Raw genomic sequence first — 576,716 nt, 5'->3', positions numbered from 1 at the left:
TTTCAGGGCTTTTACTTTGGTTTGAAATGGAATTAACCCTTTTTTGGAACTTCATGGCTTAGTTTCTTTAGAATTTTCACTTCAACTTACTTAATTTTCTCCTGTATCTTCCAGAGGGGCTCAGCTACTGCATCCCACTGTATTTGGGATGTATTGGGACAACTCCAACAGATGTCCTCCAAATCATTCATCTGGGGCATTTTCTGGAGTTACATTGTCAGTTCTCTTCCTAAGTACATCTCTAAGTTTCCTAAGGAAACATCATGTGTTTTCTACTTGTCTCTGTCTCTGGGGTCAACAAATAGTGGGTGCTCAATTAATGTTTTCATGACGATCATTGGCAGAAAGCTATGTCTTCATCAATTTGCTCCTCACTCTCATCGTAGGGAAACTTAGGATGGCCAAGAGCCCTTGGTCATAATTCCAGATCCTTACCCCAATTTGTCTGGACTTGGTAGGGAAAATGGCGATGGAGAGAGCTTATGTAAGCTAGAGAAGATTATGGTAGCAAGAGAAATGCTGAGATGTATCTTTCTCCCTGTGCAATTCAAGAATGAGGTGACAATGTGACGGCAAGTTACAGAGAAGCTTGTGGGTCAGCCCCAAGAAGGTGCCATAATACCTCACACCAGGAACCACAGAGACACTCCGCAGTGAACGGTCACTCCATCCCATGCCATTTGAGAAACACGAAGCTGTTTTTCTGATGGGAAAAGTATTTGGAAGTCTAGTTAAGATGTTGTTTGCTTTAGTTTCTCTTTGATAATTATTTTAACTCGTGGTATTTAATTTACTTTTATTGCACCCTGTACATTTTAAACACAAACAAATAAAACCAGTGTATCGTATTATTTAGAGCAAGATTAATTAGGAAGCATTTATGGAGAAAGGTAAAATGATGTTTAAGTTTAGTAAAAGAGGGACATAAGTGAAAAATGCTTAAGAGCAATGATACAGTTACCTAAAGCTCCAGAAACAGCTCTGGATCACTCACTATTCATTTGCTTAATGTTTACTGAGTGCCAGGTATTATGCTAACACAGTTTTATCTTTTTTATTGTTTAATATTGTAAAGCTACTCTCTATATTATAAATCAATGGAATTTATGGTCTCATAGACCGTCCAGTGTATTGGACCACTTAAAAATTCTGTGGCATATTTTATAATCATATTCTGGACTTCATATTGTTGATAGAGCTACTTTGTCAATAATTGTCTACCAGTTTGCCAGTAGGCTTCCAAAGAGGCCAGATAACTTTTCTCAGTGGAACCCAAGGAGAATTTGGTGGTTAGAAGATCAGGATAAAATTCTTTTGAAAACATTATCTACCAAAAGCCTACCTTCAGCATCATGGGCTCTATTTTGTATCTTAAGGAAATACTTGACTGCTTAATATTTAGCGCATGTGGTATAATAAGTTACTATCGTACAGCCAAAGTGAGCAAACTAATAAAGGAAAGGCGGTGCTTCCTTTGCAGGATCAGATCTGTTACCCATTATTTTGTTCTGCTGCTGAAGGAGAAAAATAAGTCTTGGATATTACAGCTGTCACTGTGACATCTGTTGTTCCAGGATCCGTGACTGCTTCAGTCACCACCTGACCCAGATCATCACCATAACATTCTGTCCACTATTAAACTGTGAAAGGCCCTCGCCCTCCAGGTGGTACTTCAAGGTTGACATACCAAGGTGTTCGTCTCTGTCCCCCCCGAATGCCTCTCAGCTGAAAAATACAGCCTCACTTTGTGCAGAATTGATGGCAAACCAAGTCTCCCAGGGTTCAAGGGGAGCAGCAGAGAGCAAGAGTTCTTGAGGCGTAGCCCGGTTCTGTGCTTAATCACTTGTCACTACTACTGGAGGGCCTCAGAGCATTCAGAGGTGTCGCTTTTTTTTTCTTTGTTGTCGGTTCCCCTTTTCTCTTGAACAGATGAGTCCAGCTCTTCAAACAACAATAACAAAGCTGCATACACAGCCAGGCTCACAAAATGGATAAGTAAGGGGCTATGAGTCCTCCCTAACACATAAAGAATATTTTACTTTTAGAAAGTTCCTCTAAATAGAGCCCCACTTCTGGTTGTATGTGTTTGGTTCAAATAATTAATGACTTAAAAGAAAAGCAACTGTTAATTTAGATGCAAACTTGACACATCGCAAAAAGTATATCACGTGAGTTACCAAAATCAGGCGTGCACATACATTTACAGGAATGTAATAAATATGTAAAGTAAGGCACATCTCTGCTGTAAAGAGCTTTCCTTCCACGAGCTTATTCACTTATTTGTTCATTTATCCATTCTTTCATTTGGAACCTATTTATTGAGACTCCACAAAGGCACTGTGCTGGCAACTAGGGTACAGCAGCATTAGAAAGAGATACATTATCTGTTCTCGTGAAGTTGAGCATGACAAGAAAAAGCAGGGTTCACATCTGTATTTGTGATACAGATTTCTCTTATGTGTTGAAAGGCAGAAAAACCTAACCTCTCCCAGCCACAGAGCCATTTGAGAGTCAGCAAGAAGCGGTTTACTTTCGTTACACAATGAAGGCACCAGATGATCTAAATCACAGAAGAAAACACAAGAGCCACAAGCTGCTCCTCACATGCTATATGTCAATTTCCTTTCCTTCCATTTCCCTACAATTTCTAGCACTAATTCTGCTGCTACTAGTTAAATGTATATGATCTTAAAGCACTTCACTTCTTTTAACCTTCTCTCACATGTAAGATTCCTTTAGTTGATGTCTAAGATTTTTTAATTTTTTTTTAAGTTTATTTATTGTTAGAGAGCGTGAGCAGGGGAGGGGCAGAGAGAGAGGGAGAGAGAATCCCAAGCAGGTTCCGTGCCTTCAGCACAGAGCCCAACAGGGAGCTCGATCCCATGAACCCTAAATTCATGACCTGAGCTGAAATCAAGAGTCTGACACTCAACTGACTGAGCCACCCAGACATCCCTAAGATTTTTTTTTTTAACCTGGAAAATAGGCTATTCCCTTTCAGACAAGCTGAATTCTTAAATTCACTGTCTTCATAGTGCCTCAGGACATTGGCAGCCTAAGCATTGTGTTTGAGTAGGCAGGATGGGAAAATCCAGGATCCCCACTGCCTAAGCAGCCTCTGCGTCCTGGGTCCTCTGCTCACCTGGAGAGCACCTGGAGTCTGAGCCTGAACAAAGACACCTTATCCAGACCTGGTAACATTTACCCAGCTCAGAACACGGCAGAAGGCTTGGCAAGGAAGAAGCTTGGGACTACACATTATAGCATTTGCTGTTGCTTTAGTTGCTTTATAGGTTTGCATTTGTGGTGCTAGATCTTTTCTTTTTGCTATTGACACAGTGCCTGAAGATTTAAGTAGTTGCTCCCAGGTTAAGTGTTCTCATCTTGTATGATGGCTATACTGGTTTATAATGGCAGGTACCCAGACCTGGGTAACTGACAGAGGAAGAATGCACTAAAAATTAAACCTCATATTTTATGTTTTCTCTGTAACAAAAATTAGCTTAAGTATCTATTTAAGCAGTCACCATCAATTATTGTATAACAACTGAAAGGACAATAAAATGTTGGATAAAATTGAAAAGTCAATATAGGCACCTAAGAATTCTTAAATACTCTTCCTACTGAACCTAAATTTTAGACCTCTGCTTTAGTTATTCTTGGCAAAGAATTGCATGCATTTTCTCTTACAAACAGCTAGTATTCTGGGGCCTATGCTGGGCATATCAAGCACTTCGAGAAATAGGGTATCAAAAGGCTCTATTTAGACTAATGGCTTCTGAAGTAGCATAACTATGAACACAACATGAGGTTGGTGGCATGACAGAATATTTTAGAATCTAGAATATTTTTTAGGATTTTTGTTTTCTGAGAATAGAAATTTGGGAATGAGATGCTCAAAAGTCCATTTGCCCACTGGCTGAACGGGTCCTCTACCTCATCGTTCCTTCTCAGAAACTTTCAGGCTCTCTAACTCTATAATGATAGGAAAACACATTCATTTACACTGACAAGGATTTTAAAGATGGTGTTAGTGGCCTATCAAGGGTCTTTTCTAGGAAAACAATTACCAAAGTATTTTTTATGCCCTTGTGATGCGGGGTGGGGTGGGGGTGGTGAGAAAAAGGAAGAAACAGGTTTGTGGAATTTAGTATATTTTTTAAAGTTTGTACTTAAAAGCTAAACCCAGGACACCTGAGTGGCTCAGTTGCCTACGCATCCGACTTCGGCTCAGGTCATGATCTCACAGTTCGTGGGTTCGAGCCCCGTGTTGGGCTCTGTGCTGATAGCTCGGAGCCTGGAGCCTGCTTCAGATTCTGTGTCTCCCTCTCTCTCTGCCCTTCCCCTGCTTGTGCTCTCTCTCTCTCTCTCTCTCTCTCAAATAAATAAACATTAAAAAATTAAAAAAAAAAAAAAAAAAAAAAAACAAAACTAAGCCCTGAGCTCTTGACTATCTCAGAGTAAAGAAAGTGTTACGTTACTTACTCATGGTGGCAGTCTGTCAGATTGAACATGTAACAGGAGGATAAGGGGAGTATTGGCATATTGAAAAATGGATTCAGTTCGGGGCGAGCATGGGGTTTGAGACTTCCTTGAAAGAGCAAGGCAGAGATGGGTGGGGGTGGAACCCGGTGTCTTGCCTCAGTAAAAACCCCAGCAGTAGAATGGGGATGGTTTTCTTCAGGATTCTCTTGTTAGGAGCCGCTTTACCCTCTGGTGGTTTGCACGTGCGGGTTGGCACTCTTGTGAACATACATGAAGAAAACAGCCATCTTCACAGATGAGGACGTTATGTTCCCAGAGTAAACATTGGGAAGTATCAGGTTCATGTCACTGAAACCACAAGGGTCTGTTGTTACATGATAGGTACCTGGGTTTACTCAGAACTTGTAGGTCATATGAGTTTTAAAGCAGATGCCGTTGGTAGGAAGAGGATAGCATTGATATACACCAAAGCTAACAGAGGAAAGGAGAGAATCAGATAAACTCTTTAAAGAATTGGAAATTCTTGAGTCGAGGGCTACGCTGCCTGATACAGTAGCCATTATTACGGTAGTGACTGTTGGGCATTTGAGATGTGGCTGGTACAAATCGAGATGTGCTTTCAGTGTAAAATGCAAAATGGGCTTCGAAGACTTAGCATGATGAATAATATAAAGTGTCTCGTTAATAAATTTTTGTACTCATTACATATGAAAATAACAAGGGTGTGGATAAGTTGGGCTAAATAACATATTATTAGAATTGATATCACCTGTTTCTTGTTAAGTTTTTTTTTTATATAGCCAGTGGGAAATTTAAAATTACCCATGTGACTTGTGTTTGTGGTACACACTACATTTCTGTTGGGCAGCAGTGACCTAGAGGCTGTTCCCATGAGCAAGCTGAGTGTATATGGATGTGGGGGAACCCAGGATGGATACTTGTGTTAAGGAAGTTAAAAACCCATGTTTCTGAAATAAATCCTATAGGATACTAGTTTACATATCTTCTGATTATGCAGATCTGGCTATGCCATGGATCAAGTAGTGTATCATATCCTAAACCTGAATAACACTATTCAACAAAATCTCATCTACATATCAGCTTGGGATAGAAGCATCATCCACCTACCAACAAGAAGGAAGAGAAGGAAGGAGTGTAAGGAAACAGTGTTAAAGTTGGGGAACAAAAGCAATTCATTCAATACCTAAAAGTGCTTTTCACCAGCTCCCACAATTAGAGAAATTCCAGAAACAATTAAAGGATTTGGAAGTCCCCAAGGATTCACTATAAGAAAGCCTATTGTCTTATAGAAACCCTCAGGAGAATCAAGGAAATGTGTTGCTTTAATGGGACTTTGCTGTTCTAGGTAATTTTCAACATGCTGAGCATTTCTTCCCCATCTTACTCCAGAAGAGTTCTGTATGAATGGGTCTCCGAAGAGAAAATGTTTTGTTTCCTTATGAAGCCACTCGAAGACTCCTCCAGCTTAACCCCTCCTGAAATGAAGGACGCCTTCTCAGAAGACTGTTCTATCACTCGAGCCCTCATTGCTCACTGTGCCCGAGATGTTTTTCAATCCCAGTGTAATTATCTCCATGATGGAGGAGGCTCCAGATGCATTTATTTGCCCCTCTCTGTGACTGGAAAATGTATTCCATATTCAGTTAAACTCAGTAATTAAAATGGCCTAATCTGCATTCACTTTGTAACCACAGGCTGAAACTCCCCCTCCCTCAACCCCAGAGGTGGGAGGGCTGCTACTCTCAAACCCACCATGAAGAGCTCTGATTGGCCAGTGTGTAGTTAGAACAGGTGAAATAATCTAATCTGGAATATTGCTCTCCTCACCTTTTTTAATAAACATTTTGCCTCACCACAGACCTTAATATAACAGCAGTAAAGGCAAGAGAGGAAATTGGAAACATGGCCAGGAGTGTGCCTTATGGTTCATAACAGCGCCAAATTGTGACTGTTTATTAAAACTAACACCCTTTTGTGAGGGTGTGGATCAAAATATCCAGTGGTTTCTCTTCTTTGATATTTCCTTTTTTTTTTTTTTTTTTATAGCACTCAGTTTAAGTTTCAGTTTTAGGGTTTAATTAAGTTTCTAAAATTGTTTCTGACTAAAACATTGACATAAAAAAGCAACTTGTCCGTAATTTGGCTCCATCACATATTACCATCATTTATTTCAGTCAGTGGGAGACGTGTGTGGATGGATTACCTCTTGGGCCACCAGGACAAGAAAGAGTTAAGGCAGGTGAAGGAAGGGAGGAGTGAGGAGGCCAGAGAACTGCCTCACAAAACACAATTAAGGGCCTTTCCCAGGCCTGGGGCGCTTGGTGCTGCCAGGGGAAGGGAGCTCAGAGCACAATGTTCTCCTTGTCCACGTACCTCCCTTTTGTTTCAGCAGCACTTTGGATCCCACACACGCGAAAGTTTGAATTTCCTGTTGGCTCTGAGGTGAGATTTATAACATTTATTAAGGTTACTATTCATTGTGAATTTACTGGGCAATAAGCCTAAGAGCTTTTAGGGGTTTAATTGCCTGTGTTTACAGGGGTTGCAAAGCTTCCCACAGTTCACTGACAGTCAGGTTGGCCCAATGTGGACTTCTCAGAGCCTCCAGGGTGCATGTCCTAGTCCAAGGAGAGGGTCCAGGGAAGAGCTAAAGGAAGGGCCCAAAAGGACACAGGTATCTTGGAGCATGAGATTGGTTTTCTGCTCTGGCTATTTTGGTTCACTTTTCTCTGGCTCCTCTACCTCATTGTGGCCATGTTGGAAGACATTTGAATTTTCCATTTTTTTTCCAGGAAGAAAAGAAATAATTTGAAATAATGGGGTTGGGGGAGAGGGAAGGACGGTATGGAAATAGGGGAAGTGAATACACGGTACAGACATAACATGGGCTAACTAGACATGTTCACTGTCCCGTTCACGACAGTCCTGGAAGGCAGAGACCGTCATTCCCACTTTACAAATAAGGAAATTGAGGCTGAGAGAAATGAAGTAATTTGCCACAGTTGAAACTATAGTAAACAGAAGAGGTGAGATTTGAACTCCATTTTGCTGTGGCTTCCCAGTCCCCACGCGGAGCCCTCCATACTCCACTGACGCCTCTTTTACAGCTGGCTGATGTTCATTTAACCTAAGCAATCAGTTCCCCTGTGTCATCAGGCCATTGGAAAGTAGAAGGTTAAAATGTTTTGTTTTTCTAAGACCTTGGGTTTGCTTTGTTGCAGAAAGAGAACTTGTCCACAATGGTCTCATCCCTTGGCCTCGTCAGAGCCTTCTAGGATGGAATGGGCAAAAGCGAAATAAAGCACATTGAACAGTGGTGGGGGCTACACAGGAAAAATGGGCAGATGTTGGTCAGTCCCCGAGAGCGAAAGCTACTCAGGCAGCTCTCTAATTTGACGAAAGAGGTAGAAAGGGAAAAGTCCAGTCTGAGGGTCCATTTCCTTCTTTCATTCATTTGTTTATTCAACACATATTTAGTAAGCACCCTCTGTGCCAGGAACTGCGGTGGGCACTGGAGATGCTAGATAACGTGCACGCTTTACCTGCTCCCTTCGTGAGCTGCAGAGGCAGGCAGGATGCTGTTCGTGCCCTGTGTCTTAAAGGCTCTCCCAGCTCTGCCCAAGGTCTGCCATGGAGACAAACTTCCCAAGCTACTTACATACAGTTTTACCACATGAAAGAATCAAAGGCATAAAGAAATAAAGAATAAAAGAGCTGATGAGCAGACAGTGTACTCTTTATATGAAATAAACATATATATGTGTATGTGAGTATACATACATAGTATAATCTTCATATAGAATAAATAAATGAACAAATGTATATATACGTGTGTGTGTGTGCGTGTGTGTGTGTAATCAGACTGACGTCCAGTCCAAATTGCCAAATTGCCATTGCAAATTTGTGATTGGAATTCTAACAGGCAGTGAACCTAAAGGCACAGAGGACTAAGCAGTTGAGCCATCGTTGTTGGAAATGTATTGTTCAGGATGTTTGCTAATTTATTGATGCAGCCAAGGTAGAATCAGATTCAGTAATTCAGCTGAAGAATAAATTGGAATATTTTGGTGCATTTCTTTAAAAAAAAAAAAAAGCCACTTTAAAGCCTATGTATTAAAATGACAAAGTCTTAAATAGGGGTCTCTTTTTCTAAACAAAAGATATGCAAATTGCAATTCAAGATTTATATTATGATAAAAACTGAAATACAAAAGAGTCATTATCCTGCGGAATGTAAAAGTGCGTTGCTTCTTGAGTCTATAATGATATAATGGGATGTTGATGTAGTAAAAGGTGTCAGAAGGGAGACAATGACCTTAAAATTTTAAGTCAGAAACATCAGAATTGAACAGCAAGTATCTATCTACCCACCTAACTCCCCATCCATTTATTGCATATTGCATATTTTGAAAATTTGAGATGAAGAGCAGCACATATTTGTTTTCCAGTGTTGTAGCCATAAAAAACGGGTCGGGGAGGTTGGGGAAATACTTTTCACAAAGCCATTCCAAGTCTGAAGTTGGGAAAAGATTTGCCTTGAATTTTAGATTCATAGAACTGTTTCTCTGAAGAATGAGCAGTGTGTTATTCCTGGCCTGGCCATGGGGTCAGTGCCTTCACATCAAATGTCAGGAACCCCAGTGCTCTCTGCATAAGAAAGACTTGCAAGTTAGTTGCAGGGATTCCCCAAATTCAAGACAATGGGAACAATTTCCGGTTGATCACTGTGTGTCACTGAAAGAGCTTAAAAGAGAGTGAGTCAACTTCAAGATACTTCATGAGAACACAATATTATTCTGTCAAACCCGGGAGAAACTGCAGCAAACTGATATTTAGATTTGAGGTGATTCTACTTGGCTTATTCTAAAAAATGGAGGCTAGAGTGTGTGTGTGTGTGTGTGTGTGTGTGTGTGTGTGTGTGTGTGTGTGTTTCCAGTGGAGACATAGTTTAAGTAATCAAGTGATACACCACATGTGAAGCAGATGTACAGGCTTGTTCCCACTACCAAGCAGAGCAGAAGGCCTGCTTTAGCTTTATTTGGCAGGAATTTATATACTCGCTTCACTATTTGATCTTACTTTAAACAAAGGACGTTGGTCCCAGCCACCACCGATTTCTCTGCCTTTTTTCTGAAAGGCTGCAGAATTGTGACACCTCAGAAATCAGATGGTGGCACAGTATGGAAGTATCTTAAATGTTTATTTATTGTTTTAGCGAGCCAAACCCTCACTGTCTTGTTTCTGAGCATATGCAGTTGATTGCACTGAATGTTGTAGGCGGAAGGACCTCACTCTTATACAAATGTCAGAACCTTGGCAAGGCCATTCCCAGAACTTCAGAACAAGCCCAAACAAGCCGGAGCCTCTAAATGAGGCCTGAGATAACACTCTCAGACCAAACTCCTGATAATTTTCCAGTTCAGAAAGTTGCTGAGGGTCTTCTGTCAGGGCGAGCTCATGGTTTATGATTTTTGAGCCTGTGTGACGCTCCTTTCTATTTCATCTTGACTTAATGTCATTAGTTTTCCTTCACAGAAACCTGAGTGTTCATTTTCTAATCTATCTAGATGATACGCTGACAGTATTTCCCCTGATCGAGACTTTACCATTTATGTCTCTGCCTCTGTTAATCATTTTCAGAAATGAGATTTATAGTAAAAAGGATTAAATCAATTCTGACTACCTCCAAATTTCCAGGTTTTCGGGGATTCTTGATGAACACAGAAACCATGGCCCCTCAGAGATGCTTTACTAAGAAGATCTTTCTTACCTGTGTTAGTTGGCCTTTCAGAGCTGGCCGCCTCTCTATGGATTAGAGCAAGTCAACTTCTCTATGTTTTGTTTGCCAACCATACCACAGAGGCCGCCCTCTGAGCAACTCAAGCTATTTTTGATTGGAAATAGATTAGTGAGCTATCAATTCTCCTCTCCTTCATTCTCCATCTTTCCTTCTTTCCCTTCTTCCTAGTCCTAAAATGAGTACCCTTAGGAAACGTGTCAGCCTATTTCAATTAAGTGTTTATCTTTTGAGTTTCTCATCATGGGGTAAATTATGACATTTTTAACAGCCAGGGGTTGAAGAGAAAAATTGCACTGGTCCAAACTAAATCACAGCTTATTTTCTTCCTCTCTAATTTCCCTAATATTCGGCGGACTTGAAATACCATTACTATTATGCATCAGGCCTTATGCAAGGCAAGGGACTTTCACAAATACAATCACTTTCTCTCCTTCTTTTGTTCCTTCCTTCCTACAGCCCTTCCTTTTCTTTTTCCAGATTTACTCTCATTATTTTGCCTCATTGAAGAGATTTTTTTACATTCTCTCTTAGCTTGGATTTCCTCCTTTGATATTCTTGATGATTAAGTACAGGGTTAGCATTCCCTGACTTTTTTTTTTTTTTCTTTCCTTCCCTAAATGCTGCCTATCCCATGAGGTCTGTTATCTCAGCAAAAGGACAGTGATCCTATCCTTGGTCGTGTGTCTAGGCCACCAGACTCAGTGCCTTTAAATTCACTGAACCAGCTCTCCTCAGCAGCAGTTGTTTAAACCATCTGCCCCATGTCATCCCATGGGCTGTCTGCCCTAATGTAGAACACACCTGGATTATAATCTTCCTGGGCTGGTTTTCTTTCTCTGGTCCTGTGCTCATCCCCTTGGTCTAGGGAAACGTTTTGGCTTCCCTGGCTTTTTCCCTCATTACTACATAGATTCTAGGTCCTAAGACACAACCTGAAAATCAACTGGACTCTCTCCTTTTTGGGTTACTCTGGGAAACTACTAGAGATATAATTAACTTATACCCCAAGAACCCTTCCCCAGTACCATTTTTCTTGGTTACTAAAGAGCTTGTCACAGTCCCCAGGTTTGAAGGCATGGAGGTGGGTAATGTGTCAAAACATTTTTGCCTCAATTCAGAATCTTTTTTGCCACGGTGAGCTGGCCCTTGCCTGTATATTCTAACGTCATTGTGTCATCTCTCTGGTTTTCTGGTGATGGTTAAGTATTTGTACATATAAGATTTGTATCTTATATGAAGATTTCAGTGCCCAGGATCCTTGCCATGGATGCCTTCTACTGCTTCTCCATGGTGATTATTCTTGGAGGTGCTAGAAATACCCCTATAGGTCTTTGGACTGAGATAGTATAGCTACCTGCACACTTACCATCACCATTTTCCTATGCTAGTATTCAGGGACTAAGAAAGAACCAGAAAGTGAATTTCTGGCAGTTCTTCAGGATATGATAGGTTACAAGGGACATGAGAAGCAATAGCATGAGCATCTTACTCCTTTGTTTGTTGATAATAAGGGATTTAGCAAGCAGGAGTAGAATAACAAATATTACTAATTCATAGCCTCAGGAATTCCATGAGCCACATCATGTAGGGTGCTCCCCACCATCACCACCCACAACAAGCACCTGATGTATACACAGGACCTTCTGATTCATGGACGATGCAAAATGTTATAAAATATTTTTCCCCTAGGGACTTACTGATGAATCTAAGCGAGACACCTGTACACTTTTAAAGGATAGACACTACCACATAACACTTGTTTGGACATTAACACTGAAGGTGTTCCCAAGACAGTATAATGACTGGAACTGAAACAAAGTAAAATTTTACCTAGAGACATGGTTGGCTTCATGGGTGTGTGACCTGTGCAGTCTCCCGGGACTTCACACTTGGTTTAATTCTCTGCTGCCTCTATCTCAAAATTCTTCATAATTTAATCTTTGATTTTGTGTTTTGTAAGAGAAGTCCTGAGGGCCAGTGGATCATGTGCATGGGGAGAGGGTAGATGTGCAACATGCATGTCCATCTTTCCTCATTGCCCTGCTCACATGCAGAATTTAGTGTCCAATGAGCACGGGCTTGCGGATCCAAGCACTGTGCTGGAAGCGATGACACGGAAAGAAAGGAAATGATAGAATGACCTATGGTTCATTTTCTTGTCAGTCCTTCCTTATTCATCAGTACTGAAAGTAGCAGTTGGTAGAATGTGTGTGTATCAAGAAGTACAATAAAAACAGTTGAGTTCGTTTTGTGCAGCATTGCCATTGGTTTGATAACAAAATACCTATGCATGTACAAACTACCACAAAATAAAAATTGTGCAATTTCAGTAAATCTGCATATAATTTAAATGCTTTATATTTAAAACTGTCATTGCACAGTATAAAGATAAACAGTAAAATTCAGGCTAATAATTTAAAATTTCAATTTTATTTACTTAGAGGGACATTAAATAGCAAATAAAAACCATCATGGCAGTTCAAGAGAGAGACAACAGAAGAAAGGGAAAAAAAGTTTTATAATTTACTATGTCTAATGGCACTTGTTTCCTGTTCTTTGAGCAAGGATTTCTACATTTTCATTCATCACAGGGCACTAAAGATTATGTAGTACTTCGCTGAGAGTCCTGATAGAAAGATGAAACCAAGAGAAGCAAAGAGCTTCTATTGGAAGAGCTACCTGTGTGCCCTGAAATTGATTTCCCTAATTTGGGGGAATCATGAGTACCAAAATGAAAGTGTGAACGAACACTCAAAAACATCTGTTCTATTGATTCTAAGCTTGGAAAATTAAACCTACTCCCCTCCCATGCTTGGTAAATTCTCATTTTTTCTTTTCTTCTGCTTACTCTATGCTTTTTCATTTTTTATATATTCAACTCTTAAATCCTCATCTATGATTGACTTGGGGTAAGGTGTAGGACCAGGGCATTTAAATTTTTCTAAAAGTGCTAAATAGCTACTTGTGATCTTAATTGTGCCCTGAATACTATTTAATCGCCTGATTTTTATTTCTAAGCTTCTTATAAACATTTCTTGCACCTTCCAGCCATTTCTATACATTTGCTGTCTGCACCCCTGAACACTGCCTGTGTTTCCACTATGCTTCTGTTGGGTTCTTGGTTCCAACCCAGCAACCATCTCAATATCTTCTTTATAGAATTTGCCTTTGCCACCTATTAAGTCATACCACCACTTCTGCCTGGAATAGTATTATACCACCATCTGATTACTCCTATTTATCCTTTCTCCAATTATGAAAAATGGAGATTTCTCAGTTTCCACCTCATCTTGGCTGCAGATTCACCAAAAAAGAGATGAAAGTACTTTATAACTATAAAGCACTCTACAAAGATAGGGCATAATTGTTAAAGACATTTTAATTATATTGATAGTAGTTAATACTTACTTAGGGCTTATTAAATGCCAGGCAGGTAGTATTCAAAACCTATCCATGTATTAGTTTCTTTATATTCTCACAACAGAGAGGTTAAGTAACTTGTTAAACAGCTAATCAGTGGGAACCCAGACACTCGCTTGTTCTACCTTCCTGAGGAGAGATTCTGGAAAGTCTTATAATATCGTTCATTAGTATGCAATAATACTGATCCATTAGCATGCATTTATGAAGACTCTATTTCTATATGCCCAAGAGGAAGGGGGAAGCAGAACTCCCAAATTTTCATATCAAGAATTGCCTGCCAGAAAATCTGCCCACTCTTTGCCTCTATGGTTTTGTCTTGTTCAGTTTTGTTTTGTTGGGTTGTTTTTTTTTTCCTCTTAGTTTTGGAGAACAGACCTTCTCTGGGAAGTTAGTTTTTACTTTGATTGTCCACCCAAGACCGGAGCATGGAGAGCATACGTGCCTTTGCAGCCTCCCACAAATGCTTGCTAGAGCTGTGTGACCACCAGCCTACAAGCTTGCACTGCAATCCACTGGGAACTTCTTAGCGGGACCACCCAGAAGCTGCAGCTGGTGCTGAGTAAGGTGGCCGCCTGTTTACATGAGAATGTGAGCTGAAGGAAGTGGACAGTACCTGCTTTCTGTTGTCAGCCAGAGCCCGGATTCCTGTGGAAAGATCTGATGTGTAATCTAGAAATATTCGTAGATTTTTGGCTCTAACTATTTTCCAGACATAGGGTATTCCATTCCCAGAACTGGGGCAGAATGGAGCTTCTGTGGAGCCAGCTGCGGGTCTGGGAACGTGGGTCAGGCAGACTCCAAATGTACTGATCCACAGATAGGCCATGTTGAAAGAACCATTTTCTTGTACAAAGACTTTCCATTGAATCATATCCTATGCACTATCTCTGGCTTGTCAGAGAGAAACAACACTGAATTGTAGGGAAAAAAGAGGCGTCCTCAAAAACCTGTATCTTTTGCGGACAGCCCCGTTCATGTCTAGCTGCTCCATGAGGGCATCTGGCAATAGCTGCAGAAGAACGTTTTTCTGCCCAATGAAGACCAGTGTCTGGACAAGCTGACTTGTGGGTGGGGGATGGTGTATAGAAAAAAGGAAGAGTTTTTTTAGAGCTGTTAGCAATGCCTTTATAACACAATTTAGGTGATAGGCTTTCGCTGGACAGGTTATTGTACCTCTGTGTTTTTGTAAATCACACCCTTTGCAATTCTGTTTTGGCACTCTTTAGAGGGCTCACAAGTTAAGAATTTCTAACATCTGCTTCCAAAGTAAATTCAAATCTTCAAACATCAATTTGCCATGAGTTGAGGGGGATCTATGTTAAAAGCTCTGTCCCTTTGGCTTTGGCCTTTTAACGAGGCCACTCTGCACCCTCGGGGGCCATGCTGCAAACAGGCCCTGGGAAGGAGAACGGAGAAGGAAGGCCATCTAGAGACAAACACTGCGAGTAGGTGAGGCTTTTCCTCCCTTGTTAGCACAGAGTACATTCTTCTGAGGCTGAGCCTAGAGAGGAAAAACTCACTAAAAGCTATTGAATTGGTACTGTGTACCAGGCGTTTAATCATACAACAGCCCCATGAGAGAAGAAGAAAGTGAGATAACACTTAATGAGCACCCACTATCCAATGGGCATGGAGCTAGTAGCTTTATAATGTATTGTTTCATTTAGTCTTTACAATTAGGGTTGCCATAGTTAGCAAATTAAAATCTAGTTAACATCCAGTTAAATTTGAATTTTAGATAAGCGGCAAATATTTCTCAGTATAAGTATGTCCCATACAATATTTGGGATATACTTATAGTAAAAAAAAAAAGTTATCTAAAATTCATATTTAAAAGGAGGTCTTGTGTTTTACTGGCAACCCTATTTATAGTGATCTTAAGAAGTAAGAATTATTATTTCTATCTTATAATCGAGAGAACTGAGACTTGAAAACATCAAGAAATTTGCCCAAGATGGTAAATAATGGCTGAGATTGAATACCAGTCTGGTTTTGTTTGATTCTAAATCCTATAGATTTAGTGTCAGCAACTAGACCATACAGTCTCCTCATCCTAGACTATAAATAGGGTCAGTTTTTATTCAGTTAAATAAGCTGCCTCAAGAGAGCTAACTTCAATTTTATTTTTTATTTTTTCAAAATTTTTTAATGTTTATTTTTGAGAGAGAGAAAGAGCAAGAGCAGGGGAGGGACAGAGAGAGAGAGGGAGACACAAATTGTGAAGCAGGCTGCAGGCCCTCAGCTGTCAGCACAGAGCCCGACGTGGGGCTTGAGCTCAAGAACCATGAGATCATGACCTGAGCTGAAGTCGGACGCTTAGAGGACTGAGCCACCCAGGCACCCCACTAACTTCAGTTTTAAAAACTAGGTATTTATTAATGGTCTACCTGGCCCCAAACCTCGTGTTAGAACTGGAGAGAAGAAGGGATGCATGACCAAGATAATTAAAGACCCAGGGCCTGCTGTCACAGAAAACTATAATGTAGTCAAGAAACTAAGAGGGAGAGAAATGCCAAATGTGTTACAAGTCAGCTTCAAGTTTTTAAACAGGTACATTGGTGTTACAGAATTTAACATTTGCGTTAAAATCTAGCACTAATGGCGAGCTCCTCCATAGAAAGTCTGGGGTGCATGTTGCTGACTGAGGAAAATTGATGAACATCCTCAGTGACCCCCAAGGAGCAAGATTCCCCCCTTGTAGGAGATCAGCAGCTACGTCTTCGTGGTCTTCTCAATGCCTTTGGTCCACAGCTCCAGGTTATATAGTAACATTCAGGGTTTGCCAGTGGTGTGGCTGCACCATGGCTTGCTTCACTGATGACCAGGATGACTGTGGCAAATCCGTCTAGCGTGGAGGCTGCCCCTTCCCTCCTTCAGCACTTAATGTGAAACCTGCCTATCGTTGTCAGCTTGAGTGAAGAAGATGATCAAGAAAGACTCAAAAGCACGCAGAATCCAAGATAGCAAGTATTAGCAGCTCAAAGACATTAGAATCTTCATAAAATAACCCTTGAGGACCTCCTTTGTATCAAGCACCATGTCAAATACTTTTATAAGTATTATTGCTAAACATCGCAAGCAAACAGTAAGATGACAATGTCTATCTCTAGCTTAGAGATGAGAATACTGAAGCTCAAAGACATAGGGGACATGCTGAAGTTCATACAGCTAATATGAAGGTCTGTCTGCTCTGAACCCTGCTTTTCATATAGTCATGGAGTCCCCTCCTTGAAACAGAGGGAGCTGAACCTTCTTCCCTTCAGACAGGCGGGAAAATTCACCACTGAACAGCAAACAAAAAGAGATGCTTTTTAGGGCCTTAGTGAAAAGAAGCAGGGCTGAGGCTAATACCATTCACTCTTATCTCTTAATTGAAGCCAGGGGTACACAGGACCGTTTTTGTAGCTAACATCAAAAATAGAAATCAACACTGTGCAAATGTATATCTAATAGTATAGCTTATGGTGTGATTCCTTTTCCCCATATCATTTTACAAAATAGAAAAGATTCGGGCAGAGAAACTTAGAAGTGGACATAGAAAAAGCTTATATTTTGATAGTAAGGTGCTTTTTAAAGTTGAAGTTCTGTTTTTGATAAGAAAAAGCTTTTAAGAATGCTTTTTACATAGTATTGTATATCTGTATTTATACTCCATTTCTTCCTTGAGCTTCTTCTATGCTCAATGCTAAGTTCCCCTCCATATTTTCCCAATGGCTAACGTTCTGCTTCTGAAAATTATCCATTAAAATTTTATCCATTTTGTATTTTGGTGAGACAGTATGAGGAAATGCCATTGTGAAATTAGATTTTCCTTTGACATCAGGCGCCCAGTCAGCAATCCAATCCCATGTGTTTCTATTGAGACATTAGGGTTTGATATAATTTTGGGCAGAAAACATTTTAAAAATGAAACAATTGAATTTTCTAGATGGTCTTGGGGACCACTTAGCTTAAGAGAATACACTTCCAAATCAAAAGCCTTTCAATCATTTTAAATATTATTTGGATGATATTTGCTCTGCGTGTAGTAGCAGTTTGAATTTGTATTGAATGTTTGACCGGCTCATGCACACATAGATGATGTATGAAATTATTATTTCATATTTTTCTAGTGTTTGCATTGCAAGTGACATCTGGCTGACAGGAACTTGGAGAAATGGGATACGAAGTGAATGCTGCAGTTACCACAAGCATCATATTTATCAAAAGGTTTAAGGTTGGTCTGTCTTTGTTTAACATATGAAACTTGGAGCAAGGACCAAGAAGCACTGTGTTTTTGTGTTGCGTGCGTTTTCTTAACTGGGTTGTTTACTAAAAGAGTAGTCAAAGAATAAACACTAATTGTATTATTTGTTCTGCTCATGAAACTAAATATCATACACCCTAAGTTTAAGAAAACACACTTAAATTGGATTTGATATAATTTCCATACATTTTGCCTGTGTTCAGAGAATTTACAGATTTCATGTTAGAAAAGCATGCATGTTGAACACAGTTCATCATTACTTAGAAAAGGCAATGTGGGAGAAAAAAAAGCTCATCTGCATTTTTAGTTTTATTTTTTAATTTGTGAATGTGCAAAATATAAGCAAGACACATGAAAACGTGAAGTACGGTGTTTGTAAGCTCTGATGCTATTGAAATATACACCTACAAATATAAACATTGGCTTATCATCCTTTTCGGGAAGGTCACGGTGCAAACTATTAATTCAGTCATGAGAATTATCATTCATTTAACAAAAATGTATGAGTCTACTAGGGGACTGCAGACTACCCAAGTGCTGGAATTCTACAGAGAAGTCAGACAATCTCAGCTCTTAATAAACTCATAGGCAGCAGAGAAGGTCAGTATGAAACAACTAAGTGTAATACAGGAGTACAGATGTCATGATAAGGTTTAGGATCATTGAAAAAGTAGGAACAAAATGGTGACAGTGGTCCATCTCCCAAAGTAGGTTGGTAAACAAAAAAGGCAGGCTGGCCATGGTGAAAACCTTTCAGTGAGTGCATCAAAGTGAGCCATGTTCATTTTTTTTGAAACTTGAAAATTTCGGGAAGACAGAAGGATGGCAAAAGTCATCCTTGTTCTTAACATCTAAAAATAAATACTGCCAACCCCCTTCTAACATGTCCTTTGTATCGTTTCTCAATAACTATTTTTTGAAAGCATTGTGATCGCACTGCAAATAAACTGCATGTATTAAAAAAATAGTTTGCTGTTTAAAAAAAAACCAGTGTCATTGTTGAATGCATTTCCCTGTTGTTTTAAACTCTTCCATACATAGTTATTAATGACTCTATAATAGTCCGATTGATATTCCTTGCCATACATTAAGATATCCGGGTTGTTTTTCATCTCCCTTAACCAATAATAAATTTCTAACTTGTAAGAAAAAAGGAATGTAGGAGAAGAGAGGTAAATCTCCAATGGTGGGATTCCCGGCACCAGAATAAAACATGAAAAAGGTAAATAACATTTATTCAGCATCTGTTACTGTGCTGCATACTTTACATACGCTACTTTTTTTTATTGCCATGGGAATCCTGATTCAAGGGTGCTGTAGAATAGACTGGATTCACCCAGAGCTGGGCTCAAATTTAATTGCCAGCTTTGTCCAGCTGTGTGGTTTCCAGAAAATTAGTTCATCTCTCTGACTCTCAGCTTCCTCATTTCTGAATCGGGGCAGTATTATCATCCATTCACTTAACAATAGTATATTAAGCTTATTTTATGCATAAGGCATCTTGCCAGGCATTAGAGACCAGAGATAAGTATGGTGTGCCTCATGTCTTTGAGGAGTTTAAAGCCTAGTGGCAGAATCAGACATGGAAAGAAACAGGCCTGACAGGTCCCAGGAGAACTCAGATGAGAAAGGAATACATTCTTCCTGGTGGAGTAACATTTGGTCTGGGTCCTAAGGAACAAGGAGCAGGTTCTAACTTGCCGTTCCCGACAAGAGCATTCATCTTCTGCTAATCAAGTAACTCTATGGCTGCGTTGTGCATTTTTGCCCTTGTCCCTGCCCTGAAGAAGCTTACCAGCTACTTTCAGTCCTGCCAGAAGAATGTGGCTTCTTGTTTTATAGACTAGCACACTAATTTATTTAACAAATGATTATACTGGTTTGGAGGTGATTGGTTTCTTCCAGTGTCCTTCCTTCTAAGAGATGTGTCTAACTGTGAAATGATAGAAAATATATATTGGTCTGTGCCCCAGTTCCTGACACAGAGCTCATGAACCGACAGAGGTTTGGGGGGGTGTCTTTTGTTCTAAGGAGGGGACTCTGGGTGGGCTCTGGACTCCTGGATGACACCTGGATGAGGGCTAGTCACCAGAAAAGCCAGGCCATGATGAGAAGCTTGGAAGTTTTAGTCTCACCCTTCCATCCCCCAGTGAGGGGAGAAGGGCTGAAAATGGAATTAATGGATGGATATGCTTATGGGACAAAGCCTCCGTGAAAGTCCTAGAAGTATGGGGTTCAGGGAGTGTCCAGGTTGGTAAAAAGGTAGCCATGCTGGGGGAGTAGCAAGCTCAAAGAGGGCATGGAAGCCCCATGCCTTGCCCTGTGCGTCTCTTCCATCTGTATGGTCATCTGTATCCTTTTATAATAAACTGGTAAATGCAAGTAAATGTTTCTCTGAGTTCTGTGAGCTGCTCTGGCAAATTAATGGAACCCAAGAAGGGGATCATTGGGACCTTTGATCCAATGGTATCTGAAGTGGGTGGGGGGCAGTCTGGTGGAGCTGGCTTTAAACCTTATGGGATTTGACACTGTCTCGTGGTAGACAGTATCAGAATTCGGTTCAGTGTAGGATGCCCAGCTAGTGTTACAGAGAATTTCTTGTGATGGGGGAAAAAACCTCCATGCATTTGGTGACCAGAAGTGTAAGTCCCATGTGAGTAGACAAGGAGACTCAAAGGAGAGAGACGCAGCAGGGAAGAACTAGGGTTTTTCCCTACACAGAAGGTGGAAAGTGAATTTCTTCTTTTTGCTAACCTTGTAAACAAAGGGTCCTGTTGACCCAGGGGTCACCTTTTGACACTGTTATTTTAAAGCCTCATTAATGTGAATAAAACTGTTACTAAAATGTGTAGGTTTTACAAAAGGACAATGGCATGAAGCAACATACAGACGTGCTCAGTAATCAGATTTGGGCCTGTGTGTATTAAGTCCCTTTCTACTAAAAGTTCCCAAATCTTAAATTAAAGTTTGAATACTCAGACCTAACGGCAAGTTTTCAAACATTCATAATTTAGCAAATTAAAATGTTTCAGACAGCATTAAAGTTGTCATTTGAACCAGAAAGATAATTTTAGTAATTTTTTTTCTCCTTCCAAAATTTTATCCAGAAGTATATCTGAATGTTTGCCAATATATGGGAAGGTAAATATATTTGCAAATTTTACTAATGAACTCCAATTTAAAAATTTTTTTTTTCAACGTTTATTTATTTTTGGGACAGAGAGAGACAGAGCATGAACGGGGGAGGGGCAGAGAGAGAGGGAGACACAGAATCGGAAACAGGCTCCAGGCTCTGAGCCATCAGCCCAGAGCCCGACGCGGGGCTCGAACTCACGGACCGCGAGATCGTGACCTGGCTGAAGTCGGACGCTCAACCGACTGCGCCACCCAGACGCCCCATGAACTCCAATTTTAAAATAAAACAATCTGCATCTCCTGTCCTCTGTTATAAACCAAAGGGTGGCTCAGTCAGTTGAGTGTCCAACTTCAGCTCGGGTCATGATCTTGTGGTCTGTGAATTTGAGGCCTGCATTGGACTCTGTGCTGACAGCTCAGAGCCTGGAGCCTTCTTCGGATTCTGTGTGTGTCTCCCCCTCTCTCTGCCCCTCCCCTGTTCACACTCTATCTCTCTGTCTCTGAAAAATGAATAAATGTCAAAAAAAGAAATTTAAACCAATGGTGCATCAGTTAGCTGTGGCTATCAAACTACAGCATGATAATCCACTCCACAATTCAGTGGCTCAAAACAGTCATTCATTTAGCTTCTGAGGGTTGAGTTAACCGGGCTTTGACTGACCTTGACTGGTCATGCCTAGTGGTGGCTCTGTTCCATGCGCCGTCCTTTTCTTAGGACCTTTGGGTTAGTTTAGGCCTATCCTTCTCATGACAATGGCAGAGTCACAAAAGGCAGTCTGAATGCTTTTCATACCTCTGCTTGCAGCCTTTCTGCCAATATCCTACTGGCCAGACAAGTCACTTAGCTGAGTCAAGGTTTGGGAGAGCCCTGCAGTTACACCAAACAGCACAGATACAGTGAGGAATGGGGGCTGTTAGCACACTCTACCCCAAATGGCCATAGCACTGTTCTACAAAGAAGAACGGGCTTTAAATAGGTTTATTATTTTTTAATTACCATTTATTTAAAGCCTTCTATAATTTGGGCACTGACTTATTCTCTCATTATTGTCCTGCAGGCCTACAAAATACATTTTACCATCCCTATTTGCAGATGAAGCAATTGAGGCTCAGAGATGCCGCGTAACACGCTTAGGCTTTCAGAGTCTGGACTTAAATCCCGCCTGCCTGTGGGCTCTGGGCTTTGCGTTCTGTTCCTTCTCCTGTGTAACACTGCCTCTATGTAAAATTTCACTTGTGAAATTTAAGAACAGGAAGGAATTTTGGAACTCCTCTCTCATCTAATCTTTTTTGTTTTGTAGAGGAAACAACTGAGCCCCAGAGGGAGGATTTCCACATTTTTGTCGTATTAATTAATAGAAAACCAAGGGACCAGACACTGACTTTTTTGCTTCCTTATTTTCTCCATTGTTTCATACCTTTTTTATTATTATTATCGTACACAAATTTTCTGAATGCCTGCTATGTGTCAGGCATTGTGTCAATTCAATTCTCTGTTGCTAACATCGCATTCTTATTATGGAAATAAAGAGAAGGTCTTTGAGTGTCTACTGTGTGACCCAATGGATGACCATGTTTTCCTGAAATTTACCATAAACTGAAAGTCCGAACTGCTGCATCAGTCTGTTTCCTCCAAAGCGCAGGACGGATTTTCTCTCTGGCACTCACCCACTGCACATTCCCCAGCGGCCAGGTGGGCCTGGGAGGCTGAGAACTGTGCAGGCAGCCTGGTGCTCACTGCTCATGGCGAAGCTGAGCACCTAGCTCAACGTTGGCAGCGGTGTAACAACGCTGAAATCATACAGCTGCCAGGCCCCAACTTAATTAGAGCTGACCTTAAGATGAATTTTGCAAGCCACTTAAATAGATCTCTCTTTTTGGAAACTTTTCAGAGTGAAAAGGAGAAAACAATAAAATGCCTCCAATTTGCAGTCCCTCCCTCTGAGATCTGCTTCATGCGCCCCCATGCTCTCCCCGGCACTGAGTCATTATCCCCAGTGGGTCCTGCAAGCCTAAGACTGATGGAAAACAAGGTTTAGAGTGGTTTGCATGGGGTCAAAGCCGCCCTCCTCATGTGGCTGGGCCCATTGTATTAGCTGTGGGGGACAAAGAGGGTGGGGAGGAAAGTTGGAGGCAAGCCTCCCTGCATATGGGAGGTGTTGGGGTGAGTCCCGTAGCCTTTCCTCTCTTGAAAAAGAAAGTGCCACCTGTACCCAGGCTTGGGCCTGGCACATAGTACGTGCTCCATAACATTTGGTGAATGAATGATGACGGAGTGAATGACTCTCCCTAGTGCTGTTGCTTTCTGGTTGTGTTTCACTTGATTTGGGGGAAAGTCTCTTTGCTCACGGCCCGGGTACTGCATAGAGGATAATGGTTTAGGCTGTGTCTTCAATCATTCAACCGTCACGTATGAGAGTTTACTGTGATCTGGGCACTGAGGATGTGACAGTTCACAAATCTATGCAGTTGCTACTCTTGAAGAACTTGCAGCCTGATGAGATCAATTAGACCTGAGTTTTTAACCCCGACCTTGCCACTTACCAGTTCTTTGTGGGCACGTTATTTATATCTTTGTGCCTCAGGGTCCTCCTATGTAAAAAAATAAAAAAAACAAAAGTGTAGTAATAGTACCTAATTCAATTTTGATTAACATATATATAAAGCATTTAGAATATTGTCTGACATCCAAAAAGCACTAAGTAAATGTTTGTGACCGCTTCATATATCACTGTGAGGATTCCATGTGAAAATGCATGTGAAGAGCTGCTGACCATGATGCTGGCATATAGATTAAGAACTTCATAAACCATAGATATTATTATTACCTGTTACGAGTAACTTTATTTTTTTTAATTTTATTTTTTAATTTTTTTAAATTTATATCCAAATTAGTTAGCATATAGTGCAACAATGATTTCAGGAGTAGATTCCTTAGTGCCCCTTACCCATTTAGCCCATCCTCCCTCCCACAACCCCTCCCCCAGTAACCCTCAGTTTGTTCTCCATATTTATGAGTTTCTTCTGTGTTGTCCCCCTCCCTGTTTTTATATTATTTTTGTTTCCCTTCCCTTATGTTCATCTGTTTTATCTCTTAAAGTCCTCATATGAGTGAAGTCATGATTTTTGTCTTTCTCTGACTAATATCGCTTAGCATAATACCCTCCAGTTCCATCCACGTAGTTGCAGATGGCAAGATTTCATTCTTTTTGATTGCCGAGTAATACTCCATTGTATATATATATACCACATCTTCTTTATCCATTCATCCATCGATGGACATTTGGGCTCTTTCCATACTTTGGCTATTGTTGATAGTGCTGCTATAAACATGGGGGTGCAACCTGTTACAAATAACTTTAAACCCTATAGCCATTCTAACTTGATGTGGAGGAGGTAGGGAGTGGTAGGGGTGTAGATTAGGAGGAGAGTGAAGCTGGGTCTCAGGCAACTAAAATTTGACCTGTTCTCAGATTCTCAGGCAAATATTTTGAAATTTACAGCACTTTTAAGGTTATATTTTAGAGGAGGAGTGCCTGTTTCTCTAACTTAAATCTTCCTAAAAGTTGAAATCCCTTATTCTGGAGTCACTCCCATCTTATGGACCATTATTCTACTTGGACACTTATTCTAGAATGCAGCTGCAGGGAATTTCCCAGCAAGACCAGAAGAAGCCAGTCCGGCCAGGGTACCTTTGTGTGTGTGTGTGGAGGAGGGGGGAGGGCAGTTCCTTTCTGTTCTTGAGGGATTCTTCCCCATCCTCAGAGACTGTCAGCATCTGTAGAATGATGTATTTTCCTCCACACTTACGCCCCTTTCCTGCATCAAGTGTTTCTTGCGTGGTATTGCCCTGTTCCTTTGGATCCAATGAAACCATTAGAGACCCGCCATTAATCATTCTTAATTTTATCCCCTTCTTCCTTTCCCCCCAGACTTCCACTAGGGCCTCTCCTCCTGTACATAATCACTCCAACCTGTTATTTTTTCCTTCTCTGAGGGTTTCTCCCTCCATTTGAATAGCTCACTCATAAACAGCATCATTGAGACTCAAGATAAGTAGATGTACAAGTGCCTCTGTACTTGAGGCTTCCCATCTGGGCAAATCCTCATCCTCCACTGAAGCATGTCTACGACTTAAGTTTCCACAGCCCTCTTCATCAGCAGCGGAACGTCTGCTCTCTCTTCTTCCTTCTCATCGCACACCCACAAATGTGGCACCCACAGAATCATGCCCAGCCCTCCAAACAGCCCCAACCCAGCATACACCTGTGTCAGCAAAGCAGGAGAGTGGTGACCATGGTTATCGGCATAGGAGGAGGAGAAAGGGACATGAGGATGTTAGAACACACATCTCAAAGGCCACAGCATAGAGTGACTTAGGAAGAGTCAGCGGGAATAAGAGAAGTTATTATAAGCAGGATTCCCAACGAGTTGCTCTGTGCTCTCACAGGAAATAGAAGAAGAGAAACATGGCCTTATATTGCAGCAGGAGAGAGTTTTGCTAAACATAAAGAAGAGCCACTTGACATTAGAGGTGAATAATCCCGGAAACAAGCAACCAAGTAAGTTCCTGAAAGCTGTGTTACAAAATGAAAGATAATCATGTATTTTGAGTAGTTTAGAAAGAGATTTTCCTGGAGGTGAGGTTGGGAGTGGGGTGGGATTGCACTAGACAAATACATATCATCTTAGAACTGGAAAGGGCATTAAGGGCCCACACCATCTGCGTGACAGAAAGGGCACAGAATACATTTACCCAAGGTTTCAAGGCTGGCTACTGTTTGATCCTCCAGGCTTTCCGACTCCTGGTCCAGTGCTCTCTCTGGAGCCCCAATTTAACTTAGAGACTGCATCCACTTTCGGGTTTTTTTTTTCCTTTTGTAAAAGGAAGAGAAGGAAGAAGAGGAAGATAAAGAGAAACAAAAATGACGGGTGCTTGGTTTACCATTATGGATCCTGGTCGGTTGAGGATGTGTAAAGGGTGATCCCCCCCTTCCCAGGGAGAAACAACAATTAACAGTAACAGTAACCATTAACCCCGAAGCTGAATACTAAACCCGTGCCTGTGAAGATGTGCAGTTATGTCTTCATCTTGTTGTTTAAAGGACTGGGTTCCATAGGCAGAGAAGGAGCTGTGCTGAATAGCGACACTTACCATTTGCTCCTCCAAACACATTCTGTAGGAGGGCGTGGGATTTCACAGCAGTGAGAGCAAAACTATTCACAGCAGTACCATATGCTCCCCACCATCAGGAGCGGCGGTACTGGTCACTGGACTTGGCAGGCGAACCAACTGAATGGAAATTCTGGAGACCACAGTAGGAGTTTTCTCTTTGTGGGTTTTGGATGGTAAAATCTTCAATCTGTTCCACAGGCAGAAATCAGAGTGAAGAATAATTCTACACAAATTGTGTGCGTGTGTACGTGTGTGTGTGTGTGTGTGTGTGTGTGTGTGTGTGTGTGTGTGAAAGAACATGACTACGTGTTACTTCTAGAAAAGTTAAAGGAGAAGGAGAGGCTCAGGATTTATCTTGTGCTATCCTACAGAGGTAGGAGACCGAACCTTGTATGCAAAAGGAGAGAAGATTGAGAAAGATGGAGAAGGATTATTTTTAGTATAAACTCCATGTTTTCTGTTTTTTTGTCTAAGAAAAAAAGTAAGATTGAGAAGAATTTCCCAAATGCCAAGACCGTTTAATAGCAGAATTACAACTGACGATAAATGCAGCACTTTTTAAAGCTTGTCCTTTCTCTGTTATTAACTTTGTTCTTTCGGTTGTGCCAGAGAAAGCACAAGAGACATAAATTGGCAGAAATATGGGTCTGAAGAACAGAAATTCAACTCAAATGAAAATACCGTGAAAACCTCTAGTAAAAAAAAAAGTCTTTAGTTTAATAGCACAACTTTCATCATCAGGAAAAGGTTTATTTGAATTAAAAGTAAAATTTAGGACGCTCTATTATCTAATCATTAGTAATTCTGTGCACGTATGGGCTATTTTCTGTTTCCAAAGTGGTTTGCAATCATTAGTTAATCCACTCAGCATGCTTAGTCTAAATTGTGTTATATGCATATAATAGATAAGGACGGTTGTTGGGGAGCAGCCGCATGACACGGCAGGCTGAGGAGCACACTGCTAAGTCAGGGGCTGTGACTTCTCGTCTGAACCACCCCGTTCGTCCGCCACGGGAGCCAGGCCTCTACCGCGGGAGGTCAAAACAAGGATTCAACTTGTCTGAAAAATAAATGCGTATATTCTAGAGAATATCTTTTCCAACAGTCGTTGGAAGGGCCTGCAGTTTTCATTTCCCTTTGGTGTCATGTGGGCCCCGTCTCAGCTGTCCTCATAGGTAAGAGAGATTTTAAAGGGCCAGTCTCTGAAGTCTCTCCATTGAGGGACCGCTCAGCGGTTCCCAAGGATACGTGTAGATGCCGACCAATACCCTTTTCCACATGAGGACACAGTCCTGAGAGTTTAAATGCATTGGAATGAGTCAGTGGGATAATGTGACGTTCTTTTCTTTTTGGCCATCAATAATGCTAGTCTGTATTATCTGAGGCTTGCCAACTTCAATTTTTCTCTTGATAAGAAGAATGCTCTAAGCAAGATGTTGCTTTTAAGTGTTCTAAAGTAAGTGTATCGAAGATGGACCAAGGCTTGTGCCCAGCACAGCTTGTCCACATCGTGTTTAGCTTACAACTGCATGGCTTCCCTTTATTTTCATTTGTTTGCTCCCACCCGAACCAAACACATGAATGTGTGGCTCCGATAATGTATTCGGTATGTTTAATTAGCCGTTACATAACATGTAGGAAGGTGTGGCTTTTGAAACATGTTCTTCATTTTCTCCCAGTTTTTTTTCTAATTCACAGTGTCTGGTGGCTTTTTTGCTTGTTTTTCTTGTTTGTTTGCTTCTTTGTTTTCATTTTTTCCAGAGTAAGAGTCTGTCCAGACTAAACTTACCTAACTGCTTCGGGGTTTAGATTTTCTTCAGTTTGGTCGATAGACCCATTAAATTCTGTCCTGGGGCGCCTGAGTGTCTCAGCCGGTTAAGCATCCAGCTTCGGCTCAGGTCATGATCTAATGGATTGTGAGTTCAAGCCCCACGTAGGGCTCTGTGCTGACAGCTCAGAGCCTGGACCCTGCTTCGGAATCTGTGACTCCCTTCTCCCTGCCCTGCTCCCACTCACACCCTGTCTCTCTCTGTCTCTCAAAAAATAAGTGTTAAAAAAAATTTTACAAAAATTAATTCTGCCTACCTTGCATTATGTGTATAATGCAGTCACCACTCGATAAGTGGATATGCATGATAAAATATTACTTAAGCTTGTGTTAAGGAGTTCCCTTTTGTGAAGTTTCAGAATTTTAAACTTGCATTTCAATGTCCATAATTTCACAATTTCTTTCTGAGTCGTTCGCTTGGTAAGAGTTTAAGTTTTTGAAAGATATCTAATAAGTCTTAACTGTGTCCTGATAATGAAAAAAAAAATGACCAGCACTTCATCATTTCATTTAGAGACTATTGAAAAACTCTTTTACTTGTATGAACTGATTCCCAGTGACAACTGCCCCCAAAACACCCCCACAGAGCGCACGGCCAGCCGTGGGTGATTCACTATGGTGTCACTGGGAGAGATCGCGAAGCCCACGGCTGTGATGGTGCCAGTCCATGCCTTTTCAGTGAGAAAGCATTCCGGCTCCACAGAGTGTTAATCTGGCCACAAAATGGGAGACGGCTAAGTCTGCCTGGAATGTCTGGCTGCTGGTTGGCAGACGCGGCCCTTTCTTCACCTTGGATCTGCTGGGCTAAGGATGCTTTCATAGTAATTTTCCAATGTCTTCCTTGATCAGTAGACTGCAGCATTTTATCATTTTGCAGATTTTGTTTTCTTCATGGGTTATTACTTCCACTGAACTGCACTTAACATCTATTAGCTTAGGTCTCCAGAAGATCAAAGTCCCTCTGTATCTGATTATTCTGCTCTTTGCAATTTGTGTCTCCCCCTCACTCCATCCCCTCCCCGCCAATCCAGGAGCCTTGCACGTTTACAGATTTGGTTTCAGTGTCTTCCCCTAAGTCGTTTATAGACATAAAAGCATCATAAAGAGGGCATTGTGTCTTTAGAAAGAGGATAGGAGAGAAAAAAAGTGAAGACAGCAGTAGTAATTCCTGTATTATTTCTATCTCAATATGCATCATTGAAAATTCACGTGTAAAATCTCTTAAAACTCATGTTTAAATATTTTTCTTTTTGAAACGGGGTGGGCGAGGGAGGGAGAAAGAAGTGCTAATGTCATAGAATTATGCTAATGTTATAAAAGTTAAATTCCTGTGAGTTTTTTTTCTTTTTCTAAGTCACTCACTGTACTCCCCTCCTTTTTTTCCAAAGCTCTGTCCAGTCTCCCCACGTTTTAGTTAAAAACATTTGTGTTGTCTTTTTTAGGAACCTGTGCACAGGGCCAACATTCCATTCATTTTATGGTTTACTGTTAACCTTAATGACTGGGTTCTAATGGAGGATTTTATTTCCTTTCTGAACGTTTAGTAAATAAGAATCATCCTCTAAATTTGGTCTCTTAGCTGTGATGTACCAAAGATCCTCTATCATATGTCAACCCAGTCTCAACAACAGACCAAAGTTGGCCCGGTCAGGGCATTTGCACTAGCCCTAAAAAAGAATATTTTTAGAAACAACATAAGAGGACCAGTACAAACCCATCCGCAGATATGAAGTGGGTGCTTGTGAGTTGACACAGGTATTAAAAACTCAAACTACATCTGGCAGCCAAAAAAATAGCTCTAAGGAGATTTGAATCTGAAGAAATTATTGAAACAAAGACCAGGAGCTTTTTTTGTAAGGATATTTCCTTGTCAGAAATGCTTAACACTATTCTCCATCATGAATAAAAGAAGCCAAAGCAAGAGGGACAAGAAACAGTGTGAGCTAGAGTAGGGCTTTTCTTGAATGTGTTTACAGAACATAGGAGGACCTTGTTAAAATGAAGACTCTAATCCAATAGGATTGGAGTGGGACCTTGGGGTTTAACATGTCTCCAAGTGATTCAGCTACTGCTGATCCAGGGACCACTCGTTGGCAGAGGTAGAAGGTTTCTCCGTGCCCCATAGCTAGTCTGACGCTTTATCTCTCACTTTTTAGTTTAATATTTATTTATTTTTGGGAAAGCATAAGCAGGGGAGGGGGAGAGAGAGAGAGAGAGAGAGAGAGAGAGAGACAGAGAGACAGAGAGAGACAGAGGATCTGAAACAGGCTCCGTGCTGACAGACCGACTGACAGCAGCAAGCCTGATGTGGGGCTCGAACCCACGCACCATGAGATCATAACCTGAGCAGAAGTTGGACGCTCAACCTACTGAGCCACAAAGGTGCCCCTCCTCTCACTTTACCTGGCACAGGAGACCATCTCCTTGTGAGACGTTAGTCTCTGAGGATGGATGCTTAGAAGTCCTAGATCAGTGGATCTCAGATTTGTCTATGTATTTCAATTCTCTAGGATCTTTAAAAACCCTAATGCTCTGGCCACACCCCTTATCAATTAATCAGAATCTCTGTGAATAGAACCCAGACATCAGTATTTTTAAAAATTCTCCAGATGATCCCAATGCACAGCCAAGTTTGAGAAGCAGTGGCTTAAACAAAGTGCGTTACCTAGAATAATAACAGCAGCTAACCTGTGTTGTCTGCTTTTATACAAATACCAGGTATTGTGATAAATATATACATTTTTAAAATGGAATCATCAGATAAACCCCTTTTGCAGATCGGGAAACAGGCAGAGGTTATGTAGCTGAATAGCTGGTGGTACTGATACTGGAAGGCAAAAAGAGCAATGTCAACTGGAAGTAAGCATTTGATGTAGGAGCAGAGAACTTGCTCATTAATGAACATTTGCGCCTGAATCTAAGGTTTTCTTTTACTTGTATTTTTGACTTTTGCGTAACAGTTGGTGGCTCCATGTTTAAATTTTCATCCCCCTCTCTTGCTGCACACCCATCCTCAAAGACCCAAGCCTGTCCTAGACTCTTGACCTGAGATAGATTGCCTTCTGGAGCCTTGACTCCCAGTAGGCTTTGTTTTTGTCTCATTTCACATTACTGTGGCCTCTCTTACCCCTAACTGGGCAGCAGGGGGAGCTATGGCTACCAGAAAAAAAAAAAAGCCTGTATAACTGCCCCCCAAAGGATACGCCTAAAAGAAAAATTTCCTAGCAGTTCTTCATCCAAAAGCTAATACCTACTGCCCCAAACCCCAGAGTATAGACAAATAGCTTGTGTGGGCATGTTGTCAGCAGAAGAGTCTCAGGACTTCTCATGCGGCCCAGGAGAAGAGGCTGCACCAGTACAATAGTCAGTGTAGTCAAGATGGCTGATAAGTCCAGAAAGGGGCCATAAGTAAGCAACTGACCTTTCCTGAATGATGTTCCTCATTCAGGGAGTACCGAATAACTATAATAAAATGTGTAAAATGTAAACGTGAGCATTCTTTTTGAACTTTGATCAATGATTTGAATAGAAAGTTTTGTATCAGTTTCCCTGACTTTAAATGGGTGTATATTAGGTCAATATACGTTCATTTAACTCAGGTTGTACCTCTGTTAGATGACATAGGGTTGGCAAGGAGTTGGAATCCCCAAAACAACACTATCAAAAAAAGTTTGAAGGAAATCTGAAAAATCCTAGAGAGAGATAATTCTCTCTCAGTTCACTGCAGAGCAGGGTACTGATTTACCCACAACCGTAAATTCAGAAAGGCTGCTTCCCAAACCTGAGAACCTTTTTAGAATTGCTGTGGCTCAGACCCTTAGATGGTGATAGTCTCAGAGGAGATTAAGGCCTGATACTGTGAACACATTAGGATGTCTAAGTAGAACTAGAAGCTAAATAGCTCAGCTCATTCCATAAGAAACTCCTGCTTTCTTAACTACTCTTTCTTTACCTGGCTTCCACTTCATCCTCCCTCCTTGACCCTGATATAGAAAATCACAAGGGAAATGGTGATGGGTATCCAATGCCATATTCCATTCACCAAGACAATCTCGTTAGAATTCCTGTTCTACCCTTAATTCTGGGGTATTCATGTGTCATCTCTGGAAGAATTTAAGGATAATGGAACTAGAACCTGTACTGTCAGATAGATTTTGGCCAATATGATGTTAGGGGCCTTTAATATGCTGCCGTGAGTTGATAAAGCTCTTGGAAATTGATATGTAAACTTCATGAAGGGCATCATTGTCTGTTCAATGGAGTTTCAGAGTGTGATCTCTCTGACTTCGAGTCACTGGAGCAATTGTTAGTAGAATGATATGAAAATGTATCCAGTTAGGTTAATGCTTATTAACCTTAATTTCACTCATTGTAGTCTTCACAAATGTGTCTTAATTATGTGTGAGCTTCCTTCTCTTCTCCTGGATATACTCAGTCTAGTAAAGGAACCGGGCTATTGCATTGCAGGCTGACAGATTAGTAGTGGCACAAATGCATGCAAAAATACACAGACAAGTCTTTGCTCTGTAGTGGAAGCCTCCCTGGTAATTCTCCTGGGTCCTTGAAATTAAGTTGCCAATTTACTTACACCAGCTAAGGAGTCTGCTTCTCCTCACTGAGCTCTGTCTGAGAGCCCCTCTGTTACTTGACTAGCATGTGAGAGTTACATGCTCTACCCCTGCCCTGCTGAATCTACTTGGGATCATGAGCCAGACCAGGGATATTTGGAAATACTCACAATCCCCTCTGCAGGAAAATATTTCACATGAAAAAAGGAGAAGTGACAATCTTATTAAGAAAGCTAACTCTTTAAACAGGATTTTTTTTTTAATCTCACTGACTATGGAAGCCTACATGCTGGTAAAGGCTTAAAGGAAAGATGGTCTGTAGTTGGAGAGACTTCCCAGCCACAGCACAAATCAAGCTCACCAGATTGTGGGATCACAAACCAAGGAGAGAAGGAGGTATAGGTGGGTGGTCAGACCTGTGAACTGTCCCTTCTCTCTAGGAATAGAAATTGTAGTTCTGCATGTTTTGTTTCTGGGTGAAAAAAAAAAAAAAACAGAAAAAAGAAAGTGGTGGGCAGTTTTTCCCTAATGTCCTAATAGACTGCCTGAGGCATATAAGCATGAACAATAAGCTTTGTTAAATGATCATCTGAAAAGGAAAATTGAGACTTTATTCAATGTTGATGGAGAAAACACACTCATACACTCCCTGCCATCTTGTTATAAGCAGAGGAGGGCTCTCTCCAGGGAAACAGTGGAGGATCGATGCACCTCGGAAGGCCAACCGCTATGAGAATTGGGAACACGTTCAACTGTATTGACCCTTCAACCCCTGTGACCCCAAATGCTGGGTCAATAACTCTTTCAGGGGCATCACACAGGTGAAGGTTTTGATTTTTCTTTCCTTCTCTCCAATCACAGCCCACAATGAACAAGTCTGAAGGGTCAGAGATAAACGAGGCTTCTTTAGGAATTGGCCCCCATCTAACTTTCATGGATACCACTTTCTTTCTTTTCCTTTCTCTACTTGTGCTTTTTATTCATTGTTGGGTCTACCTCCTGGATAAAGAATTCAGGTTTCCCTATAATTTGCCTTCTTGGGTGAGCCAGATTTTCACAAATTTGGACCAAAGAAATCACTAAAGTCCCACCAAATTTGAAGCAAGCTCCCAAGTAGGGGCTTCCTTTTGAAAGTCTCCTCTCTGGCTTAACCTTCGATACTTTTCTTCCTGAGAAATGATTCACTCTCCTGCTTTTGATGGTGCCCTGTTTAGCAGGTGTGACAGATGCTGTTGATTTGCTCACTCAACACCTCTTTCCAACCCCCTCCTTTCTTGCCCCCCTTCACTGTGGAAGCAGGAAAAGCTCCATAGTGCTTTCCCACTCACTTTCCCAGCCTCCTTTAGATCAGGCAGAGAGAGGGTGGGGGTGGGGTTTGCAGTTTTGTTAATGGGAGTCCGAGGCAATCATAGCGCTGCTTTTGGGAAAGTGGTTTTCTTCCTCACAAATGGCAGAAATAAAGCCAGCACCAACCATCTTACTTTTTCCACTGAATATAGGTGAGGCTTGAAGGTACAGTCACTATCTGGCAATAAGAAATACTAAGGCTATCAGAGTGGAGATAAAGAAGGAACTCGGTTCTTGTTGACTTGGTTGAGTTACCATAGCTCCATCCATCTTGTATGGATATCCTAGATTATCTGTTTTCCAATTTCTTGTTAGGTTACAAAAAAAAAAAAATGAAGTCAGAAATATCAGGTGTTCTGTTACTTACAGATTATTATGTCCCTAAATAGAATAAATAACATAAAAACCAAACCCAAATTAACCTTCCCACCCCCCAAAAAGCCCTATCCCACTATGTTCCAAGCTCTGTGTTAGAGGAAGTTATTAACATAATCAGTCATGTTGCCTTATTCTTATTTTTGCCATTTTACAGATATGGCAACTAAAGGCTAGGGATCTAAAGCAGCCTTACCAAGGTCACACAGTAAGCTGCTAAAAGCTGGGGAATAGAGCCAAGAGCTCTATAATCCCAGGCGAGGCCTCCTCTGCTCTGTCTCTCCCCCTCAGCTGGGAAAATGTCAAAGGATTTATCAAAAACAGCCTGAAGCTAGATTAGGTATTTTAATACCCAAAGCACTTAATTACTAATACAGTTTAAGGTACATTAACCTAATTGGAAACTTTCTACATATGGCATAGTTTTTTTTTTTTTCCCCTGAAAAAATTAATAGTATTTTTTCCAACTTTTCTACTAGCCCGCCTCATCTTTCTGTGTTACTACTGCTTTTCAAAGTTAGAAAAATATCACAGCCGAGACCTGAATTAATGTTATTTTCTCCTATAAAAGCACAAATAGTATAAAAAGAATAAAATGCGAGAAAAAGTAAGGAGGAAACTGTACCTGATGATTGCATATCTCACCTACTTAGCCTGCTGGGAAGCTGGCAGGACTCCATCATTGGAACCCAGAGGTCATCCTTGGCTGTGCTTCTCCCTCACATTCCCCCATCCCGTCCACACCACATCCTGTTGTGTCTAGCAATCCTCACCACCCTCTAGCAAGCCCCTTAGGCCAGGCCCTCCACATTCTCCTCTGGATTACTGTGATGGCCATCCAGCCAGTCTCTTAGATCATTCCACTCTGCTCCCCACACTGCAGTTGGAGAGATCCGTATAAAATGCAAAATTGGTCAGTCCCCCATTTTAAACGCTTCGGTGATTCCCCATGGCCCTCAGGATAAGTTCAAACTCCTTGCCATGGCTCCTTCCTATGGCCTTCATTGCCTGTTGTATGTCTCATTTCCCAGTCTTAATTCGATGCTCCAGCCATATCGAGCCATTTGCATTTCCTCAGGCTGGCTATGCTTTTCCTCCCTTCCAAGCTCTTGCAGAAGCTGACCACTTGCTGGGAACATCCACATCCTGCTCTTCCCTTCTCTTCCTCCCAACAATTCCCAAGCTAACTCCTAATCATCTGCTGCCCAAGCATCACTGTCTTTGGAATCTTACCTGGACCACCTCCTCCCCAGACTGAGGTAAAGGCCTCTCTAATGTGTTCCCATAGCAACCCGGCACAAAACACACTGAGATGATGCTGAAATTATTTGCTTGTGTGTCTGTCTTCCCCGGGGGGGCATCCTGAGTGCAGGGACTCTATTTTGTTCACCTTTGCTTCATCAGCACCTAGCACAGTGACGCTTACAAAATAGATACTCAGTAAAAATAATTGTTCAGTGAACGGAAGAAAAAGCAAGCTCACCTTGCATCAAGGACTGTGCAAAAGACTAGTAAACAGGTGGGCAGGAAGGATGATTTTACTGTTTGTGAAGTCACAGAGAGCTTATTCACCCTGCACTTAGGAAAGTATCCATCCTTGATGAAGGACTGGCATCCAACACACTGGGTCATGGGTTGTTTAAAGAAAATCCATGGGGCGCCTGGGTGGCGCAGTCGGTTAAGCGTCCGACTTCGGCCAGGTCACGATCTCGCGGTCCGTGAGTTCGAGCCCCGCGTCGGGCTCTGGGCTGATGGCTCAGAGCCTGGAGCCTGTTTCCGATTCTGTGTCTCCCTCTCTCTCTGCCCCTCCCCCGTTCATGCTCTGTCTCTCTCTGTCCCCAAAAAAATAAATAAACGTTGAAAAAAAAAATTTTTTATAAAAAAAAAAAAAAAGAAAATCCAAATGGAGAAAGCCGGCAGGTCGAGAAGCTGACCACACTCTGAGAGGGAATGGATGTAGGGGATTCTTGCAGACCCTTACAAGCGTCATGGAGGTTGAATGTGGGGCAGAGGGATTTGGGGCTTCTAACTGTACATGCAAAGTTATAGACTCTCCTCTCTCTTGACCCCTTCCTCACCTCCCCACCACTCCTTTCTGCTGATGCCATTATCCTGGTGTTTTCAGCCACAAAACCAGAGGTGCCTCCACAATCCACTTTTCTTTTTAAGGCAGATCACTTCATAAATTATCCACACACAGATAACCTGTAGAAGCTAAAGCTGACATTTCACACTAGAACATTATGTATGAAGAAGCGCTAAGTGGGGGAACTGATGGCATTTCCCTGCACTCTCTCTTAATGCACCTTGTTACCTCTAAGTAACAGAGTAGTCCATGTAGTCTGCACTGATGTCAGCCTGCAGCCCAAAGTGTAGCCACAAATGGGTGGCCTGTGTGGAAATGCCACGCCTCTTAGGACCTTCAGGGTCTGTGGCCTTTATTCATCACATAAGCACAACAGCTGATGAGACCACCCTTGTTTCTTTCCATGCCTGTGGGTATGGCAGCTCATGGGCATAGTAGCCTGTGGTCATCATACTTCTGAGAGGTCAACCCCAATGTCAGGAAAGCTATGCATGGAACTTCCAAAGAGAAAAGGCAAACCACCGAGATCTACTATCTGGAGCTGGCTCTGCACCTAAGGGAAGTACCCATGTAAGAGTGAGTCAATGAACACAAGAAGCAGGCCACCTATGTGTTTGGGGCAGCCATCTTCTGTGTGCCCAAATTAGCCACAGTGGCTCCTGACTTGAGTTGCCACAGCAGAGCTGGGACCGTAGTTGGGGTTGTGGGTAGGTCATCTCCTACAAATGTCCCAAAAGACTGTGACACGATCAAAAAGACTAGAAGGCCTTTAAAAGCAATGGGGGAAAAAGGGACAGGAGTGAGAGCTTCAGGGGTGCACAAAGTCCTCTTGTCTGGAACTTTGTGAGGTCTTAAATTTCCATTGATAAATAAATATTGAGGGTTTAATATATGTAGGACAGGACACTGTGCTGTGGATGCTATGACATAAATAACACAGTTCCTGTCTTCAAGGAGCTGTCCTTTTAATGTGGGGAATAAGAAATTGACTTAATAAGCTCATATACTGAGTGAAAAAATGGCATCAGTGAAACAAATAAAAAAGGAGTCAGGAAAAGGGGAAATTGCTGCCAGCCAGGATTACCTAGACGGCTCCCTGGAAGCCTAGCCAGTTGACCAGATGTTGCTGGAGTGATAGGGTTATCAGGAGACTTATCTGTTCACTGCCTGACACCCACGCCACCCTCCACACACTTAGGACTGAGGTCTGAGTGGCTGTCATGTTGAAAATCCCCTGGTAGACACTAAAGAACATGTGGAAACAATAACCAACTTTTACTAACTTACTTAATGGGATTTGGGGCCTCTAGGAACTCTGTCTTTTATTTTCCTATAGGACCAAAATATTACCATTCTCCACTCCCACCTGAGGAAGAGTTTCAGTCTTCTGTCACATGAGGCTTTTCTGTCTCCCTGAAAATGGTTTCTCAAAGGACACCTAGATACTCAGATGCTTCTTCCAAAGGACACTTGTAGCACTTGCATGCACAAAGGATAAATTGATATATCCTCATCATAACCATCGATCAGCCTCATTTGAGTCCTTTTCCCATTACCTTCTCCCTCCTCTTAGTTCTAAGATGAAGATAACTTCTTCTCCTTCCTTTTCTGACTGCGGAAGCATTTAAACTTTTGACCAACCTGGGAACCCTTTGTACCCAAATCGTAAGGCTTTGTTCTTCCTCCCTGGCTTGTAACACGGCCTCCTAAAAACCTGTTCGCATGTGAGCCTCCCTGCCTTCAAATCCCTTCCCACTCTCCTCTTCATTCCCCAGCCCAATTATTTTAAAAGTTTTGCCCCAGGGCGCCTGGGTGGCGCAGTCAGTTAAGCGTCCGACTTCAGCCAGGTCACGATCTCGCGGTCTGTGAGTTCGAGCCCCGCGTCGGGCTCTGGGCTGATGGCTCAGAGCCTGGAGCCTGTTTCCGATTCTGTGTCTCCCTCTCTCTCTGCCCCTCCCCCTTTCATGCTCTGTCTTTCTCTGTCCCAAAAATAAATAAACGTTGGAAAAAAAAAATTAAAAGTTTTGCCCCATGGCAGAGGATTTTAACCTCCTGAATTTTACTGTAATACTCATGTGTGTGTAAGAACGAGAGCTTAAGGCCACCTTTTGACTGTTATTATTTTAACCAGGATGAAGGACAGGCAAACAAGGTGCCAGAGTAAAGGAGAAGAAACTGCTTTTTGGCATTTTATGCAAATTGGCTTTTTTTCTAGGCTTGTGTTGGCAGGATTCTTATACGCTGTCTTTCCCACCACTGCAGTGAGTGGGTACGTGTTGGACATACGCATTTATACACACACACCCTCATGTACACATGCGCGTGCATACACACGCACACACAGGCAAACAGCCTTGACAAGGTCGGAAGTTGAACTAGAATCAATGCCAAATGCCCTTATTAAGAGACATAGATGGGAACCAAGGGGAAGTACTAAACTAGCAGAGCATAACACTGAAGAATATTTCCTTTGTTGTTTCTTATCTCCTAGATCTCTTAATTTCTTCTCCATTAAAAGGGGGCTAACAGTCTCCCCTGCCTCATCAGTGACATGAATTAACATCTGTAAAGCACTAAGAACAGGGCTTGGCATACTGTGACTACCTTAAGTGTTCAGTAAATACATAAAATGAACATGTAAGTCCAGAGCCCAGCATACAGTACATCCTCTATATGTTATTGAAGAAGCTCGGTTCTTAACTATTGCTTTAAATTTCCCCCAACCACCTTACAGGAGCCATCCATGCAGGTTTCTTTCCACGAACAGCTGTTAGGTAGTTCTGGGTCCCCACTTACCAACTTATCCACTTATACCAACTTACAACTTATGGTGTAGCTTTAAGAAAACTTTAAGGGATTACATATATTGAAGCAAGTTTAATCTGCATAAAAAATGGGTAGCATTTCTCTAACCTGAAGTTGGGTTAAGACTTGAATGGGTCTAGCCTATGAAAGTATAGACATCCGCCTTTTTCCTGAAGCCAATAGACCAGTGGTTGCAAACTTTTTTTTAAATAGTGACCTATAGTAATAAAAACATTTTCTGTTGTGACCCAGTACAGAGGCATGTATGTTGATGGCTGAAACAAAAGCTCCTTAAAGTGATACTCTTGCTATATACAACACACTTGGATATTTTCTCTTCCTCCTATTTCATTTTTTAAAATACTGTTTATGACTACTAAATTGATTTCAGAACCCACCAATGGGTCATGATCTGTAGTTTGACAAACATCAAGTCAGACCAAAAGTATCTTTAGGAACAGGCTAATGATAAGAAATGGAATCCTATAAAAGACTCTAAAAGTTCTTTAGTGGAAGAAAGATGACTATTGATTTGGGTCTGTGTACCCATGTTTCTTTCTCCTTGAGAATTTAAATTGCAAAGATAAATTCTCAGCTTCAGGTGTGTTTCTTTAAAAAATGGCGTTGCTTTACAAAGCAGAAGTAATAGCACACCAGGTGGCATTCTGGGACACATAGGTTTCTCTAGGACTAGTAATTATGCTGAGCGTTATCCAATTGAACTCTGCAGAATTGAACCATGTAATAGAGTGTGGTAGAAACAGGGACATCAACTACTTCTCTTTGTCCCTGATTTACAAAAATCTTTGACATACGCTGATACCTTAAAATCTGCAAGTTCTTTTGGCAACTGATATCAAAATAAATTGAGATGAGATCCCATTCCTTCTGGACAAATTGCCATGGCATTCTGCTTTCCTACATAACAAACATCAGTAATGCCTTTACTTCTGCATAGTACTTGGCAATTTGCGAAGTGTTTAAATGCATATTACCTCCACCTCATAACATTTCTGTGAGGTATACTGGGCAGGTGTGTGTGTATATGTGTATGTATATGTATATGTATATATATATGTATATGTATACATATATGTATATGTATATATATATATATGTATGTATGTATATGTATATATATATATGTGTGTGTGTGTGTGTGTGTATACACACACACACACACACACACACACATTGTATTTGAGACTGCAGTGGCATTTAAGACTTAATGGTTTACATTTTCATCATAAAGAGGAAGCATTTTGAAACGTGTCATTTGCTAATAACAAGAGGCAGCGCAATGTGGAAAGAACACTAGATTGGGCCTCAAAGACATGTGTTAAGATTCACAGTGTGCCACTTACCAGGTGTGTGCTCTGGGGAAGGTCTCCTAAGCGCTAGCCTAGTGTTACATTTAGCAAGTAGAGAGGCAGGAGTCATGCCAAGTGGGATTGATGTGGTGGAAAGTAACATGAACTTGAGTGTCAGACCTGAATTCAGATCTTTGAATTTGACCCAAGCTGTGTCAACTTAGGCAAGCAGTGTCTCTAAACTTTAGTTTCTTCAGCTGTAAAATAGGCATTACAGTGAAATATCACTGGCCAGTTAAAATGTCCTTCTAATTAATAGAACATACCTGCTTCCAAGTGCCTCCAATTTTTTTATTCCATGTAAGTGTCAATTTAAAAAAGCAACTCTAAGTCATTGCTTAACAACTTTCCATGGTTTTCCATTACACTTCAAATAGACCAAAACCTTTGCCCTGCACCACAAGGCACCACATGATATGATCTTAGACCATCTCTCCAGCCTTACTCTGTTCCTTTCTTTCCTTCTGTTAAACACATTTAGCCGAAAATGATACTGTACTGGTCTTCACTGAATTCTTTATGGCTCCAGGCATTATGTTGTTTATAGCCTGCGCCCCCTGCTCTTTCTTCTGTCTGAAATGATCTCCCCCCCATCCTGACCCCCATTCCACTCATTCTCATCCTTTATGTTTCAATGTAAATGCCACCATGTTGAGGAAGACTTCCTCAACTCCATCAGGTCAGGTCCTTATGTTCTATACCATCATGGGAGCCTGTTCTTGGTCTTTAGAGCCCACAGATGTAATCCAATAATTGTTGATATAGTTATTTGCATAATATGGGCTCCTCCTGCTGGAGTTTAAATTCCAGGAAGGCAGCAACTATGACTATCTTGTTCATTACTATTACCTCAGGGCATGGCCTTTGGAATTACACTCCCTTCATTTGAATCCCTCTAGCTGGGTAATCTTGAAAAGCTACTTGCTGTCTCCATAAAGGGTGAGGGTGGAGAATTAATAGTATTTATTCCCATAGAACTATGTGCAGGTAAAATGAGAAAACATGATAAAATGCTATAGTTCACTGCTCAACACAGAATATGTAACAGGTGTTAGCTACTGTAGGTGATAAATATTAGTTGAATTAACAAACAAATTAGTTAATTAAATGAGATAAAGCTTGTAAAGAAGCACATACAAAGCCTGGAATAATAGTATACCATAATTTTTAGAACCATCCTTCCTTCAGTATTGAGGGGATCCCTCAGTGGGAGCTATCATCAAAGAGTTGAAGGAAATACTGAGTGGACAAAGCTACAAGAAAAAGATATAGAAATATGTTATGATCTAAGTAGCCAACTCCTAAGCTGCTTGTTGGTCATTTCTGAAGCAGATGATTCTATGGACTCTTACCACTGAGTGTAAATTCTGGCAATAGATTGGGAAGGGAAGGGAGCATGTGGTGAGCTGAGGGTTTAGGGCCAGGTTCTTGGAACAGCAGTGGAAGAGGGACTCTGTGTGAAGGCGTGAAGGGCCACTGGAGCTTCATTACTGATGCAAATGAGGACTTAGGACAAAAATAGTAGGAAGACTTCAGGAGACCTCGGAAGACTGCAGGTAGGATGCAGGAAGAAGAGAAACAAGTTCCTAAGGGAGTTTGAAGAGTAAGAAGTAGAGGTAATGGAAAGTTTTGCTCTCTGGCAGGATCCATAAAAGGGAAAATCTTGTGACAAAACGCACAGAATGAGGAATGAAACCAGTTTTGCCTGGGCTACTGGAGACCTTGCTTTGCAACGTGAACTAGCAGCCAGTGTGTGCAGGAATTAAAAGAAAATTGGATGACTTTCACAGGTGTTAAGATGCTCTGAGTTTGCCTGGTGTATTGACATGGATAGGGTTTGACAGCAGGACTCATTGGGGGTTTGAGCTGAAGATCATGAAAGATCATAGCTCATCAAGGCAAGATAGAAACGTGAAGGTGGAGCTGAAGAATTGCCAGTAGGGACTGAATACAGATAACAGCTTTAAGGAGGCAGTTGATGCCTAAGTAAATAAAGAAATAAATGTTTAAAAATCAGTTGAGAATACATACGAGATCAAGGGAAAGGATCTTTGATGTTGTTGCCCAAGATTGAAGAGAAAAATGCTCATGTTTGCCTCAACCTTCGAGACTGGAACAGAGGTGTTTCTATGACATGGCTTTGGATCTGGTTAAGATTCACGTGTTCTCTTGCGAATCAAATCTCCCTACCTGCAATTAGTTCTCATTGCTACCAAAAGCCCACACTGGGAGCTTGATTTCTCAAAGACCGAACACCATTTGGCAGCCAGGAAGGAAGGGGTTAAAGAAGCATGGTTGTGGCACAGCTGGGAGCCATTAACAATTAAGTTCTTGGACAGAAACCCAGCAGGAAGCTGACAAGGGGCTGCAGAGACACAATGGCCTCTAAAAAGTAAAAACTTGATTCAGAAATGAATGAGCTGCCTTTACCAGTGAACCTTCAGCAAAACCTAAATCCCCTAATTAAAAATGAAAAGTAGATATTGGTTAAAGGTTTTATATTATGCCTAGCCATAAATCAGGGTTTTTAATAAGGAAGATAATGAGTAAGTTCATAACAATCTAGAGATATATTTTTAAACTACATGAGATACAGGAGTGATCCTGACCTGACGTCAAAATTGGTAAGTGGACATAAGGTCCCTAGTACCTTCATTCATTTGCCTCTCAGTTCTGTTTCTCTTTTGATGGCAAGAGGTTTGATTTTGGAGATATAGTAATAAATCCAGTAGTTCAGGGTTATATTATCTCAAACAGAGTTCCCAGGCCCCATGCTTTTCAGTTTACTTTCTCCTTGCCTCTGATCACCTCAAGACCCCATCTTCCTACTGATTTCTCTTATTTCTCTTATAAATATAAATCCATCAGAATCCATGCCGGACATTCATGGTTCCCTAATATCCTCTGATAAACTGAAATGCACCAATTCATGACAAATTGGCAGAAACCTATGGGTTATTTTATGTAGTGCCCCACAATATTCTGTGAGAATCTTTTGAAAACTTCCAGCCAATCGTCATTTCTTCCTTCCCCTTGCTTTTATATTCCATCTCCACCATCCCTATTGATCCAATCTGATCATATTCAGCTTGGCACTTTATTTCGTGTTGTCTTTGAGCCATTCAGTTGTCTAATGTATCAAGTGTTACCTTCTACCAAAGATTACAAACCGCTTGACAAGCAGGGGCATGCCTCGTGATTCATTTTCTTCGCTACTGCTTCATACGGTGCTATTTACACAATAAAACTTAAAGGGTAATAAGGCCTTTTAGAGCTGAACAGAGCATCTCCATGTCACTGAAAACTGCCCAGGATGCTTCAGAAGGTACTGGTAGAGAGGGAGCCAAAGAGTGTGTTGATGCATAAAATAGGCCTAGTCACAAAGCCTTCTCTGCATAGGACGTTTAAGGAGCATATAATATAAAAAGTCAGATGGAGGGGTATACAGCCAACATAACTGATACCGTTTATATAAGTGTTGAGACAAATCGAAGATGAGAGAGAATCATTTCCTTACTTGATCACCATCGCTACTGGCTAGCCCAAAACCCAACACAGTAGAGGAACTCAATCATATGTGCTGAATGAATAAACAGATGAAAAAGGTTAGGCAGGAATCAGTGATAATATTAGTAATTGGCTAGATTAATGAGGGAATATTTCCCAGATAAATTGGGAACTATATTGATTTAATTGTAAGAAGGGATATAGTTTGAGGTTTCACAGGGAAGGAGACTGCTTAGGCAAAAGCTATAAGAAATCGTAGGGAAGAGAAAGCAGTAGAATGCTTTTTATTTTTAAGAGAGAGGGTTAAGAGATAATGCAGGAAGGGAGATCATGTGCCCCTCAGAGAGTGGTGAGCATTGGAGAAGTGAGTATGAAAAGAGGTTGGGTAGAGAATAATTTAAATTGGTGGTGTCAGAAATTTGAGAGGCCATCAGGAAGTTATGGCAGTTCGGAGGGATTAACCCAAACAGAGTATTTGAATAGTCTATCATGAACAGGAAGATATGGGGGGGAAACTGCAAGGGGGTGGGGGCTTGCTTTGGCTACATGTTATCAAGGAGTATCATTTTCTGGGACCCAGTCATACAGACTTCTGTGATGTTAAACTCAAGCTGATAAGTCCCTGGAGGACTTAGAAGGCATTTTACCGGCCTCATTTGGAAGGTGAAGCCATTGAACTCAAATCCTAGGAATGTGTTACTTTGTTCTGTTAATAACAATAATGAATTTTCCCAGAACTAGCAATATACAAATTCAAGATGCCTGGACTGAGTTGAAAGTGTCCTGCAAAATGGACGGTTCAAATGATGATTGGACTCGGAAATGTGTGCCAACGAGACCAGCTTCTACAAGCCCAATGAAGTCATCTGACCAGTTTTCACAGCTGAATAAGAGCTGAAAAGTTCAGACACATGGTTCCCTGATGATTAGGTTGCATATGAGCAAAAACCTAGATAAGGAGCCACATTTCATTGGTGCTGAGAATCACCCTCACCTTTACCTCTTTGAAATGTCAGGTGGAATTTTGTCAGTGGACATAAGGGAGGAGGCAGCTATGCCAGGCACCATCAAGTGATGATCAATGGTCAAGATACTCTGGAAGAGGTGTAAGTGGTGCTGATACACACCACTTCTGTGATAAGATTTTTATCTTTTTTTGAGAGATAGTCCCCAATTTTAGCAGAATCCTTGGCTAGAAGGAAAATACAACCTCACATCTCTATCAATTTTGATTTATATTCGTTTTTCTGTGTGAATATGACACACATTTGTCAAGGAAAAAAATATTTCATAGGAGCGTTTTTTTAATGCTGTAGGTAGAAATTGCCTGTGCTTTCTAATTAGACCCTATAAAAAGCCAGTTCCCACGTGCACAAAAGTTCCCTTGGGTTACCAATAGCAAGCCTCGTAGGAATGTCGGGAAATTCAGGCAGAATCGTTGGGGCCAATCTCATGCCATCTGCTCAGCATCCTCAAAAATGCTATTCCAGAAGGCAGTTCTTCGAGTTCTTAAGCGTCTTTTTGACTTGACTCAGTGTGGCTGACAAAAATAACCTTCATATTTTGAATCACAATCCCATGCACACTTTCCTAAAAAAATTGGGCAAAAATTTGTCAGTCTCTCTAGTCTCACTCATTGTCTGTCTCACAAACTGTGCTTAGCTCTAAGAACCACTCTCCTTTCTTAATGGCTGTATGTTAAGAGATGTTGTCATCTTGTTAAAGAGTGTGCCAAGCGGATGTCTCCTTTTGATCACCTGTCCTCTGCTTCTGTGGACTTCGCATTTAAGCAGCCTCTATTGTTTGAGTGATAAGCCCGTATCTGGTGAACAGAGTCTTGCTAGTAGGGTGAGAGGAATGTCTTTAACTATTTATTATCACTTTCTGTAAACTCAACTCAAATATAGAAGGAGGCAAGCAGAAACCAAAAAAGATGTCTCCTTAAGATTCATAGTGTTTCCTCTGAAAAGAGCATTTTCTTTATCAAGGACTGAGAAAGTGTCTTTTTCCCTTTTTCCTTCAGCATATGAAATATTTACTTGTTAGGCTGCCTCTGAAATAACCGTTTTCCATAGAGCTATAGTGGCCCAGCCCATCAGTGTGCTGGTTAATTAAGTGTGACCTAAACCAACTTGACTTGAGCTCTGCATTAAATGCACAAAACCCATTTGAGCTGACCAGCAGCAGAAGTGGTACTCAGAGAAATTGGAAAGGATTTCTCCCAAATGCTTTCTACTTACTTACAGCACTCAAGTAATGGTTGAAGATTAGCATATGACATGACAGATTACATTAAGTCATGTCTTTCCAGTGCTTTATGACAGCACTATCACATTAGCTTCTTAGCACTGGCACATCGAGGCATGCAAATGTTTTCAGACCCTCTTATTCAAATCTACAAGCTGACATGGCAGCCCTGATATGATTATTAGTCATTTGAGAGACTTTAATTCACGTCATCAGATAACAGGTTCTGCTAAAAGGTTAGAGAAACTGTCTGCTTTTAATGAAGCTCTCAAAAAAGACCCTCAAAAACCCTGTTACACACCAAGAGCCTGGTTTGACTTTATTGACAAGACCCCCGCCCCCCAAGAATGAACTTGAGTGGAATAACTAAATAGGCATCCAGACATCAGAAATATTGTCTACTTTTCAGAGAAGACCATGTTGGATGATTGTGATTTGCTCCTTCCTCACTACCCCCCCCTCAGCCCATGCTAATTTGACTCAGGTGGCCTCCAGTGCACGGCATGGACGACCCTAAGACATTTTTAGAAGCTGATATGCGATATGAGTCTAAAAGGCATAAGGATAATTATTCCTAGAACATTCATTACACTTCGGGCATAAGCATTGTTGTAGCTCACAGTAATGGGTTAATGGTGTCTGGCCAAGCATGGCATGACTAAGTGGTGATGTGATTGAAGATCATTGGAGTTTGTAAGCCATAGTTTGTTTGCTGTAAATCGGTTTTGTAGTCAAATGTTTTGTTTTATAATGCGGTGATCTGCACTTAGACCCCCATAGAAACCGTCTTTTCAGAACGTTTCTGCATAGATCAATGGAGTCTGGCACCAATGATGATCTTGTTAGAATAAAGGAAGATGGCACTAGGAAGCTGAGCTGGCGTACTGTGACGAGCAGAGAGCCAGGCAGATACCTCTGCACGTGGAAGAGGTTTTTGATGAAAGAGCAGAGTGAAAACCCAACATTCTCTGAAACATGGAAAAGTGAACGCAAATGCACTGCTTTTTCTTTCCTCGTTTTGTTTTGTTTTGTTTTGTTTTGCTTTGCGTCGTTTTGTTTTTAAGGTACAAAACAATAGATACTAGAAAACCATTGCTGGAGAGCTTCGAAAGAGCAGACAGTGAAAGTGTTGAGCAGTCTCGAAAACCCATCTTTTGTTCTTTGGTATTTTTTTTTAAATGTTCAGTGTCAACTTGTTCACTCAGATTTCTGAAGGAAAGAAAGATATATTTACAGTTCATAATACAGTTTATAATAAAAATTTACAATCATTCTATTACTTATGAAAATATGCAAAATGATTTGATTTGTGGTTGATTTCATTTCTTTCTATGCACGGGTGTTAACATAGATTGCCTTAAGTGAATTATGGGCTTAGTGCAACTCATCTTACCTTTTTCTCCAACTTTCTTTCCATTCTTTCTCATCAATTTGACCACTGTGTTTGAGACCTTCTTTTATATGCTCTATCTCTGTCCTTCTTTGTAGCTTTTCTTCCAACCTAATTTATAATGTTTTCTGAAATAATCTTGGCTGAAAGGGTGAGTAAGCTACTAAATATGGGGAGCACAATGGGGCATTGATAAACTATAGCGTGAACAAGTTCTGATTTAACTGAGAGCTGCTCTAAAGAAATGGTCCAACAAGAGCAAAGAAATAAAGCAAAAGGCATTAGATTATATAAGTTAGACCATTCCCTTCCCTTTTTTTCCCCATCATCCTCTTTTGCCCCTTTTGCACCTTTATCCTGTCAGTGTGAACCTACCCACTAGCAGAAGGTAGTGCATCTGACAGAAGACGTCTCTCTGGAGAATTTCGGTGGCCATCAGAAAAATGCTTCTGACCCTCCCCTCCTCACCCATTGCCTCCTGCCACTCTGACCTCCACCAAGATCTAGGTGGACATTTCAGTTGTGCAGCATGTAGTGAGTATCTGCCCTAAGCTATACTCCGTTCAATGCTAGAAACTCAAATGCTGTGCATTTGGCCCCTATTATACCCTTCCATGTAGATGGCTAAGCAGGGAAGGTGAGCAGCTCTTTTTTTCTGCAGGCTGATTCAATTTTGTGAACATTCTGCTTTCTCCATATAATAAAAGCAATAGCAGGCCCATCCTCAGGACCCCTAAATTCACTTTCCATTTTGGTCGATGTCTCCGCCTGCCTTTTAAGGTTTTCAAAACCCATTTTATTTTTCATCTTTCAATTAGAGCTGACCTCCCTTCATTTTCAAGCACACCATTAAAAAAAAAAAAAAAAGCCTTCCTTTCCTCCTTTTCATGCTTTTCTCCTGAAAATAACTCCTCTAAATTCTGAGTTTCCCAAGGATAGTGGCCCCTTATTCATCTTTGTGTGCCCACTACCTAACACAGTGCCGGATATGTGGCAGATGAGCAATAAGTATTTAGTGGCTGAATGAATGAGTAAGTGGAGAAATCACTTTGGAAACTGTCATAAGTATGAGACAGAGAGCTCTAGTATGATTTCTGGTAGAGTTCTCCTTTGCACCCACAACAGGACAGTGTTTCTCTGATCACAGCCCTCCTGCCTCCCTGTGATCCTCACTTTATGCATGCGTGTATTATGTGTGTATGCATGTATGTGCGTACGACATATTTGACTTCACTTTTATGCTTCTCCATATCACAGGTTAGGAATTTAGTAATATTTTGGCTCATCGACACTTGCCCAAGAATTGTAGTACAATTATCAGCCATGCCTCCTTGGTGTAACAGCCCCTGCTGAAACTTAGAGCTGGTCACCTGCACAAACTCCCCTTTGATACTGGTGCCTGATACTCCCGATATTTTTTAAATAAAGCATTTAACAAGTGTCCTGAGTGTGTTCTTGGCTCACCTGCCTGTTCTGGAGGCCTCAAAAACCAAATCCTGGCTCTATGGTCTCCAAAACATATAAAGAGTATACAAATGATTTAAGAATATCATTTGGACGCCAACATTTAACATCCCACAAAATTTGCACTGGCTTAAGCCAATTTCCCAGCACAGTGTTCTCCCATTTCTATTCCTCTCCATCTCAGGGTTTTAAAAGAAAACAAACATCTGCATGCATAGATTAGAACCCTCCCATAAACACATGTTCCTATCAAAACCAATCAAAATGGAAAAAAGAAAGAACAGAATATTATACATTTTTCTTTAGATCTGATGTCTGATTTTCATTAGGTTTAACCTTATTTCTTTTAGATCCTAGGCAGTGACCCAGTATTTATTTTCCTGGCTGGGCCCTGTTCTTGCCAATATTTCACTCTGGCTCCTGGAGGCCTTGCTGGGGAGTTCAAGGCTCTCACACTCCCTTTTCTCTTCTGCTGCCCCTCGGAGACACACATTTGTCACGTGTATCCTTCGTTTCATCTCCGAGTTAATTCCAAGCCCTTTCTTTCCCCCTATTCACTGCTTCTTAATTTCTCCCTTTCTTATTGGATTTATGACTGAATACTTTAATTTATTCATCATATAATGTCTTTGTAACTCGTTTTTTCTAGTAATTTACACTGGACCATATGCTTTCTGCTGCTGCGTCCTATTATATTGATCTGTAAAGCTTCTGGGGGCAGTGATTAGCATGAAAGAAGCTCTGGAAATGAAAGTTATATTGTATCCTATTTGTTCTCTTTTGAACAAAATATATTTCAGAGTTCTCCAAGTGGTATCAGATGTTCTCTAATTTTGCTGGGCTTTGTATGATGTTAGTGATGTGTGTGTGTGTGTGTGTGTGTGTGCGTATACATTATGTATGCATGTTATTTCTGAAAAAATTATATATATACCTTTTCCGCAACTCAAAACAAGCATTATTTTTTTAAGTTGGACATTGACTTGAAATTAATACAGTCCTCAGATTTCAGTTCACTAGTTATATTTTGTAGACAGTGCTGATCTGGGAAGTCAAAACTTCTAAAATTTCTTATAAAAGGAGTCTGAACCACATAGCAATTAGCTTGTGTGCAGAGGGCGTTCTCTGTTTGATATGCCTGATCTGTTTGCATAGGTCACATGAGATAACATAGAGGCTAGTACTTAGTTAATTGTAAAGAGAGTGCAAATACCAACATAGAAATTGTTCCCCAGAGGTGGCACTTACCTCTTTGAGTCGTGATCTCCTCATGCATACAACAAAGGTGACATCCCTAGCAGTGTCCTGACCATCAAGGGAGAAATGTATGTGAAAATATTTTGCCAATACGAAAGAATTTTATGAATATTGATAAATATTATTTAAAAGGCAAATATTCATATTCTTTGTTCTTTGTTCATATTCTTTGTTCTTCAAATTTCATCAGGACTAAAGCATGTTCATTTGAATTCTATAAACAAAGCTTTGACCAAGGGTATTTGTGCTAACAAGTAGCATGGCATGACAACTTAAAGATGTCAATCAACCCAAATTACACAGTGCCATTATTTCTAAACAAAATCTTAAAAAAAAAAAAAAAATCTGTGACTTTCCATAATCAGTAAAATGATACAATCAGTAAGTAGTCATGCAACCCCTAAGAGGTCTTCCATGGGCCACGACATACTGAGTGCTGGGAATTGTGCATTTCCTGCTCCTTGTAGGAATTTACCAAGGCTCAATCCATAAATCTGAGGATTCACTTACTCAAACCAGAGGGGAGCCAGAAACATTAAGCCCTGAAGAAGCTTGGGACACCAGTTTAACTAGGCCTCTGAGACCAGCTTTCAACATTACCTTGAGCCAGTTTCCACCATGAATCTGAGAGAGTTGGGCTGGGCCATAGCATCTAAGTCTTTATCTGAGTTCAAAGGCAGTGTACCTGGAAGCCCATTTTACACAACAGATACCGATGGAACTGTTGGAATTGAAATGCAGATAGGTGTCCAAAGCTCCACTTGCCTGACTTCTGTGCATCCTATGTCAGCCCCCCTCCTTCGGAATCCACAGGCACCTCAGAAAACCATTGGTTGAAATGACTTGCCCTACTCCTTCCAGCTTCTTCCTAGGAAGGTTTTTATCCTCTGTCTTCTGTCACCCAAGGTCTTGCCCAGAGTTTTTTCTGTTGTGTTTCCTCCAGTCTCCTCCATTCTTTTTTATTTTGAGAAATTTCAGAGATATTAAAAAAATAGAAAAACAATAAAACAAATGCTCATATTCATAACACCTAATATGGGTAACATTTTGTCTTATTTGTTTTTAATATTTTTAAGAAATAGAACTTTACTGGGGTACCTGGGTGGCTCAGTCAGTTAAGTGTCCGACTTCGGCTCAGGTCATGATCTCACAGTTTGTGGGTTCTAGCCCTGCATGGAGGCCTGGAGCCTGCTTTGGATTCTGTGTCTCCCTCTCTCTCTGCCCCTCCACACTTTCTCTCTCTCTCTCTCTCTCCCCCACCACTTCCCTCTCTCAAAAATAAATAAACATTAAAAATTTTCAAAAAAAGAAACAAAACTCTACTTATGCAGTATATATTTGAAGATATATATTGCACAAAAATATATAATATTACTTGTACATATTTATTAAGCAATAAATTATTTAATTAAATATTTAATATTATTTATTTATTTATTTCTCTCTTCCCAGAGGCAGTCATTATCATGAATTTGTTGTGCATCCTTTTCATCTATATTTTAAGACAAAAATGAAACAAAACTTACATATGCTTCCATAAATAATATATGGCATTTTTTGCTATGATTTTGTAATAGATGTAATGTTCTGTTTCTTGGAGTTTTTTGTTTGTTTGTTTGTTTTAATTTCTGCTTAGGATTACGTAAATGCGATGTGGCCAGGTTGATTTTTTTTTTAACTGTTGTATAGTTTTTCTTCATATGAAGAGTCCGCATTTTATTTGTTTCCCTATTTATGAGCTTTTGGGCAGTTTTTTCCCTCCATAAAATGTATACTTGTATAGCTTTTCATAGTTGGGTCTCCACCTGTCTGTAGCTGTAAGCGCCTCTCTAAATGTGCATCTAAAAGTGGCTTGTTGGACCCTAAGGCATTTAAACAGTTTACTGTAGAATGCCAAATTCTTTCCAAAATGATGGTAACAACTCATCTCTTAGTGCTCTCGTTGCCAGTATTTCATATTCCTGAATTTTTAAATTGTTACACATTTTGATTTAAAAAAATTACAAAAGAGTTCCTAATATTGGTGGATTACCACCTTTGGGGGGGGATAATAATTTGTATTTCCTTATCACTGAGTTTGAGCATTTTAGGGCCATTAGAATTTTCTTTTCTGTGCATTGCAATTCAATATCTTGACTTATTTTCTGATTTGTTGTTGTTGTTGTTTTTTCCTCACTGTTTTAAAAAGTTCTTTGTATGTATTCTGGAAGTTAATTGTTAATCAGTTATCTACTGCATGTTGCAAATCTCTCCTACGGTGTGTCATCATTATTTTATTTCTGTATTATTATCATGTTCATTTTACAGGCGAAAGTATGGGATACAGAAAACTTGAAAATGAATCCTAAAAATTCATGTGGGAGAGTAAAAGTATATGAATAACAGAGAAAATTTAAAATAGATGAGCAAAGAGGTGGTGTGGCTGTGGCAGTTTCTCGTAGCTGTAGTACTGAGGTCCCCGTATTTTTGGTGGCTATCAGACCCAGGGGCTAAACTCAGTGTCTAGAAGACACCCATGCATGGTCCTCATTACATGGCCACATCCAGGTTCAAAGACAGTAATGGAGACTCTATCTTGCATCGAATTCTCCTCACTTCAAATCTCTGACTTCCAGAAGAGCCCAGTCCCTTTTAAAAGTTCACCTGATTAGGTCAGGTCCATACAGAAAATCTCCCTATTTTAAGGTCAACTGATTTGAAACCTTAATTACATCTGCAAATCCCTTCAACAATACCTAGATTAGTGTTTGACTAAACGACAGGGAAAAGACGTATGTATAGCAAGGGGCCAGAATCTTTGGTCACCTTTGAATTCTGTCCACTATAGAAGGTCCTTTTTTCCCTCCCTTTCAGTACACTTCCCTTTAAATCTGTGGTTGTCTGACAGGGATAAGTTTGCTTCCTGGGGATATTTGGCAATGTCTGAAAACGTTTTAAGTTGTCAGGACTAGGGAAGATGGTAGAACTGGTATCTAGTGACATAGATACCACTGGACAGCCTCCCGCAACAAAGAACATCTCCCCTAAAATGTCACTAGTGCTGAGGTGGAGAAACCCTGTTTTATGTTTGCATTGCTTTGCTAGTAGGCTTTTTGATGATATTTACCTGATCCGTCTTCTTCCGTACCTTTGTTTTCTCTGTCATTTGTTTTCAGACTCATCTCTTCAAAATAGCTATATCTAGCTATTATTTTATCTAATCTGGGAGTCTCTGTCTCTATTCTATGAGTTTGCTGCTCACATGAGTTGTTATTACTTATAAATTTGTTCTCTCACAATCTTGGCTTCTCACGCCTTTGTTCTTGTTTTCTAGTGGGTAATAAGCTTTGCTTGTTTCTTTTTTTCCCTCTCTCCTCCTTTGAAAGTTAGATATTCCAAGCTTATTCTTTTACTGATAAACGTTTACTTAAATTGATGTGTTTTAGGTAAGTTAGAATTAATCAGTATTTTTCTTTTCTTCCTGAATAAAATTCCAGCATATTTCAAACTTTCCTCTAAGTTAGCATCATTTTGATGCCCACGTTGTTACTTATTGTTTCTTATTTTCTAACGAATGTTATTAACTCTTGTTTTAAAATATTAACTCCGGTTTTATCATGATTATCATGCCTGATTATTTATAAATATTAGTAGTAAAGGTATGTTTGATATATTTATAGTCATTTCTGCTGTAGATTTACCACCTCACATTACCAATGTCCTGGTTCATCTTTTTCTTGCATCCCCCACTTTCCTTTTAATATATTTTTATCTCACGGAAGCAATTTTAAAGTAGTTCCTTGAATGAGGCCCTGTGGGTAGAAAACTTTATAATCTCTAGGATGTCTGTTAATACATCTGTTTTAATCTCATCTGAAGCAATAGCTTTGCTTGTTTTTGAATTCTAGGCTAATGGCAAATTTTGCTCAAATTTTCAAATATATTAATTCAATTATTTTCAGACATACATGTTTGCTGATGATGTGTCTGTTGCTAAATTTGTTATCATTCCTTTGGGATAATCTCTCTTTTCACTAGTGGTTTTTATGATTTTTTTTTCTTTATCCATGATATCCTATAAATTCCCTACGGTGTTTCTAAGTGTGGTCTTATTTTTAATTCTACCAAGCACTCAATGTGTCTTTTCCATTTAAATTCCTGTTTTTGTCATATCTGAAATGTTCTCAACTATTTCTCATCAAACGTCATCTACCGACCATTCTTTCTGTGCTCTACTTTCAAAACTCTTATCAGAAATAGATGCACCTAGGGCTCCTGGGTGGCTCAGTCAGTTGAGCGTCCGACGTCGGCTCAGGTCATGATCTCACGGCTCATGAGTTCGAGCCCCGCGTTGGGCTCTATGCTGGCAGCTCGGAGCCTGGAGCCTGCTTTGGATTCTGTGTCTCCCTCTCTCTCTGCCCCTCCCTCGCTTGCACTCTGTCTCTTTCTATCTCTCTCAAAAATAAATAAACAGTAAAAAAAATTTTTTTAAAAAGAAATAGATGCTCCTCTACCTGTTTCTCCTACTAAGTACAGCTAAGAAATCTTGGACATCACATATAAAATAAACAGTAAGAAGAACAAAAGGCAATGAGAAACAGGCAGACTGTTTAGGGACCACAGTCCCGGTTTAGAACCTTCGACAACATGGTGGTGAATCCCATGGGCCTTATTTTTACCACATATATCCCAGAGTGGGTCCTGGAGGGGGCAGCAACCCAGAAACACCTAGGGCATAAACAGAAAAAGCCCAAGAAAAGCTGACTCTTTCTATCCAAAAGACAAGGAAAAGAGAAAGCTAGCAAAACAGAAAACTTACAAAAAGTAACTACTCCAGCCAGACACCATGGAAAAAATCTATGGTCCCACCCACACCTTTCCCAGCAAAGGCCTAGTGAGGAGTCCAGACTTCCATCCCTGCCTGATTAGAATTTGGTGTTTCCAGCCCCCACCCACCAGGGTGATAGCAGAGAAGCCTGAGTGGGAAGCCAGGATTTTTAACCCAGGGAAAGTAACAAGGAAACTCCCTCCTCTGTGATTTCAGTGGAGACCATTGGAGAGCCTAGACTTCCCCTACTACCTGATGGTGGTGTCAGAGGAAACCTAATGGAGAGCCAGGGCTTCCACCACCTGTCAAAGATAACAAAGTATCCCCACCACTACAGTGTCAGCAGAAGTGATGTGGGGAGTCTGAACACTTACCCCTTACTGGCAGTAATGAGAACCCCTACACCTCAGAGGCCCAGCAGGGAACCTGGACCCACACCCTAATCTGGCAGTAATAACATGGTGGTGCTTATGCAGCATCAGAAAAGCTCTGCCAAAACAGAAGATTTAGATAAAATCTAGAGTCACGAAACATAATACCTTAAATTTCCAGGGTACAATTGAAAATCATTCATCATACCAGGAATGAGGGAAATCTCAATTTGAATGAGAAAAGAGAATCAACAGATGCCAACACTGGGATGATACAGATATTAAAATTATCTGACAAGGATTTTAAAGCAGTCATCATAAAAATACTTTGAATGAGCAATTACAAAGAAGCTTGACACAAATGAAAAAAATAGAAATTCTCAGAAATAGAAGATATGAAGAAGAACCAAAGGGAAATTTTTTAATTGAAATATGCAAAACTAAAAAAAAACTCTGTGGATGATCTCAGCAGAAGAATGGCGAGGACAAAGGAAAAAAAGAGTGAACTTGAAGATATAACAGTAGAAATCACCCAATCTAAACACAGAGAAATAGACTGGGGGCAGGGTGGGGAAGAGAGGGAGAAAACATTAGAACCTCAGGAACTATAATCTAACATATGTATAATCCAAATCCAATGGATGGAGATAAGACAGGATTGACAAAACATTTGAGAAAATAGATGAAAATTTCCCAGATTTAGAAAAACAAACAAGAAACCATAAATCTATAGATTCAAGAATCCAACAAAATTCAGAATAAACTCAAGGAAATCTACTCTAAAGCATATAATAATCAATCTTCTGAAAACTAAAGGCAAAGAAAGAATCCTGAAAGCAGCAAGAAATGGCAGTTTACCTACAGGGGGGAAACTATTTGGATGGCAGTGATTTTAGATCAGCCAAATGATCAAGGTCAAAATCAACAGGGAGAAGTCATATTGATAGTATGTACCTTTTTTTTTTTTTTTTAATTTTTTTTTTCAACGTTTATTCATTTTTGGGACAGAGAGAGACAGAGCATGAACGGGGGAGGGGCAGAGAGAGAGGGAGACACAGAATCGGAAACAGGCTCCAGGCTCTGAGCCATCAGCCCAGAGCCCGACGCGGGGCTCAAACTCACGGACCGCGAGATCGTGACCTGGCTGAAGTCGGACGCCTAACCGACTGCGCCACCCAGGCGCCCCGATAGTATGTACCCTTAATATGATGTGATGAAATGGCACTTTACTTCTGTGGATTTCTTCCTAAAATTCACAATCCCAGTCTAATCATGAGAAAAAGAATAGACAAATCCCAAGAAGGGGACATTCTATAAAATACCTGACCATTACTTCTCAAAACTGTTAAGAACATGAAAAACAAGGAAAGCCTGATATACTGTCATAGCCAAGAGGAGCCGTGACAGGTAATGTAATGTAGTATCCTGTATAAGATCCTGGAGTAGAGAAAGGATATTAGATAAAAACCAAGAAAATATGAATGAAGTGTGGGCTTTAGTTAGTAATAATGCCTCAATATTGATTAATTAATTACAACAAATGTACCATCCAGTTTAAGATGTTAATAATAGGGGAAAATGAGTGTGTAGTAGATAGGAACTCTCCTGTACTGCCTTTGCAATTTTTCTGTAACTCCAGAATTGTTCTAAAAACTAAAGTTTATTTCAGAAATAAGTAAATGATCTAAATATACCAATTAAAAGACAACTTGACAAAGTGGGTTAAAAACATAACTCAAAAAAAAAAAAACATAACTCAAGTACATGCTGCTGTGAGAAACTCATTTCAAACACAGGTTTCCTTCGCTATCCAAAAATAGAAGATTCCTATGAAACCTTTTGTAAGCTGAAAGGTACAAAGGGAAAAATATCCTATTTTCTGAAAGTTCACATTACACCACTTTGCTTTTATGAAAGGTTTAAATTAGTATAGTATTGACATTTTTCATAGAAGCAAAAATCCTCCTCAGATTTCTTTCACATAATGAAAACAGGCATTAATGTAGATCTTTCATAAAAGCAAAGTGGTGTAATGTGAACTTTTGGAAAGCAGGGGACACCTGTGTATATATTTAGGCAAGCTGAAACTAAAAGATTGGAAAAACATAAGACATGCAAATATTAATCCAAAAAAAGCAGGTGTGGCTATTTTATTATCAGAATAAGTAGACTTCAGAGCAAAGAAAATGATGAGGAGCAAGGAAACATTCACACAATTATACATACATATTGTACCAATGTTAATTTCTTAGTAATTATATTAAATGTAATGTGTAAGATGTAACCATTGGAGAAAACTGGGTAAAGGGGTATGAGACCTCAGTTTACTATTTTTACAAATTCCTGTGAATCTATAACTATTCTAAAATAAAACATTTTTTAAAATGATTGGATATTTATTGGAGCTTTGCATGCTATTTTTCATATTTCTTGCCTTTCATTGCTTCCATTTCTAATTTCTTTGTGTTCTTTTAGGGGCGATTTCCTCTGTTCTTTCTTCCAATTCTCTCTTTAGCTGTATCTTTTTACCTATTTAGATTTTTTCTTTTCTTTTCCAGTTTTTCTTTTAAGTTTATTTATTTATTTTGAGAGAGAGAGAATGTGAATGGGAAAGGGGCAGAGAAAGAGGGAGAATCTCAGTCAGGCTCCGCCCTGTCAGCACAGAATCCATGTGGGGCTCGAACTCACAAAACCATGAGATCATGACCTGAAGCCAAAATCAAGAGTAGAACACTTAATCAACTGAGCCACACAGATGCCCCTTCTTTTTCCAGTTTTATTGAGAAATAATTGACATGCAATACTATATAAGTTTAAGTTGAACAGCAAATGGTTTCATTTACATATATTGTGAAACGATTGCCACAATAGGTTCAGCTAACATCTGTCTTCTCATATAGATACAATAAAAAGAAAGGAAAGGAAAAAAGAAAAATGGAGAAAAAATCCTCCTTATGATGAGAACTGTTGGGATTAACGCTCTTAACTTTCCTCTATGTCACACAGCAGTGCTAAGTATAGTTATTCTGTTGTACATTATATCCCTAGTGATTATTTATCTTATAACTGGAAATTTGTACCTTTGACCACCTTTCTCCAATTCCCCTCCCCCATCCTTCACCTCTGGTACCACCAGTCTAATCTCTTTTCCTATGAGGTTTTTTTTTGTTGTTCATTTTATTTTGTCTTAGATTCCACATATAAGTGAGATCGTGCAGTGTTTGTCTTTCTCTGACTTATTTCACTTAGCATAATGCCTCCAAGGTCCATCCATTCTACTGCAGTTGGTAGGATTTCTTCATTTTTTAGGGCTGAATACTATTTCATTGTATGTATATAGCACAATTTCTTTATGCGTTCATCCACTGATGGACATCTTTTTTGCTTCTCTGGGTAGTTTCCAATGTCCCATCCTCCAGGTGGCTGATTATTTCTTCTGCATGGCCAAGTCTATTTTTGAAGCTCTTTTGAATATTTTAGTTCAGTTATTATGTTTTCCCACTCTAGGATTTCTGTTTTTTATTTGTTTGTTTTTGATGGTTGCCATTTTCTTGTTTAGCTTCTCCTTTTGTTCAAGCATTGCTCTAATTTTGCTTAGTTGTCTATATTTTCTTGTAGCTCACTAATCTTAAGAGGATTATTCTGAATTCTTTGGCAGTTCACAAAACTCCTTTCTTTAGGGGTCAGTTATTAGACCTTTATTAGTTTTCATTGGTGGTATCATCATTACTCAAAATTTTGTGATCCTTGATTCCTTATGTTGGTGTCTGTGCATTTGAGTAATAGGGCTCCTCTATGAGACTTCACTGGTTTGCTTCGACAAAGGCAGTTTTTCACCAGTCAGCTCAGTTTGGGTTTTTGGGTGTGTCGGCTGGCACTATCCTAGGACAGGTGGGGTTTGGGGGTGAGGCAACTATTCAAGCTCTGAGGATGGAGTTATTCCACTGCTAAGAATAGTTGGATAGGACTGCTGACTTGGTTCCGTACCCATGTGAGGCTGTGGGATGGGCTCCGTGGTTGCCTGGATTCACAGGTCAGGCTTACTAGATGGTTGGAATTGAGTACTATATTCACTAGTAAACAGGGCCATGAATTAGCTTCCCATCCCCGACACCGCAGTAGGATAGGACCCAGGACCCGTAGAATTCGTTGTTTGTGGACCTGAATCAGGCCAGAGTGTGCACTGTGTTCCCTGGTCAGATTAGGACACCGATTTTGCTCTGCAGACAAGGAAGCCACAGTCTGTGCTGTCTCTCTGTTCAAGTGTCACTATACAGAGGGCTGTTGAATGGGCTATGCTGCTTCCCATGTGCTCTGGTTAGGTTCCCTGGTCAGACAGGCTGAAGTCTGTCTTCAGCAATGAGCGGGGCTGTGAATTAGACACCCTACCAAAGGGTGAAGCAGCTCTAAAGCTGGTAAAGCTCTTTGTCTTAACTCAAGCCAATCCACACCCTGGGTTCCCTGACTGAACAAGGCCACTGGCTTTGTTCTGCAAACTATCAGCTCTGCCTGCCAGCCTTTTGGCTCAAGTGCTGCTGGGCTTTGAAGAATTTTCTTTAGCTTTTCTAGTCAGATGAGGGAGGCACGGATTAGATGAGAAGACACCCCACAGCAGGTGGGGCTAGGTATCAGTTCTTTTGCCTGGGTGGGAAGGGGAGGGGCTGCTCCAGGCTTTACTCAGTTTCCCATGAGGCTCAGGGAGTTTCAGCTTTGGCTATGAACTAATCACCCTGGCTGCATATATCATGGGAATATTCTACACCTGGTCCTGGTTTTGCTTTGGGGGGGGTGATCAGCTGTTCCTGCTTTCAAGTAGAGCAGCACTGGGGCCCACTGCTTCCAGAAGTTGTTACCAACAATTCTGGTCAGATTGGAGCAGAAGACCCCTCCACAGTAAGGGGGCTGTGATGCAGCTCCTGGCCTGGGCTTGGGCAAACTGGGCTCTAGGGCTAGTAAAATTCCTTGTTTGAGGATCTGAATTGGGCAGATCTGCACCTCACCTAGTCTCCTGGTCAAAGTGCGCCCCCGACTTGCTTCTGCAAGTAAGCAAAGCCACTTGTTTAGGCACTACAGGTATGAACTTGGTCTGCCAAGACCCGTGTCCTGGTTGTTGCAAGCCTGTCCTCCTTCTTCGTCATAGATCCCCTGTGGTTGATCCCCACAGATTCCCTTGCAATCCCTGTGGTATGAGTAAGGGGTCTTGCAAAATAATCCACAATGCAGGGGTGGGGGCAGCTCATTGTTTCCCTTGGGTTCCCAACTGGAAGAACAGGAGGCTTGGGGGAGACTGCTTCACGTGGTGCTGTGCCGGCGTGGGGGAAGGTCAATGTCATCAATGTGCAGCAGCTTCTCTTGCCCTCCTAATGCAGCCTGTGTTGGTCTCTGTGGTACAGGGGGAGTGCTTCAACCTCATCCCCGTGTTTTTGGATTTTCTCCGTGGTGTCTTGTTCTTGAATATTTGTTAGTCATTCTTCTTATGAGAGGCAGCAAATTGAGGAATGACCTATGCTGCCATCTTGGTGACCTAAGGTTTTTTTTAAGCTGGCTACATTTCTTTTTCTTTTTTTCATGTCTGCCTAATTGCATATGCTTACTTCATAACCTCATGGTAATCATATATCTCTCTTATCTCTCATTCCCTAGGAGTAGATTTTTCCTTTCGTTGCTCATTGTCTCCCGCTGATAGCAGAATTCCTCATTTTCCATGCTTGCTTTCTTCCATGTGTGGCCTAGCTGTGGTGGCCCGCTGTAAGGGGGTTTTGTAGTTGTTATGTAATTAGGCTCTACGGTTTTCTAATTAATGTCTCTGCTCTTTACATTCCCACACCACATGGCTCAAATTCAAACCCAGTCCCTGAACATGGATTTCCATCCATCACAGATTATTATTTATATTTGTGGGCCAAGGTGGGCTGCTGGCTTTAAGCTTCAACCCTGCCAGCGGACATATCTATTCCAGTTCCCTTTTATGGAAGTCATCTTGTTCTTGATGCCCAACTTTAGGCAGTGATCCCACTTTCACTTCCTTTTATACACAGTTTGCATTTGAAACTATTATCACCATGTGGTTGTTAAAACTCTACTCCTAAGATTTTCTTTCATAAGTCATAAATCATCCCAGTTACTACCATGGATTTTTTTTAATGTTTTATTTATTTTGGGGAGAGAGGGCACCAGTGGGGGAGGAGCAGAGAGGGATGTACAGAGGATCCAAAGCTGGCTCTATGCTGACAGCAGTGAGCCCGATGTGGGGCTTAAACTCAGGAACCATGAGATCATGGCCTGTGCCAAAGTCAGATGTTCAACTGACTGAGCCACCCAGGTGTCTCTGGACTTTTTTTTTTTAATGTATCTGGTACCTAAAGTTTTCTCTTTCTTGCATTCAAGATCAGCTATATATTTGGGGGGGGGGGAACAACAGTTTTATCTGGTATTTCTAAGCACTTAGAACAGAAGAGGTGGATGTTAAGTATGTTCTTAATATCACTGGTATACCCCAGAATGCTTCTATATACATTATTACCTTCTACCATGTATTCCTGGGTTTATGTGAGGGTCTCTTTCCTATTTTAAGGAAGGAACCATAGCTCATCAAAATTTGTATCCTTATGACACCTATAATATTTCCTGGCCCAGAGTAAATCCTTGTTGAATAAATGCATTAATTAAGGGATAAGATGACTGGACAAGCATTTTCTTGCCACACCCTACTTTTGATGAATACCTCTGTTTAGACATAAAGCTCATACAAGATTTATTATCACTAGATGTCTGAGATTCTGTTAATCAACTTGTCTAAGATCACAGAGGGATAGAGCTGAATAAAAAGAACACAACAAAACATTCACAAAGTCATTAATTCTATCCACTCACAAGTTTATACCATGGTTCAAACTGGCTCCATGCTTTCCACCTGACAGCAGCCTAGAGAAAATTGTCCTTACCTGAATGGCAGAGGGACATTAGGTTTCACAGTTAGGAAGGGACCTCCAGACTCAGGAAGAGGCACCTGAAAAAAATAAAGGAGACACGGAAAGCAATAAAACAAAGAACTAATTCTGTTTATTTTTAGCAGTTGTGAAATCTAATTTGAACAGATATCCGTCAATATGCTAGATTCCCCGTAACCTTCTTTTCTCCTCTCAAATATTCATTGTCAGGAATTTTACTAAAACCCAGGAATTTGGTTTTGACAGCATGCTGAGATCCTCATCCCCTTCAGTCATTTTATTACATAAAATAATTCTTAGTTGGCTCAAGATTATTCTGGCCTGTACAAGGCTGTCCTCACCTGACTCAGGTCCTTTCCAGCCTCATCTGCCATTATAAAATATACTCTGTTCTCACATCTGACTCCTCAGAATTGGCTGGACAAGTCAGGCATCCTTCATGTCTCTGTCCTCAAGCATTTCACTCTGGAAAAAGAGATGGTCTCCCCCTTGTCTGCCTGGCAAGTACCTACCCAAATTTCAAAGCCATGCTCTAAACCTGTCCTTTGTTGCTTCCTTCTTAGGCAAAGTTAAATATTCCTTAGAAATCCTCCCATTTGACCTTTATTAAAAACTCTTATTTTATAATGTGAAATAACATTATGAGTCTTTCTTGGGCAGTAGAATAGATAGACATTAAAAAAATTTTTTAATGTTTATTTATTTTTGAGAGACAGAGAGACAGAGTATGAGCAGGGAGGGGCAGAGAGAGAGGGAGACACAGAATCTGAAGCGGGCTCCAGGCTCTGAGCTGTCAGCATAGAGCCTGATGCGGGGCTCAAACATAAGCTGTGAGATCATGACCTGAGCTGAAGTCAGACGTTTAACCGGCTGAGCCACTCAGGTGCCTCAGGAATATAGACACTTTTAAAAGACAGATACTCTTAAGGTAATACTCGGCACCTAGTGTCAACCCAACAATATTTGGTAAAACAAAAGATTTTCAAAAATCTGTATGCATAAGGACATTTTCTCCCTGGAATCTGACTCTCTAATGAATAAGTGACTGACCTAGGTTGAGAGCTCAACAGCAGATCCCCTTGATTTGCTAGGACCCCTCTGTTCTTTCATTAGGACTCTTGGTTGCCTCATGCCTGCACCTGCTCATTTCTGCCTTAGATGACCAGTGAATACTTGGCCCATTACCAGAATAACCATATTATCTGTCACAGAATGAAAGGAAGCACTGTTAATAATTATACCAAGACAACAGGTATAAACTGGGATTGTCCTGAGCAAGCTGGGATGTATGACCACTCTACTGTTGACTGCTTAACTTCGTGTTTGCCAGAGATTTACAGACCAGGATTTTTTTTTTTTAATGTTTGTTTATTCCTGAGAGAGAGCAAGTACCTGAGCACACTTATGCAGAGAGAGAGAGAGAGAGAGTATGAGCATACTTGAGCAGAGAGAGAGACAGAGAATCCCAAGCAGGCTCCTCACTGTCAGCACAGAGCCCAACACGGGACTCAAGCCCATGATTCATGAGATCATGAACTGGCCAAAATCAAGAGGCAGATGCTTAACCAACTGAGACACCCAGGTGCCCTTGGCTCAGTATTTTTCTAACTGAAGGTCATATTCTTTTATAATAACCACTACTTCTAGTACACCCATTAGAGACTAGACTGTGCATAAACTACTTCTTTTTGACAGATGAGGAAATTAAGGCTGTAGACTAAGTGATTTGGCCAAGACCACCCAGATATGAATTGGTAGATACACGATTTGAACATGGGTCTGTCTGACCCCAACACACCTTTCCTCTTTGCCATGCAGTCCTTATTTTATACCACACCAAAGGCTCATATAAATTCCATTGCTGTAGGCAATTTTTACTGTGTAAAATCTCCCTTAACATAAGTGAGGCATTTGCTAGGACTTGGAAACATTTGGAGGGTTGAACATTTTCTTTGTTATGGTAAGACTTAACTTGAATAGTTTAGATTTTCATTTCTCACCATGCCATTTTCTAGGGGCTCCACACCTGTCTCTCCCTTCTTTCTCTCTCTGTCATCTGAACGCCTTTAATCCTTTATCCACTTTTGTTCACCCCTCACTATTAAAAGTCCTTTGCATGACTGAGATTCCATGAATTTCTTATTCAGAGAAACAAGCTTAGGTGTTGGTTCAGCTCTTCAGTATGTTAATATATGGAGCTCACAGCAATTTGACACTCCACACCCTGATGAACTAGAGGTTGGGTGAATTGTAGTTGTTATGTTTCCCTAGGTTGTTATAAGGTTTAACACTTGCAGACAAGAGTGCAGCTCCAGGGATAAGACCAGTTTTTCCAAGGGTTAGAGAACCCCTGGGCTTAGTTTAGATTAATCCCCCCCACCCCCCCGTTAGCACCACTTCTTACTCTTACAGCCAGGATAACCTCAGTGCCAGAGCCTCCCACCCGCAATGAAAAGCTCCGGGGCCTGACTCAGTGGCCACAAATTCCAGGTGTGATGTGGGAGAATGTCTGCGATAAGAGACAATAAAAGTAGTAGGAACTGTGAAAAATCTATTGTACAGGAGGTGAAAGGGGAGAGATTAACTCAGTAAGTTGTCAGCTCATTTTCTTACTGTGCTATCATGAGCTTTAACTAAAAATAAAAAAAAAATCTGTTTGATCTCCTGTATTGGAGATGTATTTCAAGGCCCGTATCTGTCACTGAAATCTACAAAGTGTGCTTCAGCTATAAATCTCTATCCTTGAATGTACACATGCAATTATCTTAGAGAGATCTGGCTTCCATAAAAATGACAATTGTCATTCCTGGTCTTGCTTTCCTTCGTACAAATATAATGTTTATGTTTAAAAAATAACCTTCAATTGATAGGTAACAGAGAAATTTATGCCATTATCATATTAAATGCTGTATCCTTAAACGTCTTTTAGTAGACAGGAAAAAAAATCCTTTTACTTAAACTTTATTTCTTCCAGTGGGCCAGTACTAAAAAGTCATCAGTAAAATTACTTTACAAATTAAATGTTGTGAGATCCCATAGGTTAGAAACAGTTTGGATTTGCATGCATCCTGACTGTGATGTTTCTAATTATGAATATAATACTCATTTCAGACAATGAGCTGTTTCCTCCAAGCTGCCATGCTGTTGTCCAAAAATTGTATAAATTCTGTCATTGCCAGACTCAGTTTTCCAAAGCACCCCAAGTCCTTACTGACTAATATCTGTGCTCTGTATCTGAGAACTGTTCGTGCCTTCAAATATAAGAGCTTAAACTAAAAATAAACTTAAGAAAAATAAAATGTAAGTCAATATGGTAGGAATGAATAGTCATTCAAACTCTCATGAGCTTTGCACTCATGTAAGTCAGGCCGTCATTCTGTGAGGCAGGGATTGTGCCTAGCAGACTATGTGGCACATTGTAGGTATTAATAGACATTTGTTAAGGAGTTAAGAATGTTATAACAGGGGGACTTGGGTGGCTCAGTTGGTTGATTGTCTGACTCTTGATTTCAGCTCAGGTCATGATCTCATGTTCATGAGATTGAGCCCCGGGTCGGCTCCATGCTGAACGTGGAGCCTGATTCAGATTCTCTCCCTCTCTCTCTGCTTCTCTCCTGCTTATGCTCACTCACTCTACCTCTGTCTCAAAATATATATATTCAAACTTTAAAGAAAAGCATATTATAACAGTAATAATGATAGGTTGCATATACTGAGAGATTCCAAGACACAGAACCCGGTTCTCATTGTTGCACATGTATCATCTTGGCTTTTTTTCTCATTAAAACTATGAGAGGGGGCGCTTGGGTAGCCCAGTTGATTAAGCATCTGCCTCTTGATTTCAGCCTAGGTAATGATCCCAGGGTCATTGGATCGAGCCCCTTGTCAGGCTCTGCACTGGGCATGGAGCCTAAGATTCATTCTCTCTCTCTCTCTCTCTCTCTCTCTCTCTCTCTGTCTCTCTCAAAAACAAAACAAAAAGAAAAAACAAAAAAAACCCCACCACTCTATGAGATAGATTTTACAAATGAGAAGCTAGGAGCACAGAGAAGTGTAGTAACCAGCCCAGAACGTCCAATGACATAGAGTAGAGCAAACACACAGACACCGTGGCTTAAATCCAAAGCCCATGGTCTCAGTTACTACATTATGCTGAATACAGTTTTGATGTTTCTATGTGAACTAACTTCCAGCTCAATAGATTTTGTCCCAGTGTTAAAGGTAAAATAATACGTGTTTGAAGTTGTTATTCAGCGTCAAACTCAGTACAATATACTTGCCATCCTTTATCCCACTTTAATCCTTCACCGGCTCCAAGGCTGTTACTATTCTGATGATACTGACAGAAGTAATGAACTGTTGAAGAAGTCCAGAACTAGCCCCAGGTCATATAGCATAAATGCCAAACAGAGGGTCTGATATATATAATAACATATATATAATTTTATTTGTAATATTTTAATATTATTTATAAGTATATATATCATATATATGTGAATATATCATAATATTATTTATGATAAGTATATATATCACATACATATGATATACTTATCATAAATAATATTATGATATATTCACATATGTATGATATATATACTTATCATAAATAATATTAAAATATTACAAATAAAATTATATATATTAGAATTTATTTTAAGGAATGAATTGTCTCATTGCTGTTATGGGGTTGGCAAATCCAGAACCTGTGAGGCAGGGAGGCAGGCAGGCTGGAGACTCAGCAGGAGCTGACGCTGCAGTCCTGAGGCATAGATGATGGGATTGGATGTGATGAACTACCTTTGATGTCCACTGAATATCCTACCTGAAGGCAAGAGAGCCTTCAGACCAAGGTTCTGCTCTTCAGAGCACCTTGCCTTGGTGTTTGTAACCTTCCCCATGAATTACAACCTGGGGTCTGTGGGGCTGATGGGAATGTCCCTCCAGGACCTTATTCCTGCTGTCTAGACCATGGTCTAGGTACCCCAGACTTTGGATTTATTTGCTGTGATGACCTGAACTTGAACAGTTGTCTCCTCCAAGCTTTACCATCTAAGGATGTACCACAGGCAAATTTGCGTAGGCAATGGACAGGGTGTCTGGTTGTGGGCTTGGTGCTCCCAGAGTTCATGTGAAGTCCTCCTGTAGGAGATGCAACTGGGAATGGTAAGAAACTGTGAGCAGACTATAGGCTGAGTACCAGGGGCAGAGAGCCAGGAGTTGGCCTAACTTCATTCTAGAAGTTTTCATCACAAACTCAGGAGTCCAAGAATTCTAGATTGGATCATGTTCTTCTCAATCCTTATGAATATATATTTGACAAAGTAAGAAGATAGAATGTGTTTTATTTGGTGATCATTTAGTTTTATTTATAATGGTTCATTTAAAATATTTAGGTATATGGTCTCCATTTATACTCTTGTCCTGGGCTCCACAAATGTCAAGGATGAGTTTCTCCTTAGGACCCCTTGATGATCCCTCAGGGTTTCCTTAGGAGATAAAGAGGCTGAGCATGTAGGGTTTGGGCTTCCCAATCCCATCTTTAGTCAGAATAGTGCTTTTATTTGTTTCTCATGTCAGATTTTATTGGAAAAAAAAATTCTGCTGGCTTACAGTAAATGTTTAAAACACATAAGCAATTATAGTATTAACATGTAAAGTGACTTTGGAAGTCTTCTACTAAAACTTCCTGATTTTACTAACAAGAAAACCAAGAATTACAGGTGGTGAGAAAACTCTCGAGTCCTTGCCTAGTGCTCTTTGCTCTCTTGGTTATGGTTATGTCTTGGCTTTGCCAGGCTCGTTGAAGATGCAGCCTGGGATCAAATATAGCACAGCTCAGTTTTCTTTAGGATACCCAGCACACCTTTTCAGGTATCCCCTATTTCAGTAGCTCAGTTGTCTAGAGTTCTCTCCCCTTGCACGAATATTTATTGAAATATAAACACAACAAGGCTCAACCATTTAGTAAGAATGAAAATTTTATGGTACTGTTCCCAAGGGCAATGGCATTTTAAACCCATTTTCTAATTGTAAAATGAAGTATTTCATAGTGAGAAAATAAGGGAGGCATTTTGTGTATACACTGGACTTAAATCAGGAGGAGCTTTAGGGTTTGAGATCTTATATAATATTTGTACCCATTGGGCTTCTTCTGGAGGTAAAGGGTTATTAATAATATAGGCTACCTAGAAGGAGTTAACGTTTCTCACTTCTTTCTCTCTCTTCAGGTTGTAGAGAGAATCTAAGGGCAATAATCCTACCTAGCAGTGATCTCAGATTTACCATCCCTCTACCCATGAAACAGTAGAATATCCATGGAAGATTTCTGGAGACTAGGGGTGGACCTGTTCTGCAATAGCAGAACCTTCAGCTTCCTGCTCGAGAGACCAAACACTCTTGAGTTCATCCTCCCTGGACTGAGCATACTTGCACAGGTACTACTTTTCTCAGTCCTCCCAGCTCACCTTCCTTTCTGATGCCAAATCTTGTTTCTCCTAGTCCTGCTCCCTTCCATAGCTTTCAGCTCCCCTCTCCTCCCACTGCCAACCTCCACAAGTGGCTGAGGTCTACCTTCAGCAAGGCTCTGGGGCACTCATTCCCACGGCGTCCACCCTATCAAGTTTCCATCATCACACATGCAGTAACTCAGTTCACAGTCCCTCAGGATGGTGACTGAGCTATGGTGGTGGGTGCTGCTGGCATGGTCTAAAGCTTCCACCTCTATACCTATAGTTCAGAATCCCCCTGTCCTGAGGCTTAGGGGGACACAGAGCCCTCAGTGGATGACTTTTACAATCCAGGCAGGAAGCCACTCCATATTTGGCTCTAGACAGCATGCAGTGTGAGGCCTAGAGGACAGTGGGTAGAGCGATGTGCCCAGAGAATGTGGACATGAACCCTAGATACTAGTTTGTGAGGTTCGGAACATCATCTTCGAATATGTATGTCAGTGTGAGTAGGTAACCAGGCTCTCATGAGATATGCTAGAAAAATCTGCTGCTGCTGATACTTATAGATTGATTACATACTATTTTCTCTTTATGTTCAGGTTTCAGAGTTTGTTGCTTGAGTATTATAATTTTTTTTAAAGGAGGAGCGTGATTAATTGTCCTCAACTTTCAAAAACAATTAACAAAACCTGAATACATATCCAAAGCATAGTAGTAATGAAAGATATTCTTAACAAAACCACATATGTATTTTATATACATACTTTGAAACTCTATGATATTTTGCCTACATGTATTATAAAATATATAATATTAATAATATATGATTTGAAATAATGCATAATTTATTAAATAGAGTATAGGTTTGCTCTCTGAATTTGAAGTAAGGTTAAGAATAAGCTAGGGGACAATAAAGCTACCAAATAATTGGATTTTTCCCCACATTTCAGGTAGAAGAGAATAGAACACTGCTCTCCTCCTAGAGAATCACCTGGCTTGTTAGAGAGATTGTAAATGTTGTGGTAAAGAACCTGGACTCTGCAGCCCTATTGTATGGGTTCATTTCTTAGATCTATTACCTACTGAACAAATTACTTAACCTTTCTGGGCCTTAGTCTCCTCAAGTGTAAAGTGGGAATAACAACAGGGGTGCCTGGGTGGCTCAGTCAGTTGAGCATTTGACTCTTTGTTTTGGCTCAGGTCATGATCTCATAGTTTGTGAGTTTGAGCCCCTCTCGGGCTCTGCAATGATAGCGCAGAGTCTGCCTGGGATTCTCTCTGTCTTTCTCTGTCTGCCCCTCTCCTGATCACACACTCTAAATAAATAAATAAATAAATAAATAAATAAATAAATAAATAAATACATAAAAATACATAAATAAGCAAAACCTTAAAAAAAAGCGGGGGGGGGGGATAACAAAAAACCTGTAAAGCTAAATCTCTTACATATTTTTTACTAAATCAGTTTTCCCTTTCTCAAAATGATAGCAGAGTTGGGAACTCAGATCATAAGAAAGTTGTTTGAAGTTTTTGCCAGGGAATGCCATATCTTATTTGTGATGAGTTATGAACAGAGATCATTGAAAGCCCACAGAAATATTAAATATCGTTAACTGAAGACTTGCAGATTCTAGACTCAGTAGTTGTCTATTTACCCCAGTTGACTCTCAGATTAAGTTCAGAGTTATTGTAAATATTGTTTTCTATTTGAACCGAAAGTCAAGATTGGATTTAGCTGGGACTGTTAACATGTGAAGATTGTATTTATTTGTACCTAAAGCATGATGTTTAAGTTTCACATTATATATTTATATTTATATATAAACTTATATTTATATTTTTATATATTTATATTTATATATAAACTTAAACATCATATATATACACACACACATGTAGTAAGTGTTAAAAAGGTTAAAATAGTAAAAGCGGGGTGTGTGTGTGTGTGTGTGTGTGTGTGTGTATAAATGGAAGCAAGTAGTAAAATTGAATACTCAGTCTATCTGGGAAAACTGAAAAGTGAAAACTTCTACAGAAGACTGCAGCCTGGGCACCATTATTCACCTGGTGACAGGTACCCGAGCTGTAGATATGGTATCTGAAAGGAAATAAACAGTCTTACACATGCAAACCTTGCAAACAAAATACTAAAAGTGATAGCTCTTGTCACTTCTCTAGCAACTTTAACAAAATTCTTGCATTCCACTGAACTAAGTGGGAAGAACACTGGGAATTCTAGATTCTAACCCTGCCTTTGCCTCTGAGCATCTTTCTGGCTTTAGGCTGGTTACTTCATCTGTTGAAGCCTCAGTTTCCTTATGGAGAGATTTGACTAGATGATTTACAAAGTATCTTCTATCTCTAATATTATGTGACTCTGAATTCCATACATGTGAGGAGTTTGAAGGAAGATGGAGACAAATCAATTTTAATAGGAAATAGAATGTGTATGACTTTGAAATAAAAGTGCCAAAAGAATTGAAATAAAAATATAAACTCCAGGTAAAATTTCTTAGAAATATGTAATTATGTAACATCTTTTTTAGGATGCTATGTACTCTTGCCCAGTAATTTCTAGTTTTATATGTATTTTTCAGCAACACCTGGAAAATTTAGAGAGCTTTGCTAACCACTAACAATTGTCACTTCTCATATCATGTTTCCACTTCTCTCTCTTTTTGAATGTGAATATAAAGTGGAGGGAGAGGGACGTTCCTTTTCACGGGGTGCCATGGTTTGACAAGTCCCAGGATATGTCACAAAAGAAAAGCAAAGTTTATGGTTTGGGTTAATCTTTAAACTTGGCATTTATTGTTTGAATCTCTAAAGTGTCTAGAATTTTGATGTTTTTAGAATCTTATTTCTTGATAACTAGACGAGATATTGAAATTTTATGGCTAAAAATGCTTTATGGCTCCTCATTGAAAAAAATAATCTCCATATTATTGTATGATCACTATATGTCAGACACTGTGCTAAGCACTTCCTTGGTCCTCACAACTGTAGGAAGTGCTGTAAAAACCCATTTTTACAGACGAGGAAATGAGAATGTAGAAATTTTCATCACATAAATTGTAAATGTGAGAATTGGAAATCAAAACCTTTGTCGCTTTGGCTTTAAACTCTATCAATGTCTTTAACATCATTAACAAGGCTGCGAATGCTTAGTTTCCTAAAGTTTATTTTAATTTAAATATGTGCCATGTTACTGCAGTGCTTTATAGTTGATAGATGTAGTTCTTCTGAGAAGTATATGTATTCTTTCCTTTTATGGTGCTAAATCAGACAAGGAAATATCTTCCAATCAATGACTACATCTTGATAATACAGTCTTCCATTTAACAAATAGTACATAAATGCACTTACTGTGTACCAAGCACCAACATTTTACAGATAGCAACTTAATTAATTTTCATTCTAATAAGATGACTAAATACTATTATTATACCCAGTGTTACAGATGAGGAAAAAAAACTAAGCCACACAAATGTCAGGACACTGGCCCAACATCATACAGACAATAAATGGTCAGAACTGAAACTCAAGTAGTCTGGCTCCAGTCTGGGATTCTAACTAGTTTATTGCACTTGATCATTTAAACAGTTTTCAATACTGTCTTCTCACTACACAGTTTTAAATGTTTAAGCTTAAATTAACTGCTCTGGCTACGGACAGCACTCATAGGACTGAGTAGTGAGCTCACACAGGAATAACCAGAAACAATCCCCAGCACTTGAGAATCTGCTGTGTACCAGGTAGTGGACAAATACCACAGGCAGCACAAGTTACAGAAAACAAATACAGCTCTACCAGTCTTTTATTACATCTGATTAACACCACAGCCAGTTTGGTGGTGATCTTTTTCAATAGTTCTGCAGTGACAAGAATTTTGGGGAGGAAAATGGCAGTGGCATAGAGTTCACCACTGAAATTTGTCTGTGCTTGTTATTAAGAGTTCATTTTCCCCACCATGGCAGCCTTTCCCAAAGGCTTATACTTCAAGTTTGAGTTCTTGGCTCCAATCTATAGATGAGCTTCTGATTTTAGAAAGTTCAGCAAGTGTGAAGGCCATTGGCTCACTGTTGGGTGGGGGGTCCTGAAAGGTGGGTAAATTTGGCAATGTACCAACTATATCAATTGCACACCCCCACTTTTTCTTCCCTCTACGTTCCTTATTCCCCACAGGGTGCCTAAGAAAACAATCATGTTATATTAGCTTAGCTTTATGGAAAAACTCAACTAACATATTTAACACACTGGCTACAGATTCATTAAAAACTGCCTTGCAAAGTTGGCCCCGATACTAAGCAATATGAAGAGGAAGAAGCAAATTGTATTGAAAATCAGGAATTTCCAGCTGTTAGAATGAAACACCCCAAAGGCTGCGGAAGATGTAATGCCTCAAGAATGGAAGGAAAGTGCTGACGATTTTGCATTTCTGATGGCACCCACAGTTGGTAGATATGCAGGTGATCCTGATGAGCTAAGGCTTCCTTTGCAGTTGGGGGACAGATGCTGTAACTGTAGTAATAGTGGGTGCGTAAAGAGACCCCAGCAAGAGGGTACGTGACAGGGATGGAGCTTTCCCGAAGACATGAATATCAAAGGCGGATGCTGGTGGAGGACGTAGTCAATCAGCTTAGCTGGTGATGGCAGGCTCCTGCTGTGATAAAAAATATGAGGCAAAATATGAGGAAAATCTGATAAAAAGCATATTTTTAAACTGCTGTGTCTGAGACAGCATGGTTTAGTGCTCGCGCTCTCTCCATAGCTCAGTTGCAAACTGAGCTGGCTCTGAGTACCTCTCTCTGCTTGGGAAGCCTGCTCCTCCAAGTCGGGGCTGACATTTTTGGCGCGGTCGTCTGCAGAAGTTTGCGTTGGCACCCTCTGGATTGAAACTGGACTCTGGATAAACAAAGTTCTGCCGTTCCCAGTGCTGCCAGACCCTTAAACTCCATAAACATCAGTATTCATCCCCCCCACCCCCACCTCCCGTGAAAATGAAAAGAAAATGAAACTGTATTGGAGATTGTTTCCCTTGAATAAACACCAAACATACTCTAAAAACCAAAGCTGCTCTCCTCTCTGATATTAAACCCGGTAATTACACTATGAAACCTAAGCCTATAAATTCAAGCTTGGGAAGGTAAAATTGTGGAGAGGGAGAAAGCCAGTAAAATGTGTCCACTCCGCACATGTATAGACCTTTTTTTTCTTTCAGATGCTCATCAGTATGATATAAACCTTACTCTAGTGCCATGAAAATCATTACACCCCACTGTTTTGACGATGTACCTTCCTTGTGTACTCAGAATGCTGTACTCAAAAGCATAAGCGTTCTAGATACAAGGAAATCGATGCCCTTCGATACATTTAGAGTTTGTGTGTCTGGGAATGTGTGTTCTCTCCATATCTGAATTGATGAAATCTTTTAAAATAGATGCTGAAGCTGTGGCATCCTGTCTAACAGGTAGCTGGCTTAGCGAGAGGCTAAGTGTGTGAAGAGAAGCGATGTTGTTTTAAATCAGGCCCAGTTTTTGGTATGTTTGCTCAGATGGCCACCATCCTCCACAATGAAATAATATCACTCAGGTCTCCTTAGCACTCTGGTTCCAGTGACATTCCTCCTCGGGCTATGCAGGATATGGCATTCGGGCAACAGTGCTTTAGAACAATTAGCTGGAAACACTGGGAAGAAGATTTTTTTGTCCTAATGCTTTATCTTTACTCTGCCTCGTTGTGAAAGTGGCATTAGTTTGCTAACGATAAGACCCTTGACTTTCAGTTCAGAATCCATTTAATTTATTTAATGGGTTTTTTTGTTTTCAATTTTTAGGTTTATTTATTTTGAGAGATCACAAGCAAGGGAGGGGTAGAGAGAGAGGGAGAGAGAGAATCTGAAGCAGGCTCCGTGCCCTTTCGCACAGAGCCCAATGTGGGGCTCAAACCCACAGAACCGTGAGATCCTGACCTGAGCTGAAATCAAGAGTCTGACATTCAACCGACTGAGCCACCCAGGCGCTCCTTAATTCATTTAATGTTTTCATATAGAGACAGGTTTGGAATAGTTTGGACCATTAAAAAATGTAAACTTTTTAAGATAAAATTTTTCTTGTGCTCAAAACAGGAAAGACCTCATCCTCTTTAGTGGCATGTTTGATATACCAGAGAGGATAAAGCTAATATAGCAGCAAAATAAATGTACTCTTGGCCCACTTGGCCAGATTTATCCTTTAGAACTAGATTCCTCAATTTTGTATTTGAAGGGAATTTGTCTACTCGTCAGGATATTTCTTTGTACTTTTGTCCTTTCTCCCCAATCTATTCTATTAACAATATCTTTCGCTCTCTTTCCAGAAAGATGCGATTAGGTTCTTATCTTGCTTTTTTAATGTGGCTTTCTGCTTCCTTAATTTAGGTCACAGCTGCATTTGTGCCAACCAGGGCCTTGTACTGGACCATCTTGCCACGTCTACAGCTGTACTTGGTGGATTACAAGGTCAATGCCTCCCAGCTCTATGTGGGGCATACCCCTTCTGCTGACCCAAATTGGAAACAATTTAAACTTTGCTTGTGGCCTTTTCTTTCTCTTCCATGTTCTATTTCTATGTGTTCTCAAGCCTTCTTATCCTCAGGCAAAGATAGATGAGAGTCACCACTTTTTATTGTCATGGTGCCACAGGGTGTTTTATTCTGCAGATGATAGTCTTTCACACACCTGTGAACACACAGATAAGCAGGATGGTGCATAAAAACTCTTTTATTAAAGGCTAAGATATGCCAGAGATGCAGCTATGTGGGGCTGTGGGCTCCCATGCCAGGAAGGCTTCCTTCACTCTTTCCTCCAACTTCTTGTGTAGTAAAGCATTACTTTAATGTTTAATTTTGACAATTGTCTGTTAAATCCTCTGCCAAAATGACATACTACAGGATCTATCCTAAGAGCAAATGTAGAGCAAAATTATAAGCCCAAGCAGATATAAACCACATTTCTGAGTCGAATGGTAAAAATAGGGTCCCAGCTTTTAGACAGGAAGCTGTTTATAAATTGATTAACAATTAAAACAAGAGCCTGTCATGCAAGAGTGGAACAATAGTGATGTGAGGTGCAATTTTCAAAAACTATGCCGGCCAAATGACAATTTCACATTCAGGTAATGGCAGGGGGTGAGTTTATCACAGAGAACAGGAATTGGGTAAAACAGGAACATGAGGCAGAAAATGAATTATTAGAAAGGCCCACAAGCTAGCTCAGGCTTTGGGGTCTCTATGTCACAGTGTAGGCAGTCAGAAAATGAATCCTGAAAAATTAGATGATTATTTGATGGGGTTAATAGGTATGTTGGGTTTCAGACACAACCAAGAACACAGTATAATCAGTTCACTTATATATTTTAATTAGATTGGGCAGAGCAAAATAGGAATGAGCCCTAATTATTGTCATCCACAGTCACAATGGATAGATTAGTATATCAGAATGCTCGCTCATCTGTTAATCTAAAACAGCAGATATATCTGATAAAAAAATGCCTTTATTAGCTGTATGGAATTGTCTGCATCGTAAAAACATCTATTCGGGAAATAAAGAAATGAGGAAATAAAGGAACGGACATTCTACGTTCCAATGAGGAGTGGATTTAGATTATCTTAAAGGTTATTGTCACCAAGTACTGATCAGGTGACATATGTTTTCCAACAGAATCCTAAACAAGTAGAACAGACCATAACAATGAGTCACTAACTAGAGGCAGAATGTATTCACTCTAATGGATGATGCTGGATCACGATGCATCTACATTTACGAAACTTTGCAGTGTTGAAATGACTATAGCACGGGTTATAGTTAGATTTTTAAAGTATTTTATATTATTACTCTTTAATTTCTTTGTTAAGACTTAGGAGTCACCTTGGAATCATTAATGGACAATTAACAAATTACAGAGGAATATCTTCTAACAACCTGTTTCCAGAACTCTATTTGTACATGTTGGTTTTGTTAAGATAAATTAAAGGGTGAATACAGACTTGTAAACAATGAATTCGTGAAAAAGTAATTGTTAAGAATCAAAGGAAGAATTAGAGAAACATTACAACAAAATCCTTCTTCCCTTGCTTCACAGAGAAAGTAGTGGGGAAGAGACACAATTTGCTCAGTTACTCTGAATCTTTCTTCAACTCATTCCCCTGACATTGACCCCTCCCACTCACCTTCTCTTAAAATATATGACCCTAAACTTGGACACTTTTTTAGATGAAAAGACCTACTCTTATTTCTAGTATTTCAAGCTGTGGATTTCCCTCTAATACTTTACTGGTCAGTCCAACACCATCTTATGTCTAATTTCCTGACTTTTCTCAATTTTTTTTTTCTGATCTATTTCTGCTCCCTTTTTATGTTTTACTATTGCTTTGTGGTATATGTGTATATACCTCTTCTACACTAAGGGGAACCATGAGAGGGAAGGTAGATTCACAGACTAAGTCTGCCATTTTGAAACAGGTTCTTGTAAGAAAGATCCCTTGGACAAAGATACATCTCAGTGTTGGGATAAAATGTGGCAAGGAGATTAAAGGACAGTGTTGTACATTTTCTGAGAAGTTCTGTATATTTTCTGTTTTAACCTTATTTTCTGTTTTTCTTATAATAAACCATTTTCTTATTTTTACACCTTTGTTTTACTCTTTCCTATCTGCTAATACAAGTTCCTTTCATTCTCCTTCTTTATTTTTGACTTAATAGTGGTTATTTTTTCTCTAAATGATCTTGATCTTTCTTTTTCCATCGATACAATTTTATTAACTCTGGGTACACATGTAACTGGTCTTTGACATGTAAAGATAGCAATCAAATAATTTTATCATGATTTCAAGTCATCCATATTTTAAGTTAATAAACTAGTTTTATAAGAGATATAATAATATTCCACAGCCTTGGGAAGACACAATCATGGTACTTAATTATAAGGAGGGATAGAACATATGTTAGAGAGATTTTTCAAACTTACAAAACACATATCAAAATTCATACTGTATAATAAAGATTATAATAAATTTAATAAATATGACAAATCACTTTATGCATTCAAGGCTTCTTGTATCTTTTAGTAAAATTTTGTATTTCTGGGGTTTCCATATATACTTATATTTTGATAAGCTTATTTCTACGTATTTTATATTTTTTGTTCCTATTAAGAATTAGATATTTGTTTCACAATAATTTTCAACTAGTTTTTATTAAAATATATAAAAGTTGCTTTTTTATATATTTATTTTGTAAATGATCCATTTACTAAAGTAGATCATATTACTTTGAATATGCTTCATTGATTCTTTTGGGCTTTCTAAGTAGGAAATTATAGGTAAGAAATTGTATCACAGGTAACTAATTTCCTCATCTCAATATTTATATCTCTCATTTCTTTTCATTGCTTTTTTCAGGAGCTAGAATTTCCATTGGTGGTAGTTTTCATTCTTGTCTTGGTCATTACTCAATAATATTGCCTTTTGTATTTAACAATTAAGCATGCATTGGCAGGATTGATTGATAATTGATTGAATGATTTTATTCTACTTCTTTGTCAACATAGCTGAGACTTAAGAATTATAGAGATACAGAAAGTAAAACAAAGACCATTGATAAATCTAATGGAATGCCAATAAAAATACTTGGTGGTATAAGTAATTCTGAAATTTATGCAGGAATGCGAATTCTTAAAAATATCCAAAAAAACTTCTACAAAAGAAGAATAATGACAAGAAATTTCTCCTGCCTCATAATAAATATATTTACAAAATAGAATAGTAAATATAATTATAAAATTATGATAGTGTTCATTCATTCATTCAGTACCTACTGAGTATAGATTTGCTAGATTTAGTAGATAAAAATATAGGACACCAGTTAAATTTGTATTTCAGATAAACAGTGAATAACTTTGTAGTGTAAGTATGTTCCAATACAATACTTGGAACACAGTTATACAAAAAAAAAAAAAAAACCTTGTTTTTTTGAAATTCAAACTTAATTGGAAGTCCTATGTTTTATATAGCACCTCAACTCAATACCTGTATTTATGTAGATGTATTATAGGCAAATAACTTACCTGTCCCAATATTTATATTTCCTATTCCTTTAACTTTTTTTTTTTTTACAGAAGCTAGATTTCCAGTGGTGATAGTTTTCATCCTTGTCTTGTACTTTATTCAATGATAATGCCTCTAGTATTTAACTATTAAGTGTTTAACCATATATATGTAGTATATTTAACCATATATATGTGGCATATATGTATAAATAAATATGCATATACTTTTTTACACGCATATATACATATATGGGGAACAAAACAGAGAAATGGACAAAATTTCGGTCCTCATAGAACTCTTAGAAATAGCAAAAATAGATCAATGATCTACAATTCAAAATAGATCCGAGCGAATTCAAGCACCTAGTACATAATACAGATAGTATTTCATGTTAGTGGAAAAGCAGACGAATTATTTTTAAAATATCAATGGTATAATTGGGTTTCCATTGGAAAGAGACTTAATACGTCCAGACTGCAAACTTATACTACCTACAAAATTTAAATTCTGACAGCTAAAAAAAAAAAATTGAAAAATATCTAAGAAAATATTTTCATTGTTTTAGGATGAGCAAGGTATTTCTAAGCAAGATGCAAAACTGAAAATACACAGAGAAAAATATTGGTAGATTTTACATTAATTACAGCTTCTTTCAACAAGTCTATTAAAGACAAGTAAGACATTGATGAGTAGGAAATATTTGTAGCATATGTAAGAATAAAATATTAAATATTAGTATTAATTTATGAATAATCCCAACAAATCAAGAAGAAAGGTAAAAAAAATGAACTATGGAGAAACTACATAAATAGTAATTTTTTTTCTTTTTAAAATTTTTTAATGTTTTATTTATTTTTGAGGCACAGACAGAGCATGAGCAGGGGAGGGGGCAGAGAGACAGGGAGACACAGAATCCGAAGCAGGCTCTAGGCTCTGAGCTGTCAGTACATAGCCCGACGTGGGGCTCGAACCCACAAACCGTGAGACCATGACCTGAGCCAAAGTCGGACACTCAACCAACCGAGCTACCCAGGCTCCCCTAAATAGGAATTTTTAAATCTATTAATAATGAAGAAAATTCAAATCAACAATGACAGGTTGCCAATTTTCACTTTTCAAATGGATAAGAACAAAGATAAAGTATGTGACATTGACAAAAATGTGGGAAAATGTACACTCCGAAAGCTATTTTGGATAATATACAGTGTTGTGGAACATTTATTCTAGAGAATACTTGGCCATTATTTAACAATATTTTGCTACATGTTCTCTTTGGCTCTGAAATTTTACTTTGAGGAATCTCACCTATTGAAATATTTACACATACACAGGAATGTAAATTTCAGTGGTCATAATTGCCACGTTGTTTCTATTAAAACATAGAAACAACCTACATATCCCCTGTAGTAGGCTGGACAATGGCCTCCAAAGTGATCCAGTTCTAACGTCTGGAACCTGGGATTGTTACTTTCTGTGACAAAAAGAGGACTATAACCTAGTTATAAATGTAACTCATAACTTATAAAATGAAGTGTCATTTAAGTTAAAGATCTTGCGATGAGGAGATTCTCTCAGATTATCCAGATGGGCCCTTTTCAATCCCAGGTATCCTTAGAAAAAGGAGACAGAGAAAGATCTGACCCACACAGAGAAGGCCATATGAAGATGGAGCAGAGAGACCTTTGATGCTGCTGGTCTCAGTGGTTGGAGTGATGTGGCCAAGAGTCGAAGGATGCCAGCAGCCACGAGAAGCTGGAGGAGGCAGGGGAATCGATTCTCCCCTGGTGCCTCTGGAGGGAGGGTAGCCCTGCTGACAATGATTTCAGCCCAGTGATGCTGACCTCAGATTTCTAGTCTCCAGAACTATGAAAGAATGCATTGTTTTAAGTCATCTAGTTTGTGCTAACTTGTTATAGTGGCCACAGGAAAATAATATCCCCACGAAAAGAAAGACAGTTATATAAATCGTTATGTCCAGAGATGGGAATTTAATTGTTGCACCAACGGGTGTGTCTATTATTTACATGGAAACTGTTCTAAGACATAAACTGCTGTTGCATACTATTTATAGCCTAAACTAACCTCATATATGTGAAAAAAGTAAACCCATATGTGTATACATATAAATATGTAGATAGGTACTAGTGTAGATATTATTTTTAACTACAAGTGGCAGAGATTACCCATAGGAGGAGTGTAAGTTACAGGAGAAAAAGGGGAATTTTCATAGTATTATGTTGTTTAGGTATTTTGTAACATGTGTTTATTTGTATATTATTTGTATCGTTTTTATATATGAAAATGTGATAGATGTTTCCCCCAAACTACATTTTGACAGATTTCCAATATGCAATCTCTTTGAATGCTTATTTAATGTTTGTCTCCTTCACTAGACTTAAAGTTGCTTGAGAGTAGGAACTTCACCTGTCTTGTTCACTTTTGTCTCCAGCACCTAGTGCACTGCTGTCACATGTTATACTCTAAAAATATGCATATATATGTGGAATGAATGACGGGCTGTAACATCTATCAGTAGCAGCCAAAGGTGAGCACAGTCATGAACAGACAGCAAAGGCAGGCAGAGCCGTAAGGAATGACAGCATAGACCTTCGTTTCCTTAGACCTTCCCTCAAAAATACGACAGCAGCAGCAGCTTAAGCACACACCCAAATGTCCCACCTCTGTTTCCATTCCTTCTAGCCCACTGTTAGAAACTTGGAATATTCTGAGGGGATCCCAGCTGGCCTGCTCTGCTTGTCATGCTGAGGACAGAACCCTGTCACTCAGAAGCGGTATGGTGAGTCAGTGCTTGCAGACACAGGGCAAATCCAGAACGGCATTTGTAGAAACAAGTATGACTCCTTTCCTGCAGAAGTTTCCAGGGCAGATGCCAATGTCGTTGCCATTCATTCACCCTTGAGGAGAAGGGCTTGCTTGGCTGAAGCACAGTAGGCGATCGAGCCAGTTGATCTCCTTGGGTGGTTAGTGTCACCTGCTCCACTGTGCCTGGCGTGGACAGGGTCTCTGGTACATGAAGGCTCTGGAGAATAATGAGTTTAAGGAAAAATTAGCCTGAAAAAAAAAATCACTTAGCTCTCAAATGTCTAGTGATATTTATAGAAGTTGTGGGTTAAGTTTCACTTCAGTGACTTTGTCCTTTACATTGACAAGCTAGATAAGATGATCTCGTCTTAAATAATCTTTTGTGTTTAGGTATTTCTCTGGCAGTTTTGTATTACAATTTAAAAATAGACTACCCTATGCCTATACTCATGTTGGCTATGGTATTTTGAACTTGATTTCTGAGGCTGCTGACAGCTTTTGAAAGATTTAACAACTGGCAGGAAGAAAAACTCCCTTAGAATGTGTTCTATGAAATTTTTTCTCCTGGAAAAAAAAAAAGAGACATCATTTAGCAGGTAATATATTGCAATAAAAATATGGTTATGCAATAATGGTTCATTAATATGACAAATCATAACATAACCTTTTCTATTAAATGTAAAAAGCAATTTATTGAAATGAAGACATCCTTCCTATGGTGCATTTCCATAGTCATTGGTTTGAAAGGTTTCTTTTTTATTATTATTCAAAACAGTCATTTTGATTTGCACAGGAGATAACAGTTGTTCATGACATTTTTATTTCTGCATAAACAGATTTCCATTTTGGCGAAGGTTAATACAGTAGGAATTTGTTTTTACTTTTGGATATACTGTGATACCACTAAAGCACTTTGTTTAGTATGGAACCGCTAATTTATCCTTTATGCCTTTACGATCTTGTCAGTGCCGCATGTCTCCCTTAGTTTTTCTAATCTAAAATAATCCCAGTGAAATCCTTTGATTGTCTGTTTGGACCTGCTCCATTCCTAAAGCAGGAATGTAATGGGCTTTATGGCACTTACTTGGGAGTAATTTATCCAGCAGTGTGACTATAGATACTTGTTTTAATAAGAATATGCTTTATGGTAAGTGGGGACTGCTATTTAATTAGCCAAAGGGAAAGTAGTTCATGATACAATCTGTTCCAATCATCTTGGACATTAAACAAAAAGTCAGGCTAAGTTATTTATGTACATGCACTTTATTTGTAGTTGCTTTGAGCAAACCTCTTCTCTGAAACTTTATAGCATTCTCTAAGTGAGCTGAATTGTGGTGTGGGAGGAATCGGGTAAGAAAAGGACATGAGAGCATCCTATAAAATTCTTGAAAAAGAAACAGAAGGTTTACTTATTGCTATCAAGGTTGTGAGTACAGGCATACCGAATGGAAAACAGAGAACTATGAATTATCCTCTGCCATTTGGTGCATTTGGTAGAAAACTGCCATCCTTAGTGCATAGTTGGAAGAATGTTGTGGGGTGTTAGTAAGGCATTTGTGTGCGTGTGCGCGCGTGTGTGTTTCCCTTAGATTTCCATTGCTTCTAACAGGAACATGTTTCTGAAAATTCACAATTATAGTCCTATATAGTATAAAAAATAAAGGAAATTTAAGACATTCAATGAATACCCAACCACTTCAATTCTTAGAATGAAGTTTAGCACATGGACATGTTTTAAGAAATCTTCCCTTCCTAATAAAACTATAATAGTGATATAATAGATATAGTGGTATAGCTATCACTTATAGTGATATAAGTAGTATCCATTTCTAATTGGCCAACATGTAATTGACTGTTCAAAGGATTGCCATAACAGTATCTATGGATGGATGAAAAAAACAAACAGCAAAAAAAAGGAAACAAAATATGAGACTGTATTCCTAGGATATTACCTCCTAGGTTATGGTTTGCTCGATAGTTTTATACCTTTTCTCTCTTCCCTGTGTAAACTGTTGTAAGCACAAAGAAGTCACCTATTGTAAGCACAAAGAACACAGGAGTTAGAATCTGATGACCAATATGGCTCTGCTATATTTTACCCCCATGGCCTTGGGGAATGCACTTAAGCTAGTAAAGTTTATTTCCCTATGTGCACTCTCAACTTTGTAGCACTGCAGAGAGAATCACGTGAGCTGATATTTGTGAGTGTCTTTTGTAAAGTGAAGGTCTCGTGTAAGTTAGAACTTGCTTATAAAACTGCTTGGGCATCAGGTTTGGGTTATAGTCATGTATGCACACCCTGTACAGGGTCTTTTACACTGTCAGGGCTCAGAACTGATCCTGAGTACTCTCTAAACGGTCTTTAGTTTTCTGTACCTGTTTCTACACCACCATTATTTTGTCCATAACATATATGTTGTTCTTTTCAAAATGACTTTAAAAACTACAACTCAAAAAAGGGCTCTAAATCGCAGTTTGTCTCTGTCATCTAAGCAACCAAAGCACTGTCTTCACAATTGGCCTGTCAGTGGCAGTGCAAAGATGTGGCGTCCACGCTAAGGTCTTTAGGAGAACACGGTGGGCAAAGGACTCTGGTGACCATGAAGTAAGTCAATGTTAAGGGCTACCCTGCCTGTACCATTGTATAATTTTCGTATCATTTTTATTTTATACCATTAGTTTCTCTTTACCGTCAGCAGGTTTTCTCCTCCTCTCTCTCCCCCCAGTTCCCCTGGGGAAATCTTTTCAGCTGCCTAAACAAAACCCCCAAAGGTGGCTGCATATATTGAGTCATCTCCTAGACAGCTTGGGGAGGTTACAAAAGGTTTTGGAGTCATTACTGGTTCAACAATTGACTGCCACATGGTCCCAGTCATCAGGAAACAGAGGCGGTGCAGTCGCGCCTTGAAAGGAGAACCCGACTGAGTCTGTGGATAGTACTCCTAACATAAGGAGACAGAAAAGGAAATACTAAAGACCGAACTTTCCTTCAACTCTGTGGTCTCACACATCCCTCAGTGACTTGGAAAGTTTTCTGACATGAGACAGTGTGCAGAGCGAGCTAGTCACTCCCTTTCCTCCTCCTGAAGACGTGTAAACAGCTGGTACATGCAGTCTCCCTGGCTGGAGAGAAGTAAATGCATGACTGATGTTAAACAAATATAGGCTTGTACCAGGAACTCAGAAGTATTACATATACAACATGACAAAGGGCCCAGCGTGGTTCATGGTCATTTCAGGTGTTAAGTGTCAAGCATTGGAGTATCAGAGTCAATAACTTTTTTAAAAAGGCTGTTACTTGTTTCTTCTTTGGAATTCTTTAGGTCCTTTTGCTACAGGTTTCTTGGCATGGCATCATACAATTGTGAAAATTGTTGATCACCACTCATCTCTAGACCCAATAGGATTCCAGCCTCAAGGGCCCACAAGGTGCAGATAAGGATGAAAAGAGAAGAGTGGACAGCTCAAGACAAACAAACATTAGGGAAAGGCCCGAGAAGGGGAAGTAGGGAAATCAGCAATTACAGCACTACCCATGATTAAGTGGTACGATGGAAGTGAACAGAAAATGCTATGGAAAAACTGAAGGAGGACACCAACCCAGCTAGGGAATGAGAGTGGAAGAGGGATGTTGGCAAGGCTCTTAGAGAAGAAACTGAGCTGTGGAGGCTGGCTTAAAATTATGTTATGAGGGCAGAAGAGGAACGAAGGGCTTTTTAGTAGAGGGAAAGATGTTTAAAGGCACAGAGGAGTGAGATCATGTGGAAATTCATGGACCTGAAAGTTCTTCCATATGGTTGAAGAAACAGAGAAAGAGGGGCAAAAAGTTGTAGAGGAGAGAGGGACAGTTATTGTTATTTTCTGCCAGCATTCGTTCCCCTTTTCTTGGGTAATATGAACCTGATTTTTAGATTCTCCCCATTAGCTACTATTGGGCAGGGCTAGGAGGATGCCCTCCTTTCTGTTAGACTGAAGGCAAAAAAGAGTGACAAAATGCTGAAAATCACTGAGGTCCTTTTGTTTACACAGCATTTCCACGTGGAACAGTCAAGCAGCTTCTAACTTAGAGTCCTTTTGGAACAGCATGGTTTCTCCCTGCACTAAATCTCTGCAGCCTTCCTTTCCAACCTGCAAACACTGCAGAGCCTTCTAACAAATTTGATTTTTGATTAAGGAAGTCATAGTTGGTGTCATTTGATGGGAATCAAAGAGTCCTAGTTGATACTAGAAGAAAGCAAAGTCTGATTATTAGAGTCCTTGAATTCCATGCTGTGGAGTTTGGACTTTATTTGAAGGCAATGAAGAATTATGAAAAAAATATAGTAACATGAATGAAATGGTTAAATCATTTGCCAAAATGTCTGGCTGCTCCAACTGACCAACTTCATAAGGATCTGGAATTCTCCATAGAGCGTAATACATTAAACAGGTGGCTCCCACTAAGACAAAAACAAAACAAAACAAAACAAAAATATGGTAGATTTTATTATTATTCCTATTCTTAAAATAAATGTAACTTTTCAAACTACTTAATCTTGCTCATAAATGAATAAATATTGAGCTCATAGCACTCTCTGTACTTCTTCTTTTTAGTATTTAGATTATGAAATAATAATTGCTACCTAGATTAAGTTGTTTATAAATACACAGGAGCAGCATTATATATACGTTTTCTTTGTGATTTTCATACACTTTTGTACATTCTGAGCATAAATATTAAGAATAGATTCTTTAAGGGGTGTCTGAGTGGCACAGTCAGTTAAGTGTCTGACTCTTGATCTCAGCTCAGGTCATGATCTCACAGTTCGTGAGTTTGAGCCCCTCACTGGGCTCTGTGCTGATGGTGCAGAGCCTGCTTGGGATTCTGTCTTTCTCTCTGCCCCTCCTTCTGTTTATGTGCGTTCTCTCTCTCTCTCTCTCTCTCTCTCTGTCTCTCAAGTAAATAAAAACTTTTTAAAAAGATGCTTTAAGAATTAGTTAAGCGAGGGGCGCCTGGGTGGCGCAGTCGGTTAAGCGTCCGACTTCAGCCAGGTCATGATCTTGTGGTCCGTGAGTTCGAGCCCCGCATCAGGCTCTGGGCTGATGGCTCAGAGCCTGGAGCCTGTTTCCGATTCTGTGTCTCCCTCTCTCTCTGCCCCTCCCCCGTTCATGTTCTGTCTCTCTCTGTCCCAAAAATAAATAAACGTTGAAAAAAAAAATTAAAAAAAAAAAAAAAAAGAATTAGTTAAGTGAGAATAAACTTGTCCATTCTGAAAGCATGCGTTTAGTATGATTTATCTGTCTACCTTAATCAAAAATTATTTTTATACGCTTTAAAGAGGAAAGACAATTTTGGTATGTTTTACTCTTAAAGTAACTTATTCATTCATTTAGCAACTGTATTAAGGTATTTTAATGCAAGGTGCTATACTAGACATATTTTATGATGACTCACTAAAGTAGTTCTTAAACATCCAGTGAGAGACAAAGCAACTGTGCATTCTGCATTGTTTTACAGTTACTCTGACAATTCTAAGATTAGTCTTCTTAAATGAAATCTCTTCAAACTTTGCAAATACAAATGTTCCAGTGATCTGGCAAATCCAGGAGATTGCGTGTGACTGTCAGGGAGTGTTTGTGTGTATCTTTGCAGTTTTTGCAAGTTGGGGGCCTACAAGGTAAGAACGAGACCTTGAGGCCCTTATGACTTTGTTAGCTATTGTACTCTGAAGACAACAAGCCTACACATTTTGAAATTTACAGCTTCCTGGAGCTTTTCCACCAACAGTTTTGACGTAGTATAGAATACTTGATCAACTGTCACCCAAGGCGATTTGAAGGAAATGCGAGAAATAGAAGGGTCTATTTGAACCTTGAAAATGCAAGGTCTTCCTTTTTGCCATGATGAAGAAAAATAAACCCTTATAGAGAAGATCTATGGAACACCGAGGTTGAAATCCCAAGCTCTGCATTACTAAAATTTCTGGACATCGTCACAAAACTGCTAAGCAGTATTTGCAGCTCTTTGTAAAGCTTGCCAGAAGACAACTTTAGTGAGAACTGGAATTTTACGATCATAGATATTACACCTGACGCTATATCATGGTTAAAAATGAATTTGGAAAGATACAGGGACTCAATTAGCAAGGCAATGACGAATAAGCAGCATTCCAGAATTCCTCACTCTGTGATACTTTGACATTTATAGCTGTGTGACTTTAAGGAGGATGCCTAATCTAATTCAGTCCCAGTCATCTCATCTTCAGACATAGCTAAGAATACCTACTTCTTAAGATTACTGGGACAATTTCATGAGATAACGTATATAAAGTGCAAAATGAAATTCCTGGCATATACTAGGAGCTGAATAGATGCCGTGTCCTTTCTGTTCTTGTTAGTGCTGTATGTGATTTACTCCCAGGAGAAGGTAAAGCTCTTGTTAAAATGGCATTCATTTTACTGATATTAGAATTAAAAAGTTATCTGCCAATTATTGAGGACCAACTTTGTTCCAGATGAATAATATATTATGTTTATATCGCACAATTACATGAAGGAAGCCTTATTACTTCCATTTTGCATATAAAGAAAATAAGACCCAGGGAGGTTAGATGACTCGATCAGGGACATATAACTAGTAAGGGAAGCTGCATGTGATTCTAGGCCTGATTCTAAAGCCCATACCCTTTCTATCCATGCACACATATCAGTCAGGAGGTGATGATTAAAAGCTGATCAGTCATTTACAGAAATCATTGTAAGAGTGGATATAGCATCAAAAGCGCTTCACTATGAGAGACATCTTAGCATTGTCTGGGCATATTTTCTTATGCCTCTGATGTTTATTAATTACAAGCTTTTATTTCTTAATTTTCTTAAAATTCCTTGGTTGAAACTTTTCAATATAAATTCTGATATTTACAAATACACCCACTTGAATTTTCTAAGGAGTTAATTTTCCCATGATGTCTCATTTGCTAATGCACACATACTATCCCTGTAAGCACAGAGTATTGCAAGGCTTTCTGGTCAAATAGGAGCAGGTTGGGGGATGGATTGAAGCTAGTATTTATACCTTAATTCCCTGGGTTGGAGTGTTAATGTATGAATATCACTAGGCCTCAGGGTGCAGTCAGAGGAGACGTTCCCAGTTAATTTCACTATTTCATAAAGAAAGAGTCAAGACTCTTATCCCAGGTCCCTCCACAGGGATTCGTCTTCCCCTTCATACTGTCAACAGCCTTTACAAGAAGGCTTGATAAGTTCTCAATGATTATGATCTATTGTACTTGTATTTTACTGTCAATAATTGTATATGTGAATAGATACATGGATCCACACCTGCACCAAATGAGAAGGGCTACACGTTTATTCCCCCCACCTCCATGATTTTTCTGAAAAACTATTTTTTCCACATTGGAGTCATTCTGAAGAGCAGGAAGCTATCTTGTTCCCCTGCTGTTCTCTGTTTCTGCCCAGCTTGTGGGAGAGAGTACCATGGTGTCAGTGGGTACCCTATGCAATGTCAGCACAAAGCACATTGGTATGTTGTTGTAACTTGCCATTTTCTCCTCTTAAAAGTTTTTCTAAAAAAAACCAAACTTCATCTTTCTCTACTGCATTATAAACACCAATCAAATGTTAATAGAAAAAAACACATAAATTTTTGTTATTTTGTTTTTAAAGGCTTTATAGGAGGTTGAGATTTGGGGTGGGGGGGAAGGGGACAAGGAGGAGTATTGTTTTCACTTAATTTCACGTTGACCAATATTTTTACTGTGAGTAAAATGAAAATATACTTTTTCCTGAGTCTTTACCAAGATACATGTTTATTAATGTTGGGTATTCTAGGGTATATATGCAACTTCTTCCAAGGGCCAGACCAACGAACAGATCATTTTTGCTTGAAGGTACAGTTCTCCCACCATCATCCATTAGCACTTGCTCATGATGACAAATTCAGGTTTAGGTCTCCATGATTTCTCTTCACTTTTCTTCTTCTCTGGGGAGAGAAAGTGAATTTTCTTCTAGATATCTGAGAAATGTATATGGAACCCAATCACTGGGCCTACTGCAGTGGGTGATAATGTCATAAGTCAACTAAAAGAAATGCAGTGAATAGTGAGATTCTTTCTTTCTTCCTCCTTTTTTTTAAATGGTGAGATTCTTAAGTATATTGAAGAGATTGACTGGATATATTAATGCATAAAGTCTAATTAGGAATGCGACAGGGTTTGATTCTTACATCAAAGAAATCAGTGTGATCCCACTCATGGCAACCTTATTCTGTTTCTTATTAGAAACAATCATTATGCCAACCCTAAAATGGAAGTAATGTGAGAATACAGTATTGCCTCAGAATGGAATGGTTACTACTTGAATGCAGAAAATCTCATTCTTTGAAAATTCATGAAAAAAAAATGTTGAACGACAAATTTTTTGAGTTATTCAAGATACTTTTTAGACTAGAATATGTTAGATGATTTTTTTAAATATATGAACATACTGTGCTTAAAAAATTAGAACATTATAGCATAAGCTAGAGTTTCTGCAATCCCAGAGGTAACCACTATTCTGAGTTTGATGTGTATTCTTCTAATCCTTTTATTTTTGCTCCCTAATCCCTCTGATTGTGTGTTGTGCTTTTTTGACTAAAAGTGCAAGTATGATTATGGCAATAGCATTGATTTTCAGGTGTGGCTGTAGAATTAGTCTCATTACTTTAAAGTCATAGCTTGTATAATTCATTTTTATAATTCTGTTTAGTATTTCCCCAGGCCTTCCAATACTTAAAAAGAAACATACAACAGGAGAATAACTCCTGAGGCAGCACTCAGATGGCGGGAATTCTACAATCACTTATTAAATTGGCCTCCTAAATCCTGAGCGGATTTAGTAAGATGGAATTTCAAAGGGCGTTACAATGTATTGAATACCATTTTACTTAAAAGAAAACTGGAGCTCAGAAAATTAGATCTAGTGGGGCTCCTATGGGAAGCTTCCTTTTTCTTCCACCCTCCGACCCCCCCCCCCACCCGTCTCTCAGTATCTTACAGAGAAAGACAAGAAGAGCCACACATCAAACTAAAGAAATCATCCAAACCTTTGTTCTTGCTTATTCCACTTTAGCCACTCTACTCTTTTATGATGCTGCTTGGTCTGAGTTATTATTAGGATTTATAAGCAGTCCCATGATAGACTTAGATTTTTTAGGTGTTTATAACTGTCATAAAAATTTAGTGTGGCATGCAAGGTCTCAACCTGGCAGTAAATTTTTCAGTAATACTTCTCCATATTGTAAGAAAGTTGTTTGTCCATCTTCAAGGAGTTGGGGAAAGGGTGGAACAGAACAAGAATTTCATTGTACTAGGAAAATTTTGTCACGGGGAGGAAGAAGCTACTCTGTTTTTCAGAAACAAAGTGTTCCAAGTGCCTTGAAGAACAGTACCCTGTGTCAGAGTAGATTAGAACACAGAGCAGCCTCTGAAGTTACCAGCTTCTTCACTTTGCGCAAATTATTTAACCTCTCCGTCCCTGAAAATTCCTCATGTGCACAATGAGGATAATAATAGTATCCACCTTATAAGGTTTGGAGGAGCGCTGTATTAGTTAATATATGACAAACGTTTAGAATAGTGCCAGACACATAAAAGAACTGTGTGTTTCTATTTAATCTTATCTTAGAGAGCTGGCTAAATCTTCTAAATTCTCATCCAGACATACTCACTGATAATGAAGCAGTGTTTTGAGGTATCTAGAGGTTAACATAAAACATAATTATTATAGTCATTATGTATCATGCATAGTCAGAGAGCAACTGTAAGTAGGATATTCCACGTTTATCTCTTTGCTTAGACACAGTCTAGGGACAAGAAACAGAACTCTGTGAAATGCTGTCATACTTACAGAAAGGGAGATAGATGCAGACAGAGCTGAACCCTTAAGTGGGAGAGAGGGTGTATGCTGGACTGAGGGTAGCATGTCCAGCAAAAGTCATGGTTTTGATCTTGGTTAACTTGAGTCTCAAGCAGATATTAGTCTCAGATCTTATTTCCCAAAAGGTCTTATCATTTAAGATTATGTATGGTTGACTCTAAAGAAAATCTGAAGGTTCTTCTAAACAACTTTTCCCAAAGATAAGAATCAGCTTAGTGGGCAGACGGGGTACTTTCCTAGCAGACCCTTGGTAGTCTGACTTTTGTAAGAAGCTGCTTTTTGAGCTCTGACTGTTGAATAACAATCTCTTTTTTAAAGGTTGCTGTAAATTTTAGCATGACATTTGGGAAGAAACAGGGTCAGAGCATAATCTTTCTATTTTCCACATTCGAATTGTGGCTGTTTCCATTTTTTCTCCTTTAAGCCAGTGAGGGGTGTGTGTGAGTGTGCATGTGTGAATCTAACTATTCATAGATGGCACGTTCACTTTTGTAGTGAAATTACCAAGTGAGAAGAAGGAGAATTGAAACTTTACTAGCTCCTAGCCATGCACTGGGGACAGCATACATGAGCCGTTTGATCCTTACAATAATTTTGAGAGATATTCTTATTCCCATTTGAAAGAAGAGAAAGCCAAGGTTCAGATGAGATGAGCTTGCAGAATAGTAAGAAATGGAACCCAGATTTGAGTAAAGGTCTGCCTCCAAAGCACATTTTCTGGCTCATCATACAGAACCCACTCATGAGGTGGACCTACCTTTAGGAGTTCATAAGTTGCTACATCGTGGAAATAGCCACACAGAATAGAATGCATAGGTGAAGTTTGTTCCTGGCTCTCCCTTCATCCATGTCCCTGTCGTCATCCTTCCCGATCCTTCACTGTGGTATCTGTTTTTTCTCATTCTGTCCTCAACTCACCAAATCCAAATCCAATACTCTTTCAAAAGCTGATTGCCTAAGTCCCAGTTATCAGGATCATGCTTGGTAACTAGAGCTAACCCAATAGACCAGTTTATCCTGAATCTACTCATCTCAACTTGCAGTGATGCATTTCTGGTCCTTCCGTCCAGCCTACTCTGCTGCTTCCAGACACCTTCAGGACACCGTAACATTGAGCACGCCAGCACAGATTTAAAACTGACGTGAAGCAGAGGCAGAAACTAGCTCTCATGTATTTTTCTCATAAACAGTTTTCACATTGGTGTGGTACTACTTCCTCTTGATTCTTTCTGAGCCAATGACATGTTCTTGTTTGAAAATCTTTGAGGTTGAAGACCAGTAGCCTCCATGTTCAGGTCACATCTTTCCCCTCTTCTCTTCCCCATTTCCCCCCTTTACTGTGTGTACTTTGTGCATATCCCTCAATCCCAGGAGATAACAGATATGTTTGCAGACAGGGTTTGGTGATTTCATTAACCATTGAGTCCTGTCCTTCAGGATCAGTGCCCTGCAGGAGTTGCAGGGAGGCAGAGGTTAAAGCCAGGGCATGTGAAGGCCAAAATCCCTGAGTTCAAAATCTTGCTCTGTTATTTATTAACATTGTGAGAATAGGCGGATCGTTCAGCATCACTGAAGCTCAGCTTCCTTATCTGTAAAATGGAAAGAATAATAGAATCTAGTTCGTGCGGTTGTAAAGACTCAACAAGACAGTTTATGCAAAGCACTTCATACATTATGTCAATTATATAGCAATAAAACTGGGAAGAAAATACTTCATATAGGATCTGGCCCATAGTAATTTATCATTATTATATGTGGCAAAATTTTGAAGTTGGTTCAAAGACAGAAGCATCAGGCCTATGGATCAGTGATTTGTAAAGATTAGAGTAGAACATTGAGCATCATATGAATTGCATATGGTGAAATTAACATTAGCTCCAGCTCATTCAACTTTTAATCTAGTTTTATTCCTTAAAGGGAACTTATAAAAATCATGTTGATTCTTGACCCAAATTAATTAGTTATCATTATTTAGTTATATTCACAAATAACTATTGAATACTGACTACTTAGCAGGTATTATTTACCAGATAAATTATGCTCAAAAGATGTAGCTTAGTAGACATTATCAAAAACAGACATTTAAAAGGTAATGCACTTCATTTTATATAAATCTTTCCATTTTTACTTTAAAAATGTACTGCCATAAAAATTGCATTCAGGGAATAAGAGCTTGTGATCTGATTATAAGATAGAAATTTTCTTGTTGGATGCAGAGTTAATTTTCAGTCTGTGGTCAGCTTGGTGATTCCAAAGTGCTTTTTTACCACTTGGGACAATTCTCTTAAATCTGTGTAATGTGAACTATACAGTATTGTTACCTAGATTATAAAATATGATAACATTCTTTGTAGCTTAATGTGTGCTACAAGAACCCTTTTTGTACACTCCTGAACCCTTAGCACCTAGACCAGCTCCTGATACACATTGATAATGAAATCTTTTGCTGCTACATACTGGATTTTGTGCCAGATTCTATTAACGTAGGTAAGAAATGGCTCCTGCTAAGATCGCACTTACCACACACTGGAGGAGAAAATATGTAAATCAATTGAAATGAAGTGAAAGGTAGATGCTTGGTGTAGAATAATGGCAATTCTGCCCGCAGAATTTGGGGATGAAAAATTTAAGTTTTCAAGTCAGTAGGAGGGCTCCAGATCAGCATAAATTGAAGTTGGAGGATGTACAGACAGAGGGACAGTCTAGGAATGATTGGCTTTATGGAAAACCACAGCACTGTCCGTATTTTCAAACACTTTGAAATGATCAGAGCCCATGGTGTGAAAGAATAGTCACAAGGAGTAAGCAAGGAGATGAGGCAGTACTGCCCCGTCATGGGAAGTCTTCGTGCCCTTAAAAGGCAAACTCTTTTATGTTATGAGCAAAGGGGATCCATTAATATAGAGTTATCAAAATGGAGTAACATAGTTTTTGTGTCTTAAAAAGATCAATCTAGCAATAGTATGAGAATTTGCTGGAAGGTAAAAGGACTGGAGGAAATAGGAAATGTCTCATAATTTAAGTAGAAATAATGAAAATATTAATTAAAGCAGGGTAGTAGGGTGGCAACTTGGAGAGATTGTAAGGCTAAAATAAAAGGAACCTACTGACATGAATGAGGCAAGCAAAGAAGGAAAAGGTCAAGGTTTCTTACTTGGGTAAAGGGCGGATGGTAAAGCCAGTAATCAAAAATGTAAATTCAGTTTTAAAAAAGTTCGATTTTCATGTGGAGATGTCCAGGAGGTAGTTATTACATATATGGGTTTAGCTCAGAAGAGAAGTTTAGGTGGTAATATATCTGGTATCTTCAGGGTTTATAAAATCATCCAGAGAAATTATTTAAAAATAGAAGAGAAAAAGTATGAGACTCTAAAGAGTTTGAGTTCTCTGAGCAATTGTCCTAAAGGAGAGGCCTTCAGTGGACAAACCCTGTCCATATACCCTGAGCTCTCAAATAGCTTCTCATACTGTCATTCTAAAAAGGTGAAAGGAGACCTTAACATCAAGATCACTTAAAAAAAAAAAAAAAGAATGAATGAAAAAGAAGAAGCAGAAGCAGAAACAAAGGTATGAGCCTGAACTTCAGATTTATCAATTAAGACAAGGAATCTCCAGACTTGGAATATGTAAATATGACCCTCTGTGCAAGATGATCCATTGGAGTAGGAAAAGAAAATACTGTGGCTTCCATGTATGTTTGTTGTCCATATAAATAATAATGAAATTAACCTTTACTAAGATTTAATAACAGATTAAAATAGTCCTCACTCACCCCATGTTTGAGAGGACCATGTGTCATCTAAGGGTCGTTGGAAGAAGGCTAGCAGTTCTATAAGGTGAAATGGTGAAATAGAGACACCTTCAATTCATCTGTTTATTTTACCCATATTGTGCTATCTTCTGGTTTATGTAGGGCCAGGCATGTGAATTTATAGATTGTGTTATTGGATTTTAACTAAAAAAAACCCTGCTAAAATGGACAAGTGGTTCACAAATTTTCCGGCAAAGAAATAACACTGATTGAAGATAGTACCCGTAATGCAAGCACAGATGAATATAGGGAAGGTATAAAGCTGACAAGTCCATTCACAGAATAAACTCTTTCTGTGAGCTAAAAGCAATTAAGATTTATTTGGATCTTCCAACATCCTTCCAAATGAGTAAAAAATATTAAAAAATAAACTCAAAATATGTCACTATCATGACAATAAACCTCAAATGGAACATATGCACTGAGATATCAGCTAATGATCTTGAAAAATAGTGTTTAGGGGCGCCTGGGTGGCGCAGTCGGTTAAGCGTCCGACTTCAGCCAGGTCACGATCTCGCAGTCCGTGAGTTCGAGCCCCGCGTCGGGCTCTGGGCTGATGGCTCAGAGCCTGGAGCCTGTTTCCGATTCTGTGTCTCCCTCTCTCTCTGCCCCTCCCCCGTTCATGCTCTGTCTCTCTCTGTCCCAAAAATAAATAAACGTTGAAAAAAAAAAAAAAAGAAAAATAGTGTTTATTTGACTTTATTCTTATAAATTTATATTCTGTGCATATATTTTCATCTATTGAGAGAATACGAGGTAACATAATTGATAAATAAAGTGTGTATATAGAAGTTTAGTTTGGTATCTTGAATTTTTTAAAGGTGGGAACAAACAAGCAATAAGATCTGGGGAGCAATGAGTTACAGAGTGGAGGGATATTTGAGCAGAGTTCAGGAAAGTCAAAATGGATGTCCATTGCTTACATCCTCTTTCGTACAAGCTGAGAAAGGGGTTCTCTGTGTTTCTTTGTGTAATGCATTTCTGAAAAGAAACCCACAATCTCCTCATCACACTATTGATTACTGTATTGAAATTAAATCTCTGAGCCATAACAAGGTGCAGAGGCAAGAGGAGGAGAAATTTTAGCAATGTGATGATTTTATTAAATGTTTGAGAGCCTCAGTGCCAGAAATTACAAGTGCAATCATCAGTCCTAGTTTCACAGACCATTAAGCAAACAACCTGTTTCTGTTTGGACTATTTTATTTGATTCAGGTAACATAAAAGACTTTCATAACAAGAAATCCATGAAGAAAAGTTTACTTATCAATATGCTTCCATTTAATCATGCAAACTTCCATGTGAATAATATAGCTATATATTGCAAGCTGTGGCATCGATACTGGAATATTGGCCGTCCTTAAGACTCATGAATTTTTCCGTAGCCACTGTTGGTTCTGGGTGATCAAAGAGTGCAATCTTCACTAGAAATCTTCGTTAAAGGCTTATAGAAGTAAATCCAACATGGAAAGTGTTGTGTGAACCCCATTTACTGTCAATACTTGAATTGCTTTGATGCATTACAATTCCCAGAATGTTAAGAGCTAAAGGAAAATAATATCAGTACATTCAGTAAAGCCAAAAATTAGACTTTCAATGATGGTTACATACATATACTAATATCTAGGAATTAGATGATTGTTGATAAATGAAATTGACAAAATTTAAAAACAAAAATTTTGAATATAATAAATTTAGGTTTATTTTAAGGAAATGAGTATTTCTCATAACTTGGGAGGAAAATAATACAAACTCTACAAATCTGGAGATATAAATGAATAACATTTGTCGGGTAGGTAAAATATTACAAGAATTAATTAGTATTTGGCGTCTAAGATTCTTGGTGAGTAAAGGCCAGGTAAATCCCAATGTGAAGATGGAGTGTAGTGATAGGAGAGATTAAGAAGCTGAATAACGCTTATAAAAAGCGTAGTGTAAGAATATTAAGCCACCTTCATGGACCCATTCTAATTACCTCCCATCAGTGACACATGCAAGTAATTATAGAAAAAATTTTACAGTCATCACAGGGATTCAGAATTTTATCTAACCATAGTATTTCTCAACTTGTTTCCAAGTTGGCTCAAGAAGTTGGGGTAAACAGTCTCTCTCACAAAGATAAATAGTAAGCCTACAATTTGTACATTTGTCCTAGGATCCAGATTCTCTGGGTACATCCAACACTGAGCAATGACGATCAAAAGAAATGATCGTTCAGGAAGAATCTTAACCACTGAACCAAAAATGGGGTCCACATTACAAACACTTATTTTCACCAAGGGGAAGAAAAATGGTTTGCTAAATTAGAAACACTTTCGGGAAACTAAGGAGGTGATATGGGAGCAAAATAGAGTAAGAGTATTAAAACCGTAATCTTCTGGTGAGAGGAGGACTTCAAAAATAAGAGAAGAGGTGCCAAAGTCTCAGCAAAAACTGCGCATGGAGAGACTCCAGATAGAACATGGCTTTGGCATCTTGTGTTTATCTAAGCAGGAATTCATGTACATCTGGGGGCAGTTTTGTGAGTCTATTGCAAAATTTGTATTATGTACAAATCAATTGTAATCAAATAGCAATCAATCTTATCTTCAATATATATTGACCAATTTTTTAGTGGTAATTGGCTGAGATTTTCGTTGGGCTTAAAAGTGGACTATTTCCCTCATCTTTGTTACTGGTTTGTACCCCTACCAACGATCCCTGCCCCGGTGAAATATATTAAAACGAAACCACCTGCACTTGGCCTCCTTACTTCGTGCTGAGTCACTGACTAGTTCTCCTTTTGCTGGCTTTTGATCCCAGGTATTAAGTCCAAGCCTCTGGTCCCCCTTGGCTACTCATCTGTCTTGAGGCTAAGCTTTTCATCTTCTTGACATTTATGCTTCTTCTTCTTCTGCCTTCTGTTCTCACCAGCATAAGAGATCTTCTGGAATTTTTCCAGTTTTCTTAGATTTTCCTCCCTCTTATACCTTTCTTGCTTCTGCAGCTCATATTTGCATGTCTTGGACACATTTCACTTGGTCTGTCCTTTAGATGATATCGAGAGGTCTCCTCACACTAAGATTTCATAAGCCAGTTCTTCTTGCCCTTCAAATAGCAATATCAAACTTACTTCTAAGACATCACTGAAGCTTCATCTTTGAACATACTCCAGAATTCACGTGTTAAGAACTACAGAGATTGGCAGGCAATTCTCTTAACTAGACACTTAAGAAACGGCCTCCATTTTGCTGAAAATGAAACATAGCATGCAATTAGTATTTACAGAGGCAGTTGTGGAGAAGTTAATATCAGGAAGCAGATGGGTAGGGGATGGGGAAAAGGGAATGAAATGTTGCTATCTTTTGTGGATGACCAAGGGGGAAAAAAGAAAAGAAAAAACTGCCACCATTCTAACAGTCCTTGTACAAATGCACAAAAATAACCAACTAGGATATATCCAATTGCAAGCTCCTCCCACCTCTGGATAGTTTGTCTTTAAATCTGCCACCTCTAGGGGCTCCTGGGTGACTCAGTCGGTTAAGCGTCCAACTTCGGCTCAGGTCATGATCTCATAGTTCTCATAGCTCGTGAGTTTGAGCCCCGCGTCGGGCTCTGTGCTGACAGCTCAGAGCTCAGAGCTCAGAACCTAGAGCCTGCCTCGGATGCTGTGTCTCCCTCTCTCTCTGCCCCTCCCGTGCTCTTGCTCTGTCTCAAAAATAAATAAAACATTTAAAAAAAGTGTTTTTAATCTGCCACCTCTGTTGTGAGTGTGAAATGGTAGTAACAGTGACAAAGGCTACTAGGCATGAATCTTCCCAGAAAGCAAATGGCCAGCATATTCTTGATGCCAACAGCAACAAGGGGGTGACAAAGGCTGCAAAAGAAAAGTTTACTGTGGAATAATAATAACAGCTAATACAAACAGAAGCCAGAGAGGACGTGCCTCTTGTCTGTCCGAGGACTGCTCTTGATGATATGTATAGCCGTTCCTGGACTTGGTGGTAGAGAACACACATCCCTTGGTGGTAGGGAACCAAATTTTGAATGAAGTCCCATGGATTTCTGCCACATGCCAGGTCCCCTTATTACTGTCGATGGCTGCTTCTTGCAATCTATGGAGAGTTTGGGGAGCCAGCTGCATAATAAGGGCCTTTTGAGCTCCAAAAAGTCTAAGATATTTGGCACGTGTACACCTACATCTTCCTGTAACAATGTATTTTATTGTTTGGTAAAAGAAGAAGTAAATCCATATGAAGCAAAAGTGGCGAAAGCTTTTAGTGATTTTTATGGTTATATGTGAAGATACATTTGGCACATTCCGTTTCTGAAAGGTTTTTTTTTTTTTTCTGTAGGTAGTAACGGCTCCCCCTCCACCCCAACTGTCCTTCTCCTGCTCACTCTTCTTGCTCTGATTGGCGATGCCCTTCCTTTTCTAAACTCTTTACTCCTCCCTCTGAAGAATAGGACATAAACACAGAGTGACCGCTCAGTTCCTTGGGAGAAGGCGACTACAGAAACAACAAAGGGGTGTGCTACCCACTCATTTTCCGTTATCTCTGCATATGGATGGCTATTTTCAAAGGTGATCTTGTAAGAAGCCCCACATTGGCAGTTTGCTAGCATCAAGCAACTAATATCTAATCTGGCCAGCCTCAGAAGGATGTTGGATTACGCTGCTGAGAAATCATCAAAAAACTGAGGCTTCTATTTACTCCAAGCCTGTTTCTGTTTCTAGTCAGGGTGAGGTAGACCACACAATAAAACCCAGGACAGCAGTGTTGTTGCACTAAAATCAACAGGCCCCCCAATTTAACTCAAAGCTTCAAATCCAAGTGTGTATTCTAGAAGCAAATGGAAGTACCTGCTGCTTAGAGTTTGCCACAGTGCCTGGTCATAACAGGTATAAATGAAGAAGTTATTAACCCGTGAGTTTTCTGATGTTCGTGAGCTAAAACGCAGGTCCTGGGTGCTATAATTCTAACATGAGTGGTGGTAGTGTGTGTGCGTGTGTGTGCGTGCGTGTGTGTGTGTGTGTGTGTGTGAATATTTATTACAAACTTAGTCTTCACCTAGGAAGTTCTTGGCAGGAATTTAAAATGTAAGGGTTATAAACTAATAAATGTGCTTTGAACGGTGCCAGGTTTACAGTCAAGAGAGGGCAGTACATGGCACTATTAAGGATAACAAGAAGAATTCTCTGATGGGAACTCTAATAAATGTAGTAGCATGCTGTAATAAAGAGCACTAGAAAATGGATGAGGTATAACAAAATTATTCATAAAGAGAAATGGAAAAGGATGTCATGCTGAGTGGTTACATGCAGTTATATAGACACTAACAAGGTTATCACGAGAAGCTGAGTGCTAGTACGTTCACATATGTTTTCTAACCAGCACAAAGAGAGACTGTTTTTATCTTGAAGAACAGGAGAGCCCGGAGTTAGAGGTGTGCTAAATCTTGCTACTGATTTTTAATAATTCAGAGCCAAATAGCAATAATGGTTCATGTAGGTCAGTTTAATGAACAAAGCAACCTCACTTCAGGTTGTTGGATGGAAGGTTCTCTGCCGAGTTGCTAACTGGTATACTTTACAGCTATCTCCAGGGTTCTTTTTGATATGATATTATCCTCCTCACACACTGCGCTTTCTGTACACCAAAATCTAATGTGATGCCACGAGCGAGGATGAAAACACTGAAAGAATTTTCAAATGAGCCCATGAGCTCTTACTCTGAAGCCACAGTAATGCTGGAAAAACAGAGGCAGCTGTCCTGCTCACAAACCGCTCAAATAAAGTTTTCTAGGAACCACAGCAATTCAAAGAGCTGGCTGGGCAGTCTTCCGACGATCCTTGGAACTGAGGAGAGAGGTTTACCCACGATATTTTCATTCTCTGATGCTTAACCGTCACAAAACAGCAACAGCCTGATGCAATATTAGGCTGATTGTAACCGATTCGTTAAATACAATGGTAAGCAATCATTTTATTGACATGTGGGACATGCGGGGTCCTCTATTCCTGCGAATTTCCATTTGTGCTAAGTGTAAATAGTACAGTTATCTCAGTGTGATTTAAATTTAACCCATAGAAAGGAGTTTTAACCTAGAGATATGAGGCATTTAGATTTCTTTTTAGACCAAAATCAGATTAAGACGTGGCTGGGAGTATCAGCAGCAATGTCTCAAGCCAATAAAAATCACTGAAAGTATTTTTCCTACTGAATTTGGCCTTTGAGGATTTTTCTTTGAGATTCCATTTTAATTGAAGCCCTGAGTCAATTCTGTATGAGGGGAAACCAGCAAACCCACTAATACTAGAATCCTGCAGCTTTGGCCACGTAACCTTCTTCACTGATCTGAGCCTCAGAACGAAAGCTTGTCTCAATTTGTATCCTTTTCAGAAACCTAACGTGGTATTTGGTGTGCTAGTTAGCAGTACTGATGTAAAGACTGGTCAATATGTGTGTTTTTCAGTGGATGAGCTTTTAGAATATTTCTCCTTTCTCTGCTCTTCTCCAGCATGGCACAATGTATGCTTAGACGTTTTGGAAATACTTGGCTCAGATACTGAAGGGTAAGCTCCCTCCCCTCCCCTCCCCTCCCCTCCTCCCCCCCCCCCACCCTCGAGAACTTCCTATGAAGAGGATCCCTTGACGACTAGCTCCACCTAGACATCACACCTTGCCAGGCAATATTCAGTTACAGTTGACTTCTCTTGCCAGAGATTCCTAATGAGTCAGAAGTATATTCCATCCCTCTCAAGTACCACTTGCCCTGAATTTAGTTAGTGGGGCTACAGGCCTGGAACAGAGGCAAGGTTCTTACTCTCAGGTTATAAATGCTATCATTGTGTGTACCCTGATTCTCCACGGTAAGCCACCTGCCCGGGGAGGGTTGTGTTTCTCAGAGGCGTTTCTCACTGAAGGTTCGGTGGGGCTCCAGCATTTATGAACGGAAAGATTGAGGGCAGGGGGTTGGGTGTGGGGTTCAAATTGAGAAATGGAGTACTTGTTTCTTAACTCAGGAAAACAAAGTATCCTCTGCTCTCCAGGAAGAGCCCAGCTCACTGGTGGAGCAGGTGATAACTTTCACAACTGAGAGTCAAGAAGGATGAAATCCCCACCCCCGTATCATTAATTAAAACAATATTGTACAGTTGCAAAACTTACAGTAGGCAAGCAATCACCTCCTTCACCTAGTTTGAGCCTCATGACAGTGTAGGATATGTATTGTCCACCCCATTTGATAGGTGAGAAAACCAAGGTTTATAAACTATGAGATTTGCCACTCAGATCCTAATAGGGAGTGTTGAAGGGAATTGCGGTCCTCTGTAAGTCTATTGATTTCTGCCTCCAAAAACAGCTTTAGGTCATTTGTCAGATATTAACACCTTTACTTAGTTCTTTTCATAGCTACCACAGGGAAACAGGAAGCAGAGATCTTACTGCTGAAGAAAGAGGCAGGTGAACTCGGAGGAGGAGGCCGGATAGATTTGTACCCTGACATCACACCATGGGGGGAAAGCCTAGGGAGATTTGCAGGTTGGGGGGAAGCTAGTGCATGGGGGCCTCAGGGAAGAAACAGATAGTAAGTGTTCCTAATAGAGACAGGAAGGGAGCTGGGATAAACTCTAAAGACCAACTTCTTCTAGTTCCCAAGTTTGCCTTGGGGAGCAATACATCGGAAAGCGATTAGTGAAGGCCTTAATGCTTTGTATGTGCAAGTGAGTAACATTCCTTGAGGGGAGGCAAATGCAAGTAGAACCTTCATTTCCAAGGAATGACTAAAATTCTCCTTCTAAAGGCTCCTGATCCCCTACCTCCCTGGGTCACACTGGCCAGTCCTTAGTGTGGTAACACCCAGGAACAAATTCTCCTGGAAGGAATGTGTTAAGGAAATGAGCATTACAGAAAGAAGGAAAAATGAGAAGCACCAGGAAATGTTTAGAAGATACTGTATCATTGTTACCGGGAGAAAGTGTCACACGTAACTTCAGACTAACTGTTTATGTGGTGGAAAATCAATTTTGAAAAATGTAAGCAGTGGCCGCAGTGGGGCCCTAGCTAGGATTTGAAATAAACCTCCCTTAAGTAGGACATAATTATTTTCTTTGGTTTCTAAAATATTGGCTTTCATAAGCAATGACAATATTTATTTAATGCTACTGACCCTAACCTGTTTATCAAATAGAACCAGAGTCCCAGGCATTATCCTGGCACCGGCTCACCAACGTGTGGGTGATGTCTGCTGTAGGGGGAGGTCGTCTCTTGCTGGGACACACTAGAGAGGGGGGTCGCAGTGATAAAAATGCCAGAAGCATGTACCATCTCATTCTCCATGCTGAATCCCCACCAACCTCGCCAGCCACATTTTATCTATGAAACAGATTTATGGTTCTGAAAAGCAGAACACACTCATCAAATGAATTTATTTTAAATACTGAAGCCAAATTGGAATGTTTCATTGCATCTGTGACTTTTTACAATGAATCTGGATATAGTTTTGTACCCACTTCCAGTCTGGAACAAGTTCTATCTTACTAAGTATTTGGTCTACCCACCTTCCTCTGTGAACCACAGTTAAGGCTTCAATTCCCTCACCCAAGTGGGTGTTTCCCAAATTGACCTGAGAAGGACCCGAGAAGTTAGGCTACTTGGTCTGACGTTTTTGATACCCCCTGGCCTGTGGGGAATTGCCATATTCTAAAGAATGTTATGCCCTTTAAACTTTTACTTGGTAAAACCTAAACAGAGTCGCCACTCAATAATACTTTTGGTTAGACATTTTGCTACCTAGGTTAAGCTTTGACAGCACAAAATGTAGAGATTTTATTCAATGCTTTTTGACATTGGCAATTAAGAACCAGTTGGTATAGCCAGCAAATAAATAATTTAATGTGATTTTAAGCTTAAAAGAAGCTGGGGATTTTTTTTTAACTTTCTTTGTCGTGAAGGATAATGTAAACAGGAAAACCCCACAAGTCACAAAAATGTGCAGCTCAATGATTTATCACAAAACAAACACCTCTGTGCCCACCATCCAGGCCTAAAAATGTATTGGGTGTTAAAGTGTTCCTTCTATTCATTAATTAATTCGGATATTTTCTGTGTCCCTGCTGTGCCAAGCACTGTCCTAGGCATACTTACTGTATCGCTGAAAATACAAACAATGTGCAAATAAAGATGTAGCACTTTAGGCAGAGATGTGCTCTGCAGGATAAGGGACACAGAGGGTGAGGACATAGGAGGGGGACAGCTACTGTATCTGAGGGGTTAACAGGAGGGACATTGTAGTTTTTGGTTGTGTCCCTGGTGCCTAGCCTAAAGTGTGAATTAATAACTGTGTTGAGCAAATTGGACAGTGATAGAATCCAATATTCGTGCAGCAAGCACAAAACCAAACAGAAAACAGCAAAAGACAACTGCAAGCTAGTTGTTTTTGTGAACCACAAGGCTAGGCAAATGGCATTTGTCAGGGCAGAAGAAACAATTGGTCATTAAACTTCAACGTGTAGCATCAGGGCAGGACATGTGATTCTTTTTTAGGCACTTCCTTCTGAACTGTTGCACTCAGCTGAGATTTTGCAAGTTCAAGAGAGCTCTAAATGCAGACACCAGACTATTACACTTGGACCAAACGGTGTTCGCCCATCCGTGGCTGGCCTTCACCTTCCTAAATGTTTCCCAAATTGGTGACTGTGTATTTTGAAATGTCAGTGAAAGACAAAAGGAGTGAGGACAAAGTATTATAAAAGACAAAAAGCTCAAGAAATGAAATACTCTTCAATTTTAATACTGGCATTGCTAAGCAACCCACCAAATGTCACTTTTGGCCTCTGAAGATCAGAGGAACTAACTGGAGAGGGAAAGATGCCTCCTTCAATCCTGAGACCCAAGCCAGTCAGGAATGTTATTTGGTCAAAGCTGCAGAACCCACATGTAGAATTGGCTCAGTTTCAATTAAAATGAGATCTAAGTGGAAAATCTCAAGGGCCAATTTCAACAGGAAAATCTTTCCAGGGCTTTATTTTCCCCCCTTCTTCTTCTTCGGATGTAGCCTTTAAGGACACTGAAGGGATGGGGGCGGGGGGAGGGGCGGGGAGGGAGGGAGAGAGAGAGAGAGAGAATAGGGGTAAAGGGAGAGGGAAGGAGAAAAGGAGGAAGGGAAAAAGGGAAGAGAGAGAGAAAGAAGGCAGGAAAAGGAGGAAGAAGGAGACACCCTTGATACTGACATTTTGAGGAATATTAGAAATTTGCAAAAAAAAAAATAGAATTAAAATGTCTGTGAGATTCTCACATGCCTTCTTTATTTTGCCAGTTAGAAAAGTATCTTTATAATAAGCTACCTCTGTATTTTGATTCTTTTTTATATCCATTGAAAGTTGATATTCCTAGCATTGTGCCCTACACATAGTAGTCCTTCAATAAATGTATCCTGATGATATTGATTTTACTAAATCCATTTTCCACTTTCTTTTTAATGACCCCTAATAATCCTCATAATTAAGTTAAATCAATAGTAACACAAGTGTGGAATTCAGCATTAAAAAACTCATGTAGTCATTCATTCCATCAATCAATAAATATTAATTGCACTTCAGGCAGTGTTCTTAGATGCTGGGGTTTTCACTATAAAAAAAGCACATATGGTCCTTGGTCCAGAGATTATAAAATCTAGCCAGAATGACATTTGAAAACCATCATCATTATCATCACCACCATCATCACTAACACATAACTCAGTGACAGGCATCCTTACAGCATTTTACATATATTAACTCACTTAATCTTCACAGCAACATTTGAAATAGATAATAATATTAGCATCATTTATTTTCATGGGGAAACAAAGGCTCCAGAAAATGAGGTTCTCTAAAAAGTGAATTTCAGTACAGTGCTGAAGTTGTATGAATCATAATGTGACGGTTAAAATGATGCCTCAAAGCAGCTATTGGCATCGATAGAAAAAGAGGATTAAGATTCCTCTTCCTCCACATATCCTCCCTCTGCTTATAGAAAAAAAAAAAAAAAAAACACAAATCCGAAAGGCTTTAAATATTTTTAATTTAAATTTTATCTTTTACTTTTCTAACTTTTTAAGAAGAGCATCACTGGTGATAATGGTTACAGTGCTTTATATATTTGATGTTTTGGAAGTTATTTGCTAAGATAGAGAAGGTAATATGGATTATATGATGTGATCCAGAGCCTTCCAAAACGAGGGGAAAGGGCAGTCCAATTGAGATGTAAGCAAAGGCATTCTCCTTGGGAATTTAGAGCCCTGTGCTTCATTTTCTGACCTTACCACATAGACTTCCACACCATCCAGGCCTGCCATTGGATAATAACTGTGTCCAGCAACCCCTGGGACCCAACCAATTTATCATCTACTCTGCTGGAGAGATTTTTGGTTGCTTGCATCCTGTCCTGTGCTGTGGGGTCTAGCAAAGCCAAAGGGTTGCTAATTGCCATGTTAAATTCTCCTGGCCTCAGCTATTCTCTCCCTTGAGTCTCTCAATCTCCCAGTCCAATTGGGGACATCCGGAGGAATTTATCTGCACGCCAGGAGCTCAAAAAGCATTTACTGCTAGTTTGTCTGTATCAGCAGAGGAGAAAGGTGGTTTTAGTCAGGGTGGCTGTGCTCTGCATTTTATGATGCTGTTTCATAATAGGAGGTTGCAATCTTCTGCCTACTATAAGATAAAAGGGAAAGGAATTCACAACAACTCGTGTTTGGGGAAACATTTTCTTGAATTTAAGGTTATCCATCAGGATAACAGTTATTACTAATGCCCTTATCTGATGTTGTCTAAATAAAGTCCATTAACTGACTTTACATTCCGGGTCCAGTTGCAATAACTTTATTATAGCTGTCAATACCCTGTTGAAAATCATAATTCTAGCATTGATTTCTACTTCTTCTTTGCTTAAAGACCCTTTGGCATCTCCACCAAATTTCTGGAGTTTAAAAAATTTGTGGCATTGGGTGGAGAATTTAAAAAGTCATCATGTGAACAGGAGTCCCCAGGTGATCTTCCTTATGTGATATTTTAGACAATTTAATTCTGTTCCACAAAATATAGAATCAGTGACTCAGGGTGAATTTTTTTTCTCTCCACTTTCAAGTTTAAAAATATTTTTAGACAGCATGAAATGCATTTGCATCATTTTCACAAACACTGTATAAACATGGATGTGCCTGCTTCATCATGGCTAACCAGGACACCATCCCTGATGTGACCCATACATGTTTATGTTGACCTGAAAAACTCTTCCTGCAGTTGACTCAAATGTGAAATTTTATACTGTCTTGACATATATATGATGCCGAATGGGCTTTGTTTCTCAAAAATTACGGAGAAGAACAATGTGATTTGCATCACGAACGAAAGGCAAAGATGAACAGCAGAAGTAGGAGATGTGGTATGGTGGGTGGTGTCAGGTGTATATGAATATTGCATTACTGACTTAGGAGGTGGAAGATGTGATGCAGGTACTATAGTACAGCCCACAGTGAAGGTCTCTTCCAAAGGAATATGGATTTGAAGGACCTGTCATTGCCCTTGGCAAGTACTTTTTTTAGCCTTCCCGCTTTGTATGCTGCATTTTCTTCCCAAACCAAATGATGGGGGCTAATGTCCACAGTCACTGAGCAAGAGGATTTATAGATCTGGATTTATCCCTGGCCCGGCCACACCTTGTTCTCTTTTCTAGTTACATTTTGTTTTTGGTTTTGTTTTTTGGTCTTTTTGCTCCTTCAGTTAGAACTCCAGCCCATGGTCTTTTCAGAGGCTACCTAACATGATAGAAGCGACAGCAGCTTTAGAGTCCGTGAAACCTGAGCCGTGGTCCTGACTCTGCCACAAATAACGTGTAGGACCTTGGGCAAATTATTTAATCTTTTGATTAATATTCAGATTCCTTATCTGCAAAGTGGAAATAGGATTGCCTACCTTGCAGAGTGGTTTGTGAGAATTTAATTAAACGTTATAAACATAGTGACCAACAGTATAAGTTACATTGTAGGGACCCAATTATAATAATAATGGAACATAAACAGATAAGTGAAAATATAGGGCATTGTAATCTGGTGTCTTTGCCTTTTTTTCAGTAGATGCAATGTCATTTCTGGGGAAATACTCTTTGTCCAGCGAAAGAAGAATTTGTTTTCAGGTACTTTCTCCCTTTACTAAATGACAAAGAAATTTACATTTATTTCTCAGTTTCTTTGATGCAAACATTGGGTAGGACAGTAAGAGAATTAAATTGTTAGGTGAGTCCAATTGAAAAGCCTAAAAAATAATTGCTTTATAGGCAGTTTTAGAAATGAAGTAATTTGATTTTAATTTTCTTGTTTAAAGGACATTCTGAACACCCATCAGCTATTTGGATTGTTGGACCACATGTTCAGTTTCTGTAATATGAAGGGTTAGGTCAGGGTAAGGTCCAAGGTCCCTTCAGTTCCTGAAGGCAGTATGATTCTGTGATATACAAATAGGGAAATGTGATCCTGTGCTCCTTGAACTCAGGAAAGGACCCTTTGTTCATATACCTAAGTCAGGATCATTTCAGGATCACAGAAATCACCTGTGATATTTTATAACATGTATTATATATTACATATATTACACAATATGTGTACAAAAACACAATATTTTGCAATTGAACGGTCAACGTTCAATAATAAAACAGATGGTAATACGATGTACCATACTTCCACAGAAGTTTTAGAGTTTTAGACTTGTTAGTGACTCTGATTTCCTCAGTGTCTTAACCTCTCTATTCTGATCTTTCATCTATAAAAGAAGGGGCTTCAACTGGGTAACGCTGGATTTGTCTTCAATTATGACAGTCATAGCAATAATTATAAAAATGAAAAGAATAGCAGCTCCCTGACTTAATCCAGTATTGTGATTATAGGTAAGTCCCTGAAGTTTGCCTGAGTTCAAAGAACTGACAGTGTGACCTTGGGCACTTTAATTTCCTCACCTGTAAAATGGGAGCAGGAGTAATATGAACCTCAGAGGGCTGTTGTGAGGGTTAATTGAATAATATGCGTGAGATGTTTGCCACAGCTCAAGAATGAATGTCAGCCGGTGGTAGCAATGGGATAGCGGTGGTGACCAGGAGCTTGCTTGCTCCTTAATTTAATTCTTACAGCCGGCAACCTAGTAAGTACTAATATCCATATTTTATAGAAGAAGTAACTGAAGTTCAGGGAGGTTAAGCAATTTTGGAAATGTCATGTGGCTGGGAAGTAACAGCCTGATGTTGAAACCAGGTCTGTTTAATTCTGACCATAGGAAGGCTACTTTCTAGCTTTATAATTCTATAAAAATTCTACTTGGAGTAGAATTACAGAATGGCACTTATGAGTTAGTTGTTCCATCTTTTCACTCTCAAAGCACCTTATACATTTAACGAGCAAAGCATTCATCATGTCTTTTACTTTGTTTTTTCACTTGTCTGACCAACAGCAGTCAGTGAGCTTTTTGAGGATAAGAATCATGGTTTACAAGGCCAAGGGACATGGATCCTGGCACATAGTAGACATATAAGAAATGTCTGTCTTTTTTTTTTTAATGTTTATTAAGAGAGAGAGCCCACCAGCAAGAGCAGAGGAAGGACAGAGAGAGAGGGAGACACAGAATCCGAAGCAGGCTCCAGGCTCTGAGCTGTCAGCACAGAACCGGATGTGGGGCTTGAACCCATGAACTGTGAGATCATGACCTGAGCCGAAGTCTGATGCTTAACAGACCGAGCCACCCAGGAGGCCCAAGAAGTGTCTTTTTAACAAAATAGATTTTAAGAAAATACAGAGTCTATGGCAAAATAAGGCAGAACAGAACAAAAACAATTTTGGGGGGTTAATTCAGCGTTATGGAATAAAAACAAATACAGAGACTAGGGAAGTAATATTTTATCAGGGCAGGAGGATAAATAGACATTGGAGGTAACATACTTTTTAACCTTGAGGCAGGAAATGGGATTCATTTTCAGGAACTTCTTCCTGAAACAATTGTTCCAAACTAAGATTTCACTGATTCTTGCAATGAGTAGAATTAAAATTAATCAAAATGTTTATATCCAGAGAAATTTTAAACTTAAGAGGTTTGACTATTAAATTTGGACCAAACAGAGGCAGTTAAGTTTCAAAGACATTCTAGGAGAAATTCACTACGGTTGGTGTTTCCCATTAAGATTTATACCATCCATCATCCTAATAGATTATCCATATGATTTGTCCATCACATTATGAGAACAAAATGCTATCTTGTCTCCTTGATACAATGTCTTAATATATATATATATATATATATATATATATATATATATATGTATATGTATATATATGAAAGAAAGAAACACCACACTGTTCCTTTTCTAGTTTTTTTCTTTGAAGTTGTTCATAGCACACAAGGTCTGGCATCAGGAGTAATTAGAGTAAACCATGCAGAAATCCCAAAGGAAACAGGCAGGTAGGATAATGTTTGCTGAATTAAAAACTTAAAAAGAAAGCTCAGTGTTTTAGAGGACAAGAAGGTGAATAATGCTTACCTGGATGATTAAATGACTGAATCGGTTTTACCTGTCTAAATTAGATTCCCATGGCCATATTCTAAGGTGTAATCATAATTATGGGAAAAGTTTGAGAGGGAATTTTTAGTAATTGACAATACTGTACACATGATAGGCAGACAAAGTTTTTTGAAGATCACGACCAACAGTAATTGTGCACTAGAATCCCCCCAAGTGATGGTCTCCATCTCAGGCCCAAGGAAGCTGACAGTCCAATCTGTAGGGATGGGTTCAGGCCCCTGCCCCTAACAGGCTTCTGGAGAGATTGTATGGCTGTATCAGCAATGTGAAGACTCCTGACAGATAAAGACCCTTGCAGAGAAAGTCTTCATTTTCCTCAAATGCATTTTAATTTTTTTGGTTAATTTAGTTTGTGTCACATGCATAGTGCTTTTATATTTCCTTTCCTTTTGAAGATATAATGATGCAAAGTATCAAAAACCAAAATAGTGTGAAAATAGGGGCTTTGGATTCAGCAGGGAAAAATGTCCCAGACATTACTGGAGACATATTTATACTAAAAAAAATGATTCATTCTTTACCTCGAATTCAAATTTAACTAGGCATCTTAAATTTTATCTGGCTACTCTATACAAAATGGCAGGAGTTATAGCGCGAAGGCAGCTAGTTAGTAATACCATTTGCAGATGACCTCACATGTGAACTGGTGCAGAGACAATTACATTTGTCACCTCAAATAACATAATTAGTCTAAGTCTTACAAATGTTCCTTTGGGAAACAAGGATTCAAAAGTGGCCTTGAAAATGTAGTGGCCTCTGTTGTAAACTTTTTCATGACTTTTCTTAATTCACTTTTAATTCAATGCATTGTTGTTGTCGTTTCTGAAGAACAAAATTATTATTCAGTAAAAATAGCCTGAAAGAAACGTAACTGTCTCCCAAACTCAAAGTTGTACTTAAAAAAGGTACCAATACTAAAATGTACACAGCCACCAAGACCTTCAGGAAGTCTATACGAAGTAGGTGATGATGATAAGCATCTCTCCAGCATTTTGATCTGTCCCTGTGTTCTAAACAGGGCAACAGGTGTGGCCACAAGTGGAACAGATGTTTCCACATGTGGGAGTTGGGGTTTGAGTCTATTTGCTGCCTCTGCCTTTTCCTTTCTATCATTCATGGTGAGGATGTGTGTTTTCATGCTGTCGAGCTCCTTGGCCTTACTTTATGCCTCTATTTGGTAAGGCTGTGGGCTGTGGTGTGCTATTTCTTTCTTGCATATTTTTATATGATTGTTAAGAACTCTTTTTTTTTTTTTTTTTAATTTTAGTCTTGCTGTTTTGAGACTCCTGAATCAGACTTTCTGGTCACTGTTTTAGGGTATGATTTTATAGCAGATAGAGAGGGAAAGAGAGAGAGAAAGAGAAAAACAGTAGAAACATTATTCTTAAGGGGAGAAAAATGCCTCAGCCAAAGGCAGATGACTGTGCCCTTGTTCTGCCTTGACCTGGGAGTTGAACTGCCCCAGGAAGTCATTAACACATCAGTAGTGACTGTTTTGTCAGGTCTTATTGTTTAATTAGATCACAACTTAGATCCTGATTCTAAAATCCTTTTGGCACATGCCATAATTCTCAGCACTTAGTATCAAATACTTCCTAACAGCTGCCTATGTAAAGTCAAAAGCAGGCAAATTCAATATTTGAACTAATTTAATTTCTTTTTTAAATAACAGACTCTTAGAGTGAAAGTTTCTAGTGATCAATCACTCAAACTTTTTTGAGTTATTGCTCCCTGTGGCTCCCAAAGGTTGCCATGCTCAATTTGGCTACAAGGCTTCCCTCCAATCACATGAAGTGCTCTTCACCATGTCTGGAGAGTGACAAGTCTTCAGTCCTTTCAACAATATATGCTGGTGTGACGATGCTTCCTCTGTGTTCGTGGACTATGGCAACCTCTCCAGACATAAAGCTGAATCAAAGTTCTAGACCCAGGGAATGAGATTTGTGGCATATTTCAGGTATTTGGCCCAAATAGACATGGGCTTTCTGGGGATGCATCACAGAAGTTAATGCCTCCAAGAATTAGAAAGAGGAAACATTTGTAAAATCCTAGAAATCTCAGTCTATAAGAGGTTTTTTCCCCTCTCGCCCAGTTTATGTTTTTAGTGCTAGATATTTTCAGTATCAAATGCCTAAATGTTGGGGCTTATTACTCTATCTCTAAGGAGGCCATACCACAGACCAATGGATCTGATTATTGAGATTGTTTTTCCCCTAGAGAAGCTGCCTGCATTGCATTTGGCTTAATTTCATTCTACAGCTACTAGTGATGCTAATATAAACAAGTGTTCCCTTCTTTTTTCTTCCTTTCATGTGCATGTGTGTGTGTGTGTGTGTGTGTTAAAATCCATCAAACAGTTTTGTAGCTAGTATCTTCCTCTATCATCTCCATTTAACCAAGTTTGACATGTTGAGCTCTATTCACGTTTCCTTTCATACTTGTCTATTTCCTATGTCTGTAGAGTTGTGACTTTGCTTTTCCAAATTTCATTATTTGTTTTAACTATTTTTTCCATAGTGTAAGAAGCACTATTCAAGTTGTCATAAGAGGGTGATATAGGAGCACTTAGAAGAGACACCATCTCAAATTGCTGAGGTGCAAGGAAGGGGCAGGGGAAAGTTTTCTTGGCTGAGAAGTCATTGTGCGTGGAGAACTCAAGAGGAGTGGGCAGAGGGGGAAAAAATGAATAAAGCCTCAAGCTATGAGTTCATTGTGAAAAGAAGGTAAATGGTGAAGATTGAGCAAAAGGTGATTAGACAAGAGAGAAAAGCAAGAATCAAATTGTAAAGACATTGCCTACTTCAGTAGGTTAGGTCTTTATCCTAATGGTAAAGAGAAGTAATAAAGCGTTTTAAGAAGGAGAACAGTTGGATTTCTGTTTTTAAAAGATCACTCTGGCAACATGTGCAAAATGGATTAAGGTAGGAGAAAAGTTAAGAGTGATAGGAGGATATTTTAGAAAACGAAGCAGAAAACAGTGCCCCAAATGCAGGTGGCAATAATGCAAAAAGCCAGCCAGGTAGAATCCATAGTTTGGTGACTTGTTAAGTGATGGTGAGAGTAAGTGTAAAGCAGTGAAGGATGGCTCTTGGTGTTTAAGCTTGAGAAAACAAGGGAATTATAGAGATGATTCACTCATTGAGAAAGAAAATACAACGATGAAAGGTCCAGTCTGGATAGGAAATAGATTCCGTTTGGCACATGTTGAATTTGTGGTGTGTGTTGTGCACTCAGGTACAGATATACAGCTGGCTGATTGAGTCATAATTACAGGATCCATCAGTTTAGAGAGGGTAGTGAAGTCTTAAGAATAAATGAGACTACCCCCAGAGAGATTTTAGAGTGAGATTAGGGAGTCTGTGACATTTGAGATATACATGAAAGAAAATGAAGCATGGAGGATAATGATAAAAAATAGCCATAGAGGGGGGTGTCTGGGTGGCTCAGTTTGTTAAGCGCCGACTCTTGGTTTCAGCTTAGGTCATGACCTCACAGTTTGTGAGTTTGAGCCCCGCATCAGCCTCAGGCTGGTGGCATGGAGCCTGCTTGGGATTTTCTCTTTCCCTCTCCCTCTGCCCCTCCCCCACTTGCTCTCTGTCTTTCTCTCAAAATAATAAATAAACTTAAAAAAAAAAAAGAAGAAGAAGAAGAATAGAGGTAGGAATAAATCAAAAGAGAGCATCGTGTCACCAAAAAGGGGAAGAAAACACATCAAGAAGTGCTTAATACTATCAAATACAGAAGTGGATACTGAAAGGCTCATTGCATTCAGTAGCAGGGCAGACATCAGTGTCTTTGTCAAAAAGTGATTTCATGGGGGTAATTGTTGTAGAGCCAATTGCAATGGGATTTGTTTAGTCAGTTTGGGTAATTCACATTCTTCAAAGAATTTATACATTTAATCTAAGTTGTTTATTGATACAAAATTTTCATAATCTCTAATTACCAGCATATTCCCTATAGGATTTATACTGATGTCCTTTATTTCATCCTGGATGTTGGTAGTTTGTCTCCTCTCTCTTTATATCTTCATTAGTCTAGTTAGACATGTGTCAATTTTGTTGACTTTTTCAGTGGAACATCATTTGGTTTTATTGGCTCACTCTATTCTCTTTCTATTTTATCAACTTCTTCTCTTCTTTATTATTTCCTTCCTTCTGCTTATTCTGAGTTTAATTTTCTCTTCCTTCTTTAGTTTCTTAATGTAGGAGGTTAGATCATTTGAGTTCAGAATTTTTATCTTTTCCAATATAAGCAATTAAAGCTATAAAATTTGCTTCAAGCAAGTTTAGCTGTACCCATGTTTTTGATACGTTGTTTTTTTTAATGTTTGTTCATTTCAATATAGTTTCTAATTTTCCTCATGATTTCTTCTTTCTTCTATGGGTTATTTAATTTTTTTTATGTTTATTCACTTTTGAGAGAGAGAAAAAGAGGGCAAGCAGGGGAGGGGCAGAGAGAGGGGTGGGGAGACACAGAATCCAAAGCAGGCTGTCAGCACAGAACCCAATGCAGGGCTCAAACCCACAAACCATGAGATCATGACCTAAGCTGAAGTCAGATGCTTAACTGACTGAGCCACCCAGGAACCCATCTTCCATGGGTTATTTACAAGCATCTTGCTTTTTTTTTTGCCAAATATTTGAGGAGTTTAGAGATAAATTTCTGTTGTTCGTTTCTAATTTAATTTTTATGGTTAGATAACATACACTATATAATTTCAATTTTATTTTAAGTTTACTTAAATTTGTTTTTGACTTCCTACATGGTCTAGGTAAATGTTTGTGTACACTTGGAGAAATGTATATTCTGCTTGTGTTAGTTGGAGCATTCCATAACTGTCAATTATATCAAGTTGTTTAGTGTAGCTCAACTCTTCTATATTCTTACTGACTTTCTGTCAGTTGCTCTATGAATATTTGTCTTTTCAATTTATTTATATTTTGCTCTATGTACTTTGAAACCCTTTTATCAGGAGCATATGTACTTAGGATTTTTTTGTCTCCTTGATGGATCGATTCCTCTAACATGAAACTCCAGGCACTAGACCTTGTTCCAAAATCTATTTTATGTGGTATTACTTAGAGCCACTCCAGTTGTTTTATGCTTTGAGTTATTATGGTATAACTTTTCCTTCTTTCTGCTTTTAACCTAGCTGTGTTTTTATATTTAAAATGAGTTTCTTGTTAACAACATAGAATTGGATGTTTCACTATCTAGTCTGACAATTTCTGCCTTTTATCTGGAGGGTTCAGACCATTTACATTTAATATAATTATTGATATGGTCAAGTTTAAATTATCAACTTGCTGTTTTTTGTTTCTACTTATGACGTCTGTTCTTTGTTTCTTCTACACCCTTTTCATGCCTTTTTGTGAATTATGTATTTTTGAATTCCATTTTACCTCTGGTATTGGCTTATTAAGTTTCTTTGGGGTATTTTCGTGATTGCCCTAGGGCTTCCAAAATATAATTTTACTTATCACAATTGCTTTTCCATTTAGGATAGCTAACCATGCCTATTTGCCAAGTCTGAGGAGTTTCCTAGGATATAACTCTTATAGTACTTAAACCAGAAAAGTCCCAGGCACTGAGGAAGAAGATGGATCACCCTACTTTTTATGAATAAAAAAATACATAATAATATGTATATAATAACATAATAATACTACTACTAATAATAGTATGTTATAAACATACTACTTATGTTTTCTTTAAGCAGTCAATGATCTTTTAAAGAATTTTAAAATGTAAGAATGCTTGTTATGTTTATTCACATACTTACAATTCTTCATATTGTTTATTCCTTTGTGAGATCCAAGTTTCCATTTGGTATCATTTTCTTTGATAAAATTTTTTTGTTGAACTTTGTTTAGCATTAGTTACAGTTCATGTCTGAGGGGAACAAATACTCTCCAATTTATTTTAAATTTAAATTTAAATTTTACTAAGACATTATTTTCTTAGGGCAGTTTAAATCAACAAAATTGAGAGGAAGGTGCAGAGATTTCCTAAAAGTCTCTAGCCCTTATGCATGCATAGCATCCCCCATTATCAACATCCCCGAATAAAGTGGTACGTTGCTTATAATTGACAAACGTGCACTTACACATCATAATCACCCTAAATCCATATTTTACAGTAGAGTTTTCTCTTGGTGTAGGTTTGGACAATACCTGGAAACCACTTATATTTTACTGTCTCCATAATTGTTCCTTTTCCAGAATGTCATATAGTTGTAATCACACACTGTATAGTCTTTACAGATTGGTTTCTTTCACTTAATAACATTTAGAATTAGTTCATGTCTCCTTATGGCTTGATAGCTCATTTCCTTTTAGCACTAAGGATGTACTATAGTTTATCCATTCACATACTGAAGGATATCTTAGTTGCTTCCAAGTTTTGTCAATTATGAATAAAGCTGCTGTAATCATCCATGTACAGGTTTTTGTGTGAACATAACTTTTCAACTCCTTTGGATAAATACCAAGGAGTTCGGTCGCTGTATTGTATGGTAAAAGGGTGTTTAGTTTGGTGAGAAGCTGCCAAACTGTCTTCCAAAGTGGCTGTACCATTTTGTATTCTCAGCAGCAATGAATGAGATTTCTTTTTGCTCCACATCCTAGACAACATTTGGTGTTGTTACTGTTCTAGATTTGGGCCATTCTTATAGGTATTGGCATTGTTTTAATTTGCATATTCCTAATGACATATCCAGTGGACATCTTTTCATATGCTTATTTTCCATTGGCATATCTTCTTTGGTGAGCTGTCTCTGAAGGTCTTGGCCCATCTTGTAATCATTTGTTGTCTTTGTCGAGTTTTAATTTCTCTCTGTTTTTATTTTCTGCAAGAACTTTTATTTTGCCCCCTTCTTTTCAAAGACATTTTCATATGTATAGAATTCTAAGTGGAAACTGGTTTCAGCACTTTAAAGATGCCATTCCATTTTCTTCTGACTTTCATATTTCTCACAATAAGTCTTTAGTTTCATATCTTTGTACTCTATGTAATGTATCTTTTTCCTCTATTTCTAAGATTTTATCCCTAGCAGTACTTTCCTCAATATAGTTCTCCCTTGCTTTGTGAGTACATGCATGTATTTATCTTGCTTTGGACTTATGTTGAGATCTTTTAGAATGTAGCTTTATAGCTTTCAGCCATTTGGGGAAAGTTTTGGCCATTATTTCTTCAAATCTTTTTCTGCTCCCCCTCTAGGACCTAATGACACATATTTGAAACCACTTTACCATGTTCTGTAGATTACTGAGATTCTGTTCTCTCTCTCTCTCTTTTTAGTCTTTTTTTCATTTTTTGCTTTATTCTATTGGTGTAACTCAGAAGTTACTGAACATATCGTTTCATCTGCAGTGTCCAATTTATTACTAACCTCACCAAGCAAAATTTCCATTTCTGATTTTTATTTTTTATTTTTAGAAGTTTTAATTATTTCCCTCATATTTTTCACTTCTCTTCCTTTGTTACCCTAATTTACATAGTATAATAGTCATTTCAACATCCTTGTCTGCTAGTGCTATCATCTCCGGGTATGTTTCCATTGACTGATTTTCTGGGCTGTGTTTAGTTCCCTTCTCTGTATCCTTGGGCCAGAAATTGACTCCAGGTAAAAATCTAGGGGAATTGTAGGGCTCATCTCTTTTGTGTCCCTTTTCTTGGGGATTACAGTTCTGCACTGCCTATTGTCCAATATCTGAAAACAGTTACTTCGTATGTTTTGTCAAATCTTCTAATAATTATGATGGCAATTTAAGTGTGGTCCTTGTTTCTCCATCATGGCAAGAAGCAGATGTGCAGCCACGAAAATTTGGGTTGTCACATGGAATTATTATGACAATAATTGAATAATACAAAAAAAAAAAACATTCTGTGTGCCAGGCTTGTCACTAAGGGTATAAAAATGGACAAGAAGCAGTACCTGCCCTCAAAGAACTCAGGGAGTCAGACATAGATGATAAGCCAGTGTGTTCGATACCATAGTAATAGTATGTTCCAGATATTTAGGAGTTCTCAACTTTACCTTTGGGAACCACTGTATGCTTGTAGTATGAAAGTCAAAGCTGAATCCTAAAGGATTAAAAAGGATGATTTTAAATCACATCTAATATAGGGAAAAGATGTTCCATGCAGAAGAGACAGCATGGGCAAAAGCATAAGGAAAAGAAATAGCAGGATGTGGTTAGGAGACTAGAGAAATTTGGCATTCCTAGAGCATAAGAGGGGAGTAGCCAGTGAGAGTCAGAGGCTAGAGAAGAAGGTAGAGATTAGTCGCAGAGGGCCTTGTCAGCCACATTAATGAGTTGGGCTTTATCCAAGGTTATGCAAAGACACTGGGGTGTTTTAGGAAAAGGACCAGTGTGTAAACAATATATACAGTGGATGAGGGAATAAATTACAAGACCAAGGCCAGGGGTATTTCAGTGGTCCAGGAAGGAGACACTGGCTGAACTGGAGTTGTGATCCCTGGAATGAGGAGAAAAACAAGATTTGGTAAATAATAATACCTCCCACTTTTTGAGTGTTTACTGCATTCTAGGCCCTGTTCTAAGTATTCTGCATTAACACATTTATAACCCTTATAACAACCCTATAAAGTAGATGCTTTTGATATCCTAATTTAATGATCAGAAACTGAACACCACATAATTAAGTAACCTACGTTTCATAGCCAGTAAGCGGGAAAACGAAGACAATCCCTTACAGCCTGGCTGTGGAATCTATATTTTTAATAATGATATTGCACTGCTTCGGGATGACTGCTCAGTATTATAATTACTTGCTTACTTGTCCGATTTCTCTTCCTGACTGGAAACTCTTAGAAAGTAAAGACTATTCTTGATCTTTGTAATATCCCCCAGGAGATACTGCAAAATCTGGAGAGACAAGCAAGTTACTATCCTGGAGGATCAACAAGTAGAGAAGTAGATTTAAAAAAAAAATTAGAGAGTGGTATGAATAAGTAAAGTAAAGTAAAACAGGCTAAGGAGTTTCTTTGAAAAGTGTGTTGGAGGAGTCCTCTCTGAGGAGGCAACATTGAGCTGAGGTCACCCAGGTGTCTGAAATTGCCTTGCTCTAAGAAGAGAAGAAAAGCCTGTGTTGCAGGAATAGTGAGGGAGGGAGAAGACAGTGTGTGTAATAGAGAGGGATATAAAGACAGATCCATTCCTAGAACCAGTCTTGTGAGAAATTTGCATTTTATTTCAAGTGCAATGAACAGTCCATGGAGAGTTTTAGTGGGGGTGGGGTGGAGAAGGATGATAAGATCTAATTTACATTTGAAAAGAAACTTTGAAAAATGGAAAGGAAGGAAGTGAACATTAGACAAGGGAAGCTTAGTATTTGAGGTATGGAGTTGAATAATTCTGTAAAAATACAATCTAAGATATGGCTGTCTTTGGGGATCATTGGGGTTTAGGAACAGAAGAAATTTGAGGTTAGGCTATAATCTGTTTAGATGTTTAAATCTTTGAGAATGATAACTGTTGATGATGGAGAGATGTGCTATGTCATCCAAAAAAAGGGAAAGAGTATCTTGATAGAAACTTAGTAACGGGGAAAATTGCATAGGCCTATGATGTGGTTGTTAAGAAAGAAAAGAAAGGGACACCTGGGTGGCTCAGTTGGTTAACCGTCTGACTCTTGATTTGAGCTCAGGTCATGATCCCATGGATATGGGATCAAGTCCTGCATTGAGCTCCATGCTAGGTGTGAAACCTGCTTAAGATTCTCTCTCTCTCTCTCTCTCTCTCTCTCCCCCCCCCTCCCTCTCCCTCTCCCTCTACCCTCTCCCTGCTCTCTCATGAAATAGAAGGAAGGAAGGAAGGAAGGAAGGAAGGAAGGAAGGAAGGAAGGAGAGGCTGGTGGGTGAGGACCATGGGAAAACAGTTGAGCAAATTAGTGAAGGGCTAGTGAAGGGGAGCATTTTTGCCATGCCAAAATATGCCTCTGGCATAAGGATTATTTTCAGCTAAAGGCAATCAAAATCCAGCAGATTCAGGAAAAACTCCCCCTCAACTATCTAAATTTATATTGGAAAGAGGGCCTGTATCAGGAAGACAGCTATTACCAGAGATAACTTTTTACCTAAGAAACTTATCTGCATAACAAGGCAAACTTTGTTTTCCAAACATCTCTGCCTTCCTGTGAATGACCTTTCTCTCCATTTGTATCCCCAGACTCCTAACCCCTTAGCTCAGGACGTTATATAAGCCTCAATTACCTGGTTGCCCTTTGGGTCTCATATTTTTATAGGGCTTCCGTATGTACAAAATTTGTTTGTTTTTCTCCCATTAATCTGTCTTATATCAATTTAATTATTAGACCAGACAAAGAACCTAGAAGCGAAGAAGGGAAATTTTTTCACCCTACACTTGTAATGAATAGAATGATGGACTCTGATGAGCATCTGGAAAATAAAGTTTGGTTTCAGTCAAAGTCAGGAAATGGAATGTTTGTGGAAAATGGTGAGTACCGGAGAGCCGCTAATAGGAGAGCAGGTGTTCCACAGTTCACGATACAAGAGTATCACAGAGAGGGTGGACAAGCGAGATAAGAAATCCTCTCTGCCTTCACCCACTCCAGGTCTGTCCCAGCTTTCAGGTATAACTTCCTGAGTCCATTTGATTTGAAATGAGCCCATCTGGCAGTTTTGGACAAAGTAAATATTCCCACCCCATTTATAAAAATATAGTGGAGGCTCAGTGTAAGTGACCCAAAATGGAGGGGTGGTGGGGAAGACAAAGCATCTTAATTAGCTCAGAGTATACAGTGCTAATGTGGTGCAGAGGGTAAGTGGTGGAAAGTGAGAGCCAGAGATAAATACACAAGGAAACAAAGAAAGAATGAAATTAGAGAAGGATGGTAAAACTTACAAAAGAAAGAAAGAAAGAAGGAAATAAAGAAAGAAAAAGAATAAGGGGCCAGGCAGAGAAACCAGAATAGGATGTTGGTTTTTTGATATATTAAGATATCAAAATACAACTGGACTTCAGTGAAAGAATGGAATATATTTCCTTGTCCATTAATTTGGTAATCTTATCAAAAAGCGTATGGGTTTGTGAAAAGATAATAGATAACAAAGCAAAAAGAATTAGGGTAATTTTCTTTTTTTTTTTTATCATCTAACTTCTATACATATGAAAAGTAAATGTTTCCACTAGGGAATAAAACACTCAGCAAACCCTGTTTAGCATCTATGAGCAGGTTTGTCATATGGTTACTAAAGTGAGTTATATTCAATCTTCAGTCTGTATGTTCATTCTGTATGTCCCCAGGCCCTGGCCTTAGAGACTGCACACATCTGCTGGAAGTCACATATACTCTATGAGAATCAGAATTAAAAATTATAGCTGCTTCTTCTAATAAGACAATAGGGAATCCCAACTATTACAACCCTGTAGGAACACTGTTCCCAATAATGTGTCAATCACATTCCATGGGAAGATATCGGGTGCTATTGTTTTAACAAGTGTGTTGGTTCATTGCTTCACAAATGGTGGGCATACTGCAGGACTTCAGGGGTGGTGGCATATTCCCTTAACCCATGTTGGGCAGTATTAACCCCGAACCCCCAGCCAGACATCCATCACTTGACCCTCCTGGGGCCGTCATTATTCACTAACATGCTTCTTTGCTCTAATCAAGCCACCCTGCTTACTATTCTCTGTATATGACTTGCTAATTTTAGTACATACTGCTCTGAATCATAGCATGTCAGAGTTGAAAAGGCTCTTAGAGATTTAGGCCAGCCCTCCTCAATTTACACCTGAGGAAACACATTTCAGTAGTCCTTCAAATCCTAGCTCAGAACTTACTTCCCACAGATCACTTCCCCTGTTAAGTTGCAGCCAGTTCTGGAAACCACTCCTTTTCTTTGTGCTTCTTTTGCTAATACAATTTCTGTTTCTCCAAGAAGGAAGACTTGGATAAGGCAATGTGCTTCTCCTGGCACCTGTTTCCTTTGTTACAATAGGAAAGGGCTGGATTTGGTGATCTCTAAAGTCCCTTTTTCCTATATTTTGGTTCTACAAATTTATCTTTGAAGTCTCATATTCTTTATAATTGTTCTTGGTCATACATATGGGCGGCCCTTGCTTTGCATGGTATCTTAACTGAAACCGGTACCTGCCTGTGCCTGTTCCTCACTGTAACATTCCTTGGTGTCTGAGCTCAAAAGCCACGTAGTACAAAACTGTGCAGAGTCAAGAATCATTGCCAGTTTGCCTGTGTTTCAGCTAATGCTGCCCAGTGCAAAGCAAGGATTGCCTGCATTTTTCTACTCTTCAGCAGTTTTGTGCCCATTGGAATTCGTTCTCCAGATTTTCTTTGAGGAACTAACCTTCCCTTAGTAGATAAACTATAATTAAAGACATTGAACTTCTCTGGCTAAGGATGATGACATGACCAGAACTAGGCCACTCAGATGTTCTCCCTAGAATTTACAACTTGAGCCAGAGCAACCCAAAGACTGAAAAGGGCTGAAATATAGTCGCCCGATGTCGTTCTGCAGGGATTGTTCACTCGTTTTTATTTACCAGTTCCTATTAGAACTGATCTGGTCCCTATACCTTCCAACGTCTGATTCTTTGGATTCTGAGGATTACCCTCTGTCATTGTTCAACATCCCTCTTTTGCTTTTGCTATGCAGAATTAATTTGCATTGTAAGCAACAGAAACACCTTAACTGATACAGTGTTTCTGGTTTTTCTTGAACCAGAATATTTATTATCTCCTAAAACTCCAGAAACCAATAGTATCCACCCATTGCCCCTTCGGTTTCTGAGCACCTGCTTGTTTCTTGCCCTTTTACAATCTCTCGTCTCGTTTAAACCGCACCTTTGAAAATACCTTATTGCAGAATATAAAGACGTTTCTGTAATTTCTTGACCTTCTGGATATTTCAATGCAGTGTTTGACCGTATGGAAATTGCCTTCTGCTTTTTTCTCTGATGTGCCGTGGTAAGCCAGTTTGGCCCCCACTTGTTGAACAACTGTCCCATTCCTCTTTCAAGCCCTCCTCCTTTTTATGTCATAAATATTGACATGTGTAGGCTGTGTCCCTAGCCCTCTCTGTGCTACTCTGGCCTGTTTCTCAGCTGGGATCTCTTTCCTCCCCCAACCCCAGAGCATAGGGTAGTCTGCTGAGTAAAGGCAACAGTTACATAGGGCATATCTCCTCGTAGATTTTACTTGACACTAGGGAGAAGAAAACATTATTTTTATATTAGTTCGATATTAAAATAGATTTTTAAGATAAGAATTTTCTTTGTTCAGTGTGTTACTTGAGAGACAGTTGTCCACTTAACATCCAACCATTCTCACTCAGGCACAAGTAGAACAGGCTGGAACTCCTCTCTGTCACAGGATGTGATCTGCCCAGGATGATCACATTTACTCTTATGATAGTTTAGCAAAGTGATTAAGAGTATGGGCTTTGAAATCAGATGGGTATGGCTTCACGTTCCACCACTTTCTTAGATATGTGACCATGAGCAAGTTATCTAACTTCTCTTAGCCTAAGTCTTCTCATCTATGAAATGGGACAAGAATGTCTACTTTATAGAAGTGGTGTAAGAATCAAATGAGATAGTGCCTATAAGATGAAATGTGTCTAGTGAAAGCTAATTGCTGCAGAAAATTGCTACTCATATATATAAATAACAGTCAGCTCTGTATCACTAGCCCTAGGCATCAAGTTCTAGTTCATAACTTACAATGATTATTTAGTTGTTTTGCTTAAATTCCATTTATCTAAACTGAGCTTTCCTCTCTCTCTGTCTCTGTCTCTGTCTCTGTCTCTCTCTCTCTCCCTCTCCCTCTCCCTCTCCCTCTCCCTCTCCCTCTCCCTCTCCCTCTCAGACTTCTCTATTTTTACCAATGGCACCACCACTCTGTCCAGGCATAAACCTCTGACACATTCATCCAAATTGCCACAATATGTCCAGTCTCTTGACTAGACTAAAACTCAGAATCTTGCCTCTACATTGTCTCATTTAAATCTCTTTTACTATTTGTTTGTTTGTTTACAATCAATGAACATACTTGACACATCGTTATCACCTGAAGTCCACAGCTTACACAAGAGCTCACCCTTGGTGGTGTACATTCTGAGTTTTGATAAATGTGTAGTGACATCCATTCATCATAGTAGCATACAAAATAGTTTCACTGCTCTATCTATCCCTACCTTCCTCCCCACTGACACCTGATGAGCTGTCTTTGGTTCTTTTGCTCATTTTTTATTGGCTTGTTTCCATATTGTTGAATTTTAAGTGTTCTTTGTACAGTTTGCCTAACAATCCCCTATCACCTCTGCCTTTTGCAAATATTTTCTCCCAGTCTGTGAAGAAATAATTTCGCCTCAGTATTTCTGATATTTAACTAAAGGTTTGTCTTCATCTCTTTTCTCCCATTGGTTCAAGTTCCTCCTGCCAGAATTTATAGGATGAGATCAGTCTATCTAGGGACGACTTAGGACCACAGTCTCTGAAGCTTCAAATATCAGCTCTATAACTTACTAGCTGTGTAATTTTTAACAATTAACTTAACCACCAATAATCATGAAAATTTCTCATGGAGTTGTTAAAAAAATTAAATGAGTTAATACTTGTAAAGAAGCTTAGAACACCTCTTGGCACATACAAGCTCTAAATATGTGTTAGCTATCATTATTAGTCATTTTCTCATGTGATGGCTCTTTCAGATATTTGGAAATAATCCTGATATCTCTCTCTGCCTGTTTTTTATTTTTCTCTGTCAAGTTTACCACACCTAGTTTCTCCATTATACATAAACATTTATTTTGGAGTCAGAAAGACTTGGGTTTGAGTACCAGCCTTGCTACTTCCTGCGTGTATAAATTTGGGCACATTACTTAACCCATTAAAGCTTTTTTGTCACAAGTGAAAAGAAAGAGAACTATCGTGCTATGCTGAATAGTAACCCCAAGGATATTCATTCAGGTCCTCGTTCCTGAAAACTGTGAACATTACTTCCTATGGAAAAAGATGCAATTAAATTAAGATGAAGAGATTATTCTGGATTATCTAGGCAGACCCTAACTGTAATAACAAGTGTTCTTGTTAGAGAGAGGTGGAGGAAGAGACTTGACTACAGAAACAGAGAAAGCAATGACAATGTAGCAAAGGATGAATATAAACGACCACAAACCAAAGAATGCTGACATCCACCAAAGGCTGGAAGAGGTAAAGAACTGATCACGCTTTAGAGCCTCTAAAAGGAAAGAGCCCTATGACCGACACCTTGTTTTAACTCCATAGACTCATTTCTGACTTCTGGCCTCCAGAACCGAAAGAGAATCAATTTTTGTGTGTTGAGGGGGAAGATCCAGCTACCAATCCCAGGTGAGGTTTCCCACCGTGTGGGCATTGGCAAAGAGAATTATACTGCCAACCACCAGAAGTTGGAGCCCGCAGATATCGGCTGCTGCATCCCCAGTGAGCTCGGAATCACCAAGGAGAACTCAGCTCACGAGGTGTGTGGTTGGAAGAACAGTTAATCACAGGATGGAGAAAAGGCACAGCAAGATAAGGGTCTGCATTGTGTGCCTGTCTCCCATGTCAGCAGGACCTTCCTGATAGCCCACATGGGGTGACGGACCACACAGACCCCACTTGTCCTGCAGGTGAAAACTCCGTTTCCACCCTCTCAAAAGGCAGAGACACCAGTGCACTGGCCAGGTGCATGTGATACACACTGAACCAGTACGAGGAAGTTCACTGTGTACCCAGAATAAGGAAAGATTTATCCTAATAAGGAAAGAGAATCTGAACTATTGCTTGACACTAGCCTCCAAATAAGGGAATGTTCCAGATCCAGGGCACTGATTAGGCAATCCCAGGGCCTGGCAATAAGTAGCACTCTGGATATTTCCCTAACACTATTGTTTTAAGCCACTAACCTCATCTTGTTTTTACTGATACAACAGGAAATTAATACAATTATATTAATCAAATACAGTTTTTAAGAAGGTCAAATGAGGACTATAAAGTGCTTACCACAGTGCCTTGCACAGTGCCTTACACAAAAGAAATATACCACGTCTAGAAACTTAAAAAATGACTCAGACCACAGAGAGGCGAATGGATTGAAAAGATTAAATATGCGTAGAAAGCAAATTACATGTTTACTGCACATCCTACATAAGAAATGAATGTGATCGCAGACTAGAGAGAAATGGAAATATTTCAAGTATTTTTGGAGGGTAGAGAGAATATGGCCAGGCATTACAGGGACAAGAGGAGAGGTAAAGAAGACTAAAGAATCAAGATGGACTTCCAGCTTGCTGGCCTGAGCGGTCTTACCATCTGTTCTTCCCTTTTCCCTCTGGGGACCTAAGGCTCACATTCCCTAAAGGTGAAGTGTTCGGTGGTGGGAATGGAAGAAAATAATTGGCCTACTTTTCCACTGGTCTACTATTAACTTGCCCCAGACACCATCACAACCTGCAAATAACCAGAGCCATGTTTCACATCTGATTTTTTTTTTTTGTTTTAAATCAGCATTTTTTCCATAACATAAATACTTATGGCACTTGCAACTTTGTTCTCTGACTTCCAAATGACCTAAAGTCTGCTACAATGACAGTAATCCCAGGACCTTCCAAAGTACTGTGCTGTATAGAACTATTCCCTTGAAGAGAACAGTCAGAAATCAGGGACCTGATTCCGGAAGCAAGGTAAAGCTTTCAGAAACATTTGGCAACAGTATGGCCGTACTGCCTTGCCCCTGGATAATTTAATCAAGTGACAAATGTGTCCAGTGGGTCTCCACTTAGTATGTGGGGTAGCCAGGAAAAAATGAAATGGGAAGAAAAAAGCCATACAGCAGTTGTGTTTGCCTGGGTCCACAGTTTATGTGATTGATATCAGATGTAGAATTCTTTCTCTTTAGACACAATCAATTACACTGACAATTTTTTTCTAATCTCAGATCTGTGCATACCTGCGAATTGCAGTGTTTCCAGAAGACTCATTATAATCATCACTGAATATTTATTGAGAACCCACTGGGCACAGAGAACTGTACTAGGCATGTGATCAAGAGAGAGCCTATTTCCAGCCAAGTCCTTTTGTTTCCATCTTGTTCTGGGAGTAATAACATACCTAAGGAAAGTGAAATTCTACACATAATCAAACTTATTATCTGATTTGATCATTATTTTGATTGCTACTTATGATTTATAATAGAGGTCATTATTTTATTACATACTTTCTGTGTATAATTAAGTTACTTAAAATAAAGACTTTCATTCAGCTCGAGTTAGTAAGAATAATGTATTTCTGATTTTCTCATCATCAGCTGAAGAGAAACTGAGCCACAAAAAAGGTATTATACTATTGAACAATTTTTTTTTCAAAAATTTAGAATGCATTGTATATATAAATGGGAAGATTGATGGCATTTACTATGAGATAAATTTCATTGTTTCAAAAAATTATCACAATTCTGTCAAGGAAACTAAGTACCTCACATTCTATGTGGGACTTGAATTCTCTGATCATATTACAAGTTTCAAGTTTTAACAGGTAAAAAAGATCACATTGTTATAGTTGCACATACATTTTGTAAAAGACAAAAGGGCCGAATTGATAAAGGACAAAAGAAAAATCAGTGCCTTTCAAAACAGAATTTCATGCTTTTCATTGTTAGTGAGTTGGTTTATGTGTCAGGTAAACTTTGATCTTAAAATATCTTTCACGGGCATGATTTCCTCCAGAGACTATTTTCTGTCTTGATATCCTCATAAGCGAAACAAGAATAAATATTTTGTTCCATAAAATATTCCTCCCATGACTATTCGTATCTCTCAAACTTGTCTTTGTGTGAAGGAAGTTGTAGCCAATTTTTTTGGAGATGTTTTTAGCTTTTCAGAAAGCTTCTCTCTGAAATGGAAATCGTTTTCTAAACATCCTAAACCTGGAGGAGGAGGGGAGGACGTCACCTTGCTTTAATATCCACTGTCCATAGAAAATTTTGTCTTGGTTTCTATCCCTCTATTTCCTTGCTCTCTCCTCTCATTTTTCCCATCCGCTCTCCCTGCACCTTTCCTCTCCTCTGCTACCCTTAGCAGGATGCCTGTGTCAGGGCAGAAAATGAGAGAATGTCAGCAGTTCTGCACAGTGCCTTCCAGCTCTGCTGTGGCAGGTGGGGGTGCCTCACCCTTCTGCCTGAGCCATTTAGCACTAAGCCACTTAGGTACATTCTGTGCGCCCCCTCAGACAATGTCTTCCTTATTGTGCCAGAATCTTCTGGGAAACCTAAGCCAGATGAGTTAGTCAAAAGCATATTCTCTGTGATCGCAAAAAGTAATCTGGACTGTGTTTGGGCTATATTTAAACTGAATTTAAAATGATAAGGGCTGCGGTGTGTCTCCCTCTCTGATAGAGGAGAGGTAATGTATTTTCCCACTGGCTCCTATTTCTGTTAGCAGGATTTTTAAATTAGTTGTGTCCTAATTAATTCATTCATCAATGTAAATTTGGATGCTTTTGCATTCTTAGCTCTTCCTTAACTTTTTTGCAGTGTTTATAAAGACATCACAACTGCCACAGGCAATCAAGTTTGTTGGGGTACCCCTGATTTATTCACCCCAGGGGTCCCGTTCATCTTCTCATTGCTCAGAACTCTACTGCAAAAATGGGGACCTGGCACCCATCTAGGACCAAACTTTCTCATTTTGTCAAAGAGTTCATTTTCCTCTAGTCAGCCCAAAAAAGAGTCAATAAATAGCAGCACTTTTGTGAAGGGTTTATTATCAAGAACAGGGCCACTGCACATGAAAAGTTCATGATTCCTTATTAAAGTTTTTATATACTAACCCTGATGGTGATTTCCACCCATTTTATTGTGGTATTTAAGTGTCGTGTGACTTTCTGCACAGCAAGTCCCAAACTTGTGAATGTAGGACTTAGTAATAACCTGAGAATATGAATAAGCAGTGGTAGCCGCAACTTTGCTTCCCCTTCACCTTCCTCCTGTCCCTTGCCACCCCACCACCCACTCCACCCCTGTGGGGATAATGAACTAGACTTTGTTTCAAAAGTCAGAGTGCCAGGCCTAGAGAATTACCTCTCCTCATGCAAACATACACAGATAAGTTATTACTGGTCTGGATTTATCTCACCCAACTTCAGAGTTCTCCTTCCACCAAAAGATCCCAGAGTGTTTCTCCTCCTCTGATTGGAAGAGAGAGATTATTTCCCTTTGTTGAAGTTAAAGTTCATTCACTAGGGAAATGTGTATTACATTTCTACCATGTTGACTATGTCCAAAAGAAATATTCTATAGACAGTATCTGACTTGTCAGTAGTTCTAATATGTGCTCACACTTCATTTCTAAGTCATATGTTTAGAATTTCCTGTAGAAATATCGTGACAACTGGTGATTTATTCCCCTACCTTCCCACCCCCCCAACACACACACAACTACTGTGCTCTGGAACATATTTACTCTGGACTACAATACTGGTGGTATCAGTTCACCTATGTCTAAATACCGTGTATCACACAGAGTCCACGAGAAAATACATGTGTATATCTGGAACGTATTTCCCCTTCCTTTTCATGTTAGAACATGACAGGAAAAGGTAGGTACTTTGGGGGTATGAGTTGACATTTATTAGCTCCTTAAATGCAATCAACTCTTCACCTACTCAAACTGAAGAATTGAGGACAGAAAGTTTATGGGGACAGAGGCACCAGGCTCAGTCTACACGTAAACCTGTTGGATTGATGTCATCAAGATTAAAGACAGAGTATAGCTGTTGTAGCCAGAAAAAGCAGACTCTAGATCTTGTCTCCATCACTTATTGATTTTTTCCCTTTGAAATCTCAAATGTTTATAGTTAAAATGAGAATAATAGTAGTATCTATTACAATAGACTTTCTTGGAAATTATTTGAGATGATGCATGAAAAGTGCTTTGTACAATGCCTAACCCAGAGAATGCTAGTTGTGGTTGCAGAAGATGCCTTTTGCTAACTACCCTATTGAGATTTCCCCTTCTCCAGAAATTGCCCCATACCCCTCAACACCAGGACTGGGTCTCAACAGCAATGCCAATAATATTTGACTATGTCAACTTAATCATAGCTAGTTGTAATGGGTAGTGACTCAAGCGAGTAAGATTTGCTTTCCAAGAATTTTGGGTTCAAGAGCCTTAAGAATGGGAGCTGGAAGTGATTTCACTTTAGTGGCAGCAATCAAGAGACAAGGTTCAAATATTTTTGCAGTTCAGGTTCCCAAATATATAGCTTCACGGAACCTATATGATATTGCAGAGAGAAGTCATTCATTAAATATATGTTGAACAAATGGAGGTACTTGTGAAGGACGTAAAGCTTGATTAGCTATGTAAGAATCTAGAGTATATAGTGAAAAATAAGTACTTTAAAGCAGGCATTTTCATGGGCAGTGGTCAAAACATGTGCATCTCATGGTGCCGAGCTACAGACTGAACCTAGACTAATAAATAAATCATTTTCTTTCTTTAAGCAATATACTAATCATTAGGAAAGGTAAAATTTTAAAGTTATCCTTTAAAAACACCCCCTAAAAGTCATTGATGTAAAAAGAATCTTCATAAAAGCAGATCTTTCTCTGTTTGCCGTAACACAGCTATTCCCTTCAGCCTCCATAACACTAGCTGTGAAAAGGTCCTATCTCACCGTGACTTCTGATGATAGTCTTTTGTTTGAGAATTTGAGGTAAAGGCTGTTGAGCACAGCTTTTGCAAGCTTTTGAGTTGAGTTGGCTTCTAGAATTTATAGACTTAGCCAGGAGGTACTGGTTACTTGACGAAAGTTCTGACTTTGGATGCTAGTTACTTGAAAAGTCAAAATATTAGAATGATGAGAAGTTGGAAAAACACCTGTAGAAACAACCTTTCTAAAAATTCTTCTTGCCTGAGAAATTAGAAGCCTTGGGAGGGTGTCTGGGTAAAAATACCCAGCAGACTTCTGTCCTCCTAGACTTTCTACATGGAAGTATCTGGCAGAAATTTAACATGGCCTTGCTCCTGTTCTATTGTTTGAAAAGGGCAGAGATTCTTTTATGGGGAAATGGGAGGAGAAGAGAAATGTATTTTAATTTACTTTTATGATAAATATCATTAAATCAAAATTTAAAGCTATATATTTTTATTTTCAGTTTGATGCTCATAATGCAAGAAGGAGTCATTTAATAAGAGATTGAAATAAGCATTTGCTAACAATGAAGTCATTATTTTAATGAAACCTGATCAACTTTCCTGAATAATTTGGGATTTTTTTAAACAACATATTTCAAGGCAGAAAGAAAAAAAAAAGGAAAAGACCATACGTTTGGCAGAAATGAAAAATGGTTACTATGGCAGCTTGATTTGGACACGGAAAACCTGTTTCAAGCTATTCATAAACCCAACTCTTGCAAACTATTTATTATGTACAATAAATTATATGAAACATGTAATGAAAAAATGAGAGTGACTTGTTTTAGAACTCGGAGAGTTAATGAAAACTATTTGAGAGGGAAGGACTGGGTAAGATGTGGATCCTGGTGTTCCCTGCTGAACTAGCTTAATGAATTTTTATCCATACCAAGAGGACCCCCCACTCTTCACCAGTTGACACAAATGTCACGTTCATTAAGGGAGAAAAAAAAAATGTGGAATGTGCCCTAACCACATAAAGCGCACCATTTTCACAATCCAAACGCAATTCATTTAGCCTCTATTCTTCATGCCTGAGTGGACGTTTCTCGTTACATACCCACGACGAAACTTGGAGATAGTGATGGGGGGAGAGATGTATTGCCAACTCTCATATTCCTTGCTGCTTATTCTCTATGAGGGCTTTAAACAGACAATGTGATATTTTCAAGTGGAGCATGTATGGTTCTGTAAGTCCAGAGGGGCTGGCAATTCTGTGTCAAATATATGTATTTCTGCATATTCATGACACAAAATAAGGACTTGGTTTCTGATGTGAAAGACACAGGATATAATTGTCAAAAACATTCACATTCTTTCTCATTTTTTAAATTAATTTATTTATTTTTAGAGAGAAAGAGGGACAGAGAGAGAGAGAGAGAGAGAGAATGCCAAGCAGGCTCCCCACTGTCAGCACAGAGCCTGATGCGGAGCTCAAACTCACAAACCATGAGATCATGCCCTGAGACAAAGACGCTTAACTAACTGACTGACCCACCTAGGTGCCCCAACATTCTTTTTTTTTAAGTTTATTTATTTATTTTGAGAAAGAGAGCATGAGATGGGGAGGGGCTGAAGGAGATGGACAGAGAGAGAATCCCAAGCAAGCTCCATGCTCCACACTGAGCCCAAGGCGGGGCTTGATCTCGTGACTGCAAGATCATGTCCTGAGCCCGAATCAAGAGTCTGACACTTAATCGACTGAGCCACCCAGGCGCTGCCCTCCCCAAATTTATATTCTTAAAACATGAATCATTAGAAGCAAAATGAATCAAGTGTTCAGTGGTTTCATATGGATAATAAATGCCATAGAAATTTTACAATGGGGCAAATGGATTTGGGTGGGAATGAAGATAGGTGATGTATTGCTATATTTATCTCAAATCTGAAAGACTGTGCTTTATAGAATGGAAGCAGTTTGGAAAAGAAGTGAGGAATAGGGAGACAGGAAGGTTTTAAAGTAGAGGTCTGGTGGGCAGTACAATACATGTTAATGAAAGCAGTACTTAGTGTTAAAGTGTTATCTTATAAAAAGGCAGTAAATAGTCCAACCTGTATGCATAAAACCTATTCAAGAAATGTGAGCGGTAAGAAAATGAAAGTAAAATCCTGTACAGTTCCTGACTTTGTAAAGTAGTCAAAATAAACTCTGTCCTTATAAGCAAGATTAAACAGGGCTATATTATATCCCTGAAGCCAGACCACCGAGTAAATCTGAGCTTCACATTTACAAATTGTGTCACTCTTAATGGCTCAGTTTCTTCATATATAAGATGGGTATGGATAATGCCATACCTAAGGAATAGAATTATCACAGGGATTAAAGTTAATGTTTATAAAGCACTTAGACTAATACCTGGCGCAATGTAAGCATTTTATCAGTGGTCATTAAATTTAAAATTTAAATTTTAAAAATTATTTGCCTAATTTTTTAATGCTCCAAAATGTCTCTCACCAAGTAAATTTAAGAATTAACTTCCTTATTAGCATCTTTACATTAATTTACTTTTTTAAATAGTTGTATTGAGGTAAAACTGACTCATAACTGACAATAAAGTGCATATATTTAAAGTGTAAAATGTGACCAGTTTTCACACATACAAACACACACACACACACACACACACACACACACAACTCCAAAACAATCTCCACAGTCAAAATCATGAACATATATAACACCCTCAAAAATGTCCTCCTGTTCCAGTCCCTCACATCCATTTCTCTTTTCTACCCCTCTGTCCTCTGGCAAACACTTAAAAGCTTTCCTCATTGTACATTACTTTGCATTTTCTACATTTCTATATGAATGGAATCGTACAATTTCTACTCTTTTGGTTAGGGCAGTGGTCTGGCTTCTTCAATACAGCATAATTGTGTTGATATTAGTCCACATTTTCTGCATGCATTACTAGCTTATTCATTTTTACTGCCAAGTAATATTCTTCAGCAATACAACTTGTATGGATATACCACAATTTGGATATTCATTCACCTCTTGATAGACATTTGGTTTGTTTCCAGTTTTTGTCTGGAAATAAATATAAATAAACCTGCTATGAACATTTATATATGTTTTATATGGATGGCCACATGTGCTTTCTCTTGTCTTGGGTAAATACATAGAGATAGAATGGCTGGGTCATTTATACCTTTGTTGAACTTTTTAAGAAACCACCAAACTATGCTCCAATGAACAGTAGGTTTTACATTCCTACCAGCAGTGTCCTGTTTTCTCACATGCTCATCAACACTGGGTAGATCGATGTTTTAATTTTAGACACTCTAAAAGGTGTTTAGAATTATATTATCTTAATTGTAAGTTTATTTACCCCAGTGATTAATAATGTTGAACATAGTTTCATGTTCTTTTTTACAAACATATAATCTTTGGTGAAATATCTAAATCTGTTGGTGTATTGTTTTTTTCCTTATTATTGAGTTTCATTTTCTCAGTCTGTGTCTAATTTTTTATCTCTTTTAAGTAAGATAAGTTTTTAATTTTGATTACATTTGATTTATCATTTTTTTGTGGATTGTTAATTTAATATATCTAAGAAATTTTTACATAACCCAGGAGCAGAAAGATTTTCTCCTTTTGTTTTTAGAACTACAAAAGTTCTAAATCTATGGCCCATTTTCAGTTAGGTTCATAATATGAGGCATAGATTGAAGTTTATTTTTTGACATATAGATGCCAATTATTTCAGTTTTATTTGTTGAAAGACTATCTTCTCACCACTGAATTACCTTGTACCTTTGTCAAAAATCAATTGACCATATATGTGTGGGTCTATTTCTGAATTCTATTCTGTTTCATTGATATGTTTATCTATATCTTGATTTTTATATCTTTATAAAAAATTCTTGATAACACATAAATCCTCCAGTTTTATTCATCTTCAAAATTGTTCTACCTTTTCTAGCTTAATTGAACTTATACATGAATTTTAGAATCAACCTGTTAATTTCAACATTAAAAAATCATTTTACAATTCTGATTAGGATTGTATTGTATCTCTAGGTCAAGTTAATGATATATCTTAATGAATATAATGAATATCTTAATACTGAGTATTCTGATCTATGAATTCATATTTCTCCATTTATTTTGTAGTCTTATATGGCAATATTTTCAATTTGTAGATTATATATAATATATATACTATATATAAATATTTCATATTTTTATGCTCTTATAAATGAAACTGATTTTTTTAATTTCAATTTCAGTTGTTTGTGTGTGAGAATGTAAAAATACACTGATTTTGTATATTGATTGTCCTGCAACTTTGCTAACTTAACTCATGCTTCCATAAAATTTTATGATAGACACTTGCGATTATATGTAAATAAAGACAGTTTTACTGTTTTCTATTCAATCTAGATACTTCTTTCTTCTTGTCTTATTTTGCCATCTAGAGCTTCCAGTACAATTTTGAATAGAAGTAAGGGTAGTATAAATTCTGTCCTTGTTCCTCATCTTATGGGGAAAGCATTCAATCTTCCACCATTATCAATGATTATAATGATGTAGGTTTTTTAATAGATGCCATTTAACAATTTAAGTAAGTTTCCATATATACCTAGTTTGCAGATATATTTAAAGTTTATTTTTATGTATTTTGAGAGAGAGAGAAATAGAGAGCAAGTGGTGGAGTGGCATAGAGAGAGAGAGAGAGAGAGAGAATCCCAAGAAGTTTCTGCACTGTCAGCACTGACCCCGATGTGGGGCTTGAACTCAGGAACCATGAGATCGTGACCTGAGCAGAAATCAAGAGTCAGACGCTTAACCAACTGAGCCAACCAGGCACCCCTGGTTTATTAGAAATGGGTATTGGATTTTGTTTAATGCTTTCTTTCCTCTCCTGAGATGATGATATGATTTTGCTTATTTTTAGTCTGCTAATATGGTGAATTATATTGATTGATTTGCAGATGTTAAAACCATCTTGTATCCATGGCATGAACCTCACGTGGTTATGATGTATTTGCTTTTTACATATTGTTGGATTGAAAAGCTAAAATTTTTAAATATTTTTGTATCTATGTTTATGAAGGTATTGGTCTATAATTGATTTTTAGTTTTCTTCTTTTAAAAATATTTATTTTGGGGAGTGTGCAAGCAGGGGAGGGCCAGAGAGAGGGGGACAAAGGATCTAAAGTGGGCTCTGCACTGACAGGCCCACAGCTGTGAGCCCACTATGGGACTCGAACTCATGAACTCCAAGACCATGACCTGAGCTGAAGTGGTATGTTCAACTGACTGAGCCACTCAGGTGCCCCAGTTTATTTGTTTTCTTTTGTTTCCCTGGTACCTGCTGTTAGTATTGGAGTAATGCTGGCTTCACAAAATGAGTAGGAAGTATTCTCTTCAGTTTTCTGAAAGAGTTTGTGTTGAATTTGTGTTATTTCTTCCCTAAAAGTGGCAGTGAAGCCTTCTGTGCTTGTAGTTTTCTTTGTGGGAAGGTTTTTAACTATATAACAATTTTTTACTATATATGGGATGATTAGGGTTATCCCTGTTGGAGTGAACTTTCAGTAGTTTGTGATTTCTTGGAAAAGATTTATCTACTCCATCTAAGTTGTCAGATTTATTGATACTAAGCTGTCATATCCTCTTATAATCCTTTTAGTATATGTGGTATCTGTAGTGATGTCACCTCTCTCATTCGTGATAACACTAACTTGTATCTCCTCCCTCTACTTTTTTCTCTGATCACCTAAAGATCCATCAGTTTTAATGATCTGTTGAAACAACCAGATTTTGGCTTCATGGGTTTTCTCTACTTAATTTTTTTTTTTGAGAGAGAGAGAGAGAGCGAGCATGAGCATGGTAGAGTAGCAGAAGGAGAGAGAGAGGGAATCTAAAGCAAACTCCACACTCATCACAGAGCTCCACACAGGGATTGATCCCATGACCCTGGGATCATGACCTGAGGTAAAATCAAAAGTTGGACACAACCAACTGAGCCATATGGTCACCCCAATTTTCTCTATTAAAAAAAACTTTTACTGATTTCTGTTCTGATTTTTATATTATTTCTTTTATTCTGCTTACTTTGGTTTAATTAGCCTTTAAAAAAATGTATTAAACTGAGGCTACTAATTTAGATATTTATTTATTTCTAATCTAGATGTTTAGTGATATTTTCCCCCTCAAATGTGACTTTCCCTGCATCCCACAAATTTGGATATGTTTTGTTTTCATGTTCATTGATTTTAAAACGTTTTCTAATTTCCATTTTTATTTCTTACCTGACCCATTGGTTCTTTAGAATTCTGTTAATTGGTTTCAAATGTTTGGGGATTTCTCAGATATCCTTCTGCTTTTGACTTCTATTTACATTACATTGCAATTACATTGTAGTTAGAAAATATTCCTTGTATGTCTTGAATTTTTCAAGCTTATTGAGACTTGTTTCATTGCCTAAAACATGACGTATCTTGGTATATGCCATATGTAGACTAGAAAAAATATTCTTCTCTCTTGGGTGAGTGGGTTTTTTAAATATCAACTAGATCTAGACGATTGATGCATTCTTATTTTCTTATCAATTATTGAATGAGGAGTGTTAAAATCCCAATTTATAATTATGTATTTGTCTGTTTATCCTTAGAGTTTTTTTTAAATATAATTTATTGTCAAGATAGCTAGCATACAGTGTATACAATGTGCTTTTGGCTTCAGGAGTAGATTCCCATGATTCAGTGCTTCCATACAACACCTAGTGCTCATCCCAACAAGTGCCCTCCTCAATGCCCATCACCCATTTTCTCCTGTCTCCTGCCCTCCATCAACCCTCAGTTTGTTCTCTGTATTTAAGAGTCTCTTATGGTTTGCCTCCCTGTCTGTTTGAAACTAATTTTTCCCCTTCCCTTCCACCATGGTCTTCTTTTAAGCTTCTTAAATTCCACGTATGAGTGAAAATATGTATCTGTCTTTCTCTGACTGACTTATTTCACTTAGCATAATACCTTCCAGTTCCATCCATGTTGTTGCAAATGACAATATTTCATTCTTTCTCATTGCCAAGTAGTATTCGACTGTATATGTAAATCTTTATCTGTTCACCAGTCAGTGGACATTTGGGCTCTTTTCATAATTTGGCTATTGTTGAAAGTGCTGCTGTAAGCATTGGGGTACATGTGCCCTTATGAATCAGTACTCCTGCATCCTTTGGATAAATTCCTAGAAGTGCTATTGTGGGTTGTAGGGTAATTCTATTTTTAATTTTTTGAGGAACCTCCATACTGTTTTCCAGAGTGGCTGCATCAGTTTGCATTCCCACCAACAGTGCAAGAGAGTTCCCATTTCTCCACATCCTCGCCAACATCTGTTGTTTCCTGAGCTGTTAATTTTAGCCATTCTGACAGGTATGAGGTGGTATCTCATTGTGGTTTTAATTCATATTTCCCTGGTGATGAGTGATGTTGAGCATCTTTTCATGTGTCTGTTGGCCATCTGGATGTCTTCTTTGGGAAATTGTGTATTCATGTCTTCTGCCCATTTCTTCATTGGGTCGTTTTTCATGTGTCGAGTTTGGTAAGTTCTTTATAGATTTTCGATACTAACCCTTTATCCAATATGTCATTTGCAAGTATCTTCTCCCAATCCATCGGTTGCCTTTTAGTTTTGTTGATTGTTTCCTTTTCAGTGCAGAAGCTTTTTTTTATCCTGATGTCCCAATAGTTCATTTTTGGTTTTATTTCCCTTGCTTTTAGAGATGTGTCAAGTAAGAAGTTGCTGTGGTTGATGTCAAAGAGGTTGTTGCTTGTTTTCTCCATTAGGGTTTTGATGGTTTCCTATCTCACATGTAGGTCTTTCATCCATTTTGAGTTTATTTTTGTGTATGATGTAGGAAAATGGTCAAATTTCAGTCTTTTGCATGTTGCTGTCCAGTTCTCCCAGTACCATTTGCTAAAAAGACTGTCCTTTTCCATTGGATACTCTTTCCTGCTTTGTCAAAGATTAGTTGGCCATGCATTTGTGGGTCCAATTCTGGGTTCTCTATTCTATTCCATTGGTCCATGTGTCTGTTTTTGTGCCAATGCCATACTGTCTTGATGATTACAGCTTTGTAGTAGAGGCTAAAGTCTGGGATTGTGATGCCTCCCACTTTGGTTTTCTTTTTCAACATTACTTTGGCTATTTGGGGTCTTTTGTGATTGCATACAAATTTTAAGTTTGTTTGTTCTAGCTCTGAGAAGAACACTGGTCCAGTTTTGATTGGATTGCATTAAATGTGTAGTATTGGGTGGTATTGACATACTAACAATATTTATTCTTCCAATCCATGAGCATGGAATTTTTTTTCTATTTTTTTGTGTCTTCTTCAATTTCTTTCATAAGTTTTCTATTCTGTATGTATGTTTAGCATACAGATATTTTACAGCTTTAGTTAGGTTTATTTCTAGGTATTTTATGGTTCTTGATGTAATTGTAAATGGGATCAATTTCTTGATTTCTCTTTCTGTTGCTTAATTATTGGTGTATAGAAATGCAACCAATTTCTGTACATTGATTTTGTATCCTATGACTTTGCTGAATTCATGTATCAGTTCTAGCAGCTTTTTGGTGGAGTCTTTTGGGTTTTCTATGTAGAGTATTATGTCATCTGCAAAAGGTGAAGTTTGACTTCTTCTTTTCCAATATGGATGCCATGCATTTCATTTTGTCTGATTGCTGAGGCTAGGACTTCCAACATTATGTTAAACAACAGTGGTGAGAGTGGGACATACCTGTTGTGTTCCTGATCTCAGGGGGAAAGCTCTCAGTTTTTCCACATTGAGGGTAATATTAGCTGTGGGCTTTTCAAATATGGCTTTTATTATGTTAAGGTGTGTTCCTTCTATCCCAACTTTCTTGAGGGTTTTTATTAAGAAAGGATGTATTTTGTCAAATGCTTTTTCTGCATCTATTGACAGGATCATATGGTTCTAATCCTTTCTTCTATTAATGTGATGTATCACATTGATTGATTAGTGAACATTGAACCAGCCCTGCAGCCCAGGAATGATTCCCACTTCATCATGGTGAATAATTCTTTTTTTTTAAAGTATTTTTAAAAATTTTTTAATGTTTATTTATTTTGAAAGACTGAGAGAGACAGAGCGTGAGCATCGGAGGGGCAGAGAGAGAAGGAGACACAGAATCCGAAGCAGGCTTCAGGCTCTGAGCTGTCAGCACAGAGCCCGACGTGGGGCTCGAACTCACAAATCGTGAGATCATGCCCTGAGCCGAAGTAGGACGCTTAACCAACTGAGCCACCCAGGAGCCCCTGAATAATTCTTTTAATATAGTGTTAAATTCGATTTGCTAGTATCTTGTTGAGAATTTTTGTATCCATGTTCATCGGGGATATTGGCCTGTAATTCTCCTTTTTTGTGGGATCTATTTCTGGTTTGGGAATCAAGGTAATGCTGGCTTCATAGAATGAGATCAGAAGCTTTCCTTGCAGTTCTATTTTTTGGAACAGCTTGAGAAAGATAAGTATTAACTCTGTCTTAAGTGTCTGGTAGAATTCCCCTGGAAAACCATCTGGCCTAGGGTTCTTAATTCGTTGGGAGATTTTTGATAACTGATTCAATTTCTTCACTGTTTGAATCTGTTCAAGTTTTGTATTTCTTCCCATTTGAGTTTTGGTAGTGTGTGGGTGTCTAGGAATCTGTCCATTTCTTCCAGATTGTCCAGTTTGTTGGCATATAGTATTCTCTAATAATAGTTTGTATTTCTGTGGTATTGGTTATGATCTCTCCTCTTTCATTCATGATTTTATCTATTTGGGTCCTCTCTTCTTTTTGAGAAGTCTGGGTAGGGGTTTATTAATTTTGTTTATTTTTTCAAAAAAATCAGCCTTAGATTCATTGATCTGTTCTACTGATTTTTTGGATTCTATATTGTTTATTTCTGCTTTGATCTTTATTATTTCTCTTCTTCTGCTGGTTTTGGGGTTTCTTTGCTGTTCTGCTTCTGGTTCCTTTAGGTGTGCTGTTAGGTTTTGTATTTGGGATTTTTCTTGTTTCCTGAGGTAGACCTAGATGCAATGTATTTTCCTCTTAGGACTGCCTTTGCTGCATCCCAAAGGGTTTGGATTGTCATATTTTCATTTTCACTTGCTTCCATATATTTTTTAATTTCTTCCTTAATTTCCTGGTTGACCCATTCATTCTTTAGTAGGATGTTCTTTAACCTCCATCCATTTGGAGGCTTTCCAAAATTTTCCTTGTGGTTGATATCAAGTTTCACAGCATTGTGATCTGCAAATATGCATGGTATGATCTCAATTCTTTTACATATATTGATGGCTGTTTTATGACCAGTATGTGATCTGTCTTGGAGAATGTTCCATGTGCACTTGAGAAGAATGTGCATTCTGCTGCTTTAGGATGAAAAGTTCTGAACATATCTGTCAAGTCCATCTGGTCCAGTGTATCATTCAGGGCCATTGTTTATTTTTTGATTTTCTGCCTAGATAGTTTGTCCATTGTTGTAAGTGGAGTATTAAAGTCCCCTGCAATTACCACATTCTTACCAATGAGATTGCTTATGTTTGTGATTGTTTTATATATTTGGGTTCTTCCAAATTGGGTGCGTAAACATTTATAATTGTTAGGTCTTCTTGATGGATAGACCCCTTAATTATGATATGATACCCTTCTTCATCTCTTGTTACAACCTTTAGTTTAAAATAGTTTGTCTCATATAAGTATGGCTACTCCAGCTTTCTTTTGACTTCCAGTAGCATGATAGATGGTTCTCCATCCCCTCACTTTCAATCTGAAAGTGTCCTCAGTTCTAAAATGAGTCTCTTGTAGACAGCATATAGATGGATCTTGTTTTTTTGTCCATTCTGATACCCTATGTCTTTTGATTGGAGTTTGTAGTCCATTTACATTCAGAGTTATTAATGAAAGATATGGATTTAGTGTCATTTTGCTATCTGTAGGTTTCATGCTTGTGGTGATGTTTCTGGTCCTTTGTAGTCTTTGCAACATTCCACTCACAGAGTCCCCCTTGGGATCTCTTGTAGGCCTGGTTTAAAAACCTTCAGTTTTTGTTTGTCTGGGAAAACCTTTATCTCTCCTCCTATTCTGAAAGACAGCCTTGCTGGATAAAGGATTCTTGGGCGCATATTTTTCCTATTCAGCACATTGAACATTCCCTGCCACTCCTGTCTGGCCTGTTAGGTTTCAGTGGACAGGTATACTACTGCCCTTATGTCTCTACACTTGTAGATCAAGGCCCATTTGTCCCTAGCTGCTTTCAAAATTCTATCTTTGTATTTTTCCAGTTTCACTGTGATATGCCAGGGTGAACACCTCTTCTTGTTGAATCTAAGTGGAGTTCTCTGTGCCTCCTGGATTTGAATGTATGCTTCCTTCCCCAGATTAGGGAAGTTCTCAGCTATAATTTGTTCAAGTAAACCTGTCCCTTTCTCTCTTCTTCTTCTGGAACTCCTATGATACAGATATTATTATGTCTCATTGAATCACTTAGTTCTCTAATTCTCTCCTTCTGGTCTAGTATTTTCTTATCTCTCTTTTTCTTGGCTTCATCATTTTCCATAATTTTATCCTCCATTTCACTCATTCTCCCCTCTGCTTCCTCCATCCTTGCAACACTGCATCTAGTTTATTTTGCACCTTATTTACAACATTTCTTAATTCACTGTGGCTATTTCTTACTTCCTGAATCTCTGCAGCAATAGCTTATCTTCTGTCTTCTCTACTTTTTTTCAACGCCAGCTGTTAATCTTCTGACTATTATTCTAGCTTCTTGATCAGATATATTGTTTATATGCATTTTGAACAATTCTCTTGCTATAGTTCCTGGAATTTCTTCCTGGAATTTCTTCCTGGAATTTCTTTTGAGGAGAATTCTTCTGTTTCATCATTTTGGCTAGTTTTCTGACCTTTGTGTGTTTTGATGGCTTGCTGTGTGTCCTGCCATAACATAAGGGGTCATACACTTTCCAGGGCCTGGCCCTTCAGGAGGTTTTTTTGGAGTGTGTTGTGTTCTCTCTTGTGTTGTGACTCTGGTTGCTTTATCTCCCTACTTGTAATGGTGGTTTGGACCTTCTACTAGGTGTGCTTTCAGTTGTTCATTGAAGTTACCCTGGAAAAAAATTTAAAAGCAGGGGTGGTGGTGGTGGAAGTAGCCTTATCCCATACAAAGAGAGAAGTGATAGGGGCAGGGGAGAAAAGAAGAGAAAAAAAAATTTACCAGGCAGAAAATCAGAGAAACTATACAGCTTAATCCAGAGAGAGAGAGAGAGAGAAGAAAATAAAGGAGATACAGAAGAGTTATAAAAAGAGTAGATTAAAAATGTCTGCTTAAACAAACCAACAACCAGAATAGAGAAAGGAAGAAACGAGAGGAAGAAAAGGAAGAAAACAAATATATATATATATATATATATATATATATACACACACACACACACATATATACACATAACATATGTGTATATGGTAAGAATTGACCAAGAATCAAATCAGAAAACACAAAACCGCTGGACTGATATCTGATGGTACCTTGGAACTGGTGGCTTCACTGGTCTGGAGGAGGGGCCATCTGTTTTGGTCAGTGTCAATCTTGCTCCATTAGATATGCAGTTACCAGACACAGAGGAGCAGGGTTTGGTGTCTGTGGTTGCACCTCCACTGTGGGCCCACTCTCCGTTCCCTGAAGACCCACCTTGTTGGTGATGGGGAGAAAAATGGCGACATCCCAGCATCTCCTCCCAAGACCACGTGTCCCAGACCACTCTGTTCAGGCCATCCTCACAGTGCTGCACAGGCACAAGTGGGCTGGCTTGTCCCACTCCACAGTCTCCCATGCCTCCCAGGCACTTAGCTCAGATTTAAACTTCGATTTCTTAAAGGATACCACTCTGTATTCCCCAGTTCCAGGGTAGTACCAATCTGCCCAGTCAGCCAACAAAGGGCCTCTGGCTGGCAGGCACCTGCAGGGTCTTTGTCCTTGGAGCAGCTATATACCTTCTTCCCACAGCACTCAAAGGAGGGGATTGCTCTCTCTGACTGTGCCTCTGAGCTCCCTACCGAGCCCAGGGCTGGCTCCCCTCCCCCCACAGGTGTGTGTACAGGGTGGCAGTCCTGGTCCAGAAAAAGCTCTGCAACCAAGGATCGAGTTAGAAATTGGTTCTTTCAGCATGTTTTCCTGGTCCATGGTTTTTTCTTGTCCAAATACCATCCTACACTTCCACAACCCCTCTTCCTCTTCCTTTTGTCTCTCCACAAAAAGGGATCCCTCTCCTCCATGCCTATGCTACCCATTTTATCTCTCCCAGTTCGCTATCATGCACCTATGACCTGCCAAGTTGTCCCTGTGGGTCCCTGGAGATGTTTCTGTCACTCTGTAGTCCAGATTCCTGGAATTCCAAGTATTCTGGCCCCAATACTGCTGTGTTTGATGGACAAGGGAACTTCAGGTCCCCCTGTTTCTCTGCCATGTTGACTCTGGTTCCCACCATCCTTCTATGGATTTTGTGTTATGTATTTTGAAGTTCTGTTGTTAAATGCATAAGCATTTAAGATTATTATATACATCTACTGATGAATGGATAAAGAAGAGTTAGTGTATGTTTATGGATATATATATATATATATATATTTATATATATATATATATAAATATAAACACACACACACACACACACGCAATGGAATACTACTCAGCCATAAAAAAGAATGAAATCTTGCCATTTGCAACTATGTGGATGGAGGTGGAGAGTATTACACTAAGTGAAATAAGTCAGTCAGAGAAAGACATTTAATTTCACTCATATGTGGATTTTAAGAAACAAAACAATCATAGTAGAAAAAAGAGAGAAGCAAACCAAAACATGGACTCTCAACTATAAAGAACAAACTGATAGTTACCAGAGGGGAGGTAGGTAGGGGAATGGATTAAATAGGTAATGGAGATTAAGGAGTGCATTTGTTGTGATGAGCACCAGGTGTTGTAAGTATTGAAGCACTAAATTGTACACCTGAAATTAATATTATGCTGTATGTTAACTAATTGGAATTTAAATAAAGACTAAAAAAACTATTATATCCTCTTGATAATTTCAACCATATCTCATTATGAAATATACTTATTTATCCATGGTAGTATTCTTTGCTCTGAAATCTGCTTTGTCTCATTAATATGGCCACTCCAAATTTGTTCTTGATTGGTATTAGCATAGTACACATGTCTCTTTCCATCCTTTACTTGTAATTTGTTTATGTCTTTATACGTAAAGTGTATTTTTTGCAGACACAAGCAAGGTCTTGCTCTTTTATCCAATCTGAAAATCTTTGCCTTTTAATTGAGGCATTTGGACTATTTACCATTAATGTAATTATTGATGTAGTTGGGTTAAAATCTACCATCGTTTTACTGATTTCTAATTATTCCATGTTGTTTATTTCCCTTTTTAAAAATCTTTCTTTTCTAGTAATTGAATATTTTGGCTTATCATCTATAACTCTTTTTTGTGTGATTTCAGTAGTTTATAGTAATCATTGTTTACTTATCACACTCTATTTTTAAGTGCTATTGTGCCACTTCATGCATAAGAAACTTTTAACAGTATACTTCAGTTTATCCCCACCCAGCATATGTGCTATTATTTTCATACATTTTACTTCTACATATGTTACAGACCCCATAATACATTTTTTATTTTTTTTCTTTCATGAATTATCATTTAAAGGAATTTAAATAATAAGAAAATATATTTTTATGTACCTGTATAGTTACTATTTTAGAATTTCTTCAGTTCTGGATGCAGATTTCGTTCTGGTATAATTTTCCTTTTGCTTGAAGAACTTCCTTTAGCATGTCTTATAATGCTGATGAGCTAATAATTTCTTTCTACTTTTGTATGTCTTAAAGTCTTATGTTTGCTTCATTTTGGAAAGATATTTCATCTGGGTATAAAATTTTAGGTTACTTTTTTTTTCCTATAATGCTTTAAAGATGTACCTCCATTGTCTTCTGGTTTGCATTTTTATTCCCTAGAAAGAAGTCTGGATAATTCCTCCTAGATTTGTTCCTTTGAATAAAATGTGTCATTTGTTCTCTGACTGCTTTTAAATTTTTCTATAGGTCATCAGTTTTAAGCCATTTTATTATGAAGGTTGGTGTAGTTCCCTTCAAGTTTTCTAAGCTTGGGATTCATTGAGTTTCTTCGATTTATAGTTTTAAAGATTTAACTAAACTTGAAAATGTTTCAGCAATTATTTTTTCAATTTTTTTGTCTTATACCTCCTGCCTTCCCTCCTCGCCTTCTTTGGGTAATCCAATTACATGTAGTTTACATTATTTTAAGTAGTCCTATGTCTCCTTAAAACTTGGCTATGTTTTTATTTTACTTTTTAGTCACTTTTCTCTCTGAGTTTTATTTTGAATAGTTTCTGTTTCTATATTTTCAAGTTCATTATTTTTTTCTTCTAAAATGTCTGATATGCTATTAATCCAATTGAGTGTTGTTTTTCATTCCAGAATTACACTTTCTGCCTGATAAATTCTATTTGGATCTTTCTTAAATCTTCTTTCTAGTTAACATGCTCAATTTCTCCCCAAGCTTCTTGAACAAATAGAATATGACTACAATAACTGTTTTAATGCCTTTGTTCTATTAATTGCATTATCTATGTCATTTCTTGATTAATTTATTTTTCTCCTAATTAAGAATTGTGTTTCCCTGCTTCTTAGCATGCCTCCTAATGCTTGATTGTATGGTAGGCAATGAAAAATTTGCCTTCCTGAGTACTGGATTTTCTTGTATCCCTGTAAATATTCCTGAGTTATGACCTATAGTGCAGTAAAGTTACTTGGAAAAAGTTCAATCTTTTTGCGTCTTGCTTTTAAGCTTTCTTAGGTGGAGCCAGAGAAATGTTCAGTGTAGAATTAATTTTGGCCTAATACTGAGGCAAAATCCTTGTGAGTATTCTATCTGATGCCCCATGAATTATGAGGTTTTTCTACTCTGCTTGGTGGGAACAGAAACTATTCGTATCCATATGAGCTTTAGTCTCTCTTCCCTCTGATTTCTTCTGGAAGTTCCTTTTCCCAGCTGCAGATAATTTCTTCACACATTTGTATCAATCAGTACTGACCACAGGGGAAGACCCTAGCGATCTAGGGATCTTCCTCTCTATGTAGATCTCTCCTCTCTATTACTCTTCCCTGGAAACTCTTGCTTCCTTGGCTTCTCTAGAATCCCAGTTTTGTTTCCTCAACTCTTGGAAACTATCAGGCTTTGTCTAGGTTTCCCCCATCTGTGGTACAACCTGGAAACTCTCAAGACTTTAAGTCAGGGAAAATGTATAATTCATTTTGTTTATTTCTTTTCTGTCAAGAATCAGTTTCTCATTATTGATGTGAAATATCTTGAAAGCTTTTATTTTAAGTATTCCATCCCATTTTTCAGTTGTTTCACATAGAAGGGTAACTCTGGTTCCTGTTACTCATTCTAGGCTGAAGTAACAGTACATATATTTTTTTTATTTCCACAGCTGCATACTTTCTGTTGCTCATTTTTATCTCCTTTCTCTGATATTCCATGGGTAGTGGGCTATGGACTATGCTTTTAATATATTCAGAATACAACCACATCTTTGCATCTTTTTCATAAGTAACACCATGAAAGCCATCATCATGTCTTTCCTGGTTATTACAGGTGCTTTTTAATTGTTCTCCCTGATCTTTTCCTTATCCACCAACAGTCTATTCTCAATCCAGTAACAACAATGATCCCTTTAATAGCTGTGGCAAAAAAAGCCACCCTTCTGCTAAGAACCATGCAGTGGCTCCCCATTTTACCCATAGTGAAAGTTACACACACACACACACACACACACACACACAATGGCCTAAGGTACTGTATAATCTTATATTTTGCTATGCCTTTAACATAATCTCCAACTACTTTCCCTGTGGGCTGCTTCTTTTTAGTTAACAGGTCTCCTTGCTGTTCTTTGAACCACTCAGACACACAATGCCTAGGGGCCTTTCCACTTGGTATTCCTTCTGCCTGGAAGGCTATTACCTCAAAAACCTGTATGGCTTGCTTCCTTGCCAACTTCAGTCTTTTCTCACTTGTGTCATCTTACCTTATAGAAAGCTGCATCTTAATACCACCTATCACCCTAGTCCAGACACTCCTAATATCCTTTTGTGCTTGATTTTTGTCCTAGCTCTCATCACCATCTGATATAATTATTCTGTTCTAATCTCTGGGATGCCGTAATAGTCCATGAATACAACAGGTATTTTCTAGCTTCCTTTTGTATTTACTATTCCCTCTTCTTAACAGAGTCTGCCAGCAAAATATATCTATAGTTGTCTCCTTTAAGTCTTTCTTCAGATGTCATCCTCTCCATGGGTTGTCCTTAATTATTGTAGTTAAAGTTGAATCTCCCCCCTGACTCCCTGGCTTTATATATCACCTTTCCATATTTTTTTCTGTGGAAGACTTATAAAATGATGCAGTATACATTTTATTATCTGTGTTTTATTTTCTACTCTCTCACTAAAATAGTGGGTACACATGGATACCTCCCTTCCTTCCTTCCTTCCTTCCTTCCTTCCTTCCTTCGTTGTTCCTCTGCTTTATCTCCAGAACTTAGACATGTAACCAGTATATGTTAGGTCCTTAGTAAATATAGCTGATTAATTTTTTTAATGACCAGTTTTCTGGAAATGAGCAAGTTCATAACCTAGAAGAGGATATGCAGACTGATTTGACAAATTTTCTCCATTAGGTATGGATTTCAAAATCCACAAATTTTGCATTTTCCCCTCCAAAACTCTATTTTATGCAGGCAGAAATGTTCTTACACAGTTAGTAGTTAAGAAATAACTAGTGTAGGGGCGCCTGGGTGGCTCAGTCGGTTAAGTGTCCAACTTCAGCTCAGGTCATGTTCTCGTAGTTCGTGAGTTCGAGCCCCGTGTCGGGCTTTGTGCTGACAGCTCAGAGCTTGGAGTCTGCTTCAGATTCTGTGTCTCCCTCTCTCTCTCTTCCCCTCCCCTGCTCATGCTCTGTCTCTCTGTCTCTCAATAATAAAATAAACATTAAAATTTTTTTTTAAAAAAAGTAACTAGTGTAAGCACGCAACATTGATGTCACAACTTTCAACTCTACCATCCAGCTTTCAGTCCCACAGCAGAATGGAAACTGCAAAATAATCAGGAAGAATGCTTTTTAATTAGTAAGTACCCTGATAGGGGACAGAAACTAACATTGGTTTATTTTCCACTATACCTAAGACCCGTTATCTAATCCTTATTACATGTCTGTTAGGTGCGTTACCATGAGCATTTTACAGATGAAGAATCAGCGATCAAAAGAGAAACTGGCCATAAGACCAGAAAGTGGGATTTGAACACAGCTTTTGTTCCTCCTAAGCCCACCTCTTTGCACCTACACTGTGCTGCTTCACAGTAAGGGAAGAATGTAACCTAGACACAAATATTCAAAAAGACTAAGAGGACCACAGGCTGTCCTGTATACCACAATCAGTGTTGAGGATGTCATCTCTGGATAGCACAGCACAGTCATTAATGTTCATAATGATAAAACCAAGTCATCAAAAAAAGATTAATTACATTCCATCCACTCTGTTTAAGAAGGCAGGGAAGTGTGAAATCCATTTTAGAAAGATTTCCATCAAAAATGATTAAAATTTTCAGCTATCCAGAATGATTCATTCCCTGGGGTTTCCACATAGCCAAATATGTAAATGAAAAAGCACAAATATTGCCCATTTCCCACAAAACAAACAAGAAAACTACATAAAAGAGGTACAGAAGGACCCAATCAAACTGAGGATTGGATAGTCCAACAGTATATACCAAAGTATGTACTGACAAAGCTGATAGGCATCCAATTTTTATGGTATATCTCATTGGTCAGGTGTCCATTTGAATGGTTGGTACCCTTGCCATAAATGTTTTCATTATTTTGATTACTTCTTCTGCTGTACAGTCTTTTAGGGCTGGATAAATTTATTCCCTATACTCTTGAGCACATAGTTGAAATCATTGAGTCTACTTTACCCGCAGCTCCCTCAAAAACCTAACTTTACTTCAAATACAAAAGACAGGTTATCTTTATATTGTAAAAGTGGAGCTAAATACTACTTAATTTGTATTTACAAAAACAAGAAACAAATGTATTCCCTATCTCAGTCTGCGCTAATCTGTGGTAACTGGTAGATAGTCCATAAATGTTGGTAGAAAGAATTTTTGCTGTCCACTAGTAGAAGAATAGTTATATTAATTGTGTTAAATTATAGCACATCTAGATAATGGAATGATGTATACTTATTTCAAATAATGACCTGAAAGAGGCTGAGGTGGATATTTATTCACCCTTGTATCCTCATCTCCTAGAATTCTTGTCATCTAAAAAATATCCAGTAGATATTATTTGGAAGAATAAATAAATTAAATATAAAATTAATGAACAAGTGGTAAAACTCTGATTATTGATATAATAATATAAGTAATATGTAATTTGGGGAAGAATATATGAATGTAACTGAATCAAGAAATAATCTGGAATGCTACACAGTAAATTATTACTACTAGTTGCCCTGGTAAATGTGGGGGACTTGTGAGAGACTCACTTTTTATTTTATTTATATGTTATTTAGCCATTCACAATAAATACATATATAATTAAAATAATTTATGTTATCGCTCTAACATGAGTCTGGAATTTAAGTGTTCATTAGAGAAATAAAAAAAATGAGATCGTATCAACTGCCTATAATATAAAACCTTGAACAGAATAAATGCTGATGTAACCAGAAACAATCTCTCAGTATTAAAAAGACTTAATAGGCAAAGAGTGAGGAGGTGTAAAAAATTAAACGGAAAAGAAACTATCAAAAACACTCACAGAGTGGAGGGTGGATGGGGAGTGACTGCTTAATGGGTATGGAGATTCCTTTTGGGGTTATGAAAATGTTTTGGAACTTAATAGAGGTGATAGTTGCACATTAAGAATGCACTAAATGTCACTAAATTGTTCACTTTAAAATGGTTAATTTTATGTTATGTGAACTTCATTTTAGTAAAGAAACATATATGTGTATGTATATGAATACGCGCACACACACACACACACACACGCACGCATATTCATTGGATGAAAATAAAACAAAGATGTGTAAAGACACTGAAAGTTATCCAGGCCAAGGATGTGGAGATGCTTAGTTGGGATCAAGTCCCAAAATAAAGAAGGACAAGGATTGGTTCTAATCACTAGTGCCTAATTCTTAGAAAAATAAATCCTCGTATCTACTCTTATGAGAGGAATTTTCCAATTGGTATTACCTCCCAGAACAAGGTAACAGAAGAAAAGAAATCAAATTCTGATAACAGAAAAGGTCAACCACTCTCAGTTATGTAGATCAAAAAATACTGTGCCTGGCAATGAGCTCCTCACCAGCAGAGACCACATGTACTTCATCTTTGTGTTCTCAGAACCTGACATAGTGCCTGACACAATAAATGGTGAATGTTGAATGAATTATAGCTTAACAAGGAGAATAGTGATGAAATGAAGTGACCCTCACATCATGTGTCATGTTGGCCAGTGGAGGACTGAATGTGTAAGCCCCTGTTGCAGTCTTCAAACCAAAGCAAGCAACTAAGAATGGCTCATTCCTTCCCAGCTGAGCCTTCTACCCCCCAGGGTGTCCAAGAATCAATTAAGAAGTTAGTGAAAAAATAATCCTAGGTTCCAATATTCTGGCTCAGGAGGTCTCAGGTGGAGGCCAGAAACCAATATTTCAAAAGAGGTTCTCTGGTTTTCATGCAGATAGTCTGTGGACCACACTTTTAAAAAAAACAAATAGAAGATCAGGGCTGGGAATGGTCAATGTCTTTTTACAGGAAGTAGGGAATAAGTAGCCACTACATTCTTTTGTTTTCATTCACTAAAAGAATAACTTTATAACTACCGAAACTATTCAGAAAATGAAAATGCCTTCTGATGTCTTGAGCTTTAGAAATAGTCACACGGTTGAAAAGTCTCTCTCAGGGGCCTTATGATATGTTCCTTTGCACTAAGCAGGATTTCCATTGGCTCGTTACTAGGGTTTCTTTCCACTCAATTTCTCTGATTCTATAATGAAAAGAGATTGAGGGAGGAGTAGAGGTACATGATTCATATATATGCAACTGCTTTGAAAACTGTGGATTCCTATAAAAATATGAAATATTTTCCAAATATTCATGATCTGGAACAGTAATCTAACATCATTTTTTGAAAGTTTCTGTACTTCATTTCTGTTTTTATGGAAATATTTAATAGAATTTTGTATACAAATGGATGAATTTGGGGAACTTGAATTTTATTTATAAAATATAACAGACGTGATGTTTTCAGGACTTATTTTATCTTCAGTTTTAATAATTTTTACTTTTTTATGATTTTGAAACTAGTGAATTTTCACAGTAGAAAATTTATAAAAGTTAAAAAGTTAAAGAAGAAAATAGGATAAAACCACATGGTATTTCACCACTGAGAGATAATCTATGTTAGCATTTTGAACTATTTTTCTCCCCCTCCCTTCCAAATACACATACACTAACAGAAAATTTTATGGTGAGAATTTTACTGTTGCTTTACATAGGCTTTGAAAACATATTCTTAATCAATAGCCTACTATACTATTAGCAAATGGATTAATGCCAGCATGAAATGGTCCTTGGGTCAAATGTGATATTGACTAGTAGAGAACTGAACTCAACAACCTATATGGCCATCTCCAAACTGAGGCAAGAAGAAAGAATTCTGTTTTTTATTTAACGTGTTTCTTATCTCTGGACATTTAGATTATTTCTATTTTTTCTAATAACAAGTATTTGACAAAAATGCATGCACATGGTTCATTGACTTACCTCTATATCTTTAGGTTAGATTGTCATGTATGAAGATTATAGTTCAAATCCTATCAATTTGTAGACATTCTATACATACCTTTAAAGTACTTTACAGAAAGATTGCACCAAATTCTGCTTCTACCAACCACAGATGAGAGTTTGTCTCTTACTATACAGTGGCAAGAATGACTACTAGTAATAAAAACAAAACAGAAAACTTGTCCATCATATTTAATGGGAAAAAAATTTGAATCATGTTTTTACTTATTCTCCTGTGATTACCAGTTAAGTTGAATATATTTGCAAATCCATGCAACTCATTTGTATCTTCTTTTAATGTTCCAGTTTACTTTTATAACATTTCTTCACCATAGGCCCAACTGTGGAGAAGTTTAATCTTCAAAATACTTCATAGTTTTTTTTTTTTTTTTGAGTGGGGGCAAAATGTAGATAGGGAGAGAGAATATTTTAAAGAGGATGCACTTACCAAGTTATTTTAATATTTATCTTATTAAAATTTAAAAAATTGTGGCATTACTTGATACCTATAGAGCTATGAAATGGAAATTTTTTTCTTAAGGAGAATAATATGACAATAAATATGAATGACTTTTTCAACAGCATTGAAAGGCACTATGCAATAAAAAATATACATTTTCCAGTAACTGTACCAAAATTTTGTTTTTATTTTTTTAAGTTTATTTATTTATCTGGGATCGGGAAGGGCATAGAGGGGGAGAGAGAGAACCGCAAGCCGGCTCTGTGCCATCAGCACAGAGCCTGACTCAGGGCTTGAACTCATGAATCACAAGATCATGACTTAAGCCAAAACCAAGAGCTGGTCGCTCAACTGACTGAGCCACCCAGGTACCCCCAAATTTTGTTTTTAATAAACTGAAAGTTTCAGTCAGAAAAAGATAGTTTCAGGAAACCCTGGGTGTCTCAGTCGGTTAAGCATCTGACTTCAGCTCAGGTCATGATCTCACAGGTCATGAGTTAGAGCCCCGCATCGGGCTCTGTGCTGACAGCTGAGAGCCTGCAGCTTGCTTCAGATTCTGTGTCTGCCTCTCCCTCTGCCCCTCCTCCCCTCACACTCTGTCTCTCTCTCTCTCTCTCAATCTCTCTCTCTCTCTCTCTCTCTGTCAAAAACAAATAAACATTAAAAAAGAAAAAGATAGTTTCGGGAAGATTTTATTTTTATATTAAAAAAAACCCTCAAATTGACAAAGTTTCTTCAATTTGTACAATAATCAAGATTATCAACATCTCCTGTCTGGGTAACTGCCCACAGGTGTTTGGTGATGCCTTACATGTGAAAATAAGCCCATTCTACAAGATACTGTACAGTCATAAACTTACATATGTTTTATTCTCAATTAAGCTGTTTCCTATAAAACAAAACATTTGCTAAAATAAATAATATAAATACATCACTAAATTGTAACACTTCCACAGTCTATTAAAGGGATGCACTTTTAGAGCAATATTTAAATGAACACAACTTTATAGATACTATGCCTTTGTCAATAAACTTTACCCTAATCAACTTTATTTAATCCTACTTTGTTTTAGAAAGCAAAATTTTTCATTTCATTTTTGATTCTTCAGATGTTGAATATATGGATTGTGCTCAGGTTCCTAGCAGTGGCATTAGCCTTAATAGCTTGAATCCTGGGTTATGAGATTTTGCCTTGCTTTACTATTGGTATTCAGATCTCACTTCTTAGTCTCTCTACCTTCTTGTACAAAGGAAAAATTTCCTTCTCTTTAATTATTTTCTTTCTCTCCTTTTCACTTAAGATTAGAAATGGCCAAAAATATCGCGGCAATTTAAAAATGGTTTCCCCCAAACCACATTTCCCAACATTGTTGTTACTCTCCTATTAGTTTGCATATCAAAATGTATAGTCTGTGGTTCAAAATGTACAAGAAAGAAATGTTGCTATTCATTTGCCATGACTAATCTAAATGTTCAAGCCTTCCCTCCAATTGCATATTAGAGAATACAAACTTAAACTTGGTAATTAAAGGAATTCCAGACTTGTACCAGTCTTTCGGATAAATATTGGGTTAATTCAAAGTGTAGATTCTTCTTAATGATATTTCTCTCATTCCTTCTCTGTTCCTCAAAATGGTGTCTGGGTTCATAGAAAAGCTTCTGTGTCCTCCCTCCTTTCAAAGAGGAAGGAAGCCTGCATGCTGTCCTTCACATCTTTGCTGGTCTGTTATGTGACAAAGCCATTCAGGTCTTTTTAGTCACCAAGCATGTAGCACTAGTGCCCACTGAATTGTTAATACTGCTCTGGGAGGGGGGGGGTTTGTTGGCATAATGCCATTGACATTTATGGCTGGTCAATTTCAAAAAAAAAAAAAATGTCCAGCTCAGCTTTCACTGCTCTTTCAGCCCTACCTCGGCTCTTACTGATTCTGCAGAATCTCTGGTCAGCTTCCTTTCAACTTCTCCTAATCTCATTCTGGTGGTCTTTTTGTAAGTCCATTGTTTCTCAATTCAGCTATCTTCTTGTGCCTCTTAGATTCATAAGGCGACTTCTAGATCTCCTCCTCACTCCCACCTTCTGTTTCAGTAGGTCAGACAGCCCCTTCTCCTCTATAGAGGTTAGCCTGATGTTGATATGAACCGTCCTGTGAAAGTTCTTCTCAGAACTTCCCTCTGATTGAATACTTCCAGGTCAGCAATTTCTAAATGACATCCTAGAAACTTCTTAGGTGGCATCCTGGGGCTATCATCATGCTGAACTGAGGTATTTTCTCCAGAGGTCTGTAATTTTCCTGAGCTACACTTGCCTGAAACATCAAGTACTGAGAAGTTTTTCAAACCTTCTGTCTTTTCTCTTGCATCTTCCTGAGGGGAAATCCAGGACACTGAACTTTGATTCTTGCCTCCTTCCCTCAAATTCTTTTCAGAGCCACTGTCAGGACTACACCTTTTGCTTTCTTTTGGTGGAAACTGAGCTTTCCCTACATTAAATTCTTTTTCCTTTCTATACTGAAGCATATTTTCATACCGCCATGGTTTAATTTGTATATGTGGGTACCTCTTGAAATTTAGAAACTCCTTTCTTTTGCCACAAATCCTGATTCGCAAGACCTTTGTCTCACTACACACTGATAAAAAATAAACAGCAACCTTCTTTGAACAATGACTGTGTTCCTCTTTGTATTCCTGCTTTAATAATCCAAATCCTGCCTGAGATAATGGATGTCTCTGGCTGAATAGGGGGAGGGTCAATTAATTTATTTCAAAAAGTCTTATCCCTGTTATAGTTGAAACTGATGATATTGATAAATTACTTTTATCTTCCAGCTGTTTCCAAATTCATTTTAGAGGAACCATTCCTTTTCTCTAGAACCTACTTTTAAAAACAAAGTGTTTTTAAACAAAGATATACTATAGTTTATCTTCAGCTACACAACAGCTTCCATGTAGTAGTACCCATACATATTTCAATGAAAATTTGTTTTTTAAACAAATTGCAATCCAATTCAACAAGCATCAGCTACTATTTTTAATCAGCCTATAATTATGCATCATATGGGGAAAAGAGGGTTATCAAAGGAAAAGACAAGGTTTATAAGTCCTCAAATGTAAGGAACCAGTTACCTACATGAAATAATCAGAATATAACACAAGACTAGGAATAATTGTGTCAACACACACGTACTGTTCATGATAGATGATAGCTTTGTTCTTTATTATGTGTCCTATAGAGAACACAATGTAGGCTATCTGGGCAACTCGAAAGTAATGCAAGTTAGGACATTAAGGAGGAAGTGAGATGGCTAGACCTCACATTTTAGAGTCTAGAAATGTGGAAATGAGGAAATCATCTGTTCCAGGCAAGAGGAAAACAACTTGAGGAGCAACTTGGGAAAGAATTGTGGGTTCGGAGGACAGTTCTATTATGTTAAGCTTTAAATTGGCTGAACAACACAAGTCATTCTAGAAGCATGTACTTTTTCAGATATTTGTTCTTGGCATTGCCTCCCTTGTTTTCCCCGCCTCCATATTTTTCATAGAGCAAATGCTTTGTCATACATATTCTTCCTCTTCATGGGATTCATGTTGCTCATTCCATTGCTCCTGTTTGCTTGGTCACAGCTGTCCGCGAGAATCTTTCTTCTCCCAAGTGGTCTAAGCGAGGCTCATAGCAAATAATGGGCAGCCCCAGGGTCAGCCCCAATGGGGCTTGCAAGCTTTTAACTTTGGACTAAGGCCATTTTTGCTACTAGTGAGACTTAGGAGAGTTTGTTTTTCTCCTTACGTTGCAGCTAAATTTCCATTGAAATAATAATAGCTCAAAAAACAAAAAAAGAAAATATCCTACCTTTTCATCTTTTCTCATTCCTTTCACTTGCCAAATATGTTGGGAAAAATGAGAAGACATACACTGCTAAAACTCTCTCCCCACCCACAACTCTGCTGAAACTACCTCCTCCGCAGTCCCAGGGGCCTAAAGAGACCCATCGCAAAGATTTGTATTTTCATTTACTTACCTTTGCCCTTGCCACCACTGTTGGCACTTTAGCCAAGCCCTCTTAAAATGATTTTTCTTGGTTTCTAGTATGAAATACTCTTCTGATTTGCCTCCTACCTCCCCTGACTATTCTTCTGCCTTCTCTTGCTTCCCAATACGATTATTTATTTATTTTTTTTTTTAATTTTTTTTTTTCAACGTTTATTTATTTTTGGGACAGAGAGAGACAGAGCATGAACGGGGGAGGGGCAGAGAGAGAGGGAGACACAGAATCAGAAACAGGCTCCAGGCTCTGAGCCATCAGCCCAGAGTCCGACGCGGGGCTCGAACTCAGGGACCGCGAGATCGTGACCTGGCTGAAGTCAGACGCTTAACCGACTGCGCCACCCAGGCGCCCCCCCAATACGATTATTTTTGAAGATTCTATCATTATCTCTTTTTCTCACTTTGAATTCTATACCTAGATAACCTTATTTACCTTTAATGCTATTTCTGTGCAGACAACCCTTAAATATATATCATATATTCATATATAATTTAAATTAATATGTATTACATAGTAAATATGTATATGTCATATATTTACATATTCATATTTATATATTTAAATGGTATAGTTATAAAAAATAGAGATATCTACAAATAGATATAGATCGATAGATATTTCCACCTGACTTATCCAAAGGGATCCAAAGGGAAATCCAAAGCATTTCCAATGCTTGCTGAAATTGCCATTTAAATAGTCCTGCAAATATCACTTTAAATTCAACGTGTCCAAAGCCAAAACTCCTAGCTCCCTTCTCGGGTCTCCTCCTCTTTACTCAGTATCCATCACTGGAAGTCACATGCTAGAGCTGGCTCTTACCAGCTTATGAGGGCTCACTGTGTGCACCTGTTCTCAAATCCAGGTTGGCCATGGTGGGAGCATTTACACCACAGAATGGCAAATGCTACAAATTGCAGATTCGTTTTATTTTCCTCTTCTCTCTCTTCTTTCTTCCTTCCTTCCTTCCATTTTTCTTTCTTTCTTCCTCTCTCTCTTTCTCTCTCACTCTCTCTTCCTGAGAACATTTTCTGGCACACCACTCATTATTGTCATACCACTCTCTCAGTCACCCAAGCTTGACACTTGGGGGTAATGTTGGAGTATATTCTTTTCCTCGTTTCTTTTCCTCATACCCTGAAGCCATTCAACTATCAAGTCCTCTAATGCTTAGGTCACTCCAGACTTTATTATTTTTTATGTCTCCTGACCAATTTCTTGCCAGACTTTTCTCCCTTATCTCTAACCAACTTAGCAAAATGCTGCTAAGTTAATCTTATGAAGGAACAGCTGTGATCATAGTTAAAATTTGCCAGTGATGTTCTTTGCATACCAAAGTTGAGTCATTAATTTTCAGTCAAGCTCAGCCACAATCTGGCCCTCAGTCCCTCTCTAGCCTGTCACATCTCAGGATTCTGACTCCTAGTTTGTGCCTAGATCTTAAGTATTTGGGAAGCCCTGGATGATGAAATTGTCTAACTGACCAAATGAGGGAGACTTGTTGATTCTGTGCCTATTTTGTTCCTCCTGAATTCCCCCTTTGCCATTTCCACACACCTAAATCTTACCTATATGTCAAGGTTCATCCCAATGCTCGCTTTTTCATTAGAAATTATCTTTTTCCATTATCTGAGGACCCAACCTCTGAGCATTTTACTTTTGTAATGACATTATCATTAACATTCTTCACCTTTTATTAAGTGAATATGCTACATTCTATTTTTTTAAGTGGGCATGACCATGGTGAGCTTCTTCTTAACTCTAATAGCATATAACCAAAATGTTTTGAATAAATTGTTATGACTGAGAACACCTAGGACTTATGTAACATTTTTTCTCTCAAAAATTATCTCATACTTTCTCATTTTTTACAAAATTATAATGCAGGAAGAAATTAGAAATTGATCTCATTTGTAATATTACTCATTTGGAAATTGAGGGCTACCACTAAGATGGATTTATGCCCAAGACTGCAGATTTCTTACCTCTCCAACATTATTTCTTACCACGCACACCCTTTAAATTCTAGGCAGAGCTGATATGTTTGGATGATGGCTTGGTTCATACCATCTTCCTTGGAGGTGAAAGGAAGGATATTAAGGGTTTTAAGGAAATATTATACTGGACTCTAAGCTCTATGGCGACAGAGACCCAGTCTGTTTTATTCTCCAGAATAACACCAGTACCCAGTTTGGCTCAACATTATTCTGTTAAATTAATGAACCACACTGCCTGTGTTGTTTCAACACTATAAGTAAAAGGATGAATACCATTCCTAGTATTATCTCGCAAAAGTTTATTTTGCAAAGTCTTTTTTTTCAAGCTACAAAATCACTGTGTTGTAGATTAAGGACTTTCCCCCCAAGGGTTTTATTGGTTTATTTATTTACAGAGTTTGACTATAGCTTGGCAGATAGCATCAGTAACTGAGCACAGAGGAAGAGTAATCGGGCACTGTTTTAAAATTTACTGATGACCTCCTACAGCAGTAATACTTTAACATAGGCAGTGTGAATAACATCTCTAAAAATTTTTTACCCTTACTTATCTATTAGTTGATGGCTGACATCCTTAAGTTCATAAGGTTCTAGTTAATGATCATTGAGCATATTTATCTTGTTCTAAATACATTTACCTTGCTCTAATTCTGGAGTTTAGGTTTTGTTTGTTTGCTTTTGTTTTGTTTGTTTATTTCTTAACAGTAGACGGTGAGGTTTCCCCTTTGTTTTCCTCTCTAATCTGGAAATGGCTCCACTAGCAAAAGCTAAATAGCTCTTCAAAATGTGTGTACACAGACTGGTTGACAATACAAATTGGTAAACCATATGAGTAGATATTGCCATCTAAAGAATATCACCATAGGCCAAGATCCAAAATGACAAAAAGGAATTTCTGAAACTCTTGAAGGTAATAGATAACTTGCCAGGCCTAACCAGAATTGGTGAACCAGCTATTAATATTCTCTCCATATATACTAGTACATATTATTTGGCTTACCTATATCCTTCTGTCAATACAGCATATGATTTTATAATATTAATATATTACCTGCAGTTCGTTGTTTTAATTTTTGTTATATTACAGCCCCATAGCAATATTTATGATGAAAGCTCTAGTCTACTAAACACACCTCCCCCATGGAAAGTTTTAATGTTTTTTATGCCTCTTGTGTAGCTAACAATTATTGGATTATGGCTTATGGAAGCTTGTTTCAAAGTGTAGATTCCATAAACATTTTTTTTGTATTTAGTGTTAAAATGAAATAGTAAGGCCCATTAACCCATCTGACAACCTATTTCAAGATATCATGATTCTGAAATATGAATTTAAAAAGAAAAAGCATTATCTTAGCCTAGTCCCTTCCATTTCTGTCTCTGGGTAATATTTTCCCAGATTAGTTTGGTTGGTAGACTGTTGTTTAAACCAGTCAATGCAAATTAGCCTTGTAATTTCCTTTGTAATAAAAGTCTCTCGCTTACCTAATCTGTAGTTTAGTATTCACACTGTTGCTTTGTGTTTCTGTTAAAGACAGAGGAGTTAGAAGAATGGTAAATATAATCCATTATCATCTACTTCAGATATGAGTTTTAAATTATTTTTTTTAGTTTAACATAAATTTTATAAAATGTTGGCTGTCATCTTTAAAATAGCTACACTCTACATTTACTTTAACAAATTTCTTGGAAAATAGTAAGTAATTGAAACTTCCAACACATATCATGGTATAAGGTACTTTTTTAGTTATAGTAGAACCATGGCCAATGACCAAACACTAGCTAATGTTCATTCTATCAATATAGGAAAAACATGTAAATCTATAAATAATATGAATTGTATTTTCATTGCAAGGAAAATGATTATAAATTAAGTAAGTCCTTTGGCCTTCTTAATGATGATTAATAATAATGGCCAATAATAATAGACACCATTTATTGAGTGCTACCCATCTGCTAAATTCTTAACATAAATTAACACTAATCCTCACAATGACCCTGAATATATCTTATTCCTATATTGCAGGTGAGGAAGTCAAAGGGAAGAAAGGCTATGCAACTTGCTCAATGCCTCATGTTGGATAATTACAGAGTTGGAACACTGAGCCCTGTCTTTCTGGTTTCAGTGTCCATCCTCTTTGAATATCTTGCCCCCCACCTCTAATCCCTATCCATATAGCCATCTCCCACAACTTGGAAAATGTAAACTTCTTAATAAGTTTATAGGCTCCCTGGCTGACTGATAAATAAGTCTTTTTCTTACAGATATTTATAAACAGGACCCTAAGTACCCATTTTTATGGGCTTTATTTCAGTCTCCCATGTTGCATCAAAGTACACCTTGACCTCTGACCCACCCCTCAAATTTCATAGTGAATACTGATGACCTTTTCCTCAGCTGGCCAGCTGTTTATATCTCTACCTGGGTTTGGAGAGGCAAATCCAGCCCCGAGCTCCTCTGGCCAAGCAGGAAGCTTGTCTCACTCATTCTTATCTGTACCATCTCTCACAATGCCTGGCACTAGATGAATGGGTGTTTTGTAGCTAATTGTTTCCCTACATAGACCTAGAGCTCCTGGAATATCAGGACCACATCTAAGGGTTTGAATGTGTCTGCCTTAGGGCCTAGAGGCCAGAGCCCAAACCCAGGTGGAAAAATGTAATGAAGGAGTGAGTTAATCACTCAATCAACTGAACTGCGTAGCAGAACCTCAGCCCCCCTCCCCAAAATAGAAGGAGCATTGTAAACAAATTGGCAAAATGTCTTGCCACCAACTGTTTTTTATGGGGTATTTTGGATAATGATAAATTAATACCAGTAATAATAATTAGAGCTCTCACTGCCAGAAACTGTGCCAGATTCTTTACATATAAGTATTATCTCATTTACTTCTTAGGAAAAAATAGATAACAACTTTCTGTTTTAGAGGTGAGGAATTTGAAATTCAGAGAAGTCACTGCTATGAAGTACCAAGCCACAATCTCAACATAGGTTTGTCTTCCTTTAGTTCATGCTTTTCCATGATACCAAGTCTGGAATTTGTCCAGGAAAATAGAGGTTCCTACATCTTATAAAATACAACTGATTGTTTCACATACTTTGTGTAATTATAGACTTACAGCAGTTCAATGAGTTTCTATAAACTATATATTTAAAAATAGACTCTGCACCAAGTATATTGTTATTTCATGAAATTATTAAGCATACATCCAAGAATTGGAAGCCAAATAAGGTAAACATTGGCCACACTGATATTTTTAGGTCTGTTTTACGGAGGGGTAGGGGTGTGTGTGTGTGTGTGTGTGTGTGTGTGTGTGTGTGGTGTTAGCCACAATACTAAGAGAATTCAATTCTGGCGATGGGTGATTATTTCTCATTTACCTCCAGGGTCAACACAGGAAGAAAGTCCTCAAAACACATCATTTATATCATAAGGTAGCTTATGCCCTATCTGATGAAAGACAAGCTGGAAAACATTTGAAATATCATAGGCAGGCATCAGTTTGAGGTGATATGTAGTAGACCTGCATGTACCCTTATGTTGCTGTTATCCAAATAAAAGATGGATATAAAAAGGAAGAATAAAATACTAAGCAAATAGCTGGTTCTTTACCCAAGTTCACCCTAGAAGATGTCTCCTCTCTGGTTCTACTTCTTATTTTAACCTCCTAATTTAGTTTGTGTTTATTTAATTATTTATCCATTTCAGAAAGAAATTTACCAGTAAAATGACTAATTTTTAAAAAGAAACCAAATATATTTCAGAGGCTCTGCCAATGTGTAATGTCTTCTAACGCTGGCCAAAAATAGCAGTACACTAATTTTGAAATAACTGTTTTCTCTGTAGAATTTTCAATGTTATTCTCATTTGCCCTCCTTTCTTGAATCCCCCACCTCCAAACTCCCACCCCGGAAAAAAGAAAAACAGATTACAGTAAATTTTGGCAAGGAGTTCTATTTGCATCATTTTCTTCGAAGTCACGTGCTTTGGATTTCCTCTTGTTTATGATATATTAAAATGCCTTCCAGATGTTTTTAATTATGAAAAAAAAAAAGTTTTCAAGAAAGCAGAGTAATCCAAATAAAGTTTCCTCTTTTTTTAATGGCCAATAAATTAGTATATTCCAGCTTATCAAACTGCCCCATAATTCTGAGGGTGACCTCTTTAAAGAAGGTCAGGCATTGAGTGAGACAGCTACATTCAGGCAGGGGCCAGGTTTTACCAAGAACACTTTCAGTTCCTGTTTCCAATTGAGGCTGCTCCCTGCCTGGGGCCTAGCCTCATGTACAAGCCCATTGGCTAGAATTGCTTAAATGTCCCACACAAATATAAACACCTCTACAGTGTTGGGAAGATGAAAGGAATAGCTTATTGATATTGTATATGCTAACGTTTGGATGTGGGACAGGAAAGACAGCATTTAACTGCTGGTATGCAATGCTGAAGCTGGGCTGCATGAAGAGATTTTCATTTACTGATGTTGGATACGTGCCCAGACTGCCATAGTAGAATTCAGGGAGAAACACAGAAAGGAGGAGAACCACAGAATGGTTTTCGCGAACATCCATATGGGCCAGAAGAATAAATACATACGAAGACCATGTCTCCAAAAATGAAAGAACTGGCCACTGGGGGACAATTGTGAGCACCCCTCCCCAAGTCTCAACTTAGCCCTCTTCGTTTGTACTCGAAGGTAACTGTCCGTTCATCCTAATTTTGATTCAGAGCATGAGTAAGACTATAATGTGGCTGAAAGAGAAAGACAGTCAGGACAGGGCAGGAAGAAACCTTAGCCCGCTTCGCCTGTTGTTGTTTTAAGCTTAGCAAGGAGAATAAATGTGTTTTTCTTTTACTACTGTTACCAAAAGAGAAAGAGCTTTGTGGATTATAGACATTGGTAGCTTTTTAAAATGTATCTGCCGAACATCTGTCGTGTGGGACGGACCAGGAACCTTTTAGGAAGTGCAGATTTTGTGACTCACAATTTGAATTCAAATTTAAATGGGACATTCATTGGCCTCACTTAATGGAGCATTTTCTGATAATTAACTCTCTCATCTCTCTACCCCACCCCATCTCTCTGTAACTTTAAGCATACTTGCCACATAAGAGTAAGTGTGTTAATGATGATAGTTTTGGAGAGATAGTTCATCAAAATAGATGTCTGCCAGGAAGTGGTGCTTGAGAAAATTTTAAATAAAGCAAGGCAGTATGACACATAGAAACTAGTCACTCAATCTTTTTATTTACTGCATTCCAACAATATACAAAGAAGAAATGGAATCCTGTAGAAGGGAGAAATTTAAAAGTTTCACTAATTAAGAGTAGATGGGGTAACAGTGGGAAGTTATAGGGTATTCTGGAGACTTCCAGTTCAGAGATTATGGGGATTGGAATTTAGAGGAATTGATAGGTATCTTGAGGAGAGAAAAGGAAGATCACCAATGGGACAAGGGCAGTTACCTGGTATAGGCATTCGGAACTTTGCAAGCAAGCATGTAATAAATACCAGATGGGGTCAAAATACTATTTGTTTCTGAAGTCAATGTGTGCCTTATGGTAATGGGCAGAAGTCACCAGAACAAATGAATATAGTGGGGGTATCTATAAATAGCAGTGTCATCTGCAGTGATAACCGGGCACAAGAACGGAATTAGATTAAAGAAAGCATCACTAGTGGCCATTCATGAAGACCACTTGATGCAATTTGAATTAAAAATTTGGAAGAGTCTCTGGGAAAGTATTACACCCGGGAGAAGAGCGGTCAACAAATGAATCAAGTGAAATAGGGCCAGTCTTACCAAATTGATGAGACTTTTATCAACCTAATGAACAGAGGTAAAGAAACACAGATTGAGTGGTTTGACAGCCTAGTTTAGGAAACATTTGTTTCTCCCTTACTATGTGTTAGGCAGAATTCTGAGTACTCTTGAAACAAAGATTGCCAGTAACACTGAAGTAAGAATTCCCTTGGCTGCTCCAGCCAGAAGTTGCACCTGCTGATATGGTTTCAACCAAAGGACATCTCCCTTAGCTGAAGGAAGCCCACTGTAATCATTCAAGCTTTCATCTTTAGGAGGAAAGCAAGTAGGACAGTGAGGGAAAGAAAAACAATTCCTGTCTCTTTCTCCTATCAATCAGAGCTGTAATCCACAGAGAGGGAAGTGTCCCAGGCATATCACTCTCATATTCAAATAGTATTGCCCACATTCCCCTGATAGTCCTTTCCCTAAGAGTTTATTGTTTGGTATTCCAAGTATCACTTGCTCAGAAATAACCTGAATGCAATCCCAGGACCCCTCCTCCTTCTCCTCTCTCTTCCTCCCCACCTTGCTTTCTCCATTCTAGGTATACTGGCTTTCTTGCCACTCACACTAAGCATACTCCCAACTCAGGTTGCTATCTTTGTGATTTTTTTTTTAATCTGAATGTTATTACCCTAGATATCTGCATGGCTTCTGCAAAATGGGACTTGATCAAAGTGGCCTTCCCTGACCGTCTTCTGTAGAATAGCTCCACTTACCCACCACTACCTCCATCCCCTTTATCCTGCTTTATTTGTGTTCAGATTATTTATCATCACATAAACTATATAATTTGGGGGTTATTTCTTGCTTTTTGCCACTTGAATGTAAACTCCATGAAAGCAGGCCCTTTGTCTTTATTTCTTCCTAGTTTCATAAAACTAGAATAGCAGCTGGCTTATAGTAGGTATTCAATACACATTTGTTCAATATAGGAATTAGCGTCCAAGGAAAAGCACAAAATGCACTTGGACGCAGACAAAATATAGAGTGATTCTAGATGAAGTGTCATGAAGGTCTTAGGAAAGTTGATTGATGTGTATCTACTATGTACCCAGGTCACTGGTGGTAGTGGAGAGGAGAGGGAAAGGAAAAGGGACAGAGAGAGGGAGAGAGGGAGAGGAAGAGAGAGAAAGAGAGAGAGAGAAAGAGAGATTCTTATCCAGTAATATTCTTCAAAGGTTCTACAATGTCAAATCATAATGATATTTGAGAATAATTACTAGAAATAGTAAAGGCTTTGAAAACTAAAGTCATTATGAAAGATGACTTAAGGAAATGGTAATTTTCTCAGCCTAAAGAAAACAAAGCACAGAGGAGATAGGAGTAGGAGTCTGAGAATGGAACAATATAGCTGTCTTTAAATATTCCGGAGATATCCTCTGAAATAGCGAGTAGACTTATTTTCTATTGTTATGACAGAAAATTTTAGGAAGATATGGTAATTTTGTTTTAAAATTCTAATCATTAGAGCTGTCCCAAAGTGGAATAAAATCCATCAATGTATTAAATCAGAAATAATCTGAGAAGGCCATTGTAAACTAGACTCCTGTTTTAGATAAGAAGTTGTACCTGATGACTCATCGTTAAGTCTCTTTCAAACTAGTTGTCTACACATGTGCACGCACACATACACATAATCATTGGGTTTTAACTACAGATCATCTGGCTAGTTTCTAAAATAGAGGATACCCGGTTAAAGTTGAAGTTCAGATAAGCAATGAATTGCATTTTTTAATTATAAGTAGGTCTTATGCAATATTAAGAGGAAACTTGTATCAGTATTTCCTTTGTTGTTTATCTGAAACTCAAATTTAACTGGACATCCTATATTTTATGTGGCAGTCTTATGCTTTAGGGAACAATATAACAAAACAAAGGCATGTAAGTCTTCAGAATTCAGAATTTTCATAATTAATGTAATAAATGTAAAGCGGGGGGGGGGGTTGCATGCCAGGATTTATTCAAACGTCTATGGGCATTATAGTTTTGGCACAGATTTGGGGGTATTGGTCTTAAAGCCATACTATCAGGAGAGGTTTTTATCTCTTTTATTTCATTTTAATGTTTATTTATTTCTGAGACAGAGCATGAGTAGGGGAGGGGCAGAGAGAGGGAGACACAGACTCAGAAGTAGGCTCCAGTCTCTGAGCCATCAGCACAGAGCCAGATGTGGGGCTCGAACTCACGAACCGGGAGATCATGACCTGAGTGGAAGTCAGACGCTCAACCGACTGAGCCACCCAGGCGCCCCTCTTTTATTTCATTTTAAATCATATTTGACTATATTATTTCACAGTTTTCGAGAATTCTAAAATGTATTTGCTTTAATGTTGATTTGGGGGTGGGGGGAGGTACCATACTACCTCTAGAATTTCACAGGGGCCTTTGTCCTAAACGATTCACAGCATATCATGGTGGCAATTTGGCTTTCTTACTATTTTCTTAACAATCTAATTTCCATTTAGGTTATTTGGCACACAGTCTTTAGTACAAATTATTAAGCATTAATGCTGACAAATGATTGGATTCACTTTTAATAGAGTGTAATTTAAAAATTATAATTATATCAAAATTACGATAACCACAGAATAGTTACCAAAAAACTTACTAAAATTTTATTTTGGATCAACAGAAGCATGGCTCAAACGACACTAACAGAAGGAGAGTATTTCTGTTTAGCAGCTGAAGAGAGGGGCAAAAAGCATAAAGGGCGAAAGCATAAAACTTTGAAATTGTAAAAATTCTTGGCAATTTTCTAAATTATAAATTCATTTTTAAACTATTTTGAGTTTTGTGCATCAAGTGAAGAGTGTCAATATTTTCAGTTGCACTGTTTCCAGTCGACCACTTTCAATATTCATATGAAATGCCACGGCCTTGTATAAAAACGTCTCTGACCTCAAAAGGCTTAGGCCTACTTTGGAAGGTAATATGAACAGACGTGAAGCAATTACAAGAAAATTTATTCAGTGTGCTATCAAGTTCTAAAACCAAAAATTTAAAGAATAGAGAAGTCATGCGATGGAGCCATTGAGAAAGTTTCTCAAGAAATGGGGGCCTGATGTGTGCCTTGCAGAGTGGGCTGGGAATACATTCTTGGAGAGGCGGGTGAGTATAAGGCCAAGGAAGAAGTGATATGCACGAAACTTTGGACAAGAAACCAAGAATGAGGGTAGGAGAAGCCAGTGGTGACACAGAAAGCAAGGAAAAAGTAGAATACTTCTCTTTGGAAGTCGTGGCCCATGTTCGTGAACAGGAAACAGAACCCTATTGATCAGGACCTTAAAGGCCACACCACAGAATTTAGGCTCACTGGCACAGGCAATATGGAGCCATCATGTATGCCTGCCCAAGCAGTGGTGATCATGAGGGTGGCATTTTTGGTGGTATTCACTGTTAAGGCAGCTCAGCGAAACTGACTCAGAGCACTTCTATACTATCCAACCAAAACTCAGAGGACAGAAATTGACATTATCATTCTTTGAGTACTTGTTCAAGAAAAGTTGTTTGTTTGTTTATTTGCAGATTTCCAGGCTTGTAGGGTTCCTTCTACTCAAGAATGAAGACGCACAAACTTTTCTGTGTGGTTGCAAATCAATATTTAGGTCTCTGAGAATTCCACATAGGTTGGTGGTTTGGTGAGCAGAAGGTGCGAGAATAGCTTGATCCTGACTCCTTGCCACAGGCAGATCCCCTACTGACAGCCACAGGGGTTTGGCCTATGTCTGGGCTCTCAGATGCTGCCATTAAGATTACTTTCTGAGCATTAATCTCTTTGAGACCAGGCACACTGTTCAAAGAGATGTCACTTCCATGCCTTTCTCCCCCAACCAAAGGGGAAGGCATTTTTGTGAGATATATTTTTGCCAGCTCGTCCATCAGAGAATATTTATTTGTTCATTAATTTCTTTTATGAACATTGTACAAGTTACACAGTACAGTACCTTCTGATCATTTATTGCCCAGATTTATGCTCCGTGACTTGATGGAAAGAAAGTGCAGCCCCAGCATGGAGCTCCCTCATTCCCTGTGTAAGCAGTTGTGCCACGATTTACAGGGCAAAGGCATTCTTTTTAGACACTGTAATTAGCACTTGTCTTATTTATACATCTTCCTTAACATGGTGTCCCCTTTAAAAATATTTTTATTTTAAAATGGCATGCAAGGAAATAGCTCAGCATGCGTTAGGGAAAAAAGAAGAAGAAACAGCAAACCACTGATAAATCCATCTGTTAAAAACCACAGTACACAAATTAAAAGAGTAAGTTAACGTTATATGTCTTAATCCCCTAGCACCATTGTTCGTGCTTACTATTTCTTGCAGATTTTCAAATGATATTTTTTCCAGTAGACCCACTCCTTTTAGTTCACACCCTGGAAATGCTTTGCTTGTTTTAAACAGGTCCATTATGCTCTCCAACACCCACATATTTACTAAAGTCCAGCTTTAGTAAAACTAGTTATCTGGTTTTCCTCTATTATTTATGTTGTCTTCTCCAACTCTCCTTTCAGACAATTCATAGTTACCCAAAGATGTATTAAATTCCTCACCAAAGTTTGCCTACTAAATGCAAACCGTGATTCTGCCTCTAGCAGAGCAAGACACAGTAACTCAACAGTTCTAAGATTTCTTTCTTAATTCTTAAAGGCTTCCCTTCCTCCATCCCTTGTGAGATAGGTGAGGAAAGCAATTGCCCCCACTGCTTAATGCATCACAACTCAGAAACTCACTCCATCCTTGTAATTCTGAATCCCAGCCCAGCTGGCGGTTCCTGGATTTCAGACTCTGAATATGAGTTCAGCACTTTTAAATCAATCACTCTGAACAGTATTTCTGTCAAATGGAAACCTTTTCTTCTTTGGCAGAAAGGCTTTCCTGGTTTTGACTGCAGCCCTGGAGAACTGAACAGTCTCATAAATGAAACCAGGATGTCGGAGAAAAATTAAACTAGATATAATTTTCTAGCGTTGTCATTGGAAGAGTCCTGTTCCATTTACTGTTCAGGAAGACGAAGGCACCTCTGTACCCTGTATGATTTTTCAAATAGTTTCCCCATTCCAGGTTAATGGCGTGTTGCAGTTTGACTAGCAGGGGGTTGCTTGGGTTAGGTGGAAACGGAGGAATGAAGTACTCCTTAGACTCGATTCCTCTAACTTAAAATTCTCCCTCCAATTATTAAAATGTTTTTAGAATTTAGTTACATCATAAATTTTGCTATTTATTGCTCTTAGCAGGTTACGTCCTCCTTTGTAAATCTTGTTGTTGGTGGGATTGACTGGGTAGTACAGAGGACTCTTGGCTTAGCCACACAGCGACTTCGGAAATAATGCTTCTTCCATTTTTCTCGGACGAGTTTAAATCTGAGGCCTTGAAAATAAAGAAATAGTGTTAAAGCCCTGAAAATGGTATAAGAGACCAACTCTTTTGGGGATTTAGATAATAATAACTCAACAAAATTCTTATAGTTTTTACTATGCACAGAGTAAACTCTTCTTGACTCTTTCCATGTACCCCCTGTTGAGTACCATATGTGATCCATTGTACGCAAACATCGAGGTAACGCAGAAACTAATGCTTCCTATATTCTCAGCTTCCTACTATGCCCTGTATTTCATGTATACCTGGGTCTCCCATCACCTAAAATAACCTAAAATATATACAGAAATATAGACTGTAAGATTTATTAAGAAAAGTCCATGGAGAGGTGCTGATTTCCTCTGCCAGATTGCACTGTAGGATATTTACAAATGCCATTTCCTGCTGTTTTTCATACAATGACTATTTCTCATATCTTAATTTCTTCAAAATGCTCCAAATATTTCATATAATCCCTTAGATACCTTGAAATGATTTTATCTCTAGACAGCCATTGATTTCTGGACACTCAACACGAGATTTTTCAGTTCTAAGATACACTGGGATTGGTAGTTATAGGTAAATATGAACAGTGAGGAAGAAAGGCTTCAACATATATGAACATGACTACCAAATTTTATGGAAATAATTTTGCAATAAGTACATTCATTCATTCAATGTTTATCCAACACATATTTATTGAGTATTTACTATTATTGAGTGCCAGGCCGTATGTTAGCTATTATAATTCAGAAGTAAGAGAAACAGATATGGTCCCTGACTTCATGAACTCTGGACATTGGGTTCTTTGAAACAGGAGGACCAAACTCTTGGATTCTTTAGAGAAATCTTGCTGGACTCAATTGCAATAGAATTCTGAAAGTTCAATTTAAATGTGCAGCAATAGGGGTGCCTGGGTGGCTCAGTCGGTTAAGTGTCTGACTTTGGCTCAGGTCATGATCTCATAGTTTGTGAGTTTGAGCCCCACATCAGGCTCTGTGCTGATGGCTCAGAGCCTGGAACCTGCCTCAGATTCTGTGTTCCCCTCTCTCTCTGCCCCTGCCCCACTTGTGCTCTGTCTCTCTCTCCTTCAAAAATAAACATTAAATTTTTTAAAAATAATAAATGTTCAGTGATATGTAAAAAGCACTAAGAAAAAGCCATATAAGAGGTATGTTTCAGGGCACCTGGGTGGTAAGTTGAGCATCCAACTCTTGATTTCAGCTCAGGTAATGATCCCAGAGTCATGGGATCGAGCCCCACATTGGGCTCCATGCAGGATGTGGAGCCTGCTTAGGAGCGTGTCTCTCTCTCTCTCTCTCTTTCTCTCTCTCGAAAAAACAAAACAAAACAAAAAGCAAACAAACAAAAGAGATGTGTTTCAAGTAGATGTGTTTCAAGTAGATGTGTTTCAAGTAAGAAAATCATAGAGCGTTTGAGCTAAAAAGCACCTGAAAGATCCTATATCCCAGCCTCATTATTAATCCAAATGAAATTCTTGTTTGTGTTAACACAGTGGTTGATGACTGAGTTGAGTCCATAACACACATCTCTTGACATCCAGGAAAGCACCTAACCAACCAGTGCTCTTAGAATATTTGAATGATAAATTCAAATTCAAGTGTAATCATTGCACAATGAAATGTAGTGGGTTGAATTGTGTCACCACCCCCCAAATTCAAATGTTGAAATTCCACCCTCCAATATGTTAGAATGTGATCTTGTTTGGAAACAGAGTCGTTGCAGATGTAATTCGCTAAATTAAGATGAAGTCATACTGGCATAGGGTGGACATCTCATCTAATATGGCTGGGGTCATTGTCAAAAGGAGAAACTTCGAAACTGACGTGTACACTGGGAAGACGCCATGTAAAAATTGGTATTACGCTGTCACAAATCAGGGAACTACCAGGAAGCCAGAGGAGACGCTTGGAACAGATCTTCCCTCTTGCCTTCAGAGAGGGCATGAAAACTGCGGACACCTTGATTTCAGACTTCTAGCCTCCAGAATGGTGAGGCAATAAATTTCTGTTGTTCGAGTCACATACTTTCTGACAATTCCTCACAGTAATCCTAGGAAACTAATATAGAAGCCAATTGTATTTTAGGCTTACTCAGTTTGCTTGTCATTCACATATTTATTGAACACCTACTACGTGCCAAGCACTGCACAAAACATCGGAGATACAAAGATGAATAAGACCCGATCCCTCTCTTCAAAATATACATGAATATTCCAAAGCATTAAATAGTGATGTTGTTGGGTTCCTCCCACCCCAATCTGGGATCTGCTTCCATCTATGTGGTTCTTTCCCAATAAATATGATGTATTCCCCCAATCAACGCTGGAAGACTAGATTCCACTTCTATCTTGGGCCTAGCCTCTTCCCTGGAAATATGTGAAACTTGCTTCCCAGACATAGTAACTCTCTCCAATCAGTGAGTCATGGACTGGGGGTGGGATTCAGGCCAGTGGCAATCCCTTAGCGTGCTATTAAACCAAGCATCTCTAATCCACCCACCAGAAGAGTGTGGGGAGGCCTGCACTGAGTCCCTGTCATGCTTTACCAAGCCCATAAAGTGAGTATTTAAAATTTTAAAGTTTTCAAATGAAATATACAAAAGTTGATTATTTAGCAGTTTATCAACATTACCCCCCTTGTGGCAAAGGGAGCAGACAATAAAATTGTTCAAAAGAGGATTCAAAACTACTTTCTGCCGTTTTACTGCAACTTTAAAGAGGTCTAAAAACAAGTCTCCCAGAAGGCCCCTGGCTGGCTTTCCTGCTTCCACCCCTGAGAGCATGTGTGCATTCCTACAGCTGATGCTGCTGGAGTCAATCCCTATCCATTCCCACAGGGACCCCTCGGTCGCGCCTTCCAGGGCTGTGCCTGTGACAACCAGAAGCCAGAGCAAATTGCGGGAACTCTGGCCCACAGAACCAACAGTGAGACAAATCGTGACTTACATTGTTCCTACTTCATCATGACCTCTTGCCTTTCTCCATTTCCCAGTGACCGTCTGCCCCACATCCTTCTGTCTCCCCTGCCACAACAGTCGCTTCCATGCAAAGAATAGCAAGAATGAAATTAAAGGAATACAAAATTAGGCAAAGGTTATAATTGCCCTTCAGTAATTTCTCTTTATGGGGATGGTAGGATTACCACATATGCACTACAGGAAAGGAGGGAAACAAATCGTGTTTCTTCAAAGTTACAAGGAACGTGCAGCAGGCTATTTATGTTTCTAGAAATCCCACTGGTAGAGCCTGAAAGATGAACTTTTAAGTGAATTTATGATAGTCTAATTATCCATGGTTTTTAGTGCAGTTCCTATTTTTTTACTTGAGGCCAACTCTCTTTAAATCTTACCTTATCTAGGGGCGCCTGGGTGGCGCAGTCGGTTAAGCGTCCGACTTCAGCCAGGTCACGATCTCGCGGTCCGTGAGTTCGAGCCCCGCGTCGGACTCTGGGCTGATGGCTCAGAGCCTGGAGCCTGTTTCCGATTCTGTGTCTCCCTCTCTCTCTGCCCCTCCCCCGTTCATGCTCTGTCTCTCTCTGTCCCAAAAATAAATAAACGTTGAAAAAAAAAGTTTAAAAAAAAAAAGTATTATAAATCTTACCTTATCTAGAAAAATAAAATATATAGGCTCATAATGTCCAGAGCACCCCTTTTAAATGGCAGAGGATAAGCCAAAAGGTCTAGTACATACAGATCTCTTTAAGGCCTCTTGGCCCTTTTACATTTTTGTTTTATTGTCTCTTCTCAGCTGCAAGAGAACACAATGGGGGACCTTAATGTTCCTGCTGTGGATTTATACTGGACTTCCTGGAAGTAAGCCTCTGCCGGGGTGGGTACCATGCTCTCATGTCCACTGTCTAAGACAATGGGAGCAGGTACCATTGCACATATAGAGTGGGTGACCCAAGGTGAGATACAGAGAAAAACCCAAGTTCCAGCAGATGGTTATGAGATCACAGAGAAGGAGAAAAAGTACAGGAACATATTAGTAGAATTAGGTACTCAATCACTTAGTCGTTTACTCAAAAATATTTATTTATTGAGCTTCTAGTCTGTGTTGGGGACTGTGTTAACCTCCATGGATATGATGTTGTACAAATACTGACATGCCTACTATCCTCACAGAGCTCACAGTTTGATGACAGGGAGGCATCCATCAAATCATGATACAAATAGATTAAAAATACAAGTGTAAGTGCTGCGAACAATGTGAAGTGTTTTGCAGGCATAAAATGAGCCAGTTTTGCCTAGTCTGAGGTGGAGGGAGTCGGAGGAGGACGTCAGAGGAGCCTTGCCTGAAAAAGTAACCAATGAGCAAAGATTTAAAGAAACTTTGGGAATCAATTATACGGCGAAAGTTGGAGGTGGGGATTGGAATGGGGTAGAGAACATTCCAGGCAGCGTATGGAAAGAGATCATGCATCCTTTGTGGAAGGAAGAAGGGCCCATTGAAGGAGCTTGAAGACCTGTGTACCTGAACACCTGGAGGGAAAGGTGTGAAATGAAGCTGGCATGGTTAGTAGGAGGCAGCCTGTCCATGCAGGGCTTGGCAGACCCTATTAAAGCTTTGGAAGTGATCCAAAGAGCAATGGAGAGCTATTGAAAGGCTTAAAGGAAAGAGAGTAACATGAGGAGAAAACAATTGTCCTGTGGATCAGGTGGAATTAGCTACAGCCTGTGAAAACTTCATGCTCCCCATCCCCGAACTCTACTCCCAGACCAGAGCCACATCTGGAAACCCAAAGTAATCCCAGTTTACCAAGGGAGCCCTAAAGGCTCACGCTAATTTTCTTTTCTTGCACATTGACTGGAAATTTTCATATTCCCCAACAAAGGGGACAGCAAACTTTTACTTAAGATGTGGCCATTTGGAATGCACACCCAGTAAGATTAGCAACTAATGGTAGACTTAGAAGACAAAATATTCCATTTGGAGGATCTCAGCAAGCCACCTGCTAGGAGATCAAGTAAAACGTGCTGAGACTGTTTCTGGATCACCTTGAATTTACCTCAATATCCATAACCAACTTCTAACACACCACATATTCCAGACTATCAAAGATTATCGAAAGTGATAGTAATGTAATGTAATTTGTTTACCTTCAGAAATAATGAGCTGATTTATAATAACAGAGCAATAACCGCACTTCCACGTTACTGGCCAAGAAAACCTGGCTATTACCCAAATTTGGGTAAATCACACCACAAACACATGTTAATTTTGGCCGCCCCTCCTTACTTAACTAAATGTTTATTTCAAATTATCTGAGCTCCCCGCGTTCATTTGTATCCCCTCTTCCATACACTGTGGATGGAGGACTCTTTTCAAAACCTGAATTTGCTCGTGCCATTTTGGCGGCTGCAAAGCCTTAGCTGGCTTCCCAGTTACTGGGGGCTGTAGGCCAAACAGCAGCAAGGCCCCTAGGGGTCCTGCGGGCAGCCGCACCTATGTCTCCAATTCCATCTGGCCCTGTGCTCCCCACAACTTCCTGTGGGCGGAAACAATGCTGCAAACAAGATCCAGCCTCTGTCCTCAAGGCGCTTGCCGGCTGGTGAGAGATGTTACATGACATTACATGGATTCCATTATTGCCACGTAAATGGGCAACTTCTGACACAGCAAATGCAGGCTGTTAACAGAGAACAAATTACCAACACTTAATCCAGGCTCATGGAATCAGGGAAGTTTTTCTGGATTCAGTGTCCTCTAACATGTAGCTCCAGTGGTGAAGACCACACAGTTTAAAACTTAATTGTACATGTTCTCATACAGGCCACTCTTTTTCTTTTTTTTTTTTTTTAATATGCTAATCTTATTTCCAAAATTATATTGTAAACTCCTTGAAGGCAGACTATTTATTACTTACACTTCTATATCCTGAGCATTGTCCGTGTAGTGCTGACCACATGGTGTGTGCTTCTAAATCTATGTTGACCAATTAATAGGACAGTAAATTCTTGCCTCGGAGTGTGAGAGGCAAGGGAGGAGCGGCAAAAGACCTGTACATACCAAATCAACAAGGAATGGAAAGCAACGGCCATGTGGAAAATGCTGGCACAAAGACAAAGTTTTATTGGTACTTTAATTTTTTTCAGTTTAACAGTGATAATGCTATAATGACTCTGTGATTTAATTGACAGGTAGGAGCCAGAACGAGACCTCACTAACTCACGCTAATGAGAGGTAGGCCCATTGCAGTCCAATGGAGGCAGCTCTTAGTAATTGATTTTCTATTTTTAAAATATGTGCTTAGCTCGCTCTGGCCAACACACACACAAGTTGACTGCAACACAGAATACACTCTGTTCTTTCATTTTGTCAAGTGTAGTTGCATTTTAATTATTTATGATAATACTTAATAGTATATTAGTAAGTGTCCCGTCGTGTGGCATATAAAAATAATGAAGTCTCAGTAATACGAGAACACGATAGAGCTCTCAGCTATTAAATCTTTGCTGAGAAGTGAGGGGAGACTGGGGGGTTCTTTGTGAGAACTGGGGGTTTGCAGATTAGGGAAGTGAAAATTAGCAAAGTTTTTCTGAATTACATTTATGAAGTATATATATGGTGGTATTTTAAAATGCATTGAATATGACTACTATGTTTGAATATGACAAATATGTTAAGATACATGGTTCTTTTATGTGGGCTGCTTAGTAGATATTAAGACTTAAAAAAAAAAATAGACCTCAGCTGCTTTTTTACTTCATGGCATCCTTTTATATACTTTATTTTTAATTCTGACTCCCACAAAACACATTCTACCTCCTGATTATTAAGAATAATTTGAGCATGTGAAGGTTTTTTAAATTTCAAATTAATCTTTCGTATGGTTATGGATGGAATTATAATCATTTCCTGGGGAAAAATAAGATTAATGTTTTAAAAGTTATATAAGACTTCATATTTTTGCTATTGGTATATTTTACATAGTTTTTTTTTTTACTTAAATATTCTGTTACATCCAACTTTCCAATTCTAAATTCCAGAAATAAATTTTACAAGATTCAGTTGAATAAATGTCTGCCAGAAGACTCCACCAAATTCTACCTCCAAACACCACCCCCCACCCTGGAAAAAAATGGGGGGAACCACTCTTTCTCTGCAGTAGGGTCTTTGTTCTTTTCTACCCTTTGAAAAGTGTTTGCCCAGTTCCTTTGTCTTGGTAATTGAAAACGTCTCCCAATCTTTTCCGGCCTTCTCCGTAGACTGTTTCTTCTCTTTCTTTGAATAGCTCCTTCCGCATTTCCTTGCCATTTTGTCCTCATCCCTGTGTTCTCTCAAAGCTCATCCCTCATTCTCTGAAAACCCTTGTTGGCACCATGTTCTTGTTCTAATTGGTTCTATTCCCTCACCCACTAATTTTATGAGTTCTCTTTCTCCCCCACATTCATTGAGAACTAAAATAAGAGTTTTGTTTCATTACTAAAATATTGAGAATATCTGCATCGAGGTTCTACGTTTCAAGTGGCCAGTTTTTATGGTGCAGTTTGTATCATGAGTTTAAGTTACTTGTTGGGAGAATAGGAATCGAATGCTCATAATAAGAGCAGCCATTGAAGGCACAATCATCTTCTAAAAATAAAAATTCAGAGAGAAAGAGGTCTTATTTCTACTTTGAGGATTGATAGCGAAGGCAAACCTGCAAATAAATATCAAAATTATTAGCCCAGATGAATACTTTGGCAGTGCATCTTCTGTTTATATGTTCTGTTTATAAAATGAAGAGAATATGTATAAATATATATTTAATCACTCTCAGGGATTACATTTTTATTTGCTTTATACAAGCACTGGATAACTTCTCTGGAAACTTGGTTATAAAGATTAATGATACCTCTCATGAATAGGGAAAAGATTTGCAAGATGTGGTGTCCAAGGAACATGGCTAGACAACTTAGAAACTTAGAAAATATTACATATTCTGTTTCCCAAGAGGAGACCCCAGGGCTTCAGGTCAATTAGAAACTAAAGTGGGTAGAGAATCTAAGGTGAACTATACTTGGAAGAATCCTTCAAGAGGTTTGATGATGATGATGGTTGTAGTACCTCCATCATCATAACAGCAACTGAGGGCAGGTATTTTGTTCTCAAGGCAAGACGCTTGCCAGAATAAAGTGGAACAGAATCAGATTCAGGCATAGGGTTTCCCAGGATAGGAATTTTCAAGACAGTGGCAGAAAAGAAAATGTAATTAAACAAAATCTGAGTCAAGGAACTTTGGGCACATGAGGATAAGACTCAGGAGCTCAATGGTCATTGCAGGCGCACTGGGCCTTTGATATAATTAGTAGCACACAGAATGTAAGAGCACAGTGGTTAGGGCTGAGGTGATTAGATTCCACTGCACGTGGGTTGTGAGAAAAAAAAATATGGCTTTGGGAACTCTGGTGAGTGTCACCCCTCAGGAGAAGTAATTAAGAAACACAGCTGGGTAAGACAGAATCAGAAGCTGACAAGCAGTGATTTCCAAAGTAAAATATCTATGGCTATATATGTATCCATTGAAGTACACAAATAAATATGCATTTATGATAAGTATGCACATATACCAACACAACATAGCTACTTTCCATCTTGCATCAGAGAAACTTGTTCCATAAAGAGTCTAGGATAATGTGTAGAAATACCACTCCTTTACTCCAAAAGCATCCAGACACCTACACCTGTGAAATTTGACATGTTCCACATTCTAGTGCCTTCCAGTTTCAAAGTACACCAGGTACATACTAGAGAATGGAAGAAAGGAATGTTTTTTGATGACTTCCATTTCTAAGCAATGACAAACCAGATAGCTTGAAAACTCTCCCAGCAGTGAAACACCTAGAAATTTTAGAGAAACAGATATATAACATACATCCTTTTAAACGCATAGGCCAGATCACAGGAATGTCAGGGAAAACCCCATGGTTCAAAAATATATAGGAAATTGGTTGACAAGCAGTGCCATGAGTAGGCACTGATACTTCAGTGCTTGTAGTAAGAGGTTACCAGGTTCAGGAGCCAAGGAATAAGAGGCAAGGTATAGAAGCCATAGTAAGGGAGAGAGTAGCAACTGAGACCCTATTTCTAAATCTGAAACAAAAGCATAAATTTAAGAAAACTGCCCACCTATGTAGGAAAAAAGGATGCTTTTCTGTATAAACATGAGCTCTAAGTAGTGGGGAGGGAATTGCATACTTGAGAATTTATAATCTTTATAATCTTGTGCTTTCCTCTAGGCAGGTATGATTTCCAATCAGTATGAGCAAGAACCCCCTTAAACTAAGAAATTACATATCATGGGCCCAAGCTGGGATGATGTGTACAAGCAAACACACACACACACACACACACACACACACACACACAGGATGAAGAGATAGACACCCCCAAGAGTTTGAATATAATTCTCACAGGTAAATCTTTATTCAAAATCAAGTCACACCTCCTCTCACATAAGAAGTTTAAATACTCTAAAAGAATTACTTTTAAAATAACTACTTTGAAAGACAATGAGACCATGATATAGGAATAAGATACTATAAAAAAGACTAGTCAACTATTGAAATAGTGGAAATAGAACATGTAAAATTTTTAAATACAGCCATATAAAACTAATGATCTATTTAAACATAAGATTAGATCTAGCTAAAGAGAGAATTAGGAAACAAGAAGACAGATCTCTGGAAATATTCTTATGATATAGCATAGAAAGATAAAGAGAAGGATACAATGGAAGAAAGTTTAAGAGACATAGAGGATCAAATAAAAAAAAAAGCCAAATACATTTTCTGAAGAAGCCAAAAAGAAGAGAACAGGAAGAATGGAGAAGAGACAATATTGAAATGATAATTGAGAAATTGTTCCAAATTTATATGATTTGTTCCAAATTTATATAATTATGAATTATCAGATTCAAGCAGTACACATAATCTGAAATCTGTACCTAGACATATCATACTGAAACTCCAGAACCTCAAATTTTTTAAAACTTTCTAAAAGTATCCAAAGAAAAGAAAGAACACCTTTGAAAGAATAAAAATATACTGTCAGCAACGTTATTAATGACAATACTAGCAATCAAAAGAGTGATGTCAGTATGTTGAACCCACATAGTCATCAACTGAAACCATGCTGTGTGATCACCCTGCAGATAAGGATGCAGTCTCCAGTCAAAATTCAGCTCAAATATCATGACTGATGGTGCCACACAAACACTAATAAGATATGAAAAGTTTTATTAATCACAGAATGAGGCTTTATGGAGAGAACAGATTCCAAAGCAGTTCTGAAAATAGCTTGAGAGCATATGGAATGGTGACCCTCTTGTGATGGTTACACAGTCAGGGGCTGAGGTGAGGATTTCCTTGCATGATCCAGAGTTTTCATGGTTTAAACTTTTTGTATATGAGGACCACAGTGTTATGGTTGTAGTAATCCATCATGAGACGCCATTCATTCCTTCCAGGTTAAAAACAGACCAGTTTGGATTTTGAAATAAAGTAACAGTAGAGATAATTGCCCTTTTCTAAAATAGGGTTCAATCCTTAAAAGCCTCATTTTACTTTATAACGGGCATATTGACTATTCTAACTTGGGACAGGGAGGTGAAAATGTCTGTCAGATCTTTTTCCTAAGTCAATTGTACGTCCCAAAGAATTTAATTTTAATTTACTTATCGTTGGGGCAGATTATTTGTGCCCATTATGGGGTATTTTAGGCCATTGGGTAATATGGCTATGGGAAATTTAAGCAAGACAATAGTTCCAGTGGTTAAGATGCATTTTATATCTCTGTGCTTTACATTATGTTCAACAACTCCCCTAAGATTACAGGTGATATCTTGTTTGAATTCAGTGGAATGTCCAAGTATAACTGTAATTTGAGCCCCAGTATTGATTAAGGCCATGAAGTTTCCCCATTGATATTATCTCAGTGGATGTTAAATTCAGAACCTACGTTATAGAGGCACAAAAACCAATCAATGATGTCTTTTTTGTAAATTTTTTTTTTCAACGTTTATCTATTTTTGGGACAGAGAGAGACAGAGCATGAACGGGGGAGGGGCAGAGAGAGAGGGAGACACAGAATCGGAAACAGGCTCCAGGCTCTGAGCCATCAGCCCAGAGCCTGACGCGGGGCTCGAACTCACGGACCGCGAGATCGTGACCTGGCTGAAGTCGGACGCTTAACCGACTGCGCCACCCAGGCGCCCCAATGATGTCTTTTTTGTAGTGTAATTTATTTTAGTAAATTTGGGTTTCCAATTGGGTCAATTTATGGACCTTGTGTTCATTTTTTGTTTCTCTTACCCTGTATTCAGGGTTTTTAAAATTCAGGGTTTTGTTTGTTTGTTTGTTTGCTTGCTTGCTTTTGCAGTTACTTAATTAGTTAAAGGAGGTCCTCTCCACCTTGCTTATATTTAAACTTCTTCCCCTTTGAGTTTCATGTTAGTATCATCAGGGTTAAGGTCCTACCTCATAGCAATGGTTGAATTAATGACTTAGCTGTGCCACAGGCCTGCTGTGGTCATTAGCCCTATAATCCTGAGTACCAAGATATTTTTTAGGTGACAGAGGCATAGTTAGCAGCAGCAGCAAAGGCATTTTGTTGGGTCCCAGTGAGAAATCTGCTTGTAGGTGCATGGACATCAGCATGCCATATGGTAAGTGTTCTGCCTCTGTATGACTGACCACCCAATGGATCTATATGGTGTACAGGGTATCTGTCTTTCTCCTGAGAGCTCTGCAGGATGGAACCAATACCAGAGTCAAAACCACGGGTCACAAAGTAAGAGTTGTTGCCATTGTACTAGCATCAGTCACGGCTTATGGCTTGATTCCATGGCTGGAATCAAGAAAAAACGTTCAATCTTGAGACATACAGATGGGCACACAACCCAGGGCCCCTTTAAAGAGGGCCTCAATCCTTAAGGCCCTGTCCTTAAATGCCAGTTATCAAAGCTTTCCACTTGGGTTTACTGGGACTCAGCAAATGCAGTATGAAGAAGCACAGTTCTAGGCACAAACTTTTCAGGAGGTACCAACACAGCTAAAGGAACATACCAGTCAGCAGGCAGCAGTGTCATTTAGTGAGGCAAAGCAAGACACGAAGTCACTGCCTAGATACCTTGCTCACTGTACCAATTGCTGTGGTCACCCCTCAAAGACAGAATGGATCCACCCTTGCCCAAAACATGGTTCAGATGTCGAAACTAATAATGCCACACATCTGTGTGGATGAGGATATGGAAAGGTTTTTCACATTCACGATGAAGCTTTCTGGGGAGAACAGAGCAGGTTCCCAAGTAGGTCCGATGTATGGTTTGACAGCAGAGAGGGGCAAATGGCTTGAGGTTGATGGTGAAGTTAGGAGCTGTATAGGGGTTAAGAATTTCTCATGTGGACCATTTTTGTATGATTTGAATTTCCTATTAACTCTGAAAGAGGGAGCACCCAGGGTTTCTTTTTTAAAAAATTTTTTTAATGTTTATTCTTTTTTGAGAGAGAGAGAGAGAGAGAGACAGAGCATATTTGGGGGAGGGGCAGCAAGAGAGGGAGACACAGAATCCTGAAGCAGGCTCCAGGCCCTGAGCTGTCAGCACAGAGCCTGATGTGGGGCTTGAACTCACAAACTGCGAGGTCATGACCTGAGCTGAGTGAAGTTGGACGCTTAACCGATTGAGCAACCCAGGAACCCCTCACTCAGGTTTTCTTTAAAAAAAAGAATAATGTTTATTCATTTTTGAGAGACAGAGTGCAAGTGAGGGAGGGGCAGAGAGAGAGAGAGAGGGAGACACAGAATGCGAAGCAGGCTCCAGGCTCTGAGCTGTCACCACAGAACGTGACCAGGGGCCCAAACCCACAAACTGTGAGATCGTGACCTGAGTCAAAGTTGGACGCTCAACCGACTGAGCCACCCAGGCGCCCTGTCACCCAGGCTTTCTTGTTATCAATTTTCCCAGATGAGTGGCAGAAGGAGATGGGCAAGTGATGAGACTCGAAAAGGACCAGCAGTCAAACATGAAATGTGGAACCAGTCTATTACATATATGATTAATTAACTATTATTCAAGAATGGGGGTAAAGTAGAATATTGTCTATAAAAAACCTGAGTTTATCACAAGTAGAATCTCAGTGAAGTGCTGACTACTGAAGAACATATTTCCAATCAAAGAAACATAAACCCAGCAGGAAGGTCAGAGATGTAAGATGGAGTGGTGAGCAAAGATAGGGTAATGTTACCTGGTAGAACCCGTGATGAGGCCCATGCTAACGTTGCTTAAACTCATTAACTTATCTGGTTACATTCGCAGGGCACCATGTTAGTGGCTGACGTGGTGGCAACGTGCAGGGTAAGGAACGTCCCAGACCTCATAGAATTTACATTCTCACGGAGAAAGGAAGGCTGTGTGCACAGAAACTGGCTGCTCCTGCTGCCTCTGCAAATTCTTGTGGTCCCAACGCCACATTCTGTTGGTTTCTGTTCTTTGATTTTACAGGCTGTTCACCTCAGGTGCAAGTACACATCTATTGCTCTGCTACTTTCCACAAAAGAAAGTGTGCTGGGTATTATGGTCACAGAGCCTGAAGTTTTTACCCTGAATCAGAAAGGGGAGAGGGCACCTCAGGTCCTGAAACAATACCCAGACACTTTAAACTGACATTCAGTCACAGATCTTGAAGCCACTGACGCAGTCACAGATCAACAGTACCTTTCTAATGAAGCCATTTAAAATTAAGTATTCCTCCCTTTGTTCTCTCAAACAGCTCTTTCCTACCTCCTTTTTAGCCTTTATTCCAGTCTGCTTCTATTATTCTTCATTGTATCCTTGGTGAGCCACTATATCATAATGCTAGAGAACATGATCCCTGAGTTTAGGAGATCTGTGCTTGATTCCCAGATTGCCTCTTTATCAGTTGTATAATTTTAGGCAAGGTTACTTAATTTTTCTGAGCCTTAGATTCCTAATCTACACAATGAGAATATTAACAGTACCTAGTCGTATAGTATACAGAGGATCAAAAGTGATACAGCCTACCGTGTGTTTTGCTTAAAACTTGGCACAAATGACAAAAAATAATGTTAGCAAATATTATTGACCTGTTTCCCCCACTGAAAGGTAAGCCTTTGAAGGTGAGAGACTGCGTCACAATCTGCTTGATAAATACGCATCACCGAGCACTGTGACATACATAGAGTTGTGTACACACACACACACACACACACACACACACACACGGCTCAGTAAAATTAACATTTATTCTTAAATTCATTAAGCTCAATTTCCTATCTAATCCTCCACTAGATTTATGCTTCTCTCTGCTTCACATCCCTCTTTGTTTTATCTCGATTTTTTTTTTAATTTCTTTCGGTTTCTTTACCATTTTGTCTTCTCAATCTCAGTAGTCATGAAAGTCCCAAGAGATAGGTGAGAAAAATAAGATTAAGAAAACCCTTTTCATAAGGCAAAGCAGTCATGGAATATAAATGAAATTTAATTTAAGAATTGCACTGGAATAAAGATGGCTAGGCATCAACCCTGAACTCCTAGCAATGTAGTCACAGCCACAGGCCTGTCCACCAGCTCCCCAGCAGCGGGCCAGTGTGGGGCGGTGTCATGGCGCAAAGGTAGTGAACTGCAGCAATGGCTCAGGTCAGCTTAGCAGCCCTGTGTGTGGTTGTCCTCCCAGGGTCTGGCAAAGGTATCGGGAAGTTTTGTCTCCATGCTGATTTCTGGAGTATAAAACTCCAAACTCCATCACGGTGGCTGCCATTAACTGATGAAATCAATTAAGCAAGCGGCACTACCTGCTGAAAACTGACCTAGCAAAGACACAGAGGAAGGGATGGCGGTGTGGAAGAGATGAAACAAAGAGATACTGGACTAGGTTTTCTTCAGGCTGTGTTTTTAGAAACATAAGTTCCATCCGTGTGTTCTTTTACACTGCGTTGAGCAAGCGCTTCCCCGGCAACTCGAAACAACCCCCTGCTTGGCCTCATTCCTTAACCTCACTAAGTTATTACAGTTAATACTGTGGTTAATGGTTTCTGGAAAGACGATATCTATCAGCATCTGAGTGTACACACTTTGGCCTAAATATTGAGAAATCATAGGTATGTAATGCAAAGCCTGGGTGTGCCTGCCTGTAGAAAGTAGCTTATTAGGATTAATCTTTTACAGAGTGACTAATGCACAGAGAATGAGGCCCTTTCCTCTCCGACTTGCAGAGGTTTGGTCCAAGCTTTCAAACAGGTCTCTTTGGAATGCAGCTGGTCGCTATTGAAAACTCTGCTCAAAGATATGGAATGTAAAAACCTTGCTTTTTTTTTAAACTTTTGTATATTCTAGCAAGTTCTTGAAAATCAAATGGCAGAATCTAAGCAGAAGACTGACTGCCAAAACGCATGCCCAGTTGGGGAAAAGTGTGTGGGGAATCATCCAGCATACTTCAAGAGCTACAAGTGCAGCCTGGTAGAACTCTGTATTACCTTCTGTTCTGATTCCTGAGCTCTGCCAGACTTTTGTTTGAAAAAGCATCTTTATGAAGCAGTACATTTGTTACGTTGTATCTGAGAATACTTTTCTTTCACCTTGGTTCCTGCTTTTAAGTGAAGTGCGCTGACTTGCTCTCTTGAACTGCTCTTACAGTAGAGACCAAAAGCACACAAGGCAGGTGACATTATGCTGAGGGTACCAGGCTGACCTTATTAGGGGGGGGATATTTTTTCTGCTAAAATTAGGGCAAGACAATAAGAGTTTTTGTACTAGTGCTGTAGTCAGCTTATAAAAGTCAAATTCTTTTCCAGGGAAATGTAATTGTTACTCCTTGTAAAAAGGGGGGGAGGGGGGTGGGATTGCTGTTTTATCAATAAAAGCATACAGAGCTGAATACCTACACAAAGAAATTTTCAGTATAATTTATGGCATTTCATCACGTTGAACTGCATTCCAAGTAATTCACCCTGGCAGTTTTACTCTCAAAATGGAAATCTTTATATTTTTCTTGCCTTCATCAAATGAAATGAGTTTGTGTTCAACTGTAGTCCATATACTTGATAATTTGTCTGACTGGGTAAGGTTATTAGCAATTTAAGAAATAAACCCATTTGGATTTTCAGAGAGACTTAACAGAAATAGGAGATTGCTATGATGATCTCTCAAAAATTACCATGTAACACACAACAGTGAGATTTAAGTAACAAGATTTTCCATACACCAATAACACCAAGGAAATGCAAACTCAAACTCCCTCGATTAATTTCCAGGGATTAAGTGGTTGCTATTGAAGTCAACGAAAGATACATTTTACAAAGCAGAGAGGTCATTCAGTTCAGAAAAGCAGACCAAAGGCATACTATCTTTAGAGTTTCTGTGGTTAAAATGCACTCAGATCAATTGGGTGAAAGATTTTGTAAGATTCTCCAGTCTGGTCAGAATGAAGTGGAAGGAGGTGGTCACAGCTAGAGGATCCTCAAGGTCTCAACTGATAAAATATGAGGCCTGTAAGGGCACTTGAAGATTATTTAGCACAAGCCCATAGTTTTATAAAGGAGGAAATTGAGGCTTGAAGAAATTAAATGACATGGCTAACACCACTCAGTGGGTCTGTATAGGTACTCACCGTCTTGCCTTTCAGATAGAGACCTTTTAACTCTCCCATCAAATTCTTTTAGGAATTAACAGTTTTCTTGAATTTTATGTTGATTCCTTTTGCTTTTGTGTTTTGTAATGCAGATGATAACTCGGGTAAAATACTGATACAGAGGTTTATTTTCAAAATTGTTACCTACTATTTTTAACTTCCATTTAGCCTCTTGTGACATTACAAAAAAAATGCAGATAGTGTTTTACATTTGGATTCAACTTTTCAAATTACAAAACACTTGAATATCCAAGACTTGCCAACAATATAAGCTACTTACTATGTAACCAAATGAGGATGAACAAGGTTAAGTGAATTTGCCAAGATCACACAGTCCGGCGATGCGGAAGTTGGAATTTGAATGCAGCACTTTTTATTGTTTATACCACATAAGCTGTGGGTGGATAACTAAGGTAAAGGGGTCAACTCATAAGGTTCTCACTGAGGAGGAATTGAACTATTCATTTGCAGTCTTGCTGTAAGAGCTTCATTTGGTGGCTAAGAATATGAGATTTAGACCCAAACAGAAATCCCACCTTTACCTTATACTAGTTTGGGGACATTGGTTAAGTGATCTGTTTAAGTCACAATGGTCTGTTTAATAGTTATAATAATAACCATAGATTTTTCTGTAACTTTTAAGTGGCAAGAAAGAGAGAGAGTTCTGTTTCTATGAATTTCAGTAAACACTGTTGGTAATTATCTTTTTATCTCTCTCAGAATGCAGGCCCCTTAAGAGAGAAGATATGTGTTTTGTCTTTAGTGTAGAATATCAACAATGACAAGAGATGTACAGCTATATATCCCCAGAACTTAGTGTGTTTCCAGAGGAGAATAGGTGTCCAATAAACCATTGTTTTTGTTATCATAGCGTTTAATATCAACTTTGAAGATCAACCCTACCCTGGGTTGACTGGCTGGTTGGCTTCTTATTTCTTTATTTAAGTATGAAATGAGAAGTGTGAGTTTTCGATTCTGTCTTAAGGTCTCAGTTCTCACCTGCCTCTCATGTGGTAAGCATTTGATCTACTGTTGTTTCTCTGGTGTTTAAAGTGATAGCATGTAAGGCTTGTAGCAATGGTCTCTAGCTACTTGTCTGGTGAGCTGACTATATTATCTGATGCTCAACCAAGGAAACCATCTAGTCCAATGGTAGAGGAAAATTAGTTACGTGGCACTTACTGATAAATTATACTATTCTTATTATACTTTTTGAATTTAAGGGTTTTGATGATACACAATTTTTAATTTATGCACTAGCTTTAGCTTAGCTACCTCATATGATCCATCTTGACCAAAATGATTTTTGTTTTATTTTGCATCAATTTATTTGCAAATCAGATTGAAGATGACACACAAATATATACACAAACATATATGTATGTGTATTTTGTATGACAAGTGACTGAGGAAGAGAAAACTCAAGTTTAGTTTATGGATGTTTCTGCAGGATATTGATGCACCATCCAAAAGTGGACAGCTTCAACAGACATACTCCCCTTCCTGGGACATCCTTGAAGGATAGTAGTAAGGGGAAATCCTACCAGAGAACAGAACTTCAAGCAGGACACCCAGATGCACTAGACAGTAAATGAGAAGAGGTAGGAGTTTGTGTAGATTCACAGGTGGTAGCCAATGGCTTGCCTGGATGGTTAGGGACTTGGAAGGAACATGATTGGAAAAGTGGCAACAAGGAAATTTGGAGAAGAGGTATGTGGATAAACTTCTCTGAACAAGCAAAAAAAAAAAAAGTGAAGATATTTGTGTCTCATGTGAATGATCACCAATGGGTTACTTTAGAAGAGGAGGTTTTTAGTAATCAAGAGGCTAGGATGAGCTCTCCTATGGATATCAGCAGCTTCTTTCCCCAGCCACCCCTGTTATTGCCCAAGAGGCTCATGGACCATGTGGCCATGGTGGAAGGGATGGAGGGCTCAGCAACATAGACTTCCACTTACCAACACCAATGTCAGGTATTGACATTGTCATTGTCATTGACAATGACACTTACCTGGTGTCAGGTATTGCTGAATGCCCAATATGCCAGCATCAGAGGCCAGCACAGAGTCCCTGATATGGCAACATTCCCTAGAGTGTTTAGCTAGATACCTGGTTGATTGCATTGGACCGATTTTATCATGGGACAGACAATGCTTTGTTCTTACTGGAGTGGACACTTATCCTGAGAATGGAATTGCTTTCCCTGTACACACTGCTTCCGTCAAAACTACCATCTGTGGATGTACAGAATGCTTGACCCACTGTCGTGGTATTCCACACAACAGTGCTTCTGATCAAAAAACTAATTTCACAATGCATGAAGTTGAGCAGGGAATTCTAGGCAGGACAGGAGGAAAAGGATATGCAAAAATTAAGAGCGTATATACAAGTAGAGAGGCAGGAGAGGCCAGGGTATATCTGGTGATTGTCAAATACTAAGGCCTGGTTGTGGGGGGCGGGGAGGGAAAGGGGGACGGCGAGGGGAGTGTGGCCAACCTCCAGTTTGGTAGCCAGTGGCAGGGTAGAAGAAAAGCACATTCCATACTAAGGCAAGTGATTTTATTAAGCGGGCCCTGGATGTGCACTAAAAGTTTTAAAGTCAGAAGATGCAACATCAGACTTGCATTGAAAACATTCAACTCTAGCAGAAGCAGAGATGGAGTGAAGTACCACTTGTATCTTCCAGGTCCTAAAAGCCTGAGGGTAAAACTAGGTTTGCAGTAACAGTCACAAAGCGTTATTTTCCTGAGTATTCACAGACCCCTCCCACTAATTTTTTTTCCCTAAATAGATCTGAGAGTCCTTAAAGGTGTCTCCTACAAGGCCAAGTCCCTTTGGTTATTTTGTGATATTCACAATTTCCTTCTTCCCTGTTTAAGTGTGTAGGACCTGGAGCAAGACTGCCTGTAACTAAGTTCTGCCTCCTCCACTCACTAGCTAAGTGAATGCAGTCAGGTTACAAGGAATAAATAAGTTAGTATATGGAAAGTACTTAGAACAGTGCCTAGCACACATTAAATGCTTGCATAACAGTTATAATTCCAATTAGAAAAGTATTTTTCATACTGTGAGTCAGAATACATTATTGGTCCATAAATCAATTTGGTAGGACTAACCAGCATGTTTCTTTTAAATGAAAGCATATAGAATACAATATAATAGAAAATTTCAGTTGAATATAGAAAATAGTAGAGCACACTGCATGGCAAGGGTCAGCATCCTTTCATGAAACTTTGTTTCAGAATACATGGATGTGTGTGTACATATGCATGTGTATGTACTCAGTTGGGATAGAAAACACATATCTCACTCTACTTAATGATCAGAAAAGCACATGTGTTATTTTTACTGCTTTTTCCATAACCCTTAGTTCTTGGAATATAGCAGGAACTCATAAATATTGGTTGGGATCAGTGAATGGATGCATGAGAACACTGGCTTTCTGTGGTCATGTTCCCTGCGGTTGTCAATGTCTAAAGGAGCTGTTTGGTTGCTAATGCACAGTCAAGGGGCAAAGGCTGTTGTTTCTGCGGCCGCCCACTGGCAACTACACCAAGGTCACTGATGGAACTGAGGTCCCTACTAAGCTCGTTCTTCCCCTGGCTGCAGAAGGTGTTGAAATCAATGTTGCCAAGGGCTACCCTTCCAATGGTCTGTTGAAATTGAGGTGAAATTAACTTTTGTTTTTCACCTTAGATCCACCTGAGATTCAGACAAAAGTCTGTGAGCCTGGCCACTAGGACAATGACTGCAGAAATGCTGTCATCTTCAGAATCATCTCTTTCCTATGACATTAATCCATCTTTCATGAACCAAAACTCTCTTCTTTGTTTCTATCTTCCTTGAATCTTCATTGTTTTTTGTAAGTACTAAACCAAACCTAATAATAGAGCCCTATAAGCATCCTTTCCTATCTAGATCTATATCAACATGCCTGTATCCTATGGTGAACACAGTTGATCTCATGCCATTATCAGGGCCTTTGGCAACATTCTTGGCAAGATATGACAAGGGCCTGAAACAAGTCAATGGCATGTTCATTGAGATGTAGCAACATTAACATGGGGAATTTCAGACACTGTGCATCCATTCAAGGATAACCTTCAAAACATGCAACAACCAGTTTGGAAAGAACAGTGACCAACAAAGTTGGTGCCAAAAATAATCAGAAAGGACTCCAGACATAAACAACCCTGTAGCTATGAGCCATTGCACACTGGCTGAATCTCAGCTTTAATTTCCATCATTGTTTTGGGTTATGTTTTCAAAAGTTCAAGTTAACAGAGATTTCTGAGCAATAGCGGGGAGGTTAGAGGACAAAAAAGTTGGATTATTAAAGTCCCCTGGCAGAGGGCAGGTAGTTGATGGAATGATCAGTGGTTGTGTTGCTATGAACTGGGTCTAAATGAGTTGGTAGCTGTTTTTAATGATCACAGCTTAAGACCCTCCAGAGAACTACCCTTGAGAATTTGCCAGAAAGTAACTGCAAATATCATATACAGAGTTTTCCAAAGCATACAAAACCGTATAGTGCACAGACATCTCACCTATTGATCTGATTTTCCTGTGGAGTTAGAGAAGACAAGACTTTTTACAACTCATGAAATTAGAACATCGTTCTTAAGTTGATGATAAGCCTGCTAACTGTTCATTCTGACTTGGCCCGGAAATGCCCTGTAACATTTTGCAGTGCTAGACCTTTCAAACTGAAAGATTAATTTTGATGTGGAAAAAAAAAAAGTTGCATTCCTATTGCATTTGATTTTTGCGACAGTAAAATTCTTGATTATTTGAGGTGCTAACACTTTTTTTTTTTTTAATTCACTAACCTTGCAATTTTTATCAGGAGTACAGAGAACAAATAACTAACCTGATCAATGCCAACATCTCCTTTCTCCTCTGTATTAAAACATAACTTTAACATTTACATTGGTTGGAGTTGTATGCTTTTCATTTTGTCTCGGAGTTAAACATTAGCTATTTTTACCCTACCCTATTCTGTTATCACATACAGATACAAAATTATACTTGTTTGTTGACAGAGAAAAAGAAAAAAAAAAGTTAATGACAGAAATCATTTTGTAGGTGTTTTGAGAGCCCAGAGAGGAAACAGGAATGTTGTTTACGATGTTTCTGTATCTTATCTACGTCCTCCCTAATATTCTTTCTCCTAGATTCTTTAACACATTTTTTTTTTCAAATGTCCGCTTCCTCTTTGTTTCTCACGAGAGAGATGTGGGATGGGGATTCTGACTCGGTTAGGCGTGCTCTGACAAGAACACTCACTGCAACACATAAAGCACAAACCTGTTAAGGATTTCACCTTTTAAGAAATGACAGAATAATTACAGGACAACATGTCCTTCATGAGTAAAAACAACTAAACTAAAGTGCTTTCAAGGCTGGCGTGGCCGACTTCTCTCCTGGCAAGATGCATAAATCATCAGCTGTGCGGGGACTGTTTCACGGCACGTGGCACACGTGTGCGCGCGGCGCATGTGCATGCGCGTGCGCGGACGTGCCTGTCGGAGCGCGCACGGGCACCTCATGGTTAATGCGCTCGGTTTTAGGTTCGTTGAAGCTCTGATAATAAACCCCCAATACATTTTACGTCCATCTCTCTCCCCCTTAATCTTTAAACCTCAGGCTGCTTTAAGGGGAAAATTTAATCCATATATGTCTGCCTCATTTTCATTTAAATCGTCAAAAAGTTGTTTTAGAAGAGTTCTTTGATGTCCTAGACTCCCTTGAGCTTTTTCTTAGCCTATTTTCTTAAAAACAGGAATTAGCATTTTCCCAGGTGTGGAGGGGCTCTAATTCTCTTTCTCCCCAAACACAACCCCCACCATCCCCACCCCAGGTCTCCATTGAAAAAAAAAAAAAAAAAAAAAAGAAAGAAAGAAAGAAAAAAAAAAAAGTTTGGAGTTACTGAGAGGGTGCCGGTACAGAAAACAGCTTATCTGAGCATCAAAAGCATTTACAAATATGAACTCTTAATGCAGGGCTCCACGTTGAGGTTAATAATTAACATTTCTGCCCTTTTGGGACCTCTTTCTACCCAGAGGACCGGCGGGGGGAAGTACTCCACCTCCAAACACCTGACTGGTGCCTGCCTTCTGGAGAATTCAGAGATGTGGATCTTAATGCAAGAAGCAGTTTTTTTCTGCCTTATCATATTTTTGATAGACCTACAGATATGCCCATGTTGAAACCCATATTTTTTGCCTTCCGGGTGGTACTTTACTTCTTTGCTTTGCACCTAATGTGTATCATTTTATTCTGGTTTTCACATTCAGGACAGACTTCTTAATCATTTTTAGATACACAAAAGTAGGCATATTCCATTTTACTGTGCACAGTATTATCCAAAGAGTAATCTATGTTTGGCTAAAACTCAAGGGTTCCCACAGTGAAGTCCTAACTTTAATCAATGGAGAAATCTCAGAAAATTGTTTAGAAGAAATGCACAGTTAGAGAAAGAGAGCAAATGTTATAGTCCCATATTTCTCACTTCTTGAAGACTTTTAAAATAAGGGAGTTCTATTTCAAATATATTTTCTTTCTCCTCAACACTGTTGAAGCTTCCCATTTCAGATTAAATTCAATTAATATCAGAGGGGATGAATCTGTGATAGTGGCTTCTATAAATCATCCTGAAGAAATACGCAATCATCATATACCAAGCGGCAAATCATTTTGGAATGAGGATATAGGATTCCAGTTTGGGGTGCTCAGAATCAATGGACTGTTTCTGTGTTGTTTTTGAATGCAAGGCTGATCATGTCACTCCATTTAAAGCCTTCAGAGGCTGCTCACTGCGTCCAGAATAAAGAACAAGATTCAGGATTAAGAAGCCAGTTTAGGTCTACAGCATGTCTCACTGTCTCTGTTCCATCTCTATGTGTGCCGCATCAGAGCCATAGAAGACCCCCCTCTTCTATACTGCATATGCTCGCAGATCTCTGTGCCTTTGGATGCTGACGCCTGTCTTAGGAGCGCTCTCCTGCTTTTTATGCCTGCTAGACTTTTCTGGCATTCAAGGCCTGCCTCAAAAGATATCTGTGTAGCTTCCCTTAACTCCTTCAGGCAAGTTTATTCTGATCTGTCTTTCTACCTCATGGTCTTCCCCATAACAATGTCAGCTTTTGGCGGGAGGCACTGTATAGCATTAATTATTCTATCTGCAGCACATTGCATTGTACCTGGCAGAGTGACCTTCTGGAGATAGCGATCTGCACACATCCTCAAATGCCGCCAAGAGGAGCCAGTCAGGCTAGGCTGCCGGTCCACAGCCTACGGTCAACCAGAGCAGCCTGGCTTTTATCTGTTCACATTCTGGGCTTCAGCAGCAGCACAAGTGAGGCTCTTATTAGATATATATTAAATGGATGGATGGACAAATGGATGGATGGATGGATAATTAGGGCACAAAATCTTAGAATTCAAGCCAATTTGACAAATCCACAAATATTTATTAGGCAGTTACATATACAGCTAGGTCCATTGAGATCTAGAAAGCAGTACATAATTCAATGTCTACTTGAAGAAATTTGGGATTGGATAGTGAGGTGGGGCTTTACTACATACATACATACATACATACATACATAAATAGGAATTCCAGAGTCAAACAATAATGTAAGCCCTGCAGGTGGCTTTTGAGGCCAAAGCTTCAAATGCAACTCCAAACTGAAGGAGGGCCTAGTGGTGCTTTAAATAATGCCTTAAATAATATAGTACTTTTAAGTTGCCATATACTTTGCCACAGATAACCTTCTCTAAAACTCACCACTACTAGGTCTTGAAAGTATTCTTGTGCATGCTTTAAAGATACATGAGATAAAATAACACCAACAACAATAAATAGGTAAATTAAGTGACCAGCCCTATTTTCATGGCTAGACAGCAGCAGAACTGAGAAAGAAGAATCCACATGTGTCCCCCAGGGGCAGGTCCATGTTTTGTGGAACCTATGGCATATACGGTTAGGGGGAGCATCTTCAAAAAAGGAAGGCAGCATTATGAATACAAAACTAGAAGGTAAATATTTCTTCAGCATGAGAAATAAATCACAGCATTTTTTTTTATTAATTGCATGACACACATTAATGGTGCTTTTTTTCTCTACGTTTTTTAGTTACATTCTCTGTTCAGACTTCTGGCCCTGGGGTTTATCCTGTATCCATCTATCAGAACCAAAATTATGGTAACCAGCCAGCTTGGTGTAGTTAAAAACAGTCACCAAGGCTGTGTAAGAACTGACCTCTACTTAAGCTGCGTGCAGGTTTAGAACACCTTACACCATTCATTTAGGACCTCACTTACTGCCTCCCTTAAGGGGCAGTCAGGTTTGAGCACATGTTTAAAACCAGAAAATGCTTTTGTTTGGAGTCATTAAATGGACCTTGAGATAATCGGAAAGCCCATGGTACTGGGATGGGGGGTGGGTGTCTTCTTTTTCAGAATCGTGTCACTCCTGAATCAGTGTTCACCAAAACAGTTTCTCCTTGTTATTATCACTTATTATTTTATGACCAGCTCTAAACACAGTGTGTGGCAATGCAGATAGCCCATGAACCATATTTGGCGAGTGAAGGAAGGAATGAATGGCAAGGCAGTGTTTTATGTTAAAGAGTATCATCCAGAGCAGTGATGCTGAAGCACCTAGTCCTGTGGTCCGGGGAGAACATTTGAAGGGGGATTCCCTAGTAGACAGTGGCTGGAAAGTGCTACCTAACCATTGTCTAAGAAGTAGGACAGAAAACAAGCAGAAGGGAAGTAACGGGGTCAGTTGGTAAATGAGCAGGAGCTTCTGGGACTTTGATGCAGTTCTCTTAGCCATACCATAGCAAAATTCTTCTTTTTGTGCTAAGTCACATGATATTTCTGTTGGTTTCTCGATAAAATTCTTGTGGATCTTGTAAGAACTGCCCTGGTTCACTTTCTGTGCCCCATTTCACTTTCCAGCTTTCATACCTGTTTGTCCACTGGTGACCCATCGCATCAGCCCTGAAGAGTTGGTGATGTCGCTAACAGCCCCGTACACATCCTCTACTTCACTCTCCAAAACAGAAAAAGGCATTCCACAGGAGTCAAGGCAAACAAGCTGTGCCCCCCCTCACCATTGGTGCTCACTGCGGTCATGGACGCCCAGTGTTTTGCACCAGTCCAGTGCTCTCGCTCAGCGAATGCACACATACAGTGTCTCCTGCTGACTCTAGTAATCACTTCGCAAATTGCTCCACATGTAGCAACATGGGTTCCAGTGCCTCTGTAGTTCGTTGAGTTTTGGACTTCCATTTATCTTCTTCTTTTTTTTTCTTCCATCCATGTAACCATAGGTCTTCTAAGGCTCTGGATGAGGAACACCACTTGATGTCCTACATTCAGCTTTTTCTTCCATAGAGCTCAGTCACTAACCCAGCTGCATACCAAGACTTTTTGATCTTGGTTACCCTCTTGTGCACCTTTTTTATTTGTCTCCAGTATATATTTCCTGTAATATGATATTTGTGTGGGAGCATAACTGTAGGGTTGATATGCTCTGACCTTTGGTGTTCAAATCGTTTGTGAAATCCGCTGCATGGCCTTTTCACTTTCAGTTTCCCATCATTACTTCCTTCTGTTATTTTGCTTCATTCACATCTGTGTTTGCTTATTGCCCACCCAAATATGCCAGACATTTCAATGACAGAAGAAAAAAATACACAGACACACCATCATCTTCTTTTCTAAGTTATTATAGGTTGTGATCCCTAAACAAACTCCAGAGTCCTCTGCAGAAGATAGCTATTAAATTGAACAATCGAATACAGTAGAAACTCAATGAACTTCTCGATGAACTAGGCTAGCCTGAACATAAGGAGATAAAGGGTATTGTTAAGATCTTTTGGGGGCATTTTTCATGCAGTGCTTTTTATCATTTATCTCCCTAATCTTTGCCTAAACAACTTCTAGCCCTTCAGTTTCCAGATTCTAAAGTGCTTTGCAGAGCTTTAAGACACTCTTTAGACTTTATAGTTTGGGGTCCATATCTATCTTTCCCCTAAAACTATGGACTCCACTGGAGGACAGGGAGTTTATCTGCTGTTTACCATTGTATCCCTATTCTAGAAGATAGTAGGTGCTCAGGGCATGCTCTTTGAAGAAGTAATGAGTTGACCTCACTTTATTCTTTTCGCTGTTGTTGATCTTCAATATGGATATGTTCTGTTTTTTGTATTTCTCTTGTTCTAACTCATTTCCTCTTCTCTTTATTCTCAGAGTTGTAGCGCTTTCCATCCTCCATCTCAGTCTTATCTTTTACAAACTTTTTCATTTTTTGTTGGCTTTCCACTTCAGAGTCATCATCATCATCATCATGTATTTTCCTCTACCATTGTCTACCACTTTCCAGGTCTTTGGGAGCCTGGAACAGAATTAGGGGTGCCACTTTGAGGACAACAATTCTAATTTATAATGCAAAATTCTAGATGAGCATCTAGGTTGGAAAGTCAACCTCCCTCTGCCCACTCTTCTGTCAGTTTCTCTTAGAAGTGTCACATGATATTGTGTAACCAAGACTCTGAGAATAATTCTGAAAGCAAAACAAATTTAATCTAAAGACTCATTGAATATAATTAGAAGATAAACATGGTATACAGGTAAAAGGGACTGTGAGGATAGATAAGCAGAAGTAGGAATGAGACAATAAATTTGAGAGTCAAGAATTTGGGAGCTAACATCAGTAGGGCTCATGAAAATCTATACCATACTGATCAACAGCTTTTGATTTATGAAGGCATGGGTTTCATTTATTAGCTGTGTGACCTCAGGCAAATTACACCAGCACCTATCTGCTGCTGTTTATTTGTAAAATACTATACAGGGTCTCTATACTGTTTAAGTTTGTTGATGCATGATATAGTGCTCAATAAATAGCAGTGGTTAGAGTTATGGTTTGTTTAAACCATAAGAAAAACCTTCGTTCAGGAATTATAGAAGAAGAGAGAAGAGCAAGAGGGGAAAAACAGTAGTAGACCAGTCTCTAGTTTCTTTGGCATTACTCTACCTTCCATACTATCCAGCCACCATTACCAGCCAGGAAGCAATGAAACCAGTAGAATTTCTAGTTCCTGAAGGCCTCATTTCAATGAATGAAATGAAATGCTTCCATTCCAGGAGCTGACTATTGTCCCTGGCCAGTGCAAATGAGTGAGTCACAGCATATCAGCTGGATATGAAACGTGGGCACACAGCAATTCTCCCTCAAAACAGCATCACCACAATTATGAGGTCTCCATTGCCCAGGCCATGATGAGTTTGCTTTGGGGGCCCTTCACTATTGGACACTCGGTTATTGATGCTCTGACTAGAAAGCTCAAGGAAAAGGCCAGCTTTGGTCCTGTGGTTCCTCTCGGAAAGGATGGAGAAGCTGGAGAGGCCCATTTTTCTAAGGCAGTTTGCCTCCCCTGCCCCAAGCTACAGACTATATCATGTTGGTAAAATGATAAACACTGATGATTACCACCCACATTTGCATCTATATCCATACAGCAGAATGTATTCTATGTAGCAAACCCAACACCCTTGTTTATTATTTCTTTGTGCAACATGAAATAGGGGTCTGAACAAATAATCTTCCCCTCATGTTTAATCCTTAGGCTAGGCTCTTGTTTTCTGGCTTTTAGACATTCTCAAAATGTTCAAACAGCCTGCTAAACACTATTTCTCGTTCTTGAAATACAATATTTTGAACTCTATTATTCCACCTTCATCTGCTTCCCATGTAATCTCATAGCATGGAGTAATTTAAAAGAAATATTGTTCCTGTGTGGCTTTCTTGTTCTAACTTAAGACCAAATTCTGGGCTATTGTAAAGTTTAGAAAAGCTACCTCAAACATCTGAATACTTAGCTTACTCACCACATAGATTTTTTAACATTTCTTCAAGTACTAAACCATAGGCAGCCCGTCCCATCCATTTCTCTAAACACTGGCTCCACGACTCAGAGGTTATTTTCAATGGCCAAGACAAAGTATGATTATAGGAAACATTTCTCCCTATTTTTCTCAAACCCTGGAGGCTGGTGTCTTCTGGCTCAGCTCTGGAAAACCAGTCTCAAGGAGATCAGAGCAGACATGGGAAGTCTTCCAGGTAGAAAGCTCTCGCCCCCCTAGGGACAGTGTGTACTGAAGCTGGCCCAGAATTCTCTGAACTCTCCATGAGTAGTTTTGGCTTAGTGTTGAATTTCTGATGTGGATCCACTAGGCATCTTTTGCTTCGGTCCATCGTAAGCCCAGATTTTATAGGTCTTGTGCAAATTGGAGTGAAATACCTGGGCCTGTTTTACTACCTAGGACTACTTTAGAACTAAACTCATTTCATCATGTGGTAGGGTGTGACAAGAGGCCAATAATTACCCATCTTCTCATTTACTATCACTATTACTTAGGGAGGAGGGATTTCTTACAGGTTTCATTTAAAGTTCCCGTCTCTTTTGCATCTTCCGTCTTATTACCATCTATGCATCTTGAATTATGGCATGTCTTCAATATGTATCTGTCTTCAATATGTATCTGCTTTTAATATATAACATTGAAAGTTACACATAGCTGTAGATGTCACTTATCTGATGATCAAAGAGTGAAAGGGATAAAAAGAAGTGTAGCTTTGGCCAGACATGACAGGATGAAGCATTGTTAGGTTGCTCTTGGTTTGTGAGGGTGGGACTCCTTTTTCAAGCAGGGTAGAAGAAGCTGTCTTTAAAATGCATGGCCAGCCACCAAGGCAAAGCACGACGGATGCCGTTTAAAAGGAGATTGTATCTCTGCAACAGCCAGTAAACTTTTTTTTTGGAAAGAAGTGTTCATCGAGGACTTAGCATCAACTTTGTATGTAAATGCGTACTAAAAATAAACCATGCATTATGGATGATAGGTACATGGCTCCGTCTCAAGGATTTTGCAGACTAGTTGGAAAGCAAGCCCCTTACCTACAAAACATTTCATCCAAACGTCCATTTCCATTTCCAACCAATGTGTTGTGCTGTATTTTTTTCCCTACAAGAACCTCCAGACTAGCTGTCGGGGTGACAGACACTCTGCCTTATCACTAGCTCCATGTAGACCAACATATGGAAAAGTAAAAAAAGGATCTGCAGCCCAAACAATGTGCTTCTGTTGCTTGTTTCTGAGTGTTCTGTTGGGCTGGTGCTCTAGCTGTCCCACTGATAATGTTTTCTGGTCTTAAAAAGTGATGAAACCAAACATAAGTTAGAAAAGTATCCAAGAGGAACAAAGGAAAATGTGGAAAACATCTGTGGTCTCAAATGATATGTTTTCATTTGATTTCATTGAAAATGTTTGCAGATCTACAATATTTGAAATGTATGGCTCTCTCTTGGATAATTTAACTTTCAATATAAGCAAGTTCCTCGGTAAAAAACTATAGAGGTATCAGTGGGTGACAAGTTAACACAAACTGTTTCTGAGAATGCACTTTGAGCATTTTCGATATTTTGCACTATTGAGTCTCTTCCATGTTTTTTGACACTATAGAGTCTCTTGTGTGCTTTTTGTCTCTTTCTGTATATTTGACCTCTGCCTCTGCATTCAGTATGTGGATAAGTCCTTTCGTATAGCTCTGGACCTCAACTAGGAACCCCCAGTTCTAGGAAAAGATGTTCTCGTCCATCCCGATGTTTGGCTCTCCAGCCTGAGGTTTGGGCCATATCCTATGTGTTTTGCAGAGAGACAAGCATCCAGGAAAGGCTCCACCCTCAGACACTTGTTTAGAAAGCTGTGGAGGTTGATTGCCTTCATGCACACTTTTAGTTTGGTCCTTTAAGGTCCTGGAAGTGCAGCTGTTTGTGCTGTCTGCACTGCACTTTTTCCTACTCCATTTAGGTAAATGGAAGTGCTTTCTCTGGCAAAGAAATTCTGACCCCATCCTCTGCCCCATTGCCTGAGTACAATGGCACAGGCAAGAAAGGCTCAGAGCACAGATGATCAGCTTTTGAGAAATCCGAGGGGGGCCGAGATGACAGCCTCTGACACAGGCAGGCATGGCAGAAGGGCATTAATTATCCATAACTACAAGCATATCCATGTGCACACTTTCTACCTGCTGGGCCTAACTCTGTGACAGTCTGACTTTACCCACCGTGGGAATCTTTAAAAGGTATCATCCTTATGAACATTCTTTGAGCACTTGCAATGTGAGAACATTATGAGAGGTTCTGGGAACCAAAAAGAGAAAAGACAGATTTCCCATCCTCTAGAAACTCGTAGTCTAGGTGAGAAAGAATTGAAAAAAAAAAAAAAAAAAGCTGAGATACAAGGGGCACTGTGTTTAGTGCCATGTGAATGTTGGGAATAATACAGACCACAAGATTTTAGGAAAGAAAATACTTCAATCTGGAGTGTGGCTCTACACAGATTTGAATGTCTTCGAATAGGTCCTTAAGTTCTTGCAGACAAGGACTTTGGTGCAATGCAATGGACTCTCGTGGGGTTAAGTATCCATAAGCTAAAAACAAGAAGGTTTTGAAATAGGAGATTGTCTGCAAGTTAAAGTTGTATACAATTTCATGGAAGTAAGAAACTAGAATATAGAGGTGGTCAGCCCTGTCCCAAAGTGTGCTCGGTTGAGCTGCTAGGGAGCCATGTAGATGAAGCTGCTGAGGCCCTTGTTTGCACAGGAAAGCCTTGATAGATAAGAAAAAACACTGAGGCTGCAGGCTCCTGCTTTGAACTGTGCAGATGTGAGATGTGCAAAGAATGTTACAAGCCCCCTGCTTTGACACAGATAAGAGAAGCAGAGAGAAGATAGAGCCCTGGGTCGGAAGGCTGGGAGCCTTGAGAAAAGGCAGTGCTACTGCATTTCAACCAGTGAAGGCTTCTAGCAACCAGGATACGGGAGAGTCGGGGACAGGAAGAATGCCAGGAAGAACTGTAGGTGGGAATATGTAGTGGTATAGCAAAAGCCAAGCATCTGATGATTCTCCTGGCCTTCTAGAAGAAGCATTTATGCCTGAAGACCTCATACCCATGCAGACAATGGACTCTGAATCACCTTCTATGTCTCTGGCCATTTCCATCCTAGCTGTAACAAACTCATACACCCACTGTGTCTGGATGACCAGACTGGTTCTTAATAAAATTCAATCGCACTGAAACTGAAGTTCTAATTCCCCAGATTGACCCAGGGTTGACTCCACTCCTTCAGATTGTGTAAAAGGAATCATACACATTTCCACATGGACCCAGGGGCGAGTGCATGTTGGTGCTGTGTGTCCTTTGGGGAAAGCTGATGCCTTCTGGGAGATATAGATTTTCAAGCATTAAGTTTGTCTTGTTCTAGCCCAAGCATGATAGTGGAGACTTTAGTAAATTTTTAACTTGTCATTAAAAGTGCCTTTCATATGAGAATTTTCAAGGGCACTGATAGCTGAACAGGAAGAAAAGGCAAGCATAGGAATTATACAAATAAGCAATCATTCATTTTGAATACAAAAGGGAAATGTACCTTTCTGAGGGTGTTTCAAGAAATTTTTTTAGAAAGTGTGTTTTTGCTGACAGATTGCTGTTAGGGACACCTCTAAACCTATCAGCCATAAGAATATTGCTTTGCCACTTTTTTCTTAAGAAGTAAAATGAATGAAGTTAGAAAATGGAAAACTTCCAATGTGTTTTCAATTGTAGATCATGGAGCTTTCGTCCCGAAATTTGGGGAAGATAACTTTTAATTACAGTAATAAGAACCACATGGGCAATGATTGATGTGAACCTGATGTGTCCTATTCCTTTATTAATCTTTTTAATTAGAAGCAAAAGAATTTTTTATCTGCTGGGAAGGAGATGAGATGGGCTGTGATACCCTGCTGCACTTTGGGGCTAGAGAACCCGATTGCTCACCAAGAGTCTCTGTTAACCTGGGCCAGGAGGTGATGGACCCAAAGCTGGGAACACTTGTTCCCATCTGGGAGTGGCTTTTCTTATATCTCTTGCTGCAAATCATCTGCATGAACAATCTTCCCCCCACCTTTCTTTCTGTTGGATTGTTTTTTGCTGGCACTGTTAAACTAGGGAGTTAGGGAGAGAATTTAAATTGTTGCCACACCAGTGTTGGGAGTTCACATCTGCCAGGAAAGGAAGGATGAGGGACTGAAATGGCAGATGTCAGGGAGGCTGAAAGGGGAGCCCAGAGTATGATAGAATCATGGCAGAAAGTGTACTCAGGCCACAGAAACAAAAATAATGAGGTCAGCATTAACTGGGATTGCTGGCTGATGACAGAATTGACAAAATAAAAACAAAACAGGGGTGGGAAAAATTAAAAAAATAAGTGAAGTAATCAACAGTTATGAAGGATGATATAATACCCTCCTTGAATAGTAAAGGTTGATTAAAGTTCTTTGGGCTCTGTGATATAGAGTCATATACTCATTCAACAAATTTTATTGAGATCTTACTATGCTTCATACTGTACCGAGCCTTGGGGATGCTATTACTGGCAAGAGGACCTGGAAGAGTCATAATCTCAAGAATGATACAGGTACAAAGGTGGATATAGAGATACAATAAAGGAATGATTGAATTGGCAGGTAGTTAAGAGGTCAGGGTAGATCTTGACAGGGTGAGAAGCACATGAGCTGACTCATCAAAGACAAGGCATTTTCTGGGTATATATGGAGAAAAGTTGTTTGGGTAGAAAGAATGCCTGCTCAAAGCTATGGGGCTACAAAGCACCCTTTCCTGTTTAGAAGACCGTGTAGTTTGGCATGGGTTTGCATCTGATGAAGGATGCACAGTGAAGCTTGAGAGGAAGGCGGAGGCCAAATCCCAAAGGAACTTTATTGTATGATGGGAATCCACTAATGGAGCTTATATAAGGAGTCATTGGAGGGGTGCCTGGGTGGCTTGGTCAGTTAAGTATCCAACTCTTGGTTTCGGTTCAGGTCATGATCTCACAGTTCATGGGTTCGAGCCCTGCATCAGGCTCCACGCTGATAGCTCAGACCCTGGATCTTGCTTCAGATTCTGCGTCTCCCTCTCTCTCTACCCTTCTCCCACTTGTATTCTCTCTCTAAATAAATAAATAAACTTCTAAAAAATTTAATAAAAAAAAATTTTTTAAATAGGTCATTGGAGTGTGGGGGTTAAGGGTACAAACCGTGGAGTTAGAAAGACTCTGGATAATAGATTCACTCTTCCCTAGATGCCCAAATTGTGGTAGCATGAATGACATGGGCCTGTGCCTGAATAATTATAACTCCGCTTACCACTCACTCCAAGCCTCAGTCTTCTTGTTCATAAGGAGGGAATAATACCTCCCCAAGAGTTTCAGTGAAGAGACAACGAAAGCACCTAGCATGTGGTAGGTACTCAATAAATGTTACCTTCAGTTCTTAGTGTAACTCCTGGTTCAATAGAAATTAGCTTCCAAGAACTTCAATTTTAAAAATGTATGTTATTTTCTCATAAGGCAGGGTGCTAGCCCATTCAGTAAGAGTTTTAAGGGAAAAGTAAACAGAAGTTCAATTCCAGATTTTCTAATGAACTTAAATGGTTCCCAAACAGCAGCTAAATCTTTTATAGCCCACTTATCATATGTACTGCAGTCAAAATAGGTCAGTGTAATGAATACTTAAAAGGAGAAAGAAGGCTTTGGGAGAGGAGTTAATTATTAGGAGCCCTACTGAAAGAAGAGTCTTCATATGAGACTTCAGATGATGGCAGCATCTATTCAAATAGACAAGGTCCTACTTCTTCCTCTTCAAACCTAGTTTGAAACCATCTAGATCAGGCTCTCCTTACACAAGAGATATATGTAGTACAAGGTGAAGGTAGAAAGAACAGCAGGGCACAGTGGGTTCGCTGAGACTGAAGGCAGGTCCAGGCCGGACCAGGGGGATGCTGAGGAGGAAATAAGAATGCTCCTGTGCTGTATGGAAGACTTCAGGGGTGCAGGGACAACCTCCTACCTGCCACCCTGCAGTGAGTGGAGGGAAGGGGCAGAATTAGGGACTGGAAAATGGTTCTGTGGCCATATCAGAGCACATGTTTCCCGAGACTGTTCTCTCTTGCCCTCTCATCCCCTGGTGCTGGTGTGTGTTACTTATTTTATGATCCAGTTCATGTTCTTGGACTTTGATCAGATGGGACACAGAGCTAAAACAGATAAATTTTGGCTTTTCTGTTTCAAAAAACTGAAGAGCTTTTAAGTCAATGCTCCCAAACATGACCCGCCTTGGGTCTTTTTGTATTTGGCGTGCTATTCTGTGCATGTGTGGGGGATAGGACCCACCAAGGGTGTGTTCCAATCCCTTCAAATACATTATCGCCCACAGCAAATGTCAAAATTTCTTGGCTCTCTTCATGTATATAATGACCTGTAGGAGTCAAACTGTGGAGCTCTGCAAGAGAAAGGAAATGCAGCAAGAGAAAAACCAGCACAGGCAGCTCCATAGGGGAAGGGACCTATTATTAAATAATCTTTTTTCCAGATAACACATGATTGGTTTCTTTTTAGTCCACTGTTGTCTTTAGTGGGATTTGTTGTCAACACCACCTCCAAGAGCTAAAAATTCCCCTTTCTTCCCTTCCCTCCTCTTCCCTCCCTCTCTCCCTCCCTCCCTCCCTCCCTCTCTCTCTTTCTATCTCTGTCTCTCTCTTTCTTTCTTTTCTCCCCCTCCCTCCCTTCCTCCCCCCTTCCCCCATCTCTCTCTCTTTCTCCCTTCCTTCCTTTCCTTCCTTCCTTTCCTTTCCTTCCTTCCTTCCTTCCTTCCTTCCTTCCTTCCTTCCTTCCCTCCTTCCTTTCTTCCTTCCTTCCTTCCTTCCTTCCTTCCTTCCTTCCTTCCTTCTTTCTCAAACAGGTATTGGTTTGCTTAATTAGGGTCCAGTGCTGTGTGCCACCTCCCTAGGGTGTCAGCAATGCCATTTGGAAGAAGCGCTTATATAAAATGTGAAATTGTAAAGTAGCCTTCATGAAAACAACTACAGGCTCACTTGTGTTTTATGTTTCTTGATGCACCCTCACTTTACTCCCTTAACAACTTTCTTCTCATACCCCTCTTGTGCTTCTTAATTGAGCAAACCAACCTCTGTTTGTCCGTACATACAGCAAGCATCACTTGTGGGCTCTTAGGGGTGGGTTAACCTGGCCATTGGAGTAGTAAAGATTCTGAGGATAGCATGCACTCAAAACTTGGATTTCACCCAGCATTTCATGTAGTAAGCTCCAGTTTTGTGGGACCATGGATAGAAATCTCTGGCTACATATTCTGATAATATTCTGATTCTTCATGCTTAAGGAAGAAAGGCTAGTGGCAGAGAAGCTTTGGAGTTTCTGAGGGATTTTTGACACCTGAACCATGCCATGTCAGATGCCATCTACTCATTCCAGGTCAGGTCAGCCCTAGCTGGTTACCCAGGACAGCTGAGGGCTGTGACAGGCACACTTGTTGGTTGCTTTCCTCCTCATCTCACAATTTTACTTCTGCATTTCCTCCACAGACTCGATCCCCTCACCCCCACTCTTCATCAGATACTGAACAGTTTCTTATTTGTCTGAGCTTTAAGCTTTAACTCTAGACCATTTAGGTTCTTTTGAGTTTTATCCAACATAGAACTGCTCCAAGACTAACTTCAACTCTTAAAGATTACTGACTTGATGGAAATTTGGAAGCCTAAAGGGAACCGTGGAAAATGTTTTGACTTGTATTTTTCCAGCTATTTTAGTTCTGCCAACTGAAGATCAGTGGGAAAGAAGATAAAAGGAAATCTCTGGTTAATTTAATCGCATCCAACTCATCAATCCCAAGATAGCGTTAATTAATAAGCCATGTTATTCAACAAACTTATTGAGCACTTTCCATAGGTTAAATTATATGCCAGGAGTTAAGGATACAAAAATGTATGAGATACAGTCACTGGTAGATCAACAGATCTCAGTTGAGAATTTTGAATCTGCATTTTTAACAATCAGGGAATTCTGATGTACGTAGTCTGAGGATCAAGTTTCAGAAAACTCTGGTTAGCAATGGTTCAATTTTCTAAAACCTAACTTTATTTTCAAATACATGAAAGTAGAGAATGTTAAATGCCCTTTAATTCTGATGTCTAGTCCTGTCTGCAACAAGGATCTTGAGCCCAGTTGGTGAAGGTTTTGGTAAACAAAGAGCGTAGGTTGACAACATCTCAATTTCTTTAATGACCCCAAATCAATCATTTGCTCACGAGAATTGTCCGGCTCTGCTCTCCTGGTACCACAGATCTCTTCCTCTGTATGTTACCCATAAATATCCTAATAGTTTTGCAAAATGTTTAAAAATGGTGATAAACTAAATGCTGGGGACAGAGGGAGGAGTGATGCTGTCATTTGCCTTAAGTGCCTCAACATTAGTGAAGGCAGCAGATCTGAGCAGTTTATATAACTCTGCTCATGAGAAGAAGCAGCTTTCTCCATTCAGTCTTGGCATTGGTTTCTAATGTTCTTTCCTCTTGCCTGTAATTAGAGTGTTGATTTAAGTCCTAACAAAGTACTTAAAAAGGTACAGGACACTCTGGACTTGCTGAGGGAAAATAAAAGACTCTGCTCTTCGAAATGAATGTCTCTTGGACTGAACATGGAGAAACCCAGGACAGGGTTGTGAGCGTGCCATGAGCAAAACACAGTCTACATTTCCAGATCTTGGAACAGCCATTTGGTCAGGGTATCAGTTCAGCCCTATAACCTGCTCAGATAAAAATATAATAGTGGTAGTGTATTCATGGGATATTATTTTTAAAGTATTACTGTAGAACTCTATAATCACGTAAGTATGTATGACTAAACAAGAGAGCTTTGACATTTGAGAACCTAACAGTTAAGATTATAGCTTTTTACGAGCGGATGACCCAAAGGGTGAGGCATCTGATATGCAGGGCTGATACTCAGCTAGTACCCATTGGTTTATCTCTACTGGTCGTTCATGGATGACATCTTTTCTGATAGGCTGGGTGCCCATTTTGATCAGTTGATGGGCCCTCCTAGGCTTTACAAATTTTTAGTATTATCCCTGTGATTTGTGATTTTATGAAGATGCATTCTTGAGTCCCATTTATTCTGAGTGAATGGGCCCAACTGTATTACACTCATCAGGTCTGAAGGGGATGTCTACATTTTTCAACTAGACTTCACAGGACAATATGCTTTATTGATGTCCACAAAAATAAGGGTTTTTAACACTGTGAGATTATTAGGAATGTGAAGAATCTGCTAAATTGTAGTTCAAATCAGGCAAACACAAGTGTTTACATATTCTGAAACCTGAGCACACCATGATTATTTTCCATGTACTCTCCCCCAAACTCAGGTTTAGAAAGAAACTCTGTTGGCCCTCCCTTTATTTAAAAACTGTGAAGCACTGGAAGTACCATGAAGAAGACAGACATGGTCTCTATTACCTAAGTTTCTAACATACATCTCTTACCACCACAAAACGTCTCATGACTACCCCTGCTGGTACTTCACTTCTCTCAGGACTCACGTTTGCCAGACTCCTTCTTTTTGTTCTCACCTTCTCAGAAACACTTTAATCTGTCCATGGACTTCTCCAGATTTATCAAGCAATTACTGTATTATAGGCATTATGTTAAGCATTGTATATGTATCATTTAATCTACCCAACCACAGTGTGAAACGGGTACTCTTACCAAACCCATTTTGCAGATTGGTAAATTTGCTTCCACAGAACTTAAGTAACTTGCTCAAGGTTACAAAGTCAATAATGATAAAGCCCCTTTCAGATTCAGGCAGTCTCACTTCAGAACTGGCAAAGATATGATTATCACCCAAACGAAGTCAATGTTGAGTCAATACATTTTAAATTTTAAGGAACTGAACTTGATATGTGCTACGTGGTTTCTCTTGTTTTACTGCAGAGGCAGGGCTAGAGTCACTGACTTTCCTGGTTAAAAGGGATCTTAGAGCTCTCAGAGGGGAACCAAGAAAAAGTTTCTTCAGCAGTATCTCTGAGGGTCATCACACTTGAGGACAACAATTGGGTGTGTATTGTTCAGGGCTCTCCGGAGACATAGAATCAATACAATATATATATGAATATATATATTGAATATATTTGATATATGAATATATATATGAGTATATAATATGAATATATATACACAGAGAGAGAGAGAGAGAGAAATATTTATTATAGGAATTCGTTTACACAATTACAGAGGTGGAGAAATCCGATAATCTACTCTCTGCAAGCTGGAGAATCAGAAAACCACATGATCTAATTATGTTCAAATTCCAAAGGCCTGACAATCCGAGGCCAATGGTGTAACCCCTTGTGTGAGTCAGAAAAACCAAGAACCAGGAGGTTGATGTTGGGGGACAGGATAAGATGGACGTCTCTGCTCAAACAGAGAGAACATTTTGCCCTTCCTCCTCCTTTTTGTTTTATTCATTTATTCATTCATTCAGGCCCTGAAAGGATTGGATGATGCCCATCCACATTGGTGAGGCTGATCTTCTTTATTTACTACTGATCGAAATGCTAATCTTTTCCAGAGACAACCTCATAGACACGCCCAGGAATAATGATATACAAGCTATCTGGGCATCTCTTCACCCAGTCAAGTTGATACATAAAATTAACCATCAAAGGATGCTCGTCACTTCCTGAGCCAACCCGTTTCACTCATGGAACTGACTTTGTAGACTGTTCTTCTTCCTGAAAGAAGAAAAACGGTCTACAAAGTCAGTTCCATTCCTGAAATACTCCTTTTGGTAACTTCCACCCACTGGGGCTACCCCTCTCTTCTAGAGTGATCCAGAATAAGTCTACTCTATTTTGGTAGGCCTTCTTTCATGTCTCTAGCTCTGAATTTTCTCTTTTATAGTCCATTTTTCAAAGATGTCAAGGATGCCCGTGGTGAAATTTGTCCCACAGATGGGATTTACTTTGCCTGAACAATATTGGCCTTCACAGAAGGGCTTTAGTTTTTAATTTAAGTATAGCTAATATTTAAAAATTGGGAAGTTGTATCCCCATCTTCTCTTGATAATGATACTCTCTAAAGTACATTACCTGTATCTCTGGGTAGCATCCATCAGCCAAGTAGCCACTGCTCCATTGCATGGGCAGTCTCCTCTGCTCTAGGCCCTCTCCATGATTCATCATCCTGCTTACACTTCTATTTTTCTTGAGACCAAAACTATTTCTTGGACCCATTTCACTCTCAAAGGATGGATGGAAAAAGAAGGACTGAGAAGTCTGCATGTTCAGAAAAATAGGAGTGGAAATAATTCTTTAAGGAGGTAAATTGTTCTTTCTACCTGGCTTGCTTTGCTCATATGTATTATTTGCTTGGCTCTTATATGCTTCTGAGTTCATGACCTGCACTTTAATTTCTTTCTCCCTTCCTTCCTTCCTTCCTTCCTTCCTTCCTTCCTTCCTTCCTTCCTTCCTTTCTTTCTTTCTCTTTCTTTTTTTTTTTTTTTTGGTATAACATGTTTGCCAAACCTCTTACCGTTGTTCTCACCCTCCCGAAAACACTTTAGTCTGTTCTTGTGCTTCTCCAGATGTGTTTCAACCAATGTAGAAGTCATGTGTCTTGCCCTAAAATGCTAGTTTGTAAACTTCTACTTGTATGTCCCCTGCTTCTCCAACCAGAATCTTTTGTCCACTCACTACATGTTAAATATCAAGACAAAAAACAGTGGCATACATCCAGGTATGTTTTCTTTGAGGTTTATATAAAAGTGATATGGAGATAAATCTTTGAGATGTGACCTGGTTAGGCCAGGTCAGGGTCAGTTCTTAAAAGACAAAATGCAGAATCTCCCTGTTGGCTTTCTCAACCAAGGTGTCAGGATGTCATGAACCAAATTGGAGTCTCAATTGAGTGTCTTCAGGCATTGTATTTTTAGAAAAAAAAGTGGTCCTTAATAACTATAACTGAGCAAGAGCTCATCTTTATAGCCCATTATATTGATAGAAAGAGCAACTAATGACCCCTCATTAAAATCTAAAGCCTCCAATTATTTTATTATTGTTATTTAATATCTATTGAGTTCCAGTTTTAATTTTACCCAGTTGGTCCTAAGGATGTAAATGTCTTAGTTGGTATGGAATTTAATTTATGCTTCTTTTTGGACTAATATCAAGAATCTCTTTCCAACTTTGGTAGTTCCTTACCCTTCCTGACACACACACAGTCACACACACACACATGCATAAGCATACCTACCAGAGACACACAAATCTGTACCTTTGCCTGCTACACTTTATCTTCTCCACTATTTCTGGAACAGAAAGAATGGAGGGAACTTGCTGGAAGAAGCAAAAGGAAACATGACTTTATTCTAGTCAGCTGTTGAAATAGGATTCTTTTAGCTCCTTTTACACTTACTACAGATAAAGAATTTGAACTGTAAGTATAATATTTTGTCCAAAGGTAAATTAAATTTTATTCTCTTGTTCCCTGAACTTTAACTCCAGTTGATCAGTGACTGAATCACATCTTTCAGAGAAGAGAAACCAAGGCAGAGTTTTCATGCTTTCAAACTGAACAATCTGACCACAGGGTGTGCATAGCACACCGTCACTTTCTGGTGGGATAAGAAAGGTCTGTCTCAATCTGTGACTTTTGCTTCAGAAGCAGTAGCTAAATTTCTATCTCCATAAGTTAAAATACTCTCATGACTGTTTATGGCATAACAACAATGGGCCTCTGCAGAAGGTCATCCCTGCGACCTTGAATTGTGTATCCACTTTCTCATGGAGCATTCTTCAGACTCCCTAGGTCATTCATTCGATTTTTTACACACATTTGTGGAGTGCATACCATGTGTACTAGGCATTTGCTATAGAGATAAAATGAAGACCAGGCCACCTCATAAAACTTCAGGACTAGTATCTCTGGGATGCTTATATTAGACATAATGTTCAAAATATTTAGCAAACCGTAGAGGCCCTGCCTGGTCAGAACAGATACTAACAATATTGGTACATAAAGCCTGAATTACCAGCCCTGTTCCTACTTCCTGATTGGGGAACTGTGAAAACAAAAGTTCTAATCTATTTGCTTGAAAGGATATCCAAAATCTTGCAATAATAAAGAAAAATACAACTTATGTGCATTGTTGTTCCCTTCTTTCCTCCTCCACACAGCTACTATGGGGTCTCTTCTCTTCCTGACAAAGCCTGGTCGTCCGTGTTGAAGGGCCATCCTAAGCTATCACCAGCAGATTTTACAGAATTCCTATGGAATATTACAATGACTATACAGTTAAGCAAATGAGCTGAAGATCTGTGAATAGGTTTTTTTGCAATACCAAAGGCAATATTAGGATTAGAAGAAACATGCACCCCCCAACAAAGACACAAAATCTTCTTTCTAAACTTTTGTTTATTCTTTGCTTGATCTCTCTCTCCTCTCCACTCTCCTGTCTCTCTTTTCCTCATTAATAAAATGTGGATCAAGATAATAAGAAGAAATTTTAGGATAAGGCACAAGTGTGGGGTTGGGAACAGAAAGTTGTAGTTTTCCCCTTCATTGTCAATGAGGTCTTTGAAAATTGTCAACAACCTGATAGTGGAGTAGAACATAGTTAGACATGAGGAGAAGGTCCTCAGTATCTTCTTTAGAACTACATCTTTAGAATATTGTTCTCCTTTTTTGAGACTGATATTTTCTACAAGTGACAATGAATAGAAGTAGCCTAGAGTTATTGCAACACAAGACATTATTAATAAAGTTATTTTTAATAAAGTAGACAAGAATTATTATACTAGGAACACATATAACTTCAAAAGCATTTTAATTTATTAGTTGAAATGACTCATAATGCATTAAAAATAATATTGCACCATATTTAAGACCTTAACAGACTAGAATAACAAGACAAAACACACAATGAACCAAAGTGCAAAGTATTTTAAGGGTTTAAATACTGTGTTTTTCACAATGCTTTTTTTTAACAACTTCAGTGAGGCATATTTACATATCATATAATTCACCTGTTTCAAGTGTTAAATTAACATTTTTAGTTAACCAAATTGTATAATCATTAGCATAAATCCGTCTGAGAACTTTTTCATCACCCCAGTGAGATCTTACATGCCTGTACACTATTAATCCCCATTCCCAACCCCTGCCCCAAACAACCATAATGCAATTTCTATCTCTATTTGCCTTTTCTAGACATTTGATATAAATGGAATCATAAAGAATGTGGCTTCCAGTGTTGGCTTCTTTCACTTTGCATAATGCTTTTGAGGTTGTCCCTGTCAGAGTGTGTGTCAGTAGTTTGTTCCTTTTTATGGCCACGTGGTAGTCCATTGTACAGATACACCAGCTTTTGTGTATTCCTTCACCAGCTGATGAACATTTAGATGGTTTCTAGTTTTTGAGTAATGTGAGGAATGTTGCTCTTAAGATTATGAGTAATGTCAAAGTCTGGCTGTATGTATATTTTCATTTCTCTTCGATAGATATCTAAGAGTGGAATACATGGGTCCTATAAGACAGGGAATTATAATGGGAGTGGGGGAGAACAACGTCTGAATTAAGGCAGATCTCAGTTTCAGCTACAACTCTTACATTACACTGTATCTCTGTGAGTCTTAATTTTATTTCCTTTGTACAGTAGAGATCCAGTATCTATCACATGTGGCTATCATGATAGGCAAATGGTAAAATATAAGTTAAATTCCCAGTCTAAACCCAAGCACACTGAAGTTACTCCGTATTTGGTAACTACTATCAATGAAACATTATAATCGGGAAAGAAGAATTTAAGATGATAATTCTTCTAAAATTCTCAGAGCACAAAGTAAGCATGCTTCAAACCAGGTTTAAACATTTTCTCACTGTGGACACAGCAGAAACTTAGCTTGTTTAAGCCTTCAATTTCCTAATTTGCCTAATTTATCTTTCAGGGTTGCTAGAAGAATTGGTGGGATCATATGGGTGAAAGAAATGAGCAGAGATCTGGCCCACTTTAGATGCTTAGTAAATGGTAGCCATGGAAATATTTTTGGAAGTTTTCTTTGATACTTTCTTTTTTTGCAACTTGATTCTTCAAATGTATAAGGCTTTCCAGAAGCCCAGGCAGGAATATGGCCACTTAAATAGCCCTCCTTTCATCAGTTAGAAGAACTGAATTTCCGAACAATAATTAAAAATGAAAGCTAATATTTATTGAGCATTCACTAATATGTGAAGCATTAGGATGAGCATTTTATGTAGCTATTACATGCAATATTCCCAATAACCCTATTAATGGTAGCCCATATTTATAGACTCCTCTTTTTACAGATGAAGAAACTGATTTGTTCAGATTGAGTAGCTAAGGGGCAAAAGCAGCACCAAGCTGTCTGCCTCCAAGGCCATAATCTTATCCATTTGACTCTAATATTCTGTGCTCTACGATAAGGAACAAGCCCAACCTACCTGACTCCCAGCCTGCTTAGACTCTGTGTGACATATTTGGTCTGTGAAATATGATTTCTAAAATCAGATTAAATCCGACTCTGGCTTCTCTTCCTTTACCTACCTTGTTCACTTAATAGAGTTGGTGAGAAATTCAACCTCGGTTAATTTTCTCGGGTCCTTCTATGTTGTCCTTGAATTGTGTGAGAATCCTGGAGCTTATGCCATCCAAGAATTTAAGAAATTGTGGACGAGTATTTTATCCTCTTGTTTGCAGTCCACCACAGCCACCGTTGAGACGCATAACATCCATGCCAATCCACACTACTTGCTAGGCCAGCCTAGCAAACCCTTTCCTCATGGCATCCACCTTTTCTTTTCCACACCCTGTCCCTGGAGATTTCCGCATGCTTCCCAAAGCCTCCACCCTCAGTGTTCCTGTCCCATCTTCAGTCTACAGATCTTGAGCGTGTTGGAATCTCTGTGGCTGAGCACTCCTCTTCGCCTCTTTATCTTTTCAGACCGACCCTCAGAGAGTCTAACTTTTGCAAAGCACAGACCTGTCAACTCTCCCCTCAGGAAAGAGGAGCTAAAATCACCAAAATCTAAAGCCTTCGCCATCCTCCTTGAAAAAGTGTTGGAAAAAGGATTCCCAGTAATTCATGGTAAACCCATAAGGCACAATTCGTTTTCAGTGTGGTTATTCTGCCACATTAAATTTTCAATAAATCGCTGTGCTACGGGCATGTTGGGTATTCGGAAAAGCAGATTAGAGAGAGTGGGTCGACACTGCTGATATTTCACAAACTCTGAAGGGGCCTAGCATTTCACTAAATCTTTGATTCCTAATATACAAAACAATGACATTGTAACAGGAGGTGTTTGTCTGAAGCACTGCCAGTCCCTGGAGTCACTGTTGGAGCAGTTGCTGGCTCAAGCAGGAGTCTAAGTAATGCCGTTTTTAAAAAACTTTTTCCTCCTTATTTTTCCATTTCCCTTTCCCTAAGTGTACGTCTTTGTTTTTCCAATTATATTCAGCCACACAATTAAAAAGTGGAAAAAAGGGTGCCAAAGTTGCTAATTCTATAATTATAAGAGTACAAAACAGCCATGTAAAGAGTGGTGTAAATTGCACTTGTTCCAATTAGGAAATAATGAAAAGTCCTGCAGCGGGCTCTGCGCTCGTCTCTGTCCCACATCCCCCTTTCACGGCCTCCTCACCCATTGCTGTATTTCCAGGAGATGGCAGCAAGGTCACTGGGCTCGGTGTGAAAGGCTGATGTGTTGCTCTCCCTAAGGAACTGAGTGAATGGCAGGTGGCAAGCAGTAGGTTGTCCTGAGGAAGGAACACCATGGTTGCAAGCCAACATTCTCAACGTTTTTTGAGACTGTCTCCTCTGATCCTGGTCACTTGTACAGCTCTTTATTGTATATGGGATTGGACCAATCCTACAGAGAAATCTGCTCCATGTCACTTTCATCACAAACGTGTTTTTTTATCTGAAAGAGTTTTAAATAGGTGGGGTTTTTTTTTTAAGTTTATTTATTTATTTGAGAGAGAGAGGGAGTGAGTGAGTGCACGTGCAGGGAAGGAGCAGAGAGAGGGGAAGAGAGAGAATCCCAAGCAGGCTCCACAGTCAGTGTGGAGCCAGCCATGAGGCTCAAACTCATGAGCTATGAGATCATGACCTGAACTGAAATCAAGAGTCTGACGCTTAACCCACTGAGCCTCTCAAGTGTCCTAAAATAGGTGTTTTAATAGCATTTTAGAATGTGTAGGGCTGAACAGGTGGTATCTTTCCCAATGGATTATCTCCTCTCAGCATAGGAAAGCTGGTTAACATCCGAGGAAGTACACTTAATAGATATGTTTAACTCTCATTAAAGATCCGGAAATACTGCCTTCCTTCCTTGGTCCTTCATCCTCCCTTCTTTTCTCCTCCTTTTCCCCTTCTTCATTCAAATGACTTTTTAATTAAAAAATGTTATAATTAAACATTACAAACAGAAGAATATTTGTAGTATTTGGGCAAGGCTTAAAAAATAAAAATAAAACCAATGTGCATGTAACCTACCACATAGCTGGATGAATAGAACACATGCTCCTGTTTCCCTGGAGATAATCACTATCCTACATTTTATGTTCTGTATTTCCCTCTTTCTCTTCATGGCTTTGTCATGTTGTTTAAGTCCAGTAATTCATACTATGTGTATGATTTGCTTTTCTCATTTAACATGTTTCTGAAGCCTTTCCCATGTTGATGTCTACATAGATAGATGGATACAGATATAGATATAGATACATATGCTAGATGTATAGCATATTATTTCAGAATATATAGTATTCCACTGGGTAAGTATATTATAATTTTATAATTTTGTACTGATTTGTCAATGGGTATTACAAGTTTGTTGAATGTTTTTGTTTGTGTTTTATTTTCTATTGCAAACAAGTGACTATGATCATCTTTGTGCATGTCTACTAATTTATACTTGAAAAAGTTTTTAGTGCAACAGTTTATAAATATTCTGGTCTCATGACTCCTTTTCACTCTTGAAAATTGTTGAGGACTCCTAAGAGCTTCTATTTATGTGCTGGAGGACCTACTACCTGACTTCAAACTACATTACAAAGCTATAGTAATCAAAACAGTATGGTAATCATACTATACAAAGCTATAGTAATCAAAACAGATACATAGGTCAGTGAAGCAAACAGAGAGCCTAGAAATACCCACCCATATATGGACAGTTAACTACAACAAAGGAAGCAAGAATATATACTGAGGAAAGGACAGTCTCTTTAATACATTGGTGCTGGAAAAGCTAGCCAGCTAGCTGCAAAAAAATAGAAACTGAACCACTTTCGTGTACCATCAAAAATTAACTCAAGATAAATTAAAGACTTGACTGGAAGACCAGAAACCATAATACTCATAGAAGTAAATATAGGTGGTAAGTTCCTTGACATTGGTCTTAGAGATATCTTTTTGAATCTGACTCCAGAAACAATGGCAACAAAAGCAAAAATAACAAATGGGACTCCATCAAATTAAAATGTGTCTGCATAGCTAAGGAAAGCATCAACAAAATAAAAAGACAACCTGTTGAATGAGAAAGTATTTGCAAATCATATACCTGAGAAGAGGTTAATATGTAAAATATATAAAGAACTCATATAATTCAATAACAATAACAACAAAAACAATCCAACTTTAACAATTAGCAGAGGATATGAATAAACAGTTTTTCCAAAGAAGACATACAGATGGCCAACAAGCATGTGACAAGATGCTCAACATCACTAGTCATCAGGGAAATGCAAATCAAAACCAAAATGAGGGGCATCTGGGTGGTTCAGTGGCTTGAGTGTCAGACTCTTGATTTCATCTCAGCTCATGGTCCCACAGTCATGGGATTGAGCCCCACATCAGGCTCCATGCAGAGCATGGAGCCTGCTTAAGACTCTCTCTCTCTCTCTCTCTCTCTCTCTCTCTCTCTCTCTCCCCCTCTGCCCTTCTCCCCTGCTTGCACATGCTCTCTCTCTTTTTCTAAAATAAAAATTAAAAAATTAAAAACCACAATGACATATCACCTCAACTTCTCAGAATGGCAATTATCAAAAAGACGAAAACATAACAAGTGTTGGCAAAGGTGTGGAGAGAAAGGAACCTTCGTGCACCGTTGGTGGGAATATAAATTAGTACAGCCACTATGGAAAACAGTATGGAAGATCCTCAAAATCTTAAAAATAGAAATATCATATGACCTAGTAATTCCACAACTGGTATTAATTCCAAGAAAATTAACACTAATTGGAAAAGATACATGCTCCCCTATGTTTACTGCATCATTATTTACATAACCAAAACATGGAAACTATCTAAATGACCATCAATGGAGGGATGGATAAAGAAGATGTGAGATATATAAGTGTGTGTGTGTTTATATGTTTATATTTATGTTTATATTTATATGTTTATATTTATATGTTTATATAATACATACACACATATATATATATACATATATATAATGGAATACTATTTAGCTATAAAAAAAGAATGAAATCTTGCCATTTGCAACAACTGGCTGGATCTTGAGACTATTTTGCTAAGTGAAATAACTCAGATAAAGCCAAATACTGTATAAATTCTCACTTATATCTGGAATCTAAAAAATAAACAAAAACAAAATAAATCTCATAGATACAGGGAACAGATGGGTGGTCGCCAGAGGGGAGGATCTTGGGGGCTGGGCAAAAATAGTGAAAAAGAGCAATGGGTACAAATTTCCAGTAACAAAATAAATAAGTCATCTGGATGTGATGAACAGCATGGGAACTATGGCCAATAATATTGTATTGCTAACTTAAAAGTTGCTAATAAAGTAAATCTTAAAAGCTCTCATCACAAGGAGAAAAATGTAACTTTGTATGGTGACAGATGGTAAATAAACTTAATGTGTTGTTCATTTTGCAATGTATACAAATAGCGAATCATTATGCTGTATGCCTGAAACTAATATAATGTATCTCAATTATGCTTCAATAAAAAAATAAAATAAAAATAACAGTAGTCCCATTACAAGTTCATGCCAATAACAGTTTTACAAAAATAACTATTTTTTAAAAATGAAAATAAATTAATGAAAAAAGTGATATTCTCTTTATTTTTTACAAATTTTTCAATGTCTGGCTTAAAGGAAAACAACCAAATTTTCATATCTGCTCTCTTTATTCAGTCTATTGGGTTTGTAGTTTTGGTTGAAGTATTTGAAAAACATCGGGTCTCACACAAATATGCAGTTTGAAATGAGGGGACTTTGCAAACATGCTGAAAATTTTCTTAGATCACACTTTGAGAACCACTGCCCAGGAGTTGAATTGCTTTCCAAAATAATGTTAAATTATTTTTTAAAGTGGTTTTTAAAGTGGTTTTACTAGCAGTGTATACAAGTTCTTGTTTATGCCCTTGAAGATATTTAATGTTGTCAGGTTTTTATATCATTTAAAATCTCTGTTTAATAACCATTTGATAGCAAATGATGGCATATAATGGCTTTAATTTTCATTTATGTGATGACTAACAAATTGAACATCTTAGGGCTATGCATGTTTCTTTTTATTATAACACAAATCAAATCTTTTGGCCATTTGAATATTGAGTTATTTATCTTTTTTCTTGATTTGTTCTTTTTATATTCTGGATATTGTTCCTTGGACATCTAAATACTGCAAATCCCTTCTCCCATTTTGTAACTTGCCTTTTTGTTTTCTTTATGCTAAGTTTTAATTAAAGGTTATAAATTTTAATGAAGGGAATTTTATCAACATTTAATTTTATAATCTGTTCTTTGACAACCTAGTTTAAAAAAGGTTTTCCTATCCCCCAGTCATAAAAATGTTCCTCTAAACTTCCTTTGAAAAGCTTTTTGCTTTCCACATTTAAGCTGTCAGGCCACCAAGAATTGTGTATGTTGTGAGGTTGGATTGTTGTGTATCTATAACCATTAGTCCCATATTAACTTACTAAATTGCCCATGCTTCTCTCCTGCATTAATCACCAGTTGTTTATACATCAAATCTCATTTATGGTTGGGTTTATATCTTGACTCTCTATTGAATCTACTTGACTATTTTTCTATTTCTGACCAATACTATAATATCTTTATTACTATAGGTCTAATTAGTCTTGACATAGGATAGTGCTGACCACTCCCAACATTGTTAGGAACATCTTGGACTGTTTTTATTCTCTTATGTTCCATATAAATTTCAGAATTACATATTCATTACAATACATAGGGTAAAAAACTTGGGAATTTAGTTGGTGTTACACTAAGTCTATGGATAAAATTGGGAAGGACTGACATCTTTATAAAATTGAGTTTTTCTATCCTTGAATATAGTATACCTCTAAATTTTTTCTTGGTCTTCATTAATATCCTTTGAATAAATATAAAATTTTGTCCCATAAAGTTCTTATATGACTTCTGTCAGATTTATTACTGGATCCCTTATATTTTTTACATACTGTTATTATAAATAAAATCCTTTTAATTTTTTATATTTTTAATTATCACTGGAATATAGAAATGTAACTAGTTCTTTTTTATGTGACATTTTAGTAAATCTTCTTCTTAATAATAATAATTTGTCAGTAGCTTCCTGGGAATATTCTTTGTAGATCTTTGTGTATAGCTATGTTCTCAGCATATATTAATTTTCTTTATTCTTTCTAATTCTTATATAATTTTTTTTTGCCTTATTGGACTGGCAAGAGAATCAAATATAGTGATGAACAGAACTATTGATGGCTGGCATCTTGTCAGGTAACTTATTTTAAAGAAAATATTTTAAAGTTTTACCATTAAGTACCATGATTGTAAAGAGATTTTATTTTTGCAGATACCCTTTATCAGTTTAAGAAAAGTCATTTCATTTTTATACTAAGAACTTTTTTCATGAATAAAATTTGAATATTATCAAATGCTTCTGCATCTTTAGAAGATTTATGTTTTTCCCCCTTTAAGCTGCTAAATATGACAAAATATGCATTGATGGAATTTCTCATTTGAGTCACACTAGTATTTCTGTAATAAACCTATAATAGATTTGATATACTTTTTAAATTTTGTTATTATTGAATTTTAATATAATTTAATATGAATATATAATTATTACATAATTATATTATATCTTATATTATAATTATATATTAAATAAATATATAATTATATTATATAAATATGTAATTATAATTATATAAATATAATTATATAATTACAATATAATTTATTATCAAGTTAGCTAATATTCAGTGTATACAGTGTGCTCTTGGTTTGGGGGATGAATGAAATACTACTTGGCAATGAGAAAGAATGAAATCCTGCCATTTGCAGGATGGATGGAACTGGAGGGTATTATGCTAAGTGAAATAAGTCAGAGAAAGACAGATATATGCTTTCACTCATATGTGAAACTTGAAAAACTTAACAGAAGACCATGGGGGAAGGGAAGGGGAAGAAATAGTTTCAAACAGAGAGGGAGGCAAACCCATAAGAGACTCTTGATATACTTTTTTATACATGATGGGATTCCATTTGTTAGTTTTGTTTGGAAATTTTTACATCTATGCTCAAGTGATGGATGACAGAGGGTAGCAATTTGTCTCTCACAAAGTTCTTGTATAGTGTTGGTTTTCAGTTTACACTAAAAGTCTCATAAAATTATTTGGGATGTGTTCTTTCTTCTTCTTTCTCTGCCAGATTTTATGTACAGAAATAACGTGTTCTTTGAATGTTCAGTATACTACTTTGTAAAACTACTTGGGCTTTACATTATTTGGGTGGGAAATATTTAATATGTTTTAATTTCTTGAATAGTTAAAGAACTATATATGTTTTCCCTTTTGTTTTTCTTTTCCTTGATTCAAATTTGGTTGTATCTTCCTAGGAATATATCCCTTTTGTGGATATTTTCAAATTTATTGGCAGAAAGTGGTTCATATTAATCTTTTATTCTTTTAAATCTGTATAGCTTTTGTTGTAATGACTCCCTAAATTTTAAAATATTAAAAAGTTTTACAATTATCTGGTCAATCTTGTCTGACTCATAAATTTTATTAATCTTTTGAACCACAAATCTTAGATTTTATTGAATTTCTCTATGTTTGTTTTCTATTTCATCATTTTCTGCTTTTATCTACCATCTTTCCTTTATTCAATTCTCTTAGGTTTTGTTTTGTACTTTTCTCTAACTCCAAAACTTAGGTATATAGCTCATTAATTTTGAAACTTTCTATTTTTCTGATTGTTAGTATTCTAAAGCTATAATTTTTCCTCTAATGACCACATTAGCTGCATTTCTCAAGTTTTGATATCCATTATGGTTAGTATTTTTATTATTATTCTGTACTAAGTATTTTCTAATTTCTATTGTGACTTATGCCTTGATTCATTTTTTAGAAATATTTTGAATTTTGTTGAGACTTGCTTTATGGTCTAGTGGGTGATCAATTTTCAAATTCAATTGTTAGACGTTGTTTTATACAAGTATTTTAGTTTGCAATATGTAGTTTTCAAATTTATATTCTCATTCATTTTTGTCTGCTCATTCTAGCAATTATTGAAAAACTTCTATTAAAATATCCCCCAATGAAAGCATATTTATCATTTTCTTTATGTAGTTCTTTCTATTTTTTTCTTAGACTGTGTGAATAATAATAAACACATTTAAAACCTGATATCTTCCAGGTATATTAAATCTTTTCAAATTACCAAATGATCCTTTTAATACCTAGTAATGCTCTTGGGGCGCCTGGGTGGCGCAGTCGGTTAAGCGTCCGACTTCAGCCAGGTCACCATCTCGCGGTCCGTGAGTTCGAGCCCCGCGTCAGGCTCTGGGCTGATGGCTCAGAGCCTGGAGCCTGTTTCCGATTCTGTGTCTCCCTCTCTCTCTGCCCCTCCCCCGTTCATGCTCTGCCTCTCTCTGTCCCAAAAATAAATAAACGTTGAAAAAAAAATTAAAAAAAAAAAAAAATACCTAGTAATGCTCTTGATATTTAAACCTATTTTGATTATTTGAATTATTTTATTATTGCAATATACTAATTATTTTTTGTATTTTTTTCTTTTTTATCCTTGTACTTTAAGCATTTTTAGTCATATTTTAGATATTTTTCTTGTAAATTGCATATATTTGGTTTTTTAAAAAATTCCATCATCCAATATTTGCCTTTTATTCCCAACATTTGTCTTCTAATTGAAGTTTCTCATTCATTTCACTGTATTGTGGCTACTAGTATATTCAGATTGATTTCTCTATTTCATTTTGTACTTTTGTCTAGTTTTATGTGTGATAGAATTTTTATCAGGGAAATGACATGAGACTTAGTTTCAAGGAGCTTTCCTCTATAGAAGATAGTTACTACCAATTTGGAACTTATAAATCCGAGTATCTTTTAACATAATTTTTGGATCTGAATTTTTTGTTTTTGGTAAGATAGGTAATGTGAATATATGGGCTACAACCTTGAGCAAGGGCTGGCTTATGAATTAACAGGAGAAACTTTTCCCTCTCCCCAGATAGAAGTTTCTCTACTGCTTCCCAGTAAAACAAGTTTATGCTCCTTCACCCAGTTCCCTATGGGTGAAGACCTTTGTGGTCTTGGCTTCATGTAATGTTGGCCTAGGATTTGCCTCCTGTCTCAGATTCATCAAGGCTGAGTTTCACATATCCAAAGAATCCCCCTTTCAAGCTACTTTGGTTTACCTTGTTTTTATTTGGGGGTTTCAAAGCCCTTACTGCTCTAGATTCACTTATATTTTGTCCCTGAGGATTTCCTCTACCTTCTTGCTTACTCCATTAAACATTTTAAAAACTTAGCATATGTTTATATAGAATTTTTATAGCTGGATAATTGTTTAGGATATCTACTCTCTCATATTCTACATATGAAAGTTCTCTTTCATCCTTGTCTGAAACATTCATATTGTTTTTGAATATTGGACAGATAAAAAGTTCATCATATCATACAATTTTAGTTCTAATTCATGACAGAACTACCTCAAAGAGGTTACGTGTGTGTGTGTGTGGGGGGGGGTCTATAGATTATGAGATTAAAAGATTATGTTGTAAGTGTATTAGCCTGCATATATAGTGTTAGAAGTGAGAAACATCCGTCAGCCTGAAAAATGAAGGTAGAAACCTGATATTCACCCATGTATTCATCCATTCAGCAGATGGGCGTTCTGTACTTGCTGTAGGTAAAAAACTAGGCTACATGCCAAGGGTGTAGTTGGCAATAAAACACATAGGATTCTTACCCTCACAGAGCTTACTGTCTGTGTGGAAGTAGTCTGAAGATGCATACAACAAGCTGAAGTGGTCTGAATGGGGAAAAGCCAAAGTATGAACAAGAGCTGGTGAGAGCAAACAGGAAAGCCATAAACCATGAGAGGAGTGGCTGTTCAAGCAAAAGAAGGTTAAGAAACTAATCTAGAAAATATCAGTCTTGCATAGGGCAGTGACTTTCCATGTGTAGACCTACATTCTTCAGGGGCAAATAAAATCTCTTAAAGAGACCATGATGTCTAAATAAGGATGAGCATTTATGGAAATGTCTTTACCAGGTCTGCAGAATTTTAAAATGTTTGTAATAGGATTTTTGCATCTGTTGTGCATCCCAAATTACAGTCAATAAAGTACTGTGAAATAGTAATGAGTGAACTGTAGCTAAGATCCCAGGTGTCACTTTTGTTTTAGGTAGACAAGAAGTCTTGCATTGACCTTGAATCGTATGTAGGTGTTACACATCTCTGATCCTTGACCACTTTTTGGATGTCAGAGATGTCCTTTTTTCACATTTTGTGCTGCCAGAACCGTAATCCAATAACAATTTTCCCGGTAAGTGCTTCTCACGTGCCACTAGGGAGCAATTGCTTTGCTGCACTGCACTTAAAAAGAGTTTAAACTAAAAAGACACAGATTTCACTTTCTTATCTACTGTAGTTGTGAATATGCTAAGAAAATAATATTTTAAATTATTGAATTTACACTCCTTTGAGACATCAACATAATTGCACAAAGGGCACCTTTAATTTTTTTATATACTTATTTATTAATAAAGAAGAACTTTCTATTCATACGCCAAAAGATTGGTCCAGTGGAACAAAACAATAATGCAATGAAAACTCCAGTTCATTAAATTGGAATGCTGGGATTGAATTACTAATTTATGTTGTTTTTAATTTCATGTTATAAATTATACGATTTTAAAATATAGGAGGAAACTGTTCCCTTGGAGTCTGCTTACCTCCAGCTCTGGCTGGGAAAGTTTTATTTGTCCCTGGGGAACTGGGAAGTAGGGGGATTCACTGAAAAACTGCGGTTTCCCAGGAGCGTACCATGAAACATTCATAGACATAGTTCTGCATTACAGGAGGCTTAATAAACATAGCCAATCACCGAAAAATAACACGAGGGCATTCGAAGGCTCCTGAAAGGAATTTTCCTAAGGAAAAAGGTTGATTTTGAAAATCTGACTTCAGAGGTGTCACAGATATGTCTGCACTGAGATCGAGCACACTCTGAGATGAGCAGACGTCAACAGTTGGTATGGGATCCGCTCTTTGGAAGGGAGAGGAAGGAAGGAAGTAGAACTGAAGTAGAGGGAGAGATTGGGCTGTAACACAGTTTCAAATAAGGCCTCAGTCAAGCCCCTGGGAGCTCTAAACTGGGCAGAGGGTTAGAGTTGGGTGAGGGAAGCACCCTTTTCCCTCAGGGTAGACTAGTCTTGGACACAGACTGGCCTTGGGAGGGGGCATAACCCCCAGGTGAGGTAGATCTCTGCATCAAGACAATTTCAGAGGAGGGCTGCTGCTGAGGGCTGTCTGCAGGCAGGGCTGGAAGGACCCCCAGCATCGAGGAAATCCGTCTTTGGATCCTGAAGATAGATTTGGGAGGTACGTCAAAGGATCCGCTATTAAAAAGATTTGAATAAAATCATCCAAATGTTTGTCCAAAAATTAATGAAGGACAAATCCCTGACTTGGGAGGTGTTAGTCCATTAGACATTATCTTCATTCATTTAGCAACCAATGCCTTTAGTACTTACTGTCTTGTACTAAACATCTTACCAGATGCTGTGGAAACACTGTGGAGATAAGTCAATCATAGGAGGAACAGGACACTGTGAGCACTGAGCATCTAGCACAGGCCAAACATTTTAAGAATTTTTTTTAATGTGTATTTATTTTTGAGAGAGAGAGAGAGAGAGAAGGGAGAGGGAGACAGAATCTGAAGCAGGCTCCAGGCTCTGAGCTGTTAGCACAGAGCCCGATAAGGGACTTGAACTCATGGACCTGAGAGATCATGACCTGAACTGGGGTCAGACACTCAACTGACTGAGCCACCTAGGCACCGTGGACCACACATTTTTTATAGATTTTTCATCCAATTCTTGCCAAACCCATTTGAGGTCAGTATTGATTCTGTTGAGGAAACTGAGACTTTCTGCGTGTGATTAAATTTGTTCAAGGCCACATCAGAAGTAGATGGTGGAGCAGGATTGCAGCCTATTCTGCCCAAGCCCAAAGCCCGTGCCTTTTCTCCCGTAGAGCGCTGTGCCATCACCAGGGCAGACAGACAACCATGACATAGGCCATATTCCATGCACAGGTAAGGTGATGAGAGACACAGAAGAAGACGTGACTAATTCTACGTAGAAGACTGATGATTGGGGTGACCTGGAAAACTGAGTCAGGATCCCTCCAGGTTGGAATAAAAGCGACACAAAAGTGACAAATCGACGAATATGCATGATAATTAGAGACGTAAGTAATTCATTTTCCATATAGGATTCATCGCAATCTCTCTGAGACGAAACCACATCATGCTTAAAACTTTCACTCTGTACTTCAATCCTTCAGGGGTCAATTCAAAATCCTTAATGTCGTACACAAGGCCTACGGCCACAAGCATCACCTGATCCTTGCCTCCCTGTAGGCCCCAGCTCTTGAGTTTCTTTAGCTTCAAATCTATACCCCAGCCAGACTGAACTACTACCAGTTCCCTCAGCCCTTGCTCTCTGTGTCTCTCTTCACTGTATCTCTGTCACTCACTGGCCATCTTTCTATTTCTTATCCCCTCTCTCTCTGTGTTTGACCTCTGTCTCACTGCTCACTCAGAATGCTCTTCACCTCACTACTGCTCACCTGGATATACCAGGTCTCTGCTCAAATGTCACAGGGGTGGTGCCCTCCTCTGTGCCCCACGGGACCCTGTGTCCATCTACCCCATCACAGTGTTCCTCACACTTTATGGAAACAGCCTCTTCCTCAGAATGTGTGCTCCGCACTAGACCGTTAGCAACTTGAGGAAAGGGACCATGTCACATTTATACCATGTCACTTGCCCTAAGCACAGTATCTAGTGCATAGTAGATATTCAGTCATGTTACACAGAAGGAAGGAAGGCAAGGAGGGAGGGAAGAAGGAAGGAAGGCAGTCAGACAGGTGGGCAAAGAAAGAACTTAGAACTATATCTGGCAACTCAGATTTATAGAACATAACTTGTAAGAGGGTATTGTAAGGCTTATTAACAGCTTTTGGATAAAATAAAGAAAAATTTAGAACATTCTACTTTCAGAATGTTTTCCTGTGAAGGCTAAAATGTGCCTCTTAGACTGGAAGATGTTTGGTAGTAATTTTGAGAGAGAAAACTAAAAAGTTTTAATATTTTAAGTCTATTGTAACATATGTACTGTATGGTCCTGTATCTTACTTAGCTCCTTTGGAGTTTCCCTAATAAAAACAGATGTTTTTTCCTAGGGTCTGTTTTGTTTGTTTTGCCTTTTTTTTTTTTTTCTCTTTTTGTCATTCAAATTCACATTCTTCCCTACAGTTTTACAAACTTTCAATTATAAAACTATCATATGTTCCCTATAGAAATTTCAGAAACTACAGAAATGGAGAAAGAATAAAACTCATCCACATAGTCCTACAAAGAGATTTCCATTATACATTTCCCCCTTTCTCCTTCTATTTCTTCTTCTTTTTTGTTACAAAATTGAGCTATACATTCAGTTTTATATCCTGCTTTTTTCTTCTATAAAGCATAATACAAACTTCTCTCCAAGTCATTAAAAATTTTTCAAAAGAGCATTTTTGGTTAGTGTGAGGTATTTAATTGTATGAGTACATCTTAATCAACTTAGTGATTCTTTTGTTTTTGGACATTTAGGTTCCATTTTTTTGTTGCCGTTATAAAAATGTAACAAAAAAATAAATTAGCAGTAAGTCTTGACGTTGCTTGGAAGTACCTAATATTTGGAATGACGATTTTAGGTATAACTGCCCTCTCTGTTTTAGCTATAGTTATTTTGGCTACTGTTAATTTTTAAAACCTCAGTCTACTAATGCTGAAACTAAATTCCAGTTAAGGAGATTATGAAGACTAATCTGGTGTCCCTTAGAAGGAGAAAATTTTATCCACATTATTTATCCACTCATCACACATTATTCATTGCTATTCTGTGGTTTAGGTCTACAAACTGTAGAGGCCTTCAGAAAGAGGCCTTCTGAGAGCTTATGGTTTTCTGTGGCAACCAGTCATGTACACTAACAACACCAAGGGAAGACTGTGGGCTCAAAGTGGTAAGAACTCAGACAATATTATAGAATTTCTGGAGGGAGAGATCTCTTCTATTGGGGTGTTATAGAAGGCCCTAAGAGAGTGACAACATTCTGGGGTAACTCGTTTGTCATTTGTTTACGGATGTATATATGTATTTATAGATGTCAAAAAGTAATACATAGTGATGATTTTGTTCAAAATTCTTAATTAGCCAATTTAAAAGCTGTAATTAGATAATAGGTAGTGGGGCACCTGGGTGGCTCAGTCAGTTAAGCACCTGACTCTTGATTTCAGCTCAGGTCATGATCCCACGGTCTGTGGATTTGAGCCCTTCCTCAGACTCTGCACTGACAGTGCAGAGCCTACTTGAGATTCTCTCTCCCTCTCTCTCTGCCTCTCCCCGGCTCATGCGCTCGCTCTCTCTCAAACTAAAGTAAAAAAAAAACAAAAACAAAAAACAAAAAAACCTGAACCCTGTTAAATAAATAAATAAATAAATAAAAGGTAATGATATTCATACAAAAACACTGTTCAGAAAATACATTTTAGTTCTAAAGATCAGCAGAAAAGTAAATTGTAAAAGCAGTTGTGACTTAAAGATACCTACAAAACAAACAGGGGTTTTACAAGACTTATGATGTTTTCCAGTATTAAAATTTATCTCTCTACTTTCATTTCCGGGGGGAGGGGGAAGGTAGATTTATATGCACTTTTTAATAATTGTGGGATGATTCAAGCTTCCCCATTAAGAGAAAAAAGAAATGTAAAAGACAAATCATACTCTCCTGTTACTTATGGCAGATGTTTGTAGTTGACTGCCTTCACTGAAGCCTCCTATATGTAGCTTACTTTGGAAGTGCCCTTCACATGTCTTCCTCTCAGGTGGGGGGGTCCCCTTTTTTTATTTGCCTTAAGGCCCAACTCATTATATGGTTATGGAGTTAGAAGGAAGTGCCAATTCCTGCATACTCCTCCTCTGAGCATACCTTGGCTTTATTTTTGGAGGCCATGCTCCTAGAACACACTAATTTGCCTGTTTTATGTCATGCCTAACCATGCTACATGATATGTAGGTTCTCTTCAGGATGATGGTGTAACACCGTGAGCCCTGAATATTTCTGGAGGTTCCGTGAGCATCCCAAGTCACAGTACTGGTGTGAACTCAGTGTTCAAGACACCTTTAAGGGATTGCCTTTTCATGCTTTGTTAACTAGAAGACTCGTGGAGATTGTTTCCATAAAATGGCACATATAAATGCAAAGATGATGCCAATTATAAAATATGAACCAGATTTTTAAATATTACAGTGTGTACTTTTCACTATCCTTTTGGCTCTGTAATTTTCATCTTCTGCTAGCATGGGGTGGGGGGGGGAGTAGGATAGATGCTAATATGTTTTATATGTATCTTTCTGGTACATATAATTTTTAAAGTAGTCTTCTCACTAAAGACAAATTTTTTCTAATAGAATTCTGTTCAGGAAGAAAGTCCTGGATCAAAAGTTGTACCTCTGCAGTAAGAAGCACAGCTGTTAGTCTTGCCGTGATTTGCTCAAAGATGAGCTCTGTTAATGGGAAACAAACAATTTATAACCCATGAGTTCACATATGAAAGGCATTGTACTCTGAGTAAGTAATTTGCTGTTGGTCCAGGACAGCTAATGTGCAATATCGGTGAGCATTGTTCATAGAGCGTTAATACTCGAGGTCATCATTAGGCTGATAGCCAGTCAAGTCGTACACAGCCACTTCTGTCCCATGCTCGTTTTCCTAAAGAATATACTGCAAAGTTTTTCAGTTCTTGACCTCCATTTCTTTCCTGTAGCCATAATTTCCCCCCAAATATACTGTTTCTTGGCCTTATTATCTTCTTCTACTTTTCTAATTGAGTGATTCCCATAGCTGTGCATAAGTAGTTTAATTGCTCTGACCAGCTCCTCTCAGAACTCTGAATGGATTCATCCTCATACACTTGTGGCATCCAAGAGATCACGATGCGTCTGGGAGATGGAGCTTAGAGTGCGTAACAGGCCATGAACATAGCCTGGATGGGTGGCAGGGCTGGGAGGAGGAGAGAGCCATGTTTCCAAAGCAAAATTCTGCTTTTCTGCACAAGAAATCACCCTGTGTTGGACTTACGGAAATGAAATAATTGCTCACAGATGAGAGGACTGTGATCATCATTTCTAAACATAAGAATTTTCTCATAGGTAGATAAATCATATTTACCATGTATTAAAACCATGGAGAATTACATGAGATTTACAAAATACATTGTCAAAGTTTCAGTAATTCACATATAAATAGCACAATAAGCCAAAATATTGGCCAAAAATATGTATTTAAATCTGAGTAGCCCTCGAGGATATTTGGGGGGCTTAGCAACAGGAAAGGTTTTGCGTTTCCTGGGGTTAGGAGTTTTGTTGTTGTTGTTTTTCTTATTCTGTTTTTAAAGTTGTAACTCACCTTTGTTTAGCCACTGTTCTACTCAGTAAAGTGGCAATAGATTTTCATGAAGAGAATTTCAGGAATAGGTTAAAGGGGATAACAGGTTAGTGCAGGTTTTTGGAAGAGCACGAAATGCCCCCAGCCTCTTACATTTGATTTAAAGTGTTCTGTTCCCTCTTGATTAACTGACTGCCTTATACCAGGATAAAGCAACGTTGTTTATCCTGATGTGAGCACAGCTTCCCCTCCTACGGACAACTAATGGGTCAGCCACAGTCCCAAACACCAGAGAAGTTAACACATGAAATGTTATGAAACATGCCACATTCTCCTTCAAGACGTGGTGGTGGGCTCCACAAAACTTATGCCTTGAAAATCGAAGGAGATACTCAATTTTAAAGATATAAAACACATTATTTTTGCTAGAAGAACTCTGAAATCTGCAATTCTCTTCATTGGCACCCTTCCCCACGCTGTGCTGTACAGAACATGTGCAGTACTATTCTGAGTTTTCCGGAAGTGAAACAACTTTATGGAAATCATATGCAAAATGTTTCTCAAGTTTTTTTGCAGTTTACTTTTTTATGAGTCTGTTAAAAATTTAAGAGAAGCCTTGTTGACATTTTATATGCTTATTTTTCTTTCAAAGGAAAATGGAGGATTTTTAAATTTTCATATCTAAGATGATAAAAGGTGAAATAACATCATAATTCTTATCTTGTTCAATTTGATATTTGGTTGTTTTATTTTCTTTTATGAGTTTTATTCATCTTGTAACCAGTCTTGTATGTCTTATAAAGAGAAGAAAAAAGAAAGGTTTATTTCCCTTTTTCTGTTTTGAGGAATCCGCCTCAAGCTAGAGGATCAAGGTAGAAAAATGATCATGAGGCTCCAACTCTTAAAATACTACCTCTAAAAAATGTTAATAAATAATATAAATATTTTAAATATTATCATTTCAGCATTTTAAGTATGCCAACAAGTGATTTCGGTGAATACTTCGTCCTCTGAGAAAACTAAGGAAAAGAACATATTGTCGCCTTGAATGTATTTGAATATCACAATCATATTGTTTCCCTCCCAGTGTGCTTATGAAGTGGAATATTTTTAGTGGGAGGATATGGCTACAGCCATTTATTACTTGATATGATGTTTTATTCATCCAACTGACACTAAGATTTTTATAGTTCTCCAAATAGTTTACCAATCCAAGCACTTCTTTGGCCATCAGAGCCCCTTTGCGATCTCGTAAGAGAGACACGTTATGACATTTGTAGATACAGCAATTCGTTAGGTTTAACACAACTACTAGTTCTTTAATTAAATATTGACTTGAACCTCCAGGTTCTCCTTCAGGTGGAAGCGTGAGCTTTTATCAGCAAATGGTTGTGCCGATTCACTGAGTTTACCCAACCGACATTTGTCCAGTGTTTCCGGTGTGCAAGGCGACACTAGATGCTGTGTGCATCCATGGAGGTGTGGTGGGAGAGGGATATAAAGATGAAAAGCATCCAAGTTGTATTTCTTTTTATTATTATTATTACAAAGAGAAGAATTAGAAAGCCATCGGAAAAGGCTGATGAGTTCTCTCTGAATAGGCAAACAGGCAGCAGCTGTGGGAGGAGGCGACAGAATGGTGGCATTTTTCAAAATGGGCATTTGGTATTACAGATTGATGCACGAAAAATAAAAACAAGGATAAACTATTGAGTCAACAAATTATTATTATAGCGATTTTTATGGGGTGATCTTGCCCTGCTTTTGGATGAAGCCACAAATTTCAGTCACTCATTAGCATTCCTTCTTTGAAATGACTTTAATATGGTTGTATATTAATTCGATTGCTATGAGTTTCCTGAAATAGAAGATTGACTTGACCTGTGGCTGGTGCTAGGGAGATCGCATCCTGTGTCACATCAGCAAATTAGCATGGAGTTTAACCCTTACATAGTAAAGCCTAGCACGGGCAAAACAACATCATGGCTATTTTTCTAACTTCCAGCACTTCATTAACTATGGCACCACATAGGGGTTATATAACTGTGAGCATAACTTTGTAAAGTTTATAAACATAACAGAGAACATTCTCACGGGTGTCCTCGGCCAGGCCGCATGCGTCGCTCCTTGAGGTCACCCAAAGTTCCCTTTCCAGACACAGCTCACCCTTCAGTTGCAAGGGGAGGCAGGCTGCCCACACTGGCTGTCCCAGCGCTAACCCCTCAAGTGATCCTGCTCAGCAGCTCTGTGCTCCTGCCAGCACGTCGCAGAGGAAGATGGATTGCCTCTTAGTAATGTTTCTCGTAAGTTTCACCGATCTGGGTCTTTTTCAGTCCCTGGGTTCTTAGCACTTGACCCCTGCAATGTGGCATTCCTCCCTGGAGCTCCTGAGAGGACCAGACTTTTAGTCACTGCTGCAGTGAGAATCTTGGACTGACAGGTCTATGAGTGCCAGTAAATGTGGGCAATCACAGCCACGTGATGCAGGGCACTGCAGCCTCGTCCCCAACCTCCGGGGAGGCTTAGACCATTTCCATGAAGTCCACCATGCCCAGAGAATCAGCAGAGTAGAGATTAGCTCAGGCTGTTCCTTAAGCAGGACTCTCCTAGTGCTTAACCTTCCTCACCACCCAGACATGCACAAACAGGACCTTTAAGAAGTAAAAGTCACCAGGGAATTCTCAGAGATCATCACTCCCAGAGCCTTGCTGTTAAAATTCCAGGTCCTAGACGACAGTCTTGGCCCCAACAATTTTTTGGCATTGTTATGACATTGTCCTAAAATGCCAAATATTGAAGTTCAGTGGATGTGTGGGCATGTCTGTGTGCGTGTGCCCCGATGGAGAGACAATCCTAGCCCTTTACAAGTGTGGGGCTAGTGGACAGGACCACCACCCACCTTATAGGCTAATTGCGTCGCATTAGCATTAGGCTGTTACTCTTTGGCATTATATATCAGGGTCCCTATCGGAAGCAGAGTAGATTTCCGTGGCCACAACAGTGACTTGTGCCTTACAGAACTTTGCTGGGTTCCCTCCTTATCCCATCTTTCTGGTGTTTGGATCATTAGGAGTGGCTTTTCCCCCTTCTATTTCTGGGCCATGCTCTGAAACACATAAAATTAGGTTTCTCTTTCAATTCTGTTTTTCCCTGTCGGCGTGATTTTATAAAGCGTTTTTAAAGCACACAGTCAGCTCACTCTCTACCTCTCTGTCCAAATATGATGGGGCTGCAGACAGGCATGTTTGGTGGAAGGGAAATGGCCTATTCCTCTGCCAGCCTCCACCCTGCCTTCAAAATGGGGAGCTTTCTTAATTAAGAACTCACCCTATCCTCTGAGAAAATTTCTCCCAAAAAGAATAAGGGATTATAGGAGGCAAGGATGTGGGCAATGGTCAGACTGGAGTTCAAATCCTGGATCTGGCATTTAATTTCCCGGTGGCCCTGGGCAAGTTAATTCTTCATGCTTCAATTTCCTCATCAATAAAATGCAGGTCATAAGAATTACCCGACTTAAGGATTTAGTGAGTTAAGATATGTCTAATGCCTAGTAGTGGTTGGCATGCAGTAAGTGCTTAATAAATAATAGAGTTTGGAGGGACATTCCTGACATAAAAGAGCTCCCAGACTTTAATTCCCATACAATGATATTTACTGCAGTGTCCGTGTTTTACCAATTTTTAAACAACATAAATATCTGTGCTAACCTATCCCCTTAGCCTACTTACCACCCTGTTCTTTCCTATGCCCATCCCTACAGTCCAGAAACTGTTAGGATGTGACTGAAGAGAAGACTTTTAGTCACAGGCATCTCCCCTGCCACCCCCTGCCTCCATCCACTGGCACTGCCCCAAATTAGAACCACATTAAATAAACTCTCAATTGAATTTATCTTCACACCTACCCAGACCCACATGCAAGCTGAAGTTATGTTCTCTCAATGTGGTATAGACACATACTCTAAATAGAAAACTGGGACACATTTTTTTTTAATGAAAAAATAGTTGATTGTCACGGAAATTAAGGAAAAGGTGATCAACTTTCCAGATTCTTCTTTAGCAAATTTCCAAGGGACAGTTACTCCTTCTGATAGTCAATTGTGTAACTGTTGCTCAAACAATATTGTGCCATTAGCTTAGAGCAAAATGAAAATTCCAATTACAGTGCAACTTCTGAAGGTCCACGTGGACAGAAAAGGCCACTTATGGGGCCAAAAAATCAGCACGAATGCCTGTAAAAGTAGGGTGTAAAGTTGTGTCCTTAGTACCTTTCTTCTCTTAACTTTTGAAAACAGGAACCTGAACTGAACCATGATGCTAAAGTAAAACCTGCTAAACATTGAAGCAAAATAGTTTGTTTACGCCTATGCCACTATTTAAACCACAAATAGTCACACAGTGAGCCCGGTAGAGTCATAGTTGTAAAACAGAGGCTAAGTATATTCACTTATTCTTTCACTCAGTAAGTACTTTTGAACACCTACTCTCTGCAAAGCATTAAAAGCCCTGGGCACCTGAATGGCTCAGTCAGCCATGCGTCTGACTTCGGCTCAGGTGATGATCTCATGGTTTGTGAGTTCAAGCCCCACGTCAGGGACTGTGCTGACAGCTCAGACAGTGTCTCCCTCTCTCTGCTCCTCCCCTGCTCTCTCTCTCTCTCTCTCTCTCTCAAAAATAAATAAACATTAAAAAACTTTTAAAAAGAGAGAGAGAGAAAGAACCCCTGAGGTATACTGGTGAAGAAAATAGGTTATGGCTCTTGCCTTCATGGAGCTAAGAGTTGAGGAGTCAGACAATAAAGCATCAGCAAACACGTAAACATATGATGACATAACATATACGGTGATAAATGCCACCAAGGAGATAATTTAGTGTAATGTGGAGTATCTGGGCAGCAAACTGAAATCCAGTGTTCCCAGATGGCCTCTCTGAGAAGGGGCTGGAGCCGTTTGGGTCTGCAGAATGAGCTTTGGGGAAAGTCAGGGGAACAGAGCTCTGGTTAGAGGAGGAACCCTAGGCTTTGAGGCAGAACAGACTTGGTGTGTAAACAAACAGAAAGGAGAGGAATGTGGTATCTCATAGATTTGCCCCTAAATCTTGGTTTTTCTCTGTGTTATATGAACAAGTTATTGGGGGGGGGGGTAGTGAATATTATGGTTAGAAGTGTGAACCATAGAGTCAGGCTTACAGGGTTCACTTGGCTTCTCTACTTACCAGATGCGTGTCCTTTAACTAATTACTTAAACTCTCTGTTCCTTCATTTTCTCCTTTGTAAAATGGGGATAATAATACCTAGTTTATTGGATTGTTATGAAGATCACATAGGACTAAACATAAACTTGCAGAGTAGGACTTATCACATAAGAAGCATATAATAAATGTGAATTATTACTACTCTAATAATAGTAGTCATCATCATCATAAAATGTTCTGACTCTCAGAGGGTTAAATTGAGTACAATTCTAAAATTAAAGTCACCCTTCTAGTATTCTTTGAGGATTATATGAGATGGTAAAATTCTTAATATATATTGCCTAGCATATATGACTCAAAACTCTATTTTTTGATAGCTATTACTACTGTTGTTTTTAAATTAATAGTAGTATTGGCTATAAGCTTCAACTAGTATCAAATCTATATGTTTTCTACATTGACTAAACCCAAAATATTCTTAGAGTATCAAAATATTCTTAGAACTGAGCTTTAGCCAACATTTCATTTGGTTCAAGTCCATATTCTATACATAAAAAAGCACATTTGTTATGCTCAAGTTTTCATATCTGTCTCAAGGCCTTCCTCACTTGTCTCCCGTAAATGCTGCCTTTACCACTCAAGGACCTAGATGCATAGCTAAATGTGCCTGTTAGTGTTTGTCATGTCGCCTTATTAATATCCTTCCTTTTGGCCTCAGAAGGGAACGGAAAGAACACAGAGTTAGCTATGGCTCGTCTCCAAACTGCAGACTCCAAACTCCAAACCACCAACGTGTGCTGCAAATAAGGGAGTAAAGGAGCCATTGGTTCAGGGTAACGAACTGAAGTTTTTATTACCATCAGTCACTGGTTTGGCCAGTTTTGCGGGATATTCAGTGAGGAATAGAGGAAGGAAGCAAGGAGGGAGGGAAGGAAGGAAGGAAAGAGAGGAGAGGAGAGGAGAGGAGAGGAGAGGAGAGGAGAGGAGAGGAGAGGAGAGGAGAGGAGAGGGGAGGGGAGGGGAGGGGAGGGGAGGGGAAGGGAGGGGAGGGGAGGAAGGGGGAGGAAGGAGGAAGGAATGAGGGGAGGGAAGGAGGAAGGGAAGGAAGGGAGGAAAAGGGGAAAGAAGGGAGGGGAAAAGGGAGGGAGGAAAGGAGGAAGGAAAGGGGGAAGGAGGAAGGAAGTGAAGGAAGGAGTTAAGAAAGAAGTGAGGGAGAGAGGGAGTGAAGAAAAGGAAAGAAAGAAAGAAAAGAAAGAGAAGGAAAGAAGGAAGGAAGGAAAAGAAAGGAAAGAGAAAGAAAAAGAAAGAAAGAAAGAAAGAAAGAAAGAAAGAAAGAAAGAAAGAAAGAAAGAAAGAAAAAGAAAGAAAGAAAGAAAGAAAAAGAAGGAAAGAAAGGAAGAAAGAAGGAATCAAGGTGAAGGGAGTAGAGATAGACACATGTACTACATCATAGCCATGCTCAAAGACAGCTGTGGAAATTATAAAAGCACAAACCTCTTGTGTGCAAATTAAATGGAAACCAGTCCACAGACCAAATGACAATCCTGTAGCGGGTATAACAGAAATATAGTACTCTCACCACTTTAGTCTTTGTTCTATTTCTGTTTGATTTCATTTTCATAAGAATCTGTGAGCAACCTTAAGGCTGGGTCTCTGCAATGCAAAAACAAATATAAATGAAACTGCAGAAGTCCCTGATTCTAAGATACACTTATCAGTTATTTTTCCCATTAGGTGAAGCAAGGGGACACCTGCAATTTCTTTCCTTAGAATTCATGCCTTCACTTTTTCATCAGTGTAATGAAAGGAGCTGTGGAACTGAAGTCAGAAAACCCAGGCTGCAGCTGAGAAACTGCTAGCTATGATACCTTGAACAAGTTGCTTAAATGCTCAAAATGTTTATTTCCTTATTTACAAAGTAAAAGAGTTGAATGGTATGATCCCCAAGTTTACTTCCACCTGTGAAGATTTAAGCCTTCAATTGTAATCAGTTCCAGAAGCACTCTCAGTTATTATGTCCTGCGTTGTGATGAAATGCGTATTTCCGTGGACTGAATAAAGCCTAACTCTTGCGAATCGAAGGGTGCTATAATGCCATTCTTTTGGTAATAAACATCATTATTTCATCAAACATAAGTCACACCCAAATCTCGACTTTCCAGTAACTGCTGACTGCTCTCAATGTGGGCATGTATGTATGGTGCACCTGTAAACATTACCCCAGTTGGGCATATGGTTATTTCAGGGTACAAGTCCCTTTAAGTGGGTCTAGGGCAGAGGTGACGAAAACTCCACCACCACCTTTCACTACACTTGTATGCTTGGGAAGATGGCTTAGCTTAGAATTTGTCAAAGAAATATAGTTTAGAGTCTATTTCCTTTTATTGTTTGTTTGTTTTGGGTTTGCTTTCTTTCTACCTTGCTGGACTTACAATGATCTCTGCCATTTGAAGTGAAAAGTGCGTAGGGAATAAAAAAGCAAAATCACCTTTTACACTAAAGCACTAAGCTTACACAAGGATCATCTTCACATTTTTCCCTTTAAGAATAACATGTAGGAGCACCCGGGTGGCTCAGTTGGCCGAGCTTCCGACTTTGGCCCAGGTCACGATCTCACGGTTTGTGGGTTCGAGCTCCGTGTCAGGCTCTGTGCTGACAGCTCAGAGCCTGGAGTCTGCTTTGGATTCTGTGTCTCCCTCTGTCTCTCCGCCCCTTCCCCTCTTGCACTCTGTCTCTTTCTCTCTCTCTCTCCCTAAAAAAATAAACATTAAAAAATTTTTTAGAAGAATAACATGTAGATATTGAAAATGTCTACTTTCTGTTTTTTAACCTTCTTGATGCTGGGTAGGGGGGACGGGATTTAATTAGTGTGTGGTTGAGTTTAGTAAGAAATGCACAGAAGTGGCAACAGCTGAAGAATATTCTCTATCAATGTGGTGGGGAAGAAGAGGCTGTCTGCGGAGCATTCTTTTCCTACTTTGTAGCTCTAGAAGTAGCCAGTTAATTAGATTCCATGGTTACTGCTATTGTAATATCTGCTTATTTGAAGTGTAAAGATAATCATCAATTGTACGCTCTTGACTACACTATTAATGGCTTTAATACCCACATTGTGTTTACATTTTGCATTGTAGCGAACACTTAGCTATTGTGGTTTTTAACATGTAGTAATTCAGTGAATACTGTCTCCACGTAATGCCCTTGCCATCTCATTCTGAGTATTAAGTGTTGTTTTTCTAGTGAGGTCTTGAAATGTGGGGCATTATGTATGAGTTATGCTAATTTGTTAGGGCAATGAATACATTAATTTCATTAGTAAATGGCCTCAAAGCAATAATTACCAGTGTAGGTGTGTCAGAAGTGATCATGTTCAGTTTTGCCAGTTAATTATTAAGATTTTGTTCTGAGAGGCCCAGATTTGACATCCAGCTTCAATTTAGCCATAAATAAAACCCTGAAGTATGTAAGGATGAAGAAATGCAGCCAAGAACTTGTGTTGAGTGTACATACTTCCACTTTCTGTCCAATTGCGACTGCCAGTAAGATGCCAAAATAATTAGTGTCAGTAATATAAAGGTTTAGTGTGCCCCTCAAACGTGCATTTTCTTAAAAATAGCAATTATGTCTTCTTGATACCCTTTTTTGCCTTCTACAACTGGATTTTACATTACCCAACAACACAGTATGTAACTTGCTAAGATGAATTCCACTTAGAATTGTTGTCTGCAATTCCTCTTTAAAGCTAAAATCATTTTTTTTTAAATACATGGAATTTTCCTCTAATGGATTAATTGGCTCCCTGAGCCTGCTATATTATTATACTACTTAAACCATTTGCTGCTAAGCAGTAATAATAGAACCTATACTCCAATATTAATTTCCACAAAAATTTGACATTCTTTTTATAATCATACACCTGTTGGAACCATTTAATGCATCTCCATTTGCTAAAATGATATGTGGAGGTCGTGTAACACTGAGCAATTGCTTGGGCTGTTTATGGAATCTTGGAATACTAAACCGTTCTCACTGTTCTGGTGTTCTGCTCTAATGGGAAAATAATAGTCTCTACGATTTGGGGAGGAAAGGAATACAGTGGAGTTTGAGAAGCTGATGACACATGTGTGTGAAGAAAGAACATGTAAGCCATAACAGGGAAGGAACAAAGTAAATGCAGGATAAGTGGATAGAAGAGGAAGCCATTACAGAAAGAAAAAAGAAAAAAGAAAAAAAAAAAAAAAAACAATGCGGGAAAGGCACTAGCAGAAAGCATACTGCTCTCAGTGTTTAATAAGTGCAAAAAAGCCTGACTCATTTCTGCAAGTGATTGTTGATGAATCAACTAGCAGCAGTAATCTTAGACATAATAATGGCGATGATGAGAATAGAGCTGGCCAGCTAAGAAAGTGGTTCTCTTTTAGAATCTTCTTGTCTTGTAGGGAAATCACCGGTGCTTCTGTTCCCTGTCTAATTTTCCATCCAGTGACTGTCACTGCACCGTCTAGCTTCCACCTGCCTTTAGCTTTGGCTGTATAATAAAATTTTGATTTTTTTTAAGGTTTCTAGACTACAGCCAGATTCTTGAAACCTGAACCTGGGCTTCCATGTGCAACCAACCATCCTGCCCTCAGGATTTAGAAAAGTCCGATATTGTTTGAGTCCAAAGCAAGATTTCACTTACCTGGATAGACAGCCAACATCAGAGACTCTTAGTTTTCACAGATCATGGCAGTTTGGACAATCATCAGACAGCCTGTCAATTTGGTGATGGTGGTCCTCAGCGTTAAGGATTCATTGAAAAAGATCTCTTCCTTCCATCTTAAATTAATGCAGAAGTTCAAACTTTAGAAGTGATTCTGGTTTAGACTAGCAGACTCTAGAGTTTATTTCAGGATATTTAATTAACATGAATTTATCTTGAGCAGGATCATTGGTAGTGATCTTGACTTTTTTAACTATTGCCTACATTTGAAACACATTAATAGACGTGAATAGCCATTTTTGGTGAAAGCTACAGAAGAAAAGACAGAGGCCGAGGAGCCCTCTTCTAATCAAGACATTAAGTTAAGACATAAAGCTTTGCTTCACTTGCTCATTTACAGGGAGAGATTAGAGGCATTAAACTTTAGTTACAGAACAGAGATTAAGAACTGAGGCCTCTGTATTACACAGCCCCAGATTTGCCCTATTCTGAATGAATCATATTCTGAATGAAAGCCAACACCAGTAATTGTGCAGTGCACAACATGTGCAGCCATTACATATCAAACCCATGAGGACTCAGGTTGAGGAGTGAGAAGGATTGGGGTTTGTCTAAGCAGTGCCACTTACTCCTTGCATTGCAATGAACCAATCGTATAATATCCATGAGCCACAGGCTTCTCGTGTATAAAATGGCAATAATGAAATATTACCTGTTTCATAGGAGTGTCATGAAGGTTTAATGGGCTAATGCATGTCTGCAAGCCTGTCACATGGTAGGAACCCAGGTAATGTTAGTTATCATTATTATTACTCTCAGTAGTGGTTTCTTTTTTATCAAGTGGTAATGCCAGAGCACCATAAAAACCGAAGGCCCCAACGGGAAGGCATGGATCTCTGCCCCAGCTCCCAGTGACGGTTCAGATACTAGAGATTTTGCTGATGGTAACTCAGTTGCAGACTCTCAGGCTTCTGGGCCTTTTCAACTTAATGCCCTGCTACAGTGATTTGAAGTATTTCCCCAGCTACCCGAATGTCCTTCAGCTGTTTGCCAATATTCTTTTTCTTTCACGTTCTCTCTTTTTTTTTATTTTCTTCCCACTTCCCTTTCCTCCACTCTCTCTGCTCCCTCAGCTACAGCCACACTTGCCAGGTTAATCAGAACCCCGTGGTACTCCTCTTTGTCCCCATGTCCTGAACAGCACACGTGAGCAGCTGTTAACCTGACCAGCACTGAGAACGCTGCACAGGGAAGGCAGGGCCAACTGATTTTTAAGGAGAAATAGCCCAAAGAAATTAAACTCTAAATATTATTCCCCGGAACCTCTTTCTTCCAGCCTGTCACAAGGTCCTTACAAATGTTACCACAATTTTTGAGTGCTACTATGCACCATCAATTGTGCTAAGCCTTTACATCATTTTATTATTTAATAATCACTAACTTATAGGTATAAATATTATTGCTCCTTTAGGGATATAAAACCTAGACTTGGAGAGAGTTTGAGTTACTCACCCAAGCTCGTAGAGCTGGTGAGTATTGAAATATTTATTTAAGCCCAGATATGACTCCAAAGCCCATTCTCTCAACCACTACCTTCTACTCCTCTTCCACATTTTATAGATTCTTACTGTTTGCATCAAAGGCAAGCATAAGCCTTGGAGCATTGCATAGAAGCACAAATACCACTCTGCATAACCTATGTTCACCTTTCTTCTCAGAATGATGACCTTAGTCCTCTGTTTTATTTTGGGGGTCGGGGGGGGGAGGTTGAGTGGTAAAAAACACCACAAACCTACAAGCTAATGACACAAAGATGATAGGGTTACCCATGTGGTTGGGAGGCATGCTGATCCATTGCATGCTTGCTGTCGTCTGGGGTTTATCTTCCAGGGGAGGCAGACCCTTTTGTTTTGTGTACTGAGAGGGAACAGGATGATGCTAGCAGACAGATTCCAGACAGGACTGCAAGATCCATTCAGTTAATATGGTTGCACTTAGGACCGTAGCAAATGCCTTCCAGCAGCCACCTCCATTATTATATTCCACACAGATACATTATATTTCAGTGTACTTTCAAAGATCTACAGAGGCGGATGTGACTAATAACACAGATTTTAAGACACATATAGGGAGGATCATGAGACTCTGTAACAAAATTAAATGGTTTTTCCCAACAGAAAGGATGGAGGAGCATTGAATTCCACATTCGGGCCTCAAGAATCTTTAAATTTAAGCAGGACAGAAATACAGGTAGCAAAGAGTATCTTGTAACTCTTGAATTAAAGAATTTGTACATTGACACCTCGAAGCCCCTGAAACAAACGGTGGCCACTTACAGCTTCATGTAGGAAGAACAGGCTCAGGTCTGCAGGAAAATGGGAAGAAGACAAAGGGGAGTAGCAGTCTCTACCATCCATCCTCAGTTTCTGCTGACGTCACCGTTCTTTTCTTCAAATGACCTTGAATGTAGCAAGAGAAGAGGTCAAATCCCTCCAGAGTTAAACCAAGTCACAGAAGAAGGAAAATACAACAGTTGTCTTCATGTTTTACCTACACATGCAGTACCAGCAATATCTTGCTGTCTATGGTGCTTTGTGCAGTACTTTTCAAAGACGGTAGCTAGAGAGGGCCATATGGAGCGACTAAGGGTCTGTGAGGGTCTCTTGCCTATCAGTCCCTGGGAACATAGCTTGGTGTCACAAGAGACACCCCTAACGTCCAGCCCAGAGACCCGTATGATCTCAGATTAATCAACCTTCCAGCACCTTCTTTTCCTGACACCTCCCAGGTTACTGCCGTGTTTCGCCATATTTGAAAACTGTCCGAACCCTTGAAGCATTAGTCGTGGCTCAGCAGCCAGGGCCTGTCTTAGCGCATAGCATCTCTGGGTTCCAGGAGGGGAGCCTCCCGCCTTTCTAGAATTGCCACACTCTCTTTGCAGAGATCTCTAAGCTGTCATGGTAGAGTCGGCCCACAGATCTCTGCCAGGTGGGAAATCTGCCTGCTGGGAAGGTGACACAGCTGTCCCTCTGGCCTACTGCGTCCCCGAGTTGAGCAATGTTTTGCTAGTAGAGCTAGAATATGAATCTAGAACTTGTTAAACAGTTTGTCTCTGGTTATTCACTTGGATTTAGGTGAAATCTGAACTTCTGAATTTTAAATTAATATTTATGGCACAATTTAATACACATTTAGTAATGTAAAGAATCTGATTGAAAGATGTGGTTTGCACATAAGCCCCACCAGAAACTCATTTACTAACAGAATCCAACTCTAAGTAAAATAAACAGCTTTGCTTTCTACTGACATTTTATAACCACCTTAAGGGAAAGGTGGAGAGGGGAATTGGGTTTCCATGTGGATTTAATTCAAGAACTTCCCGAGAAAGTGCTTGAAGGCAATACGGTAGTGAGCCAACTTTTTTCTGTTAAGTCACAAAAAAATAGATTGTACCAAATAGAGGAGATCAACCACAGCTGCAAAGAGGAAATTTAGAATTATCATCATACCAGTATCAGAAGGTCCTTTATGTTTATAGCTTCATAAAAGTTCAGTTAGAGTATTTGCTGCCAACTAATAAAAAAGTAATGAAAAATTTTGCAGATTTTTTCTGTAGACAGCAGTTACCTAATCCCCAAATCCTGATGAATTCATATATTCAAAATATTTAAAAGGCAAAATACACCCAAGAATTTATTTGTGATCTCTTTAAAGGCATAGGTCTTAACCTCATTAATAGATAAGAAACAACGATATCGTCTGGCTGTACATCAATATGTGCTTGAAAATAAATTCCGATTCCTTTATTACCCAAACTTTTGAAAAACCGTAATTAAGCAATGACACTCCAGGGTGGATGTTATTAGGTAAAAATGAAGGCCTTGTCCCTTTAATGCCCCTTGATGTGTGTTATTACCCAGGAACCCCTGGCTTCCGTGTCTTTTTGTGATTATAAAAGAGGTCTCTTTTACATTTATTTTTTTTAATGAATTCTAACAAGAGGGCTTTTGTATTTATTGTACTAACACATCCATCCATTTGAGGGAAAATAGTTCCTATTGGAAGGACGAAAGGAAGCAAATGAGAAGTGCTTGAAAATATTTTTTCTGCTATTTTTGGTGCTGAGTTTTTTCCCCTAGTGTATTTTTAATACGAAAGTGCAGACACCTTCTGTGTGTTTCATAAGTTTCTCCGTGTCTCCTTCCTGTTCACATCACTCTCTGAGCCCTGCTTCATCAGCCGGCCTGCTCTGTCTAGTAAGCTTTAGCCTCCAACAGATTGCCCTTAACCTTTACTTTTCATTAGAGAGCACAAAGCGGGAGGCAGTGGGGGAGGAGGAGAATTAAAATTGGAGGTGTTTCAAGCGTCTGTACTACATTATGCCACTATATGAAAAAGTCGTATAGTTTAAAATGAAAAGTGAAGTATGGTGCTTGTGATCTGGCATTAAAATTCATTGCTGTGTAGAGCTCATAAAAATCTGTATATAAATGTTGCTGTTATTATTTATGAATAATAATTGTATGATAATGCTTCCTCTTTAGTTAATTATTTGTGTGGAGGCTTAAGTACATTTAGCTATTATTATTACTTATGAAATCTGTATGTTTATTGAGTGCCATGTGCCAGTCACTGTCTGAATGTACTTTACGTACTTTATCTCTAGGTAATCTTCACAATAACTAATGTATACGTATATACATGTATATGTATATAATATATACATATTGTTATTATATTATATATACATATTATATACACACATATTATATATATACATATTATTATAACATGAATATTATCATATATAATAGACACACAAGTTACAGTTGGTGACTATCCTAAGTCATACAGCTAGTGAGTAATGAGGAACGATTCCTACCCAGGTCAGTCAGATCAAGAGCCCAATATCTTAACTAGTTCACTCCATAAATCACTGCCATCCCCAGACCCATGTTAAATAAGTAAATAAAGAGTAGCCTTTTACAGCTGAAGAAATCAGGACTGAAAGAAAACAATTAACTTATAAATGTCACATAGTTACCCAGCAGCGGACCAGGGAGAGGAAAGCAGATATTTCTGAATATGGCTCACTGCCTTGACCGCAAAACCACGTAGTCTGAACTCTTTTGATGATCCTTTCTTTGGGAGTGGTTATTAACATTGGAAAGCTTGAACGATCATGATGGAAGTCCAGATTAGCACCAATCGCATTTTTTTTATTAACAAAAATATAAGCTTACCCATGAGAGCTACTGCCTGGGAGGTATGAAAGAAATATCCAGACGGAGGATCAAAATAAAACAAACTCAATTTAAAAGCAGTCCTTTTGCCATAAATTCGGTGCGCTGGAGGTCAAATCAGACCCCTGTGTGCAAATGGAGTATCTCTTGCTTAACACAGATGTTTTACTCTCTTCTGACAACCACATTTTTGGTAACAGGATTCTATTATATATAAAATGGAAATGCTACCAGCTTGGAGTTTTTGCAAATTTTCAGCTTTTGTACATTCTTTTTCTAGTGAGCATGTGAATCAAGTAGGAACAGAACAAACTGCGCGCGTGCACACACGCACGCACGCGCGCGCGTACACACACACACACACACACACACACACACAGTCACTCCAAAACAGACACAACACAAAAAGCTCTCCCGCGCACCCCTCCTGGTCCCCACCCGGCTGCTTGCATCCTGTCCTGCTGAGATAGATTTCAGAAGGGCAAACCACCTAAGTATCCCTCGACTGGCCCATTGTTCTGATTTTGCAGGCGTATCATTTTTCACTCAGCACCGTTGCCAAGCACCGGCAAGATGCCCCAGTGGAAAACACACACACACACACACACACACACACACACACACACACACACATCCCTAGCAATCTGCCGCCGCCACCCTGCATGCCCCTTAGTCCCAGCCATTCGATCACCTCGCGTGGAAGTGCCTGGAGCTGTTTGTCAAACTGCTTCATGTTACTCTTTGACTGAGAGAGAGACAAATGTTCCATATTATCTTTAATTTCCATAAAATTGTTTTAATCTTTGCTTTATAATAAATGTATAACGGTGCCCTCGGGGGATCTCTGTTTTGTATTATAGGTGTCTCTATTGGAGTTATGTGCAAGATAGAGCTGCTCAGAGCTTGCCTTTCACCCAAAGGACTCGAAAGATACTTTGAAACAAAAGATTCCTCTGGGAATCGTCCATAAGCATAAAATGGAAAATTTCCTTTCCCCCAGTATGCCTCCATTCCATCTCCCCATTCTGGAGACGTGATTATTAGCCAAATCAGATCAGGAACATAAGCAGCAGGAACTGAACGATACTTGCCCTTCCAACCATCCCAGCTTTGGGTGTAATATTTATGTGTGCATGTGGGTATATATAATTACAAATATATAATACATAAACATCCTCGTAAAATATAATCAACTAGCTAAACTAAAAGCCTCTGCCACTGTGTCGGTTTTAAACTTTTTAGCTCCGCCGATTCTCTAATATACCAGCCTGATGAAAAAGGAGAAGGGGAAGGGCTGGGGATGGGGAAGGTCCCATGAATACATTTTTTGACATTGTGTTTATTATCATGTTATCTAGACTAGTGGTAAATGGATGGACTTGTCAGCAGAAATCTCTTGGTGAAGTAAATAAAGAATCTTAATAGGCAAGGAGAATAGAACTAACGGCAAATTGCTCACAAAGAGATCTAATTTATTGGTTTCTTTTTCACTGAGATTCTGTTCTGGATTCTGGCTTTGCCAGAAGAAACAGCTGAATGATGACATGAACCCATACGCGGAGAAAGTGCTCGATCTGGTAGAGAAAAAGGGAAAACGTGGAGAGATTCTCTGCGTGGCCTCACCCCAGTTTCTTCTGAAAGTTAGCCACCTTTTTACTGCTGGGGTAAGTCCTCAAAGCTAACGCCTGGAAGGTCGCCTCTATTTTTATTTTCTGGTCTGTGTTAATAAGCCCGTGCTGCATTCATGAAAGAAAAATATTGAATGTGACCACACCAGTTATAATATTATGGCTATTTGGGTTTAAGCATAATAAAGATACCAACAAGGGCTCCTCAGTTATTAATATTTTTTTCAGGTTAAAAGGCAGCAATAAATCATAAAGAGCATTTCCAAGCAGTAGCACTTTTATAGAAAATTGCTTGCTATTTAAACAAAATATTTGCTCTTCATCTCAGGAAAATATGTGGATGCTTCTGAACAAGGAGCTATTTTACCTACTCTCTGCTACCTATAATTAGCCCCATCTTTATTTGAAAAAAAAAATTTTTTTTATTTGCTCGCCCGGATTACAGCAAAATATAGGGCACAAGTTTGGCTAAATGAACAATTCCTTCATTAGTAGCCTATGTTTTTCCACAGAGGGTAGGGCACTGAATTTAAATATTTGTCCTTCTGTATCCATTCTTCTGAGAGGGCTGGAGACCTCTGTGTAGCTCTCTTTTGGGTATGGATGAAACAAGATAAACAGACAGGGAGTTTGAGCCAATAGACATGAACAGGAATTTCTCCCCACCACTTCCAATATAGAATCTCCTTCCCTTTTTCACTTACGAGAATACCTCTCCCATGAACCCTGAGCCCAGAGGTCTGCTCAGGATGGGGCCATTTATCTCCAAAAGTTGGCTTATTTACATCTTTGGGGGGGGGGAGTTGGGTGGAGAAGGTCACACAGATATTAACCTATCTCTCTTCACTCCTGGATTAGACTTGCTGGTGAGCAGGAAGCAATGGATATTTTAGACTCTTGCGTAAGTGCTCACTTGACCCTCTCTACTTCATCATAGTCTCTCAGAGAAGCCAACAATTTGGACTGACTACACCTCAGTGATCACATGGTTCATGATGGTTTATTGTTTATTCATTTATACTGGAAAGAAAAGTAACTGTGAATATCTGTTTAAATATTCCCTTGGGCTAGAAATAACTGTGCCAATGGCAGATGAGAGCAGGACCATAGGTGAAAAACAAACTAACCCATCTTCTAGGCGAACTGCAGTGCCAATTTCATATTCTGAGTTAAACATTATTTTTTTTCTCTCTCTCTTGAAAATAAGTTCCTAAAAAGAGTTCCTGGCATTCCAAGTAATGATTGTAAATCTACCAAGTTAATTTATGAACCAATAAAGTCCTGTCAAGTCTCCTTCCCATCTTCTGGAAAACAGGTCTGCAAAGATGGAAAAAAAAAAGAGGAAAAAAAAACCCAGCTAGTTACTAAGGAAATATATTCTTGCTTCTCATATATTCCTCTTAAGCCTTGCTTTGGAGTCAGCTTCTGTGCACTGTAGAATATGGAAATCCCTACAAGCACAGAAAGTATTTGGGGTGATAATGGTCTACATTGTTAGATAGTAAGGCTTTAAGGAAATTAACAATAAATGCATCATTATTATATCCAAACTGCCATCAGATTAAATTCAAAACTCTAAATGAAAAGCTGAGGCATTCGGTTCCTCAGACACATAACATAAAATCGAGGCTGTTACAAGAAGACAGTATTTAAGATGTCCCCCCTCCCTTTCCTCCTCAGTAAACACCTTGTAAATTTGTCTGAAATTTTCAAATTTTGCATTAATTGAGGGTCCTTTGCCTGTTCATTTGAGTTTTGGTGTGAAAATATATCAAATCTTAACACACAAAAAGCTGCTCTCTCAAGCCACATTTCATAACACGATTTCATCAGATGGTCTTAATTTTCTGCATGACATTATCTTTCAAGCTGACATAAGACTGGGCTGTGATATTTGCATACTCAAGACAGAACCATGCAGCTTAGCTATGTTTCTGCTTGTGTGGGAATTTGGGGCATTTTTACTTTGAGGAACCAAACAAATAAACCTTCCAAAAATAAAAATAAAAATATTTTCTCTACTCTTTGAATGACTTTGTTCCTGCCTTTTAACTAAAGAAACACTGAGCTATTTTAGATGATAACTGTAGTATCTGAATCACTTGTCCCAGTATTTTGAGGTGTATTTATCTCCTGAAGGCCTCAGAAGTACAGACCAATTAGTCAAGGAGACTTGGCTGTTTTATTTGGCTAGTGTCCATATCATTGTAAATGTGCAAAAAAGAGAAAGGTGTTTTTATGGACAGAAAGATTGTGTATTTTAAATCCTAAAATCTAGGCAAAATTCATCACTAACCTTGGAGTTGGAAGACCAAGCCCTTGGCTTCCCTACGTGCCAGCTCTGACCCAACAAGTCACCTAACCTTGTGTCAGGGTCTCTTAGCATATATATTCACTCTTTGTTAAAATATATTTCTTGAGGGGTGCCTGGGTGGCTCAGTCGATTAAGAGTCCGACTTCGGCTCAGGTCATGATCTCACGGTTCATAGGTTCGAGCCCCACGTCGGGCTCTGTGCTGACAGCTCAGAGCCTGGAGCCTGCTTCGGATTCTGTGTCTCCCTCTCTCTCTCTGCCCCTCCCCTGTTTACACACACACTCTCTCTCTCACAAAAATAAATAAACATTTAAAAAAAAAGAAAAAAAAATATATATGTATTTCTTGAGTGCCCACAACAAGCTGGGTGCTGTTTTGGGTGCTATAAATTTGGAAATATCCATTAATCCATCTAGAAATATGGCAGATTAGAATTAAAAGGTAATCGTACTCCGATCTACTGTAGGGATGAAGGAAACGAGACCAGGTTGGGCCAATGACCCATTCAGGCTTGACGCCATGAGAAGCGGTGGGGAAGAAGTGGAGTCTCAGAATGCTCATCTCCCGTGTTTCCCTTACAAGGCTCCTAACCAGATAAGAAGACTGTGAAAATGTTATTGTTATTTACTGAAGTTCGATCAATGAAAACTGTCCTTTTGTTTGTTTAGGTGGTTGGTTGGTTGTGGTTTTTGTTCGTTTTAGTGAAAAGGGAAATAGTGTATTGGCTAGTTTCGGATAAGCATAGGCCCTATCAGAGTCTTGTGTAGTAGATACACAGTAAGAATTCCAGCTCCTGTACGTTGAATTGGAAATGGTCTTGTCAAGGTCACCAATGACCTCCATATTTCCATGTCCGCGGATGCATTTTACATCAGTTCTCATTAACATCTGACACAGCTGATCACTCCTTCCTTGAAAGATTTGCTTTGGACACCACATGGATCAGCTTCTCACTGGCCATGCCTCTTCCATCTCCTTTTCTGATTCTCCTCCCTTCCTGACTCTCATCCTAGCATTCTACAGGCTCACCACTCAGAGTGCTCCCCTCCGCTCTCTGTGTTCACTCGCCCAGTGAGCACACCCAGTCTGTCCACAGCTGCCATCCACACGGCCATCCACATGCTGCCAGTGTCCTGGCATATATTTTCAGACCTAACCTCTCCTCTGATCTTCAGATTATAAATCAAACTACCTATTCATTATCTCCATTTAGAAGGTCAATATACATTTATATCAGTTAAGAATGCATTTTGCTATGAATCACAGAAAACTTGATTTGGCATGGCAGACTTACTTCTGCCACTCAGTCCAGGGCAGACATTGTTGCTCTACAGTGACATCAAGAACCCACTCCTTCTATCTTCCAGCTCCATCTTCATGGTGCATATTTGGTTCTCATTATCACCAACAGCTGCAGCAACGCAAATCCCCTTTCTGCATTCCAGGAAGAAGCTGGAAAGGCCAAAAGTATAGAGGAAAAAAGCCTCCTCATGAGGCTGGGCCTTCTTTTATTTTATATTTTTCCGGGAAGTTAAGCCAAGCAAATCTACCTACATCTTACTAGCCAGAACTCTATCACATGGAGGTTGGGAATTGGAGAGTTTCATTTTTCCATCTCTCCTCCAAAGTAAAGAGAGAGGGGATTGAAAGGGTATTGACTGAGCAAAGTACATTATCTGCAACAACACTTCACCTTTAAGATGTGCTGCGCATCTCAGTAAGCAGTCCCTGTATCTTTCATACTCAGACTAACAACTTGCCATCATCCTTGACTTCTCTCTTCCTCTCGTACGACACATCAAATTCAACAGCAGAGCCTTTCAGATTTACCTTCAAATATATGCAGACTCTGACCATTACACACCACCCCTTCCATTCCCTGCTTAGTCCACGCCTCCATCATCTCCTGCTTGCATTATTGCAAAACCTTCCTAACTGCTCTCCCTGCATCCTCAGCTTCGCCCTGCAGACCATTCTCTCCTCAGAGACCAAGTGATCCTTTTAAAACCCAAGTCAGCTCATGTCACTTCTCGCTCAGACCTCCTGTGACTTCTGCCTCACTCAATATCAAATTCCAGCTCCTCACAAACAACCTACAATGACCTCCTTGTTCTTGCCCCAGCTGCTTTTGGATCCGCTACACCCACGTTGGCCTCCTTGTGGTTCGTCCAGCACACCACTGCATTCTGCTGCCCTGGGGCCTTTGCAGTGTTCCCTCTGCCCGACACACCTGACTCCTACATGTCTGAAGGTCTTACTCCCCCACTTCCTTTAGGGCCCTGGTTAGATGTCAGTAATCATAGAAGGTTTTCTTGAACTCCTTATATAAAGTGGCAACATCACCCAACTCCATTCCTTTCTCTTTATGTTGCTTTAAATCTTGGGTGGCCACTATATATACAGATATACAGATATATATTATATATATGTATGAATTATATATATGTATAAAATATATATGTATATATTATATATATTGTGTATATATATGTTATATATCTGTACTATTGATCTTGTAAGATATATATATATATATATACATATATATATATTATATATCTGTAACTATTGATAGGTAGGTAGATAGACAGACAAATAGAGAGAGAGAAATAGAGAGATGTGTGTGTGTATGTGTGTGCTGTCAATTTCCTATTCTTCCAGCTAGAACCTTCAAGGCACTGGACACTTGGTTCCATTAATTACCTGCGTCCAATACTCTCTCAGTATGCACATAGCAAGTTAATGCTTACAGGGTATAAAAACAATGCTAGGTACACTGTCTGCATTATCTGATTAGTCCTCACCATCTTATGAGATAGGTACCCTAGTATCCTCATTTTACAGTCAATAAAACAGAGGTTCAGAGAAGCTTGCAACATACCCAAGATCTCACACTGAGAAAGTGGCGGAACCAGGACTTGACTCCATATGTATCTGACTCCAAAGCCCAAGCTCTTAGCCACACCCTCCATTGCCTTTCAATAAATGTTGAAAGAATGACTGATATATTTACAGAAAAACAAAAGCCTAACTGGATTTTCTTTGTTCCCTGGAGCTTTTCACAGTTTAATTCCATTTGCATCGGATGTTCAGTTGTAGCCTTTGTGTCCTCTCTTCTCTAGTTTTTAGAAGGAGCATTTCACAGTCCTCAAGAATCCTCTAAAAGGAGACTTCTGGAATGAGTTCCCTCCACCACCCCCCATGGAGGACTGATCTTATAATAGTTTGGGTATTTTTCTCTGCAACTTCCAAAAAGAGAATAAAATGGTATTAGCACTGCCCAGTCTAATGGACTAGGATAGAGGGATTGAAGACATACCTGTAGGATTGTCTGTTTCCTTCAGGTTCTCATTTTGTAATTTAGCTGGTTACCTGGCATTTCTTGTGAGAAACTTGAAGGGAAGTCTAGGCAAGTTTGAAGAATCTGCTCATCAGGAAAAAATGTTCAAGAACAGGATTGAGACAAGATGCAAATTAGCATGGGATCTGGATCTCAGAGAAACCAGGGTAGATTTATTCAACAAACGTTCTGTTGTTGTTGTTGTTTTGTTTTGTTTTGTTTTGTTTTTATTAAATAGAAAGTCTCAATTCTGCTGGCCTTAGAGATATATTTCCTTTCACCAATACCTTACTGAGAAAATGTGTGGCGAAATTTGGCATGCGTGAACTTAAAAATCTGCAGCATGGGATAGGAAAGCTGAATGCAAAGTACTGTGTTGGTTTGTGTACATATATCCATGCGTGTGTAGCGTGTATTTTAAGTGGTGGTTTAACTGCATTAGCCAAACAGGGCTGCTTCTGGCCACACCTTCAATTCTTCAAGGCTTTGCTGATCCTGTCTATCAACTCTAAGTTGGTCTAAGTTGCTCCCTGTCAGAAAACCAGACTAATGAATGTGATCTGTTCTGGCATGTTAATAATATCTGAATTGTTTTTAACTCAAGACTTTGAAGGGGAAATAAAGAGGTGAGAGTTGAGAAAGACCCTGAAGTATATAGGTTTATTGAATCTTCAACTTAAACAGGTAAATACATAGGACAGATCCCATAGAAGAGTAAGTCCATAGCACCTAGGTGCCTCTGACGTTATCTAATCAGCCTCAGGCTATCAGCTGGTCAGTTAATGTAGATGGTTTTTCTACACAACTCCTTCTGCTGTGCTTCCAATCTGTAATACCGACTTGCTAATTCCTTGATATTTCACATTGGAACAGCTGACAGGTTACTGTGAACCAAGCCATAATCTAAGTAGTTTACATAAATATTAGCTAAATGTAGACCCTCTGTGGTAGAGGCTATTATCTTGTGGCACATGGTAGGGGCTCAGAAAATATTGAGGAAACTGAGGCACAGCGAGATTAGGTAGCTGCCCAAAGTCACTCAGTTAGGAAGTGGCAAAACCTCATTAAAACCCAGGCAGTCAAGCTCCAGAGCCTGAGTTCATCACCGCTGTGCCATAATGTACCTGCAAGTTGCAGAGAGTTCTGCCAGTGCCTACTAGGTCACTGACGTACACAATGCCTCCTTCAGCTGCACAGAGTTCATCACCTGCTACGATTGCTGAAGTGCTATTTGGAAGGAGGTTCTAGACAGGAGTCTAGAGACCTGGTTTCAAGTAACAACCAGCCACAAGCTAGTGGCATGACACTGGACAAGTTATGGCTCTCAACTCTTCAGTTTCTTCAATGGTAAAATGAGGGGGATGGACGCTAGATGATTTTAAAGTCCCTTTCAGCCAGAACATTTTATGAGTCTGCTTCCTCTATTATCTCTTCCTATTTCGATCGCCTTTTAAAAGTTGTAGCAATTGGCTTTTGGACCAATCTGTGCACTAGAAAAGCTATAGATGGTACTTTGCAGTGATATTGAAGTGACCGCCTGTGTCACTGTCCCTGACTATTTCCAGGGACTCGGTGTTTAGAGTGGGAGACAAACATAAACAAATGATGCTCTAGTGCCATGAGAGGACGAGCACAGCTTTTCTATTTGAGGATGATTTGTACAAGAGGAAGACACTTACAGGGAATCCACTTTAAATGGGGACCAAATTTTCATAAGCAATAGTGAAAAAGCATTTTACTATTTCATATTGAAATGGAATCTAGCATATGTGAAAGTACACTATTTTATCTTAAATAACACCACTCAATTAATTATATTCCCAACTAGCTTTAATTCTTAAAATGAGCCAAGGATAGATCAGATGTTTACTTTGGGGGTGATGTTTTTCTTTTTTTTTTTTTTTTTTTTTAATTTTTTTTTTAACATTTATTTATTTTTGGGACAGAGAGAGACAGAGCATGAACGGGGGAGGGGCAAAGAGAGGGGGAGACACAGAATCGGAAACAGGCTCCAGGCTCTGAGCCGTCAGCCCAGAGCCTGACGCGGGGCTCGAACTCACAGACTGCAAGATCGTGGCCTGAGCCGAAGTCAGACGCTTAACCGACTGCGCCACCCAGGCGCCCGGGGGTGATGTTTTTCAAACAAATTTCATGATAGCCTGATTGAACATTTGTTTCAAATTTGACCTACTATGAGATCATTAAAAATTTTGGTTATATTCAGGAAACTCGTTTTCTTAGAGGCCTCTCTTACCCTTAAATACTAAAATCATCCTCATTTGAAGTTCCATTTACTCTTCTTGTCCATTTCTCTTCTTTAATTGGTAATTGGTTTATTTCTACAAGATTGTCTTTTGTCATTGGTTTTGGACATTGGCATTGGCATTCAGAATGTTACCCAACATCATTGTCATCAACTTTAATTTTTTAAGATTTTGTTTCACTCCATAATGTAATTTGTTTTGTTTTCCTTCTTTGGTACAATGTTTGACAGCTAGTGAAATGCGTACCAATAGAAGTTTTAACTTTTCTGGAAGGGAGACATCCTGGGCCAACTTTGGTAAGGATGTTTGTGTGAGAATTAATTGAAAGTGCTCAGTACATTAAAGAATATTTTCGTATTATGTCAACTTTTGCTTCCTTGTAACCTCATGACCGCAAGTACTCAGATAAGACTGCTTCCATATCACAATATGCAGTATAATACAGTAATTATGACAACTGTATTTAATTAGATGTACAGACACACATTTCCCATTGATCTGCTTTTACTTGAACACTTAACTATACTCTCACGCATAGTCACAAGGCTGGGTTCTCTTTAGTAAAGTAAGTGATGATTCTGTTTAATGACTAATGCCTTGTATATTCACCTTTTTTTTTTTAACTACAAGAAAACTAAATCTTAGATGTCACAAGCTTCAGAGTAAACTTTAGAGAACATCTTTGTCATTCACCACCAACCTAAAAATGTCTCAGCCATTTTGATTACATATTTGAGTAATTATTATTTATTTAAAATATAATTAAGGTTTAATACCACTTTTTTTAAGGGATATGTATTCCTTTATCCTCTTAGCAATGATGTGAGTGCCAGATGTTTGCCTGTTACTCGTTCTCAACCCTTCTCTTGCTTTCGTCTTTGTTACAAGGAACTGCATTTCCCAGAATCCCTTGCTTACCAATTATTGGATAGTTTCAGCCAATAGGAGGGACTGCAAGACTGAGGGTGGGAAGGAAAGACCAGGGGAGAAGTTGGGGTATTTCTCCCTCTGATACCTTCTAAGGTAACATCTCTGGCTGTCTTAGATTTCCTCCATTGCTCTGGCTCCTACTTGACTGAACTCTCTCCCTCCCCATTCCAGCTTCTGCTAGGCAGCCTGTCTGTGGTTCTAGCCCAAAATGTTTTTCACTAATTTCAGGTCTAGTAACATCAGCATTTCTTGTTTCCTCCACCCCTGAGGGTGGACATGGCTTCCCACCAATCTCTTGGTTGCCTTGCTATTTCCTCTTTGGCTTTTCAGCTCTTCCATCATCTAAATGACCAGTTGTCTCTTTTCAAAATATCTACAGTGGTTTTGATTTTCTTAACTTAATCCCTGACAGATATGATACAAAGTAATTAGATACTAGTGAATTAATATATAATATAGTCTAAGCCATGGCACAAAAGTACTTCAGGAAAATTTCCCATTCAAGTGTGTTGTGCTAACAGCTTTGGATAGCTTGTATAGCTGCTTAAACATGCAAGCGTCATTTGCTTAAACATGCAAGTTTCAGTGAGGGGCACCTGGGCAGCTCAGTTGGTTAAGCATCTGACTCTTGGTTTCAGTTCAGGAACCATGAGATGGAACCCTGTGCCGGGCTCTGTGCTGACAGTGAGGCACAGAGCCTGCTTGGGATCCTCTCTCTCTCCCTCCCCTGCTCATGCTCTCTCTCTCTCTCTCTCTCTCAAAATAAATTAATAAACATTTTTTTTTAAAAATTTTAGTGAAATAGGAATTATCTCTGGTATGAATTGTACAAGATCTAAATGTACTTATTAAGGCCAAGGGTCACTTGCTGATTTTCTCAGGAAATGTGTTAGCACTTCCTCCTTTGTGTCATCTTTCCAACTCTCTATTACAGGCCTGATTTCATTGTATGAGAGCAGCATTCTCAACTGCAGCCTTAGTGATATTTTGGGCTGGGCGGAACAATTTCTTGTTGAGGTGGGGGAGGGGACATCGTCTTGTGCATTGTAGGATGATTAGCAGCCTCCCTTGACGGCTACCGACAAGATACCACTGGCACCACCACCTAATTGTAATAACCAGAAATATCTCCAGCCATTAACAAGGGTCCCATGGAGGGGCAAAGCCACCCCTCGTTCAGAACCATTGTACTATAGTTACTTGTTTACAGAGAGATTTCTGGTCTAGATGCAAATTCCTTTATGAAGAAATCATAAGTTGGACATAGTTTTCATTCGAATAGAACAATCAGAACTTTACTCAAAACTTGCTACAAAAGCACTCAAAGTTTTAATCAATGCATGCGTACATTAACAATTTAAGATATTAATAGTCATAAGGATTAATGATTTCATATTAGCTTTACTCATAGAGGTCATAAGGGATAAAATATATAGTTATGCATATATTTAAAGTAAAAATTAGGAAACTTAAGGGCAATTTTCACTAGTGTTTGAACTAAGTCAGTTTCAGAAGGAATGGTATAATAATAAACATATTGTTCACATAGTGAACATTTTATACTATATTCAAGATGGTCACAAAAACTGTTCTGACAAAAGCCCTATAACAACCTCTGTAGTACATAAAAACCATCAGTGTTGAAAATGAAGAAACGAGGGCTCAGAGGGTTAAGTGACCTTTCCAAGCCCACACAATGTGACTGCAATGGCTGGGACCTGGGGAAGTCTTCACTTCCCGCCCCCATCCCCCTTCAGTGCTCTTTTCAGAACACAAGCTGCCTGGGGTTGTGTCCTCTTAGAGCTCTCTCGTCCCTGAGCTTTCAGGACAGCACGACCTCTAGGCCCCCATCACCTTTTCTACCTTTACTGGGGCCATCTTTATTCCCATCTCCACCTGGGTCTGCAAACTAAATATGTATATTCCTCAGTGTCCCGGCTTGGCCTGCTTCTCTTCTGACTGCACCTAGCTCATCTTATTCGGTCAGCCACTCCATTCACAACTCGTGAGCACATTAACTCCGCAGCCAAACGCCTGGCTTTAAAATCAATTTTTAAAAGTTTACTTATTTGGGAGCAGGGGCAGAAAGAGACACACACACACGCACACACACACACACACACACAGAGTGGGAGGGAGAGAGAGAGGGAGGGAGAGAGAGAGAGAGAGAGAGAGAGAGAGAATGAGAATCCCAAACAGGCTCCGCACTATCAGTGCAGAGCCCAATGTGGGGCTGGAACTCATGCACTGGAGATCATGACCTGAGCTGAAGCCGAATGCTTAACTGACTAAGCCACCCACAAAGTACTGGCTTAAAATCCAGGCTCCCCGACCACTTAGTCTGCTACCTTAAGGAGTTATGTAACATCTTTATGCATCAGATTACCCACCTGTAAAATGATGATGGAAAACGGACCTACCTCATAAGGGGGCTGCAAGGATTACAATAGCATAATTCATGGGCATTGCTTAGAAAAGTGCCTGGCACATTGTAAGAGCTCACTAAATATTAATACCTACTAACAAATTAAATAAAACCAAGCATACATCCCTCATATCCCTAGGTTGTCTCTCTCCTGGGCTCCAAACTCACAGCAGTAGAGAAGGTAGAGAAGGGAAGAGGCCCGTGGGCCGGTGAGAATGCTAATGGAGGAACACATCAGGAGACAGATAATAAAATGATAAAGAAAAACCTCCAAAAAGCTTCTTCACTGACTCACCAAGAGACACAGTGTCTCTCTTCCTCTGTTTGCTTCTGTCCCTGTCATGGTGCTGTTGCTGTACTTACCACTTTGCATTGTAATTCGTAGGTAGATGGTCCTTTCCCATCTAACCTGTAAGACCCTTCATGGAGTTAAAAGGTCATATTCATCCCCCTTCTCTCAGCACCTAGCAAAGTGCCCAACATGTCGTTAGCACTTCATAAATCTCTGTGGAATGAAGGAATGAACGACCTGGTGAATGAGCAGGGATAGCAGTTTAGAAATATCTCCAGGGTAAAGCTCTCAGTGGGCTGTAGGGCAGGGCTTGGATCAGTGTGTGTGTGTGTGTGTGTGATTGTCAGAGTTCTGAGCAGTGACTAAGGAGACTGCTCAACAGCCAGTTCTTTCCCTTTTAGAAACACTCAGGCACTATCTACTGCTTTAGAGCTTTAGCAAAACTATAGCTTGGGTCATGGCCTCTTGATCTCCAACTCTTTCAGAAACCTTTATTTTTTTTTAAATTTCCAGTACTTCTGTTACACATCAGCTTTCTTTTTCTGCTCCTGATGTTTCCTAGTATTTCACAACCCTACTGTGATGTCTTGCCTCTATGTGGCATGAAAGCCTTTGTAATGGCATCAGCTAAGTGCAGTCATGCCCAGAGGCAGAAGGGTAGGTCCAGGTGCCCTCCGAGAGTTCCTTTTAGCATTAAAAGTCCCTGATGTGGAGCCTGACAGCAGTACTTCTGCATTTGCTACCCTTCTGTTGACCAGAATCTAGCAGTTAGGATCATTTCCAAACAAGGATTACAGAGACAAAAGGGGAGCCAGGCGACATATCGGTGGATGCTGTACAGAGCGACAGGGAACTGGAGGGGGGAAAAATGTCTATGTTTGTGTCCTGACTGGGTGAGTAACAAGGAGAGAAGGGAGGGGAAGGGGCCCAGCAAAGATATTTCAGTCAATTTTCTCCACAAATAAACAATTCCACTCTTAATAAAAAGAGGTTTCTTTTTATGATTGCCAGCTAAAGTGCACATTCTCCGCAGTAAAGCAGCTTTTAAAGCAAGTTTAAGGGGTTAGAAAGGTCTAGAAGATTTTATAACTAGCTGCCTTCTGCTTTTATGCCCTGCTAACATCACCATCCTCCAAATGCTTTCCTCCCCTCAACCTAAGGGAAGAGCAAATTTTCATTGGTCCAGATTAGTGCTGAGTGATGACTTTTTTGGCATCCATATCAGAGTCAGCTCAGTCTACCAGTTAAATTTCAGGTTCACAGATCTGAGGGTGATGTTTTGGCTACTGACTTAAATGTGTTAATTTTTTAACACTCACCAGGTCGCCTTTTGAAGTTAACACCCTTTTAGGGAAAGTAAGGGAAATTCACACCTCTTCAAAGGCAACTGTTTTCAGAAGACTTACAAGAGTGCGGTGTATGTTGATCCATGTTGAAGCTCATCGCTTGGAAAAAGCATAAAAAGTTTGCTCTGGAGTGTTCTTTTGAAGATCACCCATATAAAGAATGAGTGTGTTCGTTTGTTTAAAAAAAAATTATGTAAGATGACGCATATGATGTCCCAGTACTAGAAATTCTTCACGGGATCTGAGGTCTCAGGGAGAGTCACTGCACATTTTTATGCACGTTGTCTTTGCCACCAGATTCCTGCTGGCAGACTCCTCTCAAATTCCTCTATACTATTAATTTTTAAAAATCCCTAGCCCTAGCCCAGAGTCTTGTCTTGAGGATATACTCAATAAATGTTTGTTGATTGCCACTCCAAAGTCCTGAAAAATTTGGGAAATTTCTTTCCCATCCTTGCCTTCCTGCTTGTTTTGGTCGGTAAGTCAAAAGGTATCATATAGGCCAATAGCACATGAAAAGATGCTCAACATCTTTGAGGAAATGCAAATGCAAATCCAAACCTCACACCCGTTAGAATGGCTACTGTCAAACAAAAGGAAAAAGAAAAAAGAAGAAAAATAGAAAATACCAAGTGCTGACAAAGTTGTGGAGAAGTTAAAACCCTTGTGCACTGTTGGTAGAAATAGAAAATGATGCGACTTCTGTGGAAAACAGTACTACAGTTCTTCAAAAAAGTTAAAAATAGAATTACTATATGATCCATCAATTTCACTTCCAGCTATATACCCAAAAGAAGTGAAAACAGGAGCTCAAACAGATATTTGTATACCCATGATCTTGGCAAAGTATTCACAATAGCCAAAAGGCAGAAACAACTTAAGTGTCCATCAACACATGAACGGATAAACAAAATATTGTGTATCAATACAATGGAATATTATGTAGCCTTAAAAAGGTGGGAAACACTGGCACATACTATGACATGGATGAACCTTGAGGATGTTATGCTCGGCGAAATAAGCCAGTCACAAAAAAGACAATGTTGTACGATTCCACTCATATGCAGTACCTAGAGTAGTCAAAGTCATAGACACAGAAAGTAGAATGGTGGCTACCAGAGGCTAAGGGGAGAGGTAAATGGGAATTGTTTCATGGGTATAGAGTTTCAGTTTTGCACAACGAAGAGTTCTGAGGATCGGTTCCACAATATGTAAATGTTCTTAACGCTACCACACTGTATACTTAAAAATGGTTAAGATGGCAAACTTTATATTATGTGTATCTCACCACAATTTTAAAAGGGACATCATCCAAAAAATGAATGAAGCAGTTATGTAGGTGAAATGCAGAAGGGTGCCCTAATTCCCTCCGGATCTTAAATGTGAATGATGTAGGTCACAAATAAAATATCACTCTGATTTTTATGAGCTGCGATATTGGAATTGTATCAATTTCAGAGTCCATTAACTTTTGATAACCAGGGTGGTTGCTGATATACAGTAGAATCTTTGTATATATATGTGTGCAGGTGTATGAGCACACCCAGGCCCCACCACACCATGTGTACCTTAACTATGGTGATATTTACATGAAGGCAAAACACATGGTTAATACTAAGGGGGTGATAACGTTTGTTCCTTTAGAGTGAAGAGCTGGCAGTTGATGTGATTTAAATGCAACACGGCAAATATTTAGTAGTAAAATGTTCGTTTTATCAGTAACACTTATCTCTCTAAAATGGAGCCTGGAAAAAAAAAAAAGCCACGGCTCTCTTTCTAGTATTGCTCCCTTCATTGTGCATTTCTCAGTTTATTCTCAATTAGACACGTCAGTGCAGTTTTGTAACCCTGACATAGAAAACATCACTGTAAATAATATAGCTGGGAATTTGGAGAAAATATGCTATTAGGGAAGAACATTTTTTCTCCTTCCTTTCCTATTTTTTTTTAAGGAAAAAAAAATCCCTAAACACAGTGATGAAATGTTTTATGTCTGTACTGTCTGCAGTAGGAAGATGTGGAATTAAGGAGAGCTATAAAATATAAAGACTCTAGACCTGCATATGATTATCCATATTAAATTGAAGTAAATTCACTTTATATCATTCACTGTGAGTTTTCACTTGCAAAATAAGGTTCCACCCCTGCCTTGTCTTTGCAGTTTTCACAAATCCAAGTGCCTGGGAAGATTTGGGAACTCAGGGTGAGTTTTGGTTGCTTTTATGTTTTCAAAATGTTAAATTGAACTTTGTTAAAGGTAATTGATTCAAAATAATCAAACTGGATTGGCTTTTCTAGTCATTATCTGTCAGCTGATGAGGCGAGGCAGAGTTCAAAATATCTGGATACTTTGGATAAAATCCTTTTTGGTCAAAAAGTTGCAAAGAACAGGTGTTCGTGAAAAACCGTGACTTGGTTCCTGAGTGGAAAAATGTGTGTGTGTGTGTGTGTGTGTGTGTGTGTGTGTGTGTGTGTGTGTATTCCCGTCTATTGAAACCAGGATTAAACATTAATGCCTTATACTTCAGGCATTGTAGATGTTTTTCAGGAATCCCGTCAGACCTCTATCTTTCTTTTCTTCAAACCCATACCTGACCAATAGCCAAGTAGTCACCATCTCATTTCACATTTTCTTGTCTATTACCATCTTCCTAGTTTATGATCTAATTATTTCTCTGCTCAAGTTAGTGTGGTCTTATTTCTGACTCCAGGATTTCTCTAACCAATATATATTTTTCATCAGTGCAAAATTCACCTTCATTCGGTCATCTGGTTTTCACCATGCTCTTCTCTGGCTGATATAATTTCAGTGGTCTGCATACCCACTACATTTAGTCCAGCACCTTGGTTTTGCTTTGAAGTCCTCCACAATCTGGACCCACCCAGTCTTTTCAGACTTATCTCCTACTATCCCCTGTGAACCCTCCCTTCCAGCCACACTTGGCTTTTTGATGGTTTCAGTCTCCTTTCTCCTGAGCTTCTGCTATTTCTTCCACCTGGAATCCAAGCACCAGTTTGTTGCCTATTGAAATCATTTCTTTAGAGCCCAAAACTAAATGCTATTCTTTCCATGAAGACTTCCCTTACCACTTTGAATGAAAGTGACACCTCGTTCCTCTAAATTCCTGAATCAGGCTTCTCCCTCCCCTTCATGTAACGATACTGAAGATATTTTGTAACTTCACTTTTTTGCATATAACCCATTAGTTCCTACTTTTTCTTTCAAGAGTTCGGCTTCACTCATTTTGACATTTTCATAGGACCTAGTGCTTTGTGTTTTATACAATGAATATTTGTTGACAGAATGTCTTTGGCTTATTCAATTTCCAGTTTATTGGGTAAATTTGTTGAGCTAGTTTATTTAACCAAATTCTCAGTAGAGAACAACCATGGACTTTTAGACCAGCAAGCTGTAGGTGTTGGGAGATGAAGAGGCTCTGACAAACAAACCCCAGGCCATCGGGGGACCTGAGTGAGAAAGCCAGTGCATAGGGAAAGGCTGCCAGTATGCAGCCTTCACTCCAGCTGGAGACAGGGTCCCTTACACTCACAGAGCTATAATAAAGAGGAGAGCAAATACAGCTTTCATGATTCTTCAGCACCTGACAATATTCCATTAGATACAGGACACAAATCTTCTTTATAGTCCCTATTTTCTTGACCATTTTTTCTCTCTGCTCAGAGACGTTCCTTTCTTCTGGTCTGCTGTTTCTCTCTAGCAGCTTTTAGACTTTACTTTTTGTCTTTGATGCTCCTAAAACTTAACTATCATAGGCACAGGTATAGGGGTTTTTTCCCCTGCTATCTTTATTGTTTGGTAATGTAGGAGTCTTTTTAATCAGATGTGTTTCATCTCTATTGCTGGTAAATTCTTAGATATTTCACCAAATATTTTTGCTCTCATTTACTTTTATCTCTCCTTCTGGGTCTTCTATTACCCGTATCTTGGTATTTCCTCTTCTATCCTCTCTATCTTGTAACCTTTCTTTTATGTCGCCCCTTTGTTTTCTGAGAGAAACTCTTGACCAGCTCATTAATTAACTCATTAACTCTTCCAACTCATTAATTTATTTTTGAGATGTGTCTGCCATTTTACAGATCTGTGAAGTTCTTTTTTCTGCCATGTTTTTCTTAGATTTTGAGTTGATTTATCTTTGTAGTTTGTAATTGTGTCATGTTATCAATATACCAACATACCTATTTCAGAAAGTTTATTGTGCTTATTTTAAATGCATATTCTCTTTGACCCATTAATTTCACTTCATATGTAAAAAACATGTAATTTTGGTTTTTGATCTTTCTTGGCTTATGTACCCCAAATAGTTTACTACTTTTAAGAAGGAGAATAATAGCTATACTTGTGACCTTCCACTAATGACACAGACCTCTGTACCATCTCGATGTCACCCTGTCATTCTGGCTGTCACTGGGCTGAAATGGTACTAATATTTTTCTGCCTCGTGGTGGTTTTGGAATGGGTAATAGGTACATCTAAGAATCTCACCCCCAACATATTACTTCACTATTATACAAATATTTATCCACTCTGGGCTGCTCATCTTTACTTTCCCCACATGCAGACACCCTGGTCCAAACATTTTCTGACTCCCCAGGGGTTTCTCACAGCTTTGTTTTCTCAGATCCATTAACTTCAATCTTCCTTTTGTGGCATCTCCAGGGTAAAGTTCAGTGTATCAAGCTAATAGATATGTTTATTAACCTCTCTTAGTTATTTTTATATAATCTCTCAATTAAAAAATCTTACCCATTTTTTATGTCCATTTGCCAAATGAGCTATTTTAGGAAGAAATGCTTCTTTGCCTTTGGCATGATAGTAAAGGTTGTCTTGGCTAATGTGTTCTTGGCTGACAATGTGAAGAACAGATCCAACTTTGAGGGGACATGCCTGAATCTTAGGCTACTTAAAAGCCTTAGTATATAAGTCAGGAGTCAGTCAGAGAAGTAGAACCCACAAGATAGATAGATAGATAGATAGATAGATAGATAGATAGATACAGATATATATAGATAGATATAATAACTATATATTTGCAAGGTTTTATATATAATATATATGTTAAATACACACACACACACACACACACACACACACACACACACGTATACCAGTGGGACAGAGGGAGAGAGAAATAAATTTATTACAGATATTTCCTTCTTATATAATTAAGGGAACAAACTAAACAGCTGTTTAATGCTGCTGTCTTTACCTGTTATGCTAGAGTTTGAAGTCCTAGGGGCAGGGAACTGAGAAGGAAAGATGGATGTAACATGTAGGAAAGCAATAACGAGCTGGAACCCACCAACACAAGTTGGAACCCACAGGTCAGTTCTCTTCATGGGAACCCCTGTCAGTTCTTATTGCCTATAACCTTGTTGATAATCATGTTTTGCAGAAGTTAGTTCCCCTCCTCACTGAGTTTAACATCTGTCCCAGGAGCTGAGGAAGTTGAAGGAAAATCCAGAGGAAGAGAGAGTAGTTGTGGGCCCAGCAGCTACCCCACACCAATGAAGTAAGCCAAATCATAAGTAGACAAAGAGCATGAACTACAAAATTGCCTAGCAATACTGCCCTGACCTTTTGAAAATGTAAACACTGTGACCACTCGTTCACTTGAATCCTCCAACTGTGACCCATCATTGCCTGGAACAAACAGGAAGGGAATTCTGGGAAATGTAGTTCAGCCTCACCAAATCACTGTGGCTCCTGATTCTCTCATCATATTCCACTTGTCAGCTCTATTAAATTATATGTTAGAATGGGGGTGCCTGGATGGCTCAGTCAGTTAAGCATCGCACTCTTGGTTTCAGCTGGGGTCATGATCTCACAGTTCGTGAGATCAAGCCCTACATCGGTCTCTGTACTGACAGCATGGAGCCTGCTTGGGATTCCCTCTCTCCCTCTCTCCACCCCTCCCTCCCTTGCTCTCTCTCTCTCTCTCTCTCTCTCAAAATAAATGAATAATAAATTAAAAAAATATATGAAATGTTAGAATGCCTTTCCTATGCCGAAGGAAATGGCTAAACTGCTATCCTCCTACCCTTCCCTAGAATTTCTGCCTTACATTGACTTCTCAAGATTTCAAAAATCAATTTCAACTGACAAAAAAAAAAAAAAATAGCGTATCAGCCAGGGCCCTGGCAGACAATAGATGGCCCCCTCAAATTAAGTAGACTTCAGGACAGTTTACTAATTAAACATTCATGGGCAGGGTATAAGGGAGCCACAGGGATAGTCAGGGCTCTGGGGCTAATAACAATGGTGCTTTTGCCATACTCTTACCCAAAGGGATAGGACAGGCCAATTGCCAGGACCCTGTTAGAGAGGGGTGCATAGAAACACTGCCTTGAAGAACCAGGGACCTTCCATAGAGTGACTGACACAACCAGTTCAAGTCATCTCTACAAATTGATGAACCAGAAGAACAAATATTTTGACCTCTCTCTCTTTCCTTCTGTTCTACCATGGGGATTTCCCATTGACTAGACACAACAAAAGCCAAAGGACAAAATGGCCCATTCTCATTCTCCCAGGGCAGAGAGTTGGATGAAGAAGAGTGGAAACTGTCTGAGGAGCAAATAGACAAGGTTTAGCAAAGCCATCATCATCATCAACCACACAAAAATTAGAAAGACCTAAAAATTATGTAGGCCATCTACGTTATTTTAGAGATGAGGAAAGCCATGTGTTGAGTAGTTGTGATTTATCAGAATTTAGGATCCCTTGACATCAGTGATATCATCTTCATATCCCTCATACCTAGCACAATGCCTGCCTCACAGTAGGTGCCCCATAAATGTTTATTTACTGATTTGGTTAAATTGAATCAGATTATTTAAGACAGAGCCACAATTTGAACGCCACTGTCCTGAATGCCAGTTGTACACCACCACCTGCAGATATCATTTTAATTTTCAAATATCAGAAACACTAGAAATTGAATAATTTAACTTTCTTTTTTTATTTTATTCCCACCCCTCCCATAAACAACATAAGACAGAAAGCAAGAAGGACGAAAACGCAGCGGGCTGTGTGATTTACCAAATTTGTAATTAGCCTCTAGGTAGGCCCAAATAGGCTGCAACACTCTGACTCATGTGGAATCTTCTAGTATTGAGCATATTGAGTGCTTTCTCATGCCTTCACAACTCACACTAGCCAGGCAAGTGCTGAAGCCTTCTTACATTTGGAAAATGACTCCATATTTCTAATACTAGTTTTTCGTTTCAACTATGTGTAAATGATTTATTGTTGTAGCAAATCAGATCGTGATAAGATAAAGCTTTTTAGAGGTCATTAAAGAGTTTGGGGGAAGTTCCTACAAAATGCTAGTCTTACATTCTCTGAGTGATAAGGCAACTTAACAATTTATGTCAAAGTTTGCAAAATGTGTTTGTCTGATAAACAGTTTGCTCTGCGGGCATCAATCATACTTGCTCTCTGTGGTGTGTTGTATTTTTCATGAAGTGAACTTTAGTGACTTTGCCCATCTACAGGTTTTTGAGATTGTGGCATGCTAAGGAGAGCTTCTCAGCTCCCCCTGCACAGGTTCACTTCAAATCTCATAATGCAGCCACCATAAAGCAGGCTGCCAATGCAGGCAACCTCAGCGAGGCTGGTAAGAAAGGAAAGTCTAAGGAAGCTGGTATCATTGGCAAGAGAAAATTCAAACAACCCGTAGATCAGGGAAAATAGATATATTAAGACAAAAAAATAATAAAGAATAAAAAAAAAAAGATAAAGCATGCATGTGAATGCACACTTCTACACACACACATTTCTAGATGGCGTCCGGATCCACTGGATGTGATAACATTCTGTAAGACTGTAAATATTCATAAATACGAGGTGCTATATTGGGAAGCATTCCCGATTCGAGGTAGAGAGCTAATTCTCACTTTCAACTCTGGTCCTTGCTCTGTGTCTTCATCTGGAAAATGAGGGTAATAATACCTGCAACATGCACCTTGTAAAGTCTTTTCCATTCGCAGGAAGCATAGGAGCCCAGTTTGCAAACTAAATCGCTATGCAAATATAGGCCATCACAATAAATGTTGGCTCAGGAGAAAGGATATATTTATTGTTCTTCCGTCATTTAAAAAAAATAAAATAAAACACCCAAGACCGCAGGACAACTTCGGTTAACATACATTCAGCTTTCTCAAATCTCACCATTTTAGAAGCATTTGCAACTGCTTATAAATCACTTCTCAAAATTGCCCTGAGCTGAAATGATATTTCTGAGCGCATGTTAAAAGCCTATAAGTGCTTCTGTTCTTGAACAAAGTGAAATCAGGTTACGTTAATAGAAGTATTAATTAATTTGCTCTAATTTTATTCAGCAGAATTAGCATTATTGAAAAGTCTTTACCATTCTTGAGTACCCTAAAGTGTGTGAGGCTTTAGAGATGGGGCTCCAGCAGCAGCACCTACCAGTGAGTGTGAGAGCCTATGGAAGATTATTCTCTAATTTGGAAACCTGAGACGTACTGGGAAGTGCTGTGGGGTGTGTTATAATGAAAATACCAATCCACATTAGCTATGGTTGCCATAAGCAAAAATCTTAATATCTTGGCCAAACCTACTTAAGGTTCATGTAATAAACCCGCATTCCTAATTTTATTAGTGATGTGCCAAGTTAAGCACTTTGCTGGCCTTTGGACAGATTTATAGCTTGACTGTGCTGAATTAGTGGTGACTGACAAGAGGACATTGTTTTATAGGATGCTATTTAGATAAAAACCTGCAGGGTGTTTCTGTAATGTTGTCACTTCAAGTCCAAACAGGAAAAAAGAAATGTGTATTAAGGAGGACTCTTCATTAGCTTTTATGAGTTTAATCTAGTGCAGTCAAACGCTTCCTTATAAGGCAAGACATTTTAATGTACAGAGACAACCTTATCTCTGTTCCAGGTTTCAGGATAAAATGATCTTTTAGGCCTAATACCGCATCAGAAAAGAAAGCTCAATGAGTTAATATTTGGTAAGCACTTTGAACAGTGCCTGGCACAGAGCAAGCACACTGTCTGTTTATTAAATAAGTTCAATAAATAAAATTGAAACCCATTTTCCCATTCCACGGTGTATATGCATATGTTTACCAAAAAACAATCACAGTTAGCCACTCTGTCCCCTCTTTACCAGCATTTTCTTGCTAGTGGGATTTTGTTAGTCATTATTTTCCCCATTGGTTTTTAAAATTCAGATTCCTCTTGTTACAAGGAGGAAGATCAGAACCTTCTATTTATTCACAGACATCAGTGCTAACATTCCTGCTGGGTTTTCACACTGAAAGCAATCCACCCGTGAGTTATGGGAGATCGTATTGGCTTTGGAGGGTTTTGGTGAGGATGTGAAGTTTGGGGTCTCACTGTACCTCTCTATTAACAGCTGAGTGGTTTTGTGAACACAGACCCTGGGGGAAAAAGACAGTCAGTCCCTTGTGATCTGGGGAACAAGTCTTCTTGAGAAACTAAAGCCATGGGCCTATAAATATATTTTCCCTGTGACCTAAATAGCTCATTGGCCTGAATGTCAAAATCATTAATCCAAATTCTGACCCCTCTCTCTTTTCTCATTAAAAATAATAATAATATATAAAGATAACTATCTAAAGCTGGCTTTATATAGTCCCACTGCATGACCTTACTTGAAACCCAAACCTGAGATGTGAGGTTCTCACATTTAGAAACTATGTTCCTATTGCCTACATATCATTAGCAGAGGTTATGTAACAAGCAGATTCCAGCACTGAGAGGTAAGTTCAGAAATATGTCATTGGTTTCACGTGAGCATACAGACACTTTGGGGCCAGGTGGGAACGTACCAGGAATGCTGTCGTATCTTTCACTAGCATTTTCATGTTTTATCTGGGGAGCTCCAAGTATCCCAAAAAGTATTCATTATTTCTCCCAGCCTTTTTCTAGTTATACTTTATTATCTTAGATTACCCAAGCATAAACTCAGCAGCTAAATAACTTGTGCAAGGTCGCAAGGAAATCAGCGGCCCCAGCAGTCCCAACCTCTGCCTTTTATGGGGTTCATTTCCAGAAAACATGCCCCTTCCCTTGGGCTCTTGGCCACTTTGGTAATCTGGGTACAAGGAATACAAATTAGCATCACCTATCCTAACTCTTGCTCCTGACATTCCTGATACTTTTGGTCAAATGTCTGGTTATAGTGCCAACTGCCTGTATCTGAATCTCACCTCCTGCACAAACTAGCGGCATGATGTCTCTGAGATTCACTCGTTCACTTTTCTCATCAGCAAAATAAGGTTTATAATAGTATCTCTCTCATTGGGTTATTTGAGGACTATGTAGGAAAATGAAGGTAAAATTCTTAGAACAGTGCTTGGCACATAGTGTCTAGTAAGTGCTAGCTTAAGGATTATTATTACCATTACTACTCTTAGTATTGTTAATCTCTTTTTTGGAATAAGGAAAAAATAAGTTAGATGAGACCTTGCTCCTGCTCTATCGTATCTCTTTGATTGCCTTCTAGGCATGTATAAGGGTAAGCTTAGTATGTGCAAACACCCATCCTTTCCTTTCCTTTCCTTTCCTTTCCTTTCCTTTCCTTTCCTTTCCTTTCCTTCCCTTCCCTTCCCTTCCCTTCCCTTCCCTTCCCTTCCCTTCCCTTCCCTTCCCTTCCTTTCCCTTCCCTTCCCTTCCCTTCCCTTCCCTTCCCTTCCTTTCCCTTCCTTTCCCTTCCCTTCCCTTCCCTTCCCTTCCCTTCCCTTCCTTTCCCTTCCCTTCCCTTCCCTTCCTTTCCCTTCCTTTCCCTTCCCTTCCCTTCCATTCCCTTTCCTTCCCTTCCATTCCCTTCCCTCCCCTTCCTTCCTCAAGTCCTAGATGGCAGAAGAGCCATCCACTCCCATCATTTGCCCCATTAACTGTGCTACTTGCTTTCTGGGGCCTGGATAAAGTCACATGGCTGAGATGCCACCTCTAGTCCCATTTTCCATTTGTATACTGGATTTTGTTAACCACTTTTTAAATAAAAATACAGCATGATTCTAATGTACTAAAGAGTTCCACGGATAACCATATAATTTCAAAACGATACTGATTTTGTTTATATGCAGCATAATCTTTTACAGTCCTTAGTCTTTATTTGAAACATTGCAAAGTGGATTTTTATGAAAGGTATTATAAAGGACTCCTTGTTTCTTCATAACAGATCTGAACGTTAACTGATCAGAGTTCAGATAAATAGTCTTTACTCTCCATTAAAATATTAAAAAGCCTTTGGTAAGAAACTGGCATAAAGATCCTTCATTCTTGTTTAATGAACACTTGTTGGCAAGTATAACACTTTAATAGCTTTGCAGAATGAATTTTGTGTGCGCACCCTCCATTTCCCTGTCAGACACTTGTCCAGGTGCTGGAAATTTATTGGGGGAAGCATATTTTTACTCATTAGTTTTGTATTTGATTACGGAACAGTAAAATATGAACCACCGAGTCCCCGAGGCATAGCTGTGTACATTGAGATTAGTAATTGCATGTCATGATGTTTTCCATTGGAATTTATATGGACAGATAGGATAGGTGCTTCTTAAGTAGGTTTAAAAGCAAAGCAAATTTGTATTTAATCTTTTTTGCAGCTATAGTTTCCCTAATGGAGAAAAGGTTAGGCAATATCATATATTTTAAACATAGTTTTAATTTATTTTTTTCTCTTTCCTATTTTTTGCCTTCCCAGTTGAAGCATATCAGATTTTCATGCTAACCACTATTAAAAAAAAAAAAAAAATCAGTGCCTATAAGGACAATATGATATAAAACCTGTCAACAGAGACCAGTTTTGCCCACATTCCAGCAAGCACAATGAGGAAGGATGATTATAGGTGTAGACAAGCTTCACCATTCAAACAAGGAGCTTAAATACAAAACAAAAATTATAGGTTGATCTTCAAGATATGTCTTTTTTTTTCATCTACAAAGTCGTTTTTTTTTTTTTTTTTTTTTATGAAGATTGTAGTTTTCCCCTTAAACAAGGTACATGTTTGGAGGCAGATGTTGTACATTTTTTTTAGTTATGCTTACAAAAAAAATTATCATTTTGTTGTTTTGTGGCATAATAATAATAATAATAAAAGAGGTGCATTAAATAGGTGATTTTGCTTCAGATTATGCTACGGTTAAGCAGTGCCAATCACAGTGTGCTCTTTTCTGTAAAGATGCTCATAAATGCAGTTTCCAAAACAGAATCTAATGAGGTACTTAATGGTCACAAAACTGGCACATTTGATAATTAATGTTCCTTACTGATTTTTTGCTGATGCAGCATAGTGATAAACAGGGGCACAAGTTAACTAAACATATTCTTGAACCACTAGTTAAAATAAGAGCACAAAAGAACTTTAATACTGTTATTTACCGTAGAGTGAATGAACACTTGATGGCATCCCTCTAGGGTCAGCTAGAAAACTCTAGACAGACAAAAAGTGTCTCTTCTAAGATGCAGAAACCCCTTTTCACATGGAGGAGTATGAAAGGGTTTCTGTGATCCATCTGCTTATACTATATCCCACTAATGAAAACTAAGATACTTCACTTCTAAGATCCTCAGTTACCAAAAAATAAATACAATTTTGTGAGCACTTACTATGTGCCAGGCACTTAATTATACATTTCCTCCTTTGATCCCCATAACAGTTTTACATACAAATGACAGTCATTTTATTATTTTATTAATTTTTGTATTTCAGAGAGAGAGAGAGTGTGCAAATGTGACCAGGGGAGAGGGGCAGAGGGAGAAAGAGAGAGAGAGTCTTAAGCAGACTCCATGCTCAGCACAGAGCCCAGTGAAGGGCTCAGTCCCACAACCTTGGGATCATGAGTTGAGCTGAAATCAAGAGTCAGACACTCAACCAACCAAGCCACACAGGTGCCCGTATCCTCATTTTAAAGACTAGATTATTGAGGCTTAACAATGTTAAGGCTTTAACATAGCTTATTAGTAAAAGGGGCCATTTATAGGAAAAGCAGTGGTGTACAAAGAAGAGACTGCAGTCTTACTAAGCATATGAACCCTGAGTCTGGATCCACAAGTGACTGTTTATTTTCTAAGTAGACCTGAAAAATTAGATTTTCCACTTAGACTTTTTGGCCTCAGTTTTCTTACCTATGAAATGGGATAATAATACTTCATAGTGGTTAAGGACTGGAAATCATATCTGTAATTCAGGTTGGGATATGATTTGAAGACATTAAATGATCATGAAATGGTATTTCTTTCTCCAAAATACACACACAGTGCTTCCAAAGAATTCAGAAGTGAATTAGAAGACAGATACTCATGCCTCCAAATTTCAGGACCTTTCCAACATACCATTCTGTCTTTTATAAATGCAAGTTAAAGTAATTCATTGTCTCACAGCACATAAAGCAAGTTTAAAGTGTAATTGATAGACACCCAACTTCAAATGTGGCTCATGACTTGATGAGTGTCTTTAATAAAAATGCATCAAAAGTGCTCATCAACCTCATGATCCCAAACCTGGCTTTATGTGACTTTTACAACCATTTTGTAATAATATCGATTGAAATTCTGCTGTTCAAAACTCATGCAGAAGTTGATTTCCCTTTACCTCCAGTTACTAGTTACAGAATCTGATTTGGGGCATGGGGAGATGTGTACAATTCTTGACCTTACATAGAGTGGTTGACTTGAGACCCCTTTTTAATGGAGAACAATTTAGATTAAACTTAAAATATAGAAATGATGGGGGAAAATATGATCTAAAATCTTTACTAGATATTATTCTTTCAAAAGAAGGAGAGATTAGATACTGTAGTTAAAAAACTACCACTTCTAGTTTTCTCTTAAATTGCATCAATGTTTTATGGCAGATGGATCGTGTTTATTTTTTATTGTTGTTGTTTGTAAATTCCCATTGACTTCAAAAGGGGCATGCCTACTAAGAATAGTATGTGTTTCACAGCTGAGATTTAAGGGATTTGAGGGACTCAGAAAAGCTGAGAGATAATTGAAGACTCACAGGGGAGGCATAGAAGGGATCAGAACAGCAAAGGGAGGCTCAAGGAGGATTGTAGGGGCTCCAAAGAAGCTGTGAGTGGATCAGTGTAACAAGCAGAAGTCAAAGGAGCTCCTAATGGCAGAGGAATGATGAGAGAGAATTAGAATGTCTTAGGGGGACAAGAAAGAGGACACAAGTATGGACCAACCGTCCCCAGAACACTACATTCATGCTGGGCAACGTCACCCATCCCCATGGACTAGGTCCAGCCTGCATGCTGATAACTCATTCCCTTGCACAAGACCGTAAATCCAACCGACCACTGAACATCTCCGCTGGGCTGGCTAGTAGATGCTTCACACTCAGCATGCCCCAGATTGAATTCATCATCTCTCCTCCCTGACCCATAATTTAGGTGTCAGAGTAGCTCAGAGAATCTCTGACTTGTACTCTCCATTTAGAATCTTCCGGTTTTGGGTTTATAGTCTTGTACTTGGCTTTTTTCTCTGCCTAGCTACTTTAGATTGATGCTTTTGTCGCAGTGCCTGCCTGGCTTTCCAGTCCCCTTTGTGCTGTGCTCTCTGTCCTACAGGTCATCCCTGGGTCTTACCAGGACCACATCCCTAGAGAAATCCAGTATCTGACACATTAACCACCATGAGGCAAACTGCTTGTCTAAGAGAGGAATGTATCCCTTGATCTGATCTAGAAACTGGGACTTATTCTAGATTCCTCCCTCCTCCTTACCTTCTCTGGCTAATATGCCACCAGGTCTAATCAATTCTACCTCAAAAAGATTTCTCCCAGTCTTTTATATGACTCTTCTCTTTTCCCCCACTGCCATTTACTTGAATTCATTATTTCGTGAACGCTTGCCTGGAACATCACAATCGTCTCCCACCAGGTTGCCTGTCTGCACTCTCAATCTCCACCTCCCACTCTATTTACTTAAATTATGGCTCTGAAATATCTGTACATGTATATCAAATTAATTAATCCAATTAAAATCATTTGGTGTCTCCCCATTGCTTTCAAGACAAAGTCCAGACTCTTTAACATGGCATATAAATTCCTCTTCAGTTTGCCCTCTTACTTCTCCAGCATCGTTTCTGCCAGTCCTCATCCAGTACGTCACCCTCCTGCTGCACTGCACTGCTTGTGGCTTAAGGTCACGTCATGCTTGCATACCTTTGCTCTTCCCTCTATTTGAAATCTCTTTCTCTCAGTGCGCTTTCCTCCCACTGGCAAGCTGATGGACCACTTATTCTTCAAGACTCAGCACAAGTGTCACCTCACCTAAAAGACCTTCCAAGAGACCCTTCCATTCACTGTCTACAGTCATGGCAACATACCCACACCATATCACCATGGCCAAGTCTTGCCAGTAGATCCAGACTATAGAATGGGGGCAATTTGGGGCTGATGACTTGCCTAGCTGAAAGATACAGGGAAGAAGTCTGGCCCAGTACATTAAGCATGGAGTGGTTGGGACAGATCCATATACTGCAGATGATAGTTGAGATCTGAAGAAAGTCAGTGAACGTTGTGGGTTTCCTAATAGGGAGATGAAGTTTGACAAAGGAAACCCAATAGTAGTTGATCAGCTTGAGGAGGCAGGTGGTTATCTGATACACGGGAATTTTGTTAGAAAGAGCAGAACTACAGTCCCTATGCTTAGGGGTAACTGAATAGCTTCATAAAATGGGGTTTGGGCTCAGGAAACAAGACAGATAACCAGTACCCAGGACAAGGATAAAAAGAGGAAACCCGTCTAGAAATAGACAAAAAGCCAGGTGTAAGAAACAGAGGCCTCCATTGAAGGGTGACTTGGAGCACCAGGTGACTTGGTGCTGTGCCCCAGAACTCTGTGTGAGAATACTTCCACACTGGCCAAAGGCCCCAACTTGGAGACCTGGCGGGGGCATGGGGCGGGGGGGGGGGGTTATTCTCCAAGGGCAAAAGTACGTCCAAAGCCTTGCTACAGTGGGGGAGCTGTGAAGCCAAAGTCAAGAAGACACCCTCCACACTCCAGCTGATATTAATTCTGGCAGGGTGGCAGTTTTTCTTGACATTTGGCCTAATTTTTTTCTTTGCTTAATTTTATTCAATGCAATTTGAGGAGCAATTATTATACCCTTACGCCTCACTTTTGTTACACCTTTTCTTACTCTTCTTTAGCAAATCTCTCTCCTTGATATTTGCAGACTGCCAGTGTTTGTAAATTGTCAACACATCCCCGTTAATTGTTGCTTAGTCAGCCCTCTTTCCAGTTTACGTCCTTAGCCTTTCTCTGTATTCCAGGCCATTTGTTACATAAGCAGTTGCCTAGCTCAGGCTTGCCCTCATCTTTCTGACATAGAAATAACCTCTTTAAAATGGGTGGGGGATCTCAGGAGGTGCCCCCTCAATGTTGTATGCATCATTGTTGACCACCATGGGGCAAACTGCCACGGACACATAGTTCCTCATTCTCTCTGCAGGGCGCCCAGCTCCACCCTGTTCCTGGGGAGGGAGGGAGTGGAGAACGTAGTCTCCTTCCACAAATTGTAATAATCTCCTTGTCTGGGACGGTAGTAAGCAATCAAATCACATCTAAAGGATTTCATCTTATGGCTTACTTGTTACGTGCAGCAGCTTTAAAGACAGAGTCCAGATTGGGGGTCTATTTTTGCTGAGCAAACTCAGGCAAGTGTCTTAACTGCTACAGGCCTCATTTTCCCTCTCTGTAAAATGGGCATGATATATAACTCAAAAAGCTGTGGTAAAGAGAAAATATTTGCAAACAGTACAATGTCACTTACATAGGAATTGTTCAACGCATGGGTTAGTCCAGTTACATGTGGAAAAGCTTTCAGATTTCAGGTTCTTCTTTAGAGTGTCTTTTTCCCTTTCCTTTTCTTTTTTTTCCAGCGTTATCAAAGCTGACATTTCCTGAGACTGTAACAGTTGACAGAGCATGTTTGCCAAGCTTTGGGCGTTTCATTCCCCCAAATTCATTGCGTTCTCCTTTCCCCATGCCATCAAGGGTGGACCTCTCTGCCAATTTCATCCTTCTTCAGAAAACTGGGAAATAGGAAGTTCTTTTTACCTTTCAGTTAAAATCCTTGTCAATACGTATTCTATCTTGTTGGAGATTCACGGTCAAATATATTTGGCAAGTGCTACCCCTCTCCTCCTCAGCTCACACGAGAAATGTTGAAAGACTGTTACAGATGAAAACATAAGAGAGAACTCTGATGGCCCTGAAGTGTGTTGAGCATCAGGGGCCTGCATGGTTCATGCACATCTGTCATTGTGTTTCTTTTCATCTTCGTGCCAAACCTATAAGGTCGGTATTATTATCCCCTCATTGCATAAAAGGAAACTGAGGATCATGGTTCTTATGTTTATTACAGCCAATTAACTGCAAAATTTGGATCTGTTCATACCATGTCTCATTTTAGCGCAGTCTCCCAGGCAATGCACCCTAAAGAAAGTAGATTTTGAAGACTTCCTTGGCCACCATATTGTCTCTTAGCAGCTTTAAATTTGAGACCATCTCTGGATTTGAATCCTGGCTTATGAACTGTGTGATCTTAGGCAGGGTTTTTAGCTGTTACAAGCTTCATTTTCATCTGTAAATGGATATGATGATCCCTTCATGGAACAGTTGGCCATACTTCCTAATATTCATATGAGTTGGTAAATGATGGACCTCTCCCACTCCTTCCTTTCTGTTTCACGTCCTTGGCAAACATCTCAACTCTCTTTTTTTTTCTTCTTGCACTAACCTCCTTTGTCCGTGAAATTGTTAATGGTTTTTAGATACGTCCAAAGTAAAGCCCAAATCCTTGCCTCTTGTGTTAAGTGTCCAAATACCTTGAGATATGCCTCACTAAATTCCACCCAAAACACTTCATGATTTAAATAAACATAGTTCTACCTTGCTTTAGTTAAACAAGCTGCCATCCAGTGTTTAGGAAGAAGTGAAAAATGATACGGTGTTAGTTGGACAGGGAAGTGGGGAATTAATATTTTTATTTTTAATATCATAGAGGGTAGTCTCCACGTCACCTCCACCCCCACAGTATTCAAAATTTGTATTCAGTTACCTCATGCGTGCCATTAAATTGTGTCTGAAACATCAGAACTGTTTTTCAGAATTGTTTGGGAATCAACCAAACAATTTCACTTCCTACCTAAGCTGTAGGACTTTTTTTTTTTTTTTACTTAGAATATTAAAACCAATTTCCTGAAACCAGGAAATACCACCCAGTTTTTTTCTTTCCTGATTTTGATCTGCCCCCAAACTGATAAAGCTGGTTAGCTGGTATCTGTCAAAACCTCTGTTGTGAAGGCAGGTGGCAAAGAGGACCAGACAGTCCTCCTCAGACTTGGATTAAAAGGCAGCTCCTCCTCTTAAAGTCCTGTGTGACCGGCGGCAAGATTCTCAGAGTCTTAATCACCTCGCCTGTGAGACCAGAGTGATAGCGGTCGTTCATTCTTCCATCAACAGTCATGGCATGAGGGGCGCTGCTCTAGGCACCAAGAATACCACAGGGAACCCAGCACAAAAACCCTTGCTTTCAAGAAGCTTGTATTCCAGATGGGGAGGCAGACATTAACAAGCAAAGAAATAAATAATACATAACCTAAAACATGTCAGATGGTGAAAAATGACATAACAAAGCAGGCTAGGGACAACATGGAGTGCTGGGAGGATGGGGATGGGCTGCTGTGGGTACAGAGACACAGGAGAATCAGCATTGCCTGCCTGCTACCACGAGCCATGTGCAATGGCTACTGTTTGTAGAAACAGCCCACATTCTAGAACTAGTGTGATAAAAGTCAATCTAATCAAGCACAGGGTACTGCCCACCCCACCCCCCGCCACTTCCATTTTAGTGTCAACGTAATATTTCTTGCTTAAATCCCGATAGGTGGACTTCCTCACCCAATTTTAAAAACACTTGCCTTCTTCTCCAGTCTGCAGGAACTATCTGAAACTCAAAGGAGTGCAAGTTGTTGGGGTTTTTTTTTTGGTTTTTGGTTTTTGGTTTTTTTGTGGTGTGTCAATTGTGTCTGTGAATGAGATTGAAGTCACTCCGACAAATGATACAAACAGATTGTTGCAGCCTGGGTGAGCTTTAGAGAGCTAAACAGAAGAGAAATAACACACAGGATTCTTAGATATGTCCTTGCCTTTTCTGTGGCTCAGTCCCTCTGCCTGTTGTCATGGGGGATATTCAGCTGGCAGGTGCTGTCACCTGCTGCTTATGATGACGGGGGTTTTCAGTCCGGAATGCTTGGGAGAGCTCTCAGAAGAATATTGCCATTCTGAGCTCTCATGCTCACCTCTTGTACGATTCATCTCCACTTGAAACTGAACGGAATCCCATTAATTATCACTTCAGATAGTAAATCAGTTTCTCATATGTGCAAAGAAGGCTGCACCCCCCAGCCCCTCTTTTTGTTTGAGATCGCCAGAGAGTTATTACAGATGGTATTGAACTCATAAGAATAATTTTAGCATTACTGCAACAACAAAGCATTTTGTAAATGTATAACCTTGTTTTTCTTAAAAAGCCCTGAATAACTGTGAAGTCACATTGCTGGCTTAAGTGTGATAGCTCTTCTCTCCCTCTGCTCCCTCCAACTTTAAAAGCATGTATTCAGTCCCCAGCTCTAAAGTCAAGGCAATGTGCTGATTGACTGTGCTGACATAATTGTGTTAATGACAAGACACGACGGCTACATTGTTAGATAGGTCGCTTATCATCACTATTTATTTAGTTCACTCTGCCAAGACTGAATTATACACTTATATATTGTGGTTAGAGTCAGTCATTTAAAGTGCTTCAGTGTTGAAACAACATTTTTTTTTACAAGTCTTTTAGCTGTAGTTCAAGAGAAAAAAAGTCTTCTACAGCATCATTAAACAGGGTTCAAAGTAAGTCCTTGCTGAAAGATGTGAAGTTTGAGCTCTTAGGAAATGAAATCTTTGATCTCCAAAATGATTAGTGAAAACATTTTTGTACACAGGCCCATTTTTATCTCATGTTAAAGAAAGTAATACAATTTAATCTACGTAATACTTCTCATTCTGATGCCTCAAGTCAACCTCTGTTGCCAGTGTCTACAACTGCCCGAGAGCCCTCTGCTCTTTGCTGAAGGAAGGAACTAGAGACAGGTCTATCTTTCAAGGCATCAGAGCTATTTGGCTGAATGCAAAAGGACCTTACTCACATGGTGCCACCCTGTTGTCTTGAAAGGATGGTATTTCAAAGATGTGACATTCTCAGGGTATTTTTCCTCCCCAGGAAATAGTACAGAAAAAGAAAAAGAAAGAAAAAAAAAAAAAAAAAATATATATATATATATATATATATATATATATATATATATATATATTTGAGGCAATAGGCCATCCCAAGCCACTCTGTGACAACAGGAATTATGGCCTTTGGGATAAGAAGACAATACATGCTAAAGTAGTTAGCACACAGGCTGAGTGAACTCTACATGGGCCTGACAAAAAGGTATGTAAAAGTGGAGTGGTAAAACCAAAAGCTCAGATTGTCCTTCAGGTTCATAGAACTGACTTTCATTCTTATCTTTAATTTTATTTGCTTTGGATGCATATTTAAGCTTCATTCATTCATTCATTTAGCTCCAGACATTGTTCTAGGCTCGACATAGTAATGAATAAAACCAACCCCCCCATCTTCATGAAGTTTCCATTCTACGGAAGACACTCGTAAGCGTTCTTGTTCGTGAATGCTATGCTCTCAGGCTAGAATTTCTCTAATTGCTGGGTCAGGTGATACACATGTTTTACTGACATTGCCAAACTGGTCTCCAACATGGTCTCCGTCAGTTTAAAGCTGTATTCCTTGTCATCTCACCAACTGTTGATATTTTCATACTTTTAGATTTTGCAAATCCGATGGAGAAGAAATTTTATACCATTGTAAATTAAACTTGCATTTCATGGCTACTAAGGAAGCTGAGCATCTTTTTGTTAATCACTGAATTTGTTGTCCGTTGTTGGCTACTCTGTTTCCTATTTTGTCTGTTCATATCACCTGCTCATTTTTTTTCACTTGCTCATTTTTAAATTGGAATGCTTGTCTTTCTCTCATTGAATTGTGGAAAGTTTTTATGTACCGTGGATGACAATGCTTGTCAGTTATGTATCGCAAATAATTTGCACCCAGTCTATCCTTTTCCTTCTTGTGATAGTAGTATTTGTATTAAAAACAAAAGTTTTTGATGTTGTCAAATTTTTCCTTATGGCTTTTACTATTGAATTACCTTGTCCTATACTGTGATGGTACAGATATTCTCTAATTTCATCCTAAGTGCTGTTAAGTTTTGCTTTCACCTTTAGGTCTCTATTTCACCAGGAATTGATTTGTGTGTTTGTTATGAGGCAGAAATTCAGTTTTCCCCTCACATGGTTATCTAGTGTTAACATGGCAGACCATGGATTTATAGTGCCATACATTATAGTTCTTATATGTTTATGGCTTTTTTCCGGACAACCTGTCTAGTTGCTTCTGTTCCAGTCCTGACTCATCTCATACTGTATTATTTTTTTAATTTTTATTTTTGAGAAAGAGATAGTATGAGTGGGGAAGGGGCAGAAAGAAAGGGGTACAGAGGACCCAAAGCAGACTCTGTGCTGACAGCAGAGAGCCCTATGTGAGGCTCGAACTCACGAACCATGAGATCATGACCTGAGCTAAGAACAAGAGTCGAATGCTTAACTGATTGAGCCACCCAGCCACCCCTTATATTATTATGAGTATAATTTTAATTATAATGTTTCTTGATATATTACATAGCAAGCCCCACCTTACTCTTATTATTTTAAATCATCTTAGCTCTTTATATTTCTATATTAATTTTATAATAATTTATCAGATTATATTTTAAAAATCCTATTCAAATTTTGACTAGATTACATAGATGAATTTGGGGAGAAATTGTGTCATCATAATAATAAATTTTCCTATCTGTAAACAGGTTCCTCTATTTATTTAGATCTCCTTAAAGTTTTAAATCTTTTTCCTTTAAGGTTTTCACTTCTCACTTCTCTTCCAAATTTTTGTTAGAATCTCTTTCTAAATATTTTTCTAATTGTTGTTAGAAAATACAGGAATGCACTGTATATTGATTATTTATCCAAAAACCTTGAAATCTCTTTGAAGTCTTAAATCCTGTTAGTACACAACCTGTTTTCTTAAAAAAAAAAATGTCATTAATGGATTATAAGTCTTTTCCTTCCTTATTTTTAATTTACTTTTTTTTAAAAAGTTTATTTATTTTGGAGAAAGGGAGATAGAGAGCATGCGGGGGAGGGACAGAGAGAGAGAGAAAGAGAGAATCAATCCCAAGCAGGCTCTGCGCTGACAGCAGAGCAGGGCTTGAACCCATGAACTGTGAGATGATGACCTCAGCTGAACTGAGCCATGCAGACGCCCTTTTAATTTACTTTTAAAAATCTATTCATCTAATATAATAAACATGGCTAGGACCTCCAGAGCAAAAATAAATGCAAGTTAGTGTTTAACCTTTCTTGTCTCTCAAATTTTTAAAATATTTCACCATTAAGTTGACATTTACTACTGATTTAGCAGGGGTGTTTTGTTTGTTTGTTTGTTTGTTTTTCATTTTGAAGATTATTATAACTTTTTATCACAAAGAAGAGTTGAATTTCATCACTTTTTCTGCATCTGGTGAGTGATGTCATGTGTTTTTTTCTCCTTAAATTTGTTAACGTAGTGAGTTGCCTCAATAATTTCTTAATATTAAGCCAACCTTACAATTTTGAAACATTCTCAATTGAATCACGATGTATTTCTTTTAATATATTGGATACATTTGATTTACAATTTCGATTTGTTTTCTATTGTGGTAGAATACACATAACATAAAATTTACTATCTTAACAATTTTAAGTGTACAGTTCAGTATTAAGTATATTCACAATGTTGTGCAACCAATCTCCAGAACTTTCTTATCTTGCAAAACGGCAACTCTATACCTATTAAACAATAACTGCCCATTTTACCACCCCTAGTCCTCAACATTCACCATTTTACATTCTGTCCATATGAATTTGACTACCATATATTTAGGTAGAATCATAGAATATTTGCCTTTTCATGACTGTCTTATTTCATTTAGCATAATGTCCTCAAGGTTCATAGGTTCATCCATTTTGTAGCTGGTGTCAGAATTTCCTTCATTTTAAATGTTGAATATGGGATACCTGGGTGGCTCAATGGGTTTAGCATCTGACTCTTGATTTCACCTCAGGTCAGAATCTCACGGTTAGTGAGATCAAGCCGCACATCGGGCTCTATGCTGACAGCATGAAGTCTGCTTGGGATTCTCTTTCCTTCTCTCTCGTCCCTTCCCCCTTGTTCTCACTCTCTCTCTCTTTCTCAAAATAAATAAATAAACACTAAAAAAAAACCTAAATGCTGAATAATATCCCACCTATATGTATATGCTTTATGCATATATGCTACATTTTATTTATTCATCCATCAATGGACACATGGGTTGTTTCCACCTTTTGGCTGTTGTGAATAATCCTGCTATGAAGTGATATATAGGTAGCTCCTTTATTTATGATTTTTAATCTATATTCACAAATAAGATTGTCTCATAACACTTTCTTTGCACAATGTTCTTGTCCGGTTTAGATTTTAAAGTTGCAATAGCCTAATCAAATTAAGAAAGAACTATTAATTTTTTTTTTCTTCCTGGAACAGTTTATTTATGATTGGGATTATCTGTCCCTTGAATGTTTAAAAAAGATTATCTTTAAAATCATTAGGATCTGGTGTTTTTATTGTGGTAGAATTTTAACTATTTATACAACTTATTTCTAGTTTCTAGGCCTATTCATAATTTCTGTTACTTTTGCAATCAGTTGTGGTAAATTATAGTTTTCTAGAAATACTTCTATCCCATCAAATTTTTCAAATATATTCATATAACATGTCTCACACCATTTTCTTAATAAATTTGTACTCTTTATAGTGATACCTTAATTGTTATTCTTCATATTTTTATTTCTATTTTATGCCACCCTCTTTTCTCTTCAAGCAGTTTTACCAAAGTTTGGACTATATTTTAGTCTTTTCAGATAATCACCAGAATTTCAGATTCTCTTGTATCTTTTATTTTATTCATTTTGGCCCTGATTTTTAACATTTCTTTCTTCTTTTCTTTGGTTTTACTCTGTGTTTTCTCTAGATTCTTGGTAGAATAATAATTCAATAATATTCAATAATTTTTCTTCTGTGTATGTCAAAAATCTTTTCCTTTGATGGAAGTTTAGTGCTGTTAGTCCTAAAAGTACATGGCCTGGAGTGGAATCTCTCAATGATTAAATTCTGTCTACTCTACCATTCTACCAGATTTCTCAAGAATATAATCACCAAGAGTATTGTAGGTAAATGCAGTCCAGGGCTGCAGCCTATATCCTATCTGGTCATTTAGTCTACTGACCGCTGTTAACCCATGTGTGAGAGCCAATGCCTTCCAATGCCCACCTAGCAAACCCAGGAGGACAGGATCTCTGAGCAGCTTTTAGTGTTCACTTCCCCTGTGACCTACCCTGCGATCTGTTAAGTATTCTAGTGGAATTTTTCCTTGATCAAGAGAAGTCTTTGGAACTAGTCCTGCCACACCAGTCTCATGGGAGGAAAGTCAGAGAAGAGAGAAATGACAGAAAGTAGTTAAGAGAGGAAAGTGATTAACCCAGACTGGTTCATTTTATAAGCTATTCATTCCTTCCAATAAAAGCACCACACTCCAGTAAAGTAAGGGCACTTTCTGTGCATAAGGACTTTGTTTTTGTCTGTAGCACACCTCAAAGCTCCTTTTCCTTGAGGTGGAGTGATGGGGAGAACAGCTCCACATCTCAGTCCCCAATAGTTGCATTGTTTCAACATTATTTGCAGACTGGTGACCATGGCAAGGGCACTTGTCACATCCAAAGAGTGATGCCCCAGCACTGAGAGATAGTAATCCTCCTGTGACCGAATTTTCTGCCCCTGACCTTGTGATCAATTAAGGATTGAAGTGGAGAAGTGACTATATCAAGTGGAACTCAGGTGTTTGGGATTCTATAAAGTGATTAAATAGGGGAAAATATGAGGCTGGGAAGAAAAAGATGGATGGTATCACTAGTGGAAGGGGATGTGAGGCACTTAGGTGAATGTAACACTAAGATTGATTAATGATTAACTCATTTATTTCTGAATATTTATGATGATAATAGCAAGTATTTATATAACATCTACTAGGTACTAAGACCTTTACATTTATTACATTACTTAACATTTACAACAATCCTCTGATGGTATTGTCATCATTGATGTATACATGATGCAACTGAGGCATGGAAAAAGCAGTGATCACATTGCTAGTAGGTGGCAAACTGAGATTCTAACCCAGGAAGATTGGTTGCAGAGTCCAGGCTCAATTTAACCCCCTGTTCTATGATCTCTTAATATATTAGTAGACATTGATATACATATAGTAGAGTATACATCAATATAAAGATGGCACATAAGCTTGAACAAGACATGGCCCCTATTCTCCTCCTTTAATAAGCTTGCAGTCTAGTTACAGTGATTCTTAGCATATAACCTAGGGAAATACAGTAATGAAGTGTAATATACCTAGGAACAAGAAGCTACTAAAGAACCTAGGAGGGAGCCCAATGATTTTTATAGATCCATGTCAAATGGAGGAAATTATATCTAAGCTGACACCTAAAAATGAATAGTAATTATTCAAGCAAAGACATTGAGAGGAGAGAATTCCAGGCAGAGGAAGAGACTATGTAAAGGCCCCCAAGCATGAAACAAATGTATTCAAAAGGTTCATTTACAGAACATTGTGTAAAAGCAATGAGAAAAGGCATGATAGAAAATGCCGGCATAATCCCACTCCAAAGGTCATACCACTGTTGGACCCAACTAGACTAGAATTAGCTATGCAAAGAAACAAAACAGACAAACTAAAAAATCATAAAACTCAAGGGAAGTTATCTTCAGAGTGGCTTAAATGCCTTGCATTTGAGAAAACATAGTATGCAAAAGACAATGATAGAAATAGCTTTCTTGACTTCTGACAAGTTGACGGATTGCAACATGTCAGGCAGATCAATTTATAGTGTTCAATAATTTTTCACATATTTCTCCCTCATGCTCTCTCCACCAGACTCTAAGTTTCTTGAGTACAGAATCATGTCTAAATTATGTCTAAATTTCCTTTAAAAATAGTCCATTGAAGATATCATAGGTATGTTAATATTATTTCTCCTTGGTACAGTAGATCTCTACCATGATTATTTACATCTCATATGCTTTGTCTGTTAACACTTTTTAAGATTTTGGTGTCTTTGACCTCTAAGGATGAAATAATAAAATTTTTAAGACAGGCATAAAGTTAGTATGTTATTCTTATTTCAAACAATTTGCAGTGAATTTGAAATTTGAGTGAATTTTCTCCCTTAGAATAGAAAAGCTCCTTTATGGTCATTATGGTGTGAGTAAATATAGATTTCCCTGTGAATACTACATTGACATTTTTTTTCTATATTTGTGTACTGCTATATGAATGAATGGGCAATATATTTTTTAGCACATTATTTTCCTTGTTCTTTGAAACAAATTCTAAGCTATTAGGAAAATCAGCATTCTTGACCCTGTTAAAACAGTGTACATATTTTACTCTGTGGTCTAAAGAAGATGGAGTTTTCCCCAGATGTATTGGGTACTTTTGAGATCACAAGGTCATTGGTCATGTCACATACGTACAGAGACTGAAGCACTCTCTTAATTTCCTTTAATATAACGGGGACACAGTAGGCAATGTGTCCATATTTAGCCCTTATTTAGTTTTCAGAACATGGAAGATGCATAGCACAGAGTGGCTTTTACAAACTACTGTAATAAGTACTCACAAATTATACATATCTGTGAATACATATATGTATTCTCTCAATAGATAGATGATAGATAGAAGTATATAGATATAGATATCCATAGATTAACATCCGAACATCAAAGTTTACTCACTATGAAGAAAAAATAAAAAGTCATCAGGGGAAAAAAGTTACTTTTATTGTAAGTTTTATCTTTGATTGATACAAGTATCAAGAGAAAAACGGATCCAACTATTATCGCTATCTGTTGATCTCAGGTGTCATTTATTCCAAATATAGTTAGTAAGCACCTATAATGTGCCAGGCACTGTATTAGGCTATGGGAGTACACTTCTGCAGAAGACAGACACATCTACTCCTTGAGAGTTAGGCCATACTGCAGTGTAAATAGCCATTAGAGTAAATCTTGGAGAAAGCCATGTATATGGCAGCATAGCTCTTGTGGGAAGCCAATTACTAATGATTCCTGTCATTTATGACCTTTGTCTTAAGCAGACACTCGAAACTAAAACAATGATTCTCCAAAATCCATTTTGCTCGGTCCTCTCTAGTGGTATTAATTCATTCAGACAGGGCAAACACCAAAAGAAATTTCTACATACAAATATTCAACCAGGTTTGACAATTTTTTCTAAACTGTTCCATGCTAAATTTCCTCTTCTGTCCCCTTTCTGCTGACCAGCCTACCTGTGTGCAGTAAAGAAACTAACATTGGGTTTTCACTAATTTGACTCCCACATTGGACTGTATCTTTCAACCAACTCCAGAGTGTAGATTTTTATATGAGTCCTCCTGCATTCACAAAAGTCTTCCTCATGGCATATCAAGTTTGGTAACTTACTGCATGGAAAAAATATGCCCAGTATTTTCAGAGAGGGGCCCACTTTACACTCAGGGTTTGGTTTCAAGGAAGTTCAAGTCCCCTACCCTGCGGTGAAGTTAAAGAAAAAGATCAATGTAAGTGGGTATTGTGGCATTGTTTTCCTCATTATAATTCTTCATCGTCTAGTTATTACTAAAAGAATACTAGGAGAATCTTGCTTCAGGTTTGGAAGAACAGTTCTGTTGTTCTAGTTCTTTTCTCATTCTCAATATTTCTTTAAGCAACAAATTTCCTCAAGTATATTGTCTGCCTTTCAAAAGAGAAACTCTAAACCTTTAAATGATTGATCTATTCTGAACTCATCCCTCCATGAGGCCATCGTATGTCTTTTCTTTTCCTCATATGTTGAATTGTATTTTCTACTTGAGGGCCCGTGTGTGTGTGTGTGTGTGTGTGTGTGTGTGTGTGTGTGTTTATCAATGATGAAAAAGTTTGTCTTCATGTCGTAATAATTTAAGTATACTTATAAGAATACATAAATGTTCAAAGTAAATAGAATATGTCCTGTCAGATATGTTTACAGAATGAGAATAAAGACAGGCAAGTTCTTTAAAGGAACTTGAAAAGTTTCCTAGGCATAATGTGGGGAATCATCAACTCTAATCTGGGAATGATGACAGTACAAGCTAATTCTGGGAGAATAAAAACTGATTTGGATGCTAGTTAACCTGTTTAAAAACTCTTAGCTCGTAATCCCTGATAATCCATGATTTCCCAGAAATTGTTCTGGGTGATTCAGCATTTTTTTAAGAGAAGCCAATATCCTGGCAGTCCTTAAAGTCTTACAATCTATGATTTTTTAAAAATAACCTCTATCCAATTAAGTAAATTCTCTTCTATTCTTAATTTCCCAAAACTTTTTATAGTCATGAATAGATATTAAATTTTATCCAATTTTTGTATATCCATTGAAGTGACCATATTTTTTCTTTGTTCTATTAATGTGGGTGATTTAATGATTAATTTTTGAATATTGAGCCAACTATGAATTCTTGGGATAAACGACTTGGTTATGATGTATTTATTATTTTAATATATCACCAGATTCTATTTTTTAATATATCACTTAAGGATTTTGCAGCAATATTTATATGAGAAATTGGCTTGTACTTACCCTTTCTTTTAAATAAAGTCCTTTACAGGTTTTATTTATTTATTTATTTATTTATTTATTTATTTATTCGAGAGAGAGAGAGAGCAGGAACAAGCAGAGGAGGGGCAGAGAGAGAGAGAAAGAGAGAGAGCAAGAATCTTAAGCAGACTCCACACTCAGTGTAGAGCCCAACTTGGGGCTCAGATCTCAGGACCCCTGGATCATGACCCAATCCAAAATCGAGACCTGAGCCAAAAGCAAGAGGCTAATGCTCATCCAACTGAGTCATCCAGGCACCCCTACAGGTTTTAATATCAAGGTTATCTTTGCCTTTTAAAATGCATTGGAAAGTGTTTTCAGTTCAGTTCTCTGGGAGAATTTGTCTAAGATTGGCATAATTTTCCTTAAATGTTTGGAAGAATTCATTGGTAAAGTTATCTAGGTTTAAAGATTTTTTTTTTTTTTTGTGGCAAGCTTTTAATTAAGGATTCAGTTTATTTAACGGATATAAGAACTATTCAGATTTTCTATTTAATATTGTATTAGTTTTGAAAACTTGTATTTTTCTAGAAATTTATCTATTTCATCTAAATTTTCAAGTTTAGGGGCCTAAAGTTTTCCACACTATGCTGTTAGTATCCTTTCAACATCTCTAGGATTATAGTAATATCCCATTTTTCAGCTCTAAGACTGATAATTTGTATCTTTTCTTTTTGAACAACCTACCAATTAATAGTCTTTTCAAATAATCAACTTCTGGCTTTGTTGATTTCTTCCCCTTGTAACTTTACTTTTTGTTTCATTTTCTTCTGCTTTTGTCTTTAATAGTTTCTTTCTTTATTTGATGTTCATTTGTTTTGGATTCTTACCTCACATTTCTTTAGATCAATTGTCACATTATTGATTTTCAACTTTTCTTCTTTTCTAGTATATTCATTTCAGGCTATCAATTTCCCTCTGATCACAGCCTTCACAAATTTCTAAAAGTTTTGATGTAATATTTTCATTATCATTTAGTTCAAAATATTTTCTAATTTCCCTAGTAATTTCTTATTTTTGCAAAGATGATTTTTAAATATGTTTCTTGATTTCCAAAACTTGGATATTTTAAAAGTACCACTTTTTATTGATTTCTAGCTTAATTCTGCTCAGGTCAGAGAACATACTCTGTCTGATCTCAGGCTTTCAAAATTTGAAACTTGCTTGATGATCCAGGATATGGTCGATTTTGGTAAATATTCCACATGTACTTGAGTATAATATATATCATTAGATTCAGATATGACCACCTCTCTTTTTGAATGGGAGTTTTTGGACCATTTACGTTAAATGTAGTTACTGATTTCTATAGTTTTATAGCTATAATCTTATGCTTGTTTTCTATTTGTTCCTTCTGCTTTACATGTGGTTTTCTCTCCTTTTTATCCTTCTTTTAAATTATTTTTTATCATCCCATTTTCTTATTAGTTTGCTAATATTTTATCATTATTTTTAATGATTACTCAAGAGAATAAAGTATGCGTCCTTGTTTTATTACGGTCCATGTTTTTACCTCTTCTCAAATAAGGCTGATATTATACTTTCACTCCCTTTGTCCATTCTACCACTTATATTATTTTCTATGCATTTTAATTCTATGTATATATTTTATATTTTATACTACACAAGACGTTAGTGTTATTATTTTTTACAGTAAATATTAATTTTCATTTACCTACACTAGTCAATGATTTCTTCCTTTCTTTTTCTTCTTTCTTTCTTTTTTTTTTTTTTTTTTTTTTTTTTTTTTTGACACTGAGCTTTCTTAAAGGTAGGTTGGTCAGACCATTTACAACACATATCAGAGTTAGCAGAGCAATTTGCCTCATGCAGGCTGAGGCAAGGTGACCAAGAAAGAAGTGTGACAACTTGAATTGCATGCTGGGCTCACCATTGATTGGCTACAGAATATTGGGCAAGTTTCTCAACTTGTCTACAACCATATTTCCTTATCCTTAAAATGAGAGGTTGAGATTATAGAAATTTGATTCCAATTTTAGCTTTTTGTGATACCAGGGCATTTTTCTTTGCCAGGGCTACGATTAATAGACTATGCCATTATATCATAGTGTCCCTTATTATTTTAAATTATTTATTTTTATTTAATTAAATTATAATTTTAAGTATATTAAATTAAATAATAGATTTAATTTTATTTAATTATTTTAATGCAATTAGAGCCACAAGTACAGTTAACAGGAATTGTTTGTTATTACTGTTTAAATCTAAAAGTTGAACAAACTAAATATTTCCATTTTTCTCCAACTTATTACATAAAAACTATAATGTCAGTTACATTTAACATTTTTAGTGGCAATTAAAAAATTTTGTTGCTTTTCTGATTATTATCATTATCTAACTGATTATCTGTGAGGCTTATTTCCAATACTAAACACATATTCACACACACACACACACACACACACACACACACACACACACAGATATAAAGGCAAGTTTTCTTCTATGGTATGTTATTTTATGTTTCCAATTATCTCAAGGGATATAATGAAATTTTAAAAAATTTATTTTAATTCACTTTAATTTAAAAAATAAACATGCCACATACCATTTTGGATACTGGATGGAGGAATAAGAGAAAAATAATTAGTATTAGGTTGAAACAATCCCTAAGAGGTTGGAAATAAAATTTAAGGAGTGAGTTAAAGGTCTTCTTTCTTGTTACATAATAGGAATTCAGTAAATACTGACTAAATGAATGAATGTCAAGTGTGAAAACAAGGGAATTAAATTTTACAGAATCATCTGAACAGGAATATAATTGAGAGTGAATAACGCTGCATCTTGGCGGTATCTGGGAAAATCAAAAGTATTTGATTCATATGTTTCAGCGAAAGAGAAGCATTTACGGAATGCACCAGCATTGTTGCCATCACAAGCCAATGGTATAGTAATTAGTATTTTGCCAGCATTATTCCACTGTAGCCATGTAGAAATTAATGCTTTTCTAGAGAAGTCCAAAGCAAGGAATGTTCATGTCTGCTTTCAATACTGCCCCCTCTGGTTGCCTCTTCTCTTAAAAACTTCATGCAAAAAAATCTATTTGTAATGTGTTGACTTGTTAAAGTTAGGCACCATCACCTACAAAGTAAAAAGCACTCTGTATTGTATGCCTATATCCACAGTCCAAAAACTGACTTATTCATGCAGTAATTAGAAATAACTCAGGCCAGAAGAAAAGCTTCAGCTTTCCAACAGGCTCTCCAAATCAACTTGCTTATACTTTTCCCTTGGAGATATATTCCAAACAGTCGTTCCTTTTCTAGGTTCTTCTAATGGCTGCTCTCTCATATCCTACCAGAAAGTTTCACCTTTCCTCGAATTTACTGTGTAAAAGTGAGGAAAAAGGCATCACTGATTTCAGCAATTGAGAGGGGACATTGGGAATAGAAGGGACAAGCCAAGGTCCTTCTGGATGGATCTTCAGTATGTCTACAGCTTTCTAAATTGGATTTTATATTTCCTTTTTACTCACATATGGAAACATGTTCATGGTATAAACATATTAAACATGCTCATGGTATAAAATTTGGAAAAATAGATAAAATATGTAATGAAGAAAAATAAAAAGTATCAGTAATTTCACCACACAGATTATTACCTGTTTGCTCTGGTGCATTTTTTTTATCCTAAGTGAAGACGACATTGTATGTACAGTTTTGTACTCTGCTTTTTGTTGTATTTTATTTTATACATGTGTTCAAATGTATTTATTCATTTCCCTATTGATGAACACTTAGGCCAATTCTACATTTTTAATATTTTAAATAATTTTAGATGTGCCTCAGTGTCTACAAATCTTTATGTTCATAGCTAATTATTTTCTTATGATGAATTACTAGCCATAAAACTATGTGTACCTTTGTACACATTTTATAGCTCTAGATAAAGTGTCCAAATTACCAAGAAGGCAATTTTTTTGTATTTCATGCAGTGATGTACGAAAAGAGCCATTTATCAGCCACCTCAACAAACTGGATATTACAGCTTTCTTTGCCATTTGTCAATTTTTAGAAGAATAAATGTATCTGTTAGTTTTATATGCACTTTTTTCACAACTTATTATTAACTTTTTTTTAGAAACAAGTTCAGCTGAATTGTAGAGAAAGCATTGAAGCAAGACAGAACCTCGTAAAATGCAGGTACTTGCCCCACCCAGACACATTTAATTTTCCCACTTTTCCAATTGAACAGGTGTCTGTATGTGGCTCACTCACTTGCACGTATGGTACCATTGCTTATTCTTTACCCAGTCGGCCCACCAACCCCCTACAATCTCTGCCACTAAGAGGTCCTGTTTGTGCAGACAAGATCAAGCTATTGGTCAACTTTGGAACTAGATGTCAGTGATCCCCTCTGACAGGGAAGTGTTGTTCTGCACTTCATGGAGGACACCAAGGGTGCTGGAGACTCAGGAACGTAGAATCCAAGTTTACTGCGTGTATGTGTATTATTATACTGTGATGAGAATGGACTTGATGCCAAGAGCAATGATGTTGTGTATTCACCAAACAGTATAAACTATTTGCAAAAAGTATCAGTATTAAGTCGAGACCCTCTTAGATAATTCACAACCCGAAGGCTTTCTGGAGAACAAATATATTGTGGGTAAGCACTTGACTCTCTTGCAGAGATTAATAATTTAATCATAAACTGATTTTTATGCACCCTGATGATTTTTTTGTTTTGTTTCCTGAGCTACGTGTTCTTAAGAAATTCTGCAGTGGTAAATGAAATCACATTATAACTGCTGAGAAATTCCTGCTAGCTTATTTAACATTCAAACAATGTTTATTGACCACAGGCAGAGTGTATGGGTGAGGAATGTAGTCTCTGCAAAGACTGCCCTGGCTCCAATCCACCTTCTCCACTTAATAGCTGTGACCTTGAGCAATTTAGTTAACCTATCAGTGCCTCAGTTTCCTCTGTAAAATGGGGATAATTTGCCTCCTACTTCAGTAGGTGCTACAAGGATTAAATAAGATAATATATGTTTATAACAATGCCTAAAACATGGGAAATGCTCTATAGACGGTATTGATTAGCGTAATGTATCTAGAGAACAAACATCTTGCTCAACATAGTAATATGTAAAGATATAAATTAGACATAGTGATAAATCTCAACTAATTTACAACACAGCAGGGAAGATAAAACATGTATGCAAACCCTAGAAATTTTTCAAGGCTCAGATTAAATGCATCAAAATCTTCATTAATTCCCTCTTGTTCAAGTGTAATCTTCCCAACTTCAGCCTAAATGGACTTTCTCCTTACCACATTCTACCAATTTTGTAATCAATTATGTATATATCTATTCTTTCTTACCAGATTTTGATCTCCATGAAGCACATTTATTTCATCCTACTTCTCCATTCCTGGTCTGTTGGCTGATACATAGTAAGTGCTCAATAAATATTTGATGAAGGAAGGAAGGAAGGAAGGAAGGAAGGAAGGAAGGAAGGAAGGAAAGAAGGCCTAACGATCCAAGGCAGTATATGGCAATTGCCACCAGAACAAGCGTCATAATCAAAACACTATAGACATTCACTTTCATCTCTGCCTTGAAAGCTGGAAAGGTCCAGAGAGATCCACTCCTGATTTGCATTTGTTATGGGAAGTTTTGTGGGAAACATGGCACTGGAGGAGGTTCTTAAGTGATTGAACATGGCACTCAGTCTCCCTGAGCCTCAGCTTTTTTAATCAGCCTTTTCCAACCTTCTCTCCTCATTGTGAAGTTCGGGAAATATGCATTTCTTCACCGAATACATGCCTTCTCAAATTTACAGAAATAGTCCAAGCATTGATTTTGAAAACATAATTCACCCTAGTGCACATGTCCTGGGAAATGGAGAAATATATGACAGAGATACACATCATGTGTCCAAAGATAACTTCATAATGGTTTCTGGGTTGTTAAAATCCGAGGAAACCATTGCCTTTTAGAGGAAAGTTACAGTAAATGTCACCATATGAATAAACATTGGAGTGACATGCTTAAGCCTGGTTTTACTTGTTATGATTATGTTGCCTGACTCTTACCACCAGAAGTGCTTCCCTCATATTTTCCTTCACATTAACATTTACGATGAAGGGACAGCATTCCCCTTTGCTCACATTGGCCAAAATGAGCCCCTTTACACCCGGCAGTATTTCAACAGTCACAGACCAGTGAGAGACCAGCATAAACCCAGCTTGCTATGGGCCTCAGCACGCTTCACCAGCGCTACCCCAGCCAACAGAACTGCCATTTGAAATCCATCTGTTACCATTCATGGGCCTAAATTCTGACCTAGCAGGTAGTTGTTGAGCTGTGAGCAGAAAGGACCAGAGGTTCTAAAGGGAAACATTCTTCAGGCGCTGCTATGTGTTCCCTAAAACATGAAACACCTAAGACAGCACCACGAGGCATATTTTTCAGTGCAGAAGCAGCAGAAAACAGAACATGACTCCCCACCCCTTCTTTATATTCCAATGAGATTTGCTAGTTTAACCAGGGCTGCAGTACAAAAGCACTTGTGGTTCATGTTATATTAATAGTGTGGCCTGATTATCAAAAACCATTATTCTTGGTTATCTTGCAGCAGCTGTACCGAGCTGCTATAAGTCAGAGTGACTGCCCGCACGGCGTTTGCTCCATGCTTATGATAACAGTATTTGTGATGCAAAAGTGCATTTGTAAAATTATTGCCTTTTAAAGATCAGATTTGTTATAAATGAGATGTGATCACACAACTTCTTCTCCCTGTATAAAAAAATTAAATACATAAATTAAATGTCAGTATCCTCCCTTGTCGTGGCCTCACATGGGTCACTTTACTTGTGGTCAAACTCAGAGGTATGGCTTTCAAAGCAGATGCGGCGTTAGCTGATTCCCGGCCAGGGGCACAGGCAGTCGCTTTTCTTCTCCTTTTCTTTGATGTTGTCTTCTGTAGTTCTGATTGCCGCCTTGTGGATCCAGCCCTTTTTTTTATGCTGGCTGAGGGGCGCTTTGTTTAGTGTAGTTTAGTTTTGTTTTTTAAAAGCAGTAATGGCAATGGATCGGAAGCCGTACCATTTCCCCATAGATTCAAATCACTGTTTCCGGTTCTCTGCAGAACTTTATGTGGCTGGAGTGGCTGCATTCACTGCTCCTTAATGCTAATGCCGCTGTGGTTGACTTTTTAATTTCACCCTCCCTGGCTGTGACGCTTTCTCAGGCTTGGGTTTTGCATGGCAGAAGAGACAAAGCCAGGAAGTAAAGCAACTCTAATAAAGTAAAAGAACTCAGTTTTAATACTCACTAATCTCCTTCTCTGGGTTATATGTTTCATTATACATGTTACACCAACCGGGAATAAGAGAGATATGACGTTACTGGTGAAAGCGCAAGGGACACTCTTACTGTGCATCTTTCCAAGCTCCCCAGCTCCTTTATAAACAAACATATACAGGACTCTCTCTCCCCTTATGCTGTTCCTCTTTGAACAGCATTTTAGAATCCTTGATTGTTATAGACAGTTAAGCTTTTCAGCCCTAATTCATTAAAAAAATATATTCATGACAAGTTGTTTGAAATGTGGTCCCTTAAGCTTTTTCTGTCTTTTAGAAACTGTTTCATATCGCTATCTAAGAAGAAAAGCCAGCCAAGATTTACATTTTAATTTAGTTAACCAAATAGTTCAGACTGTGTTCTCCAAAGACAAAGACTGGTCTGTAAGTGGGCCGGATTTTCCTGTATTTTATTGCTGTAATTTGCATGAGAAACACCAGATCCTGTATAATTGTTGCTTTGTTGTTGTGATCCGAGTAGCTGTTTCCAATGTCAATAATTATAACTTGAAATGAAATTTAGTAGCAGTTAGGGGGTGGGGAGTGGAGGCGACTGCCAGCCAGTCAGAATTTCACATCAAACTAACCACAGTCTAGCCTTCTAATGCGATGCGCGCGGCAACCAGGCTTCCAACAAAACTCCATACAAAGTAAATAGAACGAGCAAGTCACTTGAGCCTTGCCACACTATGCATCTTGTGTGATGCCATTTTGTTTGGTATCTAATGAAGAACTAGCATGTTTTATATATGATGGCTGCTAATTGCTTCATTACCCATGCAAATCATAAAGGCAAACTGTGTCTTATCATAAAATCGGTAACTAGGCCATTTAAAAGCGAAGCTCAGGAAAGCATTATTATGTCCATGCTTCTTTTGCGCCTGCATTCTCTCTCTCTCTCTCTCTCTCTCTCTCCCTCTCTCTCTCTTTTTTATGACTTTGTATTAAGTTGGAGCATTTTCTCGGTGGTCATTTGTTCCTTTAGATTAGTCTCCAGTTAAGATAAGCATGTAATGGATGAAGCGAGGGCCCTTGTCGAGATTGCTGCTGCTGCGGCCGCTCCAGCTCCTGGCCCGGAGGCGTCCGCAGACCCACCCACCACTTTGCCCGAAGCTCCCAACTTATCTGCCAGGGGAGGGAGGACGCGGGTTCGGGGATCTGCCCCTGCAGCCGCGCTCCTGCCTGGGCCTCTGTCAACAGCGGAGATGCCACTGTGGGTCTCCGCTGCTGCCGCTGCCTTTCTCGGCTTGTGAAAGGTAACAAGAAACCAGCGGAGAGGAAAAAAGAAAATGAAAGGGGAGGCCTGAGAGGGAACCAAACACCTTCTAAGACCCCCGGCTGAGCGGGGTGTAGTGATAGACAGTCACCTCTTCATTACTCAAATTTGGAACCTCCTGAGCTCCTTATTCCGGATAATTAACACTTTAGCCTTGATAAGGCCACTTCCCACGTTTTCCTGATAATCAACCCATAGCTAATAAGCAGCATTTTGTTGTCCTGCCCGAGGTTTTTCTTACCCGAGGGAAAAGAAAAACCTCAGCCAAGGGATTCAAGAACCCAAATAAATGTACAATAACGTACAATTTCAGGCTTCTAATGCAGTTTTCGTTAGGGCACCCCACTCGAGGATGGCAAGCTGGTCCACTGGAAGACAGAGGGGTCGATTACAGTCAATAGAATTCGAGACTAACCCGCAGAGGTGGTGTCAAGGTAACAAAGAAATTCCGCGTGTGCACTAACTCCGCACCGCAGCTGTTGGGGTGTTAGATTAGGAGGCTGCACACCTTTCCCAGGAATATGAAAGCAGACTGTCTAACCGCCTGTGTTTGTCCTCGTAGCCTCATTCTTGCTGCTAGCAGAGCATGTCCCAACTGTTGTCAATTTATCAATGTAACCTGCACTGGTGGGCACAGTGTGAGCAGCCATTAGGACAGGTGCCTCTATCCATCACAGCCAGTCACTTATTCCACCTTGTCAAGGAAACTAAATGGAGCTTTTGGAGAAATGTAAACAAGTCTCTAATGGACAATCAAAGCGCCACTTTCTGAAGCAAACAAGAGGAAGAAATCTGACAAGACATTTTTAGGGAGGGGATAATATTTAAGTGTTTTTGAAAAGAACTTTTTAATAGCTGTGGTTTTACAGCACTGGGCTGGCGTGGGCGCGAGAGGAAGTAAACTGGCGAAGTAGAACGACCCAAGCGAAGGCCTTCTTGTGGCCAAAGATTGAGAAATTAGGCTGATGAGGTGGGGACGTGCTGTGTGAAGGAACCATTGACTAATTCTGGGGGAAGAGTCACAAAGTTGATGAGAAAATCGACTTATAAAAAAAAAAAATAAAAGGCTTCCTAGGAACAACTGAAGGCTTGTAGTTAATCGTTTGCTTTCATTAGCGTGTTGTTCAAGTTCTAAATGGATATGAGGAGAGCGGAAAAACACCATGAAATATCTATTCCCCAAGACCACCTTTCATGGCAGAATCCTAACTAAACAGATGGCTTTTCCACTGCGTCCCTGAACACAGAAAAGGCGGCTTCATCAAACCAGGAGGGGAAGCAAGTTCCTCAGGAAATGCTCTGAATCTAGCCCCCTTCCCAGAGCAGCATCCCCCTGCTGTGATGGTGTTGAGGGGGAGGAGACAACCTCCAAGGTAGCCATTTCAAATGTGGGCATTCAGGACTGCACCTTGACCGGTCCTGCGAAGGAGCCAGGGCAAACCAGAGCACAGGTGTTTCTGGCGCAGCATGCCCAGTGCCTTAGGCAGATGGATAGTGCCACATGGAGCCAGCTGAAGCTTCTGGGTGGCCTTCCAGGGACGCTTTGTGGTTATCCATTCTGGAGGCAACAAAGACTGGAGTAGCTGCCAATAAGTGCATCATAGGGGAGGAGAAGTGGCCAATCTCAGAGTGATGCAAAGAAAGAGAAAAGAGAGATGCCCTGGGAAGAGGTTACCTTTTGGGAATCAAGTAGCAGCTAGGGCCAAGAGGTCACTGAAACTTTGCTAGCTGACTTGTCTGGAAATAGAAAGAGCCTTGGTTGGGGGCATTGACATTGGCCCTGACACTCTCTCACAAGAGAACGCTTGCCTCAGTCAACTTGGTCTTCCCTAGTGGGTGTCAGCTGCTTTGCTCTCATCAGCGTTTCTGATTTATGGTTACCCTGGGCCATAGAGGTCAATATCCTATTCACGTAAGGTGAGCAAGTGTTGGGTCTTATTAGGCATCTAGTGGTACTACGACCCCAGTTCTCTGAGTCTTCATAACAGTCTGGACCAAATGGGAGTGTGATGGTTAACAAACCACCCCACTGGGGAGAACGTGCATCTTTGTTTCTGTCAGGTGAGCCCTTCTCCAAACATATGCTGTCCATTAGAGCCTTCTGGGATGCCCAGTATCGTAGCCACTAGTGTGGTATTTGGCTTTTGAGCACTTGAAATGTGGCAAGCATGATTGAGGAACAAAATACTTAACTTTTAGTTTATTTCAGTTAATTCAAATTTAAATTTAAATAGCCCTGGGGTGCCTGGGTGACTGGGTCAGTTCAGTGTCTGACTTCTGCTCAGGTCATGATCTCATGGTTTGTGAATTTGAGCCCCGCGTCAGGCTCTGTGCTAACAGCTCAGAGCCTGGAGCCTGCTTCAGATTCTGTCTCCCTCTCTCTCTGCCCCTCCCCCTCTCCCTCTCTGTCTGTCTGTCTGTCTGTCTCTCTCTCTCTCTCACACACAAAAATAAACATTAAAAAAAAAAATCTTGAATAGCCCCTTGTGGCTAGTGGCTACTATTGGAAAAGACAATTTTTGACCCATTTCCTGAAAAAGTTTGCCTATGAATTTAATAAAGTTCTTCTAGAACTGTGCTGTCCAATCTGGCTATCTACGTGAGCTATCTAAATATAAATTAATTATAATTAGAAATAAGTAAAGATTTAGTTCCTTAGTGATACCAGCCACATTTCCAGTGTTCAGTGGCCACACATGGCTACAGGCTACTATATTAGCTAAGGACAGACACAGAATCTTTCCATCATCATGGCAAGTCCTATCGGAGCTGCACTGGGAGTCACTGGTGTAAACACCAGTGCAAAGAGCAACTCAACCACTGAAAACCAAAATGCCCTAACTCAACAAAATGCTTCCTATGTATCTACTTTTTCACCAAATGTTAGGGCTCTGGTGGTAAACAGGAAATCTATGGCCCTGCCCACATGAAATTTAGAAACTAGTGGAGATTCAAAAAAGTAAATAATTATATTCCTATGCAGTATTATAAGAGAGTGACTATTGAGAGCTATGGTAGCCTATAAAAAGATCAGCTAACCTGACCTCAAAGACCGAAAGGAAGCAATGCCCAAACTGAGATCTGGGGTTGAGGAGGCATTAACCAGCTGTGTTAGAAGCTGTGCCATATCTTGCAAGGGGTGAAATGGCTAGGACGGTAAGCAAACGCTAGATCACACTGGGCACCTGGTAAGCCCAAAGTGTTTGACTTTAATCCAAGAGCACTAGGGAGCCTCTGAAGGGTTTTAATCAGGGAAATGAACCAATCACGTGCCCACTCTTGAAAATTCCCTGATTCCACTTGAGAAAATGATCTGCCACAAGGGGCAAGACTGGGGACCAGTTAGAAGGATGTTATAGCAACTCAGGCAAGACATGATGGTAGCCTAGAGTATGTAGGAAAAGAGTTAGAGAGAAGTAGATAAATCTGAGAAATATTTGAAAATTGGCATACTTAATCCTTCATCATTGTTCCACAAAGCCTGCTAACTTACCCAGGTTACAATTATTCAAATTTAGCCATCTAAAAGTGAAAATAACAAGTTGGAAGCCTCCATGTTACTCATTCTATTAGTGTTTCCTCATAGTGTAATAGGATCTTTATCTGCATCAATGGTGTATATTGGAGATTAAAATCCTCTTAAGGCCAGAGCAGAGGCCAAGCTTATTTGTTCAGCACTCATTGTGGCATCATAAGCAGATTGGTCATTCATCAGAGCTTTCTAGTAGCTTTGAAAAGTAGTTCAAATCCTCTGGTATTTCAAATGACTGTGGTATTGTCTATGTTTCCAGATGTATTTCTTTTTAAAATAGGACTTTAGTAGGACTTTCCAATAGAAGTTGACACATCAGATCATCCTAGTAAGGATGATTTCTTGATTTCAGAATTTTCAATGGCTTGCCTATTTATTTGGCACATATATTATTAGCAAAATAAATGTTGCTTATGTAGTTAGACATTGATTTATTATTAATTATTTCATCATTGATTGCTAATTAATCGGTCATTGGTTATTTATTAATTAATTGGTGATTTACTGGCCACTGCTTTACAGCTCTCAGTAGGATACTAGTTGACTTCATTTAGATGGAGACATTTTGTTATCCTCAAAGGCAAAGTAAGAAAGAACAGACTGGTGGGTTCTGGGCTAGTCTGGATAGAATCAAGTACAAGTGGAAGATACTCATGTACCAACCACCTCATGGCTTCCTTGGAGATTTGAATTCTGAGTCTACTCACCTCCCAGGTGAGATTTGAACCAGGAATCCTAGGTGTTTACTCACCCTATCTGCAGCCTATCAGAAAATTCTTTTCCCCAGATCAGTCCAGAAGTATCAAAACATTTGAAACCTGGAATATGTAATTGTATTTTATTATTGCCTTTGAACCTTAAAATTGCATTATGTATCTTTGCATTCATGGCTTAAACGTTCAGGGTTTTCATTATTTGTGAGTGACCCTGAATGAAGTTCATCATAATGGCACTCCTTTGGAGCATTGTTATGTAAACAGGCGCAGAGCTGTTCTGTCACTTGCCCAAGGGCCCCCAGTTAGTAAATTTGCAAACCCTAGCTGGTCTACTCAAGGTATCTTTGACCACATTATCTTGCTTCCCAACAACAAAGTGATTTAAATATTATCCAGGCATGAAATTCTCAGGCAGGCCTGTTCTTGTGGCTGAAGTAGAAACTGAAACATTTAGCTGGTGGAGTGCCTGGCTGACCACCCAGGGTCTCCTCTCCTTGAGGCTTTATTGCTCTGCACTCCCTGCAACGAACAAATAAACAAAACTGCTTGGTGTGAAGCATTGCTGAAAAGTAAACTAATTGTTTGGCACTGGTGATAAAACTGAAAAGAAAGTCATGATTCGAGAGAATTTAAGGATTGACAGGGATTTCAGTCAATGACAATCTTAGGGTGCATGGGCACTACAAGTGGGGAAAGAGGGAGAGGCTGTCCCTATGGGTTGGAAATAGCTCTGTGTTATTTCTCTTCTTATGAAAAGAGGTTGTCCTGGCAATTTACAGCCTGGGTAATGGCTGCTCTGTTTGGTTGTAGTAGATGTGATTTGTGTCTAACATCATGTGACTGGATTGCATACGTCTCAATGGTTTCATGAATGTTACACTGGAATTGCCGAGGATATATATGTATATTTTCATATATCAGGTGCCCCTCAATACGGGAAAACTTATTGTAAAACTAAATTCCCTAACTCACATATTTTTTTATTGAGTTACAATAAAAGGAAGAAGATAAAATCTTAGGGGTGGCTCTTCTATGTGCTGATCATTTTAATGCTGATGGGAAAGCTACCCAGTGAAGGTGTGGAAATCGGGCTACACTTCAAAAAGCATGTGTCATTTTTAGTGAATAAAAGCAAAAAATTACCATAGACATTCTTTTCCTCCTGAGACATTTTCCCAGGTTCTGTTTTAACTACCCAGTTTCCAAATCAGTCTTCGCTGTTGGGAACACTGTTGTTCTGTTTCAATAGGGGGAAAGAGAGAGAGAGAGAGAGAATGTAGAAAGCCACAGTGCTTTAAAGGCAATTCCTGAAATGATTTTCTCTCCTCCCTGACCCAACTCTCTACTTGCCTTGTTAACAGAAACTGTACTGTACTTGAGTTTCTTAGTTTGCCAAATTAGGCATGCTGTTGTTTTGTTTTGTTTTGTTTTGTTTTGTTTTGTTTTGTTTTGTTTTGTTTTGAACCACGGGCCATAACATTAGGTGATGACACATTCACCTTCCTTGGTCTTCTTTTCCTTTTTTTTTTTCTTTTTTAGAGAGAGAGAAAGAGTGCACACTCAAAGGGGGCAGGGGCAGAGGGAGAAGGAGAGAGAGAATGTCAGCAAGCTTCACACCCAGCTCAGAGCTGGATGAGGCGCTTGATCTCAACCATGAGATGGTGACCTGAGCCGAAATGCAGAGTGGATTGCTTAACCAACTGAGTGACCCAGACACTCCTTCTTTTCCTTGTTTTTGTTTTTTGTTTTTTTTTAATGTTTATTTACTTTTGAGAGAGAGAGATAGAGTGTGAGCAGGGGAGGGGCAGAGAGAGGGAAACACAGAATCCGAAGCAGGCTCCAGGCTCTCAGCACAGAGCCTGCCACGGGGCTTGAACCCTGAACCGTGAGATCGTGACCCGAGCCGAAGTCGGATGCTTAACCAACTGAGCCGCTCAGGTGCAACCCTTTTCCCTGTTTTTGATACTAGCAGCATCTGCAATAGCGCCCTCCATTTACTCAGAGCCCATTTGTTTTCTCATTGAATAAGTAAAATCATGAGCACCTACTACAAGGCAAGTGTTATTTTAGATCCTGGGGAGACATATCTGAAAAAAAGAAAAGAAAAAGAAAGTTTGCTTTCATAGAGCTTACGTTCTGTATATAGATATAGAAGTGCTTCTTCACAGGGGCAATTTTTGCCCTCCCCTCCCACCCACTGCCGTCCCTGGTGACATTGGGCAAAGTCTGGGGCCATTTTGGGCACCATTGTTATGACTGAGGAAGTGGTGTTAGCAGCCCTCAGTGAGTAGGGGCCAGGGAGAGTGTTAAATATTCTGTGCTGCACAAAGAGTTGTTTGGCCCCAAATATCAAAAGTGCTCAGGGTGGGAAATGCTGATGGATACACCTAGTGGGCTAGAAATGGAATGTCGACCGGTGTGTTTATGTAACACAGGGATACCCATAATTAAAGATGCAACTGTTCTGGACGTTGGGTTGAGATGTAGGAGCTCAGAAGAGAATGTTTAGAACCACAGCCTGAATTTGTTAGGCTTTTTTAGCTGCAAGCAACAAGACACCCAACTCAGATTAGCTACAAAAAACAAACAAGCAAAAGAAAACAAAAAAAAGTGCATTCACTTGTACAGCTGGAAAAGATGCTACATGGCTTCCAGAAGTGAAGGAAGGTCATCAGCAAAAGCCCCAGCAGCTGAACCCAAGGATTCTAAGCCTACAAGACTCTTTCATTCTCCTTGTGCTTCTCTCATTTAGCATCTTCTCTTGGCCCAAGGTGCCTCTTGTGCTACTACTACAGAAAGGATCTGTTTGGTGGAGAATAACTTCCAGAAGCAATTGGCCTAAAGACCCTACAGGAAAAAAACGACTTTTTAAGCATGGCGTCCCAAACCATTTGCCTGGCCTTGTTCCGGTCATGTGGCCACTCCACAGACCAGTCTCTGTTCCCTGAGGGTGAGGTGCTACCATCGGTCATACCGCTTGGCAGTGGAGGGGTCGAAAGGGATCTTGAGAGTGTTATTATTCGCAGTTAACTACACCATGATGAATGGGCAAAAGGTAGGCCTGCAAAGAGAAAAATGTGGCTAGGGAAAAAATATGTATACCGAAACACACTACGACAGACGATGTAAAATGGTAGCCATGCTTTAAAGCGGTAATTTCAAATGATTTCAGCATGAAGATCCTTTATATTTCCTGTACTCTCTTTCCCAACCCTTGCCATCGAAAATTTCTGGGATGATATTGGTGTATTCATTATATTACAATGGGGTTTTTTTTGAAGTACATTGCGAGCATTACGTGGAAACTTTTGAGATAACTAGACACACCGGGGTTACTGAACAATGAAGTGCTGTCATTGATCAACACATATTAATTGGACACCTACTACGTGTAAGGCTTTGTACTGAACACAAGGGAGAAAGCAACAAAGAAGAAAACATAGCACCTGCCTTGAAGCTTGTATTCCAATTGGGACATAAGGGGATGTAAGGCAGATGCACCTAAAAGTTTCAATAATGAGATCAGGTGGCTTTCATCCTAGCATCGTCTGTCCCTGCCTCAAAGGGCAAATGGCACTATAATGTTTTATTTTATTTTATTTGTTAAGTTAGAGAGAAAACAGCCCCTGCCTTAGAATCTTCTGCACGCTGTTACTTGTTTCTCCTTCACTTGATGTGTTTCCTGCCAAGCCTGTCACATCTGCCAGGAACCCTAGGATCTGGTAGACCTGTCTGCACTGGTCCCATCTGAGGAATAACGACGACAACAAATAGCCACGTGTTATGGAGCACTGTGAGGTGTTTGCAGCCGCGTCACACTAACTCTTTTGGACTATACCGCGAGGTTCGTGTTTCTGCCCATTTTGCAGAGCTGGCGGAAGAGTTTAGGGAAGATGTTCTTCCCCCAGGTTCAGGCCAATCACCGGACAGTGACTTCTATGGCTTGCAGTAGCCTAGGGAGGTAGTGATGCTGTCCACACCATGATCCCCAATCCTGCAGAGGAAAAGAATGGGGAAGAGCCTACCTGTGTCATATACTGAGCTAGACTCTTCCATACACTCCCATCTAATCTTCCTGAGGCCCCAGAAAGGTGTCATCTTATCCCCTCCTTATAGGTACGAAAACTATTATCCGCTATGACTGACTATGGGAGCAAGGCTGCCGTCAGAAGTGCAGCCACTGAGATTAGAACACAGAATTCTTTGTGTGCTTCCATAGCCTATGTTCTTCCAACTTCATCTCCCCCCACGTCACCGTCCTTATTCTCCTGCATCCCCCGGAAACTACTGACTTACTCAAAATAAGGCATTAAAAAGCAGAGTCTTCTCCACTGGACTGTCCCCTGTTAGCACCATGCATTCCTTCTTCTAAGTAAATGTAGAAAGCTGTTCAGGCGATGAAGATTGCATCCATCTTGACAGCGCTACTATGTCCTGCTTTTTGTAAACCTAATAATTAAGTTACATCGAGCTTCCTAAAAATGTTCGCAGGGTCCTGCCACTCTCCACATGCACAGCGACGTTATTACTTTTTAAATACGAGACAGCGACAGCGGTTCCCTCCAGTGGAAAATGTGCAGTCAAAGCCATTCAGCCACTAAACCATCACTGAGGAAAACTAGAGAATGCAGACTGAAAGGTATGGCTTGTGGATCTCACTTATTTTTGAAATAAAGGATGACTTCCAAAAAATGACATGAGTAAAGAGCTTGTGTAATCTCCATTCGCAGTGATTTTTCTTTGATTGATGTGCCATTAATACTTTAATTGGCAACAGGTGCAGCTGATTGTTAGTGCCTATGCTGAGAAATCTGAAATTGAACATAAGGTTCTGATAAATTAATAAACTCCTCTGCTCCAAACAGTTGTTGCTGTGAACTAACTTTCCATGGAGTGCTGCTCCATCAAGCACACTGAATTCTTTATGTTAAAAAGCAAAGTGTTACTTAATGATAAATTAAAATTACACAAAGAGCCACAGAAAGAACACAATAACATCCTCCTCCCAGGGAAAAGGGAAATTGCTGGAAGGAGCAGAAGAATGTGATTTATGAAATAAATTGGTTCTCTTTTGTAGACCAAAGTGTTTTGTCTCTAGATTCCATATCACATTATTAAAATAATTTTGTGTTATTTAATATAAATGGGGGAAGGGAGAATAAAAGATTTTTGCATAAGGTCCTTTTTCTCCCTGAGGTAAACATTAATATTGAGTAGAAACCTAGGGAAAAAAAAATCCTGAAGGTTCTATAAAAGATCTTAAAGTTATATTTTGTTTTATTTATTAACCCTATATGTGTTGAGGCCATTTATAAACATTTTGCTGCAAACTTTTGTCTCTGATGGAGACAGAGCTGTAGGCCTTATTTTCCTATCAATGAGAAACAGACCATTTATTCACAGCCCTGGTCGTGATGGGCCATTGTCTCCAGTCCCTGGACTGAACACAGATGACTCAGGAAATACAAGTGGTTGTGTTTTAGAACTTCAGTCTCTCATCCACCCAAGAATCTCAAAAATGGTAAGAAATCCTAACAGAGGGTCTAGTGTAAGGGGAGGGGAATGGTAGTTTGAGAGAAGAGGGCCATGGACCCCAAAGGGCAAAAACTAGATGGGGGAGAGGTTTCTAGTTGTTCCTTTTCGCCCCCCTACATGGATCTTTTCTGCACTTGGGCTATTATGGGTCAGAAAGCCAGCTCTAGAAGCCCACAGCCATCTTGGGGCACTGCAGCTAAATCAGGCCAGTAAAGCCCAGCCAATGCCGTCAAGTACAGGTGAGCTGGCTGGCCCCATAAGCATTTCCTCGTCTCCCTTCTTTCCTCCACTATGTAGGGTGTGAGACTAAATTTGTGGAAACAAAAAACCAAGAATGTGTTAACCCACAAAAATCATCTCTAGAAGTTCTTGCTCCCTGTTGTTCCCTTCTCGAAAAAAAACCAAAAAACCAAACCAAACCAAAACAAAACAAACCCACAGAACCCCCCCCTCCCAAATCAAAACCAAGCCAAAACACTTCCCCAGAAGAGCAGAGGCCAGGATCTAGACTTTTGCCCCCCACCTCCCCGACTGACAGAACTAGCAAAAGAGAATAAGGGAGAACTCACAGAAGAGAAAAATAAGACATCTGAAAAGCATCAGTAAAATGAACAACAATTGGAACGACCTACACCAAAAAGAGCCAAATAAATGAAACCGATGGAACAAGTATTTGAAATAAGTACAATAAATGTCTTTGGAGAGAAGAGAAAGGGTGGATCATGTATCATAAAGTGGGAGCAAACATTTTAAAAAATCAGAATTACTAGGTATAAGAAATATAATCGTTGAATTTAAATACTGATTGGAGACGCTTGAGTGGCTCAGTCGTTTGAACATTGACAGCTCAGGTCATGATCTTACTGTTTGTGGGTTCAAGCCCCACATCAGGCTCTGTGCTGACAGCTCAGAGTCTGGAGCTTACTTCAGATTCTGTGTCTCCCTCTCTCTTCCCCTCCCCCACTTAGTCTCTGTCTCTCTCAAAAATAAATAAACATTAAAAATCGTTTTTAAAAAATAAATAAAAACTGATTGGATTGGTTGAAGGGCAGAATAGATGCAATCATAAGACATAAGGTTTTAGAGGGTATAAAATGAAAGAAATCAAAGAAAAGGGCATTGAAGCAAAATTTTCAAAATATGGCCAACAGGAGTCCCAATAGGAAGAAAGAGGGACAGAGAGAGGGAGAGAAAATACAGAGGAGGAAATAGGAGGAAGTAATGACAGAGAATTTCCCAAAATTAAGGAAAGATTTAAAAGTCTGATAGCATGTTGGTTAAGGATATCAAAGACCACATCAAAATTCTAAAATCCTACATAGGACAAAAACAGGCACAGAGACGAGGAAGTAACGGAGTGTTGGAATTCTCATCACATTCAAAGGGAAGATACAGCTATTGATAAGCTTTTGATGTTGAAGGAAGGAAACTGCAGAGAAATTGGGGTATAAATAAGCTAGGGATATTCAATCAGAAAATTAAGATGGAATGTGTCATCTTTGGAGTGACAAAATAAAATTTGATTTATCCAGTGGAAAATAGGGGGAAAAGACAAAAGGATAAACAGTAAACAAAAATACCAAATTAAACCACAGAAATAAATCCTAATATGAAACACACTTGAAGGTTCAAAATAATTTATTGGAAAATATTATAGGCTAACATGAACCTCAAGAAAACCAGGCTAAAAATTTTAATATCAGACAAAAGAGAATTTAAATCACAAGAGAAGAAATAGAATTTACAAGAAAGAAACAATATCAAGAAGGTATAGTTATCACGAACATATACCTTCCTAACAGTATAGCCTGAAAATTTATAAGCAATAGCCAACAGGACTACAGAAAATAGTCGCTAAATCAGCAACAGTACTTGCAGGTGTAACTGACCTCTTTCAGAATCTGATAGATCGGCTAGAAGAAAAAAGTAAGCAATAGTATGAAAGATGTGAATAATATCCTTAGTAGGATTCATGTATTGTCAATATATATGCAGCTAGGTATTGTGAGGTATAAACTCAAGGGGAATAAACGAGAAGTGGTTTTACCATTTCCAAGAACTTCTTTTCACCTTATATTGTCAAATCTCCCTTTAGTATTCTTTAATGACAACTTGGACAAATGCTTAACTCTTTGGTCACTGTCGGTTATTAAAAGTTCAATCTAGTTAAGACTTCAGACTCAGTTTTCATATAACTCTTTTTCTCTTCTCTCCTAATGCAGAGGAAACACAGGGATCTATAGCAGAGAGAGGCCCCTGTCTCCTCTTTCTCCACCCTTCTCTACTGTGGGGGGGGGGGGATGGGGGAAAGGGTAAAGTCCTGTCTAGTGATGAGTGCCTTTTCCTTTTTATGAAGCTTAACTCTTCCGGTGTTCCAAATAAGAAATCTTACTTAACTAGTCAGTTATTGGTGTTTGGGAGACTCCCTGGTCTCTTTCTGGTTCAAACTGGTTGTGTTGGCTTCTATTACTTCAAGGAGTTAAGAATCTGTAGCTCTATTCCACATCAAAGAAGAGAAGCAAGAGTTTCTCACCAGGAGCTGTGCTTCCTACAAAACTGAACATCTGGGCACCAAACTATGATGAAGTAGTGAGATACTCACCACAAGCACAGAAATTAAGGAGGCACCAAAAAACTCATTAATGAGGGTAAGCAGTATTTTAACATAACTCTTTTTTTTTTAAATTTTACTTTTAAGTAATTTCTATACCCAACGTGGGGCTTGAACCTACAACCCTGAGATCAAGAGTTGCATACTCCACCAACTGAGCCAGTTAGCCCCCCCTTAATGGAACATTTTTTAAAATCAAAATCAAGATGAAAGAAATCTATGATCAACCAAATATCAAAATTGTTAATAAAGAGAAAACCAATATGGCTGATTCTTTTCCCTTAAGCTCAATATGGCCCTGGGCAGGCTTGGTTTTGACTGCCTCTTTCCCTCCCCTTCCTACTTTGACATCAACAGGAAAAGAGAGGTTTGGAGGTAGCTGTTGATAGCAATGTCAGTTCTATTTCCTTATAGTAAGCCCTGAGGAAGATGTATGGCTTCTAGTATTGACAGGTCCTTTTACAAAGTAAGAAACTTAGTGTGTTGTGATTTACATCAGATGGCCCTACCTCCTGGCCAGTTCAAGGGCATTACCAGAAGCCCAGCAAGAGTTTTAAAGAGAGAGAAATTAGAGGCAACTGGGTGGCTCAGTCATGAAGCACCTGACTCTTGATTTCAGCTAGGCCATGATCTCATGGTTCATGAGATCGAGCCTGGTGTTGGCCTCTGTGCTGACAGCACAGAGCCTACTTAGGATTCTCTCTCTTCCTCTCTTTCTGCCCCTTCACCCCCCCCAAAAATAAATAAAAAAATAAACTTTAAAAAAATAGAGGGAGAGAAACTAAAGAATACCTCCAACCAATACAGGATGCATATTATTTTCTAAGGATACATGACATATTGTAAAAAATTTCGTATTCTAGATTCTGAAGCATCGACAAATTGCAAAGGAACTATAGATTGAAGAATTTTTTTAAAGTGCCAATATTTAGCTGCATCTGACCTACAAAAATGGCAATTTTATCCGGCTGGAACTAATATATCCCATAAACTATTATCTGACCATAACACTATACTATTAAATATCAATAATAAAAGGACAACCTGAAAAACATTTATGAAATTTTTAATGTAATTTACTAAATAGAAATATTTTGCTTCAGCAAGTTTGATTTAGCCTAATCTCTTCCCCCATTAAAACTACTTACTACAAAACCTGCATAAGAAACTTTTTAAAAAATTTAGACATTGGAGAGCAACCAACACAGAGCTTGAGAGATTCGAAATCCCTTGAGGAAAAAGGACTCTAAGTGAGATCCACATTCACCCAGCTTTTTCCTCGTGGGCATTAGCAAATTTTCAGCGTGAAGAAGTAGAATCCCAGTAGACAGTGACAGTTCCAATGGTCTAAGAAGACAGATCTTGGAGTTGAGGATGACTGGAAGACCTGGATCTTGAGGAACAAAATCTTAAAGGAAGAAAACCACAGGGAAGTCAGCCTAAAAATCTCTACTAAAATTCCACTTGAGGATTTGGCCAATTTCTAAGCTGCACACGGTGTACAACTCCAAAAAACTATCAGGAACAGCAGCTAGAAGGCCAAGGGACTGAGCAGAGATTTTAGAAGCCTAGTGTTCTGGAGATACAGAGAAAGGATTTCAAAACCTGCCAACATGGAATGGTCCTGGTAAACATTCCTGGCTCTCAGTCGAGACATGGAAAAGTCTGCATCCTAGAGTAAAGCCAAAATAAAATGGAATAGCCCTAAAATCAATCTTCAGTAGGATTAAGGTGATCTGCATGTACTCTCTGTTGCCCGAAAAGATTAACTCTCTCAGAAGGGAGATAACACATCCAGGCTGTCTATAATATTTATGTAATACAATGCCCACCAACTAACCAAAAAACTATGAGGCATGTTTAAGAAAGAAGAAGAACCAACTGAGCAAAAGCCAAGCAGAAACAGACCTACAGATGATTCAGATATTAGAATTATTAGACAGGGACATTAAAATAACTATGTTCAAGGAAACAGAGAAAGGCATGGAAAATTTCAACAGGAACTTGTAAACTATATGAGAAAGTCAAATGGATTTTATGGAACCAGAAAATATAGTATCTGAAATAAAGAATTCAATAGATGAGTTTAATAGCAGATTAGACAGAGTAGAAAACATAATTTATAAACTAGAATACAGGTTAAGTTTAGAGTATTCAAACCGGAGGGGTGCTTGGGTGGCTCAGTCAGTTGAACCATGGACTTTGGCTCAGGTCATGATCTCAGGGTTTGTGGGTTTGAGCCCCACATCGGGATTTGTGCTGACAACTCAGAGCCTGGAGCCTGCTTCGGATTCTGTGTCTCCCTCTCTCTCTTCCCCTCCCCTGTTCACACTCTGTCTCTGTCTCTGTCAAAAATAAATAAGCATTTTTTAAAAAGTACTCAAACTGGACTACAAGAAGAAAAAATATAAAAGTTAGGAAGAAGAGTAAAAGAGAGAAGTAGGGTACAGTGAAAATGGGCAACATGTGTAACTGGAGTTCCACCAAGGAAGGAATATGAATATGAGAGAGAGACAATATTTGAAGAAATAATATTTGAGATTGTGAAACTGAAAGGCATCAAACCACAGATTGATTAAGCTTAAAAAAAGACAAACAAAAAAAACTCAAGTATGGGGCACCCGGGTAGCTCAGTCAGTTAAGCATCTGATTTCGCTGGGGTCATGATCTCCCAGTTCATGAGTTAAAGCCCCACCACAGGCTCTGTGCTGACAGCTCTGAGCCTGGTGCCTGCTTCAGATTCTGTGTCTCCCTCTCTCTCTGCCCCTCCCCTGCTCATGCTCTGTCTCTCTCTGTCTCAAAAATAAACATAAATAAATAAATAAATAAATAAATAAATAAATAAATAAAACTTAAGCAGGATAAATATAAAGAAAACTATGTATCAGAAACAACGTAGTAAAACATGCTAAAATCAAAGACAAAGAGAAAAAATTCTTAAGTAGGTAAAAAGGGGAGAAAAAAACCACATTGCCTCTAAAAGAGCAATAATAATTCCTGGAGTTGATTTAGCACCAAAAAACAATGGACGCCAGAGAACAATAAAAGAACTCTTTAAAATAATGAAAGAAAGTTACTACCAATCTATAATTTTATAGCCAGTCAAAATATTCCTCAGAAATGAAGATGATAAACCCTTCTTATGCTAGGACTCAAGACGTGCTCAAGAAATTATGAGGACATATCAAAAAGACACAGAAGCCAGCCTGACGGGGCTCCCACTGGCCAAATCTAGGACAACTGAAACATCAAAATAAGTAATGACACTAAGGGATTATACCTCATCAAGTAAAATAAGAATTCATGAGAAGATACTGTTAGTAAATATATTATTGAATTAAAGTAGAATGTCAACTTAAAAATGTGGAAGGAATAATGGAGTGAGAAAATTGCCATTTTGCAACTGTATAGCAATAATTGATTCAGATAAGAAACATTAATGGATAATAAAACTACTTGGTGAAAATTTGATGAGGAAATAGGATATTTAGATGACCTCAAAACTTCCAACAAATTACTTATTAATTACAAAGAGTCATCATGTACCTTCTAATGTGATGCACTGAGAAAGAAGGGTACATTACTTATATCACATTTCTTCCAAAAATGTAGAACTTGACTTTAAACATAAGAAAGCCCAAACTGAGAAGCAGCCTTCAAAGCATCCGACCATACTCTTCTAAAAGGTCACTGTAATGGAGTTAGGGGATTGTTGCTACAGGTCAAACTAGAGATGATGAAGACATGAAATAAAACAATGGCGATGGAGATTTGGGGGAGGAATCAAATATATGAAATATAAACTCCACATTTTCAGCATTTAAAGACTTCTTAGATGTTGCAGGAAAGGAAGATGAAGAAGTCTTAAGTTTTCCGCTGGGGCTGGAAATCCAAAATGAGATTTAGAAGAGCACGTTGCATGACAAGGAGGGATGTATTCTGTTTTAGAAGTAGACCTATGTTCATGTACCATCCAACAGAGATATCTGGTCAGCAGATGGGTTGAAAGATGAGATCAGGTCTAGACAGAGAGAGATTGTGAAGATATCTGCTTGTAGGGAGGGGGTGAAGCCATTGATCGGGTGAGAGCACCAAGGTGAGCATAAATGATAAGAAGAGAAAAAAGATGTATCAAAGGACTGAGCAAAGAAGAAGAAGGGATAAGATTAAAATAATAAAATAAAATAAAATAAAATAAAATAAAATAAAACAAAATAATAAAATAAAATAATAAAATAAAATAAAATAATAAAATGAAGGGTCAGAGAATTTAGAAGAGAACTGGAGGTTGCTGTCCAGGGAACCAAGAAAGAAAGAGTTTTAAGACCATGTTCCAAGCACATCAGCTATCAGCTATGCATACAGATCAGCATATAGAGATGACTCACAATCCCTGCCCCCACAACGTGTGCCAGAAGGAAAAACAAAAGTAACACAAAACACTTAAAACCCTGGACATAGATCTATACAGCACACAATGGAAGAAATTGCAGATTCAGTGCAGTGGGAACACAAAAAGGAAAAACTCTGAACTCTCCCAAGATATTAGAGAGCATGTCCCCAGGACCCTGTGGAGTGTCTCTGGGTACCCTGGAATGAGTAGTTAGTGGGCATGGTGGCACTTGCATCATGGTGGCCATTAGTAAGCCCAGGATGACTGGTATGCTTGAGTGAATTAAGTATCCACCCTCACGAAGTCATGAAAACTAGTGAATGGGGGTCTTACTGTTTACATTGTGCAGCCTATACACTGCCTTTGGCATTCAGTCACTTCTTTTATTAAAGAAAACCAAGAGAATCTTTCCTTTTCTCAGTCCCTTTTATCATGTTTGGCCTTTTTCTTACATTTTTGCTTGGAAACTATGAAGGAGAAGATATTTCAAGTAGGGAAATTCTGTACAAGGTCACAGAAACTTCAGGAAACTTGGTCAGAAATGCAAATAGTTTAGTGCCAGTGGGAGAGTAGCAGGAGATAAAATTGGAAAGAAAGGCAGGAATCCAATCAGGCATACAACTGGTACTGGGAATAGAGTGGTGAAGGAGAGAGAGAAATCATAGAATAAATATACAGATAGTGCTTAATGCATGCCAGGTACTGTTTTAAATGTTCTACACATATTAACTCATTTATCCTACATCTGAGATAGCTTTTATCACTAGGCTTATTTCATAGATGAGGAAACTGAGACACGGAGAGATTAAGCGACTTGTCTGCACTTAGCATACGTTGGAGCTAGGGCTAGAACCCAGGCAGTGTTGCTGCAGAGTTTATCTTTGCCTTTAACTACCACACCCTAGAGCAGGAATCACACTTACACAATGACAGTATTGATAAGTGCTGGGGAAGAGAAGACGGAGAACCATTTCCTGGATGGAGAAACCTCAAACAAAATGAAAATAAGTGATCTTCCCATGATCATACCTCATCCATAGTTGAGCTGACTTCTAAATTTGGATCTCCAAACTCCCAGGCCGGTTCTGAACAGCTTCCTCTTCCCTGATGTTGCAGTGTTTTCAAGGCATTTCAACTGAAAGTTGAGAAAGGAGTTAACCACCAGCCTTTACTGTGGGACAGAAATTGCTCCGGAAGGAAGGGCAACATTTCGGGTCGTGCTTCGCTCATTAGAACTGTGTGACCCCAGGTGGGTATGTGGAACACTGTGCCTTGGTTTCCCCCTCTGAAAATGAGAGTGTGGTACGAGATTATTGCTGTGGCATTGGCACCTCTCACATTCTGTGACCTTAGTGTCAGAGTGGCGTGTTAGTGGGGCCATAGACACTTCCCAGTTACCTGGAACATTTAAGACATTGGTTAGAGGCCACAGAATTCCATCACCTAAAAGAATAATGCATTCTAAATGTATATTATGCTCAAAAAATAGTTACCTTTGAAGGCATAAAGCTATATATCTGTAAGTAATAAACCAGTCCTGTTCAAATGAAGACATCTATAGCAGAACACTTTAAACTGTCAAAAATGTCTGTTCTGACTGGAGCTAAGTAGAACAAATACCTATCAATATATGACTGTGCCTAGCACCATGCCTGGCCATAGAAGATACTCAAATAATAGTCATGATTTCCCACTCTTCACCATCCATTAGCTTCTGTTCTCCATGCTTCTCTCCTGGTGGATGCTTTTTAATAAATTTGTTGTCCTGTTTATTTTTCGTTTATGAGTGTCGGGGATTTTACAATTATGAAGTGTCCCCTTTCAAAGCGTACCAGCCCCTTAGATTATTTCTTTCATACTTGTAAACACTTCCCCACTTTTGGAAAAAGACATTTTGCCTAATATCAACAGGCATACCCTTCTGCAAATGGGCACATTTTTAAAGCATTTTGGGGGGCAAATTAGCTTTGATTTGATCGAAGACACCAGGTTCAAAGACTTCAGCCTTTGGGAAAGTAAAAATGTTTGGGATAAAAATAGAAACTAAGCCTCACAGGACTGATTGGTATGTCTTTAGACATCTAACACTCTTAGACATCAAATGCATCATCATTGTGACATTGGTGAATATAAATGGGCTGGCAAAATCTTTTAGATGAGGAAAAATTGAGATTTGATTGATCGACTCTCTCTGTAATATAGATGGACTCAAACCTAAATGTAAATTCACACGTCCTGGAAACGTATAAAGGGATTCTCAGAACACTGTAATGTCATCAACTAACCAGCATTTATTAAGCACTAATTATTAAGCACTGATGCCAGTGGTATGTTAAGCATTTTATATGTATGTGTTTTAAACTTAATTCTTACAACAACCCTATGATACGTTTTACAAATGAAAAAACTTAGATTCAAGGGAGTTAAGTAACACCCAAAGAGTCAGTGGGAAAAGACAGGTGATCCAAAAAAGAGTGACTAACATTTGAAGGACTTGAATGAGGGGTGTTAAGACACCTCTCCTTGGGGTGGCTGCTATAACAAATCACCACAAGCTTGGTGGCTTAAAACAGCAGAATCAATTCTCTCACAGTTCTGGAAGCCAAACGTCCAAAATCAGTCTAAATGGACTGAAATCAAGGTGTCCAGAGAGCTCTGCTGTCTCCTAAGACTCTAGTGGAGAATTCATTCTTTGCCTCTTCCAAGTTCTGGTGGCCGCCGGCATGCTTTCGTTTGTGGCTGCATTGCTTCAGTCTCCAAGGCCAGCGTCTTCAAATCTCTCTCTTCTCTGCCTTCACGTTGCATATTCTCTTCTGTGTATGGACATCTCCCTCTGCTTCCATCTTAAAAAGATACCTGTGACTGCATTTAGGCACCACCGGGATGATCCAGGATAACTTCTCCATTTCCAGATCCTAAATATCATCACATCTTTTGCCATACAAGATAATATTCACAGGATCCAGGGATGAGGACCTGCTTTCTGTGGAGGCTGTTGTTCAGCCTCCTCCATGAGGAAATGACAATCTCCTTCATCTGAGATTTCCGGTTGTACCCGTCACTCTCTCCTGGACTTCATGATGCTTAACAACAGTAGTATATTTCACAAACCCTTGTCCACAGTTCTGAAATCCTAACAGCCATTAAAACTGAATTTTTTCTTTCATAAATTTGATACAAATTCAGTGGCAGTGAAGGCTGTGCAAACTGTCCTGAGACTCTCTATGATCTTTATCTCTATAGCATGAATGCTCATGCATTCACTACGGGAATATTAATTTCTTGGTACTGGGTGTACTACCAGGGATGGTATGGAATTTGCATTATCACTATTCTAAAATCTGAGTAGATGTGAACTCTGAAATACGTTTGGCCCCAAGAGTTTTAGATAAAGGTTTGTGTCCCTACAGTAACATAGGAGCTGGAAATCATCCCAAAGGATTTTGGAAGTGAGGGATCCTGTAAGACAGACTGGAAATTTCTCAAAGACCCTAGAGGATAGCAGGATCCTTCAGGGAGTTGGGGAACCAACACATTTAGGAATTCCTATGAGGTGGTTAAAAAATGATTTCTAGGAAGATAATAAGAGTCATAGATTAGTGTGAGAGTAATGGGGACAAAAAAAAGATGAGGTATTCAGAGTAACATTTTCATCCCTTTGTCTCCAGGAAGCATCGTACTTAGATTGTTTGGATCTTTCAGATTTCCCCCCGTACCAGGGTTGGAGCCCCAGCACCTGACTCACATGCAGTATTTCCTGCTAGGATCGTGAGAGAGGGGGCCAACAGCAGGGTAGTAGCTGGTCTGCCTGGCTTATGTCCTGAAATCCTACACACAGAAGAGCCACTGCTGCAGGTTCTGTATAAAGCCCATTGGAGATGCGCTTCTCCTTGTCTACTTGAAGAGCCTCTCCTGAGCTCATAATCAGATCATGGGTGTTAGGGCCAGGAGAATCTCAGATTGTAATCACCTTATAGACTCACTGTACTCATTGTTTCCTTATTGCTACAACTACCACTACCACCATCACCATTTTTCCCTCTTGAATATTATCCAGCCTCCATTACACCTTGCAAAAATAGGTTCCAGTATATCCAGTTCCTTCCTTCCTTCCTTCCTAACTTCCTTCCTTCCTTCCTTCCTTCAACACACACACACACACACACACACACACACACACACACACACATCTTAGAAAGGAGATGCCTTCTACACCTTTGAGAGGATGGTTTCCTTATATATGTTCATACAAACACCCTCACTCTTACCTTCTTTGGAAGGATCTAAATGCTGGGCGCCTGGGTGGCGCAGTCGGTTAAGCGTCCGACTTCAGCCAGGTCACGATCTCGCGGTCCGTGAGTTCGAGCCCTGCGTCAGGCTCTGGGCTGATGGCTCAGAGCCTGGAGCCTGTTTCCGATTCTGTGTCTCCCTCTCTCTCTGCCCCTCCCCCGTTCATGCTCTGTCTCTCTCTGTCCCAAAAATAAATCAACGTTGGAAGGATCTAAATGCAGACCTTTGATCATCATTACAAAAATAAAAATCTCACTTTTAATCTCTAGTGAGCATCTTAATATACTCTTCTTAAGTCAGCCATTTTGAATATGCATAACCTTGGTCAAGGAGAGCGTGGATAGCTGGAGAAGGTAAGGCCATCATGTCAATGAGAAAAGAAACAATACGAACGCCTTCATAAAGATGTGAAAAATCTAGTAGTATCATTTCCCTTTGGAAAAGATAATGTATTGTTTATGGAGATATTCAGGAAAAATTTTTACTATCTCACTGGGTGATTCACTCAAGTTTGCCATAAACATTCCTCTCCTTTTCTGTTTATCATCAATATAAATGACATCCCTTCATTGTCTGCCATTTAGGTTGGTCTGGAAATTTTTTATGGGTATTAAAAAGGAATGAGAAATTTTACATAAGCAAACTTTTCAAAGACATAAAACATACTTTTATAAAAGCCAAAATGTGGAAATAAAATTACAATCATTTCAATGGAAATATTTGTGCCGCATTGCCCTGCTTTCGTAAGGAAGGAGTAGGTAGGGCTTGACTTCTGGCAATTTGATGTGCAGCAATTTCTCTGAATGGAGCTAGCCTACTATATCCATGTGATCAGCTATGAGCAGAGAGAACAGGACAGTGACAAGCAAGTGTCCCCAAGTGGTTCTGGTAGCAGCCTAACAGACTTCACAGAGTTCCCTGCCCCTTAGTCTTAGTTTGGTTGTCAGGTTCACTTCGTGCATGCACAGACCCCTCCCCAACATCTGCACCAGAAAGAGGCAGTGCTGACCCCTCAGGGTGTGTGAGGAAGGTGGTAGAGCTGTAACTGGTAAGACATGATGGATAACGTTGAGACCAAGTTTCTAGTGTGACTGAAAAAACATATCTGAAAACAAATTTTGTAAAAAATATTTCGAGCAAGCATACCAATATTCGAATAAATGCACAGCATCCCAAAGGAAATGGGGACTGCTCATTAGAAGGAGTAGAATCTTGGGAAGAGCACCAGCTTAGGAGTTAACAGGACCTGAGTTCTGGTTCCTCATTCTGTCCTTTATTAACAGTGTCTATTGCTCAGGGAAAGGCATTTAATCTCACTGATCCTCAATCTTCACGTATGACAGTTGATAATAGCCTTGCTATTATATATATTAAAAAACACTTTGAGACTACCATAGATTAAGATATAGAAAGTGTTTTATAAATTCCAAAGTACAACACCAAGTAAAGATTTGGCATTATAAATGAGACATTCTCAGTGCTTATTAAAGTGTCAGGCTCATTTCTTTGTAATCTCATAGGACGCTACTTCTCTAAAGTTTCCATTGAAAGAGTCAAACCTCTGGCAACTGTTAAGATTCCCTGAAACTTGCCACAGAGTTGGATCAAATTTGATTTTGGAAGAGGTTTCTACCATGTAAGGAAAAGCTCTGAGCTTCCTTTGACATTGAGTAGAGTAGCAAGGTAAGAGTCAGCATGAACGTGTGGCTTCTATGTGGTTCAGAGTCCAAATTCTGTGGATAATCTCAGGGCGGTAGTAGAGGATGCTAACCCTGGTGAGACAGCAGAATAAGAAAGCAGAAAGACTTTATTCTTGATGGTAGCAGAAGAGGCAACATCTTGGCCTCCAACACTTTCTCCGGAAGCCATTATAAGCAGAAGAAGAGAGCCCCAATAGCCTCCAAGGTCTTCTCAGAAATGTCTGTGAAAACTTTCCAAAAGATTCCCTCTGATTCTATGATACCACAATTCCCATCACTTACCAATGAGAAAGAATGTCAGGAAATAAAATAATAACTTTGTTTAATATTTATGCTATTCCATCACATTAAATATAATTTATGCGATTGGTTTTTGTATTATGCTGTTTAATTATGTATACTTGAAGAGGCTTTATATTATACATGGTTATCATTTATAATTAATTAATTCAATATGGAGTTTGTGTTCATGCCTATAAAATGTTGGGCACAAGGCCCTGTGTCAAGAGCATAATCCTCCTCTCTAGATCATTCTCGCTTCAAGAAAATCGGGTTTAATTCACAGCATATTTTCTAGAAATACTTCATCTTAAATGCAAATACACCTTCTTTGTACTGAACATAATGTAGTGTTTCCTGGATGGATTGCAGTCATCACTGTCAGCAAAGTGGAGAGAAAAATGCTGGACGGGGTGTCACCAGCACTGATTTTTGTAAGCTAGACTATCAAGGTTAGTTTCTCATCAAATTCTTCTCCTAAAGGTCACTGGTAAACTTCAAACTACAGAAACCAAGGTTTTTCTTTTTTCTTTCCATTCTACTTCATATTTCTAAAATAATCTCTTGTTTCTTAAAATGTTCCTTCCTTCTACTCACTCTCTGTCTTATGGGTACCCCTCTAGCTGGTCTTCCTCTCTATGCCAAGCTTGCTTTTCTTCCATCTCTCTTTCTCTCCTTCTGCTATCCTGGACCTCCTGGGCCTATTTCTCTTCTTATACTGTTTGATCTCTTTGAAAAATCCCAACCACTCCCATGGCTTCAACTATTCCCTGTAAGATGACACCACCCAAAACTGTATCTCTATCCCTAACTACTTTCCTCATGACACTTACTTGGACACCAGTAGGACTTTTCAACTCAAATATGCCATAGATTTCACAAGTTTCAGTTTATCTAAAACACAGATAATTCATCTCTCCCCTCCTGTGAACTACAGTGAACAGCTTCATTATCCCTTTTGTCCCCAGGGTCATCAATTTCCATCTTCCTCATCCAAATAAATCCTAACCATTCTACACTTGCCATGTCTTCCTAGCATCCTCTTCGCTCCACCACTATTTCCTTTGGTCCGGCTCTTATCTACCAACTGGAAGAAGAGAAGGAACTAACATTTTCCAGTGCTTATTGGGCACTCTATGCACACTTTCCATTCATTTCTTCAAGAACCATAAAACATTGGTGTATTTTCATCACCATTTTTCTGTTGGAAAACCCGGGTCTCAGAAAGATTCTGATATTAGCTGAAAGCTACAGGGCTAAAGTGGAGCCTGAATTGATGTGTGACTGGAAATCTCAGTCCGTTCCCATCTCCCATCTTGGCACATCTCCCTCCTCCCAATCGGTCTCCCTGTCACTGTTCTCTCTTCTCCCCAGACCAGTTTTTCCAAGCACTGGTCTCAGGCATTTTTCATGGAGCAGCTCAGTGGCCCATGGGCCAGGTCTTTATGACTTCACAGTATTTTGGTCTACATTTAAAAATTTAGAACTTCCCACCTCCCAACAAATAAAACACCATCGACCTTGTCTTTAAAACATCAGGCAGTCCTGGAATGCTTGGTCCAGTTTCTCACACAACAATAATCAATCGACTCAACTCAAGTGCTGGCTGCTGCCTTTCGACCTGGCTGTCACTCCATATAATTTAATTGTATTACTTGTGTCACTCCATAGTCATTTGAGTTTGCAATCCCTGGTCTATGAGGACAGTAGTCAGCTCTAGCTGCCATGACAAAATACCATATACTGGGTGACTTAACAGAAATTTATTTCTCAAAGTTCTGGAGGCTAGCAGTCTGTGAACAGGATGCCAGCCTGTTCAGGTTCTGGTGAAAACCCTCTTCCTGATTTGCAGATGGATGCCTTCTCTGAGTGCTTGCATGGCCTTTCCTCAATGCATGAACAGAGAAACAGAAAGCTCTCTTCTTATAAGGCCACCGATCCTATTGAATTATGATGCACCCTATCAACTGACTTAACCTTAATTACCTCCTAAAAGCCCTATCTCCAAATATAGTCACTTTGGGGGTAAGAGCTTTAACATAAGAATTTGTGGGGGAAGGAGGGGAATACAATTTAGTTCATGGCAATGAACTTATAATAATTATTTTTGAGTCCCTACTATGTACCAAGTACTAAGTACTGTACATGCATTAAGTTCTAAGTACTATACATGTATACCTAATCTAATCTTTGCAAGTAATTCTATGTGATGGGGGTTTTATATCATTATCTCCAGTTTTCAGATGTGGGAGCAGAGAGAGGTCATGTAACTTCCACAAGTTTCACAGCTAGTAGGTGGCAGAGCTAGAATTTGAACCCAGGTTGTCATGTTCTTAACTTCTATCTAATGCTGCTTTTTAAACCCACCATAGTTTAAAAGTCCAGCTCCCTTTCCCAGCCTCAGCATTCACAGCCTTCCTCAGGTAAATAAAGCGCTAGTCATTTTCTGATTTCTCCTTATGGTTATCATCTTTCTCTTAGATCATGCTCTTTGCCTTCCCTAAGGTTTTTCTCTTCCTTGTCCTGAGTAGTTGTGCAGAAACTCACTCACCCTCCAGCACCCTGCCTTACTTTTATCTGCCCTGTGATCTTTCCATGATTCCTGAAACTCCTAACATCTCTGGGCCTTCACCTCTCAGTGTTCTCCAAAACTGTCATTCTTTATTCCTGTTATAAATATCACACAACCCCATTACAATATACGGTGTGTGTGTGTGTGTGTGTGTGTGTGTGTGTGTGCACGCGTGTTTCTATGTGAAAGTGGGGCCCACGTCTTTTCATCTTTGTCTCCCTAAAGCTGATATGCACAAGTACTTGAGAATGTTTGTTACAGTAAATTGAGTTGAACTGTTTTTACATTTTCCCCCAGTTTTATTGAGATATAATTGACATATAATGCTATATTAGTTTAAGGTGTACAACATAATGATTTAACATATATGTTAACCAGATGACTCCTGAAATCTCTTTGAGTCTAAAACCCTGTAGGTTTTACATATGTGTGTGAGGCATATATGACTGTTTGAAATGCCCTCATTCTATTGAATTTTTATAACTTTTTAATCAAATCCTTTGACTTTTAATTTTTTTCTTCCCCTTTATAATCAGGAAAATTGTTTTTACAGTTGATGTGGTTTTGACGGGTGGAAAGGGGAAGGACGGAGGGAGGCCTAAAAAGGGATGCTTTTTCTGGGGACTCTATGGTAGCCTAGCTGCTTGAAGTTTCTGGCAGTCTTATTTTTCACTTAGGTGAGATATTGCCTGTTCTTAACTTTCTCTCCTATCACTTGGGCTTTTTTTTTTTTACCCCCAACAATGGAAACAGAAACCCAGAGCCAGCCAGGGGCGGATACAATTTTTGCAGAAGTCTGACTCAGGCAGCAGTATTATCCTGGCTGGGACAAAGCCTTACACTGAGTAAACCAAGTCTACTTGGTTCAACGGTGTTGGCTCATAAATCAACCTCTAAAGTATGTTGGGCTGAGAGGCCTCATGTAAATACAGGACTTTACTACCCTTGTAACCATTTGATATGTATTTCTTTCAGAGGGTGGATATGAGCATGTAATGAAAGGGCAGAATTCAGAATTTGGGAAGCAGGTAAGACAGCAGGCGAAAGGGAGAAGGAAAAGATCTGTGGAATATTTCAGCCATTTGTTTCAACTTGCAGCTTCTCCAAATGTCTCATCAGATAATAACTGATATTGCGTAACAATGTATTTTCCAGAGCTCTACCACAGGCATTATCTCATTTCATCCTCAGTGTAAGTGTATAAAGTATCACTATTCATGTGAACATCCTCATTTTACAAAATCTTAGAGAGATTCAAACACATGCCAAGGTCACAGAGCCAAGAAGAGTGGAGCCAGGATTTGAATCCAGATCCTTCAAACTCAACTCGGAGACTGTTCCCATGAGACTTCAAAGTGTCAGATTTACGAAATCAACTGGCTGGCATTTCATTTTCAGTAATTCCCTTTGGCCTCCTTCTGGCAGCAGGCCAACAGGAAGAGCAGTAAAAAAATTTCAGATCATTCCCAAGCTAAACTCTCAGTGTCAGAGGAATATAGAGCTAACTGGGTAATAATTAGCTACAGCAGTGGTGACAACCAGAGAATTTTCCCATTACTGTCTTACATGCTAACCTACTGGTATCCCTGCCCTTTGAGAAGCCATCATTTGGATAATTTCTTTAATCCCATCCTGGTCACTGCACCTGGTGGTCTTATAGGAGGATTTACACTGCCCATGACCCACATGTGTTCATGGATATGTGTAAAATTTAGTTGGAACATAATACGTGGAAGACACAATGTTCGCTTATTGGATCAAATGATATCCTGTGAGAAATGTTAGCCCCTCACACTGGGAGAATTAATTTCTCACTGCTGTGCCCCTTCCTGCCTTTTTGTATGTGTCTTCATCTCTGTTAACTTTTACTATATTGTATTAAAAGAAATATTTTAAGGTCTTTATTCTGTTCATGTAGTTTTTGGTATCGGGAACTCTTTTATATTCAGTTTTTGCATTGCCACTGTCTAAAAGTACTGCCTGCTATTGGGGAGAACCCTTCTCCACACCTCAGATTCCCATGGGGAGAAATATTCATGAGTGCAGCATGCCAGGCTTCTGTCTGGCTCCTCACTCCTCTTCCTTCTCCATGCCTTCCTGGAAGAAGAGGGGGGTAACTTCTCCAGTTGGCAAGTGTGAAGGGTAATTTCATGTGTCAACTTATATGAGCCTAGGTGCCCAGACATTTGGTCAAACATTATCCTGGGCATCTGTAAGAATGTTTCTGGACAACATTAACATGTGAATCTCTAGACTGAGCAAATCAGGTTGCCCTCCCTAATGTGGGTGGGCCTCATCCAGTTAATTGAACAGCTAGCTAGAACAAAAAGGCTCAGTAAAAAATAACTCCTACCTGACTATTTGAGTTGGAACATTGGTCCTTTCCAACCTTCATGCTCATTCTGAAACATTGGCTCTTTTGGGGCCTCAAGTCTGTCGGCTCTCATACTGGAGGTACACATCCACTTTTCTTGGTCTCCTGCTTACCTACTCTATATTTTGGGACTTCTCAGGCTTCACAATTGTGTGAGCCAATGCCTTATGATAGTCTTATTATCTATACACTTATATACACCCTGTTGGTCCTGTTTCTCTGGAGAACCTTGATTCACACAGCAAGCTTGGCAGATGATCATGGGATGCTTCAGAAGAAGTCAGCCTGCCTTAAGGAATTCACATTCTCTCTACTGTGCTGAAAGCTTAGTAAACAAAGTCAGTAATAAGTTTAACTTAGAGAGTGATGATTATGTTAACAAGTCTCTATGACCATTTCTTCAATCAGCTTGATGAGTGATAAAGTTGATATTTTGATCTGCATCTTTCTGACTGTGCATCTATCTTTGAAATGGTTCTAAACATGAGGCAAGGAAGGGTGTTATTATTTGTGGAGACTAAAGCCCCAATGGAGATGCTTAAAAAATGTTTGTGTGGAAGAAATGGAAGAGTATATAATAGAATGCCTGACCAATACCTTTGTAATGGTACTTCTAACATAGAGAAGATAGTTTTGCCCAGTGCTCCGTGGGAACTGTATCTAATAGTCAAGAATATGCACATTTGAATCTCACAATGTGTATGTAGCATGTAACTCTTTTAAAAACCCTTAAGGTACGGGGGTGCCAGGGTGGCTCAGTGGGTTAAGCATCTGACTCTTGATTTCGGTTCAGGTCATGATCTCACGGTTCGTAGGTCCAAGCCCCATGTCAGGCTCTGCACGGGCAGTGAGGAGCCTGCTTGGGATTCTCTCCTTCTCTCTCTGCCCCTCCCCCCATTCACACCCTCTCTCCCCCTCTTTCTCTCTCTCTCCCCACCCCTCTCTCTCAAAATAAACAAATAAACATAAAAAAAACCCTTACAGGTATGAATAATTAGAGGAGTCTCTAACCTTTAATGGGTAAGCATTATGGGCTATTCCATATGCTTCCTCATCTTTACATTTCTGTATATATCAGCACTTGACTTATAGCTAATCTTAATCTATTATTTAATTATGAAGTTTCCTTTGGAATGGCCATCCATAAAAATTACTCATGCTTCTCCAGGACTTAGCAACCCTATTTTTCTGTATAGGTCTTCATGTTCAGGGAGATTGGAGAAAAAGAAAGAGAGAAAGAAAGAGTATGTGCATATGGTTGAAAAATGTGAAGATTTCCTATTGATTCTCAAAGAGAACTTGATAACGTACCCAGAGATATAATCCCAGTAATTCTCCTTATCTGCCAGTTCATTATAAAAAGAAATGGCATAGTGACAGACATAAGAGGACCAAAAAAGTGTCCAGAATATGAGAGTTTAAAGACATTAGTGCCCCACAGAAGCCAGTGAGGATAGAGTACTATCATATGTTCTGTTTGGTTTACATCACCTGACTGGTAGCAAAAGGAGGGAGAGGGAAGGGAGGAGGGAAGAGAAGGCTACATATAACATGTAAGTTACAGGTAAAATCACTTTGGGTTTTGAACACTTCTCTCCCAGTTATTGGAACGGAATTTCAGGAATGATCTCTAATGATCATGACTCAGGAGTAAAACTCTTTCCCTCCTTCCTTGTGTTGAAACCCAGGATTCTACTCCAGGAAATCACCCACTGATGGGCCTCGCTTGCCCCTAACACTGCCACTAATGATAGCCTCCTCACTGGGAGCATCACTAGAACTGCAGCCGCTGCCAGAAACGTCTGGCACCAGCTTCCTCTCCAACTCAGCGTCTAATGCCATTACACGTTCTACAACAGCTGCCCCGATACCTCCGTGAGCCATTTCAGCATTTCAGAATGGATAAAGAACTGCCATTTACTTATGTCCAACACTAATCCAAACACCGTCTTTCATGAAATGATCTAAATAAAATGGCCAACTGGGCTGACGATAGAAAGTTTGCAAATGAAGCTTTCAAGTAGAACTTCCCACCGCCACGTGCAACTGTATGCTACAGATTTCACACTTAGAAAGGGGGGCAGAGAGCAAGATGTTCACAGCTCTGCGCAAGCACAGGGCAGCGGACTGGTTTTTTTCTTGTCTGGATGGTCCCTTTTGGCTCACCTCCTTCTGGCGGGCACTGTGTTATTGAGTGGTCACACACGGTCACAGACTCTCGTCCACAAGCGGTCATTATGACCTGCTTAGCAAGCACCTGGCGCACAGAGATAAATAATAATATACCCTCCTTTCTAACGGTCCAGCCCAGTGAGGCAGATATTTACCCAGAGACATGCAGACACGTTTTGGATGTTCTGCCTGACCTCTACTCGGGGCAAAGTGAGGTTTCAAAGGAGAAAGTGGCCAACTGTCTTTGGGAAGAGGGAGAGGAAGAGGGCTAATCTCTGTGTGAGAAATAGGAATCTGGGATGGGCAGAGATGGGAAGGGAAGAGAAGGGGGGGCAGAGGGAATGAGTGAGGGGAGAAAGGGCAGCATGACCAAAAGCTGAATCCCAAGCTTTAAAAAAAGGCAAAACGCTTTTAGTGGCATGAGTATCTAATAGAAGTTTGAGGATTTATTTGCAAATCCCTTCATCTTCTCAAAATAATCAGTAAGTTGTCCTACATACACCAAGACTTACATGACTTTTGTTGCTGTCGTTGTTAGTAGAAATTAAGGTAAAGAGCTAAATTTTATGCTTGGATCGGGAAGTGCAGAACAGGAAAACATGATCCCTCCCCAGTGGTGGCAGGGCCATGGGCTGAGGCTGAGTCTCCTTTTCTGGAGACCCTAACACCAGGGCTAGGCAACTAAAATTTCATTTGAAAAGAAGTGGGTGAGGTTGCCACGCAAACTAGTGAGAGAGTCATTTATTTGATCCACGCTCTTCATTTAGTGACGAAAAAACACAGGCTTCAGAGAGAGAGGGGCCTGTGTGAAGTCAAGCTCTAGCTCTTAACTGGCAGAATCAGACCTGGAGCCCACTTCTTCTGACCCAAAAGAAGCCAGGCCTCTGTGCGCTGTGGCACATTGAGGTTCGGCCATCTGCTAGAACTGTGTTATTTTATGGGAGCCCAAAGGTTCAAGGCCGAGTCTCCATCTCAACCTGGCAGCACAGCCTGGCCCAGCAAAAAGAACACGGGCTCTGCGATCAGAGAGACTCCGTGGAATATGCTGTGCAGTCCTGGCAAGTGATTTAATCTCAGTGAGATTAGATATAAAATCACCAAGTGATTGAATCTCACTCGGGTTATCATCTATAAAGGGAACAATAATACCATGCAGGCAGGACTTTTTAAAAATTTAATAAAGCAATATGTGTAGAGTATACACCACATAGTAGGCAATGGATAAATGGAAGCAATTGTTATTGTTATCGAATAGAGACCTTTACAAATGTGCACACGACTTATTTTTAAACGCTTTTTGATTAATTATAAGACTAATACATTTTCATTGTCAATAATGGAGAAAATCCAAAGGCATCTTAAAAAGAGAGAAAAGGATTTCCCATATTCCTCCTACCCCGTAAAAACCACTGTTAGCATGTTGATGTATTTCAACAGGAATGATTTAGAATGTGCCATTTCTTGTGCCTTGTAACCTTCCAAGAGCACTCAATTTAGAATACAAATTTGGCAGGAATGCAGTCTGTTCTAAAACCAATTTCTTGTTTGTTTTTTTATTTTAGGGGGTAGTGGGAGGAGAGAAATTATACAAAGATATAAACTATGTCAATATAAACATTATCACATTTTAAAATCATATTTTCATCCCTTTTTACAACTTGATTTGCAGAGTGCTTTATGATCCATTAAACAAGTTCCCATGTAGGATCTTCTTTGATGCCCATAATAGCCCTGGCCATCAGGTACTGGTATTATACACATTTTACAGATGAGGAAATTGAGGATCAGGAAAGTTAAATGGTTTACTCTAGGTTTTTCAGGTAGTAGGAGCTTGGACTGCAGCCTAGGATTTCTGACTCAGCTGGTACCTCTCTGTGCTAATTGTCCATACCAACGAGAACTCTCTCTAATTAGCCTCAATCATCTGAACAACCTCAAAGATAAATCAGGAAAGAGCACAGGGAGCTAGTGAAAGCACAGGAGGACAAGTCAGGAGATCCTGGTGAAATGCCTATTTTCGGGATTGGCAAGTTACTCACCCTCTCTGGGTTTAAGCGTTCTTCATTTGTCGAATGGACTCTTAGTGGCAGAGTCGGACGTTCTAACACTAAATTCTATTATTTTATTTTATTTTTTTTTTAATTTTTTTTTTCAACGTTTATTTATTTTTGGGACAGAGACAGAGCATGAATGGGGGAGGGGCAGAGAGAGAGGGAGACACAGAATCGGAAACAGGCTCCAGGCTCTGAGCCATCAGCCCAGAGCCTGACGCGGGGCTCGAACTCCCGGACCGCGAGATCGTGACCTGGCTGAAGTCGGACGCTTAACCGACTGCGCCACCCAGGCGCCCCTAAATTCTATTATTTTAAAGCACATTGAAAAACATACATCCTCCTAACTTGTAGAAACATTTTGACACGATGCATTCAAAACATTACCCTCTAAAACTCTAAAAGACGACAGCGAAACACCTTCCACCTAAAATGTCAAGAATCTCCAATCTGGCCCAAGTAACGGGATGGGAAAAGAGCTTGATTTGAAAAGCTACAGTTTCAAATTTTGGGGCCCCAGTTTTGCAGAGAGAAATCAGCCAAGTAGGAGTATCTCTACGTTTGGAGTATATCCAAACGTGGTCATCTTTTCCCGAGAGTGTGGTGCTCACCCAGTTGAATCCTTGATGACTGCTTTATGATGTGATCTCTTGTTATTAGCTGTACATCAATGGGGGCCTTTCAGACTACTTGGGCCATTTTATGAGAGATGCTGAGATCGGCTAAATGCTTCTTGGGGAAGATGAAGGAAGAATCATTGAACTTAGCCGGATCCTCTGAATCTGAACACGGGAGGCTAAACTCTTAATCTGAGAAAGGTACATGTTGATGAGGTCTCCAGTATCCAAGACTGCCAGCCAGGTAAACTCAGACACCGGCCCCTGCCAAACGCAGTTGGCGCTCATGTCCTCCTGATGCTCAGACTCAGCTGATCTCAGATGGCAGCAGCTTGTGCACTCCAGGAGAACCCAGGCAGGACATGGGGCCAGCTGCTGAGCGGCAGAGGGAGGGGCATCTTGTGGCTCTCTCCCATGCTTGAAACTGCAAGGCCCTTCTTGTGAACACATTTCATTTCCTAGATTGCTGAACAAACTCAAGGGAGATGGTTTTCTGAGCCATACACTTAACGAAATAATCGTGCTCTGTCTTTGCGTTGTATTCCCATTTCTCAGCCTGGCATTCAAGGGCCCTACATCTCTAGATGACCTCTCTCTCCTACCATTCCCCTGTCAGGTTTGACTATCCTACCAGGATGAACTCTGTTCCCCCCCCCCCTTATAACCCCTCTCCACAATGGAAATAACTCCCTCCTCCTTACCACCTATCCAAGGCCTTTACATCCTCCAGATCTCAACAACAGTCATACATCTTCAGGAAGCCTCCCCTGGACAGCTAACATACGTTGACAACTGCCCTCTTGGATGCTTACAGCACCTACGCTCTGTGCCGTATCTTTAGTTCTTAATCACATGCAGTCCTTCCCGTGTGCACATAAAGCTCATCAGCTCAGCCAGGTTGTCATTTCCTTAAGAATGAGCACTCTGTCAGAGAGTCCCACGGTGCCTACGGACAGAGGCAGAAGAGTATGGAGTTGAGAGGCCAGGCTTTTTTGACGATGCCTCGGTGTGAATGCCAGCCATATTCCTCAGTGGTATATGACCTTGGTCAGGGGCGTAACATCTCTGTGAACCTCTGTTTTCTCATCTGTAAAATGGGGACTATGACAGTATTTGCCTCATGAGGTTGGGTGGAGGATTTTAGGAGTTTTTCAGATACCATGCTTAGAATGGGCCCCGGCACATCTTAAAGCACGCAATCAGTGTTGGCCACTGCATGTAGGAAAGGCTCAACCTCCCAGAGGCTCCATGCTGTGGGCCCTGGGATACACATATACACCAATTCCATCAGACAGTGGGGAGCGGGGGTGGAGGGCAGACCTGGACTCAAATAATTAAACTACAACGTGATCAGCATGATCATAACGGAAAGTATGAAAAACGGCGCATCCCCTGGTACCCGACACAGGGCATTGCTATACTAGGTGCACAATCCGTGAGGAATGATGATTTGATTTGAGTGGTGCTGGTTGAAATCTATTAAGTTAGTAATCACATACACAGTACCTCAAAAGAGTCCTTTAGTGGCTTTATAATGCAGAAACCACAGACGGGTTCAATTTGGCAGTGTTATTAAGCAAATAAATGGATTTTTAGATATTTAACTTCTAATCATATGTGAACTTCAGGAAGCTAAATGCTCCAATGACACCGCTAAATACCTCTTTGTTATAAAGCCATGGTCTGACTTTTGAGGCAAAGTTGAGGGCCTAAATTCAACCCCATTAGTTCATATTTTGTCCAAAATGCAGTTTATAATGAAGCCAGCAAATTAGGTCCCTTGACCATAAACCTCACAGAAGGAAAGCAAACAGAGCATGAATCAAAAGGCTTTAGACAGCAGTTGGCTATTAGTAACATATAAATTAAGTGTAAAATCAAAGGGGGGGGGTAAGTTCAGTGGTTATGGTCTCCATGCAACTTAACACAAGCAACCTGAATACAAATAATAGTAACAGTAAGAATAATAATATAAATTCTTTTGTTACGCTTTTGACAAAATGACAAGCTCATAAAGTTTGAGTGAGCCTCATTTTAAATTTGCTGCCACTGTCCCTAACTTGTCAGCTGCCTGTACCAAGTTTGGATAGCCCATATGGTGTCGAAACATCACAAGCCACTTGGAGACCTCCTCTGTATTTTTGAACAATGGGGTGAGTCACGGTTAGCCACAAGTGTGATTCTATTACCACTGGCGGTTTGTATCACCAAACTTGCACAACTCTGCCTGAATCACATTAATTAAGTTTTGAGTGCTGCTATTTAAAGTTACTTAATTCTTCCCTAGAGTTACATGGAGTGGGAACGTGGCCCGCTGCTTTCAAAGGAGTTTGGAAACTCACATGCGGGCCCAATTGTTTTTCTACATATTTAGAGATTGTTAGAACACACTGCAATTGCTCCGCGAACTGTAGAAGCTTCTTCCCAGTCTCTGCGGTCTATTGGCTAAATTTATATTGACGGATACTTCAGAGCATGGATTATTGAGCTAATAGACCACAACGACTCACTATTGTGTACATCAGAACCGTCACGCCCGCTTATAAGGCAGATCTGTTCCATGTGACTGAAAAGAAAGAGATACAACAGAGAACACTTTTGAAAAGTCACCTCACAAGCCCTGATCATGTTAGTCTTATAAAATTATCTGTCGAGAAAACATGGGGTACTCCAAGAACACTCATACCTCATAATGGCCTATAAATGTTTTTGTAAGAGCTCCAAAAAAGTGCACGACCAGTACATTTCTGTTTTCTATTTTTGTGCCTTGAAAAAAAAAAAAAAAAAAAGTAAAAATAGCCAAAGGGCTGGGATTTTTTTTTTTCCCGCCTTCGACAATTTGTGAAAAAATAAAAAGTTCACTCTAAGGCTGAAACTTTTCATGCCAAGTTTTTGCTTGGAACTAATTTTTATGACTGAGTTATAAAGCCCCTGGAAAGGGGGGTGGGGTTTCAAGTGGAAATGCTAACACAGCTTTACCCACAGTGGCAAGAAGGGAGGAGCTATAATGCCTATTTGTACCTGGTTCACTTTATTGTTGCTATTAGGAGTCTCTGGGCCTCGCCCTGGGAATTATACTATATGCATTGCTTAAAAGCACTTGTCTATGCATATGTTCTGACTGTCTGGGGTTTGCAAAGAAGCTAGCATGGAACCCTTCTTTGAAATGAGTCTAGTCACCCAGTGTGGAAGAGGACACACTGACTTCCTGACTTTTACTAGATTCCATTATCCCAGAGCCACACCTTCCCCTGGATTTAACAACAATAGCTACCAACGGAGAGCAAGGAGCAGTCCAAGCTTTGTCTTCAATCGTTCTTTAAATCTTAATTTGTGACAGTTGTCTTCTGGTAAAAACTAGAAAAGCTGCTGATGAGCTGTTTGTGCAGATTCAACAATAATGTGAATTACTTGGACACAAAATGTTTGAGGATCTGAATTACTTTTAGTCTACATCACTCCGAATGTTTTAAGGTGGATATCTAATGAACTTTTTTTGATTTGAAGTAGAAAGACCATAGTTGGAAGCTTTTGAGAGAAGCAAGATTCTTTTCATTTCTACCACCTGAGGGATGCTGTTCAAAAACCACTCAGTGGCGGCTGTAAAGAGATTGAACTTCAGAACCCTACAACCTGTTCATATTCTAAAAGCAACACCAACAAATAATGATTCATTAATGTCAAGAAAAGCCGTGAAATCCATGGAGACTACTATCCAGTGCTCCTTGGGACTCCACACGATCATTCAAAATTTCTAGGTGTGGACAGTACAGATTTGTGTGATAATGATGTTGCTAAACTGAGGCAGCCCAGTGGGGTCTTCAGACGTGGGGTCCACTTTGACTTTGGTAGTTAGGTTAAAACTACTAAAAACACAGCTCATAAAAGCTCCATTTAAAAAAAAAGGGGGGGGGGGACTTGCTCTGTGTAATTTTTCCAGTGAGTCTTTATTCCATTAAATTGAAAAAGGGAAAAGGCTTTTCTGAACTTTAGTGTTTTGTAGCTTGGGCTTTATTTCCACCTTAAAATCTTTACCTGGCCATGATCTGTTGTTCCATTACTGGAGGGCAAAAATGGGAGGAATTGTCTGGGCTAAATTGCAATTAGGCAGCCCTGAGTGCGGCTGGCACCAGTTAACTTGGGATATTGGAGTGAAAAGGCCCGTAATCAGCCTTCGGTCATGTAGAACAATGCATAAAATTAAATTGACATTAATGAATAATTGTGTAATGAAAATGGAAGAGGAGAGTTAATTGCATGTTACAGTGAGTGTAATGCCTAGATAACCTTGCATTTAATGCTATTCTTAGCCCTGCTGCCAAGACTGCTACAGAACCTCTCTCAGCAGGAAGTCATTAAAGCTGTGAGTAGATAATGCAGGCTCAGTGAAACCTAAGTGGCAACAATATAACAAGAGTTTCTTTCAGACCTTAGTGTTTTCTGAAAAAAGGGGCATGTTGAGGTAATTTGTACACATCTGAATGAAAACAGGAAACTCCGAGCAATCTATTTGCAGTTTGTCCAGTCCGGCAGATTTCCCAACCATTGTAGAGACCAAGGTCAGCTCCTATAATCAAAGACAAGCCTAAACCACTGGGGCTTACGAGGCAATAAGCACCCAGCTGTCTACCAGCTACAACTTAGTTTTGTTAATCACTTAGTGTGGCAGAGTCTGTGAAATGTTTGACCTCAGACTTAAAAGACCAGAGGAATATGTCCTCGGGACCAGTTCATGGACACCACCTGCTCAAACAGATAATCATTTCAGGAGTCCTTAACACTCTCAAACACCCACCCTGAAACTTTCATTTAAAGCTATGTGTACTTGGATGGTGGCAAACAGATCTTTCTGGACGGGCGCCTTTGGAGAAGAAAAGATTTCTCAAAATTTGCAAAGAAGAAAAGCCACGGTATTTTTCTCTCCAGTAACTTTCTTTCTACTCTGGTTCTTTCTAACTTTTAGTCATTGCAAGGTATTTGCAGGTTTTATTCGTTGTAATTTTCTGCCTAATCGACGAACTGTCCGGAGGGTGTGTATTCGAACAAAAGGGCACTTTTTCAGCCTGAAGGGCTTGAGGTGAGCGGCCTGCTGCTCTATTGACCACGGTGGACCCACCCCAGCCAGTGGTCCCGGGTGGAATGTACATGACAAGTGTATGGTCAAAGCAGTCAAAGCAGATGCCAGAGAAAGTGCTTGGAGGAGGTGGACCAGTTTCAATCTCTGTCATTTTGCATTTTCACAAAATATAGCTTTAAACCTCATTTGGAAAACAAAACTCTGAGTGTTAGCAACAGTAGCCAAGATTTATTAATTGAACGGGGACTCTAAATCTTTTTCAGTATCATATTTCTGTTTTGCAAATCCAGGTGTCAGTACATATTTCAGCCGGTGTGATTTTTGATTGAGGAATTATTTCATCCTTAGGGCTTTGCTTTGTTATTTTTTGATTTGCGTAGAAACCTGTTTTTTCCTCATGTCATGTAGGATGGATCTTCAGGGTTGCTTGATGAATGTCTTTTGCTTCAATCTTCCACTCTTATTTCCAAGTCTTGCTGGGCATGGACAGCATGTAGAGCCCACGCTCTTAACACTCAAGTAGTCAAGATGCTTCTTCCGTTAAGAAAGTCTCACAAAGACCGAATCTTTGAAAAAGAGATAACCAGCCCAAATGGAACAAATTTCCCCTTAGGTATTGGGGAATGTGTCTAGAACACAATACATAACATCAAATTCTATTGGCCAAGTTTACATTCAATCACTTAACATTCTCAGATTAAAAAATAATAATAATAATAAAAGTAATATAGTAGAGAAGAAGGAAGAGACAGAAAAAAAGAAAAAGAACCGGAAGAATCCTGTCTTAAAATAGATTCCAGCTATTGGCATTTTTTGTTCCCAGAGCTTTATCTGTCAGAGTTCTGTCTTTTGCTTGCTCTGTGATTTTGGCAAATTCTTATCCTAAGCCCTAACTTCTGACTTAGCAATAACAAAATTTATGTTACATATATTCTTTTTAATGAATTAATATTACAGAGATATTAATGCTACATACAAATAGTTAAGGTTCAACTGTGACCAACAAGAAGAAGAAGGATAGGGAGGGGTGGAGAAAATGAGGAACAGGGGAGGGGAAAGATGAAGAAAAGGACAGGAGGAGGGCAGAAAGAATAAAACAGATTCTTCCTTTTCAGAAGGAAGGTGAGAAGGACAACTGTCTAAGCTTCTCTTCAACAAGAGATTTCCAGTATGGTTGAATCCCACACAGGGCTGCATTTCTAATGTCTATCATGCAAAAATGTAATAATTCTCATTTCTTTTATTTGTACCCAATATATGGCTTACGTGCCAACTCTCAATTAAAAGTTCTCAATACTTTCCCTCACAGCGTTGGAAAAGCTGACTGGTTTTTTGTTGTTGCTGTTGTCAGGAGAGCACCAAATGAATTTTTTGGTTTGCATTTAGGAGCCCAAGTACTTGAAGTCAATATGTTTTTAATGTTCGGTTTGCTTAAACATTTGTAGTTGAACCTCCAGGTTAAATGTCTATGTGACGGCGTTCATCTGTACTTTATTGTTATAAGAAGAAGCGAGATAGGATTCTGATCTATCATACTGATAATTTCAACATTTATATGTTGTTGTTAATTGGGTGCCCTGGGATCTTTCTCAGGAATATGAAATGTTAGTGCCAGAAGGGACTGCAAACATATGGTATGTGCCATAAATACTTGCTGAGGGGAGAAAAAAATTCACATGGGATCTTAGATATCATTAAGTCCAGTGGCTTTTGAGCATTTGTGACTGCAACTCACAATAAGAAATACACTTTATATTATATCTCACTAAACACACACACACACACACACACACACACACACACAGGGTACACAGTTGAAACAAAAGTTATATCGGAGTCTTTACCTTTTCACATGCAATTAACTCTGATGGTTTCCATTCTAATCTCTTCTACCTCATGTTTTTAAAATTGCTAGTTGTTCCCTACTAGGTTAATTTCATGACCCTCCAAAAGGCCATGGCGTGCAGTTTGAAAAACACTCATCTAATCCACTTCTTATTTTATAGATGAGGCCTTTGAGTCTCAAAGGGGACCACGGAGAGAATTATTTTGAAAAGTACTATGTCTAGAATAAACTAACATGAAGCTAGTTTTAAACGTACCTAGGCATTGACATCCCCTTATATATTTTTTCCTTGCTCCCTCGTCTCAAACACCCACGGCCCATCATTTGTCAGGTATGCCACTCTGTCTAAAGAGATCAGATTAATCCAGGAGAATTTATTCTGAATAAGCCACACTGAGCACTAGCTAGTAACTTCTCCTCGTTTGCAAATCAGTCTCCCAATGACTTTCCAAATTTTTTTTTCTAGGAATTAAACTCAAATCTACATAATTATCTTTTTTTTTTCATGTCGTGATAAAACAACCAGCTACACAAAGCAGTCCCTGGATCCGTCTGTGACTTTACACATTTATTTCATTACCTAAGCAAGAGTTGAAAAACGCTTTGATGTCCAAACAAAAGTTTGTGTTTGCATTCTCTGATGAAGCCCGTAACATACTGGCAAAACATCAGTTAAAAGAAAAAAAAGGCTTAAAGCTCAGTTGTTATATATTTATTTTTTACTTCCCACATGCATCTTCCCAGGTCTGGGAAAATTCACTGTTCACCACTCTTTCTAAAGAATATCCAAAATACATTAGTCTACGCTTTGCTTCTGAGACGATTTTTAGTTTAAATCCATATGTGAATCGAAATAACTCACAGGTGGCTTGCTTTTTTGTTTCTGTTCTTATTATCATGATTATTATCAGCAATTATATTGTTATTTTTAATCAAATATAGATTAATTCTTTGCTTTCCGACTGCTCAGAAGAGTCTAGAGCAAACGTGAAGTTTGTCACAGAGAGGGAGGGAAATGTTCACTGTTTGAAGACCTGCACAGGCCCCAGGGGGGTCCACTGATCCAGGGAGAAGGTATATTGATGTTCCTTAGCATGCTTGCATCAGAGGGAATGGCCACTTCTACAGAAAGTTTATACTTCGATATCTTTTAAAGGTATATACATCGGCTCCCAAGGTAGGTAGTTTTTGAGGGCAGATACTGTGTATTTTTGTCTCCTGTAAGATAATATGATGCTTTCCACATAGTAAATGCTCAGTAAATGTGTATTTTATAAGACAATCTCAGAATATTGTTCTGAATTTCATATGTATTATTTATCTCTTCTTGTTTCCTTTATTGCATATATGTATCCCTAAGGAATATATATATATATACGTATACATATATATATTATGCATGCATACATATATGTATCCATACATATATTATGCAGCTTTTCTCAACTTGATTTTGTCACTTGAGTATGTGTGATGGTTCGCGTGTGGAGCTAGAATTCATCCATTTCCAAAATTATATAATATTCTATTCCATGGCTATGCCACAGTTTACCTAATCATCCTCTTTCCAGGGAGCTGATATGAATGTCCTTTAAATGTTTCCTGGTGCATGTGTGCCAGACATGTCCTGGGAGAGTGCTTCCCAGTCTTTTCCACATCGTGGCACCATCAGACCCCACTCACCTGACCTGACCTGCAACTTGCGAGCCCTGCAGCTGCCCTGGCCCCACTCAACAACCTCAACAGCAAGGCCGTAGCTCCTCCCTGATGTGGTTTACCGCCACAGACACGTTAAAACCTCTGCTGTCGGGTCACCTAGTCAAGGGATTGCTGAGTCTTTAGGGTATGAGAATGTTTGATTTCACAGTGTGGTTTCCCAAACTACTCATGCTAGTTTTTAGTCCGGATGGCAGAGTATGTCTGTGTGTGCCACATCCTCACTAAGATTTGATATTAGTCTTAATTTTTGCCAGTTTCATGGATACAAATGGTAGCTCCTCATGGTCTTAATTTGTATTACTAATGATTTTGAGCTTTTTTTGTATATAATGTTTATATATTTCTTCTTTGTGATGTGCTTGTTTGAATATTTTACCCATTTTTAAGTTGATTAACTTTTTTTTCTTACTAATTTGTAAGAATTCTTTATATATTCAGGATACTTTGTTGGTCATATGGTGTCTTAATCAGCATGGGCTGTCATAAAAATATTGTATAGACTGGCGTATACTACAGAAGATAATTTGTCACAGTTCTGGAGGTGGGATGCCTGAGATCAGGGTGTCTGGAGTCTGGTGAGAGCTCTCTTCCTGGCTCGCAGACACCCACCTGTTCACTGTGTCCTCACATGGCAGGAAGAGAGAAAGAGAGCATGCACATGAAAGTTCTGGTATTTCTCCTTAGGAAGGCACTAATCCCACCATGGGTTGCCCACCCTCATGACCTCATCTAACCCCAATTACCCATCTCTAAATACCATCGCAGTGGGGTGGGTGGGGGTTAGGGTTTCAACATATAAATCTGAAAGGAGGACACAGTTCAGCCCATAGCGTCTGCATTACAGTATCTTCTAGTTCACTTTTTTGATGAACAATAGTAAGTTCATCACTTTTCACTTTTTTGGTGAACAATAGTAAGTTCATAGAGTTTGTTTTTATAGCAACAAAACTGTTGTTATATAGTCTTCTAAGACTTTTAAAGTTTTGTCTTTACTTGTTTAGCTTTAATCTCTCTGGAATTTGTTTTTGTGAACAACTGAGGTAGAGACTCATTCCATTCTTTATCTACACAGATAATAACAGTCTAAGTCTCATGTACTGTGTGACCCATACCTCTCAGGTGAGCTGCTATGCCACCTACATCATAATGATCATTTATGGCAACCTGTCAGGCTTCCACGTAAGTGTGGATCTGTCTCTGAGTTCCATTTTCTGTTGCATTACTCGGTTTGATTATCCCTGTGCCAAAACATTGTCTGTACAGTATATAGAATATCTTGATATGTAGAAGGGCATATATCATGATACTAAATCCTTTAGTATTTTGCCCTTCCATATATCAAGTATAGTATAGTATGCTATAGTATATCTTTATATATGGAAGGGCATATATATATATATATACATACATATATATATATATCTTGATAGCATTTCTTGATATACTATAGTGTAATCATGATAGCATATCTTGATATACTATATCAAGATATAGTGGTACTTGATACCACTATAGTATATGAAGATATGCTATATATATATGTATATATATATATATACATACACCTCATATATATATATATGTGTATATATATATATGTATATATATATACATATACACACACACACATACACACACACACACACACTATAGTATATAGTGGTAGAGTATACCACTATAGTATATCAAGGTATGCTATATATAGTATATTATATATAATATATGTTGGAATATATATAGTATATTAAGGATATCTTGATACATGGATGTATGTCTTGATACATGGAAGGGCAAAATCCATTAGGTGTTTAGTCATCTTCAGAATGGTCTTGACAAATCCTGGGCCTTTGTTCTTACTTGCAAATTTTTTAATTTTTTTTTTAATTTTATTTATTTATTTTGAGAGAGAGAGAGAGAGAGAGCGCACACACACGCACAGGTGGTGGAGGGGCAGAGAGAAGCACAAGTGGAGGAAGGACAGAGAGAAGGAAAAATAGAATCCTAAGCACTCTCTGTACCATCAGCACAGAGCCTGACATAGGACTTGAACTCACAAACTGTGAGATCATTACCTGAGCCGAGGTCAAGAGTCAGACTCTTAACTGACTGAGGCACCCAGGTGCCCCCTTAACCCTTAATTGTAAATTTTAAAGTCACCTTATCAAGTTCCTTTTGGATTTTTTTTTTTAATTTTTTTTTTTTCAACGTTTATTTATTTTTGGGACAGAGAGAGACAGAGCATGAACGGGGGAGGGGCAGAGAGAGAGGGAGACACAGAATCGGAAACAGGCTCCAGGCTCTGAGCCATCAGCCCAGAGCCTGACGCGGGGCTCGAACTCACGGACCGCGAGATGGTGACCTGGCTGAAGTCGGACGCTTAACCGACTGCGCCACCCAGGCGCCCCTTGGATTTTTTTAAAATGCAGTAAACTATAGTTAAAATTGGGAATAACTGAAATTAATTTCTTTTAATTTTTAATTATTTTTTTATTTTAGAGAGAGAGAGGGAGAGCTAGTGAAAACAAGCACAAGTGGGAGAGGGGGGAAAGAGGGAGGGAGAGAATCTCAAGCAGGCTCCACCCTCAGCATAGTCCCCCAACATGGGACTTGACCCCATGCCCCTAATATCATCACCTGAGCTGAAATCAAGAGTCAGACACTCGGGGCACCTGGGTGTCTCAGTCGGCTAAGCGTCCGACTTCAGCTCAGGTCATGATCTCACAACTCGTGAGTTCAAGCCCTGCATTGGGCTCCATGCTGACAGCTCAGAGCTTGGAGCCTGCTTTGGATTCTGTGTCTCCCTCTCTCTCTTCCCCTCCCCTGCCCACATTGTCTCTCTGTCTCTCTCAAAAATAAATAAACAGTAAAATAAAAAAATTAAAAAAAAAAAGAGACACTGAACCACTGAGCCACCCAGGTGCTCTGGGAATAACTGAAATTCTTACAATATTAAGATTTCCTATCTAAGATCATGGTTTACCTCTCCACTTATTAGATCTTCTATGTATTTTGTTGAAGTTCAAAATTTTTCCCAAATGAGTCTTAAACATTTTGTTATATTTATTCCTAGATATCATATATTTTGTTAAAATTATAAATTGCATATATATTTTAAGTATGCCTTCTATTTTGTTGCCCATGTATTAGATATGTAACTTATTTTTATATATTGGTTATATATCTACTCATCTTAGTAAATTTTTGTATTAGGTCCAAATATATTTATAGATTACTTTGCATTTTTTTACATAGAAAATAATATAATTTGATCCATAAAATAAAGTAATGTAATTTGAGAATAATGACAGTTCTGTGTGTTCTTTTGCCATTTTAATTTAATTTCATTAAAACATTTTTAAAAAATTATTGTACTGGCTAGATCCTCCAGTAGAATGTTGACCAGAATTGGCAATATCTTTGTCTACTTTGTGATATTAAAGCATATGCTTCTAACTTTCGACAATTAGGAGTTGATGTTTATTAGATTTTTCTAAAAAGGAAGTAGTTTGCTATTGCCTTCACTCTTAGTTTGCTTTGATTTTAAATCATAAATGCATGTTGAATTGATCGAATGCTTTTTCTGTATCTACTGAAAAAAATTCATATTGGTTTTTATCTTTTAATCTATTACTGAAGTAATTATACTGATCAAGCTTCTAAACCCAAACCTTCCTTGCATTCCTGGGATAAACTAAACTTGGTCAGGATGAGTTATTTTTTCTCATAAACTACTGTAAACAGTTTTCTAATAATTTTGTTTCAGATTGTCAAACTCATAATTATGACTAGAATTAGACTGTAATTTTCCTTCATTCTTTTACCCGTGTCTGTTTGTTTTTTTAATTTGGTAATGCTAACTTTATAAAATAATAATTGGAGAATAGTCCCTTTTTTCTATTTGGTAAAAAAGTTTAATGTTGGAAAAAATCTGTTCTTTGACTATTTTGCAGAACTTGTCTGCAAAACCACCTGTGAACTCTCTATTTTTCTTTTGTCAGATTTTGCAATTCAGATTTTTCTTTATATTTATTCTGTTTATAGTTTTAAATTATTAACATAAAATTATTCAGATTTATCCCTTATGTTTTAAACTTCTGTCATTTCTCAGCCCTCCCTTATCATTATTAGTATTGATAAAAGCATTCACTTTTTAAAATTGATCTTGCAGGGGATTTTTGTATTTCATTAGTCTTCCCAAAGAATTAGCATTTGTCTTTATTCATCCTTTATATTATATTATAATTTTCCTTTCACATTAACTTCTGATCTTCATTATGTCTTTCAAATACTTTTGTTGAATTTATTTTATTTTTGTAGCCTAATTCAGGAGTTGGCAAACATTTCTATAAAGGGCTAGATAGCAAATATTTTACACTTTGTGAGCCACACATCCTCTGTTGCAACCATTCAATTCATGCCTCTATGGCACAAAAGCTGCCAGAGACAACATGTACATGATTAGGCACGACTGTGCTCCAATAAAACTTTATTTATAAGAACAGGGGCAAATTTAGCCCTTAGTCCATAGTTCATTGAGTCTTAGCCTAACTTTTTGGTTCTCAATAGGTACTCTGTAGACTTCTTAAGGGGTCTATCAGGAGGTAAGCTCAAAACTATTTTCCTGATGATGAATGTTAGCATATTTGACATCTTCCCTATATTACCTTGAACTGACAGTGCAAAAGCAAAGGTGGATAAAATTGCTGGCACCTTATCACAAATCAAGGCAGTGGTGATCGTATTCCTTACCAGTACATCCTCACTATAAAAATAAATGCCAATTTTACTTAAGAATGACTTTGATGAAACAGTAAAAATTATTAATTTTATTAAATCTTGATCCTTAATACATGTCTTTTTGGTACTCTGTTGAACTGGAATTTTTACATAAAGCACTTCTGCTGCATTTTAAAATACGATAATTATCTCAAGGAAAAGTACTATGTGATTGTTAGAGTTGCAGGCTCAACTAGCCATTCTCATTATGAAACATCATTTTCACTTTTAAGAACTAGACAAACTATGGATACTTAGCTTTGAGTATTTAGCAGACATTTTCTCAAAAATGAATGAAATGAGCCTGAAAACAACTGAAAATATTCATTACCAATGTTAGGATTCAAGCTTTCACGTAAAATTAGAATTTAATATTGTATCTGTCATGGTGACCTTGACAGCTTCCCAATACTTCAAGGCTGTTGCAATGAAATCAGTGATTCTATTAGTAAGTGTAGTTTTTCAATAAATATAATGAAATATGTCAACATTCAGAAGATCTCTGTAACTCAGCGTACCAATATTTTCCATATCATCAATACATGTTCTTACAAAGTCATGCATGGGTAAAAGATTCATTCAAAACGCAAGACATACCAACAGATTGTGGCGTAACAGACCATGAAAGATTCATTGATGTGGTTTCAGATTCCACATTGCAACTAACCTTTAAAAGATTACCACTAGTGGAGATTTGGCATAGTATCAAAGAAAAGTTTTCGCAATTATATAAAAAGGCTGTTAAAATGCTCTCCTTTTCCCAATACATGTCTGTGTGAGGCCAGATAGTCTTTATATACTTCAGCCAAACTCATACATTATAGCAGATTGAATGCAGAAGCAGGTACAAGAATTTAGCTCTCTTCTGTTAAGTCAGACATTAAAGAGATTTGCAATAATGTAAAACAATTCCATTTTCCACTACATTTTTTAGTTTGGGAAAATCTTTTTATTAAAATATAAAGTTAACATATGATGGATTTATTATTTTTAAATGAATTAATATGTGTCTCAAACATTTAATTTCTAATTCTGTAAATATTGACTGTTATAATCACATATGTAAAAGCCCTTTGGAGTCCTTGATAATTTTTAGGAGTGTTACATGGTCCTGAAACTTGAATGTTTGAGAGTAACTGGTTTAGCTTATTAAATTGAATACATAGCTCATTAGTTTTTCACCTTTTTAAAAAATATAATTATTTTAGATTATAAATAGCCTTTATGATCTGTTTTCAACTGCATCTCCTATGTTTTGATATGTAATGTTACCAGTATAACTCAGTTATAAGTGAATATTACACTGTAATTGTGATGTTTGCTTTGACCCATGAATAAATTAGAAGAGTGGTGTTTTTAATTTCTCCAAAACATACAGATTTTGATTTATTTTGTTATCGACCTCTAATTTAACTGCCCCTAGTAAGAGAATATGATCTACGATAATATCGATTTTTTTAAACTTGTTGCGACTCGTTTTATGTCTTAATATATGGTCACGCTTATAAAAATCCCGTATGTACTTGAATATAATATGTATTGTCTAGTTTTAGAGTGAGTTTTATAGATGTCTATTTAATCATATTTGTTCATGATAGAGCTCAATTATTCTCTATCTTTACTAATGTTTGTGGACTTGACTTGATCAATGATTGAGGTAGGTGTGTTAAAATCTTCCACTGCAATGGGGGATTTTGTCCACCTCTCCTTTAATTATCAATAATTCCTCTTCATATTTCAAGGCTACTTTACTAGATCAACTCAAGCATGGGATAATTATACATTCTTGGTAAATTAAAATTGTTATTGGGAGTAATCCCCTTACTCCCAAATAATGTTTATTTTTTTTTTATCTTAAAGTTGATTTTGTTTGATGCTAATACAGCTAATCCACTTGTATCGTGGTTAGCATTTGCCAACTATTTTTCCTGCTTCTAATTTCAGCTTTTCTATATCTTTAAACTTTGATTGTGTTTCTTATAAAATATCAATGGATTTTATTTTTAATCAATGTGACGAACTCTGTCATTTAATTAGCATGTGTAGTCTATTTGTATTAGTGATAAATATGATAATTTTAGATTGTTTCTACCATCTTGCCTTTTTATTCTTATTTCTTGTTTCTTGTAATTGAGAGTTAATTCATTTATTTGTTTAAAAAATTTTTTTAATGTTTTTATTTATTTTTGAAGGAGAGAGAGAGAGCATGAGTGGGGGAGGAGCAGAGAGAGAGGGAAACACAGAATTTGAAGGAGGCTCCAGGCTCTATGCTGTCAGCACAGAGTCCAGTGCGGGGCTTGAACTCACAAACCGTGACATCGTGACCTGAGCCGAAGTCAGACGCTTAACCGACTGAGCCACCCAGGTGCCCCAATTCGTTTATTTGTTAAATGTTTATTATTTATGTTAATAAATGTCAAATGTTTTATTGTAAATGTATTATTTATGTTAATAAAATGTTAATGTTTATTATTACATTTTTCCTTTTATGGGTTTAAAAGTTATGCATGCTATTTCTATAAATTTTTTTTAATTTTTTAATTTTTTAAATTTTTTAATTTTTTAAATGTTTATTTATTTTTGAGAGAGAGAGAGACAGTGCGAGCAGGGGAAGGGCAGAGAGAGACGGGGACACAGAATCTGAAGCAGGCTCCAGGCTTCAGGCTGTCAGCACAGAGCCTGACTCAGGGCTCAAACCCACAAACCGTGAGATCATGACCTGAGCCGAAGTCCGATGCTTAACTGACTGAGTAATGCAGGCGCCCCACTATTTCTATAATTTTAAGGTCACTCTTGAAATTTTTACCATGCATGTTAACTTAATAAAGTATAAATTTAATAATGTCTTATCCTGAATAATATGAAGATCTTAGGACATTTTTACTGTGACCTTCCCCGTGACTCTCACACTAGCACTGTCCAGTATTTTAATCCTATGTCTTTTGAACTCTAGAAATTAAATCTTATTTTTAAATTAATTTATACAGACAGAAAGCAACTTTTAAAAATTATCTATGAATTTAATAAGTTGTTGGTTTACCTTTTTATCTTATGATGCCACTATTCCCTTTGGGCTCATTTTTATTCTCCTTGAGCATGTTTTTTTATAAAATCCTTTAGAATAAGGTTAGCTGATGATAAACATGCTTTTGTTTATCCTAAAGCTCTTTATGTCTTCCTTATTTTTTCAAAAGATAATTTGTGAGATGCACAATTCTATGTGTATAGCTATTTTATACTCAAACACACACACACACACACACACACGCACTTTTTACCCACCCCACCCCCTGTTTTATGGTGTTCATTATTGCTGATGCAAAGTCTGCTGTCAGTAAAATTGTCATTGTCATTCCTTTCCAGGTATTTATTTTTTCTCACTTGCTACCATTAAGATTTTTCTTTTTGTTTTTTGATAATCTGCAGATTCACAGTAATATTTCTAAAAAACAGTGGATGTCTGTTAGAACTTCCCATTCTGCCTCCCATTGCTCTTAACCACTCTCGCATATTTTCTATCTTCTTGTCTCTGTGGATGACCCTTTTTTTTATTAAAACAAATTTTTTTTAATGTTTGCTTATTTTTGAGAGAGAGACAGAGCACAAGTAGGGGAGGAGCAGAGAGAGAGGGAGACCCAGAAGCTGAAGCAGCTCCAGGTCTGAGTTGTCAGCACAGAGCCCAATGTGGGGCTCAAACCCACAAACTGTGAGATCATAACCTGAGCTGAAGTCAGATGCTCAACTGACTGAGCCACCCAGGCACCCGTCTCTGGATGACTTTCTTAATAATTTATCCGGATCTACATTTCTGTTTACTAATTCTTTATCCACTGCTATCTGTTTCTAATTGAAATATTTTTATCCTTAAATTTTGGGATTTAAAAAAATGTTTTTTACCAAAAACTTTCAAGGGATTTTTAAGGACTCTTGGAAATTTATTCGTTTTTATGCTCTTCTATTGCCTGGAACCTTATATACACTTTTTGTATACTTTTATTTTATATTGTATACCTACCATTTTAATATCTGAAGTCTTGAAGAGTCTCGATCTTTGTTGTTTCAACTCACAGCCACTCATTGTAGCTGGTTTTCCTCTGTGTTTGGAGATTTTTTTTAATTGTGGGTTCATATTTAAGTGATCTTTATGTGTGGGAACCACACAGCTCTAAACTGGGGATGCTTTCTTCTAAAAAATGCTTTCATTTGCTTGTGCCAGAAAACTACCAAGCAGAGAGCATTCATTCCCATTTGAAAATCCTGGCTTGATATGAAAATACCAAGTTTTAGCTTTTCCACTGTAGCTATTGGCTTTTTGATAAGAAAAAAATAGGGAACCACTGGAGTATTTGAGCAAGGAATTGACTTATCTCACTTCAGTTTTAAAAAGATCACTCTAGCCTCACAATGAAAACAGACCACAGGAGAGATGCCAGAGATGGGGCAAAGGTAAGGGCATGAGGAAGGGAGTGATTATGGAATGTGGCATTTCAGCTAGGCTGTGACGGAGGGATACTGAAAAGCTTGTAGGATCAGTGGATCCGAGATCCCAGTAGGGTTAAAGAATTGTTGGAGAAAGGGAGCATGGGGTGGCTCAGTAGGTTAAGCATCTGGCTTCGGCTCAGGTCAGGATCTCACAGTTTGTGAGTTCGAGCCCCACCTGGGGCTCTGTGCTGACAGCTCAGAGCCTGGAGCCTGCTTTGAATTCTGTGTCTCCCTCTCTCTCTCTGCCCCTCCTCCACTTGTACTCTGTCTCTCCGAAAAATAAATAAAACATTAAAAGAAAGAAAGAAAGAAAGAAAGAAAGAAAGAAAGAAAGAAAGAAAGAAAGAAAGAATTGTTGGAGATGGACCAGCCAGAGTCAGCTGCACAGATAAGAAATGATACTGAATGCCTGGGAATGATATTATCCAGGGGTTTTAGCTACTGTAATGATAAGGTCTAGACTACCTGTGGGAGTGAGTGGCTGAGGTAGGGTGGAGGTCAAGACCTTTAGGGGAGAGGATGTTAACAGGATCATCTACTTCATATAGAGAGCTCCAAGAATAAAAGCAAGAAGAGAAACTCTTTTCTCTTTGTTGACATGTACAATGAATGAAAGAGGTATGCACTTTTGGAGCAGGAAGAGAAATACTTCATTACAATTTTCTTTTCTAGAAAGACTATAAAAGCAAAGTTCATACACCATTCCTCAGAGACTTTTCTCTCTCACCTTTTCAATCAGTATCACAATACCTTAAGGAGGAAAAAGCAAACCATTTGTGTTTCCAATTAAAACAACAACAACAGGGGCGCCTGGGTGGCGCAGTCGGTTAAGTGCCCGACTTCAGCCAGGTCACGATCTCGCGGTCCGTGAGTTCGAGCCCCGCGTCGGGCTCTGTGCTGACAGCTCAGAGCCTGGAGCCTGTTTCCGATTCTGTGTCTCCCTCTCTCTCTGCCCCTCCCCCGTTCATGCTCTGTCTCTCTCTGTCCCAAAAATAAATAAACGTTGAAAAAAAAAATTAAAAAAAAAAAATAAATAAAACAACAACAACAGCAACAACAACACCATCTCCATTTGGCATAAAAATAATTTAAAATTTTTCTAGGAAATGGAAATTATTCACCTTTTAAAAAAAATAGATTTTTCTATTTTCTATTATCTTACTCCCAAATGAAGTCTCCACTGTCAAAAAAAAAGTCCATTTTACTTCCTAAATTCGAGTCTAAGTATTACTTAGCCAGAGCCTAGTTCTTCTTCCCTAGTAATGCTATTTTGTATCAGGTGGACTTTATTGTTCTTCTTTTGTTTGGTTAATATACTTTATCCCTCTACCAAACACTTGAAGGCTTTTGTCATATTCCACTGCCTAGAGCCCTGTCGTCATCATTCAATACAGGTACACTGACTTCTTAATCTCTTCTTGATGAATTTGTTCTAATAACCATTTGGAATATTCCTGATCCGGAACCAGTCTGTATTTTCCTTTTCCGTATGGTGTTAAGGTAGATTCAAATATGGTAGCCCAGGACTTTAAAAGGTAGAGGTCTCTCTTTCCTCTACTGAGGCCCAGGGACTACAAGGCTGTTTCTAATTGTGTCTGAGGAATTTTCTGCCACCTCACCCAATATACCTATGGTAGGCCTAAGCAAATGATCACTGGTTTGAAGCAATGTATGTTCTTTTAAAACTATATATCACAATTATTCAAAAATTACTTCACAAATTCAACCTCACAATTTACTGTCACCTTTATGTGATTTGGTTCGTTTTCCAAATCACAAACAAAGACAAATGGCTAAACAAACAAGGATTTACTACTGCCTTGAAACCCAGCCATTAACAAGCTTCCTTTCCCACTTCAAGTCAGATTTTAGTTTGCCAACACTGACTGACATCTGTGACATAGGACTGTGTGGTACATGTTTTCACAGGCATTGTCTCATCAAATCCTCATACCAACTCTTTGAAGACATTTTGTTTTGATATGTGAAAACTGAGGCTCAGAGAAACTGATAAACTACATAAGGTTACGTAGCTAATAAATGGCAGAGCCGGGCTTTGAACTCAGTTTTTCCAGCTCCAAGTTTTTATCTCACTAGATCATGGGTACATATTAATTCCTGTTGCTTACTTCATTTTTACTTCAGCCTCTTTAAATAGCCATATCTAAATCCTAATTTAATTTGTTCTTTATCTAAAATATGCCATCTATTGTTTTAGCATATGAGACATAACAATTTTTAGTCATTTATGATATTCTAAATGGCCATAGATGAGGTTAGTTCAGGCTGTTTGATTTTTTATTTTTATTATTATTTTTTTTAACAAAGTCTATTTATATAACACCCTGCCTACCTGGTGACATAGAATTTTAGAAATTATTTCAGCTGCTTCTCTGTCCCATAGATAAAAACATCAAATAATTTGGGGGCAGGTTTTCATCTTTGTGGCAGGCTTCACGTAAGTGAGCCTCTTTTGTTAAGAAAATGTGGGAAGAGGGGCGCCTGGGTGGCGCAGTCGGTTGAGCCTCCGACTTCAGCCAGGTCACGATCTCGCGGTCCGTGAGTTCGAGCCCCGCGTCAGGCTCTGGGCTGATGGCTCAGAGCCTGGAGCCTGTTTCCGATTCTGTGTCTCCCTCTCTCTCTGCCCCTCCCCCGTTCATGCTCTGTCTCTCTCTGTCCCAAAAATAAATAAACGTTGAAAAAAATAAAAAATAAAAAAAGAAAATGTGGGAAGAGAAGGGTGACAACCTATCACCCTTAGTAAGGCCCATAGTAAAACTCTGTGAGTGGCTTGTAAAAGATGGTAGCTTCTGGGATTCTATAGTGTAGAGTTCTGGAAATGGAATTCACCAATTGTTATAAGATCAAGGCTGTCTGATTCTCTGAGATTCAAGGTGATGGATAGCTTTCATATTAGACTATAGATGGTCCATTGACAGGAGAGGTCCCCAAAGACCCCAGAGAAAACCCTACCAATAGATACAAGGGGCCTGGCTGGTAATTTGAGCTCAACACAACAGCTAAGGGTTGGGTGGGAGAACTGGTTCCAGCACAGCCTGTACCTGTGTGTGGAAGGCCCTCTGGATCCAGCCATCCTGAAACCATGTTAGAATTTGAAGAACAAAAAAGGCTAAGCAAATGACATTGAATTAAAAATGTATTGTTTTGAGTCCCCAGGAAAGGCAAGCATGCCCCACTGCATCCCTGCAAGTGCAGGACCCGTCTTCAACAGCGACATCTTGTGGCTGCAGTGTGGAATAGTTCTGTCATCCTTCCAATGGTACAATCCTTCAGAGTTCCTGGATAATGCACAATCAGGTGGACCTCAAAAATGAAATATTAAGCTTCCTGAAAATAAATGCAAAAAGAATTTCAAGAAACTTATTGAAAAATTAAAATTCATTTGTTATTGCACCCTAAGCTTGGAAAGCTGACTTTCAGGCACACACTTGACTATACTCCTTTGCTGCATTTTCCTACTTTTTTTTTTTTAAAAGTAATCTTTACTCCAACATGGGGCTTGAAATCATGATCCCAAGATCAAGAGTCACATGCTCTATCGACTGAACCAGCCAGGCGCCCCTCTGAGCTACTTCTGAATGACTCTTTTTGTCCCCCTTCTTTCCCTCTCTTTTCCAATCTTTTTCTGCATATGTCTACCAAATTAATCTTCCTAAAACATCAATTTTTCCCCAAGAAGTCTTCAGTAGCTTCTTACTGCCTAAAAAACAGAATCCATAGAGGCACCTGGGTAGCTTGGTCGGTTAAGCATCTGACTTTGGCTCAGGTCATGATCTCACAGTTTGTGAGTTGGCCCCTGGGTGGGGCTCTGTACTGACAGCTCAGAGCCTGGAGCCTGCTTCGGATTCTGTGTCTCCCTCTCTCTCTGCCCCTCCCCTGCTCACACACTGTCTCTCTCTCCTTCAAAAATAAATAAACATGAGAAAAATTTAAGAAACAGAATCCATATACCTCATCCTGCCATTCAAGCACATGCCACAATCTGACCCCCAAGTCCTGAAAGGATGTAGAATAAAAGAAATATTTGTTATCTATTATGTGAGATATTTTATATATGTTCTTCTCATTTAATTTCCCCTTCAATTTTACTTTCCACTATCCTACTTTTAATTGAGATGTGGATGGCAAACAGTAAAGTACCCAAATCTTAAGTGTACAACTCAGTAAATTTTTACATATGTATCTACCTGAGAAACTGTCATTGAAATCAAGTTACAGAACATGAAACCTTCCTCAGTCGGCTCCCAGATTATACTCCCCAAAGTTTGCAGCTATCCTGGCCATTATCACCATACATTGGTTTTGTCTGTTCTGAAATTCAAATAAATGTAATTGTACAATGTGTACTCTTTTGTGTCCAGCATCCTTCAATGAATATAATTCTTTCATTCAACGTAATGAAATACCACTATAGAGTCGTATGTTCCTTCTCAATACACATACAATTCCATCATGTGAGTATAAACTAACTTATTAATTTATTCTCTAAAATCAGTGGACAAATAGTTTCCTCCTTTTTTGGCTCTTATGAATAAAATTGCAATTAATATTCTTGGATATGTCTTTTTGTAAACATAAGCACTTATTTACCTTAGGTATACTACTAGGAGTAGAATTTCTGAGCTAAAGGGTGTATGAGTATTCAGATTCACAGAAACTAACAGGTTTCCAAACTAATTGAAACAATTAATATTCCAACCAGCAAGCAAAGCATAAAAATTCCATTGTTCCACATCTTTGTAACACTTGGTATTGTAAGCCCTTTTAATTTTAGCCAGTCTGGTAAGTGTGTATAATAGTGCCTCACTGTGACTGAAAGTTTTCATTTCTTACTGATAAAGCCTATTAACCTCCTTTCTTTTTTTAAAATATATATTTTTTTAATTTTTAAATGTTTATTTTTGACAGAGAGAGAGAGAGAGCACAAGAGGGGGAGGGACAGAGAGAGAGGGAGACACAGAATCTGAAGCAGGCTCCAGGCTCTAAGCTGTCAGCACAGAGGCCAATGTGGGGGCGAACTCACAAACTGTGAGATCATGACCTGAGCTGAGGTCAGATGCTTAACTGACTGAGGCACTCAGGCACCCCTGTCCTCCTTTCTATATGCATATTAGCCATTTGGATATCATTTTTTATGAAGTGCCTGTTCAAGCTTTTTGACCATGTCTTTTATTGCACAATTGCCTTTTCTTATTGTTTTGTGGAAGCTCTTTATGGATTTTGGATACAAGTTCATTACCAGCTATTTTACATATATTTAAAAATAGATATATACATAAATATAGATATGCTAATATCTTCCCTTAGTCTGTGGCTTGTCTTTTTGCTCTCATAATGGCAACTTGTGACTGGCAGAAGTAGTTATTTATCAATTTATCTTTTATTGTATGCTTAGCATTGTTTGTATCCTGTTTAAGAAATCTTTTCTCCCCCAGGACCATGAAAATATGACAATATTTTCTCATGTTTTCTTTTTAAAGTTTCATTGTTTTATATTTCACTTTCAGGATTATAATCCATTTTCAATTAATTTCTTATGTTTGGTGAGATATCAGTACCCACCTTTGAATTCTATTCTAGGTAGATTGATAAACTCACTGCTATCTTGCAACTCCTCCTGTTTTTTTAAAAAAATATATTTTTAATGTTTATTATTTATTTTTGAGAGAGAGAGACAGAGCATGAGTAGGGGAGGGGCAGAGAGAGGGGAGACACAGAATCCGAAGCAGGCTTCAGGCTCTGAGCGGTCAGCGTAGAGCCTGACACGGGGCTCGAACCCACGGACCAGGAGATCATGACCTCAGCCTAAGTCAGACGCTTAACTGACTGAGCCACCCAGGTGCCCCCTTGTAACTACTCCTTTAAAAAATAATAATAACATTGGTTAATTCTGCTTTTCTGCTCCTGCCTGGAATTCTGCGGTCTCCTATATCTGAATCCTCAGCTCTGGTCCCATCTGTGTTCTAGCCTCTTGAGCCTTATTATGTAAGCTGTTAGCTACTTTTATGATGTGTTACCTGGCTTGCAACTAGACTGCACACTTCTTGATGGTAAGAATTGCCCATACAGGTTAACCAAGGCCTTTGTACGGTATGCCATGCTGTACACAATGGCTGTTCCACATATATGAGATGGCAGCTGATTAACACGTGTACTTTCTTCTTCAAGACCATCAAGGGGACCCGCCGAGGACTATCTGCTGCAAAGCCATTTGTGTGAGTGATGCTCCCGTCATGCTGACAAATGTGCCGAATTCAATGAGACGATTTTTAATATCATTAAGATGGTATTGCCAGCCCTTTCCAGGTGTATTTTCCAGTTTTATCTCCATAGCCTTGTAGATATCCATTATATCCTCTCAACATTTCACATCTTTGCTTATTTGTTAACGTTCCTCGGTTTTCATTAATGGCTTGATCAGTGTGCTTTATTTTATCACTAGGGTAGAAAGTACAGGTAACTTTTTTATTTATCTCCTTCAGAATTAAAAGGAAGGGAAAGTATCAAACAGATTCAAAACCTCCACGCTCTTTTTCCCGCCCCGTGGGGAGAGAAAAAAAAATCAGTGGTTCTAAGTTCGTCACCTGTCTTCTGTAACAGCTACCTGTGTCTGTCATCTAGATCTGTTGATTTCTAAAAGTGTCAGTGTACCTGTTCAAATTTTTTCTGTTTTGTGACTTTAACAGAGGTGTCAGTATTCTTAGAGTATTTTTTCATGCCCCTCATTTTAAAAGAGTTTTAAAAACCCAGTATTACCTCATTGATTTGGATTCATATTAGTGGTCTTGCGTGCTTCCCCACACGAGGTACAAATGCCTCTTCTTCAACTTAGCTACTTTATTCAGCTTATTCATTCCAGTTTTTGTCATAATTATCATTTCCTCTTAAAAAAAAGAATAGGTATTATGAGAAATTTCTCTAGGGTTCCCTCCCAATTTCCTCACTGCCATTACAGAGCCTCTGTCCCATCAGTCTTGATCAGGCACGTTGGATATTCTTACTCTTTGCGTTCTTCTTTTCTCAGAGCAATTGTAATCTGCTTTAATTATGGTGGATACTCCAGCAGCCTGCCCTTCTCCTGGGCTTTAGTATTCCCTCCTTCAATACCATACTCACTTGATTTTTTTTTTAATTCCCCCAAATTAGCTCTCTTGAATTCTAATGCCCTGATAGGACTGCTTGCATTCTGGTTATGAGCACGATCCCACCAGATTTCAGAAATGCCGAGGAAGGCAAAGCTTTCTGCATTTCTGCATGCCTCTGACAGCTCTCGTTCATTCCTCAGATCCTCACAGGCCCCGGGCTCTGCCTTTCTCTCTATTTAAATTGCTCAGGTGACCCTGCCCCCAGAGAAGGAGGGAAACATTGTTTTCGATGCCTGGTAAGTGACGTGACTTTTGACCCTCTTGTTTTTTTAAAAATCTCTCCAGCGAAAGAGGTTTTAAAAGCAGTAATTTATCTTTAAATATAATTATTGTTTTTTTTAATTCCATACACTCTACGCTCTAGTTTTTACTCAACTCTGCAGCATATCAGATCCCCCGATTAATTGATTTTAAAAACCTCTGGCCAATGCTGTCACCTTGCAAGCTTCCTCTCCGCTGTCCACTGGAATTTTCACATGGTGAGAAAGATGTAGAGGCCGATGGCACATACGTTCTCCAGCTCACCACGCCATTCTCCATTAGTACTTGCAGACATGCATGAGCACGCACACACACACACACACACACACACACACACACACCAGCGAATAGTTCTTTTTTCCCACAAAAACATTGGCTTTAATCATCTCAGTACAACAAAACAAGAAATATTTATGCTCATTTTCATGAGGGTAGACGTTTCAGAGACTTCATGTTTATCTCTGAAGAGTAAAGGCTTAGGCTATCTGCCCTTGGGTGAGGGAGACACAGCCAGTTAATGCCATGCTCATGGTAAATTCATAGCTGACTCTCAGTCCCCACCCCTACCCTATAACCACTTTGCCTTCCCGTTTTTATTACTGTCTCCGTTGAAATGCATTCAATTACAGTTGAAGAAAACACAACTCAAATTGATTTAAACAAAAAAAGAGATTTATGATTTATAAGTGAAAAACCCAGAAACCTAGCAAGTATCCAGTGAGGCTTGATCCACTCAGCACTGTCACCAAGTACTTCTTTCTTTCTTTTTCTCTGTTCTGTCTTCTACAACGTCACTTCATCCTAAAGATGACTCCTACTATAGTGCTAACATGATATCACCAATCTCCTGAGCCTATGTACTTCCTTTTTCTGGTCCAAGAAAAAAAAAAAAAGAAGAAAGAGCACTATTTCAGCATTTCTAGCAAATTCTAATATTCCTCTGATTAGACCAGCTTTGGTTACATGGACCCTCCAAAATCACTAAGATTGACCAAAGGAGTGCATTCATAGGCTTGGCCTGGGTCACGTGCTCTAACGCTGGAGCCAGGAATGGAAATGGTTTCCTAAGAAGCACACATTTCACAAAATAGAAATTATAGGGAGGGAGAATGCATTCTGGAGACAACCCAAACAGCTGAACTCTAATACTCCTACCCCAAAACACATTGAGTTTGCCAAACCTATACTGCAGCCCTGTTGTAATAACGACAACGGGAAGAACTCTTCCTAATAGCTGCTGTCACCTTAAAAAGAGCATATGTATATATATATATATATATATATATATATATATATATACATATACATATACATATACATACACACAAACATGAGAAAACACCTCCTGGCTTCTTTTTTAATTTTTTTAAAATGTCAGTACAATTGACACACAATGTTATATTAGTTTCAGGTGTACAACACAGTGATTCCACAACTTCATACATCATGCTGTGCCCGCCACAAATGTAGCTACCACCAGTCACCATACATCCCTATTACACCATTGACTATATTACCTATGCTTGTACCTTTCACCCTCATGACTTCTTCCTTCCATAAATGGAGATACTCCTGGCATCTAACAGGAAGTTTGGATACTTGGGCAAATGACTATCTGCTTTTATCTGTCTGAGACTGAAGATTGTTTTAGAGACAAATCCAAGTGATACTACAAGTTGTCCAATTTGTGCTATTTAGTCAGATATAAAAAAAAAAAAATTCTACATCACAAAGAGAGAAAAGATTTCTAAATATTTTACTTAGATTAAGACAGAGTCTATCTACCACCATAAACACAAATGCTGTTAGGCTGCAATGAACAAACATTTTTCTCTGGGATAATAATTTTATTTAAATGCATAACATCCAAAGAGTTAAAAAGCAGGACCCAACTTGTATGGCTTGCCTCGGATTATCAGTCCTTTGAAAGCCAGTCATAGCAAGGTAGATCCTGGGAGATCCCTGCCAAACAAGAATGAGAAAGCTCAGGTGAGGACAAGGGTGGGAGAGAAGAGCTGTTCCATGGGCCACTCTTTACTCCTCAGTATCATTACTGGGAAAATAGATACAATGTGTAGCCCCAGGGAGTCTATAAATAAGCAATTTTCTTTGCCTTCCTTTTTTTCCTTCCTTCCTTCTTTCCTTCCTTCCTTCCTTCCTTCCTTCCTTCCTTCTTCTTTCCTTTAACTGAAAAAGAGTTTATTCTTTTCCTTTCTGCATCTCTCTTTCTTATCTCAGATGTTTTGAATCCAGTCAGAGGATATGACTAAGGTCCTTCCTAAGCTAAAGGGAGTGGAGGTAAGCTTGGGGACACATTCTAGAGTCAACGAGGTTCAGAGAGTGAAGTGACTACTTGGGTCACTCAAATAGAAAGCTAGCTCTCTAAACTCTGCCCCAGTTGGAAAAGCAGGATCTGTGAGTTCTCATGGACATCACATGCTTGTTGAAACTGAAGAGACAGCTGAGGTAAAAAACAAAAAAAAAAACAAAAAAAAAAAACAAAAGAAAAAAAAAGAAAAAAAAAGAAAAAAATTTCCGGAGTTTAGCACATAGTTTCTTTAGGACATTAATTTTCCTGAGTGTTTTTAAGAATTGTTCAGAATGTCACTTACATCTTACTGTGTTTTTTCAGTTTGGTATTCATGATTGACTATAAACTTTTCAAGAAGCTTTGCATATTTGCCCAGTATCCAGGAAGAAACTTGGGAAACACTCTTTAATTTCATGACTTCTCCAGAATCTCTTATTGGAAAACATTAATGCTAATGTGTTTCTTCCCAAAAAGCTTATTATGAAGTTTTCCTATATATCAGCTTCTGAACTAGGACAAAATTGAATTAACTAATGTTTTGAGAAGTTACCTGCATTTTTCAAATGTATCCTAATACAGAATTCTTGGTAATCTCTAAGAAATATGTAGATATTTAGCCAAAAGTCTGCCACTCTCTGGTTCTGAATGTCCCCAGAAATGTGATATTTACGAATCTGTTTACTTTTCCATCTTGAAATTAAAAATAAAATTTATTTCCTTCTTGGTTCTTTACCATAACTGGATTAGCCAGTAAGTAAATATTTGTTCTGAAGATACTGTAATCTATTATTCAGAGTGCAGTGCTTGGAATTTTCATGAGTTCCAAGACAAGTTGTGACCTACCTGCTGCTGGCAATCAGTAGCATATCCTTTATTAGAGAGCTGAGTTTCCAATGAGCTAAGTGTGGTTTTGACATCTTTTGAAGAATCTTGGGCAGATCCTTATAACAGAGGTCTTGACAATACAAAGTTTCCTAGTAAAAGAAAAAAAAAAAATCAGATACTTCTGAAAAAAAGAACCTAGTAGAATTCCTAAGGCATAACTTGAAATAAGTAGCAAGTCATGTGACCTTGCTGTCAGTTAACCTTGACTCTAAGGCCAGAGGTCAGAGCTATTCCTATAGCTAAGTCCTGCAGGTGGGGTTAGGGAGAAAAAGGTGACAATTTGGAGGACAATTTACAAGCCAGATATAATCATCTGAAATGCTGATTCTGTGTCATCCTAAGAATTTATGGCAGCCAGAAGGAAAGCAAATATGTTGTGCTAATTCAAGCAGTTACAGCTTCCGTCCTTGTTACCCTGTGCAGGAAAACTCCTACAGAAGTTGTAAATCTCACCTTTCTGCAAAACTAATGAGATGGTGTCACTATGTGGGGGGAATGACCTGAGGCCCTACGAACAGGAAGCAGCATTAAAAGGGGCCTCCGAAAGTTTTACCCGCAAGCGGAACTAACCAGGACACTGGAACGAGCCCCATGTCCATGAGGTGTCCTTCATCTGTGGAGGTCATACCTGAACCCATAACTGTGAAAAGGAAAGTTAGTAGATTTTTACAGTACAGGGTTGTGTCATAATTGTGGTAATAGATTTGTTCCTTGAGTCGGGAACAGAGAGCAGTCTCTTCTCCTTTGTCTTTTATTAATCCTTTTATTCAGTAAATAATCATTGACCATCTAGCCACTGTACTAGGCTCTATGGAAACAAAATATGAGTAATTACATAATCTCATGGAGTTCACAGGGTGGCAAATAAAGGAGTCATGAGAACAAATAAAACCAAAGCAACGAGGCCAGTCCTAGAAGAGAGAAATGATAGCATCATGACCAGTGGCAGGATCTGCAAAATGGATCATTGGAGTTCAGAATGTAGACTGTGGCCGTGAACCGGAATGATGCTGAGGGCCCCAAAAGTGATTGGCCTGAAGACCGTGACCTCGTGTCTGTTCAACTAACCACAGAGAAAACAATTCAGATGGTGAGGGAAAAGACTTCAGACACGCATCCCTCTGGCCCCTGGCTTTTCAAGGTGCCTTCCCTGTGGTTGAACTACATTGTTAAAACCACTTGACTAGATGTAAGCTACTTATTTTACATTAAAATTGAACCCCTGGGCTTCCTTGCACATATTCTTAATTAATTAATTTCTTCTTTCATTAAGCAATAGATCATAGATTAGGACTTCAGGATAAGTAGAGAATGAGGCTTCTGGATCAATTATAAATTATCAACTTGGGATACCCAGTCATTGGGTCCGTGTCCTGCAGCTGCCACCCTCCCCCACCCCCCACCAACACACATGGTCTCCAGTGACAACTGTGTCCCTGCCAGACTCAGAGTCATCCCTAAGGAAAGTTTGACTTCTGAGGAAAAGCACTGCAATATTTTCCTTTTAGATAAAAGCAGGTGAAAATTCACTTTAGGGGCAATGTCGAAAGGCTAAAAAATTGATGTGTGTGGAACTGGAAAGGGTTGTGAAAGCAGGTTAGCCACCATTACCTTAACAAGGATCCGAGTTCGTGGTGCATCGAGGGACCTACACAAATACTGAAGGAATGGAGGTGGCAAATGACAACGGGTTACATGGGATTGCAAGAGATGCCCTTTTTGGTTACTTATGTTTTACCTGTAACTAGAAGAGATAAACTCTAAGATAGTGCTTGTGTCACCTCATTTGATATTTTCTGTTTTGCACAGATGAAGGAACAGAGGATGGAAAGAAGATAAAAACATCCTAGGGGCTTTCCTCAAGGCAACACAGCTAGTAGCTGCCAGGGCCAGGATTCAAATTTGGGTCTGGATTATTATTACTTTTTCTGATATTTTTATTATGTCATAGTAATACCTCACCGCATGGGTCCTGTAAGATAAAATGCCTTAATGTTTCAGCACCCTTTTCTGCCTGATATTAATGCATGAGAAATAAAAGGGAATGCATGCGGGAATGGGCGTCAGTGCATGAGGAAGAAAGCATCATTCTAGGTAACTGTGGCGAATAACCAGTTCTCCTCTATGTGGCTCACCGAAAGTGAAATATCCCCACTCCCTGATGGTAAGCTCCTTGGGGGTAATACTGCACTTTGCACATCCCTCAGGCCTCTGTAGGAAGAACTCAGCAAAGAGTGCACACTCATTGATTGTCCACTTGTGGAAGCCATGCTGGTTACACTGTTGTCCTCAAATGTTTTTAATTGTTAATTCTTAAGAAGTCCAACATCTTCTGGAAGCCTATTAAATAACCAACATCCTCCGGAAGCATATTGAATATATCAATACTGGGGGCTAGAGAACAAACACAAGGGATCTGGATTCACTTTTGCATACCTTTTCTGGATTAGTCATGACCTTACTCATGCCTTTGAGTTTTCCTGTGGTGTTTAAGTGTCCTACAAAATAGTCATCAGCCTTCCCTTTACTGCAGGGGAGTTCGTTGTTGATGGTAGAAGACCCAGCCAGGGATGACATTAAAAATATTTGTCAACTATTTATTGATATTTACCAATCACATAGGATCAAACTGGAATGGATCACAGCTTTGAACACCCAATGCCACTGTACCAGGGCCTGCCTAGTGAGTATCAGAACTTCCTAGTGAGTATCAGTGAGTATCAGAACTTCCTGAACTTAGATTCAGATCTGTGTTTCCCTCATTTCTATGACATGAAGATTAATCATGTAGTAAGACACACACACACACACACACACACACACACACACACACGTGCGCTCACCAACCTGAACAAATACCTGAATTGTGTCCTTCAAATGAAGCAATCACCTCAGGAGGATAATACAAGTATTTAATGTGCTCTTATTGCTCAAAACACTTTTAAAACCCCTCTTGGAATTGCCTTCAGGGTCAGTTTATGAACCACAAAAGATAATTTACCTCTCTTTTTTATGGTCACACCTCAGTTTTGACAAATTTATAATACCTATCTTTATTACCTTTAATCAGAAATGGCTCCAAATAACTTCTGCCTGTTTCCCCAAATCTACTCAACTTTCAAAAGACAAAGATAAGTCCCAATTTGTACACAAATATAATACAGGCCATAGGAGACACTCACAAAGAGTAAAATAATATTTTTTCACGTAAAATTTGGCTGCTTTTAAAATATATATATGTAGCAGAAGTCCCATAAGAAGAGGTACAGCCTTTTATTGCTCAACCTTTGAGCCCATGTGCCTCCCTTGAACTCCCAGCCACAGGAAGCACTCTGTCCCTGGTCCCTCTTACTCACGCGGCCTTGAGTTGGACCATATAACTGGACTATCCAAACTCCACCCCTCATTTACAGATCACTAGACCAGCGATGGATGCCTGACTCAAAACAACCAGTCTGCAAGCTAGTCAGTACATGTAGCCTGGTTTAAAAGATGAACTGGGCCAATCAGAATTTCCACTTTGAGACATGCATTGAGAAAGGTAACAATAACTGTCCAGCACTATGGAAACTGAAACTGAAAAGTCACAATATTACAGGTGCAAGTGGGGGTACTAAGCAGAGAGAGGTCATGACTGCCAAGTATAAATTGAAGTTATGGAGGAAGGAAAATATGGTAAACAGGAGAAACAGGTCAGGGGAGACAAGAGAATGGAGCAGATGGGCTAGGAGAGGCAGATAAGCTTTGGGAGACCACAATGAACACTTCCAGGTTGTCTTCCCACATTGACTCTCTCCTTAGCAACCCCATTTTCATTTGGACAACTATGTGATCTTGAGCATGTGACTCCATCCATGCTATCAGATTAAAACGGTGACCCAGGCTAAGCCAACAAGCTATTAACCAGACACAGTGATTAGTTTAGAGGTAGGAATGTGGTCCAAGCCATCATGGTATATATTAGGACTTTTGTTATAAATGCTAGAAGAGAATCCCTCTCTCTCCTCTCAGCTAAAAATAAGAAAGGAGTATTTCCAAGAGTCACAAGTAACCATTTTGGGATCAAAGTTGGTCAACCTCCGACAAAAGCTGACATCATGGAAAGAATAGCAGCGACACAGAGACAAAAAGGCACTGGGCCGTCAGTGGTATTTTGAAGCTACCGAATCAAGCCTTGTATGAAGCTTAGATCTGCCTTTCTTTCTTTCTTTCTTTTTCTTTCTTTCTTTCTTTCTTTCTTTCTTTCTTTTCTTTCTTTCTTTCTTCTTTCTTTCTTTTTTTAATTGAAACTACTCAGTCTCTTTTATTGTTTAAGCCTCTTTGATTGGCTTTTTTTTACTTACAAACAAAAGCATATTGACACAGAGGATAGAAACCTGACTCCAGAAACTCCTCAATCCCTAAAATTTCAGTTTAAATTATAGTCTATGTTAATGCCCCAAATAAACCCTTTTTCAAAAGCTGACCTAAGTGAATTTCTGCTTGTTTAACCCCAAGAACCAATCTAGCTGCATAATTGATTGGTAAATCATTATAAAAACCCATTTTCTAGATGGGCATTTTAGATGGGCTCTCTTCTGATATTCCAATGTTTTACATTTCTCATTTTAATCCAGAATCCAATAATCTGAATGTCCTTTATGTTAGTAATTAGCTAATATTTTCATTATTTAAAATAGAATGTCCTATGGATAATGATACTAGACATTTTAAAATGGCAGTTTCCCATGAATTTATTCATTCAGTCCTGAAAGATAAATTATGTTTTTAATGGTAAGTAGCATTTACTCATTAAGCAAAATTAAATCAAAATTGTTCAGCACAAAATGATGTGAAGTCAAAAGTACAATTGGCTTCCCAGACCCTTCATACCCACCCCCCAAGTATCACTGTAAAGGTAAGTTTGTGTTCCTCTAGACCCTTAAAATACGTATATTTTAAACTAACCGTGGAAAACGACTGTGCATGTTGTTCACCAACTTGCTTTTTTACACTTGGCAGTATACTGTGGACATCTTTCCATGTCATTCTCATTCATTTTCATGGCTGCATTGTGTCCCATGGCTGTACCATAATTTATTTACCTTTTCTCCTCATTAATGAACATTTGTCTTATCTCCAATTTGTTTTCCAATTTTTTTTTTTTTTGCAATACAAGTAATGCTACAAGAAGCATCCTTGTACACATTTTCTTATATACTTGTACAAATATTTTTGCTAAATAATTTTTAGAGGGGGTATTGTTGGTTCAAAAATAGGCATTTTTAAAAATTTTGATAGATTCCGCCTAATTACCCTCCAAAGAAGTTGTACACTTCCCAGTGGGATATGAGCATGTCCCCTTTGCCACAGTTACACCATCAATATCATCAACGATCCATGTATTCATATACTCTTTACCATTAAATCTCAACCTGGGCGCCTGGGTGGCGCAGTCGGTTAAGCGTCCGACTTCAGCCAGGTCACGATCTCGCGGTCCGTGAGTTCGAGCCCCGCGTCGGGCTCTGGGCTGATGGCTCGGAGCCTGGAGCCTGTTTCCGATTCTGTGTCTCCCTCTCTCTCTGCCCCTCCCCCGTTCATGCTCTGTCTCTCTCTGTCCCCAAAATAAATAAATGTTGAAAAAAAAAAAAAATCTCAACCTTAAGCTTCAGTTATAAAAGCAACATCTTGAAGTGTTGAGAAAGTCTCATAATATGATATGTTAGCGAAAGAATTTTTTTTTTCATGAAGTAGGTGTGATGTAATAGTTTTTTAGGGATTTTTGGACAAAATGTTAGGGCCATTAATATGAGAGCAGTTCGGGATACTCAAGGATGCCATGTTAAAAATTAGATAAATAATGTTAAAACAAAGTCTAGCTTTCTAGGAGATACTTGTCATTTTTTCTATACACTGGTGAGGCCCTGGACCCTTCTGCCCATCTGAAACCAAAGGGAACTTATTTTAAACTCTACCTCCTTCTCTTGAAAAGTTTAGGGGTTCTAGTAGAAACAAAAATTCATGTAAGATAATTCTTTCAAAACTAGGTATTGTGATTAATGTAAAAAAAAAAATCAACAACACCAAATGAAACAAATATTTATTAAAAGTGTTTTAGAAGCACAAGGCATTGTGATAGGTGTTCCAAATTGGGAGCGTCCTGTAGTTTACCAATTCTTGGGGCAACAATAAAGATTAAAAAGATATCAAAAATATATGTATACCAACTATTTAACTCCAGTGCTGTCAGTTTGCAAGTGAAATGACAAATTGTGAATATTCTCACTCTTGAAATCTTTGTAGACTTTCTTCCCCATGCCCAGCTCCCAACAACCAGGGAATCCTGGTATTTGGTGGAGTGTGTGATTTGGAGCCAGAGGCTTATCTAATGTTGTAATTTGATAAGGTAGCCAGAAGCTACAGCACTAACATACCACTGTCTCTCAATACCTACCAAACATGCCCTTCTTAATCGTCTCCTCTGCTAAAAGATTTAAAGCCAATCTTCCTATCCTAAGAATACACTATGTCAGAACATCACCAATTTACTTGTCTTCCTTGATGCCCTGGCTTGAAAGACCCAAATCCTGTCAAATATGGCTGTTTATTGGAGACACCTGGCAGAGGGGGAACTATATCACATAAACAAAGGGAGACGGATGCACTGGAGTTTAGAAACCAGAACAAACACTAAACTAGAAACTAAAAGACCCAACTATGGCCTAAAAATCTTGTTGGAAGAACCACCCAGGGAAACCTCTGCTTGCTTTTGACTTTAAAGGCTTGCTCATCTTATCTCTTTTCTCACTGAGAGAATACAACATTTGGCAGAACACGGCATGTTAAGTTTCTGAGCCTGTATGGCATAAACTTAACTTGTATATGCTGGAGGCAACTCCTTGAGATTTTGGTAGAATGTGGCTGTCTTAAACAGAAGCCAAAAGTAATTCCCCTCAAATCCTTTAAAAGACACTGATTGTCTTCTATTTCACATATAGTGAATTTTATAGAGCTGCTCTATATCATGTGTGAGTTGTAACTTGACATAGATAAATATAAATTAAAATCATCTTAAAGCTCCATTAATAGTTACATTCTAGTTTCTCAAAAAAATTATGTAAAGGAGAACTGTCCTATTTATTTTTGAATTCTAAATATGTAGTTTCATCTTTCCCTCTTCATAAAAGTACAGAAAAATGTCTAATGGAGAATATGATAGAACAATCCAAGTCACAATGAGACAATCATGGCTTGGCAATATGGAAGGAAAGAAAGAAAGAAAGGATCAGCGCTATAAACTTGTTTTCTTTGAGTCCTGTACCCTTTCTGATGATAGAGATGTAGGAGTGCTGTTGAAACATCATCCTTGAACATCCACTGGGAAAATCTTCCTGGCCACTCCACTCCCTCCGCCCAGGGTCCCAGCCCCTAGCCCACCCACAATCTCCACCCAAGCCCTATCTTCAGTAAACAGTCTGACTTCAATAGAAATAGCAACTGGGTTGTGAGCATCCATACATGAGCCAATGGAGGATGCTTCACTCTGAAACAAAACTTGAGGGTGATGTGAGGGAAAAGAGGGAGATGTGTCCTCCAGGAAGACATAATTTAGATGGAAGTCCATTTGGACCAATGGAACAGTGACGACAAAAGATGGATGAAAACATGTTCCCTTACTCTATTAAATCAGTAAGTCTCAGAAATGTGGAATCTGTTCATATGCTGAGCATCATCACATGCACTGCTGAAGAATGTTTATTTCCTAGATGAGCTGTCTTCTTACTACACGCTGTATATGACAATGCAGTGAAATCTTGAAATAGGTGAACTTTGAGCCCTTCAAAGAAAATAAGTAAAAATTGGGGCACTTGGGCAGCTCAATCAGTTAAGTGTCCAACTCTGGATTTCGGCTCAGGTCATGATCTCACAGTTCATGGGTTCCAACCCTGCTTTGGGTGCTGTCGGCACAGAGCCTGCTTGGGATTCTCTGTCTTCCTCTCTCTCTGCCTCCCCCCCCCCCTTCTCTCTTTCTCTCTCAAAATAAATAAACATGCTCTCTCTTTCTCTCTCAAAATAAATAAATTAAAAAATAATTTAAAAAAGAAAATGAGTAAAGTCAAAGTCAATAGAACTATTACTACTGATAAAACACAATTTTCTTGGTTTCATTAAGGCACTTTAATGATATTTTCATCACACAGTTTTCGAAAAATTAAGACTTCCCTCACTTATCTTTTAATCATTTCAGAAATATAAACACTAAACTGTAGTGGATTTTTTCTAAGCAATTTTTTTAACACACCAGAATTTGAATTTGATACATTTTAGATTTTGTTTGTTGTGGAGAAAAAAAAAAAAAAAAAAGTTTAGTTTTGGTATGAAACTGCATCCGAATTTTGATTTTGAGGATGTCCCAAATTATCTGAACTTTGGAGGTAGGGAAATATAATAGGAGCCAACTTTCTCATAAGGTTTTCCATATTGCCTGTTTTTGAGGGATGGTGTGGAAGGAGGAGAGTAGATTTACTGGACAATAACCAAACTCAAAGAACTTGTGTACTTTAGGAGACAAAAACTTGCTTTTCGTCTTTGATCAAAACAAGGTCTCTATTGTTTTGGTTTAGGGAATATCACAATCACGCAACTTGTTTGTTTTTTAGAAATGCCAGAAGTGTGACCTGAGGGAGGCATACAGCTCATGATCTAGGGGGGGCTGACACACTTCCCTGTCCACCAAATCATACTTTGCCCAGAACCTCCAAAATTTGCCTGCCCAAGTGAATGATGTCACTAGGCTTAGAATAATCTTTTCTTTTACTTTATTTCCTCCGATGAAGGCACTTAGAACAATTATTTGAAGACATTGAGAACCAACTTGATGCTCCCAAACGTGCCGTCTCCCAGAAAATAAATAATAAAATACATCTCAAGCAAGGGAAGACGGGGGAGAGTGTAGGAGAGTCAGTGAAACACTTCATGGAGAGGTTTTATTGAAAGATCCTTGTGGTATTTTGCTTTTGAAATGTGTTTAGCACAGACTTTAAGGATTGGCAATTTGTTTAAAGAAATGGGTAAAATATTTAAAACCACCACTTTATTTAAACTATTGTATCTCCTTCAGTAAACATTCAGTACATGATTGAACCCTGTATGAACTTGTGCTTTTGCTGGTTAAATAGAATCTAAGCTTAAAATGAAAGGGGGCTGCTATTGAGAAAGGGACAAAAAACTTACATGTGCATTTTTTTTTTGCCCACACACAAGCACTTACCCCCAAAAAATATCACGTGAGTGGGATCCTTTATTAAAATGCCCCTAGTACCCCCCCGCCTTGGCCTCAAAGTGCTAAACTGAAAGCAAGCTGTTAACAGAAATGAGTAATTATTGAAGCTCTAACAGGCAGCTTTCATTGAAGTTGATTACAGCAGCCATATAATCACTTTTACGGATGCTGTAATCACAGTAGCAGGGAATGCTTCACTTGGTTCTTATTGTTTTCGCTCAGGGTGGAGGTAGGGGGCCTACAAGAAGCCCGTTTTACCACCTCGGTACAATTTCTGCTGCAAAAGAAATCTACACAGCCCTGAATGGAGTCGAGAATCATTTATTCTTTCTTTATTAGCATTTTCTCCTCCCTCACACAAGAGTCTGTTGGAGTCAGGAAATTGCTGTTATTCAATATGCAAGCCAGAGGTTGTAATGACCGCTTGGAAGGGTATGACCAACAATTACAGCCCTTAATGAATAGGGGTAATCTAGTTGAGACTAAACACTAGTAGCAACTCTGGGCTGTCTCTGGTTAAATTAAAAGAACAGCAATGCAAAGGAAGTTAACAAGAATTAATTAGTTAGATCGAACTGAAAACCTACTCATTAGAGATGTTATAGGCAAAGTAAAAGCCTATCTTCAGTGCAATTAGGTAGACAAATGAATTGTACAACTGACTGACTCACACCTGCTAACAGCTAAGGGCTATAGCGCTATGTATGGGATCCACTTTTTCCAGTTCATGCATACTTGCATAGTTTAATGGATCTTACATTCTCGAATTAGCCTCCATTCCTTCAGATTTTTACTTGGATGTTTGATCTAAATATGGGCAGCTTCACTGTGGCAGGGTTTTAACAAGCGCTGACTGAAGAGGGCAAAGGATGTGTTTTGAACCTCCTAAACAGGGGTTGGCTTGCTTAAAAACAGCCTGGAGCAGGTTCTCCCGACCATTTATCAAAGAAGGGAACTGCATCTTAAGGGTATCTGTTTTCAGATAGGTCTGCCAGCTAATTATTCAATCCTAAATCATTAGAAGAAAGTCTATGGTCCCTGCATGTTGGAAGCAAATAAATATTAAAAATAAGAAAGTGACTCTAGAAAGATTTATAAAGTAGTCATCATTTTTAATGACGCAGAGGGCTGGGAGTTGCCCTTGGTTTGGGAGAGACGCCAGGGCCAAGAGGTCTGCCTTGCTTTTTGAGGGGGAAAGGGTGTACGACAGATAAGGAAAAGAGAATCCCTAGAAATCTTAAGCTGAGACCTTTCTGGGAGTTGTTATCATAATCATGCACTCTGGTATTTTTTCCAGATGTTTCTCTGGTCTTTTTCTACTACCTATTGGGTTTGGCTTCCTTGCTTTCTTGCACAAAGTCCCCGAAAGCTTCCACCGCCTGACATACTTGTCCTGCGCTCCAGTGTGGGATGGACATCTAGTTAAAGTAGGAGGAGCAGGCAAAGGAATTTGGGACGTGGATCCATCTGCTTATATTTATTGGTGGGGTGATGGGCTAGGGGTAACGGTTCATCCAGGAACGGCACTGTAGAACAGGAATCAGGAGTCAGAAGTTTATTTTCCAGCACTGCCCCGGTGTGTCCAGATGAACTTGGAATAACCTCTTTGTGGCCCATATTTTTGCCTTTTTAATAGGGGTGATCACCAAGGTTTCCAAAATTTATGGATCAGTCACACGGGGGGAAATTTCTAGGAGTCCCTTTTCACCACCTCTGAACCACTTCTCCACCCCCCAGCCACATGGCTGTTTGCAATGGCACCAAGAAATTATTTTGGCACCAGTCTCCCTTTCAGTTGTCTTTCTTGTTGGTAGGAGCAAAGGACAGACCAGCAAGCAGGAGTCCAGAACTCTCAACCTCACTTCTCTCTCCACTTTTGTCCCTGCCGCGATGCCCCCTACTGGTGGGACAGAGGAAGGGGACTCTAGACGGGCCCTCAGAAGGCAAGCAAGCATCAGGTAATTCCTGGAAGCAATTGGATGAGTGGGTTTCTGGAAGTCCTGGCCATAACGTCTATCACCATCCGAGAAGGGTGGGTCCAGTTAGATTCACTATTTTGAGTTTCTAGAATAGGAGGGCCATGAGTGCATGAGTTGTAGCCTTCCACTCGCATTATTTTGTGTTAACAACAGTCACAAAACCCAGTGCAACTCAAGTGCCCTCCCGGGCCGCCATAACCTCTAAACCTCCAGAGTGAAAGCCATTGAGCAAAAGCTTCTTTGACATGTTAGCCACTTCTGCTAATACACAATAAGCATGCAAGTAATTAGAGACTAGTTTAGTTTATTTAACACAACTCCTCCTTGCTCTGAGTCAAAGGAAGCCCTTATGATGCTGCCCAATTATAGGTCAGAAATAAATGACTAAGGCAACAAAGTGGGGGAAAGGCTGCAGAGAGACAAAGAAAAGAAATGCCCTCTTCAACTAAGAGCAAAGAGAACAAACCATGAGCATGCTTAGAGGGTCAGAACACAAAGCAAGCTTGGAAATTTTCCCAGTCTTATGTGAGAGCCAGGAGGCAGGGGTGAGACAGTTGAGAGCATTTAGGGTTCTCACCCCACAGGCAACTTGGAGACCCGTGGGAGAATCCCCTTAGGACAGGAGTGACATTGTTAGGAGCCCACCAATGACTCTTTGTCCCATCGTGTCATTTCCCTTTCCACAACTTTCCACTTCTGATGGCTTTGGCCTTTTCTGCGGGGCTCATTCACTTCAACTTCCCGAAGTCTTAACTCTCTCGCAAGCAACTTCCCATTCCCCCCACCACCAAGCAGTCCCAGCAAGGACTGCTGAGCTCTAGGCTAGCTTCTTGCCTGACAATAAGCTTGCATTTCCAAGTTTGTCAGGCCACTCATAGTTCCATATACCTAGATGGAGCGCATGCTCAGCTCTGTTTTACTAGTAGGTCCTGAATTAGTTTCCTAGGCCTGCAATAAGAATCAGTTCCAGAGGCTCTGGCAGAGACCCCTTCCTTGCCTCTTCCAGCTTCTGTTGGCTCCTGCCATTTACGTCTCCGTCTCGTGGCAACATGACTCTAGTCTCTACTTCTGCCTTCATGTGGCCTTCTGTGTGTGTCTGTTTTTCAGATCTCCCTTTCCTTTCTCCCATAAGGACACTAATCATTGGACTTAGGACCCATTCTAAGTCCAAAATAATTTCCTTTCAAGATCCTTCCCTTAGTTTCATCTATATTTGAGCCTTCATTCCAACAAGGTCACATTCTGAGGTTGCAGATAGACATATTCTTTGAGGACCACAATTCCGCCACTCCAAGACTATCATCAATAATGCTGGTTCTTTAATCCAAGGCCTCACTTCACAAAGTGTGCTCTGTAGGGGCACCTGGGTGGCTCAGTCAGTTAAGCATCTGACTTCAGCTCAGGTCATGATCTCGCGGTTCATGAGTTTGAGCCCCGAGTTGGGCTCTGTGCTGACAGCTCAGAGCCTGGAGCCTGCTTCAGGTTCTGTGTCTCTCCTTCTCTCGGCTCTTTCCCCGCTTGCGCTCTGTCTGTCTCTCTCTCTCTCTCAAAAATAAATAAACATTAAAAAAAAATTAAAAACAAAAAACCAAAGTGTGCTCTGTAGAACCCTAGCCCTTTGAGATTCCTAGAAAGAAGAAAGAAAGAAGAAAGAAAGAAAGAAAGAAAGAAAGAAAAAAAGAAAAAAAGAAAGAAAGAAAGAAAGGTGGTCTATGGTCAAGTAAGTTTGGAAAGCTGCATTCTCTCTTGAATAAGTCACAAATCATAGTGGCTCATTAAAGGTTTGAGATGTCCTGCAGTTAGGAAGCTGTTTAACTTTGTCAAAGTCATTGTTTCCCTAAATTTAATTGACCAAAAAGAGCTTCTTCTTTTTTTCCCTAAGTAACATATTATTTTTTTTTTCAACGTTTATTTATTTTTGGGACAGAGAGAGACAGAGCATGAACGGGGGAGGGGCAGAGAGAGAGAGGGAGACGCAGAATCCGAAACAGGCTCCAGGCTCTGAGCCATCAGCCCAGAGCCTGACGCAGGGCTCGAACTCACGGACCGCGAGATCGTGACCTGGCTGAAGTCGGACGCTTAACCGACTGCGCCACCCAGGCGCCCCCTAAGTAACATATTATTAATGGCCCACGGAATGCACTGAGAGGTGCAGGGCCCACAATATTTCAGTAAACAAATATGAGCCTCACACCTTAAATCTCTATTATCTAGTTTTCCCTGAAGTTTTCCCTGGTATTCAACAGGAGTCCATGGCTAGCCCCTACCATCTTTGTTCACCAAATTGTAAACAGGCCCAGTTATAGCACAACCTCATATCACATGGATTCAGTCAGGCTGTAGGACTGATCTCCAGAGACAGGACAAGTTTCATAAAAACATGATTGTTTAAAGTTTGCAGGGAGTTAGTTTGGTCCAATCCCAGAATTATGGAAAACAAGCTCATTTCATAATTTTTCCACTATTTCTTGGTCCAAGGGCTCCTTCCTTTTGGTGTTAAGCTTTGTGATGTCTGGCACCCTTTTGCTCAAAATAGGATTAAGTTGCCAAAAGACTGACATTCTGATCCTGCTTCTACCAAGAAAGATCCAGTAAGCTATGTAAATCACTGACTATTAAAACAAAGCCTCAGTTCCTCTGAAGGTGGAACCCATCTGAAAAATGGGTTTAGTTAGTTTAATGACCTCATGAGATTATTTTAAAGATCACACTTGAAAATACCTTGAAAATAGGTATGAAAATGTTTTACCAGTTTTACGAAACTATCTCTTTTTTTTAATGGTTGTTCTTAAACAGCTTTTAGAAGAAAAGTTGGGAATATCTGCATCTTATAAAAGAATTAAGACAGAACCTGTAAAAATAACAGTGCACACATGTAAATTATACCTGAGCTGATTTTGCCCACTAATAGTGCTTTAGTAAGAGCAAAATCCTTAGTATACCTTGTGTACATGGAAGGAAGGAAGGAAGGAAGGAAGGAAGGAAGGAAGGAAAGAAGGAAGGGAGAGGGAGGAAGGAAAGAAGGAAAGACAAGAGAGGGAAGGAAGGGAAGAGAAAGAAAGAGAGAGAGATAGGAAGGGAAGGAAGGAAGAAAAGAAAGAAGGAAAGGAGGGAGGGAGAGAGAAAGAGAGAAGGAAGGAAGGAAGGAAGGACGGACAAGAGAGGGAAGGAAGAGAGGGAGCGAGAGGAGAAAGAGAGGGAGAGGTAGGGAGGAAGGAAGAAAAGAAGGAAGGGAGGGAAGGAGGGAGAGAGAGAAGGGAAGGAAGAAGGAAGGAGGGAGAAAGGGAGGGAAGGAGGAAAGAGTACAAAGAAGAAGAGAATATCAAGAGAGGGCCCCGCTGGGACCAGCTTCACGGACAAACAACCTTTGTGGTAGTACAGGACCCCATACTTGGAAGGGCTCTGCTCTTGGCTTCATACTCTGCTGTCACCGTCTTGAAAATTCCTAATAGTTTTGGACATGGGGCCCCACATTTTCACTTTGCATTGGGCTCCCCAAATTATGTAGCCCGTCCTAAGCCCAACCCTTCTTCCCTCATAACCTTGTGAGAAATTGAGACCCCTTTTCAGCTGAAGCTAGACAACATTCCAACTAAATTGATCCTACAATTTCATCTCTGCAAGTAAAGCTTACCATTAAGGAACCTCATTCCAGCTCACCGAACACTAAAAACCAATCTTTGGAACTGCTCCAAGTCCTGAGTCCCTTCATATTTTAAGTTTACGCATTTTGAAAAAGCCCAGGCCCCGAAGCCAGCTAAACCATTTTAAATTATGGGTGTGGCCCAAGTGTTATTTTTAAGCCATTAAATGAATCCTTTCAAAGCTTGAACTCTCGCAAAGCTACTTCTGCGCCGAAAGCTTTTTAATGATCAGAAAATGGGAATTTGCAATAAAAATGTTGACACAAGCCCACTGCAGGGGCAGACTTTCTCTGCTCTAAGCATAGCACGTGGGCAATGTGGGAACACCGACAACAGCGCTTCACTGACAAGAAGCAGAGTCTGAGCAGACGTGGAGGTCAGAGTTTGTGAGTTTGTGAAGCCGGGATGGATTATGTCACAGGTTCTTGGCAAACATTCTTGCCAATTCTGTTGGCCAGTACTGCTGCATGTTTATAGCAACCAGGTATATTCAGAGTCTACTTGTTTTTTTATGTTTACTTCATGGTGTGGAACAAAATGCTGTCGGCTCCTCCTTGCTAACTCTGCTTGCTCGGAGAAAGTTTAGGAAGGAATACGGAGTGGATGGGTGTCGATGTTCAGAAATTGTCATCTCTTTCAGTAATAGAGTTTATTGGGTCATTTGTAGGGACCACTGAGTTTTCTTTCTCCCTCTCTCCTACTTCTACCTTTTATTTTGTCTTAATATCTTGGAAATTGGCCATCGCTTTAGTATTTTTTTATGATTTTATTCTTTCAGATTCAGAAAGCAAATGCTGGGTACTTTCCCCCCATCTTCCACTTTGCACAGAGTTGCAATGGCATTGGTGCTTTCCTTTAATGACAACAACAATGGGCTTAATTTATGTGGCACTGCGTGTTGCCAAGCCATCTCAGTTTGTACCCCATCCACATCACCGATGACGGCACATCTCACAACAATACTTGTTAGCGGCTGGGACCGATTCAACAGATGGAGTCCAAAACAGTGTTTACACAAGTTCTATAAAAATAGTGGTTTTAACAACACATTGGCAATTTTATGGTAGATTGAAGAAGCAAAAAGACCCTACTTATCATTTAGATTAGTTTTTCCCATAAGATTGTGAAAATGTTAAGAGATTAATCTCAGACCAAAAAAGGAAAGAGAGAAAGAAAGAAAGAGAGAGAGAAAGAAAAAAAGAAAGAAAAAGAGAAAAAGAGACAAAAAAGGAAAAAAAGAAAGAGAAAGAAAGAAAAAGAAAGAAAGAAAGAAAGAAAGAAAAAGGGAAAGAGAAAGAAAGAGAGAAAGAAAGGAAGAAAGCAATACCTGTATGGATTAGAAAAGGTGGATATTCAAATGGAGAAAAACCTTTTAGAATGATACAGAAGGCTGAATATGAGACTTTGGTTTAACCAAACTACATGGCATTTACAGTAAAATCATAATACCTCTTAGGCAGTAATTGGTATCTTTGCCATCCGTCAGAGTTAAATAAGATTTAACATCACTATTCGAATTTAAGAGGCAATTAAAAATCTTCGCTATGGGTTAGACCACACTGTGACTCAGCAGCTAAGCATGTAACCTACATGTAACCACAAAAATCCTGAAATGTAAAATCTTTTTAAATGTTGGGGTCATGTAGTCTAACACTATCCAGTGGAACTTTCTGCGATGCTGGATATGGTCTAAATCTGCACCATTTGGTAGTATCGCAATTTGCCACAGGTGGCCAGTAGGCATTTGAAATGTGGCTAGCACAGCTAAAGAATTACATTTTTAGTTTAATTTCATTTAAATTGATTTAAATTTAAGTTTAAATGGCCGCAGGTGGCCAGTGGCTACCAGAGCCACTGGCACCAAAGAGATTCTGGTTTAGGAAGAGTTAAAGGAGCTAGAAAAGTCCAAGGCCTTGTGCAGTCTCAAAGAGACTTCACAAAAAGCAATCAGCGAGCAAGGGGGCTGCCTCCCAGGCAGCTGCTCTGTTTGCTCAGTGGGGCGCCCCCTTCCTGGTCCATAACGAAACACAGAGTGGCTCCAAGTGAAGTGTGAAAATCAGTCCACATCTTATGTCTTTCACAAAGCTCAAATAAGTCAAGTTTTAGCTTTTCATAGATTTTTCCTGATGGCAGAGTTTTGCCTCTGTTGCGTACAAATTCCAAATATCATCGCAAAACTATTGAATCCATGAGACAAGTCAAAACTTGGTAGGTCTCCGCTGGCCCTGATTTGTTTTCCTTTGTATTTTTACTGGTTTGAGAAGTCTGGTTCCAAGGTCTCAGAAGGTATTAAACCCCACGTAGGCAGCTCATCAGAGTCACGTGTACCCTCTAATTATGTCATAATTTCCCAGAAAGTATTCATCTCTTATACCTCTCTTAAAACCTCCACAGTGTGTACGAAATTGCTAGACACATAATAGACATTGAATAATTCCTCACTGAACAGAATTAGGTTTTAGAAATGATGTCCTCTCTCATAGTGCAAGCATGCAAGTTATCTGAGAAAAGTAATATTTTAAGCGATTGTCGGTCATTAGCTCAGATTTTACCATAAGAAGTGCTCTAAATATAGAGCATTTTCTGATTCATAAGACCCTTTCAGCCACATCCTCTCATTTAATCCTAACAAATATTATGAGATATAAAACAGAAAACTGCCATACTTCTTGTGTTGCAGTGAGAGACCTGATTTCAGAAAAGTGAAGTAACTTGCTCAAGGGTTCACAGAAAATAACTGTGGGGCCAGGGTCACCGCCATGTCCTGATTGTGTGGCCGGTTCTCCTTCTAGTACATCTCACAAAGAGTGAGGGGGGAGATGAAAGCTGGGGATAGGACAGCGATGTAATTTCAATAAACTCAAATTTAACACTTATTGGGGAACTTCTGTGCCCAGGTTCCAGATGGTGTAGGGAACACAAAAATAAAAGGTTCAAAACCCCGGTTCTCAAAGAAACTCCCCCGAGGAGAAGCACTGCAGAGACAGGGATGCACTGTGAGACTAGATGACAGCAAGGGAGGAGTGACGTTGGAGGCAACCAGGACAGGAGGTACTGATCCAAGAGGAAAAGCCAAAGTGATGGGGACAAAAGTAGGTCTGATGTGTCCAAGGAAACAGGAAGGCACTGATTTCTTCTTTTCTTCCCAGATTTATTGAGATATAACTTACACATAACATTGTATAAGTTGAAGGTGTACAACATGATCTTGTACGTGCCTATATGTGCAAAATGATTACCACAAAAAGATTAGTTAACACATTTATCACCTCACTTAGTTACCTTTATGTAGGTGTGTATGGTGGCAACTTTGAAGAGTTATTGTCTTAGCAACTTTTAAGTACAGTATTGTTAACTATAGTCATCATGACGTATATCAGAACCCCAGATCCTCCATAGTGGCTGCACCAATTTACATTGTTGGCATCAGATTTTTAAGGGAGGAGAGTGACAGCAGAAAAGGCCCACGGGCATCAGTGGAGAATGAATAACACTGAAACCAGCATCCCTTGCTGCCCAGGTGCTCCCTTGGGTTTCTGTTGCTCAACTGTGGGAATTATACTTATGCATGCAAACAAAAGAAGCAGCTGTTTTGCCTCCAGTGATTGTCTGAGTTGGTAAGTGTTCCCCTTCTAGGGTAGCCGCCATGTTGGGTGTGGCCTTCCCTTGCTGGTTAGAGCAGGCTGCCTCCTTTGTCGCCAGTTCCCTCTAGGCGGCACTTGCAGGAGCCACATCCAGGGTTGTCCTCCAGTCCCAGGCTGAGCAGGCCGTTGGAAACACATTTCACAAGCTCCGTCAGTGAGCTGAGGCCGGACCTGGTATTGGAACACAGCGGGCCCAGTTGCCACATTTCCCAAAACAGTTGCCAAGGAAGAGGAGTCTGGAGACACATGTTAAGAAAGAATATTGATGTGAAAGAAACAGGAAGGTCAGAGACACGGCCAATATTGAGAAGGGGGAGAAGAGAAAGAACAAGAAATAAAGGTGAAGTTGTGGGGAAAGAGGTGAGTGACAAAAACCACAGAATGAATCACAGAGTGCTCTGAGAAGTCTTGAGAAACTGTCTAGATTCTAGATGGAGTCCACCTAAGCCCTGTCTCCAGGCTAGGAAGAGAGAAAAACAAAAAAACAAAAAACAAACAACAAAAACCTCTTCAGAATTGATGAGGTCTTTTCTTTAAAATATTTGTAGATGGTAGGTATCATCTCTCTTAGCAGCCAGTTTCTATGTCTTACCAAACTAGTGGTTGAAGAAGTGTCTCCTTGTACTAGTCAAAAGCCCCTGCTTTAGTGTTTGTTTTCTCTTGCTTAGTCACCTGGCGCATTTAGGGCCACTGGTGATAAAACAGGCTCCCACCCTAAGATTATTGGACTCTTCCTAATGACTTGTGACACATAGCCTTTGTCCCGATTCATTTATTCTTTCAACAAGCACTCGATAATTTCCTATCATATTCAAGTCATTCCTACTCAAAGCCAATGTTAATTCTTGGGCCAGTTGTTTGTAATATAATAAAATATGTTACAAGCAGGACTATTTCTTAAAGAACCAGTATTATTCAGGTGAATAACTAATAGGTGAATAGCACACACATAGACTCAGCTTCAACTAAAATGTTTTTTTAGAGGCTTTCTGTTCTAGATTCCTTGTGACTGTCCCTCTGAGACTAGTCTGTCCATGGACTGAGGGCATCTTTCCCCAAGTTCCTTTGTGACTCCGCTAAACCATCCTGACTTAAACCTAGCTTCTCTATAAAATCTACTACGTACCTAAGGAAAAGAGAAGATTTCTGGTTTTGTTTTTGTTTTCCTGACCCTTTGCCTCCTCCCACCAGGTCCCATGTCTGTGTGAGCTGAGCCCCACTACTTTCTGACAAGTCCTAATACACCAAACAAGATGCCCTTTCTGGAACTGAGCTCCTACGAGAACTAATTCTCTTTTTGGTTTCTATAACTGGTCTCTGTCATTCACAGAGACACCTTTTCTTCACGGCTGCACCTAGAGCCTAGAGCCATGCTGTCCTGTGATGGGACCAGAGACATCTCTTGTCTGTCTATTGCCAACTTTAGCAGCTAGATTTACTCAGGTTATAATTGGGCATTCATTCATTCATTCATTCAAAAACATTGATTGATTACCTAATCTGTATCAGACACTATAGATGCTAGGGCAATGAAAAAAGGAAGGGAGGGTAAGGGGAGAGAACTAGTGAGCCCTTGTGCTCTACGAGTTCATAGTCCAGTGGAGGACAAAGGTAAATAAACAGATATTTATAATATAAGGTAATCAGTGCTATGGTAAAAGAAAACACAGCTTGCCAAACAAGCGTGAAGACCATCCAAAGCACACATAGACATCCCCCGACAAGAGGCCTGTGGGGTTGAAATTTCAATATTAATAGTTCTTTTTATTCCACACTATTTGCCTTTAATTTACCTATTTTCTTCCTTTTGAGTTTGAGCCATAGTGCAACATGTATGCACCAAAACGGTCATACCCTTTGGTAACATCACTTCCCTGATTCCCAGTGCCTCTCCTGCCCTGCCACGCTGTCCCCTTCCCAAGGTACTTTTGGTCCTTCACTCCTCAGGCTGATGCCTGGCATGGCAGGGACTCTAGATCATGCTTCATACGGGCTGTCCAACATGCTCTGTGTCACCCTTGCCCTGTCACATTTATCTTTTTTTTCTGTATCTTTATGCACAAGTGACTAAGATAACACCGACAATATAGTAACTGGGAAATAGACATAATATTTGCTTATTACTTATAGGGTAATTTTTAATTTATGTCACAAATTTTCTACTTTTACAATACACAGATTTTACATTGGGTTTGATAGTCTAAGATTTTACGGACTGATAGCATATAAAATCTGATTTGTTAAACCTCCCTCTGTCGAACCCAAACATGTCCAGTGAACCTACTGTGGTAGGTAAGGAATCCAACCTATGTAATTTTAGTTTCAGTAACAGGTAGAAAGATAACCAAGAGGAATTTGTGTGGAGGGATTCGCATTAATGGCTCAACAAGAAAAATGTTGCAAAAGACCCTGTTGTTTGTTGTTTTTCTGGGAAGCTGGCTAGAGCTGCTCCTGGCTCACCACCACTTAAACCCAGAGGGTACATGGAGGAAAATTTCAAGGTGGGAGAATCGCACCCTCAAAATACAAATTGTTATTGGATTTAAAGACCTTTCAGAATTAGTGTACCTGGTTCTAAGACCCTGCCTGAGTCCTTCCTGATGAAGGTAGAGAACCTTCACGACAGCCCCCAGACTCAAACCTTCTGAAGAAGATCCCATTTGCTTTGGCCCTCCCATAAAGTCAGGTTACCCCAGGAGTTCGGTTTGGTTTGTGTAACACTGGTTCTCAAGCTTCAGTGTGGATCAGAGTCATCTGGAAAGCTTGTTAAAATATATCTTGCTGGGCCTCACACCCAGATTCAGTAGGGCTGGGCTGAGGCCCAAGGAATTGCATTTCTAATATGTTCCCAGGTGCAGGTACTGTTAGTCGAGGGACCACACTTTGAGAACCACTGCTTTGCAAAAACCACAATATAAATCTTTGCCAGTTGGCAATTGCCATCATTTTTATCGCTGTTACATATTGAGTTCCCCTGAACTGTGTAGGGCTTAACTGAGTAAATCAAAGAGAAAATATAATTTGGCAGTGACACAATTACTAAAAGGTTTACAATTCTATACATCCTTCCAACAGCTGTGTTCTGTATCCTCTCCTTCCAAATGGATGTGAAAAATTCCATAAACATCCCTCAAGTCTTACGGGCCCCCCTCGCTGGCATGGGCCTCACCACCCCGTGCTTCCTCTTGGTCACCTGGCCCAACCATACCTTCTCCCAACTGCTCTCACCATAAAGGAGTAAAATGCCAGCCTTGCAGAAGACGGACTCAGAGCTGCTCTGTGTTGACAGAGTAAGTAAGGGAACTAAAATGGAACATCTCTTTTGGGTGGATTGCCTGATTCCCTTTAAGCCCCCCAAGTTTTTTTTTTTTTTTTTCAAATGAGGTTATGAAAATCTGCTTATTTGCAGGATTTTATTGGGCAAGGTTTTAAAAGCACATCCTTCCCTGACAAAGCTACCCTTTTGTCCTCCTTCTTTCATTTTATGAACGCCTGCTCTCTCAATAAAATTAAAAATACTGACAAGCTTTATATATGCTCACTAGCTTTAGGGACTGGCAGCACAAATATTTGACTTCAGCATGTGCCTGTTTATTAATTATAGGTTAATTTTTATTTGAATCACGATCTCTGTATCTGCCTACACAACAATGAACATGTACATTCATTGTTATCACCGTTTGCATCAGAGAGCTATTAATCAATCATTAAAAGTTGCTTCATATCATCTGCAGAAGATTATTAATGTCTTATTGTTGAAAAGCTTACCTAAGCTGATGTTTTCAAAACTGAAACAGTTCATCACATTTGGCATATTTTGGCTTTTACTTAATACACAAGCCTATCTTGTTCAAATGAAGGTATCAAATGACAAAGATCACACTGGGAATAGACTGATGGAGAGATAGAGGCACAGAGAATGTGTCTAGTTGAAAGCATCCAAATATGTTTTCATTGGCGAGAATCAGCAATGAAGTTGTATATTTAAAAGAAGCTGGGGTAGTTCATTTTCAAATTTAGTGCTCAGCCCAAGATATTTCTATTTTTAAAAATCCCCATGAATATTTTTCATTTCCTATTTTGCTGTTTGTTAATAGTTTCACAGCTTTTCGGTGCCTTGGATTGTTCCAGGTGGGTGATATTTTCCAAGTTCTAACAATATGCATCATTCAACCTTCTAAGTAAGAGTTATTAAATTTTTTCATCCCTCTGTCTCTTCAGCAGTTTCTCTGTGCCTTAAAAATAAATAATACACACACACACACACACATACACACATATATATATATATACACACACACATATATATATATATATATATATATTTTTTTTTTTTTTTTTTTAAATGTGAGCCACATCCTTGGAAGAAGTCTTACGTAGTCATTAGAGCAGGGGCCTGGCTCTCCAGAGCCCTGGGTACAATTGTCTGCTCGCCACCTGCTCTGAATTTGTCACTTATACCCTCAGTGCCCCACTTTTCCCATCAGCAAAATGAGGACAATATTACTTCTTGTAAGTGTGATGGGAATGAATCTGTGTTGGTAAAGTGTCTTGAAGTTCTCTGATGAAAACAGATAATGTGAAACCAGGTATTTGCCCAGATCGTTATTCCCTTTGGCCCAGTGGGAATTAAAGAAATAGCTACTCTAGGAGGATTGAGAAGGGTGAGGCCCTGGCCTCTTATTATGATACTTATCCTGCAAAAGGAAATAGGGTCCTTAAACATTTGTGTTGTGTTGTTTTTCTTTCTTTTTGTTTTCTCCCCACTCGCAAAAAAGAAAATGCTGTAACTCCATGGGCCACGATTATACACTCTGATCCAAGAAAATGAAGCACACTGCCATATCGTCTTCTGCCACTCAGTGGGAGAATTTCCAGATCTTGTCCTACGTAAATTTATTAAAATGAGAAGATAGGCTTTTGTAAAACATGGGGTAGGATAAGGAAAGTCTGGAAAAATTAGGTTGAAAAAAATCTGAATCCATTTCCCTATTGAGAATATAAGGGCTACAAAAATACGCTCAAGAGTGAAGGAAATAGAAGGGCATGTAGGTTATTTTAAACGTGCACGCGCGCATGCATCTACACCCATGGAAGTAAAGGAAATAAGACATTAGGGGAAAAAGTAAAAATCTTACCGTGAAAATCTGTTTTCTTTGGTGATTTTGGATATAGGGGACACAAAGGCCTTCAGGAAACATTTTAATGTTAACCAATATTAACACTGGGGGTGCCTGGGTGGCTCAGTTGGTTAAGTGTCTGGCTCTTGGTTTCTGCTCAGGTTCTGAGCTCACAGTTCATGGGATTCAGTCCTGCATCGGGCTCTTTGCTCACAGCACAGAGCCTGTGTGGGATTCTGTCTCTCTCCCTCTTTCTCTTTTTTCTTTCTCTCTCTCTGTCTCTCTCTCTCTCTCTCCTCCTTTCGGCCCTTTCTGTCTCTTTCAAAAATAAAATAAAGTAGGGGCTCTTGGGTGGCTCAGTCAGTTAAGCATCCGACTTCAGCTCAGGTCATGACCTGGCAGTTAGTGAGTCTGAGCCCCGCGTCGGGCTCTGTGCTGACAGCTCAGAGCCTGGAACCTGCTTCGGATTCTGTGTCTCCCTCTCTCTCTGCACGCCCCCCCCCCCACTTGTGCTCTCTCTCTCTTCCTCTCTCTCAAAACTAAATAAACATTAAAAAATTTTTAAAATAAAATAAACATAAAAACAAAACAATATCCCATCTATTATCTAGAAGCAATTTGACAGGTGGGGATTGAAAAGACCTAAGTTCAATTCCTCACTCACTGTCCTCACAGATGACAGCCACTAAGCTTCATGACCCAGTTTATCTTGCAAGCCTAAAATTGTAATGATTTAATGAGCATCTATCCATAAAAGTGGTATCTTTGTTAGCCTTTGTTCCACAAAAAATAGGCAGTGAGAAACTTGGAAAAGGGTAAATCTCTAAAAGCTTTGGTGTACAGAGGGGAAAAGGCAAAAACTTTTATCAAACACTCACAGAAGCCTATAAATTAAAGAAAAAATAATAGTTCTACTATACTGTGTAAGTAACATCCTAAATATTCATTTAGCACTCCCCTAGTTGTAGATATATCATAACATTAGAAAACAAAACAAAGTCAGCGAATCACAAGCTTAGTATTTGAATGGAACCCGACCAGTCATCTAGCCTAATATCTAATTTTGCCAATGAGAAAAAATGAAGCCCAGAAAGTGACTTGCTTAAGGTCACTCGAGTAATTGGTGGAAGATGGGAGAAAACAATTCAGATTCTTTAAATCGGGGTCTATTGCTTTTTCTACCATGCCATGCCACTTCTTTAAAGAGCATTCCTTCTAAGAGAGACAGAATATATAGCTTCGTTGTCTCAGCTCTACAATTCTGGTGTGCCCACAGATTAGAGACATGTTCACCCTCAGATTTTCTATTAAAGTTTTTTCGTTAAAGAATTTAAGTTATTTACTTTGATGTAACAAACAAATAGGCACAGCTACCTTTAGTGATAAGGATGTCCCTCTTCTGCAAGGCACAAAGCCAGATGACATTTCCCACCCGGCCTTGCGGTTACATGAGCCCATGTGAGTGACTTCCAGCCAATGAAATGTGAGAAGTGACACATGCCAGCTCCCAGCCTGACCTGTAAAAACCTGCCACTTGCTCTCCATCATATTCTTGCAACATTCACCGGCTTGATGCATGTGAGGACGGTCTCCTCAAGAGCCACACGTTGAGGATGATAGAGCCACAGGATGAAAGGAGTCTGGGTCCCTGAAACCCCAACTGGACCAGGGTCACTCCGCTCATCAGGAACGCTTATTTTACTCTTCACATAGGAGAAAAATTAACTCCTTTTAAGATTAGCCTCTCGGATATAGATCTATATGCACTAAATCAGCTAATGGCACCTCCCCCCCCACACACACAAACTCAAGCACAGAATATTTACCCGCTTTGCAAATGCTCGTGTGGCTTTCTTCCATCTGCAGAGGTCACGTGGCATTCTTCATAAAACCTTGATAAAAGCCCCAGAGATTTGACATTATCTTTCAAGAGAGTGCCGTACAACATGAAAATAATTCTATTGTTGACGGCAATGAAATACATGTCTAAAATAAGACACGGATGATTCAAATAAAAAGGAGTAAAAGTTTTAGGATGTGTAGATACTTTTAACTCAGCTAGAGCTGCCGTATGGTTGCCTCATGCCTTGTATTTCTAATTACATTTACAAGGAAATTTGGTCGTCAAATTAGGCTTTAATCTGACAATTCCAAAGCCACATAAATTAGTGGACTAAGCAAGAGCTCACGGCATCTGGATGATTTGAAATGATGTGTGTTGCAAATGGAAACATATCGTTTGCAAATGCCCGTTTGAATAAAAAGCTCTATGGCTTCTACAATCAAAGATATTGCAAAGATAAGCCTAAATATAGAAATACAGAGACATATGTGTGACTTCAGACACAGGAGGGTGGATTTTTGTGACATGTGTGAATTGTCTGTTGGAAGCCTTTTTGTTTTCTTTTTCTTACTTTTATCTTCTGCCTTCCCCGTGGCAGCTCTGCTGTTGGGATATGAACAGTAGCCACGTTTCTCACTCTTTAGGCGTGTTTTCTTTGGGTCCAGGGTTCATCCTTGAGCCTTAATAACTGAGAGAATTCTTAACCTAAACCGTAAAATTGTATTATCATCCCATGAGGTTGAAGGCCCTTGGTGACCAGGCACACTTAACTTCTGACCTTACGGAGATTTTACATAGGTAAAACTCTCAACGGGGGAGTCTGAAATCATCCTCAAACTAATCTATGCTGTATTAACAAATTGGAATGGATATTTAAAAAGTCCAGTGGCAAAATCTCAACTCTGTGGCTATTAAACCTAATTTGCCCTAACTCCCTGCTGATGGATTTATGCCCCCTGTCTCTTTGGAATCAAAAGCTTCTCCAGAGGATAGACTCAAAGAGGCTAAATAAACATCACCAGACCGAATGGATGGCCTATTGCAATTCTGTCTTTATGGAGGCATCTAGCAACAATAGAAACTCTGAGAATGCAAAGTGAATCACCGAGTATTACTTCACAGAAGATTATAATAAATGTGCTGTGGTGCGTCCTTGCAGTTATTTGGTGACAGTAAGAATTGCATCGTGCAGCTATGCTGTGGAGAATCAGCGTCTTCTTTAGTATTTAGTGGGACACTTTATTCGAAGACATGAGGTGAGTTCGCCTAAATAGAAAAGTTGACCCTGTATCAAGTGGATGAGAATCTCAGGGGCTGTATTTTCAGTACTTCTGTTCCAGATCTCCCCTGAAGGTGTAGGACTTTATCTAGGAAAGCCCTGATTGCTCTTAACTTTGGTCTTCCTTTGCAGTGCAAGTACCTGATTCCATTTCAAAGAGGAATGTGGCAAAAATTCAAGCTTGTTTGGAATAAGCATTTTCCTTTCTCACCTAAAGGTTTATATCCACCCCCAGCCATAAAAATAAAGAAATAAATAAAAAGGTTTTGAAGGTCCAAGGTCTTTGAGGCATATACAACCTATGAACAATATGGGTTTTTTTCTACAAGGGAGTCCCAACATTTTCGCCACGGTGAGAATATCAGAAATGCCATGACTACAGAGTTAAATTTTCCATAAAGAGTTGTTGGGCTCTTTTAGATTGTCTCCTTGTTGCGGTTTATTGTTTATCCAATCTGCATTTAACCCATTTGAAAAATAAACAACCCACAGCTTCATACCCTGGCTACCCAGAAACTTTACGTTTGTAGATAGATACTAGAGAAGTTTTCGATTACATTCAGTCTGCTTTCTGCTGCCTAAAGACAGAACCTATCACAGAAACACATGGCACCACAATGGTGTCTTTGGTTAAGGAGCTAGACCACTGGACCGGACAGCTGCCCACATGGACAGTTACATGTGACTGATGGAAACACAGCCTTCTTGTCACTTTCTTGTCTGAAACAGGACCCCAGACAGGAGCCATCCTGAAAGGATCTCTCAGAGGTAATACTCTGGGGAAGGTGAAGAATGGTTACTTTACAACAAAAAAAGTGGTGTTTGCCCCTTGTGTTTGGGGTTTATAAGTTAAGGACTGTGTGGCTACCTCAGCCTAATTCTGAAGTGATAGCTGTGAAACCAAATGCTTCTGTCTCATTTACTAGACATCACCAAGTTCTTCTAAGTCAAATTTTCACAGCCAAGTCTTCCTTCAAAAATGTCCCTTAAAAGAAGGAGTATATGAAAATCAACTGTATTTATATATGTACTAGAAGCAAAAAACCAGAAAATCAAATTTAAAATTACATTTAAAATAACATTAAAACCCAAAATACTTAGGAATATATTTAACAAAAGATGTGCAAGACCACTATATTGAAAATTATAAAATATTGCTGAGTGAAACTAAAAAAGGCCTAAATAAATGAAGAGATATAACATAGTTGCTATGGACTGAATTGTCTCCTCCCCAAATTCACATGCTGAAGCCCTAACATGCAACGTGACTGTATTTGGAAACAGGGCCTGTAAGAGGTAATTAAGGTTAAGTGAGGTCTAAGGGTGGGGCCCTAATCTAACTGGGTTGGTGCCTCAAAAGAGAAGTAGGAGACACCAGAATTCTCTTTCTCTGCCACAATAGCTGTAGGCAAACAATGAAGACAGACATCAGCCAACACCTCAATCTTGAGCTTCCCAGCCTCTGGAGCTGTAAGAAAATACATTTCTGTTGTTTAAGCCACCCAGTCTGTGGCATTTTGTTACAGCAGCCCGAGCTGAACAACAGTCTTGGATTTAAAAATTTTTAGTATCATTATTAATACTACCAATTTGAATAGTAATATTCTTGAGATGTCAATTCTTCCCAAACTCACCTAGAGTTTCCATGAAAGCATAGTCAAATAGATTTTCATTTTTTCCCAGAAATTGACACTTGATTCTAAAATTTTCCTGATGATAGAAGCGAGAAAAGACAAAGTGAACCCGAAAAGGAAAAGCGAAGTTGAAGGACTCCACTTGTCTCCTAATTTAAATATTTTTTTCTAAAGCCACAGCAATCAAGGCATCATGGTATTGATGAAAGGTAGACAACCCAGGTCAATGCAACAGGATAGAGGGCCCAGAAATAGACCCATGCCCACTTGGCCAATTGGGTTTTGATAAAGCTGCTGAGGCAGTTCCGGTGGAAAAGAAAAGCCTGTTCAAAAATTGGTGCTGAAACACTTGGATATCCACATGCAAAAAGAAAATCAACATTGGCCACTACTTCACATCTCACACGAACAGTAATAGGAGATAGATCATAGCTCTAACCATGATGGCTAAAACTAGGAATATTCTAGAAGAAAATGACATTCATATCTGGAAAATAATTTTTAAGAGGACAAAAAGCACTAGTCATAAAAGAAAAAAATTGATAACTAAAACTTCATCAAAAATAAAAATGTTTACTCATTAAAAGCACCGTCAAGAAAATCATCCTTTCAATATTTTCTCATTCAAACTGTGTGTGTGTGTGTGTGTGTGCGTGCCTGTATCTGGCAAAGGACATGTACCCAGTGTATATACAGAATTCTTATAGAGCACCTGGCTGGCTCAGTCGGTTAAGCAGCCGACTCTTGATTTTGGTTCAGGTCATGATCTCACGGTCATGACCCCCTGGTGTTCAGATCAACCCCCCCGCATTGTGCTCCACACTAAGCATGTAGCCTGCTGGGGATTCTCTCTCTCCCTTTCTCTCTGCCCCTCCTCCACTCTTGTGCTCTCTCTCTCTCTCTCTCTAAAAATAAATAAAACTTTTTAAAAAGAATTCTTATAACCCAATAAGACAAACGATTCAATTTAAAAAAAGAAAAAAGACTTGAAAAGACACGTCACTAAGTGAAAACACATTCACTAAGTTCAACATCACTCACTAAGCATCCAAGAAATGCAAATTAAATCTTGGTGAGGTTCCTGTTCACATTCACTACAATGACTAAAATTAAAAAGACTGATTACACTAGCAAGAATGTGGTATAACTGGAATTCTCATATATTGTTGAGGAGAGTATAAAATGGTACAATAATTTTGGGAAAACGTTTGGGAGTTCTTATAAAGTTAAATATACACCTACTTAGCAATCCCATTCTTAGAGATCTACCAAAAAGAAATAAAAGCATGTGTTTGTAAGAAGTCTTACACATGAATGCTTACAGCTGCTTTATTCATAATAAGTGGAAACTGTAAACAGCATACATGTCATCACCTAGGAAAAGAGATGAAGTATATAAAGATATATTCATACATTATAATAGTATGCAGTAATTAAAAGGAGCAAACTACTGAAACATACAATAATATGGATGAATCACATAACCATTATGTTGACTCACAGCTAGACACAAATGAATATCTACTATAAAGTTCCACTTATATGAAGTTCAGGAATAGACCAAACTAATCTACGGTGTTAGAAATGTGAATAGCGGTTGCCTGTAGGAATGAGGATTGATCAGAAAAAAACACAAGGGAAATTTCTGGAGTGTTGAAGTTGTTCTGTTTCTTGATAAGGATGTTTGTTGCATGTGGATATGTATTTGTCAGAATTTATAGGACTGTACACTTAAGGTCGGTGAATTCCAGTGCACGTATATTTTATCTCAAAAGAAATGTAAAAAAGAAAAAGAGTAAAGGAAAAGTACCCTAGAGAAGACCTGAGCTACACCAAACTTTGTAAGATACCTAATTCTGCTCTCCAAATGTTCTCTAAGATCACTAAATATTTCTTCTCTACCACTCCCTCCCCACCTGAGGGCTCTATCTAGTCTTCAAATGGAGAACCAGTCTATGAAGTGTTAAAGTTACAGAGGAAAAACACAAAGGCCAGGCAGGAAGAGTGGAAATATCTTATTCTAACATTGGCCCACCTTCATTGCAAATATTTAACACTTCTCCAAATTAAGTGTATCTCTTACCAGGTGATGATGACTAATTATAATGATGATAAGTCGTTAATATTTGTATAGTGATTTATAATTGACACAGTGTTTAATATGTGAGAGGAGGTATGCCTGGGTGTTACTTTAAAATCTACACCCTTCATTTGTTCATTTTCGTCTCTAAGAGTTTTGACCTCCTTGGACTACTCATATTTCCAGCTAATGAATGAGCATTAAAGAGTGATCTGCTTATCCATATACTTGTCCCTACGAATCTGAAGAATCACTTCCGCTTTTGTTTTTACAATCCCAAAAACCAATTCTGCTTTATTCCTTGGATTCTAAAACTTTAGAATCCAGTGAGTTGGAATTACACTGGATGGTTCAGTACTTTAGGCTCCTTTCTGTTACTCATTTATTCATTTAACAATCATGTAAGTACTAAGTACGGTGTGTTGGGCATTTCTAGATGTCAGAGTTTCACTGTAAAATGAATCCAGTCCTTGCTCTCAAAGACAATCTTGTAGCAGAAATTTAAATAATGCAATACAAGGATGAAAGTGTAAACAAAGGCCTTTCAAAATGTTATGAAAGTCCGAAGGAAGGAGGTGGTGTGTAAGGTTCCCTACCTTGAATCTCTTCGGAATGAAGTAAGGTGTTCATAAACAAAGAAATCATGCAGAGCGGGAGAGGATGGCATAGAAAGCATCAGAGATGTCATATTCAAGGCATTCTCAAAGAAAAGCATCATGCAGCCCAGAGAAGAGGTATGTAAGATGGAAAGGAGATTAGGGTGAAAACACCATTGGCAGAAGAAGAAACATCAGCAAAGGCATGGTAGCATAAAGGACTAGGTGTGGTCCTTTCTCCAAATGCACTGGGTGAGTAGTGGCAAGGTTGCTCTGGGCAAGAAGGAATAAGCCCAGAAAAGGAATGGGGTCAAATCACGATGGTCATGGTATGCCAGGCAAAGAGCCTGGAAATTATTCCGTAGGCTAAGGGGAGCTGCTGCTTGTTGAAATAAGAAACTGATGTGATCATATAAGGACTTCAAAAAGATGCCACTGGCCTCAGTGTATAGCAGTGGTTCTCAGCCAGGGTGTATCTGCACAGGGTATGAGTTGCATCAAAAGCAGCTTTGTGTTCATTGCAGTTAAGTTGATGCAGTTTTGAGTGGCATACTACTTTTATATGTATTAGAATAAAGTTAGGAGTGTCATTCATTCACCTGTTTCTCATTCATTCATTTTGTAACCCATATGCTAAGATCTTCCTTGCGTCTCTCTCTCCACCCTTCTCCCCTACTGTAGGCTGTGACCACATTCGTGTGCTTCCTTGCTTTCTAGCTGTCAACTGGGTTAGGACAACAGGGCATGAGCAGGAAGCTGGAGGCAAGACGATAAATCAGGGTTTTCTTTCCTTCCCACAGCCTTCCATGCTAGGTTGGTTCCCTGTGCAGGTTGGCCGTGCCCCTCTACTGAAGCGAGTCACTCATACACGCTTTCTTTCCAAATTCCAGCAATTTTTTCCAGTAACTGTCGCTTCCTTTACCCACTCGGCCAACAGGCATAAGCGCTCCCAGCTCTTACCAGCCTGAGATCCCTTGTGACCCTTTGTTCCTTTTCCTGAACCATATCCACACCTTAGTAAATAGTTCTTTTATTAAATGTTAATGTACCCAGTTTAAGTGTGCCTTCTGTTTCTACAAGGATGCTGACTGATCCCCATACCGTTCTCTCACACTTACTATGAAGCAGAAACTCTTGTTAGCCCTGACAAACAGCCGTGAAGACAGAAAATCCCCTCATGTTTTGAAGCTTAAAGTAAAGGAGACATGCAATAACAAATAAATGCATAATATAATGCTGAGAAACTGCATTTGCTGATGTGCTGAAAAAGAAAAGGGTAAAAATAAGCAGTTGTGAACTACATGGCCTGGGTTTAGGGGTTGGCTTGGGGGTCCTAGTTTGAATAAAAACCTGAGTCAAGTTGATGTTTTTCCCACTAATCTTAAGCATACCCACATTCCTGATATGATTGGGGGTGGAAAATAAAGAGAGAGGAACAGACACAAGACATATTTGGACAGAAGATCCAATGGAGCTTGGTGACCTACCTTTGCTGGTGGTTGGTCCCTAGTGGGATTGTGGGACGGTGGAATTCCTAGGTAGGAAGCAAATGGGAGAGTTGATTTGGTGGGGAAGGTAAGTTTCATTTGGAATATAACTGAGTTTGAGTTGCCTATTCCAATGAACATATCCATTTATCAGTTGAAACTATAGACATAGTCCTAAGAGCAGGACTCTGGGCTGAAGGTATGAATACGCATTCATCTTCAGCAATGAGCGGTAGTTGACTCTTTGGGAAGAAAGAAGATTTTTCAGGGAGAGGGTTTAAATGAGAAAGGGGCCAAAACCAAATTGATATTTAAGTATGTGAAGAAGAAGGATGGACCACTAAAAGAGAGTGAGACAGAGTGATATGAGAAGGAGGAAAAGAAAGAGGAGAGAAGAGTCCCCGAAAACACAAGAAAATTTTAAAGGTGTCAAGACTGTCTGGAGATCAGGTAGGGTAAGGATAGCACAGTGTTCAATGGATTGAGTGAGCGGATTGAGTTCTGGGCGCAATGACCCGAGCAATTGCAACAGCATGGAACCAGGAGCCCGATTAGTCTGTGTAATTTAAAGAGCCATGGCTTTGGAGTCAGAGACCTGGGCTTGAGTTCTGATCCTAGCTCTCCTCTAGGTTTGTGGCTTAAGCAAGTCACTTAATCCCTCAGGGTCTAAATTCCTCCTTCAGGTGAAAATCCCCATTCATCCCATGTGGTTTTGCTTTTTTTTTTTTTTTTTTTTTTTGAGTCAAGTGAGTTAGACTGGTGAAAATACATCATTAAATGTGCTTTATAAAGTTAGGTATTGCTCAACTAATAACAGAGGTGGCTCACTTTATGCAAATGAGTGAGTTCCTGAAAAGTTGCACAAATCAAATAGTAGTCAATGTTTTAAATTAGTTTGCTACTTAAAGAAACCTGCGGTGAATCTTTTGGAAAGTGACAAGTCTTTCTTTCTTAATGGGAACAGTCATTCTGCAATATTTTTTCTTCCTTCCTCCCTTCCTCCCTTCTTTCCTTCCTTCCTGCCTTCCTGCTTTCCTGCCTGCCTTCCTTCTAACCTTCCTTCCTTTCTCTTTCCTGTTTTTTTTCATTCCTCCTTCTTTTCTTTCTTTCTCTGTGTCTTCTCTTTTTTTTTATTCTTCATTTTACCTGTATGTTTTTTTTTTTTAAACCACAAGGGAAGACAGAACCTATCTTAGGAAACACAGGACACAAAACAAAGATTGACGTCTCTTAGAAAAGAAATTTAAGAAATTGGGATGAGATGGAATCATGCTTATCCACACACTGAGGCAGGCTTGGAAAGACAGAATACCCACGACTAGGAAGAGAAATGGACAGTTCTTCAAATAGCCATGCCTACCAATGCCACAAGTGCACAAAGAGGCAGCAGTCTTTTGAACCAAGGGATCATCAACTGGCTAAGAAATACTCGTAGGCATCAGTAAATGACCCGAAACATGAGGAAAAAGCAGAAAGATAGAGGGAGAAAAATCTGAGAAAGAAAACCAGGTAATAGAATCATAGAAGGGAAAGAGGAGGGGAAAAGAGGAACGAAGAAGCGTGAAGAAAAATCAGAGAATAAAATTAGAAACAGAGACCATAAACTTCAGAGGTCAACTTGGATGGGAATCACGACTCTGCCAGCTCCAGGCTTTTTGACCTTGAACAAATTCTTTAGCCATTTTCTGAGCTCCTTCCCTCATCTATTGATGCAGATAATCGCACACACCTTATAAAGCGGTCGTGGGAATTAAGTGCAAAGGTAAGCGCCTGGGAGATTCTCGGGTCCGCCTTAAGTCCTCACGGCTTCTGCTTTCCCGGAGCTCTTTGTTTCCCGCTGTGACTGTGCACCTTGCACACAGGGACCAGGAGGAAAGCAGTCTCAAAGAAGCAGTTGAGCAGTGGCCTGCCTCATGCCTGGGCTCACAGGGTATCTGGCCCATCGTGGACTCACTCCAATAGCCCCGTGTGCGTTTTTGTCTCATCTTTTTCTCTGCCTTTGCTAGAAATTAGCAACTCTTTCCACGGCTTCTGGTTTAGAGATTCTGGATGCTGTATGCTCTGAAAACTACAGCCATAAACCGCTAAAAATTACCACATTATTTATTCAGAGTCATCAGCTTCCCTGCCTCTGATGACCCCATATTATCACACTCTGAAATTAGAAACCTTGCATTTGCAATTTGACTGTGTTGGATCTAGGTTTTCACAACATGTAGTTTGCACAGTAATAATACTTATAGATCTTTCATTTTTCTACAGAAATTAATTGCCTAAACCACAATGATTTATAGTCACACTGAACATGATTATTAATTTTCCTGATGATTATACCTGTGGGCGGCAACAAATCTACTTGTGATAGACCTGGCTTTGAATTGCTGCTAAAACTAAAATGTCCATAAGGTAATAACAACTAATTTTTACCTTAATCAACTTACACTTAAAAGAATTTAATATAGGGCACTTGTGCCTCATGGGGAAACTTGTTTGAAATATAAGGTGCTGAGTTATTTATGAGAATAATTATATATTTGTTACTCTAGTTTGTACTGGGAAATCAGGATCTGAAATGAGTCTGCGATACATTAAAAATATAATGAACTCAGCGGAATTGTACACACTAAAGAACTTTTGCACTAAGGTAAATATATAACCTGGCATAGCTACTCTGGTTATGAAAAAGAAGAAGATTATTAAAGCTCACTAAACCGTGCTCCCTTTTTTTCCTTCCCTTATCCTGCTAGTGCCTCAAAGTGCTATCATTGTTAACAAGAAAGGTAAGGCATTTGATACCTAAGAGAACGATCTTGTCCTTTCTTCCTCATTACTCGCTCTAAAATTATTTTCAGGCCTTGCTCTTGTATTCCAATTGGTACAGGTCCCTATCAGTCATTCATGATGCAGGAAGAGGACGTTGGTCTGGGGAAACCGAACCCGGACTGTGCGATCTCGGGTCTCACAAGCACTGCCCCCCTTCATTTCATGGTGCTGGGTGGTTCATTCATTTCTGTAGATTTGTTTCTCTCTATTGGGATACAAGTTACAAAAAAGAGAAGGCTCTGATTATTGGTTGATATGCATACCTTCTATAATTCTGTATGTTCGTATCCCAGAAATATTTAAGGCTTTTTTCCTGATTGGTGGCATTATGCAGTTATGCAAATAATCTGTTATATCTAGGCACATTATGCCGTTATGTAAATGATCTATTTCATTTATATTTCCCACAGAGTAATGGGGTAGGGAAGAAATGCTCTCCCGCATTTCCCCTGGTTTTTAATGAGTTGTTCAGACATATTCAGCTGGTGATCAGTCTTGGGATTTCTGGGTAGTGTGTGAGTTAGCCTTTCTGAGCACCACAACCTGTCTCTACCTTTCCTGTTCAATTCAGCAATTTTTTATTGAGTGCTTATTGGGTGCAAGTGTTTGTGGAGATGGGGATGGCCCATAGGGGTTCAGGTCTTGCTCAGGTAGAGTCTGAGAGGGATGTTATTTACCTTGTGATCTTCCCCATCTGACCACTGGGACACTTGATGAAGGTTGGTTTAGCTCCATCCATTTTCGAACTTCATAGCCAGACCAGAAAAGATTTTTAAAATTCAGAAATGTTTTAAATGAAAAAGGAGAATAATTTAGAATGACCAATTGCATGCTCTGCAATAAAATATACAGAGTAAACTAAATAACTTTAATTATAGATATGGCCAGAGACGGGAGGCTGTAAATAAGATACAAATCTAAAGTTCCCTTGCATTTGATAGTGAGTTAAGCTTATGCTTATTCACCTGACACCTCACTTCCGGTTTCTTGCACTATCACCCATAATCAGCTACACTAAACAGGAATTTAAACTAGATCTATCACTTCTTTTTTTTTTTTAATGTTTACTTATTTTTGAGAGAAAGAGACAGGGAGAGAGAGAGAGAGAGAGAGCACAAGTTGGGGTAGGGGCAGAGAGAGAGGGGGATACAGAATCCAAAGCAGGTTCCAGGCTCTGAGCCGTCAGCACAGAACCCAGCGTGAGGCTCAAATTCACAAACTGTGAGATCATGACCTGAGCTGAAGTCAGACGCTTAATGGACTGAGCCACCCAGGGGCCCCAATCTTTTACTTTCTTTTATCAAGCTTGATATACTAATGCTAGAGAATATTCAGCCTCTGTCAGCAACTGCTCAACATTCATTGATTCATTTAACAAACAGTTACTGAGTACCTACCTACCCTGGTCAGGGCGTCAGCCCTCTCGGAGGAAGAAAAATCCAAGAACGCATGTGCAAATGTGCCAGCAGTTAGGAAAAAGAGGCACCTAGGCTCTAAAATGTCCTTGTCTGGTAGATGCGAAAAGGTTCAGACTTTCAGGTCCTAAGTCTTTTGCAACCACATTTAGCTGTAACAATATATTCTGATTAGCTGCTGCACCTGTCTGGGCAAATACTGGCTTACATTTCTCTGAATAAACAATCTATAAAGTCATCCTGTTTCTCCCCTCCATGGTAGTTGCAGTGAACAGGATTTAAAACAAAACAAAATAAAACAAAACAAAACAAGAAAAATCAAAAACTCCTCTGGATCTGGGTGCAAGTAATTTCTGATTTGAGTATTCCACCAAAAATCTTTCCCTAGTGCTTAAAAAAAAAACCTCTATAGTTTCTTCCTGTGTCATATTATCTTTGTTGTTTAACCACTTCATGATCAATTTTATGTCTTTTGAATCAGTGCTAAGTACTCAATCTGATGAGGTTTTTCAAATCCTCTTGTAAGTGGAAGATTTTGATGAGGAAGAAAACAAAAACAAGAATAATTCTTAAAACTCTCATGAGTCTGTACATTCCCAATAGAATATACTGGTCATTAAGTGTTTCTGATTATAATTCAATTCACTAGCATTTATTATGTATGATAATCATATTATTGTTCCCACTTATTCACTCCCCCTTCCCTGCAAGAATATTCTATTTCCAATCTATTGCCATGGGACTTTTTTTTTAAACATTTATTCATTTTTAAGAGACAGAGAGAGACACAGCACGAGCAGGGGAGGGGCAGAGAGAGAGGGAGACACAGATTCTGAAGCAGACTCTAGGCTCTGAGCTGTCAGCACAGAGCCCAACACAGGGCTCAAACCCACATACCCCAACATCATGATCTGAGCCAAAGTCAGATGCTTAACGGACTGAGCCACCCAGGCACCCTATTGCCATGAGACTTAAAACACTTGCCGGGGAGAAGTAAACTTTGCCCACCTAGTATCTGGCTTAGTCATGTGACTTGCTTTGGCCAACAAAATGAGAGGGAATGTCAGGTGTACCTGTTCTGAGTAGAGAGGAAGCCATAGAAAGAAGGAATACAAGCAGGAGGAAAAGAGTCAGGCATGGGGGGAAGGAAGAAGAAGCAGATAAAAGGAGCAGAGGAAAAGGCATCGCTGAAGATGAAGAGTGTGGATGAGGAACACAGACTGAGGGATGCCATAGAAGCTGCGAGAGAGGAAGAATATGAAAAGGGGGTACTAAGGGTAGAGACAAAGGGGGTGCTTCGAAAGCACTCTGAAAACGCCGAGAAAAAATGGAAGCTAATAGCAAAAGAAAAAAAGAAAAAAGGCAGATTGAGTATTTAAAAATGAAAAAGCTTGAGTATTTCAAATGAAATCGAGTAATGGAGGATTTAAAATGAAATTTTTAAAGTGCATCCTAAATATGAAAACAAGAAAAGAGTGGGAGGAGTTAAGGTCCTAGATGAGTACGGTGACAAGGGGGACGAAATGGAAGGAGGGTGAAAAGCAAAACGGTTTAAAGCAGTCCACTGATAATGCGCTAGAGGACATGCTAGAGAATGAAAAGTTAGAAGGAAGAAACTAGAAAAGCGTTAATTTTTTTTGTTTACTATTATCTTACATTTTGTCTTTTTAACTTTTTATTATTGTAAATGGATTGTGCCAACAATACGTGTACTGCATATTGTACATCATTCTGTAGGTGATATTACATATATAAATCTGGGACAGTATCGGATGAAAATGCACCCAAAAGGGAAAGCACGCATAAAAGTCCAAGATAAACTATAACTTGACAACATGCACACACACACAAAAAGATCATCCGTTCCAGATTGTATACCCTTAGCTTTGTAATGCCAGCTTTAAATTATGTTTGCCTTTTTTGCGCATTTGCACACGTGTTAAGTAGAATCACCAACTAATATTTGTTTTGCTTTTTCTTGGAGGAAAATCCTCTGTCACTGTGGATAAGTCACTGAAGGTGGTGGAATCGCACAACCGCGCACTTGACAGGTGCCGATGGTCCACCCAGCAAACAGACCAGTTCCTTCAGACACCTCCATGCGGACTTTCCCTACATCATCTGAAGAGGTTTACTTCTTGCTTGCACATTATTTCTTTCAATAGGTTTTCACACTTTTGTCTCAGGGAATTAAGTTCTTTCCTTTGGGACTAAATTCTATGCTGGCTAAGAAGAGGATTGAGGCATCAGTATCCTTCATGCAAGAAAGAAAAATAAAAGATTCCCTCCCGGTATTTGTGCTTGGTCTTTGCCCGGCCAGGCTGAAGTTTGCTGTCTTCAAAAGTAGGAAGTCTTTTGCAGAATAGGCTGCGTGCCAGATTTAGTCTGGGCCTCGTGGGCCTGAGATTTACTGTTTTTAATCTTTTTACTGATGGGCATTCTAAATACCTGTTTCATGCAATGTTTAATTTCAGCACAGCAGGTATTAGTGTTTCCAAAAATGGGAATAAGCCGCCTGTTTCCTTGAATGATGAAATGCCTAAAACACAGCTAGGTTTTTACATCATCTAGCCCTTTATCCCCTTAACAGCTAGTGCCTGTTCCTTTAAAAACGGTACTTTTTGTGGGTTCCCATGACCATTTCTAATTTTCCATAGCCCATCTTCCCCACTAAGAATGTAAAGCTCCATATCTGTATTCACTTGCACACTTTTTGAACTGAGGCTAACACACCGAAGAAAGGTTGGCGGCTGCTTCCGTTCAACAAGATGGTGGCCTAAGGACATCATAGAAGAGCAATCTCTCCAAATTTTTCTGTGCAGATGTTGATGACACAAAGAGAAATTATCTCCAAAATCGTCAGCAATTCCATTCATAGTATCTTTGCTAATATTTACATAATCTAAGGACATGTTCATTCCTCAGTGCTCCGTGAAAAATTTTCCTCAATGAGATGTAACCTGTGAAGCTGCTGCGACAGGGGTAGACTAATGTGTTCAGTACAACAGTTAAAAGGGAAGGCACTTGCGTTTTTAACTGCTCCGTGACGGCAGGAAGGAGCTGACCGCGTAGTTATATAAACTTACCAAGCACACCCACATTGCGCACATGTGCGTGCACACACACACGCCACAAAGAAGGGGAAAGGCAGAAATTTTCATATAGGAAAAGAATAAGTCATCCAGGCTTTCAAGAGTGAGAGAGTTCCTCAAGCTAACAGAAAAACTATGTCAGTCAACAAGTATTTATTAAGTATGCACACCTAACTGGCCCGGTGTGAAATGCTTTCTACGTGAGATATGGGATTCTCTATGATGAAAGCCCTTCAATAACACGTCTCCAAGTCTAACCCTTTTCTATTTCCCCAGGGCCCCCTCTTACCTCTTCCCACTAAGTCCGTTTCAGTAATAAATTAATACATAGATAAAATTAAAGTTTTATAAAAGATTCTTTAATAGGGAAAGCATAGAACTAAGTGGGCTCAGCAAATCTCAAAAGTAAAGAGAAGAAATTAAGAACAAAGAGCTCAGACAAAATGCCTTGTCCTTTCAACCTGCTCTCCAAATTACAGCTAGAAGGATGACACCACAGGTGAAAGCTGATAATAATATTGAGAAACCAAGATTGATAATGATATCAATATTGGTAACGCTCATCAGAGCTGCCACTTGAATACTTAGCAAGTGCAAAGCATCCTAGTAAATACTTTCCATACTTGACTTCCTCTAATCGTGTTTGTCCTCTCTTGAAACGGCTTTCCTTTGCCCTCAGGATAAACTTCAACCTTTAAGAACGGAATAGGTAAGTCCTTGCTGAAGTTAATCTCTTTTTTAACCTTTTGGTCTCATTTCCCACTACCTTACATTCCACATGCCAGCCTTCAAGGACTTCCTTCGGTTCTAAGACACTTTGCTCTCTCTCATTTTAGTCCCAGTCCCACTTCATCCAATGGCCTCAATGCCTGTGTCACCTCCTGCAGGGAGCTTTTCCTGACCTCCCACATCTCAGGGAGCTGTCCCGCCTGGTGCACCGAACACCTGTGCTTGCTGCCATTGGTGCACGTATTCTGATGTATTATAAGGTCCTGCCTCCATATTCTCCATTAGACCATAAATTCCATATGGACAGAGGACTGAATGCCAGACGTACAGAGTGTTCCCAGTAAATATTTATAGAATCGATGAACGGATGAATAAATTCCTCTCTCTATATATCGCTTAAAGGAAAGGAAGCAGAAGTGACTCTATCATATAACGCTACCTTTCCCCAAACGGGAGGATGGAATTCACTGTCTCTGGTGTTCATGTCAAAAGAAGTCTGTTCGTTCCCAGAGAACAGTGGGACATCTTCCTGTAGTCTAGCACAGTGTTCTCTAAAATGAGCTGTGCAGAATGATCCTTTGATACACAAGAAGAAGTGCTAGGATGTCCATTTATACTTACATTAAAAATAAGCTTTATGGGGCACCCGGGTGGCTCAGTCGGTTGACTGTCCGACTCCGGCTCAGGTCATGATCTTGTGAGTTTGTGCCCCTCCTCTGGCTGTCTGCTGTCAGCGCAGAGCCCACTTCAGATCCTCTGTCCCCCTCCCTTTCTGCCCCTCCCCCCTCAAAAAGAAATAAACACTAAAAAAGTAAGCTTTGTAAGTATTTACTATATGAATTGACACTCATGCCCACCCTGATTTGTATTGCATGTCAGACAGCTTTGAGCAGTGCGGTGAGAGCCCTGGATGCCGAGGGCCGGGAGTGACAGCATACACAACACGCAATTACTGGGGGGGTTACACGCACTGATCAAACGGATTTATGGAGTCTGTTAGCTAACTTTAGTCACATGAACCTCACAAAGTAGTCACCTAAGTTTTAAAATTGCTGCAAGGGTACAAATCGAACTTAACACGGATTGCAAAAAATACAGCTCAGACAGGATACCGCTCGTACAAGCAGGAGCTGCCACAATCGTACACCCTTCCAAGCGTGAGCTCATCAACAGCCACATTACTCACTGAAATAAGGACAATATAATTTTATATGACAAGTGAACCAAAAATAATAAAAAAAAATTAAGTCGGCTACCTTCATTGTCACAAATGATAAATTTTGCTCCAGGTGTTGTGCCTGAGATATTAACTGATGATACTATTATATGTATATAATTTATAGACAAACACGTATGGATGTGTGCTCAAAGGACTTTTTTTTTTTTTTAATTGAGGGATGTCCAATAAAAAAAGCTTGAAGAACATCAGTCCAGGGAGGAGCAAGTCCCTTCCTGCCGGCCCATTCCACCTTCCACTCCCTCTCCCTCCGCTCTCTCAAAGCCCAGAGCCTGCTACTTTTTTAAAGCCCACTTTACGGTCCATCCGATCCTGTGGTAACTACCCAGTTTCCATATATCTCTCATCCAGGTCAACCCTCTACTGTTGTGGAAGTCAAGCCACTGAATCAAGGGCCAGCTGTGGCTTTTAAGTCAAAACCGTAAGGCGCTGGAGAAATACCACCGTTGGACAGTCCCTTAATATCTTTGTCAGTGTAAAAAATACACCAGCAACACCTGAATACAATGAAATATAAGCCATAGTCCCTGCCCTCAAGGAACTGGTTAAAAGAGAGAACGTATACACTGTGAAAAAACTGACTCGTGTCGACAGTGTCCAACTCTTCCTTCTTCCTTGGGCTCTCAAGAGTGGGAAGCAGGCGTCCTTCTGCGGTCTCATGTCTGAAAGTAAGCAGGGGCGCACAACCCCAACCCCCTATTTGCCGCTTTTGATGTTCATCAGTGCCGTTGCAAGGGCTTTCACCCCATCACACAAAATGCATTATAAAATTTCACAGCGCCCCAAATTTTCAATACCTAATCATGCAGACTTTACTGGAGGTAGACTGAAACTGCAGGACCTACCAATATACAAGGTTTTGATGACTTTACTGGAAATCCTAGAAACGGAACAGTTATCTTGAAGAAACAAGGGCATTCTTTGAGAGAGGTCCTGGAGGAGATTTTTAAGATCCCGTTTAAAATTTGACATATTAATGATCTCCCCTTCAACCCAACATTCGCTGCTATGAAAATGTTTAAAGGAATTCACTCACCATTGTCCCTGTTAGTTGGAAATGAGGGCTTATTGATCCCCGGTATCGATCTGCTACTTTAGATAAAAACAATACTTTCCAAAGTACTCTCAAAAGAGTTTAAGGACTAAAGTAAAAATGTAACTTATGCTGGTTACTAGGTGATTGATCACAACTGATTTTGCTGTCACAGAACATAACTTACTGTGACACTGCTTATCTGGGCCCTGGAGTCAGCCCTCATTGAACTGTGCATTATGTATGAATGATTGATGCGGGTTTGAATATTTTGTTAGATTCAACTTTCAATCCATTTTCCGTAGCTGACTTACATAAAAGATGAGTCCCCTGAAAAGTTCTTCAGGAGGAATGTAACAATTATGAATTTAAGCGATCTCTGGTGATTTTGTTCGTCTGGCAAAGTTAATTCCTGCTTTGTTTAGAATCAGGGGGCTGACGTCAAGCCTGGCTCATTTGGGCAGGTATTTTTCCAAATGAAATATCTTTTTTGTCCATGTCAGAAATTTAAAAATACAGAAACCGGTTAAAACCCTACGAAGGTCAGGGAAAGGGGGAACAGTCAGGCGAACACGTCTCTTGGGAACTGTAACATTTGAACTTTATATCCTGACCCACGTTAATTCGACCTTATTTATTCATATCATTGTACCTAACTGAAATATATATTTTTAACATTTGCAAGGGATTAGATTAAAGCCCCCACAAATGGCAGTGGACATACAGCGATATAATGCCTTCTCCGTCAGATTACGGGATGCGAATTCATGATCTCTTTGTCCACAGAAGGACGAGGCTTGACGATGTGAAATGACAGCTGTTTTCATCCCGGTCAGTCTGTTTCATACAACGGTCCATCATTAGAGATCATTACTGTATTACTATTGTTAACAAGGAAGAATACAGCCTATGCCTTAGTCTGTCTGAGATACAATAAGTCTTATGGAACAAGAGTACCCTAAAGGCCCTTCGCTTCTAAAAATGATTAAACTGCATTCAAATCCCAGCCTGTAACCCACTTCTGGGCATAGCATCAAAGTCAGCTCCATAGGTGTGATCTAAGGCGGTATACTATTCCTGCCTCAGGTTTTGCACAAGAGTGGTTTGCATGCATTATCCTCAAAGAACAGATTGCCTTTTACCAAAATCCTATGCATTTTGGCACTTGGTGAGTGTCTTAGATGGCATTAACTGTAAAACATTTCTTTTTACATAATTATGGCTTTGTTTTGAGTGTGTGCTAAGATGGTTGTAAAAGTTTTAAATGTGAAGGGCTTGGGGAATAAGAGAAAAATCTTTGAACAAAAATGAAAGCCTGTTGTTAACAATCAAAGTTAAAAATTTTCCTGACAGTCTTTCCAAACTTGAGGAAAAAAACTCCACACGGTTATTTTAATAATTGTTCCCCAAATTACACCATTATCGGAAATGTATGGAAAATAGAAGTTGTGATGATTGTCTAAACACCTGGAGAATTAGAGCTATTGTTTTCCGGGCATATTTATGTAGCAATACGACCATCTTTGTCAATAACTGATAAAAATAAATGCAGAGAGACCTGGTGTTTATTCTAATAATGAGAAACCCTTCTCGGGTGCTCAGGAAGGGCCTTTGCCTCAGGCATTACTCTGACACCTGAATCCACCAACCTTGCCATGAATGTGTTAATTGACATGCTTGTATAAATTTTAGTAAAGCCATAATATTTTTGCATGGCAACTATTAAAAATATTTTTTTTCTCTTAATTTCACCAGGGAGGCTGAGACTCTGAATTTTTCCCCCTTGCAGGAGGGAATAATTTAGATTTTCTTCCATCCCTGTCAGAAGTTGAACAGACGAACAAAACAGATTCTTCAGAGACAATTTTACACAGAGTTACATCCATCCAATTCAATTATAAATTAAATTGACTAACGAACCATAGCTCATTATGGGAATCAATTACTCAGAACTGTCTTTGGACCAAAAATGTGGAAAATAAAAAATAATGGTCATACTTCAATATACCAGATTGTCAACGTTTGAAAGCTCTGTTTTTCTCTAGCTTGGCATAGTCCAACGCCAAAAAGAAATGATAATCATTTGTTTTACTGCTCCTAGAGATGTTCTCGTTTTATGAAGACTAGTTAATTCTTGAGTTTTGATCTCTTTGGGACGAGTACCTCAGGCTTTTCTGAGATGACAGGCCAACCCTGGAGTCATGTACTCACATGGGGATCTTTCAGATCAACTTATGCAAATGTGTTATTAAAAGGAGCCTCCTTTTAGCCTCTAGTGCCACCCAAGCAATAAGAGTCAAAAATCTTGGGAGGTCATGTTCAAAAGCATTTTATTAATAAAATGATTCAAGTAACAGAATGGTGTGGGGGGCTGGGGGCAGGGCATACCTCTCTGGAGCATTTTCAGTCCAATTGTTTAGTAAAAGTAAATCCATGAGGAATCCAGTGCCTGCCTTATTTACCGAGCAGTAGGCCCTGATAAAGAAACACTATTAAGGCAATAACACTCTCTGCAATCTTCCTCTTTTTGTGGTCCACAGTCCAGAAATTTTCCATCTGTTACAATGAATTAAGAAACTGTTCTGTTTGAACATGTGTAGGTAAAGGTGAGATGTATCAGCGCATACAGACCTCAACACCGGGGACGTGTCATAACACAGTGTGGGAGTCTTTTGCCCACATAACATATCACGGTAAGATGGTCAAAGAACTGTACTAAGACTTTTTTTCCAAGGAACTAAACTCCTGAAGATGCCTTAGTTTTCCTTTTCCTCGTATACTTCTCAGGCACACTTGGAGAGCAGCAAGGATAAATATTTCAAACGCAAGTGTTCACCTAAAGAACTAAGATCTCTGAAAAAAAAACAAAACAAAACACTCTTATGTGTATTTTACTCATCCAATGAAGCCAAAAGGAAATTGTTCACCCAGGAAAAGCTGCACTATTCATGAAAACAAGTTAATCCTCATAAATATATAATTCAGCATAATTTTCCTTAGAACCTCATATTTTTAAAACATCCATTTCTTAAAATGGATTGAATCTGTTTGTTTCACTAAAACACTATTTTTTTTTTTTTAAACATCAGACATAAAAGAGAAGTAGCTGGAAAATCTCAAATGTGTTTCTGGCTGATACAGTGAGAAGGGGGACAGACCCTTCCTTATTTATTTATTTATTTGTTTGTTTGCTTGTTTGTTTTGCCAATAGAACAAGGGAAAAGAATAGGTGCATTTCCCATTTTGTCCAACAGAAAGGAAAAAAGAATGAATGGACCTGTAATCACAAATATAAGCATCTAATAGAAGGTCCCTTGAAAAAATTCATTTCAATAAATGGGGTCAAAGTTCAGAAATTTTCATTCAGGGCTCCGAACTCAAGAGTTCAAAGATTGCATAATGGGTTTTGGATTGAATCATTTAAAAAGGGGATTGGTTGCCTTCTACAATAAATAAACACAACTCAACTTACGGTTTCAATGGCTTTCTGTTCTGTGAACAGCTCAAGCCTTGGGGTAAAGCTTGGGTCCAAATCCTGACTCGGTCCCTTCCCATCTGGGAAACAAGAAACAAGTCAACCTTGCTATGCCTCAGTTTCCCAATCCTTAAAACTAGAATCATAATAAAACATATTTCCTCATGTTGCCAGGAGAATCAAATACACACAAAGTACTTAGCACAATGTCTGACACACAGGAAGACTCAATCCATGTCTAGCTATTATTTCTGTCCTGATTGGTCTTTTTATTTTGAAATATCAGAATATGCAACTGCACAATTCCAAACCCAAAAGGAAGAGAATATTTTCTCTCACTCTATTTGCAGGCACTTTGTTAAGACTGAGCCATGCCTGTTTCTCCAATAGGCCACCATTGCCTAATTTTTAGGGTTGCTTACTAACCAGGGTCTGCAGCTGGGCATCCAGGGGACTCCTGTAGGGCACCGGGTGCAGCCATCTCCTGAAGTCCCCTAACCCGCCCCCCACCAAGAGGTTCCAACACTTCCCAGTTCTTGGCTACATCCACATACCTAGCGGTACTCAGAGGCCACCCTTCAAGCATAAGGCCATCATAGGAGATCATTACTAAGTGATAGCTGCCCTGCAGGCTATAAACACTCGGGGAAATCAGATCCACATTTCTGATAATCTGTCAGAATTTTAAAGGTGTGTCTTATAAAGGCCTTAAGCATGGCTGATCAGTGTTGTTGCATGAATATTTTGCTCTTGAGCCCACATTCAACTGAATATTCGTGTTATCAGTGGTAAATACCTTTCTCTTTACTCCTTCGTGTAGCGATAGGCAAAGAATCTAAGTTTGAGAAGCTGAGATCAGACTTGCACTGTATCACAGTACTTCTTGGCAAAGCCTTCCGCTGTTTTAATTTTAACCAATTAGAAGAGCCAATCTTCTTTTCGTTCAGAAATGTATTAAAAGATATCACATTCAAAGGCTAGACATGCCCGCAATTAATTACTGGTGTCCAGCTAAAGGTCTACCATTAGCTATTGCCATGACAACCTTTAGAAGGCCTTGGCCCACCTGTTGCAAGATAGAAAGAGCATTAGGCAGTTGGTTCCTGCACTTGGCCTCCCTCTGGCCTATGGGGAATTCGTACTAATTAGAATTAGTTGTCCTTCTGTAGTCCAGCTCCTGACACAAATTGCATTCTGTAGCTTTTTGTTCCACTTGAGTTCACAGACAAAATAGCCCATGCCATGTTTGAAATGAAGCAAGGCAATATAAAAGGATTTTATGTAATTGGCTAATATACTTTAACATTTCAACTAATATCTTCAGTGTTGGTTTCTTGGAAGGGAGCGTGTTTACTTTCTTCTCCTTTTACTCAATAGTTGTTGATGATCATACAGCACGTAATTTTAATATGGCTTGTTCGGGTGTCATTAACCCATTGTCTGGCTCAACTGCATATAGAACAAAACAAGTGACCTTTAAAAATGATAGTTTGAAATGGTCCCATGGTAATGGTGAAGAGAAGTACAAACAGCAAAGAAAACGAAAGGATCGTTTCTCACGTCTCACTGAAGGAAAACTTGATTGAAAACAAGAGCCCGCGGAGGAAGAGCCATAATGAAATAGAAGAGCTGGGAAGCGAAAGAAATTATTAGGATGTGAGCATGTGCAGGTCACCAGAAAGAATGGTCCCCAGACTCTGTAGGAGCCAACAAGACACAGCCACAGGACTGACAAGGGGAGACTTGAGAAGAGAAAAACTTGATATTTCCCAGGTAACACTAACTTTGAACTTTTACTATCCCAGAATATTCGCAAGGAAGAGAAGAGATGCCACATGAGCTGTATCTTATGCTATATCGTTCTATGCAGAAGAGGATGAGGGCATTGATGATGGAACAGTGTCATCTCAGAAGTAGAGTCCGGAGCATCTGGGTGGCTCAGTCAGTTGAGTGTCCGACTTTGGCTCCGGTCATGATATCGCTGTCCGTAAGTTCGAGCCCTGTGTCAGGCTCTGTGCTGACAGCTTGGAGCCTGGAGCCTGCTTTGGATTCTGTGTCTCCCTCTTCCTCTGCACTTCCCCCCCCTCACACTCTGTCCCTCACTCTCTCTCTCAAACATAAATAAACATCAAAAAAAAAATTTAAGAAGGAGAGTCTGTGTGGTCTTTATAATCTCACTAAGGAGTCATTTTAGTCACTTCTAGAAATAGTAAGACTCCAAACACAAAGAAAAATTGATGGCCTAAAGAATTCCTGTGAGATTTTTCACAGGGCTGAAGAAGCCTGGAGGCCTCAGTTTGCCCAGCTCATTTTAGTTATGAACTGGAAATAGGGCTTGTTCTTTCACCTTTCCAGTCTAAGTACCTACACTTCCAAGAATTCGTGAGACAGATGATCTCAGGCTTTTTATGGACTTTCTCTCTATACAAGAGGTTTTCTAAGGAAAGTATCTTAATCTTCCCACAAAAAATAAGATACGGTTTTATTTTTATTAAAGACCCAGTGAGAACTAAGAGAATGTTCCTTTCACAAAAGATGTGTTCTTAGTTGGGGAAGACACTTGCAAAAACCACCATTTGCCTGTTCATGAAAGAGGAAATGTAAGTAGTTTTAAAATAAAATCTATACACATCCCAAATTCATTCTCCAAGCTACCATATCAACCTCATATTGTTCAGAATGGGACTGAGGCCAAGAACAAATATCTCTCTTCCTTTCCCTGACTTTGAATCTGAATTCTGAAATGATAAGAGGTACTTTAAAATTCTTAAAATAGATGGATTTAGGAATGTCTGAGCCAAGGTAGTGCCTAGTTACTCATAGATAAGCCAGAACTGCCTTCGTGAGTGTATTAAATTGAAAATGTGTAAAATGTGCAAAATGTGCAAGAAAAATCACTAAAAAGTCCAAGGAAATTTTCAAGTCTCAATTTAACTGAGAAAATTACCTATCTTTTCAATCTTTTGTGTTCTGTTGTAAAGTATTATAGAACTACTTAGGGACAATAGGAAAGTCATTCGTTAGAAAACAAGAACCTTCCAAATGAAAATGTCAATGTGTTTATCAAGGAACAGGCCTTTCTATGCTTTCTCTGTGTTGGGAAATTTTAGGTTTATTTATTTGTTTGTAAAGCTTTCCTTTTCCTAGAGCCACTAGGGAGGGAACAAAAAAAGTTTTTCACTACAGCATCTAGAACAGATAATATCAGTAATAATAACGTACATGAACATTAACCACAAAACACAGTACCAACCACATTACACCCCAGTTGGGTAGGCCAGGCTAGTTAATTGACTTGCTAGCATGAAAAAGTTGATCTATGCACAGAAACTTCTCTGATGGCTTGCCAGAGTATAAAATGGGCAACTCCAAAAGGCTTTTCAGTTCTTAAGAATGCTCTAGTGGACAGTTGCTCAGTAAGAGCAGATATCCCATGGGGAAGATACAGAGTGGGTTCCTCTCCAATATTCTCTATGTTGTGAAACTGCCTTAAAATGAATTTACATTTATATTAAGATTTGTCCCAAGGGGGCACCTGGTGGTTCAGTCCATGAAGCATCTGACTCTTGTTTTCAGCTCAGGTCATGATCTCACGGTTTGTGAGTTTGAACCCCGCATCCGGCTCTGCACTGTTAGCACTCTCTCTCCATCTCCCTTTCCCTCCCCCTGTGCTCTTTCTCTCTCTGTCTCAAAGTAAATAAACAAACTTAAAAAGAAAAGATTTATCCCAGGACCCACCTTTTCCTGCATGCCTTCCCTATTCCTCCCACTCCACTCTCAAATATTGACGAGGTACGTTTTCTATGTTCTATTGTGCCTGCTTCTAGATAAACTCTTTGCCTTTTTATTAGCATTCTCTCCAATCTAAAGATTTCTAAAGTAAAGTATCTTGATTTTCCTGTGAATACCAAGTAAGACACAGAAATTAGTTTTACTAAGAGGGACTCAATATAAGAGTTGAAAAAAATGTCCCTATGAGTGTTTTACAACCTTCTATGTGCCTGCCTCTCCTACTGGTCTGTGAGCATTGGAAGGAAAAAATGGGCCCCCCTAATACTTACCTGGCACATAGCTGATGCCTAATAACTGATTAATGAATGCATGAATGAATGAATTTCATTGTTTTCTGAGGACCATAATAAAATAGCAGTAAAGCTTGACATTGACCTTTACCCCATCTGCTTCACAAGTTGGGTGGAACAAGGCCATTTTGCAGGATTAACATTTTTAGTGAAGAATTTGTGCTTTGGGAAAATTCTGCCAACAGCCAACTCTTGGGAGAAGTTATGTCTTTCCAGACAATGAAGTGTTTAAATTAGCAAATAATAGGTTCCCTTTGATCCCGACAGAGTTCATTCTCCTATCCAAGCTCGTTTGGCTTCCGAAGGAGCCAGAAGAGGAAGACAAAGGATGGTTTGTAAAGCCCAAGAGAGTAACTGTGGTCAGGTCAGGGAAGTTCGAGGTCTCAGTGGCAACCGGTGGGGATTTGCGCAGACAACCAAGCAACGACCATTATTCCAGAACTTGATTGCTCATGGTGACCTGAGAATTTTCTTCCACCTCCTTAAGGATTGATCTCTACTGTAATACAACATGGAAGAAAAACTAGGCCATAAGCCAAAAGTCACACCTGAGGTAATCCTGGACTGACAGCCCCTGAACCAATCACAATGACCTCTTAATTTCTGCTTATAACATAGAATTCTGGGACATCCTTAGAGGGAAAATGAGAGGAAAGATGAGAATCCCTGTGATTGATGGTAGTTCTAAGATCTGGTGTCTCTCCAAATAGTTTATACTTTGGATCTGACCTTTCTTCTCATGTCTTTTTTAAGTCACCAAGGCATTTCTGTGAAAAAAAAAAAAAAAAAAATCATGTGTTGCAAAAGGCCCAAAGCAAGTGTAAAGGAGAGAATAAAATGATCTATCAAAATTGTATGAATTTGTAATTCATAATAGGCAAGAGGCAATTTAAGGAGATAGTTTTCCACCTTTGACATTCTTGTCAAAATAAATGTGGGGAAGATAATTACAGTAATTAACAAAAGAGTTAATTTTACTTTGTCATGAGATAAGGTTCAGTTTGATTTCTGACTAAGAGAAGATCGATACCAAATACTTTGTCTTCAGGGCTGTTGTTTATTATATATTTAGACCAGGGGTGTGTATCAGTTTCTCAGCTATTGACTTTCATTGGGACAATACTATACCAACACCCAGAGGCCTCAACCACAACCCTCAGCTCTTTCCTTCCTATCTCCAATCCATGATTCCTTTGCCTACTCAGCAAAGAAGTCTTACATTATATTCTATTAAGCCAAACACAAAAGTGTTAGGCTCTAGAATATATTTTTCACATGAAGTTGTTCATTTTCTTGCTGGAAAATAATGTCACTTGAAGAGATCCTGGGCCTGCACGCTGTTTGATTATGATCCTCCAAGAACCACATGATCAGCAGCAAATGAAATTCTAGCAAACAAACCTCAGCAGTGATCATATCCTCTGAGTCAAGTTTACTAACCACGTGGCCAGTTGAGAAAGTGGTGTTTTGTAAGACTTATAAGCTCCCAGCTGAGGGGCATGCATGAATACACAGCTGTCTGTTGGGGAACTCTTGGCCTCAGGTTAGCCTGCAGTGAGGGTCCAAAACATTATAAACGGGGCAGAAGAAATGCTGCATTTCTTTAGTAATTGAAGCCATTAGATAACCTCATTCTTGGATGCTTATAGTGTTCCTTATTAAGTTTAACTATGTTTATGAACATTTCATGCCAACTGTACCTTTTGAAAAAAAGAAGATAAATGAAAGGCCCCAGTTATCAGAGCTTGGTTGGGAGGTGAGAAAGTGCTGTAGATGTGGAGGCCCACAGTTCTCTTCCAGTCCCATGCCAAAATAGACTGTGGTTGAATCTGTACGTGGTAAGCAGCTGTTACACCACTTTTCTTGGCTCACTTTCCTTTTTAAGAAATTTCGAGGTATATAGGACACCTGGGTGGCTGAGTCAGTTGAGCATCCAACTTTGGCTCAGGTCATGATGTCGCATTTTGTGAGTCTGAGCCCCACATCAGGCCCCACACTCTGCTGTCACAGCAGAGTCCCCCTTCAGATCCTCTGTCTCTCTCTCTCTATGCCCTTCCTCTGCTCGTACTCTCTCTCTCCAAAATAATTAAACATTTTTTTAAAAATTAAAAAAAAATTAGAGGTATAAGTAAGATGACCACTAGGTTATTCCAGCTCTGACATTCGGGTGTTCATTCCAGCAGCCCTTTACCTAACATCAGAAAGATAAGGAACTGACTGCTTTTCCCCAAACAAAATGCTAAACTTTCTGGTCAAGAGTATATACAATCTTTTGTTGTGGTTATTTAAGTGGAAGAAGGGGGGAAAAATTAATGTCATTGTATCAGTTAGCCAATGCTGTGTAACAAGTCACACCAAAACTCAGTGGCTTCCGTCAATAAATATTTATTAGTTTTTATGAGTTTGTGGATCAGCTGGACAGTTGGCCGATCTGGGTCAAGCTCAGCTTACCTTAGCAACATGTTCATATGTTTGTGTTCAGCTGGTGAATTGGTGGAGGGCTGCTCATGTACGATAGCCTTGATCACGTGTGTGACATTTGATACTCAGCTGGGAAGACAAAGGCGATCAAGCTATGGGCCTCCCATCATCTACTAGGCTAGATGAGGCTTATTCTTTCCTCACATATAAGCTTAGAAGTGGCATCGCTTCTGCCATGTTCTGTTGGCCAGAGCAAGGTCCACCCAGGTTCCAGGAATTGGGAAATAGGATTGGCCTCTTGATGGAAGGAGTTACAAGGTCATATGGCAAAGGCTGTGGCCATAGGAAAAGGTGAAAGATCGCTCATTTTTTCCATTAATCTACTGCAGTCACAAATAATGTTTTACTGGCTCTGAGAATACAGTGATAATCAAGATCCAATCATCACCTTCAAGAAAATCACTTTAGAGTGGGGAAGGAACTAGACACAGCTAATTAAAATGCAATGTAATAAATAACAGCAGAGATAATAAGGAACCAAGACGTGAGGCAGCTCCTGCTCCAGAGACTTGGGGAATGCTTCTCAGAGGCGGTGACCTTTGAGCCAAGTCTTGTTTGGGGCTGGATCCCGGTGCCTGACATGGTTCCCGGCTTACAGTAAGCACTCAGTAAATATTTGATGAATAAATAAATGAAGAATGAGAAGGAGTTGGCACAAAGTGAATGAAAAGAAAATCATTCCAGAGAGAAGAACCAGGATGAGGTATGAGAAAAGAACTTAACACTTCATCTCTGTGAATATTTATTTTTTTTTCTATGAATATTTGCTAAATGTCTAGTATGTGCTGGACACTAGGGATAAGGAACATGAACCCTCAAGGGGATGGAAGAGAGAATATGCCTGTGCTTATACTCTCCTTTGTTTGAGAGAGGGTATGTCTACGTCCTGTAACCCCTTAGGCCCTACTCACACAAACATCACCACAACTACTACTTTTCATGTGATGAAACCACTATTTGGTGGACTCAGTGAGGATGTGAGCCAGTGGCCAATGCTGGGCTGCCCCAGCACATGAGCTCAAGCCTCAAGGTGCACTCATTCAATGGTGGCCAGACCCCTTGTCACTGCCCCATCAGAAGCCCTGGTTTTTATTTCCCTTCCAAAGCATAGTGCTCAAAAAGGATACAATCCATAAGTAATGGATTACCAGTTGGAATCCCAGACCATCTTGGAATACTTTCTTAGGTTTTATGGAAACCATATTTTGGTCCTGGGACATGAACGGACCTGGCATAGCTTTTGCAGGTCTTGTAAATATGTCAGTGTTCTTAGAAATGGCGTGGGCTGGGTCAAGCTCTGCTCTTTTCGATCTACCCCATGTTACGTAAGGTTAGTTGTCAAAGGTATAATACCATAAGAGGTTTGCAAAGGTGTCTGACTCGTGCAAAAACCTTTGTCAGTGAGTGCCAAAATTCTAGGACGTGGGTTTTCTCCATGTGTTTCATACCCATCCGAAGTGGAAAGCTCAGGTATCCTTATCAAGTGTACCCAGAGTAACCTATAAAAGCATTAATACAATACATAGATTAAAAGTATTATATGTCCCTAAGTTTGCTCAAATTCTATTAGCCTTATCTTGATTTCTTTTAAGGATTATAGACATAAGTTCATTACTTCGGGCTGAATATAGCTCTCGATTCTTTCTACTTAACTTTGTAATACTAAATAGATATCTATGACATTCAAATACTTAACAACTAGTAAAAGATAGGTACTGATCAGTCAGAATGGGTGTATGGAGGTCCCAGGTGTGCCAGTCATTAGCTTGTAGTTTTGGGGTAGTAGGGAGTTCTGAAAGAGGCACAGGGGGTGCTCTCATGGCCAGAATGGTGTGGGAAAGGGGAGTAATTTTAGAGTTGCTGGGTGCCACTCCTGACCAGTCATCATCTAGCACTGTGCTACAAGGCATGTGCCCGGTCCATATCTGATTAATCCCTGTCTCTGCAGTTAGGGTAAAGCTCCCTGCAACATACCTTATAATTGCTGATTTCTAAACTTTAGGGATAAGGTTGGTTGACCACGTACAAATTGACAAATATTCTTTGCCTTTATTCCAAGTAACGCCAACAACCAATCTTCTTTTATTGTAAGGAAGAAATTATACATTTAAGAAGACCAGGATGAGTAACAAACAGTTATGCGAAGTCAGCTGGCCAAATGTGTCATTAAAATGAAAACTGCCAAGCAAATGTAAAAGCAGACCTTGCTTTGGGGTTAGCAATGTCAACGTTTCCTTTTCTCCTTCTGCCATCTCTCCCCCCACACTCTTTGATTCTCTCAACCCCACTGTCGTTAACTTGTACGACTGGTCTGCAGGGTTGAGCTCTAGCAGTGCAGGATTGTTGTAAAGAACTCGTGAAAAATGATCCAAGGATCCAGTCTTTGGTGCAGGCACTGGGCTTCCTTTCCATTTTCTTGTGTTTTTGGTCTTTAAAGGCAAATTCTTTACTGGTGCAGTAAGACTGGGGCTTGATAAACAGAACAAATGTTATTTTAAACACCGTAATGATAATAATTTAATCAAATGTGATTTGCTTTTAATAACTTTATTGGTTCTTTCATTTTGAAAAGCGGCCATGTGAATGGTTTGCTTTTGCATTTTTAACGAGAGAGGTAATAAATGATCCCACTTGCAGGAGCAGGAGACTAATGATGCTTATTCCCACACTCTTTGTTTAGTGAAACTAAGTCAGCAGACCCTGCCATTATAAGCCATTGGCCTTGATAAAGCCCATGACAGCACCGGGCCTGGTCCTTTTTCAGAACTTGAAGGTATCCACCAGGCAGGTCATTTCTAACCTTTGCACTGGGCCTAGTATTTACAAAACACTTTCAATAACATGCACTCCTTTAAATCCTAAGACTCCCGTGTCACAGATGAGACACTCGAAGTAACACCGACTTGCCCAATGCCACACCACCAGTAAGCGGTGGCTTTGGGACTTGAACCCTGCCCTTCTACCCCCATATTCAAGCTCCTGCCTCTATACCTTGGTGGGTAGCGTGTCACTGGGTGGCTCCGTCGGTTGAGTGTCCAGCCACTCAGGTCACGATCTCATGGTTCGTGGGTCCGAGCCCCGCCTCAGGCTCTGCGCTGACAGCTCAGAGTCTGGACCTGCTTCGGATTCTGTCGCCCTCTCTGTTCTTCCCCCTCTCACACTCTGTCTCTGTCTCTCTCTCAAAAATAAAATAAACATGAAAAAATTTTTGAAAGAAAACATAAACAAGTCATCATTAAACCTGCACGCTGCTGGGATGATTTGCATTAGAAAACTTCATCCACTCACACCCAGAGGCCGCTCCCCTTGAAGTGGTTTCTAATGATTCAAGTGCCTATTGGCACCTCCTCCAATAAGGGGTATCGTTTGTGCACAATCCAATCCAGGACCGGGCCATCATTAAAGCGTTTGTGGGTTGTTAAGGAATTTCCATCCTGCTGGAACCCAAAGCTCCTGGAATTCATTGTCTCTATTTTATACTTTTGTTTGTGAAACTCGCTTTGCCAAAAACCTCCGTAAGCTGACTGGCTGTCGCTGTGAGTTCCAGACAGTCGAGCCCCATACCAGGTCAAAAGGACCACGGGTTGGTGAACTTTGGTGATAACATCAGAACACAGTCCTGATGCCTTACAACTGAGTATCAGACAAAGAACGGTGGCAGGAAAGAGGCCCGGGGTAGGGAGAGGGAACAGAAGGGAGCATAGGATGTAGTGGATTCCCCTCTCCTGGAGTCCCCTAAAAACTGCTTTGAGAAGGAAAAAGGTGACTGGTAAGTTTATTTATGCTTTTTAAAAAGCGCTGCCAATCCCAATTTATCAGTTACTGTCTTGTGACAATTTATTCATTGTTCACTGGTAGAAGCCAGAAGTTACATAGAAATGCATGATTGGTGATAGCTTCTCTATTTCAATATGGTATAATAGAGATAACACAGTGCCCAAAAGCTCTGCAGCCGACTTTTTGTCTGCTTTGTCTCTTTTCATTACTCTATCAGAATCTTCATTTAATATAATCCAAAAAAGCAAGGTAATTGCTTCACTTATCGGTTATCATCGTTCTCGCATACTTATCGTGTCAAAATTATTTATGTGGATAGGCCAGGTTGATCTTGCTGCATTCAGAAGCTTAAAATTTGAATAACTGTTCTGCCAGTTAGGTTATCAAAATTGCAGCATAAGCAATGAGCTTCTCTTTTCTGGACACTGGAGTAGGGAAAAGGAATCACCCCTTAGGTGTGCAGGTGGAAGGGGAGCACTGGGCTGGGGGTCACACTCCAAACCAGCTCTTTTGGCCAAAAGAGAGAAGAAAGGCCACAAAATGAAGAGAGCAACTAAAAGGTTCATTGTGTGGGTCATGACAAAGTAAAAGAGAAATGAAGTCAATTGGACGTTTCCTTTGAGAGTTTTTCCTCAACAATAATCTCCAGAATAATTGATACAATTGTGCTGAAAGGCAAGACAAACATGGCAACCCGGATCGTCATATACCCAGCCCTCCCCTCCACACAAGACCTTCACACAGATGAGTATTTCAATATGCATTTTCCTACTCGCTAGTCATTTTTCAATTGTCAAGTACTTCATCACTTTAAAGGCATATTAGGCTAATGTGAAATGTGGCAAGTTTTCAGTCAAGAAGTGAACATTTATTTCTACAAAATAATTTTTGTTAGTTAAGTCTTGTTTTGAAACACCTAAGACTCTTTTTCTCTTTCTCTTACAAATGTTGATGGTAAAAAGGAATTATTTTAAGTGTTCATTCCCAGCTCAGCATCAAGGACTGTGGCTGTATCGTCAGAGATTGGTCAGGTGAATGTACATTTTGATTCTTGCCAAATTTTGTGAGCTTTTTCAGTGAGAGCCTCAGAACCAACGGGGACGTTCAATCCCACTTCTTTCAGAGCCACTAACCCTCTCTCAGAACATCTATGCTGCAGTGCGACCCTCCCATACGTAGCCAGCCATTCTCAGACTCAGTAAGGGAATGACCAGAACTAATAGATACTATTCTTATGAGTGTCTCAAGATCATCGTGGGCTAAGTAATGGGTACTTTTTAATATTTTTCAAATTCCCTCAATGTGACAGATAATTCTTTTTAAACTTATTTACCCAGATCTTGCTGCACTAGTAGCTAGTATCTAATATCAATAAAAAAGATTTATCTGAACTAACTGTCAATTTATTTCCTAAAGGACAGCTGATCTTTTGAGGCTGCTTCATTCCTCGCTTACAGTGATGAGCCATGGAGCTGGAAGCATGTAAAAGGGAGCACGAGGTCTTATTTGTGGTTTTCTCTTATGGCTGTTTTGGTAAATTTTCTGAAAACGGGGCGAAGCATTCATACATACAACCCAGTATTTATATTAATTCTCGGGTAGCTACCACTGTTCTAGAAGTTAGAACCGAAAGCTAGGTGGATGACCTTTAAAGATCCTCCCCAACCCTGAAATTAGATTATGATTTAAGAGTCTAATACAATGAGGATGCATTTGAAGAAAGATCCATGGCGGTCAATATCCCAGTGCATGGGAGAGTGTCTGGTATCCTCATTCACGTATGTATTGGGTGAACGAATGAAAGAATAAATGAGTGAATACTCTTTTTCCCTAAACTTCAACCTTCAAAATGCCATTCAACATTCAGTAAACATTGAACATCTCTGCCACCTAACATCTCTGGCTTGCATACCAACTCTTTAGGACCCTCCCCTGGTCACTTGGCATGTGGCCTTCTGACTCCGTAGCACCAACACCTGCTCCCTCGGATTGTCATTATGGATACACATCTCTTACATGCCTGTCTTATGCTGAAGACAGGGACCGTGTCTTTACTTTATTATTTCCCTACTGACTGATGAAGTACCTTATGGACATTAAATATAAGTAAATATGAAATAAAGAACGAACTGATTAGTTCTTAACATTATCTGAAGCACTAGAACAAAACCATCAGCGTGGCACTTTCTTCCTTAAGCACACCTAGTGTCCTTATCATCATTAGTATTATTATTTTTACTGTCCATATTATCATCACCACTCACTATAATTCTTCTACCCAAACCAAAACTAGCATAACGCATGGAAGTGGGAATGTTAATGACTATCTATTGAATGCTTACTTCTAAGAGATGAGAAAGGTAAGTCACCTACACCTAAATCCAGCTTGCCTTTAACGCAAGTCCACTACATTGTTTATCCATTAATTTATCTGTAACATTTTGACCATGTGTCAGGTGGTGCACAGCTACGGAGATTGAGGGATAAATAAGATGCTTTTTCTGCCTTGTCCAGTGATGGAGAAAGAACTATATACAAGTAATTACATAGTTTAAAAATCTATTTGCTGTCTGCTAGTTGTGCAACCTTGGGCAATTCGTGTATCTTCTCAGGGCCTCAGCTTCTTTAATCAGTGAAAGAAAGATAATCATACTATGGTCATGTTTCTGTGACAGAGTTATTATTTCATGATGCAGTGCCTGGTAGGTGGTAGGCACTCAACAAAGGTTGGTTGTATCTGAACGTCCAAAATACCCCAAGGGAACACAGAAGACAGAGAAACTAACTCAAAATATATAGAAAGAAAGACTTCATGGGGTTCAGACTGGAAGGACCAGAGGAAAGTTTGCAAGATAAAGAGGGGAAGGAAATAGATCCCAGGGGTGGAAGCATTATAGACAAAGGCCAGAGGTGTGAAAGATCTCATCAAATTATAGTCAGTGGATAATATTCGCTGGGGACTCTGAAAACTCCTAATCTTTTTCTTCTACCCAATTATTGCCTAATAGTTATCCCCTACTTCAAAAATGTGGGGATTTTTTTTCCTCCTTCATTAAAACAACTTATATCAGCATGTATTCTGTTTCATTTGGTATTGTTTTAGAATAAGGACTTAGTTTATTGAAATAATCTCAAATTTAATTTTAAATTCTAGAGTAAGGCAGCCACCATCAGGTTTCAGTCATACGTGCAAAATGTTAACATATATCCTATATATGTTATCAAGGGAGGATTTGGTGTCTGAATAACAGTTCTGTTAATATTTTCAATCTAACATCACACTTTTATGTTATCAGGAACATCTACATGACAATGCATGTCTAGGCAAAAATAGAGAAATGTGGCCAAATTCTAGATGTCTTGAATGATCTAGATGCTTGACAAGATATGGACTTGAAATCCTAACAAAATGAGAGCAATAAATAAAATAAATAAAAAACTAGAATTTCTACATTAAAAATATTTACCCAGTTTTGGATATTTAATGTTATTTTGGTGTGCTGTACGAATACATTTTTTCCCCTACTCATTACTGCCATGACTATGTCAGACTTTCTAAAACTTATTTGGGTCAAGGTATTCAGTAAGCACTGTTTTTTCACTCTATTAGAGGTCATTAGTTCTCAAACAACTTTTTATTGCCTTTTAAAAATAGGTATTCTATTGGCTTTTTCCCAGTGATCTGGGGTCCTGCCAATCCTCCACAGATCTTCACATGTTATCATTCTTGGCTCTGTGATCACATCAATTATTTTCTTGGCAAATCCAAGGTAGAGTTGGTCAAGCTCAACTCACATAAAAATATGTAACACCCCAAAGTAAATTGTAGGCTAGTTCAAATTCTTTTTGAACTTTAATTTTTATCTTAGCCTTCTAGGTTAGGTACTTCTCTATAGTTACTTTCTTTTGTGATCACGCTATTCTGTACACACTTGGGACTGCCAAGAGGCTTAGGGAACAATTTAAAATCATCCAAAGCCCTTAACACTATTAAATCCGACTTGATCCATGAAGAATAATTAGCAAGGTCTGGGGAACTTGTATGGGAATTTACCTATTTACAGTTAGGTCTGTCTGTTTGTGAAGAGCCAGATGAGTGGTAGCCAGATTCAGATAAGCATTTAGAGCAATTCTAAGACAGCCATATAGTCTCTTAACTCAAGATGATGGACAGGACCTACATTGCCTCCTTTCCATGCAAAATTCCCACTGAAACGACCATTCACATATACAAATAAATACATCCTTGGCAGCACTTGAAACAAGCCAAAAAAAGGATGAGAAAGGGGGATGACGTTAGCAGGCCAGAAAGTCCAGCAAAGTCTTCGAAGCTAGGAAGTAGGTTGATTATATTGTTAGATAAACTCTAACTGAGTAAATCACAACCCAAAATACATACATAGAAAAGAGATGTAGTGGAGGGAGGGTTCAGTTGCTTTACAACATCTCTGGAGAGGCTCCAGACAGGTGTAGATAGAAAAAAATTGCCAAGGGGTAGCAATAAAGGCTTATAACGGGAAGACTATCTTCAGAACAGCTGTGCTAGGGAGCCCCTCTTCTTCCTCTGCATATGTAATAAGTGGCATAGATGGCAGATGTGCTGCCCAAGCTTGTTCATGTCCTAGAAAGAAAAAGCCACTTGTCAGTAGGGTTTACCCTTTGAGGCAGAGACTAAAGGCAGCCCTCCCATTCGGAACACTGGCCTTTTGGGTAAAATGGTCCATTCGACCTCAAAGGATACAAATGCCAGCTACTATAAACAGAACCATATTAGAAATACAGTCCTTTACAACCCCAAATTAATAATGAACCAATGATTACCAGATATGCAGGGGAAGTTAAGTAGAACAAAAAGAAAGACAAAGATGAACAAACAGAAAAACTGACCACAGAAGAGACAGTGGTAATGGAAGGAATAAAAGAGAACATTAAAATGTTCTAATTAGTATCCTCAAAATTTCAACAATATATTGTATTTGTAATATAAAAAGAGGCTGCTATGACTTCTTGAAAATTAAAAAAAATAATACAATCAATCATCTAAAAATAACTGTAAGCTGAACAAAACAGGCGGAAGACTGAAATTTAATTTGGAAGGTGGAATTAATAAAACGTTCTATGATGGAAAGTAAGAAAAACAGAAAAATATATGCACAAAACGCCATTTCAAGAACTATAAAGCCTCACTATTCAAAATGTGGGGGCGCCTGGGTGGCGCAGTCGGTTAAGCGTCCGACTTCAGCCAGGTCACGATCTCGCGGTCCGTGAGTTCGAGCCCCGCGTCAGGCTCTGGGCTGATGGCTCAGAGCCTGGAGCCTGTTTCTGATTCTGTGTCTCCCTCTCTCTCTGCCCTTCCCCCATTCATGCTCTGTCTCTCTCTGTCCCAAAAATAATAAATAAACAAAATGTGATCCACACACCAGCAGGATCAGCATTGTCTGTCTCATTAGAAATGCAGAGTCATGGGCCTCAGTTAAGACTCTATTTAAGTCTAAGTTAAGTCTAAGTTAAGACTTACGGGGGCGCCTGGGTGGCGCAGTCGGCTAAGCGTCCGACTTCAGCCAGGTCACGATCTCGCGGTCCGTGAGTTCGAGCCCCGCGTCGAGCTCTGGGCTGATGGCTCAGAGCCTGGAGCCTGTTTCCGATTCTGTGTCTCCCTCTCTCTCTGCCCCTCCCCCGTTCATGCTCTGTCTCTCTCTGTCCCAAAAATAAATAAACGTTGGAAAAAAAAAAAAATTAAAAAAAAAAAAAAAAAAAAAGACTTACTGACTCAGATTCTTCCTTTTGAAAAGATTTCCGAGTAATTCGCATGCATTAAAACTTGAAAAGCCCTGATATAGAGCACATATCCAAAAGGTCTTAGGCATATCTAAAAGCTGGTTTAGAGGAAGACAACATAAACAATGAAAGAGTTGAAATAACCAAAGAAATAACCAAAGAAAACAGATGAAGAAAATTTCCCAGACCTAGAAAAAACATGAACTCAACGACTGCCAAACTTGACCAAATGTCAAGTGAACAAAAATGCATTAGATACATATTTGTAAAATTTCAGAACAAAGCTTGGAAAGAAAAATTCTAAAAGGCATCAAAGAGAAAAAAAGTGTTTGCTCAAAAAAAAATGACCATCAGATGGACATCAATGCCTTCCCAACAACAGGGGGTCCTAAAAGCCTATAAAGCCATTGTAAACACAGAATACTACACCAAGTGCAATTATAAATAAAATTTAAGTGAAGAATAAAGCCATTTTAGACATAAAGAGTTCAAATAGTCTACTTCTCATCTACCTTTTAAAAAAAATATTATGAGGATGTACTCCAGTAACATGAAAAAAATAATCCAAGAAAGAGGAAAAAAAGCAATCTTAGAACAGTTTAATCTAATCCAGAGGTACAATGAAAGAAATCTCAGAATGAGCAGTAGACCCAAAAAGTAATGAGTAGAAATTAGAAAGAGACTAGAGGACTTTATGGAGAAAAAAAAAAAAAAATTTTTTTTTTAGAGGTGAGTTGTGGATGGTAGTGCGCATAAAAAGAAAGTCATGTTAAAATATGAAGCAAACTAAAACATGACATTATTTTGAACAATTGTTGATATATATAACGTATTAATGTATAATATGCATTGTATTTAATTTATAAATAATATATAATATTAACTATACTATTTCTATGTTCATCTTTCAGATTTTGCTGTTTACAACTCTATGAAATGATATGCTTTCTTCCTGTGCCTAAATATACTATGTGGTTATAGAAAGAGTAATATTCCTAATGTTTATATATTGATCATTTCAGATATTCCTATTTTAAAATCAAAACTATAGACAATGTTTGAAAGGCACTGGATATAAAAGGAAATGTAATGGTACAATGTGTAAGTGTAAATTATTAAAATATTTGCATGTAAATTGCTTTAAACTCAAAAAAATGTAAAACATAATAATTTAGCTGACAGAAGGCAGCAGGGAAAAAGAAAAGAAAATATAGGTGCACTGATTTCCTCACCTCACTTAGCATGGGGAAAATAGAGCCAGTCTTAAGCTGGTGATTGAAAAACATAGATTAATTATAATGCTAAGTAACAAAGATAACCAGTAGAAAGATGAAAACAAACAAAGAAACAAACAAAAAAAAAGAACAACAAAAATCCTGAACTTAGGAGCGAATAGGGGAGAAGGGAAAAAGTAAGAGTGTATGAAATTTCACATCTTTCATCCAGAAATCCATAGATACTATCCGAAGTCTTAAGAAAATCAAGAATACAATGTGTTCTTTAGAAATATGATGGTAGGGGCGCCTGGGTGGCGCAGTCGGTTAAGCGTCCGACTTCAGCCAGGTCACGATCTTGTGGTCCATGAGTTCGAGCCCCGCGTCGGGCTGTGGGCTGATGGCTCAGAGCCTGGAGCCTGTTTCCGATTCTGTGTCTCCCTCTCTCTCTGCCCCTCCCCCGTTCATGCTGTGTCTCTCTCTGTCCCAAAAATAAATAAACGTTGAAAAAAAAAATTAAAAAAAAAAAAAAAAGAAATAAAAGAAATATGATGGTAAATATCCAAAGGGATATTGGTAAATATCCAATTAAAGTCATTAACTTTGGAAATCTTTGGAGATCAGTAAAGGGCAGTGAGGATAAATTTTACTTTCCATCCACTTCCCATCTATGCAAGTTTGAATATTTTAACCATTATAACGGTTTTAACCAATGTATGTATGTATAACATTTAAAGCAAAAAATAAAAAATAAAAATGAAAAACTTCAATGGAACTTACATGATATTTAGTTCTACTAAATAGAATAAGCACAGAAAATTTACCACCAAGTATTTGGTGACTCAACAAATTTTTTGAGCACCTACTCTGTGTGTGTTCCTGTGCTAACCACTGAGTCTGCAACGGTGAGCCAGACAGACGTGCCCCCTATCATGACAGAGATTACTATCTACCCACAAGGACAGGCATTAAACAAATAGTTACATGAATACATATAAGGACAGGCATTAAACAAATAATTACACAAATACATTGCTCAATGCGCTTGTGTCACACGCTGTGAAGGGTAAGTATATAATGAGAAAATATAACAGGGGAATTTAAGTCTGGGAAACCACACTGCTTTGGGCAAAGCTGCGTATAGCAATTCAAAAATTTGAATTCTTGGTACTAACATGTAAAAGTTATTGGACATACAAGAAATAACCAGTAAGAGACAACTGTTTAGCTAGCAACTAGTGCTCACTTTGGCAGCACATATACTAAAATTGGAACGAAGGGCGCCTTGGGTGACTCGGTCGAGCGTCCAACCTGGCTCAGATCATGATCTCTCGGTTCGTGGGTTTGAGGCTCACGTCAGGCTCTGCACTAACAGTGCAGAGCCTGCTTGAGATTCTCTCTCTCCCCCTCTCTCTCTGACCCTCCCTGGCTCGTGCTTTCTCTCTCTCTCTCAAAATAAATAAACTTAAAATAATAACAATAAAATAAAGTGGGAATGATACAGAGGAGATTAGCCTGGTCCCTGCGTAAGAATGACATGCAAACCTATGAAGCATTCCAATTTTTTTTTAAACAGACAAAAATTTAAAAAAATTAAAAAACAAAAGCAACTGAACTAGTTCCCACTTATTCAAAGTCTTGTCCCTTATTCTATATAACTCAAAAAGCATTTACAGATTTGCATGATTTTAAGTTTTCTGAGCTCAAGAAACTTTTTCCCAAAAATGAATCAAATCACTTAATTTTTTTTTCAAAAAAGTAATATATTGAAAGCTGACAATCTGGCAATCTGCTGTAAGGCTAGGTAAAGATCAATCCACTTTACCATGTTTAAAAAAAAAAAAAATAAGCATAGTATTTCCAGAACTGTCAAGAACTTCAAGTTGTGAAGGAAGTAATTTGATCTCGTGCACTTAAACACTATTTACTTACCCATTTCCATCAGCATTCACTCATATAAACTAAGTGTGAGGACCAGAAAGCATATTTTTATTCAACCTGTATCCAACTGGGATACAGAATCGAGTGTGAGAAAGTAGCATAGGTCTTCTGGTATAACCAGAGGGCTAGGCAGACTGGGAGGCCTGTCCTGAGCAGAAGAGGAGTTTTGGGGGACACAAAAGGAGAATTTTAATTAAATAATTAAGAGACCGTTTTATAATTAAATAAAAGTAGCCCTAGCGGCCCTTGAAACAGTCTGGGCTTTCTCACATGTCATGTCAAAAGTGACATGTGGTAAAGCTAATTATCAATCGCCAGGACCCCAAAACGGGCCACCTCAACAACAATGAACATGTGCCCTTCCTTACATCTACCTGACTCTGATCCCTACTGCCATTCTAACTGCACTCACACATCTCAGCTTTCACACCACTTGGGGGTGTCTGGTTTAGCAACCTGTTAACCAGATCAGACTGGGAGGGCAGGTTGGTACCCTTTGTTACTGGTTGTTCCTTTGGAAAGAATTGATTAATGTCTATTCCAAGCCCAAGACTCCATATGGGCAGACGCATTGGACAGAATACACAGAAAGGGTTCATTTTTTGTGCAAAGCAAGCGAAGTCCATCAAGCAAAAAGTTTTCTTTCCCACACATAAGAAAGCTATACTTCATCTTGTTTACTATGGTTTTTAAAATGACAAATGCAATAATAGATGAATCAAAGTCTTTTAACATAGAAAAATCAACAGACGCTACGTTGCTGATTGCCTCTATGTGCGTCTCAATCTTGGAAAGTTTGCCAAACCCCTACAAAACTGAAGTTAGGATAATAATTTCAAAGACGTTCAAATTTCAGATTGACTTCCTTGGGAAACCCCAAAAAGACAGCAGTATTCATTCCTCAGTGTTCCTTAGTTGCTGTTTTCTTCTTTTCTTTTTGGGGGGTATGGGGGGAATATTTTGCTTTTGTTAAATCACTTCCATGTCATAATCATCCTCATAATCCCTGTTTTGGAGAATACATGATATTTTGTAATAGCTTATCCCAGAATCATCTTAGAAACATGTATACAGCATTTACTATGTGCCAGAACCCTAACTGCTTTATATATATTAACTCGTGTTACTACTTATACAGCCCTAGATGGTTGGTCGTTCAGAGAGGTTATGTAACTTATCCAAAGTCACACAGCCACATAGGGGGCCAAGCTTGCCTTTGGACCCAAGCAGCATTCTGGTACGTAAAGGGCTCTGGAAGATAAAGCATAACTTGTAGATAAATATCCTATTTTCACTTTGACTTTCAATATTGTTTCATCATTTATCTTGAGGCGTGGCAAGCCTCAGGTGTCAGCTGTTCCTCTGCCTCTTGAACATTCTCTCCCTTCCTCCTTGGCTCTCTACCTGAATTTCTGGCCTGCCTGTCAGATAGTTAATGATCTGCACACAAACACTTACATGAGCTAGTGGAGCTAAGCCTTTAAAAGAATCCTAGGGGAATCCTTTAAAGACTCTTTTACAATATGAATAATCACCCCCTAATTTATTCATCTGTAAATTTTTGTTTTCACATAATAGATTTTCTCCGGGCAGGGCCAAACTGAATTACGTTTTCTTAGCTCTTCACAGATGCATCAGCTTTGCTTTGCCATTTTGTGATTCAAGAAAACCGATTATTTTAACATCCGCAACAACCATTCTCCTTTTAGAGTTCATAAAAGTGAAAGATACGTGGCACAAAAACTCTTTGTCAGGGAATATTTCTTGCAAAACGGAAATTTTAGCTCCTCTTACTTACTTGGAATGCTTATTTGTTCAGACACAGGACAGTGAAAATAAAATTTAAGTGTCCAGAATATTATTTCTATCCATTTTAATTTTGTCAGGCCAGACCCAGTTTCCATAGCAGATGAAATTAAATTTTTATATCAACTCGCTTTCTCACTTTAACGTCCAGAAATCTGCTGTTCCCTATGCTCAGACTTTTGAGTAAATATCAGCTAACCCTGATTGCTTCAATCACCTCTTTGCCTGTTTGACCGATCTACCAGCTCTAATGAGTCCCACCCTCTGGCAGATGCAGTTTTCTGAGATCAGCAACAAAAACCAGACTAAAGCATAACTTCATGGACTTTGAAAAATAACCAAGGAGACTCAGTCTAAGCAGACATTCCAAAGTTGCCACGGGTCAGTCAATGATATGAATTCAGAACTTCCCCCTGGGAGCATGGAGTGGCTTTTGTCTCCCTTGCTGAACCCCACATTTTGATCTGAAGTACTCCCCTCAAGTTCGAGGTTCAGATTTAGCTCCTCTGTTATGATACGGTAACTTGACACAATTAATGTCAAGCCGTGGAGATAAACATTAATGAGGATGGCCTGTTTGCTTTTCCCTGAGGTCTCTGAAACACATTTTCTAAACTCTTCCATGTGGTCCAGATCGTGTCATGGATTTGTTAACTTTGCAATACATTTGATTGAAACATCATAATTCTTTCCATGACAATAGTGTCTGATGTTACAGATGCCCAAGCAGCAAGGTCAGTAGTTGACAGATGGAAGTTGGAGCCAAGCAATTACGTTTCCCAAACCATTACAAAGAATGTAACTGAAGAAAGGTAGGGCCTGGCCTAAAACACACCAAACAAGAACAAGCACAAAAATAATTGCTTCAGATTTAATGAATCTCTCCTTGATATGACAACCAATCCAAGAGTCTCTGAATTCCCTTCCTCTGGTAAAAATCAAAACATTTTTGAGGTGGTGGCCGTTTATCTAAATGATTGTTTTTCCTCCGTCAGTCTTTAGGCTTAATCTCATTTGCTTTTATGGATATGGGAACCCTTCTGAATAGCTTTTAACCTTTTAAAAGTTGCCTTGACCTAAAGAGCCTAAAAAAATTTTTAATACAATATTGAATAATAAAAATTGAACAATTGAGTGCTTTTCTTACCAGCAGTCTGCATGCAGTGCTCTGGGTCCCGGAGCAGAGTTTCTGTCTGAAGAAAAAAATTAAAATACCTGTGTATAGCTTGCTTCTAGCAGAAACCTTCAGCTCTGACCTCCGTTTCATTGGCTCCATTGTTCCTTCTGCCACCGCAATATATTGGCTTTCTCTTTTCCAAAGAAAGAGTGTGCTTTATCCTGCAGCACGTCAGCTTCAAAGGGCTCTTACCTCGAGTGTCCAGCGCATCATTACGGTTAATTTAAGAAATCCTCTACTTAAGATGGTCTCTTTCAATTGCGTGCAATGTAGGTAACTTCATGACTAAATGTTATAAACCAAGCCTTTTGTTGGCCTTGTTTTGTCCCCCCCCCCCCCCCCCCCCCAACGTTGTGTCTAGGACATTTTCTATTTTGTGTTCAGGAAGATGCAGGACAAGAAGATGATACACAAATACAACTCGCTTTTTTGTTTAATCTTTGTGTCGTGGAACTTGTTTACCAAATTAAAAACAAGATGGCGTCCCGGCCATTCTGGGCAAAGGGATGAGGGCCCTCCCCGCCGGAAGCCAGACCCGGGGTGGCTCCTGCTGGAAGCCCAGAGAGAAGGGCCTTCCCTGGAAGAGCCACCACCCACCTGGCAGATCCCGCTACGATCCGCACTCCCACATCCGGGGCCTGGGAAGCCCTGTTGTGGGGAATGTCAGTCGGCTGACATTCTGCCTCCTGCTCTATCTGAGAGGGGATCTGCATTTTCTAAGCCAGTTGGCAGCATGCACCACAAACAGCAACGCACCGCAGGCCTGCGGTATAGACTGTCACCCTGTGATAAGTGTGCCAGCTCAGTGGTGCAAAGGTTTTCAGACACCCTCCCTTGGGCTATCATTCTCCTCCTCCTCCTCCCCTCTCCCTCGCACACTGAGCATCAGGCTCTCAAGTGCCCTTCTTCAAGTAGTTGCAATAACCCATCCCGGCCAGTGATGCTTAAAATTGAACCATGGTTCAGGGGAGCAGTAGGCTCTCCCTGCGAGCACCCTAATGTGTTAAACAGCCATGCCAGGTAGCCCTCTCCCTTCTCAGAATCAACTACTTAGAGAGACCATCTGTCAGTGGGAAGTTAGTTTTCAGGCAAGTTCTCTAACCTAGCGTTTGAAGGATAAACAAACGTGTGCTTATATAGTTTCCTTTAAGAGCAGTATCTCCCTAAATGTCTGCTCAAGCTGCCTGCTTCTACTGTGGGCCTAGACATGGGAGAGGAGGCCAGGTTTTGGAGGCCGTCTGGTGACTGAGCATGTACCTCCGACATGACCACGTTTGTACAGCTGAGGTTTGACATGCGGGGCTCTTTAGACGGTTGGACTTATTTCATTTGGCACCACGATTGCCTCAAATGATACATATTTTCAGGGAAAGAAACACTGCGAAAGTAAACTTGAACCAATAGGGACATTTATTCTCCAGGTTTAAAATTAATTTCCTGTATTTCTCTGGCTTTAAAAAAAAAATTCTATTGGAACTGCAACTTTATGAGAAGAAAAATCAGAAACTATTTCTTTTACACTGAGCCCTGTATCAGATGAAATGGAAATGTAAGGATTTCCTTAGCGTTAACCCACTGGAATTCTCCAGCTGAGAACTGAGGTCTGCAGGCTGTTTTAGGTTAAGACCTTGCTCCACTCCATGTTAGGTAATCAGATGTCATTTAGGCAAAATAAATGAGAAGTACTCAAGGAATCAGAAGAGGTGAAAGAGCAGAATCTGGTTTGGATAAAAGTTTAATTCTTCAGTTCCAAGAGGCATAGCCCTTCGAAGATGCTGAGCAAAGTCAGACAGGAGTGGCCCAGTAATGGAGATGGATGCAGCTTGTTATCAGCAAGCCGTGTGCTAGGGCTTGACGTAACCTTAAACATTGCAGATAGCTCAATGGCACTTGCCACTAAACCCCTAATTAATGAATAGCCGGCCCTAAATTAACAATGTGCATTTACAGATGAATTCTGGGCACTCATTAAATGATGTTCAAATACCAAGCAGCAACCGTTGGCTTATTCCTGCAGGATTGCTCCAGCCACTGGGTGTTTGGGAGGAGTTTCCAGCAGGGCTTTCCCGTCTGCTGGGCCTAGACACCAGCTGTGGAGCAGAAAGGGATGCCATTCTCAGGAGGTATGGGGGCAAAGAGACGCGAGCTCAGTTTTGAGCGGTAACACCTGTGCTGCCATGTTTAGGGGATCAGAAACAATCTCATATTTAGCTGCCGCTGCCAGTAAAAGTTTTTAAAAAAAGGAAAGAAAGAAGAAAGAGAGAGAGAGGAAGGAAGGGAGGGTGAAAGAAGAAAAAGAAAGAAACAAAGAAACAAAGAAAGAAAGAAAGAGGAGAGAGAGAAAGAAAGAAAGGAAAGAAAGAAAGAAGGAAGGAAAGAAAGAAGGGGAAAGAAAGGAAGAAAGTTTGAATCCTAACCAACTCTGCCAGGGCAGGAATGAGACTTTTCAGAGAGCAGCCCCACAGAACACTTTCGTGGGCGGGCTGGAATGTACTCTGGGGGCGGAGGGTTTAGACAATGTGTAGATTTGTTTGGCAAAAGCTTCATTAATAAACAATTAAGGGCTTGTGGTGAGGGAGCCGGGTCTGGCTGCGGCTGAAGTCCTGCCTGGCCTTGCGCTGAAGCGGGAGACCCAGCCTGAAAGCCCAGGCGCTGTGACCAGAGCCAACCGAAAACGCTGTCTGCAGCAAACAGTAGCCAAGCTAATTATCTAGCACCTTCTGTGGGGGGGGGGGGGGGGGGGGGGGGGGGGGGGGGTTTCCTCTGGATTTCGAGGAATTGAAAGGGGGAGCCTCGGGCTTGTAATGTAACCAGGATGTAGCCCCCATGTGGGAAGGTGTATATACGACTATTAAAGAATATTATTACCTTCAAGTCACGCAGAAGTAAAATAAAGATGGAAGCCAAGTATGAGTAAGAAATTGGAAAGTAAATTAGGTGGAAAAAAAACATTTCTTAAACTTTTGTGGGAGGTGGCAATAAAAAAAAGATTCTCGCAGAGCTTTGGTAGAACGAATTTAAGGGGAGAGGATGTTCTGCAAACATCTCCCTGTGAGTCATGTCTGCTCAGGCTAACATCCCCAGACGGAGCCCTTCTGTTGTGAAGGGAAAGCATCTTTGGTTTGAGAGCAGTCACCCTCCGGAAGCACCCATGCTAAAGAAAGCACAGCTGCCTGCCCACCGAGGGCACAGGGCAGAGGCTGTGGAACGGCCTGGGCAAATTCCCCACACTGCAGTGCCAAGATCCATGTATGGTCAAAAGCAAAGGCAACTTTATGAGAAGAAAAATCCTGTTTCTATGGATCATTTCCGCATCAGGCTTTTCCAAAACGGATTTGTGTACGTTTAGGGACAGGGTCTTCCTATGGCCCCACAGAGGCAGTATAAAAGCAAACCGGTTGCCAAAACCAAAAATAAAAATAAAAAAAATAAACCTCTTAATTTCAAAATGCTGAAAGGACTTGTGTGGGGGCAGAGGCTCAGGGACAGGGATTGCTGTACTCTCTGTGTCTGCCACCTAAATATTCCTAAGTAATTAATGGGTAGGAATTGAACTGAAGGGGTGGGGGGGAACAGGTGTTTCCTTTTTCCCAAGGGCATTTCTCATTTATTATATATCTAGTCAAAAGTTTCTTTTTGAGCAGACTTTGTCACATCCAGCCAAACAGCGGCTGTGTGAAAAAAGCACCTTAAGCAATCATTTTAAGAGCTGCCCTCATTCCACATTGTATGACTGAATACAAATCCTTTATTCTTCCCAGTTTGATGATGAAATGGAGATTTAACCTCTGCTTGCCATCATTATCAGTTCACTGAGTTTCTGAGTATAAACCACAAAGCTCCTGAAAATGTAAGTTACTGGATGTTTGCCCTCGCCCCATTCCCCCCACGCCCGAAGCAACCCAAATACAGAGCTTACTGGGAGGGGAGAAGATCAATAGGAAACAGTTTCTTATTACAACATTCCCCTGGATTTCTCAGAACTCCATCCATAGTGGATTTCTAGTCCCAGTGGTCATACAGTTAGGAAAAGAAAAGTGAACTTCAGACAATAAAAGAGAATGAGCAAAGGACAGACACGAATCACAGTATCTTTTTCTGCCTCCATTATAAGCTGTGTAACCCAGCTCATCATGGCATATATGTGTCGGCCACATTCCCTCAGGTTTCAAAAGCCTGATGGTTCAATCAGAAATGTATGTCATAGTAAAACAACAAAAGAACTGTCCTTTACATACCCTCACTGGCAACATCTCGAGATCCCCAGTCCCTCTTCTGATTCAAGGGGTCCCTGAGGTGTGTCTCATGTGCTTTCCAAATCACTGCAAGTGTCCCCTGCTTCCACCTTATGGCATTTCTTCAACTTTCTCTTGTCATTCTTGACTCCTAGAATGATGCTCCAGATGTTAAAATTGACTTCAATCCTCTAGCCAGATATTTCCACCCCACACAGTCTCTTTTAAGAGTCTGACATTGGCCTCGAGAAGCTTTTCTGGACCTAAATAAAAGGAGCCCATTCTTCCTTAGTCTAAAATATTTTCTAGGAAGTTAAAGGCTAGCCGTTTATTCTTGGGAGGGTCTTCTCCTTGGGGGACAAGTCGTCAATTCCAACCCGACAGCTGTTAATCATCTCCTCTGTCCAAAGAAAGCTTCACCAGCTTATTTCGCTAACCCAGATAAACATGTCTAGATATGTCCATATAAACAGTGGAGACCCTCACTCTGTGATCCTCAAATACACATGGCTAGGTGAAACGATTTTACCAAAAACGTTGTTACTGGGACCCCTGGGTGGCTCAGGTGGTTAAGTGTCTGACTCTTGATTTCAGTTCAGGTCATTATCGACTTGTTCATGGGATTGAGCCTCGTGTCAGGCTCTGCACTGAATGTGGAGCCTCCTTGGTATTCTCTCTCTCCCTCTCTCTTTGCCTGTGCCCCGTGCACCTGTGTGCACAGGCGCATTCTCTGTCTCTCTCTAAATAAATAAATAAATTTTTAAAAAATGTTGCTACATACAGGATAACTCATTGACCCAGTTGTTAGCCTTATCCTGTAACACTACTGTTTTTGTAGGACTGCCTCTCATATTAAGGAAATCCTATTTGCTGTAACAAAAGAACCCCAAGATGCATTAATTGATCAAACACAACAGTTTATTTCCCACTCAGAAAAAAAAAAAAAAACAACAACAACAACAAAAAACAAAAACAAAAGAACAGAAGAGGCTCTTTTTCAAGAAATCATCCAGGGTCCCAGACTCATTCCACATTATAGCTCCGTGACCTTTAACACATGGCTCCTAAGGTCACTATGCTCTTTTTACATCAAACTGACAGAAGGGAAAAGAGAGACATACTATTTCTTGATGTTCTTGAATCAGCATCAACACACTGCATGCAATCCATTGGTGAAAACCAATTACATAATCCCTCCTAAATATAAGGGGTGAGGAGATGAAAATAGAGTCCATGGCTGGGAAATCATTTCCAAGCAATAACTCTACATCCTGGAAAAGGAACAGAAATGTTTAGGAAAGCCAAGCACCTCTGCCAGATCACTAGGTTGTAACAACTGTACATATTGTTTACATGTATATAAACAAAAGTACTATAATGTGTATATTCAATTTCAATTTGCCCTTATTTTGAATTCTTCATGTTCCAGGTGATTTATCCTACTTACTTCTTACCATAAGCCTAAAATGAAACAGGTGCACTTTCCAAAATGAGAAAGTATGGAATCTTAAGAAAACTGTTGAAGGATAAACATAAGTTAGAAAAGATGATATCAATAGGAATGGTAGAGTGAGGACCTCCAAAACTCTGCTCCATCATAAGGCAAGAGCAACACTGGCAAAAAAGTTGCAGAATCAAAATTTTCCAATCTCTGGAAATTTTTTTAAGTTTATTTATTTTGAGAGAGAGAGTGCAAAGGCACCCATCCAAAGGTGAGCAGAGGAGGGGCAGAGAGAGAGGGAAAGAGAGAGAGATATTCTCAAGCAGTCTGCCCAACACAGGGCTTGATGTCATGATAATGAGATCATGACTGTGAGATCATGACCTGATCAAAAGCCAAGAGTCAGATGCTTAACCCACTGAGCCATCCAGGCTCCCCTCAAAACTCTGGAAATTAACCAAAGGCTTGCATTGAGGAGTGTTGACTCAAAATAAAAAAATAAAAAATTTTTAAAAAGCTGAATCTCCATAAGAAAAGCAAGCTTTGTGGTATTATAACTTGCTCTATTCCCATTCCACTCTCCTCAATGCTGATGTAACCTTGAAAACCAACAATCACACAATTACAGTAAAAACCAACATCTCGGCCACCACTGGAAGGGTCCCAGTGAACTGTCATTATTTTACCAGTCTGCTAGTTTCCTAAAAACCCCCACTTGAAGGACTATCTGTACCTGACCTGACTCAGAGCTTACTTAGGGTGAACAGCCTTTTCTCAGAAGGTGTTTATCAAAAACAATCAACAACAATTGTATTACATGGCAGTTACCTGAAGCAATGATAATAGTTGGGGCAAACAAGAAGCTAACCAAAAAAATTAAAAATCTTGGGAATGAAATATTCATTGCAGCTTTAAAGATTCTGATGTATTTCTGGGAATCTAGAAATCCATGTGCGTATATAGAGCTGTACACATGTCTAGGTAAAAGCTAAGGAGGCCCTAAACTCACATGTCTGGCTAATCTTGAGAGTCTCCAGGAGCAAGATGCAAAGGCTAATGTAGAGTTGTAAACCTCCAGTGGACCCCAATACACATGCAAAGCCCTTCAGCAAAGGCTGGGAGACTTACTGGTTCCAGGTATTTAAGAAAAACTCTTCCCAATCATCAGATTTCCACCAAGCTAACTGAAAAGAGATGTCAGGAGCTAAACAATGACAAATAAAACAGATTTACAAAATTAATTCAAGTGGGTCACTAAGTAAACAAACAACAAAAAATTCTGGGTCTGATTTCCAGAATTGCCATGTTATATTATTTCAAATGTCTATTGTTCAACAAAGTCGTGAAACATGCAAAAGGAACAAGAAAGTATGGACCATACAAGGGTAAAAAAAATTAGTCAAGAGAAATTGTCCCTGAGGAAGATCAGATATAGACTTAGTAGACAAAGACTTTAAATCAGATATTTTAAATATATTCAAAGAACTAAAGGAAACCACATTTAAAGAACTAAAGAAAAGTATGAGAATGATGTCTAACCAAATAGAAAATATCAGTAAAGACATAGATTTTTCTATTTTGAAAACACAAGTAGAAATTCTGGGAGTTGAAAAGTACAATAATTGAAATAAAAAATTCAGTACAATTCACTCATTATCAGATTTGAGCTGGCAGAAGAAAGAATCACTGAACTTGATGATTGAGATTATCCAATCTGAAACAGAAAGAAAAAAAATGAAGGAAAATGAATAGTCTCAGATACTTGTGGCACACCAAAAAAGGTATCAACATATGCAAACTGGGAGTCCCAGTAGGAGAGGAGAGAGGAGCTAGCAGAAAAAAAATATTTGAAGAAATAATGATCCCAACTTCCCAAATATGATGAAAAACATTAACCCATACATCCAAGAAGCTCAATCCTAGGATAAACTCAAAGGGATCATTCACCTGGATAAAATGCAATGAAAATTTTGAAAGACAATGAGAAAATCTTGAAAGCAGCGAGGGTGAAGTAATTCATCATGTACAAGGAATCACCGTGAAGATTAACATTTTATTTTTTAGTAAAATACCATAGAGGCCAGAAGGAAGTGAGTAATATATTCAAAGTGTTTGCGGCGGGGGGTGGGGGTGGGGTGGGGGAGGGAGGGCAGAAAAAAGACTTATCAAGCAACAATTCTATATCCATGAAAACTATCCTTGAGAACTAAAAAAAAAAAAAAAAAAAAAAAAAAATTAAAACATTCCCAGGTGAACAAAGTAGAGAATTTGTCACTAGCTGACATACCCCATAAGAATACTAACGGGAATCCTTTATGATGAAGCAAAAGGACACTAGACAGTAAAACAAATCCAACAAATCCACATGAAATGGAGAGCACTGGTAAAGGTGACTACACAGATAAATATATATAATCTGTATATATTATATTATATATATATATAATATATATATAAATATATAAATATAAAAAAATTTATTTTCTGTTTGTAAGTCTTTCCTTTGATAAGATTTAAAATTGGGGCACCTGGGTGGCTCAGTCGGTTAAGCGTCTGACTTCAGCTCAGGTCACGATCTTGCGGTCCATGAGTTTGAGCCCTGCATCGGGCTCTGTGCTGACAGCTTAGAGCCTGGAGCCTGCTTCCGATTCTGTGTCTCCCTCTCTCTCTGCCCCTCCCCTGCTCATGCTTTGTCTCTCTCTGTCTCTCAAAAATAAATAAATATTAAAAAAAATTTTAAATAAAACTGCATTATGAAATAATTGTAGCTGTTATTAGGCAAATAATATAAAAAATGTCATTTGTATGATGATAATATGATGAAGGAGAGGGTTGGGAATGTAGCTAGGAAGAAAGTTTTTGCACACTATTGAAATTAAGTTGGTTTTCATACAAACTGTGTTAAATTATGATGTTAATTGTACTCCTCATGGCAACCATTAGGAAAATAATTCTAAAAATATAGTAAAAGAAACAACAAGGGGATTAAGATGCCACACTAGAAAATACTTATTTAACACAGAAGTTATTAACAGAAAAAAATGGGAATGGAAAAGACATATGACATACAGAAAACAAATTCCATCAATATGAAATGTCCACAATAGGCAAACCTATAGAGCTAGAAAATAAATTCATGATTGCAGGAGTTACAGAGGGGGTAAATGGGTCTTAATTGCTAAGGGCTACAGATTTACAAAAATCTTGGCACTATATCATGTGCACTATTCTTTTTTATGTACTCTAGGTGGAAAAAAAGTGTATACTGAAAAAAGCAAGTAAAGGTTCAGCATCAGAAATACCTTCAATCAAATCTTCACTCACCTGTAACCCAAGATGTGTGTGTGTGTGTGCATGTGTGAGAAATATTGATAAGTTAAAATGTCTTACAATTTTTAAATCAATATAATCCACATACTTCAAAATCTTTATTTTGACCTTGATATTTGTGTTAGTTTTCTTATCACTGCGTAACAAATTACCACCAACTTAGAGGCTTAAAACAACACAAATTTATTATCTCACAGTTCCCATAGATCAGGGTTCAGGCATTGTTGAGTTGGGTCTTCTGTTCAGTGGGTCACCAGGCTAAAATCAAGGTGTCAGCAAAGGCTGCCAATCTCATTTGGGGCTCAGAGCCCTCTTCCAAGTTAATTGGAAGAATTCAATTCCTTGAGGTTATAGGACTGAGGCCTTCCGCTCTTAGAGGCTCCACCCTTTCCACAACATGGAAGTTTCCTTCTTCACAGCTAATAGTAAAACACCTCTGTTGCTTTTTCTGCTTCTGATTTCTAGACTCTATTTTAAATAGCTCATCTAATTAGGTCAGGTCCATCCAAGATAATCCTTCTTTTGATTAACTTAAAGTCAACTGACTGGGGATCTTAGTCACAACTATAAAATCCATTCACCTTTACTGTACCATGTGACCCAATCAAGGGAGTGCCTATCTCATCATAGTCACAGACCCAGCCTGCACTCAAGGGGAGAGGAATATACCAGACTTGGGTCACTCGGGTTGTCTACGAACTCTACTTACTACCAGTAGGGTGTTCCTTGTATGTCAACCAAGTATGGGGTTGGTATATACAAGCATGGTCACTGTTTGGACACTAAGTTCGGGAGACTTAGTCAAGCCATATACCACCAGAGCTAGACTCTAAGCGTGAGACCTAATAGCTTCCAAACCTGGCTGCCCATCAGAATAACCTGAAATTCCTGTATTCCACTAGAAATTGATTCAATATCAAAACTTTAGCTGACCCTGTCCACACCATCCCCCCCCCCGCCCCACACACACCACACACGCATGCACACATGCGCGCATGCACACACACACACACACACACACCTGTCCCCATGGTTTGGGAAAGGTAAGGAAAGCTTTCTAAAAGAAGACTACCCCTTTCTCTCAGGCTGCCTTCAATTCCCACTGTTCATCCTCCCCTTTGTGGGATCTGCTTGACAGGGAAAGAGCTGTACATCTGTGCACATTAAAGGTTGTCTGTAGGTGGACCAGAAATGTTCCCTAGAAATTTTTAATACCGTATAACACTCCTCCCTCACATTGAATTGCACATAAATTGGGCACGCATGGCCAATTACAGCACAAAATACTACTTGCACACCCACCACACCGCACTACCCTTTGCACCCACCTGGTTAGTTGTGATTCGTAACCCCTCAGAATCAGCTCACTGCCACTGGTTTACCCAGTGCTTTGCACCCAACACTTCACTTCTCCTGCCAGTGAGAGAGATTAGGAAAGGCAGGACAAGTGGTCTGGCATGGTGGAAAGGGAAATACAGACTTCTGCACAAAAACAGGACCATTAACATTTGAGCGTTCATTTTCTCAAGTTTTCAAATAATAATGCCTGTTTTATCTCACTTAAAGGATTGTTCAGAGCATGAAATAATAGATGGCAAATGCCATTTGTAATCTGTTAGGCCCTATATAGTCACATGTTAAGGTCAAGATCTCAAAGTAGGTCAAATAAAATTAGGAGGGAATGAGTCTCATTCCCTCAAACCTTTTCCCATGTGTCATATTATGCTGTTATCATTAATTATGCGTGTGTAAATCGCTCTATTGGACTATAAGCTCCTTCAGAGAGGAGATGTCATGTTTGTTCAGAACTTGGGCTTTGACTAGAGCAAGAGCCATGATCCGAGATACAGGAGGGTAGATACTTATTTGTCTATAATGGATAGCCCAAAGCCATGACATATCATAAGAATGGAACTCCCAGGAGGGCAGGGAATTTTGTATCTGTTTTGTTTGTTTGTTTGTTTTTTGCTATGTTGCCAGTACTTTAGAACAGTGTCTGATAGAGTAAGCACTCAAAAAATGTTTGTTGAGCAGATGAATAAGCAAGTGTTTGCCGGATTGAGGTAAAATAAGAGAAATTTTGATAGAGTAAAATGGTACTGCCTTCATCTCTAGGAGGGGAGCAAGCAAGGCTGCCTGAAGGCCAAGTTCAGAGTCTCAGAGATGCTCTCTCTCATCCTCTCAGAATGACTCTCCCTCACCCTCTCTGCCTCTCTACAGTTCTCTAATTCTCTTCACCTCCCACACTTCATATTGTTCTGTGACTGCTCAAAACCCTTGCTTGGAACCTAGCCCAGGTCTCCTCATTCATGGTCCAAAATTGCCTTCACTCTTCAGGTCCTTCCATTCACCCCCTCTCCATCAGCCTTCCTGCCCTGATAGGTCACAGCAATGTTTAGAAACTGCACCCAGACATTGTATGGAGAATGCAGCTGCTTCTGTATTTTTGTCTCCTGTTTCTAGACTATCTTCTCTGCCAGCTCCCCAATTCCCCTTCCCCAAACTTCTATAATTTTCTACTTACCACCTACCTCATTGGAGGATGTTATATTAGTCAGGGTTCTCCAAAAAAAACAGAACAAACAGGATGTATATATAGAAAAAGATTTATTATAAGGAATTGGCTCACATGATTATGGAGGCTGAGAAGTCCCAAAATTTGCAGTCAGCAAGCTGGGGACCTTGGAGAGCCGATGGGAAGGTTCCGGTCAGAAGCCTGGCAGGCTTGAGACCCAGGAAGGACGGATGTTCCACTTTGAGTCTAAAGGCTGGCAAAAGCTGACATTTCAGTTCGAAAGGGGGTCAGGCAGGAAGAATTCTAACTTGGGGGAGAGTCAGCCTTTTTGTTCTATTTGTGCCTTCAACTGATTGAATAAGGCCCACTCACATTAGGAAGGGCAATCTGCTGTACTCAGTCTTATGAGTCAAATGTCAATTCCAAAACACCCTAATAGACACACCTAGAATAGTGCTTGACCAAATATCCGGGTACCCCAATAGCCCAGTCAAGCTGATTCAAAGAATGAACCATCACAGATGTAAAATTGCCACCTTAGGCACCTACTAAACTCTGAAATAAGTTTTTCTAAGGCATACACTTTCTTTTTTTTCTTCTAGTAATGAAGGATAGCACTCCCAAAGCAAGTGCTATGAAAAGGAAGAGGTTTACCACCCCAGCCTCTGCCTTGTCTCACTTGGCAAGGCTGGGGCACCAGAACTGGCTTGAGACAGGATTGCAACCTCCCTAAAATGAACCTCCTGAAGCCTGCAAGGAAGAATTGCTGGAATGACAGCCTCTTTTGTCCTTCTCTGCTCACTCCCCAGCCGCCCTTATGAATGTTAACTTTGTACCTAAAACACACTCACTCTTTCCTGAGATGTAACTTACCATGGCTGCCTAATGGCCAACCAGCCCAATCACCAATGGTCATGTCATTAAATGTGTCAAATACATATAATCGTAAATTTTATTTAGTACCAAACACTGGGATCAAGTTGAAAAGACATGGGACAAATAATCCAAAGACTTGAGTTTGAGTACTGACCCCATTGCTTGCGAGAAGTAAGAAAATGAACAGAACACCCAAATTCATGGAGCCCCAGTTTTCTGATCTTTTTCCTTATCTACCTTGCAACGCCAGTGTGAGCATCAGTGAAATCAGGCTCAATCATGGTAATGGAAGTACTTGGTAAGCAATAATATTACGTATTGTTAAGTACTATTTTTTAATGCTACTATGTATTGTTAAATACTAAAATCATGTGCTATTAAATTATTTTTCCATCTTCACAATTTGTTGTTTTTAGAAGCCTCCACTCATTACTTTAAAAACAAAACCAAAAACAAAACAACTTTAAAAAGCCTCTGAAAGACAGGAGCTTCAAACAAACTCTGCTATAAAGCCCCAGGAGTCAAATAGAAAAGGAGGGAAAGAAATATACCCAAACATGGGGAAATGCAAAAAATCAAAGAGCAGAAACGTCATTGCAACAGCTGTAGCTAATAGGAAGCGCATTGTCCTTGGAGGAGGCATTTCGTTCACCATAGCAGGACAGAGATACTGCGCTTTAAGAAAGGCCTTCATTTATCATAAAAATGATATCGGGTATCATGCAGACCAGCTGTGAGGCTCTCCGAGGGTGAAAAAGACAGGACAAATTGTGTCCAAGTGTCGAGGGAGAGAGGGTCACAACTCTTCCAGGGCATCCGCGGAGCCCATTGGGCAGCAACAACAAAACGGCCTTGACTCAAATGCCAGCAAAGCAAAGGTGGGGTCACGTCAGAAGGCATATACAGGGAAAATTCATATCTCTGCTTTATAATGGATGTTCTCGTGTGCTCAAAAAGCTTTGGTGAATTATGAAAGACATTTATCAGACATTAGAAAAATTCCAACGTTGGAAAAATTTACCACCATTTATCAGAGGCTTGAAGCTACAAGGTATTTTTCACTATGTGATATGGAAACACATGTGCAGTGAGTGGGTGGGTTTCTGGTTCAACACCAAACCCACACTATCCTACTAGTAATTGGATTCAGCCGAATACAGGACAGTGCACTCCAGGTCACCGAGCTTCTTAAAGCTAGGAACAAAACTCATTCCAAATGGTACTTAAACCCAACAATGACAACTGAAACCCCCACACCAGATAACTTAACCTTCAGTATCACATTGTGATGAGGGCAATAGGCTTGAACATGGCCAAGTTGAGTGCACCTAATGTTCAACTACAAGCGTGATTGACTCCACATCTTAGACCTGTTCTCAATCTAAACTTGAAGAGGCTTTTCACTCCTAATGGCATCTACTTCCCCATGGCCTGATCAGTCCTTAATTGTATCTAATCGATCTCCGTTTGTACCTTTGAATTGGTAAATCACAACCTAATTTAGAAATGCAACAGTGTTCTACGTCTCACTGCCTCCTTTGATGCTCCCGACAATCTTGTGGGGGTGTTGGGGGTGTCTGGAAGAATACTCCTAATCTCTTCCTACACATGAAAAACTTAAGTCAAAGAATAGCTATCTCCCAGATCTAACCACTGCTAAATATCAGAGCTGATAAGGGACTCCGGGTTTCATGACTCCCTAGTCCAGTGCTCCTTAAAGACAGAAAAGAACTTCTTGTTGGAGCTTAAGGCTGTGAGACCCCTCACAATGTGCTCCTCTGGGACATCTCGTAATTTCCTCTTCAGGAGCTCCTTAAGAATAGCATAAAGGCATATCCAGCTGGAACCATTTACACAAACTGTACAGCCTGGAGGCAGGGGATGGACTTAATGACCCTAGGCTAATCAATTCCTGCTTCCTAACACAAGGAGTGATTGCAAAGTAATGATCCACCAGCCCCAGACAAACATCACGGTTATACATTAAATGAAGTTTCTGATTCCTCATTCCATGATAAATGTATGGTTAATCCTGATTCCTGATCCATCATAAATTGCTCTTCTCTTCAGGGTCACTAAGTGACATTTGACTGTGAGTTGTCGAGGAAGTTGAGCGCAAGAGCTTCAGCTGGAGTGGGTGCAATCTTGTAGGTATTGTAAGTGTTCGCATTAATCTGTTGCCATCTGTCTTTATTTTGCTAACCCACTCAATCGGACACCATAAATGTTAACAGACATAAAAATGCTTTTCTTCAACATTAGGCACACATATCTTCTTGCTTCACCTCCTGAATGTCAGACAGCCCCTGATTATCGTAGGCAATGCCATGATGATCCCCTCACTCCCCGAAGAGGCTCTGAACAGCCATGCCATATAAGGCATTGTTCCAAATCCACTACTGGTTTTTGGAGTCCATTTCAAGGCTCCAATGCTCCTGTACTTGGCATCAGATCTCTCCCCTTCTTACAAAGAAAGATCCAGAATGCAACCTTAGCTCATCCTCTAAGAATGTGGACTCAAGCTGGGGTGGTGAAGGTTAAGCCAAATGCTTTTTATTCTTCCAAGCAGATTGTGATGGAGGCAGCTATACTCCTACTTCTGTCCCTCGCCATCTTACACATCAAAAACCAGAAAAGACCTTGTGTTCTTGCTACTATCTAGTATTTGGGAAAGCCATTCATTTGATGATTTGAGTACAAAGGTTCTAAACAAGCGCCTTGCCTTATAATTTCTAAGAAATCTGCCATCTCTGGGCCGTTTGGGGCTCTCTTTGAAGTCTCTATCAGCCTAACGTACTTTGGCAGCTTTTGAAAGGATTGAAAAATCTGAGAAGACTATTTTGCTGAGACCTTTTATCTACATTGTGGTGGTTGTTGTGGTGCACTGCCCAAATCCACCCTCCGGTCCTGAGATACTCATTCCCTCAGCTACTGGTAGTGTTGACCATTTTCAACTCTCAGCCGAGTGCCTCTCTAGAACTTGCTCTAGAGATCCACCTCACTCAGGGTCATACCCTATCCCTAGGGCCACCCATATCCCATGACTGGTCACTATAGGTGTATAAAGTCCCAGTCCCCTAGCCCCAGTTGAGGACAACTCTGCCGAGCTAGCCCAGCTTCAAAGATCTCCCAAGGACCCTTTGATTAAGGCCACAGGGCTCTGAAGCCTTTGTTGGGATGGTATCACAGTGGGACCTCTCTCTCTCTCCCCAATCCTATTCCTTTCCCTTCCCCTAAAGGCACAGTATTACCCAGTACATTCTCTGAGTCTGCTTCCTGAAGAACCTGACATACAACATGAACATTTGAAAGATAATGGATTTCTGAACCGGAAACAAATGCACAGCAGTTTGTTGGCTTGTTTTTACTCTTCTTCTCAATATGACTGATACTTTTGAGCTTTGGGCTACAGGGAGTCTTCATTCCAGAAAGCAGTTTTCGCAGGTGATAAGAGAACATTGTCAAGGCTGGCAAAGAATATATAAGTGTTACTTTTGCAAATACAACTAATCTTATACTATTAAACGCTACATCATTATGAATCAATTGCCAATTCTGTATCAGTTGAAATGTAGGTGTTCACTCTCCCACCCCTCTCTTTATATCTTTGGGGACCAAATCCTGACTGATGGGGCCAAGTATTATGATTTTTTTTTTTTTTTTTTTTTTTTTTTTTGGTAGTAATCAGACCAGAAGGGAGGATAAGCACATCATGCTTCAAAAGCCCAAGAAGTAGCTCTTTGCTCCCAGGTCTACTGGCTGTCAGTTATATCTCAGCCACCAGTCCTCCTGCAACAGGTATGAGATCAGAGTGCCCTAGTTCTCTTCCTTATTTTCCTCTCTCCTATACAATTTGTCATGCCTCTAGACTTGTGTTTCTTGCCTCTGTTAGTTGTCTCCATTGATCTCCAGGCACGTTATGAAAACCAAAAATGATTGAAGTAGAGAGGGTTTTAATTTATTAACTGGAAAACATGTATTTCCTATATCACCGTTAGAAGGAAGGGAAAATGATATGAAACTAAGATAACAGCCCTCAGTTTAACAACTCCCAAGCTGTTATGAGGCATTTTATCACTCCAGCCCGCAATTACTGTCTGTGTCTATCTGGTTCCATTCAAGTATCCAGTGGGAAGACAGGAAAACTACAGGTCAATTCCAGAATGGTATCCTTTAGAAATCATTAATTGTATCAGTGCCTGTTCCTAGAGAAAGTGGGAAATGCCCAAATAAATTGTCACCATTTAGCCAAAATACTTACATATCTTTTTGGTGGTCATGGCCTATTACTTAGCTTTTGTAGATGGTTGCTTAGTTCTAAGTCTATAATTTTAATATTCATCCATAAGGACAAGGCAAAGCAACAATCTGACATAAATGTTGGCCAAAAGTTAAGAGTGTGATTATAAGAGAAAAGAGATTGACTGTACCTGCCAAAGCTATCTGCAGATTCAATGCAATCCCTATCAAAATTCCAATGGCATTTTTCACAGGAAAAAAAAAAATCTAAAATGTGTATGGAACCACTTAATAACCCAAATGGCCAAAGCAATCCTGAGAAAGAACGAATTTGAAAGAACTGGTTTCAAACTACATTACAAAGCCATAGTAATCAAAACAATATGGTATTGGCATAAATACATAGACCAACAAAACAGAATCTAGAGCCCAGAAATAAACCCACACATACATGGTCAACTAATATTTGACAAGGAGCCAAGAATCCTCAATGGGGAAATGATTATCTCTTCAATAAATAGTGCTGAGAAAAGTGAATATTCACATGCAAAATGGTTAAATTGAGACCCTATCTTACACCACTCCCTCAAAATTAAATTGAAATGAATTAAAGACCTAAATGTGAGACCGGAAACTATAAAATTCCTAGACTAGAACATAGAGAAAAATCTCTTTGACATTGTGCTTGGCAACAGTTGTATTGGATATAATACCAAAAACACAAGCAAAAAAAGCAAAAATCAACAAGTGGGACTGCATCTGACTAAAAAGTTTCTACACAGCAAAAGAAACAAGCAACGAAATGAAAAGCCAATCTATGAAATGGAGAAAATATTTGCAAACTGCGTATCTCATAAGGAGTTAATATCCAAAATGCATAAGGAACTCATAGAATTCAGTAGAAAAAAATCAAACACTGTGATTAAAAAATGGGCAGAGGGCCTGAATAGATATTTTTCCAAAGAAAATATACAAATGGCCAATGTGTACATTTAAAGATACTCAACATCACTAATAATCAGGGAAATTCAAATCAAAACCACAGTGAGATAAAATGTCTTACTTGTTAGAATGGCTGTTATCAAAAGGACAAGAGATAAGTGCTGGTGAGGGTGTGGAGATAAAGGGAGCCCTTCTGCCTGGTGGTCAGAGTGTAAACCTGATGCAGCCACTATGGAAAACAGTATACACGTTCTTCAAAAAATTAAAAATACAACTACCCTATGAGTTAGCAATCTCACTTCTGGGTCTATATCTGGAGGAAGTGAAATCACTATCTTGAAGAGACAGATGCTATCTCATGTTCATTGCAGTGTTATTCACAATAGCTGGGGTATGGAAACAACCCAAGTGTCCCTCAGGGGGTGAAGGGATAAAGAAGATGCTGCAGATATAGATACAGATATATAGATACACAGATGATGGAATATTATTCAGCCATTAAAAAGAAGGAAGTTCTGCTGTTTGCAACATCATAGATGGTCCTTGAGGGCATTATGCTAAGTGACATACATCAGACAGAGAAAGACAGATATGGCATGATCTTCCGTCCACGGAGAATCTAAAAAAGCCGAACTCATAGAAACAGAGAGTAGAATGATGGTTGCCAGGGGCTGGCAATGAAGAGATGTTGGTCAAAGGGCACAAACTTCTAGTTATAAGATGAATGCATTCTGGGGATCTGACGTACAGCATGGTGACTATAGTTAACAATACTGTCTTATATGTTTGAAAGTTGCTAATCGAGTAAAGCTTCGATGGTCTCACTATTTAAAAAATGGTAATTGTGTGAGGAGATGGAAGTAATCTTATCGCGGCAACCATTTGGCAATACACGTCCATATCAAATCATTATGCTGTGTATCTTAAACCGACATGACGTTATGTGTCAATTACATCTCAATAAAGCTGGAAAAAAAATAAGAGAAAGGGGACTGAGGTGTGGGGAAGGTAATCATACAATGACTAGATGTTCTTTATTTTTCAAAGGCTTTCACTGAAGCATTTCTCCCAGGAATGCGGCTTTTGCAATTACATAGCAACAAAGCGTTTGAAATAACTTTGTGACACTCTAAGAACAAAACTTACACTGAGCTGAGGGGTTTATAGAAAGCAACTCCGTTCAGATGCTTTCTGCTCAAATGCTAACGGCTGTTGCAAACAACATGGATAGTATATTCCCAAAGTTAGAACGGGCAACGTCTCAGCTGAGAAAGGGTTAAATAAAGAGAATCAGATCCCAGCCAGTCAGGGTCTGAACACCAATGAGAATTTCTTTAGATGATGTAATGCTTGAATCCTGATATCCTTTTGAAAAGAGCTTGTGGTTGGAGTTTCTATAAACCAGACTGAACTGGCATTTCCTCCTTCCAAGAGTCTCTTTCTCTATCTCCCACACAAGTTTCTTAGGTGGGTTTGTTCAGATGTATTAATGTTCTTTCCTAATGTGTGACAAACAGCACTTTTTATAATTTGAATTTGAATTCTTTCAAGGTTACTAGTCCACTGCTCTCTGTGGGTCCCTCTCATTCTCACTGGTAATAACACAGAACTAAGTGATTATAGAAAATTCAGAAAGCCACCGTCTCCTCCTGGTCATTTCACTGACCACATGCTGGCTCGTTCCACGTTCGTTCTTTCCCAGACCTCCAGAGTGAGGAGGTTGTGACAAATGAAGACCGGGACCCACACTTTCAGCTACACAGCAAAATGGAGAGTTGCTGAGGTCTGTGGGACAGCTATTGTTCCATTATCCTCTTTTCCACTAGGATGCTGCTGCGACCAAATCAGTGGGACGGTTCCAGGTGACAGCAAGTCTGGTGAGTTCAGGAAACTTCCACAAGAGCACTCTGAAGCTGCTCACTCTCTAATAGCCCTCACGACTGACCTAGGGACATAGGACACACATGAAGAGACAAGGGCAGTGCATTCTGGATTTTGCTTAAAACCCTCTTTTAACTTAAATCCTGGAGGTATCAAGAGAGCGAGGCCCATAAAATGGCAGGAAAATTGGTAAGGATTCTTAGAGCACAGCAAAAATTGGCATATCTCCCATCTTGGCTGAGAAATGATTTCCTTTACACAAACTATTTTTAGATTTAAAGAAACCTTCTGAAAGAATTAATTCATCATTTACCACCCCTCCAATCAAACTTTAAAATCTTGGTTAACCAATAACTTCACCCAGCTTGTTCCATTCAAACTATGCTAACAAATAACCATCAGTTTTCAAAAGTAATGTACATCAGACATCATAGCACTAAATGAGCTAATCTATAGGAACATTCTTTGGAAACAAAAAAGTATAAAAATAGAAGACATTGCTTTTTTTAAGATCATCAGCTCTGGGATGCCTGGAAGGCTCAGTCAGTTAAGCGTCCGACTTCGGCTCAGGTTATGATCTCACCATTAGTGAGTTTGACCCCCCATGGGGCTCTGTGCTGATAGCTCAGAGCCTGGAGCCTGCTTCGGATTCTGTGTCTCCCCCTCTTTCTGCCCCTCTCCCACTCTCTCTCTCTTTCTCACCCTCTCTCTTTCTCTCTCTCTCTCTCTCTCTCAAAAATAAATAAACATTGGGGCGCCTGGGTGGCTCAGTCGGTTAAGCCTCCAACTTCAGCTCAGGTCATGATCTCGCGGTCCGTGAGTTCGAGCCCCGCATCAGGCTCTGTGCTGACCGCTCAGAGCCTGGAGCCTGTTTCGGATTCTGTGTCTCCCTCTCTCTCTGACCCTCCCCCATTCATGCTCTGTCTCAAAAATAAATAAACGTTAAAATAAATAAATAAACATTAAAAACATTAAAAAAAAAAGATCATCAGCTCTTATCATTTTTGTCTACCTGTAGCATAGTCTCTGAGAGAACACATTTCTTTTGTTCTTCATCGTACCCTTATCCCTTTGCGTGGTTCCTAGAACACAACAAACGTTTGATAAAGATTTGCTACGTTGAATTGAAACTTGAATTCACAAATGTTTCTTAAGCACCTAGTATATAAGGCACCGTGCTAAGTGATGGCAGAAAGGAGCACAAAGACCAGTTTCTGCCTTCTTGAGGAGCGGACCCAGCCTAAACAATCCCTAAGGGCTCTGTTACCGCGGACTCCAAGGGCAGTAGTTGCAACCACAAATGCCTTTGGAGCCAGGCAGGGAACACCAATAAAGGGAAGGCTGCTTAATCTAAGACAGCAGAATATCATGAAGACAGGGGAAACTAGAGAATGCAAAGCTAATTTAATATTATGCTTTTCAACTTCAAATATTTTGCAATTACTGTACTAACAAAAAGAGTTTTGTCAATTCGCTGGCAGATTATTCATCTAGGAAAAGGAATGAAGTTCTAACACATGCTACAACACGGATGAGCCTCAAAAACACCATGCAAAGTGAAATAACCATAAAATACAGTAAGACACAAAAGAACAAATATTGTGTGAATTCACTTGCATAAAATAGTAGAATAGGCAATTCATAGACACCGAGAGCAGATAAGACGTTACCAGAGGCTGGGAGGGGAGGTGGTTACATAACATTCTGAATGTAATTAATGCCACTGAATTACATGGCATAAACATGGTTTAAGTGGCAAAATTTTACATTGTATGTATTTTATCACATTTTTTAAAAATTCTGGCAGATGGCTAGCCAGTTGAGACTCCTGAGTCCTGGCACAAGGCTTCATTCAATAATTGTTTGCCAGATAAATAAAGACACGGTTTCCACTGCCCCCATGATATTTCAGAGTTTAGTGAAAATAACACAATATTTCAATTCAGAGAGCTCTTGGTCTTGCTATTTGACTTGCTATGAAATCTTGGGCAAGTTACTTAACCTCTCCATACCTCAGCTTCCGCATCCTCGGCTTTCCCATATTACTTAGTATGGGGTAATAGTGGGACTTACTTCCTAGGAGGATCGTGAAGATTGTATAAAATGACGCCTGTAAAGCTCCATTCAAAGTGGCTGGCGCATCACTATCATTAGCTATTATCAACATTAGGAAGGCTAATAAGAATTAACTGTGATGATTAGGAACACTAAAAAAAAGAATTATTTGCAGTTTGGGTTCTAACCTAATGATTTACTTACCTGTCAGTGATTGTCCTCTTAGGAACTACAGACATAGGAACATCAAGATGGAGCTCAAAACGGTGTTTTCAAACATCTCATTGTGACCTAGTGACCTCACTGACTTGCGGAAAGTCCTTTAATGACTCCTTATCGTTTTAATAAACCCCAAACCCCACAGCACAGACTTATCTTGACCTCTTCAGACTCGTAGCAGACACTGTGGCCTCCCCCATCGTCCATTCTGTGCTTCCCAGATACCCTGATTTCTGTTTTATAATCTCAGTATTTCCAGGAAAGCTGACTCATTCCCTGACCCCAGAGACAGACCACCTGTTCCAGGCCAAACCAAGCAGACCATTCCTGCCTCCTCAACATTGATGTGGTTCAGGGTCGGGCATGTGATATCCACCGCTCCAAAGAGGGTGAATCTTTGGGCCTCTTATAAGGAATCCTCTAACAAATTTCTCTGTCTTCTGGATGATGTAGAAGGCAGGTGTGAGGGCTGGGGCTGTTGCAGCTACTTCACTACCTTAGGAGTTACACGTCAACATGTGGGGGAGATTAGGGCCAAGAAAACCAGAGAGGAATAGACAGCTCTGATGATGTTATGACCCATCCTACCCCTGGAGTTTTCGGTTTACTGAGCTAATAGATTCCCCTTATTATTGCAACTAAAAGTTTTAACTGGTTTAAAAAAAAGGGGGGGACACTTATTCTGCTGCATTGCTCTCCACCCCACCACCCCATTCCAGCCAAACTGATCTGGTTCCTATGTCAGAATACTGCTGAACTTCTTTTGAGCAAATTGGTCTCACCAGTGCATTCTCTGTCCCTGGATTATTTGTTTGACACCCTGCCTTCTATCATTTCCCTACTCTGCTTGCCCTGGTTCTCATTCATCCTTGATAGTTCAGCCTAAACATCATTTCTCCAAGAAAGCCTTCCTAGATCCCTTAGTCTAGGTCAAGTTCTCCTATTATGGGCACCCATGACATTTTATATTTCTCCTCCATAAGACTTAGCACCATGATAATTAAACAGTTGTTTGATTAGTTGACCGACATCTATCTCCCACATTTGTGTGCCTTGTTCCGTGCTGCCATATCCCCAGTGCCTAATACAAAGCCTTGTCCATAACAGTAAATAAATATTAGTTAAACAAATGACTACCTTTCAGCTGCCAAGGCTAATTGCTAAGGTGTTGGTATGAAACTCCCAGTAAAAACAAAAACACTTTATAAACAAATCAATAGTTGAAAAGAGATGACTTAAGATAAGAACAAGCTGCTGATCTCTAGCTGTGGGTGAACAACCACATTCAACAAAAACAGTGTGGGCACCCACTCTGCACAATACAGAGACTGAGGTACAGAAGACACTGACCTTGTCCACCAGGAGCCCTTTGCTGAACTTTAATTAGCTGGGCATAGAAAATACTGCTGCTGTGAAGTCACAGTCACATTTGCTGTCCAAGTCACATCTATTACTCATTGCTTTGGAGTTAGTTCAAGCAGGGTCAAACCTACATTTAGCCTTTCAAAAAATCTGTCTTCGCCTGTGTCCTAACTGGTAGAAAAAGCATAATTCTCAAGTGCTCCTTTCTTGCAGTTTCCTTTGAATCTTCTTTAATCTCTAAATCTTGGAGGCAAAGAGAAGAGTGCTGGTTGCCTCCAAGCCTCTCCTCTCTAGGAGTATGAAAGCATTTTGTAAACTTCAACCCACTGCTCGCATTCAGTTTCTACCATATCAATATCCAACGGTTAGAGACGGTAAGGGCTTGGAAATGAAGCAATATTCTTGTAGGATGTCAGGATGAGCCAGAGGCCAGGATCAATTTGAATTCCAAACCATGAAGAACACTGATGGCTTTGGTGTCTCGGTAGAGCCAAGCACTGGTCCATTAAAACCTGGGCTTCACCACTTACTAGCTTTGTGACCTTGTGGATGTTCGGTACACTTTGCAAGCTTCAGTTTTCTTATCTATGAATCAGGAATACAAGTACCTCACTTCATAGGTCAAAATGAGATAAAGTACATGAAACACTTCAGACACGGTCTGGCACATAGAAAGCACTACATACATCGATTATTTAAAAACAAAAATTTTTTTTTTGATGTTTATTTTTGAGAGAGAGAGAGACAGAGTGTGAGCAGGGAAGGGGCAGAGAGAGAGGGAGACACAGAATCTGAAGAGGGCTCCAGGCTCCGAGCTGTCAGCACAGAGCCTGACACAGGGCTCGAACCCATGAACCGTGAGATCATGACCTGAGCCGAAGTCAGATGCTCAACCTACTGAGCCACCCAGGCGCCCCTCTTATTTTTTAATCACGGGGAAAAAGGTGGCAGATTAGAGAGAGGACTTTCTTCCCGCAGCTTTTGTTTTGCACTCAGCCTGCTTTATTCAATGATGACCTGTATTGACTCCATAAGCAAATGCTTCCTTGGAGATTTTAGCTGCATTTTTCCCCTGGGCCCACTTTACCCTGAAACAGCAACATGGAAGGTGAGACAGTTCAGTGCCATTGCCTTACATCCTGATAACAGTGTTGTTGACATATCAGCCCTCCATGTCAAAATATTATGACAACCATAATAAGTAAAATAAATTTAAAACATTTATTGATTTTTAAGTGTTATCATTTCCCTCTACTATCAGTGACATACAATGTCAAATGTGATATATTTGAAGTATATTTTAAGCAAGATAATTAATGAATTGGATTTAAAAGTTGGGTATTTAACATATTTTATTAGGCAGTTTGGTGAGAAATCCCCATACGGAGCAACCTATCAGTAGAAGCTCCAGGTCATTTTGTCCAATATACAACCCCAATGACATCCTTCCTGCCAAGGCTTCATGTCCACACCCATGAGACGAGAGAAAGAGATCAAAGTACGCTGCTGAAATTGCTCACACCATTCTGACAGACATCAATAACCAACCCAGCCTTTGAAGAGAGAGAAAGAAAGAAAGAAAGGGAAAGAAAGAAAGAAAGGGAAAAAGGGAAAAGAAAAAAGAAGAGAAGAGAAGAGAAGAGAAGAGAAGAGAAGAGAAGAGAAAAGAAAAGAAAATTGGAAGAATTTGGGCTTATGGTCATTTGCTCTTCCTTTTATCCCAACCAACTTCTCTTCCCTCGACTGATGGTTTCTTAGGCAAAGATGGAGATGGGTGGGGCAGAGGGGCTCAGCCCAACCACTGCCCTCTGGGCCTCGTTGGGTATGACATCATGTTGTCAGGAGCAGCGGCTGTAACAGTGACAAAATCCAGATGCTACAGAAGATGAAAGGCCCAATGTCATTGGGCACCGAGAAGTGGCCTTCAGCACAACAGTGTGGAAAAGGAGGAGGAGGGAAAAGGGGAACAGGAGCTTCGATGGCAAAGAGAGATTTCCTGACAGGGCGTATGCTAAACGAGTTATAGAGGCAATTACCCTAAAAATTTTGAAGCGGCCATTTGCTCGGTAACCTAGCCCGACCTGACACCCAAGCAGAGATTGCCATAAGCGGGGAATTTATGGTGCTGGAATGCTAGTTTAGCATAAATTACCTCAGGGAACAGATTTAAACCACTTGCGTTTTTAAAAATTATGCAACAAGAACAACAACAACGAAATGAGTTTATGCAAACCCCGTACCACTGCAGGATGGGGCCCTCTAAGTCTTTATCTCCCAAGACGCGGCAGCTCTTCTCGCCTGTTGGTTTGCTCTCGGCGGATGAAGATTCACAGCATTAATACATAATAACTGTATCTCACTCCATTACAGGTAGTTCAGGGCTGCTCCCCATAAATGATATGCATGGCTTTGCGTCTTCATCTTTAAAACCACCAAATATCTTGGTAGCAGACATACGTTAGGTTTAATGCATCCCCTGCCATAAAAGTGTTGCTTAAGACTAATGAACAAACGAATGTTTGTTCAAACCTCTTTGTGAAAATCAAACAAGCTTTCAACAGCTATTCATATATTTATTGTCAGATGTGAATCATCACTTAGGTGCTTTGCCCTGAACTATTACCAGCTAATGCTTGTAGTTTCACGGCACTAATTCACTTGCTGTGGTTTTTGTTTTGAGGTTTTTCTCCCCCCCCCCCCCACCCCCCCACCCCCACCCCCCAGCTTCTTCCTTGCTGTCAGTGCCGTCTCCTGAAAGGCTCTGTATTGAAAGTTCCTCCTTGTCACTGGCAGAACTGACGACACTCGTACCCCACATGGCCCCGGAGCTGTCTCCGGAAGGGCCACGGCCTCCAGGGACGGTCCAGCCAGCGCCTGCCTGCCCTGGATCGGGCACCGAAAACCCTCCTGAGCAACTGAGCGTGAGCAGGGCCCGCGCCCTGCCTCTGCCCCCGCCCCTTCTCACAAAGTAGCTGTTTTTTCAGACTCAGCAGCACCTGAAAAGCTCCCACAAGATTTACCCATTATATTAAATAACAGGTTTTAGAAGCTGGGAACTGTTATTCTAGTGTTGCTGGGTGTCATTAAGGTTGCACGTCTATGCTTGTTTAATTTTTCTTCTGCCATTAAGCAAACTAAATGCTCGGAGATTTTTTTCTGTCTCAGTGGGGTCCACCCAGAATAGAAAAGAGAATAAGTGTTCCAGGGTTGTGGAACTGGGTTTTTTTGTTGCTTTCATTATGAGGAAGGAATTAAAAATCCCTCCTAGTCAGTACTTAAAATATCAAAGTCATTGTTTAATGCCTTTGAGTCACTGTACAGCTAATTCAATTGCACAGTGTAGCGCCGTTTCACGGTGTGTGAAACACAGATAGTACATAGAAGTGATTGCAAAGTTGAATAAACACCAAATTAGTTTTAAAAGTCTGCAACTTCCCGGTGGAGTCTTTCAAACTGAACCGCACGCGCTATTGTCTGACAAAGTCAATGGTCGCCAAAAGGTTACATTACCTCTCACTTGTGTTAGCGCGAGGGGGTACCCCCTGGACGCCGCGGTGTCTGCAGGAGGTGGCTGTCCTCTGAGAGGTGTGTGCGCTGACAGCTGAACGTAACCTGCCTGCCTGTCACTCGGGGACACATGGCAACACAGCCCGGTGTGAGCAAATAAGGGGAGAGCAGGGTGGGTGACAGAAAGACCCAAATGAGAGGCCAAATGAGAGACGCAGGACGATTTTAAAAGCCGTTTGGAGAGCGCCTGGGTGGCTCAGTCGGTTAAGCGTCCGACTTCGGCTCGGGTCCTGATCTCGCGGTTGGTGAGTTCAAGCCCCGTGTCGGGCTCTGTACTGACAGCTCGGAGTCTGGAGCCTGCTTCGGATTCTGTGTCCCCCTCTCTCTCTGCCCTTTCTCCCCTCATGTCTCTCTCAAAAACAAATAAACATTAACTAAATAAAAGGAATTTGGTATAAAAAAAAAATACTACAATTTGAGACTTGAAAAGTCAGCGTTAAGGCCCTGACCCCGCTGCCTCTTGGCCACGAGACCATCCATGGTCAAGCACTTCACAAACCTCAGTCTGCATATCTGAGCCCATAGTCAGTAATGATCATTACTGATTAATTATTATGTGTGTTCCAAACACTGTTGTAAGTGCCGAAGTACCGAGACATAATATCAAACAAAACAAGTAAGCCTGTGTCCACGGTGACATTTATTATCTATTAGAAACAATCATAGAAATAAAAAGACAATACTTATTGATTGCTAAGGGTGTGTTAAACGTGGCACTAAGGGCAAGAGGTATAACTACACAGTCCCCATCCCCAGTCATTCACTCATGGGCCCAACAAATACTTTTGAGAACCCTAATGAGTACCAGGTACTGGGAATATAACATAAAAAAAAAATTAAATCTCTGGCTTCATAAAGCTTTCATTCTAATCAGGAAATTTGAGCAATGGCTTACCTTCTTTAAGTTGTTGCTCAAATATCCATTTCTCAAAAAGGCTACATGACCGCCCTGTTCAAAATTTCAACCATGGCCCAGTATCCATTCCCGTTTATCCTGCTGTGCTGGTTGGTTTTATGTGTCATTGTAATTGGGCCATGAGATGGCCATATGTTTGTGCAAACATCATCCTGGGTGTGAGGGTATTTTTTAGCTGAGATTAACATTTGAGTCCGTAGACTAAAAGAGATTGCTGTCCCCAGTGGAGGTGAGCTTCATCCAATCAGTTGAAGGCCTGACTCTCCCAACCCTAAGAGGGAACTCATCTTGCCTGACCACCTTGACAATGGGACATCGGCTTTTGCCTGCCTTCAGACTTGAGCTGAAACGTTGCCTCTTCGTGGGTCTTTAGTCTGTCAGCTTTCAGACTAGAACTTATGCTGTCATCTCTTCTGCTTCTCCAGCCTTTGGACTGGGACTGGAACTATGCCATTAACTGCACACGTTGGGGCTGCTTGGCCTCCATAATCGTGTGAGCCAATTCCTTAAAGTAAATGTTGATATAGATCCCATTGGTTCAGTTTTTCTGAAGAACTCTGACTGAGATGTCTACTCTATATTTTTTCTCCAGCACACTTATTACTTTCCAACATACTAAATAAATAACTTGTCAATTACGTTTTTGGTTTATTAATTATTTCCCCCAGTAGAATATAAGTTTCACAAGGAGTTTGTTCATTGATACAAGGCTGGCACGTAGTAGGTGTTATAGTAGGCCTTCAAAACATCGTTGTTGAAAGAAGAAACAAACAGATACAGTATGCAAGTGGAGGTAAGTACCATGAATAAAAATGAAACTGAGTAAAGAAAATAGAGGGAACCATGGCAGGTCTTTTTATAAAAAGTGGTCATATCTTGGTGGGATAATGAATATTGTTTCCAGGATGGCTATCCTATTATTTATCTTCCAAACTGGACTTTTCTCTTCTTCTTTTAACTAGGCGTTTAATTTTGAAATCCTTGAGATTTACACGGGATTGTGACACATAATACAGAGAGAGTCTGTGTCCTCCCTACCTAATTTTCCTCAACAGTAACAGCTTGTAAAACAATAGTCTAATACCACGACCAAGCTATGGACACTGATACTATCCACTAATCTTATTCAGATTTTCCCAATTTTACTTCCCTCACCTAGGCAACCACTAATCAGCCCCACCATTTCTATAGTTTTTCCAAACAGGGGCACTTTTGAGAGCACAGGGGGACACTATTAATAATTATGGCAAGACAACTGGCAAATCAGGACTGTCCCTGGCAAAAGATGACAGATGGCCATCTATTTATTATGGAACAATAGCAGTGGTAACAACAACTGTGGACAGTCACGGCATGCTTGCAGTATCCCAGGTGCCGTACTGAGCCCTGCTCACGTTATCATTTTTAAAACTCAGAACAATCATATGAAGCCAATACTGTTATTGTTCACATTTTACAGATGACAAAACTGAGGCAAGGAGGCATTAAGACATCTTCCCAGGGGCCCAGGATGTACAGCTCTCAGAACCAGGATTCACAACAAGGTCTATCGGGTTCAAGAACTTGCCTTTTTAACCTTACATATTAAACAAATAGTTACGACTGAGCTGTTACATCATTACAAATGAGCAAAGTGTTTAGAAGGGGAAGTAGAAAGTGCTACTGAAGCATAAAGCGGGAACTGGAAAAATACCTCCCACAGTTATTGTAATGATGGGAAACTATTAGCCTGCTTGTGCGTGCACGCACACACACACAAACATACACACAAACACACACAAAAACAGAAAACAAATGTTTAAAGTGTTCAGCATTGTCAACCTACATGCCAGAAGAAATGGCCTTAAATGGACATTCATCATCTTGAATTTCCAACATTTTAAGAGCCATCTCCTTAAAAGTGCAGTAGCTTCCCGTATATTCTCTGAGACGCTGACATAGAACACTGGATTTTAAACTTTTTAAAATGTACGGTTTCCAGCTGCAACCCAAAGGAAGAGTCCCACTCAGCGTGACACCATAAGCCATGTAGCAGAGTTCCCCTCCAGAGGAAATCACCTCTGAGTTCCCATTGATGTTAGAGGAGCCATTACTGAGGGACTGAGTCTTTCAGATTTAAAATCAGGTGGAATATGTCCTGGGGGGGGGGGGGGGGGTGGGGTGGGGGGGGGTGAGGGGGAAGTGCCCACTAGGCAAAGTGGAACAGATCCAGGAGCAATTGTGTCAAATTTCACATCATGTTTCCTTAAAAGGAGGAGAATTAAGGATCAGCTACCTTAGCACATACTTAAAAATAATTATTACTCATAAGAAAATCTTTGATATTTTAAAACAGCAGTGAGAAAACCCAATCAAGAGTAAGCACCTGGCCTAAGTTGGAATACTGAAGACTGAATATCTTGAAAAGGTTATCCTGAGACTTTCCAGTTCTAAACCTCTGGGTTTGGTGCTGTCTGGCTGGTTCGGTCAGTGGAACATATGACTCTTGATCTTGGGTTGTGAGTTCAAGCCCCACGCTGGGTGTAGAGATTACTTAAAAATAAAATCTTAAAAAAAAAATAAACCTCTGGGTTTACTGAGATCTGATGGAAAGTCAGGATGATGGGATCCTATAGGAGAAAATCATCAGCCCATGCACATCAGCTGCCACGGGTATGGGCGGTGGGGGGAGGTGGAGGTGGCAGGGAAGGGGTGAAAATTGGTTAAGGTGCTCACAGACTCAGCATTGAAACAAATACTGGGTTGGAGCCAAAAGACTGAGTTTGAGTTCAGGCTTGGACATAGCTCAGTAGTTCTGAGCAAAATTCCCAGGTCCCAGTTTCCTTATCTATAAAACAAGGATAAAAGCACTTAATAGACAGGGTACCTGGGTGATTCAGTCGAGTAAGCATCCAACTCTTGATCCCAGCTCAGGTCATTATCTCACAGTTTATGAGATTGAGCCCCTAGTTGGGCTCTGGGCTGTCAGCACAGAATCTGCTTAGGATTCTCTCTCTCTCCCTCTTTCTCTGTCCCTCTCTAAATTAATAAAAGCTTTTATTTAAAAAAAAAAAAAAAAAAAGCAACTGATGGACAAAGTTGTATAAGAATTAAATGAGACAAGGTATGCTCTGTATGTACCCAAAAATTACATATTAATAAGGGCATTCTTTTTATTTGAGATATTGAAAAGAAGGACACACTGAATAAGAGTTGGGAGAGAAGATAAAAGGCTGCAGGGGCCCTGGGTAATTCCTGCAGGAAAGGCTTTCACAAGACCTGCAGGCCAAGGTCAGGTCTTTAGGGCCTTTTTGGAGCAGCTCAGTACTCTGCTTGGAAGATTGTACTCTAGAAGTCTCCGTGACCCATTTTTTCTAACCAGCCGATTTTGATCCTGTCTTACTACCCCATCCACAGGCTAGAAAGCATTTGTTTACTGTTTTCACTTCAGAAGACAGTAGGCAGTGGACAAAAAGTGGGTCACTGTCACTCTAGCGAGGTCTCTGTTCAAATATCACCTTGCCAGGCAGAATTTGATTCTTTTTATTTATTTATTTATTTTTATTTTTTTTTCAACGTTTATTTATTTTTGGGACAGAGAGAGACAGAGCATGAACGGGGGAGGGGCAGAGAGAGAGGGAGACACAGAATCGGAAACAGGCTCCAGGCTCTGAGCCATCAGCCCAGAGCCCGACACGGGGCTCGAACTCACGGACCGCGAGATCGTGACCTGGCTGAAGTCGGACGCTTAACCGACTGCGCCACCCAGGCGCCCCGATTCTTTTTAAATAAATCACACTATCTAAAATAGCAGCCTCTCCTGCACACAGTCTAACTCTTACCCTGACTTTTTTGTCCTCAGAGATGTTATTACTCCTTGACATGATTTTGCATGTTGATTTGCTTGTTGATTGCATACAGATTGTAGGTGCCATGGGGACAAAAAGACCCTATCTGTTGTGGTACATGCTAAGTGCTCAATACACTTTTTTTTTTTTTTTTTTAAATACGTGACTGAGTGAATGCCATTCTCGACTGTATTCTGTTGACATTCTCCTGTCTTTGCTGCCTCAGACAACTCTGCAAAATTCTGCTGTTTTGCACTCTGCTCAGTTCATTGTCTTTCCCTGTCATTTATTTGAATCTTTTCCTTACTTTGTTTGGGTTCTCCCAAAATCAGAGCCTGAGACAAGAGCTTTGGTGTTGGTAGTTTACTTGGAAGATAATCCCAGGAGTAGAGGGAATAGGGACGGTGAGGCAAGGACCAGGGAAGAGCCTTGCCTGGGGGGCTGATGTGGGAGGTAGGCACTCAACTCCGCCTGGGGTTCCTCAGGCACTTACTGCACCTTCCAAAAAATGGAGGGTAGAATATTAATCCACACAGCTTTAGGAACATGAAAAAAACAAAGTGTAGTCTTGCCCTTGAGAAAACTTTACTCTGAGTGAAAATGAAAACAAGAAACGCTTATTATGACCTATTTATTGTACCAAAGGGAATGAAATTTCACTGAGTGCCAAACATGAGCTAGGCACTGTGCTAGGAGATTTCTATAAATTATCTTATTTCGTTAGGGCAACAAGAGCCACCACATACTGGCTTCTACAGTTTAACTGGGTTCTTCCCAGTTTGAGTTCCCAAACATGATCTCACCAATTCTCACAACAATTAAATAAGAGTTTTTATCTCCATTTAAGATAAAAGGGAGATGGAGAGAAAAGAGATAATTTGCCCTGGGTCACACCACTGATGGATGACAGGTCTTTCTGACTCTATAGTTTGTCCAGTAGAGAAACAACTAGAGGAAAAACGCAGGGGAGCGTACATTTGAGTGGGCGAGTATGTGACAGAGCCATGAAAAAGGAATCAGGGAGGGAAAAGAGTGTTGTGAGCTAGATGTTATTTTAATAAGATTCCATGAAGAAGGCGAATTTTGGTTAAATGTTTAAAAAGGTAGAAAAGAAGGGTGCAGGGTGGCTCAGTCCATTTAGTGTCTGACTTCAGCTCAGGTCGTGATCTCATGGTTCCTGAGTTCAAGCCCTGCATCAGGCTCTGTGCTGACAGCACAGAGCCTGCTGGGGATTCTCTCTCTCTCTTCCCCTCTCCTGCTTGTGCTCTCTTTTTCTCTCTCAAAAATAAATAAACATTTAGAGCAGCACTCTCAACAATAGCCAAATTATGGAAAGAGCCTAAATGTCCATCAACTGATGAATGGATAAAGAAATTGTGGTTTATAGACACAATGGAGTACTACGTGGCAATGAGAAAGAATGAAATATGGCCCTTTGTAGCAACGTGGATGGAACTGGAGAGTGTGATGCCAAGTGAAATAAGTCATACAGAGAAAGACAGATACCATATGTTTCCACTCTTATGTGGATCCTGAGAAACTTAACAGAAGACCATGGGGGAGGGGAAGGAAAAAAAAATGGTTAGAGAGGGAGGGAGACAAAACATAAGAGACTCCTAAAAACTGAGAACAAACTGAGGGTTGATGGGGGGTGGGAGGGAGGGGAGGGTGGGTGATGGGCATTGAGGAGGGCACCTGTTGGGATGAGCACTGGGTGTTGTATGGAAACCAATTTGACAATAAATTTCATAATAAAGAAAATAAAAATAAATAAACATTAAAAAAAAAAGGTAGAAGAGGGCAAGGGAGAAACTCGTGAAGAGTCTCTGGCTCCGTGTGTCCAGAATCCTGTTACCCAAGAGCCCACCCCATGTTATCTTTCATAAATAAGTAGCATGTCATGGAATTATGGAACTCGAAAGATATGGATTTGGAGTGCGATCTAAGTCAAATGAGAAAGACGGAACAAACTAAAACAAAGAACAAAATCCAGATTGTGGGGATGATTGTGAAGCCTTTGTACCTTAGAAACTCTTAATTTTTCAAAGGGTATTTGAAAAGACATATATTCCGTTGGTGCGGCCTAACAACAGTGGAATGCTAATAACCTTTAATTTCCTTGACTTCTAACCTTCCTAACCCGCTGGGCTGCTGGAATAGCACTGTAAATCAAAATATGCCGAAGTATATGGCGAACATGTGTATTGAGTCATTCCAAACCGCCTGCTGGCTTTAAAAAACACCACTCACAATAGTATTTATGCTGTTTTTATTTTTTACATGTCTTTCTTCTCACTCGTGCCGCAACTGATTAGTATAGGCATCAAAAACCACACACAATAAAAAAGGAAGCAGAAAAGAGACCGAGAAAACGGTAGGAGAGGCCAAAATATCCCTGCCATCCCTCCCCACCCCAACTGTTCTAAATGTTTTTCTATTTTCAATAAAAAAAAAAAAAAAATTGGAATATTGCCTTGGGTCTACTAAATCATTAGCAAATTAAGAACCTGTTTTTAATAACATTTAACTTGTAAATAATGCATTAATTGACTAGCCTGAATGTTAGCTTGCGCATTTGAAACTCTGCTACTAAATTTGTAATGAAAGAAATGTGCTGTAACAGTAGGCTATATGGTGAATATAACAGATTAAATATGACAGTTGATATTTGTGAAAATGGGGTTATAATTAGAGGACACCTGCAGCTGTTTTCCAACCAAAACAACAGAAATTAAACATGCATAAAGTGTGTGCATGTGTCACATTTTCTGTTGGCGCATTCCTTTTGTTCTCCTGGAGTCTAGTATTGGGATTTTTCCCTATCTTTTTGTCAGGTCAAATTTCTAAGGAAGCAACAAGTGGCTATTTGTGAACGCAGTTCATTCGATCTCTAACTGATACATCCTGGAAAGGAAAGAGAAAGAACATGAATCTTTCTTCCCAACAGTTAGGAGTTGCTAAAAAACATGACTGATGACCCAGCATGTTCAAAATGCTCAGAATTAGAGGGGGCCATGTAGGGAGGAAACAGCAGCTTCCTCAGTCTTACCTGTGTTGCCCCCAACTTATCTAGTAAGATTTCTGTGATGGATACATGAAGAATGTGACACGGTGAAGGTTATTCATTGCTAAAAATGTGTATGGTGGCTGGTGGGTAGAAAAGTCGCTGAAAATGGAGATTAAATTGATTATTGGCGGGGCGCCTGGGTGGCTCAGTCGGTTGAGCGACCGACTTTGGCTCAGGTCATGATCTCACGGTTTCTGAGTTCAAGCCCCACTTTGGGCTCTGTGCTGACAGCTCGGAGCCTGGAGCCTGCTTCGGATTCTGTGTCCCCTTCTCTCTCTGCCCCTCCCCACTCATGCTCTGTCCCTCTCTGTCTCAGGAACAAATAATGCTCTGTCTCTCTCTGTCCCAGGAATAAATAAACATTAAAAAATAAAAAAAAAATAGATTATTGGCAATGACTAATAATTAACAAAGTGCTGTAATTTCGTTAATTCATGCTTCCATTTATTCAACAAAGATAAGTGCCTCCCAGTGCTGACAATAAATTAGGCAATAGGACACACAGTGAATGAAGAGAAAGAGAGACCATGAAAGTCAGGGAAAGAGATGAAATTCTAAGAAGCAAATCTTGGCCCATCTTGTCCAGAGAAGTTAAGTAAGGTAAAGACAGAAAAGCTTTCCTTCGATTCTTCAATTTGTCAATCAAAAGTCATTAGTGACCTCAGCAAAAATAGTTTTAGTGGAGTATTGGGGACAGAAACCAGATTACAGTTTGTTACACAGTGAATAAGAGCAAGAATGTGGAGAAAGTGACTACAGACTGCTCTTTTCAGAGGTCTGACCATGAAAGGCCAGGGAGGGAGGGTGGGAGAAAGAGAGAGCGAGAGCGAGAGAAAGAGAGAGAGAGAGAGTGAAGGGCCAGTTTCCAAAGACCTGAACAAGTTGCACGTGCTGAGTGGTGGTCACAGCCATTGTTCATCGAGTCTTGGCACATTAACATGTATGTGTGCATCTCAGTTACGTGCCTTTTTTTTTTTTTTCTGTTAGAAGTTGCAACTCTTTTCCAAATTAAAATTCTCACTTACCATGCTAATTAGTCTTCATTTTACAGAGGATCATATTGAAGCTTGGATATATATTCAACTCTACTACACATTATCAATGAGTTGCCATTAACTTGGTCAATAATCTGCATTTGCCTGTGTGCAAAGTTTTACAGTTTCTGTTCTAATTGAGTTAGGCCCCAAACCATATAACATTGCCACACTTGTGGGTCAAAAATAGCTGAATATGGGCAATTTTATGTGGTTCAACCTGATAGGAAGCAGCGGGGCTATGGAGATCATAGCATTTCTATGCCATTTTCAAGGAGACATAAGGTGGGAAGAAAGAAACAAACAAGAAAGCTGGGACAAAGGGTATTGAGTGAGTAAAAGGAAAAAAAAAAACAGTAATCTTTTTGTCTGGGTTAGGTGTGTGTTCCCAAGGGAAATAATTTTTGAGGATGTAGCTTGATAGTAATAATAACACTTTTAAGGAGTATGGCTGGCTCAAGGGATCAATTGGGATTTAGGGAGTGGGGGTTTTTACCTGCAATCTGTCCAATTTAGTCATACGAACTTACAATTTTACACAATTAAACATCTTACAGACCTGAAACCAACAGACCAAATAAAAACACTCTTGGATGTCTGGGTAACTCTTGGCAAATCTTTTATCCTCGTTGTAATGAGATTGCTCCGTCTTTGAGATGAAGGCCTGGGTTACCCACTCAGTCTCAGTCTGATGTGAGAAGTCCGGAATTGTAAGTCCAAGTTAAGACAGTGCACGTGCAGTCAGCAAGGGAAAGTAATTTTTCCAAACTGCCTACACTAAAAATAAACCTAAGGTGGTCTCCAGGGATGGCTACCCGGTCCCCTTCATGGACACTAAAATCACCGTAGTGGGAGGTTGAGATGGACTAGGAAAAAAAAAAAAATACATACAAAATAAAAACCTAAAGAAAGAAAAACACCCTAATGAGGGCACCAGCAGTGAGTTGATGGGAGCTAAGCCACCATTGGGAATGCATTACCTGAGTGTTTTCTCCAGAGCGGGGTCAGTGGACAAACCTGTGAGGAGAAATTCCCACAGCAGTGCACAATTTGGGCTCTGGCTAAGTTCTTGGAATGTCCTTTGTCAGCTGTCGGAATCACATATTCATAAACAGAGCGGAAAAGCCTCGCTAAAATGAAACCAAAGAACAAACAGCAGCAGACCCTGGTTCCTTCCGTGTTAATAGCCAAACATGGAAATGTTTAAACCAACCCACCAGGCATCCATGCCAACCTGATGCCTTCATGGCTGGTCTCAAGTTTCCCATCTTTATGAGGCCATGGCTAGGCAATCACTCTGAACAGCTTGTTCAGAACACCGTAGCTGGCATGGGAAGTCTTGAGTCATAGACCTTGGTTACACACTGTCTTGAAGAAATATCCCAGCTCTTTATCAAGCTATAAAATTCTTCCTTCTAAACAAGGAATGGAATTCTCTACCTGGATTTTTATTTTCCTGAGTTGCAGGTAGAGCTCTTTCCTATATTATATTTATATTATGATATAACTGGTAATGGAACACGAGAAGGTTTCAAAAGACAGCTCTGGGTGGAACTCCCTTTCCCAGCTTATAAAATATATTTTATAAACCTTGACATGGTTGATTTTAATATTATAATACCTATATATGATGAAATATCTAACCTGCCTCTCTGAAGGTAAGATACTTCCTACATTCTAAAGCTAAATAATCTAACTCACAGTGCCACACATACAATAGCACCCAGAAATTTATAACAAGTGTCTAATCACCTGGAGGTTACTCCTGAGAGCTAAATGTCAATTCTGTTTGAGAAGAAGCAATCTGACCCATTGTGTTGCCTGAGAAACACTTCTCTTGCCACATATGGAACAGGTTGTGGCTAATTATATGATTATTCTAAAATTATTTGTTCCACCCTAAAAGCAGTTTATACTTCTCCATCCCATTAACATCAGGCTTAGCCATATGACTAACTTTGACCAATGAAATGAGAGCAAAAGTGACAATTAGACCCCGATACAGAAGCTTTGGGAGCCATCAGGTTAATCCCACCATTGCTCTTTTCCCTCTGCCCAGAAAAATAGCATGACCTAAATATGGACTCCTCCTTCAGCTTTAATTCCAGAATGAAGATGTGTGGAACAGAACTGCAGCTGACCTACAGCCAACAAGTAACAAGAAAGAAAATAATCCTGATTGTTGAAGCCTCTGAGGACCGGCTTGTCTGAGAATTATTTGTTACCAGAAACTAACAGAAAAAACTGACCAATACCAAAAAGCAGGATGTGGTTCTGCTCCTTGAAATCCATGTGTAACTGATGTACCTACATCTCAGTACAAATAAAGAAGGTAATCCTGGGGGAGAGGAAGGAAGAAGGGACTTATGGAAAGAAATCCCAGGGAAATATTTGTGGTGTTCTAGAAGAAGAGTTATGTTCTGTCAGCTGCATCTTAAGACTTTCATGAACTTCTGTTCTTTCTCCTGTCTCCACTCTGTTGGTGTTCCAAGGAGTATCTTATTCTGAGAATACCAGTTTGAAAAGGACCAATCATATATGACTTCAGGAAACCAAGAGCTTCTATATTCACCTCAGAGGTGTTATGAATATCTCCAGCAGACTTACTATATATCCCCTAGTCCTGTAACTCTCCAACTCCCCTAGAACACTCTTTCATACCACTCTCCACTCTTCAAACCTCTAAACACCTTTGTCATTCTCACTCTGGGCTGATGACTTTTCTTGCTAGCTCACTGAGAAAATGACAGTATTCAAGAGAACGTCACTCAGCTTCTATCCCCACACCTGTCCTCCTATCTGCACTTGTGCCCATGTACTCAACCTTCTCTGCTTGCCATGCTCCTAGTCAAGACCAATTCCTCCACTTGCCACTGGATCTCAGAACACTCACCTACTAAAAGACATTGCTCCAGCAATTGCCTCTCTTCTCTTGATTTGATGACTCTCTTCAATGTTTCAATGTGTCACTGTCTCGTATGTTTTGTAAAAGGTCCCTTCACTACAATTCCCCTGTAGTTCTTTAATTTTTTCGCATTTCCTTTAGAACAAAACCCTTTGAAAGAGTGCCTATATTCTCTTCTCCAATTTCTCTCCTCCCATTCTTTATTGAATCTACCCCAGTCAGGCTTTCACCTGCATCTCCCTGGAGACACCACTCCCATCAAGGTCCAATAGACCTCTGCTTTGCTAAGCCAGTGGCCATTTCTTGGTCCTCATCTCAATCAATCATTAGTGTTGGACACAATCACTGTCTCCTCTTTGAAACACTTTTTTTTTCCCACTAGGCTTCCAAGACTCTCTGCATATTTGGTTTTATCCTTTCTTCTCTGGCCATTCCTCTTTGTTTACTCTTGATGTTCTTCCCAGTTCTGCATTGCAGTTTCCAGGCTCAGTCCTTGGACCCTGTCTCTTTTCTACCTATGCTTACTCTATTGGAAAGGTGATCCAATCTCATGGCTCTAATGCAATTATACTTCCAGCCTGCATCTCCTGAAATCCACTCATGCCTCCATGACACATGACACACGCATGGATTGGATACTTACTAGGCACCTAACAGGTGACACATCTAAAACTAAACTTCAATAGCCTCCCTTCCACGCCACCACCACCACCAAGATTGCTCCTCCCATCGTCTTTCCTACTCAGCAATAGGCAACTCTTAGTTCAAGTCAAAACCTCTTGAAGTTTCCTTGACTTCCCTTCTCATACTCCATGTCCCACTAATCAGCAAATCCTGTTAATTCTAGCTTCCAATATATCCAGACTCCCATCACTTCTCATTGCTTCTACTGCTCCCATTCTAATCTGAGCCATCATCAACTCTTGCCTGGGTTAGTGCAGTGACCTCCTTACTTCCTCCTTTAGCTGCGCTTGTCCTTTTTTAGTCTGTTCTCTACATGGCAATAAAGGTATTTCACTAAAACATGCCAGATGGCACCCCCCGCTCTCAACATCTTCCCAGCGCCTTTCCTCTGTTCTCCCCGCTACTGCCCTTCCCTTCATTTACTCCACTGCAGCTATACTGGCTTCATTATTCTTTAAACATATCAGGCATACTTCGTCTCAGCACCTCTGCTCTTGCTGTCCCCTCTGCCTGCAATGCTCCTCCGAGTGCTTTCATTTTTCCGTGAAACAGGAAGCAAAGCACCTCAGCTCATTTGCTGACTTCCTTCAGATCTTTACCCAGCGAGGTCTCCCTGGGCCACACTATCTGATGTCGCAAATCCTCCCAACATGTTCAACCCTCCTTCCCCACTTCATTCTTCCGCTGAGCACAAATGATTATCTAACAGACCATATATTTTACTTATTTAATTTATTTAGCACCTGTTTTCTGCAACCTAGATGTAAGTTCCATGAGGGCAGAGATTTTTTCTTAACTAGTGTCCTCTAAATACCCAGAATAGGGCCTGGAACATAGGAGCTCAACAAACATTTGTTGAAAGAGTAAATAAAACTTTTTTTTTTTTTTTTTTTTTGCAAATTACCATTCTTGATGGCTGGGTTGAGCGTATGTATATATATGTGTGTGTGTATATATATATATATATATATATATATCCCTCCTTGGGATTTATTTATAAAATATATATATGTATAAAATATGTATAATATATATATATATATTTTATATACATATATATGTATATCCCTCTTTGTCTGCTAATTTGTTTCTTAGTCACTAGGGCCATTCTACTACTTATAATTTGTCAGGTCAAAATTATATACATACCTTCATTCTCTCTCTCTCTCTCTCTCTCTCTCTCTCTCTCCATTTCCTAAACCTATCTTCTAGTCTACATCTTTCCTTCCTTGACAGGGGGGTATATTTATGTTTATTTAGTGTTTCACCCCTTTTCTTGGTGTGATAAGATAATGTTAAAGTTGAGATGGGCTTTAGACTTCATCTTGTTCTACCCTGTCAGTTGACACAAAAAGAAACATTGGTCTCTTTTTGGAGGGAAGAAACTTTTCAAGGTTGCACACCTAGTTCCTAGTTAATAGCAAAGCGAGGCCATGAGCCCTGGCCTCCAGCCCACCCCCCTCCCATGGTACTAACCACATCTTCCTTCTGGCTTCTGTAGTAAAACCAGCTTCTGCTAATTCTTCTGCTGCTTTTATTTTTTCTCTCTGCTTAGTTATATCATTTTGATATCTTCATAAATCTGCTTTTATCTCATTTTGCAAGAATATTTGTATAAAATAAAAAGGGAAGATTTCCATAGAATTTAAACAAAACCCCTACAGACTCTAGTAAAGTTTTCATTAGATTCTTTTAAGATGTATTATGTATAAATATGCAAAAGATGTGTTAGAATTTAAACCACAGAACAAAAATGTTTCAGAAAACATGATTAAGATGTTACTAATGGCACCTACCTCAAAGGGCTGTTGCAAAGATTCAGTGAGAAAATGTACATTGCCTGGCACACAAGAGAAACGTATGCAAGGGCTGGGATTATGTGTTTGAAGTGTAAGTTTTGGGGAACCAGGTTCTTTTGTGGCTCTGTTAATCTTATGCAATACTAAGACTCAATTTTCTCTCTTGAAAGAAAAATGTGGTAAATTTATAATGGTCCAATTAGTTATAATAATTTGTTATTCTACTTCCTAGAGCACTTTAGAGAGTACATTTTTGAATACCATTTAAAAAAAATAAAAAACAGGCACAACATCCCCTTGATCTAGTGGGAACCAACAGTTATCTTCATCTTCATTTTGTCGATGATGGAAACTGAAACCCAAAGATTCTTTACCTTGACTCAAACACAGCCAAGTAATGAGAGAAATGGAACTAGAACCTTGAACATCTAATTCCTAATCATGAGGTAGTCCATTGAGTCAGACAGTCCTATAAGTGTTAGTAAATAATTCAAAATGCAAAACATTAGACATCATTTTCCTATAGTACTAAAACTTTTTTGACGGCCCTCTCATGGAGAGATGAGGTCTATCTCCCATGCTCTTGCATCTGGGTGGACTCTGTGACTGTAGAATGTAGATAGAATACAGCAAAAATGAGACTGGGCCAGATTCTAAGCCTGAGGCTTAAGAAATTGACAATTTCCACATCCTTTCTCTTGGAATGCTCTCTCTGGGAACCCTGGGTCACTATATAAGAAGTCCTATTACCCTGAAGCCGCCATGCTAGACAAGCCATGTATAGATACTCCAGTCAACCATCCCAGCTGAGCCCCAGCTTCCAGGCAAAACTGCCATGATGGCCATCATGTGAAGGAAGCCATCCTGAATCCACTAGACAAACTAATTCACCAGCTGAAGACGACTTAGTGAACTCACTCAATTCAGGATAGAGCAGAAGGATCACTGAACTGAGCCATGCTTGGCAATAAAAACCTGATATAATAGAAACGGGTTGTTATTTCAGCTACTTAGTTTAAGGATAATTTATTATACAGCAGTAGATAATGGGAACAGAATTTGATACTTGGAAGCAGAGTGCTGCCATAATAAAAACCAAAAGCATGTGGCAGTGGTTTGGGAACCAGACAGCAGGCAAAAGCTGGAAAGACCTTGAGGAAAGACCTTTCACTGTCAGTGAAAGCTTGAGGGATCTGCAAAGGACTGTTGGTGAACGCTCAGAAGATATGACAGTAACTGTTGTTGAAGGTGGGAGAAAGGGTGACTGGTAATGAAGTGGCAGAGACTTGGGCAACATTGTGGCCTGTGGTGATGTAGACAATGAAAAACAGACCTAATAAACTGGTGGATTGGGCTAGATTTTGATTTCTGGAAGGAATGCTAAAAGTGTCTTTTTTAATTTTCATTTTAAGCACATATGATGTGATAGAGATAGAGAAATACCAGGTGAAAAAATAAACTTTTTAGTTGTTATAATTATTTCTAGGAGGCCAAACCTAGCCATAATCAGAGAATGTCAACATGTGACCAGTGAGATTTCAGAAGTGCTGTAGGCTAGGGACTGCTCTGTGCTCTCCAGTGTCTGCATTGTTGAATGGAAATGCCTATTACGTTTACCTTACCTCTGTCTCAACATTTTAGGGCGGGGGTGGGTAAAAGACCTGATTCTTTAGTTAACAGGTTTTCAGATTGAGGGACTCATACTCAAAGAAATACACCTGAAGAGTCTCATCCATACCCGTATCTGAGTTTGATGACAAGATCCTGGATCTTGATCCTGATCTTCATGCTGCCTGGATTCCAATGCTATCATGGGTGAGAATCTGGGGATTCTTTGGAGAGTGTGAAAGTATTTTTACATAGGGAAGGAATGTGAATAATCAATGGCCAAAGAATGGACTGTGGCAGATTAAAGATTGCCACAAATTCTTTGATACCTCTTCCTTGAGGGTAGGGTATATATCCCCTCCCCTTAAATCTGGGTAAGCTTCCTGATTTGCTCTGATTAACAGAGTACGGCAGAAGTGATGTAAAGCCAGTTGTTGAACCCAACCAGGCCTTAAGATACTGACAGCCTCCTCTTACGTTCCCTTGAAATGACGTCTTTGGGAGGCTTGAGTTCCCTCCTACCCTGATACCATGTTGGAGAGGCTATATGTAAACACTCAATTGATAGTCTCGGCCAAAATCCATCTTCCAGCCAAGGCACTAAATTTGTGAATGAAACCATCTTAGAATTTCCAGACCAGTTCATCTGTCAGCTGAGTACCCCAAGTGATCTCATTTGGCTCCACAAGGAACAGAGGAATCACCCAGCTGACCCCCTATTCAAACTATTAACCCTCAAAAATAGTGAGATATAATAAAATGGTATTTTAAGCCACTAAGTTTGGAGGTAATTTGTTACAAAACAAGAGATAACCAGGACACTAACCGTACATGGTAGGCAGTTTTCACAATGGATTATACATCCTAAAGTGACGATGAGTTGACTTTTTGTAAAGGTAATTACATTTCAAATGTGCTAAGGATGCTTTGTATTTCTCCTATCCATAAAGCATGCAGATAATAGTTATTACCCCCACTTGGTCCACAGGAATGTCGGGAGGAGCAAAATGAGATAATGTATATGAAAGACATCTGCAAAGCCTTTCCCATAATGCAAATGTAAAGACATTATTATTACTTTTAAGGAAATATTTGAATAAAGTGAAGGGTTCCTTTTCGATTCAAATAACCACCCAGTCTTTGTCAATTTTGTAAGTTTAACTTATCACGTATCTGATTTTTCTATGCACCCAGGTATTTATAGGCATGTAAGATTACTGTCCTATAAATGTAGACTTTACTCAGTACTGAAATAAAGCAATGTTTGTCGATAAAAGTGTAAAGACACAATTTTAGTAAAATATTGACATATAGCAGATATATTTTAACTTAGGGAAGTAAAGCACAACTGGTGTTAATGTCATCAAGCATGTAACTCTTGGGAGAGGTCAGGAAACAGCTGGCTTAAGATAGAAACCCTACCCCGGGCCGTGGTTCTGCCTCACCTTGGCTCTTGATGAGGAGCGCAGTGTGCATAAAGAAAGAAGATAAAGGGGTGTTAAAATACTTTCTTCCATGGCAAAGAACAAAGTCTTATGAAGGCCAGAAGCGTTGCTTCTGTTAGAAAAGCTGGGAGTGTGGGAACTGTCAAACTTCAGGTTACTGAAATGAAATACAGTAAGTGATTTCATGTCTTTAATGACAGTGTCGTTACTCTTCAGAGAGCTAAAATATATATAAATGGTCTTCAAAAGGTCATTCCTTATATTTAGTATCAGAAAGAAAGCTAAAAGCGTGTGAATACACACACGTGTGACCTATCTGTGGTTATCACTAGCAGCGTCTGCTTTTACACGTCAAATCATTTGAATGGACAGTACACAAGAATGCCCAACGCCTCCGCCACTGCATCCCAGCAGTACTCTCTGCATTGGCTTCCATTTTCAATGCCTCATTAGAGCTGGCCTCTACCCGGTGGACCAGTCAGAACTCCATAAAGCTGAGCCCCTTCTCTGCAAGTATGCTTGCCAAGCACATCACAAATGAGGTGGTAAGATGCTGTTCAGATACTGGCCCGTCTTTCCCTTCAACATCTGGAGTGTCTGAGGTTTGCAGGGTCACAGACCTTGAGTAGGGTCTCCTCTCTGCAAGGGGAAAGACCAGCTCTGGCTAGGGAACCCTTGAAAGTGCAACCGACCTTTGCTTCCATTGCCCTCCAGCAAACACCTCTACTGCGACAGCACCTTGAATTCAGGAAAAGTACTAAAGACAACCATTTGTACAATCTTCCCAAACATGGTCAAGACAAGACTCAGCATTCATTCTCACTTAGAATATTAGACTGACTAGTGTGTAAAAAGCGAAAGAAGTATTGAGACTTACTTATGGGGTAGCCTCACAACAACCCTATAAATTAGATTATCATCTTCATTTCACAAATAAGGAAACCAATGAAGCAATTAAAGAGTTCACCCAAGGTCATGTAGCTATTGTTTATTCAAAAGGAAGGAACTGGTTTAATACCTGACTTTGGCTCCTTAGCTATGTGCTTGACTAGCTTTTGAGTGAGGATGGATGGGGACATTTATTGAAAGACAGCAGAGTAGACCCATGAAATCAGGGACTTTTAAGATGGGTAGAACTCCAACCTTGGCTTCTTAATACTTTCATGACCCCAGGGAAGTTAGTGAACATTTCTGAGCTCCAGATTTTCATCTTTAAGATGGGCATAATTACAACACCCATTCATAGTGTTAGTGTGAATTTTAATAGTGTGTCCAGTGGCTGGAATTTAATAAGCACTTAAGAAATGAGAAATTATCTCTGGAGACAAGGGAAACAAAAGCAAAAATGAACTATTGAGGCTTCCTCAATATTAAAGCTTCTGCAGAGTAAAGGAAACAACAAAACTAAAAGGCAACTGATGGAATGGGAGAAGATATTTGCAAATGACATATGTAATAGAGCATTAGTATCCAAAATCTATAAAGAAGCTATCAAACTCAACACCCCAAAACCAAATAATCCAGTTAAGAAGTGGGTAGAAGACATGAATAGGCATTTTTCCAAAAGAGACATCCAGATGGCTAACAGACACATGAAAAGATGCTCAACATCACTCATCATCAGGGAAATACAAATCAAAACCACAATGAGATACCACTTGATACCTGTCAGAATGGCTAAAATTAACAACTCAAAAAACAACAGATGTTGGCGAGGATATGGATAAAGGGAAACCTTCTTACACTGTTGGAAGGAATGTAAACTGGTTCAGCCACTGTGGAAAACAGTATGGAAGTTCCTCAGAAAGTTAAAAATAGAACTGATTTTGATGATCCAGCAATTTCACTACTAGGTATTTATCTAAAGGATACAAAAATACTGATTTGAAGGAACACATGCACCCCAATGTTTATAGCAGCATTATCAACATTAGCCAAATTATGGAAAGAGCCCAAATGTCCAGCAACTGATGAATGGATAAAGAAGATGTGGTATATATATATGATAGAGGGAGAGAGAGAGAGAGAGAGGGAGAGCCTGCTTTGATTCTGTTTTTCCCTCTCTCTCTGCCTCTCCGCTCACTCTCTGTGTCTCAAAAAATGAATAAACGTTAAAATAATTTTTTTAAATAAATAAATAAAAACTTGAAACAAACAAACAAAAAGAAATGAGAAATTCATTATTATTAGTTATTATGTAGCAGGCACTATTCATATTTTATTTAACCTAACAACAACCATGGAAGGAAGATGTCATATCTATTTTATAGATCTAGAACTGAGTCTTACAATTGCCCAGAACACGAAGTGGAATCAGGATTTGATCCTAAGCCTATATGACAACAAAGGCTGTGCTAATTCCTTCCTGTTCCTGCACCTCTCTCAGCACACCAGCCTCTGCTGATATCAACTTGTACCACAAATGACTTTCTGAATAATCAGTTAACATTTGCCAGCTACTAATGTGGTAAAGCTGCACTGTTCAATTAACTCATTGCTTTCCAAATTCTATTTTTGCTCTAATGTTCAGGGGAAGAAGATATTTAACTTATATTTAAATTCTCTCTCCTGGGGAAAATATTGAACTTATAAATGGAAACACTTTATGAAAACATTCAAGATAGCTTAATTTAGAAAAAATGAATTTAGATTAAGAATCAGGACATTTGGTTCTTGTTTTGCTTTGCTTTTCACATTTCTCCACTGACCAGCTGTGTGTACTTAGACATGTCACTTAACGGGCCAAGACCTCCTCCCCTCAAAATGAGAGAAGAGCTGGGACGGTTTCTTCTAATTCTAAGATGCTACTATTTAGTACCCCTCACACACACATACATACACACCCGCAGGATTCCAGAGTCTCTAGACGAGTGGTCCTTCCCATTAGGGATCCAGCAACATTGTTATTCCTTAAATTGGCTCCCAAACTCAGATTTTAGGACTCCTGAGACTCTGATTCAGTGGATCTGGTTGAAGCTCAAGAATCTGTATTTTTTGAACACTCAATTTGTCAGACCTCTTTGCAAATTGGCAAAGTCACCGCGCCTGGGAGCACAAGGGAGACCAAAACCTACACTAAGGCCTCTGCTCAATGGAGTGAGTTCATTGGCAAGGTTGAGTTCTAGTGCACTATATTTGACTATATTGGCATATCATCACATGGTAGATAGATGGGGGGAAAAACATTACAAATGATTTCCCTGTAGAAAAAAAAAATTGATGTCAGCATGGCATTTTTCTTTTCTTTTCTTTTCTTTTTTTTCTTTTCTTTTCTTTTCTTTTCTTTTCTTTTATTATTTTAATGTTTGTTTTGTTTTGTTTTGTTTTTTTGAGAGAGAGAGAGCATGAGTTGGGGAAGGGCTAAGAGAGAGGGGTCAGAGGGTCAGAAGCAGGCTCCATGCTGACAGCAATGAGCCCAATGTGGGGCTCAAACTCATAAACTGTGAGTGAGATCATGACCTGAGCCGAAATCAAGAGTCTGACCCTTCATGACTGAGCCACCCAAGATGTGGCTTCAGTTTTAAAACTGAAGTTCTAGAAAGCAGTAGAATTGACCTACCTAGAAGTGGTGTCACATTCAAGTTGAGAATCACCCAAGGTCAAGAAAAAGTATGGTCAAGATATGGTCAGTACATGAGCATCAAACCTATACCCCAGGAGCTAGGTTTGTTGAGCTGGGATTGTGACATGATTCCCAAATAGTTCACAAAATTGCACATGAAGCAGATGGATTGAAGATATTCCAAAGACAAACACAGAAACACCTAACACCCAGAAATGAGTTTTAGCTATTTACATTGTTAAGCCCAACCAAAGGCATGTTGGAAAGGATGTCACTAGCCAGTCAGAAAACAATGGGTCATTTTTAAAGCATAAATACATTCAGACCATCATAGTAAACACAAAAATTTACCCAAGGACCAGTGAAACTGTTGAAAAGGGCTGAAGTTCATGTGGTCACATATCTACTGTTACCGTTTCTAAAATTAAGTATCATGCAAAGCAGTAGGCAAATGTATGTGGATCATTTGGTAATTTAGAGAAATTGTGTGTGATCTTGATTAATTCTTTTTTGAGTGTTTCTTCAAAATGGGGCTAAAATTTTCTACAAAATGTTTGACAACTATTGCATTATAACTTGCAAAGCATACTAAACTCCTTGGCAGAAAGAGGTGTGTGAAAAAATGGGGAGCTCGATAAAGACACTATAGTCCTTAAAAACACCCTAACACCCTCCTCTATAAGCTTCAGAAATTATAGGAACCAGGCCATATCCATCCTCTAGATCTTCAAATCTTGACTATTATATCAGATATTTATTAAGTACTACATATATATATAAAAATCCTTCACTGATAAACTGTGGGTTCTCTATAAGTGATGAATGGCCTCATTGTTGTGCCTAGAGGGTTACATGAAAACAGAGGGATCTGTGGTATAATAATAAAAATATATATTTGATTATACTTGTGGTCTAGATAATATTAAAGATCTAAGATTCCCTAGAATATTTTTTTGTAATTTTAGCATCATTGACCAGCTCCAAAAATTAAGCAAAGGTCTCAAAGCTGTCTCATGGTTAGTACTTGAAAGTAAAATTATGTTTTCATTATAACAAGAAAATGGTTGATTCATGCTAATTTCATTATCTAACAAAGTAAAGGGTCAATAGATTGTTTCATTCTTGGCATGAGTAAAGAAATATAGGATTAAATATGTTAATTAAAATTTCAAGGAAACACAGGCAAACATTCTAATCATAAGAGGAAAAAGAGCAAAGTATTCCTAGTCTATATATCAAACAAAAGAAAAAAAGATAGCAGCAAAGAAGCAGAGAAAGAAAAGCATAAAATAAGATTAAAAAATAAAAGTAAAAATGTAAGTTATGAAAATAAATATAAACAAATTAAAGTTCTTTATTAAAAGATCAAGACTCTCAGTTTGGGTTAAGAAACAAAATTCAACCAAACGTGAGATTAAAAATGTACATATGAATTAAAAGTGAAAAAGGTAAGTAAAGATCTACCAGGTTTGTGTAAATAAAAAAATTAATAGCACACACACACACACACACACACACACAAAAGACAAAAAGGCACTGGACAAAAAATAAAGACTGTAAATTTAGAGTACGGAAAGATAGACTTCACAACAAAAGGAGAGTGGGTAGGAACCATTATGTACCCAGCAACTGCCATTAGACTCTATCAGCACACAGCTTTTTGATTTCCAGGGAAAAACAGAAAGACACACACCTGAAATGTTGAAACTCTTTTCCTTCCTTAATAAATCAAGTAGGCCTAATATAAAGATTCAACAAATAACTGTTAGTTGATGTAATTGCTATAATTTAAAGTTTATGCCCATCCATGGGTCAATATATTTTTAAAACATCTGAGGAATATTTCTACAAGTTAATCGTGTAATTGAAGACAAATAAAACATTGATAAAATCCATAAAGGAAAAGTATGCAGCCTACATTCTGTAACTGTAAAGAAACAATCTAGAAAATAGTAACAAGAGTTTTTAAAAAGGAAACTGTTTACTTGTAAATTAGAAAGCATGTGCATAAGTAGCTCTTGGATCAGAGGAAAGATAAAAATTGTGATTATAAATTATGTAGAAAGTGGTGACTATTGGAACATTACATAGCAAGTCTTACAAGACGGAGCTGATGCTTTTCAGAGTCAAGAGCAGATTTCTACACTTGCTTTATTAGATCAGAAGTAACACAAATAAAAGAATTAAGCTTGGCTAAACTTAAGAAGTTAGAAAACAAAACATATCTTTTGAAAGCAGAAGAAAATAAATAACACAAATAAAAGCAAAGAGTAATGAAAGCCAACATTAAAAACATAACAGTCTAGCATGTTCTGGCAAGTATAGAAAAAAGTCAAAAGGAGAAAGGGCTTAAAACAACACATAAACTGAGAAATGAGATATAACCATGGATGTGGGACACTTCAAAATTAGACAATACCATATACTGTTAAATTTTCAAAATTCACTGATTTCTGGGAAGATACAAATGGCTAAAATTAATAAGAATGAGTAAACTGAATAAACAAGCTGAAAAAGAAGTTAATTCCAATAAAGTTTCTCAGTCAAAACTATTTCACCAGCCATTGCAAGTTTTAATCTGCATGTGATATATCCCATTTTGGCACAGAAAGAGATAGAAAATGTTCAAATCCCTTTCACGGTTAGCAAAGCCATAAGACCTAATAAAGATAGCATGGGGAAAACAATTACAAATGAATACTACTTCTGAGTACAGGTGCCAATTTGTAAGTAAACTTCTACAGGATGGACTCTCCATTAAACAGTAAGAACTCTGAAGGGCTGGAGCCTCCACCCTGTTTGCAAGCTGACAAGTTAGTCCGCTATTGGTTCATGTGGCAAGAAAATTAGACTTTGGGGTCAGAGACAAAGGATTCTATCACACAGGAAGCAGCCTGAGCATCAGTAGGAAAGTCAGTGCCCCCCACATTCTCAGGGGGGTGATGCAATGTGGGCCCAGGTAGGTGCCCGCACAGTCAGTGGGTTGCATTACACAAGAGGATCCCTGAGCTTGGGAAACTTGGATCTTTAAAAATGGACAATAAGCATCTGCCCATTACTCCAAAGGGAGACATTATCTTTGTTGTAGTGGATGGTAAGCCTGCCTACTGTTTGCCCCAGGGGGAGACACTATATCTTCAAGGCTATAAGCAAACCTGACCTTTGTTCTGGAGGGAAAGACCATCTCTATCCTTGAAAATATACTTTGAAACAAAGAACAGTCTGTGCCTCTGCTTACAAAATATACAGAAATGTGACAAACCCATGAAGAATTGCCCCCCAACACATCATTAAGTAGATATTATTCCAAAAATGCAAGGATGGTTTAATGTTTGAAAATATAAATAGAACAAAAAACAGTATAATAAAATTCCATATCTAGGCTTAGTTGTTAAAAAGAAAACATTTACAAATAGAAATATTACTTCTTTCAAGGTCTAATTTAAATCTATATATCAAAACTACTAAAATCTATCTATTTAAATCTATTAAATGTCTATCTTAAAGCAATGAACGACACTATATTTTATAGTGAAATCTTAAAGGATTCCCATAAAAGTCAGAAACAAAATAAGGATACCCATTATAAGTGCTATTATTTAACATTATTTCATAAGCCCCAGTCAATGAAATAAAAATGAAACACCTAACAGCTATAAGTGCCAAAAATCATCATTATTTTAAATGACATATTTATATATAGACAACTCAAGAGGATGAAAAGAAAAACTTCAAAAGTAATGAGTTTAATAAAGAAATAATAAACAAAATAAGTATTCTTAGAATCTCTATATGCCAGCAATAACAAGCTATTTTAATCAATGTTAAATCATAATAATTATCTATGTAAGATTCCATTCCCAATAATTTCAAAAATATAAGTAATAGAAATAACCTGAATAAAAAAGAATGCCACCTACATAAAGATAAATTTGGCACTTTTGGGGCACCTGAGTGGCTCAGTTGGTTAGGTATCCAACTTCAGTTCAGGTCACGATCCCACAGTGCATGAGTTTGAGCCCCATATCAGGCTCTGTGCTGACAGCTCAGAGCCTGGAGCCTGCTTCACATTCTGTGTCTCTCTCTCCGCCCAACCCCACTTTTGTTCTGTCTCTCTCTCTCTCTCTCTCAAAAATAAATAAACATTAAAAAAATTTTAAGAGATAAATTTGACACTTTTGAGGCACTCAAAAGAAAATATTAAAAATAAATAAATCGCATGGTCCTAAATGGAAAAAGGAATTTTACAGACACTAAATCCAAGTTGAGTTGCAAATATTATTATATTATAATTAAATTCCCAGTAAGATTTTAAGATAGAGGCTTGATAAAGGAATTTTTAAACATATGTAGAATATCATGTGGTAATAACAAGTTTCTAAAAATGAGAGTAATGAGGAGGAACTTATCCTTCTAATTATTAAAATATACCATAAAACTGCTGTAAAAAACTTCCACAAGCAAACAAAAACAGGCTGAAATTACAGATTAAAAAAGTATAGAGTGCAATGGAGAAAAACAGAGACCAAAACCGGGTATACACATCATAAATCACTGGAGAAAGGATGGGACTGAGCCAACTGTTTTTTTTGTTTGTTTGTTTGTTTGTTCTTTTTTAAGGCAGAAAAAAAATATTTTGAGTGACTTTATTATACCAAATAATTTCTAGAGGTAAAGTTATAATATTAAAGCCATAGGCATTCAGAGTAAAATATAGGTGAAAATCTACTGGGGTAGGCAAGGACAAAAGCACAAAAACCAAGATGGAAAAGTTATGAAGGGAAATAAGAGTAGATTTAGCTACATAAAAATAGAAATCTATACACCAAAAAGTCACTGCAAATAGTATTAAAAGGCATTCAATAACTACAATAAAATAAAAGTAATGACAGACATATATTCAATAGTAAGAGACAGCATTTGGGTAGTTTACAAGTTCAAGCTACAATTTATAGTCAAAAAGCTCACATGTTAATCATGGTACAAAATGGATGAAAAATGATACAATAAAGCGGTTAGGTACATGGGAGCAAACCTCTGCTAGAGGAGTCACCACACCTGTTTTATCATCCATAGAATGGGAATAATCACAGCATCATCTCACAGGATTATTGGGAAAGTTATATGAAAAAAAATGCAGCCTGACCCAGACTTAATATTCAATAAATGTTAACCATCGTAATACCACTTGGGTTTCAGGGGTATAATCAATTGCACTTTTTCTCTCAATTCATTGTCTCTCCCCCTAAGTATTTGGAATGTGGGGAGAGACAAATACAAGAAGCCAACAGATGAGCATCCATATGTGATCCTAATGGTTGATTAAACCAGATGAGCAACCCGGCTCAACCTGTGGCCACAAGCCTATCACTTTTCTTTCAGAATTTAAACACCTCTCTTTAATTCAACATTTGCAAAAACATGCCCAAATCAGCGAGTCTTATTTACACAATAAGAGAAACAGAAGCTGGCTGCATCCTGGAGATCAGTCATTCCAAGGAGATGAAGGGGCTGAACCTCCAGTCTCGGGACTTCCCAGGACAGTGGCAGAGAATGACTGAGTTGATACCTTCATGTTACCTGCCAGGAAAATCACCCTTCCTTGGGATCCAGAGAGGAGACCAAACAAGTGTTCTGCCTACATGTCTTCCTCCGGTCAGTAGCGGGGGACCTGTCCCCCTCACCCTGACCATGGAAAGAAGAGGGGAGGGGTAAGCAGTCCCCACCTCACCACAGCTTATTATTTGGAAACAATTTAAGATGAAGCAATTGCAAAAGAATATTTGATGGCCATTTGAAAGCATGATTTTTTTTGGAGACTGTTCCTTGACTTCAGAAAATTGTTAGGGGCATGGGGTACCGTTGTGTATTCCTATTTACAGAGGAAAATTCTGCAAGAAATACACTAAAATGTTAAAAATTCTTTATTTGGGGGGAATGGATTTATGGGAGATTTTAATTTCTTATACTATAATGTATTTTTGAAACTTTCTATAATTTTTTTTATATTTGAATTCAGAAACAAAAGAGATAAATATGACTGATTACCTGCTTCTTAAGACAATTTCAATCTCTCGGGATGCCTGGGTGGCTCAGTCGGTTAAGCAACGGACTCTTGACTTTGGCTCGGGTCATGATCTCACAGTTTCTGACGTCAAGCCCCGCATCGGGCTCTGTGCTGATGGTGCACAGCCTGCTTGGGATTCTCTCTCTCCCTGTCTTTCTGCCCCTTCTCTGCTCCCTCTCTTTCTCTCTCTCTCTCAAAAATAAAGAAACATTTAAAAAAAAAAAAAAAAAAGACGATTTCAATCTCTCAAACTAAGGGGGCCCTAATTTAAAAGGATTTAAATTACTTGGTTTTCTTCTTGGCACTGGAATTTTAGAAATGGTTCAGGAAAGGGGGACTTTTTCCTTTGTTTCTATATGTACATCTGTATTTTTTTACAAGCATGCACTACTTTTGAAAATAAAATATTAGCTATTAAAATTTGCATCTTAAAAACTATTTTTAAAAAAATCTTCTACAGAGACAGGAGAAACAAAGCAAAGCCAAATATATATATGTATAAACATTAAAGTTTATGGTTGGGCTTGGGTATACTACCACCTAGAAGGTAGGTATTTATATCAGGGCTCTGTTTCTGTGAGGTTCAAGGGCACCGAACGGGCATTATAAATATTAATAAAAACTTCAAAAGCTAAACCACATTTTTATGGAGTTAGGAGCATAAACTGAAACAATTAATTTGGGAAGGAAAAGGTGGTGTTTTTCTATGGCTGTTTTGTTTTGCTTTTGCTGAGAAATCCGGGAGTTCCAATTCTGTCCTGAAAAGGAAAACTGTATAGCTTGTTGTTTTGAAAATGGGCGACGCTTAAGTGTGTATCAGGCCATAGACAAACATGCAGAGGGTCAAGAGTATTGCCTCCAGAGTAAAATTTATATCTAAATATCTAGTTACTGATCTAGCCCCCAGGCCATTGCAAGAGTCGGGTCATCTACTAGGTGACCCATGTTTGTACGTATGTGTTTTCTAAAGCCTGCCCCCAAATCTGAAGAATGTGAAGGGCAAAAACCTAACTGCATAACTGGCCTCTTGAAAATAGAAGCCAAATTGAAAGAACAGAAAGGATGGGCACTTCTAAGGTGAGGCTGCTGGATGGTGAACTCACAGAGGCAATGATTCCAGGGGACAATCCTGCAAACCTACCTTCCAGCCAGGCTGCGCTCCCTTTACAGGCCTGAGAGCTGCTGCATTCAAGTTGAATCATAATAAGACTGTGTTCTATTTACATAGAGCCTTTCATCCCAAGAATTCGGAGGACTTTGTAGACACGCTCGCGTTTATCTTCCCATCACTCCCTGAAAGGCAAGTTGGAGCAAGTGTTATCTTCCCTTTACAGGCTGGGGGACCAGCGCAGGCAAACAGGTCTTCTGTGTCCCCTGGTGAGATGGGAGTTAAAGGAAGGAGGGCTGTGTATTTCTGTCGCTCAGAAGGAGCCAGGCTAGCACACATTCAGGGTTGAACTCTGCCTTCCAATTCAAGAGGAATCTTGTCGATGATTAGACAGAGCATCGGCGTCAGCAGGCAGAATGAGGAAATGGCTAAGGGGCTCCGGAAAAGTCCCATCGCCCCGCGAAGGTGAAAAAGGAGGTCTCCTTGACAGCTACATGCTGGAAATTCCACTAACAGAGAGTCCTCTCTCCAAGTTATGACGTTACAATCTCAAAAGACCCTGCAAAGTGTAAATACCTCTAGAGGCATCCTACATGTAGCCACATTGAGTCCATAGCATTGCAATATTAATTTACTGAATTTACCTCTAATTATACTCTTGGCTGAATCCTGAGTCTCAATGGGACAAAACGCAAGGCAAATATATTTTGATAGAAGGGGGGAGTACAGGTTATATTTTACGTACTCAAGTCTGTTTTGAAAAGCAGCTACATATTTATTAAATTAATTAACTAGAAAGATAGATCTGGACCATTTCTGACAGAAGCAGAATAATGTAACGAAAGGAAACAGTCCTCGTCGAAGTCCTGCCTGGCCAGTCACCAGCTCCACCTCCGCAGGCAAGTCAACCTTGACCGGCCTCCATTTCTTTTGTATGAAGTGACAACAATTGTGTGATATTTTGCCTTGGATTGCCCCAAGGGCAAATCTGGAGTCAAGGATCCAGCAGGTGTGGGTGGTAATCCCAGGGAGCACTAAGAGGGAATGGGAAAGGGTGATAGAGAAGAAGAAGCTTCAGTGAGGGCTTACCACTGTAGCCAACTGCTCTCAATCCCTTTGAGGACCCTCTGGGGGACTGTGAAAACCTGCCTCAGAGTTGTCCCACCAAGGGCAGAGGAAGCTGGGGGATTTATGCAGGAACTCCCATTCCTCAGAGTTGATGGTCACATCTGGGCCGATGACAGCTGGGCACTTCCAGCCTGTCTGTCCCACGGCTGGGCTGAGCTTCCGGGGAGGCCAAGAGGGACACAGCTGTCCTGCAGAGCAGCCTGGCTGCGGGAGACCTCCTAGGGTGGGCCAAGAGTTGGAGAAGGCCACCAACAGTATCTGTTACTTGTATAGCTGCTTCATTCAGTTGTTGAGCAAAGTCCCTGAGGACAATGTGAATAAAGTGCTTCCTATAAGGTTAGGCGTATAATAAAGAGCCAAAAAATGGTAATAGTGATTGTTATCATTGCTACTGCCTTTTGTTTTTTTTAAGGTTACTAGGTTTACTCTCACAGTAGAGGACTCAGGGAGCCAGGAGATAGCCAGAAGCCCCTAGATTACGTCTGGAAAGCCCTAAGAATTGAGTGAAAAGAATATGAGTGTGAGGGTGTAAACTTCACATCCTCCAGAGTCCTGCCTAGTTGACCTTCCGAGGCACTGGTGAGTCAACCTTGCCAGAGCTCCAAAGGGAACCGGGAAGAAGAAAAGGAAGTCTACACGCCCTGACTCCCAGCCACCCAAGATACAAACGCACCCCTGAGGTGGGAAACCCCAGTCCCTGTCTAGGACAAGAGTTACCTGACGGAAAAAGGAACGTTCAATAAACATTTCTGGCATCGCTGGGCTACACGACCGTTTCTTCTAAGTTTTGCTCCGACGTCAGGCCTCACTCAACAGGCATGAATCCCTGCAAATTAACTCCCAGGGAAAAGAGCAGTTTGAGAAGAGAGCTGACACCCTTTGCCAAGCAGCTGAGGCTGTCAGTCCGGCGGATGCACGGTGGCTCCTTTGGCTGAGGAGGAATATAATGGAGGGAGGTGAACTCCCGCGGGCAGGCACAGCGGTTCGAGCTCGCTGAATACATCACAATTCCCTTTGTGCAGCCTTGTGCTTTTACCACCCTCGTATATGGAACACGGCTTACAAAAGGAAACGGTTTTGTTTGGCAGGTGGGAAATCATTGCAATTGTGCTATTTTTCTGTTTACTCAAATAAATATAAAGATGCTTTTATTTTCCACAAAGAATTGTTATCGCTATTTGAATCTATGTTGCTTCAAAAACAAACATCTTACTTTTAGTATCAGAGCAGAGCATTCTGTTCCTCAGAGAAGTGATATTCTGTAGTAGACTGGTGGGAAACCTGTCGAATATTGAAAGGATAAGACAAATTCCAGAATAAACCACATGGAATCTTTGTTTTCTGAATTCTAATGACTAGGATTGGTCCCTGCCACAGGCTGGACGTCCAATGACTGGAACATGAAGGATTGGTCCAAAGGACGAGCTCAGGGTGACCCATCCCCTCCCTAACCCCCCATCGGATCTTATAAGACTATTGTGACAGTTGTCTGTCCGGGCGTCTGTCTGTCTCTCTCCACCCACATGGAGCCCCATCATCCTCCACAAACCCAGTTCTGCTTCCAGCTGTGTGCTATGGAACCCTCACTCCTCTCAGATGAGCAGGTACTTACTAAGACCTGGACAAGATCTCAAATGACAATGAGTCTCAGGCAAAGATTACTGAACTGACCTGTGGATTCCTTCTACCACCCCACCATTCAAGTCCCAACACCTACAGAGTGCCACACCTACCAGCTGTCCTTGTCCTTGCCTGGCCACATCTCTCTAGGAGTCCTTCTAGTCAGATTTTGTTTGTAGCCTTCCAATCCATAAAGCTGACTCTAACTTATATAATAAAAGCAGATAAGCCAATATGCTCTTGTTACTGGCTGGCCTGTCTCTCTTTTGTCTTTGGTGTCTGAATCATCACCATCACCACCCTCAAAATAAGTGACAGTCAATGGGTGCTTGTATGTATTATCCTGAGGTTTGATTCTCAAAACACAAGGAGAGAGATAACATTATCCCCATTTTATGGAGGGGGAATCTGAAGCTTAGAAAGATTAAGTACCGGACCAAGCTCTTGTAAACTACACAGGGGAGAACTGGCAGATTAATCCCAGTCTCTGCCTTCGTAGCCTATGTTCTAAACCACCACGGACTCTACTGTCTCCCATCTGATCAGGCTGTGGGTTCCTGGCAGGGGCATGGGGGTGGGGCCTTCTAGCACAGCACCGCATGCAGATTTTCTATCATTAAAGTCTACCATTATCCTATCTTTTGTGTGTGATGCACCACACACTTATGAAGCCCCTTCTGTATGCATTCTCTTGTTGAATTCGAAAGGCAGTAATCATGATAGCGATCAGTCAGGCAAAACTCTGCCTTCTCTGCTTAAAAAAGAAAACTTGAAATTCAACATTCCCTATCCACAAGAACAGCCAATAAACTATATCTCCTTAGCTTCTTTCTTGTTTTCCTCCCTCTTCAGGCTGCATGTTTCAACCAGGTATTGTGTCCACCTTTTCCCCTGTTTTGCCTCTATAGAAACAGAATGTCGTTTCCTCTAAGAAAAAACGTTCCCCTGATGGGAGTTATATGCATGTATCAATGGAGGGCTAAATGTCCCAAGGTTGAAACCTAGTTAGGACCTCCTCATCTGCAGAATTAATAACTCAGCAGCAAGAATTTTCTCTTTGCAGAAAACTGGGGCGTAATCAAGGCTTTCAATAGAGGCCAGAAAAGGGAAATCACAGAAAATCAATGCAGTATTTTTGAGGTATGGGATGGAGATAAAGGAAATGTTCTCTCAACCATTTTGTGGGCAGAGAGGATCATTTTTTTCCTCTTTAAGGCCGAGAACCTTCCTCAGTTCTTGGTGTGACCTTGCCTTGTCGTTCCACGGTCTGATCCTGTTTCCTCTGAAAAGCTATGAGAAGAGTATCACACGTTGGCCAAGAGCTGGGTTTGAACACCGAGTGGCTCTGACCACCGTCACAACACTGCCACTCATTAGCAGTTTGACTTAACGCAAGTTCTTTAATAAGCTGTCTAAGCCCATTTCACATCTGTAAAATGGACATAATAAATCTACCCCAAGAGATTTTTGTAAGGATTAAGTAAGAATGCAAAGCACTTAGTGCCTGACAGAAAGTCCCTAGCAAACTAGAGTTGCTAATATGTGTAATATTATTTTCAAAAATCACTTAAAGGCTTGTTTTGCTTAGGAGATTTGAATATCCTGCAATCTAGTGATGACAAATATCAATATAGATGGTAAGTTATAGCAGTCGTAGTAAATAATACTCTGTGACATAATAAAAGACACCCGTATCTCAATGTCTTCCTACAAGCAAGTTCTGTTTCTCACTAATGGCAAGCCCCCAAGGTGAGTATTCTGGTCCAACACACCCCTAGGTTGTTCTTCTTCAAGTGGCGACCCAGAGATCCAAGCTTCTACTGTCCAGAAGTCTCTTGTGTCTTCCAGCTGTTGCCTTTCAGCCACTCAGGGGAGGAGAGACAGAGAGAGGAGAGAAGTCCATGTGAAATGTTTAACGGCCACCCACATTCTGGGGTCCGGCCCTCAGTGACATGAGCCCATCTGGACACAGAGGGCTGGAAATGCTGCTGAGCTGTATGACCAGGAAGGAGAGGAGAACCAGTTATGGGTGAACATCATCAGAAGGGATGGGGATGGACGCGGGAATCACTTCACTTCACTTCTTTTTTTTTTTTTTTTTTTTTTTTTTTTTGAGAGAGTGTGAAGTGCAAGCAGGGGGAAGGCACAGAAAGAGAGCAAGAGAGAGAGAATCCCAAGCAGGCTCCATGCTGTCAGCACAGAGCCTGGGATCAGGACCTGGGCCAAAAGACATCAAGAGTCAGATGCTTACCTGACTGAGCCACCCAGGCGCCCCATTCACTTCTCATTTTGATACAAGTAGGACCTGTATTTTGGAGGCCTGGGCCAAAAGAAAAATCATATTGCTCACTTTATATTAAAAACATTTAAACAGAAAACAAGAATGTGGTGATCAGAGGCAAAACTGTGAAGGGGATAGAAGGCTCAATTTTGATGTTCCCCTCACTTAACTCTCCTCTCCTCCCCCTTCTTAATCAGTGTCTTTCTCTGTCTTCTAGTCTCCCAGACCCCCAGCCTAGGGCCCCCAAGCAGGGCTGTCTCTTCTAGAACTGCTTCATATTTTTCAGACAATGCTGTCCATTAAAATATGCCTTATTTCCTCAGAGCCATATTGTCTGATAGGTGACAGCTAATTAATCTGATAAAGTAATTCGTGCAGCTAGAATAATGGTTATTGTGGGAATTGTGTTACTAGGCCCAGGTAACCTGTATCTTTAATAGGTTCCTTCTAGAGACAATGCCTTAACCCAAATAAATTGCTCAAATGGTGAGAACTGTCCAAATGTGAGAAGCTCAGCCATCCCGGGCAGCTCCGGGAGGACATGTGTGGAGTAGGGCAGCTCCAATGGAAACAGTTGGCCCCTGAACTTTGCTCCCTTTTACTTAGCACTATTCTAATTGGGGTGGTGAATTATAATCGGTAAAACGTTTTGATATGACATTGAATCATTTAGTCAGAGAGGGTTCTTAGAAAAGCACTACCTATCTAGGAAAGAATTTTACACAGCCACACCAGATTCCTGATATCATTTACTTTCCTTCCTAAATATGGAAATCCAGCTCCTGGGGAGAGTAGTAAAATGCAATGACTCCATAGGGGTCATAGTAATCATGGTAATTGTGTTCACAAATTAAAATCCTTCATTGACTATTGATTGGGAAGAATGACATTAGGTCTACATCCTTCTGAATCCACGGTGTTGTGAGGTTTTTGTTTTTACACGCGCTTTGCTTTGTTTGGTTTTGTTTTGTTTTGTTTTGTTTTTTTGGATGCCCGCAAAAGCAAAGGTTTTCGTGGTGAATGTCAAAGAACCCCAGGCCCCTTCAGCACGAATTGTTTCCTCGTGAGTAGGCTCAGCAATGAGCAACTTGGGGCTTCCACGTGCTGTGAAGAAGAGAGCTGCTCTTTCTAACGTCATAAGGTGAGAGCTAGACCTTTGCAGGCTTGTTCAGGGTACGAAGGCCACCCTTGAAAAGATCTGCCACTACTCCTGCAAGAAACCAGAAACAAGGAGCAGAAGAGAAAGCGAGAGACTGCAGCTGGGGTCGCCGTGCAGAGAACGACCCTTCTCGGGGCATCGAAGGGCCCTGACTCCTAGGGACAGCCGCTGAGGTTGGCTCTCACATTCAATGTCCTTTCCCTTCCTCGATACTTCTTGAAGCTCACTGGACTGCTGAACTTTTCAGGCATTTCAGTCACCCAGTAAGGGTAACCACTCCCATGCTAGAGACTGCGAAGCTGGGATATTAAGAAAGAGACACATTTCCCACTATTATACATGTAACCATACTTATGGGGACCTGGTCTTCCCTACCAAGCTGGCTCTCTCCCCCAGAGCCCTAACTGGATCTGCTCTCAGCAGGCTGCAAAAGGAAAACTCATTCCCACAACAATATTACTTCAGAGGGGAGAAACGTTGCAGATAAGTCTGAGTTCAAATCTGGCCCGGTCATGTAACTTTGCAAAGAGACCTGTGGTTTCAGCCTCGATCTCCTCCTCTTAGCATGGGGATCACAGGAACTGCACGGAGTAATAAGAAGATCACGTATGTGATATGTGTAAAATGGCCAACATCTGGAAAACACTGGCACTAGAACCATCAATAACTGATGATGATACTTTCTTTCTCTCTCTCTGCACTATATATATATAGTGCCCTGGGCTGGGGGCTGAAATACAAGAAATAGGATGTCTCTGCCCTAAAAAATCGAGTTGGAAAGACAGACTATATGAAATAGCAAAAGAGTGTATTTTCAGTGTTAAATGAATGAAATGTGAAATCAGTACAATTGGAAATAAAAAGCAGCAGTAATAAGCAGGAAGTGTCTGGGTAATTAAGCTGGCTTTGGTAGAGAGTTTGATACAGTCCCCAGAGGAGAAGAACAGGGAAAGCATGTCACCTATGCTAGGGAAGTGGCCTGAGTGGCAACAGCAAGGCTTGGTATTTAACAAGAAACTCCAAGTTAACACAAATGGTTGGCTCTTTGGTGATGGATTCTAGATCCAGTTAAGAAAGACACTCAGACTATAGATGCTGGAGAGGATGTGGAGAAATGGGAACCCTCTTGCACTGTTGGTGGGAATCCAAATTGGTGCAGCCACTCTGGAAAACAGTGTGGAGGTTCCTCAGAAAATTAAAAATAGACCTACCCTATGACCCAGCAATAGCACCACTAGGAATTGACCCAAGGGATACAGGAGTGCTGATGCATAGGGGCACTTGTACCCCAATGTTTATAGCAGCACTCTCAACAATAGCCAAATTATGGAAAGAGCCTAAATGTCCATCAACTGATGAATGGATAAAGAAATTGTGGCTTATAGACACAATGGAGTACTACGTGGCAATGAGAAAGAATGAAATATGGCCCTTTGTAGCAACGTGGATGGAACTGGAGAATGTTATGCTAAGTGAGATAAGTCATACAGAGAAAGACAGATACCAGATGTTTTCACTCTTATGTGGATCCTGAGAAACTTAACAGAAACCCATGGGGGAGGGGAAGGAAAAAAAAAAAAAAAAGAGGTTAGAGTGGAAGAGAGCCAAAGCATAAGAGACTCTTAAAAACTGAGAACAAACTGAGGGCTGAGGAAGGGGAGGGTGGGTGATGGGTATTGAGGAGGGCACCTGTTGGGATGAGCACTGGGTGTTGTATGGAAACCAATTTGACAATAAACTTCATATATTGAAAAAAAAAAAAAAAAGAAAGACACTCATATTGCATTTTGAAAGTCACTCACTGACACTCTGTAAATTATGCAAAGATCCAGCGCCCTTATCTGGAAGTCCAACCCTGCCACCTAAGATCAATTAGTGTCACACAGAACCTTGTGTGCAGAGGTGGCCTGAGGGGTCAGGTGACTTGGCTTGCCTATGGTCCAGGTAAAGCTGACTAGGATAACTGCCCATCTTAAGGAGGTGATGTCAAGCCCTCCTTTCTTTTTATAAGTGTTAGCAAGACAGATTAGAACTCACTGCAATGGTATTTTCCATCCTGTTCCTCAGAAGGCCACGGCCTGCTCTTATCATTCAACGGAGACTGGCAATGGGAGAGCTGACCTCTGCATGCGCCCACACAGGTACACGCACGTACGCAAAAGATATGTCTTGAGCAATGAATGCTTCTTACTGGGTATATGCATCACTAGGGCATCTTACTAAAATACATCTTTCGGTTCAATAAGTCTCCGTGAGATGTGAGATTCCGAATTTCTAATGGGCACCCAAGTGACCCCAAAGCTGCTGCTCCATAGGCCACATTGAGAGGTGCAGCTGGATAATTTCCAGGTTGCTTGGGTATTATGTTTGCAGGGTGGAGAACCACTGGTCTCCAAAGACCAGGCTATTGCCTCCCCCGACCCCCACCCCTGCCTCAAGTTCCTGAGGTGTGGTCCTGCTCAGACGCCCTGGCGTGCCGGCACTCTACTCTGCTTTCCCAAGGGAGGCTTGCCGTGACCAGGCGATGTCCCTTGGGGGTCTGTTAGCTTGTGACTAGAACAGCTGAGACCACATGGACACCTATTCCCAGACCACTTAGATGTGAAGTCATGGAAACCTCTGCCATGTTCACGGAACGCTCTCTACGCGCAGCTCAGTAGACTCTCCCATACCCCATACATCTAAACCCCAGGGTGGCCCTCCACGGAAACTTCCTGCTGAAGGAATCAGTAGTGCGGGGCAGAGTGAGAGAAGGCAAGAGAGACGGCAGGAGCTCAGAATCCCCTCACCCTGGGGGCTTTAAGTGCTGCTTCGAGTATCACTGCTTGGCATGGGGGACAGATAACCATAAGGCCTGCGTGTAGTCAGAACAGAGCTCTGGAAGCGAAGTGTTCCCATGGCTTGCAAGGTTCTAAGAGAGCCGCACCTGGTTTGTCCCTACTGACATGCTGACACACTGATCCGCCGCTTGTCTGCGGCCTACTGTCAGCATGGGTCACAGTCACCCAGGGCCCTGAGGTAGCACTGCTTTTGTCCAGCCCCCCCTCCTATGCCCATAACTCTGAAACTACATGACATCTTAACCTTTATAAGAATTTCTTCCAGACAGCATTTAAAAACACCCAAATCTTTCTTGACCTTTACATTTTAGCAGAGGGGTTTTTTTTTCCTTTAAATTGATGTTACAATAATTTTTTTAAGCTGTGGCATTTTTAAAGCTACTTCAAGAGGAACTTCACTTTCCCTTACCCATCCTATTTGAGACCAATCATTAATCATGAAGGGAAGGCACCACCGACTCAAACCCAGCTTTATTATGTTTTCGTGTTTGTGACATTTTCTTTCTATCAGCCAGTGGGAAGTTCCTACCATTTTCGTTTATTATCTACAAGTGGGAGAATTTGTTTCCCAGGTTCCATCAGTTTCCACACCCTCTGACATGGCTCAGAGAGCCAGGAGAGAGCCAGGAGACTGCCTCCAGCCTGGTGTTTGCAGAGAATGGCTTAGGGATACCATCTTTAACTCTGTAAAATGCAAGTCCATTTTGTCCTGGGCAAAACAGACCTTTCTGCCTGTCAAAGAACAACCTAGCTGTCACATTCCAATATTTTCCTTCCGCTCACCATAAGGGCAACTCTTACAGAGGGAACATAAGATGATGGACCCATAATTTCATTGGGACTTAGGTCAGAAGTCACAAGAAACTGAAGACCCACAAGCCAAGGGACCTCTATTTCTGTATGCCTATAGTCAGAGCAGAGTAGTACCTACCCCTTCTAAACCGGGGATTCTTAACCTGGAGGTCATGCATGTGGGTGTGTGTATAGAATTCAGAAAGCTGTGAACTCAGACGGGGAAAACATTGCATCTTTACTTTTACTAATGTCTAATGTCTGTCATTGGACAAAATGTCTTCTGTTTACTAATGTCTGTATTCTATTTAATTACGAAGATAAGCAAGAAACTACTGTGGTATTAGCAGTGCCTTAACTGTGTCACCAACAGAAATCACAGATGTTATCATATCACATCACAGTGGTTGAAGATATCTTGAAAAAGTCCTTATATTCACCTCTACATGAAAAAATGGTAGTTATTGGTCTGGCTGCCGTGTATTGTTATTGAATGCATTAATAAAGAAGCACATGAAGGGGCGCCTGGGTGGCTTGGTCAGTTAAGCATCCGACTTCGGCTCAGGTCATGATCTCACCGTCCGTGAGTTTGAGCCCCACGTGGGGCTCTGTGCTGACAGCTCAGAGCCTGGAGCCTGTTTCGGATTCTGTGTCTCCCTCTCTTTCTGCTCCTCCCCTGTTCATGCTCTGTCTCTCTCTGTCTCAAAAATAAATAAACGTTAAAAAAAAAAATTAAAAAAAAAGAAGCACATGAAGAAAAAAGAAGCACATGTATTACTATATCACACATTTGTGTGTTTTTAATACTTCAATAATTATATTTTTATAATTGGTTTCTTTTGTAAATCTACGTATTTTATGTTATGCATTTTTTTAAGTTTATTTATTTTGAGAAAGAGAGAGAGAGACAAAGAGTACAAGACAGGGAGGCATAGAGAGAGAGAGAATCCCAAGCAGGCTCCACTCTGTCAGTGCTGAGCCCAGTGCAGGGCTTGACTGTGAGATCACGACCTGAGCCAAAGTTGGACGCTTAACCAACTAAGCCACCCAGGCACCCCTATGTTATACATTTTCAAGCATTATTCTGAGAAGGGTTGATAGGCTTCACCAGATGCCAGAGGCACACACAAAGAATGGGTAAGAACCCTCCTTTAGATTTCACACTTTGCCCACATTCCTGAGTAACCATGTCATTCATTTTTGTAATATCCCTAATGCTTGTAGGCTTTCAAGTTGACTCATTTAAGTTGAGTGACCTTTCAGACTACTTTTTTTTTTTTTTTCATTAGGAGTTGTGTGCTATTATCGCAGGTGATACCATGGTCACCAGTCATTTTATCATTCATCTGTTTTAAATACCCCTAATGACCTTTATTAAACCTTCTGCCAAGTATTGGGAAAGATTATTGAATGAATAAGACATTGTCCCTGCCTCCAAGATCTTAGATTTTAATAAGAAGTTTATTGTGCCTATAAACTCCTTATTGAATGATAAGCATTCCACGCGATTATTCCCACCACTAGCAAGGTCTACATCTGAGGAGCAAAGACACCCCATCCAGGCTTATGCCAGGTCAGAAATGTTTTTCATGTTCTTCGGGAAATTGCAAAGACATTTATCCAACAGCCACTTATTAAGTACCAGTGGGCTGTGTAGGCAAGAGAGCTAGATGACTCCAGATGACTCTAGAATTCCTGGCTTGAGTCTCCAAATGAAGAATGCTACTTTCAACAAGAAACAGAACGTGTGTGAGGGGGAGAGATGAGATAAATATTGTGGGGGAAGGAAACTGTTGAATTTTGAAATTGGTGAATTGGAAGTTATAGGATTATAGTTGGATATATGGACCCAAAACTTATTAAAAAGTCTAGGCTCAAAATCTAAATATGGGAGTCGTCAGTTGTATAGGTGGTAAGTAAAACCACTGGCAAGGATGAGTTTACTCTTTTAACAGGCAAATATTTATTATTTGAAGGGTTTCAAGCAGCTGAAGACAATGACAGCTATATAGTAAGTAACCTCCCCACCCCTCCTTCCAGCAAAATACAAAATAAATTCAGAACTACAAAATCTCTATGCAAAACCTCAATCTCAATACTACTTGAAGAAAACGCTGAGTGCTAAAAGTGCTAAAAAAAATTGGGGGGAATAAAAAGAGAAAAAGAAACAAATCCCATGCCCTTCTGCCCCTTTCTTTTCCCACCAGAGAGCTTGGCTATAAGCAAAGGCAGACCAATAAAAACTGCTAGGAATCCAGAGGAGGGGCACAGGCAAGAGGACCTTAGGGAAAGTTGGAGAGTGCACCAGAATGATTATATAGAGCAGGACTTTGGGAAGGGGATTTCAAAGTCTGTATCTTTTAAAAGGGAGGCAGTGGAAAGGGCCAGACACACAATTTAAAGGGATAGACACAGCTGAAATGAGCAAGTGTGGTGTAAAGGGCTTGTCTTTCAAACACAAAGCTTCTAGGAGGAGGGGGAAAAAAAAGAAAGAAGAAGAAGGAAGAAGTGCCCTTTAGCAATTTAGATGGTGAAGCAGAAGAGAAGAAAAATGTAGGGTCCTGCAAGAAAAATAAATAAATAAATCTGCAAAATTGGTGGACTCATAATCCCTCCCCCCCCACCAAAACAAACAAAAACCTGCCGAAGTACCTGAATTTTACTAGACCAACAGTAAAGAGTGCCATTTAACTAGGAACCATGTAAACCGTTCCAATATCATAAAAATGAAAGGCAGAACAATAAACTCCAAAAAGGGCTATTGCAGAATGAATTTTCACACAAATCAACTGAGGAAAAGCCAACCTCTCCCCAAAAAAACATGAAGCAGAAGGAAACTTTAAGTTTACACTCAATACCGAATTAAATATATCCTAACAAGCATTTGAGGATATGAAAAACCACTTCAAATTAGAAATTCAAACACTGAGAACAGAAATGGACAAAAGAATTAAAAAAAAAAAGCAGGGAGAAATTTTAACAAATAGTTGATTGAACTCAAGGAAAAAATACGGAAGAAAAGAAATGATATCTCAGAAATAAAGAAGAAATTACAACATGCCCAAGAAAGAAGAGATTCAGATGGCAATTTAACAAGGGACATCAAAGAAAAGCAGAAAAACAACCAAGAGGATGAAAATGACACAAAGGAAGATATAAAATGGGTCAGAGAAAAATAGTGGCAACAGAAAACAGGCAAAGAAGGAATAATATTTGTATTACTGGAGTCCCTAGAGAACAAAAAGAGAGAACAAATGAAGCACAACTAGTATTTAAAATTACAAACCAAGAAATTTTTCCAGAGATAGAAAAAGACCTGAATCTACACTCTGGAAAGGCTTACTAGGTACCTGGGAAATTTAACCCAGAATGATCAAAATGGAGACAAATTCTAGTAAAAGTATTAAACCTCAAAGACAAAGATATAATCTTCAAGACCTCCAGGCAAAAAGAACAAATAATTTTTGCCAAAAATTGTTTCTGCAAAATAACAGTGACAGATTCAAGTGGCATCGGTTTGTAAAACCAGCATACTAAGAAGGCAACGATGGAGTAACACTGCTCAAGAGTTCAACGAAAGAAATTGTGAAAAAGGGATTTTATATACAGTCAAGAAGTCCTTGACTACATCCATCAACATTATGATATACCAAATATATCAAATAACAATTTTCACTATACAGGAACTTATGGAATTCTGTACCTTAAATGGTCCTTAAAGAATCTACTAAAGGGGCGCCTGGGTGGCTCAGTCCCTTAAGTGCAGACTTCAGCTCAGGTCCTGATCTCGGGGTTGATGAGTTGGAGCACCACGTCGGACTCTGTGCTGACAGCTCAGAACCTGGAGCCTGCTTCAGATTCTGTGTCTCCCTCTCCTCTCTGTGCCTCCCCTGCTCACACTCTCTCTCTCTCTCTCTCTCTCTCTCTCTCTCAATAAATAAATAAATAAATAAATAGAATCTACTAAACAAGGAGCTTCATCGAACCAAATCATGACTGGGAAAACTTCAATGAAAGGACAGACACAGAGCATTTTAAAACATAAAAATGTGCATATAATACCAAAACAAAGATGGGGATGGGAGTGAAAGGCTACCACACAGCTGTTGTGTCATGTGACAAAGTAGAACCATTGCAACTAAAAAATAGGAGGAGAAGAGAAAGGTGGATATGCCTGCATTGCCACGTAGGCATTAGATGAATGGGAAAGGATCAAAATCCTGATCTGGGGGAAAAAAATTTTTTTTAAATAGATAAACTACTAGCTAACTTGATCCCCCCTTAAAAAGGGACAATGTACAAAAATGCAAGACAGGAAAAAAAAACGAGATGAAATGAAAAGAGGGAAATAACCATTGAAATGGAATTTTTTTCAGAATTTTTTTTTTAAATCATAAGAGACTAAGTTGCAGACCTCTGTGCCAACAAATTCAAAAACCTAGATGAAATGACTAATTTCCTAGGGAAATACATATTGATTTCATTAGGGTTAGAAAGCTTACACGGAGCAATTTCCATATAAGAAATATAGACAGTTATGAAGGAACTCTCCCACACAAAAAATCACCAGGCACAGATGATTTCACAAGACTTTCTACCAAACCTTCACATTCTGGCTAGTCCCAATGCTCTATAAATTGCTCCACAACATTGAAAATGAAAGAAAACTTTTTAATCCTTTTTATATGCAAATATAATACTCCTAGCTTAACAAATAAAGACAATACAAGGAAATAAACCCACAGAGCTCTACACTCACGAATACCAGTGCGAAAATTCTAAACAAAATACAAATCTTCTTCCTGGGGTTACATCCTGATAAAACCAGTAGAAGTTGAAAATGCCGGAAGTCAAAAATGTATTTACTACACCTAACCTATTGAATATGGTAGTTTAGCCTAGCCTACCGTAAATGTGCTCAGAACACTTACAGTAGCCTACTCTTGGGCAAAATCATCTCCCATAAATCCCATTTTATTTATTTTTTTGTTTATTGTTTTAAATGTTTATTTATTTTTGAAAGACAGAGTGTGAGTGGGGGAGGGACAGAGAGAGACAGAGGGAGATACAGAATCTGAAGCAGGCTCCAGGCTCCGAGCTGTCAGTACAGAGCCCAATGTGGGGCTTGAACACACGAACGGTGACATCATGACCTGAGCCGAAGTCCAACAATTCATCCGACTGAGCCACCCAGAAGCCCCAGCATAAACCCCATTTGATAATGGAGTGCTGAATATCTGATGTAATTTACTAATTACTGCATTGAAAGTAAAAATCAGAATGGTTGTGTGGGTACACAACAGTTAGTGTATCTGTTGTTTACCCTCATGATCGAATGGCTGACTGGGAGCTGTGGCCCCTGTCACTGCCCAGCATCATGAGAGAGAATCATACAACATATCACCAGCCCAGGAAAAGATCTAAATTTGAAGTACAATTTCTATGAATGCAAACCACTTTGGCCCCATCAAAAAATTGAAAGGTTGTAATTCTAAACTGCCTACATGGGGGACCATCCATTTTAGCAAACATGATCCAACACGCTTAAATCTCTTCAACACCAACAAAAGGTTGTCCAGCCACATCCTTGGCCTTCTCTCACAGAGCACACACTCCTAATCTCCTAAATTCCTAAATCCTCTTCTATTTGGCATCATTTGCTAACAAGATAGGCTAAGAATTTCCCAAATCATCATGTGCTGGTTCCTTTTTGGCTTGACAATTCTCTTCTCAATTTCTCTCTTTCCTTTGTCATTTTCCTATGAGCAACAAGAAGAGAACAGGCTGCACCTTCAAGGCCTTGCTTGGAATTGTCCTTGGCTAAATATCCAGTTTTGTGACTTACAAAGTCTGCCTTATACACAACTGTAGGACACAATTCAGCTAACTTTTCTGTCACTATATAACAGTGTCCAATAACAGGCTCCTTATTTCCTTCTGGATCTTCACCAAAAGCAACTTTAACATATTTCTACTAACATTCAGTTTAAGGCAACCCAGCCTTTTCCTATCATGTACCTCAAAATTCTCTAGCCTCCACCCATTATCTAATTTTAAAGCCACTTCCACATTTTTAGGTATTTGTTACATCTACACTTTTCTTCCGGGTACCAAAATCTCTGTTTTCTATGTCCAGTCTTATAAATTTTCCCAAACTCAGTGGCTTCAAACAACAGGAATTTATCCTCTCCTAGTTCTAGGGGTGAGAAGTCTGATATCAAGGTACAGGGAGGGTCACTCTCCTCCTGTGTCTGGAAGAATCTACTCCTTGCTTCCTCCGGCTTCTGGTGGCCACCAGCATTCCTTGGCTTGTGGCATCACTGCCATCTCTCCTTCCATGTCATATCACCTTCCCCTCTGTGTATGGTCTAATCTCACTCTACCTCTCTCTTATAACCACATGTTTTATGCATTCGGGGCCCACTTGAATAACCCAGGACAAATATAATATCCCTAAGATAATCATCTGAAGAGCTTTCATTTAATTGCACCTGCAAAAACTTTATCATATAAGATACTGTGACCAAACCAATGTGAGTTCACTCCTTGGTGAATCAGGATCTGCACCAGGTTGAGTTGTCACACAAAGGAAACTTTACCTGCAGCAAATAAGGAGATCACAGGGAGTAGCTTCCAAAGCCATGAGTCCCCCAGCAAGGGTGGATGAGTTCCTTTTACTTAGAACATTTTTTGATGTTTATTTATTTTTGAGAGATAGAGAGACAGAGAGAGAAGGGGAAGGGCAGAGAGAGGGAGACACAGAATCCAAAGCAGGCTCCAGGCTCTGAGCTGTCAGCACAGAGCCTGACACAGGGCTCAAACTCACAGACTGGGAGATCCACCTGAGCCAAAGTCAGACGCTTAACCAACTGAGCCACTCAGGAACCCCAGGTTCTTTTTATTTAGGGTTAGGATGAATATTTAGAAAAGAAAGCCTTATCATCATACGTAGAGGTGCATCACATGTAGGTCATGCATGCACCTTAGGGAAACATGCCTATATACACATTTGGTATATAAATGAGGCCTGTGCTCCTCCTTGGGCAGAGATTTTAGTATAATAAGGTAAAGGTAGTTGTCGGTCATTCTAGAGGTCACTCCATGGTCCACCTATGATCTGTGTAGGTGATTTGGCGGTTAGCTCAAACTGGTCTGGGTGGTCTGGGCCAGCTGGAGTTCCCATCAGGGATGTCGCTGCTGCTCAAGGGCCAGTTTCACTTTCTATTTTCCTGAGTTAGAGATAATCTGGAAAGAAGAACTTACAGAAAAATGTGGAACAATGGTCAGTGAGTATGAGCTGGTGGATAGTAAAGGTCAGGTCTTAGGATCTAGTTGGTGACAATAACATTTACAGATTCTGGAGTTTAGGGCCTGATGGCTATTATTCAGCCTACGACACATGAAATAAGTCTCAAAGGGAAAAAAATTATGTAATCATTTCCCATAGACGCTGAGAAAGCAATTGACAACATTTAACACACATTCATGGTAAAACTACTCCAGTGTATCAAATTGATGCACACTTTCTCAATACAATGATTAGTTCTAAAGCCATTATCTTATTTAATGGAGAAATACTGGAGCCATTTCTCATATGATCAAGAACAAGACACAAATGTCCACTATCCCCGCTACTATTGAATTAGCCAATGCAATTAGACAAGAAAATAAGTTAGAGGCATAAGATGATTGGGGGGGGGGGGGAGTGGGTAAAGCCTGTATTTGAAGATAAGATAATATACCTAGAAAATTCCAGAAAAATCAATAATAAAACTAACTCAAACAACAAAAGAATTTATTCAAGTAATAGAATATAAAATTAACATATAAAAATCAATGGCCTTTATACAAACAATAAACAGGACATAATAACAAAAACCCCACTTACAACAGCCTCAAAATGTAGTAAATACTTACAAAGAAATTTAACATTTAGCATGCACACCTGTACCAGGAAAAATTTCTAAGCACTCCTGAAAGACACTAATAAAGGTTTGAGTAAATGGAAAGACATCTCATGTTCCTGGATAGGATTATATAGCATTATAAAAATATTAGTTATCCCTAAGTTAATTTATAAATTTACTACAATTACAATAAAGTACCAACAAGCTATGTTCTAGAGTTAGACAATTTGCTACTAACGTTTATATATGGAAACAAAAATTGCAAGACTGGTAGAACACTGAAAAAGAAAAACAACAACAACAACAACCGTGTATGGTACCAGAAAATAAAGCATTCAATAAAACCTTGATAATTAAAACAGTATGGTGCAGGAACATGAATAGAAAAAATAGACATACAGACTAGTAGAGTAGAATAGCCCAGAAGTAGACCCAAATTCAAATGGAAATTTAGTATGTGAGAAAAGTGGCATCTCAGATCACTGGGGTAAAGATAAACTTTTTAACAAGTAATTCTAGAACAACAAGGTAGTCATCTGGAAACAAATAAAATTAAATCCATATCTCACATCATATGGTAGAATATACTCCAAGTCAATTAGGATCCTAAATGTAAAAACTGAAACCATACAATATGGAGGAAAACGTAGCTGAATTATTCTTTAACCTTGGTAAGGAAAAGGTTTTCTATGATTTAAAACCTAGAGACAATTTTAAAAATTAATAAATTTGACTACATGCAAATTAAGCTTTTTTTTCATGACACAAACACTATAAGCAAAGTAAAAGGAAAACAGACAAATGGGGAGAAGATATTCTAGCATATACTAGAGAAAAAGAGCTAATATTCCTCATATATAAAGAAATGTTAAAAACTGAGGGACAAAGGACCAAAATCCTGATAGAAAAATGAGGGGAAGACATAAACAGATAATCACTGAGAAAGGATTAAAAATGGCACTCCACCCTGTAAGAAAATTCTCAAACTCACTCATAATTAAGGAAATCCATTTCTCACCTATCAAACTGGCAAAACTCTATAAACATCAGAGTACTTTCCATTAGTATAGCTCTTTGGTGAAGCTATGGGGAAACAGGCACTTCCATACATTCCCAGTGGGAGCCTTCTGGAAGGGACATTTGGCAATATCTAACAAAATCACATATACATTTTATTTTTGACCTAGCAAACCCACTTCTAGGGAATGAATCTCCAACAATACAAAAATGCATATGCACAAACATATTCATTGCCACCTTGTTTGTATTTGCAAAGCACCAAAAGCAACTTAAATGCCCATATGTAGGTGAGTGCTTGAATAAACTGGTATATCCATACAATAGAGTACAATACAACTGTATAAAAGAATGAGGAAACCCATGACATTCATTATTAAGTGAAAAAAGGCAAAACCCCTGTTTCAAAGAAACAATAGTCCCAAAAGAGTCCCTTTTGCAAAGCCCGGCCAAGACTTAATACCGAACCTATGATAATAAAGGGAAACCTCACTAAAGAGGACTCAGGATGCTAGAAGGGGAGGCTGGAGGGAGGAGCCCAGGAATGAATACTATTCAACGTCAATTACAGGAAGAATTGTCAATAATGGGCCCCAACAGGAAAAGATGGACATTGCATCTTCTACGGGAAACCAACCACCTCTGCATCTGAGCCAATAAGAAATCGTCATCACCCTTAACACTTGCTTCTCTCCAATGGGCTTCTATTCAAAACAGCTCCCAACTTCCTCCTTCTCTATAAAATAATGTTCCTCTCTTTTGTTGGTTGGACTTGCCTATGGCTTTCCCATAGCTTGCTTGTCCTGGATAGCAGTTCTCTGCTATTCCTGAATAAACCCATTTTTGTTGGTAAAATAATGAAGTTTTATTTTTAAGGTTAACAAACCTAATTACAGTTTCAGCCTCTCCCAAGAGTGGAATTTTAAACCTATCAGTCTGGAATTTCCTTGATCAGCACTAGTGAGGTAATCTGCATGATAAGACCCCCTGCCTTCCCCTAAGGGAAAGTAACCTTGCCTGAAATAATCCACTCTTTTAAACTTCCTTATATCACCTTCCTTCTTCCAGTAAAAAAGTTGTCCATTTCATACGACTCCTGGCAGCTCCTTTCTACTCTAGCTGGGATGCTGCCCGGTTCATGAATCCTTGAATAAAGCCAATTAGATCTTTAAATTTACTCAGTTGGATTGTTGTTCTTTAACACTCTAAAGAGCATCGAAGAGTATGTGATCCTTTGTGTCAGAATTTAGACATAAGAAAATACACAGGTGGCTGCTCCCTTATGCAAAAGAAATTCAAAACAAATAAACAGGAGAGTTGAATAAGCTCAAAGTATCTCCCTCAAAATACTTACCAATGCAAAAGGAAAAACTGTAACCTTATAGTGGAGAAACCAGCAGACCCCAGCCTAACCACGTGATCAAGGTAAATATCGCCAGTAATAAGACATACCACATCATCAATCTCTTGCCATGATGTGCTGACAAGAAACACAGTATCATTGTTGTGGTATTCTTGCCAAAATACCCCAATTGTGAGAAAGCATTAGACAAGCCTGAATTAAAGGGTATTCTACAATATTACTGATCACTACTCTTCAAAAAGTGCCAAAGTCAAGAAGGACGAGGAAAGACCGACAACTGTCACAGGTTGGGGGTAAAATGCAATGTGGGGTCTTGGAAAGGATCCTGGAACCTAAAACTGATCTTTGCAGGAAAATTAGTGAATTCCCAATGAGGTCTGTAGTTTAGTTAAGAATATTGTACTCATGTTAATTTCCTATTCTCCATAACTATCGGATGGCCATAAGAGTTGTTAACATAAGTGGCAGCAGAGTGAGGGACACAAAGAAACACTTGATAGTATTTTTTTCAACATTTCTTAAGTCTAAATTAGTTCAAACCAAAAGGTTGTTTGAAAGCCAAAAATAAAGAAATAAATAAAATGGTTGTCTTGACTTCTATCCGGGGTTTTCTGGAACCCTCCACCTTTCCACAGCTCTCCTATAAAAGTTTCAAACGTTTCTAAAACCACATACCACTAATCTTAAGCTTAAGATGATCAGCAGGGCAGCCTGGAAGGTTGCCAAATTAGTGAAGAAGAGGAGAAAGCTGGAAGGGGCATCAGAGGAAATGGAGCATTTGAGGGAGAGATTTTTAAATGACCTCTTTTGTGTTGCTAAATTTATTCATAACCTGGAATGGGCTACAACCCTCGCAAGGACACAAAACTCATCAGGTAAATTCAAGGACGTTTTAAAAATGCATCTAACCACCTCCTGTCCAAAACATTCAAGCTTAACCTTTCTTTCGAAAATGCAATCTGCTCTTTCCACCCTGCCCGCATACCAGACTCTGAGACCTAGATTGCCACACGAGCAGAACCATCACCTTGTCCTGATTCAATAGGTTCTTGTTGTTACATTATCAGCTTGAGATCCTAGGGGTATGTGGAGATGTGCCTGTTCACTGCTGAAAGAGTTCATGCACAATTTATGTCCTTCGTATAACTTTGGCTTTAAGAGCTATTTTTGGAACCCATTTCAATCATGTTTTCCCAACAACTCTATTAGAAAGCGACTGTTTTTTCTTCATATTAAAAGTGAGAGAGATGAAACAAAGATCCCAAACAATTGAGTGTGCTCAAGATAGGAAGATTGGGAGAAAAGTAACACCAGCTCTAATATCGCCAGCATCGGCAACCTCTTTTTGGTCTAGAAGACTGTGCCGCACTGGCAAATGTGTCCATGGAACTGGTGACCGCTGGTAATCCAGCTGACATGCTTTACATTTGCAATATAGTGTTATACTTTGCCCCGCTTTACACCTTTCAAAGCCCTCTTCACAGATCTGACTCGATTTGATCCTCAAACCACATTATTATGTAAGTAGGATAGATATCTCTCTTTTTTTTTTTTAATTTTTTTTTTAACGTTTATTTATTTTTGAGACAGAGAGAGACAGAGCATGAACGGGGGAGGGGCAGAGAGAGAGGGAGACACAGAATCGGAAACAGGCTCCAGGCTCTGAGCCATCAGCCCAGAGCCCGACGCGGGGCTCGAACCCACGGACCACGAGACCGTGACCTGAGCTGAAGTCGGACGCTTAACCGACTGAGCCACCCAGGCGCCCCTGGATATCTCTTTTTAATAATGATGTTATGGTCTGAATGTTTGTGTTCCCCCCCCCCCCCAAATTCATATGTGGATATCCTAACCTGTGAGGTGATGGTATCAGGAGGTGGGGGCCTTTGGGAGGTGATTAGGGCAGGAGGGCAAAGGTGTCACGAACAGAATTAGTGAAAAAAGCTCCGGAGAGCAAACTTCCATCCTTCAACCACATGGGAGCCTCTGGGATTTTGTGATAGCAGCTCAAACAGACTAAGAGAAATAGAGAACACCACTCAATAGCCAATGATACCACTCCATAGCACTTTAAACTGTGTAAAGTCTCTTATTTGCGTTACCTTATTTAGGAGCCACTAAAAGAGGTATGATTTAATATTGTCCCCATTTTCTAGGCAACAGGCTCAGAAATGGACCCATCCAACATCGCTCAGGTAGAGAGGGAAGATGGGACTTAAGAGCAAGTCTTTTGACTCATAATCCAATCATCTCCTTCACCACGCCACAACTGCCTGCCAAAATGAGGAGAAATCACAAGTTTCTGACTATGACTCCAAAAATGAGAGCATGCATGACATTATACTAGAAGCGAATCTAATGGGGTCATTCTGCTTAGCTGCCGGCCACCACTGTTGTCCCAATGGGGCTGGGCAGAAATAGAACATGGGTATAAGTCATGCAGGTATAAGCTGCACCTGATCAAGCATCAGGCTAGATTCAGGCAATTATCTGCATGGATATCTGTGACTCATTTGGGAAACATTCTAAGGACAACAGGAGAGCCAGAAAGGATATACATTAATTCATTAATTAGAAGCTCAGAAGGAATCATTAGGTGTTTGAGGTAGGACACAGTTAGGCTTACAGTAGCTCCTATTATGCAAAGAAGGTATGGAGCCAGCTCTCTATGCTTTCCTGGAAGCTTAGACTAAAGCTCTATGCTTTACTCCTTGCCCTGGTATATCTTAAAGATATGGGGCTCACCTGGCGTAGCCCAGGAGAACAGGGTTTCATGACTAACGGGACTCCAGAGTCATGCTTGCCCCTTCAGCATGCTGCTGAGACCCATGATGTTCCAGAGCCCGACCACTGATTTGTGATTTCAAAACCAAACAAACAAATGAGAAACCTCACAAGGATGGGTACTGCAGTCAGGAGTGAGAGGGCCAGTCAGACAACCACTTTCCTTCCGGTTCTGGCAATGCTAAGGATGGTGCCCAGTAGCACGTTCTGGCCACCCCTGGAATGGCCCCATCGCTCAGCTGGACAAAACTCACTCATCTGGCACCAGTCACTCTACTTACAGTGACGTCACCGACATGATGGATTCTACCGCCAGAGGCCTGGACTCCGCGTGCACTCCTGTGCCACAGCTGGTGACACTGACCTGCGCGGGTGGAACCCACCTGCCTCCCCGTGGCCCCTGCCAGCCAACAGTCTCAAGGCCTCTCCCTCTGGGTCTGTGGGGGCTTGCGTTCACCTCTGTTGGTTTTTATGTGACTGCATTTGGGGGAAACTTTGCCGTGTGCCAGGCGGCATTCTGATAAATGGTGGAGCAGAGTCTTGGAGCTGAAGGTCACAGGGAAGAAACCAAATCCGGTAAATTCGGGGATGTTTTGTCCCCAGCTTATAAATCCAGACAATCTCACAGTTATGAAGTGGAAAGTTTGTGGGGAAAAACAAATGCTTTGGTTATTACAGTGTTACTACATTCATAAAATATATTTCATTAGGGGGGAGTTTACACAGGGGGTAATGAGATTTTTGCTTTATACATTATTTATAACCGCTTAATCCAGGTACTGTGGGTTATTTTTTTATTCCTTCGTTTTCACAGCTACAAAACACTTCAGTATTTCTAATTTATTTCTGCTTACAATACAGATGTTCTCAATTGTGTTTCTAACTACATTTCAACCGTTATGATCGTGTTTATTTGTGTCAGCACACGAGCAGGGGCTGAATGTGCAATACACAATAGTGAAGCTTCAAGGAGCATGTAAAAAGGCCTCTTGTGCTTTAGTTATCAACAAATTAAAGTACGCTGCACAGCACTGTCTTTATCATTGGTGGTTTCAGTCTTTGGATAATTCCCCTGCAGTTGGACAAGCAGGGCAACAGCTCTCTCTCAGTGCAGAGAGGGTGCACGCCTTCAGACAGCACTTTTCAAGATGACCATTTGGAAGCAACATTTGGAGAACATTTGGGTTATGTCCTCTAACTGAATTTCCAAGCTGTTGGTAACGGACTAAAGAAAACGCAGCCTGTACTGCATCCTAAGAAAGCAAGAGTGTAAGAGCCTTGAAGGTCATGTGTAAATATTGACATTTTAATTTGATTTAGCATACCAAAGTGGAGCCCTTGTGTTGCTTATCTTGCTATAAAAGCTCACCCATTTGCCCTGCCCTGCAGATTGTCGGGGGAAAGATCTGAAACGAGCAGCCTTGGGTGCTCTTCCCTGCCTTGGCTAACAAGGCTGAGTTTTGTTTGCGAAAAATCTGAGTCAGAGGGGCGTTCCTCCCCTCTCCTCTCCACCACGGACTGATGCACCTGATTAGATAACAGCAATCTGTGGGCTGAATGTTCATGTAGCGACATGAAAACCAAGATGCAAAAACACTCAGGGAAAAGAGCCTCCCACTCACTCACAGAGTCAAGTCAGGTGTCTGAAACTGGAGTTATTTGGGGGAACCAGTAACCGGCTAATTTGACCAGAACACCCTTCTGTGTCCTCAAACGCAGGACGAGGAAGAAATGCCAGCATGTCCTCAGGCTCTGTACCCTTCTCACAAACCAGGACTCCACCTGCATAGATTAATTTAATCAGGGCCAAATTCTGAAGGTGAGAGGCAAGTGCCCAGTCGGTCTCCCCGCCAACAGCAGTGGTTGGGGCCCCCCACGCGCTTAACGGCTTTGCCAAGACGCTTGAGTGGTGACCTACTGTGTTACTCTCCTACGACAAACCAAAGACTCCGGCTCGCGGAGCACAGCCTGGCAGTTTGATAAGATGCCAGAGGTTCCTGTCTCCCGAAAGTGAGGTCACGAGAATCATTTCCCTCCCGAGATGTGGTCAATTGACACGCAGGCCCGGTAGAAATGAAGCACCGGTGAGTGAAACATGGAGGAACCAGGGCCACCTCAAATAGCCTTTGACCTGAAAAGTTGTTTTTTTTCTTTCCTAAGTGAAAAGAAGAAAATTGAATGGGGAAACAAGATGATCTTTTTTTTTTTAATTTTTTTTTTTTTTAATGATTATTCACTTTTTGAGAGACAGAGTGTGAGCAGGGCAGGGGGCAGAGAGAGAGGGAGACACAGAATTGGAAGCAGGCTCCAGGCTCTGAGCTGTCAGCACAGAGCCTGACACAGGGCTTGAACCCACAGATTGCGAGATCATGACCTGAGCTGCAATCGGACACAACCGACTGAGCCAGCCAGGCACCCCAACAAGATGATCTTTTAATGCTTCATAACTCAAGCTCTCTAACAGACCTCAAAAAGGGAGAAATGGTATAAAAGACCGAGCTCTGCCATCTGTGTTTGAGTTTTGAAAGGTGCTCCTCAAACATTAATGATCTTGCCTCTGTGCCCAGATAAATGTTATGATTTACAAGCTGTAACTCACACTGTACTTGCAAAGCTAACCACCCTTCTCAACTCCAGCTCTAGAAGTCCTGGTCAGCTCAGAGCACCCGGGTGGCTCAGTCGTCTCAACTGGCTTTGCCTCAGGTCATGATCTCGTGGTTCATGAGTTCAAGCCCCACGTCACGCTCTGTGCTGACGGCTCAGAGCCTGGAGCCTGCTTCAGATTCTGTGTCTCCCTGTCTCTCTGCCCCTCCCCCACTCACGCTCTGTCTCTCAAAAAAAAAAAAAAAAAAAATAAACAAATAAACATTAAAAAAAATAAAGGAAGAAGTCCTGGTCAGTTCAACTATTGAAATAATGCAATAGGTTAAAGCAACTCTCAAAGATATATTGTGTGTTGTGTTTTGCTTTGAAGTTGTACTCAGTGGGCAGAGTCAGCCCCAATCAAAATTCCCAAGCAAGCAAAGTGTGTCTGTCCACCCTGCCCTCCTCTCTCTGTGCTTTCCCCAAACCTCCTTAGCAAACCCCCCCATCACCCCACTGATGAAACTCCAAGGTTCTTTCAGTTCTGCTAGCCCCTTTTAGCCATTGGAAAACACAGCTGATAACCACCTTAGCGCGTTTGCCTTTAGGAATCAGTTTTGTGTTTTGCACAAACCAAGAGAATTTCCATTTTAAAGGAAGGGGAAAAAAGCCAAAGGAATAAATCTTTAGAGGTGGAATGTCAGACCCCATGACACCTAGATAAAATGGAATTTGGGCAGGGAAATGTATTCTCTGCATACCTTAGGTAGAGGAATCAGTCAAGCCGGTACCCATCTGGAAGACCTGGTCTCTTTCAGGACGGGGCACTCCCTACCCTGTTGCCCCCCCCATACACACAACTGCCCACTGTGATGTTTTTTGTTGTTTTTTTTTTAATTTTTTTTTCAATGTTGATTTATTTTTGGGACAGAGAGAGACAGAGCATGAATGGGGGAGGGGCAGAGAGAGAGGGAGACACAGAATCGGAAACAGGCTCAGGCTCCGAGCCATCAGCCCAGAGCCTGACGCGGGGCTCGAACTCAAGGACCGCGAGATCGTGACCTGGCTGAAGTCAGACGCTTAACCGACTGCGCCACCCAGGTGCCCCCCACTGTGATGTTTTAGGCAGAGTGTATAAGAGCTGTACTTACCCACCTACTCAGAACCTAATACTAATTAATTCTAATTAACCTAACACCTAATGCCTGATTACCTGAACTAAATTAGCAGAGTCTGGCTGTTCTGGTTTTTCTCAAGACACTATTTATTGCTTTCCCGCCTTCCCAAAAAGAATGAAGCAGTGGCTACAAAATTGCCCAGAAATGAATAAAAAAGCATGATAGAGTTTCTTTAACACATCTAAGTTAAAGTTACACAATTCATTGTGTTTATAACAAATTGGATTACCCTGGTTAGCCCTGATTTGTTTCAGCCTAAAGCTTAAGATGCCTCCTTTCTAATTTGGTTATCCTCCTTGTACGTGAACCTATCGCAGTGGGAGGGGAGACAGATAAGACTTGTTTTATTTGGGCTTGTGAAAATGATGGTTTTTATCAAGTTCAATGTCATAAGTTTTCTTCCACAAGAAGGGTGAGTATACTTCCCGATAAGCGATAGTTCTTTATTACATAGAAATGGTTCCTAATACTCAACAGATAGAGCATTTGAGAAAACACGGGTATTCTCCCAAGTCACAAAGAATAATGGGATGGTCAATATGATTGAATGCTGTACACTTTCATAGCCTATTTCAGACTGAGATCCTGAACTATGGGAAAGGAACAGTGCCTGCTGGCCATGGGAGGTCATGCTGGGAGGGGGAGAATACACATCCCAAAAGGCTACCAGGACAACCATCACTTTCAATATTATATTAAAAGTAATAAGGTGGGGCACCTGCGTGGCTCAATCCGTTAAGCATCCAACTCTTGATTTCGGCTCAGGTCATGATCTCTCCATTTGTGGGTTCAAGCCCCATGATCTCTCCCTTTGTGGGTTCAAGCCCCAAGCTCCATGCTGATAGGGTAGAGCCTGCTTGGGATTCTCTCTCTCCCTCTCTCTCTCTGCCCCTCCCCCCACCTCAGAATAAATAAAAAGTTTTTTAAAAAAGTAGTAAGGTAATAGGAATAAGAAACTTAGACTTTGTTTACTGGATTCATAAAACAATCCCCCAAAAGAGGGAAATTTCAATTTTCCATGAAGTTTGAAATCTATAATTGTCTGGCATCATTTCCAGGCATGCAGAAAAAAGTTCTTTTTTAAAAAAATCTGGATTAGTGTATCTCAATCAGTGTGCACATCAGGAACACCTAGGGAATTATGTGTTGTTTTATTTCTCTCTTTGTTTGTTTGTTTGTTTGTTTTCAAAACATGTGGTAGTACCCCACCACAAATTTCTACTGGAGTCTAATTGCCTAGTCTGGTGTCAGTGAAATGTTTATCCTATGGCCCTCTCACCATCTCATCCCACATATTTGCCTGGATGATCCTACCTATCTGCTTGGCTCCAACCCCATATACATTTGACTCCTGAATTACACAGACCAGGTAGCTTCAACAATGGGCATCTCTTTTCTGGAAGTTCTGGAGGCTTGAAATTGGAGACAAGATGTCAGCAGGGTTGATTTCTTTTGGGGCCTCTCTCCCTGGCTTGTAGAGGCTGTCTTTTCCCTGTGCCTTCACGTGGTCTTTCCTCTATGTGTCTCTGTGTCCTGATTTCCTCTTCTTATAAGGACAGCAGCCATACTGGATTAGATCCCACCCTAATATTCTCATTTTAACTTATTACCTCTTTAAAGACTCTATCTCCAATATAGACACATTCTGAGTTCTTGGGGGTTAAAAACAATATATGAACTTGGGTAGGGATACAATTCAGCCCATTACACCTCCGAATTCTAGAATACTTAGCCCTGCATGATGACTGGCTCATATATTTGAGGCACTCTCACATGAAACAAGAAACAGGATACCTGTATTGCTTAAGGGATCAAAATAAGGACCAGTGTGTGGAAGATAGTGGTTGAAATGTTCAGCTCAACATAGGAGAACAGGTGTGTGACAAGAAGGGAGGGTTTAGTTATCACGGGCTGCATCCTCTGACCACATGTCCCCATCACAGGAAGGGCACATCAGAGGCTGGATGGGTGCCCAGTGGGCCTGTCTTCAGAGAAATCTAGCATGGGCCTGCCTCCAAGGTTCTTCTTCTTTCCTTGATTTGATGACTTGAATGAAGGAATATGAGCTCACAAGGATTAAACCAAGATGATCAAAATAAAGCAGTAGAAAATCAAAAAAAGTATATGCATAGATGTGCCCATAAATACAGCATAATCAGATATGAGAGTCTTTGCATTGTTTATCACATCTGGGTTCCCTGGGTAGTATTTAGGGGTGACTTGGGGTTTTCTCAGTATCTCTCTCCATTATCTCCATCTGTTCACCTCCAACATATGCCAAAATCAGCATTCAACCTAAGTAAAAATTTTATGCTTGTTCGGCAAAGCAGCCTCAAGACAGGGCCTCTGTCCTCCCCACCTTCCAGATTGCCACCTAAGTCATGCTATCTAGGAATTTTGGATTTGCTGAGCGCCCAAAAGGATGGATGAGAGTGACAAGTGTGTTTATGTCAAGTCCCTGTTGAGCTGGGTGAAGCTGGCATATGTAGAACTGCCCTGGCTTCACAGGGGCCCTCCTGGTACATTTAGATCAGATGGACGGAGGGGCCTGGGAAGCCTCACCCACCCACCCAACCCACTACCTTCTACCCATTTCCACAAGAATAAGTGGCACAGCCAAAAACCAAATCTGGACTATATCTCTAAAGCCCCTGAAGCCCTAGGTAAGAAAATGAGACATTTATGGAAACCTTTAGAATTTTCATCTTTTTAAAAAAAAAAAAAACTTTTTTAACGCTTATTCATTTTCTGAGAGGCAGAGAGAGACAGAGCATGAGTGGCGGAACAGAGAGAGAGGGAGACACAGAATCCGAAACAGGCTCCAGGCTCTGAACTGAGAGCACGGAGCCCGATGCAGGGCTCGAACTCACAAACCACGAGATCATGACCTGAGCCGAAGTCGGACGCCCAACCGACTGAGCCACCCAGGTGCCCCTAGAATTTTCATCTTTTCTTACACCCTACTAATCACTGTCACTGAGTAAGTAGCAAAACCAGTTTTTTGTCAAGTCATTATTGCCTGCCTGCTGCTAGACTCCCCTACTGCATCTCCAGATTATGACCCCTCAATCATGCAGCCATGGCCACATGCAGTCTGTGGGTTCTCAATGGACAACCTGATCCATCTGAAGCCAGGAAAATACCTCAGTCAGTGAGGGACAGCGAACATCAGGTGACACTTTAAGGCAAACTCTTACAGCCTACACTAGTTTTGTCTTCACCAAGGATACTTGTAATCTGATCAGTAGAGTGTAGGCAGCACCCTCTTTTGTAATGTTTTTGTAGGAATCAATACAGTGTAAGCAAATTGGTCTCAATAGGTTAGATTCCTTATTTGACATTACTGAGACTTTTCATTTCTTCGTTGAAAAACTATTGGTTTACATCATGCCATTTGACTTCTGGTTCAAGTGCTTCCAAAGACACTGATTTTTAAGAATGCATCCTTGAAAGCCCGACATTCTAACAGTTGGGAAATCTAAGTCAAAACTACATGACATACTAAAGGTGGATGAGATAGGAAGGTTTCAGGGTAACTAAAGACAATAATATGAAGTATATAAATATATGTTTGCCAACAAACGCCAGAAGCGCAAATGGAACAATTAGTAATTAAAGGGGGCAAGTACATTTTGATTTTGATTTTAATTTTAAAAAGGACTCAGTGTCCCAATACTTTTCCCATTTAAAAAAAAAAAAAATGTAGCTACTATTCAGAGGGAGGGGGAGAGAGAGAGAGAGAGAGAGAAAGTGTGTGTGTGTAGTACGTTAGGACAAGAGTTCCGCGTCAGTGTCTGAGGCTCATAAGCAATTATCCTCATCATCTTTTCATTTGTGCAAGGTTTCACAGTCTACAAAGCACTTTCCCAAATGTTATTTGTTCATCCAACAGCCATTGAGTGCCTCCTCTCCGCTTAAGCATTGTGCTAGTGATACCAATATAAAGAGATAATACTTACCTTTAAAGCCCACAGAAGCAATCTCCTACCCTGACCAAATTTAAGGAAAGGAAAGTCTTTACAAACAGCAGAATGGGACAACGACTTTTTTACATGCAATTTCTCCCCTAGAATTCCAGAATCCCGGTAATGACAAAGGAGGAAAAAGGATCACCAACTTCCCAATATTTTAAGAAAGCCATTTCACTACTTCTCATTCATCAGCCTCTCTTGCTAATCATTTGCAAATTTCCTGCAGTTTAAGGGGGCCACTCTCCTAGCCCTCTCTAGAACTTTCTAGGGATGCCCTAAGACCTACACACATCTTCTCTGTTTGCCATATACTAGACTGAAAGGGGGGTGTTCTTCCTCCTTAATTGTAATAGGCTAGGCGTTGGTTTACAATTTGCAAAGCAATTCGTGATTACTTATGATTAGTCATGCACTATGATAGGAATTATAAGAGATGAGTAAATGCATACCCCCGACCATAAGAAGCCCAGGAGAGGAGAAAAACATACACAGATCTAAGTGAAATACGAAGCAAATACTCCACAATAAAATTAGGGTGGTGCCCCAGGATACACTTTATCATCTAACTTAACTTCTCAACCTTCTCACTGTCCTCACCATGCCACACGTGGAAGGGGTGAACATCTAAAACAACAGACATTTGTCATGTTTTAGTCACTATGCTCCGTTTTTCTTTAAAATCTTTAAAATTCTAGAATAGGTTATGAAAATATGTCCTCTGAGAACTTTAGAAAACAAGCCAGCCTAATTTTACTTAAAAACGAAATGACATCAGATCAGTCTTATTTTGCTGGGAATACTGAATTAGGTAACTAGACAGATCTAGTGAATTTTGACTTGGACAAGAAGTCTGGGAAGATCTCAAAATTTCTTGCTGGTCAAGTTGAAACAATAATTTGTACCAAAGGATGCCTCAAGAGGAATTCATAATGATTAAACTACTATGCCCTAAGGGGGCTGATCAGCCTTGAAGAAAGTTTCCAAAGATGGTCCTGGGGCCTATGCCCTTAGCCCTGCCTGCATCATCCAACATCTTATACAATTTGGATGAAGATATAGAAATTGTGTTCTACTGAAACTTCAATGAATTCAAAAAACTCAGAACATAGCAAACAACTGTCCTTGTGCCTGGCCCGTTATAAATGTATTTTTGTAAGTTTCTATAATGAATGAATGAATAAATAAATGGATTGCATAGGTTTGAAAGAGGAATCAACACTAGAGAGATCACATGTAATAAGATAAATGTAAAGTCCTATAGCAAGATCTAAAACTAAATACCAAAGTACAGCAGAGAAGGAGAGATTTACCTCAACTGTTTGATTGGGCAGACATTCCTCCACCTCACAAAAAGATAAAATAGATATAGAAAAAATTTAATACTCTAATTGGTTACATCAATAGAAGTATAGAGCCTAGAATGAAGGAGATGATAGTTTACTTTGTCCTATCGGGACATATCTGGAGCATTTTGTTCAATTCTGGCTACTAGACAGTGAACCGATTTAAACAAAAATAGAACTGTGGGTAGGCTAAACATGTCATGTAAGAAATAATTTATTATGTATGATTATCTTCATAATTATAAAATGAACTAAGTGCCAAGTGTTTACATGCATTTTCTCATTTAGTTGTCACAATTTTTTCCTCTGGGGCAAGTATTATTATTATGCCCATTTCACAAATAAGAAAATAATGGCTGTTGGGGCACCTGGGTGGCTTAGTCAGTTAAGCATCCAAATTCTGCTCAGGTCATGATCTTGCAGTTTGTGAGTTTGAGCCCCGTATAGGGCCCTTGCTGTTAGCATGGAGCCTGCTGTGGACCCTCTGTTCCCCTCTCTCTCTGCTCCTCCCCCACTTATTCTCTCTCTCTCTCTTTCTCCAAAATATACATTAAGGAAAGGAAAGGAAAGGAAAGGAAAGGAAAGGAAAGGAAAGGAAAGGGGAAAGGGAAAAGAAGGGAAGGGAAGGGAAAGGAAAAGAAAAGAAAGGAAAAGAAAAGAAAAAAGAAAAGAAGAGAAAAGAAAAGAAAAAAGAAAAGAAAAGAAAAGAAAAGAAAAGAAAAGAAAAGAAAAAAAAGGCTGTTGATTTAAACTCAGGTCATAATCTCCTGGTTCATGAGATCAGCCCATATGGAGCTCTGCGCTAACAGCAGGGAGCCTGCTTGGGATTCTCTCTCTCCCTCTCTCTCTGCCCCTCCCCAACTTGTGCATGCAAGTTCTCTCTCTCTCTCTCTCTTTCTCTCTCAAAATAAATAAATAAACTTAAAAAAACAAAAACAAAAACTTCTAAAAAAAAAGAAAAGGCAAAAGAAAATAAAGGCTGAGAGAGGTCAGGCAATTTGTCCAAAGTCAGAGAGGTAATAGATAAGGGCAGTCATAAATCTCAACAAGGCTTCTCTGGTTCTAGAGCCTACACACTTAAGAAGAGGAGAGAACTATTTAAAAGACTACTACATGGACACAACATTGAAACATATTCACATTGGCTTCAAGACAAAGCACCAGAACCAAACAATGGAAGTTACTGGAAAAATTGGCTCATTATGTGAACAAATGTAAAATTCTTTTACATGTCTCACACAGATCCCCTCCCATGCTTTTCCACACCATTTCAAATCAAATTGACCATTTCCTTAACGAGGGTGATTATATTAATTGCAAAGAGTTTTCTGTTTTCTATCCACAAGGGCTCACAGTTCAGATTTTTTAAGGTGCTGTGTTTCTGTTGGCCACATTTCTATGTCTCTTTATATTTCTATTCCTAATAACTACTGCACAGATCTGGGTAATTCAAGTATCAAAGACGCTTAACTTTGACTTTACAAAATATACTAGCTCTAGCTGCCCTTGAAAGCCAGAAACTGCTCCTCCCCTCAGTGCCACCCTGACCTCAGGATGAAAAATGTAGGAGTCACCCTGAGTTTTGAAAAGAAGCAATCCATTTCCAAGTTGCAATCTACTTGAAATAATCTCCCCAATTACATGGAAGTAATTTACTCTATATTTACTTTCTGTTTTGGACTATCAAATATCTCTTCCTCTCACCCCCGGGGGCAGCAGCTAGGATTAAAAGTTCTACCAGCAGCCTGGCTGGGGTTTTATTATTTAACTCTTGTGTGCCCACTTAGGCGTGGGCAAAGTTTGCACCGGAGGGTGATTCAAAGTCCCTTCTAGCCCTCGGAGGTAGTCTTGCTATATTAACCTTATTTATTTTAGATCCAGTCTATTTCCCAAACCGTTTATTATTTTTAGTACACATTCTTCCTCCAGCACTGAGGCTGACCTATGTAAAGCTAAGCAGTTGAAAAGAAAAACATTTAATCAAGTGACAAGTTGACCCATGCAATGCCACGCAGACAAATTTATGTATTGTTTGCTACAGGGTCAGACAAAACTTAAGCAGCCCTAAATCTGGAGTCCCCTCTCAGCTGGGCCAAGTCTCACTTTCCACCCCTACCAATGGAGGCCACCAGAGCTCAGAAGAGGGTGCGTTTTCATTTCTAATTTCCTGTCCTGGGTGTAGTCCTCCAAACCTCTGTGCTTCCTCCCGTTCTGCCTCGTATGGAGAGGGAGAAAGAACTTTTTCAAACACATCTTGTTCTCTCACACCCAGAACCACGGATGAACAAGACTTTTCACTTGGTTTTCATAGTAGGCCTTATATTTTAGGGCTGTTTTAGGTTCACAGACAAACTGAGCAGAGAGCATAGAGTTTCCTGCCCCACCCCCCATCCCACAACCTCTCCCATTGTCAACAGCCGGCTGGGAGCTTGACTTTCGGATCCAGCCCGTCCCAGTTTACAATTCTTAAGTTCCCTTAAGTTATCCTTAAGTTAGGATAACAAAGAACACGATCAGGCCCATCCCTGTTCCAAATAGAACTCAATTCGGAGGCCCTCAGCAGCTGTGAGGACAGGCCATTGCCCCCCCTGAGAACTCTGGGCCGCCACAACAGGAACCTGGCCCAGAGACAGCCTCCCCCACAACCCAGCCAGACGGGGAGCAGAGCGGGAGTCAAGAATGGGCTTTGGCAAGAGCCTGAGGACAGCAAGTTTCAACAGGGTACTTTTGAAGAGATTGTGGCGACATTATCTCATTTAATTACAGTGGGATCATCCTTACATGGGTAAACTATTTACGAAAAACAATTCGGCAGACATCACGGTGCTGTTATCGGTGACCGTGGCCCCCACAAATGGGTCTGCGCCGGGGTGCTGTGCTAGGATGAACCTCTGCCTGCTGCCCGACTCTTTTTCTGCACCAGCTTTTAATTGCTAACGAATTAAACTTTCCAAGGAGATAAGAATAATGGTGTTTTGTTTGCACACAGACTGTATGACTAACAAGGACGATATAAATAAAACCATTCCGAGAGCTTTATCTGCGGGTGGACGCACAGTGCCTGTGTTCGAGTGAAGCCTGGGATGGTTCCCACACAAGATTAGGCTGTTATTGCGGAAGCTGAGGCTTGCATACTGTTAAAAGCCCGAGCTAATATGTTCACTTAAGACATTATGCCTAATTATGCTATTTGTCAGTAGGGGAACCTGTTCCCCAAACCTTAAACCATCCTGATGCACCGGTGTGGGTCTGAGCTCTGTAAATATGCCAAGAAGACTCCGTAGGATTCTGAGCTAACTATGCTCCGTGATGTTTATGAAAATGGGCAAAATCTAGTCCCTGTGTACCCTCAGGATATGTATTTCTTCTTGGTCCTGGAGCTATCCTAACAAATAAATGTGAGGGGAAAGGCTTGCGCTTTTATTTTTGGAAACTTGCTGTAGTGTCGGCAAGCACCCCCTATGGGTTACAGAGTTCTCTGTCCACCCAGTTGTTCCAGGGTGTTGGTGGGGAAGATGCTCATTTCTGGGTTTGTTGCAAGTTCAAAAAAAGGGCTGCCTCTGTGACCAGGAGAAATGACTGGTAGCTAGAGCTCTGAGTCACAGTTTGGCCATGGCTCATGACTTGGGGAGAGGTGAACATCGTGTGGGTTGCATTCCTTGTCTGTAAGCAGGTGCGGTACGCTACAATAAGAAAATTAACCACTGTTTTGGCTGTGTGTTGAGTGCACAGAGCCACCTGGTGATGTAAGAACATCCGATGTGTATGTGTCCGTGCGCCTGTGGGTATCTTCCTCTCTGCCCCAATCCCACTGACGTAGGGGAAGAAAGTCAAGTCAGCCAGGGTGGAAATCTGATGCACTGGTAGCCACCAGTGAAGAGGCTCCAAAAATTAATTTAGAGTAAACAGAGATTGAAATCATACATCAAGGCCTTAGGAGATGAGGCACTAAATCAAGGGGGGCATTTCATACCTCAAGTCTTTCCTGTGGCTTCCAGGAAGAACCCATAATCTCTGGGAGCTTCTGAGCAATCGTTGACCCCCAGACACCTCTGGATTCTCTACCTTCCGAAGGTAGGGGGCTAAACCTATCCAGCCATCCACATTTGTACTCTCAGCCTCTTTTCGTATATATTTCCAAATACCTAAAATCACCCTCCATGTCCCTTCTACCACTTAACACTCAACACAATAATTTACTTTTAAAAATCTTCAACTTGGGGCGCCTGGGTGGCGCAGTCGGTTAAGCGTCCGACTTCAGCCAGGTCACGATCTCGCGGTCCGGGAGTTCGAGCCCAGCGTCGGGCTCTGGGCTGATGGCTCAGAGCCTGGAGCCTGTTTCCGATTCTGTGTCTCCCTCTCTCTCTGCCCCTCCCCCGTTCATGCTCTGTCTCTCTCTGTCCCAAAAATAAATAAACGTTGAAAAAAAAAAAAAATCTTCAACTTGTCTAGAAGTCACTCATTATTCTGTCAAACAAGATCCTTTTGCCTGCATTCCACATTTTTTCCTAGAGGACTCCCTCTTCTCTCGTCTCCCTTATACCAGACTTCGAACCAAAGCCTGCTGATGCTCGCTGCTCTCTGCCTGCCAAGTTTTCATCTTCCCCATCCTCATTTTCACTGCTCCGTGCTCTCACTACCTCAGTTTCCAATCTCCCCTGATTCTAATCCCCTCGTAAAGATCGTATTTATCTTATCCACATACTCAGTCAAGACCTGTTCTTCTGTCATATCTGGTTCAGCTCTTCTTTTCTTGCCTCTGTGTCAATCTGGTTCCAATCTTCCCCCTATGATTCAGCCTTTCATCCAGCATCCATTTTTCTATCCATCCACTTCACAAGTATTTATTGACCACCTAATGGGCACCAGGTACTGCTTTAAGCACTGAAAAGAAGGAGAAGGATGAGACGCAGTCCTATTCTCAGAGAGTTGACAGGGGAAGGTAGATATGTATGTATCACATGTGTTAGGTACCTCAGTGGTAAAAACAAGAGACAAGCATGAGACACAATGGAGGTCCAGAGTGAGGTGGAGGGAAAACAGTCAGGCTGTCATTTCCTCCTCCCCTCAACCCTGACACCTTGCCTTGGCTCATATGGTCCACACTTTATACATTAAATGCCCTTCTTTTCAAATCTTGCCTACTTTACAAGATCATATCCCATCAGGTTTCAATAATCATCTCCAAACCATACTTACCCTGACCACGGTGAACTTTTAGACTCACCATTTATAGGAACCAATTAGGAATTGGTTTTTGTGTGTTGCTTTGCCTTTCCAAATAGCTTTCAACCTCTAACTCGGGGGTCTGTGATGGTGTCTCAGTACGTTTTTTTTTTTTTTTTTTTTTTTTTTATGTTTACATATTGGGGTACCTGGGTGGCTCAGTCTGTTAAGCATGCAACTCTTGATTTTTGCTCAGGTCATGATCTCACAGTTCACGAGTTCGAGCCCCGCCTCAGGCTCCATGCTGACAGGGTGGAGTCTGCTTGGGATTCTCTCTCTCCCTCTCTCTCTCTGCCCCTCCCCTACTTGCGTGCACACTCTCTCTCAAAAATAAATAAATAAACTTACACAAATAAATAAATAAACTTAAATGTAAAAAGCAGTCCTTTTTTAAACTTGAAATAAATAAACATATTTATTTATTTTTGAAAGAGAGAGAGAAAGGGAGTGGAAGCAGGGGATCAATTCCACAAATCTATGAGATCATGATCTGAGAGAAATCAAGAGTCAGATGCTTAACTGACTCAGCCACCCAGGCATCCCATGTCTCGGTATTTCCTTTGCATTCTTCACAGTGTACCTGCTGGGAACACAGTAGGACCTCAGTTAAAAAGACATCAGATGGATAATTGATTCTCAGACTTCCCTGACCACCTTCCTCCTCCTTTTATAACATGAGTAACACCACATCTACACATAGTAGGCACATAACAAAAAGAAGATGGTGTGAAAGATAGGCAAGAGCAGAACCTTGAAGTCAAACAGATCCAAGTGCAAATCCCAATTCAACTACCCTGGCTCTTTGATCTTGGGCTAGTTTAACTTTCCTGAGCCTTAGGTTTCTAAAATAGAAAACAAGGACTAGTAATACAAACTTCTATTTAGAGGAAGAGAAAAGGAGTCTGAGTATGTAAACTGCTTGACATAGTGCTTGGCACATTTTATGAGACCAAAATATGCTAGCTCCTGTCTTCTCTCCTCTTCTCTCTTCCTTCTCTCCATCCCCACCCCTACACACCAGGCAATTTTGGCAAAAATCAATAGAGCCATTTCAAACTTCTTTACCTGTGTGCTTTGGGTCACAGTACCACACTAAACATTTTTCCCAAGCCCTCGACCTAAAGCCTAGTGAGTACCCACATTGTGTTCATCACACCAGCCTGTCATGGGGAAAATGCCGGTTTATGTATTTTTCACTGTTATTATGTGGTCATAAATGTAATACAAATGCTAGGATCTTTGAGTTCTAGGGCTGTCAAAACCATGTGATACTCTATGTTTTCATTGCCCTTCGTTCAGGCAGCTTGAGTGTGAGAGCCAGGGAAATCCCTGCCCATTCTTCTACCCACACAAAGGGTTAAACATTCCTGCCCCAGAAGGACTCGGTGTTCTAACTCTAAATGTCATGGGAACATGGCCTGGAAAAGCTGAAGGCCATTGCATTATACAATTACCTATTTACTGGAGACAGTATATTTAATAACTAATCATCTAATCTAATAATACTGAAGAATATGAGACTTAAAGGTCAAGTGTTTAAGATTAGGGAGAAAGCAGCCTTAAAAGTGCATTTAAAAGGGCCTCACGGATCAACAAGTCAACCTTAGATGCTACCATGCTACCATTACTCCCGGGCCTTCAGGGGGCTCAGAAATGTCACTATCTTGCAAACTCAGAATATTTATTTCATTCACTCTACTCATAAGGGTTTTATTCCATGACGTCTCTCAGGTAGCAGTTTAAAAATGATTATTTCACCTTGTATAATGCCATATTAGCTCTATGAAGAAAAATGTTAGACTAGAACTTTTTCAATAGACCCTTAATGAGAACTTTTGCACCAAGTGTCATTTTTTTTTGCCCTAGGACTTCCTTGTGACAAGCTCTATTTGCTTCTACTTGTGGTTCCGGGCCTCTTTCTCAGAGACCTAAGTGGACATCATTTCTAGAGATGCTCATGGTACAGTCCTTCATTTTGTTAGTTCCTAAAAACTTCCTATTGAGAAGTCACCCTTGAATGCTCACGTTTGAAAGCCTAGGTGGACACTCTTGCTATTCTGTAATAAAGGAAAGTCTTGTCACGGTTCAAGTTGTGTACATGACTCCCCACAGCTGATGATACAAACTTGGCCAACAAAACATTTATTTTTACTCCAGATATTTGTGTCCTTTTTCATAATTTCTCTCACTTCAGTCCCCTGATGGCTTCTAATCTTTGAAGCTCACAATTTTCTTTGCTCACAATTTCTCAGAGTAGACCATTTTTGGAGACAGATCTAGATATCCCTTCCTCTTTCAGGAAAAATGAAAACATAAAAATCCTGTAAGTGTCAGGGTAGAATGGTTTCCACTGAGGTGACGGATTAACCCCGAAATCTCAGTAGATTGTCAAGACAAAGGTTTATGTTTTTGTTCTAGCACATATTCATCAGGGAGGTGCTCTGCTCGTATGGTTACTCAGGGACCCAGGTGATGAAGGTTACACCATCTGGTCATGTCTCTACAGCAGAAGGAAAAGGAGATAGGAACTCATCAGAACCTGCTAAACCTGGACCCAGAACCGACCTCATTCCACTTCAGCTTATAGCTCAGTAGGTAGAACCAGTGACAACCCCCACTTTGTACCAGGAAATGTGTTCCTCTCTGAGTGCAAAAATAAGAAGAGAACCAGATATTGACAAGAACCAGAAAGGTCTAACACACACACATTAGTGTCTACATTAAGATTTTACGCCTCAAGGAGAGTAAAGTCAGCAGAAAAGTTGGAACACAAAGGAAGTCTCTAAGCCTGGGCCCAGAATCGTGAAAACAGAACTAAAGCACTATGTTCTTTTTGTCAAAATGAATGTAAATTCTTACTCTGCTTTTATTTCCTGAAGGTTTTTTTTTTTTTCCCCAGTATTCTGTCATAAGATTTTGCATCAAAGTTTTTACATTTTATGTAATAAAAGAATTGCCAAGGAGAATGACTGATACTCACTAATTTAAGAGTGTGAGGTCAATGACAGCTTGGTTCACATCAGATTCCCCAGCAGATCCCAAGTTCCCATGTGTGAGTTTGGGCTCTGTATTTATTTCCATCATTTCCCTCAGCTTGCTTCTCTATTCTGAAGACAAATTCATATTCAAAATAGTGCCCAGCACTGAGCCTGACATACAATGGATGCTCAGTAAACATAGCAATGCTTAAGGAATGACAAATGAATTAATATGAAATTAGAAGCATTTATACCAAGAGTATACAAATTTCTAGACTTACACTCAATGCCACTGCAATCAAATTCAAAATCGATGTGCCCTATTTATTGCATGTAGGCCCGAGGGCAGTATAGATTGCAGTAAAAGAATAATTAAGAAAAGGATTTTTCTGTTTTCCTCCAATTTTGACTCTGTCCCCCTTGTGTTCCCTGTTTGCAGATTCTTATGCTATACAGTGTTCATTTCTCAACCCGGTAATGTCACCCCAGTCTCACACCAGGGGAAACAACTCTGCTATCTTCATTGCCTGTCTCAAAGGGAGAAGCCACTAATCTTCCCCGGACCATGAGGTCCCGCTGAAAATAACTGTGAATGCGGCGCATCTCTTAGCAGAAGAAAATGCTGACCAGAATTGAGCAGTGAGGTTCCCCTATGTTGGAAGAGCCTGACCTATAACTCAGCCATTCTCTGCTACTTATAGGAGCAAAGCTATGTCAAAAAAAAAAAAAAAAAAAAAAGTAAGCTAATACGAGGCTGAACATTCTCCATTGCAATTGGACTTTTCGGCATGAAAATAAATAACCCCTAACATTCGGCATACTGCTTTGTACCAGGCAATGTGCTGAGTACATTACACATATTATGCTTCTCCAAAGTGGGGCTATGCACCTCAGGAGTTGTGCAAGATGGGAAGAAAGTATTAAATTATTAACTTCTGTTTATTTTGTAATCTATTTAATTTCTACTTTTGTGTATCATATTATCTACCTAATATATAATACAATAGGACCTGTATAAAAAATAAATATGTATTCACACTCATATGTTGAGAATATCTGAATGCCAATTTGCTCAGTTGTTTTTTTTAGCTGATGAGACAAGATGATGATGATAATGATTCCCATTTACAGAAGAGGAAACTGAGGCTTAAAAAAAGGTTATAATGACTTGTCCAAAGTGTCAAAGCTGGTAAATGGCAGCACTGGAAGTAAAGCGTCTAATTCTGGAGTCTGTGTCGTCTGGCAGGATCATTAAAGGAATTCCTTGTGTTCAAAGACGGGTGCTTGAAAACCAAGTTCACTTGTGCCTGCACAAATGCCAACCTCTGGAGTAGAAGAAACTCCATGCTTTGATCATCTTCCACAGTGAATTAGGAGGCAAAGAAACTAAGAGTACCAACGCCAGACAGATGCTAGGTACTAAATGCAGAAGAATTTAAAGAAAGTCAGAATCAAAGGGAAATGTCACAACATTTGGTCCAACACCCTATTCCTCACCCATCCTTTTAAGTCTTTCTACAGAAATGAGATTCCTGGCACAGGAGATCCATTGTTTGAACATGTGGTAATGGGCACATCCAGATTCCTAGCACCCGGGAGTTGAGAGGCAATCAACATGAACTGAGACACTTCGAGTTTCATCTTCTGATCAAGCCCTGAGGGGTACGGGTCCCCATGTGCTCCCTAAAAGCTACACCCACGGGAGAAACATTTCACCTTGTTCCAAATACACGGAGTTATGTCAGTTTTTATTGCTGTTATCTTCAGCTTTCTTAACTAGTAATGAGTGACCCTCAGAACTGTTAAACCAAAAAGCACTAGACTCTCTGTAGGACGTTCGTTACAGAAGGCTTTGAAGCTGAGGAAGAAGTTTGGAGCTTAGGGAAAAAATTTTGAAACAATCCTGTATTGTACACATTTTTAAAGCGTACTAAGTACAATGGAGTTCTTTACAGGTAACCAGGTTTCTCGGGACATCTTTGAGGCCGTGATAAAGCCTGAATTTTTAAAAATCACTATCAAACCCCTTTGTACATCATTTGGAAAGGTTCTCAAACAATGGGACTGTTTTCATGTAAATTTCTTTTCTGGGAGATTCCTGCTTTCTGAAAGCTGGCATAATTGTAGCTGAGATGTAAAGCAACATTTTATTGCCTCCTGTGGAAGATGCTTTGTGCTAATGATCTGAAAACTGGTGTTTCATGCTTGGTATTAGCTGCTCTGTGGTTCAAAATATGAAGAGAAAGAGGGGCCTTTAGTTTTTAGTTAATTACTTCTGACGAAGATGGGCAGGAGCACTTCCCGGAACTTTCTGGATCCTAGAACCCAGAAACCCACTAGAGAACCTCAGTGACGCAGCTGACCCCAACACAGGAGTGACCTCAAGCAAAAAAGGAAAGCGATTCAGTAACACGTTCCTGACTTCAGTGAGAAGTTTTCCTGTGTTTCAGAAATCTCACTTTTTCTTTAACAGCCCTTGTCCCCTTGATAGCTAGAGAAAGGAAAACCAAAAATCAGCATGAATATGTAAAACGGTGAGGTTTTTTGGAACTACAGAAATCGAACTACCTGCCCCACAGGGAACAAAGCTTTTAGTCCACTGAGACTTGACTGTGAAAAAGAAAAAATTCTGCCCATTGAGTTCTTTTCCCAGACATCTCTATCTGAAAATTACAGTAAATCAATTAATCAATAGTTCTCCTCTGCCCCGTCTCTTCATTGTTTCTCAAGGAGCCCTGAGTTCTCTAATTCCGGAATACTCTTGGGGCAGTTCAGCCTACTACAACAGAATTTTTTTTGTGGTTGTTTTCTCGAACTCTGTATTAACTGCTCTGTTCAGATGCTCGGAGAGAACATCGCTCCTTGATCACGTTAGAGTTTCAAAGAGAAAAAGTTCATACCAGTTTAGATTACCTGTCGTCTGCAATGCACACAGCACAAAAATGTCAGTCCTAATGGCAAAGTTCAGGATAGAACTGTGTCAGCTAATTTAATCATTTACCATGAAATACCAGTTATCTTAATCTTACGTGCAGTCCTTAAACCGACTGCATATTTTTGTGTAATTGAATACTGAGCCTACCAGGAAGAATTCAAGGATTTTGCTTTTTAAATTTTTTTTTTTTTTCAACATTTATTTATTTTTGGGACAGAGAGAGACAGAGCATGAACGGGGGAGGGGCAGAGAGAGAGGGAGACACAGAATCGGAAACAGGCTCCAGGCTCTGAGCCATCAGCCCAGAGCCCGACGCGGGGCTCGAACCCACGGACCGCGAGATCGTGACCTGGCTGAAGTCGGACACTTAACCGACTGCGCCACCCAGGCGCCCCAGGATTTTGCTTTTTAATAAATATTGTTAGAAATTAAATATTTCAGTTGTGGGGGGGAAATGTTATTCAGGCACCGTGAGCCTTCTCCCAGTGCTTAAAGAGCTAGCTAGCATTCCAGCAGCTTCTGGCTTAGGCTAGTGGCTTTCCTCTCTGCCATCCACTCATCCCTTCTACTCCCCTTTCGTTTTTTATTTTCCCGCGACCACATAAAGCATTCTATTTCCACGGACTTCGTTTGGACCCCTGGGGAAAGTAAAAGAGGGGTCCGAGGGAACGGGGCAGCGGGAACTGGTAAGCAGGCACGGGACCCCAACCACACGTTCTGTTTACGGGTCTCCCTTGACTTTCCAGATACCTGATGAATGACTGGGGAAGCAGACATAACGAGGCCAAGACGTCTTCATTTCCGATCGAAGTGAGGCCTCAACTACAGTGTGATTGAAGGCCTGGATTTCACGCCAGCCGGTCAGAATACACCAGCAGCTGCGGTGAGCAGGGCCAAGGCGGGAAATGGGAGACGCGGGCGCCCACGAGGGCCGAGCCTATAGCTCCGTGTGTGAGTGCAGCAGAGAGAGGCCGGGCCGAGGAAACTCCAGCAGCAAGGGAAAAACAGATTGACTCTCAGTGACTCATTTAGCTCCTGGATTGGACAGATCTCTCCCCTGCTGGCAATTTGGCTCTGCATCAATAGTTCGGATACCAGGCTGAATAGCTTAAAATAATTAGGGGGAAAAAAATCTGCAAAACTGCGAGCCATCCAACTCTTTGCTCTGCGCTGAAAGACACAGGACAAATGACATCTAGGTTATTAAATACGAAGTCACTGGATTTGCTACCCATTTGGTCCAAAAGCAGAAAACTGGATAAAACTCAAATTTATAATTCAGTGTAGATGGCCTGTTTGTCCTTGAGGCAATCCATGAATTTTGGCTGGGCGGGCACTGTGACATGTGGAAATAACATGGGGGGGGTGGGGGTGGGGGATGAACAATGTTTGATTTCGCCCCCACTCAGCTTCCACCCCCTGGGGAAAAAAAAAATGAATACGTCAATAAAAAGTGTGTATGCGCAGAGGAATGGAATCTGAGCCCAGAGTTTAGTAGCTGACAGTTTAAACTTTATATACTTGAGGCTGACAGGCTGCTGGATTTCCTGTACTTTATATCCAATGTACAAAAACAGAAGCAACAGGCTCATTTGGTATCAGTAAAGGTCAGTTAAAATTATAGAGACATCCTTTGGAGCAAATCCCCAGTCTTGTATTTGCATATTTATGAACTAGAGATTATGACAGGCCATTCCATTTATTAGAGCAGTGCTGCTATAGTTAATAGTCTGTCAGCATTTCCATTATAAACCCCGTTTTTCAGTGTTTTAATATCTCAGCTGTTAGAAATCACATCAGGCTGAAAAGTGGTCCTCAGCCTCTCCAGGCCACAGCAGGGTAAGCTGCTGGTGGTGGCGGTGATGGGGCTTTGAACCCAACAAAAGCACTTAAATCAAGCCAACGATTTTTACACTGGATGTTAACGGTAAATACAAAATCAAGGATTTGGGGAAGGGCTGTGGAATTCTTCTCCTGGCCCACCTTCCCCTGTCTTGGCACCCTTGTCAGTATCGGGGCTTTCCTTCTCTAGTTAAGAAGGAGACTCTTTGGGATTTTAGGGCAGAGATTCAAAGTTTTAACTTGGCAAAGTGGTCTCCTCCCATGTCACTGGAAGTGGGGCGGAGGGCGGGGTGCAGAGTACTATAGCAAAGCCAAGATGCTGGAGGTTCATTCGTTCACAAGGAACTGGCTCACACAGTTGTGGAGGTTGGCAAGTCCAAATTTTGTACGGTCAGTGGGCCAGCTGGAAACTGAGGGAAGAGTTGATATCGCGGTTTAAGCCTGAAACCGGCAGATTGGCCTCTTCTTTAGGGGAGTTCTTTTCCTTAAGGCCTTCAACTGGTTAGATGAGGCCCACCCACAACCTGGCACATAAAATCAACCATCACAGAGGGTAACCTCTTCAACTCAAAGTCTACTGATACAATTGCTAAGCCCATTTAAAAATACCTTCATGGCAACATCTATACATATCTGACCAAATATCTGGTTACCGTGGCCTGACCAAATTGCCATATAAAATTAACCATAACAGAAATGAACAACATTTTTTAAGCATCTCCCAAATATCACACCCCGGGTTTAACTCCAGAAATACGAAATTAGCAATGCAGTCCTTGTCCTCAAGAATCTCATGGCCTACCATCACACAGCGGTCAAGAGTCCACGACAAAAATATAAGGCCCAGCGGAATCAATGGGTGGTTTCATCCCTTGCTTTCTCTTTTAAGTGACTCAAGATACCTTCCAATAGAGACACATTGGTGGGCATGGTTGCAGCTGCATTCTTAAGAGAAGGCACTGGTATCTAGGGACTCCTTACCACACAGAAGACAGCCTGCTCTTTCCAAACCAAATTCTTGTCATTTTGACTTGATGTGAAGCTGGCAAGTAACTCAGTGACATTCAAAGCTCCCTTAGGATTTGAGGAGCTATAGCAATAAGAAGAAAGAGGAAGCAGGTTGTCCTCTCATTAATAAGTCAATTGTTTAAATTTTTTTTTTTAATTGTTAAAAATAAGTCAATTGTATTAGTTCTTATTATAGGTCTCCCTGATACATTTCAGAGGGAGCTGCACATATGTATCCTCGATTGGACAACCTCCACAGGGCAGGTGGAAAATTCTCACTACTTGGTAGAGTTTTAAAGATCTACGGAATACACACCAGACCCAAAAGCATTCCTCAGAAGACTACCTTCAGGACAGTCTGACCCTAGGCGATCCCTGTCTGTATAATCAGCTGTCCCCTCTATCTCTGATGTTGAGAGCTGCCTCATATAATAGAAGCAACTCTCCTAGCCTTCTCCCCTCTGTTTCTTTTTGGAGTCCGTGACCTTTATTTTACTTAAGATGTATCACAGGCCTGGACACACAGAATAGGGTTTTGTTTTTGTGTTTTGTGTTTTCAAAACCCTATTTTGAAGTCATGAGATAGAGAATATGACCACCGTATCACCCAATTTTATGGAAAGCTTTAAAAATAAATCTAAACACCCAAGTTACAGGTGTTGCTATTGTTGCTTGCTGGCTGGGGCAGGGTTGGGGAGAGGCTATAGGATGAGAAGGCCAAAATGTGCTGATTAAATCTCCTGAGAATGTGGTCCAATAGCCTATCAAGTGATGCGACCTTCTAAGGTACAGTTGCCCTCGGTGCCCACGAGCTTGGCCGTACTTTATTTCCACCCATTTCCTTCCTCGTGAGATGAACAGGACTTACGTAATTGCTTTCAGCCGCATCTTTGAATGAAAAGAACCATTACGAAATAAGACAGACACTAGGATGTGTGTAATTGTGTAATAACAGCATGCCTCACCGTGCTAGGCTGATAGCCAAGAACCACCTAGTCATGCTATTATATTACAAGAACATGTGCCCTCAAGGCACGTTGAAATTATTTTGAGGATTTCTAAAGGAAAGTTTACTAATCAAAAGAGAACTTTAAAAAAAAAATGAAATAAATAATTTTTAAAAGTCTGATCGTGATCCCAAAAGCTAACAGAAAAATTACACCGAAGCTGACAAACTGACAAAATTAGTGTAAAAATAGTGACAAAAATAGTGTGAAATTAAAACACTGTGTTATGATTCACTTACGTCACCACAGGATTCAAGACGACAGAATGTCAATAAGGAAGAAAACAGAAGCTGGACTATAGGTGACATGTTATTCTCTCCATAATTGGTCAGAATTCTGACCCAAGTGGAGCCATTTTTCAACCGAGAAAGTTCCACTCTTCAGAGCCTACCATTCCCCAGCAGAGACACTCTAAAGTCTTTTTGACTTGCCACACTTTGAACTCCTTTTCTGTTGTTCTGATAGCTATCAAATCAAAAAACAATCTCAGAAATGTGAGAAGCTAAGATTTTATTTTGCTGTTGAACCTTCTCAATGGTACTTTCCTTCAAGGGCAAGTATGTGCCAGGATAAAGTTCCCACACCTTACTTTTATAGTGCAACATAGAAACATATATACACTATGCCATTCCAACATCTTATTTTTCTGTATATACAACTAATTACATTTCCATCTCTCCTATTCTTTTTTTTTAATGTTTATTTTTGACAGAGAGAGAGAGAGAGAGAGAGAGACAGCGCTAGTGGGGGAGGGGCAGAGAGAGAAAGAGACACAATCCGAAGCAAGCTCCAGGCTCTGAGTGGTCAGCACAGAGCCTGACACGGGCCTCGAACTCACAGACTGCAAAAGCCCAAGTCAGGCGCTTAACCGACTGAGCCATCCAAGCACCCCTCTCTCCTATTCTTCTAACTCATTTAGCAGGAACAAAACCTCACGTGTCAATGATGAATCAGGATGAGATGAGGGGAGGGGTGGGAAGGATATTTTTGCAATTTGTAAGGTTAGTTTGTCATTTCTAAGAGGAGATTGTGTCCACTTCATAATCAATACAAGTTATCATACCAAGGCGAATATAGAGGCACAATTTTAGACATACTCCAATTCCATAATTGGGGTTTTGTTCTTTTACTGTGCTACTAGAACCTTCGGATACAGAAACCTTGGTTGTTATTGTTGTGGACTGAATTATATTCCCCCAAAATGCTATGTTGAATTGCTAACCCCTAGTATCTCGGAATGTAACTGTATTTGGAGATACAGTCTTTAAAGAGGTAATTAAGTTGTAACAAAGCTGTTATGCCCCAAGGCCTGGTGTCCTTACAAGATGAGAACTTTGAGGACACAGCAAGAAGGTGGCACTTTGCCAGCCAAGAAGAGAGGTCTCAGAAGAAATCAGACTGGCCAAGACCTTGATCTTGGACTTCTAGCCTCCAGAACTGTGAGAAAATAAATGTCTGTTGCTTCAGCCATCCACTTTGCGGTGTTTTGTTATAGAAGCCCTAGTAAACCAATATAGCTACTAATTTAATAATTCAACAAATATATTTTGGATAACTTTGTAAATAATCAAAATAGAATGGTGGGCAAAACAAGGTCTATGTTGTTTTAGGGCTTACCATCTACCAAATGAGTAATTTTGACAGGGCATGCATAGGAGACATCAAATATAGGTGTGGGTTTGAATCTGTCATGTGGTGGCACCACCAAAATGTCGTTTGAAAGATGATTTTGAATACCTCTAGTGATCTTAAAGGATATATATATATATATATATATATATATATATATATATATATTTAAGGTGCAGAACCCAATGTAGGGCTTGAACTCACAACTCTGAGATCAAGACCTGAGCTGATATTCAGAGTTGGATGCTTAACTGACTTAGCCACCCAGGGGCCCCCTAAATGTTTTCTTTTTTTTTTTTTCTTATGATCTTAAAAGATATCAACTGAATATGAAAGTCACCTTAATGACCAAAGTATTTAATGATTCAACAAATGGCCTACAAATAATGACTCCAATTTTGTATGTAAACCCAATCTATATCCCCATTGAGCTAAATATAAACCAATACCTACAGGATTATCGGTCCCTCCCTGTAGGGTGTCGGAGCTCGCTTGCACCCACTCTTGGGGGCAATTATGCACATCTCTTAACTCCAGGTTCAGTAATATTACAGGAGTAGCTGGAAACGGGCCTTGGGGGTGTGTTTACACCACAGAAATTGTGAAAAGCTGCACAGTAAGTCCCCTTCTCCTGAGCCTATTGTTAAACATTTGCCAGCACACCCCTCGTCAGGGGGAGCCCCTGTCCACGAGATAGTTCAAAGCCATTCAGAAAGTGAATCCATGATTAAGAAAATGTTACAAGGGTGAAGAGGGATATAAAATTACCAGGACATAAATAAATAAATAAATAAATAAATAAATAAATAAATAAAGTAGAAGATTCTGACCTACTAAGCTAGAGCAGTGATTCTCAAACTTTTTGGCTTGCACCCAAACCACCAGGAGACATGGGGAGGGGCAAGGGATTTTGCATTTCTAGTAAGTTCCCAGGTAACACTTTGAGAACTACTGCACTAGATTGCCAGTATGGCCATTGCTCCCACTCTACTTTCCACCCTGCTGAGGAGAGGGTGGGATTGCTTGACAGGTGGAGCTAAATTCCATTGGGTTGGCAGCTCTTGGTAAAGAAAATCAATGGCCATGTATAAACAATGTTCAAGCTGAAGTCCATTGAAATACTCCCTAGGGACCGTCAGGCTGCTTACAGCCAGGAGGTAGCACTGTCCAACACTGTATATAAATATAATACATGCCAAACACCTCCATCTATGCCTCCACAGGTTTTTAATCCACCTATGTGGAAGGTGGTTTGACCAAAACAGTTTGAATCAGCCCCTGTGGGAAGATACCAATTTAGAGTCACAGCGAGTTATTAGTCTGGGAGGCAGGACCCCATTAAGACAATAGGTGTTCTTATTCACATTTGGATTACCACAGGGCAAACCATGTCCCCAGAAATGGAAACTACAAGCCACAAAGACGGGGAGAAAGCTAAATGGCATGACTGGTAAGGTGGGTAGGTAGTTATTTGATCTCACAAAATAAGGATGATAGAAGTCTTCCTCTGTGTTCACATTTCTTAGCCTTTGTAATGTTGAAAATCTGAAATTCGGTTGCAAATAGATCAACAGATTTTTTTTGTTGTTTCCAAATTACATTCTCAGGAAACAGATTAAACCTGAATACAGGTCAAAGTTGACTCTTCTATAAATATGCAGCTGGTGATAACACTGTCAGAAATGAAAAATCATAGATGATTAATAAGAAATTGTTCAAAGAAATAATTCCTGCCAAACAAAACATCAATGAGATTGAAAATAATTTTCATTGACAAAGCATGTGCCTGTTGGGCATTCCAGAGGAATGCGATGGGAATAAACTTGATTGAACCTTTAAAAGAGATTCTACTTGTTGGGTCAGATCTTCCTGCTAAATCCCTCATTGTTAAAATGCTGTTTTGCTTTTCCGAACTGCTCTGGGCACACCCTCTCGCAAACTATGTTATAAGAATCTGAGGATCGCATTGTAAATGAGTTCTCCTGGATTGCTCAAGAAATTGTTCGGGCTATAATTTTAAAAAGGTTTCTGCTTGCCCAGGTCCGCTGCGAGAAGCTCATCCAAAACAAAAACAAGAAATTAACCTCAAAAGCAAACTTTGGAACCACTACAAACTTGGAAGCCATATGTACAGCATGTTGTCAGCATTTCCTGAAGAAGCTGTGTGTGGGCTTCACTTCTCTTGGATGATAATCTGGAAATGAGGAAGAATCTTTTATGCATTTTATTGTAGTAAAGGCCTAATAAAAGTTAAGTCTTATGAATGTTAATAATGTGCTAATTGTAAATTAAAACAACAATATGATATAATTTTTCCAACCACAAATTGGCAAAAAAATTTTAAACTAAGAGCACAGTATTTGTCTAGGAAATAAGGAAATGAGTGAACTCTCAAATTCTCAGTTGATGGGAGTATAAATTGACGCAATCCTTTTGGAGGACAAGTTGGCAGTGTCTCTCAAAATTTCAAATACACCCACCTTGTGAGGAAGCAGAGCTCAGGAGTTAAGCACAGACTGGATTCAGAGAGCCTGGGTTCCGATGCTGACTCGACGAGTTACAGCTGTGAGATCTCAAGCAAACTACTTAATCTCTCTGAGCCTAAACTTCTCATCTGCAAAATGGAGACAGTAATAGTATCCTACAGAACGAAAACGTTGATATTTGTAAAGTGCTTACAGTAGTGCCTGGCACATGGGAAGCACCCTGTAACCTAAAACCCCAATTCTCAAAAAATGGTCTCCCAACATTCTAGCCAAATGTCCAAGTTCAACACAATGCTACTTCTCACATTATGTAAGTGGAAACTAACTCTAGATGTCCATGGCTAAGAAAATATATAAATAAATCATGGTATATCTGTGTGAAGGAATAGTTTACAGCCCTTTAAAGAATGAGATAGAGCTATGTACCCCAAGTACAATACACTGCTGAGTATGAAAACAAATGGTAAAATAGTATTTTCCATATAATCCCATTATTGTAAAAACAAACTCTGTGTGTGTGTGTGTGTGTGTGTGTGTGTGTGTGTGTGTGTGTGTGTAAGAAAATTCATGCCATATTAAGTGTGTTTATTGACTTCTGAGGAACAGGATTAAAGCAGGGAAGAGGAAACTTTCCATCCTTGCTCTGCATACTTCCCCATTGTTGGAATTTTTGACAATAAACTCAAATTACTTTTACAGTTAAAAAAGATTATAAGTCATTAGTCTGAGCATAGTTTAGATTTAAATAATTGTTTGCTTTTTGTTTTTTGTTTTCTTTCTTTCTTTCTTTTTTTTTTTTTTTTTGAGATTCACTCATAGCTGTGGGGTGGGTACTGCTGTTATCATTGATATAGATGACCAGCCAGGAAATTAGATTGTATGAATAGCCCATTTAATTAAATGTTTTGGCCACTCAGATCTATGTGAGCATAAAATGTGGAAACATTTATGAAATAAGCTTTTGTTGTACAGTAAATAGAGGGTAATACGATTTGGTCAGGCTGTCAGAGACTTAAACCCACTCGATCCTTAAAGAAAAACAGGTCTGAAATATTTCAAATGTGAGGTTATGTTAAAAATCATGGTTTCAAACTGTGAATGCAAACAAATCAATTATCTTAGTTTATTGTTTTAGGGAAATGTAATACTTGAAGGAGAACCAAAGAGAGGGTTCCCATTCTCAGCAAACAATACTTTCATCAAGACTGATACTTTCGTTTGCCAAATTATCTTCATAGGTATTGCCTGACTGAAGCACTTCTGCAGTAAAAGTGTCTCCATGCCAGTGAATGGAATTGGGAAATGTTAAGTTGAAAGAGGCCTTAAGGATTATTTAGGTCAGTGTCCTCATTTTACACAGAAAGACACCGAATTCTAGAAAGGTCATGGGACTTTGTCAGAGCAAAACCAAACTACAGTGTAGGACAACTGATCACCAGTATAATATGCCTTCTGTTACTTTCCTTGCTCTGTTTGCTTTTTTAATGTAATGGCTTCAAAGTGCATATAGTAAAACTAAATATAATATAAAATGATATTATATAATAAATATAACACAAAAGTACCCAGTAAAAAGTTTTCTTACTACTCCTATGCTCCGAACCCCAGTTCTCCTCTTCAGATATAAGCACTGTTAGCGGTTCTATGTAGAGACTTTTAGAGACACTCTATAAATTTCTAAGTGTGTGTGCGTGAGTGTGTGTGTGTGTGTGTGTGTGAGTGGGTGGGTGTGTGGGTGTGCATGAAGTGTAGCATATATACTCTCAAGCTTCTTATTTATTTTTTCCACTTAAACGTGTCACAGAAATTATTCCATAACTATACATATACATTTTCTCACATTCTTTGTAATGGCTACATAGTATTCCATTATGTGATATATCATAATTATTCAATCAATCCCTTGTTGATAGATTGTTTCTAGTATTTATTACAAACATGCTACTATGAATCAATATTCATATATATATATATATATGAATATATATATTTGAACACTTATGCAAGTATATGTAGAATGTAAATCAGATAAATTCCTAGATGTGGTATTATTTAGCCAAAGGGTATATACATATTTAATTTTAATAAAAATTATAAAATTTTCCTCCAAAGAGTTCTGGTAATTTATACTTCGACTAAGAAAGTATGGAAGCCTAGCATTTACAGTATCTCACCCACAGAATGGTCATTGTTTAAAGTTTTTTGTGTGTGTGTTTTCCCTGCCCAATAAATGATAAGTTCCTTGAAAACAGAAGCTATAGCTTATACAACTTGATTCCAATGCCCATGACCATTTGTATAATCATTATGCAGCAAATATTGAGGGACCAGAACTGTACTAAAAGCTAAAATACAAAAATAGAATTCTACTTCCTATAGTAGTAGATTTGTTATCTCAGATTAACCCTCTGCTGAGAAAAAGTAAAATAAAATTAGGAAAAATATTTTTTTAAAAACTCACACCTTCCAAAAGCACCAAAGAATGAGAAATTTCCCAGCCAAAATCCAGGAGAAAATGGAAGTCCCATATTCAAATCTGTTGTTACCTAAAAGCATTTGCCTACCTGGAAGAAATGACTATAAAACTGCATTTGTTTTTGGAGGTCTTTGAGGTCAGAGAAAACAAAAGTTCTGAAGGTCCACCAAAGGCTTGGACTCATATAAACCACCTATCACTCTAATGTCTCAAAGTATTCCTAAAAATAATTTATCAAATACATCACATAGCACATAATTTTTAAAAGTGATGCACGTAGGAAATAAGACACCATGAGTGAGAACCAGTCAAAACAATTAGACTTTAGAAATAGATCAACAAAGAACTTCACTTATTGGAATTATCTGATACTGACTATAAAACAACTATACCTACCAAGTCAAGGGAAAAATAAATGCCACGCCTGAAAATTTCAGGAAGAAACTGGGGGAAAAGTGAATAGTTTTGAAAAGGAAAAATATAATAACAAGTTAAGAATCAATTGAATTGAATGGCAGATTAGACATAAATGAAGAGAGGATTATTGAGCAAAGAAATAAGTCAGAATAAACTTACTATAATATAGCACAAAGAGACAGAAAGGTAGAAAATATAAAAGAGAAGAGATGAGACAGAGGATACATTGAAAAGGTCTAACACACATACTTAATTGTAGGTATAGAAATAAAAGCAAGAGAGAGAGATGGGCCGAAAACAATATTTAAAACATTATGGCCGAATGATTGAATTTTTCAGGGGAGATTTAACAAAACCTCAGAATCCCAAGTAGGATAAGGTTAAAAAAAAAAAAATATATATATATATATATATACATATATCACTATGAAACTATGAGAAACTAACAACAAGTGAAAAATGTTTACAGCAGCTAGAGAAAAAAGAAAGATCTATTTTCAAAAGATCAACAATTAAATTTCTCAAGGGCAAAAATGAAAACCAAAGGAAAATGGGAATACATTTTTAATGTTCTTATAGAAAATAAAAACTACTCATATGTACAGCAAAATATACCTTAAGCATGAAAGTAAAATACAGAAATTCTCAGGTAAACAAAAACTGAGAGAATTCACAACCAGCAGATTAGACTGAAGGATCAGAGATGCGAGAAGAATTAAAGAATTTAAAAAGTGGAAACTTTGTGGGCAAACATAAATATTGACTTTAAAAGCTATAATATGAACGCCTTAAATAGTTTTAAAGCCTAGACAATTAAGATTCATGGCAACTATATATTGTCAACTCTAAGTTGGGGAGAAAGTGGGAATTTAGTTAAATTATTCTGTAGTTCTTGTATTTGTTCCAGAAGGAGAGTAAAGGTGTTGGTTAACATTAGATTTTGCTAAGTGAGGGATGAATGTTGTAATTTCTAGATTACATTAGGAGAACAGAAAAGAGTATATGATTTCCAAATCAATAAAGAAGAAAAAATACATAGTAAAGAAAAAAAAAATCAATCCAAAAGAAGTTAAGAAAGATGAGAAAAAGAGACATAGGCCTGGTGGATTAAAGAAACAGCACAAAATTAGTTGGTTAATTCTAACCTAAACTCAACAGTATTTACATTACGTATAAATGACCTACACACTCCAATTAAAATACTAGACTGGGATGATAACAAAGTTCATTTGAATTAAATGTCATTTATAGGAGACATATCTAAAATATAATAATGCAGAAAAATTGAAAGGAGAAGAATGAAGAAAGTAAACCATGCAAATACTCACCAAACAAAAGAAGGCATAACTACGCTAATATTAGAGAAAATAGACTTTAAATAATGACTTGTTCACTGAAATTGTGTGTTGGGGGTACAAAAAATGATGCAAATATAAGTAAGTTTCCCTGACCACAGTCATTTTAATGCAATGAGATGAGTCCCAGGAGAGGTAAACATGAAATACTTTGATGGCACAGAAATAGGAAAGATAATGTATAACTGTGCCTGGTAGTTAAAAGCGGCTTCTGAGAGGAATTGGCATTTTATCAGAATTTTAATGTATTAATTCATCAGGTAGCTCTGAGTGAAGAAAAGACATTCCACACAAAGGAAACAATATGCACAAAGTAGGCGTTCATAACTATGGGTCAAAAGCATCGTTTGATTTAAGGACAGTGAGGACCACAGAAGTGTAATGACTTACCCACCTGGTAGCACTAGAGCATGCTCGGATGCCCTGCCCAGGGCCCTGCACTCTTCTCTTGAAGACACATCTTTTCCCAGCTGGGAGAAAAGCTACCGACTGATGGAGTCCCTCTACAGGCACTGCTCTCTCCTGGTACTACGACCCCTCCCCTGGGGGGGCAGCCCGAGGCAGTGACTGGTCGATGCAAAGGTTCAAAGGCCTGGCCCCTTTGCCTACATTTGGGGCAGTTCCGAAAGGACAGTTCTCAGCTCCAGAGCTCCCGTGGGGTCCGCCGAGGCCTTTGTTAGAGCACATCACACTTCACCTTCTGACTCAGCCTTTAGCGTCAACACCTCGCAGGTGTTGCTGAGAGCACGCCTCGGTAAACCTCCTGCATAGCAATCTCCACATGAGAGTCCGTTTCTCAGGAAACCTGACATTAGATAGCCAAAGCAGGGAAAAGCCCAAAGACCCCAGCTCCTGGCCCAGTGTTTCACTCCCACACTCAGCTGATGGCAGGTAGAGTTTACTATGAAGTTCTCTGGGACCAGAGGCAAACATAGATGGCTCCTAGTATTTATCAGCTGTTTGTTTGTTTTCATTCTCTCTCAAACGAAAGGACTGGTTTTGCTGAGGTCCAGTTTCGCTTATACTGTTCTGCAAATAGTAAAGAATAGTAGAATTAGAGGGAAAACACCTGTTCATCGTCTATGTACAATCTGCAAGATCCTTTTTTCCGTGAGATCTGTGCTTGAGGGTGGTTAAATGACCAGCCATTAAGTGGCAGAGCCCATATCTGAACTCAGAGTCACATACAGCTGTCTCTACCGCTGCCCCCTCTAAGAGAGGAATATTTAAAATGACCTAAACCGAACAGTGCAGAATGTAAAGGGAGAGAGATTAAGACTGCTTCTTAATACTGATTAGGCCTTGCTGGCCTCCCTGCATAGACTTCTGGGTTAGTAAGTGTTCTTTCAGCCCCTCCTGCCCTCAGTCCTGAACCTCAGCTACATTTAAACTTTTCAAATATCTTTTGCTCTCGTTTCTTGGTAAACACAAGTTCCATGTGGATGACATCACTGAAAACCTTTTATCTCACGGTCCTTGTTGAGACTTGATTCTATTGATGGATTTGACAAGCTTTTTAACAGTTTAGAGAAAAGTTAGTGTTTGATACCAAGGTTTTGATATCAACAATTCTTCTTGTTTCCACAACCCCCCACTCCTTACAAGAAGTGAGGCAGGGCTGGGACTCTGCGGCCAGTCCCAGACCCACTTGTTGTGTGTGGCAAGACTTGGAAAATGAAAACCAGAGGCATCTCAAAGAGCATTCCATTTGAACTCCGGGGCAGTGCCTGGGCACTCTGCCAGACCAGCTGGGAACTCTGGTGAGGTACTTTGATGCAAATGCCCAGCTGGGTCCAGTTCATTCTGTATTTACCCCACAGGGCCGTCCACAGGGTATTTGTTCTCTGTACCACTGGAACACATGGAGACCATCATCATCCTGCAATATGCACGGACAACTAACAATATGCCAGCTGCTGGGACCAGGATGGCAGTATACGATCCAGGTGAAAACCAACATCTGTAATGAGAGCCCTACTGAATCCTGGCTCCAAGACTCATTGCTGTGAGAAGCTACTTTAATCTGCTAGCCCCAGCAAACTCATGCACACAACAGGAGAATACCCCACTGTATTGATGGGAATCTTCATGGAATACCGAGTATCAAGATAGTAACACAGTGCTTGACTCATAGAAAGCGCTTCGATAAACAGTAGTTGTCAGGATAGTCAAAGAATATTTCCTTCCAGCTAACACTGCCGGAGATAATGCTTTGGAGATGCTCTCCATTTTGCCCTTTTTCCTTTCAAGCTTGTCCATTGGAGCACGACGCTTGATCGGCAACATCCTAATGTGGGATAAACAGCACCATTAATTCTGAAATTTTAAGGGTTGGTCTTGTGCTCAAGCAGAAGATAGAGTACAGAGGTCCTTTGCAGCCTATCATTTGTCATTTGTCCTTAACTGACCAGATTCCTGCTAATGAAGCTTACATATCCAGATGATGTGGATGTTTTTAAAAGTCTATTCTCTTGAGAAAAATAAAATTGGAATTGTAAGAAATGTTAACATCATTCCGGTCCTAAGAGGATTTTCCTGAATTATCCAATTATGTGCCTGAATTCTCCATGGAGGTTTGACAGGGAAATTCCCAGCCTTGCTGTGGCACTGAGCACATGAACTTCGCCCTGGTCTTCTGCCCTGAAAAGGACTGTTGTGCACTGACCTCCATGAAAATCCCCTCCGAAGTGTTGCTGAAGCACAGCATGAGTACAGAACACTCACGATTTCTGGATTCCATGAGTGAAATTTACACCCCTGACTGTCTCCGGGTACTCTCTATCTTCCAAAAATACCACAATAATGACACTAATGATTGCAAGCAGCACCTTTGTTGTATCTCATTTATTTTTACCCCAAATTATGGAGGCTTGAAAGAATTTACTGACTGCTTGGGTTTTCTGACTAATTGGGGTAACTCTATGTTATAGCCATTAGGAGATTTAAATATAGCTCATCTTGAGCAATACTCTTTATTGGATCCCCTGTTATCCTTTAAATATCTTGGTGTGCAAGTGGATAAAATTAGAAAGAATTTGTTTGCTTTAAATTACCAACCTCTGCTTGATAAAACTATTAGCGATTTAGCTAATTGGACGGCTCTTCCATTATCATTAATTGGCAGAGTTAATACTATTAAAATGGTTGTTTTATCTAAATGTTTGTATTTATTTCAATGCTTTCCCATCAAGCCACCTAAAAATGCTCTAAAGCTTTGAGTTCTGCAATTAGTTTTGTTTTATAGGCTACAAACAGAGTTAAGATTAATCTTAAAACTACAACTACTCTAGGGGGCCAAAGGATTAATTCTTCCTTTTCAGGAATAGATGAATGTTGGACTTTCTTGATCAAGCTTCGTCCATTGTTCCTGGATATCTTTATTAAGAAGTGCCAAAGCCCAAAAGTAATTGAAAGGGGATTCTTGTTAACACTGTTTATCTAATAAAAACTTTACAGGAAAACTTTATATCACATCAGTATGTGTATTCACCCACACGTTCATTCATTCAGCAAATATTTATTCTGACTCTCTTACACCCACCAATCACTACACTAGATCATGGAAGACTTCCAAGGTGAGTAAAATACAATCCTTGCCCTTAAGAAGTTCAAATACTGAGGGTGGAAAGAAAACATAAATAACTACGAGGTAATGTGGTAGGTGCCACACCAGAGAATTGCCCAGCATGCTACGGCAGAGCAGAGGGTGTTGCTAAATCCAAGTGAGGGACTAGAAAAGGCTTCCCAGAGAAGGAGGCATCCAAGCTGGGCCTGGAAGGATGGGGCTCCCACAGGGCCCTTCCAAGATTGAAAAGATTGAGTGTTTTCTTCTGAAAGATTCCAAGATTGAGTGTTTTCTTCTGAATAATGAGGTAACTTGCTTTGTGGGACAATTAAAATGGTCCACTCAGCTAAAAAGTGACCATCTTCTCTTTGGTGGATCAGCGAAATTCCACACACAAAAGGTATCAGAGCTTCAGCAAGACAAGAGATCAAGGCTTTCATGATCCCTTTGGATGTTAACATTGGGACATGTGAGCAGAAGGATGACACATTCTAGCTGGTTGAAAAATCAACACCAACGTGTCAATGACTATTTTAATCTAACCGAGGTAAAGGAATCCCAGGACTATGTCAGTGGATTCTCTCTTAGGCTGTGTCTTGTTCAGAATTTTTAATAACTTAGATCAGGACACAGAGACTTGCTCAGTAGATTTGTGGATGACACTAATTGAAGACAAAGACACCCAATATACTGATAAATCAATCAAGGGCTTATCAATCCATCCATCAATCAATCAATCTCAATCAAGAGGCTCTAATAAAAGGGCAAAGGCAGTCACATATAACTAAAGAGGAAAAAGTAATGTCCTGCCCTTTGTTCCACTTGCTAAATTAGAGGCAGATAAGTCCTCTCTTATTATGGCATTGTGAAACAATAGAAAGTGTTTCAGACGTGGGTGGAGTCGGGAGGTCTAACTTCAAGTCCTGGCTTGACTAAATGTTACATATGCAATTTCAATACACTAAACTTCTCGGAGCCTCAGTTTTTCCATCCATAAATTAGAAATAATAATACAAGTTCACAGAGCTGCTGTGAGAATTTAAGAATATAAAAGATTTTGGGGGCACCTGGGTGGCTCAGTGGGTTCAGCATCTCACTTCGGCTCAGGTCATGATCTCGCCGTTCCCGAGTTCAAGACCCACTTTGGGTTCTGTGCTGACAGCTCAGAGCCTGGAGCCTGCTTCAGATTCTGTCTCCCTCTCTCTCTGCCCCTCCCCCACTCAACTCTCTGTCTCTTTCTCTCTGAAAATAAACATTAAAAAAATGTAAGAATACAAAAGATTCTGTACCCTATATATCATTCTCCAAAAGTTATCTTTTATAATGCTTATAATAGTAATGGTGCTAATAATAATAATAACAGAGGTCTTAGTTAAATCCTAACATAGAGTAAATTAACAGCATGAAGTGGCTTTCAAAATAGCTATAGAGTCACGGACTGCATTACTGAAACAATGGGATCAGAACCATATCTCCACAAGGTTCACTTAGAGTCCAGCTGGCGTCCTGAGTTTAATTCTGGTCACTGTGGTCATTGTGTGGTCTTCTAGTTTGACATATGTAGTGGGTGCTCAATAATATTTGTGGAATAGATTAGTTTTACTAAAGATGCTACAGCATGTCTGAATGCAGGTAATGAAGATTCTAAGAATGTGGAAACCACAAAAGGTGCTCCTAAAGATGAAGTCTTTTGTGAGAAAAAGAGATGATTTGCACTGTCATCATTTGTGAAGGAACAGGTCAAATATGGGATCTGTCATACTTGGAGGACAGTTACATGGGGACAGGGGAAAAGACCTGACATTTACTGAACACCATCTATCAGTTACACATTTGAAATCATTTTTCTGTTGCTCTGGAGGACAGATTGAGGTCAGTGGGCACAGGTTACAGGAAGTCATAATTTGGCCCAATCAATGCAAGAACTATCTAAAATTATGAGCCCTCCAACAAGGGAAAGGCTGGCTTTTGCGTCCGCATGTTTAAGCAGAATGTTTTGGAATCGATTCCTAACATCTAGGAGGTCAGACTAGATCACTGGTTTACAAACCTGCTATGATACTGCCCGTGAAGCTTGTTAGGAATGTAGATGTATAAAATGGAATTCGAATCTAAGAGCATGGTAACCACCACCCAGACGGCTGCATTTTCAGCAACCTGTACAGACAGTTCTGACACATAACCAGGACTGAGAACCAGTGGACTGGTTCTGTTGCAAACTTTCCTGATGATAAAAAATAGTACATTGGTTAAAGAAAGTTTCTGAGGCCCCACCCCTGGAGGCTCAAATTCAGTAGGTCTGGAATAAGACCCAGGAATTATTACCATCAGTCTGAAAAACACTGGACTCGATGATTTCTAATATCTTTACCAATGTCTAAGATTCTGAAAAATGAATCCAACTACAGCTAGCTGCTCTTTGGTTCTGAATAACGGTTTTGAAATACTTGGATTATAGGAATCCAGCCCCGTGCAAAAATATGTATGCCTGTAGCTGGCCATAATATTCTTCATATGGTGTCTCTGAGGAATCAAACATATTTTTTAATAAACTAAATAGCAATGAACATGTTGACTTTCCAATTAGCTGCAATTTACTATTTTGGCTGATTCCAGTAAATATATGTACACATGTAGGCAAACGACAAGCGAATCGCTTTCATTAAGGAGTTACTCAGTATAAACAGACTGTAAGCGTTTGATCAGTTAGAAGTTGAGTGTGACACATTAAATCAATATTTTATAAATATTTTCATTTAAACATACTCCGTTCTCTGAAAATGTGAACATGTAAGTCACTAGAGTTTCATTCTAGACACATTTAAAAATTTTTTTCATCTAATATTTCGCTCTAAAATAGAGGTGAGAAAGCATAAAAGTGTCTGAGTGCCGATCTGCCATCACACTCAGCAACTTCCATTAGTTTTTGATAGGTTCACCTGAATCAGCTAAAGAATAATGTTCCATCCAATGATCCCAAATCTAGATCTTCCCCAAGTCTTCGCTCCTTTCTTCAATGCCTTACAGCTTAGAACCACAAGCAAAGCTTTCTATGTATGGGGGTGAGGGGGCCGGGGGGAGGTGCGGAAATGGCTGGGAAAAAGGATGAAAAAAAATTATTACAGAGCAACCAAAATGTGATTTTTGCATTTATGCTTTTCTTCCAGAGCACGGTTCCCCAAATCCAGTGGGAAATGAATGGCTCAGGCGGCGGCTGCAGCCCCAGATTCACTTGCATCTCTACCCAGGGTAGGTGATGCTCTGAGGGACTGATGGTCTTGCACATTCAGCTTAAAAGATATAGGTTAAGGGTAAAGATACAGATGGAAGACAGATAAGTCGCCAGGAAGAGAGGAGTGTAACAAAGCCTTCCATAACTCAGACAATAGCAACTAAGCCACGCCTCTCATTTAACCCTTTGTTCTTGACCAGGAAAGAGTGTGTTCAGTTTTGAAATTCTTTAAGCTGATAATAATAATTTCTGTTCCAAAGGTGAGGTGTGGGGGCGGGTATCAAATGTGTTTGAGAAGAATCAAGTCATATTATTTGGGAACACATTGACAAAAGCAAGTAAATTTGAGAATATACTTTTCTTTAGGTCTCAAAATGTGGTCAAGGAGACTACGCAAGGTCAAAAGAGACATTAAGAGGATAATTATTCTTATCATAAATGATGATTTGCTTTAATGAGCAAACACTTTGGTTTAAGGACAAATTCAGGAAGCAAATCTTCCGCCCAAAAGTGTGTGTGGATATATTTCAGATCTTTCCCTAAAATGCCACTCCCCTCCCCCACAAACTCCCACCGAGTGGCAAAAATTGCAGGTTGTCTTTTCCAGCTCCTGCAAATTCCCTAAAGAACAGAGCTGGAGAATCCATGCTATTCCCAACAGATTCTAAGCTTCGTCTACCTCACAGAATGAGAAAAAAGCCTGTAAGCAACAGACCCGAAAAGGCTGAGCTGCAACTCTTTCTCCGGGTGGTAAGAGATGGGGGAGAAGGTGAAAAGGCATCAAGAAGGAGGAGAGAGGGGCGGCCAGAGAGCGACCTACCCTGACTCATTGCTCTGGGCACTCTCTTCCCCCCTGTGGAGAATGGCTGGTTCCTCTCGTTCTCAGGCAACCTCTCAGCGTGCCTGTCACACCACCTCCCTGGAGAGGTTCAACCAAACTGGCAGTTTATCTTACATTCACTTGCCTCGTTCACGCCAAGTCCTTGTACCCTTGGCCCAATTCAGTTCAATTCCCAACACGTTTGCTGAGCACCTACAGGTGCCAGCCTCCCAGACAGGGTCGTAGCACAAGGGTAAGGATTTAGTCTCTGATCACTCGGCCTGCCTACTGTGCTACACACAGGGCGGCACAGTGAGCTTAATCACGAAGACTCTGCACATCATACAAAGCTATGACATTTGCCAAGGAGGAATGGATGTGAAAACGAAATTGGATTTCAGTGCACCAGTCATCACTCGGGGGGCCCCTTTCTGGTAGATGCGCCTTTATGGTAATAATGATATTCTACATGTGTATAAAGCTCGAGAATTTACAAAGTCTTCTCACAAACATGATCTCATTGTGAAATACTGAGACTTAGCTTTTCTTTCTTAATTTACAGATGACAAAACAGCCTCAGAAAAAGTAAGGTCATGCTGCACCAAGAGATTTCATAAAATAATATTCTTCAACAGCCAAAATACACACAGAAAAAAAATTAGGCTGGCTCCCTATTATAACATTACACCGTTAAGTATTTCCACAATGTAACTTCAGTTACCCCACAGAACAAGGTTTGGAGAGAAGAAGATGCCAAGTATTAAAAGCACATATTATTGGGGCGCCTGGGTGGCGCAGTCGGTTAAGCGTCCGACTTCAGCCAGGTCACGATCTCGTGGTCCGTGAGTTCGAGCCCCGCGTCAGGCTCTGTGCTGATGGCCCAGAGCCTGGAGCCTGCTTCCGATTCTGTGTCTCCCTCTCTCTTTGCCCCAACCCCATTCATGCTCTGTCTCTCTCTGTCTCAAAAATAAAAAAATTAAAAAAAAATAAAATAAAATAAAAGCACATATTATTAATGGACAGGAGGAATTAAGTCACAGCCTTCACACAGTGCCCAGGAGATAAGACAATCATACTACTTCTCAGTGTCCCATCTGGAACATTCTTCTCTGGGTTGCCATGATAAGAGGCCAGTAGATGGAGTTGAATATGGCTTCCAGTGACTTCGGCATCGGAAGACAAATCAAAGACCCCAGGAAATTTCCCAAACTGTGCACTTACTGGGCAAATGAGTTAATCAACTTGGATTTAAATAGCATTATCTCCAGGTGGGAGCAGAGATTAATAAGCTTGTCTCTCAGGAAGGTGTGGAACTAAGGAGTTATGACTTCACAAGCACCCATCTGAAACACTGTGCTGTCGTCACGGGGTGTGCCAAGCTTTGATGAGGCCTTCGGGACCAGAGAACCTGCCTGTATACATTGAAATAGGCTGGAGCCCCTCGGATGAAAGACATCTCTATAAGACATGTGGATGTGCATTTGATAATCTCTGACATATGTTTAATATTTAGATTTCCAAGATTACTCATGTTAATATCCGCTGCACATCTTACTTTTTTGCCTTTTGTGCACACTGGGAGATGTGGGTTTGGACACGTTTCAAGCCAGATTTGTTCCTGTTGCTTTATTGCTGCTAACCACGGGGTCACTAAAATGGGAAAATCATCTGCGTCTCCCTCTACTGAACTTTGAATTCAAAACTTACAATTCAAAAAAAAAAAAAAAAAGGGGGGGAGGAAAGAAACAAGTGAATGAATAATGAATGTGGCAAAAATAAATGTGTGGTTCTGGGACCCATTTAATTTTTCTTAAATGACAGTGTTGTTAATGCTATGAAATATTTTCTCTGATAAATGTGAGTTAGCTAATTTGCATGAATGGCTAGTCTGTCACTTTTTTAGTCTGTTGAGTTATGGGTTTTTAAAAATGGGTTCTTTTCTGTATGGCTTTTAATACATTGTTATTATATGTGATCACTGAGCTTTCCTAATGGCACATTGAAAACAGGGATTTCATCTTTTTTTAAGAAAAATAGAAATTAATTTTGAAAAAGTAATTTATGCAATAATGAAGTTCTTCAGATAAACGTATTTATAAGGAAAAACCATTTACACGTTATTCAGTATTCCTTTTCAATGCAAAAAAAAAAAAAAATCTCCTTTCTGCCAAAGTCTCAATCAAAGAAAACTTGGAAACTCTACAATTAAGCCCCCTAGAGTACCCCCCACCCCAGTGCTTAAGGTTCTGAAATTTCCCAATGACTCAAAAAAAAAGGTTCTACAAAACTTCCCTGTGCACCTGTGCCACAACAGGCTGAAGAACTAAAGAGAGGTCATTTGATTCTGAGCCTGAAATTTTGCTATAATCATGCAAATTAAATAATGATGTACATGATACTTTCAGAGAGCCTTCCTTTGAATAGAGCAAGTAAACATAGAGTCAATGTGCCAGAGGACGGGAGGAATTCCAACCACGGCATTGCCCCCATCTACTTTTTCTTCTCTGAGTGTTTTTAAAGTAAGCCCAGTGCCCCCTGAAACCTTGAGGCAGATGCCTATGCCTCAAAATTGCCCAAATGCATGCCAACAGCGGCATTTGAACACTGATGAAATCGTACCGGGTGAGGCAATTACTTCAGAGCTATAAGCTTTAGAAAATAGCATTGTGTGACACCGGAAGTGCCATCTCAGCAGTCATCAAGTGTAAAGCACTAATGAATAAGTATCTCTGGCTGCCTTGGCTCATAAATGACAGAACACTAAGATGAGGGAATCTGATATAAATCCACCAGGCATTGAAAAGTAGAGGTGTGTTGGTATAGTGCAATGGCCATGGCCTGGGGATTTGCTTCAGCACAAAATGGAAGGCCTTAGAGTCTAGGGTATATAGACCCAAGTTCAAATCCCCCTTGGCCACCTACCTGCTATCGTATCTCCTCTGGGAGATTTCTTTCCTAGCATAGAGTAAGTTCCCTCTGTTCGCTATCGTTACTAAGGTACTTACACAATGGAGAAACTAAGAACCACTTCATGGCACTATTTTGAAGATTAGTGCTAAGACATTTGTAACTCCAAACACAGTGCACGGCACTTAGGTAGTTGCTACTCTTCCTACTATTGTGTCATTATCTTTGGAATGATTTTCACTAGAATGTAACCTACTCATTAGAGCAGGGATTTTGTCTGTGGAATTTAGTGGTGTGGCCCCCGCACTTACAGCAATGTCTGGACATAGAACACTCTACTCAATCCTCCTCTCTTAAGCACTGATGTAGTTCAGACCACATCCAATGTTTGCTTGTTTGCCTTCTAAATATAAGCCTTTCATTTCAAAACACATTCAGACCCCACACTAGAGTGACCTGCGAAAGCTGTGAATAATTTGGTTGCATGCGGCCAGTTCAAAGTAGCTGCAGGTCAAGAACAAGCTTTGGAATCAAAAGACGGAGACCTAATGTCCCTCTGGTGTTTGTGGCTCCATGCCTTAATGCAATGACTGAACATTCCTGAGCTTCAGTAGACGTATGGATGGAATGAAGACTGATGATAGTACTTGGCTTACCTACTCCAGTTCAATCGTTTTGAGGGCCAAGTGGGATAATATATATATAACAACAGGCAATGTTTAGTGTTCTACAAATATTACTTATAATAAATATTACTTATCATCATCCACCAATGCTATCGGTCTCTAGACAAAAGGAACTGTGTACACCCATGGTCAGAAAACTATAGCCTGCAGCCCAGATCTAGCCTCTGAGCTAAAAACGGGCTTTACATTTTTAGAGGGCTGAAAAAAAATCGCAAGAATTGTACTTCATGATACCCCTGCAAAGCCTGCAAATATTTATTCTCTGGATCTTTACAGAAGAAGGTTGCCAAGCCTTAACTCTAAGAGTTTATGTTACTGATAGTTTTCGTTTCCTTTAGCATTAAGTCTTAAAGGAGGCAGAACATAGGCAAGGAAGGATTAATGCTAGGATTAGCAGCAGCTCAGGTAGCAAGAAGAGTACCTTCTTAATAGCAGGTCCCCGATGTGCCCCACTGGCCTTATGAACTTCCTTAAATCCTGAGAGAAGTTCTAGCCTGCTCACCTCTCTGAAACCCAGGTTGGCCCATCACCCGTGTCACCAAGGTGAGTGCCTCTCTCACTCACCTCTTTATTCTTAACACCTATGGTATAGCAGGGCTTTCCTAATGAGGAATGAGGAAATAAATGAATGAAGTCCACATGTCCTGGAGTCTTAAGTCCTCCTGATCCAAGGGAGGTAATGCAGGGTCTTCAGACACTCTTGAACTGTCGCCCATAATCTTTGTTAACAATCGTCTGGTTGACTCACTTGCTATGTAATTGTACTTTGGTTCTTCCAGTTAGATGATAAAACAAAGTGTTAGGTCCAGGATAGCTCCCAGCCTCCACATCTGGCTTCCTGCTCAAAACATAGCAGACAAATCCATCCACACTTGCAGCAAAACATATTAAGCTGCTCTAACCCCCGCATCTATGACTCAACATAGAGACCTCTCACGGCTTCTCTGCCCTGGACTTCAGCCCCTGACCTGAGCGCCAGCCTGCTACCTCGAACTCTAGGTCCCACCTTTCCCCGTGTCTTGGGTACTGGCTTTCAACGTTGTTCTTTTGTTTCTGGGCCCCAGTTGTGGTCATTTGAAGTGGTGCCTTGCTCTTACCTGGAAGAGAGGAGCGGGAGGAGTCCCATCTCTCATCCCCAGCCTGGTGCTCGGGGCCGCATGATCTGTCCCTACTCCTGCCTGCTGGAACTTCCAGGAATCGGCTCTCGGGCTCCCACTGTTGGACCATTCATTTTAGACTATATTTACAATTATTTGCCAGTACTGCAATTTCCAGGATATTACACTTTCTCCATTCTCTTCTGGCCTACCTCAGCCTGTGGTAAGTCACCAGGCCCAATTAGAATAAGATCTGAGCTACAAGATTTAGAAAAGAGTCTGTGATGCTTCTTTTTCATCTGCCACATGCAGATATGGTGCTTTAAGCACTGCAGGCTTAGCACAGGAACTCAGTAAAGATCCACAGATTGATATAAATAAATAAAATATAAATTTAAAAATATAAATGTATCTAAATATAAATAAAATAATTAAATATATTTTATATAAATATATTTACATATTTCTTTTATATATCGATATAAATATCTGTATTTTCATTTTTTAATTTTTTTAATGTTTATTTATTTTTTGAAAGACAAGAGAGAACAGAGCATGAGTGTGGGAGGGGCAGAGAAAGAGGGAGACAGAATCCGAAGCAGGTTCCAGGCTCTGAGTTGTCAGCACAGCCTGACGTGGGGCTCGAACTCATGAACCGCATGATATCATCATCTGAGCCAAAGTCAGACACTCAACTGACTGAGCCACCCAGGTGTCCCATATTTATATTTACTTTTATATATTTATATTTAAATATAAAGAAAATAATTAAAGATGGTCTCTCGTAACATGTCATATCTAAGTTTCTTGTGTTTGAAACGCCATGGTTCTCACCCATCAAACTCAGCATCTCTTTTTTTTATTCCGTTTTTTATTTTAATTCCAGTGTAGTTAACATATTGTGTTATGTTAGTTTCAAGTGTACAATATAGTGACTCAACAATCCTATACATTACTCGGTGCTCATCGTGATTAGTGTACTCTCTAAATAGGTGATGGGGATTACAGAATGCACTTACTGACACCTCTTTCTATAACAAGTATTTTATAACTCACCCCTTTACCATCCTAAAATAAAATTCATAGAACATATATGTTTTAAATACAGTGTATTCCCTAGACACACATTTTGAATCAATGTAATTCCCTAATATAATATAAAGAAGAAACAAAAGGAAAGTAATTCATAATAAAATAATGTGTATTTAAACATGTACATATGGAAAGCATGAAAAAGTAATCAAATGCTTGCACGGATGTGTGGAATGACAGCCACAAATGCCACTCAAATAGAGCAGCATTGCTGCTAGCGACGTGATTTTTCTCCGTGTCCAATTCTTGGCAAAGTTTTGAACAAAACAAAATATAATCTTCCCTTAATATACATGGTAGTTGTAAATTCATGGAAAATTTAGCACGTATTAAACTGGGCAGCAAAATATGTAAATTGTAGCTAGGTTTTAGGCATACATAATTATAAGCAGGTTTACCTACATGAATGCCTGGCGGGATATTCAAAGGCCGTGTGGGATGCTGCATGATTTTTCAATGAGTGGGGACTGTCCTGAGAACAGCAGAGGTCTTACCTCGCTGGCTCCCACCTTGTTTTGTGACCTCCGAAAAATGCTGCCGGGAACTGCCAAAGCACTCTGTAGGGGGCAGTATTATCCCCATTGAGAACTATTGGTGGAGCCCAACTATTCAAAATTATCCTGCACTCACATCCCCTCTCAGGCAGAACATCTCTTCTGACCTGCAAGGATTTGACTACATGCCTGTCTTTATAGTGTTGCCACACCCCAGCTCCGAGGGCTAAGGTTGAAGGGAGCCAAAGACCTCAGCGCTACCCAATCTCGGGGCTATGATGTGCGGGGTTACAGGAAGAGGAGATTTAGTTGCATGGTGGAAATACTGAGAGTTCCCTCCAACCAATGAATTAGCTTAAAAGGCAAAACCATCAGCATTTCCTTATTTCACCCTATACTCACTTTGCTCTTTAAACCACTGAATTTAAGGGTGGGCGGTAAATCTATCCCTCTGCATGCAGCATTTGGACGCATCTCTAACACTTCCATTTCTTGTCTACCATGTCACCCTTTCCTTCCTTCCCATCCTCTGCCATTTCGCCTAATACCATAGATTCATCCCATATTTGAAATATTTGGGGAGAAGGTCTCTGGTGTCTCCTTCTGCCTCGCTTCCTTTCTCCTCATCTGAAGGAGAATTCCCTCAGGAAACCAGCCTGCTCAGAGGAACACGTTCCCCTCTATCAGTTGCAACATCAGTGCATTGCAAGTAGAGCTAGAACTTCGGAGTGGCTCTGAAAACATTAACTAAGACAATAATAAATTAACACAATAGTCAACTAATAGCACCGTGATGCTTTCATGTATGAATTGGAATGTGAACGCTGAGATTTTCATTTCATGGTTGAAAAATACACGAGTTGACCCAAATACTAATGTCTGCATTTCCATCATTTACATATCATGGGTCAGTAATCATTTCTTGCCTAAATGGCTTTCCAAATGAAAAGCTGTAATATTGTAATGGTTTATCATATTTACAAACATCGCATTGTGTTACCCACTTGGTGCTTTGGATTCGCAAACAAGCAGATCCCATTCTCTGAGAAGACACGAGCAGTGCCAGAGAGGAGGGAACGGAGTTCCCCCCACCTCGAGGAGCGACCCATTTCTTTTTTCCTCCCTAACCTTCACTACCCCAGGATCCACTGGGACCTCCTCCAGCCACCTCATTTCTCCCGCGTGCTGTTTGGTCAGCAGGGGCCCCGGATGGGCTCTGCCTGTGTCTTAGTGATTGTTCTTCTCTCTGGGGCCAAAAAATCTAGCTGCTTGAAATGTCTCCTTGGGAGGTGGGAACTGCAGAGAACCGAATGTGATATTTGGGAAGCGTAACGCAACCTGATGTCTTCTATTAAAGTTCGGAACAACATCAAGTGAAATGTCTAAGGTGATTCTTTCCCCCTCATTTTCATGCTAGGATGATATAAATCAGCACATGACTTAACTGGTCTTTCACCTAAACCCCATCCTGGCCGCCAAACTTCTTTACCATGTCCTCAGTTACCTGCTCCATTAGGGATGTCGCTGTTGTCATCGGGCGCTGTGTCTCTTAGGAATCTGTGTTTTTATTTTATGTATTTATTTAACATTTATTTAGTTTTGAGAGACAGAGGGAGACAGAGCGTGAGTGGGGGAGGAGCAGAGAGAGAGGGAGACACAGAATCCAAAGCAGGCTCCTGGCTCTGAGCTGTGAGCACAGAGCCCGACGCGGGGCTCGAACCCATGAACCGAAGATCATGACCTGAGCGAAGTCGGACGCTTAACCGACTGAGCCACTCCGGTGCCCTGTGTTTTTAAGAGATAATATAGAGTTAGAACCACACATTAAACAAGGAGCTGGAGTAGCGATTACACTTGGTCCCAGCAGGCTTGGTTTACACATCGGCCTTGCTCTTTAATTATAACTTGGGGTTGAATGTCAGCAGCAAGCATTTGTGAGGACAGACCCCGTTCCTCATTCACACACGCACACATACACACTTGGCCCAAGGTGCTCCCTAGCCAACACCTCCTTTGCCTGGCTTCTGTTGCTCCTACTTTGGCACAAACACTTAAAAGGAAACTAAAGAAAAAATGTTGAGGTCATTTATTAGACTCTCCTGTGAATTTGGTTTCAGGACTAGAAAGCAGTGCAGTAGTTGTATGATTTATGAAATCCCTCCCACTGCTGCTTTTTCTTATTTTTAGGGTGATGTACAAGAAGTGAGTTAGCTAAGAGTTGACTGGTCACATTTTATACCATCGCCTCTGAGCCCTAGCATGGAGGGCATAAAAACAATAATGTGGACAGAGAGGTGGTAGGGAGGGATTTAGCTGTTAATGGAAATTTCTCCTTCAGACCTTCTGGAAAACAGGGCTACCTTTTGAAGGATGAATCGCCCCTCTTCTTTTCTACCTGGCCCCTATGTTTAAAAACAGGTTAAAGCTGTTTGTGTGCCCGCAAGTGTGTGTGCGTGTATGTGCGTGTGTGTGCATGTGTGTGTGTGTGTGTGTGTGTGTGTGTGTGTGTTTTGAGAGGATCAGGGTGAAAGGGAGGGAGTGGAAAATGATTGTTATCATCCCAAAGTCCTTCTTTTCTAGCTGGCTGCAGCTCTGTTTATGAAATGCCATAACAAAAGTGAGCTCACGCCTCTGCGCTTCTATGGCACAAGGTTCCTAGGTGCCAGATGGGCACTCTGTGACTGTGCGAGCGTGGATTATTTCATTTCCTACATCTGGGACTCCAAATGGCTGCCCAGAATGCCACAGGAGAGAGGCAGCGCTTCTCAGCTGGGGGAACCCACCTTCACCAGGGATCCCAGGAGAGCAGAGGGGACAAGGCTGGCAGTTCCCAAGCGCAATGTAGAAGTTCACACACACCAGGGCCCTGGGGAAACTTTTAGAACCCAGATCAACATAGATATAAACAATAACCAATAATGTATGTCGGCTACAGTTTAAAAAAAAAAAAAAAAAAAGGAAAGAACAAACGAAAACAAACCACGAGCACTTTCCCGACTGGCCTCCGAAGAGGTTTTGGGAATCGTGTTTTGTATTTCAGTTTAGAAATGCCACTGTGACCTTCCAGTCACACACCTCTCCATGTTGCTAGAGGTACAGATAAGTGAACTGAAATGGTCTGAGGAATGCCAGCATATACCACAGCCCTTTGGCCTCTTTATCACTTTATTTCGATTAATGGGATGGGGTATATTGGTGTGAAATAGTAGCAATAGTTTCCTTTTCCCAAGTACTGTACCGAAATTGAGTGTACCACTCGCAGAGCACTTAACGCTCTTCAGAGGAATGCAAAGGACAGAGGGTCTAAAAAAGCAGGTTCTTCCTGTTTTTAGGTTTTATTGTTGAGAATCCTCGCCATCGCCTCCATTCCTTTCCCCTCAAAAATCGTTATCCCAATCACTCAATTTGTCCTGCAGGGAAAGCAAATTTTTACGAGAATATGTGACAATGTTAAAAAAAAAAAAAAAATCTGACAGTTGACTTAAACTCTTTTGCATAAGATATTTACAAACCACAGCAGATTAAAGGGGGGTTTTATGCATTTTCACATCCTGCTTGGTTTAAAGCAGCAATTTTCTGCAAGGACAACAAAGAAAAAAAAAACATGCTTTACACTGCTTATATTAATTACATTTTTTCATTACCCGTCATGTTTTCTGCAGGCTTGTGTATTATTACTGCAAAATGTAATGAAATAGAAAAGGAAAAAAGAATGGACTTCTGGGAAATTTTCCAATTCTTGAAATGCAATGTTAATTGAGAGCTATTTTTAGGGCTGCACAGACAGTGCAGGACCCAGTGCCATCAGTACAAATGGGTCCAGTCCAGGTGCAGCTTCCCCAGCGACAGCCCGGGTCTCTGCCGCTGGAGAGCTTGAAAACCTCCATCTTGCTTGGTGCCAATCTACCGAAGGGCATGGAAGGATTTCTGCAGATGAGCTACCCACAAAGGTAATGACGAGGACGACCACAACAACAGCTCGTGAGGGGAGCTGAGGGTGGAGCCCTGTAAAGCTCAGGCCACAGTGATTCTTGGGAGTGAATCCCAACCTTTCCTTCAACTTCCGCTCCATCACAGTGAAAGAAAACTAACTAGTATTAAGGGAAATGCTGACCCAGAATGAAATGGTTTCCAAGGCCCTGAAAACGAAGAATCCCCAAAGCGCCCAGGGGGTGGTGACGGACAAGACCCTTTGTCAGGAACCTTTTTCTGCTGCTGGAGAATTGCAACTTCTTAGTCCTGGGCATGTCCTACCAAGGACTTGACGGCAGTTGTCTGAGAACCAGGAACTTGATGGATTGGAGAAATATTGTTCCTCTCATTGCTAAACTAAATAGACCATAGAACTGACTTCCTGTTTGATTAGTCTGAATAGGTGACTCTGGAATCCATTGATGTCTTTCTGTATTACTTCTGTGCCCCAGAATTCCGTTTCCTGATGCTGTGTTAGAACCAACCTTGCAAATGATGGAGAGGCCTCGTAAATACATCTACAGGGGCCGAGTATTCTTTTTAGGAAGGGTCTCACAATGGCTTCAAGGAATTCAGGAACTCTGAGTTCATTTGAAAACTGTCAGTCTCAACATACCAGAAAGCATTCAAGGCTGTCTGAGTGTCCTAGCCACCCCTAAATATTAAACTCTTGCAAATGCAGTCTGTAAAAAAAAAAAAAAAAAATAACAACTGCTAACACCCTTAAATTCCTACAATTCTTATGCTACTTCCACTTTCACCAAGTAAACACAAATGTCCATAAAAGTCATCAGACCAAAGCTTGCTTTAGGCTATCAGACTTAGAAATCCAGTTATGAGCAAGATCCCCCCCCCCCCCCTTACAAGCAGCAGGAAGGAACAAAGGTTAGTATTTTGCAGCCAGTAGTCTTCTCAGAGCTCTGAGGCGAATACCCTGCTTGCCCATCCCATCTGCTCTAGGCTGTCCTTCCAGGATCTCAGTCAGAGTCTTGTGCTGACTCTGAAGTCAGCATATTGTGACCTCTACTGCAATGTTGTCATCAGATGCAAGTTGGCTGTCTCTCCCAAGACCATTGCTTTAGCACTGAGTGACACATTCTTTGGGGTAAAACATGTAATCGAGAAATTCCAACATTCTAGGAGTTTCTTCCAGTAGCAAAAGTCAATTACAAGAGCAATTGGTAAAAACAGTGGTACGCAAAGTGGGAAGGCAGAATGGAAATTGTGCATGAGAAGCAAAAGTTTATAGCTGGGTAGAGAAACATGAGTTTCCATTCCCCATTGCCTAGATTCAAATGAAGAAGATTAACCCACAGAGCGCCTGTCTAGCCTGACCCACATTCAGTAGCATTTAAGGCTGAGCTAACTGGTAAATATTTGGGGCTTCTATCTCCTGCTCATCACAATGATAGTATCAGGCAATCTTCTAAGCTGTCCCTGGTTTACTCCAGCCTCTCCCCATCTTAATCACTTGCTGCTCCAGAGTTTGCCTTTTTGGACTTCTGTGCTTATATTAATTGGTATGTCCAATACTATATCCATAGTCTATAGAACACCTTCCTGGAAAACGCAGTCCATTGTGATTCCTGGCTGAGATGGTCTTTCCAAAGCTACTCCCCCACAACACCTTTCTTCCCATCTGCATATACATGGGGGAAAACCAATTTTCTCTGATTACAATCCATCCCGCCACAATCACCAGGACAGACTGGAATGTTCAAATAGCCAACTGACTAAAATGGTTTCATGAGAGTTGTTTAAAACATATGTATATTCAATGTACTACATGTACATGATAAAATAAATAATGTCATAGGGCTTATAATAAAAAGCCACAATCTTACTCTTTTCATTCTCAATGCCTAGCCCCTCTCCCCACACATAATCATATCTAGTAATTTATGTTTGTTTATCTATTTGTTTACAATATGCTAGTGCGTATTTTTAAAATTCTCCTGGAGTTATATCTTTATTTTTCTTTGTATAAATTTTAAATAATAACTACCTACTCCTTGCAATGAATGTGTAATTCCTTTACATTTTCCCCTCCCTCTTTATCTCTTCCCACCTGCTAATACCTATAGCTTTAAGGTTCTCAGATTGGTTACATTGATAGTGTCAAATAATATACCCAATGTCTACTTCACATTTCAGCAACTTCATATGTGTTTGATAAGGATATTGTTGGCTCTGTCTTTCCCTCTTCCTCCACACCTCCTCCCATTCCACATCCCTGTATCTGTTAACTCTACTTATACATATCCATTGTCAAAATTGATAACATTTATGTTCTCATAATGCAATCACAATTAGGTCTTAAATAAGTTTGTGTAGGGGCTGATTATAACAATTAATAACCTATAATCTATAATGCAGGGTTTATGTGATCATAATTATATAAATATTTTCACTTGTGACTGATTTCTTTCTTTCCTGAGACATCCACCCAGCTGCCTCTGAATTTCTGCTGCCACCTGGAGAACTTGCTCCTTAGCTGCTGCCCACTCGCCTGCTGACTTCCTTCCCTGCCCTTCTAGGTGGGAGCTATTCTTTCCTGGATCTCATGCCTTCCTCCTTCATGGTGTTTTCCACTTTACTGGAGCTCATTCTCAATTTCCTTCTTCAGAAGTCTAAACTATCATTGCTTACATGTTAGATATGTCATTCTCTTCTCTACTTGGTTAGTAGTTTGGCTGGATATAGAACTCAATGGCCAAAATTATTTTCCCTCAGAATTTCAAAGACATTGTTCCATTGTCTTCCAGCATCCAGTGTTGCTAGTGAGAAGTCAGAACCATTCTGATTTGTGTTCCCCAAAAAGTAACCTGTGTTTTCCTGTACTGTTTCTCTTAGGAATTTCTTTTTTCCCTTTGTATTCTAAAGTATCATAGGTATGTGTCTAAATATGGACAAAAAGTAGTTTGAAGGCCTTTTTATAGAAAGATCTATTTAAAAAGGGTTAGAAAGAGAAGCCATGTTTTGTTTTCTGAAACTCACATTGATATTAGGGAAGAAATAAATCATAAATGCACATTAACATGATTTTTTCTTATCTGACAAATCGAATTTAGAGTGTGGAGTTCAAATATTTATAGCCAAGTAAATAAACCCACCTCTTGGGGAAATGCCAAAGTCACTAATTTTATAGTGTTTTTGTTTTTGTTTTTTTTAAAGTCCTCAAAGGCTATAAAGTAGAGGTTATCCATTCCTCCTTCAGAAAGAGCCTGGGTGAGAAGGAAAGAAAATGCCTAAATTTCTGACATGTTCCTAGATTTACCAAAAAAAAAATCAAAATTATTTGACTACATTTTAAGAGAATGATGAATATAATCAAGAGGGCTTAAGGAAGAAAGAATGTAACAAAGCATTTCCTTGGATATGTTTTGCATAAATAGCTCATCATATAGTAAATGAACCTGGATTTTAGATCATACAGATCTGGAGGGGAATTCTGGCTCTGCCATTTTTTAGTTATGTGACTCTTGAGGAAATTACTTGAATTTAATACATGTTAGTTTCCTCCCTCACTTACCCCTAACTCTCTTGTTCAACGTTGAGGCTTGGGGAGTTATAAATATTCTGTATCCAGTGTACCATGATGAGGTACAAAAGATGGGTTTATAAATAACAGAAAGTTAAATTAGAAGTTTTGACTGATGCACCAAGATACAACTGATGCCGCATTCCAAAGAAAGTGCTAGACCATATGCAGAATTTCCAAAAGGAGAAATACAGAAGAACCAATTGCATAATCCTTGAAATCTGTCATTCCCATTGAAGATGTAAAAGGGCCCTGAAAGTGGAACTTAAGGAAGAATTTTGTGAGAAGGATTTTAGAAGACCCTTTGGGATTCTGGGACTCCTATCCTCCTAAGGAAGGCTAGTGAGCTCTGGAGACCTTGATGCATATCTCCTGCAGTTAGGAAACAAGTGGCTAGTGCCTAGGTTATATCTCAAGAGGTGAAAATGGCTCTTGGAAGCAAGGTAATAGACTAATAGGCTACATGTAAGTAGTAACTACTAGGGGTACTTGAGTGGCTCAGTCAGTTAAGTGTCTGACTTCAGCTCAGGTCATGATCTCACAGTTCATGAGTTCAAGCCCCATGTCAGGCTCTGTGCTGACAGCTCAGAACCTGGAACCTGCTTCGAATTCTGTGTCTCCCTCTTTCTCTGCCCCTCTCCCACTCACACACACATACTTTCTCTCTGTCTCTCTGTCTCTCTCAAAAATACATAGACATTTTAAAAAATTAAAAAAAAAGAAGTAACTGCTCACCAAGGTTTGTAAATACTAAGAATTGATGTAAAAGTCTGTTTGTAAAGGGATCTGACAAAGGAGTGGTTTCATAGACTAAGGAAATGCATAAGAATTTTTTTTCAGGTGCCTGGGTGGCTCAGTCTGTTAAAGCATCCAACTCTTGATGTTGGCTCGAGTCATGATCTCATGGTTCCTAGGTTCAAGCTCTGCATCGGGTTCTGCACTGACACTGCAGAGCTTGCTTGGGATTCTCTCTCCCCCTCTCTCTGCCCCTCCCCTGCTCACATCTCTCTCTCTCAAAAATAAAATAAATAAATATTTTGTAAAAAAGAATTTTTTTTCCTAATTTAAACACATCTATCTTGAGCTCTAGCATGTTTATTTGCACAATCCTCTTTTTTCAGTATATATTTCTATACTTCTCAGAGTTAACTTTGTGATTCTACATTCACAGGACATCTGCAACAATTCTAAGCTAGCACCTAATTAAAACACTGGCCAGCATTCATTGAGAACTTTTCATGTGCCAAGCACTGTGCTAAGTGCCTCATACCTTTTAACCCACATCAGTCATAGCAGTAGGCATTTTTACTGCCATCCTGATGATGAAACTGAGGCAAACAGAGGGTGATTTGCTCACTGATTCATAGCCAGGACGTGGCAGAGCTAGGGTTCAAGCCAGGTGGTCCAGCTCTAAGGCCTGAATTCTTAGTCATTATGACGTTTGCTCTCTAAAGGCTTTGCAAGAGCAGTTGCAAAGCAAGAAGTGCCCTTCTTTCTATTTTCAGCAAATATGGCAGTCTTTCATCATTCCAACTCATCTTTTTAAGCCTTCAGAAAAATTCGTGCTGATTTGGAAAGCTCCTCCAAAACAAATAAAATGAAAATTTCAAACCTCATGGAATTACTTTTCAAAATTAAGGTTGTATAGGAATGGAATGGGAGAGAAAATAAATGAGTAAATACGGTTCTTGGTGTCCAAAACTGGCCATTCATCAAGACGTGTCAACAACACACAACTTAAGTTTGATGAGTTCAATATTCTCAGGACTAGCAGAACTTCTCCTGACCTGTATAATTGAGCAGAACTTCTTGGTTAAGATGGGCCTGGGGCTGGACCTCAGCTCTCAAGGCTAAATTTCTTCATTCCATAGTTCTTCCAGGTCACTGTCAAAACCACTGGTAATTTTACACTGCAGTGATCTGTGCCTTTTCCTGGCCTGAGGATAAATAGAAAACTTAACAGTTCTGAGAGTTGTTGACATCATGTACTCAGAAACACAATCAGAAAATGTTAAAAGAAACCCTTGAAGGATGTGAATGAAGGATGTGGACATTCGCACTTGGAAACTCCCCACGTGATGCCAGCTTTGCTCCCCAGCTTGGTAGCCAAAAAAAAAAAAAAAAAAAAAAAAAAGAGGTCAGAGAAAGAGGCAGGGTGTATGCCTGAGGCTTTAATGGAACACAATAAAGGATGAGCACTTCTAGTAAGGATTGAAATGCCCATTCATTGGTAACCAGAGGATTCTAGGGTGCTCAAGAAAGACGTTACCGTGATACAAGGGATGACTTTGGGGTGATTAGGAAAACCCAGTCTCTCCCTAACCACTGTCAAAAGTAGCTATTGGCTCTCCTATTTGGCAAACACACCCTGATACATTTTAAAACTCATTTTCCCCTTTTAGTACGTAGCCCACCCAATCTGAGTTCACACACTTACAGAAAAGCTAGAGAGGTGAAGACGTTTTCTGAAGCCTACAATTGGATACTTGGTCTGACAACAGGACTGCCTGTTTGAACGGAGAACAGTTGTAGTAACTTGTGGTCTCTATCAGTAAGAGCAATAAGAAAAAGTTAAGAAAAGGGAAGGGATGGCTGAAGGTAGAAAGAAAGTGAGCTATAAATCCTGGCTTTGAAACACGCACTAGACAGACACCCAAGGGCTCAGATCTAAATCCACTCCAGCCCTGGATCCTGCTCCAGTACCCTAATATCAATATCCCCAGAGTCTTCTCCTCTTTACAATGAAAGACTCTTCGTTTTCCTTTCATAACTATAAGAGTCTCAGGATGTTTCCCGTCTTATTTGCCAGGAATAGATGTAGACGGCAGCATTGTCCATTTAATTACTATTCACTCAAAATAAATGGCTTTTGTTCTTTCATTCGCTTACTCAAAATATAAATACCAAGTGCTGATCTAGATACAGGAGATTCCCAGATAATTAAGCCATTATCCTAGTCCATGGAAAAACAAAGGATGTATAATGTGTTACATGTGAAGGCAATAACAGAGGTATATGTATGATACAGTGACTGCAGACAAGAAAGGGTAATTAAATAGCGGGGACGGGATTCAGGACCCAAAGTATTCTGATAAATAATGATCTAGAAGGAAAAACAGGAAGGGTCTAAGGCTTTTCTCTCACTAAAATAAGGATTTAGGACTGGGTGAATACCCATCTGAGACTTCTTCCTGCTGTCAACACGGGTTGTATAGGTCTTCTGCTAAGCCCTTGGATTCAGATGCAACGGGAGTCTCAGACACAGGAAAAGAGGCTGTTTAAGTTTTTTTTTCTTTCAGGGTTGAATAAATCAACAATGGGACAAGGAGCAATGGCCTTTGACAAGTCCTTGTGTCCAGCTCAAGTGCAAGGGAGCACGTTGCTTAAGTGGAGAACAATACACCTGCCGAAGGTCCATCCTGGAGGTGAGACACGGTGAGGGAGCACTTCTGGTCTTGGCGATGGGCACACTGAATTCTGCTCCACAGCAAGTTGAGCCATGGAGAGGATTCTACTGCAGCAGCTGAAAACGGATGATTAAGAGGCAGCATAAGTTGCATGGATCCTGTCCTAGTATTATGCTTTCTGAAGATAATGATGATGAACGAAATGACGAATGAGCTATGATATTTCTATAAAAACCCTCCTGTCCTCTCTAGCCTCCTTTTCTTCTCCTATTCTCTTTCCTGTCTCCAAATCCATTTCTCTAACTCTTTGATGATTCAAACCCCTTTTCCTATAAAGACAACCTGAAAATGTCCTCCACATCGACTCCGGAGCCACCTGAAGTCTGTCTCCCTTGCTAATGACGACGCCTATCCAGCTGACACAAGCCATTTTTACATGGAGTATTTGATGGTTCTGTGTTTTGTTCTGATGATTGTTAGCTCTTTTGGTTCATTGGTGTTGGAAATAAATCACATCTAACCTCTTTTGTACTAAAATTAACTGTCTCCTTGGACTGATTATCTTGCCCTTGGTCTCCGCAGAGTTGTACCCACAGGATCTTCAACGTGCCTGGCAGCCCAAAGGGTTCTCTGAAGTTACACATTGTGGGAAGAAAGGCTGGCTTTCCTAAGCTTCAGTCAAGAAGGCTTAGCTACTCCTAAAAACAGCAGAAGTGCTTCAGCGAAGTTCAGAAACAAAGCAGGAAAGAGAGTCCCTCTCACATACATGTGCAGCAAAGGCTCTGGTGGGGCAGGAAACTAGAGTGTTTTCAACATGTTCCTCTGTCTAGTTACCAAATGGGTTTACTTTTCTCAACAATATATTCTAATTACCCCTTTAGAACTTGTCAGAAATATATATATATATATATATATATATATATATATATATATATTTTTTTTTTTTTTTTTTTGCTGGTAAAATTATTTTCCTTGTAGAAGAAAGAACATAATTCAAGCACAAAACAGAAAAAAAGGCATAACTGTCATCATTTTAAAACCAGGTAAACAGATAGAGGCTTCGCCACAATTTAAGGCATAAACAAAGTTTCTTTATCAGAGGGTGGCAAAAGCAGTCCATTAGAAGAGAAGACACAGTTTGATGGCCTCAACAGGGGAGGACACTTCCTTGACCACAGCAGGGATGTCGAGTGACAGGCAGCTCCTCCATCCATAATTTCAAATACTGACTCTAAACGAAACCAACATGCACTGCTTACCTCCTGAAGTTGTCACCCTTGCTGTGGAGGCAAGGATGACCACACGAAGGCCTGAAGTTTCTTTCCTCTCCATTTCCTATACCATTTGCATGTTCCACCAACCTCTCGGACTTCCCTCCCGACTCATTCTCTGGCATGTTCTGCATGTCCCTGATTCTAAATGTGGACTCTCAAATTGAATGCAGCATGATCAAAATCCCAGAACCATTAAAAAATTTTAAAACTTCTTTCTTCTCCTGATTTCTTGATTCCTATTAACAGCAGCACCATTCTGCTACACATTATGATCCTCTCCTGCTGAAAATTCCACCCATGCCTCCTTTTCAGTTCTTACATGACAATGTTCCAATTGCTCCTTTATGATCCCACAGTTTAGGCAGATGTTACAAGGCCTCTCTCATAAGCTAGCCTCACACTATTGAAGGAATAGCTCAGCTCTACCCATGCCTAGTGTCTAGCTTATTGCTAACTCCCAAGTCTTTGTTCATGCTGTGCCCTCCATCTTGAATGCCTCATCCTTCTCTTCATGTATTTAAACCCTTCCAGCTTATCATTGTTTAGCTCAAGATCCAACTCATCTATAAAGCTTTGGGGGCCACTCAAGTCCATGGTAGTCTCTCCCTCCTCCTCTGAGCCTCCATGGCAATTACAGTCAGCACTATTCCCTTGGCATTTATCATTTACTCTCTTGTATTACCATTAATCCAGCAGACATTTTTGAGCACTTACTATCTCTGCTATGACAGGCTCTGGTATTTGCTGATCATAAAAGGCTAATAAGAGACAAGAAGCATCAAGGAGAAGGGAAGATAGGCAGAACAAGCAGGTCCAAGGGAAGGAATCTTTCAAATAAAGGGGATGTGAAGATATCCTGAAGCATAGGAAGGAGAACCAGTTAAAGTTGTCTCTCAGCAAAAAGCCCACCCTTTTATCCTCTAGCGGGCATAGAGTGGTGTCTTGGGAGGAGCAGGGGGAGGTGCAGGGAGGCTGGTTCTATGAATTGGAAACACTTCAAATAGATTTAGCTGCCGCTACCAGAAGGAACTTCCAGTGATTAAGTGAAGAAATATGGCTGGGGTGACACTCATGGGAACCACAAACAGACAGGAAGCCCACAGGAAGCAACAGGTAGTAGACAGGAAGGAGCAAGTCCTTTCTTCCTCTTCCAGCCTTTGCCTTCCTCTTGCACTCCCTATTAACATGCTTCACAGGAAGTCAACTGGCAAAGCAAAAATGATGTTTACAGAGTCCCAGCCCAGCATCACAAAGTGGAGGATAAAAGGGTGGGCTTGGAGCTAAGAGATAACAACTGTAACCAGTTCTCCTTCCTATGGTGCAGGATATCTTCACATCCCTTTCATTTGAAAGATTCCTTCTCTTGGACCTGCTTGTTCTGCCCATCTTCCCTTCTCCTTTATGCTTCTTGTTTCTTATTAGCCTTTTATGATCAGAGTCTGTCATAGCAGACATAGTAAGTGCTCAAAAATGTCTGCTAGATTAATAGTAATATGCGTTCCTCCTCAGAGTCTGGATCCTAGCCTTTTTCTAATGCAGAGACATCAACATCAGCCAAATATCACCTTCTCTTTGGAGGTCTGACTTTCACCTCCATGGGATTCCACCTTTAAGCTTCTACATTTTAATAATTACAGTATATTCTCTTTCTTCTCTCAGCCCTAAGGGTGATAAATGCTTCCTCCTTTCATGATATTTTATAGTCTCCTTTGTACTCTTTCAGTTACCTAGGTTACACTTTTTTACACTAAACTCTCTATTCAAGAACTGGTATGGTTTCTATTTCTTGATTGGACCCTGACTGATAATAGAAGCAAATAGTTTAGGGGCATAGATTAATATAATGCAAAGTGACATCAGTGAAAAGCCAATAGATACATTAAATATTCAAACAATTTAGAAAAAGGAATGAAAGGGAATGAGAGGAATAAAATTCAGAGGGGACAAATTAAATCCAGTTCTATCACTAATTACATTAAATGTTAATGGATTAAAATACTCAATGAAAATGCAGAAATGATCAGAATTGATTTTTTTAAATGCAAGATCCTATGATATTTACTATATAAGAGACAACTTCAATATGATGGCACACATAGATTTAAAATAAATGGGTGAAAAAAGGATATATAATACAAATGGTAGGTATAGAAAGACTGGAGTGATTATATTAATAACAGATAAAATAGGCTTCAAGGCAAAGAGTATATCAAAGGTAAACATGGACATTTTATAATGAATAAAAAGTAAATCCATAAGAAAGAGATAATAATCATAAATTTGTATGTGCATAATAACAGAGCTTAAAAATACATGAAGCAAAAAATGACAGAATCAGAGGGAGAAATATGCAACTACAATCGTGGGAAACTAAGCATAATTCTCTCAGCAATTAATAGAACAAAAAAAAAATCACTATGTACATAGATGGTCTGAGTAATACTATCAACGTGACCTAATTGTTATTTATACAATGCATCATACAACAATCTATTTTCAAATGCAATTATATATTCACCAAGATAGCACATATGCTAGGTGATAAAACAAATCCAAAAAATTTAAAAGAATTGAACACCATGATAGTAGCAGAGGATTAAACAACTGACATACAATTTCAACTCAGCCCGAGAAATTAATATAATAACAACATCAACAATACCAATATTACCAACCACCCTTCCCACACAAAAATATTCACACCAAATACGTTACTCTGAATGCTCAGATTACCTGGGATAGAGTAGAATGTAGGATTAATGAGCAGATCACAAAAGCTTCTAGATGAAGAAAACTAGGCTCCTTATAAAGAAAGTGACCCAACTGACATCAGACTCATCAACAGCAATACTACATTTTTGAAGAATGGAGCAATGTCTTAAAACTTTAAGTGGCAATGACTTTCAATCTAGAATTCTATTCCCAGTCTGTCATTCATGTGGAGGAAGAATAAAGACATTTTAGACGTGCAAAAATTAAAACATTATAATTCTTTAGAAAGTTATCAGAAAGCTTTAGAAGGTTATCAGAAAGCATACTTCAACAAAAAAAGAATTAATCCAAAAAAGGAAAAAGAAAAAAAAAAGAAAAGAAAAGAAAAGAAAGAAAGAAAGGATGAAAGAAAGAAAGAAAAACATATAAAATCAAGAAAACAAAGGGGCACCTGGGTGGCTCAATCAGTTAAGCATCTGACTTTGGCTCAGGTAATGATCTCTTGGTTGGTGAGTTCAAGCCCCATGTCAGGCTCTGTGCTGACAGCTGGATCCTGGAGCCTGCTTCAGATTCTGTGTCTCCCTCTCTTTGCCCCTCTCATGCTCTGCCTCTCAATGATAAATAAACCTTAAAAAAAATAAAAAAGAAAGAAAACAAAGAAAAAAGAGAGGGGTGCCTGGGTGACTCAGTCAGTTAAGTATCTGACTCTTGATCTTGGCTCAGGTCATGATCTCATGGTTGGTGAGTTTGAGCCCCATATTGGGCTCTGCACTGCAGCGTAGAGCCTGCTTGGGATTCTCTGTCTCCCTCTCTGTCTGCCCCTCCTCTGCACTTGCTCTCTCTCTCTCTTGCTCTCAAAATAAAAAAATAAACCTTAAAAAAAAGAATAAAATATTCAACAAAAAAAAAAAAAAAAAAAAAAAAAGGAAGAAAGAAAGAAAGAAAGAAAACCGACCAAAAGAGAGACAAAAAACATCATATAATGACACCTGTGTCAGAAAGAAAAAAGTCCACATTGGAGCAGGAGAGGAAAGTTTCTGGGAGAAGTTGTCTAGAAAAATTAAAGCTGCTTTACTTGAGTCCATACATAGAATGTGTTATTTATGGTAGAAGTATTGAAACATTTGGAAAATTAATCATAAGACTATAGAAAGAGACATAGGAAAAAAATGAAGCTATTTTCATTTCCAAGAGAAATAAAGGGCAGGAAAAGGAAGGAAACACAGTTGTAATGCACTAGTTGGCCCATCATTGAACAATATTTGCATGTAGATAATGAAGAAATTAAAATGATTTTATTTAAACAAATATGTGGGAGAAAAAAAAAAGAGCTAAGTTTTTCTCTACTATGGCAAAAATACGGTAAAATATTTCTAAAATTTATCAGTCAAGAAATAAGCATATTATTTAGATTAAATGAGTTAACAGCACTTGGAACAGTGACTGTTACATGGTAAGCACTGTTGGCTATTATTAGAAATATGAAGTTAAATATCAGGGGGAAAAGCTAGAAGAATTGAGAGTGGTTGTCCCATGGGCATAGTATTCAGAATGAGAAGTAAAACTATTCTGGTTCATTAGAAGCTTTTTAGTACTACATGACTTTTAAAATAATATACATGTATTGCTTTTATAAAATAAAAATTAATAATAAAACAGCTATATTATAGAATAAAATATAAACATAAAAATGTGAAGGCATTGTAAGTAAGGAAGTAAAAGGTAATTTATAAGTACGGGGAATGTAAATTTTAAGAAACAAAGCGTGCATTGTAAAAACAAAAACAAAAAACCATATTAAGCTCTTTCATACATTTTTGAGTTAAAAATAAAAGAATTTTTAACAAATCAGTCATTCTCAAAAACAAGAAATCTAGGGGCGCCTGGGTGGCTCAGTCGGTTAAGCGTCCGACTTCAGCTCAGGTCACGATCTCACGGTCCGTGAGTTCGAGCCCCGTGTCGGGCTCTGGGCTGATGGCTCAGAGCCTGGAGCCTGCTTCTGGTTCTGTGTCTCCCTCTCTCTCTGCCCCTCCCCCGTTCATGCTCTCTCTCTGTCTCAAAAATAAATAAACGTTTAAAAAAAAAAAAAAAAAACACAAGAAATCTATTCCACAAACGAACAAATGAGACAAAATAAAAAACCAGAGATGGAGAGGCCTCCCTAAAAAGAGGTACTGAAAACAAGAGAAACAGATGGGAAACCAGGGTGTTACGTGAAAGCTGAAGGTGGATATCCAAGGCCCAGCATGGGCACAAGTCACCCATATGAAGCTAGAAGTCAGGACAGTGCTTTATAGTCATCAACAGCAGACAAAATATCTCCATTTAGCAGCCCAAGACGACTGCAATAAAAAAGTCTCCTGCCCATAAACAGAAGTAAGCTCTGTCTTAGAACTAGGACCCCACCCTGCACTGCATTCAGGGAAAAGACCTAGAATTGCACCATCTCTGCAGGGTGATAGGCCCCACCAAGCCACAAAATGTGAACTTCGGTCAGAAATAAACTGTAAGTCTGGGGCAGAGGCAGCCATGAAACCTTCCCCATAAGGAGGGCATCAGGTCATAGGAAAATTTAAAAAATTAGTTAACAAAGAGAATTAAAAAGTGTATTGTTTAAAATGCACATCAAGGAGAGCCAAAAAACCAGAGAATTGGAGAAGTTAAACCCAACGAAATAGCGATATTCAAGCAACACAAAAATGACATGAAAATGAGCAGAATTTCAAATCTTCAAAAAGATAAAAGAAGGAATGATATCCATGAAAAAAGACCAGGAAATAATAACATTTTTTTAAGTTTATTCATTTATTTTGAGAGAGACAGAGACAGCACGAGTGGGAGGAGGGCAGAGAGAGAAGGAGAAGGAGAGGGAGAGAGAGAGAGAAAATCCCAAGCCAGCTCCACACTGCCAGTGCAGAGCCCAGCGCAGGGCTCAAACCCATGAAGCCACAAGATCACGACCTGAGCCCAAACCAAGAGTCAGGTGCTTAACTGACCGAGCCACCCAGGCACCCCAATAATAAAACTTAAAAAAACTTGAAAAGTAAAAATATTTACGGGGGGCACCTGGGTGGCTCAGTCAGTTAAGTGGCTGACTTCAGCTCAGGTCATGATCTCACAGTTTGTGGGTTCCAGCCTTGCACCAGGCCCTGTGCTGACAGCTTGGAGCCTGGAGTCTGCTTCGGATTCTGTGTCTCCTTCTCTCTCTGCCTCTCGCCAGCTCTCTGTCTCCCTCTCTCTTAAAAATAAATAAACATTAAAAAAATTTTTTAAAATATTTATGAAATAAAAAATGTATAGGTTAAAAAGTTGAGTCACAGGTGAACCAGTAGAACACTTCAAGTAATTACCCAAAAAGCTATCCAAAAAGATAAAAATCTGGAGAGGGAAAGGAAAATTTAAGAGACATAGAGCATAGAGAAATGATTAAAATGTTCTAACATGTATCTCAGAAGAGTAGTTTTACAAGATAGCCTAGAGAGAATGCCGGGGGGTGGGGGTAGCAGAGAGAGGGGAGAGCACAGAGAGACAGTAACTGGGAATCTTCCAGAAGTGAAGAGAGTCATGAGTTCTGAGACTGACAGAGTCCATCAAGTGCCAAGAAGGGCAAAGTTTTAAAAATCGGCACCTAGGGGTGCCTGGGTGGTTCAGTCGGTTAAGCGTCTGTTGATTTCAGCTCAGGTCATAATCTCACAGTTGTGAGATCGAGTCCCACATCAGGTTCCACACTGATCTTGGAACCTGTTTAAGACTCTCTGTCTTTTGAAGGGATTCCTGGCTGGCTTATTAGTTGAGGTCATGATCTCAAATGTCATGAATTCAAGCCCCACATTGGGCTCTCTGCTGTCAATGTGGAGCCTGCTTTGGATCCTCTGTCCAACCCCCTCCCCCCCCCCGCCCCGTACCTCCCCAGTTCACGCTATCTCTCTCAAAAATGAATAAAAATATTAATATACATATATATATATTCTCTCTCCCTCTGCCCCCCCCCCCAAATCCCCACCCAGATACCTCATAGTGCAAGGGAATAATATCAAAACTAAAGAAAGTCTTAGAAAGAGAAACAGCCTATAAAAGAATGACAATCATGTTGACAGCAGACTTGTCATTAGCAGCAATGACTATAAGACACTTATAGAATAACTTTCAAAGTGGCAAGGAAGCTACTGTGCATCTGGAATTCTACAAAAACTACCATTCAACAGGTGAGATTCAAAAAATTATTGACCACAAGCTCTTTCTTAAAACAAAACAAAAAAGCAACTACTAAAAGATGTATTCGGTAAGTGAAAAAAATTAACCATGAAGGAAGAAGCAAAGGTGTGGAAAAATTCAGTAAAACGTGTTAGTAAATCTAAATAGGTATTGATTGTAGATAACAATACCAACAATTCCTGTGCTTATAAACAAAGTATAATTCCAATACCAGATAATTCTAATATAGGATCAATGGAAACTTATTCAAATGAAAGTTAAAGCTTCTGGGAGGAGAATAATAGAGACACTGATGAACTATAAGCTTGGCTGGGAAAAAAATGCATATTTAAATATATGTGCTAAAGTCTAGGAACATTCATTAAAAGAATAGAAACAGTAAGCATAAGTTCTAAACCAGTAGAAGAAAAAAGAAAGAAATTTCAACCAATGCACACAACAAGAAAGGAGGAAAACATAAAGATATTTAAAAACAAAAAGCATGGTAAATAGAAAACATAAAATAAAGTAGCAGAAATATGTCTTAATAAATGTAGATAATTTGCAATTATATTTTTAAAAAGAAACCAGTCTCTCTGAGTCTCTGAGTCTCTCTGAGATGAGGTAAAACTAGTAAGAAATACAGTTGAAAACAGGTTGCACTTCTGGCTAGAGAGCCTCTATTTTCTTACTAAAATGTAATAAAGGGAGGTGGGGGGAGCAGGATAGGATTGACAACTTGAGGTGCTGCAGTCATCTCGTAAAAGCTTTTGGTTCAAAAGTAATAGAAATCCATTGAAGGAAACTCAAGTTAAAGGCAGTCTATTTAAATGATACAGGAACAAACTGTCAAAAGAAAATCTGATTGGCAATGTTCAACAGATTGCCCAGTAGGATTCGATACCAGGTGTTCACCCTTTCTCAAACATTTGTGTCAAGGTGAGGGTGGGGGTGGGGTATGCACATGCCAAAAACTACAGCCATCTAAAGGACAGCTCCTAGGTTCAAGCCCTGCGTCCAGCTCTGTGCTGACGGCTGGGAGCCTGGAGCCTGCTACAGATTCTGTGTCTCCCTCTCTCTCTGCCCTTCCCCCACTCACACTCTGTCTCTCTGTCTCTCAGAGACATATTTAATAGATAACATTTAATAAATAAACATTAAAAACGTGTTTTTAAAGGACAGCTCCTAGGGCGTGTTAGGCATGCCCACCAAACCTGTCTCCTACAAACAGGTAAGGCCCCAGCGTGTCAGGAAGGAATGGGAAAGCAAGTCTAGCAGACATGAGAAAAAGGCCAGTACTGAGGGCTCAACTTCAAACCAGACACTGTAAGCAATAAGTGGAATTATTAGTCAAGGTTGTTCCATTTTCTCCAGTGGAAGGAATGGAAGAGGTTGAAGGTTGGGAGTAGAAGGGGGCTTAGCAAGAGTGGTAAGAGAAATTCCACAGGATCCTGACTAGATAGAGGGGAATAAAACTTAGGACTGGGAGGGTAGAATGTTTTAAGTAATGGATGTCTCACTGATGGCTCGAGGGAGGGGACAAGGTAGAGGGGTAAGAGATGGCCACTAGGAAGAAGAATGTCACAGTTGGAGGTTTCAAAGGCCTCCAAGGGTTCCAAAGGTTCTGCAGGTAACAAGAGACAAAGGTTGCCCAGGTGGAATAGAGTGATAAGCATCAGAGCAGAGGAAGCCAAAGAGCTGTTTGTCATAGGTGCTGACAGGAGACCAGGTGAAAAGGACTCTGAGAGCAGGCTGCTGGGGTGCCCAGCGAACCTGAGAAGTGCGAGGGAGACAATGTGATCAGAGCCCACAGAAGTGGTGAGGAGAACCAGAACACTGACTCAAACCTGATTCCTGGGCCCAGATCTATCAATGGCTCTCATCACTCTGAAAGTGATGAGATTGTGAAATTCTAAGTGGTGAAATTCTAAGCCCTCAGCATTTATAAGACCTTCAACGATGCTTCATTTCCACCTCATCTCCCACCCTTTCCCTCAGGTTTGTCACTCTTCTACTGAACTGCTTTCTTCCATCTGCGCATGTGGATTCTTCGACATGGAATTTCCTTTCCCTAGTCCTTCACTCAGTGGACTGCTGTTCAGTTTTCAGAGCTAAGCCCAAGTCACCTCCTCTGGAAAACCTTCTCCAAGGGAGTTCCCAGTCTGAAGTGAACGTCTCCCCCACCCACCCTGCGCTCCTTGCCCTCTGGGTGCCCCTGTCACAGCACTCACCTCATCACAGCAGTTTCTAACAGGTGTGGCTGCATCCTGCCTATTTTGGTGTCCCCAATACCTAGTGGGGCCCCTGGTACATAATAGATTCTTAATGCATACTTTTTAAGCGTATGTATGATTCAGGAAGTTTGGAAGAAGTAGTTTCATCACAATTAAGGTGAGGAAATCAAAGAAACAATAAATATCAACAAATGTCTCCAAGTGACATTCAATAAAATGAAGAATCAATACGGTGCAGGGCCAGCAGTGAGGAGGGGAGTGAGCAGAGGAAGTGAGGGCTGCTGGAAAGGAGATCACATTGACTAATGAGATAGAGATGAGACAAGATGGAAGAGAGCTCCCTAGATTTGTTTGTACCACGCGTGTGATTCTGGGTCACAGGGACAAGATAGAGAGAAGCTGAGAAGCCACCAACATTTGGCTGTCCACTATGCATAATCTCATGTCATCTGCACGCTAGACCTCTAAGATGGATATTGACATCCGCATTTTAGTGGAAAGCCAGCAACAATGTTCACCATGGAGTTTAAGTGGAAAGTCATGATAAGTCTGTGGCATTTCCTTCCCAGGTGTAGTGAGATCAGCTGATTATGTCAGCCTTGAGCTTCCTTGAGCAGGAAGTTCACACAAAGTCTCCAAAGGCAAAGGGCCCTGCCTTTTGGGTCTTCATATGTCCTATAGCACCAAGTATGTGTTAGAGATTTGTTAGGACTCAATACGTATTTGTTGATTGATTGAGTGAATGAATGAACGAATGAGTCTGTGAATGGATGAAAGCTGAACTGCCCTAAGTGTAAGTACTTAGCATGCATTATTATTTTATTTAACCCTCATGACATCCATAATTATCCTCCATTTTACAGATGATTAAACTGAGGCTTAAGAAAGTTTAAGAAATTTACCCAAGGTCGCACAGCTTATAAGTGACAGAGCAGAAATTTCCCTAGGTCTTTCTGCCTCAGAACCCGGGCTCTTAACTACTCTGCTACATTGCCTCTCAATGAATGGATTCCTTTGAATTAATGGATTTCTCTGGAGATCTCAGCTTCCCCATATGAAGATAGATGGTCCCTGATGTTCCAGCACTATTAAAAAAAAAAAAAAAAAAAAAAAAAAAGCAGAAAACATTGGGAGTTGAGGGTGATTAGTTCAAAGTGGAGAAAATCTAAAAATTCATCGGCTTTACTTTTAGATATTTGTCCGACAGGGGTGGGACAACCTTAATTAGTGTAATAGGACAATAGGAATTAAATTGGCTTCATCACAAGACTTTTACGGGATGACACTGATGGTATTACTATCCAACTTCAAAGATTTGGAAAGATGTTCCTGCTAACACTGGAGAATAGAAACCTGTTTTTCATCAACTAGGCTGGCCTGACAAATTAAGTCTGTGGAGTCATTAGATTAAGATAAGAGCTTATCTCCTAGGCTGACATTTATTCAGAGGTTTTTATACTGCTCAGCTAGTAATTAGTGCTGTTGAATTTTTAACACTGCTTTGTCCAGTCATTCAAAAATTTTAGAGGTGTGTTTGCATCTCCCGTGTGTGTTTTTGGTTATTAAAAATAGAAGAGGAATGCAAGTGAATTACTTTAGAAGGCCTGAATAATTCTTCCAAAAGTTATTCTGTGGAGAAACATGCAGCTTAATGACTTATTTGTAGAAGAAGGGAGCAGTTCTCCCAAATTGATAAATGCAGAATAAGGAGTTGCCTTTTACTCCAGGATCTATAATTTATTTCAAGGCATACATATTATAAGTTTATTATGTTCTAGTGGAATCATTAAAATTATGATCACATGCAATAATGGTTTCCTGCTGCTTCGCACCCCCAATTCAGCAAACATACCATACATTCAGGGAACAGCTCAACGTTGTTTTTCTAGTTTCTTTCCTATGGTCGATCTGACTGTGAAAGT

General features: G+C 39.6%; 1 protein-coding gene, 1 long non-coding RNA gene and 1 other non-coding gene across 6 annotated transcripts in view; 2 read left to right on the top strand and 1 right to left on the bottom strand.

Moving 5' to 3' along the window:
* The first annotated feature begins 233,811 nt into the window (after nt 1-233,811).
* On the top strand, nt 233,812-239,580 carry LOC123600020. The gene is made up of 3 exons (XR_006713428.1): nt 233,812-234,610; nt 238,218-238,332; nt 239,234-239,580. It is a non-coding gene; the product is annotated as an uncharacterized LOC123600020 (long non-coding RNA).
* Nucleotides 239,581-426,097: 186,517 nt separating this feature from the next.
* On the top strand, nt 426,098-426,201 carry LOC123600164. The gene has a single exon (XR_006713538.1). It is a non-coding gene; the product is annotated as a U6 spliceosomal RNA (small nuclear RNA).
* Nucleotides 426,202-563,124: 136,923 nt separating this feature from the next.
* The window catches only part of LMO4 (LIM domain only 4), a 52,571-nt gene continuing 38,979 nt past the window's right edge, over nt 563,125-576,716 (bottom strand). For all 4 annotated transcript variants that reach the window (XM_045478168.1, XM_045478162.1, XM_045478165.1 and 1 more), the window contains exon 5: nt 563,125-564,496. In XM_045478168.1, the coding sequence (XP_045334124.1) occupies nt 564,485-564,496 (12 nt within the window). In that variant the 3' untranslated portion in view covers nt 563,125-564,484. The remainder of the gene's footprint in view (nt 564,497-576,716) is intronic.

This window comes from Leopardus geoffroyi, chromosome C1 (genome assembly GCF_018350155.1).
Source record: "Leopardus geoffroyi isolate Oge1 chromosome C1, O.geoffroyi_Oge1_pat1.0, whole genome shotgun sequence".
Taxonomy (NCBI): Eukaryota; Metazoa; Chordata; class Mammalia; order Carnivora; family Felidae; genus Leopardus; species Leopardus geoffroyi.
Note: the sequence above shows the minus strand (reverse complement) of the source record. Positions and strands in the feature narration are given on the sequence as shown.